The sequence below is a fragment of the Cetorhinus maximus genome, chromosome 15 (assembly GCF_964194155.1).
Source record: "Cetorhinus maximus chromosome 15, sCetMax3.hap1.1, whole genome shotgun sequence".
Taxonomy (NCBI): domain Eukaryota; kingdom Metazoa; phylum Chordata; class Chondrichthyes; order Lamniformes; family Cetorhinidae; genus Cetorhinus; species Cetorhinus maximus.
In genome coordinates this window covers 25,722,536-26,287,874 of record NC_135893.1, presented here as the reverse complement: position 1 = coordinate 26,287,874, position 565,339 = coordinate 25,722,536, and the positions used below count along the sequence as shown (strand labels likewise).

The window sequence follows — 565,339 nt, the reverse complement described above, 5'->3', positions numbered from 1 at the left end:
AGAAACAGATACTACTCATAAATGATGGACTTAAATGACCAAAGGGATAGTCAAATAGGTAAGTTTTGAGAAGATGTCAAAAGCAGAGAAGGTATGAAGTGGAGGGACTTAGGAAGTTCCTCACAAAAGAGAGAAAGACTGTCCTGATTTATAGGTGTTACCACACTATAAACACCTCTGGTTGGTATTTCTGCTGAAATAATAAATCACAAAAGTTACAGAAACATTTAGCCTCAAGAAAATTGCCAGAAAAGTGGCCACTTTGGAATGATTCTCTATACGAGTGGTTCTGATTGTGAGGCCACCTCTTTAAACTTAGCTAAATAATTTTGTGAAACTACGTTTGTGTGTGAAAGGATGAGTGCGTGTATATTGTGCCACATCTGTCAAATGTCTCAGATTGACTTTCAAAACATGTTACTCACAAAAATACCTGGTATCAGTTCCTTGATGCCTATTCCCCACAATGGAATTTGTATTCATGTGTAACCAAATAGCCACCCAGCATATTCATGTCCATTATATAATGCTTCTTATAATGCATTTATTTTAGCATTGCATCACTAGGTTAACAAATGATAAACATGTCAGATGTTTAAACATGTTTTTCAATTGCCACAGCCATGCATTTCGATGGACCGAATGGCTTTTTTCTTCCAGCGGAGGTTGCTGTTTCATGATCAGGAGCAAGAAACCTGGCTAATTATACCCCTTCCTAGCTCAGAGGTGTTAGGGCCTATGTAGCCAGCCCCTTGGGTGGCAGGATGAGCACCCGGCTGGATCTGAGCTGCTCAGTTCGACACTAGGCAATTTCTTTACTCTTTAAACCAGGGGAATATCTAGTTGTTTATAGCATTTTGAAATAAAACTTTTGTTGCCATTTCTGTTGATTACTTTTGCAGTTTATTCAATAGGAGGTATTAATTGAGTGACCATGATGCAGGGCCCCATTGGTTATGTATCTAGCCATTGGCAAGATGTAGTTCCTCTAAAAACAAAAGGAGGACTTGCAGTTATCGTTCAGTCAACATCACAACAACAGAATATCTGGCCATTATCACATTGATGTTTGTGGGAGCTTGCTGTGCACAAAGTGGCTGTGGTGCTTCCTACAGTGACTACACTTCAAAAGTACTTAATTGGCTGTAAAGCACTTTGAGACATCCAGTAGTTGTGAAAAGTGCTACATAAATGTAAGTCTTTCATTTTTTTCCTTAATGAAGGTTTGTATATCATGTTAAGGGGCTGAATTCTGCAAACTTGAGTGTGCAAAGACCTGCATTAAACTAGTGAGAGATAAACAAAGTGAAAGACTGTGGAGGGGGTTTGCTGTACGCTGGGGTAAGCTATTAAAGTTTTATACTGTATATAATTAGTTCCAAATGTTATGATGTTTAGTAGAAGTTAGTATCGTTTAAAATGGTCACAATAAAAGGACTGTTGTGTGAATCTTGTTGGAGTTGGAAGTTCCTGGTTGGTTTGAGCATCCATCCCCAGCACAAACAATATCACCAGAAGAGTAAAAACAAAAAACTACTGCGGATGCTGGAAATCCAAAACAAAAACAAAATTACCTGGAAAAACTCAGCAGGTCTGGCAGCATCAGCGGAGAAGAAAAGAGTTGACGTCATGAGGACTTGAAACGTCAACTCTTTTCTTCTCCGCCGATGCTGCCAGACCTGCTGAGTTTCTCCAGGTAATTTTGTTTTTGTCACCAGAAGAGTATCCCGCTTCATTCACTCAAGCGGAAAGCTGCTGAACTTGATGAGCAGCAGGAGACAGTCTGTCGCAGATGGAAGGTGGTTAGAAGATGGTATTCTCCTGTCTCTGAAGCAGGATCCACACAGTCTTTCAGTAGTGAAAAGGGAAAGGTGCTTGTGGATAGGCACGCAGGAGGTTGGGGTTGAACAAGGGCCAAGAATTTCCTGAGGGCTGCTCCCACTCTGCCATTGTAGCTTGGCCAGAAGTGCAGCGAAAGCCCAATAAATGGAATTTCCTTTGCAATCTTGGTGAAATTGCAGGATCAGAGCGGGAACAATTCCCAGGAAATTATGGGCCTGTGTAGCTTATGTGGACAAAAACATGCCTGATGGGTCAAGTAGCTTGTGTGCTGTAACATGCTATAGTTATAGCTTTCCTGTTAGAAACCTCAATTTATTTTCCAATTTTATCCCCTTGTCACCTCTCCACAGGTTCCAGCACCTCAGCCCCACAGCCTTACATCTTGTGCAAGCTTGGAGATGTTTGACCATTTGACCATGGGGGCATCACAGCCATGCCTTTCCTTACGGAATATCCAAACATGCACTTTGAAATGCAAGTCATGGGATAGCAATTTATTTATTTATCTGTCTTAGCCCCAAGCCAAGAAAAACGCTGACTGAGACTGGCTTGCCAAGCAGTCGACCTTACAGTTAATGTGGTTCAGTACCACTCCAGTGATGCCATTACCTAAAAGTGGGAGATCCATTTTGAAGCAATCCTGCAGTCGATTTTTCCCTTTGTCTGCCCAACGAAATCAATTATAAGTCACTTCCCATTTTACAGCTTTTTATTGAATTCAATCTGGTTGGACAATTTGTATTATTAGAAGAATTGTACATGTCTGTCACTGAGTCCTTGCTGATTTGCTTATCGAATTTTGTGCATTTCATTGTGATATATAACAATTAGTTTGCAATTGAATGCGTGAGGCATTGTACCGTTTTATGGATGTGTAATGTTAATATTTTAGAAAGGGAAAAAGATAATAAGCTCATGCAGAGTTTGCAAGTCTCAATATTAAAAATCTATTAAATTTAATAAAAATCGATTGCTATCCTCCAACATTATGTCTTAATGTGAATGGATACTAAGTTGTGATCACCTTTGCCCTGGATTTCTTGTACACCTTTTTGTTGCTTTCAGTCAGCAATATGAAAGATAGCCATGTTGGAAAATTGAGCACTTTACATTTCATGTGTTGGATTTATTGACCACAGCGGTGGGCCCTTCCACCAGTGACCACCCCTGCCGCAGTTATGTCAGACCACCCTGACACAATTAAAAGCCAATCTAGCTCCCACTTGCCTGCCATCGGGGCTCCCGCTTCTGGAAGGGCACATGTCCCACCTCCGAGAGCTGTTGGCCAATCAGAGCCCAGCACCAGCAGCATCCTTGGGAGTGGTGGCCACTGCCAGTACCGCAGCCGTCCCCGGAAGGAGGAACGGTGATGGAGCCCTGGAACAAAGGTAAGTGTGGGGGCCTCCCCAAGACCTGTCAGGCAGGCCGGGATGGGGGGAATGCGGGGGGGTCAGTTTAAAAGGCAGGGGGTTCTTCCTGTGGGGCAGGCCCTTGCCACCAGTGGGGTCCTCAACTGGCACAGGGTGCCCGAACAGGAGAAACGCAAGCCCCCAGCTGGAGTTGGTCCTGCCAGGATATACTTGGCTCTCTGCCTACATGGTGTGCCCCCCTGTCCCATGCCACTGGTCAGTGGCAGTGGGTGAGGCTCTTTAAGTAGCTAGTTTTTTTATTCTCTCAAGGATGTGGGCATCACTGGCTAGGCCGACATTTGTTGCCCAACGTTAATCACTAATAAGAAGGTGGTGATGAGCTGCCACCTTGAACCGCTGCAGTCCATGTGGGCAGGTACACCCACAGTGCTGCTGGGAAGGGAATTCCATGACTTTGGCCCAGTGCCACTGAAGGAACAGTAATATATTTCCAAGTCAGGATGGTATGTGGCTTGGAGGGGTACTTGCAGGTGGTGGTGTTCCCATGCATCAACTGCCCTTGTCCTTCTAGGTGGTAGATAACGCGTGTTAGGAAGGTGCTGTCAAAGGAGCCTTGGTGAGTTGTTGCAATATATGTTGTATATGACACACACTGCTGCCACTTTGTGTCAGTGGTGGAGGTAGTGAATGTTTAAGGTGGTGGATGAGGTGCTAATCAAGTGGGCTGCTTTGTACTGAATGTTGTAAAACTCCATGAGTGCATCTGCATCATCCAGGCAACTGGGGGTATTCCATCACACCTCTGACTTGTGCCTTGTAGATGGTGGAAAGCTCTGGGGAGTCTGGAAGTGAGTTACTTGCCATAGAATTCCCAGCCTCTGACCTGCTCTTGTAGCCACAACATTTATTTGGCTGGTCCAGTTATATTTCTGATCAATGAATGTCAAGGGGAGATGGTTAGATTCTCTCTTGTTGGAGATGGTCATTGCCTGGCACTTGTGTGGCTAGAATGTTAATTTCTATTTATCAGCAAAGCCTGGCTATTGTCCAGGTCTTGCTGTGTATGGGCATGGACTGTTTCAGTATCTGAGGAGTCGCGAATAGAACTAAACATTGTGCAATCATCAGCGAACATCCCCATTTCTGACTTCATGATAGACGGAAGGTCATTGATAAAGCAGCTGAAGATGGTTGGGCCTAGGACACTATCCTGAGGAACTCCTCCAGTGATGTCCTGGAGATGAGATGATTAACCTCCAGCAACCAAAATTATCTTCCTTTGCGCCAGGTATGACTTCAACCGGTGGAGAATTTTCCCCAATTCCCATTGACTCCAGTTTTGCTAGGGCTCCTTAATGCCACACTCGGTCAAATGCTGCCTTGATGTCAAGGGCAGTCATTCTCATCTCCCCACTTGTGTTCAGCTCTTTTGCCAATGTTTGAACCAAGACTGTCCTGAGGTCATGAGCCAAATGATTCTGGCAGAAACCAAACTGAGCATTGGTGAGCAAGTTGTCACTATATAAGTGCAACATCATAGCACTGTCGACAACACCTTCTATCATTTGGTAGCAAGATCCACATCCGAACCAGTCAATGGGTAAGGAAGTTTCTTCTGCAGGCTCCACTTAGGTGTCCCAACTGACCTCAGGTGGGAAAGGCATCCTTGACCCTTCCTGACCAGACTTAATTGGGTGGGGCCAGGAGGGCAATAGGCTCTCCACACCATAACATCCCCCTCCATCAAACAGCCCCCCACCCTCCCGCTCTTCACCCCACCACCAGCTTCCAGTCTAGTCCTGGGGCGGGGGGTGGGTTAAATTTTGCCCCATGTGTCTCTGTCAAAATCCAGCACTGCCAGGTGAAGTCCAGTACAGTCAGTTCCAGAGCTCAGCTCCCTCCATCCTGCCCCCGTGATATCCTTCAGCCCCTTTTCTTACAAGCGTGCTGCCTATTGATCCAGCGTGGCACATTTCCATTTGCCACACCCTATGTCCTGTGGCCTTCTCTGGCCAAGTTACTGGTCACTTATACTGTGGAACTAGATTCAAACCACTGCATCTCATGTCATTTGAGCCAACTGAGAGAGGACATCCATCCCATCAGACTTGATTGGATCCAAATCCAGGCTCTAGAGGTAAATGGACAGCTATTTTTGCATCACTTGTTGAGGGGGTCCAAAACTAGGGGCAGTACATATAAGATAATTACTAATAAATCCATTAAGGGAATTCAGGAGAAACTTTTTTACCATGGAGTGGTTAGAATGTGGAACTTGCTACCAAATGGAGTAGTTAAGGTGAATGGCATTTAAGGGGAAGCTAAATAAATATGAGGGAGAAAGGAATGGAAGGGTATGCAGATAAGTGTTAGATTTGATACCTGGATTTGTGTTGAGTTGGTTCATGGGGTGGCAGTAAGGGGTGCAACAATTGGCCTCAGCTTCCCTGGGCTACAGAGCTGAAAATGACTGGGGATTCTCTCCTGATTATCGTGTGGTGACTCTCATTGGGAAAATGGAATTGGGTGAGGAAAGAACGGGCCCGGTAATGATTAGATCCAATGAATCATCATATTATACTCATTGCCTTGCCTCACATAAAAAGAATGATCATAAGTGAAGGACTGGAGCACAAACAGGACTTTTTTTACAAATGGAGACATTGCCTCATAGAAGGGCAGAGAAATTTGGAAAGGTAAATTTTACCATAATAACCACGCGCACACGGTGTGTAAATCTGTTAGAATATAGATATGTTATTACATTATTCCAGCACAGAACAAAGGTAGAACAGCTAATGTTAGCAGAGTTGCCTTTAAACTATTGTATCGCTAATTCTATCTATTGATCACAACGGACTGATAATTTTGCAGACAATGAATTTCAGGGCTGATGACAGTGTACTGCAAGGACAGGCATGTAGAGATCATTAAATAAATAAGATACTTGGTATTAATAAAATATGAAAGTTAAAGGGTTGTTGGGTTAAGGAGAGGCTTTTCAAAAACAAGCTTTTGTTCACAGCAGGGGCAGGTATGAAAGAAAGAAATTACTGCAGTATAAATTAAGCAACAGATTTGTTTTTAGTATAAAGATTGCAAGAGGTCATAACATTAAAGGCTTATACAATAAAGGCTATGGCTTAGGCACAGAAGGCTAGGAAGCAGTGGTACAAAGTGACAGGATTTCCTACATTTCAATAATACTTCATTGCCTGTAATGTGCTTTCGGACATCCTAAGGTAGTGAAAAGTACTATATAAATGCAAGACTTTCTTTTGGGGATATAAGGAGTCCCAAAACAGTCCAGCAAACTGTGCAATATAAAACAATTTTGTACCCAGCAAGAAATAGACAATGAAAAAAAATGTGATACAAAAAAGGCAACTTTTCACTCGTAGAAGCATGACTATCTTCAAGGGCAAGTAACATGGATGGGCTTAGATAAGCAATGCTCACAATTCCCGCAAAGGTCTCTGCACTTTGGTTTGAGATGTAAGGCTTAATGCATCTTATCCTATGTGAGATTTTAAGATGAACTTGCATCTTTTTCTAGTTCCTCTCTTATCTCCTGTCATGCCCTCTCTGAACTCAACTTGTCCAAGGGACCCACCTCTTGTTCCCATGACCCTATTCACACCAAACTACTGACCACCCAATTTCCCTTCTGGACTCCACATTAGCTGATATTGTTATCAATTTACTTTCCTCATGTACTGTTCCATTCCCCATCAAATCTGCAAACATCAACCCTCTTGTCAAAAACCCACCCTTAACATTTCTGCCTTTGCAAACTACACCCCACCTCCATCCTTCCTTTCCTCTTCAAAGCCTTTGAACATGCTGTCACCTCCCAAATCCATTCCCACCTTCTCTGCAATGCCATGTTTGAATCCCTCCAATCAGGTTTCCACCCTGCCACAGTTCTGAAATGACCCTCAACAATGTTACAAATGTCATCCTATGTGACTGTGACCATTCCTCTTCGTCCTTCTCAGCCTGCCTGCAACCTTTCATACCCTCTCCCATGCCACCTTCCGTCAATACCTCTCCATCATCCAACTGGGTGGGACTGCACTCACCTAGTTCCATTCTTATCTAAGCTGATACTGCTACTTGTATCTATTCCTACCAGGAGATCTACTGTCATGCTACATCACACTCGTCTGTCTTGTGACACCCGTCATCCAACTACAGCTCAGTCGACCTCTCTTTCTGCTGCCCTCCACTTTACCCTCTAGTAGAGATCTCTGTAGCTATTCCGCTTTGATCAAATGGCCAAACTACTGACATTTTCTTTTCTGGATGTCACTTTTAAGAGTTCTTTTTGTTCTTGTGATTTCAAGCACCTCTTCATTGGTCTTATGATCTGTGTATGGAATTTTCAGCATATGTCTTAGCATCCACATTTCAAAGGTCTCTCTTTTCTTCCACAGATCTTTATTTGTTGCCCAGGTTTCTGAGGCAGACAGTCTTTGACTTATGGTGTTTATAAATTGACACCCTGTTTTAACTTTCCCACATTGGTTTTGACTTTTCGACGCCACCCGGGAACAAGTTCAAATGTTCATGCATGTGCATCAACATTCTGCGCCGGCCATCCCCCTGATTCAAGACGCTCAGTTGCTGTTCCGACGCCATTAGTACAGTATTGTACTATATTTCTATATGTATTTTAGCTTATGTGATTTTTTTACGTCAACATGATTGCTACTTACAACATAAATAAATTAATGTTGCTATGTTACTCATCTATAATTGGTTGAGTACAAAATTCTGGGTTACTTTGGTGAAAATAGGGTATCGGGCCTTGGTTCAGGAACTAATTCCCCATTTATACCATTGTTCTTATGGGAAAGTCGGTTCCGAGTTACAACATTTCAACATACAATGCAGTTTTCAGGAACTAATTGTGTCGTAAGTCCAAGCACTGCCTGTATGGGAAAGTAGATTGAATGAAGCATCTTATGAGTTTTTTCCTTGTCACAAGATTGAGTTTTCTTGTTCTTAACACATTCTTTATCTTCACAAAATTACTTCTGGCTATCTCCATCCTTCGGCATCACATCTACCCTCTTCTATTATCATTTATCCTAAACAGACAAACTTGTTCCAGTGTGACACTGTCCATTTCAATCTTCACACTAATTTCTTCCAATATATTCCTTCTAATGACCATTGTTTTTATCTTTTTGGTGTTCATACTGAATCCATATTCTAAACTAACTTCTACTTGATCTACGAGATTTTGTAGGAACTCTTCTGATTCTGCAAATAATGCTATGCCATCAGCATACCACAAGTTTGTTATGTTCGTACCTCTGATGTTTACCCCAGAAGTGTTATGTTTGTTATATTGATATTAAGGCACTAATCACTCATAAGGGGTTGGGTAAACATGTTGTGGGGTAATTTATTGAGACTAGACACATGGGAACATATTTACAAAGGTATAAAGCTTGAAGACACCAGCAGCAGAGCTATGTATTGTGTGTTCTACTTAAAAGCAAAAGTGAAACCAAACTCGATCGCATGAGACACTTCCTTTCTAGTGATGTCATGCTGCAATCACTTAAAGGCATATTACAACATCCCCCTTTGTTTTTAAAAATAGTTTCCCCCCTTCCAAAGAAGTGTAACTATTTACAATACATGTTCATGTTTAGTTACCATTACATATTGTGTAGAACAGATGAACCTATGAGCCTTTAAAGCGTAAAGGTAATCTGCTGGTAGACCCAGATCTTGTAATGATAATCTTGTCTGGAGATGTCTTTAATTGCTCACAGTTATCTGTGGGATTGCTATTCTTGGATATTGTTCCTGGTTGCATTTGGAACCTTGTCCTCGATGCAATAGGGCTGCATGGTGGTTGAGGATCTGGAATGGATCTGATTTGTCCTTGGTTACACCTCACTGTTGTGCCTTTGTGTGTAGTGGCTTCATAGGACCTTGGTTCTGAACAAATCCTTGTCACCTCAGCTTGTTTCCACACACCTCCTGTGGGATCCTGGATGCGAGCTTGTTGGCCCAATTGTAAACTTGACAAATCTGTACCCACATTTTTTATCATGCATGTTGATCATCTTCTCTTGTAGTTTAATAAGTTGCTGACTAGCTTCTGAGAGAGTAGCATGGATAAGAGTAGGTAGATTGGTATGCACTGGTCTGCCAAGCATGATCTCTGCCAGAGAGGAAATAGTTGCACTTTTCAAGAAGGAGCTATATATAGCTCTTGGGGCGAAAGGGATCAAAGGATATGGGGAGAAAGCTGGAGCAGGCTATTGAGTTGGATGATCAGCCATGATCATGATGAATGGCGGAGCAGGCTCGAAGGGCCGAGTGGCCTACTCCTGCTCCTATTTTCTATGTTTCTATGTTAAAGGTGTTGCTCTCAGATGTAACATTATAATGTGTAGATCTTACTTGGTTTGTCTACATTTGAGAATTAGAATTTTCACCATGTGAATCATTCGCTCAACAAGGCCGTTAAATCTAGGGTAATGAGGAGAAGACGTAGTGCAATCGATATTCCACTTCTCAGACAATCCTGAAATGACTTATCAATAAATTGTGGACCGTTATCCATAATGATCTCTCTAAGCACATCGAATAAACTGAAAATAACACTTAGAGTGTGCGCGACTGTGGCACTTGATTTATGGTGCAATTGTCGAATAATGGGGTACTTGGTAAAGTAGTCAATGATGATGATAAAGTCAGTGCCATGGATATGAAAGAGGTTGGATGTGATTTTGGACCAAGGATAGGAAGGAAAGTCATGTGGAATCAGTGGTACTTTGTGCTGACTTGGTACATGCCCTTGACATGCCTCACACTTCTTGAGGATGACTTCAATGTCATTGTCCATACCCAGCCAATAAACTGTCTCTCTTGCTAGTCTTCTCATGCATTCTATGCCCATGTGTGAGTGATGCAGCTGTTGAAGAATATCAGGTCACAAAGATTCCTGTATGATGACCTGTCTGCCTTTAAAAATGACTCTCTGGGAGATGCCTAGCTCATCCCAGTAAGGCCAAAATTGTCTCACATGTTTTTGGACATGTTGAATTGAATCAGGCGGAATCCACTGATGATCGTTGTCCACAGTTTCTGTGATGTGGAGTTTTTTGCCATTTCTCCTTGTAGTTACCAGCATTTGCGTTATGCAAAATGTACCAGATAAATTGACAGACTTGCATTGTCTTGCAAGCATAATGTCCAGCTCCCTTGGAACTACCAATTTTGTCGAAACTTTCTGGACATTTTGAGGTTAGGTGGTGAACTGAGGTGAAAGGTGTAGTTTCTGAGGTTGATCTGCCATATGAGGTCTGACTGATTCCAAGGATTATCACTAGGACGAGGTCACAGCATGCCGGTAGACCTGCAGTCGCCGGGCCCTTAGTCTCCACAATGTAAAACATCTGTGGCACCCAGAAGCATTGATGGTACTTGCATTCCAGGACTATGGAACCTGCAGATGGAATAAGTGAACCGCTGTATGCTGAAAGTTTCACAGCAGTAGGCTTTGCCCTGGCCTTCCATGTCACTGGATACATGTCTTTTAGAATCCACAGAGATAGTATGTTGGCACTTGCCCCTGTGTCAATCTCAATGAATAACAAGCATGATCTAAGACTGTTCATCATGTCATACCTGTATTGAATCTTGCTGCCAGGCTGAGCACCATGTCATTTAGAAGGAACCACTGCTGCACACCATTTCATTATTGTTACAATGATATAAAGGCACCAATCACTCATAAGGGATTGGATAAACATGTTGTGCTTTCAGATTTACGAAGGTATAAACCTTGAAGCCACCAGCAGCAGAGCTGTGTACTGTGTGCTCTGTTTAAAAGCAAAAGTGAAACTAAACTGGCTAGCATGACACACTTCTTTTCTAGTAATCTCATGCTGCAATCCCTTAAAGGCATATGACAACAGGAAATACATATAATTCTCCAAATATGTGTTCTGCAAAAAGATTGAATAATTTTGGTAACAGTACACAGCCTTGCGGTACTCCTCTCTTCACTTGAAACTTGTCTTATTGTCTACCTTCTAACCTGATGCTCGCTCTGGATAAATCTCACATCTTTACTGTCAATGTCACATTTCAGCAGCATGTCTATGAGGTTTTGGTGATAAACACGATCAAACACTTTTTCATAGGCCAGAATTTTTAGCTTGGTGGGTGGGCGAATGTCCGACCGAACTGACTGTGAAATGACACGCGATGATGTCAGCCACGCGTGCCGGAGCCGGCAGCACGCCTGCCGACAATTAAAAGGCCTATTAAGGCCATTAAATAATCAATTGCGCTTAATTTTTCACTGCCCGTTCAACCTAACGGGCAGTCGAAAAAGCCGGCCTTTGCATTTTTTTTGGAAGCCTCATCCATGGGCGGGATGAGGTTTCCAAAATCAAATACAAATGAAATAAAAATTTTAATTTTTAACTAAAAACATGTCTCTGCTCCTGTGACAGAGTCACATGTGGGGACATGTTTCATTAAATTTTTCTGTTCTTTAATAATTTTTTCAATATACTCTTCATCTCCCTGAGGCAACTCCGTGCCTGAGGGAGATTATTCAGCGCTCTTTCGTGCGCATGTGCAAAGTTTGCGCTAGGCTGGCTTGCTCTCCTCCCCCGACATCTTAATTGGCCCACCCGCGTAAAATTGCAGAGCGGTGCCAATCGCAGGCGACGGGCGGCTTCCCAACTGCCCCCGCCCGCCTCTGCCGATCCCACACACCAAGGGCAAAATTCTGCCCATAGTCTATGATATAGTATATTTATATATATGTTCTTGTTTACTTCTAGATATTTATCAAATATTGTTTTTAGGTTAACTATTCCCTCTCTTGTTCCTACTTCAGGTCTAGGTCCAGACTACATTTCACCAATCTCTGCTTCAAATATGTTCTTATTTCTTTTTATTATGATTTTCAAGATCAGTTTAATGAGATGGCTTGTTAAGCTTATTGTTCTAAATTGATTGCACCCCATTGCTTTAGGTTTCTTAGGTAACAACAAATAACGAATGTCTCAAGTCACTTGGAATGCATGTTTTGGTATATATTTGATCACAAATTTCTGTTATTGCTTCAAATTCTGTTTTTCCAAGGGCTTTTAGATGCTCTGTTGTTACTTCATCTATGCCTGGAGCTTTTCCTGTACCCATCAATTTCAAAACATTTTTTACCTCTGATATCATAATGTTTGGTCCTTCGTTTGCCTCTCTATCTTGAGGGCTCCCTTGATCATCATACAATTCTGTCCATCTTTTTGCTACAGCATCCCTTTCAAACAATATTTTACTATCTTTGTCTTTTATGCACCCACTCTCCATTGTTATCTTTTTCTTTCTATGTGCCAATGATTTCACCTTCTGATGATTAGCTGCCATTTTGTGATTTCTTTCCAGCTCTGATGCCTCATCACACATCTCGTTTTACCGTTTCCCTGCAGCTACCTACTTGCATTCTTTATTTTCCGTTTCCTTTCTATCATCATTACTGGGATCTCATCTGTCATCCACTCTGTCTCTTTTTCTTTACTGTTTTGGTAATATTTCCTTTGCAGCATGTTGTAAACTCTTTCATGTTTTTCCATTTAGCTTTTATTTCTGGTTCTGAGACCTCTGCATGTTCTGTTTCTTCAGTCCTGAGACATTTATACTGTTTTTTAACTTTAAGAGTGAATGCCTCTCTGATTTTCTCATTCTTCAACATGTCAAGGTCTAAACAGTCACATATCTATTTCTTTTTTGATACTTTCAGTTCCATCTTAACTCTTGCCAAAAGGCGACAATGATCTGAATTCATATCTGTGCCAGGATACACATGAATGTTCTTTATACTGTTTCTAAAACATTAGGCTGCACCTTACCTATGTCGGGCGGGCTGGACGTGAGCAGAAGGGGACAGGCACGGAGCCGATCGCTGTCCGCGATTGGCTGCGCACCTCCATTTTATGTGGGTGGGCCAATTAAGGCCCGCCCAGCGTAACGTGCGGCCGGTAGCACTCAGCGCTACCTGTGCGGGTGGGGGGAGGAGGGACAGTCGTGGCCTGCGCGCGAAAGAGTGCAGCAATTTCTCTGAAGCATGGAACTGCCTCAGGGAGATTAAGTTGATAATGAAAGTTTTGAATAAGTGAATGGAAAAATCATTTAGACATGTCCCCTCATGTGACAGTGACCTGTACATTTAGCAGAATGTATTCAATTATTTTGTCAAACCTTCAGGAAACCTCATCCCGCCCTTGGGTGAGGTTTCCTGAAAAACGCGAAGGCCGCTTGGGCTCTTCATCTGCCCACCAACCTTAAGGTTGGACGAGCAGCATTGCTAATAGGGTTAATTACTTTTTTAATGGCCTTAATATGCCGTTACAGTTCGTCAGGCACGCAGCCACCTCTGGCGCACACCCGCCAAACGAAAGATCGAAATGACGCCTGATGACGTTGGGACGCACGCCTGACATCATCTCGCGCCATTTTACGTGTCGGCATGTCGGGCACGCCCCCGCACACCAACGGCAATATTCTGCCCATTGTTCCACCATGACATAATCCAGTTAAGAGCAGTTAAAAGTTAAGAGCAGGAGAAGGCCCCTCAGCCCCTCGAGCCTACTCCACCTTTCAATAAGATCATGGCTGATCTCAATGTAACCTCAACCCCACATTCCTGCCTATACCTGATAACCTGCCGGCCCTTTGTTATCAAGAAGCTATCTAGCTCTGCCTTAAAAATATTCAACGGCTCTGCTTTCACTGCTTTTTGAGGAAGAGAGTTCCAAAGACTCTCAATCCTCTGGGAGAAAAAATTTCTTCTCATCTCTGTCTTAAATAAGCGACCCCTTATTTTTAAACAGTGACCTCGAGTTCTAGATTCTCCTAAAAGAGGAAACATCCTCTCCACATCCATCCTGTCAAAACCCCTCAGGATCTTGAAGATTTCAATTAAGCCGCCTCTTACTCTTCTTAAATTCCAGTGGATACAAGCCTAACCTGTCCATCCTTTCCTCATAAGACAACCCGCCCATTCCTGGTTTTAATCTAGTAAACCTTCCCTGAACTGCTTTTAATGCATTTACACCTTTCTTTAAATAAGGAGACCAGTACTGTACACAATACTGCAACTATGGTCTCACCAATGCCCTGTAGAACCTCCCTACTTTTGTAATCAATTCCCCTCACAGTAAATGATAACATTCTATAAGCTTTCCTAATTACCTGCTGTACCTGCATACTAGCCTTTTGTGATTAATGTATGAGGACATCCAGATCCCACTGAATCTCAGAGCTCTGCAATCTCTCACCATTTAGATAATAAGCTTCTTTTTTGTTCTTCCTGCCAAAATGAACGTTTTCACATTTGCCCACATTATACTCCATTTGCCAGATCTTTGTCCACTCACTTAACCTATCTATGTCACTTTGTAGCCTCCTTATGTCCTCTTCACAATTTACTTTCCTACCTATCTTTGTGTCTTCAACAAGTTTAGCTACCATTTCTTTGATCCCTTCATCCAAGTCATTTATATTAATTGTAAAAAGTTGAGGCCCCAGCACTGATCCCTGTGGCACACAACTTATCACATCCTGCCAACCAGAAAAGACCCATATATGCTATCTCTGCTTCCTGTTAGCTAGCCAATCCTCTATCCATGCCAATATGTTACGCCCTACACCATGAGCTTTTATTTTCCTCAATTTGATGGGGCACCTCATCAGATGCCTTCTGGAACTCTAAGTACAGTACATCCACAGGTTTCCCTTTACGCACAGCTCATGTAACTCCTTCAAAGTGCTTCAATAAGTTGGTTAAACATGATTTCCTTTTCAAAAACCATGTTGACTCTGCCTGATTGCCTTGAATTTTTCTAAATGCCCTGCTATAACATCTTTAATAATAGCTTCTAACGTTTTCCCTATGACAGATGTTAAGCTAATTGGCCTGTAGTTTTCTGCTTTCTGTCTCCCTTTTTGAATAAAGGAGTTATATTTGCTATTTTCCAATCCAATGGAACCTTCCCTGAATCTAGGGAATTTTGTAAAATTAAAACCAATGCATCAACTGTCTCACTAGCCACTTCTTTAAAGACCTTAGGGTGGAGTCGATTTGTCAGCCCGCAGCCCCAACAATTTGCTCATACCACTTCCCTGGTGATTGTAATTTTCCCGAGTTCCTCCCTCCCTTCCACTTCCTGATTTACAGCTGTTTCTGGGATGTTACTTGTGTCCTCTATAGTGAAGACCAAAGCAAAATACCTGTTTAATTCACCTGCCATCTCCCTAATTTCCATTATCAATTATTATCTGTACACATTGCTTGGACTTCTCCATTTTTCTTTTTGGACTCTTAAAGAAGGTGTTTGCCACCATCAGATCATTCTCTTGACAAAATTGTATCAGTCTCTCTCCTCTTCATTTTTCAATCCAAAGCCATGTTGGCCAACATGTGTTCCTGATGTTCCTTCACCAATTTTAGCGTTTAAGTCACTCATTACAATTACCACATGAGTTGATTTGATTTGACCATAACACTTCTGGATGCCATCAGCAAACGTCTCTATTTCCTGTTCACTGTGACCTTATGTCGGAGCATAAACGTATATGACAACCAGATCAAAAGGTTTTCCTTTAATCTTAATCATGATCACTCTTTCTAAGGTTGGCCAGTAACCTTGAACTCTTGTATCTTTCGTTTACTAAGATTCCTATTCCATTCCTATGCTTCTCTTTACTTCCTGAGAAATAAAGCACATGATTCTTCTTTACCATCTGACCAGATTCTAACCATCTTACTTCTGCATGTCCTAGTAAGTCAATACAGTGTCTATCCATTGCCTGTATGCAATTATCGAGCTTTCCTGTCTGACATAAGGTCCTTATATTCTACGTTCCTATTCTCAAGAAGCTACCTCTTCCATTGAGTGTAACAGGCTCAAAAGCTGACCTCTCTTGTGAGTTTAGGTCAACTTCATCATTAGTTTGTCGGTTACTTCGTTGGGCAAGGTCTTCTCCTTCCCTGTCACTATTTGCAACAAAATCAGCCTCCGGGGCCCCACAACCTCTTCTGTATCTCCTATTCTTCAACTATGACATCCCATGACTAACTATGGGACTTAGACTGTGTGAGATCCTAGACTCTTCACGTTGCCTCACTGAGCACTGTGACTGTGCCCTTGGGTGCGTCATGCACCTTGCTGGTCTCTGCTCTCTGAGCCATTGTCCTACGAACGTGTATGAATCTTCTGCCTCTTCCGCCGTTCGCAGCCTTCACGCACATTAGAAGGGCTGATGCCCCCCGCACCACACCAGCTGAAGCTGATGGGCCCCTCAATTTGCATGACCACCGAGTCAACTTCCTGGGGTATGGCGGCTGGTGTGTGCAATCAGCTACTTTTAGAGTCGTATGGGAGAGTTGGAGAGTTGTGGGATGCCAGTTTACCCTACCCACATTCCTTTGAAAAGGGTATGCGGCTTGGCATGGGATTCAGGGTGTTAGCCCTCATAAACATCTCCCATATGCCCCCTTATCTAAGAGAATAATAAGATACTGCAGATGCTGGAATTTAAATAAAGGCAGAAAGTGCTGGGAATACTCAGCAGGTCTGGCAGCATCTGTGGAGTTAACCCATTAGGACCGATTCTAACTCTGTGCAAGGGGATGGGTTTTGAATAAGTTATAATCTCACCCATCCTTTCAGGTTGATGACCCTGCATCAGAATACAGTTGAAGATGCACCATAAAATGTACCTGTTTGACCAAGTTTTTAGTAACCTATCCGAGTATTGTATATGGCTCGGTGTCAAATTTTGTTGGGTGATGCCCCTTGGGACATTTTACTTTGTTAAAGGTGCTCTATAAATGCAAGTTGTTATTGAATTGTTTTGAGGCAATAATAAATGAAGTTAATTGTCAGACTTATTACTGCCTGTAGCTTTACAAATCTGTTAAAAGGATAAGGAAGGAATTATCCTAACAGAGTCCAGCTGTCAACCATAGTTATTTTTCCTCATAATTTAATAAATATTGATATTATCCAGGGAGTTGCTGGCATATTTTCTATGTATTTTCCATCACAGTTTGTTTAAATTTCAAATTACTGTTATGGCTGTGTATAGTTTACCTCTACACAATTTCCCACCTCTTGTTCTCCTTGCTTTATATAATATGCACAAATTTGAATTCTATATTTCCTGATATTATAGGATTTTCTCTCTTTAATCTTTTGCCTGGTGCCTGCTATCCTTAGATAGAAAATTGTAGAAGCTACAACAACAGTCAATCCCTGTTTCCAGTTTTTTCCCCTCCTCCCTCAAATGCGCAGACTGTTGCCTAGGAACAGTTACCTTGGCACTGGCCACTCTCCAGTACCTCCCTGAAATGGCATCTTTGCGTGTGAGTGTGGACAATCAATGCTAGCTGGCTATTTGATTACAGATGGCATAGCTGAACTTGATCCAGTCCATGTGTCACATCTAAATATGTAACCAAGGGCTGGATTTTACGTTTCTTGGTGGAGTGAGAGAGACAGACGGAAACTGAGGGGTCCGCTCGCTCCTGCCCCTTCAGCCTTTGTGCGTCCAATGAAGCCAATTAGTGGCTGCCTGGCTGGAAGGAGGCCAATTATAGGTGCAAAGGAAGCTTGCCTCCCAACCACAAGCTATTCCCATTAATCCTTCCCAGTCTTGCAGTTATTATCGGGGCCAGTTTCCCATGCCCGTTTTTAGATTCCACAATGTAATCAGTTCTTCTGACTTTGAGTTAATATAAAACAAAATATAGTAATGAATTTTTTGCTGCAGCTACATTCACAGAGGAATATGAATCAAGTGAATAATAACTTGTGGGTTCTGAGAATCGGCATTATAGGCCAGGGTGTCACGGGGCAGAGGGGGTAATGCCGCAGTCGTGACTAATTGTAAAGTCCTCCTGCTCTCAGAATCAGTCTTTGTTATTCATCGAAGGCACAAAATAGTTGAAAAAAATGTCATTAAAAATCATACAGATGCTGCCAACTTGCCCATGAGAACCTGCTGGGACATTCAGCCATTGTCCCTGTAGCAAGGCCTTTTCTACTGTCCTTGTACTGCAGACTCCCAAACATTTTTGCGTCCAACGCCCGAAAAATGCAGCGGGCAATGAAAAATTACAGATGATTGGGTTGTGAACAAGCTTAATAACTTGTTAATTAATTATTCTAAAATGGCGGGCGGGCTGCCGATTTCGGCGTCCATCCGCCACCTGTATTGTCGGAGACTAGTGTCATGATGTCGGGTTGTCGCCCTGACATCATCACGCCAAATGTTATGTCAGCGCAGGGTGGCAATGCGCCTGATTTGGGATTGGAAAATCCAGTCCTAGGGTTGTTTAAAATGGGGGATACACTATTTCAGCATGTGACTACACATCGCTTACCACACTCACCAAAATCCAGAGAACTGAGACGCAGGTTGGCATAGCTAAGACTTAATGCCATTGCCCCAATAACAGCAATGGGCTGGATTTCATGGCTCTCCACTGGGCGCGTTATCGGTGGTGGGGGGGAGGGGGGAGGGAGGGGGGCTGCGGGGCGGGCACAAACCAACTTTCCACCCACCCCCAACCGAGTGTCCATAATACGGTAGGCGTGCGGGGAACGAAGTCAGCAGCTCACCTGTCATTTTGAGAAATACTATTAACGGGAAATTGAGCTTGTTAACAAGCCAAGTGACCCAAATATTACACTGCCCACGCCATAATGTGGTTGGCATGCACAGGCAGGCGGGAGAGGGGCGTCTGCTTTTTCACCATCCGGTGAAAAAAATGGGAAGGAAGTGGGAGGTGCATCTTTTGGGGGGGTGGGGCTGCCCTGTGCACATTGGGGGCACCCCTCCCCCATAGTGATACCCACTCCTTTGTGCCTCCCCACCTAGCCTCCAAAACCCATCCCCACAACCCCTCGCCTCCCACCCCCCACCCCCAGGGTGCCCAATCCCTCCCAGCCCAAACATCCTGAACTCGCCATGGTCCAAGATCCATTGCTCTCTTTGTCGCGGATCTGCTCGCAATCCTGCCAGTGTCCACAACTGAGTTCTGCCGCTCCTGAGACCGCTAGAGCTGCCAGCCAATCAGATTAGCTGGCAGCCCTCGATGTGGGGCGGGGGTTTCCTCCCACTGAGGGGCAGAAGTCCCACTCTCTGCTTGTTAAGGCTGCCGGCAGTATGTTATTGCTGTGGAGTGGGCCTTCCTAAAAAGCCGCTCAGTTTGGAACTGACTTTTGTAATGGGGAGCTTCCCCGCTAGAATTCAGCACAACTTGAATTTATATAGCGCCTTAATACTTTACGTAGCACCCAAAGTGTCTCATCTCACTGCATTGGACCATCATTAGACAAAATTTGACCGCATAAGATATGTCAAAGATTGGTTTCAAGGAACATCTTAAAGGAGGCGTGAGAGGCGGGGAGGAAATCCCAGAGTCTAAGGTTGAGACAGCTGAAGGCACAGCCACCAATAGTGAGGTAACGGAAACTGGGGAGGCACAAGAGGCCAGAATTTGAGGAGCGCAGTGCTCTCTGCAGGTTGTAGGACTGGAGGAGGTTACAGAGATAGGGGCAAGGCATTTGAACACAAGGATAAGATTTTAATTTCAAGGTATTGCTGGATCGTGAACTCAGGGGTGATGGGTGAAGTATGCACAGGTGTACTGCCAGAGTTTAACCAGCTAAAACTGTACCATTTATCAGGGTAGAATATGGGCAAGAATCAAACACTCCAGGTCAAGCTGAGCTCCATCTGCTCTGCTCCAATGACCCACAGCAGCCCCCAACCTCACAGGGCATGTCCTATTGCACCAATATAACATCTTCCGCTTCACATAAGCCACCTTGAGGTTGCTGACTGAGTTTGTCAGTAAGATGAGACACTTGTGATATGCTTTGCACTTGCTTCCCTTCAAACTCAGAATTGAAATTGCAGAAACTTATTTAATTTGGCTCTCTCAGCCAGCAAGCAGTGCAGGTCTTCAGCCCATGCTGCTCGGTTGGATTTGGGAGGCTTCCCTGCAGTTTTTAGCACAGAGTTAGAGAGCAGAATCGTCCCAGATTTGCACTAAGTGTGGTAGTAGGCAGGAAAAAAGCTGGCCGCGATGGTGGCTTTTCACGCCATATCATCCCATTCCTGCCTCATTAATTTTGCATTCCCAGGAAACACGCCGGATCACTGGCGGGGCAGGGAGGCCTCTGATTCGCCCGCCCTGCCATCACCTCAGGCCTTCAGTAAACTGGGCGCCATATTTAAAGGCCATCCCTGCACAGAGCCAGCACTCTACAAGGGATAGGAAGCTGCTGGGAACTGATGGCTGCGAAAGGGAGAAAACACGCTGCTCTCAGATTTACCGACCCCTCCCTCGAGCGCCTACTGGACGAAGTGGAGGCCCATCACAAAATCCTCTACCCCCGATCTGGGCGATGACCAGCAAGCACGGTCACCAATCCAGCATGGGAGGCGGTGGCAGCGATGGTCAGCACCAACACCCGACAAAAGAGGACAGTGCAGGAAGAGGATGAATGGTCTCACCCATTCCACCAGGGTAAGTCACTCTTCTCATCACTTTCAACTCACGCACTCAAAAACCCATCACACATCCACAGGGATCTCACACCTCAAGGGACAACACCACTAACCCTCACACACACTCTCACATCTCCATCAGGCTCACATCCTCTGGAGCTCGGGTCCTCATCCCGTCCATGGCTCCGCTCACCACACAAACATTCCAGACAGTGCCCTGTGTCCTGCTCACACTCTATATGTTTTCATGCAGGAGAAGCTGGCTCACAACAGTAGGGAGTGGTCCCAGACCGGGGGTAAAGTGGCCCACATTAGACCCCTCACTCACTTTGAGAAGCGTTCCATCGCACTGACTGGTGAGGATGGGGACCGTGCCTGCAGTGACAGTGAGGTCGGTGGCGAACACCCATCTAAGGATCCTGCACCACATCATCTCTCTCAACACACCTGTGAGTGCTCTCTCTCTCTTGCCTTTGACTCTGCTGCCATGCACTAATTACCTCTGCTTTGGTTCACAGGGAGCTTTGCCAAGCGACCGACACCCTCAGCCAGCCAGTCCCTCACTCCATCCACATCCTCACCTCCAGCCAAGAGGACTCCTCCTCCATTGAAGAGCTGGAAATAAGCAGCCTGGAAGACCCTTCACAGCGCTTACCCACACCCTCCACCAGCGCAGAGACACACACCTCGATAGGACCTCGATATAGAGCAGGCTCGGGTTCACAATCTGGTGGTGACCGCACGGACAGGTGGCTGCAGCAGGAGGAGGCAGGTTCAGCCGAGCTCCCCGGCACTCGGAGAGCTGCTGTGAAATTCCCAAAAGGCATTTGATAAAGTGCCGCATAAAGACTATTGCAGAAAATAAAAGCTCATGGGGTAGGGGGTAACATATTGGCATGGATAGAAGATTGGCTAGCTAACAGAAAGCAGAGATGGCAGAAATGGGTCTTTTTCTGGTTGGCAGGATGTGACGAGTGGTGTGCCACAGGGATCAGTGCTGGGGCCTCAACTTTTTACAATTTATATAAATGACTTGGATGAAGGGACCGAAGGAATGGTTGCTAAATTTGCTGATGACACAAAGCTGGTAGGAAAGTAAATTGTGAAGGGGACGTAAGGAGGCTACGAAAAGATATAGATAGGTTAAGTGAGTGGGCAAAGACCTGACAAATGGAGTATAATGTGGGCAAATGTGAAAATGTTCATTTTGGCAGGAAAAATACAAAAGAAGCTTATTATCTAAATGGTGAGAGATTGCAGAGCTCTGAGATTCAGAGGGATCTGGGTGTCCTAATGCATGAATCACAAAAGGTTAGTATGCAGGTACAGCAGGTAATTAAGAAAGCTAAGAGAATGTTATCATTTACTGTGAGGGGAATTGATTACAAAAGTAGGGAGGTGAGACAACATCTGGAGTGTTGTGTACAGTACTGGTCTCCTTATTTAAAGAAAGGTGTAAATGCATTAGAAGCAGTTCAGAGAAGGTTCATTAGACTAATAACAGGAATGAATGGGTTGTCTTATGAGGAAAGGATGGACAGGTTAGGCTTGTATCCACTGGAATTTAAGAAGAGTAAGAGGTGACTTAATTGAAATCTTCAAGATCCTGAGGGGTTTTGACAGGATGGATGTGAAGAGGTTGTTTCCTCTTGTGGTAGAATCTAGAACTCGAGGTCACTGTTTAAAAAGAAGGGGTCGCCCATTTAGGATAGAGATGAGGAGAAATTTTTTCTCTCAGAGGGTTGTGAGTCTTTGGAACTCTGTTCATTAAAAGGCAGTGGAAGCAGAGTCTTTGAATATTTTTAAGGCAGAGCTAGATAGATTCTAGATTAACAAGGGGGTGAAAGGTTATCGGGGGTCGGCAGGAATGTGGGGTTGAGGTTACAATCAGATCAGCCATGGTCTTATTGAATAGCGGAGCAGGCTCGAGGAGCGGAGTGGCCTACTCCTGCTCCTAATTTGTATGTTTGTATGTAAGAGGCATCTGTGAGGCCCGAGTCAGGTGATGATCCTCTGGATTCGGCCTTCCAACTCATCGTGGAGAGTCAGCAGAAGGCGGGGGAACATCTCGCAGAGCTGTTGGAAACCCTCAGCAGAGTGACACACAAGTTGGAGAAATGCACCCCCCTGCTCTCTGATGAAGTGCTGCCCACATGTGCACGCATGGTTGTCTCCATGGGAAGGATGGTGGACACCTTGGAGACCCTGGTCCAGCAGAATGCGGAGATGTGCGCAGACCTGCACTCCATCGTGGTAGCCATGGGTGAGCTCCTGCAGTGGCAATGCAAGAGGAAAACAGGGCATCTCAATGCCCCTCCAGGTGTTCCTTCCCCTCAAGGAGTCAGGCTGGGGCCCTCAGGCACCCAAAGGGAGGAGGAGCGGCAGCTGGACACCCCTGGGTCATCCACTCCAGAATCTCAGAGTCTGTCCTCTTCCTCTGAGTCCCCTTTGCCTGTGACCCCCTCAACCTCATCCTCTGTCACTGCAGAGGGAGCAGCTGGACCACAGGAGGACAGCCAAAGCAAGCTGGGGCCCCCAAGGCCTTGGCTCTCCATAGGACCCACGCTGAAGTCATCAGAGGCAACAGGGCCAACCATTGCACAGGCTGTCTCCACCCCTGCTGCAGATGTCAGGGCAGCACCTAGAAGAAGTGGTAGGCCTGGAAAAGTTAAGAAATTCTGATCACAAGTGGTTGCACAGGTGAACACATTTTGTCACTTTATAACCTGAAAATATATTCACTTTCACTGAGTAATGTGTTTCAGCTTCATTTACAGCCTTTGCGAGTCCTCCCTCTGCATCCACCCCCATTAGCAGTTCAGTTGCATGCAGCCTGACCAGGAGTGATTCTGGAAGGAGAAGCATGTGTGTAGCAGGGCCTTTCGGAGCCTCATGCAAGCACTCTCCCACGCACGTGGAGCCTTCCTCAATCACACTCATCTCACTGTCCCGAGTGTTTTCAATGCTGCCTGCTGGGGTTCTCTTCCAGTTGTCCATCTGAGCTGACCAGCATCTCCGCCCAGCCACTGAACGCACTCCCATGCAGCACCTGTGCCCGTCCAACACGAGGCTCCGCTCACTTTTGATTTCAGAAGTATGGTGGTTGTTAAGTATGTTTTCAGCCCCCCTACTCTTCACCCTCCCCCAGTCACCCATGTACCTTCCCCCATCACTGTTGCCCCCCTGGCATCACCTTCCATCTCCCCACCATCACCTACCAACCAGAACCCTTTTCTTTCCAGGATGTCCCGGTGAATGTGCACATTCCCTATCTTCCCGGGAATCCCACCCCATCCACATTGACCTCCCCAATCTCCTCCTTCCTACCCCAGGGTCTACATCTGCCTCCGAGTCCTCACCAACCACTCTCGCCATCCCTTCTACTGCTACCGTAGCACTCCCAACTTACCAGCTCACTCTGCCCTATTTCAAACTCATTATTCCCCCCTACCACACCCACCCACAGTTCACTCCCCAGGAGGCAGTCATTGACTCCACAGACCCCTCCCTTGCATGTTCAACTGGACATCCCCCCTACTCCCTCCCCCAATCTTACTCCTTCCTCTACACTTATTCCTTCCTCCCCCCAGACTCCTTCCTCCCCCAGACTCCTTCCTCCCTCTAAGCTCCCTCCTCCCGCCCTGGACTCCCTCCTTCCCCCAACACACTCCTTCCGCGCCCCCACCGTCCCCCCCCCGAACTCCTTCCTCCCACTGACTCCTTCTCCTTTCTGAACACTTTCCTCTCCCAGACTCCTTCCTTCCCCCCCAGATCCTCCCACCCACCAGAGTCCTTCCTCCCCCCCCCAGACTCCTTCCTCCCCCTGGACTCCTGCCCTCCCCTGAACTCCTTCCCCCCTCCAAACTCCTTCTCCCTCCAAACTCCTTCCCGCCTCTGAACTCCTTCCCTGACACCTTCCTCCTCCCCTTACATATACCGCCTTAGTTGCCGCATTCTCCCTAGTACACCCTCCTCCCCCTGTACTTCCTTCCTCCCAGTCCTACCCTCATCCCCCGACACCATCGTTTCCCCCGCTCCCAACCTCACCACCCTCCCCCACCACCCGGTACAACTCTCTCTCCCAGTCAAACCTAGACTTTCCCCTCCACCCCCTCAGTGATCATACAAAGCATACCGTGGCCAAGACACTGATGTCCCGAAGCAGACCCCAGACATCAACGGTGACCACCTTCTGTGAGCTGCTTCACGACGGAGCCATATCCATATAAATCCACCCAGTATGCGATGCATTTGTTCCTCCAGGGTCCGGTTGCTGTTGGGCTCCAGCATATTCTGCTCCTCAGATGTCAGCGATGTGAGCAAGGCCCTAACGGTTAGTCCGACTTCTGCACGTCACACTGGTCAAGACGTGTTCTGGGCTGCCGAGCTTTCCCACCGATGTACCCAGATGATCCAGCTTTGGGGGATGATTCCAGTGAGCAGGGCGTTTAATTATATGCAGATGTATTAAAAGACGTTCCAAACGTGTGGTGGCGGGAAAGGTGGCCCGGTATTGACAGGCGGAGCGGACGATCGCAATCTGGATTCGCGACGTCGTGAAATCTCACCACAATGTCCACTCACGCCCACCGTGACACCCGCCTCCAATGGGAGCAGAAAATTCTGGTCAGAGTCTTGAATTTGTTCCATGTAAACCATGAATAATTGGAATTGGCATCAGTTGCAAAACATACATGGATTCAGTTTACTGATTTAACAACATCTGCTGCCTTAACAGACATATTAGTCCAAAAGGAGCACTATGAGTATTGGCAAGCTCCGACAGGGAACTTCAATAAAAGCATTTTAAAAGTGAAGGATAAGAAAGGGATATAAGGTCTATCAAAGCCCATATCTCTAATTCCTAGCCTATTTCAAACACCCTTGATATCTTGCGCACTATACTGTCTGTCAGGTCATCTTGTGACTGATGCATCTTCCTGCTGTGAACATAGCTATGTTTTTTGGTCTGAAGCAATGTTGAACTCCACTTCAAATACAAAACTATGTCTTGTAGTTTGTGTTTCACTTATCAATTGAATAAAAGCTCTCTTTCTGGACTGAACGTCAATAAAGATAATGAACAATGCTTCACCTAAACCATCCAGCACAAGTTGACACACAGGCACTGGTCTGTACAAAACAGAAAGAAAGACAAAAGTTCTGAAGGAGAATCCTTGAACTCAGCATAGGGAATATCTAGCAAAGCACTACATATCTGAATTAGCTGCCTGGAAAGCTACCCAATGGTGTAAGGGTCCACAATTGCCTCACTAAAGTTATCCATTGACACACCACCACAACAGCTAATTAGCCATCTTAAGTAAACATCATATTATAAATATGTTAAAAAGGGAAAATCACCCAGGAATTCTGTAGCTGATTACTATCCAGTGACCAGCAACCCCCAACTACTCCTGTCCTGCTAGAAAGTGCATAGGTATGGGCATTGATCTTGGCTGCAATGCCCTCTGTGGTCAAATAACTTGCAAACACTCACTAAGTTATTATAGTCATAAACAATAGCAACTTGGGTGGAGTACCAGAGAGCTCTTGCACCTGTGAACTGCTGCCAGGAAGGAATCAATGAACTAATTTACCCCAGTCCTGGGGGCTTGGAGGTGGGGAGAGGGGGGAGCGCTCTGGGAAAATAGGGGGAACCACCTCATGATACCTCCCAAATACATTCCCGCCATTGGGGAATCATTCCCAGGGGTGGGGTTGGAAAGCGGATTGCCTGCCTACTCCAAGGAGCCCAGCAGCCAATTAATGTTATTGAGGCCCCATTTTGGGGGGAGGAATTTGCAGCCTCGCTGCTATTTTGTTGGCAGTGGAGAGGTTCCATGCCAGCTGCATGCAGGGCCACCAACTCAGCAAAGGCAGTCTCGTACTGGCAGTCCAGGGGCCCATTGTGCCATAAGGAGGGCTTGCGTTCATGAGAGACCGCAAATGTGGCTGAGATGGATCCAGCAGAAAGTTTTCCCTTCCACTCTGATTCACCTACTGGTCTAGATCCCAGTTACTTAATGATTAATGTGCAGCCCATTGAGGCTGGATCCTTGTTGAGGGGCCCACACAGCTCCGGACCTGCCTCAGCACCGTCCACCTCGCGCAATGGGGCTGACGAGGCTCTAGAGCTGCCAATCCTCCGATCGGGCCAGAAGAGTTTGGAGCCCATCAAGGACGCCAACCTCGGAGGCAACCAATTAGGAGGCCACCTACCGGAAAGTTGCTGAGGCGGCCTCACTGCTGGCAAATGCGACTCAGGACCCCAAGTTGGTCCCAAAATCAAGCTTTCCTGAAGCTTGTGGAAAAATTCTGCTCAACATTTTTATGAAAGGAATGGAAGAGAATGTTGACCTAAAAAGAACATGAAGCAAACCAGTAGTTGGTCCCTACACTGACCTCCATAATCAGGCCCAGCAATGACCGCAATGTAGCTGACTCACAGTGAATTACTAATCTCTACACTTTCACTCAGGGACCTGTTTTAAGAATCAGTTGCACATTCTAATAACCTTTAATGTCCTCTGTTAATGTGTAGAACAGTGAGCACTGATAGGGTTGTCATGGTTACTGACTTGGAAGACTTTCCGAGTCTAACAATATAAATAACGTGAGTTTAGATGTTGAGAAAATGTTACCATTCGTCGGAGAGTCCAAAACTTAGGTGCCATAAATATAAAACTTTGTTAGTAAATCTAGTAAAAAGTTCAAGAGAAGCTCTTTAACCCGCAGAGTATTGGAATGTGGAACTTGCTACAGTATGGAGTTGTTGAGGCGAAGAGTATAGGTGCCTTTAAGGGGAAGCTAGGTTACATGGAAGGTACAGCACAAAAGAGGCCATTTAGTTAATGTTGGTATTTATACTCCACGCTAATCTCCTCCCACCCTTTTTCCATCCATTCCAATTTAAATATCCTTCTACTTGCTTCTCCCTCATGTTTTTACCTAGCATCCCCTTACATGCATGTGTACACAAGGGATATGTAGATAGGGTTAGATGAAGTAGTGTGTGAGGCTCATACAGAGCACAAACACTGGCGTAGCCCAGTTAGAAAATAAGAACATAAGAAATAGGAGCAGGAATAGGCCATTTGGCCCCTCGAGCCTGTGTGAGGGAATCAATATTTTTGTATTTTATTACCTGTGTTTTTGTAAGCTAGCTAGGTTGACTGGAGATTGTAACATTTAAAGTACAGATTTACCCAGCTTGGATATATCAGACCCTGTTTAGGAACAGGAGTGGAACCCTGTTGGGAGATTTAAAGAGTCACAGATTAGTTCAAGGGGCAGAATGAATTGCAGCCCATGGGGAGCAGACAAAGGGGAGAGTCAGCTTCATGCAGCTGAAGTGCTGCCATTAGCTCCGTGCTATTGAGGAGGTTCGGAGGAGCCCCGAGAGCCTTCAGCTCCATGTTGCTAAGTGTTGGAACTCAGGGAAGCCCTGGAGCAGGGAAAGCTCAGCGCTGCTGAGGAGGCTGGGGCTCAGGGAAACCCAGAAGCAGTCGTTGGCAACAGCTGGGACCATGCTTATGCTCGGAGGCTGGAGTATAGCCTGGCCATCACAGGGAGACATAGTCTCGGTAGAGGGTCAGCTCAGCTGGAAACAAGACCAAGAAGGCTGGACCTGGGACCAGATTTGAGAGCGACCTGGAATAGTGTGCCTTTTGGGTGAGGATTGTACCCATCGAATTCGGGTACAGCAGAGATGCTGTTGATTGGGAATCAGACTAGCTCTTTGAAGAAGAGGAACTGAGATACTGAGATCCCTTGTGAGGAAGACAGAGTCTTTAAAGAATTTTTGTGACTCTCAGTGAGGACTGATGTCTGAGTGAGTTGCTGAGAAATTCGGAGAACCTGTGTTGGTGGTGTCTGCCATTTAATGCACAGTTTGTGGTGTGTTCAAACACTGTATGCCTGTTAATTCATGTTTACTTCAAGTTAATTCCAGATGTTAGAGTGTCAGAGTTTTAATTGTTTGCTTTGTTGATTTTTGCAAAGCAAAATTTCTTCTGTTTGTCACGACTCACTGGGGATAGTGCGCTGTAATATCAGCCCCACTGTTCCCTGAGCTATGACAAGTGTGAAAAGTTTGACCAAACCACCAGATTGCCCCAATTCTACCTAACTGTTTAATTTAGGTTAACAGAATACGAGCACCAGGTTTGTAAACTTAATAAGTAGATAATTGTTTATTGAACAAACTGTTGTTAACCAGTGGCAAAAAAATGAAACATGAATTGCTAATTTCTAACTCTATAATTTAAACTCTATCCCTTATTAAATCCCTATACGCACACACACATGACACATAAGACACACAAAAACATGGATTTTAAGGGTGGGATAAAACAGTTCAATAGCACCAACTCCAGAGAACAGGATTCGGTGGATTGATTTTGATCGTTGTCTTCCAAATTCCTTTCAGTTCTTGTTGATGACGTGAGGTGGTCTTCCAGCACTTTCAGTATTTAGTTCACTGGTTGAGGTACTTGCCTTTCAATGTCTTTAACTGTGATTTTCCCCTTTGCCTTTTGATAGGGGTTTTCAGAGAGAGATCAGGTATAGGAGAGATATGAGGAGAAAACACCAGCTAGCAATTATTGTGGAATTACTGAAATCTTCCACACACAGGAGAAAGAGGTTTTTGGTCTTGTTCCTTTCAGGCTAGGAGGTATTCTGCACACTGTTCTCACACAAAACCTGGTCACCTGGCCAGGAGCCAATTAAAATGTTGTTGCCAGGCAGCTCTCCTTGTCCAGGACTTCTTTCCGGCACCATCCTGTCTTTCATGGCGCACTCTGTTCCAAGACTGCAACATTGTATATACCTCTCATCTTGTTCCAGTTTCAAACTGCAGCCATTATAATTTTAATCTACAGTCCAAAAGAAAATAAAGAGGTATGTTCTTTACAACAGCCCAACAGGAATAAAGAGATATGTTCTTTGCATGTTTGTTTAAAACTGTGGAATCTTCTGACTTTATTCTCTTAGTAGCTAACTGGGATTTCTGATTTTGTCTACTTTAACAAAAGGCTACTAGTCCCTAATTGGTTCATAATGAAATTTGGGGTCTCATCTGGGATGTTAGCAAAATTTGGGGGTCGGATCTAGGATCATAATACTTGCTGTGCCAGTCAGTAGGATCATGGCTGACCTAATGTGGCCTTAATTCCACGTTGCTGCCTATCTCCCATAACCCTCAACTCCCTTGTCAATCAAAAGTCTGCCTAACTCAGCCTTGAATGTATTCCTTGAATATATAACCCAGCCTTCGCTGCTCGCTATGGGAGAGAATTCCAAAAAATAATGGCCCTCTGAGAGAAGAAATTCCTCCACTTCCTCCGTGGAAACACTTCTACCAATCAGAGTCCAGTTGCCAACCAATCAGCACTCTCTTTTCAAATAGTATAAATTGTTGTTTTCCCCTTATATTGGTATTCTTGTGAAGTGTCCTGATGAGTGCAAAATGAAAAGCTTTGACATGTCTCTTTTCTTCAGCAATACTCAAAATCCTCATCCCCATCTTAAGTGGGAGACCCCTTATTTTGAAAGTGCACTACCCCGAGGAGAAACATCCTCTCAACATCTACCCTGTCAAGCCCGCTTAGAATCTTACATGTTTCAATAAGATCACCTCTCATTCTTCTAAACTCCATTGAATATAGGCCCAACCCGCTCAGCTGGGCTATAAACATTGTGCAGAAACAGCGGGCAGAATCTTCTGCTTTCTCTGGTGGCGAGCTGAAGGCAGGGAGGGAATTTAATTAGGTGGGATGGCGGTGTACCTGAACCCTTCTCACCTCTGCCCAGTAGTATATGGCTGGGAAAGTCCACGGTCCTGCCCTGTCGCCAATTGAGGTCCTTAAGTAGCCAATTAATGACCACTTAAGGGCGTCAACCTGCTACCACTGGTATTAACCCAGGTGCAGGTGGGTTTGTTGCCATGAGGCATGTGCGACAGCTACAAGAGTGTGGCCAGATTGTCAGTGCCTGAATGAGGCGGGTGGGCATCCCTCAATCAAAGGCACTTGGTTCCTGACCGAGGGATTTGGCATCAGGAAAGGGGGACCCACTGACAGCCAACCCCCTGCCCTTGCTGCCGACTACCCTGCGCCCCTATCCCCATGACCCCTACCCCCCAAAATCATCCCCCCTCCCCCCCACCCCACATTACTTACCTGTGGCCTGGGTCACTGCATGATCCTGAGACTCCAGTGCTTGTCCTTCCAGCAGCAGCCACAGCCTCCCCAGTGGTACTGCTGAGCACAAGAGTTGCTGGCCTCTGATTGGCCAGCAGCTCTCGGTAGGCAAGATGTCCGCTCCTGGGGTCTTGATTCCAGGGGAAGGCCCCCTGCTGGCCTCACCATTGCCTGAGTGGCTTGTGGTTCAGCGGGCCTTCCCAAAAAGAGGCAGCGCAGTCTCTCGCTGGCACTCCAGCAAGCAGGCAAGACCCCCCATCAACACCACAACAAGATTCAGCCCAACATTAGTAATACAGGTGGTGTTTCAACATTAGCTGTTTATCTGACCAACACTAAAGTTCAGGACACGAGAGTGGTAATTTTCTGAGGCAAGATTCTCAACATTTAGCCTTGATAGACAGGAGCACTGGGCACTGTATCACAATCAAATATTACCTTCTTAGGGCAAAAATGAGATCAATCAAATAGCAGCAGTTTGTCAGTGTCAAAACTGAAGTTTAAAAAGCCTAAAGATTGTCAAAGGGAAGGGCGTGGGAGGTGAGTCCTCCAGGGGAGAAAAAATGATTGAGTCTGAGAGGATGAAACAAGTCTCCATTTCAGTGTGGAAGCAGGGAGAAAGAATTTACATTTAAAGCTAAAGTGGAACAAGAGAGGAGCAGCAGTGGCCCTAGGTTTTTTATTCATTCCATCATGAGAAGTGAGCGTCGCTGGCTGGGCCAGCATTTTTTGTCCACCCCTACTCACCCTTGAGAAGGTGAGCCGCCTTCTTCAACCGCTGCAGTCCATGTGGTGTAGGTAGACCCACAGTGCTGTTAGGAAGGGGGTTCCAGCATTTTGACCCAGTGACAGCGAAGGAACGGCGATATATTTCCAAGTGAGGAAAGGGGACCTTGCAGGTCACGGTGTTGCTATGTGTCTGCTGCCCTTGCCTTTCTGGGTGGTAGAAGTTGTGGGTTTGGAAGATGCTGTGAAAGGGTTTGACAAGTTGCTGTCCTGCATCTTGTAGGTGCATCAGTGTGGAGGGAGTGAATGTTTAAAGTGGTAGATGGGGAGTCAATCAAACAGGCTGCTTTGTCTTGGATGGTGTCAAGTTTCCTGAGTGTTGTTGAAACTCCACTCGTACAGGCAAGTGGAGAGTATTCCATCACACTCCTAACCTGTGCTTTGCAGGTGGGCAGGCTTTGGGGAGTCAGAAGGTGAGGAGATAGTAACACCAATTTCAGAACAAGTCATGAACGTTGCAATAAAGAATGACAGGCTTTGGAGACTACAGGTAAAAGAGGAATCAACATCTTCAGTCAGCTATTACTTTATCCTACCCAGTATATTGTGTGTGATAATTTAGCTCTCTGTGCTGCTATATTCAGTAACTCAATTCCCCCATTAATACCTCGACATTCACAGTTTAAACAAAGATATTCAGAATATTCAGAAAATGAATTAATCCTAATTTGTTGCTCCGATTTGATGTTTCAAATGTATACTCGTGCTGACACATTGTTAAATCCCTAGTCATTTTATTCATGCAAGTAAGACATAATGAAATGTGGCATAGCGGTCTTGTTGAAGTTTAAGCCAGTTTATTCAACACTTTGCATAATATCGTCTCGACAAGAAGTCTTTGAGAATAAATAAATAATGGAGTAACACGGGATGGACCGTTAAAGCAGAGCTTCCTCCTGTAACATCAGAAACTTGGATGAACCAGGTTATTGAAACTCTTCTGACAGTCACCAATCATGGTTCACCTGCTATCTCTCACACTGTTTGGAATTATGCAAATCTTCGACTTGCCTCCTGTCACTGCAGGCTCATCCTTGCATGATCTGGAGGGCAATCATTGGTATTGTGACATGTGTGAGGCCCCTAGGGCCCCACCGTAAAAGATAATCAAAACCACAAAGTGCTTACTTATTCTGCACTACTGCACACAAACTGTTTAATGTTTTCCCTCGATATAATATGAGCAATACCTCAGGTCAGTAGAGAGGTCAGCCCTGTCCCATTTTCATTGCTGCGTGAATGCCAGGCTATAAAATCACCTTAAACTTAAACATAAAGATGCATAAGAGATGTGAAGCCTGAATGAAATTTCTCCAAAATGTTCATCTACCGTTACTCAATATCCATGCTCAGGCATGAAGAATAGAAACCCAGATAGCAGAAGGCAGTGGGGATTACAGTTGTTTTAATGGCAACTTGTAGACAGTCCTGTATCTCGTGATCAGAAAAGTAAGCATTTTATGCGAGATATGAGGCGTAAGGTATGTGTTAAAGGATTAATAATAATCTTTTCTATAAGTTAGTTCACAGCAGAAGTTGCACAGATAACTCACATGCACTCATTTCCTTTCTCCATTTCATTCAGGCTAAAACCAGTATTCACATTTATTTACAAAACTTATAGTTACACAAAAAAACTGAAACACATCTGAACAAGTCATCAAAAATGTTTAACTTGCACACTATCTTATAATGTCTCAAATTAGAGTATCCAAATTCTTAGAGTCTTTTAACTGAGTGCTTCAGTGTTCTACAAAGTCCTGTCTTACCACAATGATGTGAAATCAGAGAGTTGAAGCAGGGGAACTGTGAACTGATGAAAGGGAGAATATTCCCACCCCTTATACAGTTCTCCTCATTTTCCAAGAAGAATGCAATACACAAGATCAAAGGAGGAGTATTTCTCAATCAACATTACAATCAGTTTTGCCGTTCGGGTTGATTGTGTATGGACAATTAGGTCCTCCTCCTTTTATCTGATTAAATGCCAGATCATTTACTCTCGCCTACCTTTCCCTTAGACGGCCTAACCTATGTAGCTAATTGCTTGGTGAAAATCAGAGACTGCAAACATGGCTTTACTTAAAATTTCAAAGACCCAATTCAATTACTGATGCAATCCATTTGAAAATTTAGGCCATTAACTCCATAGTGGCTGACTGGCTGGCTACCACCCTCCATTTCTGATACTAACCACTACCTCTAGACAACAGGTGCCCATTGACTCTAGGCAAAGAGAACAGAATTTCTTTCAGAAATTCACACTTTCCCTTCAATTTCACAATATATGGTCAACAACAACAACTTGTATTTACCTAGTGTAGTAAAACATCCCTTAAGGCTCTTCACAGGAGCATTATGAAACAAAATCATACACCAGGCAACATAAGACAATATTGGGGCAGATGGCCAAAACCTTGGCTAAAGAGCTAGGTTTTAAGGATCCTCTAAAAGGATGAAAGAGAGGAATACGGGTTTATGGAGGGAATTTCAGAGATTAGGACCTTGGGAGCTGAAAGCACAGCCACCAAAGGTGTAGTGATTAAATTCAAGGATGCACAAGAAACCAGAAATTGCGCGTACTGGAAGCTATATATATTAATACAAAGAGCCCTGTTCTTTGCAAACAGAAAGAACATGTACACAGATTGTGCCTGTTTCAGCTAAACAAAATAAGTGATAGCCATTCATTGGTTCATTCCTCAGGGCAATGCCTTGACCAATCAGAGTCAAGCTGCCTGGTTTAAATTTCAAACAATACTTGGCAGTTAACTATCAGTCACCATTAACTGGTGCCTTCTCCATGACAACGCTTCTCCCAATCAGATTTCACTTGCCAACTAATCATCACTCCTTCTCATACATTATAAAGTTATTGCTTCCCCTGATATTGGCGTTCTTGAGATTGTCCTGATGAGTGCAAGACGAAAAACTTCAACAAAATGTCTTTTTTTCAGCAATAAACCAGAAATTGGAGGAGCACAGAGAACTGTGGGGTGGGGGAAGGTTCTAGGGCTGGAGAATATTACAGAGACAGGGAGGGAGCGAAGACTTGAAAAGTTTTGAAAGTATGGATGAGAATTTCAAAATTGAGGCATTGCTTAACCAGGAGCCATTGTAGGTTAATGACCACAGGGGTAATGGCTGAATGGGATATGGTGCAAGATAGGACACAGGCAGCAGACTTTTATCAACGTATCTAAGGTTTCACATCACAAAAGATGATAAATAAAAATGTTATGGTTTGTACCAATCCTGCAATCACTGTAATGAATGCAATAAATGCAGCAAATTGTTAGAAAGGGTGATCATGGACACCTGAAAAAGGCATGGAACCTAGACTGAGCATAGCAGTAAAACACATATTTCACTACCACAAATGTAAGAAGATAGTTGAAATAAAGGTGAAAACTATAAGAAAAAGTGCAAATAGGTTTGAAACTGAGGATGAGCACTAAACAGCAAATATTTTGAATAACTACTTTCTCTGTTTTACAGAGAAGACATGAACAAAATGCCTCTTCCAAACAAATATATCTCATGTAATATCAATGATTTCATTATAAATGAGGTGGAAGTCATAGATAGGCTCAAAACCAATAAATCCCCATTGGTAGATGGTATTTATCCCAGCCTGCTGTAAGAGACGAGGGAGGAGATTTGTGGGACCCTGGTGATTATTGCAGGAGAGAGACGGTGGACATTGGAGGCAGTACCAGTAGTTTAAAAATGGACATATGCCATGCCCATATTTTTAAAAAGTGACAAAACAAACACAGGCAACCATAATCCCATTAGCGTTACATCCATTCTAAATAAAATAATGTAATCAATTCAGGGAGTAAACTTGAGGTCATCTGTACAATAATTTAGCTAGCCAGCATGAATCCAGAGGAGGTGATCCAGCCTGACCAATGGTTTGCAAATTCTTTGACTAAATACCAGCCAAATGGACTACAGTTAGCCCTCCAACATAGTGTAGCTCAAATTCCAAAAGCATTTTATTAAAGTTTCACACACCAGGCCATTTGTTAAACCCAAAGTTGTGGGTATTCAAAGTCAAGAATGCAAATGCATAATAAACTGGCTGAAGGGTAGGAAACAAGAGGCAGGATCCTGGAGAAGCAGTTCTAATTATCTAGACTGTGAAAGAGTGAGCTGCAGAGAGGAAAATAATTGAAAAATAGACTTGATTATAATATGTACCCAATTTATAATTTACATCAGGCACTCTCAAGGGTCTTTATTTTCACAGTCAGAAAGATGAGAGACAGAATGATTAACAGCTTAACTTGTTACTGTGGTATCGTCGGACTTTGAACAGATTGCCCCTAGGTGAATGGATTGCGCTGTCTGTGACTCCTGGCTGAATTACACAGCAAATAGGAAAAGTCAGCAATGGAGGAGATTTCAAATTAGATTTTGTGTATTCTTTTATTTTTGCCAACAATTTGAAAAGAAGGGATTCATAGACAGACAGGCAACTCAACAAAAGCGACACTGGCAGCTCCCAGAAGGTTAAAGGAAACCAATTTTGAAGCACGTGACTTGTTGCCTCAATCTGGATCTGAAATGCAGGAATCTATCGAGTCTATCGTCTGGAGCTCAGAATGCGTGGAAGTGTCAGCTTGGCTCAGTTGTTACCACTTTTTAATGTGTTGGTTGTGGGCTGAAGCCATCCAATGTACATCAATGCACAACCTAGGCTGGTGACTTTAGCAAAGCGTTGGCAAAGTACTTCAAGGGTACCACCTTTTGGATGAGATGTTAAACCAAGGATCTGCTCAGGTTGGTAAAAAGCAAGAAGAAACATGGAACCACTTTGAACAGAGTGCCATGACCAGCATTCATCCCCTGATCATTGCCAGCAAAAACAGATTACTTAGTAATTTTTCTGACTTGTGGATGAGGGGCCTTGCTGTGCACAAATTGGTTTCCACATTTGCCTGCTTTACCACAGTAATTGTTCTTCAAAAATAATCCAGTGGTTGAATAGTTGTCCTGAAAGGTGCTATATAACCGTAAGATCATTTTCTACCTTAGCTCGATCATGCTCAATCCCACTTGGTGATTAAATCAAATGTTCTTGCAAGGATTACAGAAGAAAGAAATTTGCACTAATGTAGCACCTTCCAGAGTTCAGGACATCCCAAAGTACTTGACATCCAATGACTTTCTTTTGAAGTGCTCTCACTGTACATCAGCCAACATACACGCAGCCAATGATCTGAATGACCTGATCATCTATTTTGGGTGATGTAGGCTGAGGAAAAACTGAAAAGAGAATTTGCCCCTTCCCCTACTGGCCTAGTGACCACACTGGCTGATGTATTACCCAGCCATATAAATCAACAAGACACAGCTTCAATCTGTGATCTGCGCTGAGTTACCTGATCCCACCTGGGCCAGAGGTTGGGGAGCAATGAGCGGTCTCAGCATTCCTGGGGCAGAAAGGGGAAAACAATCCGCCAGATCTCCTGATCCTACACATTGTCAAGTGGTCCATGGTCAAAGTGTGTGTGTGGATTTGTGGACATCTAGTGAGAACAGAATCGGGCTTGGCAGTATTGCTGCCTGTGGTCAGATAGCCTGCTCAACCTTCATCCTAAAGTCACACTCGAAGAATAATTGGAACAGCACAGTTGATTGTGCCTGCAGAACCATATCCCAGAATTAGTCTAAGCTCCAAGCAAAAGTATAAAGTATTAGCCATTGCTCAAATGTTTGAGTTAATTTTCCACAGATTGCAGCTTCAGGAAAGAAGTGGGTAGGAGTGCACAGCCAGACAATCAATTCTCCCCAGTGGCCAACATGCTCAGATGAATTTTGTTCACTTCCCCATCAGTGTTCCACTACCTCCCTTCTACATTCTTTCAGAAATCCAGTCCCTATATTTGTTCCTCCCTATCAGGTTTTATACCTGTAAGTCAATTATCACTGTCTGTAATGAAAACTGTCCAACTCTTTTTTAAAAGTGTTATGTTACTAACCATTTCAGGCAGCAGTGTAATCCATGTATTGCCTGTCCTCTGAAAGCAAATGACACCTAATTTCATTCTTTGGCCTTTTCATCCAGACCTTGCCGTCGTGCCCTCTTGTTCAATTGCTCCATATCCAATACACAACGAATGTACAAATTTCCATCTTATCAATTCCTCTCGCCAATTTAAATGCTTGTATCCTGTCCTCCTCTAACCTTCTTTGCTCTAATGAGAGGAACCTAAGCTCCTGTTAATCTGTCTCTGTGGCAGCAGCCACAAGAGCCAACTTCTGACAGGAATAAAATCAGAACATGCAAAACTTGTAATGCTTTGATCCCGAATACAACCTAATCTCAATTGGTCTTAAAGTGGAAATTGGTGGGGTAGTGGGGGTGGGATTTTAACATGGCGATGTTCTGGAAACAGGGGGCAGGGTGGTGTACAGGGAACCCGGAAACAAGTGCAACGCATCTGCCAATGCCTTTTCCACCCGGTCATTGCATTTGCGTCTGGACTTCCAGGTTTCCTAATTAGCATCAGTGGGCGTAATGTTGATTTTGACTGAGCTATTTAAGGGGCACTGTGAAGATGATAGATTGTAGAGGTGGAGGAACAGATGAAGCAGATGGAGTCCCAACACGGCAAGGCTGTCCCTTGCTTCACAGATGCCTCACAAGACCTGATGCTGCAGTCTTGTAAGGGCCTTCCCTGCTGATGTGGGGATGAAACCTGCCGCCAGGAGCAAAAAGATGTGGCTGGAGGCTGCTGAGGAGGTAAGCAGCAGGACTGTAGTGCCACACTCCTGAATAAAGGAGGATTCAGTTTAGTGACTTAATCGGGGCAGGAAAGGTGAGTACAATGGAACATTCAGCTACAATCTGCTGTGCGCATCTCACCAATTCCCTTACTGTCCTCCCAATCCTACACCTTCCCATCACTCCTCACACCAACTCACCTTGCAGGTGCACCCATCCCTCTGTCTATCATCCTCATATCTCCACCTGTCCATCCGCCACTGGCACTCACCCACATCTTTTTACAATGTCAAGCCTCATAGTCACTTTCAACAAATGTTGTCCATCCGTCCTCTCCACACATTTCCTTTCTCACACTCACAGGTCTCTTCTTTTCCTCCTAACAGGAGAAGGGGGCACTGAAAATGAGGGAAAGGCAGAGAAGCGGAGGTGGCTCTCTCGCCACATGAACAGTCAATGACATCCTGAGCCATGGGAAACCAGCCAGAGATGCAAACCCGCGTACCCTCTCAATCTGACTGGCATCAGCGGTGGCAAAGTGTGAAAGCCGTGTGCACTGGTAAATATGGCATCAGTCACCTGGGTGATGCATTTGTGGGTAGCTGACTGCAAAATCCTGCAAGCGTCTCCTGCAGATCTCTGGAAGGAGCCTGAAGCAAAGAAGTTGAGGATGGTGGTCACTTTGGCAGCCCCTGCTAAAGTATGGTCTCCAGGTCCACTTGAGGCAACAACTTGTCACAAAAAAGATGGAACAGATTGTTGATGACTCGCGAGGGGAGGCCCTGGGAACATTGTGCAACTTTCTTTTAAAAAGAACAGAAAAGTAACCCATGAATATTAGTGATGGAAATGGAAATCCTAAATTGCCACAGAGGCAAATACTTCCAAAAGATGTTGCCATAAACACTGCTCTAACATAAAGAGAGGTCAGCAAGAAAAAGCACAGCCAGAAGAAATTCCGATGGGATCAATCACTCTCCCTCAATGTTGTTGTGCTTAAAGGGCAGTACCACTCAGAGGGCACAATATGGAGCAGACCATATAACATTAAGGAGCTAACAACACAAGAGGGGGAAATAATTGAGTGAGAGTTTTAAAGCTGAGTAGTGCGTTTACCCGTTAGGCCTGGATAACGTCTGTGAGGCGGGAAGGAAGCAGGGAGGGGGGAGCTATAGTGGCCAAAATAACCCAGAAGATCAGGTTTAATTTAACAGGCCAAACTTAGCAGCAGGACCTCTTGTAATTTTTTTTCCTGGCTGTAGTCAGCCAGGCTGAAAGATTGGCTGACTATGGGGCAAGAAGGCAGCTGGGGAGCAGAGAACAGGCAAGTCCTACATTGGGCAGGGGCCTCGACATTGGAGTGCTCATTTAGTGGTGGGGGGGTGGGGGGGACTTAGACATGTTTTGGGGTGGTGGTGGGGAGAATAGCCACCGGGAAGAGATTGGGGAAGGAGTTGCAGTTTAGCGGGAGGGTTGGAGAATGGAAATCGCAGAGAGGAGAGTCGGACATCGGGGGTCTAATCTGTCGCAGGGAAGTAGGAAAGCTTGGTGGGTTGGTGTGCAAAATGTTCCCTGTTCCTCCTGGTCCACAAGCAGTGCTGGAGAGGAACTTACCTAATGGATCCAGCTCTCCTCCCACAGCATCCTTCAGCTACTTTCCCAAGGCCCGACAAGCATTAGAAGTAATAGGGCCTGACTCCAACAGCCCCACAGCCAATTTACGCTCCAACGAGTGTTAATTGGTTGCAGTGGAACTTCCACCCCTCACTCGAGAGGAAGTCCCACCTTAGAGAGCTGCCACCCAATCTGATTGGTTGGCAGTTTTCCAGTCCCTGCGGCGACAGTGCTGCAGTGGAAAGAGCAGAAAGTACAAGAAGATGTCGGAGACTAAGTCCAGGAACTGCAGGCCCAGTTAAGTTCAGAGGGGTCCCAGGGCAGGGAGGATAGGGAAGGCCTGGGGGACCACGATGGGGGCAATCTAGGTCTCGTGGAGAGGCCGGGGGTGGCACCCGACTTCAGAAGGGGTCTTCTGATGGAGGTGCTCCCTCCACCTTCCCGCCCAAGATGTAACTTCGATGCATTTCGGGCTTCCCCCACAGAGGTTCAATCTTCCCACCGGTCTAAAAATTGAGGCTGGGCAGGAAATAACCTTTAAGTGGTCATTAATTGGCCACTTAAGGGCCTTCACTTAGGCACGGGCAGGCTTGCCTTCTGAGGCCTTGGCGCTCCAGCGTAAAATCGTTGTGTGATCGGGGCGAGCGAGAACCCGAAGGGAATCCCATCCCTTCAAATTCACGCTTCCCCCCCCACCCCGCCTAAAAACCCACCGGTGGAGGAGTGTAAGATTCTCGCCGTACCCTTATTAAATTGGAGGCACGTAGCTTCATTAAAATATTATCATGACAGATCCACCTCCTGAGAGCAGGTTAGTCGTCCGCACCCAAACCTGCCTCTGTTAAAACCAGGCATGGATCAGTTAGGGTTGGACTCCAGTTTTCTATTTTTTAAATTATTTTTAATAAAATCAAGTGAAGAAATAAGAAAGCAATGATGTCAAAAAAATGTCTATTGATCAGAACTTTCCTTGCATTCGGTAATGTGCTGGGACTGAACACAAAGATGAACAGGATAAGTCCCCATGATTTTGTTCTATGGATCAATATTCAAGCTCAATGTGCCGGAATAAGTGATAAATCATTAAATCCAAAGCCTATTCAGGACTACAAAGAAGGTGAGCACATTTATATAATATGACAAATAGATTCTTTCTTGGTCAGCTGGCATAGAATATTTTTTAAAGGGGGAATACAATCTTTAAACCTAAAATTGAGTCAGTAGCAAGCAAGATGGCTGCCCAATACACAAGCTTCATTTGATCAAATTATGGATTTTAAGTGTGTGAACAGCTACTTTTACGTTTCCTGGGTCTACAGCTGGGATATAGGGTTTTATCAGCAAGTAGTGTATACTGCTCTGCAGTTAAGATGATGCCAACCCTAAGGACCCCAGAAGCTACGTGTTTACATTTTATGTATTTCTCAAATTCTCTATTTTAGCCTTGTGGGAGACATTAACAAGGCCTAAGCATTTGCCACATACAGTTGTTTTGATCATGATTGATTGACAGTCCAAACTTCAAAGGAAATGTATCTTTACAGCCTGGGGGTCTTTACTGTTGTGAACCATCGTAGAGAATTCTGAGAGATTCTGGATGATTTTCAAGGAACTACAAAAGAACATTCATGACAAACCTTTCAACTGGGGAGGTGATGATGTAGCGGTATTGCTGCTGGACTAGTAATCCAGAGACCCAGGGTAGTGCTCTGGGGACCTTGGTTCGAATACTGCCACAGCAGATGGTGGAGTTTGAATTCAATAAAAATCTGGAATTAAAAGTCTAATGATGACCATGAAACCATTGTTGTAAAAGCCTGTCTGGTTCACTAATGTCCTTTAGGGAAGGCAATCTGCTGTCCTTACCTGGCCTGGCCTACATGTGACTCCAGACCCATAGCGATGTGGTTGACTCTTAAATGCCCTCTACACAAGGGCAGTTAGGGATGGGCAATAAATGCTGGCCTAGCCAGTGATGCCCATATCCTATAAATTAATTTTTAAAAATTAAAATCCCAGTCCAGGATGAAGTTGACTGTGGACATTGTTGGTTTCTCCAGGAGAAAAGCTGGAAGGGATGTATGTTCTAGATGTTGGTTTTGGCTAGTTCGTAGCACTCTTGGCTGAGTTAGAAAGTGGCAGGTTCAAGCCAGGTTCCAGGACTTGAGCACATAAACTAAGTGGATATTCCAGTGCAGGTCAGAGAGGATGATGCACTCTCAGAAGATCCACCTTTTGAAGTGAGATTTCACCTCAATATCCTGTCTACCAGTTTGGGTCAGGAGGTTGAAGATTTTATAGCACTGTCTACCGAGTCCTGGTTTATATTAAACAAGAACAGAAAATGCTGGAAAAACTCAGCAGGTCTCGCAGCACCTGTGGAGAGAGGAACAGAGTTAACGTTTCGCGCCCGTGTGATCCTCAGAGAGTTGTGGTTCTGTATCTGTACTCACAATGGGGCACCATCCCAAGATATATATCTTTCACCCACTGAACTATTGAAGGAACTGAATTACTCGCAGAGTTCAGATGATTTTTGTGATATTTGTTTCGGTGAGTCCTGACAAAACTTGCCTATACCCAAATTCAGGAGGCACATTGGTACAACAAAGGAGAATTCCAGCCTCTGGTTAAACAGTTGCTGCTTATCATACTAACCTCACACGCATAATAATAATGAATGGTGAATAATGCACTCTTTTATAGCTGTATTGCATGGTTATGACATCCATGTGTGGATTTAAAATATGGTGTGATTACGTCACCCCACATTGTTCTATGATGAAATCTCATTAATTAAAATAAAGACAGATGCTTTGATATTAACACCCTACCCCACAATAGGCGGGAGAGGGTCAAGTGGGGCTTAAAAATTGAGGTGCTCATTGTATGCACCTAGGCCATTTTTGTAGTATAACGGTGTTCGGCATAGCAAGGGTTAATGTGAGACTGGAGAACCCACAGTATGATATAGAGAGACACATGACAGTAGACAGGAGATAGAGTTGCATGGAGAGAGTCAAGGAGAAGTCAACATGAAGTTATCCCCTAGTTTATGCTGTACTTTGTACATAAATATATAGTTATGTGTTACCAATAAACATTACTGCTCAACCTTACAAGCCTCTGAACCTCTTAGTGAGAGCTACTGAGCAAACCCTTACAATATGGTGGCAGCTCATGAATGAACCCAGAACCAAAGGAGCTGGTGAAGGACCCGGAATCTGAAAAACTAAAGGAACAGCATCCTGACCTGACTGAAGTGTGCCTGAACCAAAGACACAACTGTACATCACTGATCAAGAAGCTCTATTGCAGATGTGGAGGCTGAAGGGCGGATGAAAAATCCACTGTGCAGCTAAAGGACAACAGCAGAGCACACAGTGATCCATTGTGAATCCCCATTGACTGCAGAGTCAAAGGACCTAGCAAGGGTGAGCAAAAATTCAGTTCTAAGGCTAAACTAGCCTTTAAAAGTCTTCAGGCCATTAATTAGTTGGAGCAATCTGTTTCATTAATCGCCTGGGCCAGACCAGGTTCAGAGTCGGTGCCACACCACGTGGCTGCTGAGCTCCCCTGAAAAGAAAGAGAACTTTTAAAAACTCAGCCAAAGCCAGGAATCACAGTTTAGTCACCCTAACATTCTCCAAAAATGTTCTAAATGGCCCAATTCTTTGATTTAAAAAGGCACAGTAAGAAATCGATCCCTTTGAGGTCAGATCTGCGATCACAGTGGGTGCCTGTCAAAACCTGACAAGCGCAGGAAGGAGCATTGAGAAAACAGTCACTGCAGTACCATCTTTAAAAGTCATATATACTGATTGAAGGCTGTGACTAGGTTGACCTTAAGTCAGAGCTCATATGAGACCAAATAGTAGCTGACGGTGCCCTTTGAGTGGAGTAGCTGATGATGCCCTTTCGGACATACTACAGGCAAAAGAAGATCTGACTTTAGAAAAGGCCACCCAAATAGTCAGGCAGCCTGAAATTCGCCAACAACGCTGGTCCATTTACATGGTGAGGTTAAGCCATGGTATAGCATAATCCTAACTGTTCAGCTCATAAAGCAACAAAAGGGCATGGAGACTCCAGACCAAGGAAGGCAATACCCAAACAGACCACAAGATGGTGGGCGACCATGACAGCTTTGTGGAGCCAAAAGACTTCATAGGCGAGAGCAATGTCCAGCAATTTCTGTGCAGTGCTTCAACTGCTACCAACTGGGACACTTTAGAAAGCTGTATAAGCCTAGGACCTGGAGAACCCCAAAACAGTCCATGAGGTTGCGACACCACACCAGGAAGAAGTCAACCGTGCTCCTTGGGTGAGATCAAGGATCTTGGATTCTCCTTTTGGAATGCTGACATCTCTGTAAAGGGTCACCTCACCAATTTCAAATTAGACATGGGAGCCACTGTTAAGGTTCTCTCAGATAAGGAACCGTGGCTGAAAGATCTCTGGTTACAAACAACAGACACACCATCCTATGGCCCTGGAGGAATCCGACTTCCGGTCATAGGCATATCCCAGAACCACTCCGGTATGGTGGCAAGCAAAGATTCGAGATTTTGTACATCATCTGAAACCAATCCTTTTCCCTCTGAGGCAGGGATGCCTGTGTTGCCCTTAACCTCCTCAAAACGGCAGAAGACATCAAAACAACCGCTGTCGTCAACTACACAGAGCTGCAAGTTCCTGAGAGGTCCACCAGTGAAGAGACTCGAGACTGCCAACTGGGATGTCAACTCTGAATTCTCTTCATTCTTTGCAATGCCGGTTTGTCCAACTCCCTCGCAAGTGGCAGGAGCTCCTTTTTGGTCAGACCAGTCAAACCTTCAGATTAGTCCCACCGTACTTCGAATGGAAGACACACATGAGAATGACCAGCAACAGAACAATGAGCCCCAACCTCAGGCTCAAACGGCTCCTGTCACCCAACCGGGAAACACCATGGCAATGAAATGGCAATTTCCAGCAGAAGCGCAGAGCAGCAAGGCAATGCTGAGGGGACAGAGTAGCAACCATCAACTCACCAGAGCCCACCCCACTTAGTGAGACCGACTGAACAAACTCTTACAGCAATTTTTATGGCAGTGGATAGTGAGGCAATACAAATGTCCCCACTGGAGAGGCAGCTGGCCAGACTGACAGGTTAGCCGTCTGTTGGGCTGGAGGCCACTAACAGAAATTGGCTGTTGTTATTACATTTAAATCAGGCTCACACACTGCTTGTTGGGAATTTGATTTAAATTTAATAGCTGCCAACCAGGATTCCCAAGGCTCGGGAAACCCGGCAGCAAAATGGAGGCAGGAGACAAGGCTCTGTCTGAGGTAGAATTAAGCGCCGTTTCAGATTGGCAGCTGAAGAGGAAATGAAAGTCTCTGTATTTACGGGAGGGGAGACACTGGGATTCCTGGGGTGAACGTATTTTAATTATCATTAAGAAACCTAGGTGTCAGGCCAAAGCAGAGAGGAATCACGGTTGAAAGGAACAGGAGACAAGCTGAGGTAAATCGAGTGGTGATTAAGTTGAATGAAGCTGCAAAATTACAAGAATGTTACTGCTTTTTACAGCACTGCTTGTGGGTCAGGAGAAGCAGCAATGCTCCCCTTAAGCAAACCTTCAGCCTTCACCCAACCAATTGCAGCCTCACCTCGATATTGTGATCAGTGCACCCGCCCACCACCGCCACCCTCCACCCCACCATCCCCATCATGCGCCTTCTGCTACGCCCTATCTCCCCAAACAAGCCCTGATCCCCAACCCCTATCTTGCTCCTTGTGTGTCCAGATTGCCAGGCTCTGATCCCTCCCCCACTTTGCCACGTCAAATTCTAAGCTCTCCTGATGGCCTGGCACTGTCGCCAAGGATTCCTGGCTGCGGCCTCCTGCCACTGGCCTTCCTGGCCGTCAACTGGCCAACCTGACAACCTGGCTACTGCCAGGTGGGAAACAGATAAAGAAAATGATCATGATAGTGATGGTGAGGACTTAGCCAAGAGCTGTGGGTCTGAGGCGTAGCCAGATTTGCCAGGGATTCAGAGATAAATTAGGGCCCCTAAAAGCCTGGGCCTATCCAAAAGCTTTAAGCCATTCTGCTCCATTCCCAGAGAACTCCATAATGAGCTAGGTGTGTGTCTTTATTAAATACAAACCATTGTTCAGAATTGAGAGTGTCAGCTCCAGACTGAAGGTGAGTAGGAAGATCAGTCTGAAGTAGAATTAAGTCCTGCTTCAGATTGGCAGCTGAAGAGGAAATGAAAATCTGTGTATTTATGGGACAGGAGACACTGTGATTCCTGGGGTGAATATATTTTAATTATCATTAAGAAACCTAGGTGACTGACTGGCCAAAGCAGAACGGAATTGCAATTGAAAGGAACAGGAGAGGAGATGAGGTAAATCAAGTGGCGATTAATGTTGAATGAAGCTGCAGAATTACAAGTATTTGAATAATACTGAATTACTGTCACAGTGTGTGCAAGAATAGGTTACGGTCTATTTAAATTCAAATAGTAATTGCACCTAACAGCTTAATGACTCTGACCTCAGTCCAAGCACGGTACAGCAACTATTGATATAAACTTCTAATCCATTATGAGTGATATTCTATCCTGCTGTTACATTGCAACACTGGTGAAGCCAGTTCTGGCTCTGGAGGCAGAGCTGTGAAATAAACAAGGACCAGAATGTTAAGACCCTCCCCCCACTACCTGGCTGGCCTTTTGGTTGGGGTGGGGGTGTGGGGGGTGGGGGAGGGGGGTCCGTGTAAAATCAGGTGGGAAGGTGGGATGGTGGAAGGTGCCATGCCCATCACCCACCTGCCTCTGCTGGTATTTTAGTGGCAGCAGAGTAGGCGGTGAGTGGCCTGCCTGCCCTTCGGTCAATTAATGGCCACTTAAGGGTCTCTTCCTGCTGGTATTTTACCAGGGAGGGGCTATGCCATATGATGAGGTGCCAGGCATACCCTGGCAGCCTGCCTGTGGGCTGGACGGGTGTCCCTCCTGTTCCGGCACCCTGTGCCCCATCAAGGGTACCCCCCCAACACTAACCCCCCAACCCCAGCAGCATGGGTCATCCTACTTGAAGAACCCTGTCTTGGCCTCTCAATTGCCCCTTTCTCCATCTTGCCAGGGTCTGCCTGACAGACCCCAGCAAGCTCCCTCCACTCACCTTAACTCTAGGCCTCCAGTGATGTTGCTGGCCCAGAGCCCACTGCAGTACCAGCTGTGGCCATCACTGCTGGTGGTGCTGCTGGGGGTGAAGAACTGCCTGCCCTCTGATTGGCCGGCAGCTCTTGGATGCCGTACACCGTGCCTCAGAGGGGTGGAAGCCACGACCTCAGGAAACTAATTGCCTGAAAGATATAAAATTTAGTCATGTCTTTCAGGGCCAGCGGAGGTGGGCTGGCCCCTGCCTTTCCACCCAATGGGTGAGGCATCCACCTCCGCAGTCAATCATGACCAAAATGTTCCTCTGGCCGCAAATGTATTCCTCTGTGCCATCAGCAGTGCAGCATCAATGGCAACAGTTAAAAGATGTCAATGCTGCAAGCCAATATTTTATTCTGGTCACAGCCAGAGTGAGCTCCTGATCTGGGCAGTACAGCACAGCATTGTGCCTTCTGAATCTCAGTCAATACAGACCTTCACCCAAAGCCAGAGGAACTGGCAACCTAGAAAGCAAAGTAACCATACGAACATATGAATTAGGAGCAGGAGTAGGCCATTCAGCCTCTCGAGCCTGCTCCACCATTTAACAAGATCATGGTTGATCTGATTGTGGCCTCAACTCCACAATAACCTTTGACTCCCTTGTTAGTCAAGAATCCATCTACCTCTGCCTTACAAATATTCATTGGCCCTGCCTCCACCTTCTCTGGGGAAGAGAGTTCCAAACATTCACAGCCCTCTGAGAGAAAAAATTTCTTCTCATCTCTGTCTTAAATGGGAGACCCCTAATTTTTAAATCCTGCCCCTGATGGATTTAGGTGATTACTCGAGCACCGAAAATGATTCTGCCATCTAAATGAGACACTCTCCGGAGCACCGGTGAGTAGAGAGTACACAGATACATAACCAGTTCTGTTTGAAGTAGTATTATGCTAAGGGAACATTATCACCTCCAAGTACCCCTCTACACGAACATACAAATGGGGAGCAGGAGCAGGCCATCCAGTCCCTCATGCCTGCTTCGCCATTCAATAAGATCTGATTATAGCCTCTACTTTCCTGTCTATGACCTATATCCTTTGATTTCCTTGCCAATCAAGAACCTACCTAACTCAGCCTTAAAAATATTCAATGACCCTGCCTCCAATGCTCTCTGTGGAAGATAATTCCACAGACTAACTCAGAGAATAAAAAAATTCTCCTCACCTCCATCTTAAAAGGGAGACCCCTTATTTTTAAACTGTGTCCCCTAGTTCTAGTCTCTCCCACAAGGAAAAACATCCTTTCTGCATCCACTCTGTCAAGTCCCCTCAAGATCCATATGAAGTCTAAGTCATACACCGACTGTGCTTGGTCATATATGATTGCTTCATTACTGTGGCTGGATTTCATTCTGAAATCCTTTATAGAAATAAAATCAGCACAAAAACAGCAAAGTTTCAAGAAGGAGCCACCTCCTTGAGAAGCTGGTGGTTGGAGACAATACACCTTGACACCATCGCTTACATACTGAGAGCACATTAAAAATTGAATAAACTAGCTATTAAACACTGGCTGAAAAAAATCGAGGTAGTTTATTTCCAGGATATGAATTAAGGATAATTTGCGATACAACTGCCACTGCCAAACTTCGATAGATGTGTTTGTGACACAGGGCGAAATCTTCCACTGGGTGCCGGGCGTTTTCGACATCGTGAAACCAGTTTGCAAACGTCCACTCTGCCCATCAATGGCGGGCCACATTTCCCGCCTTCGGACATCAGGAACCTCACTGGAATACAGCTGCATATCATTATAAGCCTAGCTCACTGGAATCATCCCCCCGCACTGAATTATCCACCCATGTCAGTGGGAAAACGCACCAGTGCAGAACACGTCTTGACCAGTGTGATGTGCAGAAGCCGGGACTTACCGCCAAGGGCCTTGCTCACATCACGGACATCCGAGGAGCAGAAGATACTGCAGCCCCACAGCAACCGGACCCTGGAGGGTCCATCATATACTGGGTGGATTCTCTTGGACATGGCTTTGCCACGAAACAGCTCACGGAAGGTGGAAAGTCACCGTTGAGGGTCTGCTCACAACGGATGATCATCGAGGGGGTGGAGAGGAAAGTCCGGCTGTGTTTGGGAGAGGAAGATGTACCGGGGGGTGGGAGAGGAAGGTCTAGGATCAAGTGAGAGAGGAAGGTGTGTCGAGGGGGATGAGGCTGGTGGGGGGAGGAACAAAGGTGTCAGGGGAGATGAGGTTGTGGGGGAGGGAGTACCGGGGTGCAGGGAGTAGCGCGGGAAAAGACAGCAACTGGGGACGTAGGTGTATGAGTGGAGGAAGGTATAAGGGAAGCAGTTTGCAGGGGAGAAGGAGTCCAGAGACCGAAGGTGCCCAGGGGGAGGAAGGAGTCCAGCGGGAGGAAGGAGTCAGGAAGGAAGAAGGAGTAAGGCTGGAGGAAGAACTAATAGTGGAGGAAGGAGTCCAGAGAGGGGAAGGATTCCAAGGGGAGGAATAAGGGTGGAGGAAGAAGTGATGGTGGAGGAAGGAGTCAGGAAGGGGGAAGGAGTAAGACTCTAGGAAGAACTAAGAGTGGAGGAAGGAGTCTAGAGAGGGGAAGGAGTAAGGGGTGGGGGAGGAGGCAGTGTCTGGGAGGAAGGAGTTCCAAGAGGAGAACGTCCAAAGTGGGTGTGTCCAGGTGAACGTGCAAGGGCAGGCTCTGTTGAGTCCACAACTGCCTCCTGGGGAGCGAACTTAGGGTGGATGTGGTAGGAGGGAATGGTGAGAATGACCAAGAGCAGAGGGAGCTGATAGTGTGGGAGGGTGGGGATGTGACGGTATCGGTAGAAAGGAAAGCGAGGGTGGTTGGTGGGGTCTCAGAGGCAGACACGAGCCTGGGGGTGAGAAGGAGATCAGGGAGGTTAATGGGGATGGGATTTTCAGGAAGGAAGGGAACGTGGATGTTCACTTGAACATCCCCAAAAGGGAAGGGTTGTGGCTGGTAGGTGACAGTGGGGAGGTGGAAGGTCGATGGGGGAAAAGAAATGGGTGATAGGGGGAGGGAGAAGGATGGGGGAGTGCAAGAAAAATTGTAGCATTACCATGCTTGCTAATTTTTTTTTTATTCATTCACGGGATGTGGGCGTCACTGGCTGGGCCAGCATTTATTGCCCATCCCTAATTGCCCTTGGGAATGTGGTGGTGAGCTGCCTTCTTGAACCGCTGCAGTCCATGTGGTGTAGGTACACCCACAGTGCTGTTAGGAAGGGAGTTCCAGGATTTTGACCCAGCGACAGTGAAGGAACGGTGATATGTTTCCAAGTCAGGATGGTGAGTGACTTGGAGGGGAACTTCCAGGTGGTGGTGTTCCCATGTGTCTGCTGCCCTTGTCCTTCAAGATGCTTGTGGTCATGGGTTTGGAAGGTGCTGTCTAAGGAGCCTTGGTGAATTCCTGCAGTGCATCTTGTAGATGGTACACTGCTGCTACTGTGTGTCAGTGGTGGAGGGAGTGAATGTTTGTGGATGGGGTGCCAATCAAGCGGGCTGCTTTGTCCTGGACGGTTTCGAGCTTCTTGAGTGTTGTGGGAGCTGCACTCATCCAGGCAAGTGGGGAGTATTCCATCACACTCTTGACTTGTGTCTTGTAGATGGCGGACAGGTTTTAGGGAGTCAGGAGGTGAGTTACTCATCGCATGATTCCAAGTCTCTGCCCTGCTCTTGTAGCCACAGTATTTATATAGCTAGTCCAGTTCAGTTTCTGGTCAATGGTAGCCCCCAGGATGTTGATAGGGGAGGATTCAGTGATGGTAATACCATTGAACATCAGGGGGCGATGGTTAGATTCTCTCTTGTTGGAGATGGTCATTGTCTGGCACTTATGTGGCGTGAATGTTACTTGCCACTTGTCAGCCCAAGCCCGGATATTGTCCAGGTCTTGCTGCATTTGGACACGGATTGCTTCAGTATCTGAGTCGTCGCGAATGGTGCTGAACATGGTGCAATCATCAGCGAACATCCCCACTTCTGACCTTATGATGGAAGGAAGCTCATTGATGAAGTAGCTGAAGATGGTTGGGCTGAGGACACTACCCTGAGGAACCCCTGCAGTGATGTCCTAGAACTGAGATGATTGACCTCCAACAACCACAACCATCTTCCTTTGTGCTAGGTATGACTCTAATCAGTGGAGAGTTTTCCCCCGATTCCCATTGACTGCAGTTTTGCTAGGGCTCCTTGATGCCACACTCGGCCTTGATGTCAAGGGCAGTCACTCTCACCTCACCTCAGGAGTTCAGCTCTTTTGTCCATGTTTGAACCAAATCTAAATGAAACAAGAGTCATGGTGGGTGAGAACAGGTGCTGCATGGGAGTGCGATCAGTGGGTGGGCGGAGATGCAGGTCAGCTCAGATGGATAACTGGAAGAGAACCCCAGCAGGCAGCACTGAAAACACTCAGGACATTAAGGTGAGTGTGATGGAGGAAGGATCCACCTGTGTGGGAGAGTGCTTGCACGCAGCTCTGAAAGGCCCTGCCACACACACACTTCTCCCTCCAGATTCACTCGTGGTCTGGCTGTGTGCAGCTGAACTGCTGGTCGATGTTTGGGGAGTCGAGGGGGGCTGCGGTGGTGGGGGCAATGCAGTGGGAGAACTCACGAAACCTGTCAATGAAGCTGAAAGACACCATTACACATTATTCAGTGAAAGTGAATATATTTTCAGATTATAAAGTGACAAAATGTGTTCACCCATGCAACCACTTGTGATCAGAATTTCTTAGCTTTTGAGCGTCTTAGACTTCTAGGTGCTGCCCTGACATCTGCAGCAGGGGTGGAGACAGCCTGTGCAATGGTTGGCCTTCTTGCCTCTGATGACTTCAGCGTGCTTCCTCTGGAGAGCCAAGGCCTTGGGGGCCCCAGCTTGCTTTGGCTGTCCTCCTGTGGGCCAACTGCTCCCTCTGCAGTGACAGAGGATGAGATTGAGAGGTCCACAGGCAAAGGGGACTCAGAGGGAGAGGACAGCTTCTGAGATTCCTGAGTGGATCACCCAGGGGTACCCAGTTGCTGCTCCTCCTCCTCTCGGGTGCCTGAGGGCCCCGGCCTGATGCCTTGAGGAAATGGAGTAACTGGGGAGACGTCGAGGTGCCCCATTTCCCTCTCGCATTGTCACTGCAGGAGCTTACCCATGGCTACTGTGACGGAGTGCGTGCACCTCTGTGCTCTGCTGGACCAGGGACTCCATGGCGTCTGCCATTCTTCCCATAAAGGCCTCCCTACGTGCACATGTGGGCACCACTTCATCAGAGAGCAGGTAGATGCACTCCTCCAACTCGCATGCCACAGTGTTGAAGGCTTCCAACAGCTCTGCGTGATGTTCTCCCACCTTCTGCTGACTCTCCGATGAGTTGGAAGGCCGAACCCAGAGGCTCGTCATCTGACAGTCCTCTGAGTACCGGGGAACTCAGCTGAACCTGCCTCCTCCTGCTGTGGACATGTATCCAAACAGTGACCACCAGATTGTGAACCCGAGCCTGCTCTAGATCTGGGCCCCACCGAGGTGCGTGTCTCTGTGCTGGTGCCGGGTGTGGGTAAGCGCTGTGATGGGTCTTCCGGGCTGCTTATTTCCAGCTGTTCAATGGAGGTGGTGTCCCCTTGGCTGGAGGTGAGGACGTGGATGGAGCTGAGGGACTGGCTGGCTGAGGGTGTCAGTGGCTTGGCAGAGCTCCCTGTGAACCAAAGTAGAGATAATTAGTGCATGGCAGCAGAGTCAAAAACAGGGGAGAGAGAGCACTCACAGTTGCATTGAGAGAGGGATGATGTGGTGCAGGATCCTTAGGTGGGTGTTCGCCGCTGACCTCACCATCACTGCAGGCACGGTCCACATCCTCACCAGTCAGCGCGATGACACACTCCTCAAAGTGAGGGCCAAATGTAGGCCACTCCACCCCCGGTCTGGGACCTCTCCCTGCTGATGTGAGCAGGCTTTTCCTCCATGAAAACAGATGGAGAGAGAGTGAGCAGAACGCATGGCACTGCGTGGAATGGTAGTGTGGTGAGCGGAGCCATAGATGGGATGAAGATGCGAGCTCCAGAGGATATGAGCCTGATGGAGACGTGAGAGTGTGTGTGAGAGTTAGTGGTGTTGCCCTATGGGGTGTGAGATCCCTGCGGATGTGTGATGGGTTTGTGAGTGTGAGAGTTGAGAGTGATGAGAAGAGTGACTTACCCTGGTGGAACGGAGGAGATTATTCATCCTATAGCAGCACAGGGTGGCTGTCCTCTTTTGCAGGGCATTGGCACTGACCACCGCTGCCACCACCTCCCAAGTCAGATTGATGATGTTGCTGCCCCTCTGCAGCCAGAGTGGTGGTAGAGGACATTACGATGGGCCTTCATTGCATCCAAAATGTGCTCAAGGGACGTGTCATTAAACCGGGGTGGTTGCAGTCTTCTTGCCTTTCAGGGCCATGTCTCCAATACAGCAGTCCTGGGCTAGAAGCACTGAGAGGTGTGCATGTGGCTGCACTTTAAATATGGTGCCCAGCATGATGAAGAGGCAAGGTGATGACATGGCAGGAGAATGAGAGCCCGCCCGCCATTGAAACAACGTGTTTCCCGGGAATGTATTATTAATGAGGCGGGATTGGGATGATATGGGATGAAAAGCCACCATTGCTGCCAGCGGGTATGTTATGGCACAGCAGATGGTAAACACTAAGCTGCTCAAGTCCCAAAGGGCAACTTGAAACAACTGCCACAACCGTTTTGCAATTTGTATTTTTATTTTGAGATGCAGGCTTTGAATTCAGTAAAAAGGCCACCGAGGCTTAGAGAGGTTTTACAAAACTAAATTAAACACATTATTAAAAGAAATCATTTTAAGCATATACGTAGGTTTACAAATTACTATGATAACTCCTAGCTCCCCTAATTAATCTAACTTCCAGTTACACTTCCATTAAAGCACCAATAAAAACACATCGATTTCAAAAGGCCCAGGCAAAGTAACATGATACCCTGAACATTCGAATTCAAAGTGAGTTTTCTTAACTTCAGTTCTTGCAAACAGCAGTTTGGGCACAGAGGCTGGAGGCTTTTTCACACTTGTCAGATCTTAGAATGCCTTCCCTTGCACACAGCCTTCTCTCCTTTATACCTATTTTCCCAGTTGAATGCAAATTCCCATTGTTTCACTGTGTCTTTGGACTTTACGGGCAGAATTCAGCCCTTGGCTGGCGGGCGGGTGGGCCCCACCGGCTCGGCGGTGGGTGGGCAGCCGAACACCGCCACCAAAACGGGGCCCGCCACCATTTTGAGTGGGCAGGCCAATTAAGGCCCGCCCAGCGGCCTATCTGACAGGAGGCGCTATGCACTATGCGCTTCCTGTTCCAGGAGGGAGGGAATCCCCAACTGTCAAAATGCGCTCCTTCACGCATGCGCGCAAAAGAGCACACTGCTCCCTGAGGCAAAGTCCTGTCTCAGGGAGTTTAGTGAAAGGTAAGTAAAATCAAAAAATAGAGACATTTTAAAATTATTAATATGTCCCCCTCATGTGACAATGTCACACGAGATGGGACATGTTGATAACAAACTCATAAGATTTATTAAATTTTTACAAAACGGTAATGAAACTTCATCCCGCCAGTGGATGAAGTTTCATTAAGAATCTACAGGCCGCTGGTGCTCCTGGCCTGCCCGCCAGCCTTAAGGTTGGCCGGGCAGGGCATTTAACTATCTTAATGAGCCAGTCAATGGCCTTAATTGGCCATTGACAGGTCAGCGGGCGAACAGCTGATTTCGCTGTCCACCCGCCTTCCTAAAAATTTAAATGGCCCGGGACGCTGTCGGGGGTTCCTCCCAACATCATCCCGTGTCATTTTCCCCTCGGCGAGCGGGCCCCGCCCCCAAATCGCTGAGGGGAAAATCCTGGCCCACAGCTCTAATAGTAAAAGTCTATCATAGTACCAATTTTACCAGTAATCTTTGGGAAAAATTAACACATTGTTTAACTTCTCCTGGCGAGGTGAAACATTTCACCCCCTCTTTTGAATTCAGTTTAAAAATGCAAATGTTCCCTTTACACCTCACATTCTAAAACCTCACCCATGTTTACCTATTTAGCATTTCAAACCTAGCTTCTCTTCTAACATAAAAGCCTTCAAACCAGCTGTCTTTAATTCAATTAAGTCCCACACACACATACATAGACACAGGACCCATTACCACTCTACAATAAATTCCAAATAACATTATGAAAATTATTATATCTTCCTGACATCCCCCCCAACTTTATTGAAAAATGAACCATCATAACTTAAAAAGATGGCTTCATTTTATTAACCCATCTTACATTACCTCCCATACTTATCTATATACTTACACTATGGGCAGAATTTTCTGCCTGTCGGGCAAGGGGGCCCGACCCAATCTCCGGTGGGCGGGGAGCCGATCCCCACTGGAGAAGCGGGCCCCGCCGCCATTTTAAGTGGGCGGGCCAATTAAGGCCCACCCAGCGTGACGTCCGCTGGGAAGCGCTATGCGCTCCCTGTGCGGGCAAGGGGATTCCCCAAATGCAAGAGTGCGCTCTTTCGCGCAAGCACAGGAAAGAGTTCACATCTCCCTGCGGCTAAGTGCTGCCTCAGGGAGATCGCTGAAAGTTTTTCAAACTCTAAAAATACAAAAATAAAAAAATCATTAACATGTCCCCCTCATGTGACAATGTCACACGAGATGGTTCATGTTAATAAATTTCACAAAAACTTTGAAATAAACTTTTTAAAAACCTGCATGAAACCTCATCCCGCCGGTGGATGAGGTTTCATGTTTTTTCAGAAGCCCGCTGGGGCTCCTGGCCTGCCCGCCAGCCTTAAGGTTGGACGGGCAGGTCCTTTAATTGTTTTAATTATCCTGTCAATGGCCTCAATTGGCCATTGACAGGTCGGCGGGCGGACAGCTGATCGCTCTGTCCCCCCGCCTTCCTGAATATTTAAATGGGGCGGGATGACATCGGGGGTTCCTCCCAACGTTATCCCACGTCATTTTCGCGTCGGCGAGCGGGCCCCGCCCCCTGCTCACCGACGGAAAAATTCAGCTCCATTACATTACCAGATGCATGCATTAACATAACAATATATATATAAATCCTTTGTATCAACAGAAATGTTTTGAATTCAGTGTCCAGGTTTTTAAATGGCCAATTTTCCCTTTACGGATTATGGATACCCTTTATTGGATGTCTTCTCTGTTGAACATTCAAACTCCATGAAAAATATCCTATCAGTTTCTCAATTCCAGTGTCATCTTCTTGTAACAGTGTGGCCCCAATGCCGATATCACTTGCGTCAATGGCCAACTTAAATTGTTTGACATAATTGAGTACTGCCAAAACTGGTGTCATAGTTAATACAATTTTCAAACTGTCAAATGCCTTCTGACACTCCCGTGTCCATTGAAACTTCTTGTTCTTTTTCAATAGTTCAGTCAGTGGAGCAATTTAGAATCCGTGCTTAGAATCACATCGATATTACAGCACATAACACAGGACATTCAGCACAGCATAAGCCTCCTCCCACACTTCTTCATCTAAACCTCTTGGCATTTTGTCATTTAAAATAAAAACAGAACACGCTGGAGATGCTCAGCAGGTCTGGCAGCATCTGTGGAGAGAGGAACAAGAGTTAATGGGCTGAATAATACACTCGCGCACTGACGGGCGGGTTCTGTACCAGGAAGTCAGCGGCATTCCAACTCCCGGGCCTGCTGTCGGTGCAGACCCAATAATACATTAATTGCCGCCAATTAGAGTCATGGGGGGTTGCAGACTGTCACCCCACCCAGTGAGTGCTGGAGGGTGGGGCGTTTAGCCTCAGAGGCTGCAGGCCGTGATGTGGAACAAGGCCATGTCCAGCACTTTAGGCGGGTGGCACAGGACAGAGTCAGGTGACCCATCAGATGATCACTCAAGAGCAGAAACTGTACATTGTGAAAATTTGTGAATTTTCCAGTCAAGTCTATGTAAATCTGAGCTCTTACCTGAACTCTGCCAACCATGCCAATCTTCAAAGTTGTAAGTCTCAGCAAGTCTGCCACATTTTGGCACTGAGGAGTCATACATTAATTACATATTTCCCTGGAATGCACCATTCAATGTAAGAGGAGAGGCTGCCCCCAGATTCAGTAAGGCCACCCCCTGAGTGCTGGGAAGAGGAGGAACCCCAGGCAGACTCATGCTACATATGGAAGAAGGTGGCCGACGAGGTCAACAGTGTTGACATGGTGAGGCAGACCTGGTCCCAGTGCTGCAAACAGACCTCAGTATTTTTTTTTAATATTCATTGGATGTGGGTGTCACTGGCTAGGCCAGCATTTATTGCCCATCCCTAATTGCCCTTGTTCATTGCTGTGGGGTCTGCAGGTAAGGACAGCAGATTTTCTTCCCTAAAGACATTAATGTTTATAACAATCAGTTTCGTGGTCATCATCAGACTATTAATTCCAATTTTTTTTTATATCGAATTCAAATTTCACCATCGGCCTTGGTGGGATTCAAACCTGGGTCCCATGTCCCCAGAGCATTACTCTGGGTCTCGGGAATAGTAGTCTAGTGACAACACCACTATGCCACAGCCTCCCCTCAAGTGGTGCAGTGGTAATGCCACTGAACTAGTATGAGCAGTCTTGATCCAGTGTGATACAGGTCGTGCTAGCAAATATAGATGTAACTGAGGTTCACTGCTCCTCAAAGGTTGCATGATTCCACAAGGACACAGCTGTCCTAGACCATGCCGTTGTGGGTGTCAAGCAATGGTCCAGTTATACGGCGGGTGGTTGGCAGGATCGCCTTATGATGCATGAGCATAGGCTTCAATCGGGCACGTGATGATCTGATAATGGGTTTAAGGCACCACATATGCTAGTATTGAATTTTTGATGAAATCTCTGAGTCAAATCTTTTCAGGAGAATCGAGCCCACAATGCCCACAAAAGGCAACAGGGGTATGCCCAACATGGAAGTCCTGACTTCTTTCGAGGAGCAAATGCTGGCCCTGTTGGACCAGACTCATCCTGGAGTAAAGGCAGTGGTGAGACTTGAGGGAGGCCTGGTTCTGGTGAGATGGCAAAAGTATCAGACTGGCTGATAAGAAGAGATGGCTAGTGGTGTTTTAATGATAATGAATTATACAATGTGTCTGAGTTCGCACATTAGAGCCTTGACAAACCTCAGGATCAGAAGCTTCAGATCATTGTTCAGGGGTTCGTTATGTCTGCAGAGTTCATTCACTCATTCGGACTGTGAAGCGGTTTATGTGCATCATGTGATAGGGCTGATCTGTCAAGTGATTAGCTACCAGAATACCCCCTTACTGATTTCTCTCTGTTACAGGAGAAGCCTCTTCAGCGCAACCTGCACCAGAAGCCGTCCAGCAACCTCCCTCTTCCGAGGAACCCTCGGCGGGTGCAGCATCACAGCCTCTCTCTGCACCCAGCACCATCGCAGCTACTGCCACTTCGGCAGGGTTTAGCACATTGGACAGGGGTCATGCACGCGCTGGTGAGGGCACTTCACATTCGCATGTGCAGCTGCCAGAGAGTGTGGTGGAGCAGACCTGCACACCATCACCCTGGCTCTGAGCTCAGGGGCTTAGACCCAGGGTGACAGGGAAACTGGGAGCTTGGTCACCTGCCCAGCCCTTGGAACCTCACCAGTGCAAGGACCAACTGGTCCTGGTGGCAGGGGGAGAACAGCAGCTGTCTCGATCTGGAAGTTCCTCTCATGGCGCTTCTGGTGGGGCCAGTCTCTCCTCCGCCCATTGGCCATTGACACAGGCCTCGACCATTGCCGCAGCTACTGAAAACTAGCATGCAACTCAGCAAGAGTCTCCTGGAGTGGCCGGCCGCTCAACGCCACAGCGGCACAGAGGATGCCTGCTGAAGTCATCCAGGGCAAGGTTGGTGGCAGATCAGATGCCTCTCTCCTGTGCAGCCACAAACAAGGGGGGAGCACTGCGCCATAGCATTCATAAACGTGTTAGTAAATATCCACATTAGTCACAAATAAGGGCACATGGGTGAGGTTCTTATTTATTTATGTTATTATGCCTTGAAAGCCTGTGGATAAACAGCAAACTCACATTCCTTAATGCTGATGTTCTTATTGATTGCTGTAGTCATGTGACTTGTGTCTGAAGGTTGAGGGAAGAAATCAAAGCTTGAGGGAAGGCAGGAGGAACCATGTTCTCATGTGGGCTGATGGAGAATGTTTGGATATAAGGGCCTCAGGACTTATCTCATTGCGGCGGGGAAAAGGAGGGACGAGATTTCACTAAACCCCTTCTGTAGCTATGGCAAGAAGCTCTACGGGGCTTCCCCCTAGGGCGTTGGATGATTTCTCCCCTTCTCAAGGGCAATTAGGGATGGGCAATAAATGCTGGCCTAGCCAGCGATGCCCACATCCTATGAATGAACTTTAAAAAATGTGCATCTAACAAAGTGATGTCATAGTCAGCCTTGAAAGCCTGCGTCTTCTTCTGCGCTAAGTCTCACTCAGTTACAGGTAGCTAAATCGCTGCTTGTATAACCTTAGGGTGGCACAAGTTCATCCGCACCTATGCTGAAGGTTTCTGGGTTCCTCCTGGCCTTTGGGGCCCGGTGCTGTTCTGTACCCTTTGTGTGGAACCACTGCAGCAACCTGAGCCTCCCTGTATTCCCCTCATCCTCTCACCCTTCTCCACCTCCTCCTCCTAATCCTTCTCTGCTCCTCACTGGAGGTTGTGTCTCCAACTGAGACCACAGTCCCCATCTGTCTCAGAGACTTTACACACCTCACCCTTGGATAAAGCACAGGAAAATATACAATCAAGAGAGCCCTCTGAATCAGAGGAGCTTCCTCCTCATGGAACAAAAATCCGAAAATTTCCTCTGCCCACTCTGCATGTTATAGCCTTCTGGCCATATTATGGTAATGAAATGGGTAGTTAGTTTCCTTAATTGAGTTTTCAATTGCTATTTGAATAATGCGGGCGGGTTCCTGACTTATTGACCGTCCGTTTATCATATTATATACCAAAGTGCTGACGTTGGAAACATAGCCCGACATCATCACGCCCCACCATACACTCCGTGAAATGGCGAACGGTCTCAATATGGGAGTGTATTATTCAGCCCAATGTTTCAGGTCTGCGGCTTTTCATCAGAACTTGGAAAAAAATAGAAATGTAATAGGTTTTGAGCAAGTGACGGGGAAGGGTGGGTGGAAGAACAAAAGGGAAGGTCTGTGATAGGGCAGATGACAGGAGAGAATAAATGGTAAAAGATTTAATGGTGCAATGTCAAAGGGAGTGATAATGGGACAAATGAAGAAACAAAAGATGTGTCTAGAGGAGGTGTGAATGGCAGGAAAATTGCCATCCAAATGCAAAGTAAAGGAAATAAGACAGAAAAGAGAGAAAAATCAAACTAGCAAAGAAACAGGAAGCAAAATGGGACAAGGGTTATGATCTAAAATTGTTCAGTCCAGAAAGCTGTAAAATGCCAAGTCAAAAGATGAGGTGCTGTTCCTCGAGTTTCTGAAGAGCTTCATTGGATCACAACAGCAGGCCAAGGACAGAAAGGTCAGACTGGGACCAAGGTACAGAAGCTCAGGGTCCCACTTGCAGACTGAATGGAAGTATTATGGTCATTTGGTCTGCATTTGATCTCCCCAACATAGAGGAGACTACATGGTTAACAGTCGATACAGTATATTACATTGAAAGAAGTACAAGTGAATCGCTGTTTCACTTGGAAGGTGTGTTTGGGACCTTAGATGGTGAAAAGGAAGGAGATAAAAGGGCAGGTGCACTTTGCCTCTCCTGCACTTGCATGAAAAAGAAAAACTTAACCACCACTACTAGATCTGCATTTTCAGTTCTCTTCAACCTTGGTGTCCTTGCCATGGTGTCCTGTATGATCTATAGATTTTAGTTAGTCCTTCACAAATGTTTGCCAAAAATTATTGAAGAATTGAATGATGTCAGCCAACAATTAAATCAAACCAGTGGCATTGTACAGTTAAGTTGCCTGGTTAAAGAGGTCTGCATTGGTGATAGCATTGTAAAGTTAATCTGGCTAATCTAATGAGGTTAACCAAGTTATCAACATTCAAAAGGGAACAAAAATGGTTTTATAGTCATTTTATGGCTATTTAATTAAACTAAAGCTACAACGGCTGTTTGAAGACATAATACATCTAATTACCTCAGAGAGCACAGTATTTATGACTCCATCTGGTCAGTCTCCAATGAATAATATGGCTGATGTTTTTGTTTCCGAGACAGAATAATTCCCAGGGCAGAATTAAGTTGAATTGGGTCAAGTCAAGGGCTTTCTTCAGCTTCCGAATTGGGAGAGTTGTACACTGTAATATGTGGGCCAGCTAAGTTGATCTCAAAGTTAGCTGTCAATGGACAGGACTGCAATGAAACTCTACAAATTGTAGAGGGGATGGACCAGGTTGAGTGTTCCTTAAAGAAATCAACAGCAAAAAAAAAGGAAATGTGTTTTTAAAGAACTTTCACAACCAATGAACATCCTAAAGTGCTTTACACCCAATGAAGTACATTTGATGTTTAGTGACTGTTGTAATGTAGGAAACGTGGTAGCCAATTTGCACACAGTAAGCTCTATAGGGGGATGTGGTGGTGTATTGGTGTTGTCACTGGACTAGTAATCCAGAGACCCAGGGTAATGTGCTGGGGACCTGGATTCAAATCCCACTGTATTAGATGATGAAATTTGAATTCAATAAAAGTCTGGAATTAAGCATACAAATTAGAAGCAGGAGTAGGCCACTTGGCCCCTCAAGCCTGCTCTACCATTCAATAAGATCATGGCTGATCTGATTATAACCACAGTTCTACATTCCTGCCTACACCTGATAACCTTTCACCACCTTGATAATCAAGAATCTATCTAGCTCTGCCCTTAAAAATATTCAGACTCTGCTTCCACCACCTTCTCAGGAAGAGAGTTCCAAAGACTCACGAACTTCTGAGAGAAAAATGTTCTCCTCATCTCTGTCTTAAATGAGCAACACTTGATTTTTAAACAGTGACCCCTAGTTCTGGATTCTCCCACAAGAGGAAACATCTCCTCCACAACCACCCTGTCAAGGCCCCTCAGGATCTTAAAGGTTTCAATCGAGTCACCTTTACTCTTCTAAACTTCAGTAGATACAAGCTGAACCTGTCCAACCTTTGCTCTTAAGACAACCCACCCATTCCTGGCATGAGGCTAGTAAACATTCTCTGAACTGCTTCTAACGCGCTTACATCTTTCCTTAAATAAGGATAACCATGGAACCATTGTCAATTGGTGTAAAGACCCATCTGGTTCAGTAATGACCTTTAGGGAAGGAAACCTGCCTTCCTTACCTGGTCTGGCCTACGTGTGACTGAAGAACCACAGCAATGTAGTTGACTCTTAAACGCCCTCTGAAATGGCCTAGCAAGCTACTCAGTTGTATCAAGCTGCTAGAAAGTCAAAAAAGAACCGGATGGACCACCCAGCATCGGCCAAAGCATCGGAAACGCCAATGGCAAACTCAGCCCTGTCAGCCTTGCAAAGTCCTCCTTACTAACATCTGGTGGCTAGTGCCAAAATTGGGAGAGCTGTCTCAGACTAGACAAGCAACAGCCTGACATAGTCATACTCACCGAACCATCCCTTACAGATAACGTACCAGACACTCCATCACCATCCCTGGTAATGTCCTATCCCACTGGCAGGACAGACCTAGCAGAGGTGGCAGCACAGTGGTATACAGTCGGGAGGGAGTTGCCCTGGGAGTCCTCAACATCAACTCCAGACCCCATGACATCTCATAGCATCAGGTCAAACATGGACAAGGAAACTTCCTGCTGATTACCACATAACACCTTCCCTCAGCTGATGAATCAGTACTCCTCCATGTTGAACACCACTTGGAGGAAGCACTTGGGGGTGGCAAGGGTGCAGAATGTACTCTGGGTAGGAGACTTCAATATCCATCACCAAGAGTGGCTCGGTAGCACCGCTACTAACCGAGCTGGCCGAGTCCTAAAGCACATAGCTGCTAGACTGGGTCTGCAGCAGGTGAGGAGGGAACCAACAAGAGGAAAAAACAAACTTGACCTCATCTTCACCAACCTGCCTACCGCAGATACATCTGTCCATGACAGTATCAGTTGGAGTGACCACTGCACAGTCCTTGTGGAGACGAAGTCCCGTCTTCAAATTGAGGATACCCTCCATCGTGTTGTGTGGCACTACTACGGTGATAAATGGGATAGATTTTGAACAGATCTAGCACTCAAGACTGGGCATCCATGAGGTGCTTTAGGCCATTAGCAGCAACAGAATCGTATTCAACCACAATCTGTAACCTCATGGCCCGGCATATCCCCCACTCTACCATTACCATCACGCCAGGGAATCATCCATGGTTCAATGAATTGTGCAGGAAGACATGCCAGTAGCAGCACTAGGTATACCTAAAAATGAGGTGTCAACCTGGTGAAGCAATAACATAGGACTACTTGTGTGCCAAACAGCATAAACAGCAAGTGATAGACAGAACTGAGCGATTCCACAACCAATGGATCAGATCTAAGTTCTGCAGGCCTGCCACATCCAGTTGTGAACAGTGGTGGACAATTAAACAACTCACTGGAGGAGGAGGAGGCTCCACAATATCCCCATCCTCAGTGATGAGAGAGCTTAGCACATCATTGCAAAAGGTAAGGCTGAAGCATTTGCTACAATCTTCAGTCAGAAATGCCGAGTGGATGATCTATCTCAGCCTCCTCCGGAGGTCCCCTGCATCACAGATGCCAGTCTTCAGCCAATTCAATTCACACCACATGATATTAAGAAATGGCTAAAGTCACTGGATACTGCAAAGTCTTAGGCTCCTTATGATATTCAGCAATAGTACTGAAGACTTGTGCTCCAGAACTTGTCGCGCCCCCAGCCAAGCTGTTCCAGCACAGCTACAACACTGGCATCTACCCAGCAATTTGGAAAATTGCCCAGGTTTGGCCTGTACACAAAAAGCAGGACAAATCCAACCTGGCCAATTACCTCAGAGATAAAAACAAAAATGCTGGAAATCCAAAACAAAAACAGACTTACCTGGAAAAACTCAGCAGGTCTGGCAGCATTGGCGGAGAAGAATAAAGTTTCGAGTCCTCATGACCCTTCAACAGAACAGAAGGGTCATGAGGACTTGAAACGTCAACTTTATTCTTCTCTGCCGATGCTGCCAAACCTGCTGAGTTTTTCCAGGTAATTCTGTTTTTGTTCTGGCCAATTACCTCCCCATCAGTCTACTCTCCAGCATCAGTAAAGTGATGGAAGGGCTCAGCTCCTGACCTCATTTCAGCCTTGGTTCAAACATGGACAAAAGAGCTGAATTCCAGAGATGAGGTGAGAGTGACTGCCCTTGATATCAAGGCAATATTTGACCGAGTCTGGTATCAAGGAGCCCTAGCAAAACTGGAGTCATTGGGAATCAGGGTGAAAACTCTCCCCTCACTGCAGTCATACAAAAGATGGCTGTGGTTATTGGAGGTCAATCATCTCAGTTCCAGGACATCACTGCAGGAGTTTCTCAGGGTGGTGTCCTAGGCCCAACCACCTTTAGCTGCTTCATCAATGGCCTTCCTTCCATCATAAGGTCAGAAGTGGGGATGTTCGCTGATGATTGCATAATGTTCAGCACCATTCGCAACTCCTCAAATACTAAAGTAGTCCATGTCCAAATGCAGCAAGACCTGGACAATACCCAGTCTTGGGCTGACAAGTGGCAAGTAACATTCGTGCCACACAAGTGCCAGGCAATGACCATCTCCAATTAGAGAGAATCTAACCATTGCTCCTTGACATTCAATGGCATTACCATCGCTGAATCCCCCACTATCCTGGGGGTTATGATTGACCAGAAACTAAACTGGACTAACCATATAAATACTGTGCAACAGCAGGTCAGAGGCTAGGAATCCTGCAGTGAGTAACTCACCTCCTGACTCCCCAAAACCTGTCCACCATCTACAAGGCACAAGTTAGGAGTGTGATGGAATACTCCCCACTTGCCTGGATGAGTGCAGCTCCCACAACACTCAAGAAGCTCAACACCATCCAGGACATAGCAGCCCGCTTGATTGGCACCACAATCACAAACATTCACTCCCTCCACCATTGATGCACAGTAGCAGCAGTGAGTACCATCTACAAGACGCACTGCAGGAACTCACCAAGCCTCCTTAGACAGCATCTCCCAAACCCACGACCACTACCATTTAGAAGGACAAGGGAAGCAGACGCATGGGAACATCACCACCTGGAAGTTGCCCTCTGAGCCACTCATCATCCTGATTTGGAAATATATCGCCGTTCCTTCACTGTTGCTGGGTCAAAAAATCCTGGAACTCCCTCCCTAACAGCACTGTGGGTGTACCTACACCACATGGACTGCAGCGGTTCAAGGCGGCAGGTCACCACCACCTTCTCGAGGGCAATTAGGGATGGGCAATAAATGCTGGCCTAGCCAGCGACATCCACATCCCATCAATGAATAAAAAAAAAACAAACAGCAATGTGATAATGATCAGATAAGCTGTTTGTGTAATGTTGACTGAGGAATAAATATTGGTCAGGACACTGGGGAGAGCTCCCCTGCTCTTCTTCAAAATAGTGTCATGGGATCTTTTACTCCCACCTGTGAGGCCGGACAGGGCCTTGGGTTTAACATCTCATCCAAAACACAGCACCTCCAACCATGTAGCACTCCATCAGTACTGCACAAGAGTGTCAGCCTTGCTTTTGGAGAAAAAAAAGAAAAAATTAGCTGACAGCTCAAGGGATTTAAAAATAATTAAAGTTGTCCCTTAAATGTGTTGTCCATTGTGGATTGATGTGCATAGCTTGGAAGGGGGGGTCTTAGATTCTCTGTGCTGGCCTCAGGCAGTATGGGAGAAGAGATTCTGCATGAGATTCTGCAAGGTGTACAAAATTATGAGGGGAATAGATAGAGTGGACAGGATAAAATTGTTTCCTTTGGCGGAGAATTCTAGAACCAGGGGACATAGATTCAAGATAAGTGGCAGAAGGTGTAGGGGGGACATGAGGAAGAACTTTTTTACACAGAGGGTAGTGGGTATCTGGAATTTGCTGCCCAAGTTGGTGGTAGAGGCAGAAACGCTAAACTCTTTTAAAAAGTACCTGCATCTGCACCTTAAGTGCTGTAAGCTGCAGGGCTATGGGCCGGGTGCAGGAAGGTGGGATTAGAAAGGGCACCTGGGTGTCCTCAGGCTGGCATGGACAAGATGGGCTGAATGGCCTCCTTCTGTGCTGTAACTTTTTTATGGTTCTATGGTTCCATGTGGCCTGGTTCATATAGGACTTGAGTAAAAGAAAATCAAGCCTTGACTGTTCTCAGTTACCCCACTTGCTAGAATGTCTGCATGTGAATGTAACACAACCTCCCCCTCCACAGAAGAATATCCTGGCGACATTCACATATGAAGAAGGGTTACTTGGGCAAAGTATACGAAGGTCACAGATGTCCATGGCTCTGTACTCCAGGATGAGTCAGCACATCCAGTGGAGCTGGGGAATAATTGGAGGGAGAAAACAACAAAAGAAAGAAATGAAAGCAGAAAATGGGATAATTGCTCAGTCAGTCTGGCAACATCTATGGAGAGAGAACCAAAGTCAACCTTTCTGATGAAAAGTTACAGACCTGAAGCATTAGCTCTGTTTCTCTCTCTATCAATGCTGCCTGATCTCAGTATTTCCAGGATTTTCTGTTTTTATTTCAGATTTCCACAGTATTTTGCTGAGGAAAAATAAGAAAGTTAGTTTCCCCTCCAACAACTGAAGTGCTTGTCTGGTGACAGATGTAATTTCAAATTAATTTTCCATTTCTTTAGGGTAAAATCATCAAACAGTTGCACTAATTTGAGGCTAACTCTTCCCTTAATTATATTTAATGAGTGATTTTCTAAAGTGGAACATGAGTTTTATTACTGAATCACACCTGGGCTCTTCCTCATACTCCACTGGCACTGTGTCTCTTTGGAATACTTCATCTTGTTCCAGGTCTCTCATATCTCCTTTAAAATCCTCATGAAATATAAAACTAGAATAGGTCATTTTTGATGGTATAGGTCAGACCTCAACATGAAGCAAACTGCAATGCAGGGAGTCTGAAAGGTATGTTCCACGTCGGTAGCCTCTGCCTACGCTAAATTAAACATGCAAATAGCAAGTGTGAGACAACCATATCTAATATTTCTGATAGGGAATGCTGGGACACTGACCTCTAAATTATGGGCCATGCACATTTTGGAATTAAAATGTAAGAACATAAGGGCATAAGGAGCAGGAGTGGACCAGACAGCCCCATGGGCCTGCTCCGCCATTCAGTACAATCATTACTAATCGTCGGTGTCAACTCCACTTTCCCAACGGCTCCCCATATCCCTTAATTCCCCGGAGATTCAAATATTTGTCTGTCTCAGCCTTAAATATATTCAACAATGCAGCATCCACAGCCATCAGAGAATTCCAAAGATTCACAACCCTTTGAGTGAAGAAATTTCTCCTCAGTTCAGTCCTACATGGTCGACTCCTTATCCTGAGACTGCACCCCCGTGTTCTAGATTCTCCAGCCAGCGGAAGCCACCTCTCTACCCTGTCAAACCCGTTCGGACTCTTGTATATTTTGATGAAATCATCTCTCAGGCTTCTAAACTTCAGGCCCAATTTACTCAGCCTCTCACCATTGGACAACCCTCTCTTCCCAGGAACCAATCTAGTGAATCTGCGCTCTACTTCCTCCAATGCAACAATATGGAGACAAAAACTGTGCACAGTACTCCATCTGTGGCCGCACCAGTAGCAAGACTTCCTTAATCTTGTACTCCAATCCCCTCGCAATAAAGGCCAACATGCCCATTTTTTCTTCCTAATTGCTTGCTGTGCTTGAATGCAAACATTCTGTGTCCCTTGTACGGGCACACCCAAGCCCCTCTCAACATCAACATTTACAAGTTTCACACCTTGTAAAAAATATTCAGCCTTTCCATTTTTACTACCAAAGTGAATAACCTAACATGTACCCACGTTAGACTCCATCTGCCACTTTGCTGTGCAGCTGGAAGCAGATTAGGTATTGGCTCACTGCAATGTCACTTATGCAAAGCAGGAGGTAGGAAGTTTTTTTGGTTTGAGAAACCTTAGTGAGTGGCCAATAGTGAAGGGCAATCCCAAAGATGAAAAGATGAACAAAGGTGAGATGTCTGGAATTTGAGGCTTTGAAAGGCTGACTGTGAAAGGGAAAGAGTGTTGAGGAAGGTAAGGCTGAGAATGAATGAAGTCCATAACTAATCAGTCTTCATGCAGAATCTTGCGTGCTCCCTAGTGATGCGTTTGGTGGCAGAGGCCATTTAATCAGGCAGGACAGTGGGTGGGTGGGCCCTACAGGCTTCCCCCCTCCACCCCAATTAAGTCCAGGTCGGGGAGGCTCGCGGACAGCCTTCCTACCCTGCCACCAATTGAGGCCCTTACGTGAGAAATTAATGCCCGCTAAAGGGCCTCATCCTGCTGCCGTTGGTATTAACCCAGCGGTGGGTGGGGGTGGGGGGTGGGGGGTGGGGGTGGGCTGCCATGCGGGGAACACGACAAGTAAATTCTGTCGGGTTTGCTTGCAGGGTCCCGGGGGAGTCCCTCATTCAAAGGCACCCAGCGCCTGATCGAGGGACCCAACATCCGGAAGTTGGTGGGGGAGCCCAGTGAGAGACATTCCCTGTCCTTGTTGCAAACCCTCCTCTGTGAATTAATCATTGCAATGTATAACATATTTAGAAATTATGGAGAGGGAAAATGGGAGATGGAATAGTTGTACTTATTAGCGATAACACAGTAGCAGTTGAGAAAAGTGACATTGCCATTAGTTAGAAGTAGAATCCCTATGGATAGAGATTTGTGAGGAGATGGTGGCATAGTGGTAATGTCAGTGGACTAGTAATCCAGAGTCCAAGGTAAATGCTGTAAGGTGAGGGTTCAAAACCCCCCATAGCAACTGATGGAATTTAGATTCAGTTCAGTGAAAGCAAATCTCAGTAATGCTGCCCACGAAGCTATCATCAATTGTCATAAAAACCTATCTGGTTCACTAATGCCCTTTAGGGAAGGAAATCTGCCATCCTACATGTAACTCCAGACCCACAGCAAGATGGTTGGCTCTCAACTGCCCTCCGTTTGAGGGCAATTAGGGATGGGTAACAAATGCTGGCCCTGCTAGTGATGCCCACATCTTGTGAAAATAAAGATAAAGGATCGGTCACATTAATAGGTATAGTCTGCAGACCACCTAATAAGCTGGAGGAAGAAAAATGTAAACAAATTAGGGCAATGATTAAAAAACATAGAATAATAATCATAAAGTACCTAAAGTTAATTAGGAAGCAGAGATAGGTTAAGGGAATGGGTTCCTACAATGAGTACAGGACCCTTATCTAACTCAGTATGTAAGATGGCCATCAGAAAACAAGCTAAACACTAATGAGACAACATGGATGAATAAGGACATTAGGCAAAAATTGAGGGTAAAGATAAAAGGCATACATGAAATATATGACCAGCAGGGGACAGCAAGACTAAGGAGAATACAGAGATTAGGCAATAAATCAAAGAAATACAATTAAGAAGGCAAAGAGGAACTTGGAATTGAATTATTAAGGAACATAAAACAAAACAATGAATATTCTACAGGCACATAAATTTAAAAAGGAGATGAGGGATGGAAATAAAGCCACTAAGGGGCGGGAAAGGATAAAATCACAACCAGTAAACAAAATGGCAGAAATACTAAATCAATAAACATATTTTGTTCCAGTATTTACCAGGGAGACAGGTCAGATGGCCTTGACATCGGAAGATGAGATTAGAAATGCTAAAGCTGTATTTAAAAGAAAGAGGAGAAATATTAAACAAACTAATCAAACTCAAAGAGAATCAAACTTGGGATTTGGACAGGTTGAACCCATGCAATTTAACACAATCTAGGGAAGAGATAGAAGAGACAATATTGCAAATATTTAAGAATTTGTCCGAGCGTTGATAGATAGCTAACATTATGCCTATATTAAGAAGGGGGATAGACCGTATCTAGGGAGAAATAGACCATTCAGCTTCACATCAGTGGCAGGAAAGATAATGATCCTACTGAAGGAGAAAATAGAGAAGGCATCAAAAATCCAGAAATATTGTTTGACCAACCTCTATGAATTATTTGAAGTAACAGAAAGGAGAATGGAACAACTGTAATTTAGCTAGACTGCCAATGGATCTTCAATACTACATAAATAAGCCAGTGCATGTGGAAGCAGGAAACAAGTTGCAGAATGGGAGCTAACCAGCTGCATAACAGAAAGCAGAGAGTAGCGCTAAAAGGCAGCTGTTCAGAGTGGCAAAAAGTGGGAAGCAGTGTTCCACAAGAATCAGGGCTGGGACCACTTTGTGCACAATTTATGTTAACAATTTAGACTTTGAAATTAAAAACACATTTCTAAATTTGCAAATGGTGCCAAGCTGGGAGGAATAGTCAATAATATTGGACTGCAACAAATAACAAGACGACATTAATAAACTTGTAGAATTGGCTTATCATTGACAAATAAATTTCCGCATCAATGGGGCGGGGCCCGCTCGCCGACGGGAAAATGACGTGGTATGACATTGGGAAGAACCCCCGACGTCATCCCGGTCCATTTAAATATTGAGGAAGGCAAGCGGACAGCGAAATCAGCTGTCCGCCCGCCGACCTGTCAATGGCCAATTAATTTAATTAATCCAATTAAAGGCCCTGCCAGTCCAACCTTAAGGCTGGTGGGCAGGCCAAGAGCCCCAGCGGGCTTCTGATAAAACATGAAACCTCATCCACTGGCGGGATGAGGTTTCATGTCCGTTTTTAAAAACTTCAATAAAGTTTATGTGCTTCTTATTAACATGTCCCATCTCATGTGACATTGTCCTGAATTTTTCACTGCCCGTTCATGAGTTCAGAGTCACATGAGGGATGTGTTTTGTGACATTTTTATTTTGTGCATTAGTTTTTTTAAACAAAGTTTCATCTCTCTGAGCTCAAGGTAGACCTGATAGAGGTCTTTAAAATTATAAAAGATTTTGATAGAGTAGACATAGAAGGGATGTTTCCACTTGTGGGAAGAGCAAAACTTGAGGCTAACAGTATAAGAGAGTAAGCATGAAATTAAAGAGGGAATGCAGAAGAAACTTCTTTGCATAGAGCGTGGTGAGAATGTGGAACTCACTACCACAGGGAGTGATTGAAGCAAATAGTATAGTCGTTTGGTAATACAGAACTTAAGTATTGCTGAAAAAAGACATTTTGTCAAAGCTTTTCATCTTGCACTCATCGGGACAATCACAAGAATACCAATGTCAGGGGAAGCAACAACTTTATAATATATGAGAAGAGAGTGCTGATTGGTTGGCAAGTGGATTCTGATTGGTAGAAGCATTGTCATGGAGAATGCACCAGTTAATGGTGACTAACAGTCAACTGCCAAGCATTGTTTGAAATTTAAACCAGGCAGCTTGACCCTGATTGGTCAAGGCTTTGCCCTGAGGAATGAACCAGGGAGTGGCTATCATTTATTTTGTTTAGCTGAAACAGGCTCAATGTATGTACATGTTCTTTCTGTCTGCAAAGAACAGGGCCCTGTTCTTAATATATGTAGTTTCCAGTACATGCAAATGCACCACACTGCAAGACTGACTGACAATCTTAAATTGGTTGTCAGCGTACGCGTGCATAAAGGCTGTGAGTTGGTTGGTTGGTGAGTATTGTAGCTGTGTGTCCCTATCTCTAAAATTAAGGAGTTAGCCTAAGGAGCTGGGAAATTAAAACAAATCTACTTTTTTTGGACAATAAGGGTACAATAAAACTTTTCAATTAACTTTCCTATTTTTAAATGATGTCAGCAAAAGGAAAGTGAGTAGCTGGTTTGTCATTCTTTTTTAAATAGTAAATTTTATTATCTAATCGATAGGGGAATGGCAGGGCAGCTCCAACCTCTTGTGTGCACACCCTGTTCTGTATGGGAACTCCAGGACACTTCCCATGTCCTCAATAATCATATGTGCAGCAAGTGAGCTGCAACAGCTCAAGCTCCGGGTTTCAGAGTTCGAATAGGTGACCACCAGGCAGTCAAGAAGAAACAGGCAGGTGGTGCAGGATTCCCCTGAGTGCATATCACTCTCCAACCAGAATTCAGTTCTGAAAGCTGATGAAAGTGATAGTTCATCTGGGGAGTGCAGCCAGAGCCAAGTCCATGGCACCATGGTTGGCTCAGCTGTACAAGAGGGCACGAAGAAGTCTGGAAGAGCAACAGTGAAAGGAGATTCAATATTTAGGGGAACTGACAGTGTTTCTGCACCTGCAGACATGAATCCAGGATAGTCTGTTGCCTCCCTAATGCCTAGGTCAAGGGCGTCACTGAATGGCTGCAGAGGGGGCAACGGTGAACACCCAGTGGTCATAGTCCACATCACTGCCAATGATGTAGCCAGAAAGAGGGAAGTGGTCCTGCATTCAGAATTTAGGGAGCTAGGTAAGATATTAGCAAGCAAGACCTGAAAAGTGGTAATCTCTGGATTATTCCAGGTACCACATGCAAGTGATTATCGAAATAGGAGGAGAGAGCAGATGAATGCTTGGCTGGAAAGATGGTGCAGGAGGGAGGGCTTTAGATTCCTGGGACACTGGGACCAATACAGGCCGGATGGGTTGCACCTAAACAGAGCCAAGACCAACTTCCTTGTGGGGAGATTTTGTAGTGCTATTGGAGAGGTTTAAACTAGCTTGACAGGGGTGTGGGAACCAGGAGGTAATACTAGAGAGAAGTATCAAGGTGCATAGAATACTGGGAGACAGATGGAGTAGGAAATAATAAGGTATTAGGTGGGTTCAGCATAAGGGGGAAAAGTACTAAAGCCTAAATTAGGGTGACTGTACATGTATGTGAATGCACGGAGTGTGGTAAATAAGATTGGTGAGCTACAGGTGCAGATAGCCATGTGGAAGTATGATGTTGTGGCAATAATGGAGACCTGGCTCAAAGATGAGCAAGAGTGGGTATTAAATATTCCTGGACACAAGGAGTTCAGGAAAGAAAGGAAAGAGGGAGGGGTGGCAGCATTGATTCAAGAGAACATTACAGTGCTGGGGAGAGAGGATGTGCCAGAGGGGTCAGGGACAGAATCTATTTGACTAGAGCTAAGGAACAAAAAAGATACCATTACATCGCTCGGTGTAGTCTATAGGTCACCAAATAGTGGGAAGGATGCAGAGGAACAAATTTGCAAGGGAGTTACAGAGAGGTGCAAGAATTTTGGAGTAGTTATAATGGGGTCTTTAATTATCCAAATATAGACAGGGATAGTAGTAGTGCAAATGGCAGAGAGGGGAAAGAGTTCCTAGAGGATGTTAAGGAAAATTTCCTACAGCAGTATGTTCCCAGTCCAATGAGAAAGGAGACCTAGTTCTTGGGAATGAGGTGGGCCAAGTGGGCAAGTGTCAGTAATGGAACATTGAGGGGGCAGTGATCACTTTATCATAAGGTTTAGGTTGACCATGGAAAAGGACAAGGAACAATGCAGAGTAAGAGGAATCAACTGGGGGAAAGCTAACTTCATTGGGTTAAAAATGGATCTGACCCGGATAAATTGGAATCAAATGTTGGCAGGCAAGACTGTAACTGAACAATGGGCTACCTTTAAAGAAGAGATAGTTCAGGATCAGTCAAGGTATATTCCCATGAAGGGGACAGGTAAGACAAACAAATCCAGAACTCCCTGGATGACAAAAGAGATAGAGGTTTAGATGAAGAAGGAAAAGTGTGCTTATGACAGGTGCCAGGTGAATAATACAACTGAGGGTTAGGCCGAGTATAGAAAGTTCAGAGGGGAATTGAAAAAGTAAATAAAAGAAGCAAAAAGAGAGTATGAGAAGAGACCGGCAGCTAACATAAAAGGGAATCAGAAAGTCTTGCATGGCATATAATTTGTAAAAAGGTAATAAACAGAGGAGTGGGGCCGAATAGGGACCAAAAAGGTAATTTATGCACGGAGGCGGGGGCATGGCTAAGGTATTAAACGAATACTTTAAATCTGCATTTACCAATGAAGAAGATGCTGCACAGACTATAGTAAAAGGAGGTGGTTCAGACACTTGTCTAGTTTCAAATTTATATGGAGGAGGTATTGGATAGGCTGTCCGTACTTAAAGTTGTTAAGGCAGCAGGAGATTCATCCAAGTGTATTAAGGAAGGTGAGAGTGGAAATTACAGAGGCACTGGCCATAATTTTTCAGCCTTCCTTAGACTCAGAGGTGATGCTCGGGGACTGCGGAATTGCAAGTGTTACACCCTTGTTCAAAAAATAGTGTAAAGATAAGCCCAGCAACGACAGGCCTGTCAGTTTAACCTCAGTGGTGGGGAGGTTTCTTGAAATGATAACTCAGGACAAAATGAATGGTCATATGGACAAATCCTGGTTAATTAAGGAAAGCCAGCATGGATTTGTGAAGGTAAATTGTGTTTAACTGCTGGAGTTTTTTTGATAAGGCAACAAAGAGGGATAATGAGGACAAGGTTGTTGATGTGGTGTACATGGACTTCTAAAAGGCATTTGATAAAGTGCCGTACAACAGATTTATGAGCAAAGTTAGAGCTCGTGGAAAGAAGGGACAGTAGCAACACAGATACAAAATTGGCTGAGTGACAGGAAGCAGAGGGTAATGGTTAATGGCTGCTTCTCGGATTGGAAGGTCTATAGTGGAGTTCCCCAAAGGTAGGTACAAGGGCCTCTGCCCCTCCTGATATATATCTGGACTTTGGTGTGCAGGGCACAATTTCAAAATTTGCAGATGATACAAAAGTTGGAAATATTGTGACCTGTGAGGAGGGTAGTGTAGAACTTCGAAAGGACATAGACAGGTTGGTGGAATGGGTGGACAAGTGGCAGATGAAATTAAATGCAGAGAAGTGTGAAGAGATTCGTTTTGGTAGGAAGAGCATGGAGAGACAATATAAAATAAAGGGTACAACTCTAAAGGAGGTGGAGGAGCAGAGGGACCTGGGTGAGTATATATGCATAAATCAGTGAAGGTGGCAGAACAGGTAGAGAGAGCAGTTAATAAAGCATATGGCACCTTGGGCTTTATCAATAGGAGCACAGAGTACAAAAGCAAGGAGGTTAGGTTAAACCTGTATAAAATACTGGCTCAGCCTCAACAGGAGTATTGCGTCCAGTTCTGGGCACCATGCTTTAGGGAGGATGTAAAGGCATTGGAGAGAGTGCAGAAAAAATTCACGAGAATGTTTCCATGCATAGGAACCTCAGTTACATAGATTGGAGAAGTTGGGACTGTTTTCCCTGGATAAGAGGAGGATAAGAGGAGATTTGATAGAGGTATTCAAAATTACCAAGGGTCTAGATAAAGTAGATAGGGAGAAACTGTTCCCATTGGTGGAAGGATCAAGATCCAAAGGGCCACAGATTTAAGGCAATTGGCAAAAGAAGCAATGGAGACGTAAGGAAAAATGTCTTTATGCAGCAAGTGGTTAGGATCTGGAATGCATTGCCAGAGAGATAGAGGCAGGTTCAATCAAGAGGGAATTGGATCTTTATCTGAAAAGCTAAAATGTGCAGGGCTATGGGGAGAAGTCTGGGGATTGGCCCAAGGTGAAATGTTCCTTCAGAGAGCCATCGTAGACATGATGGACAAAATGACCTCGTTCTGTGCTGTAAACATTCGATGATTCTAAGATGGTGAATGGCTTACTCCTGTTCCTATGTCTCGTACCGACCAGTAAAAGTTAAAATTGCTGACCCTAGAACCTAGGACCTTAGTTCCAGGCGGGTTGTTCAGGCAGGAGTGCCTTGATGACAGACTTGGAATTTTGAGGCTGATGAATTTTGCTGTACAGAAAAAAAGCCTTTCAGTTCCCCAAGCCCGTAGCAACTCACTGAGAGTCATCGCCTTAGCCCCAATCTCTGTCCTTTCTCCATGCCCTTTTCGATTTTTCTTTTCTCAAATATTTATAGAGTATTAGTGTACACAGAAAGCAAAGCGACTTGAAAGCTTGAAACCCTTCATGTTTTGACTAAATCCAGAATTGAAAAGTTAATTTACAGCAACGGCAAAATAGAATTTGCAGGGTCGATCAGTCACGCAGTTCTGCCCATTCTCATATTTACTCTCGCGAAGAATAATGTATTAATTTTGGTTTTCTATCTTTTTTTAAAGAATATCTTTGTTTATACAGTGAGTGCTGCTGATAATATTCGGGGAAGTTTACGGAAGTTAATGAGGCTAGCGGTGTGACAGAGCTGGATTAACACACACAGTGGAAATGACAAGATTGCTAAAGCCCCCTGGGTTAATGATCATATCTCCACTGATGTTAATTCAACTCCCACACACTGCCTTGCTCAGGAACTCTTCCTAGCATCATCTCCTGTTGGGCAAGGGAATACAGAATACTTGAGAGTGGTTTCATGAAGCTCTGTAACTACTTAAATTTAAAAAGGGTCCTGATAATGATGATGATGCTGTGTTTTTTCAAAAGAATCACGATGAGAAACAAACACTTCCTTAGAAATGGCAGGCGCTCACTTCTAAAGGGTCTCCTCTGTTGGTTTGCAGCATAGTCAATCGATCATGCATCACTTTCATTGTGATCATTTCATGTGCAATTGACCCAATATTTTCAAGGCTCTGCCAACAGGTTTTGAGAGGATTTGTGTTGTGTTGGTGAAGTCGGTAAAAAAGATTGGCAAAATGTTTTCTATTAAGGTAAAAGTTACTGCCAGAACACTTAATGCACTATAACTATTTCTCTCTCCATTAATTTATTGACAACGTTAACCCATTTAAATTTGGCAAACCAGATACATTGCCATAAAGGATAAAGGTGGTGGCATAGTGGTATTATCACTGGACTAGTATTCCAGAGACCCAGGATGATGCTCTGGGGACCTGGATTCAAATCCCACCACAACAGATGTTGAAATTTGAATTCAATAAAAATCTGGAGTTAAAATTCTAGTGATGACCATGAAATGATTGTCATTAAAAACCCATCTGGTTCACTAATTCCCTTTAGGGAAGGAAATCTGCTGTCCTTACCTGGTCTGGTCTATGTGTGACCCACAGCAATGTGGCTGGACTATTAAATGCCTCTGCACAAGGACATTTAGGGATGGAAATAAATGCTGTTCAAGCCAGCAAAGCCCACATCCCATTAACAAATAAAAAAACTGGAGTTCCTAGGGTGAGGAATTGAAATTAATTGAAGCCATTTCTAGGGCAAATAATACAAATGAAAATCAAGAAGAATTTAGATAATATAGAGGAGGAAGGGAAAAGGTCAGACAGGAAACATAAAGGGAAATAGTAAAGGTTTTTGTCAAGAGAGTGTTTAAAACAAGAGTAGAGCCCATGAGAGACAGAAAAGGCCATCTTCTCATATGTGGCGAAGGGGTGGTGGGAATACTAAATGAAAATTTTACCTCAGTTTTTGATAGTGGAATTAAAGAATTCAAGTTAAGGGGAAGAAGCAATTAGGCAGAATAACGATAGATAAGTAAGTAAGTTGACAGAACTCAAAAGGGACCAGGCCCTGATGACATCCATACTGGAATTATTTATGGAGTCAGACAGAAACTGGCTTGACTGCAAGTTGGCTATAGAAATTGTGCTGAAGAACTGGAGGATTGCCAGTGTAACATTTCTATTCTAAAAGGGTGTTAAAATAAACCGAGTAATTATCGACCGATCAGCCTAACTTGGCAATGGGTAATATGGAATAAATTTAATACCAACCTAGGAAAGTTGTGCGTTAATTAAAGACCATCAGTCTATCTGTGAAGTGCAAGTCATGTCTGAACAATTTAAGGAGCTTTTTGAGGAAATCATAGGGTGGACTGATAAAGGATATGCAGCAGATGTTGTGTACATGGATTTTCAGCAGACATTTGATCAATTGCTTGAAGGCTGGTTGATAATGCACGTGGTATTAAAGGGAATGTGCTTGCATGGATAATAAATTGGCTAAAGAACAGAAAACAAAGAGTCGTAGTCAATTGTTGTTTCTTGGGACTGAACTTTACGTGTCCCCAGCGGGCACATTTCCAGCGGAGGGTGGCATGTAAACTAGGAAGGGAAGGGCACGTAAAATAGGGTGGGCACCCATCCCACCACCTTTCTATCAACCCCTGAGCTCAGCCCCATATAGGGGGGGGTGGTGAACGGGCTGCCAATTTCAGTGCCCAGCTGCCATATATAACTGAACAATTAAGGGTCAATTAGGCATGTTATCAAGCCAACTGACCCTGACAATACGCTGCCCATGCCATAAAACATTTGACGTGGGCAACAGGGCAGGAACAGGAAGCCTGACTTTTTTACCTGAAGTATTTGAAGGGCAGGTTTTGCTCTTCAGGGGCTGCCCTTTGCCAATCGCAGGATGCCCCCCCCTTAGGTCGACTCTCCCCCCACTTGCTTCCTACCTGCTCCCTCCCTTAAACCCACCCCCTGCCCCACACCCCATCCCTCTCCCTAACCTATCCAAACCCTCCCAGGCCAAGACCCTGGACTTACCTGCTCTGGGGATTTATCATCTTCTGCAATCCCAACAGTGGCCGCTGACGGAGCTGCCAGGACTGATGGAGCTGCCGGCCATAGTATCGGATTGGCCGGCAGCTCTAGGGGGCGGGACTTCCTCCCGAATGAGGGGCAGAATCCCATTCAGCCCTGATTAGTCGGCCTTGCAGTGCTTTATGGCTGTGGGGCAGGCGTCGTGGTTTCTGGGGAGTGGGGGTGGGGGGTGTGGTGCTGTATTATTCTGTATTGTTTTATATTCTGTATTCTGTGCCTGTCTGTATTATTCAGCCCATGGCCTGTAGAACATAAACAGGGGCATTCTTCAGGGATCTGGACCATTGTTCTTCATAATGTATCTGAAGGTTCTGCACTTGGATATAGAGGGCACAATACCAAACTTTGTAGATGTCACAAAATCAAAATCGATAGTTAACTGTAAAGAGCAAAGACTTGGGGGATTTAATGTTAACCCCCATTACTTTCATAACTGGATCTCACATCACTTATTCTCAGAAGTTTTACTTTACGGCTTAATATCCAGTTTGACCTAGGGTCATTAAATCTCACATTTTGTACACTGGATGCTATAATTTTGCACCTGCCCTCACATGCATTTCTCCCAGCTTCAGGAAGGAGGACTGATCTTCATTCTGATGTGAAGAATCCAACTGTAAACCAACAAACTGGTTTACTTTAGATGGAATAAATAAATATACCGAATACAGATCTCAATCAAGTTTTAATTCATGATGCTCATAATATAGAAAATAACAAATCATAACATTGGTTGAAAAATCCTGTAACTATTTTAAAGCAGGTATGGAAAGGGAGCAAGAGAAATCAAAAATGAAAATATCCAACTTGAAAAGAGCCAATTTCAATGAATTGGGAAAGGATCCAGCATTGGTAGGTTGGAAACAAAGGGCGAAATGTAATGCCCTCTCCTGAGGCAAGTTTGGAGGTGGGGAGCATTTAATCAGGCTAGAGGGTGCAGGGTGGGGACCCTGCCACCTTCCTGCCTCTGCCCCGCTTAAGTCCTAATTAATGTCCACTTAATGGCCTCATCCTGCCACCACTGGCATTCAATCAGCAACGGGTGGGGCAGTCACCATGCAGGAACCCAAAAGCCATTAAAGCTTTTGAAATGCAGCCAAGCATTCATAATGGCAACAGTTGTCATCGCTTCCAGCTACATTACCTGAAACTGACACAACACAATGGTATCCCATTTCCAATTCAAAACAGGGTGCCTGTCAATCGATGGAAGGGAACAGGTGCAGAAATTATTTTTAAATTTTCAAAAGCTGTCAGTCAATTTAAATCATAGCACAAAACATAATAACAGATTCTAACATGACATTTTTAAAATATTTTTAATGCATTATGGTACTTTTGGCAATTGGAAGAGCACTGTAACACATTACAAATATTATGCAATGCTGGTCAAATGTAAGGGTTAACTTATTTTTGCAGGACAGTTCCCTATGATGACTCGCTGCATTAAAAATGAATCTACATTACAATGAAGCACCTAATAGCGACATTAGAAAGAAAGGTAAACTTACCTTTCAGAATGTTCCCAACTCCTTAGCAGACTTCCTCCCAGTAGTCAAGAATTCTCCAAGGAGGTGAGTTATCTTGAGGCTTACAAAACCCATACCAGTGCACAAAATAGTGTCAAGGAGAAACACATATTTTCTGTGGTTCTTACAACGTGAATACCTGTACATCTCCTGTCAAAATCAAACAATACCTAAGTGATGCAGAAACAGCAAACTGAGAGAAAGCCAATGAACCATCAAAAGTGTACCTTCCACAGATCATTTACAATCCAGCCTTTAATGGGCTGCACCCCTGTCCTATTAAATCTCCTTGCTTACACAGTCCATGTAAAATAGAACTTATCATGTGTTAGGTTTTCCTTTCGATAAACCTTTACAAGGTATAATTAAGAGTTATATAATCCTATTTATGCCTTGGATAAAAGTCGAGGTAATATGTGCTTATAACCCTGGCCTGAGTTCTGGCTCTTCTCTAAGTGTCTCTTGAAGTCTTCTAAACCTTCTGTCTGTTTGAACCCCCATTTTATACACCTTTCTACAATACAAAACTGCTAATTTTCGCTAGACTAATTAGCTGACAGTCATCAGCTTATTGTCCAATTCTAGGGCTAGCAGGTACACAGGGCACAGGGTTCAGTCTAATGACAACTGACATCACTTTTTTTCCTACTGCTGAAGTTATTATCATTGCAGCTGTGGCATTACAAAGGGGCATTTTTTATACTGTATAAAACATATAGGGCAGAATTTTCTCATCCAAGTGGAGGGGGCTTGAGGTGCATATGGAGTGTTAAAGTCCCAGAAAATGGCTTTGGGTTGGAATCCCGATATCATTCTTCTGGCATTCCCTGAGGCAGATCCCTTGGGTCAAGCAGAAAACCTGCCATGGGTCTTGCAGGAAAGCAATTGAGGTGATTGGTAATTAAAAGCCTTTTAAACCATGAATTCCTTCACTCCCAACAATGGTTGAAGTCATATTTAACACAAAGGAAGATGGTTGTGGTTGTTGGAGGTCAATTACCTCAGTTCCAAGACATCACTGCAGGAGTTCCTCAGGGTGGAATCCTAGGCACAACCATCTTCAGCTACTTCATCAATGACCTTACTTCCATCACAAGGTCAGAAGTGGGGATGTTCGCTAATGATTGCACAATGTTCAGCACCATTCGTGATTCCTCAGATACTGAAGCAGTCCATGTCCAAATGCAGCAAGACCTGGACAATATCCAGGCTTAGGCTGACAAATGGCAAGTAACATTCACGCCACACAAGTACCAGGCATGACCATCTCCAACAAGAGAGAATCTAACCATCGTCCCTTGACTTTCAATGGCATTATCATCACTGAGTCCCCCACTATCAACATCCTGACCAGAAACTGAACTGGATACTGTGATTACAAGAGTAGGTCAGAGGCTAGGAATCCTGTGGTGAATAACTCACCTCCCGACTCCCCAAAGCCTGCCCAACATCCACAAGGCACAGGTCGGGAGTGTGATGGAATACTCCCCACTTGTCTGGATTAGTGCAGCTCCAACAATACTCAAGAAGTTTGACACCATCCAGGACAAAGCAGCCCACTTGATTGGCACCCCATCCACAAACATTCACTCCCTCCTCCAGCGACACATAGTGGCAGCAGTGTGTACCATCTACAAGATGCACTACAGAAACTCACCAAGCCTCCTTACACAGTACCTTCCAAACCCATGACCACCACAGTCTAGAAGGACAAGGGCAGCAGACACATGGGAACACCACCACCTGGAAGTTCCCCTCTAAGTCACCCGCCATCCTGACTTGGAAATATATTGCCATTCCTTCACTGTTGCTGGGTCACAAAATGCTGGAACTCCCTCCCTAACAACAGTGGACCCTACATCACATAGACTGTAGTGGTTCAAGAAGGCAGCTCACCACCACCTTCTCAAGGGCAACTAGGGATGGGCAATAAATGCTGGCCCAGCTAGCGAAGCCCACATTCTGTGAATAAATTTTTAAAAAACGGACAGCTTCCACAGTGTGTCTGAACCTTGTCAGAGCCAGCGAAGTGAGTGCATAATGGGGAAAGCTTCTTCAGTGAAACTGACAAGTGATGAAGACTTTGATCAGTTACACTGAAACATTCTAGCCATTTCTGGTGGGAGATTACTGAGAGAGTGCTTTCAATGCTTAAATAGGTGATCACCAACGTTTTGGAAGGCAATTCCCCTGTCTAGCACTTCACTCACCTTCAGCCTCACCTCCTTGATGCCATCTTTCACCGCAGCATGGAAGCAGCTTATGCAGCTCTACCTTCCATCTTTTCTGAGGTGCAAGAGCACAAGCCATACCCACCGCCAACAGCACCAGCAGCAGCAAGAGCTACACCAACATGAGAGCTGCCCTCTCCTCAGCTGCATGCCCCTCCGCAGGGCAAATGGGATGGACATTGAGATCCCAGCTGGAAAGAGGCAAGATCCCTAACGCACAGGGCGGGATTTTCCGGGCCTGCCCACCATGGGACCGGAAATTCCTGCCCAAATCTTTTGCTGGTCCCTTCAAATTTTCCGCTCCGCCCGTGACGATTTTCACGGCGGACAGTACCGAAAAATCCCAACCACAGTCTACAGGCTGAGGATCTGCTCTTTCAACATGTCTGAACACCAGTGCCTCAGGCAGCTACGGCAGGTTGTTGTTGACATCTGCAAACTCCTAGAACAAGTCTTCTACCCCAGTGGAGCAGGTGCGTGCTCAATGCCAATGGCCACCAATGTACCTGTCACTGGAGAGACATCACCTTTCCCACCCCCTTCACAACCCCACCCCACACCCACTGGGTCTCTGCCCCTCGCCAAGTTGTGCGCTTTCCTATCTCCCATAAGGAGCGAAAGCAGAGAGGCGTGAGTGGTCGCAATTGCCCAAAGATGGGAGAAAGAGGCCAACCTCTTCAATCAAGCAGGTGTGGGTGGAGGTGGCTGAGGAAGTCAGCAGCAGAAGTGTGCTCACTCCAACCTGGACAAAGTGGCAGTAAATATTTGTGCAGGGAGGTGGGGGGGAAGTACAACGTTTGTGGAGGGTGACTGTGAGGCATATGGGCAGAAGGCAGTAGGCTCAAGGTGAGCGTGAGTGTTGGCTCCTCAGGTGAGGAGGTTAGATGACTGCAGAGGGAGGAAAGAATGGAGCTGAGAAGTGTGTTGACTTGAGGCATGCTGTGCAGGAGAATACTGGAAAAGCGAGAATGTGGAGCTTGACACCTGAAAGTGTTACATCACTCACCTGTCATACCCTCCTGAGACCCTGGATCCTCTCTCTCCAGATTGGAGCGAGCACACTTCTGCTGCTGACTTCCTCGGCCACTTTCATCCGCGCCTGCTTGGTTGAAGAGGTTAGCCTCGTTCTGCCATCCTTGAGCAAGGTCACCTCACTCCAGCCCCTCAGATCCAACAGCAGGACCTCCAGGTAAGTCAGTGACCTGGGGGTGGGGCCATACTTACCAACTCTCCCCACCATTCCTGTGGTTGCAGTAGCCTCAAAATTCCAGATGCTGGTGAGCCGTTGTAACCCATGTTATGGCCCCTTTAATAGAAGTCCTTCCTTTGACAGAAGGGGTGTGTCATCCTGCCAATTCTCTCTGATCAGTCGGGGAGCCCAGAGGCAGGATGCTAATGCTGTTGCTCTGGAAAAGCACCTTGGCAAAGCCTACCCATTAGGAAATCGGGTTCCAGACCCGAAAATTCTCCCACCATTCCAGCAAGGACTGAGTGCAGAGGTTTCTGCCTGTAGTATCCTTGATGGCCTAATGATTCCAGCTAAAGGCACCCCATTCCCGCCCAGCTCCCCCACCAATCCTCAAACCCTGCCCATCCCATCCTATCTTGAAGCAGCACACCAATCTTCCCTTACTAATTATTACATTTCAATTAAGTTGCCTAGTCTAGGCTCCCATGCGAGCATGGTTGTCTCTGGTTGCTGTTCTGGTGTTTTATTTCTGCTGCTCTTTTAACTTATTTTAATTAGCCACATAACCATTGTGCCCCTTTTAATTGTCTAATTTATTGCTGAAAAAAGAGACATTTTTGTCAAAGTTTTTCATTTTTCACTCATCAGGACAATTCGCCAGAATACCAAATGTAAAGGGAACAACAATTAATTCTGTATGAGATTGCTGATTGGTTGGCAAACGGACTCTGATTGGTAGAGGCATTGTCATGGAGAATGCACCAATTGATGACTAACAGTTAACTGCCAAGCAGTGTTTGAAATTTAAACTAGGCAGCTTGATTCTGATTGGTTAAGGCATTATCCTGAGGAATGAACCAGCAAATGGCTGTCACTTATTTTGTTCAGCTAGAACAGACGCATTGTGCTTACATGTTCTTTCTGTCTGCAAAGAACAGGGCCCTGTGTATTAATATATGTAGCCTCCAGTCCACAAAATTGTGTCACACTGCGAACCTGACTGACAATCTTAAATCGGCTGTCAGTGTAATTCTTAGCTCATTGCTGCATTCTCCATGGCAACGCCTCCACCAATCACAATCTACTTGCCAACTAATCAACACTGTCTTCTCATACGGTATAAATTGTTGTTCCCTTTACATTTGGTATTCTTGCAAATTGCCCTGATATGTAAAAGACAAAAACTTCGACAAAAATGTTTCTTTTTTCAGTAATACTCAAATTCTGTACTACTAAACAACTAATTGTCTCACTTATCCTTCTCTTACTTCCTTAATGATATCCACACCTGCAAGGCATAATACTCTTTTGGGTTAATATAAAGGTAAAACAAGGTATGCATAGGTGTATGGATATTCCTGGGATTATAGGGTATCAGAGTTGTAACAGATACATTTTCTAATTAAGCACTTAAGTAGCTATACTGGAGGATGCCCAGAAAACCTACAAGCCATTTAATCTTGGGGAACATTCTGTATGAAGGCTTCCTGAATCCCAAAGACAATCAAGCAAAATGCCAGGTGCCACATTCCTCCTGTATAAACATGGCCAGCGAGAAAGGCTCTTTGTGGTGTATGCAGCCTGAAAGTAAAGCATTCAAACTTTTCTTCTAAGTCGGTCGAAACCCTGAACTAGTTTCTGATAAACTCTTTAGATTTCAGAGCAGCCATGAGAATCTGACTGGCAATCGATTGATGCTGAATCACAATTTGTGGGAAAGAGTACGGGTCAGGTGAAGATACTGACCAGTCTGTAATCCCAGCCAACAGGGATATCTGGTAACTCCCCCACTCACAGCTGAAAAGAAGGAAGTGACCTAAACTGAGCTATTACATGATATATTAATCTTCTCTCCTTCCCCCAGTGGCAGGCGAGGAGCAGGGCTTCTATTTCATCATGTTATTAGCAAGATTGCGGAGAGATAATTGTCTGCAATGAAAATGGAGAATAGTGTTCAGTTATTGAATGGCTGCCTGAGATTCACAAATACGCCAAGCGATTTGTCAGGAGAGTTAAAAAAAACAAGGCAACTGAAAGAAGATTCTTATCCTTCTGTTTCCTGTATTGCAAGCAATACAAACCGTGCAACAGCCAATCTAATGCATAATAAATAGCTGGCTATGAGAATCTCCTTTGAACAGCTGCAGTGTTCGGATAAGGAGATAGAAATAGACAGGGTGAGGCTGCACTCCTGAGAAAGCATCAGGAACATTGTGTATTAATCCTGCCCCACACTTTATCTGATTCTTGATATCTTGTGTACTACCATTGATGGATGGAAAGGCAAAAAGTATTTTTTTAAAAAAGATTAAAGGATGCACAGTAGTTTATCTAAAAAAAAAAGAAATTCTCTATTGTTGCTGGGCATAAGAGATGAGTGAGTTATGTAGGCGCAATTGACCAGTGATTTATTGTTCAATAAGCTATTAGCAGCTGTCGAGCAGCCCGCTCGTAATGCCATATTTGTGTGATAATGAGGTTTTTTTTACACCTGAGGAAGTGCTGAAGTGAACTGCATGCCTAAGTATGTTCAGGATGTGGGAGATTCCTTCAACGAAAGTGCGGGGCTTCCTCGATGGCTCAGCTTGGTGGTTCCATAATGGGCAGTGGGTTTGACCCATGCAGAGCCAGGTTTGATCCCCTGCCTGTGCTGAATTAACTGATCTCAGGCAGGGCAGGAGTACAGGTATTAGGACTGTTAACCACAGCAGCACAGGGATAGGAAAGGGTAGGTCAGTCTATCCATATTGGAGAACAAGTGTGGCCAATATAAAAATTGACATCTTCTGTGACTGTCACCACTATGTGTGTGATCCCTCCTTTTCCACCTGATTCTCCGTCACTTCTACTCAGTTGCCCCCCCTTGTTGGGAAGATGCCGCCTCATAAGCACCGAATACAGTGTCAATTACAACGGTGGAAGAAGTACAAGTAAATTGCTACCCCACCTGGAAGGAGAGTTTGATGTCTTGTTTAGTGGGAAGGGAGGAGGTGAAAAAAGTGGGTGTTGCATCTCCTGCATTTGCATTGAAAGGTGCTGGGGGAAAGACAACACACTTTGGGGGTAATCCAGGGTGTAACGAGGGGGAGCAGATGACGTGTTTCTTGGTAGGATTATGTTGGAGGTGGTGAAATGGTGGAGGATGCTCTATCCAAATATGGAGGATGATGAGGTGGAAGGTGAGAACAAAGGGGACCCAATGATGGCTCGGGCAGGAAAAGGAAGCATGGGAAGTTAAACTAATGTGGCCGAGGGCATTGTCTACTAAAGTGGAGTAAATCAGCAGCTGAGGGAAAATTCAAGACATTTTTGGAGCCCTGGTGTGGAAAGTGACACTGTCAGAGCCGATGCAATGGAGACAGAGAAACTGTGAGAAGAGAATTGAGTCCTTTCAAGGAGCAGGGTGGGAGGAGTACAATCGAGGTGGTTATGAGAGTGGCTAATGTATATCAGTGGCCATTCTATCCCAAGCGATGGTGATAGAGAAACTGAGAAAGGAAAGGGGAGATTCAGAGGTGGACCATATAAAGGTAATGGAGGGGGGTGAAATTTGAAGCCAAATTAGTTGAATTCTGTAGCTTAGGGTGCAAACAGGAATCAACACTGACACAGTTGTCCAATCACCAGAGAAAGCAGAATAGAGATCTGAGGAGGACTGGAAAAAAGAATCTGCAAGATATCCTACAAAAAGGATCCATATGGGTTTCCATACCAATATCTTTTATTTGGAGGATGTGAGTAGAGTTAAGGGCACCTATCCTATCCAGAGCTAACTCTTTCTCACCTATCAATCCTGTCCTAACTGACCAATATGATCCCTGTTCACATAATGTTAAAATTAAAATCCTCATCCTTGACTTCAAATCCCTCCATAGGTTTGTCTCATCCTGATTCTGCAACCTATTCCCACATAACATCCCTTGCCCACCATTTAGCCTTCCAACATTGGCTCCTCTTGTTCCCCTCTCTTTCATCCCAATATCAGTGAGAGAGCCATCTGCCACCTCACATTTCCTCTCTCAAACTTTCTTCCTAAACCCTTCTGCTTCTCTGCTTTAATTTTAATCTTAAAAATCTTTATAGAACCCATCTATTCAACCAATCTTTATTCAAACCCCACCCCCCTTACCTCTCACACCATCACCAGGCATTCACATTGTGTGTTCTTTAAACTATATTTATTTACCCTGTTCCCTTTCTGTAAAACATCTTGTGATGTTTTCTATGTTAGAGTTGTTATGTAAATGAAATACATCTTGTGTGAGTGCATGAGGACTGAGTAACATCAGGATCAAACTTGACTGCCATAATCAAGCAGTCTACTGACCAAGCTTTTGGCCACCTGTCTTAATACCTCATCATGTGCCTCAGTGTTAGTTTGATAATACTCCTGTTAAGTGCCTTATTGGGATGTATTGCTAGATCAAAGATGTTAATGGAACTGCAAGTTGTTGTGTTGACAGACACTAGCCACAATCTTACACGCAGAATACTTACCTGGACACAATACCACAACCATGGAACCATCGTCCATCAGAAGGTAGTGTATTCAGGATAGGAGAGAAAATATGCAGGGAGGAATTTGAAATGAACACTGCTGCAACTGAGAATTGCGATAACCTTCCTTGCTCAACTGGGAACTGCAGGCTACCTTATCATGTGAATGAAAAATCCCAATGAGTTTTGATTTTTTTTTTTTACAGATTTAACGGGTCAGTTAGGGATTATCAATAATTGTCATTATATTCATGCCACAGAATGTGTACAGCTGAATAATAATCATCATTGTTCTTCATGGTCCAGGAGCTCGGAGAACAATTGTGGTGCTCCTACAGCAGCTAACTCAGCAAAGATCAAGAATCAATCCATGCTCAATAAGACAATGGGCATTGCACATTTTCCCATTGAACAACTGAGGACTTTACATTGTCTTATAATCATGGAGAATATTTGTAGTCCATGTTTTTTTTTTATTTTAAAGAACATGTTAAGAGTTGGAAATAAAAAAAATCACATTTATGTAGTATCGCATCAAAGCCTCAGAACTTCTCAAAACTCTTCATGATCAGTTGATTACTTTTGAAGTATGTGTCACTGTTTGTTACATCAACCAACTGGTTTCACACAATAGGAACATTGGAAACAGGAGCAGGAATGGGCCATTTGCCCCTCCAGCCTGCTCTGTCATTCAACTAGATCATGTCTGATCTTCTATCTAAACACCATTTTCCCACACTATTCCCACATCCCTCGATATCTTTAATATCTACCAATCTTGCTGAAAAAAGAGACATGCTGTTGAAGCTTTTCATCTTGCACCCATCAGGACAAATTCGCAAGAATACCAAAGCTCAAAGGGAACAACAATTTATACTGCATGAGTAGAGGGTCTTGATTGGTTGGCAAATGGACTCTAATTGGTAGAGGCATTGCCATAGAGAATGCACCTTGGAACAGTTAACTGCCAAGCTATTGTTTATAAATTCAAACCAGGCAGGTCAACTCTGATTGGTAAAGGTATTGTCATGGGGAATGTGCCAGGGAACGGCTGTCCCTCAAATATTTGCTTAGTTAAAAAAAGGCGTAATGCATGGATACAGTCTCAGATTAAGGGTAGGCCATTTAGGACTGAGATGAGGGGGAATTTCTTTACTCATAGGGTGGTGAACCATTGGGATTCTCTGCCCCAGAGGGCTTTGGAGGCATTGAGTATGTTCAAGACAGAGATCGATAGATTTCTAGATAGTCACTTGGTAATGCAGAACTTGAGTATTTCTGAAAAAAGAGACATGCTGTTGAAGCTTTTCATCTTCCACTCATCAGGACAGATTGTGTTAAGAATTACACTGACAACCAATTTAAGATTATCGGTTGGGCTCGCAGTGTGGCTCACTTACGTGTGCTAGAAGCTACATATATTCACACACATGGGCCTGTCCTTTGCAAACAGAAAGAACATGTCCACGCATTACTCCCTGGTTCTAGACTCACCAGCCAGGGGAAACATCCATCCTGCATTTACCCTGTCAAGCCCTGTAGAATTTTGTATGCTCCCGTGAGATCACCTCTCATTCTTCTAAACTTTGGAGAATATAAACCCAGTCTCCACAATCTCTCCTCTTAGGACAATCCTGCCATCCCAGGAATCAGTCTAGTAAACCTTCGTTGCACTCCCTCTATAGTGAGTATATCCTTCCTTAGGTAAGTAGACCAGAACAGTACACACTACACAGTAACGTCCCACAGCAGCAAATGAGATGATTAATCAGATAGTTTATTTTTTATGATGTTGATTGAGGCTGTATTGATGGTCAAGTCACTGGTAGAACTCCCTGCTCTTCCCTGAATAGTGATATGGTATCTTTACCTTCAATCTGAACAGCCAAGGTGGACCTTGGTTTAAAGCTCAATATTGCATCCGTTTCTCACTGCCTATGTCTGGCATTAACAGGACAATAACAGCCTCAAATTGAGATGGGTAGTCTCACCATCCCAGTAACACTGAAATGCAGCCATCTTCATTCTGAAAGGGGAAAAGTGGCTGCCTGTTCAGCAATAGGCTTCTTTTTAATGTGGAAAGCAGGACCCGATGATGCAAAAAGGCATCGGTTGCTATTTTAGATAGGTATTGGTTGGAGCCTTCACTGTGCACACTCCAACCAGCTGCACGGATGATGAAACTGAAGAGGCCCACCAAACGTCAGCATCAAGTTATTCTTGTGGGCCCTCGGGGGCTTTGCCAGCCCACGGGCACCATCCTCCACAATCCCGATTTCCTCACAACTTAAGCTTGTTGGTGGCTGCCTTGGCCCAATTTTGCGGCCTCAATCCAGTCAGCAACTCGGCTGCTAAATTTAAATGAAGCCTGGGCCTTTTCACCACCAGAATGGGCATCTGACCATGCATGGTCCATCAATCGGCCGCCCAAAAGTCAAAATCAACGACAGTGACCGTGAAGTTCCCTGTCTTAGGCAAATGTGGCGCCTGCTGCTGTGTAAAGTTGGCAGGAATTTTCATTATAGTTGTGTGGGTAGGCCAATTCCCCAATCCTGAGGGACACACTGCCCCTTTAGCACACAACTCTGACACACACAGATGGACCACATTCCACAGTGTTAATTTTGATACAGCTCCATAGCAGTCATTTCCATAACGGACTATTGATGTAATTACTTCATTATTTTCTCTCTGTGCAACATAGGAATAGTAAAATGCATCAGCACTGATATATAGGCACTGAACCCCATAAGGGCCGGACATGTGGCGGATTTGGGGATTTTACAGATTTTGGGTCCTTTACTTATAACAAATAAAATATTTATAATACATAAAGTATGAAAAATAAAAGTTACAAATGATAGCCTCCTCCCGCTGTGCCCTCACCTCATTACAGATGGTGAGCCGCTGAAATCCATGGGACACGTGCGTCTCCTACATCATTCAAATCGCTGCCCAAAATCACATTTAATGACCCCTATAACAGCCTGAATTGGAGACGTGCCACTTGTCTGAAGGCTCCTGTTCCTGCTTCCCAGCTGTCCCTGGGAAATTTGACCAGCGTTGGGAAGAAGTCTGGGAGCCATCCAGACGCATTCTCCTGGTATTTTCTCGGCATCGCCGAATGTTACAGAAATAACACGCCCAGGTTTCTTTGACAAGGTCATCTGTCAGTTACACTTTGGTGGAAGAAGAGATACAGTAGAGCCCTTCCTGAAACCAAGATAAAAAAAAAAAATCACAGAACAAGGAAAATCAAACAAAGAATAAAAGGGTTGATGCACCAATTTCAAATTGCCAGTTTATGGATTTTGGGGCGCCAGGTAAGGGGTCCGGTACCTGTGTTCAAAAGACAAAACCAAATAACTCAGAAAGCAAGATTTTATATAAACTATTTTAACACTGTCACCACCTACAGTTTAAATCCACATGCTGGAATTTTTTTCCTAAATGAAGCAAAGTATCAGCCAATTCCGAATCAGCATAGACCCACCAAACAACTACTCATCTCAAACCGATCTCACATCTGGAATTGGAAGCTTTGAGGAATGCCAAACGGAATGCCACATAATCTTGGCTCACACCCCAGTTCACAACTAAGGAAAGTGCCACATTGTTAGAGGTGCTGTCCTTCAGGTGAGATGCTAGGTCAGGGACATACTAAAGACCCCAGGGCACCATCCGGAGACGAGCATGGAGCTCTCCGAGCATCTTGGCCAGGCCAATATTCCTCCCTCAGCCAACGCCTCCAAAAGACAGGGCCTCCTATTATGTACCTAATTGTTGTTTGTGGGATTTTGTGTGAAACAGTGGGTGCTGCATGTCCCTACATAACAATAGTCAGTGCACTTCAAAAAAAAACAACCAATTCTTAGTCATCTGCTTCAGAGATGTTTTGAAGTGTTATATAAATATATGACTTAATTTCATCTTTTTCTATGCTAATTGGCAATTTCATTCAAAGAACTAACAATAATAATTGGTATGGGAATTATGAAAAGAAATACCCATTGATGCATTTGAGGCAGGGGACTCTGAAGCTGCAGTTAAGTGCCATTTTTGGACCGGAATTGAGAGTGTTTTTCTCTGTACATTAGCTGACATAAGAGAGTTCGATACTGAAACATGTTCCATTTCCCAGCATTGACAACCCTCACCCTGCTGTGAACATATTATCTTTCAAAAATGTTCCCTATTGCCAGATTTTACGCTTCATGACAGCGTCTGACAGCAAAGGAATAAAAAGAAGATTCTCGCTGAATTTTTGTTGAATGATTGGCAACTCTGTGTAAACCTGATGGTTAAAGGTGCATTAACACAGCAATCCACTGAAAATATGGCAATGGGCCTGACTTTAACAGCTAACTCCAGCTCACTCACTATTACAGGGCCCTTTTCACAGAGGCTGCTGTCACAAACTGAGTAAACTTATCGCATTTATAATGACTTCAGTAGCTCAAGCAGGTCACAGTAATTGTGTCTTACATCACTGGGGGAGATTTCGAATCCAGCCCAGGCTGATGAGATGATGGGATAAGCGTCGCCTAGCTCTCTCGGCTGGTTGCAAAGGTCCCACATGAAATGAGTTTGATCAACCTCAACCTAATTGCTGGTGGGCACTCAGATATGGCATAAAACCAACACTTGTTCAACTCTAATTGCTACCACATCACTCAGAAACCACAAGACTAGTGTAAGAAAGGCGGAAATGTTACAGGGGACAGTATGGGACACCCCAAGGCTGAGACCGAAATCACCTCATTGGTGGTGGAGTTAATTTTACTCCTCATCTAACCTAAGATGACATGATCGAATGGCATTACAGGAGCTAGGATAGAATCTTGTGCCCTCCCCCGTGGTCAGTTTGATGGCAAGGGTACATTTAATCAGTTGGGGTGATGGGGTTTGGCAACCCCACTGCTTTCCCGCTTCCACCCTGATTAAATCTGTGGCAGGAAGGCCCATGGATGACCTTCCCATCCCACCACCAATTGAGGCCCTTAAGTGGGCAGTTAATGATCACTTAAGGGGTTCATCCCACAGCCACTGGTATTAACTCTGTGGTGGGCGGGGGTTTGCCATTCGGGGAACGTGACAAGCAATACCTGGCATTTTTGCTAGCGGGCACCCGAGATGGTCCCTCGTTCAAAGGCAGTCAGTGCCCGATTGATGAACCAGGCATCAGGAAGGGGGCAGGGGCCCACTGAGAGCCACCGTCTTGCCCTTGTTGTCAACACCCCTCCCCCGCCATCCTGCCCTACGTCCCTCTTCCCACCATCACCTATCTGTGCCTGGGTCCCTCCTCAATCCGAGGCCTCGAGGGGTGTCATACAGGCAGCAGTCACTGCCTCAGTAGTGCTGCTGAGTACAAAAGAGCCGCCGGCCTCTGAATGGTTGGCAGCTCTCAGCAGGTGGGACTTCCACCCCTGGAGTCCTTGATTCAGGGGAAAGGCCTATTGCTGGCCTGTTAAGTGCCTGAGTGGCACAAGATGTAGCAGGCCTTCCCAAAAAGAGGTGGTGCGGGGGTCTTGCCATCTCTCCAGCCAGCGGCCGAGACCCCCATTGCCTCCACAAGATTCCATCGCTGATTCACAGTTGCATGGGCTACAGGAAGATATAGACGGGATGGTCAAATGGGCAGATAAGTGGCAGATGGAATTTAACTCTGAAAAATGTGAGGTGATACATTTTGGAAGGAGTAATTTGACAAGGAAGTATTCAATAAACGGCATGGCACTAGGAAATTCTGAGGAACAAAGGGACCTTGGCGTGTGTGTCCATAGATCTCTGAAGGCGGAGGGGCACATTAGTGGGGTGGTGAAAAAGGCATATGGGACACTTGCCTTTATCAATCGAGGCATAGATTACAAAAGTAGGGAGGTCATGTTGGAGTTGTATAGAACCTTGGTGAGGCCACAGCTGGAGTACTGTGTGCAGTTCTGGTCGCCACATTATAGGAAGGATGTGATTGCACTGGAGGGGGTGCAGAGGAGATTCACCAGGATGTTGCCTGGAATGAAACATTTAAGTTATGAAGAGAGGTTGGATAGACATGGGTTATTTTTGTTGGAGCAGAGAAGAATGAGGGGCGACCTGATCGTGGCGTACAAGATTATGAGGGGCATGGACAGGGTGGATAGGGAGCAGCTGTTCCCCTTAGTTGAAGGGTCAGTCACAAGGGGGCATAAGTTCAAGGTGAGGGGCAGGAGGTTTAGGGGGGATGTGAGGAAAAACGATTTTACCCAGAGGGTGGTGACGGTCTGGAATGCACTGCCTGGGAGGGTGGTGGAGGCGGGTTGCCTCACATCCTTTAAAAAGTACCTGGATGAGCACTTGGCATGTCATAACATTCAAGGCTATGGGCTAAGTGTTGGTAAATGGGATTAGGTAGGTAGGTAGGTCAGGTGTTTCTCACGTGTCGGCGCAGACTCGATGGGCTGAAGGGCCTCTTTTGCACTGTGATCCTGTGATCTTGGGAATGTGGCAATATTTTACAGGCAATCTCTGGGAGTAGGTTGTGGGAGTTGTCTCAAATGGCACTCATCTAATAATGGGGCTGGGCTACATTGTTGGTCATGGTTTAGATGGAGGTTCATTTATCTGCCTTGTCTAGGAGTATTCCATGGGACAGTATTGAGTGAGGTTTACTTTTTATCTAGCCTGTAAAATTTCTCACTGGGAGTGTTGATGGTGCTTTGCCTAACCTGGGAGAGCTTGATGGGACAATGTAGCCTTAATCTCACCTTGATAAGCCACAAGAATTCGACTTTGGTTAACACAGGAACAGGAGGAGGTAATTTAGCCCCTCAGCCTGTTCTGTTATTCAGTGAGCTCATGGCTGATCTGCAATCTAACTCCATATACATGCTTTTGCCGATATTCCTTAATACCTTAACACAAGTCTTTAAATCTCAGATTTAAAATGTACAATTTTAACCTTTAAATTTTGACCTTTCCGGAACAGGGTTTCAAACTTCTACCATCTTTTTGCATGTAGAAGTGTTTTCTAACTTCACTCCTGAAAAGCCTGCCTGTAATGCTTAGATTATGCCCCCTGCTTCTGGAGTTCCCACCCACAGAGATGGATTATCTTGATCCACCCTAAATCTGATTTGAAACCCTTCAACTGGTTTAAAGGCTGGGGGTGGGGTGGTGGTGGGGGGGGGGGGGTCATAGCTTGAAATCAATTTGGTAATACAATGCGCACGCACTATTATTGATGCTGTTCACTCACTCCCTTTAAAATGAGAAAAATATATATATCCTTAACAGTTAGGAACAGTTAGAATTGAACAGAATCAAGATCCAAGTTAACATATATCTGGGTTTTAGCGTTTGAATGCTGGAATGTGAGGGGTGGGAAGAGGATGAAAGAGAAAATATAGCATCATCTTAGCAATAATGAATATTTAATGAGTTCTGTGAGTCTCCTACTGAGTGATTAGTTACATATAAATGGTAGGAATGTGTTCAAGGGGATCCTTACTGTCAAGTTAAACTGTTGCAGAGTGAAAGGGAACTACATCCAATTTGTGGCAGAGCAGCTTACCTCAGTAGGATATAAAAAATGACTCTAAATATAACTAACCTTCCAGCTTAATGACAATTAAGCAATAATGTGAGCTGTCATACCCAGCAGAGAATAGGTTGGGCAATTAAAGGAGATGAGATTAAAGGTTGTGCCATTTGGACATCCATCTTGTAATCAATGTAGTAACACAATACACACTCACTACATTATTGATCTGGTCACTCACCTCTTCTGCCTTGCCATATGGTCAGGTTTTATTCCAATTCTATATTTGCTTCTTAAATATTTTAACATTTGTTTACCATTTTCTCAGCTCTTTATACTACAGTTTCGCCGACATGTTTCCAGTGTTCTGGCAGACAATCATATCAAGCTTCAAGGCATTCTTCCCACCAGCTCGTATGCTCCTGATCAGTAAACTTTCAGTATTTGAGAGAGTTGAGTTTAGGTGGTGCCGAATGGCAATCAACACACTTGCACCTACTGGGCAATGCACACCGCCCCTCAATCTCCATGACACTGAATTATTGATCTCAGCCATGTTATCCTGGGATGTTACCGGGGAGTGGGGCCAGTTAGATCCACACACAAGGTGCAGGGGGTGGGAATGGAGGGAGAGGGGAAGAGAATCACCTTCACACTGGTCTTGTGCATCTTTCACTTTTAGAGTGGCAGAGGTCTAGGAGTAGTTTTTCACTTTCTTATCCTTCTGGGATGAGAATGGTGCACAGTGACCAAGACAAGTAGAAAGAAAAACATTAAGGATGCCTCCAATCACACTTCAACAAGACCATTCTGAACAATATTCCATTATCTGATAACAGGAGTAAGTATGTCTTGCACTAAACGCTGATCACTACAAAAGAGGGGTCATTTATGTGGAACATCATGGTTAAAGGACAGCACTTTATCTGAGACACACAAACTTCCAAAAACAGAGCATAAAGGAAATCACCAATTTACAACAAAAGTACTTCCAGCTTCTGTCTCCTTCCCCTCATTTATGAAGGTGGGTTTATAAATTAAGGAAGACAAAGGAACCTGCACCTGACAGGCGAAAGTGAGAAGGTATCACATATGTGCTTGGCGAAGTGGAGCCACAAATACATTTATAGAATGCACACTTATAAAGAAGACATTCAGGGTTGGCATGTCTGCTGAAACCACCCAGTTCTACCCCGCCACCACCTCTCTCGAATCTTCCACTGTCTCTTAAATTGTCAGACTGCTCGTCTGATATCCAGTATTGGTTGAGCTGAAATTTCCTCTAATTAACTTTTAGGAACACCAAAGCCATTGGTTTCTGTCCCTGTGAGAAATTCCGTTCTCTAGCCACTGACACCATCCGTTACCTTTGCAACTGTCTGAGGTTGAACTAGACTGAACGCAACGTTGGTGTCATATTTGACATTGAGATGAGCTTCCAATTGTAAATCCATACATCACTAAGACAGAAACCCTCATCCATGCCTTCCTTACCTCCATTCTTGATTATTCCAGTCCACTTCTGTCCCGCTTCCTGCAACCTACCCTCCATAAACTTGAGGTTTTTCAACATTCTGCTGTCCATGTCCTAACTTGCAGCAAGTTTCATTCAGCCATCACCCCCCTGCTCACCAAACAACATTGGCTTCCAGTTAAACAGCGCCTCGATTTTAAAATTCTCATCTTTGTTTTCAAATCGTTCCACGACCTCATTCCTCCCTATCTCTGTGATCTCCCCTAGTCCTATCAACCCAATAGCAATTAGGGATGAGGAATCAATGCTAGCCTTGTCAGTGATGCCCACATCCCATGAAGGAGTAAAACAAAAGCCTCTGAAATAGCTGTGCTCCTCTAATTTTGGCCCCTTGAGCATCTCAAATGTTTATTGCTCCACCATTGGTGACCTTGACTTCAGCTGCCAAGATCCTAAGCTCTGGAATTCCCTCCCTAACTCTCTCTGTGTCTCAGTCAAATTTTGAGGTTTGGGATGTTGTAATACTTTAAGTTACAAGTTACAAGTCGTTGCCCTTATTATTGATATCACTGCACCCAGCACACAGTGAATATTCTCCCAGTGATCTTTTGGCATGAGTTTAGTGACCTTAAGTTTGAACAGATTCTATATCCCTGTCTACAACGCCCAGGCTGAGGCTGCACTCTGCTTTACGTTTACATATGCTACAGGGTATAGCACTCCACAAGAGAGTTCACAGTTCAATTTCCCTCAGGCATTCCAGTCTAAGAAATGATATAAAATGATAGTTAAAACAATACAGGATCCTGGTAAACACAGAAATAACTCAATCAACCCATTCCAACTAAAAGCTTTAAACGTTGAGTTAAATTAACTTCCCGAATGATTTGATAGGTAAATGCAGGTAGGGTATACCTGAGGCCATGCACCAGGAAAATCTGAAGGTGTCTCCAGCCTATGGCAAATTGACTTATCTCAGATGGTCTGCTAATAAAAATGCTACAGTTGGGCCTCCCTGAGCTGGTGGAGAGGGAAACTCTTCTAGGATTCCCACTCCTGGTTGCGATCCGGTGAGCTCTGCTGGGAAACATGTGAAGACATTAGTCGGGTGCAGCTGTAATGCCACCCAATGCTGAAACTCACTGCAGAGGCTCACACATAGAGAATCGCCAGTGGATTACATACCCTAGGGTCAACCATGGAACCAGATAAACGACTTTGAGAACGGATTGCCAAAATTTGGGAGAAAATTGAAGAAAATTTGAAACTAATATTTATCTAGTAACTTGTGATTAATTTGAACAAGAGAGCAGAGCTACCCATAACATATTTATATCAGGGAAGTTTGGACATGGAGGTAGAGGAAGTATAGCCAGGTGGGGAGGCTTCAATAATAAGCAAGGTGTCATTGCTCTTGAGCCAATTTTCCATCAAGGCAATGATGTTAATACAATTGCCCACAATAAAGGTCAAGGATGGCAAAGGCTATATTCACAAATGAACAGATATTATTGAAGGAGATGTGAGAAGGGTGGTGATTGTTGATCTGCTGACAGGGTCCACAGGATCGGTGGTGGGAGCAGTGAGTAGAACAGAAAGGAGGTCTGTAAGACTGGCTCCTGGCAGCTGCACAGGGTGGAGAGGTAGGCGAGAGAGGAGGATGGGGCTGTTGGGATTACTGCTCAGAAGGAATGAGTGCCTCAATGGCCCTTTGAAGAATGCCAAGTGAGGCATGGAGGGAGGGAGCGAACTTATCCAGGAGGGCATCAAGCCTGGAATCATGGCAGGAGAGTAGGAAGATAGAGGAATAGGATTGGGGTAGGGCAAGGTACCTAGTAGACAGAAATGAAAGAAGGCGTGACAGGATAGAGGAAGGGAAGGAGATAGAAGAGCCCAGAGGGGTAAAGAGAAGAGGAAAAAAAGGGGGAAATGGAAGCAATAGGTTCCAGCCTGAAGCAGCAGCCAAAGGATGTTTGAGGAAGGACATGGAGGAAATGTTGAATATATAGGCATGGAACAGATTCAGACATAAGGAATAGGAGAAGGAGTATACTGCCCCTCGAGCCTCCTCTGTCATGGCTGGTCTTATGCCTCATCTCCACTTTTTCGACAACTCCCCATATCCCTTGATTTCCTGAAGTCTTTCCCAGCCTTAAATATATACTCAATGATGGAGCATCCACAGCCCTCTGGGGTACAGAATTCCAAAGATTCAGAACCCTCTGGATGAATACATTCCTTCTCATCTCAGTTCTAAATAATAATCTCTCAGTGTCTGCCTTGTCAAGCCCCTTCAGAGCCTTGTATGTTTCAATGCCTCTCATTCTTCTAAACTCCAGAGAAAATAGACCCAATTTCCTTGGCCTTTCATAATAATACAAAAGATACTAGTTGTAGAACTTCAGCAGGTTGCCCCAGATGAACTAACTGAATACAAACCCAGGATCAAACCTTCTTTATTGCACAGTGCATTTACTCTTGAGCCACCAGAAGAGATTTTAATCATTCATATGTATCCCTCACCTCCAACAAGCTGTAAAGCCTCAGGTAGTTCCACTTGTCTGACAGAACACCTTATGGGTAAAGTGAAAACAGAGTGCATAGAATGGCTGAACAGTTCCTCCGCTCTGTGTCTTCACAGGACTGCTCTCTGTACTCCATCAGTTAGATATTGGATTGTCTGACCCCTGACCTGTGAAAATCCATTATGGAGTATCTTACCTTATCACTTATGTACAAGTGGAAATAAATTAATCACCCATCGCATGAAGTGAATTACAATGTAGTGGAAACTGCCGCCTCCCAGACAGAGAGACAGTAATGCACAAACAGCTCAAGTTCATCTCTAAACACCTCTGAGATTCACAGCCTGCTCCAGCACTTTTGCTTCAAAGTGCTTATCAGTCAAGTAATCACTTAACCCTGTTGCAGACCAGGTAATCCTTGAGTAACCAATTGGAGCTTTCAAGACTGAGATAGATAGATTTTTGCTGGGTAAGAATATCAATAAGATGGAGCAAAGTAGATGCAGATCAGCTGTGATCTAATTAAATGGTGAAGCAGGCCCAAGGGGTAAATGGCCGACTTCCATTCCCAATGTTGCTAAGGTCTATTAGTGGCTACTAGTTCCACATCATCATCTGACAAAGAACTAACCTTTAAAGGTTGCACCGGCTGGCTGTTTCTGGGTGGTGCCTCATTTATGTCCAATTACAGAGATTAGGGGAGCTCTGCAAAAACAACTTTGAGCAGCGGCATCCCCATGTCCAACATCTGAAGGAAGCAAGGTAACATAGGTGAGGTACTGCAAGTGTACCTCAGCACCAACCACTACCATCAGAGGAGGAGGAAATCAAGACCATGCTTTTGAAACAGTGTGATTTAATTAATGGAACATGAGGGGCTTTCTTTGGAATCTGGAGCAGAAACAAACTGATAAGAGATTCGATAGTGATATTGTATTACCAGGTAATTGCTTCACACGCTGAGTTATCTTTGGATTGCAGTACAGTAAAGACCCGCCGTTCACGACTCCCTCTTTCGCGAATCCGCGCAAAAGTCTTTGTACACCAGTTTATCCACGGCGGGCCCAAAGTCACTTATCCACGGTTTCAAAATTAAAAAATAGAAGCCACCTTTAGAAAATGCCAAGAAAATGAAAAAAAACCACCTAAATAAAGTTAAAAAAGGAAGGTGTCTATGATGCATTTCCTGCAGTAGGAAGTGTGCACCGTGTGTACATCGTCTGCTGTTGTTTGCACATGGGTGTTCCTTGTTGCTGCAATTTAATTCCTGATCACAGTCCACTTCCGCTCCCAAGTAAAGTGTGACAAATTTTACATTTCTCTAGTTTTCTTGTTTTATTAAACAATTTCTCCAGTAAATTTCTCTTTAAGTTTATTAAAAACATAATTTTTATTGACTTTGATTCTTTATACATGTAAAATTTCAGGATGGCTGGAACCTATCAAATTGACTCCCATTATAAAGTGTGTTTGTTGTTCCCGATTTCACCATTAGCAAAGTCTCGTGGGAACATTATCCCCGCAAGCGGAGGGGCCTCACTGTAATTGATGTTACGTTGGGAACTGCATCAGCCTTTTTGTACAGAGCAAGATCCCATGAACAGCAAATGAATTGAATGACTAGCTAATCTGATTTTTGTTCCTGGAGGATCATAGAGAATGCACTGCTCGTCTTCAATAGGGCCATAAGATGTTTAACAGCGACCAGCAGTCAATAGTTGAATATTTTATCTGCACCATGTTAACCTAAGTGCAAACCTAAGGTTATTATCGTATCCTAGCAATTATGGTACTGGATTAGCACCCCAATGTCAGGAGTTCAAATCCCACTGGGGCAAGTTATGAAGTTGAATTTAATAAATCTGGTAATTTGTACAAAAGGTGTTGGAATGCTGTAAAAGTCCATATGGTTCAGTAACATTCATAGAATCATTCAGCATAGAGGGAGGTGTTATCAAACAACATTTCATATCGAAAATAACTGCATTTATTGAGTGGCCTGAAACCACTGGATAAATTTAATAAGACTGAAAACAGCACTTTAAATTACTTGAACAGCAGCCCCTAAGATGGCCTAACATTTACATAGCTGTACCCTACAAATTAAAAAGACATCAGCATAGCTCTTGACCGTCTAGAAGCAGCCCACCAGAGAAAAACAACTTAGAAAAGTGTGAATCATTCACAAAACATCCAGACATAACCTGTGTAATCAGCTGGGTGTGGGCCAAGCCATTCAACTCAATCACATAGACAATTGACCCTGGCTAAGAAGGGATCTCCAGCAGCCATAATCTAATCACCTTTAAACAACAGGTTTGGCATCAGCTTGCTATGACCATGTTTGGGTAACTGTCCAGTTTGTGAGAGGAGATCATGTGATGAGCAAGCTAACCCCTTTTGTGTTTTTTGAGCTTCTCCAGGTCAGTCAGTGAGACCAGAAAGACCCTGAGTTTGCAGTCTCTCTCTGCAGCCATCCTAAAAACTTGTGCCCTAGCTGTTCTTTGACCAGCCAAACACTGCAGCCAGCATATTAGATATCAACCCAGCAGCTACTGACTCCAGAAGAGAGGACAGAAATCATCCATAAACCTCTTTAAAGTGTCTCAATGCAGGTCTTCACGAAAAAGAGCAAAAACTTCAAGTCAGTTCCTTTCTTTATGCTGTAGGCCCATTGGCAGATGACATTCTCCTAAGGCAGGGGGTGCAGGAGCCCACCGTGGACTTTGAGACCATTCTTAAAGCCTTTGATACTTATTTTAGCCCAAAGTGAAACTTAGTAATTGAACAAGCATGTTTTAACCAGCACTTGCAATGCCCTAGAGAATCGATTGAATTATCTCTAACTGACCAATATTTTGCGGATATGAGGCGCTGATGGTCGAGCTAATCCGTGACCACATAGTCATGGTTGTCCAAGATGAAAAATTCTCCGAATCCCTGCAGACCAAAGATGATCTTACTTTGGGTCAAGCGGTCCAGTATGCCTTAGGTCAAGCTTAGAGAATTTAATCGGGCTCTAATTTGGCGCGACTCCGAGGCTTCACATGACTCTGTTGATTGAGTAGGCCTCCGGGCAGTAGCCCCACCCACGAGAAAGCCTGCTGAACCAGGCAAAAGGGCAGGCATTTTGAAATGCTTGCGTCGTGGAGCATAATCCCAGCATAGACACCTGGACTGCCCAGCAGGGGCCACGGAACACTTCCAGTGGGGCAAAACTGGACCTTTCAAGCGTTGTTGCAAATCTAACTATTTTAATTGAAGTTGAAGACAAGAAAGTATTTTATGAAACACACTCCATCCAAGAAATGGAAAGTCAAGAAAAAGGCAAAATTACAGAGTTGCTAGGGGAAGCTAATAGTGTTAGTCCAGACTTTTGGTCAGTTACAGTGGAAGTTAAAGTCTTCGATACCACCTTTAAAATTGACACTTCAGCTGCTTTTAACATATCAGCAGATGATCTCGATTGGCTTCAGCCAATGACCCTTCATCCATCAGACATCAAATTACAAGGTTCAGCCAGCATTGACCTTTCCGTTAAAGGCAGGATTATTACTCCTCTTAACTACAAGGGGTGACAGATCGTTGATTCTCTCTCTGTTCTTCACAACCAATGCACATCCTTATTGAGTGGCAATGTTGGCATACGTCTAGGAATCCTAGAAAAACCAGATGATGCCCACCATTTTAATGACTCACTGTCTTTCATGCAACTATCTTCCGCCTTTTATTTAGAAGCAGTGGAAATTCAGCCTACAGAAGCTGAAAAGCTTATAGGCTCAGCAGTCAGTTGCTTTCTTTCACAGAGACGCCATCACTAGGCCCTGGGCAGAGATTGAAGTTATGAATCGCTCAGTTCTTCATGAAGTAAGGCCAGAGGTGGCGGATACAAAAGGCACTGCCGCAGATGGTGACCATCCCCACGAAGACCTGCTGGACATGAATTGACTTTTCCGGGAAGAAAGTGATCTGTCGGAGGTAGAAGTCCTAGAGGATGCTTCATCTTTCCAGTTGGTGGACACACATTATGGAGTCTCTGTTGTCTTTTTAGAGGAGTCAGCTGTGTGAGGAGTCAGCTCTGTTACTAGTGGCTGAGCAGCATCCAGATCTTAGTTCTACTGAACATGCCAATGTATAGTCTAGCCTATCTCCTTTTGTCCATGAAGAGTCATCCACAGAGAATGCCTGCCTGATTCCGTGTCAGAGTCCATGGAGGATGACACTGCTAAAGAGCTGGTACCTTCCAGGGGTGAAAATCAATTGACATTCGTACTTCAACCCAGCTGAAAGTCTTCTTCCCTCCAGAGCTGGATTTCAACACAGAAGCTGCGGCAGAATCTTTAGCACTCCTGAAGATGCAGAATCCTGGGCAACAATCTTATCTCCAAGGTGATTGTAGGAAATTCATCTCACTACAGAAGATAAGGCTGCCTTGTCTCTATATCATCAGCAATTCTTCCCGTTCGCCAAAGTGGAGCAACCTCACGCAGAGAGAAATGTGGCTCTCTTATCGCTGCCTACAGAAAGTAGACATTCCTCCTGAAATATCATCCGGAAATCATTTCTTTTTCTTTTCCTAACAGTCTTACAGTAATTGGGCCATTTTTCCTTTGTCGTCCAAGTTCACTTTAGCATCTAAGTTCGTTGAAATCTCGGATCTTCAATGCCTTTTCAGTCTTTGATGCTGTAGAAAATGATGCGGCTGTGACCGTCTTTCCTGGAGTTGAAGATGGTTCCTCTTCTGAAGGTCTTTCCCTGTGCGCTTCAACAAGTTCCTCAGAGTGTCCTGAGTTCTTCACTTCTAGTCCTAGAGGGTCCAAAGGTTGATTATTTTCAGTATTCTCTCTTGGGTTTTTTGTTGAAAAGTCTTTGTTGTCTTTGCCATTCGGTGATCCTGAAACCTACACTCTGCTTCCCAGCAATGCTGACAGCAAGGCTGCTAAAGTATTGTCCTATTCTGCAGATGATGATATCCTACCAATTGTGGAAGACCCCCCACATGTCGCCACACGTCTTCAATAAGGGCCGAGAGTTCTGTGGGTGATCGAATCCATCAAAACTGTGACTTGAGGAGGGTAAGTGTAGGAGCTGGAGTTGGGTAGAACCAGTAATTGTAAAAAGGGTGGGGGACTTCAATGTCCTTCACCAAAATTGGCTCAGTAGCACCACTACTGACTGGCCAAGTCCTAAAGCACATAGCTGCTAGACTGGGTCTGCGGCAGGTGGTGAGGGAACCAACAAGAGGGAAAAACATGCTTGACTTCATCCTCATGAACCTGCCTGCCGCAGATGCACCTGTCCATGACAGTATTGGTAGGAGTGACCACCGCACAGTTGTTGTGGAGACGAAGTCCTGGCTTCACATTGAGGATACTCTCCATCGTGTTGTGTGGCACTACCACTGTGCTAAATGGGATAGATTTCGAACAGATCTAACAACTCAAGACTGGGCATCCATAATACACTGTGGGCTATCAGCAGCAACAGAACACAATCTGTAACCTCATGGCCTGCAATATCCCCCACTCTGCCATTACCATCAAGCCAGGGGATGAACCCTGGTTCACTGAAGAGTGCAGGAGGGCATGACAGGAGCAGCACCAGGCATACCTAAATAAACAACAAGTGATAGACAGAGCTAAGCAATCCCACAACCAACGGATCAGATCTAAGTTCTGCAGTCCTGCTACATCCAGTCATGAATGCTGGTGGCCAATTAAACAACTCATTGGAGGAGGATGCTCCACAAATATCCCCATCCTCAGTGATGGGGGAGTCCAGCACATCAGAGCAAAAGATAAGGCTGAAGTATTTGCTACAATTGTCAGCCAGAAGTGCCGAGTGGATGATCCATCTCGGCCTCCTCCGGAGGTCCCCAGCATCACAGATGCCAGTCTTCAGCCAATTCGATTCACTCCACGTGATATCAAGAAATGGCTGAAGGCACTGGATATTGCAATGGCAATGGGCCCTGACAATATTCTGGCAATAGCACCGAAGACTTGTGCTCCAGAACTTGCCGCGCCCCTAGCCAAGTTGTTCCGGTACAGCTACAACACTGGCATCTACCTAGCTATGTGGAAAATTACCCAGATATGCCAAGGGCAAATCCAGCCCAGCCAATTACTGCCCCATCAGTCTACTCTCGATCACCATTAAAGTAATGGAAGGGGTCATCAACAGTGCTATCAAGCGGCACTTGCTTAGCAATAACCTGCTCACTGACACCCAGTTTGGGTTCCACCAGGGCCACTCAGCTCCTGACCTCATAATAGCCTTGGTTCAAACATGAACAAAAGAGCTGAACTCCCGAGGAGAGGTGAGAGTGACTGCCCTTGACATCAAAGCAGCATTTGTCAGTGTAGCATCAAGGAGCCCTAGCAAAACACGAATCAATGAGAATCAGGGGAGAACTCTCTGCTTAGCACAAAGAAAGATGGTTGTGGTTGTTGGAGGTCAGTCATCTTGGCTCCAGGACATTATTGCAGGAGATCCTCAGAGTAGTGTCCTCGGCCCAATCATCTTCAGTTGCTTCATCAATGACCTTCCTTCCATCACAAGGTCAGAAGTGGGGATGATCCAATCTTCTTTAAACAATGGACTTGGAATCAGCTTGCTATGACCATGTTTGGGTAACTGGGCAGTTTGTGAGGGCAGACATTTGATGAGCAAGCTAACCCTCTTTGTTTTTAACAAATTGCTTTTTGCAGACCAGAAAAGAGACACAGACAGGTTTCAGAAAGACCAGAAAGACCCAGTCTCTCTCTCCAGCCATCCTGCAAACATGTGCCCTGCCTGTTTTTTGACCAGCCACACACCGCAAGCAGCATCTTAAATATTAACCCAGCAGCTGCTGACTCCAGAAGAAAAGACAGAAATATTCCATTGATATCTTTAAATTGTCTTGTCACAGAATCCAGGAAGACTATCAAGCCCAATTTGAAACCATCCAAGTCATCAATCTGCAGGATCCAAATACAATTGCCCTTTTTGGGCTCTTAAACAATTTAACCTACCCTCCCACTTTGTAACTTACTTCTGTGTGTGTGTGTGTGTGTGTGTGTGTGTTTGTGTGTGTGTGTTTGTGCGTGTGTGTCTGTGTCTGTGTATGTGTGTGAACTCTTCTTTTTCTTTCAAAAATTACAAGAAAACCTGTCTGTGTCTCTTTTACAGTCACAGCAATTAAACAATTAAACACTTACTGAATTGGCAAGCAAACTCTTAAAAAAAAACCTGTTGCGGCCAACCGACAGTTGGAAAGAGAGGAGAGCCAATCTATCACTTCTCTCCTGGCCATGATAGAGGCCATTCAGCCCACCATGCCTATGCTGGCTCTTTGAAAAGGCTATTCAATTAGTCCCATACCACTGCCTTTTCTCCATAGCTTTGCAGTTTTTTCCCTTTTCTAGTATATATCCAATTGCCTTTTGAAAGTTACTATTGTTGACTCTGCTTTCAGGTAGTGCATTCCAGGTCTCAACAATACTTTGCATAAACAAAATGTTGCCTCTGGTTCTTCGGAGGGGGGAGCCTGCTACCCTACATGTCACATGAACTCATCTTCCATTGTTGATTCTTAATGCCTATTCGTGTGGCTTAGCATCATATTCAGTTATAAAAAATAATTGGCATACGGAAGAAAGGTTCCCCATCATCTCCAGAAACTAGGAATGGACCATTTAATATAGCTTTAGCAACACTGCCCACATCCTGAGAACTATTTTAAAAAGCTCCTTATGTGGGTTCAGATTCAGAGCTGTTTGATTCAGAGGCAAACATGCTACAACTAACAAGGCACAGGAAAGGGTTAAATTAAAACAGAGCTGAAGGAATATTATCCCAATTTTTAAATAACTGTTTCAAGCTTAAATGTTTAACGGTTTAATTGAAACTTCTATTTCATGATTTCAGGCCCCATCTTTAAGTATTCATTTATCAATGCTTACATTACAAATTAGCCAGAACATCATGAAGGAATTATAGGTAAAAAATTACTGGATTTAAAGAAAATAGAGTAATTCAGCTGAAAGGTGTAATGATGTGTTTTGGTATGATTTTATTTCAGGCACCCAGTATCAGTCTCAAGTGCTCTCAGGTCAGGAATAGCACAGATTGCATGCAGAGCAAAGGCCTCTCCACACTGCCCTATCAAGCATTCCCAGGTCAGCATTGCACAAGTTAGATACACAATAAAGCAATTTCTACTTTGTGCCTTATTGTGTGTGTTATGATGATATAAAGGTACCAATCATTGATAAGGGATTGTGCAAACACATTCTGGGTTCATTTATCAATTCATGGCACATGTGAACTGATATACATGGATAGAAAGCTTGAGGCCATCAGAGCTGCAAGGCTGTATGTCAGTGCTCTGCTCCGGGCCAAAGTGAAACCGAGGCTGGATCACATGACATATTTCCCTTAGAGTGATAGCATGTTGCTCTCCCTTAACAGCATATTACAACATCCCCCTTTCTTTTTAAAGACACTTTCCCTCTTGCAACAAACTAACTATTTATAATACATGTTCATGTTTAGTTACCATTACATAAGTGTGCAGGAGTGGCGAATCTATGATTCCCCAAAGTGTAAAGGTAATCTACTGGTGCGCCCAGGTCTTGTAATGGTGCTCTGCGGTCTGGAGTGTTTTTACTTGTTCACAGTTATCTATGGGATTGTCATTCTTGGTTGTTGTTCCTGGTTGCATTTTGGATTGTGCTCTCAATGCGATAGGATGATATGTTGAGGATCTTGAATGCATTTGATTTGTCCTCGGTTATGCCTCACCATTCCACTTTTGTGTGTAGTGATATCATAGGACCTTGGTTCAGAACAAATCCTTGTCACTTCGGCTGGTTGCCACATAGCTTCTGTGGGATCCTGGATGTGAACATGTTGGGCCAACGGCAGACTTGACAATCCTGTACCTGCATTTTTATCATGCACATTGGTCATCATCTCTTGTAGTTTCAAAAGTTGCTTTCTAGTTTCTCAGAAAGTAGAATGGGTAAGGGTTGATAACTTGGTACACACTGGTCTGCTGAACATGAGCTGTGCTGGTGATGGAATAATTGTACTTGAAGGGGTCACTGTCAGATGTAACATTGCAATGTATAGATCTTACTTAGTCTGTTTACATTTGAGAATTAGGGATTTCACTGTGAGAATCATTCATTCAGGTAGGCTGTTAGATCTAGGGCACTGAGGAGAAGAAGAAGTGTGATCAATATTCCACTTCTCACACATATCCTAAAATGGTTTAGCAATAAATTGTGGACTGTTATCTATAATGATCTCTCCAGGCACACCAAATAAACTGAAGATAGTACTTAGAGTGTGCGTGACAGTTGTGCATGACAGATTGTGCAATTGTTGAACAATGGAGTACTTGAAAAGTACAATGATGGCAGAGTCAGTGCTATAGATACGAAAGAGGTCGGATGCGATTTTGGACAAAGGATGGGTAGGAACATTTTGTGGAATCATTAATGCTTTATGCTGAATTGGCATATGCTCCTGACGATGACTTCAATGTCATTGGTCATACTCCATCAGTAGACTGTCTCTCTTGCGAGTTGTCTTATCAAATCTATTCCCATGTGTGTAATGGAGTTGTTGAAGCATATAAGGCACAAAGATTCTGGTGTGATGATTTGCCTGCTTTTAAAAATGACTCCCCAGGAGATGCCAAGCTCATCCCAGTAAGGCCAAAATGGTCTCATGCATTTGTGGACATGCTGAATCGAATCAGGCCGTCCTTCATTGATAGTTTTCCACAGTTTCTAGAGTGTAGATGTTTTGCTGTTTCTTACTGTAGTTGCCGGCATTTGCGTTGTGCAAAATGTACCAGATCAATTGATGGACTTGCATTCTCCTGCAAGTGTAATGTTGCAGCTGCTTTGAAACTGCCAATTTTGTCAAAACATTCTGTGCATTTTGATGTTGGGTCGTGAACTGAGGTGATAGGAGTAGTTTCTGAGATTGATCTGCTTTGTGAGGTCTGACTGATTCCGTGCATTGTCGTTAGTGAGGTCACGGAATGCTGGTAGACCTGCAATTGCTGGTCCTTTAGTCTCCATGCTGTAGAACATCTGTGACACCCTGGAGGATTGATTATACTTGCACTCCAGGACTATGGAACCTGCACATGGAATTAGTGAACCGTTGTAAGCTAAAAGCTGTGCAGTAGTAGGTTTCACCATGGCCTACCATGTCTGTGGATACATGTGTTTTAGAATCCACAGGTGTAGTATGTTGAAATTTGCCCCTGTGTCAATCTTGGCCAATAACAAATAGTTACCAACTTTCTCAGGACAGATAATTTGAATCTTGGCAAACACTTCTGATGGTGTAACAGTGGCTGGGATTTTCCGTGCCCACTGGTTTCAGGCGTGTTCGGTAGCGTGAGCAGACAATATGGCAAGAAGGCCAAAAATCAATTTCACGACGTTGTGAAACCAGTTTGTGGTCATCTGCTCATCCCGTCAATGGTGGGCCGCGTTTCCTGCCATCGGACGTTGGGAAACACATTGTAATACATCTGCATATCATTATAAGGCCAGCCTGCCAGATTCATCGCCCCTGCTGGATCATCCGCCCATGTTGACAGGAAAACACGCTGTGTTTCATGACAGCACATAAGCAATGTGCATGTGGCAAGCTGCACTTCGCTCGGGATTTCAAGGTTTGTTTGCCTACCTTGCTTCGGGCAGCACTCGCAGTCATCAGCGCCAGGCTTCACCGACAGCACCACATCACTTTTAGGGGGACTCATGGGCAGGCCTCTACCTACCAGATCAACCACATGTGGGTGGCTTTTCAATGGCTGCAGGGCTAGGGCTTGCTTGCGGAAGGTGGAGAAGTGGCCCCAGGCAAGGGGAGAAGCTGCAGGATGAGGGCTGTACTGGGGAAGGAGGGTATCCCAGGGTGTGTGTGAGAGCACATGTTGATCTGTGCAAGTGGCCTCAAGATGGTGAGGGTTGAGGAGGCAGCCTCCAGAGGAGATGAGGCCAGATGGAGATGTAAGGGTGTGTGTGAGAATGGGTGGTGATGTCCCTTGAGCTGGCAATGAGTGAGATGCCAGTGAATGTGTGATGGGCTGAGTGTGTGAGTTTAGAGTGATGAGATGGTTGCCATGCCCTGGCTGCACTGATGACATTATTTATCCTCTATCTGCATTGAATGGCCAACCTCTTCTGTGCAGCATTGGCATTGATCACCACTGCCATCGCCTGCCAAATCGGAGTGGTAATGTAGCTGGCCCTCCTGTGGCCAGAGCGGGGGTAGAGGACATCACAGTGGGCCTCCATAGTGTCCAAAAGGCACTCGAGGGCTGCAGTCTTCTTGCCTTTCGGGGCCATGTCCTCTTTGCTGCAGCCCTGGGCTGGAAGCACTGAGCGCGACTGTACTTTAAATGTGGTGCCCGGTGTGAGGAAGCAGCAAGGATGATAGCGTGGCAGGCGAATCGGATCCCGCCCCCCCCATGGAAACAGTATGTACCCCAGTAATGCATAATTAATGTGGCGGGTTTGGAACGATACGGCATGAGAAGCCACCGTTGCAGCTGGCGGGTAAAACGTTGGTTTTCCCTCCGGCTATTGCACTTAGTTCAAATCTGGGATGATTCCACCCAGAGTCTATGTTTTCCACAGAGTCACCATGTGAGCCATGTGATTGTTTCTCATCATCACACCGTGCACATCATCGCCATTTTCTGGTTTGTCAATCACCTCATGTACATGTTTCTTATGGGATACCCGATGGTCGTTCTTATTGTTTGAAGGTACTTGTTGTGTACAGTCTGTTTGGATCAGTGCACGGCTCTTTGTAGCTGCATCAGCCTTTGCTCTAGTGCACTGCCACTGCCGATGGCCCTTTCTGCCACACGCCTTGCAGAACAGCTGGAAAGCTGGGCATTTCCTTGGTGCCTGCTGAAGGCCACACACTCCACATGTCTTGCCAGGTTTGGGTGTTTTAGTGAGTGCATCAACAGTTGGAGTTGTGCTTAGGACCTGTGAGCTTCTTCAACCTGCAAGAATCGCTTCATACTTATGTCCATCCTAGAGTAGCCTATCAATGCTATACTTTTTGGGCTTGTCCAGCGGATATTTCTGGAACGCTTCCATGGGAGCGGATGCAATCAATAGCTCAGCAATCCTGTCTGCCAGCTCTGCGTTTGAAAAATCACAGTACCTACCCTTTTCTCTGCATCTGCTAATGAAGTGATCTATGGATTCTGTTGTTGAAATGACATGAACTTGAGTCAATGAATACAGAAGTTTAACTTGATACTGAACCGGCCTCCCAAAGTAGCCGATACCTTTTGGGGATCTTTAACTCTTCTGTTAATCCTGACATGTTCAGCCTGTGTGAACCTTCATTTCCCCATTGCTAGGTGAATTTTTATGGCTTGCTTGTCTAGTTCAGATACACCTGAATCAAGAAACCGTAGCTCTGTGCGCTTTTTAAACATTTAGAGTCCAGAGAGTAGGTCAGCTGCATTCCAGTTGAAACTGGGGAATTTTGTGGACACTCTAACAATATTCCTTTGACCTTCCTTCTTCTATAATACCTGGGATGAGGGTGACTAGCCACTTTCACATGCTTTTCCAAAGCTCTGCCCGTTATAATTGCAACCTTCTCTGGCCTGGCTTTTATGACAGTTTTGTTTGTTTTTTGTTTTGTTTGACTCTCCCTCACTTGCTATCGATCCAGCCCACACCCTGGTCACTCACCTTCCCCACCTGAGCTAACCCAGTGCTGGTCCTCTCGACACGCTGTCCTACTCACTGTGGGGTATCCGTCTGCTTACCAGATTCTCATTTGAGCACTATCTTGGCACTGATTCTTCAAAACTTTACTGTGCAGTCACCATGCTGCCATTTCCACACTCTCCAATGCTGCAATTCTGTTGTGGTCTGACCAAAACGTCGAGGGTCGTCTCATGCCATGTAGCACGATCTAAGACTGTTCACCACATCATACCTGTACTGAATTTTGCTGCTAGGCTGAGCACTGCTGCACACCATGTTGTGTGTGTTAATAATGATACAAAGACGCCAATCGCTCATAATGGGTTGTGCAAACACAGTGGGCTTATTTATTAATTATAGGCACGTGCAAACAGAAATACATGGACAGGAAGCTTGAGGACATCAGAGCTACAGGACTGTGTCTGCTGTGCACTGCTCCAAGCCAAAGTGAAACTGAGGCTGGATCACATGACATACTTCCCATAAAGTGATGGCATACTGCTATCCCTTAAAGGCTTATTACAACATGTGTGGCCTTATTTTTTATATATTTATTCTTTCATGGGATTTGCACATCGCTGGCAAAGCCAACATTTATTGTCCATCCATAATTGGCCTTGAGAAGGTGGCTCACCGCCACCTTCTTGAACCACTTCAGTCATGTGGTGTAGGTACTGTACAATGCTGTTAGGAAGGGAATTTCAAGATTTTGACCCAGCAACAGTGAAGGAATGGCAATATATTTCCAAGTCAGGGTGGTGTGTGGCTGGGAGGGGAACTTGCAGGTGGTGGTGCTCTGATGTGTCTGCTGCCCTTGTCCTTCTAGGTGGTAGAGGTCACGGGTTTGGAAGGTGCTGTTGAAGGAGCCTCTGTGAATTGCTGCAGCGCATCTTGTAGATGGTACCCGCTGCTGCCACTGTGCATCGGTGGTAGAGGGAGTGAATGTGTTGGCTGGTAGATGGGGTGTGGATTAAGTGGGTTGCTTTTACCTGGAAGCGTACCATTGTGCAGGTTTCTCATTTCCCAAATCAGCTGTCTTGTGCCGTCTCTGAGTAAGAATGCCAATTAGTGGACAATTTGGGCTAGTTTTGTGTTGTGATTCTTGTCACAACAAACAAACATATGAGCAAAGACCATCAGATTCTTCAGCCTATTCCATCCAATCAATGAGACAGCCTGGTCCACCATTCACCTCCAGCCTTACTTATAATATTCAAGTCATTAGAAAGTTTACATATTTTTGTTGTCTTTATATTTATGAGATGTGGTGGGTCACTTTAACTCTGAGTACCATTAATTTGTTTTTTACATACACTGGAGAGGGTGTGCTTTGCACATTCCACAATGGTGCTCTTGTGGAGATTGAAATGTGTCTCCAATGCACCAATGACTTCAGCACATGTGGCTTTACCCTCATCAATCCCCAGCGTAACTGAAATGTCACTCACACAGTTGCCCATTGCATACAAAAGTGTCTTCTCACAGTCTGGCTTCGCTGTGGGACCCGATGCAAATCGAGCGAATCTCTTGTATTGTATCACTTTGGCCATGCTTCAGCCTTATTTAGGCCTGCAACTTTTTTTAAGCGCTCCAGTACAGGTTGAGATTTTTCTAGTGCCATTCTTTTACCTCTTGCCACCATATGTTATTGTATTGTTGATAACAGTTGAAGGCTGTTAGCAGCAAACGCTCTAACTTTATTGCAACATATTTACAGTTATGAGAACACCCTCTTACACTAGCTTCTTTCCATGATGCTTTGTCCTAGAGAGCACTCATGTCACATGAGTATATGTAATTTCCTTCCATGAAATCACAGACTATTACAGTTAACTCTTCATGGAACTTAGTCTAACATACTGCATTATTCTACAGCGTCGAGCTGTCATCCGCACATATTTAAATCTCTGCAAGAACACCACTGTGAAATGTGCAAAGTTCAATAAATGTACCCAGAGACGTGGGGGAAGCATTGACGCGTTTATTAATGATTTGTACCAATTAGCAGAACGCTGTGAGTACAGTAGTCTGAAAGAGGAACTAATTTGTGACAGAATAGTAGTTGGAGTAGTGGCTGATGCATTATTAGATAATTTGCAGTCCCAGGAAGACATGACACTGGTGAAGGCATCAAGCCGAGATCAGGAGGCAGAACCGATCAATAGTCAGAGGAGAGAGGGACAACCCGAATCCCAAAGTAACAGATACAGTTGAATTTGTCAGACATAAAAAAGGGAAAGTGGAGAGAAGGAGACACGTGCGACATGAAAAGCAATTAATGGCAGCAGGTCAGACTAGCTGTTGCTGATGCGGGAGAGAAGGGCACAGGCGTGGGAATTGTCCCACCAAAGAAACACAATGTCATCGGTGCAAAAAGATGTGGCATTTTCAGGCAGACTGTCGCAGCAGAAAAAACAGGCAGAACGCTCATAAAGAGAAAGCTCTAAAAGGAAAGAGAGTCCATGATGTTGAAGATTCGCAAGACATTGAGATACCCTTCTTAGGAGAGATTAAAGAAGTAAGTGGAAACTACTGGAGTGCAGAGATCCTGGTAGAAGGTCACAGAACATGTTTTAAATTGGATACCGGAGCAGCAGTTTCAATTCTTTCAGACGCTGAGCTATGGTTAAACCAGAGAGTTCTTCAACCATTCTACAAAAAGCTACACAGACCAGGAGGAGCAGAGCTGATGGTTCTGGGAGAAGTAACAGCTACAATAAAGCACAGAGAGAATGTAATTACTGAAGTACTATACATAATTCAAGATCAGAGTTGTTTGCTGTTAAGTAGAAAGAAATGTATGGAATTGAATCTAATCTGCAAAATAGAAGAAATGAAGAATGGTGAAGGTCAATCAGGAGACTCCAGAGCAGAATTTCCAAAGTTATTTACAGAACTGGGAGAGCTAAAAACAGTGTATCATATAACTCCATGCCCAGAAATGAAACCAATATGCTTGTACACACCCAGAAAGGTTCCACACCCTTTACTTCTAAAGGAAGAGACTGATCAATGGTCCGATAAGGAATCATTTCACCCATAAAAGAGCCAATGAGTTGGTGCTTGGGGATGGGACCAATTCCAAAGCCAAACAGTCCGACAAGAATATGTGTTCACCTCACACAACCCAAAAAAGTTGTGAAAAGAGAAGTCCATCCAATGGTATCAATAGATGCAAGTTTAGCTAAATTAGGGAAGAGCTCAATATTCTCCAAATTAGAGGCTAACAATGGATTCTGGCAAATACCACTAGGAGTCCAAACTTCTCAAAACTTTCATAACACCATTTGGAAGATTCTGTTTTAACATGTTACCCTTTGGAATAACATCAGCACCAGAGAGCTTTCAAAGAACAATGCAAACCTTTCAGAGGGCTTACAAGGAGCTGTCTGCCACAGGGATGACATGTTGATACGTGGGTCCATTCATGCTGAGCACATCATGAGAGTGAGAGCAGTGCTGAGAGGACTACAAGAGGCAGGATTGCTAACTAAGTGTGAGTTTTCACAGACAATAATCAGGTTTCTTGGTCACGTAGTAAGTGCATCAGGAATAAGGATTGATCCACTGAAGACCAGAGTCATAAAAGAATTTCCAGCTCCAAGGAACATCATGGAGTTACAAAGGTTCATGACAATGGTGGCAAAATTTCTAAAAAAAAAATACTTAATAGAGCTCAATGAACCACTACATCAGTTGTCAAGACAATGAATGATGCTGGGAAGACGCACACCAGAAATCATTTGAAAAAAATCGAGGAGAGGTGATGGTCATCACAGATATTAACACATTATGATCTGGAGTTACCTACAATAATAGCAGCAGCAACATCCTCTACAGGATTTGGGGCAGTACTTATTCACGTACAAAGAGATAGAAAATAGAGTTTCAAGAGTTCACAGAATTATTTGGATTCTTTCACACAACAAGTTCACCGAGGTTTCCCCAGGCTAATAGAGAAACGGAGAGAGGTGTCAGAACTGTAAAGGCATTACTGAAAAAGAATGAGGATTTTCAACTAGCGTCTTTGAGTTATAGATCTTCACCCTTGCAGAATGGATTGGCTACATGCAAGTTACTCATGGGAAGGGGGTTGCGAACACAGATTCCTACCCTTCCACATACATTGATTCCACAGGTCAAAGGAACAGACTTAGAAAAAGTACAAGAAAGAGATGAAACTTACTGAAGTAAATAGGCAAAGCACTATGATGGTCACAGAGCAAGAACATCATCAGATCTTCGACAAGGAGAATAGGTTTGATCAGAGATTAATTGCAATTTGGAGAAATAGTGGAGAAGTCATCACAGCCAAGACCTTACCTTTTTCAGATGGAACAGGGCACAGTAAGAAGAAGCAGAAGAGCTTTAGTTGCAATTGAGCAACAGAGTAAAAATCAGAGACCAGAGCAGTTACAATCATCAGAGATGAAAGAAGACACCAAACCACCTATTAGTTTGAATTCTGTTCAACAGCAGAATGAAAAGGCCTTACAAACGAGAGGAGAACGAGGTATGGTAGATTAGTGAAGACATCACAACGCTTATCGGTGTAAGAGAAGGTGAGAATCTCAAAAAACAGGGGGAAAGAGAGAGAAGGGAGAACATGGAAAAAGAAAGAAAAACGAGGTTTACCTAAGAGAGAAAAAAGAGGTTATATTTCCTATGAGACTTCAAAGCACTGAAATGTTCAGAATGATTAGAAGACTGAAGCATTGGCTTTCCAGGAACGTCAAAGAATGTTGAAGTCTAAATACACTTGGAGGGAGATGTAGTATAATGGAGTATATTAGATTAAGTCCCATAAAGGGTTAACTGTAATAGTCTGCCATTTCATGGAAGGAAGTGACATATACTCTTGTGATCTGAGAGAGTCTAGGAGAAAGCTGCATGGAAAGAAGCTGGTGTAAGGGGCGTGTTCTCATAACTGTAAATATGTTACAATAAAGTTAGACTCTTTGCAGCTAACAGTCTTTGGGAATTACTGAAACTACTCACACCTAACACAAGAATATAGACGCCATCCAGGACAAAGCAGCCACTTGATTGGCACCCCATCCAGCACCTTAAACCTGGTTCAACAGGCAATTAGGAAGGCAAATGGTATGTTGGCCTTCATCACAAGGAGATTTGGATACAGGAGTAAAGACGTTTTGCTTTAATTGTATAGAGCTTTGGTGAGACTGCACCTGGAGTATCGTGTTTTCAGTTTTGGTCTCCTTCTCTAAGGAAGGATATACTTGCCATAGAACAGGCTTATCCAACCTGTTCGCGTGGAGGGCCACATCTCAATTTTTTTCTCACTCAAGGAGCTGATGATCAAACTTCAGTAAGATAAGATTTCACACAACATTCAACATGAATTTCGAAAAATAAATCAATGTCAAAGCAATAAATTGATTGTTTCAAAAAAGGTGTAACTGATAAAAATGACCATTAAAAAGTGCCAAGCAGCAGCATTAACCAATAAAACCTTTTGTGCCTTTTCACTTAAGAAGTGGAGCTAGAGAGAGACAGACTAGGCCCCAAGTCCTGGTCACCAGGGAAGGGGTGGGGACTGGGCCTGAGCTAAGGAGTTGAATTCAACTAACACTGACCTTGCATCCACCTCTCTTGGCACACACTCAGTGCTGGCCTCAGTGGAATTCATGCAAAAGCAAGGGTCGGAAGCAGGTTGCCTTTCAGTCTTTTCCTTCTCTCCTGGCCTGTTTTGTGGATAGGTTTTTGGGGGGGGGAAGGAGGAGGAAGGCAGGGTGTGCATGTGCCCACTCCTCCCAGTCTCAGGGTTCTCACTCGCACACACTCACTCACACAGGCTAACTCACTCAAACAGACTCACTCTCTCACTCACGGACTCACCCACTCACACAGATTCACTGTCTCACTCACACAGACTCTCGCACAGACTCACTCACTCACAGACTCTCACACACAAATTCACTCGCACACACAGGCTCACTCACACACAGATTCACTCACACACACTATTTGCACAGACCCATTCACACACAGACTCTCTCACACACACACAGACTCACACACAGAGATTCACTCGCACACACAGGCTCACTCACACACAGATTCACTCATCCACACAGACTCACTCACTCACGCACTACTTACACAGACTCACTCACACACAGACTCACACACACACACAGACTCACACACAGATTCACTCGCACACACAGGCTCACTCACACACAGCTTCACTCATTCACACAGACTCACTCACTCACGCACTACTTACACAGACTCACTCACACACAGACTCACACACACACACAGACTCACACACAGATTCACTCGCACACACAGGCTCACTCACACACAGATTCACTCATTCACACAGACTCACTCATTCACACACTACTTGCACAGACTCACTCACACACAGACTCACACACACACACAAGCTCACACACACAGATTCACTCATTCACACAGACTCACTCACTCACACACTATTTGCACAGACTCACTCACACACAGACTCACACACACATAGACTCACACACACAGATTCACTCGCGCACACAGGCTCACTCACACAGATTCACTCATTCACACAGACTCACTCACTCACACACTACTTGCACAGACTCACTCACACACAGATGCACACATACACACAGACTCACACGCACAGATTCACACACACACAGGCTCACTCACACACAGATTCACACACACACAGGCTCACTCACACAGGCTCACACACAGATTCATTCACACACACAGGTACGCTCACACACACAGGTTCGCTCACACAGGCTCACTCACACACAGATTCACCCACACACACAGGTTCACTCACACACACAGGTTCACCCACACAGGCTCACTCACACACACAGATTCACTCACACACAGATTCACTCACACACACAGATTCACTCACACACACAGATTCACTCACACACACAGATTCACTCACACACACAGATTCACTCACACACACAGATTCACTCACACACAGATTCACTCACACACAGATTCACTCACACACAGATTCACTCTCGCACAGATTCACTCACACAGGCTCATTCACACACAGATTCACACACACAGGCTCACTCATACACAGATTCACTCACACACACAGATTCACTCACACACAGATTCACTCATTCACACAGGCTCACACACACAGATTCACTCTCACACACAGGCTCACTCACATTCAAATTCACTCGCACACACAGGTTCACTCACACAGGCTCACTCACACACACAGATTCACTCACACACACAGATTCACTCACACACACAGATTCACTCACACACACAGATTCACTCACTCACACAGGTTCACTCACACAGGTTCACTCACACAGGTTCACTCACTCACACAGGCTCCCACACACAGATTCACTCTCACACACAGGCTCACTCACACACAGCTTCACTCACACACAGGCTCACTCACACACAGATTCACTCATTCACAGACACACAGACAGACTCACACAGACAGATTCACTCCCCACCCGGGCCCAGGAAGTTTGGACACTTTACCTCAGGTGGAATCGATCAGGAGGTGGCGGCTGGGCCCTCCTCCCATTTGCCAGGCCTCTCTACGTCCACCCGGTCCGCAGACCATGTCGCTGCTTCTCGTTCCTCGGGCCTTCCCAACCTCCACCTGTGCTGCGAACCTTTCCAACCTCCGCCCAATTGCAGAATGCTTGTTGCTTCTTGCTCACCACACTTCCTACCACCCCTCTCCCAAGTCCTTGTTCACTTCCCTGGCTTGGGATGGCCTGCGGACCAATCAACCAATCAGCACTATTAGCAAGCAGCATGATTTCATTTCATGTTCTCAGTCAGTGTGGATTTCAGGTTTTGATATTTTGTTTCAGCTTTTAAAAAAAAATGCCACCCTGCTTTTCCTCGTGGCCTGCCCGCCACCTTGGCCCTGTGCTGCTTCAGGGGCTGCGGCACCTGCACGGGAGGGTGAGAGGGAGAGAGCACATCCTCGGAAAACAAAGGACTAGCCACTCACCTTCACACTGCTCACTGCTCCTCCATTCACAGACTGATTGTCTCCCAGATTTGCTGCTGATAGGCTCACCAGTGATTAGAGGAGCAGTTCCTTGCAGACCTTTCATCCAACTTACTTGTAGTTTGAACAGTGAGTCTGCAGGAAGGATAAAGAGGCTTCAGGGGATGGGTTATGGCCTGCAGGCCGGGTGTTGCCATAGATACTTGCACTGAGACACTGCTGAGTCTGGTGAGGGAGGGACTTTTAAGCGTTAGTTTTTTTTTTAATTTAACAATCAACTAAAAATTACTCCCTAAGTTAAGAGAAGTTAAGTTTATCCCAGCCTTAAACAGGGGTGGACAGGCTCTCTGAGAGCAGCTGCAGCTGGTTAATTAGGCAGCTATCTTAAACTGACTTTCAGAAGCTTGAATCGGTTGTTTTTCAGAAAGTATAAAAGCAGGGGGTCCTCAGTGCTGCTTGGTCTGCACAGGAGTGCTGCTTTGAGGGCACAGAGTGTCAAGTTGGGGGGGTCTGGTGAGTGAGGGAGTTAGATGGGGAGGTGCTCCTTTCTTTTTCTACCTTTTTCAGCCTCCAGTCATTGGATTTTACTTTGGTATAGGGGAAGAAGCTGATTGGTGAGCAACTGGTAAGTTATTCTACTTATTCTAATTGTAATAAAGAGTTTTTAAAGCTACAGCATGGCAGGTCAGCTCAGCCAAGTGGAATGTACATCCTGTGGTATGTGGGAAGTAATGGACGCACTATGAGCCATAGACAAACACACCTGTAGGAAGTGTCACCAGCTGCAGAAGCTTGAGCTCCGAGTTTCAGAACTTGTGCAGTGGCTGGTGTCACTGTGGTGCGTCCATGAGGCAGAGAACTATGCGGATAGCACATTTAGGGAGGTGGTCACACCGCAGGTTAGGAGTGGAGGGAATGGGTGACCTCCAGGCAGTTTAAGAGAACCTGGCAGGTAGTGCAGGAATCTCCTCAGCCAATCTGGCTTGCTAATCGGTTTTCCATTTTGGATACTGGTGAGAACAATTGTTTCTCAGGGGAGTGAAACCAGAGCCAAGTCCGTGGCACCATGGGTGGCTCAGCTGCACAGGAAGAGAGGAAGAAAATTGCAACAGCAATAGTGATAGGGGATTCAATAGTCAGGGGATCAGATGGGCGTTTCTGCGGCAGTAAACATGACTCCAGGATGGTAAATGGCCTCCCTGGTGCCAGGGTCAAGGATGTAATGGAGCAGGACATCCTTCTTGAGGAGGGTGAACAGCCAGAGGTCATGGTCCACAATGACATAGGTAGGAAGAGGGATGAGATCCTGAAAGCAGATTTTAGGGAGTTAGGATGGAAATAAAAAAGCAGGAGATCAAGAGCAGTAGTCTCAGGATTACATCCAGTGCCACATGCTGGTGGGCATAGGAATAGGAGGATTGAGCGATTGAACACATGGCTGGAGAATTGGTGGAGAAAGGAGGGCATCAGATTTCTGAGGCATTGGGGCCAGTTCTGGGACAGGTGGGATCTGTACAAAATGGAAGGGTTACACCCTTCTGGGACTAATATCCTCGCAGGACAATTTGCTAGTTCTGTTGGGAAGGGTTTAAACTAGCTTTTCAGACGGATGGAACCTGAGGGGGTAGCCCAAATTGGAAGGAAGTAAAGCTGCTAACTGGGACTAGAAAAGTAGCAAGCGAAATCAGAGACAAGCGAAATCAGAGACAAGCGAAATCAGAGACAAGCGAAATCAGAGACAAGCGAAATCAGAGACAAGCGAAATCAGAGACAAGCGAAATCAGAGACAAGCGAAACAAAGGCTAGCATCAACTAGGTTTAGAATGCGGAATAATGTTAAAAAGACAAAGTTAAGGGCAATCTACCTGAATGCACGCAGCATTCGCAACAAGGTAGATGGTCAAAAGGCACAAATAGAGGTAAATGGGTATGATCTAATTGCTATTACGGAAACATGGCTACAGGGTGACCAAGACTGAGAACTTCAAGGATATTCAAATTTAGGAAGGACAGGCAAAAAGAGGAAGGAGGTGATGTTGCACTGATAATAAGGGATGGAATCAGTACATTAGTAAGGGAGGATCTCAGATAGAAAGAACAAAATGTGGAATCTGTTTGGGTGGAGCTAAGAAACAGCAAGGGGCAGCAAACATTGGTAGGAGTTGTTTATAGGCCACCAAATGGTAGTGGTAGTGTAGGGCATGGTGTTAATCAGGAGATGAGAGAAGCATGTAGCATGGGTAGTACAGTAATCATGGGTGACTTCAATCTGCACCTAGGCTGGGTGAAAATAATGAACACTAATGATGTGGAGGACGGGTTTCTGGAGACAGCTAAGGATGGTTTTCCAGAGCAGTATGTAGAGGAACTGACTGGAGAACAGGCCATTTTAGATATAGTAACATGAAATGAGAAAGAGCTGATTAATAATCTTGTAAGAGAACCTTTGGGGCTGAGTAACCATAATATGGTAGAATTTTACATTGTGTATGAAAGTGAGGTCGTTCAGTCCGAAGCCAGTGTGTTAAATTTGAATAAAGGAAATTATTAATGTATGAGGGACAAATTGGCTGAGGTGGATTGGGAAAATACATGAAAGGGTATGATGGTACATAGGCAATGGATTGTCTTTAAAGAATTATTACATAGCTTACAGCAATTATACATTTCTTCAAGGCACAAAAGTTCAAAAAGAAAAGTCAGTCAATCATTGCTAACCAAAGAAGTTAAGAATTGTATAAGATTAAAAGAAAAGGCGTAAGTTGCCAGGAATAGTCGTACCCCTGAGGGTTGGGAGCATTTTAGAATACAGCAAGGGGGGACCAAGAAACCGATAAAGGGAGAATAGAATAAGAATGTAGAGTAGTAAAAAACATAAAAACAGATTGTAAGAGCTTCTGTAGGTACGTGAAAAGGAAATGTTTGGCTAAGACAATGTGGGTCTATTACAAGCAGAATCAGAAGAATGTATAATGGGGAATGGAGAAATGGTAGAGAAGCTAAATTATTACTTTGTGTCTGTCTTCACTGAGGAAGATACAAAAAATCTCCCAAAATTAGAGATCCAAGGGACTAGCGAGAATAAGGAACTGAAGGAAATTAGTATTAGTAAGCAGGCTGTATTGGAGAAACTAATGGGACTGAAGGTTGACTAGGAGCCCTGGGACCTAATATTCCACATCCCAGATTGTTGAAAGGGGTAGCTATGGAGATAGTGGGTGCATTGGTGATCATCTTCCAAAATTCTATAGATTCTGGAACGGTTCCTGCGGATCGGAAGGTAGCAAATTTCACTCTACTATCTACAAAGGGAGGGAGAAAATGGGGAACTACAGACCTGTTAGCCTTACATCAATAGTAAGGAAAATGCTGGAATCTGTTATGAAGGATGTGATAAATGAACTCTTAAATAATAATGATCTGACTGAACATAATCAACATGGATTTATGAAAGGGAAATCATGTTTGACAAACCTGTTGGAGTTTTTTGAAGATGTTACTAACAGAATTGATAAATGGGAGTTGGTGAATGTTGTATACTTGGATTTTCAGAAGGCTTTCAATAAAGAGCCCACAGGAGTTAGGTTAGCAAAATTAAAGCATGTGGGATAGGAGGCAATATACTGGCGTGGATTAAAGATTGGTTAACAGGCAGAAAACACAGGGTAGGAATAAATGGGTCATTCTCATGTTGGCAGGCTGTGACTAGTGGGGTACCACAAGGGACAGCACTTGGATCCCAAATGTTCACAATATATATCAATGATTTGGATACGGGGACCAAATGTAATATTTCCAAGTTCACGAATGACACAAAGCTAGGTGGGAATGTGTGTGGTGAGGAAGATGCAAAGCGGCTTCAAGTGGATTTGGACAGACTTAGTGAGTGGGCAAGAACACAGCAGATGGAATATAATGTAGAAAAATGTGAAGTTGTCACTTTGGTAGGAGGAACAGATGTGCAGAGTATTTCTTAATGGTGAGAGATTAGAAAGTGTGGATGTACATAGGGACCTGGGTGCCCTCATCAATAAGACACTGAAAGCTAACATGCAGGTGCAGCAGGCAATTAGGAAGGCTGATGGTATGTCAGCCTTTATCACAAGAGGATTTGAGTACAGGAGTAACAAAGTCTTGCTTCAATTGTATAGAACCTTGGTTAGACATCACCTGGAGTAGTGGGTGCAGTTTTGGTCCCCTTGCCTTTGGAAGGATATTATTGCCATAGAGGGGCTGCAACGAAAGTTCACTAGACTTGTTCCGGGATCCCAGGACTGTCCTATGAAGAGAGATTGGGGAAACTGGGCCAGTATTCTCAGAGTTTCAAAAATGGGAGGTGCTGTCATTGAAACCTACAAAACACATAAAGAGATGGACAGGGTAGGTGCAGGTAAGATGTTTCCCCTGGTTGGGGAGTCTAGAACCGAGGGACACAATTTCAAAATAAGGAGGAAGCCACTTAGGACCCAGATGAGGAGAATTTTTTTACTCAGAGGGTTGTGTATCTTTGGGATTCTCTACCCCAGAGGGCTGTGGAAGCTCAGTCACTGAGTATGTTTAAAGCAGAGATTGACAGATTTCTAAATACCAATGACATAAAGGGATACGGAGATAGTGTGGAATAAAGACATTGAAGTGGATGATCAGCTATTATCATATTTAATGGCAAGCAGACTCAATGGGCTGAATGGCCTAGTCCTGTACCTACATTCCTATCTTGAGGGAGTGCGACGGAAGTTCATCAGACTAATCCCTGGGATGGTGGGATTAGAACATTAGAATGTAAAATTAGGTTTATCCAATCTATACGTAAATTAAAATTTCCCATGATGACTGTACATCCCCTTATTACACATACCTCTAATTTCCTGATTTATACTGTGATTTACATTACCACTGCTGTTTGGTGGCCTATATACAACTCCCACCAATGTTTTCTGCCCCTCCTGTTTCTTAGTTCCACCTAAACTGATTCCATGGGGCTGAATCTTCTGGCTGACGTGCAAGCATCCCGACGACAGCACGCGACATCGCAATGTTTCGGTTGGCGGGCGCGCTATGCAGTGGGACACGCGCCCGCCATTAATTAAAGGCCTTGTTAGGGCCATTAAGTCACCAGTCGACGAGGATTTTGAGGGACCCATATGCGAACTTCAGCTCGGCGCATGGGCCCAACGGGCAAGCGGGTAAGTGATTTTTTATCAAACCTCATCCAGTGGCGGGATGAGGTTTGATATCGGAATTTAAAAAGTTCAATAAAGTTTTTGTGGGCTTCATTAACATGTCCCATCTCGTGTGACATTTTCACATGAGGGGGACATGTTAATGATTTTTTTTATTTTTCTATTTTTAATGTTTCACAGCCTTTCAGCGATCTCCCTGAGGCAGCACTTAGCCTCAGGGAGATGTGCGCTCTTTCCGTGCACATGCATGAAAGAGCACACTCTCGCAGTAGGAGAATTCCTCCCCCGCCCGCACAGGAAGCACATAGGGCTTCCCGCTGGGTGTCACACTGGGCCGGCCTTAATTGGCTCGCCCACGTAAAATGGCGCCGGGGCCCATTTTGGCAGCAGCAATCGGCTGCCCGCTGCCGAGTCGGTTGGGCCCACCCATCAAGGGCAAAATTCAGCCCCATGCCTTGATCTTTTGAACTAATGTCATCTCTCACTACAGTGCTAATGCCCTCTTTATTTAACAAAGCTACCCCACCACCTTTTCCCAGCTTCCTGTCTTTCCTGAATGTCACGTACCCTTGGATTTTCAGATCCCAGCTTTGGTTTTCTTGTAGCCATGTCTCTGTAATGGCTATTAGGTCATACTTATGAATTTCTACTTGAGCTGACAATTCATCTGTTTTATTGAGAATGCTGCAGGCATTCAGATGCAGGGCCCTTAATTCAGTTTTTTTTACTATTTTTGCAAACACTGACCCTATCAGCTGGCACACTCTTAAGTTTGCAGTCACTGTCTTTTCCTGCCATACTTTGATTATCATACCCTTTATTGCTACATTGATCTATTGCTTTGTCATTTCCCTTCAATTTACTCAATTTTCCTCTACATGATCCCTTCCCCCAACTATTTAGTTTAAAGCCCTCTCTACTTCCCTAGTTATACTACTCACTAGAACACTGTTCCCAATGGTACAGCCCCCACTTTCCCCAGAACTGGTGCCAGTACCCCACAAACCAGGACCCACTTCTCCCACACCAGGCTTTGAGCCACGCATTCACCTCTCTAGTCTTATTTGTCCTATGCCAATTTCACGTGGCTCAGGTAATAATCCAGGGATTATTACCCTTGAGGTTCTGCTTTTTTTAATTTAGTGCCTAACTCCCTATGCAGAACCTAACCTATGTCACTGGTACTTACATGAACCACAACAACTGGATCCTCCCCCTCCCACTGCAAGTTCCTCTCCAGCCCCAAGCAAATATCCTGAACCCTGGCACTGGGCAGGCAACACAGCCCTGTGGATTCTCACTCTTGGCTGCAAAGAACAGTGTCTATTCCCCCTGACTATAGTGCCCCCGACTACCACTACATTCCTTTTAGCTCCCCCCGCTTGAATGGCTTCCGGTACCATGGCGCATGGTCAGTCTGCTCATCCACACTATAGTCCTCGCTCTTGTCCATACAAGCTGCAAGAACCTCAAGCTTGTTACTCAATTTCAAGGGCTGAGGCTCTTCCACTCCAATCTTCTTGATCCCTTTATCTGCGTGACTTGCAGTCACATCCTCCTCTCCCTGGTCACTGACCAAACCAGACAACGCTAAACTAAGGACTGTGACTGCCTTCTGGAAAAAAGTGTCTAGGTAACTTTCCCCGTCCCTAATATGTCACAATGTCTGCAGCTCGGCCTCCAGATCAGTAACTCTGAGCCAAAGCTCCTCAAGCTGCAGATACTTACTACAAATGTGGTTGCCATGGATTGCAGTGGCTTCAGGAGCTCCTACATACTGCAGCCATGACACATTGCCCATCCGGCCATCTTTATTGTGTTAAATTCTTAATTAATTTACAGTTCCCCTCTTCAATGAACCCTTCACTCATCAAACCCCTGGCTTCACACTCTGAGCACTCTGATTGTCTTATGAGGAGAGATTGAGGGAAATGGGCCTGCATTCTCTGGAGTTTAGAAGAATGAGAGGTGACCTCATTGAAACTTCTTACATGGTGTGACATGGTAGATGTGGATAAGATGGTCTGGCTGGTGGGTCTAGAACCAGGGAACACAGTCTCAGAATAAGGAGCAGGCCATTTAAGACTGAGATGAGGAGGAATTTCTTCACTCAAAGGGTGGTGAATCCCTGGAATTCTCTACCCCAGAGGGCTGTGGAAGCTCAATCACTGAGCATGTTTAAGACATAAATCCATAGGTTTTTGGATACAAATGACATCACAGGATGTGGGGACAATAGGGCAAAATAGCATATTGTTTCAATGGTGGAGCAGGCTCAACGGGTCACATGGCCTACTTCCATGTTCCTAAACATTCGCTCCCTGCACCACCAATGCATGGTAACAGCAGTGAGCATCATCTAAAAAATGCATGGCAGCAACTCACTAAGGCTCCTTCCACAGCATCTTCCAAAGCCATGACCTCTACCACCGAGGAACAAGGGCAGCAGATGCATGGGAACACCATCACCTGCAATTTCCCTTCCAAGCCACACACCATCCTGACTTGGAAATATATCGCCGTTCCTTCACTGTCACTGGGTCAAAATCCTGGAACTCCCACCCTAAAACCACATGGGCTGCAGCAGTTCAAAAGGGCAGCTCACCACCACCTTCTCAAGGGCAACTAGGGATGGACAAGAAATGTTGATCCAGCCAGCGAAGCCCACATCATGTGAAAAAATAGTTTTTAAAAATCATAAATAAACCATTTAATGCGAGTCGTTTGAAACCCATCGGATGTGTGGCGAGCAGGAATTCCGGTAATGGCCAATTGATTAGGGAAAGAAAGTCCTGCTGAATGAATTTATGAGATTAGGAAGCAAGTTCAGCAGCGGCTGCTGTGTTCCTGATGCGTTTGCACTGGGTGCCATTTTAACTGCCATCGGGCATGTGATCCTCATAAATAATCCAGGACTTTGGGACAGCCAGAGCATGTGAGAAGCGAGCTTTCACTCTCTGATATGTGCCTGAACCCTTTCAATCCAAGTCTACCTCTTAAAGCTGCTGCCTGATCACAGTGCAAGTGGTTAAGGTGTGTGCTTTTAATATTGGAGTCAATTGCAATAGATTGCATCAGAATATAGTAAATTAAAAGAGAATAAAGCTATCTTGAATGAAGTATGATTTCAGTCAACTGAAACACTTTTCCCACATAAAGTTAATTACATTCTTTAAGTATGAACCTTGCGCTTTCAGTCTGATCAGTTTTAATCTGGTATTTTTCCTTTAATTCACTGTTATCAATTTGTTTCAATTTTCAGTTTCAGCCACAGTTAATTTCCAGTCTCGGTTAATTTCTTTCTCAGTTCAAGAACTGTGGCCTTATTAAATAAATTCTGTTCTTCTGTTCAATTTTTAAATGAGACAGATTTATAATTTTATTCATTTGCGGTCTTGTGTTGCTCTGGCTTTGTTCATCACTCTGCTTATTTCCTAAAGCTATTCTATGATGGGAGAATTATCATTGAAACCAGCCAGAGGATCTTCAACAGTAACTGCAGGATGGTAAACGATGAAACAGCTTGCATTTATAAAGCACATTATCACCTCCTCAGGACATCCCAAAACACTGACTGTGTTGTTTTTACAGTGCAGTGACTATTGTGACAAAGGCAAATTTTTCATTCAGCAAAGATCTCACAAACAGCAAATGAGATAAATGTCAATTTTTTTTTGCTCACATTGCTTGTTTGAGAGAATAATGTTGGCCAGGACATTTTTTTTTCCCTTTGGATCTTCCTCTTCCTTCAGGTACCATACCCTAAAAGGGACATTGGTGTCCATGGACTTTATCCATGATTATGCTTGGCAAACTACTGCAGTGGTTTGCCATTGCCTTCTGCAGTATGGCTCCCCAAGAAACTCACATTCCAATGTCCAGGACTATGTGCTGAGGGACGCACTGAAGCTTGGGGCAGCTGCTGCAAAGGCGCAATGGGAAAAAGTCATATCTAAGACCTTTCTGCCATAGTGCATCGAGGGGCTGGGAATTGTATAAACCTCTTGGGCTGTATGACTCACATTGAATGTATGCAGTGAATACTACATGTATCACAATTGTATTGAAGCACCTCAGAGCACAACATGATCTATGCAGATAACTTAAGTACCATTGCACTGTCTGTAATGACCAGGTTGAAATGTCCGTAATGTTAATCGATTGTACTGGAGCATCTCATGTTCTAAGTGGAAAACTTGAGTATGATTGTACTTTTTGTGATTGCCACTTTGAAATGTTTTATTCTTTCAGATATTTTATGGATAAAATATATTTTTCCAAAGAAAAAAGGCTGCCCAGGAAACTCTCCCATTCTTACTGCCTGCCATCAGGCACATGGGAAGGATTTACAGGCTGTTAACCAGCCTGCTTGGCCACATTATGAGCACACCTTCCATTGCCATCAAGCCTTGAAGTGGGACTTGAACCCAGGGCATATAGCTCAGAGGTAGGGACACTGCCATCTGCACCACAAGATGTCCTTTCTTTAAATGCAGCCATGAAATCTTTCCCATCCACCTGTACAGCAGACCTTGGAACTGTCCCGAAATATGGGCCTTTGTCCCTTCCCCTTCACAGGGATGGTAGCGTACCGGTTATGTTACTGGACTAGTAATCCAGAGGCCTGGGTAATGATCTAGACAGAGACATGAGTTCCAATTTTACCACAGCAGCTGGGGAATTTAAATTCAATCAATTAAATATACCTAGAATAAAAACGCCAGTGACAGGAATGGTGATCTTTTTTTTATAACTCCAACTGGCTCACTAGGGAAGTAAACCTACCAGCCTTACCTAAACTAGCCTTTATGTGAATGAAGTTCTTAACTGCCCTCTAAAATGGCCTAGCAAGTCACTCAGTGGTATTCAAGACAGCAGCTCACAACTACCAACAATTTGGGATGGACAATAAGTGCTGGCCTTGCCATTGATGCCCACATCCCATGAATTAAAAAAAAAAGATGGGAGGTGCTTTATTCCATCAGGTGGGACCATGCGGGACCATGTTCAACCATGCGGAAAATTATTCCTTCACACATTTCGATTTGTCCTTCAGACTCACATAGGCCAGTAGAGGCAGCAGGTGTCATTGTGCAGAGTCCATGAGCTGTGTTGAATAGACAGATTCGCAGTCTTGCAAAAACTTTTCAATGCACCAATCAAGTGTAAAAATAAAGGGGAGTCCTGATCTTTTTCTTGCAGTTATATGTACTGTTAATAGCCAGCAAATAATCAAATTTGCACCAAAGATTGGTGTGTAACCACTTTCCTACTAAGTAGGGAAAGGATCTGGCTCAGACAGAACAATCATGACATTACCTTTACCCTGCTGAACAAAGAATATCTCTGTACAGTTACACAGTGAGTGAGTAATCTTTACCCAGCTGAATAAGCAAAACCCTGTAGAGTTGCAAGAATGTAACCCTTGCTTTGCTGAATAAACAGAAACTCTGTAAAATGGCACATTGAGTAACAATATACAAAAGGTAATTAAAAAAGTACAAACAATCGTCAAAAAGGCCAATGGAATGTTTGCCTTTAACTCAATGGGTTGGAACATAAAGCGGAAGAAGTGATCTTTACGTTTTACAGTGCCCATCTGGAATACAGAAGCATCGCACCTCAGAAAGGCTGTGCTGACCTTGGAGGAGGTACAGTGCAGATTCACCAGAATTATCTCAAGGTCTAGGGGGTTAAATTAAGGATGAAGCTCGGTCATTTAAGAAGAAAATCAGGAAACACTTTTTTACACAACAGGTAGTAGAAATCTGGAATTCTCTGCCCCAAAAGACCATGAATTCTGTGACAATGGGAGTTTTCAAAACTGAAATAGATATATTTTTGTGAGTACAGGTATCAAGGAATATGGACTTAAGGTGAGTAAAAAATGTTGAGGTATCGATCAGCCATACTCTAACTAAATGGCGGAACAGGTATAAGGGACTGAATGGCCTATTCCTGTTTTTGTGTTGCTTAACTCTTACCCTTCTGAATAAGTAGTATTTTCCTACAGTTATACTCAAATAATCGTTGCCATGCCAAACAGTCAGCAAATCAATTGTTGCACACTGAGTGATCTATTCCCTACTCCGCACAGATAAGCAAGAAGTGCGTGAAGGGTAAATACCTGCTGAGGTGAAACAAATTACTTTTTTCTCATCTCACAGGTATATTGGTATCTCAGGTTTCCTATTGACAAACGTATCTAAATAAAGATCTTACATTATGTCCATCAGCTGGATCTCTCTCATTGCTTCCACAGTAGATCAACAGTGCTTTCTTAACACCCTCCCTCCCCATTTTATTACAGCCAACATATTTTCATTGCAGCCTTTCATTTTGACACGGTTACCAAGCAGCATGAACTCAGAGTTCCGAGAATTGTTCCTACAAGTTACTAATCAACAAAACTCCTCCTTGTCACATTAATTTAGCAGAGTGGAGACGGGGCCAGGCATACAGTGTCAGATTTCTCCTGTTGCCTAAAACAGGTGAAGGTCACCTTCCCAGTAACACGCGCATAAGGTGAGCTGGTTTGTGGCAGACCGACATTTGATAGCCGACCTATTTGTGAAAGAGTAGGTTTGCAGCAGGCATCAATGATTAAGTAGTTTACTGAGTCTTGGGGCATGACAGCTCACAATGGAGTTTGCGGGGAAAGCTATTGTGTCGGCTGCTTTGGTGGTCACCCTGACTTTAATATACAGGTACTATAAACTGAGAGCTGTCAATGCCCAAAGTCGAGTTCTGGAAAATTCAGGCAGTCAAGAGTTATCAGAGTCTGGGGAAAAGAACAACAAAGATACAGAGCAAGATATCCAGCCTTTGTTGAGTTTGCAAAGAGTGAGTGAGGAGGGAAGCATCGGTAACCAAACGAGGCACATTACTGTAAACCAGTGTTCCAAGGAACCTGACCTGAAAACCCAGTCAGTGGATAAGACAGCTAATGTTCGTGACAAGGAAACAGAGAATCTCCAGGCCACAGATGAGCCGAACAACAGAAGAGGGATAGCCAAAAACAACCGGAAAAAGACAAAGGTCAGACGACTCGGTTTATCCAAGCCGGTGAGAAACCGCCTGGCCATGAAAGGGGTGACAGAGCGTCAATGTAAAGCTCCTGCTCTAAACACCGCGACAGCTTCAATTAATGGTGAGTGTGTTGTCAAAAACTTTCAAGCTGAGGAATGTGATAAACCGAATCTCAACAATAAAAGCTCTGAGTCAGCAAGGGCTGACAGAAAAAGCAGTGAAAACATTAGAATAGTCGCAAAGCAGGGTTGCTCAAACAACACCAGTTCTCAAACGCATTTTGAGCAAGAATTAGATGTTTGTGACAACAGGGAGTCTCAGCTAGATCAGAATAATTTTTCCTTTGATGTTCCGAGTGCTGGCGACGGCACAAGCAAAATAAGTCTGTCTGCAAATTTTATTGAGACTCCCCAAGATCATTTCATTTCACCTGCTTCTGATGCAAGTAAATGCATTCAGGATAAACCTGTGGAAAATCAGCCAACTGAACTCACAGAAAATGAGATGCTCAAGGGTTTCATCAACAGGCAGTACACAGCAGGAAGTCCTGGAGAATATAAGGATGTCTCCAGTGCCTGTAACATATACCCTGAAATCAAAATTCCAAGATCTAATACTCCATCTGTTCAATCTACATATCAAGTCAAACAAGAAAAGGCCAAAGCTGGCAATGGATCTGAAGGTGGGCTTAATGTTTTACAGTTATGTGTGGAAGTGAATCTATCTGATCACAAGATCATTTCAACTTCAGAAATGGCATCTGAAGGGAAAGAATATAGGGATAGAAGTAACACTTGTTCTATTACTCAAATTACAAAAGATCCAGCTTCTCTTGATGTCGACAACCTCAAAATCCCGGCTTTCCAGTACCAGGCAAGAGACCAGCCAAATATGTATTGTTCCTTGGATTCACATCCGGGCAATATAGTGCCCTCTCAGAGCATGACTGTCAAAACAAAAGTAGTTGACTCCTCTGAGTCTGACTCAAGTCCTCCTGACTATCCAAAGGCTTCCAACATTTCTTCTGAGGCACCTTCTTGTTCAACCAAGTCTGCCATCAAAACTATAATGGAGGAGAGAACAGTCCTCAGAAAAGACAGTATTTCAGCAATTGCAGACACCCCAGCATTTTTAATTGACTTCCACTCAGAAACCAGGGAGTGCTCACAGGGAGGTCACTCTAGTGAACTAAACTCTAGAGCTCCTTCTGTTGATGACCTTAGCTCCAGTTCTTTGGGCTCTCTGGTAGATTCATTGTATTTGTCCCAACCAGACCTCAGCAAGGAAACCCCAGTGGAAGTTGTTGCCAGAGCCAATTTTATTCAGATCCCTTTGAACAATCAATCAACTGTTGAAATCATGAAGTGCCGCTTGGATTTGGGGAATTGTTATGAGATTCTATGTGTTGCAAAGAAACACGATTTAAAGGATCTGCAAGATGTTGCTTATCAAGTCATGAGTGACAATTACTTACAGGTATTGAAGAAGCCGAACATTTATGGTCAACTTAAAGCAGATGAGCGAGAATTGATCCTGACGAGAAGGATGTATGGTAGAACGTACTTGATGGTAGCTGATGTGGATGTTCAAGAGAATGTCTGGGCTAAGACCACAGTTCAACCCAACACAGAGGGTCAATCCACTGCCAGGCCACAGAAACCTTCTCAAACCAATCACAAGCTTTATTATTACAAGGAAGAGAATGATTCTTGGTATCCATTAGTCAACATGGCGGTTGAATCAATCTCCAAAGATTGTGCATTGTGCACCATGTTTAATTACCTTTTCGTTGTGGCTGGTTGTCAGGGCTCTGGCAAAGAAATCAAATTTTCCAATAAAGTATTCTGCTACAATCCAGTTACTAACATTTGGAGTGAGATAAGTCCACTCAATCAAGCCAGGCCCAACTGTAAGCTTGTAGCTTTGGATGGGTATCTTTATGCAATTGGGGGAGAGTGTCTTTCCACAGTAGAGAGATATGATCCTAGAACAGACAAGTGGGTCTTCACTGCACCCCTACCACAAGGAACCTTTACTATAACGCACAAAGCTACTGTATGCAATGGGGAGATTTACGTGACCAGGGGCACCTTCTACTATCAGCTTCTCAAGTACAACGCCAGAGAGGATACATGGAATGTTTGCACCATGATGAGCAGGAAGGACAAGACCACCGACATAGCAGCAGTTAAAAACTTTATCTACAAATTTGAGATTAACCAGCATTATGGCGTCAGTGTGTACCGGTATCACATCATCACCAAAATTGGTGAAGAATGTGCCACCAAAAGGCTCTGCAAGCTGGCACCATTTCAATGTGTTGTCATGAATGACACTATTTATTGCATAAATAAGCAGTTCCTGATGCAATTTGTAGCTCACGAAGTATCGCCTTATTTTAGAGCAGAAGATGGCACTACCCTTCCTGGAGCGAAGGGAATCCTCTTTCCCTTTGTACTTACGCTGCCAGAAAGAGACTCATTACAGACTCAAGTGTAAACACCTCAGAGGGCCTGGTGTTTAAAATTTCTATTGAAAATCCTCACTTCAGATGAAAATAGTTTCTAAAACTGTTTGATATTGTTTGATGTTGGTGTACTCATAACATAATGTCTGATTCTCTTTCTCTCCTCCTATTCAAGGGATGTTTGCCTCTAGGAAAGTCTCTATCAGCCATTTAGATGAAACTATTCTAGTTGTGGATCTCTCTGCACTGCCACTCAAAGCCCCTCAGTAATTATGTCCCTAATCTATCCCAACCATCCCTAGGATTGAGCACAATCTTATGAAGAAATCTAGGTGAACAGTCAATGTTCACAATGCTGGGCATCACATATAGCTCAGTGGGTGAAAGGAATGAGTAGCTAAGTGTTGTATTCAAGGAAGGTTGATCCTCCGAGGGGTTGCCAGCTTCGGTGGGACTAGCACGTCCACTCCTTTGAGCAGTAATCATGAGTGAACACTGAATGAAATCAGGCTCAGCTGTAATGCCTCTTCTGGTCAAAGAGCCCTTGGTTGCTGACTTTCCATGCTTTGACAGCCAAGTTTTTTTCTATTCATTTGACAGGATGGGGGCATCACTGGCTAGGCCAGCATTTATTGGCCATCTCTAATCATCCTAGAGATGGCATTTAAGTGTCAACTCCATTATTGACAATCTGGAGTCACATGCAGGCCAGCAGATTTCCTTCCCTAAAGGACATTAATGAACCAGATGAGTTTTTACAACAATTGACAATGGTCATCATTAGACTTTTAATTCCAGATTTTTACTGAATTCAAACTCCACCATCTGCCATGGTGGGATTTAAACCCAGGTCCCCAGAGCATTATCCTGGGTCTCTGGACTGGTAATCCAGAAATAGATTCAAACCCACCCAGTGACAATACCGCTACACCACCTCCCCCTCCCCCTAGGGGTAGGTGTGATGTCAGAGATGCAAGCCCATATCCATGACAGCCTATCTCAAAGAAGGATCAATGTTTCCAGAAGACAGAGTAGGTTGAAGATTTTTTATTGCAGTAATTCACCAGGCTGCTTCGTATGATGCCCACTGCTAACTCCTCAATGGGGAGAAGGTGAACCAAGTGACAAAGGTCTTCTTGCCATAGAACAAACATGCCCCTTTTGTCTAAATACAGGCCAGCTCCATGGCTGAATGAGATCTGTGCAAATGTATAAGAGAGAAAGGGACAGGGAGAAAAACATAGTTTAAATGATTTTAAAAAGCTTATAAAGTACCCTTCAACCTTCATGTTAAGTTATGTCAAAATTTTATTGTCTGGCTTTATTACTATAAGGGGGGCTGGTTAGCTCAATTGGCTAGACGGCTAGTGTGTGAATCAGCTTAATGCCAACAGCACAGGGTTTGATTTTCCCATTCCAGCTGATCGGGTAGATTTGGAGCCTGCCTCCTTACCCTATCCGTAGCAAAAATCATGGCACTTTGCTATGGTTCAGCGAATAATCACCAAGGACCTACCTTCAGGCAGAGAACTGAAAGAGAGAAGTTTTAAACAATGTTTTATAGGCTACCACCTGTATTCAAGCTAATGCTTCAGGATCTAAATCCTACATACAATGCTTTACCGTATGAGGGTAATTTTAGACTGTGTTCCCAGTGCTCAGCTTCTCCAACCAGGAGTATGAACCTGGGCACAATGTCTCAGTTTTCTTCCATGCTGGGTCTGCAATATCAAGAGTCTGCATGTGCATCCCCCACAACTGCTCCACCATTTCAGATGGAAACTTTCAGGGAGCTTCGAAAAATGTTCAGAATCTCACCTCTCCTGCTCAAAGTGGCCTGCTTTCTACCTGTGAATATGTGGCAGAAGAATTTTAAATCAAATCTCCCACTCTGGGGGACAGCAGTGACAGATGGGGCATATCCTATACTTACTTCATAGACTCTGTTTTTTGACTGGGGAATGAAAGGGATGGGGTGGGAGGGTCACCTTACATGTATGTGTGTCAATATACATATAGAGGGGATTAGTCTTTTGTAAGTCTTTGTATCACAGTCCAAGGAAAGCTAATCTGCTATCTTGGGAATGCTTTCTTGGACAAACTGATCCTGACTTCTGTGCACCTTCGATCCTAACTGCTGACAGAACCTTAAAAATTACCCCATTAGATTTTCAATTAACCTTCATCGCCAGGAAGGCAAACACCCAAACTCAAACCAGGATGTCATTCCCCTGCCTGCTTTACCCTCTATTTGATTCTAACTTGGCAATCGGTGCCAATGCCAGTGTCAAACGGACACCAAATTCCAAATTGGACAGCCTGACAATGTGATATATGTTGTTAAAATTACCACTAGGTCTTATTAGCACGTATTCTCAATTATATTTAATAATATATATGCATTCAATCATCTAGTTTCATACTCAGCTTGTTATTTTAGTAAGCCTCACAATACACTGGAAGTTTTCAGGCCAATGATACCACACAATGTGCATTGATGTGAGGTGGTTTTGGATTTATACTGGTATAAGCCACGTATTATAACTCAGGAATAAAGTTGGGCAGTCTGACACTCAATGGTTTTAAACCATTTCAGCTACGCTGGACATGTAGTGCAACCTGTGTTAAGTGAATCTGGCAAACATACAAAATGGTGGCAGGTATAGGCTGGCTGGTTCATTAAATCTACCCTACAATGGCTAGACACTCATGGCTAAACATCCCAGCCCTCCCTGCCCTCCCCCCACCCCTCATAACCATCCACCTCCACAGCCATGCAATCACCCAGGAGAAGGAAAATATCACCCAAAAGCAACAAGGGGAACATACCCCGTAAATCTCCTTTTTGATCCCCTCTCATGACCAAAACCAGTCCAAGAGATCCCATGAGCGACTATCTTCTATATGATGTGATCTCTGCTCCAGTCAGGAGCCAGTCCAGCTCCCTCTTGAAGACACACAGCGAGTCAGCACCCTCCACAGCAGCCAGCTGCACATTCTAGATGCTCATTACTCCCTAGATAATGAAGACCCACCAACACCCAATCCATTCCTTTCTTACACAACGTAAACTCCTGTCCCTGGATCTTCCCAGTTTATTAAACTGGAATCATTTATGAACAGGAACACTGTTTGACCGTTTAATGTTTGATAGACCACTATCAGGTCAACTGTAAGTCAATGCTTAGGCTAAGTTGGCCTTTTTTTGAAGTGCTTATCCCTGACAAATTAAAACTGTTCCTGTCAGCTCCTCTCCGACTTAAAAATGTAACCAAAACTTTGCAGCGTTTTGTGTGTGCCAACTTTGCCTGGTCAGAGAGTAAAGTGGAGCCAGCAGTATAACTCAGATCTGATGACACAAACATTGTTTAAGAGGTGCCTGCAGGAAATTAGCATCACTAATCTTTCCTCACTGAATGAGGCCACAGTGTTTCCCATCAATGGGCTCATGAATGACAGGATCAGACTCCTGTCACTCATGAGCCCGTTTACATTTGAGGTGTAATTCCCAGTGTTTTGTGATGTTACACTGGATGTTCGCCAGCGGCAATTTGCACTGTCTAGGGATGGAAGAACACAATTAGAGTAAGACTGCACTTTATGCCACTTGACATTTTCATTGAAGCCTGCAGTGACAAATGTGATTTAAAATATTTAATTTGCAATTTTCTGGTGAATGTGTCGATGATAAAATTCACTGCTCTTCGAAATCATATATTAATGCAATCTAATAAAAATTCTCAAGACGAGAGGACAACAGATTCCAAAATTCTCTTTTCTGTTATTCCGTGGAGTTTTTACCTGTCACAGACTCAGATTTTTCCAAGTGACTTAAAATACTTTTTATAATTTACTCCCATAACGTTTTTTGCTCAGCTTCCAACCAATTCACCTCTCCTTCCAATGGTGTCGAAGCTGTTGTCAGGCATCTGCCAACAGCCTCTGCTCAGGAACATGCAGTACCAACCAAATAGGACAATACCATCTGGTTTTTCCTCTCCTCCCCCACACACCCCTTCCCCTCCACCACCCTCTAGACACAAAACTTGCTCAACAGCATCAACCTGGGAACCTCAGATTGGATTTATGGCCTTTCTACCATGAAGGGCTCACCCAATTAATGTAATATCTCTACACTAGCACTTTTAGTGGGAAAACATCTCTAAATAACACTTAGGAAATAAATGGATAGGAATAAATTGGTCTCCTTCAGTAGTGTGGAATGAGTTTGACTGGAAAAGCAATAAATTCCATCCAAGTCTCTACCCAAATTCCAACTTTCCCTTAACTTTAAACTCTTCCTTGTCTTCCTCCCCAGAGTTGCTGTCTCTGGATTAGGTGGGTTACTTTCAATACCACACCCCATTCTTCATTCATAAGCCCAGAGAGCACAAAGAGAGGAAGAAATTGGGCAGGAATCTTATGCCTAATCCCTATCCAGTAACCCTCACTGGAAACATAGGTGTTTATGTGGAAATTGGGATGAGAACAGGATCAAGCTTGTGATGCTCTCCCCATTTGAACAGCTCATTAACGCACTCTGTGTAGGCTCACACATAGTGAAGGGCCACTTGACCAACGAACTGAAGGCTTTTGACATCTGTGGAAACTTATCTCAGAAAAAATCAGTGCCGTTCAGGAGTCTGGAGTAATAGATCCATTTCTGGGTACCACCATTTAGGAAAGTCATCAAGGCTTTGGAGAGGGTGCAGAAGAGATTTACCAGAATGGTACCAGGAACGAGGGACTTCAGTTAATGTGGAGAGACTGGAGAAGCTGGGGCTTGTTCTCCAGAGCCGGGAAGGTAAAGGACAGATATAATAGAGGTGTTCAAAATCATGAAGGGTTTTGAGACAGTAAGTAAGGAAAATCATTTTCACTGGCAGGAGGGTTGGTAACCAGAGGACACAAAGTTAAGATTAATGACAAAAGAACCAGAGGGGAGATGGGGAGAATATTTTTTTGCTGATAATGTCTGAGAGGTTAGTGGGAGCAGAATCAAAAGTAACTTTCAAAAGGAATTGGATATATACGCGAAAAAGAAAGATTTTCTGGGATATCAGGAAAGAAGAGGGCAATTGGACTAATTGGATAACTCTTTCAAAGAGCTAGCAGAGGTACAATGGGCTGAATAACCCCTTCTGTGCTGTATATTTCACTGAAAACACAATGTTGACCAGGCACAGCACAGGATCCAGCACACTTGTCCAAATTTCTGATTCCCCACCCTACACACACGCACGCACACCGTGTAAGTAGAATGATGTGAACTGTTTCTCGTGCACTGAAACCTCTATTACCCAGATTGTTGGCATCTCCAGCAACTGAAACTGGATTAGATATAAATGCCAGTTAGTCAAGCTTACAATGCAGGCCTCTAAGAGTAGATTAAACATTCTGCTGCACTTACTCTGCTTCAAGCAAACATAATGTTCAAAAATAAATAACTAGCTGCAATGGAAAGAAATCCTGTGGGAGGCAGCCCAATGTTCTGCTTTGAAGTTGCAATTCAAAATGAGACAGGAAGAATAGAAAAAGTTTCACAAGCCTGTTTTTGTTCAGTTGGAAGCAAATGAACACAATTTGCATTCAGGCACATCACATAAAACAATGTGCTACTACCCATAGGCAGGTAAATGAAGTTAAGGTGTAGATCAGCCTCGAGGGACTGAATGGCCTACTCCAGTTCCCATGAATTCCTCTCCACAATGGGCCATCGTGGAAAGAAAAAGACATTTTTCTTTATACCAAGCTACTCAAGTGTAGCCTCCCTTCCCTGTATTTATCTTAGCACTTATTGAGAAGTGGTGTTGGGCAGAATGGAATAAATAAAAATTAATGCTCATACAACGCTTTAGTAACCTCTCAGAAAAAGCAAAGGCAGAAACTGGGGAAAATTTTTAACTCCAGGTGTGCAAGGGGCAATCATGCTGCTAGTGAGCAGACACCCCCCCGCTGTCGCTCCCAGGCTCTGGAGCAGTACTGTATCAGTGCCATATCAGTACCTTGCAGAATGAGCCAGTGGGCAAGCAGGTAGGTCCTGAGTTGGTGGCAGCGGCCCACATTATTCCTTTACACAGAATTTACAGTGCAGAAGTAGGCCATTCAGGCTAACTGGGCTGTGCTGGTCTTTATGCTCTACACAAGTCTCCTCCAACCCTATACTTAGGCTATCTGACAGTCTGACATTTTATCATGAAAATGCCATTTGACAAGTGGCTATGAAATCTGAGTAATCGTCTATGAATCCCAACAGATGGCAGTGTCACAGAGCTGATGTCTCTGAACTTGACTGTTTAAACACACCAGGATAGCTCTTGACTTTGTTCAATAGTATAAGATGGGTAACAGTGAGTCAGCAGTCTATTTTACCTCCCTTTGGAATTTTAGTTCCATTAAAATCCTCCAGGAACTCTGCACTCCCGTTTGACCTCTTGAACGTCCCCAAGTTAAATCATTCCAACATTGGTGGCCATGCCTCCAGCTGCCTGGGGGCCTACGGAAATACCTTTCTAAACCATTCAACACCTCTCTGCTCCTTTAAGACATTCCTTAAAACCTACCTCTTTGCCAAGCATTTGGTCACTGTCCTAATATTTTCTTATGTACTTCAGTGTAAAACCTTGTTTGATAACTCTCCTGTGAAGTGACTTGGGGTGTTTTAGTACATTAAGGGTGCTATACAAATGCCAGTTATCTTTGTTGTTGAAGTCAGGACATCAGGGGAATGATCGAGAGACCATGCCAAATCTCTCTGAATTGGCCCATGTTAGACTGTCCTTCCCATGCTGAATCCTGGAACTGCCCCCAATGCTCTGCCCTCCCCAAGTCTTTATACATGGTTGTGCCTTGTTTTCAGTTGAAATTTCAGTAATTAGTTACTCCACACTGGCATTCCATTCAACATAGCTATCAACATCCTGGGGGTTACCATCGACCAGAAACTGAACTGGACTAGCCATATAAATACTGTGGTTACAAGAGCAGGTCAGAGGCTAGGAATCCTGTGGTGAGTAACTCACCTCCTGACTCCCAAAGCCTGTCCACCATCTACAAGGCACAATCAGGAGTGTGATGGAATACTCTCCACTTGCCTGGATGAGTGCAGCCCCCACAGCACTCAAGAAGCTCAATGCCACCCAGGACAAAGCAGACACTTGATTGGCACCCCACCACCTTCAATATTCACTCCCTCCAGCACCAACACACAGCAGCAACAGTGTTCACCATCTGCAAGATGCACTGCAGCAACTCACCAAGGTGCCATCAACAGCACCTTCCAAACCCACGATCTCTACCACCTAGAAGGACAAGGGCTGCAGATACATGGGAACATCACCACCAGAAAATTTTGACAGCATTTGTGCTCAGTTGTATTCATTTGCACTCATTTGACATCAATTGTGCTCAGAAGCAACCATTTAGCTATTATTTGACATTGCAAGTAGCAATCAACCAACATCAGTTACATTCATTGCCATCAAATGGCAGGCTTAAACATTTGTGATTAGCAAAATCTCTTACCTTAAGCATTCTGACACCAAAACTGACCTGAGTTTGTTCCCCATATTCCTGAATTTCTATAGCTTCAAACATCCTAATGCTGAGCTAACTTTAGAAAAGGCAGATTCTGTTTCAACATATATGTTTTGACAAGCTAGTTTTATGTTTTTCTTCATAACCTATAACTAGTGTAGCACATCCCTGCCCCCTCCCTACTCTCCCCCACCGCCCCCACCCCTGGGTTGCAGCAGTTGTCTCCCCCACTAAATCCCCCCCCGGAGCAATTTTCTCCCATCGCCCCGAGATTGCAGCTTCCCCCATCTCCCCCATCTCCCCCCTCCCTCTTCACCCACCTCCTCCCTCTCCTGCCCTCTCTCCTCCCCCTCTGCCCCATTTCCTCCCCTCTCTCTTCTCCATCGCTCTTTCCCCTCCCCCTTTCTCTCCTCCACCCTCTTCCCCCCCTCCATCCTCTCTCTTATCTCCTCCCCCTTCCCCCACTCCGCCACTCCTCCGCCTATCTCCTCCCCCCCTTTATCCCCTCTTTTCCCCCCACCACTTCCTCCCCGCCACCTTACCTCCCCAACCCACCTGGAGGGCTCAGGCCGCAGGCCCAGCCAGAACCAGAAGTGACAGTGGAAGACCTCCGCTGTGGCTTTCCAGCAGCTGTGGACCAACAATGGTGACAGGAAAGGGGTGAGTGTTCAGAAGTCAGGTGGGGGGCAAGAGAGTCATCAAGGGATGGAGACAATCATCAGGGGAAGAGGCCCCAAGGTTTGGTGGCAGTGAAGGCAGACTGCAAGTTTCGGCAAGAGGTCCCGAGGTTTGGCAGTGGGTGCAGGCCTGAGACTGGGGGTGGAGAGGGAAGGGGAGGGGTGTGGTGTAGGCCGAGACTGGAGGAGTGGGGGCTGGGTGTAGGCCCAAGACTGAGGTGAGGGGTGGTGGTGGGAGAATGTCGGTGTAGGTTGAGACCATGGTGGTTGGTGTAGGTCCTACGCTGGGGGTGCTGGTGTAGGTCCAAGAATTTTGGGAGGGGATGCAGTGCTGGTGTAGGCCTGAGACTATGAGGAGTAGAGGACGGAGTTGTCAGGCGGGGAGGACTGCGCCACCAAGAGGAGATCAGGAGCTGTGGGGGGAAGAGCCAGGTAATGCTGAGAGCAGATCGCGAAGGCAGGGATGAAGGGAACCAATCGTCCTGCATCGTGCATGTTTTCTTCCCAGGATGGCAATTAATGAATTAATAAAATTAATTAAGAACTGATGGGGTTCTGGGCCTTTCTGGATCATATGGTGCCTTTAAACTTGTATAGTGGAAAGGTTTTTTGGACTAAATGAAAAAGCTTAACAAATTCAGATATTATTCAAATAATTAATTTCCTTGTGTTTTTCAATGCAGGATGCTGATCATATTTGACGTCAATGAGTGCATTTGATGCCTTTGGGTATACTTGATGCCTTTGAGTGTATTTGACGCCTTTGATCACCTTTTATCTTTGAGCGTCTTTGATGTTCCTGGTCACATTTGATATCAAAGATGGCAAAGCACTGTTGACTGTGTGAAAAACTCATTCCAAATTAGAAAATTTGATGTTAAATGATCACGGATTGTTTTTGAGAACATTGAGCACATTTGAATGTAAAACTGATGTGAACATTTTCTGGAAGGTCACCACTTGCAAGTTCCCTTCCAAGCCACACATCATCCTGACTTGGAACTATATCGGCGTTCATTCACTGTTGCTGGGTCAAAAACCTGGAACTCTTTTCCTAACAGGACTCTGGGTGTATCTATACCACATGAACTGCAAGATGGTGACTCACCACCATCTTCTCAAGGGCAATTAGGGAGGACAATAAATGCTGGCCTAGGCAGCAATGCAGAATTTTTAAAAATTCCCAAGATAACTGGGCAGGAAATGATGTACTCTTCAGTAACTGCAACAAGTGAGCCATGAGCTTTAAATATAGGCAGGGAGTGTGGGCTCAACAGAAGGAGATAAAGTCACCATCTGTAAATCTGCACAATTCCACCTCCATTGCACAAAGACAGAGATAGCAACAACACCTAGACAGATTTTACAGTACTGAAACAGGCCATTCAGCCCAACAGGCATATGTCAGTGCTTATGCTCTACAGCCAGTCCGCCATCTAACCTGACCTGGATCAAATCTGACCTGGATCTAACCTGACCTGGATCTGATCTGGATCTAATCTGACCTGGATCTGACCTGGAATTGACCTGACCTGGATCTAACCTGACCTGGATCTGACCTGACCTGGTGGGCAGGCGAAGAGCCTAACCGGCCTTCGCGTTTTTCAGGAAACATCACCCACGGGCGGGATGAGGTTTCCTGAAGGTTTTATAAAATTAATAAATAAATTTTGCAAAATGCTCAAACGAGTCCCCTCATGTCACATGAGGGGACATGTTTAAATAATTTTTTTAGTTCATTTATTGAAAAGCTTTATTATCAACTTAAAATCTCTGAGGCAGCTCCGTGCCTCAGGGAGATTGCTGCGCTCTTTCGTGCACATGCGCAGGCCCCAACTCTCCCTCCTCCCCCCGCCCGCACAGGTAGCACTGAGCGCTACCGGCCGCGCATTACACTGGGTGGGCCTTAATTGACCCGCCCGCGTAAACTGGCGGCGCACAGCCTATCACAGGCAGTGAACAGCTCCGTGCCCGTCCCACCCGACATAGGTAAGGTTCTACCCCTGGAGTGGGACTTGAACCTGGAGCTTCTGGTTTGGAGGCAGGCATGCAACCAACTGAGGCACAAAGACCTTCACAAAGGAAGTGTTGATATCACAAGATAACATGGCAGTAGTCAGGCAGCATGGCAAGAGAGAGGCAACTATCCCTACGCTCTGAAAAACATTAGGCTAAGATTCAAAAGGAATTATTTATAAAAGCCCCAGAGAATCAAAGCATTGAGCAGTTTATAAAAACCCAGATTGTTTAAAAGAGAAAGCAGAAAGAGCTTGTGTTATTGACTCCTTATCACATTCTCAGAATGTCCCAGAGCACTTCGCAACAAACTAATTATTTTTGATGCAAAACCACCATTGTTACTTCGGCAAGTGCAGCAGTCAATTTGTATACAATAACCTCTCATAAATCATGAGATAAATGGCCAGTTAATCCGGTTTTTATGGTGTTAGTTTAGAGAAGGAATGTTGGCTAGTGTACCTGGAAATCTCCTTGACTTACATAGGATTGTTAGCTTCCGCCTGTACCACTTTAACTTGCAGATAGGCCTCCATTTAATATCTCACCGTAAAGGCTGGTGACTAAAGCATCAGCCTAGATTTGGTGCTCACGGGGCAGGATTTTACATCCCATGGGCAGGCGCGCACCCGACCCAATCGGGAGTAAAATAGCCACGATGACACCAGGCGAGTGTCTTGACGTCACCGCGCACTCACACGATGTTTCGGCCGGCGGGCACGCGTGAGAGTCGGCAACACACCCGCCAACAATTATGAGGCCTATTACGGCCCTTAATCAACTAATTGAAAGCGATTTTTCGCTGCCCGTCCAACCTTACGGTTGGCAGGTGGGCGATTCGGCCAGGCGGGCCTTTGGATTTTTTATGAAGCCTCAACCACGGGCGGGATGAGGTTTCCAGCAGCAACTCAAAAGGAGTAAAAATTTTTTAGACCTCATTTTTTATTTGACCCAGTTCATGTGACTGACTCATATGCGGGGACATGTTTCTCTCATTTTTAAAATCTTTAATCCTGTTTGTACACATCTTCAGCTCCCTGCCTTCAGGGAGTTTTCGGGGCGCGCTCCTCCCTGCACATGCACAGGCTTTTGCGCTCACCCTCCTCCCGCCCCGACTCCGGCAGCGCTGAGCTCCTCAGCGCGCCTTTCATGCTGGCTGGCCTTTAATTGGCCGGCCAGCGTGAAATCACGATCGGGGGGCCAATCGCAGACGGCGGGCCATTTCCCGGCCATTCCTGGGCCCGCCCACCCGATGCCCGGAAAATCCTGCCCCAATTCTCTGGAGTGATCGAGGCTTGAACTAGAAACCTTCTGACTCAAGAGGCAAGAGTGCCACTGACTGAAAAATTAGTTTTGTGTACACTTAGCAACAACACAAATCTCTCCCTGTCACTGGAGAGTATTAAAATAAACCGTGACCTTTTAATGATGGAAACTCAAGCAGGTTCTCTGTCTGCCAATATATTCAAATTAACTCTGCATCTATTGATTTTTAATTACTTTCTTTTGTTTTATAGTGATGGGACTCAGAATATTATGTTAGAGATGCTCACTCTTGGGCAGGGATTGGCCTTGTGTTCGCAACAGGCTTTGTAGCATATCTGTCAAACACTTAGGCTATCTGACAGTCTGACATTTTATAATGAAAATGCCATTTGACAAGTGGCTATGAAATCTGAGTAATCTCCTATGAATCCCAACACATGGCAGTGTCACAGAGCTGATAGCTCTGATCACGACTGTTAAACACACTGGGGCAGATCTTGACTTCCTCCGATAGTATAAAACAGGTGATAGCAAGTTAGCAGTCTACTTTACATCTCTCTGGATTTTACTCTCCGAGATTCCTGCACTTTGCATATTCTGTCCTTTTGTGCATCCCCTACTTACATTGCTCCACCATTGGTGGCCGTGCCCTGAGCTGCCAACGCCCTTAGATCCGGAATTCCCTCCCGCCTCTCTGTCTCGCTCTCTCTTCCTTTAAGACACTCCTTTAATTTGATCTCTTTAACCATGAGCTTTCAGCAGTCACCTGTCCTTATGTGGTTCGGTGTCACATATTGCTTGAGAATGCTCTTGTGAGGTGCCCTGGGACATTTTAGTACATTAAAGGTGCTATATAAATGCAAGTTGTCATAGTTGAAGTCAGGACATAACCATTGGGGAATGAGGAGGTTGTGCCAAATCTCTCTGAATTGGCCCATGTTAGCCTTTCCTGTTACTGCCCCCAATGTTCCCATCTCCCCAGGTCTGTATATATGGTTGTGCCTTGTTTTCCGATGAGGTTTCTGTTACACTGCACTGCGTGGAAATGATACTTGAAGTACCGTTCCGAGGATGCGCCTCCATCGCTGCATCAAGCGGAGACATGAGTTTGAATTAAAGTCAGTGAGTGTGGACTCGGATCAGTAGAAGGTCACCATCTGTAAATCTGGGCGACTCCTCCTCTGCTGCACAAAGGCGGAGACTGCTATTGAGTGAATGTTGATTTTATAGCACCAAAACAGGCCATTCAGCCCAACAGCTCCATGCTGGCTTTCATGCTCCCCCTTAAATCACCTCCACCTATCAGCATATCCTTCTATTTCAGTCTCCTCATATATGCATTTAGCTGCCCCTTAAATACACCTGCATTAGTTGCCTCATTTAATAAATCTGCCAGGACTGTTGTCAGGCTGAGGGTATCTAGGAGAACAATGGAAGGTGTGATTATTAAGCCTTCATCCATTTAAAGGTGGATGTGGAGATCAGCTGTTCGGACGCTGTTGTTTTTCCTCTGAGACTGACGATGATACTTTCTGCACAATAGATGATGCACTTAGCTGGTTAGATCTTGCTGAGGTGCTTTTGAAAAGTTCTTGAAAAGCAGATTAAACCTCACCAGCTGTACTCTGATATCTAGGAACAAGTAAGAGGTTTGGGTGCAGAGGTGTGTGTAATCTCTTAGATGCTTCCTGACATTGTGAGTAAAGCCTGAGTCTAGCCCTGCAATTCACACCATTGCACAGCAATACCGCTGCTTGCAGTCAAAGCCAACCCCTCACCAGTGATGTCCGGCTTCAGCCCATTGACAACCAACAACATCCACAGAGGTGGCACCTAGTCCTTCAAGTAGCACTTGCATGCCATGAGACATCACTTGCCAAAGGATATTCAATTCAGCTCCCACTACAGGCAGTGACACCCAGCCTTTTTAACCCAATGACGCCTAATCTCTCACTAAATGACACCCAATTCCTCACCCAGTCTTTCATGAAGTGATGCACAGTGACAATTAGCCTTCACCCAATGAAACCTGCCCTTTCACCCAGTGACATTGTCTTTCATTGTGGAATGCTGTTTTATTCAGCACCCACCATAAAAAGAAAGACTTGCATTTATACAGCATTTTTAACGGCCACCAGATGTGTCAAAGCATTTTACAGAAGTGTAGTCACTGCTGTAACGTAGAGGATGCATGGCAGCCAATGTGCACACAGCAAACTCCCTCAAACAACGTGATAATGACCACATAATCTGTTTTATGATTTTGATGAGAGATAACCATTGACAGATAACTCCCCTGCTCTTCTGCAAAGCAGTGTAATGGGATCTTTCATGTCCACCTGAGAGAAATTCGGATCTAAAAGACAGCATCTCCAACAATGCAGCACCCTCTCAGCACCTGGGCATTGGCCTTGAATTTTGCGCTCAATGCCTGGAGTGGGAATTGAACCCAGAACCTCGCGGTTCAGATACAAGAGTGTGACCAGCTGAGACATGGCAGACACTTCTAGACTGGCACGCTTCAGGTCACAGAGGTGGTTCAGCGACAATGCTCTTTATGCTGAGTCAGAATGTTGTGGGCTCAACTCTCACCCTTGAGATATAAGTACATAATGTAGGCTGACAGTACAGTACGGTAAGAGTCCTGCATTGCTGGAGATGCCATCCTTTGGATGAGGCCTTATCAGCCCTCTCAGGTGGGCATAAAAAATCCCATAGCACTATCTTATAACAAGAGCAGGAGAGTTCTCCTTGGCGCCCTGGCCAACATCAGATTATCTGGTTGTTGTCACACGGCTAAATGTGAAACTTTACTGTGAACAAATTGGCTGCTACTTTTCCTACGTTGTAATAGTGGCTACGGCTGGAATTTTCCCCTCCCGCCATAAGTTCCATGGCGGGAGTGGGAATTCGCGCTGTTCCCTGCCGATGAGAGGGGCAGGCCGTTACGCGCAATCGTGCACTCCACGCCTAATTAATTATGCATGCGCGCAGCTCACGATGCAGACTCATGGGGGAGCAGGCAGGAAGCTGCTCGCCCCACTTTCACAGCACCTCATTGGCTGTAAAGTGTTTCGGGGCATCCTAGGGTCGCTATATAAATGCAAGCTATTTCTTTCTCTTAACAGGAATCCCACTAGGATCAGCAAAAGGGGAAATAAAGGAAAGTTTCACGGTCAGAAATCTGGGGCATTGGGTGAATGAGCCCCAGAGGCCTGACAGGTTTAGTTACAATCAATAGCTCCCTATAATATCATATCAGGTGCTCAAAACTGAAGGCAGCAAAGCTGTTTCAATAAAAATAGCCGCACCTGACAGTGAAAACAAACGGCTCAGGATTGCGTCTCAAGGTTATCAAAGACTTGTTCATCCTCCTTTAAATAGTCTGAATCATCAAAATATAAACCAAACAAGTGCAACTGTCGCACTTTGGGGTTTAAATTATATGATTATTGCTTCGTCCCTGAGTTCTCAGCTTAGGGCAGATACTGCCACCTAGTGACAGCTCAGGGATACTGCATAGGCCAGAGGCAACAACACAGTTCACAAGTGTCGAGGGATTGTCCTCCAATTTAAACCCATAGTTTAGGAATTGAATTTGTTAACCTCAGCCCCACAGCAATAGGGGCCCTGTAAATTAGCCTCTGCATCTCCTGGTACAAAAAGATCAAAATTGACCAGGAGCAAGAAGGGTAATTGAAGAGCTCCTCCTTGACCAATAAGGCAGCGAATGTGCCTCTTTTAAGATCTCTACTGTCCTCTCAATAAGAACTCTGATCGAGGCATGTGCCTCACTGGTGCACTCCTCAGCTGCTGTTCTTGCAACTGATAGAGGGGTCACTATCCATGGTAGCAATGGTTGGTTTGGTTACCCACAAGCCAGCCATTTATTTCATCATCTACCTGGAGAAGCACAGAGGGGGGCTGAATCCCTGCGGATGAAAGCATCCCGGTATCTTTGACCAAATCTGGCATTTACATGAAGGATCCTATGCATCGGGTCATGCGCTGTCTGGATTTTGGGGATACGTGTTCTATTTTATTCAGAAAGTTGATGGGGTTAACTGTAGGGCTTCACAACGCTATGTTCACACCTTCTGTTGCATCCAGCGTTTTGGGGAACCCAGCCACACAAGAAAACTGGAAGTCCCCATCGTGCAACTGCTTGCTGTCAGGTTAAACTGGATGAACTCCCAAAAGTGCATAAGTAACTGTTCCAAAAATACTTTCTAATAAACAAGTAATTGAGTAAAAAAGGAATAGAAATAAATTAATCTTGTTTCATTGAGGGCAACATTCCCTCAAGCAAGTGCGACCAAAAAAATGTAGAATATTACAGCATAGAAAGAGGCTCTTTGGCCCATTGGGTTTTTGCCAGCTCTTGCTAGACCAACCAAAAACTAATCACACTGCCCCGCTGCCAGTTTTGTCAAGCTTGAGTTTAATTCCATTGCCACGTCACCACTACCCAATTATCACATACTCAGTAAAGGTGGCAGGTTATGATTGGAGAGGTCAGACAGATGGGCCAATTAATCTCAACTCCACACAGCAGCTCAACGACAAGGCTTTGCGTTAAAAACCTGTCGAATGAGCAGCTTCCAAGTCTGACAGAAGAAGATACAGACAATGACAGGCAGTGGTAGAGAAAATGGGGCGAGGTGGGGTGTTGGGGGGGGCGGGGGGTGTGGTTGGTGTTGGGAAAGAGTTAAGGACATTTTGCCAGCTTGCTGACTTGGGTGAATGGGAAAGACCTGGAAATTATGCCAAAGAGGTGGAGAGGAAAGTCAGCCACGTAAATAGGCCAATTACAGCACAGACTCTGGAGCTTGAGATATATTTTGTGACAGGCAGAAGTGGGTCTCTCTTGGAATATTTAAATATGAATGTTTCGCCCATCTTCACCTGACAGTAGACTGGGGGTAACAATTAAGCTTCTGTTTAAGTCCTCCTGACTTGGCGGGAGCGACTGTAAAGCTAGATACGACAGTGGATTTCTTTTCTCTTGCACAGTGAGTTCTTCCAACAGCTCTTAGTGGCAGTGATAGACAACCATAACCACAAAGCCTAATGTGTTCCTGGTCTACGCCAGATAATGCCAACACTCAGCTAAAATAATTAATGTCCTACAAGATGGCATTTGCTGATAAAGTGAAAGCAAGCAATGCTCTGACCAACGTGGGCAGCAAAGGTGTTTTCATCACTCTGTAGGGGATTTGTTCTTGGGAAATTAGTTAGTTTAACAACGCCTGGTGCTAATGCCAGATTCTACCCCTCCAGGTGTCAATATGCAGGAACTTTGTAAATTGGTTCCTGTCATTCAATGCCAGATAAGAGATTGAATATATATGAATATGAATTTTGTCATGGTCTAGTGTCAGACCATGAATGTGCTTTTGCTGTTTCACATCATTAATGTGTGACTGGTGTAAATAACTGCAGCCAGGTGAAATGTTCCAAAGCAATCTAATGTGCCCTTACTGTTATGGGTTAAGACCATTCAGAATTTTGCATCAATTAACATAGACATTGACTTTGTGCGGTAGTGTTCAGTGGGTGATAGCAAGGCAGCAGCCCGATTTACATCTCCTCCCATTTTCATTTAGACTGAATTCGACTTTGGAATCGGTCAGAACACTGCACACCACAACAATCGAACAGAAGCATCCTGCTGTCTGGGTGCAATTACTGTGTGGAAATCAATTCATAGAAACCCTGAAAAAAATTGTTCTTCCTAATCTTATTGGCGCTGTTCCCAACCTGGGATTCATATGAGTGATAAGGGCACCAACAACCCTTTTTAATCAGAATTTATTTTGCTTTTCCCTTTAGTTGGAGATAGTGACCCTCATTGGAGTACAAGTTCAGCAGGCTCCTGATCTAAGCTGACAATTCTTCACTTTTGAAACTAACTATTCTTCACTTGTGAATGAATGCCAGAGGCTATTCATCCATGAATGGCATCACAGCTGAGTGTGACTTGAAGCTCACTAGGCATCTACATGAAGAGACGCACACACTGAAGCAGGAATGGCAACCCTGGTCAATTTTGTTGTTTAACAGGGTTTACAACCTAGACCTTGTGATCGGCTGTAGAGAGAGTCCAGCCAACTCAGCAATGACACTGGATCAAACCTGGTCTCTATGGCTCAGTCCTACACACAGCAGTGGCACGCTTACTGAGAAAACATGCCAAATTAGTGGGCCCCATCCCCCTGGCCGGACTGAGGTCAGCTAAATCAGCACAGGCTCAGAGCCCAACCTGGTCTGGATTTCTCAGTTAACCACTGCCCTCAACAAACAGAGCTATCTGGGGAAATTGACAATGCCCCTTTTAACTATAACATGGTACAAAGCATTTATTCGAGAGGCTATCATAGGATTTCAGGGCTCATTGCCCACTGCAGAGAAAACAGAATATTTCACCAGTGACAGTGTGCAAGAAGCTGTCATAACTCGTAACCATTTACCATTGAGCCTTTCAAATTCCTGCTAAAACACCAGTAATTCACTGTCAACACGACACAGTGAAAATATCTCCCTGAGCGTATAGTGTACTTGCTATAGCTACTTCCAGGGAAGACGCTCTGTATTTCTGTACACAGAGTCTCTCGTGCTCACTGTGGGCCAAGTTGCACATATAACCCAGGGCAGCATCCTGGATTGTTTATCTCCAGCTCAATGTTCAGCTAACGTGTGCTAACTGAACTCCTATACTAACATAAGTCAAAACAAATTCCCGGGGCTCAGAGATAAAAACAAAAAACTACTGCGGATGCTGGAAATCCAAAACAAAAACAGAATTACCTGGAAAAACTCAGCAGGTCTGGCAACATCGGCGGAGAAGAAAAGAGTCGACGTTTCGAGTCCACACGACCCTTCAACAGAACTGAGTATAGTTAGGAGAGGGGTGAAATATAAGCTGGTTTAAGGTGGGGGGCGGGGGGAGAGAAGTTGAGGGTGGGGTGGTTGTAGGGACAAGCAAGCAGTGATAGGAGCAGATAATCAAAAGATGTCACAGACAAAAGGATCAAAGAGGTGTTGAAGGTGGTGATATTATCTAAGAAAAGTGCTAATTAAGATTGGATGGCAGGACACTCAAGGTACAGCTCTAGTGGGGGTGGGGTGGAAAGACTGACAAGGTATTAGTTGTAGATTTAAAAATAATGGAAATAGGTGGGAAAAGAAAAATCTATATAAATTATTGAAAAAAACAAAAGGGAGGGGGAAGAAACGGGGTGGGGATGGGGGGAGGGAGTTTAAGATCTAAAGTTGTTGAATTCAATATTCAGCCCGGAAGGCTGTAAAGTGCCTAGTCGGAAGATGAGGTGCTGTTCCTCCAGTTTGCGTTGGGCTTCACTGGAACAATGCAGCAAGCCAAGGACAGACATGTGGGCAAGAGAGCAGGGTGGAGTGTTAAAATGGCAAGCGACAGGGAGGTTTGGGTCTTTCTTGCGGACAGACTGCAGGTGTTCTGCAAAGCGGTCGCCCAGTTTGCGTTTGGTCTCTCCAATGTAGAGGAGACCGCATTGGGAGCAACGAATACAGTAGACTAAGTTAGGGGAAATGCAAGTGAAATGCTATTTCACTTGAAAGGAGTGTTTGGGCCCTTGGACGGTGAGGAGAGAGGAAGTGAAGGGGCAGGTGTTGCATCTTCTGCGTGGGCATGGGGAGGTGCCATAGGTGGGGGTTGAGGAGTAGGGGGTGATGGAGGAGTGGACCAGGGTGTCCCGGAGGGAACGATCATTACGGAATGCCGCCAGGGGGGGTGAAGGGAAGATGTGTTTGGTGGTGGCATCATGCTGGAGTTGGCGGAAATGGTGGAGGATGATCCTTTGAATGCGGAGGCTGGTGGGGTGATAAGTGAGGACAAGGGGACCCTATCATGTTTCTGGGAGGGAGGAGAAGGTGTGAGGGCGGATACACGGGAGATGGGCCGGACACGGTTGAGGGCCCTGTCAACGACCGTGGGTGGAAAACCTCGGTTAAGGAAGAAGGAGGACATGTCAGAGGAACTGTTTTTGAAGGTAGCGTCATCAGAACAGATGCGCTGGGCGACCGCTTTGCAGAACACCTGCGGTCTGTCCGCAAGAAAGACCCAAACCTCCCTGTCGCTTGCCATTTTAACACTCCAGCCTGCTCTCTTGCCCACATGTCTGTCCTTGGCTTGCTGCATTGTTCCAGTGAAGCCCAACGCAAACTGGAGGAACAGCACCTCATCTTCCGACTAGGCACTTTACAGCCTTCCGGGCTGAATATTGAATTCAACAACTTTAGATCTTAAACTCCCTCCCCCATCCCCAACCCGTTTCTTCCCCCTCCCTTTTGTTTTTTTTCAATAATTTATATAGATTTTTCTTTTCCCACCTATTTCCATTATTTTTAAATCTACAACTAATACCTTGTCAGTCTTTCCACCCCACCCCCACTAGAGCTGTACCTTGAGTGTCCTGCCATCCATTCTTAATTAGCACTTTTCTTAGATAATATCACCACCTTCAACTCCTCTTTGATCCTTTTGTCTGTGACATCTTTTGATTATCTGCTCCTATCACTGCTTGCTTGTCCCTACAACCACCCCACCCTCAACTTCTCTCCCCCCACCCCCCCACATTAAACCAGCTTATATTTCACCTTTCTCCTAACTATACTCAGTTCTGTTGAAGGGTCATGTGGACTCGAAACGTCGACTCTTTTCTTCTCCACCGATGCTGCCAGACCTGCTGAGTTTTTCCAGGTAATTCTGTTTTTGTCCCGGGTCTCAGTGCCAGCACTCTCACCTGGAAGATTGTCCACTGCAGAGACTTAAATCACATAATCCAGGTTGAAGCCTCCGCGCAGTACCCAGGGAGTCCAGTTGGTGGTGCCACTGTTTAAGTGAGGCCCTAAATTGAGGCCCAGTCAGCCCTCTCAGGTGGGTGTGGAAGGCCATTTCAAAGAAAACCAGAGGGGTTCTCCCCAGAATCTGGGCCAATATTTATCCTGGAACTAACATCACCAAAACCAATTGTCTGGTCATTCATATCATTTATTCCTGTGGAAATCCTGGGCACTCTTATTATTCTGTAGCTGATATGGAGCTGTATGTGTGTGTCTGTTTTAAATGGCCTGTTCCTTTAAAGACACTAAGTCTAAGTGTTGTAAATAGGCAGGATGTATTGCATATGTAAAATCTGTGTCTCATTGGCATATGATTGACTCAGATATTATACTTAGCAAACAGCAACAAGTTGCATGTGACCAGGTCGGCAGTAAGATGTACCTCCGGATAAAGTATTTAGAAAAGGAAAAAGAAAGCCATATATTTCGCAGTATTTATGTGGCTGGTCCCATTAATGTGACAGTGCATTAAATGCCAGACAATACACATATATGTGCTCTCTTTGATATATATTAATGGCCTGGACTTGAGAATATGGGGCAAAATTTCAGATAATACGGAGCTCAGAAAAGCATCAAACAATGAGGAGGATAGCAACAGGCTTCAGGAAGACAATATGCAGAGAAGTGTGAAGAGATACATTTTGGTAGGAAGAATGAGGAGGGGCAATCTGAACAAAATGGTATAGCTACATAAAGCTCTCGATAGACCCCATTTAGTGTATCGCATTCAGTTCTGGGAACTGCACGTCAGGGAGGATACACTGGCCTGGGAGAGGGTACAGCATAGATTCACCAGAATTACCTGAACTGAGTGGCTTAAGTTAGGAGTACAGACTGCACAGACTAGGCGTGAGCTCCCTTGAGTATAGAAGATAAAGGGGTGATCTATTTGAGGTGTTTTAGATGATTAAAGGAGTTGAGAGGAGACAGAAATAAACTATTTCCTGCAGTAGGGAGAAGAGTAGAACAAGGTGTAACCTTAAAATGAGAGTTAGGCTGTTGACAGATGACATCAGGAAGGACTTCACCCAAGAGATGGTGGAAATCTGAAACTCTCCCACAAAAAGCGGCTGTGGCTGGGGGGTCATTTGAAACACTGTGGGCGGTGTGTGTGCTGCCTGCAGCAGGCATCATGGTCGGTGGGGGGGGGGGGATTTGGAGTGCGGCCAAAAGTCACTTTCCTGCCGGCATGAAAATAGTTTGAAATTTTCCATTCCCGGCTTTCATGGCGGGTCGGGAAGCTGGCTGTGCCATGTCAGGAAAAGCATTTGCATGCATTTTAATGTCATGAAAACTCATTAAGAACCCAGCTCACCGGAATCACACCTCCCCCCCCCCCCCCCACCCCCCCCCCCCCACCCCCCCCACCGCCACAACCCTACCCCCTTCCAGATCAAATGGTCACATCGGCGGCAAATTAGGCCAGCGTGACTCACGGCCGGACATAAGTGACATGCACCTGGCGAACTTCACTTCAATCGTGACCTCGAGGTTTGTGCCAGCAGCACTCGACTACCTTTCACTGCACTCGCTGACCATTGCTCCAACTCAGTGCCAAGCCTGCTGAGGCAAGAGCGCCAGGAAGGCGAGGGTGGGGGTAGGGGTGGGGGTGGGGGTAGGTGTGCTGGAAAGTAAAGGCCTGACTGGGAAGGCGGTGAAACAAGACAGAGGCAAGGGAAGGGGCTGGAAGGCAAAGGCTTGATGGTGGATGGGGGGGTAGGGGTTGACGAGACCCTGGGGGGAAGGCTGGACAGAGACACATGACTGGGGGAAGTGGGGTTGGGCGGCGGGGAGCTAGTTAGACATGGCTAGAAAGCATAGACTGTCCTGGGCAATTGCCTACCAATTTAGAGGGCTGTGCTTGGCAAGCCTGGCCTGGGCCCGGTGCAGCAAGGTGAGGGGCCTGTCCGTCCCGTGTCAGTCATGCCCTGTTTGGTGTTCTGGGCATGGTCAGTCCCACACATGTCAGTCCTGGGAGCTGTTGGATTGGTTCTGGGCCTCAGGTGGCACAGTCACAGTCAGAGGAGGCATCCGGAGCCTGGAAATGAGGAAGAGGAAATACACTGGTGGGGAGGGGGGCACTCGATGGTCTCATGGGGGGTGCGGGGGGGTGCGGTCTCAGTATGTCACTATGCATAGGGCCTCTAGATGGGCAAGGGTCAAGTTGGCATGGTGCATCGGGACATCAACATCAAACAGTTCAGGGCAGAGGACAGGGATACCAAAAACAATCATAATGGGATCCAGGATTAGAGGTGGGGGGGGAGAAGGAGACTGATCAGAGGGAGGGAAACATGATGCCCTTTCAACGTGATGGGAGGGACTTCAATGGTGATGCTGGGGGTGGAGTTGGAAACTGATCTCATAATAATACCGCCCGCACCATTTTACAAGTCGATCCAATGACAAAAATAAACTATGGAAAGGCCGCCAGGGGAGGGGTGTAAGGGCTTGTGGGAGGAGTCGAATACTGCACTTTTGGTGCGAGTGAAGGGGCACTTTATTAATTTGTGCTTCACCAAATGGAGATCACTGCCCAGCTGAGACATGTCAGGAACACTCAAATGTCAATTGAAGAATTTGGGCACTTTAACTCCTGGTGCGCACTCTTGCGAGGCTCCATTCCACCCTGGGGCCTGATTTTGATTCAGTTCCAATGACCATTTGTCCCTCTCATAGGAAAGCGCAATACGCACAAGGATCCAATTGTAAAGGGACAATGGCCAAAGTGTGTATGCCTAATTCCCCAAAGAGCTCCACACCTCAGAGCTGACAGGTCCACGCTTTCCACGTCTCCCCGATTCTAGTCATTACATTAGTGCAAGGTTGGGCTCTTGTCTAATCCAAAGGAGTCAGTCTGTCAGAGCCCTGACTGAGACCAGCTGCCCTCATCCAGATTCAACCCCCTTTCTGAAAGCGCTGTCATGCCTGGGGCCTTTGGAGGGGGCTGGGGTGGGGGGGCGGTGGGTGATGGGGAGGGGCGTGGAATGAGGCCTATCCAAGGGCTTCCAAGATTCTCCCTGGCCTGCGACTGGAAGGTGATCATCGCAGGGTTCTGTCCAATCATGTAGTTTGTTCAATGTTTCCACAGAGATATGCAGGAGTCCAGAATGGATGCAGCAAGCAACACCGCCTTTTTCCTGGAAATCAGGCAACTGAGGAGGAGAAGAAGGGCCCGCCACTCTCCGGCTGGGCAAAGGGAAGAACCTCGCCCTGACGAACATGGGCCAACAGTGCCCCATGAAGACCCAGAAACTAAGGCTGACAGACCCATTCCATGGAGGTGTTTGGCATCACCAAGGGTGTACCAAAGGTGCTCCCCATACCTACAGATGAGCGAGAGACAATGCCATAGACACCTTCACTTGTCAAGGAATGTGGTGGCTCACATCTGTCACATTCTGTGGGAGGAACTGACTCCGCATGCACTGGGAGGCCATCCATTGCCAGTGGCTCTAAAGGTCATCACCGCACTGAACATTTTTGCAAGTGGCTCATTCTAGGGCTCCACTGGGGGCCACTGTGGAATATCCCAAGCATCTGCTCAGAAGTTCATCTGCGAGGTTACTGATGCCCTGTTTAGCAAGGCACACAATCACATCCTGTTCACCCTGGATGAAGCCAGCCAGGCTGCCAGAGCATTGTGGCTTGCAGCGATCTCTGGCTTTCCACAGCTGCAGGGTGCCATCCGCTGCACACATGTGGCTTTAAGAGCTCCCTGACAGCAGCCACTACGCTTCATCAATAGAAAAAGCTTCCACTCTTTTAACATGTAACCACCAGAAGCAAATAATGCAGGCCTGTGTGAGGTACACTGGGAGCTCCCAAGACTCGAGGGCCCTCAGTGCATCCAGGGTTGGCTCCTCAAAAGTTACCCGCAAAAGACATGGCGAATGATGCCTGCTGGACAGCCACAGAGTGCTTCAGAGGACAGGTACAGTGTGGCTCATTCTGCAACGTACTTCGTGACTGAGCAGACCATTAGCATGTTGAAGATACGTTTCAGATGTCTGGACCAGTCAGGCGGTGCTCTCCAGTATTCTCCCCAAAGGGTCTCCCACATCATCGTGGCTTGCTGCACTCCACACAACCTGGTGCTACAAGGGGCGGGGGTGACTTGCCAAATCGAGAGATGGAGGAGCTGCATGTCTCCTCTGATGAGGAGGACGTCAAGAGGGCTGGGCTCGATGAGGCTCCAGGGAAGGAGGCCATAGCGCGGGCCAGACATGGCGGGCATGCCCATGAGATGCTTATAACCACAAAGTTCCAGGATGATGATGGTGACTAGCTCATACGAGCCTCTTTCACCTGTGCCCTCAATGCTGCCTTGACATTAACACCCTTGTTGCTATCTTCAGCATCTCAGTGAAGGACATCAGTCTCAGAATGAGCAGTTACATTCTTGTGTGATGATGGCCTCATCGCTAGGCAGCCTCTGGAGCATGTAGCCGTTCTGTTATGGGTTCATAACTCCACCAGCACTCACTGTGAAACAAGTAGACATGCTGCAGTCTCTTCAAGAATCTTGCCATCATTCCACTGCCAATGGCAGCCTTCAAGAGGCAGCAGCAGCATTGCAAACCTCAGCATACTCATGGCAGTATGCCTGGAGCATTGCTGGGCACCTCAAGGAGGACTATCATCAATCACTGGTTCCCACTTTGATGTCTGAGTTCTAATCTGAATCCAGAATGCAGTGTCTCTCCACAGGCTATTCCTCATGCAAGATTAGTGTTCAGGCCTCGTCATCATACTGAGTACACAGCATGCGGTCATTCTTTAGGACACAGTGACCTGTCGCTTTCAGTCATGGATGCCAACCTGCGAGTCAGGGCACCTTTGTGCGCACTGTGAACTGTGCATGCATAACGTTGGCAACAAACACAGCCCAACTGAAAATGTCAACGCTGAGATCGATAGACCCTTGGTTGGCAAGGGTATTTAGGGTCATGGAGCCAAGGTGGGTAGATGGAGTTAAGGTACAGAACAGCCCTGATCTAATCAAATGGACGAACAGACTTGGGAGGCTGAGTGGCCTGTTGCTGTTCATATGTTCCCACGGTTGTCACAGGATAGCAATCTGGAGTAGGGACCCTAGCCAACTTCAGGCAGGTTTTAGGGAGTACCTTAAAGAAAGAGTGAGAGGTGGAGACTGTAGGGTCTCAGCAGCTAAATACCAATTATGACACGATTACAATCGTGGATCCACAAGAGATTAGAATTGGAGGGGGTGGGGCATTGTAGGGCTGGCGGAGATTACTGGGCTTGGGAGGGAGAAGGCCATGAAGAGATTTGAACACAGGGATGAGAATTTTAAATTAGAGGATTTGCGAGACCAATGTAGGTCAGTGAGCACAGCTAGAAATGATGGATGAATGGAGCTTGGTGTGGATTAGGATATGGGCAGCAGGGTTTTGAATGAGCTGAAGATTATGGAGGGTAGAACATGGGATGCTGGCCAGGAGAGTTTAGGAATAGTCATGTCAAGAGGTAAAAACGACATGGATGAGGGTTTCAGCAGCCAGTTGGCTGAGACAGGGGCAGAGATGGCCAATAATACAGTGGTGGAAATGAGCAATCTTGGTGATGGAGAGGACATGGAGGTCGCACAGTTCCATAGTACACTACCATGTGGCCCATGAAGGAAAAAGCCTGGGCAGGGGATAAGGGAAGACATCCATCTGAATTTTTCAATCTGCTGTGCTAACACTGCCAGGAAGGGATTATTGCCTGTATTAACACGAATCTGAAAATTCAGACATCTCCTGACCAGCAATGTGCTGCTTTGCTTCACACTGTCACCATGGGGTTGAAAGTGGAACTACAGCAATGGGCAGAGGACATGCAGTGTCATAAATACCTGTGAAGGTAAACTGCAAATACTGAAATATCTGAAATAAAAGTACAAAAATTCTGGAAACGTAGTCAGGATCTGTAAAGAAACGTTGTCTTCTAAGGCTTTGAGTATGTAACCTTCATTAGAATTGAGTTTGATGCAGAGTGCACCCAACACATCACAACCTTTTGGTATCATGTTCAGTAAGAAAAACAATGAGGTCACAATGTGCTTGGAAAATAAGTGGGGCAAAGGGATCTGGGAGTGCAAACACATAAAATCAATAAAGGTTGCGCCACAGGTTGGCAAGGCCAGAAAACAAAACAAACCAGGCACGAGGCTTTATTTCCAGGGAGATAGAATTGAAAAGTATATAACTTATGTTAAACTTGTATCGTACCTTGATCAGACCGCACCTGGAGTACTGTTAACAGTTGTGGTTGCCCTATTATAAAAGGGATAGAGAGGGCTGGAGAGGACGCTAAATGGCTTTACAAGGACGATACTAGAACAGTGGGTTTCTACCCTTTGGGAAAGGACGAAAAACCTGGGTCTCTTTTCTCCTGAAAAGAGAAGGCTGAGGAATGACCTGTTAGAGGTTGTTTAAAATGATGGCAGTTTTTGATAAGAGTGGACACGGAGAGAAAGTTTGCACTCGCGGGGAAGAACAAAGTTAAAGGCCACCGAGAAAATAGTCACCAAGAAATCAAGTAAGGAATTCAAGAGAATCTGCTCCTGGAGAGTGGTGAGAATGTGGAACTCACTACCACAGGGAATGGTTGAAGCAAATAGTATAGATGCATGTAAAGGGAAACTAGAGAAGTGTATGAGGGAGAAGGGAACAGAGGGAAATGCTGATAGAGTGAGGTAAGCAAGGATGGGAGGAGGCTTGAGTGGAGCATAAATGCCAACATGGATGGGTTGGATCATATAGCCTGTTTCTGTGCTGTATATTCTATGTAATTCCACATAACTCTGTCTTTTCACTGACCTGATATCTATTTCCGCTTTTATGCAAGATAGATGTAAATATGGAAATGCCATTCAGCTCACCTTAACGCATCCATCCAATAGACCTTACAGTCTCCCCCATCTTTCTGCATAATGCAGGCCCATGCTTTGACAAATATGGATGGAATGGTAATGGCCATACAAAGCCACCAGGAGCTATAGGGCAGACAAGCCATTCACCCAACCATGGAACTTGGGTGAGTTAGGGAGTTGGCAGGAGGGGAAGGAGCATTCACAGAATTACCAAGTAAGTTAGTAATGAAAAATACGGTTTGGGGATTAAACTTTCTTTGTCAGATCAGAGTATAAAAATGAGCTGAGACAAGAAGCTTCTTTGTGTGAAGTTCCTTCTGGTATCTGATCCAAACTTACTTTTCACTAGTTTATACCTATCACCTGTGCTTCTATGGGACTTGTGCACATTAACTAGGCTGGAGCTTCAGGGCAGGAGTGCTACATTATTGGAAGCATTGTTCTTAATTAGACAATTATCAGAGGTCTGCGTGCCTTTTCTCCAAGTCCATGTGAACATTAAATATCTCAGAAAGCCCCTCGCTGTTTGGAATACAACCGATTCTAGCTGCAATAGAGATCCTAATCATGATAAAGCTCACAATAAAAATACTTTAAGAAGTTATGTTGGTTGTTTCCATGGAGCAGTGATCATGGCGCCACCCAGTGGCATTAACTGGGTCACTGCAGTTGTTACAGATAATAGTCTGCAACACAATGGGCAGAATTTTCTGCCTGTCGGGCGGGCAGGCAGGTGGGCCCGACTCAATCTCTGGTGGGCAGGGAGCCGATTCCTGCCGGAGAAGAGGGCCCCACCGGCATTTTAAGTGGGCGGGCCAATTAAGGAATGCTATGCGCACGAAAGAGCGCACACCTCCCTGAGGCAAAGTGCTGCTGAAAGTTTTATAAACTTTAAAAATAGAGAAATAAAAAAATCCTTAACATGTCCCCCTCATGTGACAGTGTCACACGAGATGGGACATGTCCATAAATTTCACTGAAACTTTCATAAACTTTTTAAATCCCTACATGAAATCTCATCCCACCAGTGGATGAGGTTTCTTGTTTTTTATATTCCCCACTGGGGCTCCTGGCCTGCCCACCAACCTTAAGGTTGGATGGGCAGGTCCTTTAATTGTTTCAATGACCCTGTCAATGGCCTCAATTGGCCATTGACAGGTCAGCGGGCGGACAGCGCGATCAGCTGTCCGCCCGCCTTCCTTAATATTTAAACGGGGGTTCTCCCTGACGTCATCCCGCGTCATTTTGCGCGTCGGTGAGCGGGCCCCGCCCCCTGCTCGCCGACAGCAAAATTCAGCCCAAAGATGGTCACGGGGCAGGGCTTTACAGGTGGGCGGGCGAGATGGCGTCGGGCAAGTGTCCCAATGTCATCACGCACTCACACATATATTTCGATTGGCGGCCATGCACGAGAGTCAGCAGCACGCCCGCCGACAATTTAAGAGGCCTATTAAACCCCTTAATCAAATAATAATCAAACACTATTTTTCACTGCCCATCCAACCTTACGGCTGGCGAGCGGGCAAATCAGCCAGGTGGCCTTTGGATCTTTTATGAAACCTCAGCCACGGGTAGGATGAGGTTTCCAGCAGTAATTTTTTTAAAAAATAAATTTTTCAACATCATTTTTAACATGTCCCTCTCCATGCGACTGAGTCACATGTGGGGGGCATGTTTATGTCATTTGTAAAATCTTTATTGGTCAGTGTCCAATTCTCCAGCTCCCTAAGGCAGCTCTGTGCCCTCAGGGAGCTATCAGCGCGCACTCCCCCCGTGCATGCACAGACTTCAGCGCTTGCGCTCCTCCCGCCCCCAACCCGGCAGCACTGAGGCTCTCAGCGTACCTTTCACACTGGCTGCCCGTTAACTGGCCAGCCAGCGTGAAATTGCAGTCGGGGCCCAATCGCGGGCAACGCTCCATTTCGCAGCCGCTCCCAAGTCCACCCGCCGACCCTGCCCAACAAAGGGGAAAGTCCTGCCCCAAGGTTTACTTAGAAGGAAGAACGAGAGGACATCAGAAAGAGAGAAACAGTAAAGACAGGTGGGAAACTTGTCACTGATTTGCAACTACTAAAGAAATAATAAATTTTAAAATTTAATGGCTGAGATGTTCTGATCTCCGGGGGGATTGTACCCTGGAGATACCCCGGAAGATGCGCTGGGGGACCCTCCCGGAAGTCCCCATGCGAGGACTGCATGGCAATTTCCCAGGAAGGTTAAACTTCCGATGGTCAATTACCCTGCATCTGGAACAATCCGAACCTCCGAGTTAGATCGGAGACTCTGGATGGTTCTGACTCTCTTAGCAGAGTAGTTATCCAAGAAATGTTTGAAGGATTAAAACCAGTTCTAACACCTGAGTATCTATTATACTGGCCACCCTGACCCCCAGTGGAACCCCTAACTATCCCCACCAAGCCCCCCCAACCCCTGCGATTATCCCCACCCCCCAGCTACCCCAAACCTGACCATCCCCCTTACTTCCTGACTACCCTCCCCAAACCCCAACTACACTCCTGACCCCCCAACTACACTCCTGACCCCCCAACTGCCCTCCCTACCCCTTGACTACCCTCCCAACCCCCACCCCCCTCGAATACCCTCCCGACCCCCAACTACTCCCATACACCCGTACCCCACCATCCCAACTACCACCTGACCCCACCGACTACCTGAATTCCCCCAACCACCCAATCACCCGATTGGGGACAATGGTGTCCCTCCTGGCAGCCACCTCCTCCAGGAGGACCTCGAGGCACTCATCCGAAAGGCGGTGGGGGGTCGTGCCCACCCAACCTGTCTCCCCGCCTGCCGTGTCCAGCCACACTCTCTACTCCATAACTTGAATGTTGAAGACGCGGAGGAGACGTTCTTCCGTGGCAGCCTTCCAGGGGCAGCCTGGGCCGTTTTTAAACCAGCTGCCGGATCGCCATTGGACCCTGCGGCTGACAGGCACCCACCCCTTCCTGACCAGTGAGGAGCTGCCGTTCACGCTCGGCAGGCCTTGATTGGCCCACCAGCATGAAATCGCAGTTGGGGGGGGTGGGGGGGGGGGGGGGGGGGGGCGATTGTGGGTAGTGCCACCTTTCCTGGCCGCCCCCGGGCCCTGCCAATCCCACCCACCCACCCATCTCAAAATTCTGCCCCATGTCTTCTCGGCTGAACTGGTGGGAAAAGGTCCCGGCAAAAACAATGGCATTCATAAGGTTTCAGTATAACTGCAGATGAGGAAGGCCATCTGATCGGTCTGATAGAATCATAGAATCTTACAGCACAGGAGGAGGCCATTTTACCCATCATGCCTGTGTCAGGCTTAAGTGCTCAGCAAGTGGGATCGGGAAGAAATCACAGTAAAGTTTAACCTTGCTCTTATTCAATGGCTGCAGACACTGATTTCCCAGCAAGAGTCGCTGGATAGTGATAAGGAACAGAATCCTGCTTTTCCTGTCATCAGGAATACTGTGTCCAATTGCAATGCCCTTAACACTACTCTGATTAAGATCAAATAACATAACATCAACCAGGGATATTAAGGTTTAGTTTAACATACTATTAACTATCATTGCATTGTCTTTGGTCCCCCATCACAAACTCCATTCCCTCGCCACTAACCCCTCCCTGGCAACCATCTGAGGCTGAACCTGATTGCTTGTAACTCAAAAACAAAATACCACAGATGCTGGAAATCTGAAATAAAGACAACGTGCTAGAAATAATCAGCAAGTCAGGCAGCATCTGTGGAGAGGGAAACAGGGTTAGTAGTCATCAGAACCTTGTGGCTTTAGTGTCCGTTTGATCATGAACTTCTGACCACATATCTGCGGCCATCACTAAAACTACCTACACCACCTGACTCCATCCCTGCCTCAGCTCACCTGCTCCTGAAACTCTCACCCATGATCTTGTGACCTCTAGGCTGGGCTATTCCACTGCACTCCTGGCTGGCACCCCACCTTCCATCCTTTGTAAACTCGAGGTCATCCAAAACTCTGCTAACTCACACCAAGTCCCGTTCATCCATCACCCCTGTGCATTGGTTCCCAGTTAAGTTAAGCCTTGATTTTAAAATTCCCATCCTTGTTTACAAAGCCTTACCCCTTACTTTTTCTGTAACCCTTCCAGCCCAACAACTTTGCAAGATACCTGCATTTCTTCTAATCTAGTCTCTTGAGTGTTCCCTTAAATATCTCCACTATTGTTGGCTGCGCCTTTAGCTGCTGAGGCACTAAGCTCTGGAATTCCCTCCCTCTCTCCCCTCATTTAGGACACTTCTTCAAACCTTTCTCAGCAAGCTTTTGTGGCTCGGTGTCAAATTTTGTTTTATACTGCTCTTGTGAATTGTCTTGGCATGTCTTATTCTGTTAATGATGCTATATAGGCCAACATCCAGGCTTGGGCTGACAAGTAGCAAGTAACTTTCATGCTACACAAGTGCCATCTCCAACAAGAGAGAATCTAACCATCGCCCCCTGACATTCAATGGCATTACCATCACTGAATCCCCCACTATCAACATCCTGGGGGTTACCATTGATCAGAAACTGAACTGGACTAGCCATATAAATACAGTGGCTACAAGTGCAGGTCAGAGGCTAGGAATCCTGTGGCGAGTAACTCACCTCGTGACTCCCCAAAGCCTGTCCACCATCTACAAGGCACAAGTCAGGAATCTGATGGAATACTCCCCACTTGCCTAGCTGAATGTACCTTCAACAACACTCAAGAAGCTTGACAACATCCAGGACAAAGCAGCCTGCTCGATTGGCACCACATCCACAAAAAATTAACTCCCTCCTCCACCGATTCACAATGGCAGCATCTACAAATTGCACTGCAGCAGTTCACCAAAGCTCCTTTGACAGCATCTTCTGAACCCATGACCTCTACCACCTAGAAGGACAAGGGCAGCAAATGCATGGGAACACCACCACCTGCAAGTTCCCTTCCAAGCCACACACAATCCTGACTTGGAACCATATTGCCATTCCTGTCGCCGGGTCAAAATCCAGGAATTCCCTTCCTAATAGCACTGTGGGTGTACCACATAGACTGCAGCAGTTCAGGAATGTGGCTCACCATCACCTTCTCAAGGGGAAGTAGGGATGGGCTGTAAATGCTGGCCTTGCCAGCGACACTCACATTCCATGAAAGAATTAAAAAAAATACAAATTATTGTTTTGTTGATTGTGCTGAACCTGTGTACTGTGATATAATGGGACATTATGATAAGTTACGAATAATTACATCTGAAATTCATGTTAACAAATCAACTGAGCATGTCCCAGTGGCAAATGACTGCTATTATAATGTATTTATAATTAAACTGATTATCTTAATGTAGTTTGATGGCTGAAATTTCCCAATTACAGATGCCATTGTGTTGTGAATGTGGTACGGATACAATATATATTTGTTATAACTTAGCAACTGCTTTAGATTACTCTACATATTAATTCATGTTGGATATATTCATGTGTATTAAGTAGAGGGTCACTATAGTTTCACTCAGTGGCTGGTAGCCACATCTGTCTCTAAGTTAAAAAAGTTCTCTGTTTAAGCTTCTCTGGTCTTGTGTAATCTAGGCCAGAGGAGTTCTCAAAGTTTTTACTCTGAGGCCCTCCTCCCATATTATAAAAACCCCACTGGACCCCTGTAACACAATGCGTATTGTACTGTTAGTTATACAGTTACAAAACTAATGCTTGTTTGTCCTTATGGCCAGAATTTTCCGGTCGCATTTATGTAGGGCATCGTGGTAGGTGGGGAGGAGACAATATGACGAGAAGGCCACAAATCAGTTTTGCATCATCGTGAAACCAGTTTGCGATCGTCCGCTCCACCCGTCAATGGTGGGCTGCGATTTCCACCGCTGCACGTCAGGAACCTGATTCCAATACTTTAGCATCTCATTATGCCGGAATCATTCAGCCCCCATGATGGACCATCAGGACAATCACGCCACCGTGTTTCACAACTATACATAAGCGATGTTGCACTTCACTTGGGACTTCAAGGTTTGTTTGCCTACTTTGCTTCGGGCAGCACTCGCAGTCATCAGCACCAGGCTTCGCAGGCAGCACCACATCACTTTTAGGGGGTCTCACGGGCAGGTCTCCACAAACCAGACCAGCCATAAGGCGGGGCTGCCTTTGCAAAAGCTGCTGGGCTTGGGCTTGCTTGGTGAAGGGGGAGAAGTGGCCTCGAGAGAAGAGGCTGCAGGGTGAGGGCTGTACTGGGGAAGGGGGGTATCCCAGGGTGTGCATAGGGGCACACGTTGATCTGTGCAAGTGGATTAAGATGGTGAGGGCTGAGGAGGCAGTCTCCAGAGGAGATCAGGCCAGATGGTTATGTGAGGGTGTGTGTGAGAGGGTGAGTGGTGATGTCCCTTGAGCTGGCGGTGAGTGAGATGCAGTAAGTGTGTGATGGCCTCAGTGTGTGAGTTTAGAGTGACGAGATGGTTGCCTTACCCTGGTGGCATGGATGAGATCACTCATCCTCTTTCTGCACTGGGTGGCCGACCTCTTGTGTGCAGTGTTGGCACTGACCACCTCTGCCACCACCTCCCAAGCTGGAGTGGTGAGACTGATGAGCCTCCTGTGGCCAGAGCAGGGACAGAGGACATTGTGGCAGGCCTGGTGTCCAGAAGGCATCCCAGGGGTATGTCACTGAATGGAGAGGCTGCACTCTTCTTGGCTTTTGGGACCACGTCTTCAGCGGTGCCCTCCTGGCTGCAAGCATTGAGCAGTGTGCATGCAGCTGCAGTTTAAATTTGGTGCCCTTTCATAAGGAAGCAGCGAGGTAACGGTGTGGCGGGAAAATTGGAGACCATCCGCCAGCGAGACGGTGTGTTTCCTGTGCTGCATAATTAATGAGGCGGGAATGGGATGATACTGTGCGAAAACCCACCATTGCGGCCAGTGGGTAGAATGACTTTTCTCCTGCCCGTTACTGCACCTTGTACAAATCTGGGTTGATTCTGCCCTATATTTTACATTCCTGGCAATCAAGTGCCTCTGTCATTTAGAGGGTTTCAAAGATTCACCGGACAATCTGCACAAGTTACACGCCACCTTTATTTCCAGCACCAATAAAACTGAAATTTGGGTAGCCGTCTTTGTATTTCCTTAATTTTGCACATTTAGTGGTAGGGTTATGGTTTTTATTCACACCTCCACCTCCTTGGTGTTCTTCAACCCTTATGGTTGAGCTTCACACAATCACAGAATTGTTACTACACAGGAGGCCATTCAGCCCATCATGTCTGCACCAGCTCTCAGAATGAGCAATTTACTTAGTGTCATTCTCCCACCACTCTGCGATGGAATCCACTTCAGAATAAAACGGCGTGCTGCAGCCCAAGATTTTTCTGGCTTGACTGGATGGGTGATTCAAACTGCATTCTCTCCCAGCTCAGAGCTCCAGCTATTGCTCAACGGCTTAAACAGTTCCAGCTATCTCCACCTATCTCTGTAGCTCCAGCTCAACAGTAACTCTAAAATAACTTTTATCCCTTTTCATCCCAGTTCCATTGTTCTCACACCTCTTTGAAACTCAAACCCTTCCAAATATAAGATCTTTCATGTTTCCATCTTGTCTTTGCTTTCAATAAAATATAATACCACTACTTTTTACCTATGGAACTCATGCAAGATGCAAACATGTTTCTTTCTGCCTCTGACTCCTCTTTGATATTCATACAAAGTCTCAACGTATCTAGAAATGCAAATTTTAGATCTAACCTATTTACTTGTAACTCAAACTTAATACCTCTCTCCTTTTCATGTTTTCAAATCCCCCAGACAACCTGATTCCTATCAATCTCTTGCCCAGCTTAATTAAATCACACACACACACATGGACACACAGCCTTCTTTACAGAATAACACAATATTCCCCAAAATCTTTTAAAAAATAACATCCATTCTCACACCCCCTCGCAGTTCACAATGCTTCCAAGCTTTGTATCATCTGCAAATTTTGAAATTGTGCCCTGCACACTGAAGTCCAGGTCATTATCATATATATCAGAAAAAACAAGAGTCCCAACACTGACCCCTGGGTAACTCCACTACAAATCTTCCTCCAGCCCAAAAAGCATCTTTCTCTGTCACCCAGCCAATTTCCATCTGTGCTGCGACTTTCCTTTTTACTCCATGAGCTGTAACTTTGCTCACAAATCTTTTATGTGGTACTGTATCAAATGCCTTTTGGAAGTACATGTACACCATATCAACAGCATTACCCTCATTAACCCTTGCTGTCCCCACTTCAAAAAACTCAAACAAGTTAGTTAGTCACGATTTTCCCTTAAGAACTCCATGCAGGCTTTCCTTAATTAGCTCGCATTTGTCCATGTGACTATTAATTTTGTCCCCAATTATTGTTTCTAGAAGTTTCACAGTATCACAGTATGGCAGTATTTTTACAGAGCAGAAGGAGGCCATTCGGCGCATCGCATCTGCAGTGGCTCTCACTCCTCTGCCTTATCCCTCTAACCTTGCACATTCTCTGTTTTCAGGTAGAAATCCAATTCCCTTTTGAATACCTCAATCGAACCTGCCTCCACCACCCTTTCAGGAAGTTTGTTCCAGACTCCAAGCACCCTCTGGGTGAAAAAATGTTTCCTCACATCACATTTACTCCTTTTGCCAACTATTTTGAACCTATGTCCTATAGTTCTTGATGCTTTCTTGAGTGGGAACAGTTTCTCACTATTTACCCTGTCCACACTCTTCAGGATCTTGAATACCTCTAGCAAGTCTCCTCTCAGCCTTCTTTTCTCCAAGGAAAACAGTCCCAACCTCTCCAATCTATCCTCATAGCTACAGTTCTTCATTCTGGGAATCGTTTCCCACCATCAATGTTAAACTGACTGGTGTGTAGTTTTTGAGCTTATATTTATGGTCCTTTTTGAACAAGGTTGTGACGTTTACAATTTTCCAGTCCTCTGGCACCAACCCTGAGTCTAAGGAAGATTGAAAAATTATGGCCAATGCCTCCGCGATTTCCACTCTCACTTCCCTCACTATCCTTGGTGAAGGATTTGTTGTGAAGCTGATGGTCAATTTAAAAAATTACCTATGCCTGGTATTAATTATTTATGTTTACAATGATTTTTCCTATTCTTTGTAATTTATCTTGATCTTGCTGAAATAGTAGTCATGTCTCATGGGTAACCATGGCCTCCTAGCATTTGCTTGACTACTTTAGTGAACACTGGAAAGAAATGTTAACCTATGTAATGGTCTGAAATCATGCAGTAGGACTTCATCCATAGCTTGCTGACTCGTTGATGGAAGTGCCACTGCTAATCCTGCCTAAGACAGTAGTATATAGTTGAAGTAATGGTGATGTCTAGTTTTAGGATCTAATTGTGCGAAGAGGTATTGCAGCTCTACAGCTGACAAGACTCAAGATTTAAATGGATTGACAGATAGAAACATATAGGGACAGAGTAGGCCATTCAGCCTCCTCAAGCCTGTTCTGCCATTCAATTGGATCACGGCTGATATGTATCTGAACACCATTTATCTGTACTGGTTCCATAACCATTCATGCCTCTGCCTAACACAAATCTATCAACCTCAGTTTTGATATTTTTTAATAGATTACCACTTCCAACCCTGTATTTGGACCCCTAAATTTCTTTGCTCCTCTATCGTCTCTGCTTCTCACTAGTTAGAAATACATTGATCTATCTTCCTTAGGTCTAGTGTGGATGGCTTCACACTTCCCTACATTGAACTCTAGCTACCACAGTTTTGCCCACTCACTTACCTATTGATGTCCATTTGCAACTTTCTGTTCTCATCTACACTAGTTACTGTGCTACTGAATTTGGTGTAGTCAGCAAATATGGATATCTGTCTCTCTATATCTTCATCTGAGTAATTTATAAATGTAGTGAAAGGCTGAGACCCATATAGGCAGATGGATGGATAGAGAGATACATAGATACAAAGCAAAATACTGCAGATGCTGGAAATCTGAAATAAAAAGAGAAAGCACTGGAAATCTTCAGCTGGTCTGGCAATATTTGTGAAGAAAGAAACAGGGTTAACGTTTCAGGTCAATGACTGAGGAAAGTTACAGCTGTACCAGTTTTTAAGCAAGTACAGAGACAGGGAAAAGGACAAGGGGGAAAAGAACAAATGGGAAAGTCTGTGATAGAGTGAGTTTCCTGAAGAACCAACTAAGGAACAGGCTATTTTAAATCTAGTATTATGCAATAAGAGAGGGCTAATTAATAATATTGTAAAAGAATCTTTAGGGAAGAGTGACCATAATATGATAGAATTGTACATTGTCAGAAAATGATGTAGTTCAATCTGAAACTAGTGTCTTAAATCTAAACAAAGGGCCAACTTGCCTCTCATAAAGGTATGAGGGGTGGTGTGGGTGTGTGGTGGTTTGGGAAAAGACATCAAAAAGGTATGACAGTAGATGGACAATGGCTAGTATTTAAAGAATTAATACATGGTTTACAACAAATATACTTTCCTTTAAGACAGAAAAACTCAACAGAAAAAGTGAATCACTAACAAAGGAAGTTAAAGATTGCATTAACTCAAAGGAAGAGGCTTATAAAGTTGCCCAAAAAAAAGTAGTAAATCTAAGGATTGGGAATACTTTAGAATTCAGCAAAGGAGGGCCAAGAAACTGATAAAGAAAGGGAGAATAGAATATTAATATAAGCTTGCGAAAAAACATAAATGGACTGTTAAAGCTTCCATAGTTATGTAAAAATGAAAAGTTTAGCAAGGACAAATGTGGATCCATTACAGGCAGAGACAGGGGATTTTATAATGGAACATAGGGGAATGACAGAGAAGCTAAATAATTACTTTGCATCTGTCTTCACGGAGAAAGATACAAGAAATCTCCCATAAATAATAATGAACCAAGGGATTGGTCAGAATGAGGAACTGAAGGAAATCAATATTAGTAAAAAAAAGCAGTTTTGGAGATATTACTGGAACTGAAAGTTGATAAATCCCAGGACCCAACGATCTATATCCCAGAATGTTGAAAGAGGTGGCTTTAGAGGTAGTGGATGCATTGGTGGCCGTCTTTCAAAATTCTATAGATTCTGGAACGGTGCCTGAAGATTGGAAGGTTGCAAATGTAACCCCGCTGTTTAAGAAAGGAGGGAGAGAGAAAACAAGGAACTACAGGCCCATTAGCCTTATATCAGCAGTGGGGGAAAATACTAGAATCTATTATAAAGGATGTGATAATTAGACACTTAGAAAATAATAATCTGATTGGGCAGAGTCAACATGAATTTATGAAAGGCAACTCATGTTTGACAAACCTGTTGCAGTTTTTTGAGGATGTTGCTAAAAGTATAGGTAAGGGGATGTAGTGTATTTAGATTTTCAGAAGGCAGGATTATGTCCCACATAGGAGGTTAGTAAACAAAATTAGAGTACATGGCATAGGGGATAATATTCTGGCATGGATTGAGGATTGGTTAACGGACAGAAAACAGAGAGTAGGAATAAATGGGTCATTCTCACATTGGCAAGCTGTGACTAGTGGGGTACCATAAGGATCAGTACTTGGGACCTAGATGTTCACAATCTTTATCAATGATTTGGTGTGGGGATACAATGTAATATTTCCAAGTTTGTGGTTGACACAAAACTAGATGGGAATAAGAGTTGTGAGGAGGATGCAAAGAGGCTTCAAAAGGAATTGGACAGGCTTACTGAGTAGGCAAGAACATAGCAGATGGAATATAATGTGGATAAGTGTGACGTTATCCACTGTGGTAGGAGGAACTGAGGTGCAGAGTATTTCTTAAATGGTGAACATAAGAACATAAGAAATAGGAGCAGGAGGAAGGCTATTCGGCCCCTCAAGCCTGCCCCACCATTCAATAAGATCATGGCTGATCTGCCCCAGGCCTCGACTCCACTTTTGTGCCAGCTCTTCATAGCCCTCAACTCCTCGATATTTCAAAAATCTACCTACCTCCTCTTTAAATACTTGCAGTGATCTAACCTCCACAACTCTCTAGGGTAGAGAATTCCAGACAGTCACTACCCTCTGAGAGAAGAAATTTCTTCGCATCTCTGTTTTAAATAAGTGCCCCTTATTCTGTAACTATGACCCCAAGTTCAAGATTCCCTCACTAGTGGAAACATCTTCTCAACATCTACCCTGTCAAGCCTCATCTATCTTGTTACAAATGCTGCGTGCACTCAGATGAAGAGCCTTAAGGTTTGACTTTTTACCATTATTGCTCATTCTGGTCCTGACTTCTGCTGCACCCTTCTGCCTATATTTTCTGCCCTTCCCTGTCACACTTTGATTATCATTCGCCTCTTCACTACCCTGCACCTCTGCTGTCTCATTTCTTTATGATTTTTTAAATTTCCCTTCAATTGACCCCCACACCATTGATTAATTTAAAGTCCTACCTACAAACCTAGTTATACGATTCGCCAGAACACTGGTCCCAGCATGGTTCAAATGAAACCCGTCCCAGCGGAACAACCTCTCCTCTGCCAACATGTACTGTCCAGTAAAATGGGAACAGTGGTTATGGTCCGAGATTATTGAACTCAATGTTGAGTCCAGAAGTGAAAACAGAAAATGCTGGAAATACTCAGCAGATCTGGCAGTATCTGTGGAGAGAGAATCAGAGTTAACGTTTCAGGTCGATGACCTTACATCAGAAACATTTAATCTGTTTCATTCTTCACTTGCTGCCAGAGTATTTCCTGAATTTTCTCTTTATATTTCAGATTTCCAGCATTCAATTCATATATTTGTTGTAATATGCCTTTAAGGGATATCAGCATGACATTACTGAAAGGGAAATGTGCCATGTGATCTAGTCTTAGTTTCACTTTTGCTTTGAGCAGAGCACACACGCACACCTCTGATGTTTTTAAGATTTATACCTATGTGTAACCATCGTCATGTGCCTAGTCTTAATAAATGAACCCACAATGTGTTTACCCAATCCCTTATGAGTGATTAGTGCCTTGTGTCTTGTACAGTAAATAAGCCCAAGGTATTATATCATTATAGTAACACAACATGGTGATCAGCAGTGGTAAGACAGGTGGCAACAAGATTCAGTACAGGTACGGCATAGTGAACAGCCTTAGGTCATGCTACATGACAATGAGATGACATTCAACATTTTGGTCAGACCGCAATGAAGTTGCAGTGTCAGAGAGTGTTCAAAATATAATGTGCTGACTGTGAAGAAAAGCTTTGGAGACACGGTGCCAAACTAGTGCTCAAATAAAGCGCTGTTAAGCAGACGGATCCCTCAATGGTGAGATTGCAGCGCTTAGCCTGTCAGTTCTGGGATGGGGACAGTGCATCAAGAGGATCAGCATCGGGTTGACTCAATCAGGAAAGGCGAGGGACCAGGGTGTGAGCCAGATCGATAGCAAGCGAAGGAGAGTTAAACAAAAAAAAAACAAACAAAGCTGTCATAAAAATCGGGCCATAGAGGTTGTGATTATGATGGACAGCTTCAGGGGTTGCCAAACAATAAGTTGAATAAAAAGCAAAGGCACCATTATTTTGTGGTACATTCCCACTGCAGCTTATCTTTGTGGGTCGAGCTTGGGAAAAGCACACAAACACGGTTGAAGCGACATTCATCACAGGTACTACAGAAGAAGGAAAGTCAAAGGGATATTTTCAGAATGTCCACAAGATTCCCCAGTTGAATTGGGATGCAGCTGACCTACGGTCCGAATTCAAAATGTTTAAACAGCGTATGGAGCTATCACTTCTTGATTCAGGTGTATGTGGACCAGACAAGCAAGCCATAAAAATTTACCCCAGCAATTGGGAATGAAGGTCTACACAGGCTAAATGCATCAGGGTTAACAGAAGAGCTAAAGAATCCCCTAAAAATATGGACTACATTGGAAGACCGGTTCAGAATCAAGTAAAATTTCCATATTCGTTGACTAGAGTTCATGTCATTTCGATAACAGCCTACAGAATCTATAGATCACTTCATCAACAGATGCAGAAAAAAGGACAGTACTGTGATTTTTCAAACACAGTGCTAGCAGACAGAATTGTTGAGTTGGTGATCACATCCGTTCCCATGGAAGCATTCCAGAAAGATTTGCTAGACAAACATAAAATGTATAGTATCGAAGAGCTACTCAAGAATGGACATAAATATGAGGAAAGCCTCAGAGGTCTCCAAAGCTTACAGGCCCTAAGTACAACCCCAATTTTTTACACACTCATTGGAACACCTAAACCTAGCAAGACATGTGGAAGTTGTGGCACCAAGGAAATGCTCAGCCTTTCATCAATTCTGTAAGGCATGTGGCAGAAAGGGCCATTGGCTGTGGCAGTGCACTAGCGCAAAGGCTGATGCAGCTACAGAGAGCCGAGCACTGATTCAATCAGACCGCACACAACGGGTACCATCAAACTATAAGAACGATCGTCTGGTATCCCTTCAGAAACATATACATGAAGTGATTGACAAGCCAGGTAACTTGATGATTACATCAGCTACAATTAGCAGATTGCCTAACCCAGCAAAAACAGAAGGTACATCCTTAGATCTACAAGTTGACTTAATTGACATCCAACTTGAAGATGCTCTCCAAATTTATCAAATTTTGCACAACGCAAATGCCAGTGACAAGAAGAAATGGCGAAAGATTCTACATTACAGAAACTATAGAAAACCATCAATAAAGGATGGCCTGATTCAATTCAGCATGTCCACGAACATGAGGCCATTTTGGCCTTACTGGGACAAGCTAGGCATCTCTCGGGGAATCATTTTTAAAGGCAGGCAAGTCATCATGCGGCCTGATATTCTTCAACAACCTCATCACTCACGCATGGGCATAGATTGGACTAGAAGACCAGCATGAGAGACAGTCCATTGGCTGAGTATGAAGTTCTCATCAAGAAGTGCGAGGCATGTCAAGTGCATATGCCAAGTCAGCTTAAAGTTCTATTGATTCTATATGAAGTTCCTGCCCATCCTTGGTCTATAATTGCATCCAATGGCACTAACTTAATCATCTTCATCAACTGCTTTACCAAATACCCCAATATTTGACGATTGGACAATACCTCAAGCAGAACTGTCATGAACAATCTAAGTGCTATCTTCAATTTATTTGGTGTGCCTAGAGAGATCATTATGGATAGTGGTCCACAATTTATTGTAAGCCATTTCATGATATGTCTGAGAAGTGAAATATCGATCCCACTACTCCTGCTCTCATTACCCTAGATCTAACGACTTGGCTGAATGAATGATTTACATAGTGAAATCCCTAAATAATCAAATGTAGACAGACCAAGCAAGATCTTTACATTGCAATGCTACATCTGAGAGCGACATCTTTAAGTGCAACCATTCCGTCACCAGCAGTGCTCATGTTTGGCAGATCAGTGCATACCAACTTACCCATTCTACTCTCTCAGAAACAAGAGAGCAACTCCTAAACCTATAAGAGAAGATGACCAATGTACATGATAAAAATGCAGGTACAGAATTGCCAAGTTTACAGTTGGGACAAGTTTGCATCCAGGATCCCACAAAAGGTACGTGGCAACCAGCCAAAGTGATAAGGGTTTGTTCAGAACCAAGAACCTATGAAGTAATTACACACAAAGGCGCAATGGTGAGGCGTAACTGAGGACAAATCAGATCCATTCCATCTCCTCAGCCACTATATAGTCCTATTGCATTTAGGACAAGATACCAAATGCAGCCAGGAGCAACATCCAAGGATGACAATCTCACATTTACTGTGAGCAATTAAAGAAGCCTCCAGATAAGGTTACTATTACTAATCCGAGCGTACCAGCAGATTACCTTTATGCTTTAGAGACTCAGATTCACCAGTTCTCTGCACTTATGAAATGGTAACTAAACATAAACATGTATTGTAAATAGTTATACTTCTTTGGAAGGGGAAAAGTATCATTAAAAAGAAAGGGGATGTTGTAATATGCCTTCAAGGAATATCAGCATGACATCGCTAGAAGGGAAATGTGTCATGTGACCCAGTCTTAGTTTCACTTTTGCTTTGAGCAGAGCACAAACACACAGCTCTGATGCTTTTGAGCTTTACACCAATTATCAACAGTTTTCATGTGCCTAGACTTAATAAATGAACACAGAATGTGTTTACCCAGTCCCTATGACCCATTGATGCCTTGCGTCTTGTACAGTAATTAAGCCCAAGGTATTATATCATTATAATAACATGGCAATATTTGAGTCCAGAAGATTGTAAATTGCCTAATTAAATAGATATTTAGATACATATTTAGATAAATAGATATGTTTGTCACTTTGATATTGCTTTATAAATGTCATTTGTTGCTTTAGACCAGGAGTGGGCAAACCACAGCCTGCGGGTCACATCAGGCCCACGAGAGTTTTTCAGACAGCCCTCGGGCTGCATTTCATCAGTAGAGACTTGCCAGACCATCCGTGGAAGTCCAGGAAATATCCTGAGGAGCAAGAATCACAGACTTTGATAGGGGAGGGACCTCAATTGCCTACTTTTATCTCAAGACTGACCTTGAATGAATGAAAGCAGGAAGTGGTCCAATGTAAACCAAGGAGCCTTGGCCAGAGGCAGGCATTTTGGGAGTTGGAACAGAGAGCGCTTGGCATGTGAAGAGAGGAAGTGCGGATGGAGGAGCACTGAGAGGAGCACAAAGATTGACAATGTAAGTAATCCTTTGATAGTCTCCTGACTTCTGCTGACTTGCTGTTAAACACTGGAATAGATTTAACTAAAATGGTTTAAAGTATCAGTAGGGGTAGTGTACATTTGTTATAGGATTTACTTGCAACTGTGCATATTAAATATTTTCATTGATCTGTCAAATATTTATGCTGTTTTGATTTCATTGATTTATTGGTCAATAATGTCATGATCACGGATCATAGCCCCGAATTACTTACGGACATATTGAACTTTTAAGTAAGACGTGTTTTTTTTTAAAAAAGGACATACAAGCAAAAGCTGGCTGAGACTGTAAAATTACCACTGGCAGGAAAGTTCCTATGTGGATTACACTTGATCATCTAGTCCAGAGAATGGAATGTCACACCAAAAAAGGCATCAAAGCCTACTTCAGATAGAGAAACTTCAAGGGAAAAGATGCAATGCAAAAACTGAACTGTAATCTCCTGTGGTTGCAGAGATAATGAAGGCTGATTACCATCTCAACAGGAACCATCTCCTGTGAGTTATATCCCAGACTGTGGACATGATGTGTGTTGAAAAGAAATCTGATCTGGGCGAAAGTCATGTTTGTTTCTTTCCCTTCCGGGAATACATAAGAAAAGGGTTTGAAAACCAACTGCACCCTTGGTCTGTGTGTGCTAATTTTGGTGTTCCAGGCCTGGTGTGCGAGGGTGTGCTGTGACAGTCACAGCTGAAGAAAATCAACTAGGCACCCCTGCGCTTGCAAGTAAGAAAAAGTCTTCTCTCGCTGATTGCTGGAGGCAAGTCACAAATCAGCAAAGCCACAGTTAAAATAGAAAACAGGACAACTCCTTTCACCTAACCTGTAGAACCAAAAATCTCCAAACCAACTGCTCAGCTGCCGAAGCTAGCTCTATCGGAATCATTCAACTTAATGGCCACAACCTTTCACCATCTACTCCTCATGGACAAGCCAAAGACTGATTCATATATCTTTTTAACTTTTATTTTTGGACTCGCTTCTCATTTCTAATCTGGGTGTATGTGTGTTGCGTTTTTATTATTTTTTCTCACGTTTTAGTAACTAATAAACTCACTTTTTCTTTAACTCAAAGAAGCCTGGTTAGATTTGTTCCTTTTAAAACATAAATACATTTGGACCTGGAAAAGGTATCCATGAGGGAAGGGATTCTTTTTAAATTAACCTTGTTGTGACCAACTGAGGGGGTTGAATAAAGAAGGGAAACCAGTTCATCCCTCTTCACCCAGGAGAATAACAATTTGAGGTACTCATCTGGGATCGAAACAAATTGGGGAAACCTCGCCCGGGGACTGGTCATAACAATAATTATTTAATTAGACCATAAGACATAGGAGCAGAAATTAGGCCATTCGGCCCATCGAGTCTGCTCCGCCATTCAATCATGGCTGATAAGTTTCTCAACCCCATTCTCCCGCCTTCTCCCCGTAACCTTTGATCCCCTTACCAATCAAGAACCTATCTATCTCGGTCTTAAATACACTCAATGACCTGGCCTCCACAGCCTTCTGTGGTAATGAATTCCATAGATTCACCACTCTCTGGCTAAAGAAGTTTCTCCTTATCTCTGTTCTAAAAGGTCTTCCCTTTACTCTGAGGCTGTGCCCTCGGGTCCTAGTCTCTCCTACTAATGGAAACATCTTCCCCACGTCTACTCTATCCAGGCCTTTCAGTATTCTGTAAGTTTCAATCAGATCCCCCCTCATCCTTCTAAACTCCATCAAGTATAGACCCAGAGTCCTCAAACGTTCCTCATATGTTAAGCCTTTCATTCCTGGGATCATTCTTGTGAACCTCCTCTGGACCCTCTCCAGCGCCAGCACATCCTTCCTGAGATACGGGGCCCAAAATTACTCACAATATTCTAAATGTGGTCTGACCAGAGCCTTATAAAGCCTCAACAGCACATCCCTGCTTTTATGTTCTAGTCCTCTCGAAATAAATGCCAACATTGCATTTGCCTTCCTAACTACTGACTCAACCTGCAAGTTAACCTTAAGAGAATCCAGGACTAGGACTCCCAAGTCCCTTTGCACTCCAGATTTCTGAATTCTCTCCCCATTTAGAAAATAGTCTATGCCTCTATTCTTCCTATCAAAGTGCATGACCTCACACTTCCCCACGTTGTATTCCATCTGCCACTTCTTTGCCCATTCTCCTAACCTGTCTAAATCCTTCTGCAGCCTCCCCGCCTCCTCAATACTACCTATCCCTCCACCTATCTTTGTATCGTCTGCAAACTTAGCCAGAATTCCCTCGGTTCCTTCATCTAGATCATTAATGTATAAAGTGAAAAGTTGTGGTCCCAACACTGACCCTTGCGGAACTCCACTAGTCACCAGCCGCCATCCTGAGAAGGACCCCCTTATCCCCATTCTCTGCCTCCTGCCAGACAGCCAATCTTCTATCCATGCTAGTACCTTGCCTCTAACACCATGGGCTCTTATCTTACTGAGCAGCCTCCTGTGCAGCACCTTGTCAAAGGCCTTCTGGAAGTCCAAGTAGATAACATCCATTGGCTCTCCTTTGTCTAACCTGCTCATTACCTCCTCAAAGGATTCTAACAGATCTGTCAGGCATGACCTCCCCTTGATGAAACCATGCTGACTTTGCCCTATTTTACCAAGTATTCTGAAATCTCATCCTTAATAATGGACTCTAAAATCTTACCAACGACCGAGGTCAGGCTAATCGGCCTTTATTTTCTCGTCTTTTGCCTCACTCCCTTCTTAAACAGGGGGGTTACATTAGCGATTTTCCAGTCCTCTGGGACCCTCCCTGATTCCAGTGATTCCTGAAAGATCACCACTAACGCCTCCATTATCTCCTTCAGAACTCTGGGGTGTAATCCATCTTGTCCAGGTGATTTATCCACTTTCAGACCTTTCAGTTTTCCTAGCACCTTCTCCTTGGTAATGGCCACCATACTCACCTCTATCCCCCGGCTCTCTTGAACTTTGGGGATGTTACTCGTGTCTTCCACCGTGAAGACTGACGCAAAGTACCTATTCAGTTCCTCCGCCATTTCTTTGTTTCCCCACTACTACTTCTCCAGCGTCATTTTCCAGCAGCCCAATGTCCACTTTTGCCTCTCTCTTACCATTTATATATCTAAAAAAAACTCTTGCAATCTTCTTTTATATTACTGGCTAGTTTACCCTCATATTTAATCTTCTCCCTCCTTATTTCTTTTTTAGTTGTCCTCTGTTGGTCTTTGTAGGCTTCCCAATCCCCTGGCTTCCCACAGCTCTTCGCCGCATTGTATGCTTTCTCTTTAGCTTTTATGCTGTCCCTGACTTCCCTTGTCAGCCATGGTTGCCTCGTCCTCCCTTTAGTATGCTTCTTCTTCCTAGGGATGAATTTTTGCTGTGTCTCCCAAATTACTCCCAGAAACTCCTGCCATTGCTGTTCCACTGTCTTTCCTGCTAGGCTCATCTCCCAGTCAATTCTGGCCAGCTCCTCCCTCATGCCTCTGTAGTTGCCTTTATTCAACTGTAATACCGTTACATCTGATTCCAGCTTTTTCCTCTCAAATTGCAGGGTAAATTCTATCATATTATGGTCACTTCCTTCACCTTAAGCTCCCTTATCAAATCTGCCTCATTACACATCACTAAATCTAGAATTGCCTGTTCCCTAGTGGACTCCACCACAAGCTGCTCCAAAAAGCCATCTCGTAGACATTCCACAAATTCCTTTTCTTGGGATCCACTACCAACCTGATTTTCCCAGACTACCCGCATATTGAAATCCCCCATGATCACTGTAACCTTGCCTTTCTTACACGCCTTTTCTATCTCCTGGTGTATCTTGTGCCCTACATCCTGACTACTGTTTGGAGGCCTGTACATAACTCCCATTATGGTTTTTTTACCTTTGCGGTTCCTCAATTCTACCCACACGGATTCTACATCATCTGCCCCTACGTTGTTTCTTGCTACCGATTTAATTTCATTTCTTACTAACAAAGCAACCCCACCCCCTCTGCCAACTTGCCTATCTTTTTGATAGGATGTATATCCTTGGATATTTAGCTCCCAGTCCTGATCCCCTTGCAGCCATGTTTCTGTGATGCCCACCACATCATACCTGCCAATTTCAATCTGCACCACAAGCTAATAGAATAGAATCATAGAATTGTTACAGCACAGAAGAAGGCCATTCAGCCCATTGTATTCATGCTGGTTCTCTTAAAGAGCAGTTTAGGAACTGCCACTCCCCTGCCCTCTCCCTACATCCCTGCAAATTCCTCCTTTTCAGATATTTAGAAAATGTATCCCTATCTTATAACACAAAAGCCAGATTGGGGGAAATCTGTATATCTGACATCTGTAAATGAATACTTGTTTTCTTAGAAGTTTAAATGCAGCACTTTAATATGATGAGTATTGTATAGTATTAGAACTTAGATGGGGTGAGGGCATAATTACTAATTCAATCTATCTTTTACCTTTGTCAGCTCAAAATCATCTAGTGAAACGATGGTTTGCGCTGTGGTGTTAACTCTGTGTTAAACATTGCCTAGTGTGCCTCAGGAACCCCACTCTGCCATGAAAGTCTCTGCTGCATTTGCTGCAGATAAAGACAATGGGCTGAGAAAGTGCAGGATTCACTGCATGGTCTCTGTTCTCTATGGGCCCTTCAGATAGAACCATAGAAAAGTTACACCATAGAAAGAGGCCATTCAGCCCATCGTATCTGTGCGGCCATAAAAAAAGGAAAAAGAGTCTAGCTGTTCATTTTTAATTCCATTTTCCAGCACCTCATCCGTAGCCTTCCAGGTGCCCACCACCCTCTGGGTGAAAAACCTTTTCCTCATGTCCCCTCCAATCCTTCCAACAGTCGGAATAAGAACCAGAGGAAGAGATGAGAAGAATTTTTTTTTTTTACACATTGAATTGTTGTGATCTGGAAGGCGCTGCCTGAAAGGACGGTGGAAGCAGATTCAGATTTTTAATTAAAAGGGGTTCTTTATGCAGTAAATGCCATGAAATATTTTAATGGTAGTTGTTATTAACAATTAATTAATTTTATCCGCACGGCCCTCAACAGTTCACCAAAATATGTTAGATAGATAGATAATGTGATGACTCGGTGGAGCAGACAGGTTTCGTAAAGGAACAGTATAACTTTATTACGGAGCCATCTAGGAGTGCCTGCACGCTAGACCTGATCTCTCGTCCGAAAAACTGCCCCCCAAGATTTGCCCGTGTTAAGAGCTCACTGGTCGAAGCCTCTGCAGTACATTACATGGCCCGTGATAGACAGGAGGGAGGGACAATAATGCAGTTACTACATTTCTCCCCACTTTAGTTTTCTACAATTACTCATTACAGAATTAAGCCGTCAAAATGGAATTTTGTTGTGGAGTTCAAAAGTTGTGGTCGCATCACAAGGTAGAGAGCCACTCTGGACAGAGCTTCACAGTGCACATCCAGGCATATCAAAGATGAAAATGCTTGCACGAAGCTATGTCTGGTGGCCAGGCATTGACAGCGACACTGAAAGCATGGTCAAACGCTGTCTCCACTGTCAGCAACAACAGAACTTGCCTGATTCGGCTCTCCGACAACCATAGGAGCGGCCTGGCCGACCCTGGGTTCGACTATGTATTGATTATGTAGGACCATTCCTAGGTACCATGTTTTTGTTAATTGTAGATGCACACTCAAAATCGATGGATGTATAACAAGTCAAATCGCCAACATCAAACGCAACTATTGAGAAGCTACGTCACTGTTTCAGCATACAGGGCCTACCTGAAATTGTCATATCTGATAATGGTACAGACTTTACCAGTACCGAGTTTCAGAAATTTATGGATCTGAATGGAATCTGCCATATAAAGAAAGCTCCTTGGCATCCCTTATCGAATGATCTAGCCGGGAGGGCTGTACAAACTTTTAAGTCTGGTATGAAAAGTTATCAGAAGACCAGTGTCTGAAACAATGGCTCCCGGAGCCCAACAGGGTCAACTGCTGAAATTTTGCACGTATACCATGTCACCTACGCTGAACGTTTGAGCTTTACTGTGTACGTCATGGTTAAATTTCTGATCACTCGGTTCCACACTACCTTTCCCTCTAAATTCGGAAGTATCAAATGGAAGCATGTGCACAAATGGTATTTCATTAATAACTCCAATGGTGTTGAACCGTAGTCAAATGTGGTGTTGTATGATAACTTAAGAGAAACATTTTAATGGTAACAACTACCATTAAAATATTTCATGGCATTTACTGCATAAAATATTTCTGACATAGAATCATCTCAATTCTTCAAAGATACAGGAGAGTTTGGCCATCCTTGCAAAACAAAATCTCTGACTTTTGACAATACTGGATCTCTGTTTTTTAGTTTTTATCTCTGCTCGTCAATTTCTAATTTGTTTTGCACACACAGGTGAAGAATCTAAGAAATTCACTAATAGCACCAATTCTTGTGAAATGAGAGCATTTACAATACTACCCTGGTAATGGGAGGTAACTGAGTGCATCTGCATTTGCAATGTGTATGCCAGGGCAGTACATAAAAGTATACTCATATGCAGCTAATGTCAGAGCCCAGTGTTGTATTCTTGCTGATGCTATTGGCGGAATGGCCTTGTCCTCACTGAATAATCCCACTAATGGTTTATGGACTGACACAATAGAGAATTTGTAGGTACTGGGGAAACATTTTTACATCGAATACTACTGATAATCCTTCTTTTTATAACTGAGAATACCCCTTTGCGGCTTGGGAAAGGGTTCTCGAGACATAGCCAATGGGCCTTTCTGATCCATTTTCTATTTTATGTGATGAAATGGCTCCTACACCATAAGGAGAAGTATCACATGTTAACACCAGCTCTTTCAACGGGTCGTAACGCTGTCACAAAGGCTTCTTCATGCCGTGAACTCCATGACCGACAGTGGTTCTTTTTTAACAGTGAGTGTAATGGTGCCAAAACAGTTGACAGGTTAGGTAAGAAGTGACTATAGTAGTTGATCAGACTTGAGTTCTGTTAGATTAGATGGTGATGGTGCATCTTTTATTGCCTGAACTTTATCCTCCACAGGATGCAAACCCCTGGCATCCAGTCTGTGGCCTAGATAAGACACTTCAGATGCTTGAAATGTGTGTTTTTCCCTCTTTAACCGTACGCCAACTTCCATGAATCTTCTCAGCATCTCCTCCAGGTTGGCGAAGGGTTCGGCCTCGGTTAACCCAGTGATGAGAACCTCACCCAAATATACTACCATTCATGGAAGTCCTTGCAGAAGACTCTACATTTTTCTCTAAAAAATAGCGCATGCTGACGAGACTCCAAAAGGTAGATGAGTGTACTGATAGAGACCCTTGTGTGTGTTAATAGTCACATATCCTCTTGATGTACTATCCAACTCTAATTGTTGATAGGTGTGGTTCATATCTAATTTCGTATATGACTTATCTCCTGCCAGCTTGGCGTATAAGCCATCTATCCTTGGAATGGGGTACTTGTTTAGTTTTGCTGCTTTATTTACTGGCAATTTGTAGTCTCCACATATACGTATGGTCTGGTCAGGCTTGATAACTGGAACTATGGGTGTGGCCCACTCAGAGAATTGGATGGGCTGGATTACACTCAGGCTTTCTAACCAGCACAGCTCTGCATCCACCTTTTCTTTCAGTGTATAAGGCACGGGTCTGGCCTTGAAGAAATGTGGTGTTGCCTGGGGATCGACATATATCTTGGCATGCATGCCTTTCAACTTTCCTAATTCACCCCAAAAAACCGTGTTGTACTTCTTCAGAAGTTCTGGAATTCCATCTGATTTTAGGTGAAATATCTCGGACTGGTCAAGCTTTATCTTCTGTAGCTAATCTTGACCTAAAAGACTGGTGTCCCTCCCCTTTTACGATTACCACAGGCAGTTGGGATGTCTGTTGCTTGTAACAGACTGGGATAGTGGCAATGTCCTTGATTTGAATAGATTCTCTTGTGTAAGTTTTTAACTTAGTAGTTGCTCGCTCCAAGTTTATTGGCTGTCTTCCTTCATTAAGGTACCTGAAAGTGTGCTCTCCAACCACCATAGTTGAAGTGCCAGTATCCACTTCCATACGCAGTGGCTTCTCATTTACTTGTACTGTCACCATAATAAGCTCAGTTTTCACAGCAGTTACATTATACCAGAGTACACATCAGTATCAGCAGCTTCAGTCTTTGCTGTACCCATTAACTTGATCACGTCTGTTTACTGTCTTGCAGGCTGCTTCATCTTTGTTCATCAATGCCTAACCATGTGTCCCTTCTTATGACAATAATTACATTCTGCCTCTCTGAATTTACAAATATCTGCACCGCGGTCACCTCCGCATCTATAGCAATTTTGTCTTGAAGTCGTTGATGAAGCGTTTCTATTAGGCTTCTTAATGTTTCCTACAGTGGACATTGAATCGCACTTTAATTCTGCAGGTCTGGTTTTCGCACCATGCTCGGTGGCAGGTTTCTGTCCCACGTGAAGTGTGGCGCCATTATCCATGTGTTGCAAAGCCTGTGAGTCTTTCGCAGCACTTTCCATGGCAAGGGAGATTTCTAGGGTGCACTTCAAGTCGATATCGATTTTGGCAAGCAAATGGCACTGTAAGGCGTCATCCTTGACTCCGCTTACCAGGCGGTCCAGTAGCCTGTTGATTAATGTGTTCCCAAAGTCACAGTATTCCATTAACTGCTTGAGGGTCACCACAGAGGTTGCGATGGACTCTCCCAGGGCACGAGCTCTTGAATTAAATTTAAAGGGCTGCATTATCATGGACAGCTTTGGTTGGAAGTGCGCTTTCACGAGGTCCACTAACTCACTATACGACTTGGAATCGGGCGCGCTCGGGGCAGTCAGGTTGCGAATCAGGTTATATGTTTTACTGCCACATACACGGTGTGCTTTCCGCTTTTCTTCGGCAGTTATTTCATTTGCTACAAAGTAAAATCTGAGGCCTTCAACATGCTGGCTCCAATCTTCAATATTAGCATCATATAGATTGACTCTTCCAAACAGCAGCATCCCTGGTGAGTAGCTTTAAAGCTCGATTTACTCACAGTAACAGGGCGAGGTGCACAGTCAAAGTCGATTTTCCCCTCGTCACCAAATGTGATGACTTGATGGAGCAGGCTGGTATCATAAAAGAACAGCAAAACTTTATTACGGACACATCCAGGAGTGCTTGCGCGCTAGACCCGATCCCTCGTCCAAAAGGCCTGCCCGCGCTGGGAGCTCGCTGGTCGAAGTCCCTGTGAAAGACAGGAGGCAGGGACAACACATGCAGTTACCACAGGGACAATACATGCAGTTACCACAGGGACAACACATGCAGTTACCACAGGGACAACACATGCAGTTACCACAGGGACAATACATGCAGTTACCACAGGGACAATACATGCAGTTACCACAGGGACAACACATGCAGTTACCACAGGGACAATACATGCAGTTACCACAGGGACAACACATGCAGTTACCACAGGTAGATAATTGCTGTATTGAAAATCATCACGGTGGCAGGTGTCGAATTGTGGTGATGATACAAATAAAACAAGTAATCATAACTCATAACATAGTTATAGACAATCATTAACATAAAAATAAAGTTTAAAATAATAAAAAAGTTGCACGATTATGAACATTTAAACGTATAAATAATTACATAACGTTGCAAAATGCAGGACTCCTTAGTTTGCAGATTTAAAATGAAAGGTCTACTGCACTCTGCGTTTTGTATTAACTCCCAAAAATCATATGTTGTCAGGTTGAAAGACCGTTAAATTCAAGTTTGAGTTCATTAAGTGCGCCCTCCAACCCACATAATTACCCGCCCCTTTTGTGGACAGAAACTTGACTTTACAAATATGACCACCACCGCCTGGCTGTTCGCCAGTTAATCCCCTTTACAATTATGGCGGCTGTCAGGCGCACGGCTGCCACCAGGCGCCGCCTGGAGTCGCTGGAGCGGGAGGGTGAACCGGGAGACGGACGCTCCGAACCGAGGCAGGGGAGGGCGTTTAGTGGGTGGGCAGAGTGCGCATGCTCCGTACTGTTGTTGCTGGGTTGGAGCTGGAGTGTGAGGCGAGGGGCGGGGTGAGTCGGGTCATTGGATGCGGCCTTAGCAACGCTGCCCGTCTGCCGGAGCCTGAGGCCGAGCCCATCGCTGGCAAAGAGACACCGAGCAACACAACCATCTCACCTTGAACCTGCCCCCGGCCTAACCTGATCATGCTGGAGGGACTGGCAGCCTGGGTCCTAAACACTTACATTGGCAAATATGTAAATAACCTCAACACAGACCAGCTCTCCATAGCCCTGATGAAAGGTACTCAGAACATTAGCAACTTTAAGCAGTGCTGCCCTGTCGCTTGGGCAAGTGCGTCTGCTCTGTTGTGGTGTATAATTAATCAGTGTTTTTGCAGTAATTTTTAAAAGCTCAAGTTTTGACGTTTAATTCATAACAGTTCTGATAGAGTCAGGCAGCTGTAATGTTCCTTGCTTTAATTACAACCACTGGCTGAGTGGCTTTGGCTGATGGATCTCCTGCCGGTCTGCGTGCTTTTTACTTGTAAGAAGCTCTTGTTTTAATAAAATTGGCCCTGACTTCGTGACAACGCACTTTCACTTTCTCAAAAGACTTGTCCTGCGCTTATGAAAGAGCATGAGCAATTTCTCACCCTCTTGTCTGTTTTCCCCTTTTTGAAAGTTTTTTTAAATTAAAAATTGGATGTTTGACCCTTAACAGCTGCTCCTGCTCGATAGTTCTGTGATCTTAATTTCCAGCTTGTTGAATCGGACCCAAGATCTTTAAATTAGATGAGAAAAGGAGAAGGGGACTAACGTAGTTTTGGGGTTCAGGAGAACATTTAATGCGTCTAACATGACAAACCACAACAAAACGACCATGCAATGATTTGGCTCAGATGGTACCACAGATTTAAGCTCTTGTGCAGAGAATTATGAATATGATTGTATGGTGGAATTGTTTATGTTGTACACCAAGATTTCAAAAATGTTAAATGGTGATTGTGAAATTCTCTTCCTTTGCCATTTGAATTGAATAGCACTCATGTGCAACAATAGATGTATTCCCTCCAAAGTTTGGTTGTGTCTGGGAAGAATATTTTGAGCTATAAAGTACTAGAGTGTAATGCTGCTAGTTACCAATTGTTGCTCGTGGTGGGAGCAATTTGAGGTAATGAATTAGGAAGATCATAGACTGCGGAAGGATATTGTACTGGCTTAAGCACATCCTTTTTTGATGGGGTGTTAGCATTGGCAACTGTCATTGAAAACTTGAATTTAGATTGTTTTATATTTGTTCATAGGGTCTGAGCCTTGCTGCTAGGGCTAACATTTGTAGTCCACCCCTAATTGCCCTTGAGAAGGTGGTGGTGAGCTGCCTCCTTGAATCCCCGCAGTCCATGTGGTATAGGTACGTGCTATTAGGAAGGGAGTTCCAGACTTGTGATCCTGCGACAGTGAAGGAACAGCAATATATTTCCAAGTCAGGATGATGTGTGTTTCGGGGGTAATTTGCAGGTGATGGTTTTCTCCTGTACCTGCTGCCCTCATCCTACTAGCTAGTAGAGCTCATGGATTTGGAAGGGGCTGTTGAAAGAGGCTTGGTGAGTAGCTATAGTGCACCTTGTGCATATTGCATACTGCTGCCGCTATGTGCTGATGGTGGAGGCAGTGAATGTTTAAGGTGTTGAATAAGGTGATGATCAAGTGGACTGCTTTGTCCTGGTTAGTGTTGAGTTTCCTGAGTGTTGTTGGAGCTGTACTCATCCAGGCAAGTGGAGCATATTCCATCACACTCCTGACTTGTGCCTTGTAAATGGTGGACAGGCTTTGGGGAATCAGGAGATGAATTTGCTGCAGAATTCCCAGCCGCTGACCTGCTCTTGTAGTCATCTGGTCCACTTAAGTTTCAGGCCAACGGTAACCCCCAGGATGTTGATGGTGGAGGATTCAGCGATGATAATGCCAGTGAATGTCAAGGGGAGATTGTTAGATTATTTCATGTTGGAGATGGTCATTTTGGCGTGAATGTTAATTGCCTCTTGCTTTTGTAATGATGCAATATGGTACGTTCTCAAACTCTGCCATGCTGGCAGAGTGGAATGATTTGTGCTTTTACTGGGAGAGAGAAAAATTGGATAGGTTTGATCTGTCTCTAACCATTGTTCCATAACACCTGAAAAATAGAATTCAAAATAAACTTACTGCCCTGAAATCATTTCATTGTATCTATTATGTTTGTAACATATGCTGTTTGAATTTCCGGAGGGGTGACCAAAAGCTTGGACAAAGAAATGGCTTGTAAGGAGTTTCTTAAAGGAGGAGAGGGAGATGGAGAGGAGAGTTTTGAACAGCTGAAGATATGCCTGCCAATAGTGGGGCAAAAGTTAGGAGGATGCCAGAAATAACGTTTGAATTGAGGGGGTGGTTATTGGACTAAAGGAGATAATATAGAGCCAGGGTAGGCGAGTTGTGAAGAGATTTAAACACAAGGAAGACAATTTTAAATTTGAGACCTTGGGTAACTGGGAGGCAGTGTAGATCAGCAAGGACAGCGGTGAGAGGGACTTATTCTGGGAAAGGATTTGGGCAGCAGAGATTTGGATGAGTTGAAGTTTATGGAAGATGGAAGGTTGCCAAACAGAGATTTGGGACTTTCAAGACTGGTAGTGACAAAGCATGACAAAGGATTTCAGCTGAAAGTAAGCTGAGAAAGAGGGAAGGTGAACAACATTACAGAGGTGGAAGTAGACAGTCTTTATGATGTAAACAATGAGGTTGAAAGTCCAGTTCAGAATCCCAATCTTTTGTGTGGAGTGAGTTAATTTGAGCTCTGGGATGCTATGGTGAAAGCTGGTGGGTAAAGTCTGCTAATAGGATGGCCATGGTTGGGGAACTTTGAGATAATGGGCTAAGAATATTACACAAGCATATTGGCACAACATAGTGAATGTGTATGTGTTTTCTGCTGTGGCCTTTGTAAGATGAGTCTAATTTATGTTCTTTAACTTTGGAAGCTAACCACTTTGCAACTATCTCCTGTGTAGGCATTCTTATGCACCTTGCATTTGTATCAATTTTTCTGAATTCTTATATCTGAAACAAATGAATGAATAGAATGGTAAATAGTTCAGGTGTGTCACATTGCTGAGGGGAGCCTGATGTTTACTTCCCTCATTGGAAAGTGTTAAATCCATTGTGTTTATATCTATTTTCCATCCAATTCTAGTATTTCTGATTTCCAAACTCCTATTACATCAGCTCCATGGATGCAGATTTCTCATTGAATTCATGAAAATATCATTTATGCAGAGACGTAGTATAGTAATGAGCAATCAGAAGCACATTGGCAGATTATTGGAGCTGTTCTGTTTATATTCATAGATAGTGCCGAGCCCACATTTGTTTCCTTTCAGCTCAAGTTGCTGTGTGCACACACATTGCATGCTGATGTAGGGACAATGTAAAATGGTCCCAAGTTCAGCTTCTGTGCTGAACACTGTTGCTGCTTGTTGGCAATTAAAACCTGAACTGGATAGTATTATGTTTCCTGACTGTAAGGATGTATGTAATAGGAGCCACATGGCCCCCGGGCCTGCACCGCCATTCAATTAGATCATGGCTGATCTGATCTTGGCCTCAACTCCACTATCCTGTCTGTTTCTGGGATACGATTGCCTATGTGCAAGACAGGGGTGTGGACACCTGCCTCATCAGCCTGAATCAGGAGAAGGCCTTTGACATAATATCGCACACCTACATGGTGGATGTGCTCTCCAAAATGGGGTTTGGGGAGGGAATTCGCAATTGGATCCAACTGCTCTACATTAACATCAGTAGCGCAGTTTCAATCAATGGGTGGGAATCAGACAGCTTCCCAATTAAATCTGGAGTCAGGCAGGCCTGCCCTCTCTCCCCTGTCCTGTTTGTGTGTTACATAGAACCCTTTGCTGAGTCCATCAGGAAGGATCTGGGCATAAGAGGAGTGATGATCCCAGGCAGTGGAGGCACTCAGGTCAAAGCCTCCCTGTACATGGACGATGTCGCCGTCTTCTGCTCGGATCCGCTGTCGGTGCACACACTGATCCACATCTGCGACCAGTTCAAACTGGCCTTGGGAGCCAAGGTAAATCGTGGGAAGAGCGAGGCCATGTTCTTTGGGAACTGGGCTGACCGATCCTTTGTTCCCTTCACCGTCAGGGCTGACGGCCTGAAGGTGCTGGGGATATGGTTCGGAGGGACCGGGGCATGCGTTAGAAACTGGAAGGAGCGAGAGACTATGGTGAAAAGAAAACTGGGCATGTGGGAGCGACGCTCCCTCTCCATTGCGGGTAAGAACCTGGTCATCAGTTGTGAGGCACTCTCGCTGTTGCTGTACGTGGCGCAGGTCTGGCCCATTCCAGACTCCTGCGTGATGGCGATCACCCGAGCCATCTTTCGCTTTATCTGGGGGTCGAAAATGGATCGTGTCCGCAGGGGCACGATGTACAAGCCTCTAGATAAAGGGGGAAAAAACGTGCCCAACATCGCCCTCATACTGATGGCCACCTTTGTGTGCGGCTGCATCAAGCTGTGCGTAGACCCTCGGTACGCAAACACCAAGTGTCACTACGTGCTGAGGTTCTACCTGTCCCCGGTGTTGCGAAGGATGGGTCTGGCCACGCTGCCGCGGAACTCTCCAAGTAGTTGGACCGTGCCGTACCACCTGTCCCTCATGGAAAAATTTATGCGGAGAAACGTCTTTAACCACAAGTCCATCAGGCAGTGGTCGGCACGTAACGTCTTAGAGGCCCTGCGGGAAAAGGAGAGGGTGGATCCTGTGGGATGGTTCCCGGAGCAGACTGTCAAAGTCATTTGGCAGAATGCCTCATCGCCAGAACTTTCCAAGCACCAAGACGTAGCTTGGTTGGTGGTGAGAAAGGCCCTCCCTGTCAGATCCTTCCAAAACACCAGGAGTCTCACCCCCTCTGCACGTTGCCCTCGAGGTGACTGTGGTGGGGACGAGACCGTTGTTCACCTCCTTGTGGATTGTGCCTTTGCAAAGAAGGTCTGGAGAGAGATGCAGTGGTTTCTGTCGAGGTTCATCCCGAGCAGTTCTGTGACACAGGACTCTGTGCTCTACGGGCTGTTCCCAGGGACACACACCGAGACAGACATCAACTGCAGCTGGAGGATCATCAACTCGGTGAAAGATGCTCTTGGATCTGCCCGAAACTTGTTGGTCTTCCAGCGCAAAGAGTTGTCCCCGACCGAGTGTTGCAGACTGGCACATTCCAAAGTCCAGGACTACGTGCTGAGGGATGCACTAAAGCTTGGGGCAGCCGCTGCAAAGGCGCAATGGGGAAGGGTCGCTGTCTAAGACCTTTCTGCCACAGTGCACCGAGGGGCTGGGAACTGTTGAGAGCCCCTCGGGCTGTACAGCTCAAAATGAATGTATGCAAATGATTGTAATATTCATTGATTGTATTGATGCACCTTGTGATACATGTTGTAAAAGTTGAACCTGATTGTACTTTTGTGATGGTGATTTTGAAATGGTTTGGAATGTTCTTCCAGATATTTTATGAATAAAGTATACTTTTCAAAAAAAAAATCCTGGCTGTTTCCTATAACCCTTGACTACCCTGTAGATCAAGAATCTGTCTATCTCAGCCTTGAATATATTCAATCGACAGAATTTTACAGTCCCTGCTGTCAGGTTTGCATGTGGGGGGGCCCATAAAATTCCACAGGCATCCTTTCAGCCCACAACCTGGCCACAATATTACACGGGTAGGCAAGGTTTAGAGCAGCCCACCCACCTGGCCTTAACCCAAATGAGGCTCTTAAATGGCCAATTTTTCAGCTGGCCAGAGGAGTTCAGGGATGGAGGAAGCCCAGTAGTTCACCCTGCTCAAGCCTCAGGGAGGAAAGGGGGTGGAGTTGCCCCCATCACTGGCACCTTTTCCAGATCGGGCACCATTCCTCTCCCCACCCGACTAATGTCTAATCCTCCCCTGGGTGCTTGCTTCCTGCCTGCTCTTGCCATTGCAGCATGCTCCGCCTCTCTCCCTACAATCCCTGGGCCTCCCTCCCGTTCCCGTCGCGAGGCCCCACGCCTACCTGGCCCTTTGGGTGCAGTAATTCACCATAGACTGGTGGGATTGTTTGTAGTTACAGCAGTGGACACTGCTCCGAGATGGAACTGCTGGGACTACAAAACTGCCAACCATTCAGACTTCCTCCCGAGTGAGGGGTGGAAATCCCGTCTCCAGCCGATTAATGCTTCAGATGGCGGTGGGGCAGCTGTGATCAGCGAGGCTGTGTTTCCCAGCAACTTTTCAGGGCAGGAAACCTCGCTACCTGAAAATCTTGTCCAATGACTCAGACTCCATTGCTCTCTGAGGTAGAGAATTCCTAAGATTCACCACCCTCTGAGAGAAGAAATTCCTTCTCATTTCCATCTTAAATGGTGGCACTTTATTCTGAAACTGTGCCCCGTAGTTCTAGATTCTCCCTGTCAAGTCCCCTCAGTGTCCGATATGTTTCAATGAGATCACCTCTCATTCTTCTAAACTCTAATGAGTATAGGCCCAACCTGCGCAACCTTTCCTCATAAGACAAATCCCTTCAACCCAGAAATCAATCTAGTGAACCTTGTCAAAACTGCTTCTAATGCAAGTATGCCCTTCCTTAAATAAAGAGACCAAAACTGTACGCAGCACTCTAGGTGTGGCCTCACCAATGCCCTGTGCAGTTGTAGCAAGACTTCCTTACTTTTATATTCTATCCCTCTTGCAATGAAGACCAATATGCCATCTGCCTTCCTAATTACTTTCTGTCCCTGCATGCTAACTTTTTGTTTTTCATATACGAGGACATCCAGAACCTTGGGTACCACAGCGTTCAGCAGTCTCTCTCCATCTAAGTAATATTTTGCATTCTATTCTTTCTGCCAAACTGTGAATTAGAGATTCTAGAAACAGGACATCTCTATACAGAATTCTAATTCAAGCATAAAATATGTTCCAGTTTATATTTCCTAAAAGGTTTTCCATTTTTTGCAAGAATTGCTAGCTACATCTTATGTGCAGTGTAGACAGGGTTGCACCGTTGTCTCGCACCAGAGTTCTGAATACAAAGCTAAGTTTTAATGTAAGGTGAGAGGCAAGATTTCTGTTAATCATAAAATAAATACTGAAAATTAAGTTTTAAAATGTTTCAATGCAATTATATTATGCATAGTATAATCTAAGCAACGTGAGGTCAGCATGTATCTCTGATCCTAATGCAATTATATGTGATGACATAGTGCAAGAATGTGGTGCTATAGCACTGGACTGTAAGCCCAGTGGCTGCAAGTTCAAATTCCACCTTGGCCAATTGATTTCTCTGCAACTCCAGTCCATTCGATATTCCAAGCAGGGCAGCTGCTGTTTGAGGGGAAAATCAAACCTCATCCTTTATTAACATTAGTTGAAATAGGGAACTTGTTGAGGGGTGGGAAATTTCAACAACAGATTACGTTTATATAGTCCCTTTAACATAACAAAATCCCAAGGTGCTTTGCAGGAGCCTTATCAGATAAAATGTATTACCAGCTCAATCAGAGAGAGATGTTTTAAGACGCATCTTAAATGATGAGTGAGGGAAGAGGCAGAGAAATTCAGGCTGGGAACTCCAGAGCTTAGGGCCCAGACAGTAGAAGTGACAGATGCCAATGATGGAGCGATGAAAACTGGGGATGTGCAAGAGGTCAGAGTTTCAAGAGAGAATACCCTTCATTGGTACACATTGTCTGTCAACTAATGCACCATGTTGATTAAACATTTAAGTTGGTCAAGGTACAAATGTTTGTTTTATTGGCTGCTTGCTTTGTAACATTTTCCCCTAATTTTCTTCCATCTTTTGATCTTGCTGACTTGTAAGCATTATTTTGATCAACAATAGGAAATAATGTAAATAATTTTTTTTTCAAGAATATGCTTTATTCACAATTTATAAAAGTACATTGCAAAACATTTCAACTTGAAAATTACAAAGTGCAATAAAATTCAACTTGTCTCCAAACAGCATGGCTCACTCAGGTGCCTCAATACAGTTGTAATAATTCTGATTTTTACAAGATACATACAGTGTGATGGCAAAATGTTAGGAAATGATGTAAATCTCGCTGTGTAAGTCATAATGTGTTCATTCATATGTTACCCTTAAACTAAACTTGTTTGCTGGTTTACAGTTAGCCTCTTACACTAGAGTGCATCTGGCAGCATGTTCAAAGCAGCACCCACAATGAGGGATCTTATTCTTATGGCTGCTGGATCACATTTTTGTTTAACTGGATATTAGGCAGTGTCTAGATCGTAGAGATCACAGGGTTTTGTGACTTCTGACTCTGAAGTCAAGAGAATATCCCATTGAGCCCCAAAGTTTGTAACATTGTAGTTAATAGAAATGTTGTACTGATGTAATGGGAATACTTTTCTCAGTTTGGGATCTGATGCATACTTTTGAGGCAGAGCAAAGAGAGTTTTACTCTGCACCAAACAATATTTATTTGGCCTGGAAGTGCTTGCTGCTGACACTGAGGCAACAAGCACAGACAGTTACTGTTTAGAATAAGGTGGCATTAAAACTTGCATTATTGCTTCTATGTAGGGGCTGTTGAATTGGAAAACCTCCCTCTGAAGAGAGATGCCCTGAAAGAGTTGGACTTACCTTTTGAGGTGAAAGCAGGTAAGTTGAACTGCTCACCTTGCCTTTTTCCAGTTACGATCTGTGTCAATATCGAGTTCACATCTGCGACCTTGTGGTGTAGATGTGGTTTCAGCATTGCCTTGTATGTTGTGATATTTTCTAGTTTAGAGGCAAGAAAATGAATATTGGTTGTAATGTTTGAAAGGAAAGTGGTTGGGAAAACTCTTAGTGCTTCCCTGCTGCCCTCTGAAAAAGCTGAAGATGAACGCGTGCTAAAGTTATTTATTAAAGGTTTGCCTAGATCCAGCTTTGGGATTTTATAGTTGAAGATAGATCCTGGCTTTGCAAGCAACGTCCACACACCAAGAATGAATAAAAAAGCAAGTTCCATAAGTAAAGCATATACACAATTTTTCAGGTTTTATTGGGAAGATAACATTGCAGATCCCATTCTACCGGCCTCACGTGGAACCGTGGGTAATATCCATCTCTGGACTCCATCTGATCGGTGCGCCGATTAAACAGTCTGAGTTTGATGAAGAAACAGAGCGTTCACTGGACAGAAAGAGGAAGTGTGCGCTGCTGGATGCTCTGGAGGCTAAATGGAAGGTTGGTGTCAGATAGGTGTAATTTAAAACACTTGACGTGAGCTGCAATATGACGAGATATTTTTCTGTGAAGGCCTCTGCTAAGGCTGATGAATTTCCACATGAAGCCTAAATTAAACTTTGGCTTGTTAAAACTTTGACTGCTTGATGTGGCTTTAACATTGGTATGGAAGTTAATATTGCACTGTTGATCTCAATTCTTTTTCTTAGCTTTGATTTTTGCTTTACAAATCCTTTTGAGGAAGCAAAGGTTATTGGATTATTCTGGTGAATTTCCCATTCTAGCCAGTGACACCTACACCCTGTGAAAGAATAAATAAAAGCCTAAAATGGTACATCAAATATAACAAGCATCACAGTAGTAGGTTTTAATGAAAACTTTTTGATACCAACGCCCATCCGGGACCCTCCACCCCTTTCAGTCCCTCTGACCCCATCCCTCCTTCTAATCCCATCTCTTGCCGTGTATTCACCATATCCTCTACCTTCCCCTCTCTGATGCTGAATGTTCTGTACTCAGCAAAGGAGTCAGTTTCATCCCCTTACGCCCTCACCTCAATGAAATTTGTGCTCTGCACAATGCTGAGCTCTTTTTCTGTATCCATGCTCACTTCTTTGGGCAGGACTCCTCCCATCGTTCACCGGATCCTTTCACCTATCTCCAGTATTCTCCCTCTACCTGGTCCCCTCCCTCTGGCCTCTTACCTGTTCTTGATCTTTTCACTGAGAACTGATGGCATGACATCAACTGTCTTAATCTTGCTGCTTCTCTCGCCCAATCCAACCTGTCTCCTTCTGAAATGAAAACAGAAAATGCTGGAAAAGCTCAGCAGGTCTGACAGCATCTGTGGAGAGAGAAACAGGGTTAACATTACGAGTCTGTATGGCCCTTCTTCTGAGCCTCCTTCTGAATTTGCTGCACTCTGTTCTCTTGGGTCCAACCCTGACTTTGTTATCAAACCTGCTGACAAGGGCAGTGCTGTTGTTGTCTTGTGCATTGACCTCTACCTTGTAGAGGCTGAGCACCAACTTTCAGACACTTCTCCCTACCTCCCTCTAGACCATGACCCTACTGCCGAACCTCAAGCCATTGTTTCCAGGATTGTCACTGACCTCAACTCCTCTGGAGACCTTCCCTCCAAAGCTTCCAACCTCATAGTCTCCCAACCCCACACAGTCCACTTCTACCTCCTTCCCAAAATCCACAAACAGGGCTGTCCCGGTAGACCCATCTTGTCAGCCTGTTCCTGCCCTACGGAACTAATTTCTTCCGATCTTGACTCCGTTCTCTCTCCCATTGTCCAGTCTTTTCCCACCTACATCCGCAATTCTTCTGATGCCCTACATCATATCAACAATTTCCAGTTCCCTGACGCTAACTGCCGCCTCTTCACCATGGACGTCCAATCCCTCTACACCTCCAACCTCCACCAGGATGGCCTGAGGGCTCTCCACTTCTTCCTTGAACAGCAGCCTGAACAATCCCCATCCACTACCACTCTCCTCCATCTGGCTGAACTTGTTCTCTCACTGAACAATTTCTCCTTTAACTTGTCTCACTTCCTCCAAATAAAAGATGTGGCTATGGGTACCTGCATGGGCTTCAGTTATGCCTGTCTTTTTGTGGGGTATGTGGAACATTTCTTGTTCCAGTCCTACTCAGACCCCCTCCCACAACTTTTTTTTCATTACATCGATGACTGTATCGGTGTCTCTTCATGCTCTCATCTGGACCTGGAAAAATTGATCGATTTTGCTTCCAATTTCCACTCTGTCTCACCTTCACGTGGTCCATCTCCAACACTTCCCTTCCCTGCCTTGATGTCTCTATCTCCATTTCTGGTGATAGACTGTCTACCAATATTGATTACAAGCGCACCAGCGACTCCCACAGCTACCTCGACTACAGCTCCTCACACCCTGTTTCCTATAAGAACTCCATTCCGTTCTCTCAGTTCCTCCACCTCCGCCGTATCTGTTCAGATGATGCCACCTTCCAAAACGGGGTTTCTGATATGTCTTCCTTTTTCCTTAACCAAGGTTTCCCCCACTGTGGTTGAAAGGGCCCTCAGCCATGTCCGACCCATTTCCGGCACCTTTGCCCTCACCCCTTCCCCTCCCCCTCAGAACCACGATAGGGCCCCCCTTGTCCTCACTTTTCACCCCACCAGCCTCCACATTCAAAGGTTCATACTCTGCCATTTCCGCCAACTCCAGCATGATGCCACCGCCAAACACATCTTCCCGTCCCCCTCCCCCGCCAGCATTCCGAAGGGACCATTCCCTCCGTGACACTTGGCCCACTCCTCCATCATCCCTAACTCCTCATCCCCCTTCCCATGGAACCTGCCCATGCAATCGCAGAAGTTGCAACACCTGCCCCTTTACCTCCTCCCCCCTCACTGTCCAAGGCCCCAAATACATTTCAAGTGAAGCAGCACTTCACTTACACCTCCTTCAATTTGATCGACTGTATTCGTTGCTCCCAATGTGGTCATCTCGACATTGGGGAGACTAAACGCAGACTGGGTGACTGCTTTGCAGAACACCTTCACTCAGTCCGCAAGCGTGACCCAGACCTTCCTATCGCTTGCCATTTCAACGAAACATCATGCTCTCATGTCTGTCCTTGGCCTGCTGCAGTGTTCCAGTGAAGCCCAACGCAAACTGGAGGAACGGCACCTCATCTTCCAATTTAGGCACTTTACAACCTTCCGGACTTAAAATTGAGTTCAACAACTTCAGACCATGAACTTTCCTCTCCATCTTTACCTCTTTTTTAATCCAATTGTTTACTCTTTAATTTAAATTTAAATTTTTAATTAATTTTTTTATTTAGTTATTCATTTTTTTATACCCTCCCCCCCCCGGCCACCCGATCCACAGGGCCATCTGTCACTGGATTCTATGTTATGCTTTCACAGAGCGCCGACCCTTGTTCTGCTATTAACACATTCTGCTCTTACCTTTATGCCACTATCAGCACCTCCTTTTAGCCTTTACCACTACCATTATTAACACTCCCTTTGCCTTGTGTCCATGGCATATTTGTCAATGTCCCCTTAGCTCCCACCTATCCCTGACCTTCTATCTTGCTCCACCCCCACTTAAACAGTATAAAACCTATCACATTTCTACTTCTCTTTAGCTCTGAAGAAGAATCATACGATCTTGATTTTGTATTCTATTGCACTATTAGTTATGCAAAACTCCTGTATGTTTTTTTAACAGCCTTCTCAACTTGTCCTGCACCTTCAAAAATACATGTACATACCCTCCATGTCTTTCCCTTTCTGCACCTCTTTTTAAATTGTAGCATTTAGTTTAATATTGCCGTACCTCATTCTTCCTACCAAAATGTATCACTTCACACCTCTGGAAATTAAATTTCACCTACCATGTGCTTGCCTATTTCACTAGTGCGTTTATGCCCTGATGAAGATTTTTCATCATTCCCCTCATTGCTTACTACACTTTGTACGATCCACAAACTTTGCAATTATGCCCCATATTCTCAAGTTCAAGTCACTTAATACTGACCCTGAGGAACACCACTATATACAACCCTTCGAACTGAAAAATAACCATTCACCACTATTCTCTGCTTTTTGTCTCTTAGCCTATTTCATTCCTATGCAGCCACTTCCCTTTTATGCCATGGGCTTTATGACATTCAAATTGCTGTAAATTTTGGTGAGACTTTGCTCTCAAAATTACATGGGGTGAAGATATTGTAAGCATGAATGTATAGTTCAATATTATAATGGAGGAATCAGCCTATTCAGATGGGTTATGCCTCTGGTAAGATCGCACACTTGAGAACTTTTACAAGTATGTTAAGAGTCCGCACCACACAGCCAAACTTCAAAGTCTTTGTGCATAAATTAAAAAGCAAAAAAGAACCATAATTATTTCTTTAAAATCTGTAATCATAAATCCTAATAATCATGTAGATATTACTTTGTTAAATTCTAGTGGAATCATGTAATTTAAATTAATAAAATACGAAAATTGCATGCATTGGTTTTAGCATTCTATATCAATGTCTATTATATATACATATGAGAAAAGGATATATTATGATCAAGATTTGACAAACCAGGTCTAACTTCATTGAAGCCAAGACATTTAAGGAATGATCAAATAGAGATTAAAAGGATTTGAGACAGTAAATCTTGAAACATTATTTTTACTGGTTGTGAATTGGTAAAAAGGAAGCACAAAATAAGGATTATTATTGCAAACATACAGGGAGTGGTCAGACAATTTGAAGTAAGTTATTATACTCTGAAACGCACTATCACAAATAGCTATGGAAGTTTATAATTTAAGAGGGAATTAGATAGATGCTTCAGGAAAACTATTAAAAGGTTTGGGGAAAGAGCAAGGAGATAGCTTTAGAGTAAAGTCCTCCAATGTGGAGCGACACTTGCACAGATATAATAGAACCAGTGACCTCCTGGGATGAAATTTCAATTAATATTGATGCTATGCTGTGTATAGTGTACTTCTTTCTCAACCTTCCTTGTGGGCACTAAAAAGGTTTGTTTTGGTTTTCTACTCAATAGTTATTTAGAATCTAGATTGAATTTTATTTCAGAGTAACCAGCAGCAGAAAGGGGGATCCTACTGGTACTCGGCTACTGCTTCCATGTTAACCAGAATTGTGGAAAATGTGGAGGTGAGTTGGAAAAATGGTAATTTAAATGTTCTTCACTTATATAAAGACATAACCAAGGTAAAACATTTGTTTTCAGAACACTGATTTTGCTGCTGTGACTTTTGAAAATCTGATTTAATTCTGAAATATTGTATCTCAGCATTTTTAATGTGAAGGATGTTGTTTCTTATTAATATGTATGAGTTAAACGCGTCTATTAAATTTAGAATCCTACTAGTTGTCTGGTTTGCCCGGAGGCATAGCCCAGGTCAGATTGTGGTCTGTGTGGAGTTATTTCATCTCGGCCGAACTGAAAGTCGAGTATTGTAATTAGCTTCACCTAACTTGTGTTTCTGCTTCTAATCGTTACCCAATAGCTTGTGTGCTTAGATGTATTTTTATGTGTGGCTTTTTTGTGTGAATATGATTGAGCTTGGCCAAGCTGCCAATGATACAGATCAGGATCAATTCAAAATAAACTATATATATTTTATATTTTTAAGAATTTATGTCAAGTAGTTTAAACAATTTTAAACTGGACTTTCTTCAGCACTTTGAAGAGAACTCTGTATTTGTGTAGGGGGCAGTGAGGAATACAGAAGCCTGTCGAGTTCAGGTGTGACTTTAAAAAGGAATTTAAGGAGGTATTACATCTCTTTTTGCTTGACTGTCTGTAAATAGTCCTCTGTCAGCACAAAATGGTTTGATAATTTCTTCAATGTGAGTTTGCCATTGCAAGAAAGTATCAGAGCTCTTAACTGTAATGATTGTCCCACCAGAAAGGCTATTGTTCGCTGAGAAAATTTAGCTTTGTCTGAACTTTGTAAGAATATACTTACGATCATGTGTTTTAGAGAAATGTTTTTAATGTCTGCCTTGATTGTCAGTCCAACCAGATATATATATACTGTAGCAATTTGCCAGTTCACTAGCTCAAATATTATACAATTTTCTAGATCACAGCATTGGGCTGGAACTTGGTCCTCTAAGCCCATGTGCACCATATAACCACAGTTAGCAAATTATAATAAAATGTCTCTAAAGATCATGAAACTATTTGTGAAACAATATGCATATTAATGTATCTGTGAAAGGTAATTATGTCTAATTTTCTGATTTCTTTTTTGCTTCTGTGTAACTTATCTATGACAATAAATGGTTTATTGTTTCTAACTTAAGTGTTATAGTCTGTCAGTATGGTGTAGCATTCCTTATTATTTTAGATGTTTACCACAATAATAAGGGTTCATTGTTCATCTGTGACTCTCTGTTCTAGATATTTTGTATATAAAATCAGGTTTTAGTTCATAAGAAGTGCGGGCTTGCTTGTGAACTTTTACAGTGAACTCAAACAAAGAGTATTGGGAAGTAGCTCATATGGTTAAAAATATCATCCATGGTCAATTATTTGACATTCCCCATTTAAGTTAATCTGAAGAATGGCTACTTGGATGTGTTACTGGAAGTGGCTTGTGCCTGTCAAATTGTACCCTAGAAATAGTACCTTTAGAAATGGATGGGAAAAATTGAGATAGAAGATGGGAACCTTCTAAATGTTAGTAATAATATTGGAACCTGAAGTTTTGGGTTGAGTCGAGGTTGCTGGGCATACTGAGCTGATTAATGTTTGCCATTGCTTCTGTGAGCTGAGCATCTGATTCCATTCAATGGAATCACCATTAAAACTGTGTTGATCCATGTGGACTTCAAGTTTATTTCACACTCATTGTGTGAAAATGTAGTATTAAACTTGTACACAGTAATGTAATAAATCGGTGATGCATTTTTATGCCATTTAATGATAGGTGATTATTGCATGTTTGTATCTGAATTGATTTTGACTGCAGTGCAAGAAAAAACTTGTTTTCATATAGTGTAGTTCACATCCTTGGGATGTCGCAAGTGCTTTACAGGCAATGAATTATTTTTGAAGTTCATTCAGAAACTGGTGTGCAGACATAAATCTAGGAGGACTTATTTGCAGTGAGATTTTAGAAAGGTAGAATGGTCATTGAGTCTGTGTTTTTTTCCCCCCTTCCAGCTGAAGGTTCGAAATGTCCATTTGCGTTTTGAAGATGAGGTTACCAATCCTGACCATCCATTTGCATTTGGGTTCTGTATCAAGAGTGTGTCTGTGCAGAATGCAGAAGATGAGTTGGTAGGTTTCAACATTGAGGGGGTAAATAGCAGCATTTATGTTGATGTTTTTATTTGTTCATGAGATGTGAGCATCCCTTGCAAGGCCAGCATGTATTGACCATCCCTAATTGTACGTGAAAATGCAGTGATGAGCCACCTTCTTGATTTTGATCCAGTGACAGTGAATTCTAAACATAGTTTAGAGTTCTAAACATAGTTCAAATACAGTGAGGCATGTAAGGTGCAGGCCACCCTGTACGTAGGTGGAAGTTAAATCCGAGTGGACCATGTGCGTGGTTTTGCCTCCTATAAATATAGTGCCATGACCTGTTTAATTTTCCCATCTAGTTTTAATGAAAATTGTTAATTGGAATTACTTTTCTAAGTTGGTCTAAAATGAGTAATTTAAGATAAATAGCGAGAAGCATTGAATTCACTGTTTATCCACTATGCCAATCTGATCCAATCACATTCTAATGTGTTAAGTCATATCCACTAACCCGCTAAGTAATCATCAGACTTCTGTCTGGACCATTGATTTAAACAGAAGCAATCAGCTCCAAATAAGATAGCTTTCTTGGTAGCTAGCAGTTTCAAAGAATGCACAGTGCTTTAGATCTTTTGTCAACATTGGGGCAGGAGTAGGCCATTTAACTCCTCAAGGCTGTTGCCCTATTTGGTGAGTTCATAGTTGATCTGTGACCTAACTTCCTATACCTACCTTTGCTCCATACCCATTAACACCTTTGGCTAACAAAACGTATCAGGTTCAGATTTAAACTGAGCAGTTGACTTCGCATTAATTGCTGTTTGTGCAAGAGAGATCCAAACTTCTACCACCCTTTGCATGTAAAAGTGTTTCCCGACTTCATTCCTGAAAGCAAAAGTAAAATACTGCAGATGTTGGAAATCCTGAAAGACCTGGCTCTAATTCTTTAGATTATGCCTCCTAATCTTGGACTCCCCAACCAATGGAAATAATTTCTGTTTGTGTTCCATCAGTTCCCCATAATATCTTGAAAACTTTGATCAAATAGCCCCTTAATCATATAAATTCCAAGGAATGCAACACTAGTTTGTGTAACCTCTCTTAATAATTTAACCCTTGAAGTCCAGGTATTATTCTGGTAAATTACAGTGCTCACCTTTCAAGCCTTCCTAATGTACTGTGCCCAGAACTGCTCATAGTACTTGAGGTGTGATCTAGCTAGAGCTTTGTATAGCCCTGACATATCTTTTACCTTTTTGTATCTCGTTCTTTAGATGTAAAGGTCAGCGACCATTAGCCTTTTTGATTATTTCCTGTACCTGTCATTTAAATAATTTATGTGCACAGACCCAAGTCCCTTTGGCCCTCCACTGTTTCTAACTTTTCACATAAGAACATAGAACATAAGAAGCAGGAACAAGTGTAGACCATTCGGCCTCTTAAGCCTGCTCCGCTATTCAATAAGAATTTCTGCATTCCCATCTAACCCCGATAACCTTTGATTCCTTTGCCTAACAAGAATCTATCTACCTCTGCCTTAAAAATATTCAATGATCCCGCCTCCACCACCTTCTGAGGCAGAGAGTTCTAAAGTTGCACAACCCTCTGAGAGAAAAATTTTCTCCTCATCTCTGTCCTAAAAGGGCAACCCCTAATTTTAAAACAGTGCCCCCCGAGTTCTTGACTCAATCACAAGAGGAAACATCCTTTCAAAGTCCACCTTGTCAAGGCCGTTCAAGATCTTGAATATGTCAATCAAATCACCCCTCTCTCTTCTAAACTCCAGTGGAAACAAGCCCAGTCTGTCCAACCTTTCCTCATAAGACAACCCACTCATTCCAGGTATCAATCCAGTAAACCTCCTTTGAACCACCTCCAATGTATTTACATCCTTCCTTAAATAAGGAGATCAAAACTGCACACAATATTCAAGATGTGTTCTCACCAATGCTCTGTACAACTGAAGTATAACATCCTTACTTTTATGTTCAATCCCTTTTGTAATAAAGGATACCATTTAGAAAATACTCTGTTCTGGTCTTTTTAGGCCCAAAGTGGGTGACCTTGCACTTGGATGCATTGAAATCCATTTGCCACAGTTTTGCCCATTTGCTTAATCTTTTAATATACCTTTATAATTTTGTGCTTCCATCCACACCACTTACAATGTCATCAATGCTTGTGCCATCAGCAAACTTGGATATGTGGTTTTCTATCCCACAGTTATCAATAAATATGATGAAGAGTTAAGCCCAACACAAATTCTTGAATGTTTTTTCGGTCCATTGTGGAGTTTTACTTGGAGCTGGTGTACTTGGTCACCGCCTTTGTCCCTTCTGACACGGCGTGCTTGGCCAGTTCCCTGGACAGCAACAGGTGCACGGCGGTCTGGATCTCCCGGGAGCTGATGGTGCTGCGCATGTTGTAATGGGCCAGGCGGGAAGCCTTACCCGCAATGCACTCGAAAACATCGTTCACGAACGAGTTCATGATGCTCATGGCCTTGGAGGAGATGCTGATGTCGGGGTGAACCTGCTTCATCACTTCGTAGATGTAGATGGAGTAACTTTCTCTCGGACCTTTTCCTCTTCTTGCCGCCCTTCGTAGGCAACTTTTTCTGCGCTTTTTTGGCACCCTTCTTGGAAGCCTGCCCTTTCTTCTCATCAACCATGATCACAGTGAGCTTCATGCTTGGGGACACCACTAGTCAATCCTGACAATTAGAGTACTTGGTGTCAGCTGTGGCTCAGTTCATAGCACCCTCGCCTTTGAGTCAGAGGGCTGTGGGTTCATGTCCCACTCCCGGAAACCAAGAACTGTGATTGTACTCAAAAGAGTTGCAATCTGTGACTGTTGATAACTCGAAAGAGTATCCATACTCTGACTGCTGCTGATTAGCCAATTTCCTAATTGGTCAATAGTTTGCTTTCAATTCCATGTGCCTCAATTTTAATCTCTTATGAGGGACTTTGTTAGATCTGGAACTTCTTAAAGAACATCCATAGACTGTCTCCTGTCTTTCTTTAGTCACCTCTTCAAAAAATTCAGTCAGGTTTGCCAGGCATGACTTACCTTTTTCAAATCCATGCTGGTTCTTTCTGATCAGCTGAAAAACAGAGAACACCTGGCCTGCTCTCCAAGGGAAGTTTTTTTTTATGGTAGGAAAAGCAGATTGGAAAAGTAAATTTATAAAGATCCAATAAATTACTTGAGCACTTATGAACTGTGGTTTTGCTCTCTGTTGGATTTGCACTGCATCTACGCTTGAGCTCAGAGTGATTAGCAGGATTCCTGTTAAAGTTGGGCCTGACTCCTAATATAAAGTGTCACTCTCAAAGTAGTTTTGTGTGTGCATTAAAATGGAAATGATGATATGAATGCATCCATAGTAGCACCATAAAGCTTACAACAGGGCTTCCCAAGATGAGATTCTTGGGTCGCGAGCTCTGCAGCAGCAATGGCTGCCATGGCACTCCAACTGAACGTTAACAGCTGTGAGGCCCCTTTAAATCCTCACTTTTTTTAATGGTGGGCATTACCTAAATGGTTGTGCTTACGACCTGATTCCTGCTGCAAGAAACCCACTGAAAAGTTAAGTTTTTAAAAATATTTAAAAAGATTAAACCTTCCCCCACACCCTGCTCATGGGTCCCGTCCCCCCCCCAAACCTCCTGCTGGCCCCATCACACCCCCACCACCCAAGTTCTCTCAGGTCACCTCCTCCCCCACCCCCTTCCTCTCATAGGCCTCTCTCTGAGGGGTTACGACAATTTAATAGCCTCGAAATGGGGTTCCAGTGGAGAAAGCGTTTGGGAAACATTGGTTTACAGATTAAGTACTGGAGTCAAATTTATTGCAGATGCAAGCGGTGCTGCACTTGATGATGTCCTATTGTAGAATATGTAATAATGGAACACACCAAAAATCCCTACCCTCAAAAATTTGAGCTATCTATATGTTATTGGTGGGTAATGAGTCTCGTTTCACTACCTGTGATATTAAAGGACTACCATATCATAATTTGCTTGCTTTTGCAGTTATTCAAAGCGTTGTAATCAGTACATGTCAGAGTATGCATGCTCAAAAATCCCCACAAAAGTAAGATCGTGCATTTGTGCAAGCACACAGTGTTTTTGGCACTTTGCAAAAAGTTAATGAGGATTTCTATGTAATGTAAGAGAGCACTGGAAAGGGATAGTCAATAGCAGTTAATTTAACAGGAATTTTTTATATATAACTGAAATGATTTCTTGCAACATTAACACTGCTGCTTTACTTAATCATTTGTTTTTACCTCTCAGGTTGAGAAGTCAATAAGGAAGAAGAGACTACAGCTTGAGGATTTCAGTATTTACTGGGATGTGGACTGTGAGTTACTGGGGGACATTCCTCCTGCTGAACTCCAGGTTTGAAGTTTATTTACTTAAAGTTTAGTAAATCAGACTCTGAACTGCACACTGTGACACCTTATTTAAAGAGTGAACCTTCAGCAGAGGCAGATTATTAACTTGCCTATGGAGATCAGAGGCCCTAGGCAAATATGTTTCATTTAAGAGTAGTATATCATGACTTGATTTGTTTTATTAATGCAGGGTGTAAACATTCTACAGTCCTGTTTCTTCATCACAAGTTGGTGTTTTAATAAATCTGAGCTGGGGGGAGGTGAGTGCCAAGGAGGCTCAACTCTCAATCCGGCTCTCACCATCCATGCCATTTTAAAATTCAGCTTTCAAGGCTTGCCAGCCTTTAAAATTCTGTTGGTTCAGTCCTGTTCATTTTTATTAGTTTATTTTAAAACAAAAAAATGTTGATTGAAAGGGACAAGAAAGAGAACTGGTTTCAAGGAATTGTTAAGGCTGACAGTGTGGATAGGCTGAATTATGAATGAAATTTGCCCTGATCTCAGCATATGTAATTTTAATTTTGTGATTATTAATTTAGTTTTTACACTGTTTGGCTTGGCCTCTATTCTCAAACAAACAAATAATTGAGGGAAAAAACATTGGAATAGATATTTTTGAAACAATAATTTAGTTTTCTTTATAAAAGGTGCTGCTGGTAAAACTCCCTCTTTGACTAAATATAGTCACAAAACCACTAAAAGCTACAGTTTAGAAGAAGGCCATTGTGTTAGCAACAGTTCTTTGCTGGAGCAATCTTGCAGCCATATACTGTTATCCTGCCTAGTGTGATGTTACATCTAGTAAAGGCTGTGCTAGTTATTTGGCTGCATCATCTGTCACTGAATTAATCATCAGGGACGGTTTGGCTGGCTGTGCAGGAGAACACCTTTCACAATTAGCTGTGCATTGGACCTATGCACATTAGGGTATATGAACGAAGTACTCAGTAACGGAGCTAAGACCTCACTATATTTTAATGAAATATATATATATATATATATATATCATCAAGGCTACTTCCTAAAACTTTGAAAACTGGACAAAGACTTTAAAATGACTGAAGCCATGTCAGTTTTCTGGCAGTTTCAGAGAAGCTGACATCTCGTTATCTCTGAAGAGATGTTTAAGTTCCAGTTAACTGCAGAAACCAAATTAAAGGGAATTATATAAAGATCATCTACATTTCCTATGCCAGGCCTGGCCAATGGAGACTACTAGCCTGCTAGGACAAAGGATGATGCAAGCTCCTTTCAGATTCTTAATGGTTGAAACATTAACAATCTCAAGAATACAGACAAGGGAATATACATCCTCTGTCAAGGCAAAGTGGAGCGGTTGGAGTCACATGATTTCTCCCCCCCCCCCCCCCCCCCCCAAAAGCCGGGAGAACCAGTTACACTGTTTTGCTGTACTGCCAATCAGCCTGCCAACTTGCATCTAGCAAGCAGCAGCTCATGACAAGGGCTTAGTCCAGGTGAGTGCCTGGCCCCCACCTACACTGTTTCTACAGGCCTTCTGAACTTCAGTACCACAGCCTGCAAGATTAATTCATCTCTATATGCCTACCCCATCGCGGAAGTCAACTCTATTGGAAAAGTGAATTGTACAGCATCAGTCTTCAGCCTGTTGACCCCTGTGAAGGAATACATCCTTGGATTTTGATTCTGGACTCTGGACTCACATGAAACAATAATTCTTTATTCTGTAGCCTTTACCCTGTGAATCTTTCTTTAACCCCCTCTTTTATTGTATGAGTGAAAAAGGAGGCTACGTTGCGACCTTCCTCGTGTTTGAGTGTGTGCGAATAAACTACCTCTTTGAGTCTACCCTATCTCAGATCACAGCAAAATTGAGGGGCTGGGAAGTACGTCACCGCTTATAAAGTGGGGAATCATAAAAAATCAAAGCACCTTTCTATTTACGGACAGGTGATGAGAGGAGAAAGCCAGACTGTTTAAATTAAATTCCTCCTGTCCATAACATATTCCAATGCTAGACTAAGGCATTATAGTTGTAACATTTGTAACAGCTTTAAAGGGGTAGATAAACATGAAGTGTGTATTATAATAGGCTTGTAACTTCGTAAGTTCACGACATTAGTATTGGTACGTATGTGTCTGTTTTATTCCAGTTTCCTTTCCTCTTCCAAAGATACTGACCCATATTGTTTAGAAGCTATTCACTCTCCATTACCACACCCAAGTGGTCGCTTTTGGTCACTGTGTCTAAGCAGTTGGTGCCAACGGGCTATTTTGGCTGCGGTTCACATCCCAAATAGAGTAGTTCTAAACTCATCCAATTTTGATACAGGTACTTTTTAACAGGGCTAGAAGTATGATTTATTAAATACTGAGCAACTTTAATCTCCTTAAAAATGAAGTGAAGTCCAAGGTAAGTATTCTTTTATTTAAAGTACACTCTTATTTTCTGGGAGAAAATATTAATGACTGTGGAATTATGTTTGAAGTTTATTTCAAAAACAGAAATGTTGTGACTTGGGTGGAGTTCCTTGATTAAGGCCCCCCTTTCTGCCATGCCATTGGGGTGTTGATATTGATGTGAATGCTAACATGTTTCAATGTCCTTCACGGGAAATAACTTTATCACTCCAAGCCAGAACTGCTTCAAATGCAGATTTCATTACTGGTAGTATAGTTTCTGGGATCTAATGGCTTTCAGGCCAGTTTTTAATTGTCCTTGTCCCCTCAAAATGAATCTACATCGGAATGGTTCTTGTTTGATGGCTCCCTCATTGCCTTTCTTGGTGACTGCCAAGGGATTCCATGTAGGTAAGAAAATTGGGGAGAGACATTCTTAGAATTTGACTGGACTAATATTTTCTTCTGTAAAAATAGATGAGTGATTTGACTGATAAGTTGCCACAGAGACTTTTCTTCCTCCATTAAGTAAAAACATAACTTTAATAAGAATTCCTGTGACTTAGGGCTGAGTGATTTATTGGAATAAAAGAACTAATACACTTACACCTCATACATCACTTTGACTTTCCAGGAAGCAATGGATTGTTTCCTGGAAAACAGAAACCACAAGTACATACTGGAACCAGTCTGTGCCTCCGCACTGTTAAAGAGGAATGGAAGCAAAGAACCCTTGCGCTCCCGGAACACTCCACGCATTGAGTGCAATGTCAAGCTGAAGACAATTCCGTTAAAACTATCACAGGTGAATCACAAACTTCAGAGACTAGGGGGGCATTTAAAGTTGTACGACATTGGCTAAAATATTCATGGGCAAGATGATCTGTTCACCTTCTGTGCTTTGTTACAGTTATTCACAGCTGGAAAGATGGGACAATGTGGTCCTTAAAACTTTGTCAAAGACACAGTGTAACAAACCGGAGCATCTTTGACACACAGTCTTTGGTTGAAGTTATGGTTGAAGGATCAAAGTTGAAAGAGTAGGAGAAAAGACCAGGTAGCTCAAGAAGTAACAATTAAGTGATGCCAAACATAGCTTTTAAAAAGACAGTAGATTGAAGGCAAAAGGGAGTCAGGGGGAGACAGAGTTCCTGAGTTCCACGTTGAAGACTCTGGGAAGGTACGTATATAAAATTGTGAGATGTGATGCAGATGCAGTGAGGAGGATGCATGTTGGATGGCATGTTTGCAACTCGGGAGGACCAGATAATGAAAATTAAGAGCAAAGTGGGATTAATACTGTTAGATGGAGACTAAAAAGCATTTAGCATAACGCATCCTCCCTCATGAGCGAGAAAGCATAAATGTATGCCGGCCCGTTCATCCTGGTAAGATAGAGCAGATTTGTACTGGCAGAGCTATGTTTTGTTGGTTAACTAATTTTGTTTGCAGGGTACTAGATGGTTTGCACATATAGGGAGTTGACAGCATGAAGGCTTGCCTGTCCATTCTGCCTGGGACATAACTCTGGGTTGAAAGTGCATTCGGGCCTGCGAGGGTATTTAAAACTCAAGTGGTTGCTAATTTTCTTTTCATTACTGTAAATAGTTGTCTTAAATCCCTCTCCCCTGCCTCTTCCACCTTCATCTACAACAAGTCCACTGTATTTGCTGCTCCCACTGCAGCCTCCTCTACATTGGGTTACTAAATACAGACTGGGTGACTGCTTTGCAGAACGCCTTCACTCAGTCCGCAAGCGTGACCCAGATCCTCCTGTCACTTGCCATTTCAACGCCATCTTGCTCTCATGCCCACATGTCTGTCCTTGGCCCCCTGCAATGTTCCAGTGAAGCCCAATGCAAACTGAAGGAACAGCACCTTATCTTCCAATTTAAGCACTTTACAGCTTTCCGGACTTAACATTGAGTTCAACAACTTCAGACCATGAACCCTATCCTCCATCTTTACCCCTTTTTTAATTCATTTTTTAAATTTAAATTTTATTTATTTATTCATTTTTATTATTTATTTATATTTTTAAATTTTTTTAAATGTATTTTCTCCAGCCCCCTTCCCCTACAGGGCCATTTATCACTTGTTTCTATGTTGTGCTTTCACAGACCGCTGATCCTTTTATTAACACATTCTGCTATCTTACCTTTATGCCACTATCAGCACCTTCTTTAGTCTTTGACACTGCTATTAACACACTCTTGTCTTGTGTCCATGCCATTTTTGTCAATCTCTCCCGAGCTCCCACCTATTCCTGACCTTCTATTTTGCTAAACAGTATAAAATCCATCGCATTTCTACATCTCTTTAGCTCTGGAGAAGAGTCACACAGACTCAAAATGCTAACTGTTTCTCTCTGCACAGATGCTGCCAGACCAATTTTGAGTTTTTCCAGCATTTTCTGTTTTTATTTCAGATTTCCAGCATCTGCGGTATTTTGCTTTTAACTTAAGTCCGATAATCTATGGACTTCTTTGTCACTAAGATTGAGATCATCCGCTCAGCTGCCCACCAGGCCAAAGTTCCTGTAAGGACCCCTCATTGCATAACCCTGAACTTGCATATTTCTTTAGTTTCTCTCCTATCTCTCTTCATGCCCTCTTCAAGCTCACCTTGTCCACGAGATCCGTGTCTTCTACTCTATTTCCAATAAACTGTTGACTACCCAAACTCCATTCATGGCCTTCATGCCAGCTGATGTTGTTAATGGTTCTCTCCCCTCATACAATCTCCCCTTCAAATCTACCTTTATCACCCTTTCACCTGAAGATCAATCTTTGATCCCACCCTGCCCTCTGTCCTTGTAAACTACTGCCCCTTTCCTGTCCAAGGTCCTAGACTTTTTGCCACCTCCCTAGACTGTGCCCACCTTTCCCCGAATGCCATGTTTTAAATGCCTCCAATCAGGCTCCCAACTCTGCTGCAATACCAAAATGCCTCTTATCAAAGCCACAAATGACATCCTATGTGACTGACGAAGGTAAACAACCCCTCTTCATCTTTCTTGACCTGTCTGCAACCTTTGACAAGGTTGACCAAACAATCCTCCTCCAATGCCTCTCCTCCCTCTTCCAGCTGGGTGGAACTGCACCCACCTGGTTCCCATTCTTAACTATCTAGTGGGAGACAGAATCATCTGCAATGGCTTCTTTTTTCACTCCTGCACCGTTACCTCTGGCTCCCCTGACCACCCACCCCCCCAACCAGGGATATTTCTTTCGCTCCCTCCTATTTGTCATCCATATGCTGACCCTCGGCGACTTCATCTGAAAACAGTAAGCTTTCTGCTTTGCATATACACTGATGACACCCAGCTCTACTCAACGCCACCTCTCTTGACGTCTCCACTGGCTCTAAATTGTCAGAATGCTTGTCTGACATCCAGTACTGGAAGAGCAGAAATTTCTTCCAATGTAACAGCACCATCACTAAGTCCACCGACCTCTACTTGCCTAAATTTGCTCGATTCTGCACCTGCCTCAGCTCATTTGTTAAAACTCTCAGCCATGCCTTTGTTATCTTGACTCCTCTAATGCGCTCCTCACCAACTTTCTCAACTTCCATAAACTTAAACTCATCCAGAACTTTGCTGCCCTGTAACTTAACTCGCATCAGGTCCCATTCATCTTCATCTCTGTGCTTGCTGACCTACACTGGCTCTCAGTTAAGCAATGCCTCAGTTTTAAAATTCTCATTCTTGTTTGCAAATCCTTTCAAGGCCTCGCCCCTCCCTATCTCTGTAACATCTGCCAGCCCTATAACTCTTCAAGATATATGTGCTGCTCTAGTTCAGACGTCTTGCGCATCCCCAATTTTAATCACTCCACCATTGGCAGTTGTGCCATCAGTTACCAAGGCCCTAAACTCCGGAATTCTTTTCACTTCTCTACCTCTCTTTTCTCTTTTAAGAGGCTCATCAAAACCTACATTTTTGACCAAACTTTCGGTCACCTGCCCTAATATCTCGGTGTCAAATTTTGTGTAACAACAGTCATGTGGAGGACTTTGGGATGTTAAAGATGCTGCATAAAAACAAGTTTTATATTCTAAACCCTGGCCATGGTGATAATCTACATTTCATGTTTTTTTTTTAAATTGAGGGATGTAGATTGTGAATGGTGTTCCGTTGCCTGTCTTTGCAAACATTCCTTTTGCCTCTTTGTATGTGGATTTTTAGCTGATTACTTATTTTAGTACCCTTCTCTTTTGTTCCCAGGTACAGTACCAGCAATTGATGACATTCCTGAAAGAAATGGAAAGGAAAGAGCGACAGCTGCAATTAAGAAAATGGAGACCAAAAGTTCCCATTAAATCAAAGTAAATCTCCCTTCTGATTACTATTTCTTTTGACTTCTGTAAGTAAAGTGAATTGACTTATTTCACTGCTTCCACCACTCCACTCCTTATGTGTGATCTTGTTCATCTGGGGAGGAAATATGTTGATCTTCTCACCTAGGATGGCATCAGTGGTGATCTATGCATTAATGCTTGACAGCACGAGCAAGACTAGTTGGATGCTGCCTCCTTGTTAAAGAAAATTAATGCAAAACAAAACATGAGCTGTTCAATTAAATGTATTCTCCACTTGCAAGCAACACTGTAGGAAATGTACTTGCCTTTTGTAACACCCAAGTGTTTTCAAGGTTGTAATTTACTGTGGAGGTCTGTGTGATTTCAATAGATAGTTGAGCCTTTTTTCTTGTGGCTTATAGAATTCTGTTGTGCCTTGTTACAATTGTTACAATATGCTTCGACATACTGCAATTATTTTGTTCTCAAAACAGCAGTAATGATGTTGAAAACCTATTTAAATACCCCTTTCATTAACATGTAAATTACACCACTTTCAAATCTTTGGCTATCACACAAATGTATAATGAAATTTTAAAAAGTGCTCTGGATTGTGTGATAAATATAACAATGAGGTGGCAGCGCTCACAGCTTTTAAAGTGTAAAGAGCACAGCAACTTCTGACGACTGCACACATGTAATTAAACATGGCAGTCAGGAGGTTGTTGTTCAAGTTGCCCCCCTCCCCCACTCCTGCTCCAGACACTTCCCTATTTTTTTTTTATTCATTCACGGAATGTGGGCTTTGTTGGCTGGGCCAGCGTTTATTGCCCATCCCTAGTTCCCCTTGAGAAGGTGGTGGTGAGCTGCCTCCTTGAACCGCTGCAATCCATGTGGTGTAGGTACACCCACAGTGCTGTAAGGAAGGGAGTTCCAGGATTTTGACCTAGTGACAGTGAAGGAACGGTGATGTATTTCCAAGTCAGGATGGTGAGTGACTTGGAGGGGAACTTCCAGGTGGTGGTGTTCCCATCTATCTGCTGCCCTTGTCCTTCTAGATGGTAGTGGTCGTGGGTTTGGAAGGTGCAGTCTAAGGAGCGAGCCTTGGTGAGTTCCTGCAGTGCATCTTGTAGATGGTACACACTGCTGTTACTATGCGTCGGTGGTGGAGGGAGTGCATGTTTGTGGATGTGGTGCCAATCAAGCGGGCTGCTTTGTCCTGGATGGTGTCAAGCTTCTTGAGTGTTGTGGGAGCTGCACTCATCCAGGCAAGTGGGGAGTATTCCATCACACTCCTGACTTGTGTCTTGTGGACAGGCTTTGGGGAGTCAGGAGGTGAGTTACTCATCGCACGATTCCTAGCCTCTGACCTGCTCTTGTAGCCACACTATTTATGTGGCTAGTTCAGTTCAGTTTCTGGTCAATGGTCACCCCCAGGATGTTGATAGTGGGGGATTTTGTGATGGTAATGCCATTGAACATCATGGGGCGATGGTTGGATTCTCTCTTGTTGGAGATGATCACTGCCTGACACTTGTGTGGTGTGAATGTTACTTGCCACTTGTCAGGCCAAGCCTGTATATTGTCCAGGTCTTGCTGCATTTGGACATGGACTGCTTCCGTATCTGAGGAGTCACGAATGGTGCTGAACATTGTGCAATCATCAGCGAACATCCCCACTTCTGACCTTATGATGGAAGAAAGGTCATTGATGAATCAGCTGAAGATGGTTGGGCCGAGGACATTACCCTGAGGAACTCCTGCAGTGATGTGCTGGAGCTGAGATGACTGACCTCCAACAACCACAACCACCGTCCTTTGTGGTAGGTATGACTCCAACCAGTGGAGAGTTTTCCCCCCATTCCCATTAACTCCAGTTTTGCTAAGGCTCCTTGATGCCGCACTCTGTCAAAAGCTGCCTCGATGTCAAGAGTAGTCACTCTTACCTCACCTCGTGAGTTCAGCTCTTTTGTCCATGTTTGAACGAAGGCTGTAATGAGTTCAGGAGCTGAGTGGCTTTGGTGGAATCCAAACTGGGCTTCAGTGAGCAGGATAACTGCTAAACAAGTACCACTTGATCCCCCCCCCCCCCCAATTACTTTACTGATGATGGAGAGTGGACTGATGGGGCAGTAATTGGCCGGGTTGGATTTGCCCTGCTTTTGGTGTACAGAACATAGTTGGGCAATTTCCCACACAGCCGGGTAGATGCCAGTCTTGTAGCTGCACTGGAACAGCCTGGCTAAGGGCACGGCAAGCCCTGGAGCACAAGTTTTCAGTACTATTGCCAGAATATTCCAGTAGTTTGCCAAGAGACTCAACATTGAAACATGTGACTGGGTGTGAATTTGCTGTACTTATGCAATAGATAACTAGTAAAATTGCCAGAAAAGGTTAGGGCTTGCCCATTTCAGCATTAGTAATGTTTTAGCTGCACGGTAAGTCTTAATCACTGCCAAACAACCTCTCTGCCACTGAAAATTAACTTTTACAGGTGGAGATTTTGAAATGTTTTCTTATTCATTACTTTTTTTTTCCTGTCTTTCTTTCTTCTCTCTCTTCAGTCCATCTTTCTTGCCCCCTCTTTATTTCAGTTTCTATACATGACTAAGCATTGGATAAACTATTTTAGCTGATACTTCCTAGTTTAGACCCCGTGCCTTAGTAAGGATTCTCCTGGCTAGCTATGGAGATACACAGTTGCCTGATCTGTTCACACATATTCCAGGTCCCCTGTAGATTGCAGAAAAATAGCTCATTGAAAGTCTGTGGGCAAGTGTAGTGTAATGAACTGACGGCACCATTCATTTGCCGCAAACCACAAAATCTGGGTCATTAGGCTCCTTCATTGTAAAAATGCAAATTACAAACATTATTGTATCTTACAAGTCTTCTACGATAGCTCAGTGAATAAAAGCACATTGCTGCAGTACTGAGCCATATACCCAATGGTACAAGTTTCAGTAGCTAGTCTGTGCTGAGTTAATTGACCTCAGCTGTGACAGCAGTCTAAGTATTTAAAATTGGCCTTTGTTGCCTTAGACTACCAAGAACTGTGATTGTACTCGAAAGAGTTGCAATCTGTGACAGTTGATAACTCGAAAGAGTTTCCAGTGGGGGTGAATCACTCAGGGTTTGTGTTCCTGACAGGTATCTATCGATTACTGCAGTGTGTGGATGCCAGGATTGGGCTTGGCTTTGATGCTCCCAAAGTCAAATAGCCCTCTGACACCTAATCTAGATGCGTACATAAAAAGTACTCATACTGGACAGCCAATGGTGCCCATGGGACTGTACTCCAGTATGAGTTTTGCATCTTGGGGGGAAAAAAAGAAAAATAGTGAACACTAATTGGAAGATTGCAAGTGGTAAGTAGTCACTTATGGAAATTCTTCTACATTCCAGTTTTTATTAATTGAATCCCATTTTGGCAGCTGTTTCCGGCACGATAGCCTTGAGTGATGTAAGACATGAAGTACACTTGGCGTGTCTGATGCCAGCTGGCTTGTAGTTGACCTCTGAACGTACCACACATTCCCTGCAGCACTTCTGAATAGATCTCATTGCTCTATGCTACTCAGAATGGCCACTTGCTTCGAATTGACTGTTTAATCCCACTGAAGGATTCAGCTTTTACAATCCAATCTATTCTATCTCGAGTCTGCATGTTCTTGCTATCATTTCTTTTCCATAGAAATTCCTATAGCCACAATTATCGTGAAAATTGTCTCTGCTGTATTACCACTGTTAAGAGGGTGTAACTATAGCATGATATGTTTACACAGGCAGTTTGTGTTATAAATGTGTTCATTGTAATTTAAAGCATAAAATAACAGTGTGTATGACTTTTCATCTGTCCATTCTGGCATGCTTTCCTCTCTAACCCTGCATTATCTGAGAGCTACACTTGGCCGTGACTCCGAGGAAGGGGTATAATTTTGCTTTGGGGAGTAGTATAAAACTGGTGATATCAGATCAACCATACATCTCAATTGATTAACATTTCTGTTGAAGATCTGATAATGTCCGTTTTACACTATTGTCCAAAGTCAAAATTCCATTCCTTATGTAGCTTGTCACAGGAGATCAACAATGAATGCATAAGTAGAATTCATTCTGTAGGATTTCTTAATAAAGGATCTGGATATTGTTGGAAAATTCTATTCTATACATTCTTTTTTCCTTATAAATAGTTCACGTGAGTGGTGGAATTTTGCCTTGAATGCAAATCTTGCTGAGATCCGTGAGCAGAGGAGACGATTAAACTGGATGTTTGTATTGCAACGAGCAAGAGACGCTGTATTGTATACAGAGAAATACCATCATAAGTTGAAAGGAAGCCTGAATTCGTTTGAAGATGAGGTGATAGAATCTTAACTGGGAATTACTCATTTATTCACTAATTTTAACAAGTCCAATATTTTAGGAACTTGAGTATTGTTGAAAAGAGAGACATGTGTAGGCTTTTCATCTTACACTCATCAGGACACTTGCAAGAATACCAATATTAGGGGGAAAACAAGAATTTATACTGTATGTGAAGAGAGTGCTGCCGTGGGAACCCCTCTAGGCCCAGGCCTTGCAAACATCTTTGTTGGGTTCCATGAGAAATGTGTTTTCGATGAAATGACATCTAACCTCTCGCCCCTCATATATTTCCATTATATGGATGATACGTTTGCAAAAAAATATTTAAATCTGAAGCTGCACGTAACAATTTCCTTACATGTCTTAATGGGCTCCACCCTGCACTCAAATTCACCTTTGAAATGGAGCAGTCAAATTAACTCCCCTTCCTTGATGTACTAGTTGAGAAATCTGCCAGGGGATTCTCTGCCACAGTCTACCGCAAACCTACCTTCACCAGTCAATATATGCATTGGGATTCTTAAGGTTCCACATGCTATGAGATTGAGCTCATTGGCAACCTTGTAAATAGGGCCTGAGCCATTTGCTCACCATGCAAGCATGATGCTGAAATAGGGCGCATCAAAGGCATCCTGAAGGATAATGGCTACCCTGATCAGATAATTTCACGCTGTATATCATGCAAACCCATGAGCAGGCCTAAGGCCATCACTTTTGGCCTTGAAAAAGTGCCCAGTCTACCTCAGATTACCCTGGAAGGGCAAGGCATCTCAAAAATTTGAGCAACAGGTGAAGCTAACTGTTTCACGCTGCTGCTATGTAGTAGCAACATGAGTGGTATTTGTCGCTAATAGGATGCTGCCGTCAAGCCCAAAAGATGTTCTGCCTATCACACAAGTGAGTAATGTGGTATATGAATTTCAGTGCCAGTGTGATGCTAGGTATGTAGGCCTGATGTCGCAAAGACTGGTGAATCATATCAAACAGCATGTCCCAGCTACTGTTGACAATGGGCAGGGTACAGACCGTACCCAACCAGCCAGTGCTTGCAAAACTCAAAACACAGTGTCCAATATTTGATGTGATTCTGCAATTGGACAACATTTGTTAAATAATCTTCAATGTGCTAAGAATTGCGCTGACAACCAATTTAAGATTGTCTGTCAGGCTCGCAGTGTGGCGCATTTGCATATATTAATACACAGGACCCTGTTCTTTGCAGACAGAAAGAACATGTACATACATTGCACCTGTTTCAGCTAAACAAAATAAGTGACAGCCATTCGCTGACTCATTCCTCAGGGCAATGCCTTGACCAATCTGGGTCAAGCTGCCTGGTTTAAGTTTCAAACAATGCTTGGCAGTTAATTGTCAGCCACCATCACTGGTGCATTCTCCATGGCAACACCATTTGCCAACCAATCAACACCCTTGTCACACCAGTATAAATTGTTGTTTACCCCTTATACTGGTATTCTTGCGAATGTCCTGATGAGTGCAAGACGAAAAGCTTAGACATGTCTCTTTTCAGCGATACTCAAGTTCTCTACTACCAAACGACTATTTTAGAAATTCAGGGACAGCAGTTAATGTATGGGTGTGTACATGGGGGATCCCAGGAGCTCCTATTGGTTTGTTTGGAGGGGAGATGGGGCTAGTATGTCAAGCAGAGTGCTTGCTCTGAGGGTGGTGGGTAGAGATTAGTTTGTGCTTCCATTAGGAATGTGGGTTTGTTTATTGTGTAAATAGGAGATATTGGGACACTTGGCCAGCACATTTACAATGAATGTTGGGGAGGTCTATCATTCTTATGGACTGGATAGTGGGGAATCATGTTGGTGTGTTCAAAGAAATGGAGGAAGAGCAATCTGCTTGTTACCAGCAGTGACATGCTGACATGTTTCTGTTGAGTGCTGCTGAAGGAATAGTGGGAATGTCCTGTTTTTGCATATGGCATTGCTGGTGAGAGATCCTTTTGTGCTTTGCTGGATCTTTGTCTTTTAAAAACTATAAATTGAATTGCTAGGATTTTTTGCTTTGCTATTCTTGACCTTGTCAAGTTGATGAAACACTTCATTTTGTATTTGGTAATAAAGTAGGAATAATCCAGGGGAGCATTAGAGAAATCATACTTCTTGCCCTATCCCTCACAAGTGCCTCCGACTAATGTAATTTGGTATTGTGCTATTTTTAATTAACAGGAGTTGGAGCGAATTGAGGATGAACAGACCTTTGAAGAGTTGAAAATCCTGCGAGAGATTGTATATGAACGGTTCAAGAAGCAAGATACGCTGGCAGAGGTCAGGATTTGGGAATAAAGATCCTCCTTTATGCATAATAAGCCAATATATAATAAGAAGAAAAGTAACTCCATCCATCCATGACTAAATTGTGGACACTCAGTTGGAAGTAGTTCCAAGATGGTACACTTAGAATCAAAATCATGTTATTGAGTGATAGACTCAATAATCCAATACTTGAACCCTGGAAGTTCCCAGCATTCCGGAGCACTGTTGATAATTGACTAGCCAGCCTGCTTCACTAATGCATCCTAGAGGGTCAGACCTGCCTTAGTTGCTTCCCACTCTGCCTGAGATAGCCCTGTCCCAGTAGGCCAAACAACAGGAAGGTCACCAATGGTGGTAAGCAGTGCAGTTTTATCTAGTGATACTGAGTAGTGCTCCTGCTCCCTTTCAGGTTCACTGAACCTAGGCTTTTTCAACATGTGCCTAAACCCTCTGGACATAGATAAGTGATTTTGCTCCTATGACTAGAAATTGCGCAATCTATGTCGGGCAGTCGCATACAACAAAGTTAGATTTCTCAGTATCTTGTTCTGCAGACTGTTAATCCTGCTGATGGCTTCTCTAGATAAAATGGGTATCCCAGTGCTGCCACTGAAATTCCAGCAAATGGTGAGAAGGATGCCTGCTTAGAGGCTGGGAACAGAGAGGCAAAAAATTGTATTGGCCCAGGCCTCTCTATACTGAGCAACTGGTTAGAGCAGCATTGCTGAAACTTGGGAGCAGGTTATCTGGCTACTGTCATAACTATATAAGGCTTGATATGTATACTCTTGTGTTTCTCTGGTCTTCCATTCATGGATGATCATGGGATGTTGCCAAAGTTGACATTCAGTGCTTTTTTCCCTTGCTGTCCAGGAAGTGAAAGAAGGAGAATGCATATAGCAAGTGAAATAAACTGTTAAAACTAGAACATATAATTTTAATAGAAGTACTAGACCTAGAGATGACAATGCCAGGCCTTTACATGAAAGCTACTGGGAATGGCAGATTTGCAATCAGGAACACAGCATATGGGGAGTTGTAGTCCAGCCCCATTTTACCACGGTGCAGTATGTTGAAGCATTTCTTAGAACGGCTGGTGAGTGGGACACTGCTTGCAATTATGGCATGTAAATAAAAAAGTTGTCTTCCATACCAATTATGTAACTTCAGCATTTTAGGGATACTTTAAGTTCATGCAGGAAATCTTTTTGGAAATCACTAGAGGTTTAAACATGCCTTTTTTTTTTGGATCATTCTGGCAGAGCCTGCGTGAGCCGCAATCAGAACCTTTGGGTTCATCCTCACGCTCAGAGCCTATGCATGGAAATCGCAGTGGCATGATCCAGTACCTGCAGTCTTGGTTCCCTGGATGGGGCGGCTGGTATGGCTACTCCCAGAATCCTCAGCAGATGGAACAGAGTGTAACTGTAGAGGGCCTCACAGCTGAAGAGCAGCAACGATGGAATTCAGAAGAGGAGCTAGGTATGATGAGACTTCTGTTTGTGCAGTTCCTTAAAAATGGGCATCTGAGTGATTGAAGGTGTAGTGTGAGTTGACCTTGCTTTCTGTTGGAACTTTGTATTTTTGTGAAAATTTATTTCAGAAACAGTAAAGTAATATCGCACTTAAAAATCTAACTAGTGCGCCTGCCTGGCGATGGTATCTGTATCTCAATTCAGTTACATTTTCAGCATTGGTGCTTCCTGCCATGAGTGACTAAGGAACTTTTGATCAGATTGAATCCAGTCAATTAATGTAAATTTCACAAAGCTTATAGTCTTCAGGATCCTCTGTAAGCTCCTGACTTCTGATCCTGAAGGTGGATTTCTTTACTGTACCACTCCAGACAGGAAGGAAAGCAGTTGGGTGATTTTCAGTCAACAACCAGCACCTGTGATCTAAAATATTTATATCTGTTTCCTGGTTCATGCCCTATGTTTTCTGAAACACGTTTGAAATATTGTTCTATTCTCTAACGTTCAATAGTTAAGCAAATCCAGAAATCCCAACATCTGGAAGAATGAAGACTATTGAACTGACCTCAAAGGCTGCTAATAATTCTATCAGACTTTGCTCAGTCTGATGCGCAAAGACATCAGACTTTGAATACAAATTAGGAGTAGCCATTCGGCCCCTTAAACAATCATGGCTGATCTGAACTCCACTTTCCTGCATTCCTCCTATATCCTTTGACTGTAGTTCTGTAATTCTGTATTTTTGTAATATTCCTAGTGAGTACTCAGCCTTGTGCTGATTCCCAAAGATCAAGGCACAAGACCTGTTATAAAGGGAGGTGATGTTATTGTGGTCTTTACCCTTTTTCAATCAACCTTCCCCCCTCCCTTCCCCTGCTGAGCTACACTTCTGCGGATGACAAATGCTATTTGGTCTCTCTCAAAGAGCCATTTTTCCATTGTCACCTAAGGAGTCTAATTGACCATGAGAAGCAGTACAGCTGAGCCCAAAAAGTGTCCTCATCTGACATCTGTGGCTGTACACAGAACCTGGCACTGGATAGTGTTACAACCAGGTGAGAACGGGTACAAGGGCTCCCCCCTTTTTCCCACTCCTCAATTGATTGTAACAGGGCTTTTGAAATCTATACGGTTGAATGTGCCATTTCAGTGTATGTACTTTACAAAGAACTCAATCCAGCAAGCTTTCTTGAGTTTAAAAGAATAAGTGGTTAGTTTTTATTGTGCCAGAAACCCACCCAGGTTAAGATATTAAAAATATTAATAAGGTAAACACATGAGTGTCTTAACACACACACACATGCAAAAATGCAAGTTATTACAAAGTAGAGGAGATTAACTTTTGTTCAAACTAAAATTCAAGGATAAAAGGCAAAAACATAGAGCTCACTAATTATGAGTCCTTTGCTGTTGTTTGTGGCTGAGGCAGTTCTCAGGCTTTGGTCCTTGGGTTTCTTTCTGAGAAACACTGCTTTAAAATTTGGAGTTGTCTTTAGAATTTCTTTGTCTGCTGTCCACAATTTGATATAAACAAGCAGTGTTCACTTGAGTTGAAAGAGAGAGCAAGCATCTTTGTTGCTGCCTTCAAATGTTCCTCCTCCAGACTGAACAAAGAACAAAGAAAAGTACAGCACAGGAACAGGCCCTTCGGCCCTCCAAGCCTGCGCCGATCATATTGCCTGTCGAACTAAAACATTTTGCACTTCCAGGGTCTGTATCCCTCTATTCCCATCCTATTCATGTATTTGTCAAGCTGCCTCTTAAACACCACTATCGTACCTGCTTCCACCGCCTCCTCTGGCAGCGAATTCCAGACACTCACTACCCTCTGCATTAAAAACTTGCCCTGCACATCTCCTCTAAAGTTTTCTCCTCTCACTTTAAATCTATGTCCCCTAGTAATTGACTCTTCCACCCTGGGAAAAAGCTTCTGACTATCTACTCTGTCCATGCCACTCATAATTTTGTAAACTTCTATCAAGTCGCCCCTCAATCTCCGTCGCTCTAGTGAGAACAATCCAAGTTTCTCCAACCTCTCCTCATTGCTAAAAACCTCCAGACCAGGCAGCATCCTGGTAAACCTTCTCTGCACCCTCTCCAACGCCTCCATATCTTTCTGGTAATGTGGCGACCAGAATTGCACGCAATATTCCAAGTGTGGCCTAACCAAGGTTCTATACAGCTGCAGCATGACTTCCCAGCTTTTATACTCAATACCCCTGCCAATGAAGGCAAGCATGCCATGTGCCTTCCTGACTACCTTATCCACCTGCGTTGCCACTTTCAGTGACCTGTGGACCTGTACACCCAGATCCCACTGCCTGTCGATGCACTTGGAATGCATGGAGCTAATTGGCCCAGAGTGATCTCCTGGATCAGAGAGGAATCTCCCAGGAAATCCTTCTCCAAAATTAACCTTGGTTTTTCACCTGCCTTCCCCAGAAGGTAACAGATTCTCGGGTGGGCTGGGGAATCTGTGCACTTTGCTGAACAAGGTATCGCATTTGTGCAGAACAGATTGGACAGACAGAGAAACTTTTTCTGTCTGAGATTTTTAAAATATATTCTTATGTTTTATTTCAAAGATTTAAATATGAGAAGTTTAACATCTGGGAATAAACATGTCAGGGGAATTAACTAACTGTGTGTGTGTGTGTGGTCTGATTTGTGTACAGATCCTAGAGAGAAGAACAGATAGAGGAAGAGCTGAATTCTCTAAGGGAGAGGGATTGCAGTCTGGGGATTGCCTGGGCTTAACTACTGACTGGGTGAATTCTCTGAGCCACGCGCCAGGCAAGGTGCAGAGACAATACACTGGCTGTACATAGAAATATGCTAAAGGATGGACAGACTGTCAAGCCCGGCATGCTTGTCCCATCCAGCAGATAGGGTCAGCCCACAAGCTGCTGTCCCACCGCTGAGGAATGCTGTCTCTTGGAATGTGGGCCCTTCAGGAAAACGTTCTGCCTCAAAACTTTATGATAAGACAATTTAAAATGGTGATCCCACTCACATGACACCTCTCTCCATAATGATTGAGTATTCCACAGAAGGTAATTGATTAGCTCATGTCTGGACAGACCTTGGCTATTGTCTAGGTGGTTCATTTTTAATGTCCAAGACATCACTTCTGATTAACTCATTCTACCATTAGGGGAGGCAGTGGCATAGTGGTAGATACCCAGGGGAATGTTCTGGGAACCTGGGTTCGAATCCCACCACAGCAGATGGTGGAATTTGAATTCAGTAATAACCTGGAATTAAAAGTTGGGCCTGGGACATACCCTGAGGAACTCCTACAGTAATATCCTGGAATTGAGATGATTGACCTCCAACAACCAAAACCATCTTCCTTTGAGATAGGTATGACTCCAACCAGCGGAGAGTTTCCCCCTGATTCCCATTGACTCCAGTTTTGCTAGGGCTCCTTGATACCACACTCAGTCAAATGCTGCCTTGATGTTAAGGGCAGTCACTCTTACCTCGCCTCTGGAGTTCAGCTCTTTTGTCCATGTTTGAACAAAGGCTGTAATGAGCTCAGGAGCTGAGTGGCCCTGGTGGAACCCAAATTTGAGTGTCAGTGAGCAGTTTAGTGCTAAGCAAGTGCCGCTTAATAGCACTGTTGATGACATCTTCTCTCACTTTACTGATGATGGAGAGTGGATTGATGGGGCAACAGTTGGCCATGTTGGATTTGTCCTGCTTTTTGTGTACAGGACATACCTGGGCAGTTTTCCACATTGCTGGGTAGGTGCCAATGTTGTAGCTGTACTGGAACAGCATGGCTAGGGGTGCGACAAGTTCTGGAGCACAAGTCTTCAGTACAATTGCCAGAATATTGACAGGGCATAACCTTAGCAGTATCCAGTGCCTTCAGCCGTTTCTTGAAATCACGTGGAGCGAATTGAACTGGCTGAAGGCTGGCATTGGTGATGCTGGGGACCTCCGGAGGAGGTCAAGATGGATCATCCACCCAGCACTCGTGGCTGAAGATTGTTGTGAATGCTTCAGCCTTATCTTTTGCACTGATGTCCTGGGCCCCCCCATCATTGAGGTTGGGGATATTTGTGGAGCCACCTCCAGTGAGTTGTTTAATTGTCTACCACCGTTCACAGCTGGATGTGGCAAGGCTGCAGAGCTTGGTCGTGGAATCACTTAGCTCTGTCTATCACTTATTGCTTATGCTGTTTGGAACGCAAGTAGTCTGTGTTGTAGCTTCACCAAGTTGACACTTCATATTTAGGTATGCCTGGTGCTGCTCCTGGCATGCTCTCCTGCTCTCTTCATTGAACCAGGGTTGATGCCCTGGTTTGGTGATAATGGCAGAGTGGGGGATATGCCGGGCCATGAGGTTACAGATTGTGGTTAAGTACAATTCTGCTGCTGCTGATGGCCCACAGCACCTCTTGGATGCCCAGTCTTCAGTTACTAGATCTGTTCGAAATCTATCCCATTTAGCATGATGGTAGTGCGACACAACACGATGGAGGGGTATCCTCATTGTGAAGATGGGACTTTGTCTGCACAAGGACTGTGTGGTGGTCACTCCTAACAATATTGTTATGGACAGATGCATCTGTGGCTGGCAGGTTGGTGAGGATGAGATCAAGCATGTTTTTCCCCCTTGTTGCTTCTCTCATCACCTGCCTCAGACCCAGCCTAGCAGCTATATCCTGAAGGATTCAGCCAGCTCGGCCTGTGGTGGTGCTCTCCAGCCAGTCTTGGTGACAGACATTGAAGTCTCCCACCCGGAGTGCATTCTGCGCTGTTGACAACCTAATTGCCTCCTGCAAGTGGTGTGTAACATGCAGGAGTACTGATTCAGCAGCGGGGGGAGGGGTGTGGGGTGGTACAGGTGGGGTTCCTTCCTTTTAGGGAAGGAAATCAGCCATCCATACCTGGTCTGGCCTAAATGTGACTCCGGACCCACAGCAATGTGGTTGACTGTTAAATGCCCTCTGAAATGGCCTAGCAAGCCATTCAGTTGTATCAAACCGCTAAAAAATCTAAAAGGAATGGAAATGGACAGACCACCCAGCATCAACCCTAGGCACTGGAAACGACAACGACAAACTCAGTCCTGTCAACACTGCAAAGCCCTCCTTACTAATATCTGTGCCAAAATTGGGAGAGCTGTCTCACAGACTAGTCAAGCAACTACCTGACATAGTCAAATTCAGAGAATCACACCTAACAGATAATGTCCCAGACACCACCATCACTAGACGTGAGTATGCCCTGTCTCACCAGCAGGACAGACCCAGCAGAGGTGGCGGCTCAGTGGTATACAGTCGGGTGGGAGTTGCCCTGATAGTCCCCAGCATAGACTCCGGACCCCATGAGATCTCATGGCATCAGGTCAAACATGGGCAACGAAACCTCCTGCTGATTCCCATGTACCGCCACCCATGAAGGAGGTTCATCTGGACCTCCTCCGGAAGTCCCCAGTATCACAGGTGCCAGTTTTCAGTCAATTCGATTCGCTCCACATGATTTCAAGAAACAGCTGAAAGCACTGGAACCATCTTCAGCTGCTTCATCGATGACCTACCTTCCATCATAAGGTCAGAAGTGGGGATGTTCGCTGACGATTGCTCAATGTTCAGCACCATTCATAACTCCTCAGATACTGAAGCAGTCCATGTCCAAATGCAGCAAGGACCTGGACAATATCCAGGCTTGGCCTGACAAGTGGCAAGTAACATTCGTGCCATGCAAGTGCCAGGCAATGACCATCTCCAACAAGAGAGAACCTAACAATTGTCCCTTGACATTCAAAGGCATTATCATCGCTGAATCCCCCACTGTCAACATCCTGCGGGTTACCATTGACCAGAAACTGAACTGAACTAGCCACATAAATACTGTGGCTACAAGAGCAGGTCAGAGACTAGGAGTAACTCACCTCCTGACTTCCCAAAGCCTGCCCACCACCAACAAGGCACAAGTCAGGAGTGTGATGAAATACTCTCCACTTGCCTGGACGAGTGCAGCTCCAACAACACTCAAGAAGCTTGACACCATCCAGGACTTGTCACTCCATCCACAAACATTCACTCCCTCCACTCCCTGCCATGCACATTGGCAACAGTGTGTACCACTGCAGGAACTCACCAAGCCTCCTTAGACAGCATCTACCAAACCCATGACTACTACCATCTAGAAACACTAGGGCAGCAGATAGATGGGAACACCACCACCTGAAAGTTCCCCTCCAAGCCATTCACCATCCAGACTTGGAAATATGTTGCTGTTCCTTCACTGTCGCTGGGTCAAAATCCTGGAACATCTCCCCCACCCTCTCCCCCAAGAGCACTGTGGGTGCACCTACACCACATGGACTGCAGCAGTTCAAAAAGGCAGCTTGCCACCACTTTCTCAGGGGCAATTAGGGTGGGCAATAAATGCTGGCCTAGCCACATTCCATGAATGAATTTTTAAAAATGTATGAGCTAGGAAGAACGCCCCAAGGTCGCCATTGTCTCTGTAGACGCTCTGTCTCCAGACTGAATGGAGAGTGGCATTTATAGTGACACAGATAATGTCAGCCTTTTTACACACCAGTCCATCTTTGAAATAATCCTTCGCCTCAGCTGGTGCGAGATTCCACAGGAGGGTTGCCTGGATATATCTTAGTTGTAACCCACATTGGATACTTGACTAACTTGCAGTTGCAGACAGGGCAGGTGCCCTCTGGCAGCCATCTTACATCAGTGCCTATTGTTTTAACAGTTGTAGCTGCCTATTTTCAAAAGGTGAGTCCAGCAGATGAAATTGAAATTTAATATTGACATTAACACACCTCTGTAACAATAGTCATCAGGAGTAAGGATCTTTCTTCTCCCGAACCCAGTTTGCTGAGGCTAAATGTAACATCTGTTGCTAGCCCAGGTGAGATCAGCTGACTGAGTTCAGAGTAGAGATTGAATTGGAGATTTTTCCTGTCTGTTCACCTCAGCTGCCAATGGCAGCTGATGAAATTTAAAATTCAATTAATTAATCAAAAAAAAACTTGAATGAAAGCTAGTCACAGTAACGGTGACCATGAAACCATCATTGATTGTTGTAAAAAACCATCTGGTTCACTGATATCCTTTAGGGAAGGAAATCTGCCATCCTATCTGACCTGGCCTACATGTGACTCCAGACCCACAGTAATGTGGTTGATTCTTAACTGTCCTCAGAAATGGCCTAGCAAGTCACTCAGTTCGAGCACAATTAGTGATGGGCAACAAATTCTAGCTTTGCCAAAAATGCCCACATTTCACGAAAGAAAAAAAAATGCTTCTTGCAGCATTTAACAGCTAACCCACTGGTAGTGATGGGAGTAGGGGTATCGGGGTGGGGTTCATCTATCCATCCATTCTAAAACTTGATTAGAGATTGGAATACCCTCTTCCATCGTCACTGGATATCTATCTCCATGTACACAGTGACAGCTGCTGCTGTTCACTTTTATTTTGTATTGCCCAATTTTGGGTCTTTATTCATGTAATGATTCTGGTACTAGTCTGAGAAAGCTACGTGATTGAATTGGGAAGTTATATGAATGTGCGTTGCCTTTGCACAAACTGAATGCCTTGATTGATAACCGCTTAAATTGCACTCGAGGTGAGATAGGATGTTGCTTTTCCCAGGACAGAGATTTGGAGGGAGATATTCTGTTCTATTAATACATCAAAAAAGTCAAATTGTATTTCATTTTATAAAATGGTTAGAATTAGTCACATCCCTCGAGAAAAGTGGCACATAATATCCATGGATGTCTCTTGCATACCAACTTTCTGCTTTTTATTGCGCCAGGAAGTTTGTGTTTCTGACTCTCCCTTGCTCAGCTAATTTAAAAATGAAACCCAGCCTGCAGGTCCCTTACAACAGCATAACCACAACCTTTATGTGTGTCAAATTTGTTACCAATTCGCTTTCAGTTCAGTGTAAATATACCCTTGAATGATGTTTTGGCGTGACTCCGTTTCTCATAGGAGTGATCACGGCCAATTGAAATTAAAAATTTACTGTTGATCATTGTAAAGTATAAACCTTTTTAATATGGCCGATCACCAGGCTGGGATATTGTAAATAATGTACAGTGAGATAATTAGTTATGTATTATGTAATAGTTATTCTTTAAAAATTCAGTGGGCAACTTTTTTTTGTTGTTTGTTAGACACTGATGAAATCTTTGATGGTATGACTGACACATCAAGCATGAACACATTCACAAAGAGGGACCATGTGTTTGTTAAACTGAACTTCCTGCTACAAAGTGGGACTGTCAGCTTGCTCAAACATGATAAGGAGATGGGTCTTGGTAAGACGGAGACGGCCTTTGTGGAACTGGAGTTTTCAGGTAATTTACGAAGATGCTTGAGCGCGATCTTCATTTATTTGTTTGTAGTGAACCCTTGATGAAGAATCAACTTGCATAATGCAGGGCACCACAAACATCATCACTAATAGTAAGAGATAAGACAGGATAAGGTGAAAGTGGTGCGTGTGACGATGCTAAGCTTTTAAAGATTGTAGATGACAATTGAAAAGTAAAGCAATTACAGCTAAGTGATACTTTTAAAATATCACAGACTACATAAATTTCACTAATCTTGGAGTGAAGGCAACTAATCCCTATTTTAGGAACATAGGGAAGCAGGCAAAGGCCATTCAGCCCTTCAAGCCTGCTCTGCCATTCAAATAGATCATGACTGCTCTTCTACCTCAACACCTTTTTCCCACACTACCCCCCATGTTCCTTGATATCTTTATCATCTAGAAATCTATCAATCTTTGTCTTGAATACACTCGATGACTGAGCCTCCAAGCCCTCTCAGGTAAAGAATTCCAAAGATTCACCACCCTCTGAGTGAAGAAATTCCTTCTCATCTCAGTCCCAATTGGCTTACTTCTTATTCTGAGACTCTGTTTCCTGATTTTAAACCCCCCCCCCCCCCCCCCCCCCCCCCCCCCGCCCCAGCCAAGGGAAACATCCTTCCTCCATCTACCCTGCCGAGCACTGTAAGAATTTTGTAATGCTTCAAAGAGATCACCTCTCATTCTACTAAACCCTAGAGATTATAGGTCCAGTCTCCTCAAACTCTCCTCATAGGCCAGTCCCACCCCCCCACAAATCAGTCTGGTGAACCTTCGTTGCAATCCCTCTATGGCAAGTATATCCTTCCTTGGGTAAGGAGACTAAAACTGTACACAGTATTCCAGCAACGATCTGACCAAGGCTCTATACAATTGCAGCAAGACTTCTTTACTCCTGTACTTAAACTTCCTTGCAATAAAGGCTAACATACCACTTGCCTTCCTAATTGTTTGCTGCACCTGCATGTTAGCTTTCAGTGACTTGTGAACAAGGACACCCAGGTCCCTTTGGACATCTTCACCTCCTAATCTCACCATTTAAGAGATACCCTGCATTTCTACCAAAGTGGATAACTTCACATTTTTCCACATATTCCATCATCTGTATTTTTGCCCACTCACTTCGCCTATCCAAATCCCCTTGAAGCCCCTTTGCAACAACTCACATTCCCACTTAGTTTTGTGTCGTCAGCAAATTTGGAAATTTGCATCGACCCCCACATCCAAATCATTGATACAGATTGAATAGCTGGGGCCCAAGTATTAACTCTTGTGGTACCCCACTAGTCACAGCCTGCCAACCTGAGAATGACTGATTTATTCCTACTCTTCATTTTTTGCCCATGAACCAATCCCTAATCCATGCCAATACATCACTCCCAATCCCATGTGCTCTAATTTTGTTTACAAACCTCTTTTGTGGGAATCCTATTGCAAGCCTTCCAGAAATCCAAATACACCACGTTCTATGCTTCTCCCTTATCTATTCTGCTAGTTACAATCTCAATAAAACTCATAACAGGTTTGTCAAAAATGATTTCCCATTCATAAATCCATGTTGACTCTGCCCAATCCTACCATTATTTTCTAAGTGTCCAGTTGTCACATCTTTTATAATAGATTCTAGCATTTCCCTACTACTGACATCAGGCTAACAGGTCTGTAGTTTCCTGTTTTCTCTTAACCCCACTATTTAAGAAAGGAGGTTATGTTTGCTACCTTCCAATCTGCAGGAACTGTTCCGGAATCTGGAATTTTGCAAGGTGACAGCCAATGCACCCACTATCTCTACAGCCACCTTGTTCAACAATCTGGGATGTACATCATCGGGCCCAGGGGATTTATCAACTTTCAATCCCATTAATTTCTCCAGTACTGCTTTTTTGCTAATACTAATTTCTTTCAGTTTCTCATTCTCGCTAGTTCTTTGGTTCTCTGGTATTTCAGGGAGGTTTTTTGTATTTTCCTCTGTGAAGGCAGACACAAAGTTTGTGTTTGGTTTATCTGCTATTTGCTCATTCACCATTATAAATTCCCCTGCCTATGCCTGTATTGGGTCCACATTTGGCTTTGCTGATCTTTTCCTTTTCACATACCTAAAGAAGCTTTTACAGCCCATTTTTATGTTTCTCGCTAGTTTACTTTCATATTCTGTTTTTTTTTTTCGCACTTTCTCGGTCCTCTTTGCTGAATTCTAAAATGCTCCCAATCCTCAGGCTTACTACCTTTTTGGCAACTTTATAAGCATCTTCCTTTTTTCTCATACAATCTTTAACCTCTCTTGTTAGCCATGGTTAGATCACCTTTCCTGCTGGGTTTTTGTGCCCCAAAAGAATGTAAATTTGTTGTGATCCATGTGTTAATACTTCTAGCCATTGCCCATCTACCATCATACCTTTTAATGCAGTTTTCCAATCTACCACAGCCAATTTGCTGCTCACCTTCGTAGTTACCTTTGTTTAGATTTAAGACCCTAGTTTTGGATTGAACTACATCACTTTCAAATTTAAAGTAAAGTTCTATCATATTATAGTCACTCTTCCCTATAGGCTCCTTTACAATGAGAATATTAATTAGCTGTTTCTCATTGCACAATGCTAAATCTAAAATAGCCCGTTCTCTATTTGGTTCCTCAACATGTTGTTCTAGAAAACCATCTTGTATACATTCCAGGAACTGCATTATTGCTAATTAGCTTTATCCAGCCTGTGTGTAGGTTGAAATCCCTTATGATTACTATGTTAGCCTTGTTAGATGCACCTCTAATTTCCTGCTTTATACTGTGCCCTACATTACCATTACCGTTCGGTGGCTTATGAATAACTTCTACCAATGCCGCTGTTCCTTGCTGTTTCTTAGCCCCACCCAAACTGATTCTACATCTTGATCTTGTGATCCAAAATCCTCTCACTGCTGTACTGATGTCGTCCTTTATTAACAGTACTACTCCATCCCTTTTTGTCTATCCTTCCTAAATGTCGGATACTCTTGAACATTCAGTTCCCAGTCTTGGTCACCCTGCAGTCATTGCCTCCATAATGGCAATTAGATCATACCTATTTATCTCTGTTTGTGCCATCAATTAATTTGAATGAATGAATGTTGCGACTGCTGTGTGCATTCAGGTAGAGTGCCTTTAATTCTGTCTTTTTGTTATTTTCGCAACCTCTAGCCTTATCTGCTGGCACACTTAAGTTTGCTGTGTCCCTTTCTGCTACACTCTGATTATCATTTCCCTTGTTGCTACCTTGTTCTCTTGCCTTCTCCTTTGTCTTCAATTTATCACATCCTCCCTCACTTGATCTCTTCATTTAGTTTATAGCCCTCTCTGCCGCCCTAGTTATACGATTTGCCAGAATACTGATCCCAGCACGGTTGAGGTGAAGGCCGTCCCGACAGTAGTTTCCACTTTCCCCGGTATGTGTACGAATGCCCCGTCCATTTCTTCCGCACCAGTTCTCCCAAGTGTGGCTAAGTGTCACTTGTTATTCTGTGACGAATCACCTAACCAGTTATGAATGGGACGTGTTAGAAGGCATTCACCCTAAGGGCAGTCTGAACTGAGGGATGCAAGAAAGAAACCAAAAGCTAAGCCTCCTGGTACCTGGCTCCTACTTGGTGTATCTCTGTAGTGACGCACCTAGATTTGAGAGGTCAGGCATGCATCTTTCCACTTATTGATCACTGTGTTGGTGCTCCAGTCTCCTGAACCTTTTAAAAAAAAATAGCTCTCCTATCCTTTAACATTTTTCAGTAAATTTTAAAAATAGAAGCAAATTTTATTAACACAGAATAGAAAACTGGGAGAGGAGGAGGATGGATCATATGTTGGGACATCAGACAACCATCTCACCCAGTTTGTGTTGAGGAACCTCTTGGTGTTCTGGAAATGCAGAAATGTACTGCTCTGAAACATTTTATTAGCTGGAGATGGGAGAAAACAATTACAATAATTTATTTACCCTTTCCAGGAGTGAAAATTGGTGTGGAATCCTCCCCTCGCACAGAATCTTCACTGCTCTCGGTACAGCTGGGAGGCCTGTTCCTGCGAGACTTGGCTACACAAGGATCCTTATTCCCTGTCCTTGTCTCGCCCAAACAGGTAGGTGTCAACACATGTCAGTTGTGTTTGAGTTTATAATTTCCCTGTCTTTCCTCTGTAACCCTGCAATAGGTAACCCTGATATAGGTATCCAATACCCTTTGGAAAGTCACAGTTGAATCTGCCTCCTAACCACTTGCTGAAGTCCCTCATACCTGATACCTGTAAATTCTTCTAAATCTTATCTGCACCCTCTCCATTGCGTTCACTTCCTTCCTAAAGTATGGTGACCAGAATTGGACACAGTACTCCAGTTGAGACCGAACCACTGTTTTATACAGGTTTATCATAGCTTCCTTGCTGATGTACCCAATGCCTCCGTTTATAAAGCGCAGGACACTGCATGCCTCATGAGCTGCTTTCTCAACCTGCCCTGTCAACTTCAACGATTTGTGCTCGTATGCCCACATATTCCCTCATTCACTTTTGATCAATATGAAGTTTCTTGTCACTCCCATCGGCGGCAGGATCTTTGACTATCCTGACCCCACAATCTGGAATTCTAATCTAAATTTATTTTTTGTTGTCTTATCTCAGCTTATCTTCAAAAGCCTCCTTATATCTAAATTTGTAACAATATCTTTGACTGACTCTTGTAATTTTCCTCCCCACTCCTCTTGGTGCCTGAGCCTCCTTTTGTGAAAAGTCTCATTGTTTAATTATGCTAAAGTCACCATATGCATGAAAGTTACTGGTTAATGCACAATTGATGCACTGATTGGCTCATGCTGTATTTAAAAAATGTTAGCTGAGAAAAATGTCAATGCAAGATAGTTATGTATACAGTTGTCCCAGAAACTATTCTTCTTTTGATCATTTACATTGATTTGATTGTACTGTATGGGTTGTAGAAGTTGGGTTGATTTCCAGGAACTAGATCAGAAGATGTCATAGAATGATGAGACTAAGGTCAGCTGTTAGAACACAATAGAAAATATTCCAATATATTTTGAGCTTTATTTAAAGATAATCCTCCTCAGTAGTTCCAATGTTGGTGTGCTTTTCCTGGGACAGAGAAGTGAAGCATGTCTTCAAAATATAATTAATTTGAATTGGATTAACTCCTGTTGTTTTATTTGAATGGAATCATAGATTTGTAATTGAGGGAACAGAACTCTGAAGAATCTAATCAGTGTGTGACCCTTTTTTACTAGGAAAAAGATGCTGCAAGCTTATCTCAAACATTGGGTATGCGCTCCACGTTCTCTGATGCAACCAATATGCATCCAGGTGAGGCATTATGTTAGAGCACTTCTTTTCCTTTTATTGCTAGTTTTATAACATTACTAGATGAAGGCCACTTACAGTAAAGAGCTAGGCACCAGGAATGGCCAGTTTAAGCCTGGTCCAGGAAGGTTTCTACTTAGACGTACCCCATCCTGAGCTGTCATAAGGGGAGAAAATCAATGGGTGAAGTAAATACAATATGACTCTGACCTGATAGTAAATTAACTTAAACCAAATATTCTATAGTGCCGATGTTAGGTTTTCTCTTTTTAGTTTTTCACAATTATTTTTAAAGGGTGGAGTATTAAGAGTGCCTGAGCATTGAAGCTGTTGAGGGTCTTCAATATCCAGAATTTTGCACCTTGGGATTCAATAGAGCATGTCCTATTGTAGCCAGTTTCCATAATGAGGAGAAAGCACTAATGCCAGAGGAAAGTTGTGAGCATCATATTGCCCAAGGCATGGCCATTTTTGTTTTTTGGAATTGGTTTAATTTTCCTTGTTATATTTTACAGCATTTGGTTCTCTATGTAAGATGCCACCTGTGTTTGAAATGATCTATGAAAAAAATCCAGTTCGGAGTAACTATGAGAGAAGATTGGAAGTCAGCACTCGGCCCCTGAACATCATCTATAACCCTCTAGTTATCAAGAAAGTTACAGATTTCTTCTACAAGGGAAAAGTCCACACCTCAGGTCAGGGGAAAAAAATAAATAAACTCAGAAGTATTTCCAAACGGGTAGATAGAGAATTATTTTAGTGTCTTTCACATTTTCCAACAAGTAACCATTTGCGCTTGTAATTGAGAGCTTTTACAGCTAGGAAAGGGGAAAAGTCAGCCAATTTTCCTACCCCCAGGATGAGATCAGCATAAAGCTCAGCTATAAGGCACATATAATCTGACAACACCCAGCTCTCCCCTCCATCACCATCTCTCTCAACTCTCCTGCTTGCTGTTGGATTGCTTGCTCGACATCTAGTTTTGAATCAGCTACAATTTCTCCTCGCTAAACCTGTTTATGATGAAAGCCATTATCTTTGTCAATAGATGTAAACTCTGTACCCTTGCCACCAATTTCATCCCTCTCCCCAGCCATTGTTTCCGATTGTTAACAGCCTCAACTATTCGACCTAAGTTGAATTTCAAATCCCATATTCTCTCTATTGCAAAGACCACCTATTTCCACCTCTAACTTCTCTCACCTCTGCCATTGCCCACACACATCTGCTGAAACCTTCACCAATGTCTATGACATCACCAGACCCAACTATTCTAAGCTTTCCTTGCTAGCCCACCACCCTCCATAACTTGAACTTACCCGAACCTCTGCTGCCTGTATCCTATCTCGCACCAAGTCCCCTCGCCCATCATTCTGTCCCTTCCTGTTACATTAGCTACTGGCCCTCCAATGCTTCACATTTAAAATTCTCATTTTTGTGTTTAATCCCTTCATGACCTATCTCTAACCTCTTCCAGCTCTACACTCCACCCTGTACTCATTATTCTAACTCTGACCTCTAATTTCTCCCTTCACCTACCATTGGCCATGCCTTCAGCTACTTAGGTGCATATGCTGTGGAATTCCCTCCATTAATACCCTGCTTCAAACCCACTTCTTTGACCAAAGTTTTTATTACCTCTCCTAATATTTCCTTTGGTTTGATGTCCATTGATTTCTCACGACACTGGAGGTTTTTGGCTAACGGTGTAAAATAAGTGCAAATACTTGTTGTTTTTAATCCTCTTTAGTTATATCTTGTTAACATTTGCTGTCATTTGTAACCAATGGCCACTTGTTCCATAGGTTTACCAATACCTGTAAAACCATACCTCAGTCAGAGGTTTAGACCTCAGGAGGAAAGTTGAAAATATGGAATCAAAAATTTATATTTTAGACTATTCATTTTTGAAAAATATTTGGCTCTTGGGGTATTAATGTTCTTGTGTCTGATTCCTGTGTTTGTATTGCTTAAGAATAGGGGAGAGTTTTGAATAAGATAAAAGGAAGAAGGCAGGATGCAGACAGTATTCTCCCATGACCTGAACTACATAAGCAATAACTAGTTGAAATTAGCTGTGAAAGTGCAAGATAATTCCCAAATGGGTCTGTTTGGACTAAATAAAATATCAGTGTGGATATTTTTCTTTTGTACTTCCAGCAAAATCACAGTAATTTTTTAAATATATGTTCTTGGCCTAATATGTAGGATTTAAAGATATCCTCAGGGTTCCCTTTTGAAGTTAGGTTATGGATTTTTTTTTTCACTTCGGTAGGTTTTGGCTATCAGTCAGAATTAGAGCTACGGGTGGCAGAAGCTGCCAGACGGCAGTACAATAAACTAAAGATGCAAACGAAGGCGGAGATCAGACAAACCATCGACCAGCTACTGGTGGGCGAATTCATTGTAAGTTGCATTCTGCATGATTGAACCGAATCATATCATTTTCTAAAACTTACTGCACTAATTCTTAATAGGGGTGTATAATTTAAGAAATTACTTGCAGTGTTGCTCCACCTGTCTTCCAAATACATTGCCTCACAAACTCTTCTCATCAGATTAATTGTTCTGAAATGAAGGAGTAAATTTTACGATTTGGTGGATCGGGTAGCAGACTTCATCAATTGGAGTGGCTATTTGGAATTCATAGTCTGCGGTCTTGATTAAAATTAATGGATGATAAATTGTGCCATCAATGAATTTGTCTTGTTGGCTTGATGCCTGCATTCTTGCCATGCAAACTTCTGGTCCAGGAGCACTAATTTGTAAAAGTTTACCCCAAAGACTCATCACCCTTTATCTCAATTCTTTCCAAGGACCTCAAAACTGTGGAATCATTTGCCTCTTTTTTTTTTCCCCCCTTTCCTCAACAATCCAAGGCTCTTAGACCCTAACTGAGTATTATCTACTACATAAGAGCAGAAGAAATAGGACCAGGAGTAGGCCATTTTGGAGTAGCCTGCTCCTCCATTCAATAAGGTCAATAAAGCCTGATTATGGTCTTTGCTCCACTTTCTTGCCTGTTCTCCCCCCACCACCCCCCCAAATCCCTTGATGCCCTTGTAGATCAAGAATCTGTCCGTCTAACCAGCTTTGAATATGCTCTATGACCCAGCCACTACTGTTCTCTGAGGAAGAGAATTCCAAAGATTAATGACCCTTTGAAAGAGGAAATTCCTCCTTATCTCCCTCTTAAATGAGGGAAAGCTTATTTTGAAACTGTACCCCTGGTTCTAGATTTCCCCACAATGGGAAACGTCCTCTCCACATCTACCCTGTCAAGCCCCCTCAGAATCTTATATGTTTCAATAAGGTCACCCCTCATTCTTCTAAACTCCAATGAATAAAGGCCCAAAATGCTCAACCTTTCCTTATAAAACAACTCCTTTATCCCAGGTATCAGGCTAGTGAACCTTCTCTGAACTGCTTCCAACATAAATAAGGAGACCAAAACTATATGCTGTACTGTAGGTGTGGTCTCAACAATGCCCTGTACAGTTGTAGCAAGACTTCCCTCCTTTTATACTCCATCCCCCTTGCAATAAAGGCCAACATTCCATTTGCCTTCCTAATTACTTGCTGTACCTGCATGCTCACTTTTTGTGATTTGTGTATGAGGGCATTCTCTAATTTACTTCTTCTTATTGACTCCTGCTGGTGTCCAGCAATGTAGGTTTTGGCCTTCCACCTTGGTTTCTCGATAATAGGCTTTTATCCCATAGTGTTGCTATATAATTTACTTGGTGTTGCCACCTTTGATTTGATGTGTTTCCGGAGACCTGATCACATAACATGCAATCATACGATGTCTGATCACACGATATCCGCCTATAGTTTGCAAATGTTATTGAATTATTGCCCCACGGTTTTTAAATAAGACCTGCACAAGTCTTTGTTTCTGACTTCAAACTCTGACATTGACTGCACATGAAAGTTTATTTAGGTTCAGCCCCTGAGGTAGTAAAATTGTTTTTCAAAATCAGACTGTTTTATTGGATAATTATCCTGTTCAATGTCATTGCTCCGCTTAATTTATATCCTCGTATTCAGAGCAGGGTTAACATTCTTGGCCATGACTTTAATAGTTAAAAGTTAAGTGACCACCAAATCACCTCAAGTGCAAATGAGTGTCAGTGCAGATGAGACCTGATTGACCAGAATTTTGCTGGTAAGGCTGACGAAAACTAGGAAGAAAGCGAAGTTAGCATTTGTATTAGTTATCATTAAAACAAAGCATAAGTGGCAAGGTTAACACCCTGATTTCTAAATGTCAGCTGAAGCCTAAACCAGCTTCAGCTGCTTCATCAATGCCTTTCCCTCTGTCATATGGCCAGAAGTGGGGATGTATGCTGGTGATTGCACAGTTTTCAGTTCCATTCACAACTCAGTTTTTGAAGCAATTTGTGCCTCCGTGCAGAACGACCTGAACAACATTCAGGGTTAGGTTGAGAAGTGGCTAGTATCACTTGTGCCACACAAGTGCCAGGCAATGACCATCTCCCAACAAGAGAGAGCCTAATCACCTGCCCTTGACATTTAATAGCATTAGCATAATCAAATTCCACCACAGGCACCACCACCCCCTCACTCCTCTCCTCTCCACCCCCCCCCCCCCCCCCAAAACAAAACCCCACCATCAGCATGCTGGGGTCACCATGGATCAGCTACGTAAATACGGTGGCTACAGGAGCACATCAGAAACTGGAAATTCCGCAGCGAGTGACTCACTGCCTGATTTCCCCAAAACTTTTTCACCCTGACCACAAGGCGCAGGTCAGGCGTGTATTGGAGTACTCCCTCTTGCCTGGAAGAGTGCAGCTGCAACAACACTCAAGAAGCTTGACACCATCCAGGACAAACCAACCCGCTTAATGGGCGCCCCACCTACCACCTTAAACATTCGTCCTCTCCAACACCAGCACACCATGGCAGCAATGTGTATTATCTATAAGATGAACTGCAGAAACTTGTAAAGTCTCCTTTGATAACACCACTGAAACCTGCAGCCTCTATCATCTCGCAGGACAACGGCAGCAGGCACATGGGAGCACCACCACTAAGTTCCCCTCAGACTATCCTGGCTTGGAACTATATCGCTGTTTCTTCATTGTTGCTGGATCAAAATCCTGGAGCTCCCTCAATAACAGCACTATGGGAGTATCTTTACCATACAGATTGCAGCGGATCAAGAAGGCAACTCACCACTACCTTCCTGAGTAGTTAGAGATGTGCAATAAATCCTGGCATTGCCAGTGATGCCTACATTCCTTGAATAAGTGGGAAGCATCCTGTTAAATTGCCAATCAAATCTTGACAAAACAGTACTTACAAGTTTTTGGAGTTTTCTCTCCCACACCGATCTCTCATGATATCAGCAGTTGTGGCATCAGAAGGGATTTCAGGAAAAATCTGCCAGCTTTATCATTCAGATATCAAATCATTAAGAACAGTCCGACCTTTCCTATACACCAGCTAATTTGCCTGTTGAAGCTATTAACTGTCTCTTGAAAAAACCTTTACCACCTTTTTATTATAAAATAAATTTAATATATTTTTTACTAGAAATATATATGCTCTACAATGTTAAAATGTTCTTTCTTAGAAGTGCAAAATCTTTCTTTTTCGACTGATTACTTATTCTCTGTCAGCAAAGTGGCTGTTGAGTGAATACTAAATTCACAATGCATTCATACTTGTGTAGTGTGAAGTCTGGGACAATTATTAAATACGGAGAAAGACAAAATATGTTTTATCCACCATGGTTATAACAAACATACCAGCATAATGTTGACCCTTCTGTAATGGTGTACAGGTTTCCATTAAAATGTACAGGGCATATTCTAATAACGAGTCAGTTCTGGGTAGGGACAGCTACCATGGTACAGAACTGACCCTATAAGGTTGGACTGGGAAGAATTTTGTTTTGACGAGGAACCATTGAATTGAATTAAGTATTACTGTGGGTTCCCTGGCTGAATTTCGACCAGTCTCTGACTCAGGAGAAGTGAAAGTGGATTAGCACAAACTACAAATACAAGGCACTGTTCTCGCAGGTTATTCACAGCAGAATCCTGGAGACCAAATCTTCGTTATGAGGGATTTCAGGATAATCGAGGGATTGGTAACCCAACTTGCACCACAGAAGTTCATGCAGAGAATTGGCTATTAAGTTATTAATCAGCTTGAAATTTTCCACCATTACTGATATTGTCAGTAAGGTTTCAGCAGCAAAAATGGAAGGTAACAGTGCTATCTAAAGAATTTAATAACGGCAAATTTATTTTTTTCTTTCGATAGGAAAATGACAAACGCTGGATGATGAAATTAGATATCTCAGCTCCTCAGGTGATTTTTCCAGATGATTTCAAATCCCCAGATTCTGTGCTGGTTGTTATGGACCTGGGTCGAATTCTGCTGACAAATTTTGGAGGTAATTTTTCTTCAGTCAGGAGATCATTAGCCAAAGTACCTCATAGCTTTGACTTTGATTGTAAGAATCATTTGAAGTTCATAATAACATTGTGTGTATGAATGCGCAGTTTAACAGGTTATGAGCTATCCACCAACTACGTTTGTTTCCATATTACAGCCAGTGGGTTGTGGGTCAGATAATGGGCGGTATCTAATAGAGGTGAGCGGGGTCTCGCTTGCCAACTAGAGAGCCCCGCGTCACCTCTTTTTGGGAAGGCCCACCGAATTAAGTGCCAATCAGGCATTTAACTAGACAGCAGCAGGCCTACCCCAGTTCAAGGACCCTGGGGGTGGAAGTCCCACCCACCAAGAGCTGCTGGTCAATAAAGGCCAGAAGCTCTTCATTGATCAGCTGTTGCTGGTATTATCCCCATCTGAGGCCTAGGATCACCCATAGACCCAGGCACAGTGCGTGATAGCAGGAGGGCGTTTGCAGGGGAGGGGATTTGGCAGGAAGTGCAGGAGGGTGGCTCCCATTCCTGACGCCATGCACTTTGAATCTCTTCCTCAATTGTTCTTCCCTATAAGTGCTTGCTCATTCCGAGTATAGTTCTGCTGTCAGGTGCCTCATCCAAGTGATCAAGAACTGGGACTCTGATTATCATTCTCCCTCCATGTGTGCCTCCCCTTCAAGCAGTTATTTTGACTCTTGCTTCCACCCAAACTGAAATTGGCTAATTCAACACACAAAGGGATTTGAACTCAAGATCAGAGAGTAGGACGTTTATCAATTGAGCCATCAGGTCGACCAAAGGTAGAATAACTGAGATTAGAAACAAACCCAATGAAAGAAATCTAGAGGTGAATCCATAATTAGAGGCAAAACAGATTTTCCAGATAACAGATCAGTAATTTATGATTAATGTCAGTTACAGCAGGGAGCACCTTTACACAACTAAAATCTATCAATATCATGAACCTCAACAAGTGAATCTACAACCGGTATTAATTCACTGTCATGAAAACTGCTATCAATTTTCAATGAAATTAGTGCCACCTTAATTTCATTCTTTGTATTTACAGATGAGCCAAAAGGTAGAGCCAATGTAGAACTTTCAGACCAAGACGAAGAGATCAGTGACGATGAGTACAAGACTCCACTTGCCACACCGCCCAACACCCCTCCTCCAGAGCCTGACACTGATCCTGCAGCAAAGACCCCAGAATTCCTGACATTAGGATTTACTGAGGAGCAATTGCAGCAACATTTTATCAACAATAAACTTTATGAGAAATACTCGCTGTCCTTTATGGACATGCAGATCATGGTTGGGCGAGTAAAGGACAATTGGAAACATGCTCAGGACAGCGAGGTTGGGCCAACGCATGTTGTTGAGAAATTTAATGTACTGTTGCAACTAGAACGGCGGTTAATATACACCTCTGACCCAAATCGTCCTGGTGCCATGCTTTCTGGGACCTTGCCTGAGCTTAAAATACACATAAATGAGGATAAAATCACGGCATTGCGCAATTTTTTGTCGAGGGTGACCGCTTCCGAGGTACAGCAGAAATCGAGTGAACAGCAGTCTCTGCGACGAGAAAATATCTTTAAGAAAGTGGATAGCCGAGGGAAGCTGCTGGATTCAAAGATGAGCCTCACACAGAGTGTAATGTCACTTGAGCAGCATACTCGTGAGGTACTGGTCGAGTCCAAGCTGCTCCTAGCAGAATTCAAAGTTAATTACATGCAGTTGGGAGTTGAGAGTTGTGGACGATACATAGCTGTTTTGAAGGTTTTTGGCATCAATTCCAACTTTGTGAAAAGGCCTTATGATAGTGAAGTGATGCTAACTGTGCATGGGTTGTTACTGGTGGACACGGTGCAGACCTATGGCTCTGACTTTGACTTGCTAATGGCTTCACACAAAAATTTGAGTTTCGATGTTCCCACTGGCAGTCTTCGAGATAGTGGAGCACAATCTCCTGTCTCTCCTCACCCTCCTCACTCTTCAGTCACTATGATGGCCAATGGTGCCTCACAACTTAAGGATAAAAGCACATTGAATAACTCTTCAGCATTGGAAGTGCAAGAACCAGCATCCTCTCCTGCTCAGGACCAAGATGTCCTGATTAAACTGGAATATCAATTTGTGAGCTCTGACTGTCCTTCTATGAACTTGGACAGCTCCTTAAAGGTCACGTCATTGCAAGTCAATAACCTGGACATTATCCTTAACCCAGAAACCATGGTAGAACTCATTGGCTTCCTACAGAAGTCATTTCCAAAAGGCAAAGAGGACACAAGTCCACAGCCTCCACTTATTGATCCAGCAATGAGTTTTGAGGAAAGAGAGTCTATTCAGTCTACCTATGATCAGAACACGCAGGTGGCAGTAGAAATCCATCGACTCAACGTGTTACTCCTCCGGACTGTTGGGCTTGCAAGTGGTGAAAAATTAGGGAGAAAAATAGCTACGGCTAGTATCAATGGCACAAAGGTAAATGTTTCCATGGGCAGCCGATTTGAAATGCATGGGTCCCTTGGCTGCCTTCAGTTAGTGGACCTGACCCAAGATGAAGTAAAGAACCATTTTGTGGTAAGCATTGGAAATACAGAAGCATATGAAGCAGTAAGTGACTTTGGTTTCTTCCAGTCTATCTTCATGAAGTCTGAAACTGAGATGAACCACAGTGAAGCACTGAGCTTCAAGTTTGTTGAACGGTCAGAGGAAGAGTTTTTGCTGAATCTGCACATGGCATCCTTACATTATAACCATTCACCCAAATTTCTTAAAGAACTCACCTTATCCATGGATGAACTCGAGGATAACTTCCAAAACATGTTGAAGAGTGCAGCTTCCAAAGTTTCCACTGTTCTAGTGAACAAAACGGCAGAGTACAGCGAGATGGTCTTGCTTTTCGAGAAACCGCGGAAATCACGGGAAATGTTTGGTTTTGAACTTGACGATGACATAGACGGTGGGATGGAATCTCCTCAGCAGAACCCAGTAAAATTAATCTTGAACATCAACATTGAGTCACCAGTGGTCGCAATTCCACGAAAACCTGGAAGCTCGGAGTTGTTAGTTGGGCACTTGGGCCGGACCTCCATCCAGAACTTTGTGACTGGCGAGGATGATTCTGAGAGAAACCGGCTGCAGGTGGAAATTAAAGACATTAAACTGTATTCTCTGAGTAACAACATACGTAGCTGCAGGCCAGATGCCAGTGAATCCCCTCGGCCAGGTTCGGGTGCTGCCAGTGCTTCCAGCCAGGAAGAAATGCACTTCACACGACAAGATTTCTTCGACTCTGTGCACAAGGGTCAAGGTCAGTTCAAGGTCATTTTTGTTTTATACAGGCCAAATGTGAGTGAAGTCACAGCTCCCTGAAGGCTCATTTAGCCCTGCATTGCCCATTATGGATATGAACCTAATGGATCAAGAAGTTTCAATCCTTGGTTTGTGCTACATGTAAGTATTGCGTGAGGACAGAGCCAGACATGATTGTGAGCCTTTCCTTGAATGACAGTCACTGCCTTTGATGTGTGGAATGGCCATTTAGTCTAGGTACTTTGGAGTATCTCACCTCCATGGAAATTTGGGGAGAAAATTATGATTTTATTTTAAAAAGGAGCATTGAAGTCTTCATTTAATGCTAATTAGTGCTCAATAACACTTAGTTCGAGTTAAAGACCACTGTATCACTTGGCAAAAGTTGTACTACCTTCATATTCTTAATTATTCTTTCCAGCCTTTCACATCTTGAATGACACCACAATCCAGTTTGTTTTAGAGAAAATTCCTGTTGACCCAAATCCAGGATTGTCTTTCCCAGTTGTAAATTCTCCAGATTCCTTTGAGACCACCAGTAAGATGAAGATCGAGGGAAAGTTCGTCAATCCTCTTAAGGTAAAAGAGTAAGATCATGCCGATTTCTGCAGGTTATACTTTTGACTAGTTTTCAGAATTGCATGGAGCCAGCCTCATAAATGCAAGATTTTGTTGAATTGTCTGCTCCCATTCCTCTATAATTAGAGACACACTCATGGCACAGTGGGATTCCATCACTACCTTTTGAGTTCTCTTACAATTTTTGTGGCTTCCTCTGATATCCTCTCAGGCTCATTCAGTAATCATTCCCTTAAATGGTTGTGATGGCTTGCATTCAGTAGTATGCTTGTTCAACTAAACCCCCTACCCTACACCCACTCCCCCTACCCCAACCACCCTGTTGTGGATTGCTAAAAAGCATCATAAGAACAGAAAATGCTCAGAAGACTCATTAATTCAGGCAACATCTCTGTTAATACATCACATTGATAGTTTGTCAGGCATCCCTATTCTCAAATTGAGTGGGGCTGTTTTGACACATTGCAACTACATGCTATATCAGGTCCTAACACAAATGTAATAACCTATGATTGTTTCTTTGGTTTACAGGTAATGTTGGCAAAACACGTTTATGAACAGGTCCTACAGACATTGGATAACTTGACACACAGTGAGGATCTCAGCAAAATCCTGCACAGTTCAAACACTGCCACTCCAGAACCTCGCAGTGCTTCTTCAACATTGAGAAGCCCAAAATTCTCTGATTTCCAACGAGAGTGGAAAGGGAGCGGGCTTTTTGGCCAAGTGAGCTATCCGTCAACTCCAGTTGATTTTCCAATTCCAGAATCAAGATCATTCACCCAAATTCATGCTAATTTCTGCATCTCTGAGCTGCAGGTTCAGCTATGTGGGGATCTCGCTCTGGAATCACAAGGTTTGGTTAGCTTAATATTTCAAGACTTTGAAGTTGAGTTCAGTAAAGACCAGCCTCATACACTCTTTATTCAGATCGCTCTACGGTCATTGCTGATGGAAGATTTGCTGGAAAAGAACCCAGACTCGAAGTATAAGCATTTAATGGTGTCTAGAGGAGCACCAAAGCCTTCCAGTTTCACCCAAAAGGAATATTTGTCCCAGTCTTGTCCATCTGTTTCCAATATAGAATATCCTGAGATGCCACGATCACTGCCAGCCCACATAGAAGAGGCACAAAATGTCTTCCAGTTTTACCAGAGACCGACCTCCACACGAAGAAAGCATAAAGTGAACAAAGACGCAGAGTATCCCCTGACCCCTCCACCATCCCCAACATTGAAAAGCTCCAAAGTGCACTGTGCTAGAACAAATTTTGACGATTCACTAGTACACATTAATATTTTCCTGGTGGATAAGAGGCATCCAGAATTTTCCACATGTTACAACAATGTCAACAGGAATGTGGATGTGGATTTCAACTGCTTGGATGTGCTGATCACACTTCAGACTTGGGTGATGATCTTGGATTTCTTTGGAATTGGCTCAACGGCCAACAACCATGGCTTGAAACCTCCAGTGGAGGAGCTCCAGCATCAGACAAGATCTGATGAAGCAGGCGCTCTATCTGAGGCAGGCCAGGAGCCAGTAAACACAAAGTTGGATCTGAAGGTTATTTTGCATTTTATTGGTTAAATGCGCATGAACTACGCTGTAACTAATTGATAGGGATCCTGGTTGTTGTGCATAATTTAAATACACATATATATGTAATGCTCCTTGCAGAAATGCTTTTGACTTTTGGCTCAGTTTGTTTACAGGAGCATTCTGTGTAAACCATTAAAAGAGTGTTGACCCAAAAAATTAATTTTTTAACATAATTCCATACTTGGGACAGCAATTGGGCCAATACACACACACTATCTGTTGGTATTCCTGGATAGGGGCATAATATGCCCACAAATAGGTGGGGGCCTCCAAATACAGGAATGATGTCATAAAACGTAATTTCTGCACTTTTACCCTTAGCAACACTAGATGCAAGGTACACTTGTGCAGTCAATCATTGTATGAAAATCGATTGATATCTATTTCCGTGTCATCTGGTCCGTCTACTAATGCTGAAGCTGGGTTCCTTTCTGAGTATCCTCCCGCCCCCACTCCCGGCCTGAGGCAGGCAGTTCAGTTAATGGGCATCTACTTGATGCAAGCTAATGGCCGTAATATGAGAAAGTGGGACAGAACCAGGTCCAAAACACCAGCTGTCAGAAGTTCTACCCTGCCCATAAATATGGTGCCACATCTGGCCGTTGCAGCTTGCATAATATTTCCGAAAATATTTTAAGGGTGTCATGGAGGGTTGCAGATGCCCCATTGGGTAAACAAATGCCAGGGATTTTAATCTATTTGCCAGACCTGTTCTCATTGAATTCAATCAGTACAGTTGTGCTTCCTGTTGTTTTGAGGTTAAGTGTATGGTTGCTGCCTCTCCCATTCGCATAGTATAATTCTGTATTCACTCAGTGTGATTTGTTTGGAATTTTCACTCTGGCTGACTTGCTACATCAGCGATGTCCAACCTGCAGTCCTCTAGGTCCTGGCAGTTTGAATGTTGAAGCCTGCTCAGTCTTCTTTGCACTTCTATTTTTTAATTGCTGCTTTGTCCTGCTTGATTTTGGTTAGCCAGCAAGTTTGGAAAGACTGTTCTTAGCACAGTTACCTAATTGACAAATCCTACATCAGACACCAGGGTCTGTTGGTCTCAACCAATGATTATATAAGCAAATTAATAACAACATGCATTTAATGTTTGTGTGTGGCCCCCAAAGACAAAAGCTTGGACACCCCTGTAATTATATACTGGCATGAATTTGTTGACTGCTATTTCCCTCTCAGGTTCACTCGCTGTCTCTGGTGCTGAATAAAAAGACAAATGAACTTGCCAAAGCCAATGTGTCCAAACTGGTAGCACATCTTGCGCTGATAGGTGAGTACTGATTTCTACTGCAGTATCATATACAAACATGAATTCAAGGTTAAATATGCATACACTGGGAAGGGAGGGAAGGTGTTGGGAAGGCACCGGCACCTTCAACATACAACCACTCATTGCAGGTATAATTAAATACAATATATATAAAGATGCCTAATAACTGTAAAATTTGATAGATCAGTGTTTGGCATTGCAACCTATCATGCTTGAGCTAAGGTGCGCACCTATCTACAAACCTTATCCGCTAGCTGATTAACCAGCCATAAATACATCCGCTATGGATCCCAATACTTCATATGGAATAGTAGCAGCAACAACATAAAAACAATCCCTTGTTAATTATGTCTTTCAGAAGGTCAAGAAAGATAAACTGATGATGCCTGTTGTAGGCAAACTTTTAAAATTCATAATTTAAGGTGAAATTAATGAGCAACCAGCATATGTTTGTTTAAGGCAAGCCTTGCAGATAGACTTATTTTTGAAGAAGTGACTGATTTCATAGATAAAGGGAATAGAATGGACTGTAAGTTTAAGCACTATCAGAAGATATTCCATAAGATATAGGAGGTTTAATTTAAAAAATCAGACATACAGTATCAGCAGAGATTTTGTTAGAGCAAGTAGAGAGAAAATGTTTCCTCTGGCAATTGGGTTTGTAACCAGACGTCATAAATTTAAAATAATTGGCAAAAGAACCAGAGGAGAAATAAGACTATTTTTCTGTCTCACGGTTATCAGGAATGCATCATCTCAACCAATGGTGGAATTCTGTAGGCACTTGAAGAGGACTAGATTTCAGGATTATGGGGGGAAAAAGCTGCAGCGTGGAATAAATTTAACAGCTCTTTCAGAAAACCGGTACAAGCAAGACTTCTTCTTGGAGGAAATGTAGCAGCATAAATAAAATTGGCTAGCAGACAAGAACCAAAAGATGTTGCATCGATTGAAGGATTAAAGGGTACAGATGAACAGAGGGCCGAAGGATGGAATTAAATAAATCCTTGAATGGAAATGAAGGTGGATAAAGCCATTAAAAAGTAACAGCCCATTAGGTTTTATGAATAGAAACAGAGTGCAGGAACAAATTCATAAAGGCTTGCATTAATAAAGTGCTTTCCATGACTACCACACCTCTTAAAGCACATGACAGCCAATGGAGTGCTTTTGAAGTGTAGCTGCTGTTCTAATGGAAGAAACTCAAGAGGCACTATATGCACAGCAAGCCCCCACAAACAGCAATGTGATAATGGTCAGATAATCTCCTGCTGTTCTTTGAAGTAGTGCCTTGGGATTTTTTACCTGAGAGGGCAGATGGGGTTCAATGTCTCATCCATCTAGGTGACCGCGCCTCCAACATTGCAGCATTCTCTCAGCAGTGCACTGGAAAGTCAGACTTCATTTTTGTGTGCAAGCCCTGGAGTGGGACTTGAACCTGGAACCTTATGCCTCATAGGTGGAAGAGTGCTACCAACCAAGCCAAGTCTGATTGCACAATTTATAGACAGAATTTATTTTACCAGTACAAGCGATAGTTAGGACATAGTTACAATGCTGGATGCTGTATTGGGAATCTGTTATAGAAAGGACATTAAATTCAGAGAGAGTTTAAAGTGTTAGTTCACCATGATGATACCAAGGGGGCATGACACTCTAGTTGTGAGGAGAAACTTGAGATGATGGGAGTACTTCCACTGGAGCATAGAAGGTTAAGAGGAGATTTAACAAATATATCTAAAATAATGAAGGATTCTGGTAGTGAATGATGCAAGACTACCTGCTCTGAATACGAAGTTAATGACCAGGGATCATCAATTGAAGATTGTCACTGAGAAGTTAGAGGATTTATTTTTCTGCAGAGCGTTGTTAGAATGTGGAATGCTTTACCAGAGAGACCAAGTCAGGCAGCAACCATTGTATCTCTTAAGGGAAAATTGCATAAATATATGAATTTGGGGAGATGCAGGGCTGTTAGAAGAGAAAAGGCGGGAGATGCAGAACTGCTGAGAGAACTTTTTGATCGCTCTAGCAAAGACTCAGCAAGGATCTGATGGGCTGAGTGGCTATCTTCACTGCAAACATCTATTAATTAAAAGAGAAGGGTGTGTTTTCAGTTGTATGTTTCCAATCATTGCACGAGTTGATTTAGAGTTGTACATGAATTGTGCATTGTAAATCATCAGTCTACTGTAGAGGTGCTGTTTTTTAAACAATTTGTGAAAAAGTAGATTCTTCCCCTTTACTGTCACTCCTCTCCCCACACTCCCCCACAGCCTCCAGTGGCAGAGTGTGTTCTTCTTTCACTGAAAGTATTTAAAGAGGAGTTAGATGTATTTTTGAAACAGCAGGGAGTTCAGGGCTATGAAGAGCTGGCACGAAAGAGGAATTGAGGCATGGAGCAGGTTGCCATGATCTGCTCCTATTTCTTACATTCTTATGTTCTCCACAACAAATGTGGCCAAAGCAGCTGTATTTCCAAATCAAAATTAGAGGCATTTGGCCCCCAACCAGAACTGACAAATAACAGGATATCTCCACACCTGTTCCAGGAAGTTCAAACAACACCTGCCCCAAACCACTGCCAGGAGGGTAAATATCCCTGCAACATGATCAATTTGACCCACATTCACCAAACCATTTATTGGTCAGTTCTCTCTGTTTGCTGCATTCTACTGAGTAAACAGATCACCTGAAAAACACACTATCAGTGTAGGCACATTGGTGCCAAGAAATCTCTCTGTTCCTCTCCAGGAGCGGCATGCAACCTATATGCATATTGACTTCACAATGAGATATAGCTGTATGCAATGTGGATATTCAATTTGAAAAGATTTACCACTAGGTGTCATCCAACTACTTTGTTATAATTTCAATTAAGAAAATGTATTAAAGGACAAAAAATAATTGCACCTTAGCACAATCTCTCAATGTCCCAAAGTGCTTTACGTCCTATTCATTATTCTAAAAATATAGTTGTTGTTTTTATGAAAACATAACCTGATGTAACTAACAACTTTATCTTTATTGGAGGTTTTGTCCTTGTATTTTAAGCTAATCTGCCAATTAGTTTACCCGTTTGTGATTGAGCATCTAAGAATCTAGTGCTTGTTCTTTAAATAGACGTTTCATTGTAGAAACCTTGACAAAAACAATCAGTTATACAAGGTCAGGACTTTCAGATGTATCTTTGTGTACCTGGATTGAAAATTATAGCAATTGTTGAAATGATTAATCAAATATTCAGTCCATGGGTTTCTTTGAAATGCTACTCACAGGTCAGCGTGCAAGACTGAATACTAAGCTTAATACTGAAAAAAATGTTTCCTAGATGTTGACATCCCTGGACATCCTAAGATGTTGTCAGTGGGCTGCCTCTTGAACTAGTTCTTGTGGGGTGGATGTTTCCACAATTAATTTAAGTAAGGAATTCCAGAATACTGACCCAGGGATAATGAAAAAACAATGTTGCATGTTCAAGGCAGGATAGTATGTAACTTGGAGGTGGTAGTATTCCCATTATGCTGCTGCTTTTGGCCTTATTGGTGTCCTGGTGATAGAGGTCACAAGGTGGGCTAGTGTTTGCAAAGACCCTTTAGTGCATTCTGTAGATTACTGGCTAGTACGCCAGTGACGGTGGGGCACCAGTCATACAAACTGCCCTGTTTCTGGGCATTTTGTATTTGTACTCATTCAGGCTTTGAGGAATCAGGAACTGTGCTAGTTGCTGCAGAATGCCCAGCTTCTGTTCTGCTTTTGTTGCCCCAGTGTGAATATGGCTAACTCACTGATTTTTTTGGGAGTAGTGACTCCAAAATGTTGGATGATCATTGTCGGCACTTACGTGGTGAGAATTTTATGTAGTACATGTCAGCCCAAGTGGATGGGGTGCCAATGAAGCCGGCTGTTTTGTCCCAGATGGTGTCAAGTTTCTTGACTGTTGTTGGAGCTGCACTCATCCCTGGCAAGTGGAGAGTATTCCATTAAACTCCTGACTTGTGCCTTGTAGATGGTGGACAGCCTTTGGGGAGTCAGGAGGTGAGTTACTCGCCACAGGATTCCTAGCCTCTGACCTGCTCTTGTAGCCACAGTATTTATATGGCTAATCCAGTTCAGTTTCTGGTCAGCGGTAACCCCAGGATGTTGATAGTGGGGGATTCAGCAGTAGTAATGCCACCGAATGTCAAAGGTTAGATTCTGTCTTGTTGGAGATGATCATTGCCTGGCACGTGTGTGGTGTGAATGTTACTTGCTACTTGTCAGCCCAAGCCTGGATGTTGTCCAGGTCTTGCTGCATTTGGATATGGACTGCTTCAGTATCTGAGGAGTTATGAATGGTGCTGAACGTTGCGCAATCATCAGCGAACATCCCCACTTCTGACATTATGATGGAAGGAAGGTCGTTGATGAAGCAGCTGAAGATGGTTGGGTCTAGGACACACTCTGAGGAATACCTGCAGTGATGTCCTGGAACTGAGATGATTGACCTCCAAACAACCGCAACCACCTTCCTTTGTTCTAGGTAAGCCTCCAACCAATGGAGAGTTTCCCCCCTGATTCCCATTGACTCCAGTTTTGCTAGAGCTCCTTTATGCCACACTCGGTCAAATGCTGCCTTGATGTCGAGGATAGTCACTCTCACCTCACCTCTGGAGTTCAGCTCTTTTAAGGCTGTAATGAGGTCAGGAGCTGAGTGGCATGGCAAAACTCAAACTGAGCATCAGTGAGCGGGCTACTGCTGAGTAAGTTCTACTTGACAGCGCTGTCGTTGGCACCTTCCATCACTTTGCAGATGATTGAGAGTAGACTGATGGGGCGGTAACTGGCCAGGTTGAATTTGTCCTGCTTTTTGTGGACAGGACATACATGGGCAATTTTCCACATTGCCAGGTAGATGCCAGTATAGTAGCTGCACTGGAACAGTTTGGCTAGGGGCGCAGCTAGTTCTGGAGCACAAGTTTTCAGTGCTATTGCCAGAATATTGTCATGGGAAAGCCAGTTGCTCTTATCTTTCCTCTGACTTTGTGTTTGCATCCATGGCTGGATTGAATTGTACTGAAGTCAGGAGCTCAGTGGTTCTGGTGGAACCTGTTCTGAGGCGAAGGAACTTTTGACGACTCCTTCCATTAGTTCACTGATGATTTGGAAAAGTTTGATGGATGGTCATTGGCAGTGTTAGATTTATTCTGTTTCCTTTGGATAAGATATGGCTGTAAAATTTTCCATATTGTTGGGTAATTGCTAATTTCATTGCTGTAGTGAAAAGACTAGCTCTGGTGAACAGATTTTCACTACATTTGGGTTGTTGTCAGGGCTCATAGCTTTTTCTGGTCCACTACTCCAAACTGCTGCACAATGTCATGTATATAGAACTGAATTATGTGGACACTGACACCTATGTTAGTGGAAACCTCAGGAGGAGACCAAATAGAATTATGCACTCATGTTTGGAGACTGATAGAATTACAGCCTCCATTCAGTATTGTGATCAGCATTCCCCTTTCAGCTGACACCACCAAAACAGAATAACTGGCCAAGCCTCTTATTGCCGTTTGAAATCTTGTTTGTAACCTACGCAACAAAAGCCCACTTCAAAGTTTATTGTATCATTGCAGTTGTTAGCTAGAAAGTACTCTTACCTCTGAGTCGCGAACTGGATCCATGCACCATCTCAAGACGAGCACATAAACTAGTATAGTACTTTATTACAATACTGAATGAGTGCTGCAGTGTCATTGTTGTCCTTCCGAAGAGACATTAAACTGAGGCGCTGTCTGATTGTTCATTTAGATTCCATAGCACTATTTAGAGAAGACAAGGGAGTATTTTCAATATCCTGGCTAACTTTCCTCCTCCTGCATGGCCAAAAACAGATTAACTGGTCATTCATCTCATTGTCCTTTGAGGAATCTTGCTGTGTACAAACAAATAATTAATATTTGGTGAACCACTTTTGTAGGTTTCTGAAATGTGATAAAAGCATCACATAAACATCTTGTTGCATGGTTGATTACTCCATCAATATTCTGTAGCAAACTGTAGGTACAATGTTTCACTTCAGTCAGTATTAGTGTTCCATTATTGCTTCTGTATGACTTGAGTGTTTATACTAATGTTATCACTGATTTGGAATTGGTTGTACCATGTGGTGTTGGAACACTAATATACTGCAACATAGAATGATGGGACAAAATTTTAGTCGCTGTTCCAGTCTCTGTTTCATTGCCATGGGGTGGTATTGTAAGAAGGTGAGGCATTCTCCCCATCCTGAAGGCTTCTATCAGGGGTAAAATAACTTGTTTTTAAATCATAAGCAAAATGCTTTTAATAGATGAGTGATCATTAACAATTCCTAATGGCGCTGAGTTGACTTGGAGGCTTACTGTTACAGGATAGAGAATGGAGCAACTACATTTCTGTACTGAATTCATTAGGTAGCTAGAGAGGAAGTTGGGAGAAATATACCCTGCAAAAACTCCTCTGACAATGATTTTGAAAATTAAAGCATGTTGAAATATGGAATGTAATTGTGCAGTTTCTGGTCTCCCATACTGTTTGTACATGATTGAAGCTGTTCAGATTTTCTTAGTATTCTGAATTGTTTTATCAGTCAATCTGTAGGGGCCTGCCTGTGGTTTGCTAATTGTGACTGTACATTTATATTGTGCAGATGGGGACTTTGCTCTACAAGGCAGTCTCGGCAGCCTTTCGCTCAGTGATCTGACACCCCACGGAGAGCTGTACAGGGAACGTTTTACCACTAGTGGCAAAGAGGCACTTGTGTTCAACATTTACAAGTATGCATTTGTGTGTGTATTATTTGTATTAACCTTTACTTTATTCATAGAATGCTATAAATATTTTTTCTAGGTTCTTTGGCAATAAAAAGGAGTAAAAAAAATCTCTAGCTGGGTTTTGGCATTTAATTTTGTTGGACAAAGCTACAAAATGAAAGAATAGCAGCTCTGGATCTTTAAATTATTACTATGATGTATCCATGATTCCACAGGAAGTTGAAAGGTTTGTCCTATTCCCTCCTACAGACTCCCAGGCAGAGAATGATTTAAAAGGGACATTACTACTGGTCAAAATTTTTCCCATTCTACTTTAGAATGTTGTACACCAGAACTGTGTGGGCAACAAAAAAATGTAAAGGAAAGATTGTAGGTGTAGGATTGTAATGAGCATGAGCACTCGAGGGGACAAAATACAGCTGCTATTAAATCCTGATTGACTTATATATTAAAAAACTGCTACTGATCTTAAAAGTTTCTTTTGCCTCAAGTAAAATATCTTCAGTACAGCTGGAATGGAGTGTCATGTTGCATTTGTACTTTTTAAAAAACTTCTCCTTTAGTTGTCCACACCTTGTGCACCTATACAGCAATGGTGAGTGTATGCAGTAGCCACTGCCCTCCAACTCCAAAACTTGGCTATCACCACCCTCCCATTTGCTTGCTGGAAGCCTCCTTTAGGAGTACTACAGTGATTTGCCATTTTCCTATTGTTTCTCATGAATAAGTATCCACCCTCTACTTGATGTCACTCCATGATGGGCACCTGGGGAGTTGTGATCACTTGGCCTACTCATGCTGGAGAACCAATTGGCTTTGACACCAATTGGGATATATATTGAGGCCATGATATATGAATGTTATTGATACAGTCTTAAAACTATAGTCCCCCTGTGTGAACTGTTTTTATTCTTTTTGTTAAAGCTGATCCAAATATAGATTACATTTTAACAAATCGCTGAAAACTTTTATGATACATCTTTCCATTCTTTGTTACATGAAGTTTATTGATCTTCTGCCTTGGCCATTATCCATTCCATCTCCATGTCTGCTTCCACGTCTATAATATTGCATGACTCTGCCCCTATCTCATCCACCTGCAGCTGAAGCCAAACTCAATTGGCACCAAGCTCAATTGTTCCAAGGCTCTCCTGGCTGACTTCCTATAATCTACCCTCCATAAATATCAGCTGATCCAAAACTCTGTTGCCCTGATCCTGTCTCATATCAACTTACACTCATCTATTATCCATCACCCCGCTCCCTGCTGCACTACTACCTTGGTTACCAGTTCTAAACGCCTCAAATTTTAAATTCTCACCGTTGTGTTCAAATGCCTCATATCCTTGACCCTTCCCTTTCTCTGCATCACCCATCAACATTACTGCCCGTTCCCAAACTCTCAATTCCTCTGACTCTGATCTCCAGTGCATTCCCCCTTCCTTCACCCTACCATTGGTTACCGTGCCTTCAGCTACCTCGGATCTAAGCTCCGGAATTCTGTTCCCGAACCCTTTCACCTTTCCATCTTCCTCCCTTCTTACAATCCACCTTTTTAATCAAACTTTTAGTCACCCTTCCTACTAACTCCTACTTTGGCTTGCTGTAAACTTACACCTTTGAGAAATACCATATGCAAGTTGTTGGTGAATAAAGCAATTCTTTTTGTCTAAAACCAGGTATGGCAGAGCAGACCCGAAGCTGAAGCGAGATTGTGACATGAGAGTGAGCCTTCAAATGGCATCAGTGCAGTATGTGCACACCCAGCGTTTCCAGGCTGAGGTGGTGGCATTTATTCAGAACTTCACACAGCTTCAGGACGTACTGGGGCGACAGCGAGCAGCCATAGAGGGACAAGCAGTAAGATGTTTACCTTACCAACTACTATGTGTTAAAGCAATAGTGGACCAGGAAATCTGATGTCCATGTCAGAATAATTTTTATTAACTCTGGTTGACTTTCATTTCTTTAGTTCAGAGGCTCTGAGGTCAGTTGCAGCATGCCGAACTATGCTGGTTGAAATCAGCTAACTCAGCGCAGACCTGGAACCTTATTATCTGTGCGGCTCAGTTGTACACTGCCTTTACCAAATAAGCCATTTTGAGAGAGTTGGGATCTTCCTAAAAGATTCTACTGCCTAATAATTACAAATTTCACAGTCTTCAAGAATTCAGGATGCTCTGTTTTATCAAAAGAGAATAGAATACCATGCTAGAGTATCTGTATCAAAGAAACTGAATGCTGATAATTCATGTGATTTGTTGCTGCTTCAAATCTCTCTCATTTCAGTATTCAATTTTAAAGAATCATGCTATGTTTAAAAGCCTGTATGTCCCACTAATTTGAAACAGTGCTGGCTGTGGTGTACCTTTGAGAAAAATATTGCTCTAGTGTTTGTCTCCAAGTGTAACTACAGTCACTGGATGGCATGAACACTTTTGAAGATCTCCATATGACAATGCAACACTCTTGACAGGACTAATTAATATGTTGGTTAGTTGTGTGTTTACCAGGCAGGCAGCCTCTTATCCAGTTTTAGCTGACTGGTGCTGGGAAATGGAGATCAATGAGGTAACATGGTCAAATTAAGTCATATAGACTAATAGTTTGGATGCACTGTGCCATTGAACTGCTGTATGTGTGAAATTATTGATAGTGAAAGGAAGCAGTATTTAGCATATGCCAAGTTTAATGATAAATACTGAGACATTGGGATCACTAGATAAATTGGTCTGCTTGCAGCTGCTTGATTGTTGTACTGTTTTACTGTGCACCAGTTTTTCTTTTATTGCTTTGTGCTCCAAAACTTTGCTTTGGAGGAAACCCAGATTTTAAGCTTGCATATTTTAAGTATGAGCCAGATTCCAGGATAAACCTAACCATTGCGAAAGAATGAAAACAGTTACATTTTACTGTTTTATGATCTGTGGTTCTGCGAAGTAGTTGAGATTGATTCTCCCTAACATTGTGGTGTTTTTGCATACTTCTCCAATTTCTTATGCTAATTTTTTCCTGATCTCTCTCTATACAATTATACCACTAATTTGAATTCATGCATTGGCATCAGTAGACTATCGGAAAAATTACATTTAAGCAAATAGCCTTTTTGTCTACAGCTCTTAACTTGACACTTAATTCTGCTTGCAATACCATTGTTAACAAGTGACCAATGTGCAAGTGCCAGGTATCTCCATAATGTTTGACAGCGTGAATGTATTCTCTGGACCTAACCCAATTTGGAAGGGCATGAATCACTTCTGAGACTTGCGACCCCAACCTCAAGCACTGCTACCATCGCACCCCTCATCCCCCTGCATTGCTGAGTTTTCAGATTCCTCCCTAAGGCCATCACTTACTTACCTGTGTATGACTTAAAGATTTTTCTTACTGAATTCCTAGTTCATTATTAATTGCACTGCTAGATGTTTTTCATGCTTAATGTGGGTAAAATTTCATATACCCACAAGTACTCTGTACTGAAACCCTAGTAGCAACACAGTTAACATGAAGTTTTGACGGTGGGTACACAGCTAAATTGTCATAATCTGACTGCTCTTTAGAGATGCTGACTGACCTGCCATGTTATTTGCAGCATTCTCTGTAATGAAAATACATCATTATTTTCGTCCTGCTACTGAATCTGATTTTATTGTCTTCCTGATCGATTGGTTTCTATTTAATTTCTTGCTATTCTGGTTTTCATCACTTTTCTTCTTTGCATTGGAATACTTGAGTATGCTTTCTGTCAGAAGAAGTTGTTTAAAAATAAAATATAGTAATAAATGGAATCAGAGGCCAAGAAGTTAGGAGCAAGAAACACAAAGACAGTGAAGAGCGGAAAAAGAAGCTGATTTCAGAAAGGCATAGGCATTTTGAAAAAGTTAAAGGAAAGCAGGATGACATTAGCCTAAATTTTCCGAATGGTGCTCCTGCCAGTGTTCACTCAAAGTTGCTCTTTTGCGCAACCATGCAGCAACCTGGAAGGTACCCCACTGGCCACTCACAGGTTGTTCCCTTTAAGAAAAAGAATGTATGCAACTGCATTCGTGGTCCTTGCCATGGAAAAAGATTAAAGGATTTGATTTAAATTTAATCCCAATTTTAAATTTGAAAAATTGAAACAGACAGGTTACACACAATGTAAAAAAAAAAATGGATGCTGCTGATTTTGAAGCAACACTGATTTTTTTAAATTCGTTCTTAGGATGTGAGCAGAACTGGAAAGACCAGCATTTGTTGCCTATCCCTAATTGCACTTTGTGCAGGTGATGGGGGGGGAATGAGCCACCGCCTTGAACAGTTGCAGTCCATGTACTGTAGGTACACCAGTGGGACCAGCTGAGTTGCTCTTGCAGAGGGCTGGCACGGACATGATGAACTGACCGGCCTCCCTCTGTATTGTAACCATTAGATGATTCTATACCCAGTACTATATCAATGTGTGAACATACGCTGTACAGCATCAGTGTGAACACACCCAGTATAGCATCAGTGTGAACATAACCAGTACAGCATCAGTGTGAACATACCCAGAGCAGCATCAGCGTGAACATACCCAGTGCAGCATCAGCGTGAACATACCCAGTGCAGCATCGGCGTGAACATACCCAGTGCAGCATCGGCGTGAACATACCCAGTGCAGCATCGGCGTGAACATACCCAGTGCAGCATCGGCGTGAACATACCCAGTGCAGCATCGGCGTGAACATACCCAGTGCAGCATCGGCGTGAACATACCCAGTGCAGCATCGGCGTGAACATACCCAGTGCAGCATCGGCGTGAACATACCCAGTGCAGCATCGGCGTGAACATACCCAGTGCAGCATCGGCGTGAACATACCCAGTGCAGCATCGGCGTGAACATACCCAGTGCAGCATCGGCGTGAACATACCCAGTGCAGCATCGGCGTGAACATACCCAGTGCAGCATCGGCGTGAACATACCCAGTGCAGCATCGGCGTGAACATACCCAGTGCAGCATCGGCGTGAACATACCCAGTGCAGCATCGGCGTGAACATACCCAGTGCAGCATCGGCGTGAACATACCCAGTGCAGCATCAGTGTGTGAATATACACAGTGCAGCATCAGCGTGAACATACCCAGTGCAGCATCAGTGTGAGAGTATACACAGTGCAGCATCAGTGTGTGAATATACACAGTACAATATCAGTGTGGATGTACAACCAGCACAGTATTAGTGTTTTTTTAATTCATTCTTTGGATGTGTATGTCGCTGGCAATGCCAGCATTTATTGCCTATCCCTAATTGCCCTTGAGAAGGTGGATATGAGCTGTCTTCTTGAACCAGTGCAGTCCATGTGGTACATCCACAGTGCTGTTGAGGAGGGAGTTCCAGGATTTTGATCCAGCAACGGTGAACAAATGGCAGCATAGTTTCAAGTCAGGATGGTGTGTAACTTGGAAGGAAACTTGCAAGTGTTTGTGTTACCATGTGTCTGCTGCCCTTGTCCTTCTAGGTGGTAGAGGTCCTGAATTTGTAAAGTGCTATGGAAGAAACATTGACAAGTTGTTGCAGTACATCTTGTAGATGGTACACACTGCTGCCACTGTGTGTCAGTGGTGGACGGAGTGGGATGTTTAAGGTGATGGATGTGATGCTGATAGAGCGGGCTACTTTGTCTCAGTTGGTGTTAAGCTTCTTGAGTGTTGTTGGAGCTGCACTCACCTAGGAAAGTCAGAATATTCCATTGCACCCCTCACTTGTGCCTTGCATATGTTGTTAGGATTTGGGGAGACAAGAGGTGAGTTACTCATTTCAGAATCACAGCTTCTGACCTGTTCTTGTAACCACCAGTATATATACATATGGCTGGTCCCATTGATTTCCTGATCAATGGTAACCCCCCCCAGGATGTTGATGCTGAGGGATTCAGCGATGGTAATACTGTTGAATGTCATGGGGAGGCGGTTGGATTCCATCTTGTCGGGGATGGCCATTGCTCAGCACTTGTGTGGCGTGAATGTATCTTGCCACTTATCAGTCCAAGCTTGGATGTTGCCTATCTTGGTGCATGCGGGCACAGACTGCTTCAGTATCTAAGAAGTTGCGAACACTACTGAACACTTCAATCATCAACGAACTTTGCCAATTGTTACAGGGAAGGCCATTGGTGAAGCAGCTGAAGGTGGCTGGGCCTAATCTGAGGAGCTCCTGCAGCAATGTCCTGGGACTAAGATGATTGACCTCCAATAACCACAGCCAAGTTCTTTTGTGGTACAGACTCAAACCTGTGGAGGTTTAATCCCTGATTCCCATTGATCAATTTTCTAGGGCTCCTTGATGCCATTCTAGACAAAAGCTGCCTTGATGTCAAGGATATTTGCCCTCACCTCACCTCTGGGATTCAACTCTTTGTCTGCGTTTGGACCAAGGCTGCATTGAGGTCTAGAGCTTAGTGGCCCTAGTGGAACCCGATCTGAACATCAGTGAGCAAGTTGTTGCTGAGTAAGTGCACCTTCAATACACTGTCAACAACAATTTCCATCAGTTTGCAGATGATTGAGAGGAGACTGAAAGGGTGGTAATTGGCCGGAATGGATTTGTCCTTCCTGACTTTTGTGCACAAGCCATACCTGGCCAATTTTCTACTTTGTCAGGTAGATGCCTGTATTGTAACTGTGTTGATCCAAAAATGTGGGCCACGGACTCCAAAGGGAACACAGGCGAATAGAGAGAAAGGTATTGAAATGACTCTTGAATCAGTGCTGTTGGTAATATAATTACATTGTGTTTTGAGCTTCTTTTTGATTGGTATTTTTCTTTCCCTTTTTTTCCCTTTAAGTCAATCATTGCTGCCTTTTGCTATTCTGTTCCTCCTTGAACCAAAGAGTGGGTCTCAGATTTAATGGCTACATTAATTTTGCTCAGGCTAATGGCTTAAGTTTATGTGGTTTTGGAATTGTCTTCACCACGTTTTTCCTACTTGCCTCACGAGGGAGCACTATTACAGCTTGGTGTTCTGTCTCAGATTATGTGAGTATTGGTGAATTTGAATAATACAAAAGCAAAGTACTGTGGATTCTGGAAATCGGAAGTATAAACAAAAATTGCTGGAAACACTCAGGTCTGGCAGCATCAGTGGAGAGAAAAACAGACCTAATGTTTCAGGTCTGTGACCTTTCATCAGAATTCTGGAGACAGGTCACAGACCTGAAATGTTAACTCTTTAGGCTTTTTCCACTCCTGTTTGCGGTGGGCGTCATGGCGAGTGGAGGGTAGAATTCGGCGTGAGGGGCAGAAATCGGTTTCACACCGACGTGAAATCACAGCGGGATTATCAGATGGTACCTGCCATGACAGACTGTGAATCCCGCTGGAGTGAAACCAATTTGCATCCCGCTAATGGGATGCAAAGTAAGGCCCGACTGGAATCGTCCCCCCCCACACCTGTTTTACCGTTTTGCTGGTGGGAAAACACACCGATCTAGAACACGTCTGGACAAGCATGACGTGCAGAAGTCGGGGCTTACGTTTAGGGCCTTGCTCAGATTGCAGCCATCCGAGGAGATGATGATGCTGGAGGCCTACAGCTACTGGACCCTGGAGGAACACATGCATCGCATGATGGGTGGATCCTCATGCACATGGTTCTGCTGTGAAGCCGCTTTCGGAAGGTGGGAGGTCTCCACGCAGCAGCCTCAACTTCGCTGAGGCTTCAGACCTGCTTCAGAACTCCCGAAACTTCGCCATGGACAGGTACAAATGAGTGGCGAAGGGTAGGGTTGAGGAAGGTCTAGGTGTGAGTGGGAGAGGAAGGTATACTGGGGTGGGGGGAGGTGAGGTTGGGGTGGGAAGGGTGGAAAAGGTGCCTGGGGGTGGGGTTGGGAGGGGGCAGAGGTGTTGGGGGTGCGAAGTTGGGGGAGGGGCAAATATGTTGGAGCGGGGTGAAATTGGGTGGGGTGGCAAAGGTGTTGGGGATGAAGTTGGGAGGGGGAGGGAGGTGTAAGGGGGGGAAGGTGTAAGGGCATGCAGGGAGAGGGGAAGGTGTAAGGGGGGAGGAAGATGTAAGGCGGGGCGAATGGAGGTGGGGAAGGTATAAGTTGGGCGTGGAATGTCCAGGTGAACGTGCAAGGGAGGGGCCTGTGGAGACAATGACTGCCTCCTGGGGAGCGAACTGAGGGTGGGCGTGGTGGGGTGGAATGGTGAATGTGAGAGGGGGCAGAGGGAACCTGTAGGGTGGGAGGCTGATGGTGCATCAGTACTGTAGAAGAGACAGCAAGGGTGGTTGGCGGGGACACAGAGGCATACATGGACAGTGGGGGTGAGGAGGAGGAGGTTGGGGAGATCAATGTGAATGGGGGTGGGATTTTCAGGAAAGGTGGGAACGTGCACATTCACCTGGACATTCGTGAAGGAGAAGGGTTCGGGCTGTAGGGTAACGTTGGGGAGGTCGAAGGTGATGCAAGGAGGGTCGACTATGATGGGGGAATAGGATGGGTGACTGGGGGAGGGAAAAGGATGGAGGAGCTCATCAAAAACTTAATAACTTCCATGCTGTGCAAATTGAAAGTGAGGGAGCCTCGTGTTGGACGGGCACAGGTGTTGCATGGGAGTGCGTTCAGCGGATGGGCGGAGATGCAGGTCAGCTCAGATGGACAACTGAAAGAGAACCCCAGCAGGCAGCATTGAAAATGCTTGGGACAGTGAGATAATTTTGATGGATGAAGGCTCCATGTGCATGGGAGAGTGCTTGCAGCAGGCTCCGAAAGGCCCTGCCACACACACACTTCTCCTTCCAGATTCACTCCTGGTCTGGCTGTGTGCAGCTGAACTGCTAGTGTGGGGGGGGTGGCAGAATGCAGGGGGTGCACTCACGAAGCCTGTAAATAAAGCTGAAAGACAACATTACACATTATTCATTGAAAGTGAACATATTTTCAGATTATAAAGTGAAGAAATGTGTTCACCCATGCGACCATATGTTCTCAGAATTTTTTAACTTTTCTAGGCCTACCACTTCTGGGTGTTGTCCTGACATCCGTAGCAGGGGTGGAGACAGCCTGTGCAATGGTTGGCCCTGTTAACTTCAGCGTGTGTCCTCAGGAGAGCCCAGCCCTTGCGGGCCCCGGCTTGCTTTGGCTGTCTCCTGTGGGCCAGTTGCTCCCTCTGTGGTGACACAGGACAGAGTTGAGGGGGGTCACAGGCAAAGGGGACTCGGAGGGAGCAGACACCCTCTGAGATTCCTGAGTGGATGGCCCAGGGGTGTCCAGCTGCCACTCCTCCTTCCTTCTGGCGCCCAAGGGCCCCAGCCTGACTCCTTGAGGGGAAGGAGCACTTGGAGGAATGTCGAGGTGCCCCGTTTCCCCCTCGCATTGCCACTGTAGTAACTCACCCATGGCTACCATGATGGAGTGCAGGTCTGCGTGCACCGCCCCTGCATTCTGCTGGACCAGGGTCTCCATGGCGTCTGCCATCCTTCCCATGCGGACCTCCATGCGCACACGTGGACACCATTTCAGAGAGCAGGCATATGCACTCCTCCAATTCGCTTGCAACTCTGTTGAAGGTTTCCAACAGCTCTGTATGATGTTCCCCTGCGTTCTGCTGACTCCCCACGATGAGTTGGAAAGCCGAATCCAGAGGTTTGTCGTCTGACTTCAACCTGACAAATGCCTCTTCCCAAGCAGTCCTCCGACTGCTGGGGAGTTTGACTGAACCTGCCTCCAAATGGCATCCAAAAGGTGCTCCAGTGAAACGTTGCTATATTTGGGGATATCGTCTTATTTGCTTTTGGAGCCATCTGTCACCTGGAGCAGTTCTGGCTTGTAGACAAGAAGTAGGCTGCGCTCTGGTGTGCTTTAAATATGCAGTCCGGAACGAGGAAGCACTGAAGTCACGGCATGGCGGGCAAATCCGAACATGCCCGCCAGCGACCCGGTGTGTTTACTGTGACTCCATTATTAATGAGGCTAGAAAGTAGGCGATATGCCACAAGAACCCACCATTGCAGCCAGCGAGCAAAACGTCATTTTTCACTCCCGCTACCGCAGTCAGTGCAATTCAGGGGTGATTCCGCTCTTTGCCTCTCTATGGATGTCTGCCAGACCTGCTGAGTGATGCCAGCATTTTCTGTTTTCATTTGTTAACAGCAAGTTAAGTTGGGGTTCCAGTTTGTTTGCCTGAGCCAGCCATTCTCACCCTGTGAACACACTGAGCAAAGTGGCAGCATCTGTTCACAATCTTAAAAATGTCAATTTAGTGGGAAATTGCTGTATAACATTTGCTTTACTTCATTTTTCTTCTTTATTCTTTAAGGTCAGTGCTCATAATTCACTATTTTTATCAATTTCATGTGCATATTTTGAAAATTATGGAAGCTATATTTTGCAAGCTCAACTCTAATAAGTGTCTCTTTGCAGCAGCAATTCTGAACTTTTGACATGTTACCTGTAATTTTCATCTTGATTGCCCTGAAAAGAAATTCAGATTAAAGGATCTCTAATCAAAAAGTTAACTTGCTGTTTCTCTTTTCAGTTGCTCGGTAGATCTGTTATTTATTTCCAATATTTTCTATTTTTAATTTCCTTACTCAGTGGATTTGCAGGTGGAGTTGCCAACGTCAGCAATGTACCTCATGGCATCGCTGAGAGCTGTTATGTGTAAATTGGTACAAATAGTTGTGTATTTGAGCCTGTTGCCAGTGTTGTGCTATGTTTGGCAGTAACCCTCTGGGGCCAATAGCTAAATATCACACAGATGGCCTCACTCTGGAATTTTCTTGTGATGCTGATGATAATTCCACTCCTGTGCAGAATTCTGAGAATAAGGCTAATGAAAAGCAGATGCAGTTTAACTCTTGTCCTGCTAAATAAACGGCAATTCTATATGGTTAGGGCATGGAGTACTGCAATATGTGATATGATCCACACCCAACTGAACGAGCAAATAACTTGTTGATGAAACAGTCTTCTTAACCATAAGGTCACATGGTTAAATTGTAGACCCAGCCATTCATTAGGCATTGGCAGCTCTCCTTGGTGAAATTTCCTGGTGTTGGATAGGCTTCCTAATGGAATGACTGAGCACTCCCTAGTGCTGTATCTATGGGAGAGGCAACATTTATCTATAGCAGGCATTGACCAGTGGAAATACATTTACTTCAGATAAAAGCAAGATACTGCGGATGCTGGATATCTGAAACGAAAACAAAAATTGTTGGAAAAACTCAGCAGGTCCTACAGCATCTGTAGAGAGAAAGAGTTAACGTTTCGAGTCCAGATGACTCTTCAGAACTAACGAGAAGTAGAAATGTGGTGAAATATCTACTGTATAAGGGGGGTGGGACAGATGAGGCTGGATAGAAGGCCAGTGATAGGTGGAGGCAAAGGAGTGATTGCAAAAGATGTCATAAACAAAAGGCTGAAATGGTGTTGATGGTGGTGATACTGGCTAAAGGAGGTACAAATGGTGACATTAAGAGTAGAAAACAGGATGAGCCAGTGACAGATGGCCTTAGTGGGAGTGTGGTGGGCCACATGTCCATCCTTGGTCTGCTGCAATGTTCTAGTGAAGCTCAATGCAAACTGGAGGAACAGCACCTCATCTTCCAATTAGGCACTTTACAGCCTTCCAGACTTAACGTTGAGTTCAACAACTTCAGGTCATGAACTCTCTCCTCCATCCTCACCCCTTTTTTCAAATATTTATTTTTTAATTTTTATATATACAATTTTTTTCCACTTATTTCTATTATTTTTTTTTACATTTACTTCAGGCTGGTTGTGGAAAGGTTCACTGACATAGACTCTGAGTTTACCTTATTGGTGGACTATAATCTGTTTGCCCTCTCAGATTGGCTGAAAGATCCCATAGCACTATCAGTAGAAGAGCATGGCAGTTCTCCAATGTCCTGGCCAACATTTACTCTATAAACTTCACTGGCAGAACTGATTATCTGGTTGTTGCTGTTTGGAGTCTATGCAACGTGCATAATTGACTGTTGTATTTCCCTACATTAAGCAGTGTCTGCAGTTCAGAAGCACTTAATAATTGGCTGTGAAGTGCTTTGTGATGTACCTAGATCATTGGGCACTGTGAATTTAACTTCTTTCTTCCACAGGAAGTGGTTTTGCATTAACATTGTGGACCAGCAAAGGGTTTAGAGGGAGCTGATATCTGAGCTTTGTTTGGTGATGTGAACGAAAAGATCCATGGTTCAAGCAGATGTCATATGTTAATGCAGTAAATACTGCTGAGTACTATTGATTAAAATTATCATGGAAATAGAGACTGCTTTAGAAACCTAAATCTATGCCTCTAGCCCTTTGCATAATACAAAAGCTGTAAGAAGCCTTAAATGCTGAGCAAATCACTATGTTAAAGGGGGTTCCACAGTTTTGGATCAATACATAAGTTATAGTTTTTGACTTTATTTTCAAGCTGAAAACCTCGAAGGGCAGTGGAGCAAGCTTTGGTTTTGGGGTACCATATCTTTCTGAATGACAACCTGGTAGATGAGTGAGCACAAGGTACATTCTGCTGGAACAAAAACAAAAATACCTGGAAAAACTCAGCAGGTCTGATAGCGTCTGCGGAGAGGAATACAGTTGACGTTTTGAGTCCGTTTCACCCTTCATCAGAACTAAAGAAATAGAGAAATGGGGTGAAATATAAGCTGGTAGAGGAGGGTGGGACAGGTAGAGCTCGATAGGGGGCCAGTGATAGGTGAAGGCAAAGAAGAGATTGCCAAAGATGTCATAGACAAAAGGACAAAGGGGTGTTGACGGTGGTGATATTATCTAAGGAATGTGCTAATGGGGACATTAAGGGCAGCAAGCAGGACAAGCTAGTGGCCGATGGCCCTAGTGGGGGTGGGGTGGGGGGAAAGGATCGAAATGGGCTAAAAGGTGGAGATAAAACAATAGATCAAAATAAATTTAAAAATAGGTGGGAAAAGAAAAATATATTTGTAAAAAACTGATAAATTATTGGAAAAAGGGGGATCGGAAAGGGGGTGGGGATGGAGGAGAGAGTTCATGATCTGAAATTGTTGAACTTAATATTAAGTCCGGAAGGCTGTAAAGTGTCTAGTCGGAAGATGAGGTGCTGTTCCTCCAGTTTGCGTTGAGCTTCAATGCTGGCTTGTAGAAGCGGGCAGAATTGCTCAACCTCCCAATAGTTGGCTGCTATCCTGGCCACAATGTTTATAATGCCATCAAGGGAGTGCATCTAGCCTCTCTTGGCCTTTCTGGAGACAAGAGAATCGCTGAAGTCAGGGCTGCAATCAACAACATCTCAGAAAAGCTGAAGGGGGTGATCAATGCTAACTCAGGCACTTGCATGATAAGTTGGTTTCTGAATTGAATTGAATAAAATTTCACTTTCATAATGCTTCATCACAATCCTCAGAAACATACAGCTTCAAATACAGTGAATTGTTTTGAAATGCAGTAACTGTTATGTTGTAGGCAAATGCAGCAGCCACGTTGTACATAAATATCTGAGATATGAGAACTTGGCAGACAGTAAACTCACGGGATTGGTGGAACGCTGGTTTTACACCCTGGTCAATATTACTGTCTACTGACTTCTTTAAAGAGTAAAATCAAACGGGGTGTGAAACCAGTGTTACTCTCAATGTTGGCAGCTTCCTGGATTAGTTTTAAATTGCCCATGAGGTCTTTGAGCATAAACATCAAGATCCTGTAAACATCAGTAAACTTAATGTAGCATTGGTTGAAAGTGGAATGTTAGCCAGGGTACAAGGAGAACCACTGATCATCTGCATACAGTAGCATGGTGGGATTTTTAATATCCACTGAATCACATGGGCAGTTTAATGTCTCACCTGAAATTCTCCATTTCTCAATACTGCAAGGACTAGATTATCTGCTATAATAAAAACAGAAAATGCTGGAAAAACCCAGTAGGTCCGACAGCATCTGTGGAGAGAGAAACAGAGTTAACGTTTTGAATCTGTATGATGCTTCTTCAGAGCTGAATAGAAGTAGAAATGTGATGAAATTTATACTGTTTAAGGGGGGTGGAGCAGGTGAAGCTGGATAGAAGGCCAGCGACAGGTGGGGGGGCTAAGGAGAGATTGACAAAGATGTCATGGACAAAAAGATAAAGGGAGTGTTAATGGTAGTGGTAAGGGCTAAAGGAGGTGCTGATAGTGGCATAAAGGTAAGAAAGCAGAATGTGATAATAGTAGAACAAGGGTCAGTGCCCTGTGAAAGAACAACATGGAACAAGTAACAAATGTCCCTATTGGGGGTGGGGTGGGGGGAGGGGACAGTGGTTCGGGAAAAAGGATAGAAAAACAGGATAAACAAATGAATAAAAGAAGAAAAATAAGTAGATAAAAAATGAAAATAAATTTTAAAAAAGGGATTTAAAAAGGGGTGAAGATAGAGGGAAAGAGTTCATGATCTCTCTATCTTCACCCTTTTTTAAATCCCTCTTCCTAAATTTATTTTTATTTTTTATCTACTTATTTTTATTTATTTTTTATTTTTCTTCATTTATTCATAGGTTTATCCCTTTTTTTAACCTCCCCCTTTTAATCCCTTTTTCTATCCCTTTTTCCCCAACCACCACCCCTTCCCCCCACCCCACCCCCAGTAGGGCCATCTGTTACTTGTTCCATGTTGTTCTTTCACAGAGCGCTGACCCTTGTTCTGCTATTAACACATTCTGCTCTTACCTTTATGCCACTATCAGCACCTTCTTTAGCCCTTACCACTACCATTAACAGTCCCTTTGTCTTTTTGTCCATGACATCTTTGTTAATGTCAATCTCTCCTTAGCGCCCACCTGTCGCTGGCCTTCTATCCAACTTCACCTGTTCCATCCCCCTTAAGCAGTATAAATTTCATCACATTTCTACTTCTGTTTGGCTCTGAAGAAGGATCATACGGACTCAAAACGTTAACTGTTTCTCTCTCCACAGATGCTGTCGGACCTGCTGGGTTTTTCCAGCATTTTCTGTTTTTATTTCAGGTTTCCAGCAATGCAGTAGTTTACTTTTATCCTAGATTATCTGATCATGGATTTAGGCTTGAATCCACAATGTTCTTATTCAGGGTCAAACTGGACCTATCAATGCCTTTAATATAAATGCTAATTAGCGCTTCTGATTTGATGGGTTGATCAAGCAGGCTGCATTCACTTTCAATGTCTCAACTGATTAGTCTGTTTAAATAAAAGAAAGACTTACACTTATATAGCACTTTTCACAACATATACTGCCTCAACGCACTTTACAGCCATTGAAAAGTGTATTCACTGTTGTAATGTAGAAACTATCTCTCATGGTTGTACACAAAACTCGTTCCTACTGGCACAGCCAATAATTTGCCTGCCCATATTATGAATAAATATAACTAATTTACTAGCAGACTTCAGTGTTAATTAAAAGTAACACTTAAAATGGTGCTAAACTGACCAACTGTGATGATTTTGAAATGTTGGGCATTTTGGCAAGTTCCCATTGCTGAGCCTCTTTTTTGATTTCCTGCTCAGCTGTTTAAAGTGCTAATGTGTTGTTGCCAAATAAATTACAGTAACCAGCTAGTATTACATTCACCACTCACCGACACTACAAACTGTGGAACAGTGCATCAACGACTCAGTGCTGAGGTTTTCCTTCTGAAAAAAACAAAACTACCAACAATTTCAAATCAGATGGAAAGATGGGTGAAAGTAGCCCATGATCAACAGGTCTGCAGGTTGCTACTGCTCTCGCTGAAATAGACATTGATTATACCTTTTCCTAAGCAGGACCGAGGATGACTTACTTTCACTCCGTGGTTGTGGGTCCTGGGGTGACTAAAAAGTCCAATGCTGGATTCGCACACTCTGCCATAGGTGGGGCAGGTAGTGTTTGATGAGGCAGGTGTGTGGGATGCTCAGATTCTGGTATGCTCCTTCCGCTGTTTGTGCTGGGCATCCGGCTGGGCCTGTCGGAGACATTCAAAACGTTTGGCACCTTTGTGGATGCTGCTTCTCCAGTTTGGGCGGTCTCAAACAAGAGATTCCCACATATCAATGAGGATGTTGCATATTTTTGAAAAGTTTCCTCTGCTCTCATGGTAACTGCTTGCCATGAGGAAGCTTGGAGTAGAGAGCTTGTTTTGGGAGTCTTGTGTCAGGCATGCGGATGATGTGGCCCGTCCAACGTAGCTGATTAACCATAAACAGTGCTCGATACTGGGGATGTTGATCTAAGAGATATTGGAGCGCTTATCCTGCCATCGAATTTGAAGGATTTTGCGGAGGCATTGCTGGTGATAATTCTCCAAGGATTTAAGGTGTCTGCTGTATGTTGCCCATGTCACTGTATTATGACACACACAGGAGAGCAGGGAGCACTGCAGCCCTGTAGACCCTGAGCTTGGTGCTGGGTTTGATGTCTTTGTCATCAAACACTCTTCCTCAAACAGTCAAAGGCTGCACTGTAACACTGGAGGTAATGTGTTTTATAGTAGATGTCTGCCCTCGCTGGGAGGAGGCTCGCAAGGTATGAGAAATGATCAACATTGTCCAATGGTTAACTCTCAGAAATATCAAAAAGAGAACATGCATGCTTTTTGGCATTTCACCTTTATCACTCTGTCATTTCTGTCCATTTCTGGCATTTTCTGCTTTTATCTCAAGTTTTCATCGATTTTCTTTATTAGATGCTTTTCTTTTTTTCGGCAATTTTATGACCTTACCAGTTGAGTTCAATCAAAAATGCTTTAATGAAATAATTTTGCACCATTGCATTTTGCCGTAATTTAAAATTATATAATTAACAGTCAGTCCTTTGGAAACAACAAAGTTTAACATTATTAATTTGAGTCAGAGCGAAGGCCTTGAAGAAAGGGCCAGTAATTGCCTGTTACTTTCTTAATTGGATATATGAGTGCAGAAAGGTTTTAATGCAACCCAGGCCCTGTTGCTTTTTAAATATCATTTTGAATGGTTTTGTGAATAGAATGCCTACATTTGGTAATAATACAGGAAAGTAGAATGTCTTAAGGAGAAAGATGGTGCTCAGAGAGATGTGGAGACAATAGAAAATGTTAATCTCAAGTGAGGATATACTATTAGGCAAGACGTAACAGGAAACCGATTTGGGTGTCCTTACTGACTGGGTAATGAAAGTATAGCCCAAATATATTGTTTGAGTCTACAGGTAATTCTACAAACAGCTGATATCAATATTCTAAAACAGCTGGTATAAGGATTTGAAAAAGAGCAACAAAGATGATAAACGGCAACTTGTATTTATGTAACACCTTTGCCCTATGAAACGCCCCCAGGCACTTCTGTGGAGCAATTATCAAACAAAATTTGACATTGGCCCTCATAAGGAGATATTAGGGCAGATAATCAAAAGCTTGCTTTAATGAGATTCTTAAAGGAGGAAAGAGAGATAGAAAGTGTAGAGGTATAGTGAGAGATTTCCAGAGCTTAGGGCCTTGACAGCTATGAAATCCAATGAACATCTCCCAGCTAGAGCCTCTGAACCATGACCAATCTGCTAATGCCACAACCGCTTACATGCTGGTACTGGGCATTCAAAATGAATGATGCTGAAGGGGGCTTCAAAAGACAGTGACTCGGTGAAGTGCGATTGTGGTGAGCAGCTGCTAACGATGAACAATCTGCTAATGCTACTGACATTGCCAAATACAGCAATAATAGTGGCATGTATTGCCTTGTGGGAGGGAATGGTATGAAGGTAGAATACAATGACAAGTGAATAAACTATTAAACATAATCTTTTTATCTCTCTTTATAATTCGAGTCACATTGGTGATTTTATCAAAACATTTGACCAATTCAAGAAACAGGACAAAGGAAGGGCACCATCTATTTTAAACACAGTTCCTCCAATAGCAGATTGAATTTTTATCATGCTATTATAATAGAAAATGTCCCATAGTGCTCTATCGATGAAAAATCAAAGTGTTCAAGAGTTAAATGAGATGATTGAAAATGTATAAGAACATAAGAAATAGGCGTAAACCATTCAGCCCCTCGAGCCTGCTCCGCCATTCAATAAGATCATGGCTGATCTTGTGTTTCGATTTCCACATTCCCATCTAACCCCGATAACCTTTGATTCCCTTGACTAACGAGAATCTATCTGTCTCTGCCTTAAAAATATTCAATGACCCCGCCTCCACCACCTTCTGAGGCAGAGAATTCCAAAGTCGCACAACCTTCTGAGAGAAAAAATGTCTTCTCATCTCTGTCCTAAAAGAGTGACCCCTAATTTTAAAACAGTGGCCCCTAGTTCTGGACTCACCCACAAGAGGAAACATCCTTTCGACGTCCATCTTGTCAAGGTCGTTCAGGACCTTGTATACTTCAGTCAAATCGCCCCTCACTTTTCTAAACTCCAGTGTTGTTGAGAATTTATTTTTTATCTTTTGAGAATTTTCAAGGATGAGAGAGAAATAGAAAAGCGGAGGCATTTAGTGTGAGAGTTTGGAACAGTAAGGTTAAGACTGTTCATTGGTGGACAAGGAATACAGTGGAATTGAAAATTGGAGGGCTGAAGAGTTTTTTTTTTCTTTCACAGGGTGTGGGCATCATTGGCTATGCCCACATTTGTTGCCCATCCTTTAATTGCCCTTGAGAAGTTGGTGGTGAGCTACCTTCTTGAACCACTGCAGGCCATGTGGTGTAGCTACACTCAGTGCTCTTAGGAAGGGAGTTCCAGGATTTTGACCTAGCCACAGCAAAGGAACGATCAAAAAGTTCCAAGTCAGGATGGTGTGTGACTTGGAGGGGAACTAGCAGGTGGTGTTGCTCCCATGCAACTGCTGTCCTTGTCCTTCTTCTAGGTGGTAGAGGCTGTGGGTTTGAAAGGTGCTGTCGAAGGAGCCTTGGTGAGTTGCTAATGGATGCTATACACTGCTGTCACTGTGCGTCAGTGGTGGAGGGAATGAATGTTTGAAGTGGTGAATGGGGCTCCAATCAAACGGGCTGCTTTTTTCTATAGAGTGCCAAGCTTCTTGAGTGTTGTTGGGGCTGCACTTGTCCAGACAAGTGGAGAATATTCCATCACACTCCTGACTTGTACTTGTAGATGGTGAACGGGCTTTAGGGAGTCAGGTGGTGTGTTACTTGCCACAGAATTCCCGGCCTCTGACTTGCCCTTGTAGCCACAGTGTTTACGTGGCTGGTCCAGTTCAGTTTCTGCTGAGACACAAGTAGCAAGAAGCTAGTTGAGGTAAATTGGGAGTGAGGCTAGGGAAGGTTTGAGGAACAGGAACCCTGCAATTGTGGGACAATGAAGTTGAGGATGAGCTGGAGTTGTTATGGTTTGTCTAATTAATAATTATCCAGTAAGTGTTGCAAACAATTAGAAAGTCTATACATGTGGTAGAATTATAAGACTGGGAATGTCCAAATCATTGTTGGATGCTTAAGTGCATACTACAGAGCCTCAGAAGGTACCAGTAAATTTTAAACGAATTGCTTTATAACACAAGAGATCTAGGTATTCTGATTTCAGACTATTCTGCAATGAGGCAACTGTGTTAAAAAATAATACCCCTTGCACAGCTCTAGGCTCATGAAATTCAAATCTGGCAAATCAGAATGTAATGGAAATTGAATCACCTGGACTATGTGGGTTATTGCATGTTTGCCCACAGGTTGTAATTTGAACACCAGTGAGTAAGACAAGGCAAAGCATAAGATATTCTGTATAAAACGGACCCTCAGTGCTCATAAGACAGTATGATATGTGAAACTATTGAAGACACTGTAAAGGGAGTTAATGACCATTAATGTTCTGATAAAAAGTAATACCTGAAATGTAAACCTGTTTTTCCTCTTTACAGGTGCTGACTGACCTATGTGTGCGACTTTGTTGCTTTCATTTCAGGATTCTAGCGTTTGCAGGTTTTATTTTCTTTACAGAATGGCTAGTCATCTTTATCTCCTCTTCTCATCTGCTTTATGGATTCTAGGTGCGAGACAGGGCACAGAGAGCTTCTCGGATCTTACTCGACATTGAGGCTGGCGCTCCAGTCCTTCTAATCCCAGAAAGCTCCAAATCAAACCAGCTGATTGTGGCAAACCTTGGTAAACTGAAAGTGAAGAACCAGTTCTTATTTGCTCGGTCACCGGGTACATTCTCGCTGCGAGACAAGGTAGAAAAAATTACCATAGTTCATGTCTTTTTCCCTCAACTGGTGAGATTTAATTTGTCCCTTTCTGTTCCATTTTTTTTGCCAGTTTCACTTGTTATGTCTGCATGTGTTCTAGAAATGCATGCTGAGAAAGAAGACTGCATCCTTCTACTATTTACCAGAGAGAGCAGGAAGCATGGTGTTTGAAAATTGGGATATGGTTCAAGAGACTGCTGAGTACTTGCTGGCCAACAGTTGTTATGGGTTGATCTTGTCAAAGTCTGAGCCTTTATAGAGGGGAAATGGAAGAGTTCAAGTTAAATAAGATGACTGAAAACATGGTTGCAAATACAGGCTTTGCAACTTTTTAAGACTGAGAGAAATAGCAAGTTGGTGGGATTTAGGGAGAGAGTTTGAAAGAGTAGGATCCAGACAATCCGTTGGCGAAGAAAGGGGAAAGGAATGAATAGGAATCTAGAATCAGAGAACTAGCTGAGACATACAGTAAGTCTCAAGGGCTGGTGGAGGTAAGTGGGGCAAAACTAAGGTAGAAATGGCATATGAGAAAGATATGGTTTAAAAGTTGAGTTTATAAATTGGGGTTCATTATTTTTCTCACCTTTCACATGTAAAAACTGATGGAGTTTATATTTATGCAATATTAGGGGATTCCCTGATGGCTTGGTTGATAAAAGCAGACTATAACTGAGCAACCCAGACCAGAGATTCTCACTTGTGATCCCTTGTTCATGCTGGGATACTGCAGTTGGCATTGATATCCTGGATAAGGCAAGAGAGAAAGCCTATATTTGCTGATAGAAATTGCCGGCAAGTTGATGTTGGGTGAGGTCAGTATCATGCTCAGTTATGACACCCTGCATAGCCATACGCCCTTCAGTATTCATGATCTCAACTCAGAACTCACAAATGGAGAATAACCATTTGGACAAGGTAGCCCAGCGAACCAGGCCCTCAGAATATTCTGTGGTTTTATGAGAAAGTAGAAAAAAAGGAAGAATAAAGTAAAAAATGAATAGCTTAGTACTCTTACATCTTTTGCTTATTGAGAGAGTTTGGTTTTATATTAAAAACATGTAAGGATGAAGTTGAGATTGAGGCAGTGTTAGCAGGATAATTAGGTTCCTGTGTTTGACCTGGGGCTGAGACTAAACTGTGAGGATAATGAGTCTGCTGCATATTCCCGGTTTAAGATATTGTCAAGATAATGGATGAGTTTGTATATGCGTAATCTGGATTTTGGGCTGTCTTGTAAGGATAATGACTGTGATTCAAAAGCTGACTTGAGACTGACAATGATTTGTGATTCTGTATTGAATCTGGGCTGTGTTGTTAGGCTAATTGCACGTTTGCTGGCATTTAAGCTATGCTATCGGTTAGTGACTGATGAGCTGTGCCTGACCTGAGGTAGAGGCCGTGTTGTCAGGATAATAGCTCGTATCCTGTACATGACCTAGGTTTGAGGCTGTCTGGATAATGAGCTTTTCCTATGTGACAGGAGTTCAAAAGACTGCATTATCCAGTATTCAGAGCCCTCACTCCTCAGTACAAAATATACTCTTCAAACTTCAGTCACGTACAGTGTAAACATATCCTACGTGATAGTCACATTAATTTAATATTTAATGCAGTGGAAAGTATGTCGTATTTGTAAATTCCAAACTTCAAAGGAGTACTAGACCATATGTATAATTGCAGAATTTTGCTGATGACCTTCCTGAAGAAAGCTAGCGCGCTATTCATTTAATCTTTTGCATTCGCTACATGTTTGAAACAGTTGAATTATTTTTAATCAGTTTCTGCTTTGTCAGTGTTATGGGAATTTAAACTTTTTCTTGCCCTTTTCTCTTCTGAGAATTTGATTTTGCACGCCAATTCATACAAGGATCCATCATTACTGAAGGTACACAGACAAGATCACCTGTTTGTTTGGAAGTTTTGCAGAGGTGATGTGGTAGTATAGCAGCTTTCTTCTATGTGTTCATTCACTTTTCAAAGCACCTCCATGTCTTTTCCATTTATGGTAGAGGATATATATAGTAGATAGTTCTCATCTGCATATTGTAAAGGCTGCCCAGATTTAGGTGTAAGTTTAAGTGATTTAAGAGTGTAAAAATTATTATGGTTGGGCATGAATGTGAGAGTCTTCAGATGAAATCTAATTCATTATTTGCCATTGACTTGTGAGACTTCTATGTTGTAAATTCACTAATGGTGGTTTACATTCCTTAACAATGCATTCAGATTTAGGATTGGCACATGATATTAATGGGTTGTATGAGATGGTGAAAGGTGCCCCATTTCTCAGTCCTGTGTTGGAATGGATTGGCTGAGGGTATTTGTATCTCTTAATTTTGAGAATGAAATTAGTTGGTAAGCAGTAACTCCTATCCTTGAATGTTATGGGGGAATGTTATAAAGGTGCTTTCACTACTGAGAATGCTTAAAATGGAAATAGATTTGAGAAAGTACTTTCGTACCCACTCTGCATGTAAGAGTGTGTGTGTCAGCATTCATGTGAATGAGTTTCTATCCAGCAATTTGGTGAAGAATAGATAAAGATATGTCTCTTTGATTTGTATATGAACACAGATCTTTCAACAACCAGTGCATCTGTAGAGGGGTGTGTGTGAATTTGATTTGACCCTAGTTTCTGCATGTGATATGTTATTTGAGAAGAACCTTGCACTAGCGTGGACTGAAAGCACTGCTTGCGCCCCATGTTTCAGATGCCTGCATGAAAATTGCTGTGTTCTTTATCGTTCTTAATCTTATATTGAATGGCCCTTGGAGATCATTGTAGTGTATAATCCCATGCAACTACAGTGAAGTCAAGATAATCCATTGTATTGCGTCACATAGAACAGTCTATTCGACATAGCATGATATGTGGAATAACTGTTGTCATAGTTATTGGTAAACCAATTGGCCAGGAAAGCAATGCAGTTCAACCTAGTCTCTATTGCATTATGAAAACCTTATTCCTGATTGGGCTTGATGTTTGTGTATATCAGTGTCCTGCTGCATATTGTATTTATACCACAGGTATGATTGTGTACACAAACTGGTAGCTAAGTTTTCTTTTTAGTTTATTACAACAGAATTAAACTGAAAAACCTCAAAGGAAATTGTTACATTCTTATAAAAGTATTGTTCTGTAGATACTAATTTAGAACAGCTTGGGTGTCAGCCGTGCCTCAGCGGTAGCACTCTTGTCTCTGCGACAGATTGTGGGTTCAAGTCCCTCGCCACGATGCTACTGTAGTACTAAGGGAGTGCAACACTGTCGGAGGTGTGTGCATCTTTCATATGAGACATTAAATCGAGCCTCCGTCTGCCCTCTCAGATGGATATAAAAGATCCCATGGCAGTATTTTGAAGAAGAGCAAAGGCAATGTCGTGGCCAACATTTATCCCTCAACCATCATCACAAAAACAGATTATCTGGTTAAAATCATATTGCTATGTTTGCAGTGTGCAAATTTGCTGCCACATTTTCTGCACTGTAACAGTGACACTTCAAAAGTACTCCATTGGCAGTGAAGCGTTTTGAGAAATCTGATGGTCATGAGAGGCACTTGTATAACTGCAAGTCTTTTTTTTAAAGTTGGGTGGCAACATTTATATAGAAAGTACTGAAAATACCCTTGTGGGACATATATGTATGCAGGCAAACACCCAACAGGGACACAACATACTTCTCATACTTCTATACTGTAGGATGTACAGCTGGTCAAACAAACCTGAAATATTCCAACTTGAATTTTGCATGTGTCTTCTCGAATCACGTAATTACATCTGCCTTGTTCTTGAGCCTGAGGACACTTCAGTTTCAGGCATATAATCAGTAACTTACACAACTAAAACCCTAAGGTCCCACCTCTTCATACACTGCTATCATCTGATCAAAATGCATTTTAACTTCCCAAACTGAATCCCTCTATAAACTCCCATTCTTTGAATAAATTGCAAAATGATAAAAGCAACATCTTGAGAATTTAACAACCAGCACTTAGTGCAGTGCAGAGATCCTCTGCCTCATCAAAACTGTCTAGAGAAATGATTAAGCATGTATCACCTGCAGTGAAGATGCCAGTTATAAGCATGCCTCATTGAGTTGCACATCAGAGGGTGGGTTTTCTGACTGCTGTTGTCATAAGAATGCTTAGCATGTTCAGTGAAAATTCTTCTTCAATGTTTTACTGTTAGTGTTAGCCTATTTATTTTACGCCTCTATGTAAATAAGTCCAGGAGTGATTTAGCATGAGTGTTTTCAGTGTTCATAGAACAGCACTGGCTGAAAAGTCCTTGGGTTTTCAGACAGCTTGACTTTGGGAATGTACCCATTCTTAAAAGGGAAGAAATATCTAGTAGCTTTTATTAAAATACTGTTGCAGACAAGGGAGAGAAACAGACTGAAAACCCAAATTCTTCTCCCCTTCTGCCTGTAAGATCATAAGATGTAGGAGCAGAAGTAGGCCATTCGGCCCATCGAGTCGGCTCCACCATTCAATGAGATCGTGGCTGATCTGATAATCCTCAACTCCGCTTTCCTGCCTTTTCTCCATAACCCTTGATTCCCTTACTGATTAAAAATCTGTCTATCTCAGCCTTGAATATGCTTAATGGCCCAGCCTCTACAGCCCTCTACGATAAAGAATTCCACAGAATCACTACACTCTGAGAGAAGAAATTCCTCCTCATCTCTGTTTTGAATGGGCGACACCTTACTCTGAGATTATGCCCTCTGGTCCTAGACTCTTGCACAAGGGGAAACAACCTCCCAGCATCTACCCTGTCAAGCCCCTGAAGAATCTTAGATGCTTCAATAAGGTCATCTCACATTCTTCTAAACTCCAATTAGTACAGGCCCAACCTACTCAACCTCTCCTCATAAGAAAATCCCTCCATACCCGGGATCAGCCTAGTGAACCTTCTCTGGACTGCCTCCAATGCCAGTCTATCTTTCCTTAGATAAAAGGACCAAAACTGTTCACAGTATTCTAAGTGTTGTCTAATGCCTTGTATAGTTTTAGCAAGACTTCCCTATTTTTATATTCCATTCCCTTTGAGATAAAGGACAACATTCCATTTGCCTTCCCTATTACCTGCTGAACTTGTATGCTAGCTTTTTGGGATTCATGCACGAGGATTCCCAAATCCCTCTGTGCTGTAGCTTTCTGCAGTCTTTCTCCATTTAAATAATATTCAGCTCCTCTATTCTTCCTGCCAAAGTGCATTACCTCACATTATATTCCATTGCCAAGTTTCTGCCCACTCACCTAACCTGTCTATATCCCTCTGTAGACTCTTTGTGTCATCCTCATCACTTGCTTTCCCACCTATTTATGCGTCATCCGCAAACTTGGCAGTAGTACATTCACTTCCCTCATCCAAGTCATTAATATATATTGTAAATAATTGTGGCCCCAGCACTGATCTCTGTCACACTCCACTAGTTACAGGTTGCCATTCTAAAAATGCCCCCCTTAACCCAACTCTCTGTTTTCTATTAGTTAGCCAATCCTCTATCCATGCTGATATACTACCCCCAACACCATGGGCTTTTATTAAGTAGCCTTATGTGCAGCACCATAGCAAATGCCTTTTGGAAATCCAAATATGTTACATCTATTGGTTCCCCTTTATCTATCCTGATTCTTATCTCCTCAAAGAATTCTAATAAATTTGTCAGGCATGATTTCCCCTTCATGAAGCCATGTTGACTCTGCTTGATTATATTATGCATTTCCAAATGCCCTGCTATTACATCTTTTATAATAGACTCTTAACATTTTCCCAATGATGGATGTTAAGCTAACTGGCCTATAGTTGCCTGTTTTTTTGCCTCCCTTCCGTTTTGAATAAGGGTGTTACATTGGCAGTTTTCCAATCCCCTGGGACTTTTCCAGAATCTAAGTATTCTTGAAAGATTACTACTAGTGCATCCACTATCTATGTAGCTATTTCCTTTATTATCCTAAGATGCAACCCATCAGGTCCAGGGGACTCATCAGCTTTTAGCCCCATTATTTTCCCTAGTACTTTTTCTCTAGTGATAGTTATTGTATTTATTTCCTCCGCCCCCCCCCTGCGACTTTTACCCCTTGATTATTTAGTATTTCTGGAATGCTATTAGTGTCTTCTACCGTGAAGACTGATGCAAAGTATTTATTCAACTTCTCTGCCATTTCCTAGTTCCCCATCATTATTTCCCCAGCCTCATTCTCTAAGGAGCCTATGTTCACTTTGGCTTCTCACTTCCTTTTTATACATTTAAAGAAGCTCTTACTGTCCGTTTTTATATTACTTGCTAGTTTACCCTCAAAGTTTATTTTCCCCCTCTTTATCATTTTTTTGGTCATCTTTTGTTGGTTTTTAAAACTTTTCCAATCCTCTGGCTTACCACTAATCTTTGCCACATTGTATATTTTTCCTTTCAATTTGATACTATTCTTTTCGTCCTTGGTTAACCATGGTTGGTTTATCACCTTCCTAGAATCCTTCTTCCTCACTGGGATACATATTTGTTGTGAGTCATGAACTATTTTCTTAAACATCTGCCATTGTTCATCAACCATCTTTTCTGCTAAACTCCTTTCCCAGTTCACTCCAGCCAACCCTGCCCTCGTTCCTTTGTAATTATCCTTATTTAAGTTTAGCACAGTTGTTTCTAACCCAAGTTTCTCACTCTCAAACTGAATGCTAAATTCTACAATGTTATGGTCACTGTTTCCTAGAAGATCTTTTACTCTGAGATCATTTAGTAAACCTGCCTCATTGCACACTACCAGATCCAAAGTAGCCTGATCCCTGGTTAGATCCACAACATATTGTTCTAGGAAACTATCCCGAATACACTCTTATGAATTCCTGCTCGTAGCTACCTGTGTCAATTTTATTTTCCCAATCAGCATGAAGATTAAAGTCACCCATGATTAATGTACTGCCATTTTTACATGCCCTCATTATCTCCTGATTTATTCTCTGTACGACAGTATAGCTACTGTTGGGGGGCCTATAGACCACTCCCAGCAGTGTCGTCTTCCCCTTGTTATTTCCTACCGCCACCCATATGGATTCTGTATCTTCCAATCCAAGATCATTTCTTGCTATCGTACTCATTCCATCTCATACTAACAAAGCTACCCCAACACCCTTTCCTTCCTGCCTGCCTTTCGAAAAGTCACATACCCCTGAATATTTAGTTCCTAGCTTTGATCTCCTTGTAACCATGTCTCCATAATGGCTATAAGATCATACCCCTTAACCTCTATTTGTGCTGTTAATTCATTTATCTTGTTCCGAATACTACATGCATTTAAATAAAGAGCCATTAATTTTGCGTTTTTACCATTTTTCCCCCACTTTGACTCTATTTGCTGCTTTTTTTTAATGTTTGTACGCTCTGTCCTTTCCGGTCACACTCTGGGAATCATTACCTAAATAGTTACCCTGCAAGGCTGCCAAATCCTTTTGCTTTGTAAGCCTACGTATCCTCTTTCCAGAACCCTCCCCCCCTCTACTTAGCTTAAAGCCCTCTCCACAGCCCTAGTTATTTGATTTGCCAAGTCATTGGTCCCAGCACGGTTCAGGTGAAGCCTGCCCCACCGGAACAGCTCCATTCTACCCCAGCACTGGTGCAAGTGCTCCATGAACTGAAACCCATTCTTCCCACATCAATCTTTGAGCCACACATTTGAGCCCTTGACTTTATTCACACTATGCCAGCTTGCCCGTGGCTCAGGTAGTAATCCTGAGATTATTACCTTGGAGGTTCTAGTTTTTAATTTAGCTCCTAACTGTTCAAGTTCTTTCAACAGAACCTCCTTTTTAGTCCTATCAATGTTGTTGGTACCAACGTGGTCAACGACAACTGGATCCCTCCCCTCCCACTTCAAGTTTCTCTCCATTCCTGAGGAGATGTCCTTAACCCTGGCACTAGACAGGCAACACAGCCTTCGGGACACACGCTCATGGCTGCAGAGAACAGTATCTATCCCCCTAATTAAACTGTCCCCACCACTACTGTTCCTATTTCCTACCCCCACTTGAATGATTCCCTTTATCACAGTGCCATGGTCAGTTCGCTCATCCTCCTTGCAGTCGCCGCTCTTGTCCACACAGCTTGCAAGAACCTCGTAACTGTTGGACAATTGCAGGGGCCGAGGCTCCTCAAACGCTACCCCCTGGATTTCCATACCTGCTTCACCTGCAGTCACACCCTCCTGTCCCTGATCACAGACCAAATTTGAATTACCTAAGCTGAGGAGTGTGACCATCTCCTGGAGCAAAGTGTCCAGGTAACCTTCCCCCTCCCTGATGTGGCGCAATGCCTGCAGCTCGGACTCCAGCTCCTCAACTCTGATCCAAAGATCGTTGAACTGCAAACATTTACTACAGATGTGTTCGCTCTGGATCACCTTGGTGTCCAGCAGCTCCCACATGGTGCAGCAGCAACACATCACTTGTCGTGCCATCACTATCACATTTTATTTAATTTATTAATTCATTACTCTAGTATTCCTGCTCTTTACACTTGAAGAATCCCCCACTCTTTACACTTTATTGTAATTATTTTTTACACCAGTATCAATCCTATACTTAACAAGCTATTTTTAAGAAAAAGAGAAAAAAAGACTATAGACCTAAACACAAACTAAAGACCTTACTTTTACTTTAAAGCCTAGAAATACTCACCTTTCTGCTGCTCTCTGCGCTCTTTTCCCTGTTGTTCTCTTTAATGGTCTCTCATCTCTCTCTGCGCTCTTTAATGGTCTGTCGCCTCCCTCTCCGTGCACTTTAATGGTCCCTCGCCTCTCTCCGCTCTTTAATGGTCTCTCATCTCTCTCTTCACATTCTTTAATGGCCTCTGTACTCAGAGTAGTTGAATTTTGATAAGGTCAAAGTGTTCCCAAACCCTAATTTTGTGTCCAGTCAGTTTTTGCAAAGTCATCAGCAGCAAACAAGGAGCATTATTTATTCTCACACACTTTTCCTGGAAATATTTATCGCTACTTCACACACACCACATACACACAAGAAAGATGCAGTAAAAGAAAGCAGGTAAGCAGTAAATCCTTACAAAATATCAAGACTAAACAGAATAGTTAACGTTTCATGTGACTGTGAAAGTCCAGTGGGAGGTGGAACTTTTCCACCTAGAGTTGAAGTTCAGATAGCTGAATACAGGATTCCATGGAGTTTCTTCGGAATAAGAGATGCACAGGTAGTAGAGAGTCTCAGTAATTCTTGTAGCCAGAAGCCCAGTTTCCTACTCCAGACGAACTCGGAATCTTTCAGAACAGGTTTCAAGGAGACTCTAAACTTTAAACCTTCTGGCTCTGTAAAGGCCAGATGTTATAGCCTATAGATTTCTGCAGTTACATTTCTTCTGTTGTTACTTCTGCCAACTGCTCCAAAGCAAGCAGGTCTTTATAATAAAAGGCTTTCAAAAATCAAAGAATTTGGTCTTGTGATGAGTGGACATTGATACAAAGCAATTGATAGTCATATTAACAAAGTAGCTTTCACTTCCCATGGTCCGAACCATTGATATATAATAGAGGCAGATAGAGATCCTAAGCATTTCCTTGCGCATAGTCAGTTTCATTAGCTCTCCTTTGCTACCTGCCAGATCTGGAGTCAGAAAGTGAGAGGGCTTGTGCTATTTGTTTTGGGGTAAGTCCTGACAATGGCAGGTGTGACATTCCACAAGGATGTTGTGTAGGCATGTCTGTTGCAATTTTTGGAAGCTTCCAGAGACATGGCCAACTTGCAGTTGTAAACGTCAAGTGACCTGTGGCAGATATCTTAAAGATCAACAGTGTTCTTTTTAAAGATGGCATATGGTTTGTTTTAAACAATTGTAATGTCCTCATGCCTGCTCGGCATGACATACTCTTTAATGGAAAAATGTTACAGGTTCACTTGTAATTTCTTCGCTTTTCTTTTTGAAAGTGGCCTGACAGCTGCTTTGGAGCTGCCAGCCCAAGCTGTGCTAGAGATTTGGAATGCAAATTTACTAGTTTAATTCATTTGGACACTATGCTTTTATTGTGCATTAATTGTATGCTGAAATAAAAATCTACTGACCCGGCAAAATCCAACTCATCTTAACCAGAACTTAATACTGTAATGCAAGCTTTTCAGTAGACCTGACTGGTCAGGAACAGGATTATGGCTTTATAGCTACTGAATGAGCTCATTGACATCCTGTCGATTCACTCTAAAGTAGAAGCAGTCTGGTAGTTAAAAATAATTTCAAACTAATTTACTGAAGAATGCCACTGGCTATGAAAATGGACTTATATCTGTCAATAACGCCCTTGTATGAAAGCCAGTTATTTTAAGCTACGAAATAGCAAGAATATATTATTTGTCCTTCTCAGTATGAACTGTCTGAAATTAAAGATGCGGTGCCGTGTTCGGGTTCTTGTGGCTGATGATGATGAGGAGGAGATAACATAATGGTACTGTCAGTGAATGAGTAATCCTGAGGCCCAGACTAATGCCCTGGGGACAGGGTCAAATCTCACCATGGCAGCTGGTGGAATGTAAATTCAATTAATTAATCTGGAATTAAAAGCTGATGTAATGATGACCACAAAACCCTTGTTGATTGTCGTAAAAACCCATCTGATCCTTTAGGGAAGTAAATCTGCAGTTTTTACCCGGTCTGGCATGCGTGTGACTCCAGAAATGTGGTTGACTCTTAAATGCCTTCTGAAATGGCATAGCAAGCCACTCAGTTGTATCAAACCGCTACAAAGTCTAAAAGGAATGAAATCAAACTGACCACCCAGCATTGACCTAGGCACTGGAAATGGCAACCAGCCCTGTCGATCCTGCAGAGTCCTCCTTACTAACATCTGGGGACTTATTCCAAAATTGGGAGAGCTGTCCCACAGACTAGCCAAGCAACAGCCTGACATTATCATACTCACAGAATCATGCTGTACAGACAATGCCCCAGATGCCAGCAATACCATTCTTGGGTAGTCCTGTCCTACTAACAGGATAGACCCACCAGAGGTGGCGGCACAGTGGCATACAGTCGGGAGGGATTTGCCTTGGAAGTCTGCAACATCAACTCTGGCATCAGGTCAAACATGGGCAAGAAAACCTTCCAAGCCACCTACCGTTTCTTTTCAGCTGATGAATCAGTGCTTCTCCATGTAGAACACCACTTGGAGGAGGCACTGAGTGTGGCAAGGGCACAGAATGTATTCTGGGTGGGGGACTTCAATGTCCATCACCAAGAGTGACTCGGAGCACCACAACTGACTGAGCTGGCTGAGGTGTAAAGGACAGCTGCTATACTGGGTCTTCACGTGGTGAGGGAGCCAACAAGAGGGAAAAGCCTACATAACCTTGTCCTCACCAATCTACCTGTTGTTGATGCATATGTCCATGATAGTATTGGTATTGGACCACCGCACAGTTCTTGTGAAGACGAAGTCCTGTCTTCACACTGAGGATATCCTCCATAGTTTTGTGTGATGCTACCACTATGCTAATTGGGATAGAATTTGAACAGATCTAGCAACTCAGAACTGCGCATCCATGAGGTGCTGTGGGCCAGCAGCAGCAGAATTGTTTACAACCACAATCTGTAACCTCATGGCCTGGTATATCCCCCACTCAACCATCAAGCCAGGGGATCAACACTGGTTCAATGAAGAGTGCAGGAGGCGTGCCAGGAGCAGCACCAAGCATAACTAAAAATGAAGTGTCAACCTGGTGAAGTTACAACACGACGATTTGAATGCCAAACAGTGGAAGAAACATGTGATAGACAGAGCTAAGTGATCCCACAACCAACAGATCAGATTTAAGCTCTGCTGTCCTTCCACGTCCAGTCGTGAATGCTGATGGACAATTAAACAGCTAACTGGAGGAGGAGGCTGCACAAATATCCCCATCCTCAACGATGGGGGAGCCCTGCACATCAGTGCAAAAGACAAAACTCAAGCATTTTCAGCCATCTCGGCCTCCTCCTGAGATCCCTGCATCACAGCCAATTCGATTCACTTCCTGTGATATCAAGCAATGGCTGAAGGCACTGGATACTGCAAAGGCTATGGGCCCTGCAGTATTCCAGCAATAGTACTGAAGACTTGTGCTCCAGAACTAGTGGCACCCCTAGCCAAGCTGCTCCAGTACAACTGCATCTACCCAGCAATGTGGAAAATTGCCTATGTATGTCCTATCCACAAAAAGCAGGACAAAGCCAACCTGGCCAGTTACTGCCCCATCAGCCTACTCTCAATTATCAACAATGTGATATAAGGTGTCGATGACAGCGTCATTGAGTGGCACTTACTCAGCAATAACCCGTTCACTGATGCTCAGTTTGGGTTCCACCGGGGCCACTCAGCTCCTGACCTCATTACAGTCTTTGTCCAAACATGGACTCAAAAGCTGAACTCCAGAGTGACTGCCCTTGACATCAAGGCAGCACTTGACAAAGTGTGGCATCAAGGAGCCCTAGCAAAACTGAAGTCACTGGGAATCAGGGCAGGGGAGCTCTCTACTGGTTGGAGACTTACCTAGCACAAAGGAAGATGGTTGTAGTTGTTGGAAGTCAATCATCTCAGTCCTGGGACATCACTGCAGGAGCTCCTCAGGGTAGTGCCCTAGGCCCAGGCATCTTCAGCTATTTCATCAATGACCTTCCCTCCATAAGTGAGAAGTAGAGATGTCTGCTGATGATTGCACAGTGTTCAACACCATTTGCTACTCCTCAGATACTGAAGCAGTTCGTGTCCATATGCAGCAATACCTGGACAATATTCAGGCCTGAGCTGATATGTGGCAAGTGACATTCGTGCCACACAAGTGCCAGGCAATGACCATCTCCAACAAGAGAGAATCTCCCCTTGGCATTCAATAGCATTACACTATCAACAACTTGGGGGTTACCACTGACCAGAAGCTGAACTAGACCAGCTATGTAAACACTGTGGCTTCAAGAGCAGGTCATAGACTGGGAATTCTGTGGAGAGTAACTCACCACCTGACTCACCAAAGTCTGTCCACCATCTATAAGGCACAAGTCAGGAGTGTGATGGAATACTCTCCATTTGCCTGGAAGAGTGCAGCTCCAACAACACTCGAAAAGGTCAACACCATCCAGGATAAAACAGCCCACTTGATTGGCACCCCATCGACAACATTCACTCCCTCCATTTCCGACGCACAGTAGCAGCAATGTGCACCATATACAAGATGGGCTGCAGCAACTCACCTAGGCTCCTTCGACAACATGGTCCAAACCTGCGAACTCTACCACCTAAAGGACAAGGACAGCAGATGCATGGGGAACCTGCAAGTTCCCCTTCAAGCCACACACCATTCTGACTTGGAACTATGTTGCCATTCCTTCACTGTTGCTGGGTCAAAATCCTGGAACTCCCTAACAGTACAGTGAGTGTTCCTACATCACATGGAATGCAGTGGTTCTAGAAGGCATCACACCACCCCCTTCTCAAGGACAATGAGGGATGGGCAATAAATGCTGGCCTAGTCAGTGACGCCCACATCCCATGAACAGATAAAAAAGCACCAATATTGCTAAAAGCATGGTAATTTCAAAAGGTCATTATGCACGTTAATACTTTAGAAACATGAAAACAAGAATACGGCTGCATCAGCATGTCTGTTTGTATTTACATCCCAAAGGCAGTGGCTCAAACAAGGGTTCCATGCCACGGGTGTTGAGGTAACCCCAGTACTTGCCCCAATGGCACTGTCCCCTCTGAGCATAGGCGGTAAATGTTAGCAGGCTCTTGGACTGTAAACCTCCTCTGAACTGAGTCCACGCATTTACATCCTTCCTTAAAAAGGAGACCAAAACTGCACACAGCATTCGAGATATGGCCTCACCAATGCCCTGTATAACTGGAGCATAACATCCTTACTTTTATGTTCAATTCCTCTTGTAACAAAGGATAACATTCCATTAGCCTTCTTGATTACATGCTGTACCAGCATACTAACCTTTTGTAACTCATGCACGAGAACACCTTGATCCCTCTGCAGCTCAGAATTCTGCAGTTGTTCTCCATTTAAGTAATAGTCTGCCTTTTTATTCTTCCTGTCAAAGTGAACAACTTCACATTTTCCCACATTACACTCCATCTGCCAGATTTTTGCCCACTCACTCAACTTATCTATATCTGTCTACAAACTCCTTATGACTTCTTCACAACATACTTTCCTACCTATCTTTGTGTTGTCTGCAAGTTTAGTTACCATGCCTTTGCTTTCCTCATCTAAATCATTGATGTAAATTGTAAAAAGTTGAGGCCCCAGCACAGACCCCTGCAGGATTCTACTTGTCACTTCCAATCGGGCAAAGACCCATTTATGCATACTCTGCCAGCCAATCTTCTATCCAGGCTAATATGTTACCCCCTACACTATGAGCTTTTATTTTCCGCAATAAACTTGTATTAGAATCTTCTGTGTTTTTTGAGAATGCGGATTGGAACATCGCATGCTTATTAGATTTAAATAAATTTGCTTAGAATTTTAAATTGGCCAGGAGAACCAGAGAAACTCCTGAACGCTTTTAAAAATCGATATGATATATTGATGTGAAGCAATGTTATGTGTCCTCACACTGCGCCCGCCTGGAATCAGGTTAGTACCTGAGTCCAACTTATGTGTAGCAAGCACAGAGGTGGCAGTATAACTCTACCTATGAAGAGATATGGCTTAACGTATTAAATTGTAAATCTGCAATCAGTTTAATTTCACATTGGGAGTGATCTGCGGTTGTTGTATGAAAATAGTGAGATGTTTTCTCTGTAGCTTACAGTACTGAAATTTAAAATAAGTAATCTCTCAATCCCCTAAGCCTTCCAATTTTACATTTCCAGCCTAAAAGGTTAGATACTGAATGAGTCCCTCCAAAAGCCCTTTTTCATGCTTTGTAGCTAGGCACTAGAAAATGCAGAAGCATTAAGTTACCCTTTATCTTTTTTAAATTTTGTGCGCATTTGAAACCTCTCCTCTCTGGATTTTTTGATCTTTTCTGGCCTTGGGCACTATCTGTGTTTGAGATGATAAATGTTCGACGTAGTCCCATGTTGCTGCCTAATAGCACTCAGGAGACTAGTGATTGTGCTCAACAGAAGATCAAGTCTCTCTCCCATCTCTGTTTATGGGAGATACTTAAGAAACTTTACTGCACTAAATGCCCCCAGTGCAACTGATATTGGGAGGTGGGGTGGGGGGCGGTGTGGGAGAGGGAGGAAGAGAATGCAAATGTGTCTCCACCACTATGCAGGTGCCAAATGTACAGATCAATATTTTACATTGCAATTTTTCAATAGTGTTTTTTGAATTACATATTTTAAACCTTTCATTGCAAGGATATGCAGTTTTAAAATTCCATGTTTGGCTTTTGCTTTACTGTTTTCTGATAGCTTTTGACCCTTTCATGACAGAATCCTGAGAGCTTCCCTCTGCCTCAAGATACCCCACTATACATTCAGAAGACAACGGCAACCAGCACAGGCAACCCCCAGTCCATTCCCTGCAGACCGGACAAACTGAGTACTGGAGCCAGCTCCTCTGATAAAGCAAATCTTAATAAGCAGCAAACTGAATCTGGACCGAGCACGCATTGCAAATCACGAGAGGGGCAGCATGACCAACCACAGATTGTGGAGCTGCAGGAATCTGAGGGTAAGAAAGCAAGTTACAAAAATTATTTCTGGAAGCTGTCTTCACCTTGAGAAACTAGCTACAGGCTGGAGAGAACATTTATGATGTGAAAAAAATCTGGAAGCTCAACTTATTCAGTTAAATATCAGCTCCAGAAAAGAAACTGAAATCAGTGCGGGGGCCTCAACTATTTACAATCTATGTCAATGATTTGGATGAAGGGATTGAATGCATGGTCACTAAATTTACCCATCACACCAAGATAGATAGGAAAGTAAGTTGTCAAGGAGGTAGAGAGTCTGCAAAGGTTAAGTGAGTGGGAAAAAATGACTGATGGAGTATAATGTGGGAAAATGTGAACTTGTCAATTTTGGCATAAAGAATAGAAAAGAAGTGTACTTTATAAATGGAGAGAGACTACAGAACTGAATGGAACAGAGGGATCTGGATGTGCTGGTACATGAACCACAAACTGCCAGTATGCAGGTACAGCAAGTGATTAGGAAGGCAAATTAAATGTTGGCATTTAATGCAAAGGGAATGAAATGTAAAAGTAGGGACACTTTTACTGCAGCTGTGGGACCACATCTGGAGTAGTGTGTACAGTTCTGGTCTCTTATTTGAAAAAGTATGTAATTGTGTTAGAAGCAGTTCAGGGAATGTTCACTTGACTCATTCCTGGGATGAAGGGCTTATCTAATGAAGAAAGATTAAACAGGCTGGGCCTATACCCATTGGAGTTTAGAAGAAAGAGAGGTGATCTTATTGAAACATACAAGATCTTGAGGAGATTTGATAGAGTGGATACTGGGAGGATATTTCCTCTTGTGGAGGAGACTAGAACCAGGGGACATGGTTTAAAAATAAGACGTCTCCCTTTTAAGATGGAAATAAGATTTTTTTTTTTGCTCAGTAGGCCGTTGGTATGTGGAATTCTCCTCCCCAGAAAGCTGTGGGGCTGAGTCATTGAATTTATTCAAGGCTGAGGTAAACAGATTTTTGATAGACAAGGGAGTCAAGGGTTATGAATGACAGGCAAGAAAGTGAAGTTGAGACCATAACCAGATCTTATGAATGTTGGAGCAGATTCGAAGGGCCGAATGGCCTATTCCTCTTCCAAAGCCTTAAGTTCCTATGTAAGCATGGGTGGGGTCAAATCTTCATAGTTTGCAGTGACATCGGCCAGAATTAGGAATTTCCTCCTCTATTGATTGGTAAACAAAATAAAATGTTAATTTTGGACCTCACTCTTTTTCAGATGAACATATCTGCTTACTGGACTGTATCGTGGTTGACCTACAGGACATGGACATCTTCACTGCAGAGAGACACCCTAGAGACCCTTCTGGAAGGCCTGAGAACTGTGGTTCGGATTTGCTTTTTCCATCTTACCTGGTGAGACATGTAGATGGGAACCTGCTAAAGGAGCGATGCTGGCTGAAGCTGCAAGTTGAGCGGAACCTGGATAAGTGAGTGTTTACTCTTAAACTTGCTGATAGGGTCTCTTCAAAGTGGCGATCTCACTGATAGCAAAATTTACATTTCAAGTTCTCATTTTTACCTGTTTGAATTTTATATGATACTTAGTTTGGTGTGTCGGTACCAATTTGCAGCAGGAAAATTTCGCTTAAGCCTTTAATTGTAGTTAGAGTTTTGAATTATGGAGGCAAGTTGCAAGTCTGAAACTTCATTTGTCTTGGATGGGAGGGGATGTTGCAGAAGAATATAAGATATCATGTAAAATAGAAAAAGTTAATCTGAGCACTATTTCAAATTAAATCAAGAGTAGGATACATATGTATAAGTTAGTTAGTGACAAGTTGAAGACTAATGTCTAGAAGCACTTTTTCACACAGTGACTATTATCTGGAATGGATTTGGATAGAAAATTGGAAACAAAAGTTTGAGTCACTTGGGAGGCCACGGATATTGATTAGTAGGATTGATAATGTTATATCACATAAATAAGCATTTGTCCCATCAACTTAGAGCTCGTGTTTCTCGCCACATGAATGACCTAGCATAATTCCAGTCTCCTTTCTCCCCATAGCCTTAAATAATTCTGAATGTAATTATCTAATCCCCTTCTTGGAGAATTTATGGACTATGCCAAAGAAGTCTACATTGTAACCATATTCCTGCAAATAATTTATCCTAACCTCCCCTTAAATTATTATTGTAATTATATTGATTGTCCCTTTATTACTGTTTTGCTGACCAGTGGAGGCACCATATTGCAGTCCTTCATTATCTTGAAGAACTCTACTACATCACCCTTTAACATTGTTAGGCCCAGTCAAAAAAGCCCTAACTTCTCATACTTGTATGAAAGAATAAGCTGGATTCACTGAATGGCCCACCTCACCTCTACCTATCTTTGCAACCTCAGATTGTTCACAGCACCAGTGACAATCCTACAGTAACCAGTACTTCATTATAATACTATCTACTCAATACTGCCTTCAGACACAATTCAAGTTTGGAAAGACAAAATATATAATTGTTTTACTGGGTGTTTTTCCAAGTTCAAGTTGGCAAAGTACAAAATGTTGGACCCATCATTGTTTTACTAAAATCCTTGTGCTAAGACTTCTGCGAAACATCCTTGTTTTGCATCCTCCACATTGAATTCTCCACCGTAATTACATAAACAATAAGAGTGGCACATTTCTAAACAGACACCTGCAGGCATAAGGTAGTCACTGATGCAGTGTATGTTAAAATATTAGAAGTGATCCATATAGTTCAAATGGTAGGGAAAAGGTAGTTGACAGAAGCTCAGTGTCACATATGGAGATATTGGAGGGCTGCTGCACCTATACCTGACTTAGCACATTTAAAGAGGAACAGGGAGAATTGCAGAGCAAAGGTTGAAAAATGAGTGGGATTGCAGGTGATAAGAACAGTCATGATTCTCTATAAGGAACACAATAGGCCTAATTTTAACTCTGCAAGTGGGTGGATTTTGAATGGGTTAAAATCAGGCACAATATTTATTTTTCATTTTCAGGAGTTTTGATTGATTATATTCAAGGGTCAGGGAGAAATTTTGCAGATTTTTTTATCTGGAAGGTTACTTATCTATTTTAAATAAATTGAGGGGTAGGTTAAAATCAATGAGAAGAAAACTGTACATGGCCTGTTGGGTCAAACCACCCACTGTTTCCATTTCACATTTCATTTTATGTTTTTGGGTTAAACCTAGTAATTGTGGAGATGCACAGTATGAAATATTTCTGTTGGCTGCATTGTATCAACTCATGACTATATATGTGTTGATTTAGGGAGATAAGCCATGTTGTACCTGATGTGGCGATCCACGGTAGTCTGTCATCGGTACACTGCTCTCTGGATCTTAATAAATACAAACTGATTCGTGGGCTAATTCAAAACAACTTGGGGGAACCCATTGAAGAGTTCATGAGGCCGTTTGACTTACAAGACCCCAGCATACATGTAAGTGTATAAAAGTAATCGAGCATGGAAATGTTTAGAGGAGTTAATTGACCAGGGTTGAGATGAATTTTGTTCCTGCAAGATATACTTTGGTGACTTTGTTTTTTTTGAGGACATCATTGCACTATGGACAAAAACATCGTTTTTTTTTGCCAATTGCTCAATGCTGCATTGATTCTACTGAGTATTGTGTATAAAATTTATATGAATGAAATATGATTCTGGGGTCTTCCACCTTAAATGATCCTCAACCTGAAATTTCTTAATCAGCTACCCTGCATCCTGGCTTTCTCTCTTCTTTTTGCCCTGTTCTCGCTCCCTTTTTGCGTTGTTCTTTCTAGTTGTACAGAAAACCTTTGATGAATATTAGATATCTTGAAAATTGTCAGAAGGAAAAATAAATGAATGTTTAATTGTAAAGTAAGCTGCCAAAGTTTTGGGTTTCTGCATAATTTGCAGTGGGTTCTATTTGTAGTACATTGTTGAGCAGTCCTGACAGTACTTGCCTAATTATGGGGTGTGGCAGGGTATGCACAGCTTGGTTATTAAATTATCCATTTATAGTTCAAAATCAGCCATTAGCAATCTGGTCCTGAAAAGCCACGCCAATTTCTGTGTTAAATGAGATGAAACTCTACATTTGTTCTCAGCTTCATTACTAATAGTAATGATTGCTTCAAGGCATACTTAAGATGCAAAGAATACTGAACAGTTGTTGAGCAAACATTTCATAACATCTATTGACTTGGTATGTGGATTTCTGAGAAGTATAAGTGCTGGAGAAAAGGGCACTTTCTCATATTGGGCAACTAGTACCTGCATCAAGCAGTCTCACGTCATTGAGACAGATACGTGTAAAGCTTTCTCTTTCTGCCCTAACAATGCACCTGAGTCCCAACCTAAAAAAGAATCACCAACTGTACCAGTGTGACACTTTCCTATTTGCCATATCTGGTGGCCTCGCTAAGTGAGATTGCCAATTAGTGTCAAATTAAAGACATGTGAAAACATTAAAGAAATTAAAGACAATTTGCCCTGTGGGATCAAACTCATTTCACACACAATTCTTGCAGATGCAGGAACCTTTTATTCCATTACTCTGATCTGGATTTAAAGCAGACTCCAGATGCTGAAGGTTAGAGTTTAACTCACCAAACATCTTTTGTCATTCTCATTTTTAAATATAGAAATCCATCCTTTTCCCGTCCTTTAAATTTTCCTCTCGAGTCGTGCACCATTTTCTGGTAGTGAGAGAGCAGGAAATTTGCTGCTGTCCATGTTGTTAACTGCCTTTAACAAGACTGATTTCCATGCTTTCCTACCAGAAGCATGCCTAATAAGTGCCTTATCTGAAAGCCAAGTGTGCTGGGATAATTTCACAAAATAAGCCATTATTTGCAGTCAAAATAACAGTGAGGTTAATGACACTTGCAATTATTTATGCGCAAATGATACAGCAATTTCAGGTGAGCTGCAGTTGCATGACGAGAGTCAAATATCCAAAAGTTACTGTTTGAGTTGCACTGCTGCGCCATTAACATTACAAAAAATGACATTTCGCTATGTCAATATTGAAATAGATTGAATGGCATGACTTTACTGTACTTATGCAGTAAATATGAACTAAATTTGCCACAGAAAATTAAATCTTGGCCATTTCAGTCTAATTACCTGTTCAATGTTTGATGAATATGTACTAAGTATTAATTACTGCCAGCCAACCTCTCTGGCCCTGAAAATTAACTATAATAAGTTAGAGACTCATTCCTTCAGGTTTTTCTTGTTGGAGATTTCAAAAATATAAGGAGAAATTTAATTTTTCCTTTCTGTCTCTTTTTTTCTTTATCTTAATTCAATATTTCTTTCCATCCCTTTATTTCTCTTTGTACCCAATTTGACATTGAATTCACTCACTCTAATTTGCACTTCCTCCTCAGTCCTTGAGCTGTTAATTTCACAATCCTTTAATTTGATTAAAGAGGTACACAGTTGCTTGTCCTCGGCGTTTTCGCTGTGACGGTATCATCTCGCACTTACAGCAACTTGCCACAGAAAAGGTTTTAAAAGCTAAATGTGCATTGGCAAGTCTAACTAATGACAGACAGCATTACATACCCTACCAAAATAAATTATGGCCCATTACAACATGAACATTTGAACATGTCATTTTGTTTAGAAATGTTACTGGGCAAGTATTCAGGCATTTGATTTATTTCATTTTTTATCCTGTCCCTCTCAGACAGTCCTTACTGGAGAAGTATACACGAACATGTCCTTTCTGATTGATATGATGAATGTCAGCTTGGAGCTCCTGGAGTCAAAGGGCAAGAGCACAAACAGCAGTTCACTGGCAAGGTACTGGCAGATATTCTCATCTTTACATTTCTCCTGCTTTGTGGGCTTTATTTTGTGCTCCAAGGCTCTGACAATTTGTAGGGCACTGGCTCCGAGGACCTTTGCTGATCTGTAAACAACACTTCAAAGCTGCATACAAAGAACCCAGCATGATGATCTGTCCATTTGCTTTTCCTCTCCTTCCATTCCCCCTCCTTTCCTCACCACCAAAGCCCTGGGTGCAAGACCTTTAGTTCACTTGGCATCGCTGATCATCTGGCTGACATTTTTGAGAAATGATGAGCCTCTGTTCCAGTGTACAAGAGCATGCTTTGAAAGCAATGAATTGTGAGGAGTGAGCCGGGAGGGCAAGGGCTGGGATTAGAAGCCTGGCTTCGGTAACTGCAAAATTGGCAGTCTCGATCAGGAGTGCAGCCAAATGAGTTTTGTTTTCAAAGAGCTTCGTCTTGGCATATCACTTTAATCCCAATTTAGTACTGCTCTTGATTCCCTTTCCCACAAATGCTGTTCTATTATCTGTGCATAACATTGCCATTTTTTTATTTTGTACTGAATTGTGACCAGTTGTGGACTTGGACTTGAGCTTCTGAGATTGCCCAGAGCCTGTAGAGTGCTTACAGCCAGCAAAGAAATCAATTGTTCTCCCTTTAGTCAGAGAGAATTGGCAAAGTTAAGGGACTGAATGGGCTACTCCTGTTCCCATCATGTGAACCACCCTGAACACTGCCTTTTGTGTTTACTGAAAGATGTATTTCTGAATACTTTTGAATATAAATAATCTACCATCCTAGACTGCATAAAATTTATAAATAAATTGACCTTAGATGGTGTTGCCCGTATTGAATCAAGATCACATGTAGTCTTTGGGTAAAGAAGAGTTAGAGGGCAGATGATAATTGAGCCAAGAAATGCAAGCATAATTCAGTTCCTGTTTTAAAGTTGTCCAGTCTGACCATTTTTTATATAGTATTTGGATTTTTCTATGTATTGATTATTCATATTAAATAGCAAAACTTACAAGAATTTGGGAAGCAAGGAAGTGTGAAGTTTGTTGTAACATAATATAAGCCTTGCCCTTGACACCCCGCTGGGCTTTGAAAGCAATAAATAGTAGGGTGCATGGGGGCAAGCGCTGGGATTGGAAGTCTGGCTGAATCAGGAGTGCAGCCAACTGACTGTAGAATAAGCAGAGAAACTGAGGTGCAAAACTGAGGCACTTTAGCATCATCATGGGTAGGAGGATGCAATTACAACATGACAAGTTTATGCAGGCAGTTTCCATTATAAGTATGGACATAGGAACTTATAATGGAAAAGATGAAGTTCGATAACAGGGAGTAAACTTTTGCAAACAGTTCACAATGCAACATTTTTCATAAATATATTCTCTTTGTGAATCTCTGGAGTATGTACTCTAAAATCATTTCTGTTTTGTTTCTATATTAATTAACTATTTCCTCTCCAGGTTTGATTTCAAAAAGTCAAAGCTGCTTTATGAGAGCTTTTCAAACACAACAAAGTCCGTAAATTTGGTGTCTCACTCAATGATGGCATACGACACCCGAAGCACCGGACAAGCAATGAACCCTGACGCCAAACCGAATGTGTTTAGATGCATTTTGGATGCATCAAAAAATAGTAGCAACCGAGCCTCACTGCAGATGGAACTGCATTACAGGTGTGGAACAGTATAACAGTTGCAGCATTAAATAGCCTCAGTACTGAACACTGCTATTAGTTAACAGTGACTGTTGCCGAAAAATCTGTGGATGTCTTATAAGAGCAGTATCAGGCTCACTTGTGATGTTCCGTATGATTGAATAGCCTACCTACGCTCATTGTTCAAGCTTACATACGAAGGAGATTTTGGCAATTTACTAGCAGGGCTGACTGTAGTCATTAAACTGTACCCCTACAAAAGTTAGCATCTTCAACAGAGCAGTAAAGAAAATGGGAGAGGGGCTGGAAAAGGAAATGCTAACAGCCAGAACCATAGAAAATGAGTAGCTTCAGCACTAATGGTCATAATAACTTTGCCACAAAATGGATGTACATGCTTGTCTCTCTGGTATTCAGGTTTGAAGCCCATGGTCATAGTTATGTAACTGCTAAGGAGTATTATTTCTCCTTTAAGCTGAGAGACAAAATTAGATAGTGACATGTTCTACCACAAGAACAGAGGAAAATGGTCATATTAACATTGCCTTAATGATAAGAGCCTCACTGGTGTTCTGGCTAGCAGGCTAATAGTCTGGAAGAATATCCAGTCAGGGACAGTTAACCTTCTATCTTAAGTAATCTGATGCAGAGAACAACCTTTCCATTCCAGTGAAACTCAGGAACATAACCTGGATTGACTTTAGAATCAATTCTGAGAGACAGGATAAACTGTCACTTAGAAAGGAACAGATAGATCAGGGATAGTTAGCATGGTTTTATTAGGGAAGGTTGTGTCTTACTAATTTAGTCAAATGTTTTGAGGAAGTAACAAGGAGGATTGATGAGGGTAGTGCAGTGGATGTTGCCTACATGGATTTTAGCAAGGCATTTGACAGGGTCCCACTTGGCAGACTGGTCAGAAAAGTAAAAGCCCTTGGGATACAGGGGAATGTGGTGAGTTGAAACCAAAATTGGATCAGCAACAGGAAATAAAGGGTAATGGTTGATGGATGTTTTTGCAAATGGAGAGCGGTTTCCATTGGTTCAGCGTTGGGTCCCTTGTTTTTGGTTTATAATTAAGGATTTGGAGTTAAATGTAGGAGGCATGATTGGGGAAATTTGCAGATGACACAAAAATTGGCAGTGTATTTGATTGTGAAGAGGATAGCTGTCAACTCCAGAATGATATCAGTGGTTTGGTTGAATGGGGGGGAAAGTGGCAAATGGAACTCAATCCAGAGAAGTGTGAGATAATGCATTTGGGGAGGGCAAATAAAGCTAAGGAATACACAATAAATGGAAGGACATTGAGAGGGGTAGAAGAAGTAAGACACCTTGGAGTGCATGCCCACAGATGGATAGGGTAGTAAAGAAAGCATATGGAATGCTTTCCTTTATTGGACAAGGTATAGAATACAAAAGCAGGGGTGTAATTTTGGAACTGTATAAAATGCAGGTTAGACCACAGCTGGAATTTTGTGTACAATTCTGATCGCCACATTACAGGAAGGACATAATTGCTCTGGAGACAGTACAGAGGAGATTTAAAAGAATGTTGCTAGGGCTTCAAAATTGCAGCTATGAGGAAAGATTGGATAGGCTGGGGTTGTTTTCCTTAGAACTGAGGAAGCTGAGGGGTGACAATTGAGGTGTACAAGTATATGGGGCCTAGATAGCGTAGACAGGAAAGACCTGTTTCCCCTTGCAGAGAGATCAATTACCAGTGGGCATAGATATAAGGTGATTGATAGAAGGATTAGAGGAGACATGAGGAAATATTTCTTCACCCAGAGGGTGGTGGGTGTCTGGAATTTGCTGCCTGGTTTGGTGGTGGATGCAGAAACTCTCAACTCATTTAAAAGATACTTGGACCTGCACCTGAAGTGCTGTAACCTGCAAGGCTACGTACCAGGTGGGGGAAGGTGGGATTAGAATGGGTGGCTAGTTTTTGATTTTTTTTCTTTTTCAGCTGGTGCAGACTCAATTGGCTGAATGGCCTTTTTCCGTGCCGTAACTCAATGGCTCATTTTGAGGAGAAAGAGAAGAACAATTAGGAAAAATCCATGAGAATATGAGAATATTATAGATAATGCATTTAACTGAAATTTGTCTGATGGACGGCGACACCTTGTCTGTTACTGAAGCTCCCCCACCTTGATATGCTTTCCATCACCTACCCTACCCAAAATGCTGCATTGGCAGTGTGGCCCTTCTCAACAAGGCACACCTGGCATCTCTGCTGAGCATTTTGCCTTATTCCACCCCTATTGCTGCTGCTTCAAAACCCTTATTGTTTACTGCACCCCTATTCTGACTCCAAGTTTCTTCCCAAGTTATCATCCCTTCTTTCATGTTTTACCCTTTGCACTGTTGATAACCCTTGGTAATTTCAATCACAATCTCACCTCCCATTGCCCTCACCCTCTGAATTCACTGCCCCAGACTGCCATAAATCTCTCCTTCAATATAAATTATGCTACCATATTCACGGCCACATCAATCAGCCTTGACATCTTCTATTGTCTTATGAACTTGATCATTGACAAGATCATTCTTCAATCACTTTCATGTATCCTTCATCACCCATATCTCCCTACCCTCTTGCAAACCAATTCCTTCTGAACTTACCCCAGAAAAAAAACCTCTCAATTTGCTCACAACTGTACTTTCAGACTCCCAGTTACCCAGTCTTAGCCTTCCATTTGCCATCACCCTCCTGCGGCGCTGATCTGTTCAACAAGTTCCTCATCTGTGTCTTTAATGCACTTGTCCCCAGCAAAACCTTAAATCACTCCAATCTGGCGATTTCTCCCTGTTTGGCTCCCATCCTTGTCCCCTCAAACACAGTGGTACAGCCTTGAGCATATCTGATGCATAACTGGCTTGGTCATCAGTTACCACCAGGCCAATCCACATCAACCACTATTGGGCCTCACCATTCACTCCCAAAACCATCAACTATTTCAGGATCATCCTGCAGTGCAAAGATAACCCATGACTTCTTATCTCCACTACCAGCAGTCACTTGAAACCCCTTTCTCCTTCTCTCTCAACCAGAACCTCCAAAAATTGAGGACTTTTGTCATCAAATTTCAGACCATCTCTTCAGCTGCCTCTGCTGCTTTCCCCTTCCCTTTGCCCTCCAAGTCAAATCTCCCACACACTGTCACCTGCCCTAGTATATGAATTACTATATTATCTATTTAAGTGCTTTCTCTGAGATCTACCTCCTATTCCCAAAACTCCATTCACTGACCTTCCTGGACCACATGCCATAACATTGTAAATGGTCCCATGTGCTGTCCCTTTTTTCAAAAGAAGTGGAATCACCGCTTCCTTGGAAAAATCCACCTTTTGACTCTCTGTCCCATCTCCATTCTCCAACCTCCCATCTCCAATTCCCTTAACATGTTGTGACCACCCAAATCCACCCCCATCTCTCCTGCAACCGTCTGTTTGAATTCATTCAATTAGATTCCTGTCCCTGCCACAGCGCAGGTTATAATCCTAACTAAAACCACAACCAACAATGTCTTGTGATTATGACTGTGTTGCATTATCCTTTCTTAAGCTCTTTATAACCTGTGACATAGTTGACCACATTATCCTCTTCCAGTGCTTCTCTGTCTAACTGAGTGGATCTGTTTTCACTCCATTCCACTCGTGTCTACCTGCGCATACCCAGATTATCTCTGAAATGACTTCTCTGTCCACCACTGCACTGTTACCTTCATTGCCCCCAAAGATTGATTCTTGTCCCCACAGGCCCCTTCCTCATCTACATGTTGATTCTTAGCAACAGCATTCACATGTATGCTGACAACATGCAGCTCTACATCTGCGTCACCTCATTCAACCCTTCACTCTCTCATCCCTGGCATTCAGTCTTGGATAAGCTGCAGTTTCCTTCAGCCAAACACTAGGAATCTTGAAGCCATCATCTTTGGCCTTCATTGCGAATTCTATGCCCTTGTCACTGATTCCATCCCTTTCCCAGTGGTATGTGGCTGCATTAGGCTGCTTGCAACCTTTGTGTTTTATTCCTAACCAAACTGAACTTCCGATGCTGTACTCTTTCTATAAAGATGACCACCTACTTCCCCCTCTACTATATTATCTACCTCCACCCTACCTAAGCTTTTATGTTGCTGAAACCCTCATCCATGCCTTTGTCATTAAATTATTCCACTGAGCCTCCTTGAATGTTGAGTATGTTAATCTATGTAGTGATAAGACATGTATTCTGCAGGAAATTCTCTGCAGAAAGTTTCTTTAGCTATGCTGTTAGAGGGAAAATTAGTAGATTATTATCAATGACTCTTCCTCATTTCTGAGTAGCTTTTCCAATTATTAAATAAGATATAAAAACTCTGCACTGGATATTGCTGATAAGTTGAATTCTATCTCAACTTCAGTCAGAAGTACTGAGAGGCTTTCTTGATTTCGCAGGTCAACCAGAGATGCTTCATGCTTCACTGTGGTTCTGAACAACCTGCGTGTCTTTGTTATATTTGATTGGCTGATGCTTGTGCGGGATTTCTTACAAACGTCTGATAACAGCCCAAAGAAACAAGAAAACGCCTCACCAGCCCGTGACCGAAAAGTCGGTGGCGAGGTCTTGGTTCCCAAAACGGTGAAGTATGGAGTTATCACAAAGCGATCTTCTGTGCCAGTGCCGAATGAGAAATACTTGGAAGTGAAAATCAATGTAACTGGTAAAAACTGTTTTCAGGCCAACCTCATTAAGTTTCAGTAAAACAGTTGGTTGTTTTTTTAATGTTCTATTCATTTCCAGATCTGTTTTACAAGTGAACATCTTTTTGAGGAAATAGACAGTAATTTTATATTTCCTAAAAAGATGCCCTTCCCAATAGCCAAATGGATGAGCTTCACTTGATGTATTTCTGAACCATATGGACCAGAGGGGCCACTAGTTTGAATTTTGGCCAGTGCTGAATTAGTTGATCTTACTTGGGATGTACCCTTGTTCTGCTATTAACACATTCTCCTACCTTACCTTTATGCCACTATCAGCACCTTCTTAGTCTTTAACACCACCACTAACACTCCCTTTATCCTATGTCCTTGACATCTTTGACAAATTTCTCCTTAGCTCCCACTTATCCCTACCTTCTATTTTGCTCCACCCCCTCTTGAACAGTATAAAACCCATCACATTTCTACTTCTCTTTAGCTCTGAGGAGGAGTCATATGGACTCGAAATGCTAACTCTGTTTCTCCCTCCACAGATGCTGCCAGACCTGCTGAGTTTTTCCAGCATTTTCTATTTTTATTTCCGATTTCCAGCCTCTACAGTATTTTGCTTTTATTTTACTTGGGATGAAGTTGGGGCATTGCAATTTGGCATAAATGCCTCTGGACTTGGGAGGATTGGTTAAGACTACCAATAGCTTCAACTCTTGATGACTATCTCATGGCACCTGCAGGAAAATTTAGCGGAATAATATTTTGGCACAGACTAGAAGGGCCAAATGGCCTGTTTTCTGTGCTGTAGTGTTCTATGGTTCTAAAATGTGGATGCTATGTTAAAGAGGGAATGTGGTTCACTAACCTCTTGGCATTCGCTTTCTTGGTTCACACATGGGGGATGGCCGTGATAATACCAATGGGCATTGGCCATCATGAAACCGTACGCCAACAAGACATAATGATTTCATACATGGGGAATAATGTGCTAGGGGTAAGGTACATTACTGAGCATTCCTTAATTGCAACAAGTAACTTCAATCACGAGTTATAGAAAACAATTGCTCTTTACACTTTTAATTCTACTTTCATTCAACTTCCTGTACATTCAATCCATCATTATTGTCCTGAGACATAAGCTACTACCTACAGTAGTCTTGTAGTTATTGTACTGGCCTAGTTCAGATCTGACCGTGGCACATAGTGGAATTGAATTTGGTAAACCTGGTAATTTATGGGCTTGCAGTCAGATGGATGATATGTAACTGACTTAAATGCTGTTTGGGCAACCAGGAATGAGCTGTCTGTATCTCCCACATGCTCAGAGCTGATTTTTGAAAAGAACAAACCATAGCATGTAGAATAATATTCAGTTGAGCTATTTATATCCAAAGGAATTACCTTTTCAAAATGCAAGTTCAGAGATTATTGGTGTTTTGTCTTCCACCCCAGCCTGCATTGTCTTTAATAAATAACTTTAATCACTTTCACAGGTACTGAATTTGTTGTGGTCGAAGACATGTCATGCCACGATACAAATGCAATCATTCTGAAGGCAACCACTGTGCTCACCTATAAGCCACGGCTTGTGGATCGGCCATTCTCTGGCAGCCTTGGAGGAATTGAGGTAAAAAAAAATTCAGTGTTGCAGACAGTCCTTGGGGAAAATAATGGCCCAGATCTTCCTTACCCCTGAGGGTCACACCCCAGAGGTACCCTGGAAGATGAGTTGGGTAACCACCACCACCACCCCTCTGCCCCCATGCAAGGACCGCATCGAAACTCTGAATTAAAGTCGGAAACCTTAGATCGTTGTGATTCATTTAGCAGAATAGTTACCCAGGAAAAGTTAGAAGTATTAAAACCAATTCTAATTTCTTGGGTAACTATACTACTGACCATCCCCTCCACCCCACCGACCACCTGATTACCCTCCTGATCCCCTTACCACCCGACTAACCACCCCACAACCCTGCCGATTCCCCTGCCCCCCTCCAACTACCCTTCACCTCCTGGCTGCCCCACCCCCCCAGGTGCCTTGTTAGTGCCATAAAAAGGAAGCGTGGCATTACTTCCCCCAACAGTCCTGCATTGCATCAATAGACTCCAGGAGCAGCTGCGCTACATGTTTCTTAGCAGGCCCGGGTCAGAAGTCCAGGCGAGAAATGTGCTGCTCCAGACTAAGTAAAAAGGAGCGGAGTGGCAATCCAAAGGTAATTGCCATTCGACAGAAGATTCAGCCCAGTCTAATGTACAGATAATTTCCTTTTGCAGTGCAAAGCACTGAGATTTCTTTTTTCTCACTATGCTATCAAAATAGAATTCTGTTCATAGCTCCTTTTTAAAAAAAACACACCAGGAGTAATCTTAACATTTAAAGTTATTTCAGCAGCTGGCTTGTAGACTTCCCATGGAAAACTTGGAAAACAGCCAGTCAACAGATGGTGATGGACTCCTTATTTGTAACCTCCTGTTTCCTGGATGGCAATGCTGAAGTGCCAACCACTTGGAAACTAAGCAAAATCAAATATAAAGGTCCATCAATTTTAATTCAACTTTAGGCCCTCAGAAAAAAGAGAATGTGCAAGGTTACGGGGCTAAGGCAGGGAAGTGGGGCTAGGTGGAATGCTCTTTCAGAGAGCCAGTGCAGATTTGATGGGCTGAATGGCCTCCTTCTGCACTGTAAAGATATTGCGATATACAAACATACGAATTAGGAGCAGGAGTTAGGCCATTGAACCCCTTGAACCTGCTCCACCTTTCAATAAAATCATGGCTGATCTGATTGTGGCCTCAAGTCCACATTTCACCTACCTACTATAACCTTTGACTTCCTTCTTGTCAAGAATCTATCTACCACTGTCTTAAAAATATTCATTGACCCTGCTTCCTCAGCTTTCTGGGGAAGAGAGTTCCAAAGATTCTCGATATTCCGAGGCACAAGTTCTCCTCATCTCAGTCTTAAATGGGAGACCTCTTATTTTTAAACTGTGTCTCCTGGTTATAGTCTCCCACAAGGGAGACATCCTTTCAGCATGCATCCTGTCAAGTCCCCTCAAGATCTTATATCTTTCAATAAGATCATCCCTCAATCATCTAAACTCCAGTGGATACGGGCCCAGCCTGTCCAACCTTTCCTCATAAGACAACCGCAACCCCCCCCCCCATCAGTGTATCAGCTATTTCTAGATAGGAGTCTAGCGATATAACAGTGATTTGCCTTCTCCTGCTGGGCTATGTTTTCATACAATCGTGGAGTGATACTTTGGTACCCACTGCTGCATTCTCAATGGAATAACTGAAGTCAGACCCTGGTAGAGTGGTAAATCATAAGTGTAAATCTGTTCCCAATAATGTGCTGTGTCACTGTGCTTAATGTAAATTTTATGGATTTAATGTGCTCTTTTGAAACTGCAGTAAGCACTGCAGGTTTAATGTCTCATTTCTGCTATGCATTTTATGAATTTAAATGCCTATTTACAGGTGTTTTCATGCCGACTTGGCAATGAACAAGAGACTGCTCTGTCCATCATTGATCCTGTGAACGTGCAGATGGAATTGATTGGAAACCCTATCTATCAGAAGAGCTCAGGGCTGCTGGATGCCTTTGGCAGTGAGGATTTCCCACCAGTACTTGAGGTAATAGAATGGTAATATGTGGTGTTAGCTGATCTCAGCCTAGCAGCAGTTCAGAGTACGAGAATCGGATTGAGATTCCTGGTTAAGAAGGGAGAAATTCAGTGTTCCCATTCCTAATTACTATCCAGTGGCCCATGCGTATGTGGCTAACTGGTGAGGTTCTGGTCTGGATTGGGCTCAGCTTTGATGTCTTTCAACTTGAATAAAAATCAATTTTTAGGAGGAATGGCCACTTACAGCAGCATAGCATCTGAAAGTTGCTGCTGTCTGTAGAGTCGCATGTCAGTAAGAACCTGCACTTTCACAAGAATGGGAGAAAATTGAGAGAAGATATTTATTTAGAATAGTAGCTCGTAGTAGCCATTGTCTAATGGAAAGGCCTCGTGTGTTGTGGATAGCATCTTTGCCTCTGAGCCAGAAGCTTTGGGTTCAAGTTCCACTCCAGGACTTGATGGCCACGGAAGATACATTCATAATGTGGCCAAACAGGTTCGTTATAAACCTGTAAATCCTTCCAATACGCCTATGGCAGGTGGTAAGAATAGGAGAGTCTCCTGGTCAACCATGCTTCATGTGGAGTGGTGCCCCTCAAGCTATAACCCCTGGCCACAGGCTAGTAACCTATTCCAGGAAACAGACATAAGCACATGTTTCGTCTGCTTCCTGTGCCACTAGGCATAGGAGAGAACCAAGGAAGAGAGGAGGACTGTCTAGTAATTGAACAGATTCCTCTTTAAGGGTACCAAGATAGATTATGATTATTTTTGTATATGAATGCTCCATTTCATATTCAACTAACATGCCTTGGCTACAATAAAGATGATTGTGTTGGATGACCAGAATTGAACAACACAAATGAGATTGAAGTGCTGATTACAGCTGTTTGTAAGGGGGAAAAAGGCAAACCACCAATGGCAATTAGAATAAGCTGTTTTTTGTAGACTCTTCATTAACCTCTGACATGAACAGTTGTAGCCTCAAACCCGTGTTACGTAGGGCATAAATGTAAGAATCCCAAGAGAAAATGCTTCTTTCTTTTATCCCGCCCACATTATTTGCCACTTTACTTTAAGCTCAGGTCATAGTTTGCAAATCACCTTGACGCATTCAGCCCAGGATTAGAGGCTAATGTTTTTGGTTTGTAGAGCAGAGAAGGAAAGGAAGTCAAACTAAAGCCATAAAAGATTTCCAGCTGTAAGTTATTGCTATTATAGACATAAATCACTAGGGAGGAACACAGTGCTTTAGGCTTTTAAAAGAGGAGTTTTAAAACAAGCAGGGGACTCAACATTTTTAACCTCTGTAATTTAACATTTTGAGCAATGCACAAAGTAACAGTACAACAGGGGTATACACAGTTGTCACAAATGTAATGTTCCTGTGCAGAGTTTGTAGAAGATGAAGAAATTTTGCTTGAAGACCAGCATGCCCTGTGTGATTTTTTTTTACCCAGCAAAACTAATGGGCAAATTGTCCTCCATGCCTGAATTTGTAATATGTTCTACTGTCACATGAAACTCTGTATCAAGAGTTTTAATTTGAATGATCTAATCCATAGTGCAAGGATGAGTCAATACAAACTTAAACCAGTGCTAACCTTAGAAGTAATGAACTTGTGTTCAAAGTTTGTTTTTAGGACACCTGCGGTAATTGGAGAAATCTGTCAGTGATCCAATTCTCATTATTGAAATACCATTACATGGTTCCTTTTCCTGATTATGGCATGAAAAGGTGGAGTTATTAACACCAGAGGTGGAACCACAAGTTATAAATGCACCATACTCTAGTGGAAGCAAAACAAGCATGGGCTGCTTCTTTCAGCTCAGGGAGGGAGCAGATTGAAGGGGGTGGGAGGAGCTGAGTTTCTGGAAATACATCTTCTTTGATGCAACACATTATGATTACTTGCAGGTTTATTCAGTTTTTAAAGATTGAGACAAGATTGGGTTATTCTCAATGGATTTACCACAGTGAGGTAATGCTTTGAGCAGCTCTGTATTGTCTAAGCTCACACACGAAGAATGGCCACTTGAGTGTGAGATATGGGAGGGCAGCCAAAGTTCATGTAACTGTAGCTAAAGGTCTCTAGTGTGGGGGAGGGAAAAAAAGAAGTGATTTTTTTTTAAATTTGTATTATTCTTGCACAAATCAAGTTCTTGATATATATTAAGCTTTTTAATCTTTTTTGTGGAACTACTGTACATATTTATTTACCTGAATGAAGCAGTCATAAAACATCAAACTGTGGTGACTAGATTGCTGGTATCAAGGTTCAAAACAGGCGCCCCAGTCATTCTCACTAACATTCACTGTGAAAGATGTCATTTTCTATTTCTGGCTTTTACAAGTATTTCTGATCTTTAGGTTCTAATAGCACTCCATCATTGCGTCCATGGGCAATGAAATGTTCATCTGCACCTCAAAAATGTTATTAAACTGAGGGAGCATTAAAGCAGCTAAGTACCCACTGTAGGCTCACCCAGCAGGCTTACAGGACTGAATCCTGGCGGCTGAATTCATGCCACTGACCAGTTAACAAATGGACGGCAGGCACTTTTGAGCCAAAAGAGAGGGGGAAAAAATGCTCTCTTAGATAGTTCTCTTGCAATGTGGTTGTTTCCCTAGCTTTAAGGAAGCTGGTATAATACTACCTTCTATAAATACTCCATTCAATTTGCTGGAGAGCAAGAAAAGGGGACTGAAAGGCAATGAAGCCCAGCCCTGTCAATATTCCAAAGCCTGAGGTAGACATGGTATAGCAAATCTTCTACTGCACCTTCTCAAGTTCTCAAGTGCAGTTAAGGTTGAGCAACAAATGCTGGCCTTGATAATGATGCCCACATCCGAATAAAAATAAGTAAAACATAACTCCTTTCATTGACAAATCGGGAAAAATGAGTCATAAACTCAGGATTATCACTCAAATAACAAAGGACACAGGGGTTACAAGATTTGTTTTGTCTGAAGGCCATTAGAACATATAACCCCAAAAACATTTTAAAGGGAATTTTAGAAAGAAGAATTTAAAAGGAAATCGGAAAAGAGCACAGAAATTGAATTAAGTAGCTCTTTAAAGAGCACAGGTATGAGGGGCCAACTGGCCTCTGTGCTCTAAATTCTACGAACAACCACAACAAAGGGGAGGTGAACCAAGTAGTTCCAGGGCTATTTTATTGGTACCTTTGCAATGTCGTCTTCATTATAGTTCAAAAGTAGAGAGAAGCCTATTTGTTACTTAGAATAGAATAATCGAATGATAAACATAGAAGGGGACCATTCACATCTGTTCTGATCCTAAATGTCCTTTCATACCCTTTTGTGCTGCAGATTCAGTTTTCTACCCTTGATATCAGGCTGTCATACAATGATGTCCAGCTATTCCTGGCAATCGTGAAGTCTTTTCCTAAACAAACCACTGCTATACCCATTGGGCCTGATCCTGATTCAGTGAATGGAAACACCAACTCAGTTCGTTTGGCAGGCAGCTCAACAGCAGGATCTGGGAAAAAAGAGACAACCAAATACCAGATGGATCCTGTCCTTGGTAAGTAATGGACAGAGGAATAAAAGGACGTTCATAGGCTAATCTGAGGGCACTTGCTGAAATATGCAGTAGGCTATCTCTTTAAAAAGTATGTGACCAGTAATCGAAACAGGACTTGAGCACCATAACCTAGACAGGAACTTTATTGTATTGCTACATTGTGAAAGATGCCTTCTTTCAGATAACACATTAAAGTGGGGTGCCTTCTGCCCTCTCAAGTGGATGTAAAATATTTTCAGAAGCACATTGAAGTTCTCTTCTGTCCTATCATTCCCCTCTTGGCTCATTTCACCAAAAATAGATTAACTGGTCATTAATCTCATTGCTGTTTGTGAGACCTTGTTATGTGCAAATTAACTGCCTTGTTTGTCTGCATAACAATGACGCTGGTCCAAGAGAAATTCACTTGTCGTGCAGATTACCCACCGTCCAGAACTAGCATAGTTAATGATTGTAGGATATGACATACGACAGAAAGGGTAGGGAAGGAAGAAGGGAATTGAAGTAGCTGTATCAATTACACATAACAGCAATAGAGAAAAGGGGAATTAATGAACATTAAAATGGAAAGAGAGTCCATATAGATTAAGACAAGCTTAAAAGTGACACTCACATTAATAGGGATAACTTGCAAGCTAGCAAATAGTGGAAGGAAAGTGGAGGAGGAAATATGTAAGCAAATCTGTGGGGAAAAGGAATGGCATTTTTACAGTGTGTTCGGACTCTTGTAAGCAGTTCAAAAACAGAGAAATCAGTACTGGACCTAGTAATGGTAAAGTAACCAGAGTAGACAAGAGAGGCAAGTGTAGGGGAACATAAAGGCAATAGCAATTTTAAAATAATGGTGGTTAGAATAATCAAAGTAATGGTTTGGGAAAAGGCACATTTTCTTTTAGGGAACGTGCAGGACCTAATATCTTGCATAGAGGAACTGTAGCCAGACATGGATATTTACTTAAAACTATTTACACTTAAAACTATATACACTATGTACAAGATAAAAGCAAAGTACTGCGGATGCTAGAAATCTAGAACAAAAACAAAAATACCTGGAAAAACTCAGCAGGTCTGACAGCATTTGTGGAGAGGAATACAGTTAACGTTTCGTGTCTGAATGACTTCATCAGAACTAAGGAAAAATAGAAAAGAGGTGAAATATAAGCTGGTTTAGGGGGGGTGTGACACGTAGAGCTGGATAGAGGGCCAGTGATAGGTGGAGATTGCCAAAAGATGTCATAGACAAAAGGACAAAGAGGTGTTGACGGTGGTGATATTAGCTAAGAAATGTGCTAATTAAGGGTGGAAAGCAGGACGAGCAAGGTACAGATAGCCCTAGTGGGGGTGGGGTGGGGAGGAATCGAAATAGGCTAAAAGGTAGAGATAAAACAATGGATGGAAATACGTTTTAAAATAATGGAACTAGGTGGGAAAAGAAAAATATATAAAAGTTATTGGAAAAAGGGGGATCGGAAAGTGGGTGGGGAAGGAGGAGAGAGTTCATGATCTAAAGTTGTTGAACTCATTATTCAGTCTGGAAGGCTATAAAGTGCCTAGTCGGAAGATGAGGTGCTGTTCCTCCAGTTTGCGTTGAGCTTCACTGGAACAATGCAGCAAGCCAAGGACGGACATGTGGGCATGAGAGCAGGGTGGTGTGTTGAAATGGCAAGCAACAGGGAGGTCTGGGTCATGCTTGCGGACAGACCGAAGGTGTTCCGCAAAGCGGTCACCCAGTCTGCGTTTGGTCTCTCCAATGTAGAGGAAACCACATTGGGAGCAGCGAATGCAGTAGACTAAATTGAGGGAAGTGCAAGTGAAATGCTGCTTCACTTGAAAGGAATGTTTGGGCCCTTGGACGGTGAGGAGAGGGGAAGTAAAGGGGCAGGTGTTGCACCTTCTGCGGTTGCATGGGAAGGTGCCGTGAGAAGGGGTTGAGGTGTAGGGGGTGATGGAGGAGTGGACCAGGATGTCCCGGAGGGAACGATCCCTGCGAAATGCCTCCAGGGGTGGTGAAGGGAAGATGTGTTTGGTGGTGGCATCATGCTGGAGTTGGCGTAAATGGCGGAGGATGATCCATTGAATGCAGAGGCTGGTGGGGTGATAAGTGAGGACAAGGGGGACCCTATCATGGCTCTGGGAGGGAGAGGAAGGTGTGAGGGCGGATACGCGGGAGATGGGCCAGACACGATTGAGGGCCCTGTCAACCACCGTGGGTGGAAAACTATGTACACTATGTATAAGGTGGATTACCGAGAAGGCACATCTCCTGTGAGTTGCCTGTCTACCGTACAGAGACTGTAGAAAATGGCGCATGACTACTGATGTTACAGGCATGTCATAATCTATATCACTCATTAACATATCTATTCTATTTACCCTTTACACTATAATTTTGAGGGGAAAGGAATGGAACTACAGAAGGCAAAGTGGGAAACAAAATGACAGACAAAGCGAACAGCAGTGGGAAATGTTTAAAATGGTGGTCCAGGATTCAGGACAGATTTATTCTACCAAAAATAAAGAACGAACTAACCAAGAATGAAATGCCATGGATAAATAAAGAGATGAGAGTAATTGAAATTAAAAGAAAAAGGAATACACTATGTACACAAATAATAAATGAGAGAACGTCAATGGGAATACCAAGAGGTTAGGAAGGAAGTAAAATAAAACAATTAGGAATGCAAAAAGGAACTACAAAATTAAACTATCAAGGAATATAAAAAAGTAATTCTATTCTACAGACACAGAAAAAAGCATAAGAAAAGTCAGGATCAGGATAGTGCCACTAAAGGATGCATAAGGCGGTTGATCTGCAAAATAGCAGAAATATTAAATAGTTTGCCTCAGTATTTACCAGGGCAACCAACAAGGTGGCCTCGACATTAGAAGAAGAGATCAAAAAAGTTGTAAGGATGTTTAAGATAGAAAGGAGGGAAATAATTGATAAATTAATCATACTTGTAGGGAGTAAAACACCCCATACCAGATGAATTGATTCCATGCATGTGAGAAGCAGTTAGGGAAGAGGTAGCATTTTCATAATTATATATGTATATTACAATTCATTAAAAATGGGAATAGAGAACTGATGGACAGCTAAAGTTGTTCCTACATATCTTCCTACAATATAAATAGTACAAGTTTGGCTTGACCAGTTAGCTTCGTGTCAGCTGTAGGAAAGATCATTGAACCTTTATTCAAAGATGTAATGGAAAAACCTCTAGAGATGGAATATATATCAGCATAAAATTCTAAAAGGAAAGTCATGCTTGATCAATCTTAGTGAATTATTTGAAGATGTAAGAGCAGAAAAGAATAAAGAGTAGATAAGAATGAAGTAGCGTATACTTAGATTTTCAAAAGCCTTTTATGCGATGCCATACAGTGGATTCAAGATTAAGGTCAGAACGTGTGGAGTCAGTGGACAAGAACCAAAATGGATAGCAAGCTGGTTGCAAAACAGAGTAGCTGTTAAGGGTAGCAGTTCAGATTGGCAAAGATGAGAAGTGATGTTCTACAAGAATCAGTGCTGGGGCCATTGTTGTTCAAAATGTACATTGATGATTTGGACTTGGGAATTGATGATGCAATTTCAAACTTTGCAGACAGCATTAAATTGAGGGAGTGTAGTTAATGTAAATGAAGAGTTTGACACGACAGGAAGGCATTAATAAGCTTGCAGAATGGTCATGTAATTGGCCAATGAATTTCAGTGATGTTTGAGGTAGTACATTTTGGTAGGTAGAATAAAGAGGCCAATGTATTGCCTCTTTATGGGATAGAGGAGCGAAAAGGTATCTAGGGATAAAGATACACAAATCACTAAAAGCAGAAACACATTAATAATACCATAAAAAAGCAAACCAAACACTGAGCTTCATTTCTAGATAGAAAGAATTAAAAAGAGTGATTAGGTTAAACTTTTATCAAACCTTAGTTAGGCTACACTTGAATAATGTGCACTGTTCTGGCCTTCATTTTTAAAATAAATATGGAGACATTGGAGAAGGGGCAAAACGATTCACAAGGACAATATCAGAACTGAGAGGATGTACTTAACAGGAAAGGCTGAACAGACTAAGGCTCTTCTCTCTGAATAAAGAGACAGTTGACGGGTGACCTGATTGAGATCTTTAAGATAATGAAAGGACTTAACAGCATGGATGTAGAGAAAATGTTTCTACTTGGGGGGTGGTGTTCGAAACTAGGGGTCATAACTATAAGATAGTTACTAATAAATCCAATAGGGAATAAGAACCAAATCAGATCATGTAGATAAAAGTATTGACTGAATTTGAGTTCAACAGCAAACTCAGGTTGATCAGAACTTTGATGCCGAGAAAAAAATAACTCCTTTTTTTTCTAGTTTTCCTAATGTTCACGATGTATTTCACAGATTAAACTCCCATTACACCACATCAGTGGCACAGTTGAGTATTTGCTTCACCAATGTAAGATATCTATTTTTCATATCAGTCATTTTTCTATTTCTTTCAGAATGAGATTGCCAGTTAACATTGAGTTGTAACAAATGCTTTGTTTTGTGAACTTAATGTATTAGAAACTGGATTTAAATTGCCTAAAGTCATTAATTCAGGGCAATTTTTCATTCTGGACTGGACTTAAACCCATGGTGAAAAGATAGCTCAGCTATCTCATCAAGTAATTACGTTCTAATTCATAAGATTTCATGAATGTCTCATGAAAGAATGCCCTGCTCATACAGGTGTCTGGCATAAACTTCTGCAATTGAGGAATTCCAGAGTGTCTTAGTGCTTGAACGCATGCCAAAACGAGTGGATTTTGTCCCGTTTTTTTTTTATTCGTTCATGCGATGTGGGCATCACCAGCTGGGCCAGCATTTATTGCCCATCCCTAATTGCCCTTGAGAACTGAATGGCTTGCTAGGCCATTTAAAAGTCAAGCACATTATTGAGAGTCTGGAGTCACATGTAGGCCAGACCAGTTAGGGATGGCAGATTTCCTTCCCTAAAGAACATTAGTGAACCAGATTGGTTTTTACAACAATCGACAATCATCAGACTTTTAAGTCCAATGTATTGATTGAATTCAAATTTCAAATGGGAATCGAACCCAGGTCCCCAGAGAATTACACTGGCTACCTGGAGTACTAGTCCAGTGATAATACCACGATGCCACTACCTCCCCTAGTATACAAATTCAGTCAGTTTAGCAACAGGAAAGCTTCAGGTTTGAAAGTGGAGCAAAATTCCATTCTGGACTCTGCTGTTTTAAAACAACCATTCTCATTTAAAACCGATCAAGCTGCAGCATTTCAGGGCAGCTAACAATAATTAGAACTGAGTGAAAAAACACTGACGTAACCCATTGTAGCAGCATTGCACTTTATTCCCACACACAATTATGTTAACAGGAGGGAAGTATTGAAATTTTGCTGTGGAGATGATTTCTGTGTGGTCTTTGAATTATGTAGATGGTTAATACAATGTTTAAATTGTCTTTGACTCTAATGTGGAATGCGGGGATTGTTGACTCTAATTATACATCAACTTTGTTGCTTTTTTTATAGAATTGCAGCTGGATCGACTCCAGGACCTTGGGTTCAGTCTGGAAGATTGCCGCAGAGCATTGCTGCTAAGCAAAGGTAGAAAATACATTAAGATGATCTTATAATTCCCCCTACAGCATTTAAGCTAGTTTCTCATGCATGATAGTCTATTCTTGGTTGTGCTACTATTATTGGAAGGAAAATGGACCTGAAAAGAAATTTGTCAGAGGTGGAAAGTAAAAACGTAGCTAATGGAATGGTTTTGTCACTCACTGTAACAGTGAATAGTTTATTAAATGACATTTATCAGGGGTTTCTGCCTTTAAGGCTAAGAATTCCAGAAATATGTGAGTTGAAGGTGAACAACTCTGCAGTGTGTCTGAGCCATTTCAAAGAAGCAATAAATTACTGAAAAATCTAAGTGAAAAATGTGTTAGGCTTGTTTGGCTATTTCCCTTTTCCAGCGCAGAACCTTTGTTGAATAGCCTGGTTTCATAGTGTGTTGGAGCATCGATCAGGGCACTACAGTAGGGCCCTGGGGCATTAGAATTTAGAATATAGAATTCAAAAGTGCTATTCTGTCCATTCCTTTCACAGCCCATCTACAACCTACCCTTTCATGGAATCTCCACCTCCTGTTTATCCCTTTTTGGGGGGCGGGGGGGGGGGCGGAGTTCTATAAAAATACTCCCTCATTTCAAAAGATTAATCAAGTAAAAGAATAATCATCTATTCTCATGTCTCCAACGTTCTCCTGCTTCCCTCCACAGCTTTCCCCCCATCCGAGCAACGTGCAGTTTTGCCCCAAATGCCAGTGATGCTAGTGTCCATATCAGACTGGAAATGTGCCAAGCAAAGACCAAGCACCTGTCCTTTATTATGCCTGTTGCCCTGAAGCAGCTCTGGCAAAGCCTTGGCTATAATTTTCATAACTGCTCTGTTGACCATATTTGATGTGTTGATTGGACACTGTAAAAGAGGGAAAATAGTGAGTTTCCCTTTGTACAAAACAAGAAAAAAAAATCTGCTTCATTAACGAAGTCCAGTTTGTGACACTGTTATTCAGATTGAATGTGTGGACACCTGGTGTGTAAAAAAAAAAAAAAAATGTTACTTCATTTCTGGATCATTCAGATCAGAATCTAGTGAGAAATGTGAAAATTAATATCATTATATTGCAAATTATATATATGACATTCTGTCACTTTATCAAGAAGATGCTAATGGCTGAATTTGGTACCACAGACCAGAAGATTTCAAGCTTGATCTCTAGACTATGCTGTACTGACTTCAGTAAGGAAGCAGTTAGGGCCAAATCAGCAGAGGTTCATGCCCTTGGTCACTATCCAGTGTGTCCCTGTGGTAATTAAAGTAAAACCTTGCAGTTGACACATTCTGTTTGTAATAAATGGTAAAATTCTCCAGTTCTTCAGTAACAATGCTGCTAATGTCTTTTGCCCTAATAACTATTTCTGCTTTGTTTCTAATTGTGCAGGCCAACTGAATCAGGCTGCCACCTGGCTGTTCAAGAATGCTGAACCAGTGTCAGCAAACGGAACAGCATCCAGCAGCAATGGCCATGGAACAGGCGCAGCATTGCTGATCTCTGGGATCGAGGTGAAAGCTGAAAGCATCTGTATCTGCCTGATTGATGACTGCATGGATTGTGATATACCTCTTGCTGAACTTACCTTTTCAAGTAGGTTTCTTAGGCAAGCCAGTTTAAACTGAGCATCAGCTCCCTTAATGACCAAGCGGGCAAAGATATCATTCAGTCTAGCAGTAGTGATGGCATCCGTCTGTCTCGGGAGACAATGGACTGCGCCTGGGGTGCATGTCAATTCTGGATTGAACATCACCTGTTGTGGCTGTTGAGGCCGATTCCCGAGTGGCAGTCCCTTCTGTAGCTGGCACAAATAAGTAGCGTTGGCCCAAGATCAGCTGGTGCTTTTGTCCTTCCAGTGGGCTCTCTTTTCCACCATCTTGTCATTTCTTTTGCTCTTTGTTTTTTCCACACCCTTCCTGACTACTTGTCTCCAGGCAATCCAGTCAGCAGCGAGGACTTCTCACGCATCAATTCCAATCCCAGTCAACTTGAGTCTCATTTGCAGACATCCTTGCAAACATGGGACATGGGCGACTTGTTGGTCTTGTGCTGATAGCAAGCTCGACATAGAGCATGTCTTTGGTGATGCGGCCATCATTCACTTGGCTCACATGATCCAACCAACGTAGCATAGCGATTATGTTACTGGACTGGTAATGTAGAGACAGGAGTTCACATCTCATCATGGAAACTGGGGAATTTAAATTCAGTTAATTAAGCTTGGAATAAAAAACTAACATCAGTAAAAGTTGCCACGAAACTACTGGATTGTTGTTTAAAAAAAAAACCCATCTAATGCCCTTCAGGGAAGTAATTCTGCTGCCTTTACCCGGCCAAAGCTGTATGTAGTTGACTCTTAACTGCTCCCTCAGCTGGCCTAGCAAGCCATTCGGTTGTATTAAACCTCTACAGTAAACAATAATAAAAATAAAACTTGATGGGTAATGCGGCATTGGCCTACACATGACAAAGGCACACTCAGCCAAATCAACCCTGCAAAGCGCACCTCACCAGCATTTGAGAACTTGTTCCAAAATTGGGAGGGCTGTCCCACAGGCTAGTTAAGCAACAGCCTCACATAGCCATACTTGCAGAATCATGTCTTTCAGCCAACACCCCAGATTCATTCATCAGTTTCCCTGGATGTGTTCTATCCCACCAGCAGGACAAACCCACCAAAGGTGGCAGTGGCGTCTCAGTGCAAGAAAGCCAAGAGGGAGTAGGCCTGGGAGCCTGAACATTGAAACCAGATCCCATGAGGTCTGATGGCCTTAGATCAAACATGGGCAAGGAAATCTCCTGCTGATCACCACCACCCTCCCTCAGCAGATGAATTAGTACTCTTGTACTCCAGTCCCACTTGGGAGAAGCACTGTGGGCTGCAAAAGCCAGTCTTTAGCCAACTTGATGCACTCCACATGATATCAAGAATCAGCTGAGTGCACAGGATATAGCAAAGGCTATCTGGACCCAAACAAGATCTCAGCTGTGCTGCTGAAGATCTGTGGTCCGGAGCTAGCCGTATCTCTAACCAAGCTGTTCCAATACAGCTATAACACCTATCCGACAAAGTGGAAAATTGCCCTGATATGCCCCACCCACAGAAACAGGACAAATCCAATCTAGCTAACTAACCCCCCCACCAGTCTACTCCCGATCATCAGCAAAATGTTGGAAGGGGTCGTGAACAGTGTTATCAAGCGTCACTTCCTCACTAATAACCTGCTCACCAATGCTCACTTTGGGTTCCACTCATTGCAGCCTTAGTCCAAACATAGATAAAAGAACTAATTTCCATAGGTAAGGTGAGAGGCACTGCCTTTTTCATCAAGGTAGCATTTAAAGTGTGGCACCAATGGGCCTTAATAAAATTGAAGTCAGTGGAAATCAGGGGGAAAATTCTCCACTGGCTGTCGTCATACCTAGCACAAAGGAAGATGCTTGTGGTTGTTGGAGGTCAGTCATGTCAGCCCAGGACATTGCTGTAGGAGCTTCAGGGCAATGTCCTAGGTCTAACCAGCTTTAGCAGATTTATCAATGATTTTGCCTCCAGCATCAGGTCAGAAGTGGGGATGTTCGCTGTTGATTGCAGTTGTTCAGTTCCAATCTCAACTCCTCAGATAATGAAGCAGTACATGCTCACATGCAGCAAGACCTGGACAATATGCAAGCTTGGGCTGATTATTGCCAAGTAACATTCATGCCACACAAGTGTCAGACAAAGACCATTTCCAACAAAAAAAAGTCTTAACTACCTCCTTCCCTAGACACTTAATGGCATTGCCATCATCAAATACCCCCACTTTCAGCAATGTATGTTAACCATTAACCAGAAACATAACTAGAACAACCATGTAAGTACTGTGGCTACAAGAGCAAGTCAGATGCTGGGTGTTCTGCAGCACGTAACTCACCTCCTAACTCCCCAACGCCTTTCCGCTATCTACAAGACACAAGTCAGGAGTGTGATTGAATACTCCCCACTTGCCGAGATGAGTGCAGTTCCAACAAAACTCCAGAAACTCGACACCATTTGGGACAAACCAGCCGCTTGGATAGATTCTCCATCCACCATCTTAAATATTCATTTCCCCCACCGCTGGTGCACCATGACAGCAATGTATACCATTTGCTGGATGCACTGCAGCAGTTCACCAAGACTTCTTCTGCACCTTCCAAGCCTGCAACCTCAACCACCTAGGAGAACAAGGGTTGCAGGTACCTGGGAACACAATCACCTGCAACTCCCCCTTCAAGGCACATACCAACCTAACTTGGAAATATATTGCTGCTCCTTCATTGTCACTGGGTTAAAATCCTCAAACTCCCTCCCAGACAGCATTGTAGGTGTACCTTCACCACATGAACTGCAGTGGGTCAAAAGGCGGTCCACGATCACTTTCTCAAGGACAGTTATGAATGGGGAGGCAATGGTGGTAGTTGTATTATCACTGGACTAGTAATCCAGAGATCCAGGGAAATGCTCTGAGGACCAGGGTTGAATCCCACCAGGGCAGATGGTGAAATTTGAATTCAATAAAAAATTTGGAATTAACAAGTCTAATGATGATCGGGAAATCATTGTCAATTGTTGTAAAAACCCATCTGGTTCACTAATATCCTTTAGGGAAGGAAATCTGCCATCCTTCCTTGGCCTGGCCTACATATGACTCCAGACCTGCAACAATGTGGTTGACTCTTAATGGCCTAGCAAACTACTCAGTTCTCATGGGCAATTAGGGATGGGCAATAAATGCTGGCCTAGCTAGTGATGCCCTCATCCCATGAACGAATAAAAAAATGTTGGCTTTGGCAGCGATGCTCACGTCCTATGAATGAATTTTTAAAAAGACAAGGAATTAGACCAAGGGCAAAATCAGTCATGGGCTTGTCATAACCTAAGCTGTATATACTCAATATTCCACCAGTTTTGTTATGGTACACAGCAGAAATATGATTCATGCCGAAGACATGAAAATTATTTCAGGAGGATTTTGAAGTCAAGACTAACTTTGGTTAGTACAGATTCTGGAGTAACTCTTGAGGTATTCTTGAACACCTGTCCATAGTTTTACCCAGTGAATCGGGCCCCTTCACGTTTAGGGACTTCAGTTGGATGATTGGTTTTCTTCTGTGTTTTAGGACTGTACTACCTGCAGAGAGTCGGAACAAGCCCAGAAGGCTCCTCCAATTTTACCTTTTCCGGAGATTACTACAACCGTGAGTTGTCAGGTGAGATCCTAAATATTCCAAATGGTATAAGGCCAGGAGAAAGTAATCGTGCTTAAGGTACACGTGTGGGGAATATAGGACAGAGTTCCAGATATGTCCAATTTGAGAATGTGTAGGGCTCTATCTTTCCAGCTCTGGATTTATTCTATATTAACCCTCTTCATTTTTCGAAGAGCTCAAATTTGGACTGAATCTAATCTTTCATTTGTTAATGGAGTGTATAATGTTTACATTTTCACAGATTACACCTTGACAGTACTCAAACTTGCAAGAGGGAAGAAGACTGCTTTATAACTAAAATTTAGACACTGCAAATAAACTGAACCCAATGCATTGGAACAAATGATCCATAAGGGAAAGCCTTTGCATTGTTGTGCCCGAGTGTCCACTAGATTAAAATGCATGTATATATGCATAACAGGACAACGCAGGAGATCTTTTAAATCTGTACAGTTATAATAACCACTAGATGGGGCTAAAAACTAACTCAGAATTTAAGTGGGGGTATGTGCCACATCATCTCCTGTGCTTAACACTTGTGATGGGAGAAAAACATGCAAATTCTGGAAATCTGAAGCAAAGCAGAAAATGCTGGAAATACACAGCAAATCTGTTTGTGCTTTAATCCTTTGGGTAAAATTTTGTTTCACAGGAACTCAAGTGTTCTTGGGAACACATGTCTTCTCTCTGTCTAATGCTGTCTGACTTGTTGTGAATTTCTACCTTTTTTTAGTTTTAATTTTCGCCAGCTGCTTTTTAGGGTTGAGGATCTATCCCTTTAATAATCCCTTCGTTGTTGCTTTGACAATGTACTGTTGGTCGCCAGTGGGTATAATTTCCCGAATCGTGTCAGAATGTTAAATAGCTGCCTTGATTTTTTAGTGTGGTGTCGTCAATATATGCATTGCTGACTGTTTAATTGAATGCTCACTATGGAGAGTTACATGGCTAATGCTAGAAACATATTAAATTAGACAAATTTTTAATCAGGTTTTGAAAATGTCATGACCATTGCTGTAAATTTTAAAACCTTCTGCCTTGTTCTGGCTTTGTGGGAGCTTCTGCTTTGTTTAATGTCAATCTCCACACTGTCCTAGCACCCCCCACCCCCCCCACCCCCACCCCCGCACCCCAGGGTTCATTGGAATCATTTAAATCACAATACAGTGGAGCATGGGACATGCTAAGTTTTGTGCCCGTCCTTTTGATTTTCTGGCTGACGTAGCATATTAGCTAACAGACTGCTGGATAGGATTTTCTAACACCAAAGACTTAATGTCTATACACAGACAACAAGGTCTTTCAGTAGGGGCCAAATCTCTGCACAAAGAACAGAGTGGTAGTGTTGCTTGATTTTTTTTTTAAAAAGAAAAGGTTTCTGTATTCAGAATGTACTATTGCCAGACCATATTGCTGTGGCGCTGGGCATTTGGTACAATATTGCAGTGAAATCGGCTTAATCCAAAGATTTGAAACCCCGTTTACTATAAAGATACAACAGTATCTTGGTCTTAACAGTGTTACTTGGTCTTAATTTTGAAGAATTTCAGTTTAAGATGAGCTGTACAAAGTTTGCCTGATGTTTTTGGTCAATCGGGTATTTGACACACATCGTTATTAAATCTTCGTCCAAATTATTAAGATATTCATACAGGATGACACACTCATTTCTTCATGTTGCATATAAATACAGAGTTTAGGTACAGATTGGCAGAGCTAAGTCTTAGGAACTTTCAGCTATGTGCTGTTAAACTTCCTGTTTTCTCCAGACAGCAGTAAACTAGTATGGAATTGAACTGTGTAGATCAAAAGCCCCTACCTTTAACCCTGTCTGTGCTAAGTTAGCAAGCTTCAAAAATAGTGTTGAGCTTAGTGCTCTGATTCCCATGGTTGTCCAGTGACTCCTGCATGAAAGTGTAGTAGTTGGTACAGGCTGATTTGCTATAGTTAAATAGTCTGCCAGTGCTCATTGTCTAGACTCATATGTAGATTGGCCACTTAAGTGGCCAACTAAATTTTTGCTGACACCAGTGGAACTCTGCCCACTTCAGTCCTTCAGGAGAGAGTGGAGGGTGTGAGGGAGAGTTGCAAGGGGAGAAGTACACAAGTGCTCTTTATTCATATGAATCTCAGCAATGGAAATTTATTTTACTTTAACTTTTGGAACTGAAATATTTGTTGCTTTGTTTTAAGCTCCTTTTTCAATCCTGAGGCTCATTTAATTTTGAATCTAACTGTTGCTGCATTTAGAAATGTTACACAGCAAAATTGTCCAATATTTGTACAGATAAAGGCCAGTAAGCTTGACAACTGAAGTGAGTTTCCCTGAACCAACATTGCCGAAAAAAAGCTGAACCTGAATTTCCAATGTTGTTTTGGAGACCTTACTGGGCACCAATTGACTGTTACGTTTATGTATACAGCAATACTGATTGCACTTGGTTTTAAGCATTTGGGATGTCCTTTCAGATATGAAAGGTACACTTTAAATGATAATTCTTAAAGTATGGTTAACCTGAGAGCAGTTTTCTGTTTGCATCTATATGCAGTAGGCATTTCTATAGCCACATCAATGCCATATCATAAAGAAGCAAAACTGGATGCCTGTATCAGTTTTCCTTTCCCTGTATATGAACCATCTTCCTTCCATACAATATCTAGTAGCCCAACCATGCACTAATAGACCATGCCCAAACATGGTATGTGAGTCGGAATGACAGGCAGAAGTAGGAGTCTGCAAAGATGTTAACCTGATTCCGTTTTTAACCCTTACCACTTAAGCTAATAGATCAACTGTTGAAGCATTTAGCAGTATGCATATGTGAAATTCGTGTACCATTACTGCTTGAGATATGTTTTTGATTTTCCCAATGTTATCTCTTTCTAGGCTGGGAACCTTTTGCTGAGCCTTGGACTTCTTTTCTGAGCTGGCAGCAGCAGGCAGCCAGCCGTCTACATCCAACACGCCTTAAATTGGACCTGCAGGCGAAACAACGACTTGACATCAATATCACATCTGTCCTGATGGGTATAGAACCTTTGACAGTACTGGGCTAGGCAAGGTCTTAGTGCAAGTATTTCATGAAAATGCAGATGTTCATTGCTCTTAATTTGAGGATCATCCATATTCTTTCAGATGGGCCCTTAGTCAGTGTTGAAAATTACTGGAGAGTTCTGTCAGCTGCAGCTTTGTGATCTATGTGCAGTTCCTGCTCGCCCATATACAGCACAAGAGCCACTGCTCCATAACAATCTATGGTAAAGATATACTGAAAGGATAAGGTAATTGGCCAGATACTAAAGTGGATGACACAGAAAATCACTTGTTAAACTGAGTAACCTAGGTTTATATTGCAGAGTGGCACCAAGGATGACATTGGTAGGAAAGATCATGAGGCAAATTGGGAAATGGCAATTAGCTGAAATTAAGCTTGGATTTTAAAAAATTGTAGATTGGAAGCGAAAGGTAATATGGAATGAGATGAGAAGTTAACTTTCTAGAGACATGAGCTAGTGTAGGAGACGGTGTGATAAACCTTTATTTTGGACACAGCGAAGGCATAGAGAGGCAGAGCATACATGTTGGCATATTTGCATCTTGCGAAAACAGGGAAGGAAAACTTTAGTTCAGCAATACCATGCATTATTGACCAAATGGAGAGACAGAGGCATTCAGCGGTGAGACAGAGCAGGCAAAGATGTTAGAATATAGTCATTTTGGATAGGTTATATAGCTAATTTTGAGAGAGAAAATATGAGAAGTGGCAACGAGGTTGTTGGTTAGTTGTGTGAAAGTAGCTATGTGTGGGTTCCTTCGTTTGCTAATATGATAGCATGTGGTACTTTTACACTTACAATGTGAAATCTGCTTCAATGCATCACTATCATACTTTCATAATGGCATTGGGTACCCTTGCTGTTCCACTGTCTCCATTGGAAGATGACTTGAAGAATGAGGAGTCCTGATGAAGAGTCTCTACAGATGTTAACTTACCTGCTGTTTCCAACATTTTCTGTTTCTGTTTCACTGTCAAGTTTGCAGCATCTGCAATGTTTTGCTTTTTGTTTTGAAACTACCTCTGTGTTCTTAGGGGAGAGACTTGTTCTCTATTCCTTGAATTGGCCTTCCTCAATGGGCCTACTAGAAAGAGATGACCCCAGCTCAGATAAGTTAACGTGAGAATCAGATCTGCGTCCTCTGATCTGTATGGTTTAATATTACACAGTGCATAAAACCACCATGCAATCAATGAAGTTAGACCATGATGTATCTAAGCCTATGAGCATAAATCCAAATCCAGTTCTCAATTTGTTAATATTATTCTCTATACTGCATTATAGAGCAATGTAAAAGGACTAAAGCCTCCTGGATTGCTGATTACTGTAAGAAGGAAGAAGGGGAGTGTCCAGGAACATCTCAGTGGAGGACAGGGATGTATCTCGATCCATTAATGCTTGGACAGAGTAAGTAAAGAGGCAATTTACTTCGTATTAGTTATTGTAAAAGTTAACCACAAAAACTGAAATTGTTAAGCTTGTCTAAGTTATCAACTGTTAAAGTGCACCTCCTGGAAAGTTGACTGAGGCCACCTTTGCATGATCCACAGTCACTACTTAGATTGCATGCATGCTCCTGACTGAATATAGTATTGTGGGCAGGAGGATTTTAATAGGAAATGTAGTAAAGTTATAACTCGTGGAGCAGAGTTTGCTGGATGGAAGCAATGGTCAGAAAATCTTGGCTATCATGTTATACCCCTGCCTTCAAACCGTGCTGTCATCACTCCAGGAATGTATCAAATTTTCCATACAGAGTAATGCCCAGAACCATAGGATATTTTTAGAATTCTAAAAATTTTAAATGTTTTAGTAATGTGCTCAATTGAAAGTCTAGAAGCAGTTATTTGCTGTAAATGTTAATAATAGACAATGTGTGGTCATATGAATGACATTTGGGATAAATTCCCAGATATACTTTAATTGGGTGCAGTTTATCATAAATTAAAACAATTACAGTACAATTTCAGACTCTTCATCTGTTTGTTAATGAAAATCCTAGGCTTGTTGACCAGCCATTTAAAAAATTAATAGAGCTGTTTCATTTTTAAAAATATAATGCTGTTTAGTTAAGTGAATCTCAAGGAGCAAATATATTGCTATTAAAGCTGAAGCATGCCATGCAGTCTCATTACCTGAGACTTGTTGGAAACAGTGAAGTATCTACCTTTAGCAAAAACTCCTTTTCTCTTTCCCACCTTACCTCCTGAAAACATTGTCTCCAACTCCCTCCTGTAAACCCAGAATAATTTCAACTTTGTGGTTTATTACTAACAGGACCTGCTGATCTGTTTGCTTTAGTTGAAGCTAAAGAACTTAGACTATAAATTGGAAAAATACACTGTTGGCCAGTTGGTGAATATTTCAAGAAGCTTGTGGTATAATGTAAAATGCCTAACAAAGGGTTAGGAAGAGGGCTTCTGCAAAGTGATCCTCTTTTTATAGAAAATTTAGAAAGAAAATAAATTAGAAAAAAATTTAGAAGAAAATAACTGCTTTATCCTAATTTTCATTGTTATTTTGATAACTTATACATTCCCAGCCTGTAGAATGGGTTCTCGAATTGGCCCTTGGGCTAATTTGAAGTTGTGCTGCCCAACCTGGGAGCCAAACGGAGGTTAGTTCCTGTAATTCTAATCACCAGAGAGGCCTACTTGGTGGTCTCTGTGCCAATGATAGCATTTACTTTTTTAAGGATTAGGGTAAGACCTATTTTTTTCAAAAAAGGGAGAGTACATTAAACTCAAGACTTCCCTTTAATTATAACTTAAGTGGTTTTGTACATTTCTATTCATTCAATATTGAAGTGAAATGAAAACAGAATTGTTAACTCTTTAATATGGAGCAGATGCACAGTTTAAGATAGTTTATAATATGGCTATGATTTTTGTAATTTGGTTGATGCTTTGGTAACTACTGGATATATTCAAGTGGTCATAAACTATCGAAAATGCTTTTACCTCAAACTGTTACTGTTTCTTTGTTTATCTTCACCCACCCTTCACTCCTTTTTATTCCATTAACTGTACTCTCATACTCATCTGCAAATCAATATCAAATACCATAAATCTTAACTTTACTTTGACCTTAAAATCATTCACATTAATAGCCTTATTCTGTCAGTCTAAACTGGGCCTTGAAGCCTAAGTTTCTGTATATTACATAAGTGTACTGCAGACCCAGTTCCCCATTGACTTGCTTACATCATGATCAGTCAATAGTCAGTCCCTTGATCCATGGCTTTACACCTCTGGGGAGAATAACCACAGGTTTAGTCAAAAAAAAAAACTTTTTAAAAAAAAAAGTGCTTGGTGACACTGACAAGGCAGCATTTAGTGAGTATCTGTAGTTGTCCTGAAGTCATTAAGATTCAACCATGTAAATGGGACCAGAGTCAAGTGTGGGTCTGACTGGGTAATTAGAGCTTTGAAAAAGGACTTGGTCACATCTGCAGCTACAGGGCTAGATTTTAACATCCTGGGGTTGGGACCACCCACTTCCAGCTTTAATGAAGTCAAGACAAGGAGTGGGCAATCAATACCCCCTGAGAAGGCAATTTAAATATTTTAATGAGGCTATTACCCTCTTATTTAGCCTGTCTTGCAGGTTTACCTGTGATGTGCCAGATTTCCCAGGCCTTGAGAAATCCAGCAACTGAATGGAGGCACCTTAAGTTAAATGCCTTTACGCCACTCCTTGAAACCAGGAGGATGATTCCCGAAGCTCCCCCAGACCTGACCTCCCCACCTCAGGGGTCCATAATCGACATTGCCCATGGAATCGTGGATTAGGCCCGTCTGGTCATGTGACCTGCTCCAGAGTTCTCTTCATTCCACTGTACATACTTGATTGATTTCTAAAGGCCCCATGGCACAATTTTTTTTTAAAAAGGGGCAGCAGCGGGTTCTCTCAGTGTCCTCATTGATGTTCCTCCCTTAACCAATGTCACCAAGAAAAGGCCAGTTGGCCTATTGCCTCATTGCTGTGTGCAAAATGGCAGTTAGATTTGCTCAGACAGCAATAGTTGGTGGACTTTGAAGCAATTCATTCTATGTGAAGTGCTCTCAGGCACCTTCTCAGAGACATGAAAAGGTAACGTAAAAATCCAAGTCTTTTTTCCTTTCTTGTTATTGGATGTCTGCTTGCCAGCAATAGTTTATCTGTAAACATATGGTTCTGATATGAAGGTCTTTCCTTTACTGCTGCTGTGACCTGATAAAAGATGCCAGGCTTGTAAGGTAGTGAAGCAACCCTGTTCTGTTTTAACTACTAAGGTGGAACCATTCCATTCTGCAATGCACTTCATTACTGGAACTTGAGAAGTAGCCATACCTGCGAAAAGTGCCATTATTGGGGTTTGGGGGTAATAGATGAAACACTTATATTGTCACTAATATATGTATGGAGTGCTGCCTTTTTAACTGTAATTTCTTTTCAGCCTTATTTACTACCTAGAGTTAGACTTCTGCATCCAAGCAATCAGCTGAGAGCAGATTTGTAGATGTGCAAACAAGCATAAGCTATTGGGAGATGTACTTTCCCCTGGATGACTCTTTAAAGGTTTGTAAAACACATCCCCTAGTAAGGCGGGTGTGTTCTCAGCAAAGGCTGGGAGTATAACTTTAGTTGTTCTGATGTTATGCCAAAAGTCATTCTGTTATCACAGTTTTTGACTTCATTTAGATTTTTCGCTGAAGTTCAGCATTAAGAACCAATAGTTCAGTGCACCTGGATTTCAAACTATGAGCTGTTTAATCCGATGCCTGATAAAAACATATGTAAGTTACTCACTGGGAATGACGCATGCCTTATTCCTGTCCTCCTCGTGGAAGAAACACCATGTCATGGTACCCTGTACAATAATCTAGGAGTTGGGTTTATTAAAAATATAAATTAAATGGTAAACAATCAGCATAGCAAACCACTTGATTACAGAAGATTACTTAAATCACAGAATCTGTTAGGAAATGAATAAATATTTCCAAACTCCTGTAGATTTGAGTATTGCCAGAAAGAGAGAAGCCTCTCATCTTGCACTCAATAGGACAGCTGCTAGAATGCCAAATTTCAAAGGGAGCAACAATTTATACTGCACGAGAAAAGGGGTGCTGATTTGTTGGCAAGGCACAATAGTTACTTTAGTTTGGGTAACTCCAATGCACTGTATTTTAATGAAGTAGTATATTTGAGCTTTTCTACCTCAACCTTGCTGAATGAACAAGGCAAAAGTGAAAGGTTGATGCAAGCTGGAGGACGATTTATCTGCAATCCCATTTGATGTTCAAAGTGAGACAACTAAAACAAGAAGATATATTCTACAATTAAATAAAATTGTCAAACATCTGTAGGACTTGAGGAACAGACATTCTTTGCTATAATGAACACAAATCTCAAGTCCGGAGCTGTTCCTTTTGTTGGGTTTTTTTCTCCTTCCTGATATAACCATTTCAAACACTTGAAATGGCTAAGAGTCTTTACTTGCTTGCTAAACGACTGGGCGATACAATTTTCCCTGTACCTGTCAGGCCCTCATCTGAAGCATCTTAAATGTAATTAACAGCATCAGGGAAGAAAAAGACTGCATGGTCACTTGATTTGCATAGCTGTTAGCTTTTATTGGGAGGAGTATAGATTCAATGATGCATAAGATCCAGGCTGTGTCCAGTCACGAGTAAGAACATTAAAGTGACTACCAAAATGCCATTAATAGGTATTAACAATATAGAGATAAGATTTGAAGTGTGACATCTTCCCTATTCATTACACTCATCTTCATCTGTCATTTCTTTCCTTGATGTAAGTCAGAACAAAGTCCTTTTCTGTTATCAGTTTTCCTGGACGAGTGAAACTTTTTTTCTTTCTAACTAGACCTCTCTTTCTCTGTCAGGCAACCCTCTTGCCTATCTTAGAACTAGAAGCACTGCCAGTCTGACAAACCTAGAGCGGCAGATATTTGCCAGAGGTACTGTACCAGGGAATGAGAGAAATGAAGAAAACGTCCAGTGTCTTTTATCAGATAAGTTGTGGTGTGATATACCAACGAAAATAAATCAGTTGATATATTTTAATATTTCATTATATATGGTTTCAGTTTTAATGCTGACGAGACTGCAGGATATAATCCACCTTTGTTTTCCTGTTTTGTGTTCAAGCCTTTTGTTACTTTGGCTCTCTTTGCATCTATTTATTCTCTTGCTTCACAGGGCTATTTGCTTCACCATTTCATTTAGCAGTGAAGAAGTGGCTGTGCTAGTTGAAGAACACTTCTGTTGTCACTCTCTGACCAGCCACTTTTTGCTTCGGTACCTTGTTTTGTCTCCATCTTCGTTTGTGAATGAAATAAAACCTTCAAAACTGAGATTTGCAATTTACACTCAAATAATTGGGTCAGCTTTTTATCCCTGCCACACCACCCAACTTGGCTGGTCAGAATGGTGTGTGGGAGGGCTTTAAAATTGAAAACTTCTGACCCCTGGTTCCAAATCAGGCCATCAACAAGGCTCTAACAAAAATCAGGCATGGGCCTAGTTAACATTCAAAAGTCACATCAGATTACACCATTATTGCACTGTCAGCTGCCCAGCAGCAGATCCTAGGTAGGAGATACCAAATGGCCACGGTAAGTGTTAACGATCTGTTCCTTTTAGAACTCGGTGTGTGCCAGGAGGAGCAGGAGTGCTCTACCCAGGCCCTCTTGGGGCTCTCCAGCCATGGCCTCCTGCACCACCAACTCCGTCCCAACCCCTTCCCTTTAATCTTCTGGAAATTTGTATCCTGCAAAGCCCTCTTTCCACTGTCTGATGGGCACCATTGTCATGGGTCCCTAGCTGCGGCAGGCTGCTGGTACATTACAGCTCCTGCCTGCTGATCAGGCAGTAGATCAAGCCAGATGTTGGGAAGGAGTCAGTGAAGAGCTATTTGAATGTGGCCCTGCTGTTAGAAACGTCAGGAACTCGATGTCCCATCCTTGTCGGGTTCATCACCCACTATCGGGCTCACCCATCCATTAATATCAAAGCCAATGCATTTACTTTCCAATCAAATGTCAATGTCAACTGAAGCACTACTCCAGTTGGCAGTCAGATTAAACACCAATTTGATCCGTGGACCAATCAACAATCTGCAGGACCAGATTCACATGGACAGTGTTTGGCATTGAATATAATTTCCAAACATTGTCATAAGTTCTGATAGCATCAGAAATTGGAATTAAACCCCAGGGTCATACTGTAAAAGTGTGTTAGAAAGACAGGGTCCTGATCAGCTATTTGATCAAATTACTTATGGTAGACTTCAGAGTTGGCTGTCAGGAAGATCCTATTTTCACTTTATTTATTACAGAATTATCACCAGGCCTTTGATATTCAGTGATCCTGGGCCAGACTTATCTGAAAATGTTTTTTGTTATAAATGAGACTTGACCTTATGCAGTTGACCTTAAGCTTGATACTTTGAGTTGCAGTAAGTGTAACTATGGGCTGTAATGTCCGAGCTCCCTCGTGTTGGATTGGGGGTGTACCCCAAAGATGCGCTGGGGAACACGCCTCGGAACCTCGCTGGTGAAGGTTTGCAGGGCAATTGCCCAGAGGCATAAACTTCCTCTGGGCAATTGCCCTGTGCTGGAAACGATAGGAAAATGCGATTTAAATTGCAAACGCCTGATGGTTCCGACAGGATTACACCAATAGTTACTCAGGAAAAGGCTAGAAGAATTAAAACCTGTTCTAGCTTCTAGGTAACTGTTGTGAAGTCCCGACCCCCTCCCCCCACAAACACACACACACAAACACACACCCCCACCCCCGATCCCCCCACCCCTAATGCCCCACAGGACTCACCCCAACCCCCTAATTCCCACGGGACTTCCAGACCAGGAGATTCCCCCACCGAAACCCAACTAACCACTCCCTCATGGTATTCCCCACCACCTGACCCCACATGGGACTCCTCCCTCCTCCAGGCCCACCCAAGGCCTGACCGCCCCAACCCCCAACCACCAAACCACCAGAAGCTGACTCCCCAACCTGACTGCCCCCCCCCATTCCTGACCCGACTCACTCCCCTTGTGCCCCCGCCAATTGCCCGCAGGCCTGACCCAACCCAATGGAAAATTTGGATTGTTAGTTTTGTGAATTCCTGTTTATGTATTGCAACTTCCGTATTTAACAAAGTCGAAACATTTTTGCACTCTAAATTTTAGTGGAGTGTACAGTTTTGAAAGTCACCTCTTGAGTCTGTTGCATGCGTTAGGTACCAATCCAGATCTTCCCCATCCATTTAAAAATTCTGGCAATTGTCTTAGCTCAGTTGCATAACCATCAGGCCACGTCTTGCCAGCTATGTCTGAGATTGTATTAGTTTAACTGAAATAAGAGCAGTTCAGCTTGATGAGTGTTCTTTTTTTCCAGCCTACTAACAGAAGGCTCTAAGTATAAAATGATACATGTTCAGTTCTCCCTCCTTTGCTGTCTGAAAATCTGCATTTTAAGATGCTGCACCGAGCACCCTGATTGTAATTTGAGAAGCATCTCAATTAAGAGTAGCAGGTTCATGCATCAGTTTTAAAAATAAATCTGCAGCTCCCAGTGGTAATTTACACACTTGCAATTCATCTCAGACACAAGGTTTGCATTTTAGCAGCTTGGATTTCAGTTGACAAGACTAGATAGTTGTCAGACAGATAGTTATTTCAAGAACTTTTTATTGTTCCATAGATGAGCATAAAATAAATAGTTTGCCTCTCTGTTCATTGTTCTTTCTTATACAATATTGTTCTTTCTCTCTTTATATTGTGCTTCTTAAGGACCAAACTATTTCCTAGGTAATTATTCAGTTATACTGATCAAAAGATTGTAATGTGTGGGTAAATTTTCACTTTAATGCTCCTGGTGCAGAGCCTCACTCGACAGGTCAATCGGGCCTGGAGGTCAGCACTCCCAATCCCAGCCCTCCTAATTTTCTGGCTATTAAAATTGACAACCAGAAAGTTAGATAGATTACGAATTAGGTATGTTTGTCTGCGCCCTCCTGCCTTGCGAGATTTTGTATTGAGTACACTGACTCTTGAGATTTACAGCCTGTACACAGTGGTAAGATAGAAGAATACCTATGTTCTGATATTTTTAACTTATATATTGCATATCCTTTTCCCATTGTTGTAAAAATCTAAATTTTAAATCTTTACAAGGTGAAAGGATCAGATAATGTCTGTGTTAAGGGGTTCCTGATTTTGGAATGCTAACGACTAACAGTGTCACCTTTCATCACTTGATTATTTGGCTGTAATAGATGACTGGTTACTAACTGTTGTGTGTCAGCACCAGTGCTCATGCCAGCAGTGCTGATCGTATTGTGGGAGCTGGATCTTGGAATTAAGATTGCTGGAAAGGAATTTGCAGAAGTCACACATTTGCAATTTAACGACTGCAGGCTTGCCAACATACTGTAATAGAAACTAAAGTGTGCTCACTTTATGTACACAAACACAACTTGTGTGGTTTGTAGAAAGCCTGTTCATGAAACTTTATGCGTGCCACTGGAGTGCAGGAGCCATGCATTGGTATCAGAATTATTTCACTGATCTACCAAACCAGTCACTTAGAGTCACCAGGACATGGATGAGAACAATAGATCTTCTCTATTTCCCGCACTAGCCCCTTGACTTCTCTGTGACAAATCCCTGTAGCTCGATCTTAACATCTTTTTGAAATAATATCTTGTTGTTTACCGTTTATTTGATGTAGCCAGGTGGTACTAAACCGAAGCTGATATGCAGCTTGGGATCCCGTCCGTATTATTGTTGACAATATGTTATATTGTTGACCACCAGATTTTTGAACAAGCCATTCAGAATTCTGTTTGGCAACTAAGCAAGTTTTAACTTCAGAAACTTAGGTAAAGGACTAAAGCTCAATGTGTAAAGCACCATCTAAGTTGCTAAGAATAGGAGAAAATATGCGACAAATCAGGAAGCAGGCTGCCACTTCTAGGTTTTAAATACCTAGATCGGAGGAGAAAGGGAAGTTTGAAGGGGATCCACAGCATTGTGTGTGGGTAAGAGTTAGAGCAGAACATTGTATAACAAATCTTGATTCTGTAGCGTGAGGAGAAAGAATGTAGACCAGTGTGTTAACAACTTGGGAGGAATAAGTGAGCAAAGTTGGGAAGTCGCTCTTGAAAAGCTAAACTCATGATAAGATAAGGAATTGATGCTGGGTCGCCTGGAATACAAATTTCCCATGACTGTTATACATGCTGCTCATTGATTGTTACCTGGATAGAATGCTTGGCGCAGGCCAATCTTTCAAAACAGTTCTTCACTTCTGGTACAAATTAAAATACTGTGGGTGCAGGAAATCAAAATAAAAACAGAAAATTCTGAAAATACACAATAGGCCTGGCAGCATCTGTGGAGAGAGAAACACAGTTAACATTTCAAGTCTGACTCAAAGGTCACAGACCTGAAATGTTAATTCCATTTCTCTCTCCATGGGTGTTGCCAGACATAATGAGATGAGTATTTCCAGCATTTTCTGTCTTCACCTCTGAGATTGATCATTCTTCTACAATGAGGTGCTTTTAGGAGCTCTATCAAGCACCTTTGAAGATTTATCAAAAATGCAAATTGCTTCCCAGTACACACAAGTTGCCTACATTACAAGAGCCTTTTTCTCCAAATTGCTGTTCTCCCTCCTGGAGGCAAGTACTTTCTATGTTGGATTAACCATATAGCCTTTGTGAGAGTTCTATATAATTATTTTTGCAGGGTACGGGTCTGTTTGGGACGGGTGGTCATAACTCAATCTATGTCTGAAAGGTGGATAATTGGCCAAATTCTGTCTGTCCTAACTTTATTAAGGAAGTTTCACTGTTAGTTATAATTTGACATTATTTGAAAATTCTATGAAGTTCCACTGAGCAATGTTAGGGAGTTTAGAATAATTATATGTTATTTTAACAGATATTAGCCCATTAATTTTAAACAGATTAACATCCTTGTTAACATACTGTACAAAATTATTTCCACAAGCGTGTTCAGCGTTTTTAAGATATCACTCAGTATGATTTCCAGGTTTATGTTTTTATCAGAACTTCCAGAAAGACAAATCACATCTCCAGCTGGAAATTCTCTATCAGTCTATGGTTTCCATTCTAACTTGTTTGCTTTCCATTACAGCAGAAGGAAAGATACCAAAACGACGGCAGCCATTCGTGCCATATGCCCTCAGGAACCACACTGGTTGCACCATGTGGTTTGCCACACTCACCACCACTCCAACTAGGTGTGAAATCTCTTTTGTACATTTCATTAACTCTCTTTCCCATACTGGTTAAGGTGTAGACTTTCCATAATATATGTTTAATGGTTTTGCATGTAACCCGTAAGGCTATAGTTTTGCTTTTCTCATCATTCGATGGTGTAAATCCAGGATCTGTATTTATCATTGGGTTAAGCAAAGAAATGTCTATGTATTCCTGTTAGAATGAATAGGCTGTTGATTTGGCGGGGGAAGAAAAAAATGTCCCTTTTTAATATCGGATGGGTGGACTCTGGTTTGCACTTTTATATGCTTTTGGGCATTGGGATTATCTTTGGTAATTTTGTTTAATGTTCAGCAGTAATTTGCTGCAATTGGCAAAGCTATGGAAAGGCAAGTTCTTAGGGTGCGAAACACCTGATGAACACTGGCACCACAGACAGTGCAGCACTCTCTCAGGACTGTGCTGGTACCGTGAGCCCAAGTGCTCAACTCTCTAGAGTGAGACTTGAACCCATAACCTACTGAAAGCCAGAGAGCAGAATGCTCCAACATGGTAGACACCCATGCTATCAACGGTGCATCAGGCCTACCTGCTGCTATTGCAGCAGCTCTGGACTTTTGACTCAGTGCAGTGTGTTGTCTTCCCCTTTCCCCTCATGGCCTGAATTTCACACTTTGCATGTGCGCGAAGTTGGCAAGCCCAGAAGAGGATATTGAATCCACTCACTGGTGGATTCCACTCGCATTCTCAACACGATTTCAGGCTGGGTGGCCAATTAAGGCTAAGGTCAGGCGTGTCTTCTGGTTGGCCTGACAGTGCGGGTGGGGATGGGAACAAGTCGGGCACCAGGTCCAATGGTATTCCCCAGAACTTCGATAACTTCAATTAAACTTCCAGTGGAAAAACAGATAGGCCCTACAACATGGAAACGAGTTTGGTGTTAATACTGCGGCTTTTCGGCTATGAACTGATCCTGACTAAAATCTTCACTGGCTCAATGTATTTGTATATAGCGGCTCTGAAATATGTCTTGAAAATCTACAGATCATGTCAGCATCTGCCATTGATCCAACTAAATTTTGTGGTAGCAGTGAGGAAGGTGTGGGTGGGGAGGAGCGGGGAAAGAGTTGGGGAGGGGGTTCCCTTCATCTACTTACATCAGTGAAGAAAGAAAAAATAATGAGTAAGCATTCCTCCAGCACCTGTATGACCCCAGGTCAACCCACAGTGCCTCACTGCTTTTTGAAGTCTGTCCCCTGCTATAATGTGGCGAATGTGCCAGCCAGCCAATTTGTGCACAGCAAGCTTCCATAGACAGCAATGTTAGATCTTATATCCATCTGAGAGGGTAGATATGGTCTCAGATTAGCACCTCACATGAACACTGGCACCACAGACAGTGCAGCACTCTCTCAGGACTGTGCTGGTACCGTGAGCCCATGTGCTCAACTCTCTGGAGTGGGACTTGAACCCATAACCTACTGAACGCCAGAGAGCAGAATGCTCCAACATGGTAGACACCCATGCCATCAACGGTGCATCTGGCCTACCTGCTGCTATTGCAGCAGCTCTGGAATGCCTGGCTGAGGTGGCACAGCTAGAGGTAGTGGCCATGGTGGGGGTGAAGTGAAGGAGGGAGCGCTGGGGGCTGCATATGAAGTATGGTTATTCCCTTTTGTAGGGGAATCCTTTTTAAAAAGTCTTTTTAATTATGCAGGGATCTGGTCATAATTCCATATCTATTGCTGGGTCATTTGGGACACCTCCAATGACAAGCCTGCAGTATCTGAGTGCTGGGTCATAATGAAGGCCTGGGTCATGGGCAGTCTGACGTTCAGAGAGCCCCTATCCTCAGCTCAACCCTCCCCATATATTTACAGTGGCAATTTGCCAAATGGTCATGGATTTTCACGGCCAATATCTTTTGTAAATGACAATGTTCCCCATTGTTTGTAGTGACTGGTCTGTTTTATTAGAACTTTGGCACAGATTTGTAGGTGAACCAGCTTAACGAGCTGGGCAATCAAAAGGAAATCTGACAAAATTTAAATATGACAGCAGCAAAATCACAAATAAAATGAAAGTGCTTGTGCTTTTATCCTGCCCCTGGATGAGAATTTGATAAAAAATGTGCTGCCCACCTGCCCTTTTTGCCCGAACGACGACCACAAAATCACACGGGCAATGTAAAATCTCAGCCAATAGGCTTTTTAATGGCTTTATTGGCCCTTGAATTGTCGGCGGGTGCAGCTCCAACTCCTGCGCATGCCCGCTGACCTCAATATTCCACGCACACCCCATGTCATTTTATGCAATTTTACGTGTCTTTTGGTCGGGCGTGCGCCTGACCTTGGAACGTAAAATTCAGGCCTATGTTTCGGTATTGATGACACAATCTTCAAATGTTATTACCCGTACTCTGGAACACTCTTTCCAAATACCACCCCTTTCCTGCTTTGTTATACCTCTTCCCATCTTTAGAAACCTCCTCAAAATATGTCATTTTGACTGTGCCTTGCTTTCGTTCTCATTCCTTTCCAGTGTTGATTGCTCTCTCCCTCCCACCCCAACACGATGTTTTAGGGCATGTTAAGCATTTGCTATGCAAGCTTGAGCTGTTGATTTGCCTGCAGTCTCAGTAAACACAAGAATTTCAAGACAAAAAAAATTCACTTCATCTAGTTTTCTTTCAACCATCCTGGTAGTCACATGATATGATAATAAAGTTATTAACTAATAGCCATTAACCTCTATCAGTTAGTCTTCAACGGGACCTGGCATGATGTGGGGAACACCCAGTAATAGAGAGTTTTGAGTACCATGAGTGCAAGGTCACCTGTTCCTTACCCATGTCATATATCAAATTAGCCACACATTATATCCCAAAATATTCTCTGAAAGAAATCTGTGTAACTTGCATTTGAATGAATCAATGTTGACTCCTTCCACCGTCTCCCTAGGCAGCCTTTTCACTATGCATTAGGTTTGATGTAGAGATTGCAAATACATACCCAAGCCTCATATTTGAAGGGGCAGTGGCAGATGGTAAGTTTGATGTGGAGACTGCAGATACCTTACCAAGCCAAATCCATTTAATTATTCAATAGACAGTTGGCTCAATTGGTGTCCTGATTCCCTCTCTCAAATGCCGTTTGTTTCAGCTTTTCCAGAGTGCGGAATTTAAAGCTCTCGGAATCTTGAAAACGCATCATTTGATTGAACTGATGGAGCATGCAGGTTGGGTGTGAATAAGAGTGTTATAATGCACTGACATTGATAAATGTGTTGCTGCTGTTTTCCATTGTAGAGTGGCACTTTCTCACAGTGAGAGTCCTGGTTTCATACATGAAGGATCTGTTGCAGAACTTGATGACACACACAATGTTAGCCAATGGCGTGAGGTGCTCCCAGGAGAAGAAGTGCCTTTTGAATTTGAAGCCAGGGAAAAGCTAAGACACAGGTGAATGAAACAAGATAACAAAGTACTCACTCTACAGTCTTTTTATATCTCACTAATAATCAGTAACTATATTTATGCAGTATCAGTCATGGTGCCATTTTTATGTAAAATCGTTGTGTGGTCATAACTATATTTGCGTAAGACACAAGTATTACTTTTCCTTGCTTTTGTACTGACAGACACACTCATGAATTGAAGATTCACCAGCTTTTAGTGCGGGTAAATGGGTGGGAACAAGTGAGCCCAGTGTCTGTGGACAAAGTTGGCATCTTCTTCCGTTGTGCAGCACCTGATCGAAATAATCAATCTTCCACGGTGCGTATGATGTACTGTTAGCACGACATTTGTCAAAACCTATATAATTCTGGGAGTCTATATTTTTGAACAGCAGCTTGATATTCTGCAACTTTGAAGCTGCAGCATCTTCAGAAAGCACTTTTACAAACAGTCATTTGTCTTTTAAAAGTGTGGGAGGCATATTGTCATATGCAAAAATGTTGCAATGTTCACAATTCCAATGTTACAGTTAAATATGCAGGCTTATCTGGTACTGAGACACACTGACTAGTAAGGTCCTTGGGCTAACAAGGAGGAAACAATGGCTAGCTGGAAAGTGCACATTGGGTAAGGGCAAATTTGGATTGAGCTGTAATGCTTAATGAGTGTCTCTTTTTCCCTTCGCAAGGTGAAATCGCCTGAAGATATGGACTGACCTAAGTCATGCAGAAATTTTCATCTTAACTTGCCTGATGAGTAACTGATGGGATGAGATCAGCCACCCATTCACTTCAATGGAAAGGTAAATAGATGGCTGTTCTGATCCCACCAGTTTTCCACCACCAAGCAGGTTAGGTTAAAATTACCCTCACAGTTTCGGTTGCGGATGTTAAGTGTGTGCCATAATTTACATAACACTTTTCATTTTTGCTTAGTTATTTCAACCATTGATGTAAAACCAGTTATTTGTCGCGTGTGTAATGCAAACCTACTTTCTCGCTAATGCAGGTTGGGAGTCCCATCAGCAAGACCAATATAATACATCCACATGTCTATGTAAGCATTCTTTCTGTGGCTGTACATCCATCATCAGATTTTAATCTATCTTTAATTTGAAGTTGATTATTTCAAATTATTTAATAATTCAATTTTTAACACTAAATTTTCACTTTGCTGTGTTATTAATTAATTTATTCAGATTATTGGATTATTGAATTTTAATGCAAAAGCAGCTTTATCAACAATAGATTGTATGTAATTTTTGTAATCTTGCTTATGATTCATCTTTTGACAAAGTTGCATTTAATTCTGATGCTCATTTATCTGATTGAATTATCTCCCCAGTTTTACCCTGCCTCACTTTGGTAGTAGTGTTGCTTGACTTAGAAATTTGTGTGTTTAAGCCCCAGGATTTGACACTTAATCAAGCCTGAGATTTGAGCGCACTACTGAAGGAGTGCTGCGTTGCCTCAGGTGCCATGTTTTGGATGAACCATTAAATTTGAGCTTCTATTTGTTTTGTGAACATACAAGTTTCTGTGACACTAATCTAGGAAAAGCAGGAAGTTTTCTCAGTGTCCTGCCCAATACTCCCCCCTCAACCAACATCACCAAAAACAGATTAACTGAACACTCATCTCATTTTCCATTTATGAGACTTGGCTATGTTCAAATTGGCTAGTGTATTTGTCTACGTTAAGAATAATGAATTCCTTTGATCTACTTTGCTAATATGTTTAGGAGCTGTATAAGTGCAAGTTCCTCCTTGCATGCATCTGGTCAGGTCATGAGTCTAACATTATCAAATGTAACAGTCTCAATATTTAGCTTTGGAGATATTCATAGAAGGCAGAAATTATCAGTGCAGGTTACGTACAAATATTTTAATGCCATACCAAATGATCATTGTGCTATATTAAGGCCAGTGTAATGAGTGAATGCCTAGTGTTGGCACAAGGAGTGTGTAGCTTGGAAATTATGCCCTATGTATAAATATAGAACTGATGTAAATACTATATATTCAGGCAGGTTTTAAACTGGGTTTATAATTATATGGACTGAAATTTATGGTAGTTTTTTTTAGTTTTCTATATTATAAAGGAAATATTATGGATCAGGCTCTTTATATTATATTATTAGTCAGATTGTAATACTCTATTCATAAAAGGAGCACTTAACATTGTTCTCCCTTCCCCTGTAGTTCTCAGCATTGCCCCCTGTGCGGGTTGTGTTTTCTGTGACTCTGGAGGGGAGTGCAAGAAAAGTGATAACTGTCCGCTCAGCGCTGATTGTGAAAAACAAATTGGAGGTACCCATGGAACTGAGACTGGACAGCCCATCTGCCCCAGACAGTAAGTCATTAACCCACATGGCAATATGTTCCTTAACAATTATTCCAGAATTTCAGCAGTAGCTCAAGAGTGCATCAGGAAGGCCGATCCTACAAAGAAAGAATCACCAGGCCCGCCAAGCCCATTCCATCCATTTATGTTGTAAGCTCACAAGCTCTTCACAAAGTAAAAAAGAGACCAATATTAGATTTTAGATATTTTTATACAATGTTTAAAAATAACCAGCTTTTTTTGTTTTGAACCGATGGTTTAAACATCCTTTCTAAATTCTGTTATTCGAAACTGTATAAAATAACTGCACGATGAAACGTACTATTCCCCTAACTGTGGCCATTCACTTTTGATTAGGGATAGATTCGGCCATTTCAACTGTAAAGTAGGTAGTAAATTAGCTACAATTGATAGTCATTTTCAGAAATCTAAATTGGCAATTTGTTATTCTCCTTGGCAGTGAGTGTGAACATTTGCGTCTTTAGTATAGCTGAAAAGAATTGTTTTTTCAAATAGAACCTGAGCCGTTTGCTTGCCGTGCAAGCTTGATGCTGAAAGAGAGCACATCAAAACCGTCCTGCGAGAAAATGGTAACCCTGATCAGATGATTGCTCGCTGTATATTGCACAAAGTCATGAATGGACCTAAGGCCACCACTTTTGGCCCTGAAAAGTGCCCAGTCTACCTCAGGTTACCCTGGAAGGGTAAGGTGTCTCAAAAATTTGAGCAACAGATGAAGCTAGCCTTTGCACACTGCTACTATGCAGTAGCAACACGAGTGGTATTCTCCACGAACAGGATGCTACCGTCAAACCAAAAAGACATTCTGCCTATCACACAAATGAGTAATGCGGTAAATGAATTTCAGTGCTGGTGCGATGCCGGGTTTGATGGCCGTACACCCCAGCAATTGGCAGATTGTATCAAACAGCACACCCCTTCGGCTGTTCACAACCGGCAAAGTACTGACTGTACCCAACCAGCCTGTGCTTGCAAAACTCAAAACATAGTGTCCAACTTTAGATGTGATTCCACGATTGGACAACACTTGCTAAACAATCCTGATTGTGCTAAAAATTACACTGAAAACCAATTTAAGATTATCAGTCGGGCTCGCAGTGTGGCTCATTTACTAAAAGCCACATATATTCAGACACAGGGCCCTGTCCTTTGCAGACAGAAGGAGCATGTACACACATTACACCATTTCCAACTAAACAAAAGCTTGATGGACAGCTATTCCCTGGTTCATTCCCAATGGCAATGCCTTGACCAATCAGAGTCAATCTGCCTGGTTTGAATTTGAAACAAAAGTTTGGCAGTGAACAGTTAACTGTTCCCTGCTGCATTCATGGCAATGCCTCTGCCAATCAGAGTCCACTTGACAACCAATCTCTTCTCATGCAGTATAAATTCTTGTTCCCTCTACTATTGGTTTGTTTTACATAGCTTTTCATCTTGCACTCATCAGGACAGCTTCGATAGCATGTCTCTTTTTTCAGCAAGATTCAAGTGCTGTACTACCACACGACTAACAACTTCTCTAGATGAGAAGCCTTTTTTAAAACCTATTATCATGTATTTCTGTGACTTAGCACTAAGGATATTTGTTTCACAGCCCCAGGCGACATAACTGAGTTTTCCCATTCCTGTTTCTGAGGTAAGAACTAAGATGAAACCTGTTAGCTCAGAGAGAACTTTGTAATCCATTCTGAATTATGAAAGTTGTTATGCGTGTGTTTCTCCAGTGCCTCAGTTGGCGAATGTACCTTTTGATTTAACTTTGCAGCAGCAATGGATTATAATTGAGATCAGTGACCTGGGCTGACGAAGGGAAAATCAAACCGGGTTCTGGTCAATAACTGGCTGTGGCTGGTCCTCAATAGAAAATGCTGTGGACATTGGTTATGGACAGTGTGTTAGGCTTTGTTATGATAGCTCCATGGTTGAATAACCCACCTACAGAAGCTGCTGGTAGACCAAAGCAGGACAATAATCAACAAAGCCAACAGAAAATTAAACTATGTAACCAGATAAGTATATATTTCTTTGGTAAGATCCTATCTTGAGCAATGTGTCCAGTTCTGATCACCAAGACATAAGCATCGCATTAATTTGCAGAATAGAGTGATAAGGTTGATTGCTTGTGTCAAAGACCTGAAATATGAGCAAAGACTGGAGCCACTTAGGGCCTTTCTGTCTGGAAGGTGGTGTCTGAGAGATAATCATGCAGGTAGATATGAGAATGGAAAAGATAAATGCAGATTATCACTAATTTAAATTGCGAGAGTAAGACAAGGGCAAATAAATTCAAACCACTAAATGGCAAATTTAGGGTTGGTGTCTGGATATTTCTCTTCACAGAGTAATCAGCGTATGGAATAAACTTCGAGGTAGAGTAGTGGTACACAAAAAGACTCTGGGCAGAATTTTGCCCTTGGTGGGCATGTAGGCCCCACCGGCTCGGCAGCGGGCAGACAGCTGACCCCTGCCACTGAAACGGGGCCTGCCACCATTTTGAGTGGGTGGGCCAATTAAGGCCCGCCCAGCGGCCTGCCCGACAGAAAGCACAATGCGCTTCCTGTGCCGGGCAGGGAGGGAATCCCCAGCTGTCAAAGTGCACTCTTTCGCGCTTGCACGCGAAAGAGCACACTGCTCCCTGAGACTAAGTGGTGTCTCAGGGTGATTAGTGACAGTGCACAAAACTTAAAAAATAGAAAAATAAAAATATTATTAACATGTGCCCTTCATGTGACAATGCCACACAAGATGGGATATGTTAATAAAAAGGACATAAACTTTATTAAACTTCTTAAAAACGGACATGAAACCTCATCCCGGCAGTGGATGAGGTTTCATGTATTAGGAGCCCGCTGGGGCTCCTGGCCTGCCCGCCAGCCTTAACGTTGGATGGGCAGGCCTTTAATTATCTTAATTAGCCTGTCAATGGCCTCAATTGGCCTTCCTAAAAATTTAAAGGGACCGGGATGACGTCGGGGGCTCCTCCTGACGTCATTCCACGTCATTTTCCTGTCGGCGAGTGGGCCCCACCCCCGAATCGCCGATGGGAAAATTCTGGCCTCTGGAATTATTTAAGAAACAATTGGATGCTACAGTGAGGGGGGTGTGGTTTTAGGATCTCAGAGATGAATGAATTAAGATAGACTGAATGGCCTTCCTCATCCATGATCAGTTGAGAGAAGAATAGAAAAATTTGACGTCTGTCTCGCTTCAGCCTCTTCTCAGCTTCGATGTCTTTGGGGCCATCGCAGTAATGGACTCTGACTTTGGACTAGTAGTTGGACTGTTATTTTCTTAGGCAACAGTTTACAAAGATTGTTCATTGTTTTTGTATGTTCTCAAATTTATGCAAACTAATTCCAATGATTTCAGAACCTGTGGTGTTGCCAGCAGTGTTACCAGGTGATTCATTAGCAATCCCCTTACACCTAACATCTTGGCGTCTACAAGCGAGACCAAAGGGACTTGGGCTGTTCTTCTGTAAAACACCCATCCATTGGACCAGTGTGGCAAAAGTAGGGGAGGTGAACAGCAGCAAGCGCGAGTGTCATTCGTCAGACTGTGATGACAGCTGCTCCTACAGGTATGCAATCTGTTCCGATGTCAGTTGCAACTATTTCTGTAAATTCCCAAGATGTTTTGGACGTAAATTTATGATAAACAATCTTCTAAAGCATTTTCTGTGCAATCTTCAGAACATGAAGCAACACTTAGTCACTGCATACGAAAATTCCAGTTCTGAAGAAAAGCCTGGCTCGAAACATTTGACCCCTCTTCTCTCTCCACAGATGCTAATTGATCTACTGTGTTTCTCATCATGCACTTTCATTGCTTATTAAAATTCCATTGTTGGAGAACAAAAAGTCATGCAGTTAAGATAGAGGGTGCATTTTTTGATCTCTCTGCCAAAAGTTTTTATTTCAAATAGGAACCATTCTTTTATGCCTATTAAGAGTGTAGCATTAGTAAAGGAATTCCAACCAGAAGTACAGTGGGCACAAAAGAAGGGCACAAACACTGCTCGGTCACTTTCAAAGCTTGAGTTTAAATCCAGCGCCAAGTAATGAGTTAAAACAATCAGGCTTTCTGCCAGTTCTAAATGAAAATAGCTTTTTGCTATTCTCAACCCAGTTCAAAGGTGGCCAAAATCCTTTATATTAATCGTTCCCTTGCACTAAATTGTCATTGTACAGTCACCAAAATAGAATGCTATAGGCTACAGAAGGGGATACTGACTTTGGAGTCAAATCGCACTAATAGGGCAGAGTAGAGTGAGCTTTACTCTGCATCTAATCTGTGCTATACTTAACCTAGATTACTTGATGAGGCAGTGTAGAGAGAACTTTACTCTGCAGCTAACTCATGCTTAGAATTTTTCCCTGGAAAATTTTCAATTATTTTAAAACTACATTTTCTGCACAAAAATTGGAGCAAATTCGGTGTTGCGAAAACTGGCACTTCTTACTGTTTCATTAGTTTTTAAATGTTAGCTTGTTTAAAGTAACAATTGGTGCTTATGTTGTTTTTTATTGTATTTATTGGAAAAGATATAATATTCCTCATTCTTACAGAAAACCAATCTTACAGATTTCACATTATAGGAACCAGCTGTTTCTTAAATGAGTCATGTCCAGATCTTAACTATTCTTCCTGGCAATGCATTCCAAATGTTTATCACTTTCTGTGTAAAGAAATACTCCCTGACATCTGCCCTAATTTTACCTTTCACAGCCATGAACCAGTGCCATCTTGTCCTGTTGCTTTGATGTGTCAGACTTTGTTTCAGGTATATGTTACCTGTTATTTGTTAAACTGCTGTAAGATTCTTTGAAGCTTCTGTTTTTGAAACTGGAGCACCAGCTTGTCACATCATTCCGAAAAGTTTCACCATGAAATGCCAGGGATTAGCTTTCTTGGACTCGTCTGCACTGCCCTTAGGGCCTGAATGGCCCTCTCATGTCATGGCTACCAGAACTGAATGCGGCACTCCAAATATGGCCTGGCCAGAACACTGAACAGCTTCAGATTTCCACTGAACTTCTGGGGATTTCAACTCAACTTCAGGCTTGAAATCAAATCTTTTGATGCTTGCAGCAAGCTAGAGATGTTGCAATGTTCCTCAATATTCAAGAGTAAAATCAGTAAAAATTAAATCATGAAACCTCTGTGCTTGATACTGTCATTGGGGGGGAAAGAGATAAAAGTTTACTCTTTTCCCATATCAATGAATCCTTTACTTTGATAAACAGAAAAATGTCACAAAATTAAGCCATCGGCCTATTCATACTTGGGCATATAAAGGAAATCATGTGTGGAACAAATATTCCTTTAAAACTAGCTTCTTTAATAGGGTACCTATTGTATTTTAAGAGTTTCAAGTGCAGCCAGCACCTCTAATTTTAAATTCTGATTCTCATGTTTAACTCCTTCACCTTCCTTCACTAACTCTGGCCATCCTATATATCCTCTCACTTCTCCCTTTGCTCCACTTTTGGGAGTCGTGCCTTCAGCCATCTAGGCCTCATGCTGTGCAATTCTGTCCCTAAACCCCCCCCTTAACACCCTCCCTAAAACCCACCTCTGATCATTGGAGGCAATTGCATAGCTGGACTAGTATCCCAGAGTAATACCTGGGCTCGAATCTCGCCACAGCAGATGGTGAAATTGGATTTAAAAGCCTGATGATGACAAAATCATTGCTAATTGTCATAAAAACCCACCTGGTTCACTAATGTGGAAGGAAACCTTACCTGGTCTGGCCTGTGACTCCAGACCCACTCTTAGGAATGGGCAATAAATGCTGGCCTAGCTAGCGAAGCCCACATCCCATGTCACAGCTCGTTGGGATATTTTTCTACATTAAAGGTTAAGATAGGTTAAAAAATTTTTGTTATTACTTTTAGGTATTGTGTAGCAGTTAAGAAGGAGAACTACCCTGACTACATGCCCTTAAATTTGATGTCCGGCAATGCAATGCAGGTTTACCGACAGCCAGGTCACACCATCTACTTGCTACCCACCCTTGTCCTGACAAATCTTCTACCCTGTGAGCTTTCCTACTATGTGAAAGGCACCTCCATCAATGGACCATTGAAGCAGGGGAAAGATGCTGTGCTGCACACAGCTGACACATCTCAGAACATCGAGCTTGGTAAGATGTCTAATTTTTATTGTATCCTTTTTGTCTCTCACTGACCCCAAATGCAGAGGGCATCTGTCAGATTGTTAGATGGCAAAATAGGCTGCAACTTATATTCTGCAGAAGTACTTTCCTGATTTTCTGCAATGGTAAGTAGCACAAATGTACAGTTCTTGGTGTGCAGTGAGAAAATGAAATCAAACAGAAAGGCAGGCAATGCACATCTCATCTGTCATCATTTGGAAGAGAAACAGTCTATGTTTGTGGGTAGAGACCAGACCCTAGATATGAAGAAGTGTCTCCCACTGAAACTTTCTCTCCAGGAAACAGATGGATCTGTTATGCATTGAGGTAATTACGACCCAACGTATTTACAATAAATGGAACTAACCATCACGATTGTATTATGCCCACCTTTGAGTTATGTTCCAGATAAACCCTGTGACAACTGCAAATGATTTATGCCCAGTATGCTGTCAAGTGGATGCTATGTCAACTAAATAGATGGGTATTTTTGATTTGGCTACTTAATGACACTAAAAACAAGTCGCCAGTTTGGTTCAGAGGATAACTCTTATCTCTGAGTTTGAAGGTTTGTGTTTAAACGCCACAATAGCCTTGAACAAGTATTCTGGATGCATGTGAAAGCTCACTTGGCACCATTCTGAGAAGCGTAGAGCTCCCTTGATGTCCTAGCTATCATCCCTCCATCGAATAGCACCTCTAAAACAAATAAATTAATTGATTCATTGTAATTTGTGAGATCTTGTATACATCATGATTATGGCTTTTGTCTACATAAAACTGGTGAGCAATTTGAAGTAATTCATTGTATGTTAAGTCCAATGAGTCTCGATAATGCACTATGTACCTAAACTTTTTGAAATAATCTTTCTTTTTATAAATGTCATGTCCCGGATGAGTGAGTAAATTAAAATCGGACACAATTACCACAAGTTGTCTCTAGGAAGGCAAGATGTGATGTTGTTAGAGCAATTTATTTCAAAATACTTCAATAATTCCAAAGATAATTTAAATGTAAAAAATACCCTTCCAATTTTCAAAACACTCCTAATCACAATTTACTTGTCAGGAATTACACTAGAAAACTTTCCCTCGTGCAAGGAACTCCTAATACCAGCAGGGACCACTAACTATCATGTTCGTATGCGTCTTTATGACACCAAAAAACGCCTGCTGAACCTGAGCATTCGGATTGTGTGCAGAGCAGAGGGCTCCCTGAAGATACTCATTTCTGCACCTTACTGGCTCCTCAACAAGACAGGTTAGAAAAAGAGTTCAAATTCCAAAGTAAAAATAGGTGCATGATGTAATGTTGCTTATTTTCAAAAATGCAAGTGGTGCATGAAAATCAGTGGTCTGAAGAGTTCTGCTTCATTCCCATCTTTCTTCAGGGCTGCCATTAATTTTTCGACAGGACAATGCCAAGGCTGATGCAGCAGGACAGTTTGAGGAGCATGAGCTTGCACGTAGCCTCAGCCCCCTCCTGTTCAGCTTTGCAGATAAGGAGCAACCTAACATGTGAGTAAAACATGCAATAATGCACATCTCAGGCTCACCTGATGTACTCAGGTAATGAGAGTGAATTTTGACAGTTTATAATTATGAACAGGGACTGTCCTGCTCTTAAACCGTTACAAAGGCCTTGTTTTACCTTTGAGATGCCAGGAATTGCAAGATTGTTAAATCATTTTGGTTCGTACCTGTGATATTTATATCCATGTGAAATATGTATGTGTGGCTGAGCGAATCCTGAATGTAGATCTACAAAATGGGGCACTGATGGACCTGTGCCCTTGTTCCTAAATGCCTGTATTCATTCCCTTGTGAAACAAGCCCTCATGACCTTGTAACTGTAACCTTGCAGTTGCACAGATTTTCAATTCATTTTCATTTTCTTACATTTACATACACATTTGACTCTTGTTTTTTCTCCTAAAGGTGAAGATTAACTCACCAAACCTCCTTAGACAGCACCTTCCAAACCCACGACCACTACTATCTAGAAAGACGAGGGTAGCAGACACATAGGAACACCATCACCTGAATGTTCCCCTCTAAGCCACTCACCATCCTGACTTGGAAATATATTGCCATTCCTTCACTGTCACTGGGTCAAAATCCTAGAACCCCCTCCCTAACAGCACTGTGGGTCTACCTACACCATATGAACTGCAGTGGTTCAAGAAGGCAGCTCATCACCACCTTCTCAAGGGCAATTAGGGATGAGCAATAAATGCTGGCCTAGCCAGCGAAGCCTACTTCCCATGAACAAATAATAAAAAAAAATGTTGGGATCGAATTCCACGGGTCCCAGTACAAAACAGTAAATCACATTCAATTCTGGATGTGTGAGCATCACCCAGTATCTCAATTGCTTTGTTTCCGTCCTTGTGTACTTTCGGCAAGAGTTAGCAAATGGTGACCAGGACCAATGACCAATGGTCCTTACCTATGGATACAAAAATTCACTTCCCTACCTCCCCACCCGCCCAACACCACCCCCACCCGCTGCTAATGATGAGATATATTAAATTAGCATTGACCAGGAATGAAAGTCACGAGCTTCACAATGAGAAGGAGTGCATGTATTTTATTCTTCATTCTTCCTCCAGATTTCCATCTTGCCTTCTCCACCTACCATTTGCACATCCTGAAGAATCTGGCTCCTTTCTGTGGTGCAGATGCTACTGATCATCCTCCATACATAGCCTAATAACTCTCCTTCCACTGTGAGCTGGTAAAATGACTGTTGACAACTGTTTGATCGTAGGAGAAGTTGGAATCCTTAATCTATTTCCAAACATGTTTCCTTCAGCAGGGCTTACTCGATTGCAATCAAGACCAATTTGATTTTCACCTCTCTATCCAAGAGGCACCAAAACGAAATGCTATGCTTGAAATTATCTGCCTCAGACCTGGTACTTCATAGTCTGTGTTGTTCAGCCAGCCGGGAAGCCCAGCATGTATTCACCTAGTTTTAATAATCAATCTAAAAATTGAATATGTCATGTACTTATGGGCAAGAAACCGCTATCGGGAGATTAATGTCCTCGCCCTAATTTTTGTTGGATTTAGCTGCACGTACCCATCCTCCTCCTGCTCCACCTCCTGGGACAAGCATAACACAGGCATCTGTAACCAATTTAGGAAACCTCTTGTCACAAAACTATTTTCTGACCCCTCAAAGGCGATCAGGCAAGCCCCCAGATGCCCCAAAGTCATTATTTTTCACCCATTATCTTGCTTTCCTTCTGCTCGATCATGCAGTTTTTCAAAAATGTATCTTGACATCTCCTTGAAGGACTAGGAGCAAGCCCTCATTACCAACTAGGGAATGCAGTTCTCACAGGTTAATCACTCTCAGAGGTAAACAAACTTCTGCATATCCAATTTCACTTCCTGTTTCTCAAGGCATATGGATAGCCCGAGTGCTATCTGCTTCTTCACCTCAAATAACCTGTCAATTTGTATGTTATCAATGCCCTTAATTTTGGAATTTGAATCAGATCCCCTTTAAATCTACACCTATTCAACAATTCCAAACCCATTGCACAAGGCCCATCTTTGTAACTCAGCGAACTTAATCTAGAGATTTGAAATGGTTCTGAAGAAGTCGTATGGATTGGAAGCAAGCTGCCACACCTGCTGAGATTTTCCAGCATTTTCTGCTTTTAAACTTGAGCTTATTCTCTTTACCTTTCTCTATACCTTCTAGAGCTGCAATTGTCCTACTTGAGGTGGGAGGATTTGAGGGGAACCAAAATGGTACACAGTGCTCCAGAAAAGGTCTCACCATGACCTTAAGATAAAAGCAAAAAACTGCAGATGCTGGAAATCCAAAACAAAAATAAAAATACCTGGAAAAACTCAGCAGGTCTGGCAGCATCTGCGGAGAGGAGCACAGTTAACGTTTCGAGTCCGAATGAACCTTCAACAGAACTAAGTAAAAATAGAAGAGAGGTGAAATATAAGCTGGTTTAAGGTGGGGGGGGGGGTGGGACAAGTAGAGCTGGATAGAGGGACAGTGATAGGTGGAGGTAACCAAAAGATGTCACAGACAAAAGGATAAACAGGTATTGAAGGTGGTGATATTATCTAAGGAATGTGCTAATTGAGGGTAGAAAGCAGGACGAGCAAGGTACAGATAGCCCTAGTGGGGGTGGGGTGGGGTGAAGAAATCAAAAAAGGCTAAAAGGTAGAAATAAAACAATGGATGGAAATACATTTAAAAATAATGGAAGTAGGTGGGAAAAGAAAAATCTATATGAATTATTGTAAAAAAAAGGGAGGGGGAATCGGAAAGGGGGTGGGGATGGAGGAGAGAGTTCACGATCTAAAATTGTTGAACTCAATATTCAGTCCGGAAGGCTGTAAAGTGCCTAGTCGGAAGATGAGGTGCTGTTCTTCCAGTTTGCGTTGAGCTTCACTGGAATGATGCAGCAAGCCAAGGACGGACATGTGGGCATGAGAGCAGGGTGGAGTGTTGAAATGGCAAGTGACAGGGAAGTCTGGGTCATGCTTGCAGACAAACCGAAGGTGTTCTGCAAAGCGGTCACCCAGTCTGCGTTTGGTCTCTCCAATGTAGAGGAAACCGCATTGGGAGCAGCGAATGCAATAGACTAAATTGAGGGAAGTGTAAGTGAAATGCTGCTTCACTTGAAAGGAGTGTTTGGGCCCTTGGACGGTGAGGAGAGGGGAAGTAAAGGGGCAGGTGTTGCACCTTCTGCGTTTGTGGAAGGTTCCGCAGGGATCGTTCCCTCCGGGACACCCTGGTCCACTCCTCCATCACCCCCTACACCTCAACCCCCTCCCACGGCACCTTCCCATGCAACCGCAGAAGGTGCAACACCTGCCCCTTTACTTCCCCTCTCCTCAACGTCCAAGGGCCCAAACACTCCTTTCAAGTGAAGCAGCATTTCACTTGCACTTCCCTCAATTTAGTCTATTGCATTCGTTGCTCCCAATGTGGTTTCCTCTACATTGGAGAGACCAAACGCAGACTGGGTGACCGCTTTGCAGAACACCTTCGGTCTGTCCTCAAGCACTACCCAGACCTCCCTGTCACTTGCCATTTCAACACTCCACCCTGCTCTCATGCCCACATGTCCGTCCTTGGCTTGCTGCATTGTTCCAGTGAAGCTCAACGCAAACTGGAGGAACAGCACCTCATCTTCCGACTAGGCACTTCACAGCCTTCCGGTCTGAATATTGAGTTCAACAATTTTAGATCATGAACTCTCTCCTCCATCCCCACCACCTTTCCGATTTCGCCCCCCACCTTTTTTTTCCAATAATTTATATAGATTTTTCTTTTCCCACCTACTTCCATTATTTTTAAATGTATTTCCTTCCATTGTTTTATTTCTACCTTTTAGCCTTTTTTGATTCCTTCCCCCCACCCCACCCCCACTAGGGCTATCTGTACCTTGCTCGTCCTGCTTTCTACCCTTAATTAGCACATTCCTTAGATAATATCACCACCTTCAACACCTGTTTGTCCTTTTGTCTGTGACATCTTTTGGTTACCTCCACCTATCACTGTCCCTCTATCCAGCTCTACTTGTCCCACCCTCCCTTAAACCAGCTTATATTTCACCTCTCTTCTATTTTTACTTAGTTCTGTTGAAGGCTCATTCGGACTCGAAACGTTAACTGTGCTCCTCTCCGCAGATGCTGCCAGACCTGCTGAGTTTTTCCAAGTATTTTTGTTTTTGTTTTTCACCATGACCTTATACTCTGTAACCCTATTATCATAGAGATAAAAACAAAAAACTACTGCGGATGCTGGAAATCCAAAACAAAAACAGAATTACCTGGAAAAACTCAGCAGGTCTGGCAGCATCGGCGGAGAAGAAAAGAGTTGACGTTTCGAGTCCTCATGACCCTTCAGCAGAACTGATTATCATCACCTATTATCATAGCCCTTGTTTGCCCTGAATAGTCAAGGCAATACAGCTCAGAACCCTGTTTGCTTTGGCCAGAGCTTCCTGAAGTTGTGCTTGAATCTTTAACCGTTCCCTAATGATCACTTCCAAGCCTGTCTCCTTTCTTATCAATTTTAACCTACTAATGCTATGCTCTACTGTATATCTAAATTTTGTGCACCTGTATTCCTAAGTACATAATGATCGACATTGAAGGGCAATTCATAACCTTGGGAGCACTTCTTGCATTTATCCAAATCCAGCTGTAATCTTATTTCCTCCTCCTAAATTCTTGACATTGCCATATGATTTAGCATCATCTGTGAATTCATGAACACTACTATCTATGGTTGCTAAGTCTTCCAGGAAACCACCTCCTTCCGGTCTTACTGACCTGTGTGTCAGTGGGTGGATTTAGCCTCATGTTCTCTCTGATCCCTGCAGGTGTACCATGCGAATTGGGAAGGGGATCCATCCAGATGCAGTTCCTGGTTGGTGTCAGGAATTCTCCCCAGATGGAGGCAGTGGTGTACGAGCAGTGAAAGTGATTCAGCATGGGAACAGGCCAGGACTCATTTACAGTATCGGTGAGAGTGAATAAAGTACTTTAGTGACCTAAAGGGAAAATCTTTAAGGGGTGAAGAGGCAAAGCAGATCATACTGGTTATGTTTTCATTATGTTTAAGGAATAACTTTGGCCAGAGACTGCAATGGAATTTGTGTAGCAATCATTACTTTAGGTTACTTGTTACTTTACTTTCATCTTTGTATCTCAGGAATTGATATCAGGAAAGGTAGAGGACGCTACAGAGATACCAACATAGTGACTTTTGCACCCCGATACCTACTGGACAACAAATCCTCCCACAAGCTGGCCTTTGCCCAACGAGAGTTTGCCAGAGGCCAGGTAGAAATGTTGATGTTCTCATTTTAAAATGAAGTGTGTTACTGAATATGGAGAAAACCTGTAACTTCAAGGGATGATATCAGATGAACATTGAACACACTTATTGAGCCCCTTTCTCCTCTGGATTAAGACATTTATTAAAATAGCAGAGAGGGGAATCTGATGGTGCGTGAAACATTTGCACAATTGTATGAAGTATTTGCAAAATGTAGTCGTGGAAAATAAACAGCAACATGAATAACCTGAGCAGACCCAAGGTAGTGAATATTGGAGCAGTTAATGTAATATGATCAGTTTATTCCATCAGTGTTGCACTTTGTTAGTGGATTAGTCATCAGTTGACCAATCTGTGATGATATAGAACTATTTTTGATTTCTTCTAAAACATTTATCCATTGTATGGATATTGCATGTTGAATGCTGTGTCCAGTTTTCTCTCAAACTGCATTGGTGTATGTGCCTGTGTTGGCACAAGGAAGATACAGAGAAGATCATTCAATTAAATTTGGCTCATTCATTAGGAAAGATGCTACAGTCCTGCTATCATGCCATTCAGCTTCTTAATTAGTTATAAGGTTTTCACCTCCACCACCTTTCCTGGGATTCTATTTCACTCTTGCTGGCATTAGTCCGAAGTCTGCCTTTGGACTTGTGTCACCTTGCTCTACAATTGCATTTTTGCTTGAAGCAATGTTCTGCATTTACCTTTTCTATATAGTTTTCCATCTTATTCATATACCTCCCAGTCACCTCTTTTCAAAGTTGATAAGTCTGTGTTTCTCCACTCTCCTCCTAACTCATTCTTCAACCTGCTAAAGATCACTATTGTAGCTCTTCGTGAGTGGTATTTTATGTCATTTGATAGCTCTCTGATGTTTGACTCATTGCTCAAGCCCCTTTAAGATTCAGATACATGTAGGCCTACACTTGAGTTAAGGTACTGAGGGAATAATTCATTGTTGGAGGTGCTGTCTTTTGGATTAACCAAGGCACAATCTGCATGCCCAACTGGATGTAAAATATGCCATGTACAATATGAAGAGGAGCAGGGAAATTCCCCCCGTGTCCTAGTCAATGTTTTTCCTATCCCGCAGCCAACACTAGCAGTTTAATTATTCATTCGTTTTATTTGCTGTTTATGGGGCCTTGCTGTGTACAAAGTGGCTTCTGCGTGGCTATAAACCAATAATAATGGCACTTCAAAAATATTTAATTGGATTTGAAACATTTTGGAAAATCCTCAGCACAAGAAATTTTATTTATAAAGCAACTTTAATGTAGTAAAACTTCCCAAGATGCTTCGCAGGAGTGATATCAAGCAAAATTTGAACCGTATAACGAGATATTAGGGCAGGTGACCAAAAGATTGGTCAATGAGTTAAGTTTTAAGGAGTCTCTTAAAACATGCAACAAGCAAACACAATACTCTGATTCACCAATAATAAAATATTAATTGTAACATCATTTCTCAGGGCACTCAAAATCCAGATGGTTACATTTCAACTCTACCTGGTGCCAGCGTGGTATTTCATTGGCCGAGAAATGATTATGATCAGTTGTTATGTGTGCGCCTGATGGATGTTCCCAATTGCACTTGGTCGGGTGGCTTCGAGGTGAGCAAGAACAACTCCTTCCACGTCAACATGAGGTGAGAATAGTATCCCGGAAGAAATGTGATAATCTAGTTAATGGACCAGGATCTCGGATAGAAAAATATGCATTTAATTGGCAGTCAGAAACTGGTAATTCTGCTGTCAATGGCAACGTGTGATGTCAGGATTTGTCAGGATTCTTCTGTCCTACCAACTCCTGCATCGCACTTTACAGCAGGAGTGTTGCACACTTCTTTTGTGGGGAAGTTGGTCGCCATAAAGAGCCTCTTAAAGGATGCAAGAGAGGAAATGAAATGGAGAGGTTTAGGGAGAGAATTCCAGAGCTTAGGGCTGTGGCTCATGAAGGTACAGCCGCCAATGGTGCAGTGATTAAAATCAGGGATGCTCAAAAGCCCGGATATGGATGGATGTAGCACTGAAGCAGATTACAGGGATGAGGAGGGGTGAGGCCATGGATAGATTTGAAAACAAGGATGGGAATTTTAAAATTGAGGCGTGGCTTTAACTGGGAGCCAATATAGGTCTCCCACCTCAGAAACAATGGGTGAATGGGACATGGTTAAAATTCTGTAAAATACTACTAATGTTGGTAACCTGTTTAGGCTCTCTTGGTGTGTTGGATCTTGTTTGTTTATTTTACTTTCAGGTTAAAATTTTAGATTTACCACCTGTGAGCTCAGGCTCAGTAACTCCTACCTTGTTACTCCTGATGGAATAATGGAAATACTGGGCACTTGCTGACTGTCACTGAGTGTTTATTACCCTTTTCACTTCATTTATTGTTTGGATATTCTAGAATTTATAGAAATCTGTGTTGCAGTACCATTGACTCAATTCCCCTTATGAAGGAATGTCCTCCATGATTAGGCATTGCCAAGATCTGCCGTCTGCTTTCTCGTGCTTAAGATTTCCTTCTGCATTATAACTTGGATCTTGAAATGGATGGTGAACTTTGAAATAATGATTTCTGATTGGAAAAGGACATTGGAAATAGACTCTAGCAACCAAAATAGTTGAGCAGAGGAGCTTTTTAAGTCATGGGACACAGTTTGGAGACCTTTGCTGACAGGATTTCCTCTCAGCCCCAGTAGTATAACTGACTCTTTAGAGATTATTTTCACAATCTTTTCAAAAAGGAACAGAAATTAACATTTTCTGGCACGCATAGCTACAAGACCAACAGCACAAGTTTGGATTTTTTCTTACCATTTACTGCATTTTTCATAAAGCTTTCAACATCTGTTAATATTTTTCTTCAAGTACTGTTACCCTGTAAAAAATTATATAAGCTCCAGTCATTGTGATAAAACTGTGACACATTTACAAGCCTAAATAACAAGACTGATGTGCATAACATAGAAGGCTTATTCATAATTGATTTATGTATATTGACAAGCACTGGATACCCTATCCCGTTGGCATTATGGGTAAACGTATTGTGGCTGTAGACACAAGTTTGATGTCTAACCCATGCTGGTGTATTCGATTTTAGCCACAACGACAATAAATGTGGTACATTTGGCCTCAAGATCCCCACACTAGTGAGTGGAAAATTAACAGGGATTCCCATTCTTGAGCCTTCTATGGAATTCCTGAGGAGAGCTTGTGCATGTGTGAGTACAAAATCAAGGTTGGAATTTAACCTCATGATTAAATATCCCATCTGCTCTCATGGTCCACTGTGTGTGAAGAACACATATGCGGGCAAAACACTGCAGAACCTCCCTCCAAGGAAGAATCCCAGTCTGACTCACCTTACAAAACAGAAAAATCAGAGTACTGAAGCAAAATACTGTGGATGCTGAAAATCTTAAATAAAACAAGAAAATGTTGGAAGTACTCAGGTTTAGCAGTATCGCTGCACACACATGCTGCCTGTCATGTTGAAAATCAGAGTCTGTTTTTTAATAAGAACATTGAGTTCACAGGAGTTGGATCTAACAATGCAATTAGTGACAAAGATCTGATGCTGGTTTAAAGTTGCATTTCTTTTACATTGTCTGTCCTCATTTCTTGTTGTTTCTTACCATGTAATAAGCTGGCTGTAGTTTATAACCTTTAAGGGCTTTCTGACCCACCAATTTCTTTTTTCCTTTGCAGAGATACACAAGGCAACTGTCACCTCCTGCGAGTGGAGATCACTCTGAAAGGAGCGACGTACCATATTGCATTCAGTAACTCCGAACAGCTGCCGCCACCATTCCGCATCGACAACTTTTCAGAAGTAAATTCCTATGGGCTGTTTTTAACTCACTTAAATCGACAGTACAATTCAAGATTTGCAATCAGCTCCTCATAGATCGCGAAGCAGCAAACACAAAACTAATTGCAAACAATTTATCTGTATGTAGCCACCACAAATAGGAGATGACTCATTCTGCAGATGCGTTTTCTGTTTGACCTGATAAGACTTATTGACTGGTTATATCTAAGAACAAGTCAACCTCTACTTTTACATTTTGTTAGAAAACTGGCATTTGGAGGGAATTTCAACCATATTTTCCACAGGAACCACAGGAAAAAGGACATGGCGTATACTTAACCGTCAAAAATTAAGAGCAGACAGGTTATATTAGCTAGAAATATTGTGGCATTTGAATTAGATATAAAAGAAAATAGTGAGCCAAGAACCCAGGCAAGTAAAATGCAGAAAATTTTATTTAAAATTTCTTATGTTTATGTTATTAACACTGGGCTAATATTACAGTGCTAAACTTATTAAACTTATTCTTGACCTTCAAGTCAATTTTTGACCATATTTGTTTCAGTACCATAATATTTGACTGAAAATATTAATGAGGGAGGCCAGAATCCCTGAACCTGCAGCAATTTAAACCAGGTAGCTCAAAGTATTGGAACACAGCATGTCAATTGGCAGAAGATGGACTTGTTGTTTTTGTGACCATATATTGAGTCCTAACATCAGATAATCACCAATTTACAATGTTTCCATTTTTGTGCTTCAACCTCTGATTAATGATTGTTCATGGTAACAGCCTTAGAGAGAACTATTTCTGCCATCTAGCAAATGTAAGCAGCTAGAGATTGGGGTGTTATACCAATGCTGTGAAGTAGTGAAATATATGTTCAGCCTTCGCAGCAAATTCCTGATCTCTCCTCTTTTTCTTTTGTATCAGGTTGCAGTCATTTTCAACCAACATGGCGTGGCAGAGCCAAGACTAAAGACAGAGGTAAAACCAGGCACCTCACTGAATTATGCCTGGGACGAGCCTGTCCTTCAGCCTCTCATCGCGCTAACAGTGAAAGGGGCAGGCTCATCAGAAATTACCTGTGATATGAATGACTTCAAAGAGTCCAAACAGCTTTACTATGAAAATTTCATCTACATCGCTGCCACATATACCTTCTCTGGGTAGGCTTTAGATTTCTGTTGCCTGGAATTAAACTCATTGTCAGCTTTTTAATGTTCTCTGTTGGTTTTGAATAACTGGGTGCAACTTCAAGAGCCATGATATGGTGGTCTTGAATCATTGTTACCATGCTTTCAAAAAACATTTTCAGCTAAAGGAAAGAAATGGATTGCCTCTATATCGTTGTCTGCATTTGAATTTCAAGATTAGCGTTCTAAAGAAACCAAGGGAATTTCCAACCCTTAAGCTTAATGCAACCAACAATGTTACATAACAGCTCAAAACAAAAACAGAATTACCTGGAAAAAACTCAGCAGGACTGGCAGCATCGGCGGAGAAGAAAAGAGTTGACGTTTCAAGTCCTCATGACCCTTCAACAGAACTGAGTAAAGTTAAGAGAGGGGTGAAATATAAGCTGGTTTAAGGTGGGGGGAGAGAAGTTGGGGTGGGGGGTGGGGGGTGGGGGGTGGGGGCTGGTTGTAGGGACAAGCAAGTAGTGATAGGAGCAGATAACCAAAAGATGTCACAGACAAAGGAACAAAGAGGTGTTAAAGGTGGTGATATTATCTAAGAGAATGTGCTAATTAAGAATGGCTGGCAGGACACTCAAGGTCCAGCTGTAGTGGGGATGGGGTGGAAAGACTGACAGGGCATTACAGGTATAGATTTAAAAATAATGGAAATAGGTGGGAAAAGAAAAATCTATATAAATTATTGGAAAAAACAAAAGGGAGGGGGAAGAAACGGGAAGGGGGGTGGGGATGGAGGAGGGAGTTCAAGATCTAAAGTTGTTGAATTCAATATTCAGTCCGGAAGGCTGTAAAGTGCCTAGTCGGAAGATGAAGTGCTGTTCCTCCAGTTTGCGTTGGGCTTCACTGGAACAATGCAGCAAGCCAAGGATAGACATGTGGGCAAGAGAGCAGGGTGGAGTGTTAAAATGGCAAGCGACAGGGAGGTTTGGGTCTTTCTTGCAGACAGACCTGTTCTCTTGCCCACATGTCTGTCCTTGGCTTGCTGCATTGTTCCAGTGAAGCCCAGCGCAAACTGGAGGAACAGCACCTCATCATCCGACTAGGCACTTTACAGCCTTCCGGACTGAATATTGAATTCAACAACTTTAGATCTTGAACTCCCTCCTCCATCACCACCCCCCTTCCCATTTCTTCCCCCTCCCTTTTGTTTTTTCCAATAATTTATATAGATTTTTCTTTTCCCACCTATTTCCATTATTTTTAAATCTATACCTGTAATGCCCTGTCAGTCTTTCCACCCCATCCCCTCTAGAGCTGGACCTTGAGTGTCCTGCCATCCATTCTTAATTAGCACATTCTCTTAGATAATATCACCACCTTTAACACCTCTTTGTTCCTTTGTCTGTGACATCTTTTGATTATCTGCTCCTATCACTACTTGCTTGTCCCTACAACCACCACCCCCCGCCCCAACTTCTCTCCCCACCACCTCAAACCAACTTATATTTCACCCCTCTCCTAACTTTACTCAGTTCTGTTGAAGGGCCATGAGGACTCGAAACATCAACTCTTCTCCGCCGATGCTGCCAGACCTGCTGAGTTTTTTCCAGGTAATTCTGTTTTTGTTTTGTTTTGGATTTCCAGCATCCACAGTAGTTTTTTGTTTTTATTACATAACAGCTCTCCAGTTATTTCCAGACCTGTGTTCAAAACTGTTTTCTTAGTGTGTAGTCAAGATAGATGATCAGGAGGATGTTTAGAAGTGTTTAGTCAAGGTAGGTAATCAGAGGGAAGTGTGTAGTCAAGGTAGATAGCAGGAAGATTTTTACTGGAGAAGAAATCTGCATACATTTATGTTAAACATTTTAATGACTCCTGTATTATGTCTCAGTTTCTTCCCATGTCAAGGTCAACTAATCTGGTAAACAACATGCTTGGGGTCTTGTATACTGTACTAGAGATTTACAGGCTTGACCACAATGCATTATCTTCCAGGGAGAAGCCAGATGTCTCTATCACAAGAAAGCAGAAAACCTTAAACGGATTTTCAAAAATGGTGAAGAAAGCTGGCTGGAGCTAAGTTTCCTACCTGCTCCTTGACCAAAGAAAAGACTATTTAAGAATTGAAGGGGAGACACATAAAAATAAGAGAACCAGCCCTTTTGTAAAGCTAATGCTACCTGGTTCCGGAGGAAACAAGGGAAGCTAGTAGCTCAGATGCCAAAACATACTCAGTAAACTTTTTAAGATAAGGGAGCAACTTACATGTATATTTTGTGAAAAATGTTCTGATTCAAATTACCTTGTTGCAGTGGAATTCAGTGCTTAGAAAGGGATAAATTTCCAACTTTGTGCTCCTGAAAGGAAACCTTGTCCACTGATGGTACATTTTGAAAATTTAAGTATACAGTGCACAATATTTTCTGAACATTCATTTCAATGGTCAGGAAATTGTATTCTGCGCGCTCAAATTTCTGGTCTGTGTTGCCAGTTGGCAAGGTCCCCAGCGGAGAATGTGAAATCTGAAAAGTGCCCAGAACCTCCACTTCTGAACACTAGTAACTACATGAGTATGTCACTTAAATAATGAATAATGAAACCATAAATTGTATGTTATGACAGTGTTTATAATTATGATTCTGATACTTTAGATGGTTTCTGAAGTGTTTTAACTAGTTTTATTTTATAGCCAAAATAGTGTAAAAGTCAAGACTGTCTCCACTTGCCCGGCTCGCCCTACAGCCATTTAACAGCCCTTGAGCCGTTAATTGACTTGAGGTGAGCCCTCTGCCCTCATCAAGGAGGAGGTCCTCCCTCTGAGAGCTGCCAACTCTCTGGTCCCAACGGCACCACTAGGAGCAGTTGCCACTGCTGGGACTGCAGTCAGTTGCCAAAGGGGACATGCAGTGATGGAGCAAGGACTTAATGGTAAGTCCAGGGTTTTGCCAGGATAAGGCTAGAAGACCCCAGCAAGGGGGATTGGGCCGGGGTGGGATGGGGATGGCCAAAAGTGTCAGCGTAGAGGCAGAAGGGGTAGAATTACTTTGGCGAGTGTGGGGGGATTGGGGGGCCTGAAAGAAAGCGCCTCCCTCTCTTCCCCAGCCACCAGGTGAAACATGGTGGGCTGGACACTTGATGCTGGTCTCACCCACCACGGGTAAAATCCCAGGGGCGTCGGGATAAGGTCTTTAAGTACCCATTGCTTGGCCTCTTCAGGGCTTCAATTAGCTCATGGGCCACCCGACACCTCTTCTGTTGCTGGTAAGCTTGCAGCAAGGACCAGTGGGGGGGTGTAGGCAGCAGGCACGGTGCCACTGCCATGGCACCCAATTTTACAACAAAATCTTCCATCTCACCCCTGGGTGGCTGTAAAATTTTGGCTAGAAACCTGAGTGCATCATAGGCTGATGTGTCAGTGCAGTGTCAAAGAAGTACTACACTGCTAATGGTGCCCTCTTTCAGATCAGATCTTAAATCAAGGCTCTGTCTGCCCTCAAAGATTCATAGAATTATTATGGCACAGGAGGAGGATGTTGAGCACATCGTGTCCAACTCTGTAGAGAAATCTAGCCCCATTCCCCCTGCTCTATCCCCGTAGCCCTGCAAGTTTATTTCCCTTAAGTGCTCACCCAGTTTCCTTTTGAAATCATTCTCTCTGCTTCCACCACCCTTGTAGGCAGCAAGTTCCAGTTCATTACCATTTGCTCTGTAAAAAAAAAATTCCTCCTCACATCCATCCTGTGCCTTTTGCCCAAATCTTAAATTGGTGTGCCCTAGTCCTTGTACTATCAGAGAATGGAAACAGCTTTTCCTCATCGAACTTAACTAACTAAACCTTTCATAATCTTATAAAAAAATTCTTGTCTTTAAGGACCCTCACATCCTTCCTAAAGCCTGGTGACCAGTAGTGGCCCAACCAGAAATTTATGAAGGTCCAGCATAACTTTCCTGCTTTTGTACTCAATACTTCTATTTATGAAGCTCAAAACCCCATATGTGTCACTAATTACTCTCTCAATATCTCCTGACACCTTCAAAGATCTATGCACATGAAACCCCTGGTCCCTCTGCCCTGTACATTCTTTAGATCTGTGCCATTAGGTTTGTATTGCCTTTCCTTTCCCTTCTGCCAAAATGCATCACCTCTCACTTCTCTGTATTAAATTCCATCTGCCATTTGTTTGCCCATTCTGCGAGCGTATCTATGCTTTGTTGCGGTCGATTGGTATCACCCTAACTGTTTGCCACACTTCCAAGATTGGCATCACTAGCAAATTTTGAAATTTTACTCTGTATTCAAATATCCAAGTCATTTATATATGTCAAAAGCACTGACCTTTGGCGAGCACCACCGTCTACCATCCTCCAGTTGGAAAGACAACTCTTTACCATTGCTCACTGTTTTCTGTGTCCTCAAATCTTATGCTCTTTTATTCAAGCTGATGCTGACCCTCCTATTCAATGAGCCTCAATTTTGTTAATCAACCTGTCAAAAATGCCCTTAAAATCCAGATAGGCAACATACACCACATTCCCCTCACCAACTTTCTCTCTTACTTTATCAAAAGTTTGTTTAGACTAGTCAAACACAATTTGCCTTCTACAGATCTGTGCTAGGCCTCTTTAATTAACTCAAGCTTTTCCAAGTGCCTCTTAATTCTTTCTAATCTAATCCACCGTTGATGATTAAACTGACCGGCCTGTAGTTATGAGAATGTCCTTTTATCCTTTCTTGAGCAAGGGTAGCACATTTACCACTTTCCAATCCTCTGGCACCTCTCCCATATCTAAGGAAGATTGAAAGATTATGGCAAGCCCTTCCAGAATCTCCACTCCCACTTCCCTTAGCAACTTGGGATGCAAGCCATCTGGACCAGGTAATTTATCCACTCTAAGCATAGCCAGCCTGCCCACTACACCATGCCGATCAAATTTCACTCCATCCATTACCTCTACCATGCCCATTTCTACCAATACTTTGTCAGCATCCTCTTCCTTGGTAAACATCGATACAAAATACCCATTAAGTGTTGTAGTTATGCCCTGCACCGCTAAGCATTTTTTACCCTCTTTGTCCGTAAAAAAGCCCACCCCAACTCTTACAACCACTTACTGTTTACATGGTGGTGGGAAAACCTCAGGGTTTCCTTTTATTTTAATTGCCATTCTATTTGCATATTCTCTCCTTGCCAGGCTTATTTTCCTCTTCATTCTACTCTCAATTTATTGTATTTGATCTGGTTCTTGCTTGAAGAATTCACCTGACATTGCATCATACATGGGTAGAAAAATCCTATGACACTATTCAAAGATGAGCAGAAAGTTCTACCAGTATCCTTTCTATTACCTTTCAACCAACGCCATCAGCCAACGCCACCAAAACAGATTATCTGACCATTTATCTTTTTGCTGTCTATAGCACTTTGGTGTTCACTATTAGCTGCCACATTTTCTTCTAATAAATCAGTGATTCCACTTCAGTGGAATTAAATCAGTGATTCCAGGTTGTAAAAGGTGCTGCTGTTGAGATGCATGTTGTTCTGGATGAAAGCTGTGATATTAACTTTGTGGTTTCTTTAAATCAGGCTCACAGAATCTTCCGGGAGGCCGGTTGCTCGAGGTTCTGGAAAGAAAAGTATTAGTTTTGCAGAATTAGTCCTGGATGTTGCACCCAAAACTGGAAGAGTGATACTGAAAAAAAAGGTAAACAGAAAAAAAAGTACATCTGTGTAGAAACCTTCAGCTTTTTTTTCAACTTTGTTGCAAAGAACATTTTCAGTGCAGTTGGAATTGAACAGAAACCATAGATGCAACTTATAAGTATGGTTGTGAACTTTATGTCCCTTTCAAAACACGCATATGTACACTTTTCCTGTTCCTCTCTGGAAGATGTTGACACGCACTGGGAGTACAGTTCTATCTCTTCCACCGATTCATAGAGGCAGTGAGTGTTGTGCTTAGATACAATATTTTCTATTGTTTGATGATGGGGAATATCTCAGCTGAGTCCAATTCTATTCTAACTAGATAGTAGTTTCTCCCCCAGCCCAGTCCAGGGTGCTGACATCAGTTGTAGCACTGTTTCTCAGATCAGTTAATTCTGCAGAGACCAGGGGTTATACTGAGGACTGCCTTGGTCTGCAAGGCTCAGTAGTGAGCCCCAGAAGTAGCCAGTTTTAATTTTTATTTAACAATGCTGTTAGCCACATGGTAGTGGAGGGAATTTGTATTCTTATTATTCGCATTAAGGTGTATTTGGTGGAGGGGAGAGGAATAATGGTCTTTGCTGGATTCAGTCAATATATTTGCATTTGAAAGCCCGGGGAGTTGTCAGAATGACAATCAGGCGAAGAATTGAGAACAGCAGCAGGAAGAGTGGAACAAAACTAGTTTAGCACTTATGGGACTGTTATAATTAGATCAGATTGAGAACTAAGCTTTGTTGTTTAAAATTACATGACCTGTAATAGTGCACACAGAGGTAATGCAGTGGAGAATCAGTAGCCCCGTGCTTCTGAAATAAAAACAGAAAATGCTGGAAAAGCTCAGCAGTCCTAGCAGTATCTGTTGAGAGAGAAAGAGTTAACATTTCAAGTCCGTATGGAGTCATACATACTCGAAACATTAACTCTGTTTTCCTCTCCACAGATGCTGCTAGAATTGCTGAGCTTTTCCAGCATTTTCTCTTTTTATTTCAGATTTCCAGCATCCACAGTATTTTGCTTTTAGCCCTGCACTTCTGTTTACTTCAAGCTTAATAGCTGCAATGCATGAAAGAAATGTTTTGCACTTATAATAACCTTTCACGACCACCAGACATCACAAAGCACTTTACAGCTGATGAAGTACTTTTGGAGCATAGTCATAGATACACAGGGTTATAATGTAGGTGGTTTGAGGTGAGAATTCCCTGAGGGCTTGGTGGGGGAGGAAGGAGAAATAAATCAAAGTTCCTATTTCTATCCAGCGCCTCTCTTCTGGAATGCACATGTGTGGTCACTGATAGAGGGCAGTATTGAGTGTGGCTGCAATGCCCTTCATGGTTGGATAGGCAACTCGCACTGAGTGTAAAAGTTTGAACATGAAGAATGGTCAGTTTGGCAAGGTACTCAAGGCAGCCAGCGCCTTACAACCATAGCCCAGTAAGTGTAGATGTCTTTAGGAGTGGTCAGGAGAAACTATTGTGGTTAAATTAAATTTATTACATTACTGAAATATTTTATTATACCTAGCTTGTGCTAACTCACAGTTCTAGCATGTCTTATTCAGTGTTTTAACCTATAAACCATCCTGAAATTCTGCTTCATTCTATGCAAATCCAGGAACCAGGTAAAAGATCACAGCTTTGGCGCATGACTGGAAATGGGATGTTATGCCATGAGGGCTCTTCTCCTCCTCATAACCCCAACAAACCCTCCTCCAGTAGACAGTCAAACTCTGAACTGGTTCTGGACATTGCAGGCTTGGCTGCCGTCACTGACTACAGGTAAACTAGGGCAAGGTGAACAGGGGAAAAAGACTTTGTAGTGCATGTTAGGCGATAGGAATTTAAACTTTAACATTCTGATAAGAGACAAAACCACCCAGACTTTGTGAACAATTATAAGGCTGTGTGGAATTACCTAGCACAAAGGACATTGGTCGTGGTTGTTGGAGGTTGATCATCATAGTTCCAGGACATCACTGCAGAGTTCCTCTGGGTAGTGCCCTCGGCCCAACCATCTTCAGCTGCTTCAGCAATGACCTTCCTTCCATCGTAAGGTCAAAAGTGGGGATGTTCACTGATTATTGCTCAATATTCAGAACCATTCACAACTCCTCAGATACTGAAGCAGTCCATGTCCAAATGCAGCAAGACCTGGACAATATCCAGACTTAGGCTGACAAGTGGCAAGTAACATTCGCACCACACAAGTGCCAGGCAATGACCACCTCCAACGTACGAGTATCTAACCATCACCCCTTGACATTCAATGGAATTGCCATCGCTAAATCCCCCACTACCAACATCCTGGGGGCACTGACCAGAAACTGAACTGGACTAGCCATATAAATACTGTGGCTACAAGAGCAGGTAAGAGGCTTGAAATCCTGCGGCAAATAACTCACCTCCTGACTCCCCAGAGCCTGTCCACCATCTACAAGGCACAAATCAGGAGTGTGATGGAATACTCCCCATTTGCCTGGATGAGTGTAGCTCCAACAACACTCAAGATACTCAACACCATCCAGGACAAAGTCTGCTTGATTGGCACCCCTTCACCAAACACTCTCTCCCTCCACCACCAACAGTGGCAGCAATGTGTACCATCTACAAGGTGCACTGCAGGAACTCACCAGGGCTCCTTAGGCAGCACCTTCCAAACCCACGACCACTACCATCTAGAATGACAAGGGCAGCAGATGCATAGGAATACCACCGCCTGGAAGTTCCCTTTCAAGCCGCTCACAATCCTGACTTGGAAACATATCACCGTTCCTTTGCTGTCGCTGTGTCAAAATCCTGGAATCCCTCCCTAATAGCACTGTGGGTGTATCTCCGCCACATGGACTGCAGTGGTTCAAGAAGGCAGCTCACCACCGCCACCTCAAGAGCAGTTAGGGATGGGCGATAAATGCTGGCCTAGCCAGTGAAGCCCACATCCCATAAATGAATAGAAAAAAATTGTAAATTGCCTTATTGTGTTATCTAAGGGGAGAATTCATCTCCTTCATGTTAGTGACCAAACGATTCAAGATTTGATTCCCAATCTGATCTTGGCCCAGTGATTATGACATCAATTTCTGGTCATTCCTGGAGACCTGTTAGCTGAATTAATAATTTTCTAATATGTACCTTAACTGTCATCAGCCCTCCGTGTTGTCTTCAATGAATCAAGTAGAGTGTGAGGACGGCAGAAAATTCCAGCGTTTTGCTTGATTACTTTTGGGGATTGGAGTATTGAGGAAAGACTTTTTTCGGGATGTTGGATAGTGTAGTGTCCACGATAAGGGAGACGATACAATCTTGTCCTTTCACAGGCTATGTATGAGATAAATGGCCCTTACTTGATGGTTGTAGAACCTCTTACTGAATTTGCCCTGGCACAGTTCAGTGCTACAGTGTGCCCTTCCAAGGAATGAATGAAGTATGGTTCATCCCTATGGCTTCCCCACATAATGAGGTTCCATTCTAGCCATCCCATATCTTCCTAGTTTTTCTCTCCCCCTTTGAAAGTGATTAATCTTGCACTGCCAAGCCTCCAGTTCCTCACTCACATGGCCATTCTTCAACTCAAAAACAAAATACTTTGGACGTTGGAAATCTGAAATAAATGTGGAAATACTCAGCAAGTCGGACAGCATCTCGGGTGAGAGAAACAAAGGGGGGAGTTTTAAGGACCCCTCTGCTGGCATATATGAAGGTTGGGAGGCATGTAAAATAAAACAGGTGGCTAGCCCACTGCCTCCGCCCTAGAGCTGAGTCAACCAGCCCACCCCCCCCCCCCCCCCCCCCCAAAACCCCTTAGGTTGCCAGTTGAACCTCTTTCTGTCTCCACTGCTATAGTAGTGGTTAGCACATTACTCTGCCATCTCCAGGTAAAAGGCAGGAAGGAAGAGGGGAGGTACCTCCTTTGGGGGATCCCCTGTGCCCAAGATGCTGCCCTTCTCCGTTTTGAGAAATCTCATTCTCGCCATGTTGAGGCTGCCCCCAGCATATTATCGCAGTGGGCCAGCCCTTTTTTAAAATCGGCAAACTGTGGGCTATAATTCCTACCGGAAAAAACCCCACACCCCCACCCCGCAACAGTAAAGTTCACCCAAATGTTAACACTTCAGATTGATGACCTTTCATCGGAACCACTCTTCAATGATTGCAGGCTGTTTATTCAGTATTGGGTGGGGAAGTATCACAGGCTTCAGCTTAAATTGAACCTGCTATCTCACAATGTCCACACTTGCACATGAATCACTAAATTGCATTTGGGAGCAGAAACCCTAACTAATTTTTCCCCCATTAGTTCAGGCATGTTGTAAGGCAAATTTTATATCCCAGATGTCACCCTGGCTTCACACCGACTGGATATTAGACCTGAGACTTTCTACTCTAATCTGTTATTACATTGGGCAGCATATTTATCCGTTAGCTCAGCAAAGAAGCTACTCTTAGTGTTTTATATTTATTTGCACAGTGTGTATTGGGGTTATTAGTTTTTATATATATTTATATAATTTTGCCTCGCTTTGTCTGTTGCAGATATGAACCACTCATGCTGAAAAAGCCAGAGCGGCGTCGCAGCGGTACACAGACATGGTTTTTCCGCGATGGACGTTTGAGCTGCGGCATGCCAAGAATGGTAGTACAGGTAAAAACAATGGCAGTGGCAGAGTGAACCTTCACCAATTTTTATTTCAGCCACCGATAAGTGTCCAAGTAACCAATTCAACAGTCACTTTAGCTCTATCTCACCTTACAGTCTCTATCATGAAAAAATGAGGGAGGGAGCAAAAAGCCACACAGGACAATTTCAAGTTGCTTCTTATTGTCACTGGCTTATTCAGCATGTTTGTACACCTACATTACAGCAAAACCCCACCTTTTGCATGTTGCTCTTCACCTTAAATAGCTTCCACCCATTACTACTCCCAGTGGCAGATCTGTAATCATCAGCACTTAAGCCCTAATGTTTGCTCAAAATACTCAGGCTATCCAAACTTAAAAGGACAAAATCTATAATGGTGCACTTTTGTGGATATTTTCCAGCATTGCCATACATACGAGTCAATTTTACAAATTGTAACAAAATTTACAAATCTGGAACTTCACCAGATGGAAGCTTTTGTAGGATGTGACATTTCAGTGTCTTAATTAGAATGAACATTTCACACTACCATCATTGTGCTTTACTGAAAGGCTGCTGGTGACCAGCGGGGTTAGATGCAGATTTGATCAACCATTCTTGAACTTTGACTAGTTGACGGAGAAACTAAATGAAAGACACTTTGTCAGTGAGCAAAGAGGAAGGAAGTTGGAAGAGTTACCTGAGCTGTTTTTGTAATTCTTAATTTGAACCCTTCTCGAGAACAAGACTAGCTGAAGCTTGGAAGCAAATTGAGACCTGGAAGCATGTCTGGTGCCCAGCCTGTCAAAGCAAGAATAATACATCATTCTGGGCACCTAAAAAGGGGAAGCAACATATAAATGATATAATCAAGGATTGTATTTCTTATTGAAGATGCATGGCATCCTTCAGTCTGAAGTCATCTTTAAATACCTGACAACTATCATTCTGCTGACACAAAGCAAATAGTTTCATTTTTTTTTAACCTTTTTGTCGTCTTCTGATTTCCTATTTTATGGGGAGTAATCATTGCAGCCCTTGCAACCATCCTTCATTTGCAAACGGATTACAGCTGAGGTAACTGAATGAAGACTTGGACTTTGGTAAGAGGGGGTGTTCAGTGAAGTGGGGGAGGTGGTGTTTGTTTCCTTTTTCTATCTTTCTCACCCTGTAGGAATTGGTTCTTGCTCTACTAAAGGAAAGGAGCTAGCTGTTTGGTATCTGCTAATTGGTAAGTTCTATTATCTCCCTAAGGTTTAAATAGTATGCAAATGGGTGTTATGGTTAATAAAATATACTTAAAAGCAGCATAAATAAGTGATTTGATATAATTAAGTAATTATTTAAAACATCTTAAGAATGGCAGGACAGGTGATGTGTCAAGGCTGCAGCATGTGGAAGCTCCTGGATAACATTGTGATCCAGGGCAAACACATCTGCAGTAAGTGTTTGCGGCTTGAGGAACTTTGGCTTAGAGTCATTAAGCTGGAGGCTGAGCTGCAGACTCTGCAACACATCAGGGAGGGGAAAGTTACTTGGATTCTTTGTACTAGGAGGCAGTCACATCACTTTAGATAGGATCTTCTGATTTGGTCAGGGACAGAATGGTGTGACTGTAAGTGAGGCAGATAAGGGGACCCAGAGTGCAGGAGTGTGAGCCTCTGCAATTGTCCGATAGGTTTGAGATTCTCTTTGGATGAGAACAGGGGCTGCAGGGTGGATGAGCAAACTGACCATGGCACTGTGGTACAAGAAGCCATTCAAGTGGGGGGAGCAAAAAGGAACGTAGTGGTAGTAGGGGACAGTATAGTAAGAGGGATTGACACTTCTGTGTAGTAAAGAGCGAGAGTCCAGGCAGCTTTGTTGCCCGCCCGGTGCCAGGGTTCAGGACATCTGCTCAGGACTGGAGAGGAACTTGCAATGGGAGGGGGAGGATCCAGTTGTCGTGGTCCATGTAAGTACCAATGACATAGGTAGAACTAGGAAAGAGTTTCTGCGCAGAGTATGAGGAGCTAGGCACTAAATTGAAAAGCAGAACCTCAAAGGTTATAATCTCTAGATTATTACCTGAGCTGCGTGCGAATTGGCATTGGGTACATAAAATTAGAAAGATGAACACGTGGCTTAAAGACTGGTGTGGGAGAAGTGGGTTCCGGTTTGTGGGACACTGGCACCAGTACTGGGGAAAGTGGAGGCTGTACCGTTGGGACAGTCTACACCTGAACCAGGCTGAGACCAGTGTTCTTGCGAACTGCATAACTAGGGAAGTAGAGAGGGTTTTAAATTAAATAGTGGGGGCAAGGGATCAAATGTGGAAAGTTTAGTATATCAAAGAGTAGACACAAGGTAAGAGAGGAAAATAGTAATATGGGAAATGTGGGTTGAGGAATGACAGGAAGGGATAGAGAGAAAAAAACCAAAGAATGCACAAAGAATCAAGACTAGATGTCACAAAGATAACAAAAAGACTAAGCTAAAGGCTGTGTTTCTGAATGCGTGTAGCATTCATAACAAGGTAAATGAATTGATAGGGCATATTGAAGTATGTAAATATGATCTGATAGCCATTACGGAGATCTGGCTGCAAGATCACAAGGATTGGGTCCTGAATATTGAGGAATATATGACCTTCAAGAAAAAAAGGAAGCTAGGTAAATGTGGAGGGGTAGTACTGTTAATCAAGAATGGCATTTGTGCAACAGTTAGAGATGACCTTGGTTCAGGAGATCAGGATGTCGAATCGGCTTGTGTGGAGATGAAGAATAGTAGGGGCAAGAAGTCACTAGTAGGAGTGACCTACAGGCCCCCTGACAGTAACCACAATGTTGAGTGAATGGGAAAAAACCTGGCAAATGGAGTATAATGTGGGAATATGTGAAGTTACTTACTTTAGCAGGAAGAATAAAAAAGCAGAGTATCACTTAAACGGAGAACGACCGCAGAATTCCGAGGTGCATAGGGATCTAGGTATTCTTGTGCATGTGTCACAAAATGTTAGTATGCAGGTACAGCATGCAATCAAGAAGGCTAATGGAATACGAGAGGAATTGAACATAAAAGTAAGGATGTTATGCTTCAGTTATACAGAGCATTGGTGAGACCACATCTTGAATATTGTGTGCAGTTTTGGTCTCCTTATTTAAGGAAGGATGTAAGTGCATTGGAGGCAGTTCAGAAGAGGTTACTAGATTGACACCTGGAATGAGCGGGTTGTCTTATGAGGATAGGTTGGACAGGCTGGGCTTGTTTCCACTTGAGTTTAGAAGAGTGAAGGGTGACTTGATTGAATTAGATAAGATCCTAAATGGTCTTGACAAGATGGACGTGGAAAGAATGTTTCCTCTTGCAGGTTAGTCCAGAACTAGGGGGCACTGTTTTAAAACTAGGGGTCACCCTTTTAGGACACAGATGAGAATTTTTTTTTCTCAGAGGGTTGTGCGACTTTGGAACTCTCTGCCACAGAAGGCAGTGGAAGCAGAGTCACTGAATATTTTTTAAGGCAGAGGTAGATGGATTCCCTTGCCTAACAAGAATCTAAGGTTAAAAGCAAAAAACTGCGGATGCTGGAAATCCAAAACAAAAATACCTGGAAAAGCTCAGGCCTGACAGCATCTGCGGAGAGGAACACAGTTAACGTTTTGGGTCCGTATGACTCTTCAACAGAACTAAGAAAAAATAGAAAAGAGGTGAAATATAAGTTGGTTTAAGTGCGGGGGTAGGACAAGTAGAGCTGGATAGAGGGCCAGGGATAGGTGGAGATAGCCAAAAGATGTCATAGACAAAAGGACAAAGAGTGGTGATAATATCTAAGGAATGTGATAATAGGTGACATTAAGGGTAGAAAGCAGGACGAGTAAGGTACAGATAGCCCTAGTGGGGGTGGGGTGGGGGGAAGGGATCGAAATAGGCTAAAAGGTAGAGGTAAAACAATGGATGGAAATACATTTAAAAATAATGGAAATAGGTGGGAAAAGAAAAACCTATATAAATTATTGGAAGAAAGGGGGATCAGAAAGGGGGTGTGGATGGAGGAGAGAGTTCATGATCTAAAATTGTTGAACTCAATATTCAGCCCGGAAGGCTGTAAAGTGCCTAGTCGGAAAATGAGGTGCTGTTCCTCCAGTTTGCGTTGAGCTTCACTGGAACAATGCAGCAGGCCAAGGACGGACATGTGGGCATGAGAGCAGGGTGGAGTATTGAAATGGCAAGCAACAGGGAGGTCTGGGTCATGCTTGCGGACAGACCGAAGGTGTTCCGCAAAGCTGTCACCCAGTCTGCGTTTGGTCTCTCCAATGTAGAGGAAACCACATTGGGAGCAGCGAATGCAGTAGACTAAATTGAGGGAAGTGCAAGTGAAATGCTGCTTCACTTGAAAGGAGTTTGGGCTCTTGGACGGTGAGGAGAGGGGAAGTAAAGGGCAGGTGTTGCACCTTCTGCGGTTGCATGGGAAGGTGCCGTGGGACAGGGTTGAGGTGTAGGGGGTGATGGAGGAGTGCCACCACCAAACACATCTTCCCTTCACCCCCCCTTGGTGGCATTGCGCAGGGATCGTTCCCTCTGGGACACCCTGGTCTACTCCTCCATCACCCCCTACACCTCAACCCCCTCCCACGGCACCTTCCCATGCAACCACAGAAGGTGCAACACCTGCCCCTTTACTTCCCTTCTGCTCACCGTCTAAGGGCCCCAAACACTCCTTTCAAGTGAAGCAGCATTTCACTTGCACTTCCCTCAATTTAGTCTACTGCATTCGCTGCTCCCAATGCGGTTTCCTCTACATTGGAGAGACCAAACGCAGACTGGGTGACCGCTTTGCAGAACACCTTTGGTTTTTCCGCAAGCATGACCCAGACCTCCCTGTTGCTTGCCATTTCAGCACTCCACCCTGCTCTCATGTCCACATGTCCGTCCTTGGCCTGCTGCATTGTTCCAGTGAAGCTCAACGCAAACTGGAGGAACAGCACCTCATCTTCCGACTAGGCACTTTACAGCCTTCCGGTCTGAATATTGAGTTCAACAATTTTAGATCATGAACTCTGTCCTCCGTCCCCACCCTCTTTCCGATCCCCCTTTTTTCCAATAATTTATATCGACTTTTCTTTTCCCACCTATTTCCATTATTTTTAAATGTATTTCCATCCATTGTTTTATCTCTACCTTTTAGACTATTTTGATCCCTTCCCCCCACCCCTCCCCCACTAGGGCTATCTGTACCTTGCTCGTCCTGCTTTCTATTCTTAATGTCACCTATTATCACATTCCTTAGATAATATCACCACCTTCAACACCTCTTTGTCCTTTTGTCTATGACATCTTTTGGCTATCTCCGTCTATCACTGGCCCTCTAACCAGCTCTACTTGTCCCACCCCCTCCTTAAACCAGTTTATATTTCACCTCTTCTATTTTTTCTTAGTTCTGTTGAAGAGTCATACGGACTCGAAACGTTAACTGTGTTCCTCTCCGCAGATGCATTTCAGATCTGTTGAGTTTTTCCAAGAATCTAAGCTTATTGGGGGTAGATGGGAATGTGGAACTCGAAACACAAACAGATCAGCCATGATCTTATTGAATGGCGGAGCAGGCTGGAGGGGCTGAATGGCCTACTTCTCCTATTTAATATATTCATGTTAGAGAGAGAGTGTTGGATATCACCCTTGATCCTGATCCTATTCTCTCCCAACATCCACTGATATACTTTTCACACAAATCATAAATAAAAAATATTTTCCTCTTCTCCATTCTGTAGCACCAACTGCTGAGATAAGTTAAGAATCAAACTTGCTGCCTTCTGCTCTGTATGGTTTGATACTACTGCCAGTTTTATTTGAATAAAGGCAGGCTTGTATTTATATAACATCATCACACCACTCAGAAATACCTCAAACCATTCCACGTACAGTTAGTTACTTTGTAGTGACATGCTACATAGACAATGAGTGATGTGAAGATAGGTTTGTTGCAAGCTAATACCCCTGTTTTTAATAAAATATATTTTTTGACTACTCCATAATTAAAGTGGAACATAGGGCTGCTCTCAAGACCCAAGTTCATACCCCAACCTTGACTGGTGTTTGTTCATTAGTTCCCAAGAGAATTGGCCAGTTTTGCCCAAGTTGCCTCAGGAGGCGAAAGTTTCTCAAATTGAGATACTCCATTTACATGCTTCAAAACAGCAGACAGCATAGTCCATCAGTGATATCACTGAGTTTAGTAAACTGGCCTATTCAGTCCTTTGACGAAGGATGATGTGCTTGGATTACTTTGTGGGGCGAGGGACAAATGGACGAGTACAAGTCCAGATTTGCAAGAAATCAGACCTGTTGTAGGGCAGGAAAAGGTTTCAGAGACACGGAAGAATAAGGCCCTGGAGGGATTTGAACACAGATGGAGTTTTCAAATTCAAGGCATTGGTGTACGAGGAGCCATTGTAGCTCAACCATTGCAGGGGTCTGATGGTTGAGTAGGGTTTGGTGCAGGTTAGGATACTTTAAGCTGCATGTATTTCAAGAGATGTTGCCCCATGCCACAAATTTGTCCTGCACGTGGATGCGTTGTTGCTAATCTGCATCTATAGTCAACCCATATGTGCTTAGCACATTGACCAAGTACAGAACGGAAATAAATATGCCCTGACCTTTTTCCTCACATCCTTTTTAATGTGCTTGTGGGGATATTGATTGTCAGTGAACTGTATCTGTGCTCATTTATCTAGGTATCAAAAGGCTTATACGACGGAGCGGAGGTAGTACTGGGTCCAGATCCTTCCCTTGGCCTAGAACAAGTTCCAATTGAGCAGCAGTTCATAAACCAGAAGATGAGACCTGGTTCAGGAGTTCTGGCTTTGCGTGTCATTCCTGATGGTCCAACACGAGTGTTGCAGGTAACCTGTTGCCTATCAATTAGCAAGTGCAACTAAAATGCAAGATTAATAAAACAGTATGATCAAACATGCTGACAAAGAGAGCATTATTATCATACATTAGAAGGTAATATTCTTGGTTGAATGCTCTATCCACCTTTGGATCACAACTCTATTACCCAACACTGAAGCATAATTTCCCAGGTAGCTTCCCTGTTATCCCCTCACACTGCATCCAACCTTGTTGTTTTCCAACCTGATATAGCCCATTTTCACCGCCTTCACAAAATACATTAACAGGACTCTCCTTGATACCAGTTGTTTGAACCTGCTTCTGTTACATTAAAGTAATTTCTTCTTAAGTCTGTTCTTCCCCAACCCTCTCCCTTGTATACTTTGTACCAACTTATACCAATGATCCTTCTGCCACCTTCCAACACTTGACAATTTTAGGTTCTCTGCCACCAATCATCTTTTGGTTATGAACATATAACCCCTTTAAACCTTCATTGTTTACCAGAAGAGCCTATTCCTTGAACAGTAGTCCAATTAGTTCCCATTCATCACCACCCTTTTCTCCACTTGAATAACTACTCCTTACATTACACTTCCTCAGATAAAAGGTGTCACACTAGGACCTCAATTACACCCTAGGTGTGTGCTTATCTTTTTTTTTGAGATATATGGAAGACTCTTTATTCCATTGTTAATTATTCCTTCTTCTTGACCATTGCCTCTGCTTTCTGCTTTGAATCTTATTTTGAGAATTTCAATTTTCACCCATCCCTCACCTTTCCATGGTTCAACTCTAACTCTTCCCTCACCTTCCAGGATTCCTCCTCTTCCAGCTGACATGAGCTTTCCACAGATATCTATTTCTGAATTCCACAAATGCCTGGATATACTTCGGCCCGCAATGGTTTCTGTAAAGACTCCTTCCCTTTCTCCCTGTTTCTTTACCTTTATTGTGTTTAGTCTAATTCTTCACTTTCCTCACCAGAGCTTCTAAAATGTTTTTTTTCAACCAAGAATTCCCTGCAACAGTGATCAAAATGACCCTGGGTCACATGCGCTCCATTTCTTGTACCTGTGATCACACCCCCTAAACTCATGGAAGCAAAATGACTTTTTTTTTATCCGTTGTCTATCCCACAGCCTCAGATCATTTGTCATTCTGTCTATACAATTCCACTGCCATGCACAGTTCCCTGCACTTTTCACCGTCCTTTCCAGGATACCTTTGATTACTATTTCAGAACCCAACTTCCAGCTTCCCTTTCTCAGCATATTCACATGCAACAGCAGCAGAAACAGCACTTAACTCATTCAGCTGTCCCTATGCTAAAGATCATGTTTCCAAACATATCTTCAGTGTGAGACAATCCTAAAGTACTGTGTAATGATAATGTAGTTTTGGCTGATCAGGATGTGTTCTCCTTTACATTGGGGGACCCAGACACAAATTAGTTGACCTCTCTGCCCAAAAGCCTCAGTTCTTTCCGCAGCTGTGACCTTGACGTCCCTCGGCATTTTAACCACTCTGTCTTTACTGTCTCTGGGCTCCCTATTGTTCCAAATTCAGGAATAGCATGTCATCTTTTCCTGGTCACTAAATTAAGTAACTTTACATCTGAGCAGCATTCCTATATACTTTACAGCAGGGGTTATTGGTGACATGGAACAAACTTTTTCATTCCAAACAGTTCCAAACATTAATGGTTTTTGATACAAACCTTTTATGTGAACATAGTTTTGACCCAGGATGTTGGCCTGATTTTCTTCTCATAAATGATGAGCCACCCTGTGCTTTCAGCAGTTGTTATTTTTGAGCTCCTATATTTGCAAGGTTCTAGTTTATTTTTTTTAAGTTCCTCTTTTTCTTTTCATGGCCCCCTTTTGCCTTTTTCACTTTTGCTTTTTGCATGTTCTTTGATTGTCTTTCCATTGTTTCACTGAGTTGAGTTTTATCACCTATCAGTTTTCTATTAATAGGCTGCAGTTAATTCAATTAATTACCTCTGATTTTGGAATATCAGTAGTTTGTATCTTCTTTCCTCCTTTTGTTCTTGACCCTACAGAAATCTTGTTTATCTTGCAGTTTTGAATTCTGACCAAAAATTCTACCCAAAGTATTAAACTTCCCCTTGATGCTAATAATACCAGCAGTTTTGTTTCTGCATAAGATTAGTTTGTGAATTTCCCAGGTGTCTTGTGTGGAAAATTTGTTTTCATATTTCTATTTATAATTTGATGTAATTGCACAGATTCCTTTGGGTCTGATTTTTTTGTTTGACCCAATTGGTGATTTTAATTTAGTTGACCTTCTCACCAAATTGGTTTGCTACAGATTACTGACCAACAGCATCGCAGAACAAATCGTTCCCTCACAGGAAATGAAGACTGCCCAATAGTAGAAATCGGTGAAATTCGGAAGTTAAAGAATTTGGAAGCTGAACAAGAATTAGAGGTGTGTGAGGTGTTTCATTCCTGTGTTTGCTTGTAGCCTGTAAAAGCCCTATGTTTGATTTTGTATTTGTTTTATTCATTCAAGGAATGTGGGCTTCACTGGTTAGGCTAACATTTATTGCCCATCCCTAATTGTCCTTAAGAAGGTGGTGGTGAGCTGCTTTCTTGAACCGCTGCAGTCCATGTGGTGTAGGTACACCCACAGTGCTGTTAGGGAGGGAGTTCCTGGATTTTGACCCAGCGACAGTGAAGGAGTGGCAATATATTTCCAAGTCAGGATGGTGAGTGGCTTGGTGGGGAACTTCCAGGTGGTGGTGTTCCTATGTATCTCCTGCCCTTGCCGTTCTGGATAATAGTGGTCATGGGTTTGGAAGGTGCTGTCTAAGGATCCTTGGTGAATTTCTGCAGTGCATCTTGTAGATGGTACACATTGCTGCTACTGTGCGTAAGTGGTGAAGGGAGTGAGTGTTTGTGGATGGGGTACCAATCAAATGGGCTGCTTGGCCCTGGATGGTGTCAAGCTTCTTAAGTGTTGTTGGAGCTGCACTCATCCAGGCAAGTGGAGAGTATTCCATCACACTCCTGAATTGTGCCTTGTAGATGGTGGGCAGGCTTTGGGGAGGTTACTCGCCATAGGATTCCTAGCCTCTGACCAGCTCTTGTAGCCACAGTATTAATATGGCTAGTCCAGTTCAGTTTCTGGCTAATGGTTACCCCCAGGATGATGTCAGTGGGGGAATTCAGTGATAGTAATGCCATTGAATGTCAAGGGGCAATGGTTAGATTCTCTCCTGTTGGAGATGGTCATTGCCTGGCACTTGTGTGGCGCGAATGTTACTTGCCACTTGTCAGCCCAAGCCTGGATGTTGCCCAGGTCTTGCCACATGTGGACATGGACTGCTTCAGTATCTGACGAGTCGCGAATGGTGCTGAACATTATGCAATCATCAATGAACTTCCCCACTTCTGACTTTATGATGGAAGAAGGGTCATTGATGAAGCAGCTGAAGATGGTTGAGCCTAGGGCACTACCCTGAGGAACTCCTGCAGTGATGTCGTGGAGCTGAGATGACTGACCTCCAACAACCACAACCATCTTGCTTTGTACTAAATATGACTCCAACCAGCGGAGAGTTTTTCCCGATTCCCATTGATTCCGATTTTACTAGGGCTCCTTGATGCCACACTTGGTCAAATACAACCTTGATGTCAAGGACAGTCATTCTCACCTCACCTCGAGTTCAGCTCTTCTGTGCATGTTTGAACCAAGGCTGCGATGAGGTCAGGAGCTGAGTGGCCCTGACAGAACCCAAACTGAGCATCAGTGAGCAGGTCATTGCTAAGCAGGTGCTGCTTGGTAGCACTGTTGATGACCCCTTCCATCACTTCACTGATGATTGAGAGTAGACTGATGGGGCTGTAATTGGTCAGGTTGGATTTGTCCTGCTTTGTGTGTACTGGACATTTCCAAAGCTCCTTTCTGTCAGGCAAACATGAACACGAAGATTGAGTGAAAAGAATCACCAATCTTAATGGTATATAATGAACCATTTAATGAATTATTAACCAAGTGCAACTTCCTTACCAATGTAGAGGTGTCAGCTGTGGCTCAGTTCATAGCACCCTCGCCTTTGAATCAGAGGGTTGTGGGTTCATGTCCCACTCCCGGAAACCAAGAACTGTGATTGTACTCGAAAGAGTTGCAATCTGTGACTGTTGATAACTCGAAAGAGTTTCCTTACCAATGTAGAGGTGTCAGCTGTGGCTCAGTTCATAGCACCCACACCTTTGAATCAGAGGGTTGTGGGTTCATGTCCCACTCCCGGAAAACCAAGAACTGTGATTGTACTCGAAAGAAGTTGCAATCTGTGACTGTTGGTAACTCGAAAGAGTTTCCTTACCAATGTAGAGGTGTCAGCTGTGGCTCAGTTCATAGCACCCTCGCCTTTGAATCAGAGGGTTGTGGGTTCATGTCCCACTCCTGGAAACCAAGAACTGTGATTGTACTCGAAAGAGTTGCAATCTGTGACTATTGATAACTCAAAAGAGTTTCCTTACCAATGTAGAGGTGTCAGCTGTGGCTCAGTTCATAGCACCCTCGCCTTTGAATCAGAGGGTTGTGGGTTCATGTCCCACTCCCGTAAACCAAGAACTGTGATTGTACTCAAAAGAGTTGCAATCTGTGACTGTTGATAACTCGAAAGAGTTTCCTTACCAATGTATCTGCAAACCCACAGCCAAATGCTGGCATCTCATTTCCACCCAGCCATCTACAAAGAAGAATCATCCTTGACACGAGGGATTGCTGATGGTGGATATGTATTACCTGAACACAGTAGTTAATGACAACTGTGCCTGTACGTGCCGCCTCAATGGAGCAGGAAGAATGAGAACATAAAGTTGATTTTGGAAAACCCCCACATTCAAGTTAATAGTTGATGTTGAGCAACAAGAGCTATTGCATATTTATTTAAACAGTGTATGTCAAAAAGAATAGATTCTCCTTTCCGTACTCAGAGATTGAGGAAAGCGATCAGAAAAAACTTTAAAGAACAATTGTTAGAATGAGGAATGTTTTGCCACAGGAAGATGTTTAGGTAGAAACCATTGCTTTTTTTAAAAAGGAAAAGTGAATAAAAAATTCAAGCAAAGATAGAGGAGCATAAAGAGAGAGGAAGACAATAGGGTTAGTTTTGAATTGCTCTAACAAAGAGTAGGCACAAACACTTTGGGAACAAAAGCCTACTTCTGTACTCTAACCTGTTACTGTTTTGTGAATGTTGAATCAGGTTCACTTTGCAATGCTTCCCAATTCAGAGAGCACATTTTGACTGTGTTCATTCATCCTCTAATGTAGTCCAAGATGGATTTAGTTCAACACAACTTCTGTAAAGCAAGTCGGATTTAGAGGAGCTCAGCCGTGGCTCACTGGATTACCTGGCTCCAGTGTTTCCTAACAGCTTTCTTTCTCTTGAAGGAAGATAAAACTATTTCTGGTTAACATCCCAACCATCTGTGTGAGCCAATTCCTATCCTGTTCCTCCCCACAGGTCTGTAAATACACCATGCAGGATCCCCTGTTGCTCAGTGATTAAATGTTATGAGCCATGCAGAACAGAACATCCAAGTTTCATTCCTGGTCTTTTAATTCAGCCATTTCTCACACTAATTTCTGTTGAATAATCTGCGAACTGCACAGGTGTGAATATCAGGTGGATACTCAATTGGAGGGCAGTGATGACCTACTGGCCTCCTGACGTTCACTGCCAAGGGTCACACGTGTGTGAGGTATTAAAATATTGTCAGTGTCTGTGAAACCATGCCCAAGAGTCAGTACCTTAGAAGAATAAATTTTAAAAATCAGCGTAAGGAAAATAATCTTTGGTAACTACCGTGGAATTAAATATTGTACCCATGTAAAATTGTAACTTTCACTGTGCTGTAAATTTGCAGATTTTAGTGAAACTGGATGGGGGAGTTGGTTTGTCGCTGGTTAACAAAGCCCCTGAGGAATTGGTGTTTACCACTTTAACAGGAATAGATGTTCATTACACCCAGACTGCCACCAGTCAGATGCTGGAGGTCAGCATTCATGATGTACAGGTAATGAAGCGTCTTTGAGCAATGTATTCTTCAAAGGTTGGGCACCCTGTAGTCCCTTCCAGAATATTTTGAAAACACATCCTACAATAGTATGAATGGCAGAGTGGTGAAAGAATTGCAAGCTTGCCTCATTGCAGTTTGGAACTTCAAGGTTCAGGTTCAAGCCTAGGCAGGGAAGTAGCATATAGCTCAGGTGACTGTTTGGAGCATGAGAACGATCGAAATGGAGGAGTTGGGGGGTGGGGGGGTGGGGGGGGCGGGGGGGTGGGCAGCAATAGGCAGATTTGCTTTATCTTCATGCAGCTGAGAATTTCCTATAGTTCAGTAGCAGAAAAGCATTGAAGTCTGAGAGAGTGAGTGGGGCAGTGAGATTAATTTTGGATTGCATTAACAAAGAGTCGGCAGGGGGTCCATCTGTGCTCTAAATTGTTATAGATCTATGGAATCAGGTCTGATGCCCCCATGATCAAACAGTCTGCCAACATTTGCTGTCTAGATCCGACTTGGTGAGGTTGTCAGCATCTATGGAATGGTATTGCAGTAAGTGTTCAGGTCCCTTAGGATGGGAATAAGACACTTTATTGGCGAGGACATGACGGCTACTTGTAAATCCCTATGGCTTATTTCTACCATTCATGAGCTTGCAGTTAGTTTTGTTGGGAAATGCTCCTGATAGCATGAATCTCCATTAAAAGGGTACTGGGGGGCCATTAGGTTTGTAGGTGAAAGAGCATTTCTTTGGAAAACCATGTTTGCTCATACAAGGACAAAGGCCAACTTTTTTGTTGTTTTAATATTAAATATTAAATGCTTCTAAGACTTTGTTTATTTCTGTATTTCAATAGATTGATAACCAGCTCTTGGGGACAACGCAACCTGTGATACTCTCACTGACCCCCAACAGCCTTGAAAGTGAAATAGATAGCATTGAAACAGGCCCTGCTGTTCAGATCAATGCAATGAAGATCCCTAGCAAGAGTGCACTGACTGAACTTTTCAAGGTGTGTGCCCAGTAATGCCGCTGTTTTAAGTTTCTGAATACTGATGTGTTCTATATTATTTGGTGAAATGCACAATAACGTAGAGAAATACAGAACAGAAACAAGACATGTGGCCCAACTTGTCCATGCTCCACACGAGCTTCCTCGTGCCCCTCTTCATCTAACTCTTTGCACACCTTTCATCCTGAGTTTAGATGGGTTTTTAAAACAAATAAGATCTGAATCAAACGTTTATCATGGAGATTGATGTTCAGTTGTCTCTAGTTTCTCTGCACAAGGCCCACAGCTTTACCTTCAATAGTAAGCCGCTTTGAACATTCAGTAGCTTCCAATAAAACTGAATAGACCTCTACTCTCAACTGCCTCATTTATAGAGATACCTACCACCTAGTGCAAAACACAGCCATGTAGACCAAAAGGCCTTAGGTTTGATTCCCAGACTCAGCTGATCTTAGCTGGGACACCAGTTGCAGTACTGTAGTAGTCCTAAATAGAGGAACACTCAGCTAGGGTTTCTGCACTTGCTCACTAGCCAGTGTTTGCTACAAGAAAATTTATGGGCGTGGATATTAGGTGAGAATAGGCACAACGTTGACTGTGAAGCGCTACTGTAGCCGAATAGCCTGTCAACATGTCATCCTGTATGTGAAACATAATGGAGGGCTTCCAAAATTTTGAGGGGAGAAAAGTGACTTTTGCCAATCTGATTTTGCGCATCCTTTGTGGCCACCAGGTGGCAAACACAACCTATAAGATCTGCCCAAGGAATGATGTCCGTTTACGTGGAATTTGAAGGTGCCCCCATCTTACATGTCTGGTTAACCATCCAGACTCTGGTTTCCCAACAATGAAAGGTTGCTTCATCCTGCAGTCTCAAGATAAGGGTGAAAACAATGATATCCCCCTATTCCCTCAGCATTGATGAGGCTGTCTACCCAAACTCGTTTAAATGGAGGCCCATTCCTACTGGTGAGTCATTCCTAAAAGGGAACATAGTTCCATGTATTTACTTGGGTCTGCAATCTGTCTCACTCTTTCTTGATCACAAAATCTCCCATTTTCCTGGTGGTATCATCTTAGAGCATTGATTAAGTACAGGCAGCAGTCCCATTACAGTGTTGTATTCTTGGTTCAGCATTGGTGTCAAACAACCAAAACCCAGCACAAAAGTTTTTATTTTATGCTGTAGTAAGTTCCTTCAATAGCAGGTGTTTGCTATACAAATGAGATCCATGCTAGTTTAATTTGGGCACTAACACCATTGTGTAAAAGGAGCTTTTAAGTTTGACTGAAGCAATTATTTTAAAGTTGTGTCCTTTGCTTCCAGATTTTCTTCCCATTCTCAAAGGAAATGTCTTATGCTGCAGACAATTCCTCAAGTGCAGGCAGCCCCGATACTTTACCCAAGTGGCCTGTCTTAATAAGTGAGCCAAGGCATAAAGTATCAACATGCAATTTGACTTCGAAGGGCATCACAGCTGAGCCCGGTCCTGTCCTCACTATACATTGACATGCCAACATTTTTCAGCAGGGTTACCAAATTGGAATTAAGCATGAACCTTGGCTGACTCCCCTTCCCCCTGCCCCTTAAGCTGCAGTAATGAGGCCAATTACACTTCAGCTGCTGCCTTGGCTGAAATCAACCAACTCAGAACAAGCTAGAAATCAAATGTAGCAGTTCAACTCACCAGAAATCAAACTTCTAGCTGCAGAACTTGAAAGCTGTTACCACTTCTCATTCTGCCATGCCCCATGTCTTTAGTTTTGCTTGTGTTACGAGCCCCAAACCCATCACCATGGCCTTGAAAATCTGATTGTAGTTTGTACTGCTAGTCTGTGCATCTGCAGAATAAATTCAAACAAACTCCGTAGGCTCAAGTATATCAAGTGTTTGCAATAATTTCTAGCATCACTGGCCTCTGGTGCAATGCCTGGCATTTTAAGTTAGACCACTAGAAATTATGACCAAATTCTGGATGCTGAAAAATAGTGGGCAGTGTTGCAGTGCATCATTTTCTCAGTTTGTTTTGTCCCAATTTCCTTATATCATCCCACCACCTCCATGCACGCACGCTCATCATTGTTAAGAAGTAGCACTTCCCACATGCACAGGATCAAGCAGAAAGCAACTCACAGCAGGGGCAAGAGAATCAGTGGTTCTGTCACTATCTGGTAACCAATTACAGAGACTTGAGGATTTATGAACAGGGTACCTTCACCTGTTAGTATTAAATGTGTTTTGGAGAGGGGTGAAAAAAAGAGTAGAGAAAATATTTGAAAATAGTAGTGCTAAAATTACAGTGGTAATCAAGGAAGTTTGTTAGACTTGGTTTTGGGGGTTTGTTGCCAAAGAAATAAGTTATAATGTTTATTAAGTTGTCTCATTTTATGTGACATTTCTGAATCTGCAGCATCTTATGATCACAGTGCGGAAATTAACAGTTCAAATCGAAGAGAAACTCTTACTGAAGCTGCTGCACTTCTTTGGCTTGGGGCAATTGGATCAAGGTATGAGACATTAACCAGGTTGCTGATCTTATTTGGGTTCCCAGTACAATAACTGCTGCCAATTGTCCCATTGCATGTTAAAGTTGGATTCTGGAAACTGCGCAAGGTTGCCCATTGCATTATGTTGATATACTGATGTGTTGCTAAAAGTTATCATGAATTCCTAGGCACTGTTTACCAAGACTGAGTTATCCATTTTACGTGTCCCATCTCTTGGGGAGTCCAGAAAATAATGGAATGGTACACCCTAGGATGAAGGAGTCTGTAGCATAATTGTCCAGCAACAGCGGCCTTCATCCAGACATAGACAAGTATTTGAAAGCAGGTTTATTTTTTCTATTTTTGATTTGTGTAAAAACTAGCACTAATAGACTTGATGAGTCGTTCCCTCTGTATTCATATGATACCTCTCTTGTGGAGAGAGGGGAAATTGGAAGGAGAGTTCAGTGTTGCCTCAAGAATTTTTGCAAAAACAATGATGGGTGTCTGAAATTATCTGCCTGAACTGTTAAAAATGCACAACCATACAGTTGCAGGTTTTATCCTTTCACATTTGAGTCACATCTAGAAAGGGTTTTGAGTTGCATTATGGAAGGATAAAGCACTGGTGGGGTATTGGACTGTCATGTAGTGGCAGTGGTTCAAACAATTTAAGATGAAGAATTTAAAAGCAACTTACCAAATGAAAATGTATTCACTTATGTACAAATTCTACAATGAATACTGCTCAATAAGCCTAACCACAAAACTGGATTTGTTGCTTAGCCACTGTCACTTGCCTCTTCTCAGCTAAAACAAAAACAAGAGACTTACATTTATTTTGCCTTTCACAACCAATTGATGTCCCAAAGTGCATTTCAGTCAATGAAGTACTTTTGAAGCATAGCCACTGTTATAATGTATGAAGTGTGCCCATCAATTTGCACTAAAGTAAGCTCCCACAAACAGCAACAGATAATCTAATATTGTGATGTTGATTGAGCAATAAATATTGGCCAGGACACCAGGGGTAATATCCCTGATCTACTTCGGAATAATGCCAAGGAATCATTTATGTCCACCTGAGAAGGCACAGAGGGCCTTGATTTTAACTTCTCAAAGATGGCACCTCCGATAGTGCAGCACTCCCTCTGTACTGCACTAAGTGTAAATCTTGATTTTTGTGCTCAAGTCCTGGAGCAGGACTTGAATCCACAATCTTCTGACACAGAGGCAAGAGTGCTACCAGGGCTGACTCGGAAGCACTGTTGGAAAAAATTTAGACGCAGTCACTCATCTACCTTCTTTCACTTGAGAAGTGAAGTTGCAAGTTTTCTACATGGGATACCAAAAGGGAGAAAATAATAGGCTTATATTTTGTCTTAACAATCTGTTTTAAATCATGTAGAAAATTTCATTGTGGCATTTGTCGATGCTATCTCAAAGAATGGAGAGAAAATTAACCTTTCTGCTGTACATTCCTACTAATTATTTTCTTTAAGCCTGATGTGTAATTTGATTTTTCTATTCCTGAATCCCTAGGAACAGCATTTATCCCTTAAGTACTAGTGTTAATATTTTGTTTTCCCACATCAACCATTCTTTTCCCCCTTTTGTGATTGTCAATTGATGTTCATTTAGGGTTAATTTTAAGCTGTGGTCCCACACACACATGGAGTTGCACTGAGCTAATGCCAGTTTATTTTGTCTTGGGAATTACTGCAGGCAAGAAGGAGGGAATTTCATTCAGTCAGTCAGGCTAGATTTGAACTCGTATCCCAGAGGTGAAAGGAATCGTTTGCTTAAGTCATGTCAATGTATTACCCAATTCCTTTGTAAATATATTTATTTATTGTTTAGTAATGTTTCAAATTCAACCAGAAGTTTGTTGCATATAGAAGCTTTAATTTACTCAAGTTGAAAGCGCACATGGCAAGAGCAGAGGACTGCAATCTCCCTGAAGAGTTCAATAATTTAGGCTGCTAATTATACAATTAACTCTTTGTTTACCCTTCCTGGCTTTGGGATGCATAGTTTTGTGATTTCAATTATTTGTACAATCCAGTTTTACTGGATATTTAGAACACTCATTACAGTACACATCTCTTTACAAAAGCTCATTACACCAAATTAAATTGCTGTCATTCCACGAGGCGGTTTAATTTGCATTTAACTAACATTGAAATGTATGTGTCATAGAATAACTTGTCTACAGCCTGGCCTGGCACCCAAGGGCTTTTGAATTGATGCCAGTAAGCTAGGTAGTAAGAGATTTCCAGAGGTACCACCGATTGAGCACATGTAGATTTCCAGCAGGGCCTCTGAGTGGTGATCAGAGATTCATTTATCTTCCTCTTTACTTATCCCTTTTGAGCTCAGGGAGGCTGTGGTCAACAAACTCAACACATAATGAAAGTCAAACCTAGTCTTCTGAGCCTCTGTGACTTTACTTACTGAACCTATAGCAGACATGTTCAAGGACTTTTTTAAAATTAGAATTACTTTGTTAGAAAACTATGAAGCATTTACATATTTCCACTCTGTTATAACCCTTTGGTCTATGATATTTTGTAAACATTTTGTGCATTTTCCATCAGTCACAACCTCCAGTGGAGGGATTCCAATGATGCAATAGAGTTGTCTAGAGCAGGGCCATTTGAGACCTGGATCCTGGCAATCCAAACCATGAGCCCGAGTCTATTTATGCTTAGGTCTACTCGCTGATTTGTTCTGTTGGTATTTTTTTGGTCTGGAGGTTTGGAAAGAACCATTTTTGGAGCTGTTGCCCCATTGTTGGATAAATTCCAAATTGGAACACTGCAAGCTGTTCATATTAATAGCTTGAGATATATGCAAACTTAGGAAACAAGGATTTAAGCTTTACGTGACCCACAGAGCTCTCTGGTTTGCACCTATATGGCCCATAAAGGTTAAAAACTTTGGTCAACTCCTGTTGTATGAAATAGTAACTATCTGGAGTGAGTTACTGGCTAGAAACTAATTGAGGTGCTTGGATTATTTATATATAGAATAGCAGAAATGCAGCAATGAGTTACAGGCTGAAAACTAATTGAGGAGCTCAAAAGAGCTTGGTAGCTTTTTTCTGAAACTTGCGATTAATTTGCAGCCTTGAAATCCTGGTGGGATATGTTAATCATTATAATCCAAGCTGTAAAATTTGCAGGATAGTTTCATGTAATTTTAATTCTCAGTGGCATCCACTATTGATCCTAACTGCCATCATACTTCACTTCATTGATGTTCACCTGGAAGGAAGGATCAAGGCTTTTGATGTTTCTAGTGACAAATTGAAAAAAATTATAATAATTAGTTGCAAATTCCATGGTCCATTTATATAACTGTATGCCTGGTAGGGAAGATCTTTACTATGTTACTTGAATGGGAAGTCATCTAAATTTAGACCTACAGAGAAACTTACAGAAGTACATATGCAGTTTCAAGTTCTGTTTTAAGTTGAAATCTCCTATGTATAATTTTCCTCTATGTTATCTGATCGTTGGAGCAGCTGCGATGAGATTTGGTGGGTTGGGGTTCCCCTGTGTAGGCTAGAAGATAACCCTCCTCTTGTTTGACCACCATTGACTTGTAAGCACAAAACATGGCTGCACAGCGTATGAGCTCTTGAAAAAGATCGTGGGAACCTCTTGCCATATGGTTGTAGTAAATTCTACAAAGCAATCTTTCTAAAAAGAAAACTTCTTGCAGTAGATTTAGCCCTCTTTGATTCTCTAAAGATGCCATTAGTGAATTGATAAATGTGTAAAGTTTACATTTAATTGAAATTTCTATCAGTATTATTTAATTATTGTTTCATATCAAATTAAAATACTTGTCATCATCACCTTATCATTGAGCAGCGAAAATTATATTTGAGTAAGGCATGTAGCTGATAAGCATATTTAGCCCTGGTTGTCTGTAGAACAAAGCCCCATAAACTACCTATTAATTGCATTCATTATTAAGGAGCAGTTCACTCCTCAGATATGAAGGGCTGACAAGGGCCTATTATTTTAAGTTTTGCTTCACTTTGTCTCCTTCCTTCCCTCACAGATGTAGAAAAACCAGATGAAAATGCCCCTGAACAGAACAGTGAGCAAGGTGGGACAGCAAAACGCTACTATTTTGAAAATCTCAAACTCAGCATGCCACAAATCAAGATGAGTGTGTTCACCTCTAGCAAACTACCTGTCGAACTCAAGGTGAGTTTCTTCAGGCCACGCTGCATACATCTTAAGGAGCACCAAACTTTTTTTTTCAAAAGAAGCTTGATAATGTTGGTGATAGCCAGAGGATTCCACAATCCTGGCCACAGTAATGGGTTCAATAAGTTTATTGTTGACGCTTCGAGTCCTCATGACCCTTCAACAGAAGGTTGAAGGGTCATGAGGACTCGAAACGTCAATTCTTTTCTTCTCCGCCGATGCTGCCAGACCTGCTGAGTTTTTCCAGGTAATTCTGTTTTTGTTTTGGATTTCCAGCATCCATAGTAGTTTTTTGTTTATATCAATAAGTTTATTACTTATGCTAAATAATAAATGAAGGAGCACATAGTAAACAAGAGCTGGCTGAAATACAGCCGCTATTGTACTTTATTTGTGAAGCCCAGTGACATGCCCTTCTGCTGTATCTTTTGGAACAGAGCAGCAACTTCAGTTAATAATGCCAAATTCAAGCGGTTCACTTACAGTTTAATTTAGAGATGGTGTTTTTGTGTGTAGTTAATTATGCAAAATTATTTTTTAATTTAAGCCTGTAACTTGGCTTGGGTAGCATACATTTTATGTGTATTCCTTGAATGGGATGCTTTGTATTATAATTCCTTGCAGTTGCCTTTTTCTGGCTCCATAACTGGTTATTTATCAATGAGATCTGTATATGATAGAGCCTATATGAAATACCAGAGTATGTAAAACTAATGGTATTGCTCCCTTCTCTCTTTAACATATCCCCTTTCACCGCTCCCTTTCCATCCCTTTCACCCTTCCCCCACCCTTTTGACCCACTCCCTCTTTTTACATCCTCCTCTCTTTTTCATCCTTCCCCACCCCTTTTTCATCCTTCCCCACCCCTTTTTCATCCTTCCCACCCCTTTTTCAGAACGTACCCAACTTTTCAGCAGGATCCCCCCCACCCCCGCAGTGGTCATAAACTTTCCAAGAAGATTTTTTCTAGGGCTTCCAAAAACCACACCACGCACAAATTATCTGTGGGAGAAAATACAATTTTCCTGTGGTTTTCACATTGCTAACCCTGCCGTCAAGAGACGTGGGTGTGTCTTTGCACCCAAGACATTCCTAACCTGCCAAAAAGCGCCACAAAAATTATGAGGTCAGGAAGGCACAGGAAAATTGTTTTTCCAGGAAAAAAAAATTAGTTCAGCATTTCACGACTCGCTTTGCACCTCCATTGGCAGACAAAAATCTGGCCTCTTGTCTTCTGACTAAAAGGTGAGTGTGCTGTGAGCTGAGCCAAGCTGAATTTTAAATTTAAGACAGATGTCAGAAAAAGATTCAAAGATATGTTTGGAATAATCCACCAAGCAAGACAAAAGAAGTAAAATCGCAGGTTATTCAATTATAGTTAGATAGGAGTGTTGGATTACTAGAGGAATTAACTGATGCAGGTGAGTGGGCTTTTCTTATTCCTGTCATTTTGTTTAGGTTCTTACCACATTCAGACTTTTGGCCTTTGCAAATGACAAGATCAAACCATATGAATCATCCTAATCTTATGACAGGTTTCACTCCCAACTGGCTGTCAATACCAGTTGTCACTGAATAGAATGAAAGTGACATGTTAGTTTAGAGCAACCTGAAGCTCCTCTCTGCCTGTAACATGACATTCCAACTGAGCGTCCACTGTGAACTCCCAGAACTCATGATCTTTTGCTGCTGTCATGCAGGTATCAATTTGGTGCTTTTTTTGTTGTTGTAGGCTTTGAGGGGCGTTCTGGGAATCCGGTTGATCCGGTTTGAGGATGCAGTTATTCACTTGGATCCATACACCCGAGTGCACCCGTATGAGACACAGGAATTTATCATCAATGATATTCTCAAGCACTTTAAGGAGGTGAGCATTAGAGTGGTCAGTAGAACTGGTCAGATCTCGCATTGTTGGTCAAGAAGAACAAAATTCATATTTTCCAGTGTGTGAATGTGTCCCAAATAGGAAGTGATGATCCTCTCTAAGAAACTTTTTCAGTCTAAGCAGTGATGCAGGCACATGAAAGTACAACCAAAAGTTGTTAGTTAAAGCCATGATTGAATGGTGGAGCAGGCTTGAAGGACTGAATAGCCTAGTACTATTATTATGTTGTTATGTTCTTAGTCTGTGCAGACTTTAGAACAGTATCAACAGTGTTTTACTTCTGACAGCATTTACTTCTGTACCACCACCACCCCTCAAGTGTTTAGGGTAACCCAAGCATCGTTTATTAGTTTTCTTGGTTTTATTGTGCACAATACTGGATCCCTGTTAAGATTTTCAAACTACTCTTCTTACTCCCTGTATTGGGATTGCAAAGTTACATTGTTTTGACCACAAAGAGAGCTTCATAGGCAAACCTTTTGGTTCATAATCTGTTTGGTCATTCTTCATGTGGGAACCTAGACAGGGTAAATGATGGCATGCTCTTTAATTCCTCAAGGAGCAGCCAGGCTGAACCCAGTATTGCCCTCGCCAAGATCCACTTAAGTGTACATTCCAAACAAAGTGGGAACTCTGGCTGATTCTCATCCCAGCCCCCGTACCTAGGAAAAGGAAAATGACCAATTGTGGCAGCTTTGTTCACATCAGCTAACTTTACATGGGTCATGAACCTGAGACATTTCAGACCTGCATGACTCAATACTAGACAGGGTGGTGTGTTTACTAAATCAACTATTTAAGGGAACACAGATTTTGCAACTTTAAACATTTGCAAGTGGCACACTCAATGTGTATGAATCATTATCATTAGTTGGTGACATCTCTGACTCCCAACTGTCAATACTAATTTGTAATAAATTGAGTTCTTAGAGCAGCCTAAAGCAATGCCGTATCTGTTACTGTGTGTAACACATCATTATCCCATGTATATTCATTACTATAATTGTAACCACTCCTCTCTCATCTCTATTACTTGTAAATTTTGCTCATGATCTCAGTATTGTCTGATCTCAGTTGTCCAGATCAGTGACTTATGTCATGGTTCAGAGAATAAAGGCACTGTGTGGTATGATATTGAATCATACAGACTATAATTGACAGGTCAGAGATTCAATTCCGTGTTGGTGATAATTTAACTAGTTCCAGCTTGGACAGTGGTCAGGGCACTACATTTGACCATTTTAAACTCAGGATACTATGGATTGATCTTGACCGATCCCCTTATTTTTAAGTGCAATGATCCCCACCCCTGCCCCATATCCCAATATCCTGCTGATGATCAGTTTCTGTGTTTTTGCACATAGAATGTGTCCTTGGGTGGGGTACAGGATGCCTGCTAATGGTGATGGAACTATACTAGCATGAGTCAGTGCCTCCGGGGAATGAGGAGATTATATGTGGTGAAGGGAACTTCAAAATTACTAATGAAGAGAAAATATCTGGAAAGAATCTCGTATCAAAAATACCTGAATTATTTATCTTGATTTTCTCCATTTGGCCTCAAATCTGAATTGTTTTCCAAGTCAAAGCTCTGTATCACCACTTCTTTCAATTGAATGGGTACCGCAATGTTACTGTACTGGTATTGTTACTGGCCAGTAACCCAGAGAACCAGGAGTTCAAATCCTACCATAAAAGTTTGAGAATTTGAATTCAGCTTAAAGAAAAATCTGGAATTAAAAAGCTGGTATCAATAAAGAGTGACCATGAAGCTGTTGAATTGTCATAAGAATGTCCTATGAAAAGACAACTTCCCAGTCTGGTCTCTGAGAGTCACCCGGTCTCTCACCAATGTGAATTGACTTTTATCTGGTCTTTGACGTGGCCTTACCAGCCACTCAGTTATACAATCATCTTCTTAAGGAGCACCTGTAATGTGCCTAAGAGTGAATATTTAAAAACAATATAGTTTCAGAGGCAGTAAAATGTGTCTTTATTATCAGGAGTTGATGAGTCAGGCGACTCGAATCCTGGGCTCGGTGGATTTTTTGGGTAATCCCATGGGGCTTCTGAACGATGTATCAGAGGGTGTCTCAGGACTGATCAAATATGGAAACGTTGGAGGCCTGATACGAAATGTCACACATGGTGTCTCCAATTCGGCTGCTAAGGTATGCTACACAAACATAAATCAAGCTGATTGGTGTTTTATTCATGATGCTGCTGTTAATGTGCGTAGATTTATGTCCATCTACTGGCTGGGAGTTTCTTCTTTTAAAATGGAAACTTTAAGCATATGATCAGTGGTATTAGTTGAAGTCTGATGTATTGATGCTCTGATTTTGAAAATATTAAAGTAGGAGATTCCAGTGGAATATCAATAACATGTAATGATGTATGTAAAATTCACAGTCACACTGGGTGTTTTATTTTTATCAGGATTTTGAAGCAGCCGAATGCTGGCTATTGTAAATATTTGTATTAAACTCACTTAACATTGCAACTGGGACTGCACATCATAAATAATATATTAGCGGAGAAGAGTTTTGAGACATTCTCAGATTGTGTTTTATAAATGCAAGTTCACTTTTCTGAACAGTGAAAATGCCCAGCAATGTAATTATACATTTTGGCCTTCCTGTCATAAGTTGTGCATGATGCAAACATTTTGACCTGGACAACACTAGAGTGATTACAAATCTGTCACTGGACCAATGAGAGCAATAGGAAATAATATATTAAAAGCATCACACACAGTGTATTGGCATGGTCCTAAACAATATCAGCTAAATGGTCATTTTAAAAAATTGCATATTAGCATCAATACACAAATAACTCTAGTGACCGACACAGTAAATTGTCAGATTAGATTCCTAACACAGAGGCCTTTTCAGTGGAAACATGATATAAAAAGTCAGGTGCACAGGTGAGTGCACCCAGTTTGTAATAATTCCAATTTTCTGGCAATTAATTTTCATTTGCATCTATGACATCTTTTGCAAATATTAATATGCAAAGCATTGCAATGTAAAAGGGAAGGTGGCTGCAACAAGAACATTTATGGGTATATACAATGCTGGAAGAGCCCTGGAGGTCTATCAACATCTGTAATGAGTAAAGGCAGGTTAATGTTGCATGTGTAAACTCTCCCTGGAAAATGGAAACAGGAAGAAAAGAAAATCCCTTAATAGGGCTGAATGAAACAGATGTGGGAGTATACCAGCTCTTGTTGGAAAGGGGCAGAATGGATTTGATCTCCAAACAGAACTACAGCAGCGAATACTTTGTGTTTTTGCTGACAGGAAGTGAGTGGCTGTTGACTGAATCTGGAAACTCAAAAGGGTAGGAAGAGCAGTAAGCTATAATTAAGAATTAGCTTTTAACTTTAAAACTAAAGCACTTCCTCCTCCAATTGACTATATTTCATAATTACTGTAAATGCCAGCATATAAGTCACACCTTAATTTGGGATGGGGGTGGAGTGAACCCAACAGAAGTACCACATTTTTCCAGCTTTTAAAACCAAAGCCCAACACACTTTATGGACAGTTCTCAGTCACAGTTTAAAGTAGCCTTGTTATGTCCTTAGACTATAACTAGTGAATGATTGTGTATGTAGAAAATGGCTCAATATTGTCCACCAATTCAGTGAGTAAGCAATATGTAGATAAGAGTTAAAAATTAGTACTCCAGGTGCAGAGCTTCATGCAGCAGGAGTAAATATCAGGGACTGGACCTGAAGGAGACCTGCCCAATTTCTAAATTATTCCAAATTAATACCAAGACGAAACTGTTGGGAGTTTCCATTTCTGTTGACAAGTGTAAGAGTTGTAAATGAAAAGAGTTTGGGCACTGCTTAGTGGCATGAGGGTGTAACCAAGAGCTATCCATAATTTAACATTCTTTGACAGTCCTCTCACAAGCATTATTGTACTGCTGTTTTTTTTTTCAACTGAAACATCTGGGTGAAGGGACGAAATCTATAGGCAAGACATCAGGTTTGAGAAGAGTGGCAGATTGCACTACCTAAACTGTTAGTAATGTTGTGAGGGTTGGGGAAAGAAGCGATTGCTGCAGTTGGTCTGACTTCATCATATAGGTAATAGTGGAAACGAGTGAGCACAGCCTCACTGAACTGAATAACAGATCACAGGTATGAACAGAGAGATAAAGGAGGACGAATGCTGTACCACAGTCACCAGAAAATGTTATTTGTGATTAGCTAGAGCCATTTTGTTGAGATGAGCAGAAATCTGATTAGAAGCATTCAGATATGGAATTGCGGGAAAGGTAGGTATGAATTCAGGAGGAGACAGCATGATGACAGACCTTGGAGAAGAAAGGGAAGCTGGAGTTTGTGCAGTTGCAATAACAGAGGAATCGAGGATGGTTTTTTTTAAAGGGTGAAACAGTGCACAAGGAACTGTTCACAATGGTAGCTTGCATATGGGACAGGAAGTTCAGTGCTCAAGAGTTTAGTCGGAATGTAGTCAAGGGACCAGAAAGTGGATTTCCTTGGTGTAATGAGATGAATTTAGAGTGGCCACAAGAGAAAATGGAAGAGAAACCTAGGTAAGCTACATATCAACACAGTGAGGGCATATGAAGGTGGTTCAATAGAATAATCTCCAACTTGACCAGATTTTGTTGAGGACAGTGAACACAAGTGACAGGATCTAAATGCTGAAGTGCCGAACAGTAATGGGACAGCTCGAAAAGCAGAATACTGCAGATGCTGGAGATCTGAAACAAAAACAGAAAATGCTGGAAATACTACAGCAGGTTATTCAGCATCTATGGACAGAGAAGCAGAGTTGAAGTTTCAGGTCTGTGACCTTTCATCAGAAGTAGGAAAAGTTAGAAATGTAATAGGTTTTGAACAAGGGGTGGGTGGGACAAGGACAAAAGGAAGGTCTGTGATAGGGTGGAAGACAGGAATAAATGATGGAAGGGTTGGTCTTCCAGGGCCAAAGGGATTGGTGATGGGGCAAGAAAAGAAATAAACAAAAGATGTGCCTAGAGCAGGTGTGTTGCTGACTGAAAGCAAAAACAAGAGAAACTGAAACAAGCATAGAAAAGGAAATGAGATACACAGCAGAGATTATGGTCTAAAATTGTTGAACTCAATGTTGAGTCCAGAACATACGAATTAGAAGCAAGAGTAGACCACTTAGCCCCTCGAGCCTGCTCTGCCATTCAATAAGACCATAGCTGATCTTAATGTAACATCAACTCTACATTCCTGCCTACCCCCGATAGCCTTTCACCCCCTTGTTAATCAAGTTCTATCTAGTTCTACCTGAAAAAATATTCAAAGACTCTGCTTCCACCACCTTTTGAGGAAGAGAGTTCCAAAGACTTTCAACACTGTGAGAGAAAAAATTTCTCCTTATCTCTGTCTTAAATGAGCGATCTCTTATCTTTAAACAGTGACCCCTAGTTCTGGATTCTCCCACAAGAGGAAACACCCTTTCTACATCCACCGTGTCATAACCCTAAGGATTTTAAAGGTTTCAATTAAGCCGCCTCTTACTCTCCTCAACTCCAGTGGATACAAGCCCAACAAGCCTTTCCTCATAGGACAAATCCGCCCATTCCAGAAGGCCCCTAAGTGCCTAACTGAAAGATGAGATGCTGTTCCTCAAGCTTACATTGAGCTTTTTCAGCAGAGCAGTGCAGCAGGCCAAGGACAGAGATGCCATCATGAGTGCAAGGCGGAGAATTAAAATGGCAGGGTACAGGAAGCTGGGGAAGGGTGGTGGAATCATGCTTGTGGACTGAACGGAAGTGTTCTGCAAAGTAGTCACCCAATCTCCGTTTGGTTTCCACAACATAGAGACCACGGTGCGAACAGTGAATACAGTATACTAAATTGAAAGAAGTACACATAAATTGCTACTTTGGGGCCTTGGACGGTGAGGAGAGAGGAGGTAAAAAGGCACATGTTACATCTCCTGCATTTGCATGGAAAGGTGCCATGGGAAGGGGGCCAAGTGTTGGGGGTGACTGAGGAGTGGACCAAGGTATCACAGAGGTAACAGTTTCTTTGGAATGCTGAAAGGGGAGGGTGGAGGAAGATGTATTTGGTAGTGGCATCATGCTGGAGGTGGCGGAAAATGATCCATTAAATATGGAGGCTGGTGGGATGGAAGGTGAGGACAAGACCATAAGACATAAGAGCAGAAGTAGGCCATTCAGCCAATCAAGCCTGCTGTGCCATTCAATGAGATCATGGCTAATCTGATAATCCTCTACTCTACTTTCCTGCCTTTTCCCCATAACCCTTAATTCCCTTACTGATTAAGAATCCGTCTATCTCAGCCTTGAATATACTTAACGACCCAGCCTCTACAGCCCTCTGTGGTAAAGAATTGCACAGATTCATTACGCCCCGAGAGAAGAAATTCCTCCTCATCTCTGTCTTACATAGGCGACCCCTTACTCTGAGATTATGCCCTCTGGTCCTAGACTCTCCCACAAGGGGAAACAACCTCTCAGCATGCACCCTGTCATGCCCCGAAAGAATCTTGTATGTTTCAATAAGGTCACCTCTCATTCTTCTAAACTCCAATGAGTACAGGCCCAACCTACTCAACCTCTTAAAATCTCTCCATACTCAGGATCAACCTAATGAATCTCCTCTGACTGCCTCCAATGCCAGTATATCTTTCTTTAGATAAGAGGACCAAAATTATTCACAGTATTCTAGCTGTGGCCTAACCAGTACCTTATATAGTTTTATCAAGGCTTCCCTATCTTTGAGTTCTGTTGAAGAGTCATACGGACTCGAAACGTTAACTGTGTTCCTCTCCGCAGATGCTGTCAGACCTGCTGAGTTTTTCCAGGTATTTTTGTTTTTGTTTTGGATTTCCAGCATCCACAGTTTTTTGCTTTTATTCCCTATTTTTATATTCCATTCCCTTTGAAATAAATGCCAACATTCCATTTGCCTTCCCTATTACCTGCTGAACTTGTATGCTAGCTTTTTGACCAAATCCCTCTGTGCTGCAGCTTTCTGCATTCTTTCTCCATTTAAATAATATTCAGCTCCCCTATTCTTCCTGTCAAAATGCATAACTTCACAATTTCCCACATTATATTCCATCTGCCAAGCTTTTGCCCACTCATATCCCATCCAAGGAGAACCCTATCGTGGTCCTGGGAGGGAGGGAAAGGGGTAAGAGCAAAAGTGTGGGAGATATGGTCAATACGGTCAAGGGCCTTGTCAACCACGGTGGGAGGAATCCTCAGTTGAGGAAAAAAGAAGACACCTCTGAAGCGCTGTTGTGGAAGGTTTCACCATCAGAACAGAGGTGATGAAGACAAGGAACTGGGAGAATGGAATGGTGCAGGATGTAAGGAAGTATAGTCAAGTTAGCTGTGGAGGTCGGTGGGCTTATAATGAACATTAATAGCCTATCGCCATAAATTGAGACAGAGAAGTCAAGGAAGGGAAAGGTCAGAGATGGATCATATGAAACTGACAGAAGGGTAGAAATTGGAAGCAAAGTTGATGAAATTTTCCAATTCAGGGGGAGAGCAGGATAATTCACTGATATAGTCATCAATGTGCCAGAAAGGGAGGGGACCTGTGTAGGACTAGACCAAGAAATGTTTGACATATCCTACAAAAAGGCAGGTAAAACGAAGACCCATGCAGTTACCCACAACGACATCTTCTATTTGGAGGAAGTGAGATGAGTTGAAGGAGAAATTGCTCAATGAGTGAACAAGTTCAGCTAGGATTAGGAAGGTGAGGGTTGATGGACAATGGTTGGGTCTCCATTCAAGGCAGAAGCAGAGACCCCTCAGACCATCCTGGTGGAGGATGGAGATGTAAAGAGATTGCTTGTCCATGGTAAAGAGGTGATGATTAGGGCCAGGAAATTGGCAACTTTTAAGGTGATGGAGGGCATCAGAAGAGTCACGGATGGAGCTGTGGAGAGACTGGATAAGGGGAGAAAAAATAGAGTCATGGTAGGAAGAAATCTGTTCAGTGGGGCAGGAACAGGCTGAAACAATAGGTCTACCTGAACAGTTCTGTTTATGGATTTTAAGAAGGAGGTAGGATTGAGCTGTGCAGGGTTGGGGAACTTTGAGGTGGGAAGCAGTGGAGGAAAGATCATCGGAAGAAATTAGGTCTGACTATTCTGAAAAGGGTGGCTTGATGCTTGGTGGTGGGGCTATGGTCTAGAGGAAGGTAGGAAGGAAGTGTTGGAAAGTTGGCATTTAGCCTCTGCAAAGTGAAGGGTCAGTTTGCTAGACAGCAGCAGCCACCCCCCACCCCACCTTGTCTGCAGGTTTGATAACTGGCAGGGTTAGATCTGAGAGAATGGAGTGCAGCAAGTTCTGAAGGAAGCAGGTTGGAGTGAGTGAAGGGAGCAGAAATTGAGACAGCCGATGTCACCCCGGCAGTTCTTAATGTAAAGATCAAGAGCAGGTAAGAGGCTAGAGGGAGAATAAAGGTACAAATGATGTTTAGAGTCTTGCACTAATGCTTCTGAGGAACAATTAAATGGTGAGCATGAACTGATTGCATACAAAAGAAAAACATATATTTCCATAAGTTTAAAAATCAGATGGCAAAAATAAAAAATGAAAGTGTGATGTATAACTGGGGTACTGTTCTCATCAATATGTCTAGAGTGGCATTGAAAAATGTGTGCATATGTCTCATTTTGCAAGGGTTTTTCGTGTCCACTTTAAAAGCCAATGAAAGCAATTGTTTTATTAATCTTATTAGTTGCAGAGCGTGACCTGGAACCAAAGAGCTTTATGAGTGTTTTCTGTGTTTGTCTTTTTTTTTTCAGAACATTTTGGATTAATGTGGCAGTTCTAGTTCATATAAAGTATAATTGCTTTACCATCTTGTCACAGAGCTCCACTAGGCAAACTCTCCTCGTTTAAGTCTAACCCATCGAGAGCAGTTCAACATATTTATCTTGGCAAGTAGTTGAGGTTGAAAGAAAGTTCATATCAGCTGGCTCTGCACTTGTCCTTTTGCTACACAGTCTATCTTCTAGGTTTAAACAGTGCTTTGATCCTAAATATAGTCACTAGAGAGAAATCATTCTTCTCAAGACTTCACTTTAAATATTTTTCTTATTGTGGTTCACGAAAATGGGAATAAACCAGAGGAATATATACAGATGCATTTTTCTTCAGTTTTTGTTCACAAAGAAGTTATTTTAGGATGCATCCCTGTTAGTCACATTTAGCAAAATGCAAAAACTGTGACAACTTCAGTGTGAGTCACCTTCCTTGTTATTATAAAATGAGGAAATTGATTTCGAAACTCTGATGGGAAGAGAAAGCAACAGTATTTTTATATTTTCCTGATTCAAGTTTATTCTGAATACAAGCATTGTAACTTCACCTATCATTTCTAATCTGTATTGCAATAAATATTCAAGATTGTGATATGATTGGACAAATTATTTTATAAATCAGGGACTAGCTTCCAAGCACTAAACAAGTGTTAAACAAAACTGTCTTACTCCATTTAAATGATGAGCAAGCAGCTGCCTAGTTTTATGCAGAGATCTGCAGATGTTCCATTTTAAATGGTTTTAGGTTGCATCCAAAATAATTTACAGCACCCTGTTTGTACCACAGTGCATAGAAAGGTCAGTTGGAACTTATCCCTTATTTGTAAATTATTTGTCCAAAATTTTGTAACCTGACTAATTCAGTACACTTATATATGAAGATGGAATGATATTATTCAGAATTAACATGACAAATGTTCAATAATGTAAAAAAGTTTTTTATCTGATTCTACTAACTTGTCTTGTAAATTTTGTACTCTGTACACTAGTGGAGAAATCCAATTTTCCCAAAACAATTTCAATGCTGGTTATAATTTACAACTTCTGAGTATTGGGTCAGATAAGGTTTTTGCAGCCATGAAGTCTTCTGGAGTGGAGGGATCCTACTGGCTGGAGAGTGTTTACACTTTGCATTAATGTTCTTGTGATAAAGCCATCCTGAGCTGGTTGTGTGAGGACACATTTTTTTACACTGGATGTTTGCTGAAAGTACTCAATTGTGTTGTTTTATAATGCAAATTATCATTTGTTGGGATCATTACATTGATGGTGTCTTGCTATATGCTAGCTCGTGCCAACAGGACTTAAATTATGTAGGAGTCTCTCTCCTTGAAGATTGTTTGGCCTACCTCTTTGACCAAGCTTTTGGTCATCTGACCTAATATCTTTTTTGTGGCTTGGTATCATACTTTTGTTTTATAATGCTCCTGTGAAGCGCCTTGGGTGTTTCATGATGTTAAAGGCACTGTATAAATATAAAGTTGTTGCTGTTCAGAGGTTTTATTGACGTAATATGGGAGGAAAACAGATTTTTTTTTTATTGTAGGAGAGGGGCCAAACCTTGTTGCAAGTGACCTGGTAAAGAAATTGCTAAACTGAACAGTGCAAATGATCAAAACCTGATCAAAACAGATGTTCTACAAATATGAAACAGACCAGTAAGCATCTGAAAGAGAAAAATGTTAACATTTGGGGTATGGTTCATTCTTTATGAAAAGACCTAGGATACAAATCTTTCAGATGCTGCTTGATCTGTGAGTTTTCTGTTCTGAAAAAGAACGCGAAAGGAAAAGAATGCAGGTCCCAGCCATTGGCTGGATTCGCTAAGTTGCTTTTATACTACTGTACTGTCACTGACACTGGTCTCAAGTAGCCATTGGTAACTTTCCTTGGTTTATTCACTATGAACAGCCACCGCAGAAACCTAACATAAACCTTTGATAAATCAAACAGGTTTATATCTGAATGAGCCCTGTGCATTGGGAGCTGATGGCACTGCCAGTTAACCCAATTTAAGTAGCTATAGCAAAACAAGCTGAGTTTCCAGGAACCCAAAAATTATGTGAATACAGGCAGGCAGCATTCTCAGCATGCATTTTGCTCTCTGTGAAATGAATCCAGAACACCTTCTGAAACTGGCTCTCCGATCCAAGAATTGATGTGGGAGAGTGGCAATAGGCTTTTCTCTTCCTAAGCAGGATGCAGGAAGAACATTAAGGAGTTTATTTTTTTTCAGGTTTAAATGTCTGTATTAACTTAAGTAGTTTCTGTAGAAAATGATTGGTGTCATTTGTTACAGTTAATTTTATGGGCTGTATTCCCAGTCTATAGTCTTATTTGAATAGAGTGCTGGCCTCTACACTGGAGCACAGTGTCACAAAATTTACCCTTACACATTAGACTTGATCATCACAATTTTCTTTACTTTTTAATGGTGGGGAATACCAGTTTGAACTATAATCTACTTGACAGAATGTTGCTGTGAACTCTATTTTACATGTTTAATTCCACTTTACGGAACGTTTATTTAGTTTAAAAAGGCACTTCTCATTGACTTAAGTGGGATGTTCTGTTCTCTTTTTTTGTAACTGGTGGTGTTCTACTGTCGGACTGAAATAGCTGGTTTGTTTGATCTGCTTGTTGTTACCCAGGGACAGAGTATCACATCTATGTAACAAACTGTGGCTGCCCTCTGGATGAACCTGCAAAGGAAGCCAGCATTTGGGGTCATTCCAAGTTCACAGTGTGGACTTTTGACTGTCCTGTGTGTGAACCGGTTTGCGGACCCCTACAGGGATCAGTCACTCAGGCCAGTAACACAAACCAATTTCCATTCGGCATCTGCAGGGGCAAATCCACAGGGGTTGCTCAAGGGAGCTACCAACCTAATCAGGCATCTGTGGAGACAGCCCAGAGGGGGGCCCACTGGGCTACCCAGCTAATCAGACATCCACACAGACAGCCCAGTAGGGATTTGCTCCCAGGTTAAATCGCCAATGTGCTATTGTCAGAATGCATTACTGCCCCGAGCTAACGACAAGAGGGGGAGCTGATTAAGGGCTGGAGCTCAGAGAATGTGACAGCAAGAATAACAGAGTCCTTAGGACCCTGCACATAGTCACACGTTTGTTCAGTCATGCTCAGGAAAAACAGCAACTGGACCATTTGTTTTCAATACGATACAAAAAGAGCCAAAACCTTGCTCAGCCAAATGTCCACAGATGCCTTCTGCATGTTACTGAACTGCTTCAACGGGCATTGTGAACTGCCCAATTGAACCCCAAGGCTGATTCCACAGCACTAATTTCACCCTGAAACATTAACTATCTTTTGCATGTGACAGTTATTTGAAGGTCTGAATTGCACTTCAGGCTGCTGTTCACGGTGTTTCCCAGGTGCCTGGAGAGATCACCAATCAGAAAGTGTAATGTTGTGCTGTATGGGCGAGCTGATCATTTAGCTTATATACAACGAGAAGGAATGGCGTGGCTAGTTCTGGAGCACAAGCCATCTGTACTATTGCTGTAATGGTGTCAGGGCTTTTGCAGTATCCAGTGCCTTCAGCCATTTTTTGATATCACATGGAGCGAATCAAATTGGCTGGCGTCTGTGATGCTGGGGACCTCAGAAGGAGGCCGAAATGGATCATCCGCATGGCACTGCTGGCTCAAGATGGCTACAAATGCTTCAGCCTGGACTTTTGCACTGATGTGGAGGATAGGGATATTTGAGGAGCTGCCTCCTCTACTTAGCTGTTTAATTCACCATTCACAACGGGATGTGGCAGCTTAGATCTGACTAGTTGATTGTGGTATTGCCTAGCTTTGTCTATTACATGCTGCTGTTGCTGTTTGGCACACAAGTAGTCCTGTGTAGTGGCTTCACCAGATTGACACCTCATTTTAGGTATATCCTGTGCTGATTCTGGCATGCCCTCCTGCACTCTTCATTGAACCAGGGTTGAACCCCAGCTTGATGGTAATGGTAGAGTGGGGGATATGCCAGGCCATGACATTCCAGATTGTGCTTGAATACAATTCTGCTGATGGCCCATAGCTCCTCATGGATGCTCAGTTTTGGTATGTTAGATCTGTCCTAAATCTATTCCACTTAGCACAGCGGTAATGCCACACAACACAATGAAGGATATCATCTATGTAAAGGCAGGACTTGGTCTCCAAAGGACTGTGCCGTGGTCACTCCTACCAATACTGTCATTGACAGATACATCTGTGACAGTTGGATTGGTGAGGTTGAGATCAAGTAGGTTTTTCCCTCTTGCTTCCCTGAACATCTACTGCAGACTCAGTCTAGCAGCTCTGTCCTTTAAGACACAGCCAGCTCAGTCTGTAGTGGTGCTACTGAGCCACTCTTGGTGACGGACATTGAAGTCTCCTACCCAGAGTACATTCTGTGCCCTTGCCACCCTCAATGCTTCTTCCAATTGGTGTTCAACATGGAGGAGTACTGATACATCAGCTGAGGGTAGAGGTGTCAGCTGTGGCTCAGTTCATAGCACCCTCGCCTTTGAATGAGAGGGTTGTGGGTTCGTATCCCACTCCTGGAAACCAAGAACTGTGATTGTACTCGAAAGAGTTGCAATCTGTGACTGTAAGAGGTGTCAGCTGTGGCTCAGTTCATAGCACCCTCGCCTTTGAATCAGAAGGTTGTGGGTTCATGTCCCACTCCCGGAAACCAAGAACTGTGAATGTACTCGAAAGAGTTACATGCGATCTGTTGATAACTCGAAAGAGTTACATCAGCTGAGGTGGGGAGGGCACTACGTGGCAATCAGCAGGAGATTTCCTTGCCAATGTTTGACTTGATAGAGTCCGCGTTGTGGACTCCCAGGGTGACTCCCTCTGACTGTACACTGTGCTGCCACCTTTGATGGGTCTGTCCTGCCAGTGGGACAGGATATACCCAGGGATGGTGATCGTGGTGTCTGGGACATTGTCTGTAAGGTATGATTCCATGAGTATGACTGTCTCAGGCTGTTGCTTGACTAATCTGTGGTACAGCTCTCCCAATTTTGGCAGAAGCCCCCAGAAGCTAGTAAGGAGGTCTTTGCAGGGTCAACAGGGCTGGTTTTGCCATTGTCGTTTCTGGTGCTTAGGTAGATGCCAGGTGATCCATCCAGTTTCATTCCTTTTAGACTTTGTAGCGGTTCGATACATCCTCTCCCTATACGAAATAACACATCACACCCATTGTGTTGGGAGGTCCCTCGTCCTTGATGTTAGGCAGATGGTAACTGGCATAACCTTTCCCCAATTACAAGCACAATTAAAGTATAGGAGCAGAGAAACACACAGGCCATCAGTTTCTTATAACAGAAAGCTGTGAGAGAAAGCTTCAGGCAGTTTTGGAAAAAGAACGCAAAGGATGCTTAGTACAATTTTGTCTGAGCAAAGCTAGATGATTTGTAAAATTGTTGCTCAGTATTGTCACTTGTGAAAGCAATTTAACAATTCATATCTGGCATTGTTTTACCAAGTGTTTTCCAAGTCTTCCTTTTAAAAAGTTTGAGACACACATGGGGTATGAGTATCTGGTTCATATTGCAAGGGCACCAATACTGTGCCCTTGAGCTATGCTTTGGTGTCATTAGTTATTGGCTAATGTGTGTCTATTCTGGCACTCAAACTCTTTCGAATTATCAACAGTCACAGATTGCAACTCTTTCGAGTACAATCACAGTTCTTGGTTTTCCGGGAGTGGGACATGAACCCACAACCCTCTGATTCAAAGGCGAGGGTGCTATGAACTGAGCCACAGCTGACACCTCCATTTTGGCGCTCAAGGGGTATGAATCTCATATGGATGCAGTTCAATTATTGGACACATGAGACTAATTGAAAGGATTTGTTCTTAAGGACAGGTGGTCTTGCCTTTCTGCTATGACTTCGGGGTTGTGCAGTGAGTATGCAGACCCAGATAAGTCTGTTAGTGAGTATTTGAGATGAAGAAAAAATTTAGTGTACTTTGACCAGACCTCATGTTGATTTTGTACATGGCTGAAGGATGATTGATAACAAGCTGAGTCTGTTGAATTACTGTCCTTCACATTGAGTGATGGTTAGAGTGCTGGCTGCTGTAAATGTGGCTAACGACAGCAACTCAGTGCAGGCAATTTTATCCCACTGAAAGTGCAGCAGTGCACTACATCAGAAGAGTTAATAGTTTTTTACTCACTCAACAAGCCTTATGGCTATAGGGGAGGATATGGCAGGCGTAAACCAAGTCATAGAGTTCACCTTTAAAATAATGTGATGTTGTCATTCTGATTACTTCAGATGCAACCCCAATACAAATGGTACAGATTACAGAGGACTGAGACCGGGATACCGTACTATAGGATCACGCCCTGAAGCAATTCTACAGTACAAAAATGGTGCAGATTAAGTATCGCCTTGTTGGCATAATTGTGAATAGAATAGTAGGGTAACTGATTTCAGTAAACCTATTTTCAAAGATATCAGTATATGAAGGACATTTTCTGCTCTCCTCTGCGGACATTATATTAAGGCAGAGGCCTTGTATAATGCTCTGATGTTTAAGGATTATTTTGAATAGTTTTTGAAGTTATTTTTAAAAGAAACTTCTGTGTATATGTGAAGATATGAAATCTTGTTTCTTTCTCCTAGCCCCTCTGATCTCCCAAGGCAATGTACACTTCTAGTCAAAAGTGTGAATGGGCAAACTAATGACTCTCGGCCAACAGCTCGTCACTCCAAGCTGGCCACCAGGTGGAACATGAAAATGGGTTGTGAAAACCTTTGTTTCTTTTTGGGGGGCGGGGAGCCTGATACCTGCTGGTCACTTTCAATTGGTTGCTGAGGATGAAAGTAATGTGGAGTGGGAAATTGAACCTGTAACCCTGGGAGTTTATATTAGCAAAAATTGTGTCTTCAAATTTTAGCCATAATCAATACAGAACAATTTTTGGTTAGTACTTTTGCCTCTCCCATAGACATAGGAGAGGGACATACCAGCTGGATTGGAAATGGGCTGGATCAGGGTGTGTAACCTTTGGAGCAATGAGCTGGATGGAGATGGGAAGAATTTAGTTCTCCTGGCCATTCCCGCCAAAGGAACTGCAATCAGATGGGAAGGCATGGGGTGGAAAGTCCATCCCCTTCCTGCCTAGAGGCCAATTGAGACCCCTAAGTGGCCAACTTAAGAGCCTCATTCCGCAGCTGCTGTTATTTTAGCAGCAGGGTGGGCAGTGGCATATATCATGTTGGGAGGCTGTCAGGTATACCCCAGCAGTGGGCTTTCCTGATCAGGCACCATGTGTCCAATGAAGTGCCCCCCACAATAGCAAGGCCCTGCCCCACTGAAAAAGCCCCTTTGCCCTTCATAACAACCTACCTGCTATCTCCTCCCCTCAACAGAACCTGCCTGACTGGCCTTGGTGACCCCGCCCCGCTCACTGTCTTCTGGGGCCTTCATCTTTGCTGCTGCTGTCAGGCTTGCTGCAGTGCCAGTAGTGGCCACCACTCCTCATGGCGGTGCTGGGACTGAGGAGCTGCAGGCCCCCTGATTGGCTGGCAGCTCTTAACGGCGAAATCTTGGACTCTTGGAAATGGGCTTGCCCCTGGCTTTCTGGCTGGTGGACAGGGCCACTGCTGTGGCCATTAAATTCAGCCCCATGTGCCACAAGTAATGAGTGAAAATACGAACATATTAATTAGGAGCAGAAGTAGACCATTTGGTCCCTCAAACCTGCTCTGCTATTCAATAAGATCATGGCTGATCTGATTGTGGCCTCAAATCCACTTTCCTTCCTACCCCTCTTACCTTTGACTCCCTTGTCAATCAAGAATCTATCTAATTCAGCCTTAAAATATTCAATGACCCTGCCTCCACCGCTATCTGGGGAAGAGAGTTCCACATACTCTCAATCATCTGAAAGAAAACATTTCTCCTCATCTCCATCTTAAATGAGAGACCCCTTATTTTTAAACTGTGCACCCTAGTTTTGGTTTCTCTCACAAGGGGAAACATCCTTACATCATTCACTCTTTCAAGTCCCCTCAGGATCTTATATGTTTTAATAAGATCGCCTCTCATTCTTCTAAACTCCACTGGATACAGGCCCAACCTGTCCAGCCTTTCCTCAAGGGATAACCTCGTCATCCCAGGAATCAGTCGAGTGAGCTTTCTCTGAACTGCTTCTAATGCAGTTATGTCTTTTCTTAAATATGGAGACCAAAACTGTACGCAATACTCCAGATGTGGCCTCACCTGGCTGCTGTGGCCATTAAATTCAGCCCCATGTGCCACAAATACTGAGTGAAAATTCGAACATATGAATTAGGAGCAGGAGTAGACCATTCGGTCCCTCAAGTTTACACGAGCCCACATCCCTAGTTGTATATTCCATTCCCCTTGCAATAAACAACAACATTCCATTTGCCTTTCTAATCACTTGCTGTAGCTTTTTTTTATATTATTCGCTTGTGGGATATAGGTGTCGCTGGCTAGCATTTATTGCCCATCCCTAATTGCCCTTGTTGAGGGCATTTCTTTTTTAAAGAGTCAACCACGTTCCTGTGGGACTGGAGTCACATGTAGGCCAGACCAGGTGAGGATGGCAGAGTTCCTTCCCTAAAGGACATTAGTGAACCAGATGGGTTTTTATGACAATTGACAATGGTTACATGGTCATCATTAGACTTTTAATTCCAGATATTTATTGAATTCAAATTCCACCATCTGCCATGGCGGGATTCAAGCCCAAGTCCCCAGAGCATTAACCTGGGTCTCTGGATTACCAGCCCAGTGACAATACCACTACACCACCACCTGCACACCAACTTTTTGTGATTCATGTACCAGGACATCCAGATCCCTCTGTACCTCCGTTCTGCAGTCTTTCACCATTTAAATAATATGCTGCTGCTTTTATTCTTCCTGCCAAAGTGGACAAGTTCACTTTTTCCAATTATACTCCATTTGCCAGATTTTTGCCCACTCACTTAACCTATCTATATCCCAGTTGTCCTCTTCACAACTTACTTTCCTACATATCTTTGTGTCATCAGCAAACTTAGCAACCATACATTCAGTCCTGTCATCCAAATCATTAATATAGATAGTAAATAGTTGAGGGCAAGCATTGATCCCTGTGGCACTCCACCTATTATATCTTGCCAACCTCAAAATTACCCATTTATACCTACTTTCTGTTTCCTGTTAGCTAACCAATCCCCTATCTATGTTAATATGTTACCCCTATACCTTGAGCTCTTATTTTGCGTAGTAATCTTTGATGTGGCACCTTGTCAAATGCCTTTTGGAAATCTTAAGTACACCATATCCGCAGGTTCCCCTTTATCCACGTTGCTTGTTACTTCCTCAAAGAACTCCAATAAATTAGTCAAACATGATTTCCCTTTCAAACCATTTTGACTCTGCCTGATTGCATTGAGATGTTCTAAGTGCCCTGCTATAACTACCTTAATAATAGACTCCAGCATTTTCCCTATGACAGATGTTAAGCTAACTAGCTTGTAGTTTCTTGCTTGCTTTCTTCTTCGTACTTGAATAGAGGAGTCACATTTGTATTTTCCAATTTGATGGGACCTTTCCAGAATTTTGGAAAATTAAAACCAACCCATCTACTATCTCAGCAGCCATTTCTTTTAAGACGCTGGGATGAAATCCATCAGGACCTGGGGACTTGTCAGCTTTTAGTTCTAATAATTTTCTTGGTACTCTTTCCCTGGCGATTGTAATTGTTTTAAGTTCCTCTCTCCCTTTCACTTCTTGATGCACACTTATTTCTGGGATGTTATTTGTATCCTCTACAGTGAAGACAGATGCAAAATACCTATTCAATACATTTGTCATTTCCTTATTGTACATTATTAATTCCCCAGGCTCAGTCTGTAAAGGACCAACGTTCGCTTTACTTACTGTCTTCCTTTCTAAATACATGTATAAATTCTTGTTATCTGTTTTTATATTTCTAGCTAGCTTTCTCTTGTACTCCAATTTCTCCCTCCTTATTTTTTAGCCACTCTTTGCTGTTATTTTGTATTCTGTCCAATCTTCTAACCCACCACTAATCTTCATGGAATTGTGTGCTTTTTCTTTCAATTTGATACTAACTTTAACTTCTTGGTTAGCCACAGATGGTGTATCCTTCCACTGGAGTCTTTCTTTCCCACTGGAATGTATTTGTGCTAAATGTTATGAAATATCTCTTTAGCCGTCTGCCACTGCATCTCTATTGACTTATCCCTTAACCCAATTTCCCAGTTCACTTTAGCCAGCTCTATCTCCATACCCTCATAATGGCTCTTATTTAAGTTCAAAACACTAATCTTAGACCCACTCTTCTCTCCCTCGAACTGAATCTGAAATTCAATCATGTTATGATGATGGTTGCACTCCCTCAATGGCAATAATATCCTTCCTAAAATGAGGGGACCAAAACTGCACCCAGTACTCCAGGTGCAGTCTAACCAAGGTTCTATACAATTGAAGCAAGACTTTGTTACTCCTGTACTCACATCCTCTTGTGATAAAGGCTGACATACCATCAGCCTTCCTAATTGCTTGTTGCACCTGCATGTTAGCTTTCAGTGATTTATTGTTGAGGATACCCAGGTCCCTTTGTACATCTACACTTTATAATCCCTCACTGTTTAAGAAATACTCTGCACATCTGTTCCTCCTACAACAATGGGTGAACTCGCATTTTTCCACATTATATTTCATCTGTTGTGTTCTTGCCCACTCCCTAAGTCTGGCCAAATCCACTTGAAGCCGCTTTGCATCTTCCTCACCACGCACATTCCCACCTAGCTTTGTGTCATCCGTGAACTTGCAAATGTTACATTTGGTCTCCACATCCAAACCATTGATATATATTGTGAACAGCTGGGGCCCAAGTATTGATCCTTCTAGTACCCCAATAGTCACAGCCTACCAATGCGAGAATGACCTGTTTATTCCTACTCTGTTTTCTGCCTGTTAACCAATCCTTAATCCATGCCAGTATATTGCCTCCTATCCCATGTGCTTTAATTTTGTTAACTGACCTCCTGTGAGGGTTTTTATCAAAAGCCTTCTGAAAATCCAAGTATACTACGTCCCATTTATCAATTCTGTTAGTAACATCCTCAGAAAACTCCCATAGGTTCATAAAACATGATTTCCCATTCATAAATCCATGTTGACTATGCCCAATCAGATCATTATTATCCAAGCGTCCATTTATCACATCCTTTAGAATAGATTCTAGCATTTTCCCTACTACTGATAAAAGGCTAACGGGCCTGTAGTTCCGTGTTTTTTCTCTCCCCCTTTGTTAAATAGTCGGGTGACATTTACTACCTTCTAATCTGCAGGAATTGTTCCATAATCTATAGAATTTTGGAAGATTATCACCAATGCATACACAATCTCCATACCTACCTCTTCAACACTCTGGGATGTAGAATATCAGGCCCCGGGGACTTAATCAACCTTCAGTCCCATTAATTTATCCAATATAACCTGCTTACTAACACTAATTACCTTCAATCCTTCATTTTCCCTAGTCCCTTTGACCTCTAATTCTGTGAGATGTCTCCAGGATACTGATTTAAGATGATTGGCAAAAGGACCAATGGCAACATGAGGAAAAACTTATTTACGTAGCGAGTTGTTAGGATCTGAAACACACTGCCTGAGAGGGTAGTGGAGGCAGATTCAATTGTGACTTTGGATCATTATCCGAAGAGGAAAAATTTGGAGGGCCAAGGAAAAGGCAGGGGAGAGGCACTGGGTGAATTACTCTTGAAGAGAGCTGGCACAGACACGATGGGCCTCCTCCTGTGCTGTAACCATTCCATGATACTAATTGGGCCCAATGACCTGTTACTGAGCTGTAAAGCCTATATTTGAAATGCTGTTAATCGGGGACTAGAACACAACTGCTTATTTCAATGAAAATGTTTGCTACTCCATGAGCGAGTATCACCTTCACTGCTTTCTTTCCAGTAGTACCCTGCTTCAAAGAATATAATTGAATTTGTATGGCATATATTGTGAGAGAACATAGCATTGGAAGCCCTGAAGCGAAATGGCAAAAGCATGCAGTGTTCTAGTTCAGGGCATCTGATACAGTTTCAGGACAGCACCCCTATATTGAATTGCTGGCGCTACTTTTTCCAGTGACATTTTGGCCGTGTGCTGTTTTGTTTTGGACACTGGCCAGAAGTGGAACCAATTCACGGGCCCAGTAGTTGCCAGCTTAGGTAACAGACCTGTTCGTGCCAATCTTCCATAATCTGCCTTGAATGCTTACAGTATAAAGATGCCTTTGAACCATGGCTATCTGTCAATAACTGCCTTTATGTTAATGTCAGTGGGGTTTCTGCCCAAGATTCGGGTCTTGTGCAGCCAGCAGTAACCCCCTGATGGGCTCAGTAAACCACTTTTTTTAATAAACCCCCCCCAGTTTAGTGAATCCAGCCCCATTTTGAGATTACAACTATGCCACTAACATCCCCATCAACATCAATTTAAAAGCAGCTGTTTTATCTATAGGACACGGAGATTTGTTATCATTTTGGCCTTTAAGTGGAATTCTAAAGCAGAGTCATTTTTTTTGAAGGGGATTATTTTTGAGAAAACTTTGAACCTATACAGGCATCTAAACCGTGTCTAGCGCCTTTTAGTAAGGTGGTCATTCTATAATCAGCAAGCAATTTTTACTCAGCTTTCTTTGGGTGTAATTTTAAATATGAACCAGGTAATGTAGGAGAAAAAAATTGCATTGATTTGCAATATCCATGCAATCCTGTTATCAGCTGTAGAAAATAATATGTTTGAGGCTGCATGTTCTCGCACTTGCTTAATTGTTTCTCCCTGGCTCCTTCCAAAGGCAATGATTATTTCAAGTGAGCTTTGCAAGTTGTTGACTAGAAAAACTGCTAATTGTTTTTCTGTGCTGACATCCTGCATGTGTCTAAACAGATCAAAACAAATAATCCCCAGAGATAGTCAGATAGTATTTAGAACTAGACATATGTTCAAACTAGTAAACAGTCATTTTAGGGCTAATCAGGAAACAATGCATACAAAGAGTGACCAATTTTAAATTCCAGGTTAAATAATGGAGCAAAATTCCCAGAATCCATTTAAGAAACAATTGGATCCTACATTGGGGTGACATTGGAATTCTCTGCATGGATGAAATAAGATGAGCCAAAAGGCCTTCCTTATCCATAATTGCGTTGTGATCTTGTGAATGTTCTTGGCCCTAGGCCTGGGCACTGAGAGTGTAAGCAGGGTGCGACAACAGGCTGGGCCAGTCTCTGATTTTGACTGACACTGACAATTTTTTTTTAAACTTGTCATCATGGGTTTTTAGCTTTCAAAGTTGAACATTTTCATAAAATCAAACTTCTGATGGATTGCGAGTACATTGAAATACCATCTTCAGTACTTAACAGAGACATACAATGTAAGGGGAGGCAGTGCTATAGTGGTATTGTCACTAGGCTAATATTCCAGAGACCCAGTGTAATGCTGTAGGGACACAGGTTTGAATCCCACAATGGCAAATGGTGAAATCTGAATTCAATTTTTAAAAATCTGGGCCAGAATCGTGTGATACGTAAAATGATGCACGGTGATGCCAGGCGTGTGTCCCGATGTCACTGCGCGTTATTCTGATCTTCGGTTCGGCGGATGCACACTGGAGTCGGCTGCGAATTGTCAAAGGCCTGTTAAGGCCATTAATACACTAATTAACCTAATTCTCAGGGCTGCCTGTCCAACCTTAAGGGCCTAGGCGGCTTTCACATTTTTCATGAAACCTCATCCATGGGCGGGATGAGGTTTCATGAAGGGTTTATTAATTTAATAAAGATTTTTTAAACATTTGATAACATGTCCCAACTCATGTGGCACTGTCACATAAGGAGACATGTGTAAATGATTTTTAACTTTTTTTATTTTTATGTTTCACATTGAATATGATCCCCCTGAGGCAGCTCTGTGCCTCAGGGAGATTTCTGTGCTCGCTTGCACATATGCGCGAAATAGCACAATCTTCGACTCTCCCACCCGCACAGGTAGCGACCGGGTGCATGTCACGTTGGGCAGGCCTTAATTGACCCTCCCATGTAAAACGGTGGCACGCAGCCGATTGTGGGCAGCGATCTGCTCCGCGCCTGCTCCCAACCAGCCCACCTGATGAAGAGAAAATTCTCCTCATGAAATTGAAAGACTGATGATGACCACAAAACCATTGCTGATTGTTGTAAAAACCCATCTGGTTCACTAATGTCCTTTCGGGAAGGAAATCTGCCATCCTTACCTGGTCTGGCCTACATGTGACTCCAGACCCAGAGCAATGATTCTTCAGTGTTAGGGCTTAGCCAGCGACACCCGCATCCCATGAATGAATAAAAAAAGAAGTTCTGAAGAAGGGTCATACAGACTCGAAACATTAACTCTTGTTTCTCTCTCCACAGATGCTGCTAGACTTGCTGAGTTTTTCCAGCATTTTCTGTTTTTGTTTCAGATTTCCAGCATCCACGGTATTTTGATTTTATTATTACAAAAAAATGAGAATTAGTTCCAAACATTTGCTTTTTATTTTCCCCCTCATTTTGTGCAAATTTACCCATTTCTCCTGAATTATTTGGCTACGTAGAACATCATCTCCAAGTCTGATCCTGTTCTAACCTCACAAGCATATGTTCCAGCATGGGCCATTGGGAGTGGAAACTTTAGCAAATTTCCTCTTTCTTAACCCAGAGCATCAGTTGTACAAACACCATAGTTGAGATCAGTGACTTCCACATCAAATTGATTTCACACTTGGCCCTTTGTGATGTTCAGCTATCCACTGAGCAAGCTCATTGAGCTGTCGAGAGAGCTGTTCTCTGCAATCTTTGTGAAAAAAGAGAACTACTTTGTGGAAACGAGACCTTCACTTGTGGCACTAAGAAAATTGCAGTACTTCATTCTCCAAGTTTAAAAAGCTGTCCTCCTCCTCTATGAACTCAGTGTAAAAGCTTGTTGTTGTCCACTCTCCGTGTATTCAGTGTAAAGACCTGGAGCAAAGGGGTGCAAGCTTTTGATTTTCCAAAGTAAGATGAAGAAAGACGAGAATGAGGAATCATATTTGATAAAGACAAGAAAAAAAGGATGTATTTCAATATCATTTTCTTCAAGGGAATAAGTGATTTAGTGACCTGTGAAAACATTTTGAATCCTTTAAATAAAACAGATGGATGATCCCCCTTCTCCCCTTCCTTCCACTCCCTATAAACATTCTTTCTATATTAAATACTGCCTTTATACAGCACTTGTTTAGATCAGAATCCAGGAAAGCTTCTAGTTCTTGTTGCTCTAAAATTCCACTGCTGGGCTTGAGTCATATTTAAGCTGAATTTATATTATGCCAAGACCAATGTTAAGTGGCAGCAGCTCCGAACAAACAGATCTTATGCAGAAACCAGGAAGACCTGATCAGGAACGTTGCCGCAAACATGAATCTTAATGCTGTATAGTAGTGTAAGCACCAGAAGCTGACTTACAGAGATGAGCTTTCCGAACCTGCCTTGTCCGGGCATCAGTATCATAATAGCTTAAGGAAAGTTGCAGCTAAAGGTTTCAGTATTTTTTGTTAACTAACTGTCTTAAATGAACTTTTGTCTGCACTAATTTTTTGAAATAATTATGCCTTTTTTTGTCCTACCCAAGTTTTCCTATTACTTTTTTTTAAAATTATGCGCTCCTCGTTTTTTAAAAATTAATCCTGTGATCATGAACTTTACTGAGCAAATGCCTTTATTATTAAATCACGATAATGATCTTTGTTAAATGTCTTGTTTGCCTATTTAAAAAATAACATGTTGAACTTTGCTGAACACTCCCTTTGTGTCTTCAGGGAAATGTCCCATAACGATTAACTTTGTTGCATGTTTTCTAGTTTTTTTGTAAGTGGTGCTTACATCAGTTGGTAGTACTCTTGTCTCAGAGACAGGCAATCGTGAGTTAAATGCCAGCCCAGTGGTTTAACATATCATCTTACCTGGCATTTCCAAGCATTACAGAGAAAATTCTACATTGTCAATGGTGCTGCCTTTCAGATGGCTTGTGACACTATTTAAAGAAGAGCAGAAGTTCTGTGGATCTCTTGATCAATGAACATTTCTCTCTTGATTAACATCACCATCAGCCTTCCGATCACCGTTTGTGTGATCTTGCTGTGCACAAAATAGCTCCTGTCTTTCCTGACAAAGCAGCTTTCTACATGAATTGCTTTGGGGCATTTGAGGGGTGTAATAAGGTACCTTATAAATGCTAATTCTTCTTTAAAAATGAGCAAAGACACCTGTGAGCTGACAGCACTAATGGTTATGAAAGAGAGAATTGTTTGGTTACTATTATCCATCACCAGCGGATGATGAACATTTGAATTTGCCACAATTAATAGTGACACAAATCCATCTGCTAATACTTCAGCCAGTAGTTCTACTAAAATTGTAAACGCTTAAATTTTTGGAAGACATTTTAGAATTTTGCTAGAAACTCTTACATGAGAACATGTTCACAGTAAAATGCATAATGAGCAACGCAATTTATCCCCTGCCGTGCGATAAAAGGGAAAGAGAGGGGTGGATCACTTCTAACAAATTCCATTCTAACCACTGAGAGCCAGCCTATTAACAGGAACTTAAACTACGGTCTAAGTTTTGCCTCCCCCGGGGCATTGAGACCAATTGTAGCACTCCTACTGCTACCTCAAGTAAAATCAATTAACTCAATGCAGACCAGGGATCGGACTTGGGAACTTCTGGCCTGTATGGCCCTGTACAGCAAGTATTTTTAATCAAGTGACTTCCCCTTATTTCACAATACAGTAGACCCTCACAAGAGACTGCCAGAAGTTCCTGGTTGGTTGTTGCCCTCTTTTTGAATAATTTCTCTTCCTCTCTATCCAGCATCAAACTTGCTGGAGGGTGCACTATAACCACAATATATTCTTCATGTTTGGAATGTAACTTAATCATTTTGTATGAGAATTCAGCATGTAATAATTGCCATGTAAACTGTTGAACTCTGAAAGTAACAATATAGAACAGCTGTTGGAACAGTAATCTGAAAAAGCTCTCTTGTTGTTGAACTATTAACTGTCTTCTTTGGAGTGGCTCTGTCTGCCTATAAGAAGTGAACTTTTCACCTGTTATTAATTTTTTTAAGGCAAAATTAAGTTTTGGAGATCAACTGTTTTATGTATCAGCTGTCAAATTGATGGGTGGTGGGAGGGGTGGTGGCAGTGAGATGGTGAGGACAGTGGGGAAGCAGTCTTTTTATACAAGGTCTTGTTGACAGTCCAGGCAATTCATGCTGGGCCCTGCACCAAGAAAATCATTGCCATGGTTTTTATTGGCTGACAATTCACACTCCAATCAGACTGTAGGCAGGCTGTACTGTTCAGATAAGCAGTGAATAAATGAACATTGTGCTAATGTCAGGTTACGACAGGTCATAATTACAAATCTAGAACGATCAGGACTTTTGTTCTCTTATTTTCTTCCTCACTCTCCTGAAGAAGCTGCACAGTTCCACCAGATTTATCCTATTTCAGTAGTGCATCCAAGTAGGCAGAATCCATGTGGGAGCCTAGCCAATGAGCGGCTGCAGACATCCAACTGTGGCAGACCACATGGCCTAATTTAAAACAAAAGCAAAAAATGCTGGAAAAACTAATTTAATGTTGTCTACACCGGCCATCTACAAATGTGCATTTCCCAACAGGGATCACTGAATAGCAATCTGAAGCCTGCTGATCTTTTTCTTTTCAGCTTAGGGGTGCTGAGACTCATCATTGCAACCTTACAGCTGTAGCCCAAGCAGAGATCCACTAAAAAAAAGCTGCCTTTATATTACTCGAGATCTGTGTGAGTGATGCCAGTTCTGGGCTCATAAGTCTTGTCTGGTTGACTGCAATCCAAAGAAAAACTTGCTGGAATTAATAAAATATATAATAAAAACAGTTGAAATCAGCACACACCAGTGTTTGAGCCTGAGAGTTCCCATGTGCAGTTACATATAGAGAAATGTATTTTTCCTCTAAGCTGAGTTCCATTCTCATGGATTTCTTTAGAAGAAGCTACCATATTTATTTTTAAACTATGATTGCGATGAAGATTGCATAGGGTGGAGCACTTGCACAGTGTATGCAGGAGTGTGAAACCGGTTTTAATCTTTGTGGGTCCCCGGGAAAGCAGACCATCTATTTACCTTAAACCTGCTGAAGGGAGAGAACTTCTGTTGTAAATAGCAGGAATTAAAGTCTAGTGGCTGCCGTGTTTAAGCTTGTATACAATGACAACTTTCAGCTTTTACTTGGCTATTTATGGATTGATGTATTAAGGTGTACAGAATCCCACTCCCTCCAAAAAGATTCTTTGTGTCCTGTGTAATTTCCTTGGCATGTCTCCTGTGCTTAGTAAATATGTTCTTCTGGCCACAACCTGGATCAGGAATTCATCATTAAGGGAATTGTACAGAAACCTTGGTCCGCCATCCCTTATTGTATACTAAGTTGGTTTGTGTGAAATGCTGGTAACTCCTATTACCCTTGTTTTACTTTGAAAATAAAACTATGAAAACCTTGGAAATTAACCGTTGGTGAGAACTGGATTCTAAATCTAGGAAGTAATGTAGACTTCAATGTCCAATTCAGAGTTAAGGGGCTGAAATTTCTCAGCCCCGCAATGGTGAGTTTGGAGGTAGGAGGCCAGGAAAATTGGAGGAGCTGCTTTGGGACTGCTCCCCGACACATTCCCGCAGCTAGGGATCTTTTCCAGAGTGGTCTAGGAAAGGAATCGCTTACCCACTGAACAGTGTCAGGCAGCCATTTAGCTACTTAAGTCCCCAATTAGGGATGATTTTACAGCACTGCTGGCATTTGCCAGCAGCAGAGCAACATCTCGCCACATCCAGAAGCTGCAGGATATGGCAGACTGGAGAGGTCATCGAATGCGATGGCTATAAAGAGGGCCATCGGCAGGAAAGACCACACCTCTGGCCCAAATGTGGTCGGCATAGTGGTTGCCCCTTTGATCTAATGGGCCTACTGGTTTGGCCATTCTGAAATCTTGATTTAGATTTTCACCTCCAATGGCGCCACCATGTTGAGGTGCATTCACAGTCTGTGAAGTAGGCCTATTAGGAGGCTGCATCCTAGCAAGTGCAGATTTGGGACCCCAATTTGGTCCTAACATTGGGATCCCAAAGCCTGTCAGAAAATTTACGCATGGCATCAACAGAGCAAAAACGTTAAGAGTAATGATAATCTGCCTCAAATATGATATTGTGCCTTGTAAATGTGTGCTATGGTCTAACTGGGTGAGTGACATCTAGTCACACAATATCAATACTGGTTTAGACTTTGTTTGTATTTGTGAGTGAACCAATTTAGCTTTGAATCTCTAATTGCTAAACTGACTAAGGCGGTCGTCGGCTGAACTGTAGACTTACATTTGTACCATTATGCACTCCCAGCAGGGGAATCTGCAGCAGAAGCGGAAAATTTGCCCTGTGTTGCTGATCCACGTAACTGGAATAGTCGATGCAAATTCTTTGTTTACTGGGAAAATTTCAGTGCAATAGTCGTCTCAGATCTTCTGTGGTGTTGGACAGGATAAGGAGATATTCATTTAAGAGTCATCTGCTGATTCAACACTCATTGTTGGTGAGCTGCTGTGCCTAACTCCTCTGTCTTTTAAAGTATCGTTTTGTTTTCCCTGCCTATTACAGTTTGCCGGGACTTTATCAGATGGATTGGGAAAGACAATGGACACCAGACATCAGGCCGAGCGGGAATCTATCCGCTATCAAGCAGTGACCAGTGGTGAACACCTTGTGGCTGGTATTCAGGGACTAGCTCATGGTGAGTATGTGGAAGAGGCAGTTCTAGTTTAGTTCACCAGTGTAAGTGGTTAAAGATTCTGGATTAATACCAGCTAAAATCCATAGCTGGGAGAAATAATTATAAATATCTTCTGTGTACTCTATCCAACTGTGGGCATGTCATTTCTAGGATATACTTTACCATTCCTACGGCTTTTGAGATGGATTTCTTTTTTACAATGGAACCTTTCATCGATCATAGCCTGCTGTCCAGCTGAATTTATAACATTAAAGTTGTCATGCTCCATAATGATTGAATTTCAGACTAATGCATTTCAGATGTCCTGTCCTCAGAGACAGAAGTTCTTTGTAAGCAGAAAGTCCATTTTTCCTTGTTTGTTCACCCTGCGCACTCAATTCGGAATGTTCAGCATCGCACAGTGGAAAATCACTTAGAACACTGTCTAATTAAGAAAATTCCACCCTGTTTTTTTTTAATCTTTGCCCACCCAACCAAACCATTTCCCAAGTCTGAGGTGCATCTTTAGATTTACTGTGCTGACTCATGCAGCATGCATATGTAGTCTCAGATCACAAAAATGGTTCCTTGCTGTTTTATTTTTGCTACTTCATAGTTTTTAAGTCCCCTTCAGTGAGAAAATGTTATCTAGCTTCTGTTTTGTTAACCATTTTAAAGACTACTTTGCATGATTACTGCCACTTTGTCTACCCTGACCCTTCTCCCACCCCATCAGTTACTACAAAATTTGTACCAAGTGCCATGTGACTATATCTTCATTGGCTTCCATCGATGTGAAATATATCTGCATATGAAGGCTGTAGCAGACTTGGATAAAGGCTTAATCACTGGAAGGAAATCTCCTCCATCAGTATATTGTGCTGTTGTAGAGAGATCTTGAGATCCAGTACAGTGATCCTCTAAATTTTTCCCAACCCATTTGTCTCCTATTTCTCATCCAAATGCTGCCCCTTGGCAGCATCATCCAAAAACACAGTGCCAGTTTCCACATCAACAACACCCAACTCTAACTCTACCTCTCAACCGCTTCACTGCCTCTAAGTGCCACATAGCTTGTCCAACACCCAGTAGCGGATGAGCAGAAATTTCCATCAACTAAATATTGTGAGGAGCCAAAGCCATTGTCTTTGGTCCCGCCACAAACTTTGTTCTCTAGTACTGACTCCATCCCTTTCCTTGGCAGCTGTCTGAGGCTGTTTGCAACCTTGCTATCATACATGAATCCGAGATGAACTTTTGACCACATAGTTGTGCCAGCACTAAGACCGCCTCTTTATACCTCCATAACATTGCCAACTCGGCCTTTGCTTCAGCTCATCTGTTACTGAAAACCTCATACGTGACATGGAATAGTCAAGCCTAGGGGTAACCAACCCACTCCTGGCCAGCTTCCCATATTCTATCCTCTGTGAACTTGACGTAATAAAAAAAAACTCTGCTGCCGGTGTCCTAACCTGCACCAAACCCCACTCACCCATTACTCCTGGGCTCGCTGACTTAGATTGGCTCCCGGTTAAGCAGCACCTCGATTTTAACATTCTCATTCTTGTTTTCAAATCCCTCCATATTCTTGCCCCTCCCTACCTCTGTATTCTCCTCCAGCCCCACAACCCTCTGAGATCTCAGTGCTGCTCCAGTTCTGGCCTATTGACCATCATTGCTCCATCATTGCTGGCTCTGCCTTCAGCTATCAAGGCCCTAGGCGCTCGTATTCTCTCCATAAACCACTCTGGCTCCCTATCTCTCTCTCTCCCCCTTTAAGGTGCTCCTTAAAACTTACTACTTTGATCAAGCTTTTTGTCATCTGCCCTCACATCTCCTTCTGTGGCTGCATACTAAATTCTGTTTGATAATGCATTATTTGAATGCAACTTGTTATTTTTATATGCAGTGCATGATTGATTTTGACTAGAAATAAATTATTGCAGTAGCAAAAGCTGAGTTCTCCTCTGACACTGCTACAAAAGTCCAACCGTTTTTCTATGTGAACTTTGTACAGAGATAGTAAGGGAAACTAATTTGCCTTGGATCTCATTTTCAGATTATGCTTTCTGAAAATCATCCAGTCTCAGGGACACTGGAGAATTGACAGGGTTTTTTAAAAAATTCTTGTCCATCTCCCACAGGTATTCTTGGTGGATTCACCAGTGTCATCACTTCAACAGTAGAAGGAGTGAAAACAGACGGTGGCGTCAGTGGTTTTTTCTCAGGCCTTGGAAAGGGACTGGTTGGCACGGTAACCAAACCAGTGGCAGGTGCTCTTGACTTTGCTTCAGAGACAGCTCAGGCTGTGCGAGAAACCACAACAATAACCAACCACAGGTAAGGAGGAAACACAGTTAACACTGCATACAATTACAGCAAGAGAGAGCATTAAGACTGGGGATATCCCAGTCACCTTTAACAAACATCATTATTTTTTCTAGGGTTTGATGCAAAATACAATTTTCAGTACTTTAAGCAAAAAGCACCTAAATTAATAGGCAAATAGGTTGGAGACTTTGAGATGCTCTGGTTCATCCCTACAGCCCAGAACAGGCAGCAGATGGAATTAAAGCTTGAATTGTGATGATTGATTGCTGCTGATGAAAAATTGTTGAATCCATTAGCAATAATTAATGCTCCACAGCAGGAGGCAGAAAAGTAACAGGAAAGATAATAGGCTTTTATTTTATGCAGTAGTCTCCAGGTACCCAGTTTACCTTTTAGAAATTTCTGGGCAGCCTTTACCTAGGACTGTCCATTTCAAAATTGAATAGATATTAAGCATTTTTTAAACAATGCTTTGTTTCTGTACTAGAACTTAGATGTTACGACTTTAGAAGTGTTCACACTGCTTTTGAAGTGCGCTGGCACATACCAGGCTTCAATGTCCAGGATGACTTTTAGGAAATATTTGCAATGTACAGTAAGGTAATATTTTATAAGTACAAGGTGTACTAATGGCATATATAAGGGTGCTAATACTGTATGTACAGGTTACTCATATGTACAGGGCATGCTAATACTATGCGTATGTTCGAACACATGAACACAATGTTATACTGTAAGAAAGGGTCTACTACTGCATTTAGAGAATGTACTGATAGTGTGTAAAGTACAGTGACACTATATGTAGGGGACATATTAATATTGTACAGTGATTACTAATACTGCACACGCAAGGTGTGCTACTTCCCCATAACTAGTGAAGTAAATGAGTGAAGTAAAACACAAAATTGCTTCTTTGTGTAAATGATATGTGCAGCTAGCAAAATAAAAATTGAACAAATCTAAATAAAATAAACCCTTTCTTTAAAGAAAGATGACATAATCAAGAGGTTGTTGCAATGTTTCAGTATGTCCCAGGGTTCAGTTGATTCTGATAACAATCTTGACTTGGGCCTTATTCCCCACAGCAGGAGCAGTCAACTGATTTGTTGTCACAAAGAACCCAGTATCCTTACTACTATAGGGATTTATTGTACAAAATCAGAATACTCTGAGCAGATTGCGCTATTCATGATGAGCATGGGTATTTGTGAGATTTGTCACGTAATGTTACGCCACAGAAGATCACTTTCCCTACACATACTGCCTCAGTTGAACTTTCTCAGTAATTTGCATCTGATGGTTTCTGTTAAGTATAGGATGGTAATACATTGCAACCTGAGTTACTCTGCATGTAACACAATCCTACCTGTGTATAATGTAAACCATCCAAATAGCTGGGTATAATACTGCCCATGGGGCATTGCAGACTGTACTACCTTGTGTTACTTTTACCCATACTTCTCAGTCTGTAAAGCAGCAAAATACCTCAACTAGCAAACTTACCATACCTATTTGATTTTAAACAGAATTTTGTGTTTTTTTAGCATGAGGCTATTCAAACTTGCATGACTTTATTTTAATAGACAATTCAATCATCCTCTAATAGTAGGTATTGATAGAATTCAGCCCAGTTTGAGAAAGTATCAAAATATCTTCAAATCTGAACACAATTCAAAATGTTATTGAAGTCTGCTTTAAGCAACCACAGTTACAAGTAATGTTAATCACTATGAAGAACTTTATTACATTGCTGCATCACACACTCCACACAATGAATTGCTTTTGACTGTTGTGTAGGGAAGCATGAGGACCATTCTGTACTGCAGAAAACACAATATGATAAATGACCAATGCGTCAGTGTACTTTATTTTGGTGGTGTTGGCTGTGTGGGTAGTTGGGAGTTGTTGCCAATGCATCAGAAAATTGTTGCTTTTTTAATAATGCTATGGGACCTTTAAAGGCTATCTTAACAGCTCCGACATCTGACCCGATGTTGCCAATTCAGCCAGAAGACGGATTAAGTAAACAGTTAATCAGTGTCCCCATATCATAAGCAACATATGCAAGGAGTTACTTTTGGGGCTATATGTTACTTTTTGGGGCTCCTCCGGAGGTCCCCAGCATCACAGATGCCAGTCTTCAGCCAATTATATTCACTCCTCATGATATCAAGAAATGGCTGAAGTCTCTGGATACTGCAAGGGCTATGGGCCCTGACAACATTCCAGCAATAGTACTGAAGACTTATGCTCCAGAACTTGTTGCGCCCCTTGCCAACCTGTTCCAGTACAGCTACAACACTGACATCTACCCAGCAATGTGGAAAATTGCTCAGGCATGCCCTGAACACAAAAAGCAGGACAAATCCAACTGGCAATTACTGCCCCATCAGTCTACTCTCGATCATCAGTAAAGTGATGGAAGGGGTCATCAACAGTGCTGTCCAGTGGCACTTGCTTAACAATAACTTGCTCAGTTTGGGTTCTGCCAGGGCCACTCAGCTTCTGACCTCATTACAGCTTTGGTTCAAATTTGAACAAAAGAGATGAATTTGACATCAAGGCAGTGTTTGGTCGAGTGTGGAATCAAGGAGCCCTAGCAAAACTGGAGCCAATGGGAATCGGGGGGAAACTCTCCACTGATTGGAGTCATACCTAGCACAAAGGAAGATGGATATGGTTGTTGGAGGTCAATCATCTCAGTTCCAGGACATCACTACAGGAGTTCCTTGGGGTTTTGCCCTAGGCTCAGCCATCTTCAGCTGCTTCATCAATGACCTTCCTCCATCATAAGGTCTGAAGTAGGGATGTTTGCTGATGATTGAACAATGTTCATCATTTCCAACTCCTCAGACACTGAAGCAACCCATGTTCAAATGCAGCAAGACCTGGACAGTGTCCAGGCTTGGGATGGCAAGTGGCAAGTAACATTTGCACCACACAAGTGTCAGGCAATGACCATCTCCAACCAGAGAGAACCTAAATGTGGCATTACCATCACTGAATCCCCCAGTATCAACATCCTTGGGGTTACCATTGACCAGAAGCTAAACTGGACAAGCCATATAAATACTGTGGCTGCAAGAGCAGGTCAGAGGCTATGAATCCTACGGTGAGTAACTCGCCTCCTGCCTCCCCAAAGCCTGTCCACCATCTACAAGGCACAAGTCAGGAGTGTGATGGAATACTATCCACTTACCTGGATGAGTGCAGACCCAACAACCCTAACAAGCTTGACACCATCCGGGACAAAGCAGCCCGCTTGATGGCTATCCCATCCACAAACTTTCACTCCCTCCACCACTGACGCACAGTGGCAGCAGTGTGTACCATCTGAAAATTGTACTGCAGGAACTCACCATGCCTCCTTAGACAGCACCTTCAAAACCCACAACCACTACCATCTGGGAGGACAAGGGCATCTGACACATGGGAACACCACCACCTGGAAGTTCCCCTCCAAGCCACGCACAAACCTGACTTGGGAATATATCGCTGTTTCTTCACTGTCACTGGGTCAAAACCCTGGAACTCCCTTCCTAACAGCACTGTGGCTGTACCTACACCACATAGACTGCAGCGGTTCAAGAAGGCAGCTCATCCACCGCCACCTCAAGGGCAATTAGGGATGGGCATAAATGCTGGCCCAGCCAGCGACTCCCACATCTCACAAATGAAGAAAAGAAAATATGTAAACTGTAAACAGAGAAATGTTTAACATCGTAGAGTCGTGCAGCATTTTTGTTGTAATCAGGGCTAGCATTAGAGGCGTGCAGCTAAAGGCAAAGATTTGATCTTTTAGGGGCCCCCAAGCAAGGCAACTGATTAAACCCAAACAGAAAACTGTAAATGAAAACCAAATCCTGATTACAAACCATGTGGAATTACTCGTCGGGATCATAATCTAATCCCGAGAGCTCATAACACAAAAGCATGCTGAGACGCCAACCAACCATGGATTTGTTTTCTTCCTTGAGTGCCAGTAAAAGAAACCACCCTTTTATCTCTGGAGATAAAATTTCCCATGAATTGACATATGAATCATTTCAAATATGGACATTCATCATGTGACTGAATTTGCCCATTCACATTGGGGTGAGTCCCAGAGTGACAGCAGTTACAAAAGCCTGGGATGTGCATGATTGCATCTTGAAAAGTCAAAAGGAGAATGGAGATGCGCCACTGCTGGGTGACAGCTGGTCCACCAACTGTTTGAAAGTCTTCAATTTAATAAGAAGCAGACATGCTGCAAGCCATAGAGTTATCTGTAAATATAGTAAATACATGTAATATATTTATATATGTTGATCTTATTGACTCTAATTTGAGCACATGGGATAGGTAGAGTCTTGGATAGGAGATGTATGAAGATGAAAATCAACCAATTTTAGATGTGTGCTACCCGTTGCATTGAGTAATGTGTAACAGATTTATTGAAAAACATCTGCAAATAAAAAAACTAATTTTGAGCCTAGTTGCACTGGTGCTAGTTTAAATTCTTCTGTCATATTCCCCAAGCTGTTTGATCTGTTTCTACTCTGGTTAGGCTTTTTTCCTGCAGCAGTGGGCCCTTTTCATACCCTACACATTACTTACAGGACCAGGTTTACTTGGTGGTGACTGTGAGAACATAGAAGTTTAGCTGCACTATGATCTCTTTGAACTGTTCACGGTCATATACTTCCTCGCCTGAAAATAGACCCTAAGGGATTTAAGCTGAATGGACAACATTGTTAATTGGCACCATTTGGTAGTGTGTTCGGATTTATGACAGCTGTAAATTCTAAAGCATCCCCTCCCCAAAAAAAGACCAGTTTATAGCTGTGTGTGAAGCAATGCATTTATTTTTTAAAAGCTGCTTTTGTTGTCTGATACTCTTCTTAACATTACCTCTCCCAGACCTCAAGGCTCACCTTTTATTGTGTGTTTTGTGCTGATTTCTGACCCAGGTTCGCTTTCAATGTCCTGAAATCTTATTAAGTAAAGCTTTCTGCTGAAGCAAGTCTGCCAACACTCCTTTAATAGCAAACAGTGAATTTGGTGAAGTGTGACTGAGTTCCAGAAAGCCAGTAGAATGTGAAGTGCCCTTTAGTGCATTGTTTAACAGGATGCTTCAAAGCTCGTAATGCACACAAGGGCTTAAACAGGAAGTTTCAATTGTAACCAGAATGACTGATGACTTTAGTGTGTGTTTTACGAGCAAAACCAGATTTTTCAGACCTTATTATCGCATGTGTGCTGAGTCCAAATGTCCGTTCCAGCTTCTCTCAGCATTGCGATTTGAACTTAAATTGGTTCCTCTTGAGTCATCTGAACACTTGGCTGTGCGTGAATAATTGAATGCAGCCTGAGCAACGACTCTGCATTGTAAAGGTCATTGGACTGGATCTGTATCATTGTTTTGTGTCAGACAACTATGAAACAACCTTACTTGCCAGAGTAATTTCAAAACAGGATTCAAACAGAAGACGGTGCCATAGTGTCATAGTGTATTGTCACTGGACTCGTAATCCAGAGACCCAGGGTATTGCCCTGGGGACCCGGGTTCAAATCCTACCATGGCAGATGGTGCAATTTGAATTCAATAAAAACCTAGACTTAAAAGTCTAATGATGACCATGAAACCATTGCCGATTGCCATTTTAAAAAAAATCTGGTTCACTAATGTCCTTTAGGGAAGGAAACCTGCTGTCCTTATCTGGTCTGGCCTACGTGTGACTCCAGACCCACAGCAATGTAGTTGACTCTTAAATGCCCTCTGAGCAAGGGCAATTAGGGATGGGTAATAAATGCTGGTGTAGCCAGCGATGCCCACATCCCACGAATGAATGGAAAAAAATTATAACTGTCAGTGAACTCGGATCTTGTCTTTCGGTCTTTAACAATTATGTTCAGTTTCTCCCTGAATCTTTCTCTTGCGTGCTTCCTCAATTGCAGATATGCCATTTACATACTCCTCTTACCAGCTTGAAAATATTTGTACTGTCTTCTACTGTAACTCATTATTTCCATGGATCCTCAAACTGTACAACTTATAGGCAGCTCACCATCATCTTCTGAAGGGCAATTAGGGATAGCCAGTAAATGCTGGCCCAGCCAATGAAGCCCACATCCCGCAAATGAATTAAAAAAAAGCATTGAGATGGGGACTTCTGCCCTCCAGTTCTGTGATTCTTCTGCAAGCAGTGGCACTCCTACAGTAAACCTAACTAATAAACTTATTTTGTTAACCAATTTTTCCTGGATATCTTAGTGAACCTAGCATGTTTGCATTGAGGTTGCTATTAGCTGTCTGAGACATGCGCATCAGGAACTAAGAGCGCAAACATCTCCAACACCAGTATAAAGGCAGCTTTTTGTCTTCGCATATCGTTCCTTGAAATCCAATAATCACCATTGCTTGATCAGCCTAGTTTTATTTTCTCAGCCTTGTTATCCTGCACCTTGAGCCTTAATCCTTCACTTTTTTAGTAAAAAGGAGCTTTTTATAGCAGTACTAATAATCCCAAACTAGTTTCAATAGTTTTCACTTTCATTGAGAGTCAGATGGCAACTTGACATTAATCATCAATTCTGTTCATGGTTATCAGTTCCAATGAAGACTTAATTTTACTTCCAAACATTAAAGGAACTGCAGTAAGTTATGGGTATTAAGGGTTGGGTTGCAGAACAAAGGTGCGGAGATGGAGTTAAGATGCAGATCAGCCATAATATAACTGAATGGCAGAAAAGGCTCAAGGAGCTGAATCACCAACTCCCATTCCTATGACATTGCATGCTTCTAACTGAAGATAAGATTACTGCCGTTTTCATCCTAATATAAGTACAAAGTAACTGAAGCATGCTGTGCTGCATGCTTTTAAGCAGCTAGATATACCATTGCAGTATTGATAATCATGGTGGAGTTTTGGTTAGTATCACTGCAAACGGAATGTAAAATGACCAGGACTTGCTGACCCACTAAAAATGGTTTATGCAATGGTTTATGGCCCATGTAATGGTTTGCAGACAGTTTCACAAGGCCCATGCTTTTTTTTTATTCATTCATGGGATGTGGGCTTCGCTGGCTAGGCCAACATTTATTGCTCATCCCTAGTTGCCCTTGAGAAGGTGGTGGTGAGCTGCCTTCTTGAACCACTGCAGTCCATGTGGTGTAGGTGCACCCACAGTGCATCAGGGAAGGAGTTCTAGGATTTTGACCCAGCGACAGTGAAGGAATGGCGATATATTTCCAAGTCAGGATGGTGAGTGACTTGGAGGGGAATTTCTAGGTGGTGGTTTTCCTATCCATCTGCTACCTTTGTCCTTCTAGATGGTAGTGGTCATGGGTTTGGAAGGTGCTGTCAAAGGAGCCTTGTATTCCTGCAGTGCATCTTGTAGATGGTACACACTGCTGCTATTGTGTGTCGGTGGTGGAGGGAGTGAATGAGGAATGTGAATGTGGATGTGGTGGTGCCAAGCAAGCAGCTGCTTTGTCCTAGATGTTGTCAAGCTTCTTGAGTGTTGTGGGAGCTGCACTCATCCAGGCAAGTGAGGAGTATTCCATCCCGCTCTTGACTTGTGCCTTACAGATAGTGGACAGGCTTTGGGGAGTCAGGAGATGGGTTACTTGTTGCACTATTCCTAGCCTCTGACCTCTTGTAGCCACAGTATTTATATGGCTAGTCCAGTTCAATTTCTGGTCAATGGTAACCCCCCAGGATGTTGATAGGGGATTCAGTGATGGTAATGCTTTTGAACATCAAAGGGCAATGGTTGGATTCTCTCTTGTTGAGATGATCATTGCCTGACACTTGTGTGGTGCAAATGTTGCTTGCCACTTGTGAGCCCAAGCTTGGATATTGTCCAGGTCTTGCTGCATTTAGACATAGACTGCTTCAGTACCTGAGGAGACGTGAATGGTGCTGAACCGTTGTGCAATCATCAGCAAACATCCCTACTTCTGACCTTATGATGGAAGGAAGGTCATTGATGAAGCAGCTGAAGATGGTTGGACCTAGGACACTACCCTGAGGAACTCCTGCAGTGATGTCCTGGAGCTAAGATGACTGACCTCCAACAAACACAACCACCTTCCTTTGTACTAGGTATGACTCTAACCAGCGGAGAGTTTTCCCCCTGATTCCCATTGACTCCAATTTTGCTAGGGCTCCTTGATGCCGCACTTGGTCAAATGCTGCCTTGATGTCAAGGGCAGTCACTCTCACCTCACCTCAGGAGTTCAGCCCTTTTGCCCATGTTTGAACCAAGGCTATAATGAGGTCAGGAGCTGAGTGGCCCTGGCAGAAGGCAAACTGGGCATCAGTGAGCAGGTTATTGCTAAGCAAGTGCCACTTGATAGCACTATTGATGACCCCTTCCATTACTTTACTGATGATCATGGGTAGACTGATGGGACAGTAATTGGCCGAGTTGGATTTGTCTTGCTTTTTGTGTACAAGGAATACCTGGCAATTTTCCACATAGCCAGGTAGATGCTGGCGTTGTAGCTGTACTGGATTAGCTTGGCTAGGGGCGTGGCAAGTTCTGGAGCACAAGTCTTTGGTACTGTTGCCGGGATATTGTCAGGGCCCATAGCCTTTGCAGTACCCAGTGCCTTCAGCCATTTCTTGATATCACGTGGAGTGAATCCAATTGACTGAAGACTGGTATCCGTGATGCCGGGGACCCCCAGAGGAGACCGAGATGGATCATCCACTCGGCACTTCTGGCTGAAGATTGTAGCTAATGTTTTAGCCTTGACTTTTGCACTGCTGTGCTGGGCTGCTCCATCATTGAGGGTGGGGATATTTGTGGAGCCTCCTCCTCCAGCAAGTTGTTTAATTGTCCACCACCATTCATGACTGGATGTGGCAGGACTGCAGAGCTTAGATCTGATCTGTTGGTTGTGGAATCACTTAGCCCTATCTATTACTTGCTGCTTATGCTGTTTGGCACGCTAGTAGTCCTGTGTTATAGCTTCACCAGGTTGACATGTCATTTTTAGGTATGCCTAATGCTGCTCCTGGCATGCCATCCTACACTCTTCATTGAACCAAGGTTGATCAGCTGCCTTGGCTTAATGTTAATGGTAGAGTGGGAGATATGCCGGGCCATGAGGTTACAGATTGTGTTTGAGTACAATTCTGCTGCTACTGATGGCCCACAGCGCCTCATGGATGCCCCAGTCCTGAGTTGCTAGATCTGTTCGCAATTTATCCCACTTAGCACGGTTGTAGTGCCACACAACACTGCTTCCAAAAACCTGCAGCAGCAACATAAAGTTGTGCAATGTAAAAGCAGCCATTGTCTCCCTTCTCTTGTGTTTTTCTCCCATCAATGGAATTTTTATTTTTTGTGGTTAAACTCCCTGCATGTGTGCTATCACAAGTTAATACAGAAGAGCCCTGAAATTCCTGTTGTATTGACAATGTAAAGCTGCCTTTATCTCAGAGTCAGAAATTTGGAACAGAACCCATTTATGCTAATCAGCCATTTTTTTTCCCCTGACTCCATCAAAATTTTACCTAAAGTTCTTTCCCTGTGGCCAACGCGCAAAGGCGGTTTTACAGCATCCACTAGAAATCCTGCTAGTTCCATCTAGATTGTCACAAGCTGTATCAGTGTCTGCACAAAGTGTGCCAGGAGCACCTCCCACCAGAAGTCGGGGCTCGTTTTACTTTTGAAGTGATCAGTTTTGATGTGGGGAAAGCATTAAGTTTAAGGGATCTTCACCAGATACAGCTGACTCTCTTACGTTGCAGCAAAGTGCCACAGTACAATCCATGGTGCATCCTTGTAGCATGTAGAAATCCTGCTTACCAGGAAGGCCCATTTAGTAGACTAACTGCCAAGGTTGTGGATGTCATGGCATGATATATGTCTGTGTTCCTAAAAAGGCTATATATACTAAAATTAATAATTAACATTATACATATGCCATGTTAAGTATTTTTTTTATTGGAATAAAGAACTGAGCTTTGAATTAAAGCTAAAGCCAGGACAAGCATTTTAGTCAGTTCTCAGTCTAGTATTTCAGCTTGGAGTCAGTTGGACTGCTTGGAGCTAAAGCTAAATTTGCAGATGACACAAAGATAGGTAGAAAAGTATGGTGTGAAGAAGACATAAGGAGGTTGCAGACAGATGTATATAGGTTAAGTGAGTGGGCAAAAAATGGACAGATGGAGCATAATGGAAAATGTGAAGTTGTTCACTTTGGCAGGAAGAATAAAAAAGCAGAGTATTCCTTAAACAGAGAACGGCTGCAGAATTCCGAGGTACAGGGAGAACTAGGTGTCCGAGTGCATGAGTCACAAAAAGTTAGTATGCAGGTACAGCAAGTAATTAAGAAGACAAATGGAATCCTATCCTTTCTTACGAAAGGCATGGAACATAAAAGTAAGGATGTTATGCTTCAGTTATACAGGGCATTGGTAAGACCATATCTCAAATATTGTGTGCAGTTTTAGTCTCATTTAAGAAAGGATGTAAATGCATTGGAGGCGGTTCAGAGGTGGTTTACTAGATTGATACCTGGAATGAGCGGGTTGTCTTATGAGGAAAAGTTAGACTGACAGCTTGTTTCCACTGGAGTTTAAAACAGTGAGGGGTGACTTGATTGAAGTGTATAAGATCCTGACAAAGTGGACGTGGAAAGGATGTTCCCTCTTGTGAGTGAGCCCAGAAGTAGAGGGCACTGTTTTTAAATTAGGGGTCGCCCTTATAGGATAGAGATGGAGAATTTTTTTCTCTTGAGGGTTGTGCAACTTTGGAGCTCTCTGCCTCCAGAGACGGTGGAGGCTGGGTCATTGAATGTTTTTAAGGTACAGGTAGATAGATTCTTGTTAGGCAAGGGAATCGAAGGTTATCGGAGATAGATGGGAATGTGGAATTAGAAACACAAACAGATCGGCCATGACCTTGTTGAATGGCAGAGCAGGCTCGAGAGGCCAAATGGCCGCCTTCTCCTTTGTCGTATGTTCTTGAAGCTTCGCTTTGAGATTTTTTGAAAGTGCCACAGCACAGAGAAATCATTGACTATCTCTTGATATTAAAATTTTGCAAGATTTCTGATGAGTGAATGCATAGAATTCCTAGTGATTGACTGATTTGGCAGTGTAACTTGGGCTTACCTGCCCATGGGTGCACATGTGACGTATCCATCGCTAAACGGTGCCAGTACTGTAACAATGCCCCTTAATTAACCAAAGGTAATACACGCTGATGGATTATCCTCAACATAATCATCTGTCCTGCTGTTTAGTTTGATCTAGGTCTAGATTTGTGATGTTGCTGTCTGCGTCCACAAGTGGCCTTATTGCTTCCTGTGCCTGAACTATCTACATGGAAAACTTGACTCTGTAAGCATACTGTTCTATGTGCCATATCTTGTTCTTTTTCTTAGGCAGGGGTTATTGTTCTACCCAAAGGGGTTATGTGTTCTTGGCCAAAAAGCTTCATTGCTCCAATTTTTTGTTTAACCTAATAAGAAGCACACAAATCATGGAGGGTCATTGACTCTTCTGCAAGAAACAGGTTTTCAAATATCTTGACTCCATTTTCTCTCCCCTAGTCCAGTCTCTTCCCACCTACATTCGCAATTCCTCTGACGCCTTACGTCATATCAACAATTTCCCAGTTTCCTGGCCCTAACCCCCGCCTCTTCACTATGGATGTCCAATCCCTCTACGCCTCCATCCCCCACCAGAATGGTCTGAGGGCTCTCCGCTTCTTCCTTGAACAGAGGCCCAAACGTTCCCTACCCACCACTACCTGGCTGAACTTGCTCTCTCATTGAAAAATTTCTCCTTTAACTTGTCTCACTTCCTTCTAATATAAGGTGTGGCTACGGTACCCACATGGGCCCCAGTTATGCCTGTCTTTTTGTCGGGTATGTGGAACATTCCTTGTTCAGTCCTACTCGGGGGGGCCTCCTCCCACAACTCTTTTTTTCGGTACATCAATAATTGTATTGGTGCCACTTCATGCTCTCATCAGGACCTGGAAAATTTCATTGATTTTGTTTCCAATTTTCATCCCTCTCTCACCTTCGCATGGTCTGTTTCCAACACTTCCCTTCCCTTCCTTAACCTCTCTGCCCCCATTTCTGGTGATAGACTGTCCACCAATATTCATTACAAGCCCACCGACTTCCACAGCTACCTCGACTACAGCTCCTCACACCCTGCTTCCTATAAAGACTCCATCCCATTCTCCCAGTTCCTCCGCCTCCATCTATCTGTTCCGATGATGCTATCTTCCAAAACGGTGCTTCTGACATGTCTTCCTTTTTCCTTGACCAAGGGTTCCACCCATTTTGACAGGGCCCTCAACCGTGTCTGACCCATCTCCCACATCTCTGCCCTCACCCTTCCCCTCCCTCCCAGAACCATGATAGGGTCCCCCTTGTCCTCAATTTACACCCCACCAGCCTCCGCATTCAAAGGATCATCCTCCGCCATTTCTGCCAACTCCACCACGATGCCACCACCAAACACATCTTCCCCACACTCCCCATTTCAGCATTCCATAAGGACCGTTCCCTCTGGGATGCCCTGGTCCACTCCTCCATCACCCCCAACTCTTCATTCCTTTCCCACAGCATCTTCCCATGCAATCGCAGAAATTGCAACACCTGCCCCTTTACCTCCTCGCTCCTCACCGTCTAAGGCCCCCAAACACTCCTTTCAGGTGAAACAGCGCTTCACTTGCATCTCCTTCAATTTAGTCTACTGTATTTGCTGTTCCCAATGCGGCTTTCTCTATACTGGGGAGACTAAATGCAGACTGGGTGACTGCTTTGCGGAACACCTTCACTCAGTCCACAAGCATGACCTAGACCTTCCTGTCACTTCCATTTCAACACACCATCTTTCTCTCATGCCCACATATCTGTCCTTGGCCTGCTGCAATGTTCCAGTGAAGCCCAACGCAAACTGGAGGAATAGTTCCTCGTCTTCCGATTAGGCATTTTACAGCTTTCAAGACTTAACATTGAGTTCAGCATCTTCAGGCCGTGAATTCACTCCTCCATCTTTACCCCTTTTAAATCCATTTATTTTTATTTTCATTTATTTATTATTCTTTAAGGTTTTTTTTTATCCTTTTACCCCAACCCCACCTGCCTCCCCAACAACAACAGGGCCACCTGTCATTTGTTTGTGTTTTGCTTTCAAAGCAGTGACCCTTGTTCTGCTATTAACACATTCTGTTACCTTACCTTTATGCCACTATCAGCACCTTCTTTAGTCTTTAGCACTACTATTAACACTCCCTTTGACCTGTGTCCATGACATGTTTGCCAAATTTCTCCTTAGCTCCCACCTATCCCTGACCTACTTTGTTGTATCTGCTCCACCCACCTAAATAGTATAAAATCCATCACATTTCTACTTCTCTTTAGCTTTGAAGACGAGTCATACAGACTCAAAACGTTAACTCTGCTTCTCTCTGTTGCCTGAGACCTGCTGAGCTTTTCCAGCATTTACTGTTTTTATTTTATTATAACAGGTTTTCAAAGTTGTCCAAGACAGCTGAAGGTCAGGCTCAGGGAATTTGGTTGTAACTGCAACGCAAGTATTGGCCTGGATCTTTGCAGAGTCGTGGCAACTCTGTTCCTTATCCAAAATGGTGCCAGGAACCTGGACCTGGAAGCCCTGCCCCATTTCTGACCGATTCTATTTTCATCAGTAGTGGAAAGGGGGTAGGATGTGATTCAGACATGGGGGATCCCGAACCCAGCAGGGCCATTTGAACACAGTGTGGAGTTGAAGCAGACCCTATTTTCACTGTAGCAAGGTCTGTTTCCCGCAGTGTGTGACTTAGATTTTTAAGGGTAGACACGAATTCTCATAAAAGGTGGATAACGTCTGTGAAACTGTCACGCTGTGGAGGTATTTTAATCCCCTGCCCTTTAAATTTTGAAGAAAACCATCCTGTTGTGTCTCTGAGTTGAAAAAGACCTGTGCCTTCAGTTTCATAGCTTTTTGTTAACATAAGAGTTATCACTATAATATTATTGCTGATTGACTGCTTTCATACCCTATCACTATCAGAGTGGGTAGGCTGCAAGTTAGCAGTTTGATATCTCCAAGAAGTTATTTAGGAATTGGCTGTCTTAGATGTGAGGTTATGAATACAAATGTTTGTTTTTCTAAGAGATTAAGCACTTGAGGGGATTTAAATGTATTAAATGGGCTTTTATCCGTGAGTGATTTTTCATATCGTGAAGTCTGTAATAGATAGTTAGAGCTTTATTTTATTTTATTTCAACATGGCTCCTGAGTTCTGACCATGGTGGATACTGGGTGAGTTGGCATGAAACGTGTAAGACTAAAGGTTGTTTGGGGGCATGTGTTGGGATGAGTTGGCACTGAATTGGCATAGGGGCTAAGGGTTCATGGGGGGTTGGGTAGAGGGACATGGTTTGGCATGGAGTGTACGAGGAGCCATGGGGGTTTGTAGATGGCATGGATTGGCTTAGATGGGGCAGAGCAAATGGGTGGCCTGTGAGGGATGAGGGCCGGAGGGCCTAACTGCTTTTATTACAACTGGGACAAAGTCCCACAGCACTGAGGCGGGCATTTTAACCAGGCAGTCTCAGCAATTGGTAGCCCCTCTGGCTGCCTCCGAGCTGTGCATGCTGGAGTTGGGCCCACCGCTCCCACAATGAAAATCCAGCCATTCAGGGCAGTTTCTCCCAAGGTGAGTTCAGCGATTTGGAAAATTTCTCAACTCTGCATACCTGTCTCTAGAGTGAAAACCTGAGCCATTATTTGAGATTAGTTCAAAGCTATGGTCCCCTAGGTAAAAGCTCTAAGTAATATCATGCTAAGCCATATTTGAGAGCTGTCAGTTCCCGTGGATTAATACCCTATCAAGACAGGCTTTGGGGGTAGACACGAAGAGTGCAGCCCCATGGTTTCTTGTCTAGAGCCCAGTATGTTAGTGCAGTAATTGACCTTCGTAATGCATCCACATCAAAATTTAAAAGAAAACAAAATAAAAACAGAAATTACATGTCAGATAGAATTTAAACTTTTTAGATATAATCTTTTATCAGAACAGTCCCACTCAGAACAGTCCCACTCCCTGAAGTATAAAAAGTAATAAAAGCAGTTAGGCCCTCCAGCCCTTATCCCTCATATGCCTGCCCATTCGCAATGCCCCGTCCAACCCAATCCATGCCATCCGCCAACCCCAATGGCTCTTCATACACTCCATGCCAACCCATGCTCCTCTACCCAACCCCCCATGAACACTTAGCCCCTATTCCAACTAGGCCTGACTTTATCTGGTAAGCAGATGACTAGGTTCAATCCTTAGCCTATGCTGAGTTCAGAGGGAGAGATGCACAAAAGACAGTAAATCTACAGCTCATCCACCAAAATCCAAAAGAGACCAAAATCAATACCCCACAAGAGTCTCTACACCCAAAGTAATAAACTGCCTTTTTCTTCCTCGGATGCCCATGAACCCAAGGTATCTTTCCAGAACTTGAATTTTATTTCCCAAGTTCAGCGTTCTCACAGTCTTGATAATGACATCTTTCAATTAAAAATATCTCATTCAGCATTAGAATCGTAGAACTTCACATTTTCAGATGCTAGGAAATAGCTTGCATGTTCTGAATGTGTAAAATTCCAAATGATCAGTGGCTGTGCAGCGTGTTTCTCAGTAGAGTGCTTTTCATTCCCCACTTAGCTATTCAGTACAAATGATTACAGTTGATGTTTGCCTGCAAAAGGGGCGTTCTGCATACCACGCATAGTGGTTCCACTGTAGATTAGCTCATTTAACAGCCCACCACTTTTTACGTGTGCTTTACCATGTAGTACCCAAGTTCAGGCCTTTCTGGAGCGAATCCCAGTCATTGCCTTCTGAAACAGAGCATACAGCAACCACTTTGTGGGCATAGGAACAAAGTGTGCTTTTAAAAATAAAACAAAACCCTGAGCAAAGGCATGTCAGATGAGAATTCTGCCAAATAGGCCTGTTATATCCCTGGAGTCTAGCCATAATCATGGAGAGACAATATACTATTGTGTTAACTGAATGCAGCTTAATATAACGTGTACTAGTGGGCTTCATTGTTTCTTTTATGATATTCGCTGGCAGCGCTTTTGTTTTAAACCTACACTGGTTTTTTTTCATTCTCCCTTCCCAGCGCTGCTTCTGAGAGCATTGCTAGGTGACCAGTTCTACAGATGCTGTCAGTCTCGATAACCTCATTCTCAATATGTAATACACGATGATTGCTGGCTTTAAAGTGCACCACAGCAGGGCCTAGTGCTGTCCCCATCCCATGTCCACACATGGGTACCTTTCCCATTTCAGATCACTGGATAGTGATTGTGAGCCAGGTTGTGATTGATCTTCCTCCCACTAGTCTAGGGATGCTGATTAAATCGAACTGCCCCAACTGCTACCCTGGCTGAGATTAGGTAACTCAATACACTGAGGAGATAACCTGGGGCATTCTGAGTCAGCACGGTACTGCTAACATTATAGCAGGTAGTGTGTGCGAATGACTAGAATAAAGAAAATATTTCCGTTTAAAAACAAAGTGCTGGAAAAACTCAGCAGGTCTGGCAGTATCTGTGGAGAGAGAAACAGAGTTAACATTTCAAGTCAAAAATAACTCTCCTTTAGAACTGAAAGGTGGTAGAAATGTGAACGGTTATATGCTGTCAAAAGAGAGGGAAGGGGAGGAAGAACAAAAGGGAAGGCCTGGGATAGGGTGCAGACGAATTACGAGCAGGAGGAGGCCATTCAACCCCTCAAGCCTGCTCCACCATTCGATAAGATCATGGCTGATCTGATTGTGACCCTTTTGGCCTCAACTCCACTTTCCTGCATTCCCCCAACAACTTTTGACTCCCTTGTTAGTGAAGAATCTTATCTATCTCTGCCTTAAAAATATTCAATCCCTGCCTCCACCGCTCTCTGGGGAAGAGACATGGACTCACAGCCCTCAAAGGAAAAAAAAGAGGAAGGAAAGTTTAAAGACAAAGATGTCGTGGAACAAAAGCCAATTAGAGAGTGGGAATGATTGTAGTGAGGATACAAAGCATTTGTCCAGAGTGAGTGTAAATGTGAGAATAGTTATCAGCTCTATGAAAAAACAAAAACATGAAAAACAAGATTCAAACTGGCACATGGCAAAAAAAAAGGAATTAAAATGGAGGACAGAGTTCATGGTCTGAAATTGTTGAACTCAGTGTTGAGTGCAGAAGGCTAATAGTTTAATCTGTAATTGCTCACTCCAAATGAGGGAGGCTTCTTTGGCAAGAATGTGGTTTGGAGAATGGGAGTGACAGTGATGTAGCATGTTCTCCAGCCCATGCTGTTGTTGAGTGAGGCTATACCTTCTCAAAGTGAAAGATTACTCAGCTTACACTTTTGTGAGTTACTTTGATACAGGCAAATGTTGTAGCCATTTTGGATATGGCAAAACCCCATACTGAGACGAATGCCCAGTTAACCTGTTATTGGTGGCATTAGTAGAGGGCAGATGTTGGCTAGGACACTGGGAGAATCCCCTGATTGTTGTCAAATAGCACCATGGAATATTTGATACCCACCTGAGCTACTGGAGCAGTCAGACAGAGGCTTTAATTTGAAGGACGGGCCTCCAACAATGCAGCAGCCCCTCAGTACTGCTTCCGAACTTATGTGCTTCCAATTTCTGGATTGAATGAGGCTCCAATCACAAGCATTTAAGAGGCAAGAGTACTAAGACTGAATCAAGCTGGGAATAATATTTCACAAAGGAAATTTGTGATGGTATCTGAATTATTAATGCCAGTGTGCTCTGCAATTGTTTTCTATAACCAAATCATTTGACATATTTGTAGCTAAAACAATTTCTGTAATGTGGGTAGCCATTAGCTGATGTGAAAGTATGATATTACTAGAAAACATTTTTATTTTCCATTAAATAAATAATAAATATTGCTATGGTAGTAATATCAATATTTCTGGCGTTGAAAACCTTGTTGGAGCTATTAAGTGGACCACTTAAGAGCATCTGAGATTGTAATCTGGGAGGAAGGAAAAACTGGCCTGACCTGTCTCACCCACAGAAACACGCACTTCCTGTTCGATGATCATGAAGTGATATTGATGGCAAGCACGAAGAAATGTACAACCCAGACTATTCCATTCATCCGACTAAAGGGGTGGATGCAGCAACTGAAGTCTTCTCTTTTCCCAGCCACATTTTTTCTGTCATACTACGGAAGGTGCTGAGTACAGATCCAAGGATATTCCACCCATGTGGAATGTTCTTTACATGTGAACTGTTTGACCATGGAGGGCATCAGAGCTGAAGTTGTTCTTTTTCTAGCTCTGTATTGACGGATGGAACTTGTGCCCTTACCCCAGGCAAGTTTGGTGGTGGGAAGTGGGGAGCCCACCATCTTCCCACCTCCGCCCTGATTAAGTCCGTGGCGGGAAGGCACATCTGCCAATTGAGGCCCTTAAGTAGGTAATTAATGTTCACATAAGGGCATCATCCCGCTCCGCTGGTATTGACCCAGCAGCTGGCAAGGAACTCGCCATGCGGGGAGCACGACAAGCAAACCCATGTGGGTTGCTTGCAGGCTCCCGGATGATGGGGAAGTTCTCATTCAAAGGCACCCGGTGCCTGATCAGGGGATCTGACGTTGGGAACGGGGGTGTGGCACTGAAAAGCACCCCCTACCCTTGCTGCTGACCCACATCCTATAACCCCTCTCCTACCATCACTCACCTCTGGCCTGAATCTAGCAACAATCCTAGGTCTTTGGTAGGTGTCACACAGGCAGTAGCTATCATCTCTCCGGTGGTAGAGCTGCCAGCTTCTAATTGGTTTTGGCCCCCGTGGTCCTTGATCCTCGAGAAGGTCCATTGTTGGCCTGTCAAGTGTCCGACTAAAAGAGGCAACGGCAAGGGGGGTGGCGGGATTGCCAGTCTCCAGCTGGCAGCTGAGACTCTTGTCACTTCCAAAAGATTCCACCCTACATGTGCACTTTGCACTCGATAAGAATCCTGGTTGATTTTTTTTCACCTTCCTAATGAGTAGAACTAGGGCCAATTGTAGCATCATGATTCTCCTGTCAAACCTTTGTGCCGTTCAAGTGAACTGCCAGCTAAGTTCATCAAATATAACTAAGCAGCAGACTTCAAAAGTAATTTCCTGCTATGCAGGGTTCCAACACATTTACATTGGTCCACAATGATTAGCCTTTCTCCCAATATTTGTTTGAGGCCTTTGGCAGGGTAGACATTTTAGCATCTTTGCATTGACCTTATTTAATTTTGGATTGCAGGCAACTCATATTTGTGAACTATCTCCCACTGGCAGACATGTACCCAATTTTTCAAGGGTCTGAGCCTTCCATCGTTAGCTGGACTTGATAATCAGAACAAGTGCTGGAGCTGGGTTTCAGCACCATTCTCCCATAATCTGAGTTAAAACAGGGCCAATGCAAAAAATACTTTTTGTACCCAGATGTGAGCGTGCAAATTCAGAGTGGCAGTTCAATCAGTTCAGTTGACGTTGACATAAGATAATCAGACATTGTAGTGCCGGTTTTGGCAGAAGTTCTTTACTAGCCTTTCAGCTACTGTTCACTGTTTACGTTTCCACCAAATGTCATTTTCCCATCAGGTACTGGGCAGAAGTGGAGCAGACAAAGCTGGTGCGACACATGTAAGAACTACAAATGAGAGAATCCCCAACACCACTGACTTGCACAACATTGACACAGCTATTGTATTGGAGCAGTAGACTTCTCGCTAGTTTTAACATGCCACAAGAAGTTTGCACTCCAACGTTTTCTCTCATCCATTCCAGCATAACTATAAATTAGCTTGTTGTAGGAATTGGAAGTACTTAAAACCCTGAACAATTTCTTCCCTGAAAAGCTCTTCTCCCTGAAAATTATCCATTTAACAGTGTATATTAAGTCATCATTAAATTCCTTTCCTCAATTTTTCACGGTAATTATACCCAGTAGTATGTTTGCATGAGTGTGGAGTGGCTCCATTAACTTTAATGGAAGTGAGCACTTTGAACTGTCCAGAGAATCAATTCAGAGCTGCCTGACCCTGGAATAAAATAGCTACTGGCTAACATCTGTTGCATTCTCAGACTTCCCAGGGTCACATTGTTCGGATCAACCCCCAGTGTGACCCATAACATCAACTCTACTGAGTGCACACAGGCCTCACCATGCTTTGTCAGTGGAAAACCTTTAAAGAAAATATAAATGTGGAATATTAATTTATGCTACTTTGCAAATAACAAAATCAAGGATATTCAAATACCAGGCATGGAGGCACCGTGAACTGAAAGTACTCCTAGATTTTCCTTCCTTAGTGGCTTGTGATCTGCTTAACAGGCAAGGACAGGTAGAGTCCTGTGTTCTTGAAACACAATAAAAATGTCAAAGCCTTATGCTTGTCAAGGCACTAATCATCTAAGAAAGTGTATGTAGTTTATAATTGTAATAATTAACTGTTGCAATTGGGATTTCACCTGGTTCAAACATTTTCATTTTTCTGTCATGCTTCAGTCTGGTTTCTATTGCATGTGTGGGTTAGAACTCCTGTCCTTTTCCACCACAGTGGTACTCAGATTAGCAATGTAATGAGAGCTATTTCAGTTGGCAACGGAAAGTTTGAAGCCACTTCAGTGAAGGGCCATGCACTGTTTGCAGTGCTGTACAGTAACTGCTGTGTAAACAGGCGTGGAGAGATAGTTGAACGTACTGAACTCTCTTGAGCAAGCAAGCGTGCATGCAGCCAGGTGATCTGACACTGCCTTGAACCCAGCCATTATCAGCAAGAGAGCTGTAATGGATCAGCCTCCCAGGTTCAGCCAGAGTTCAGCCAATGTCCTGTTTTTTTTGAAAAAAACCTTGTCATGGATCTGTGGGCGTGTTATTGTTTGCAGGCGGCTGTGTGAAGGTGTCAGGTTTGGCAGGGAGGGTTAGATCTGTATAAACAGCACCAACTGACAAAGGAGGGAGGAAAAAGCCTTTCACAGAAAACCACAAGTCGCCAATTATTACTCCAGTACATTGTCTGGATGCAAAGGCTTTTAAGCTCTTATTGTGAGTGGAATTTATGTTTGCATTTTGTCTTTGTGGTGCTAATAATATTGGGTCAACAGAGTTTTTCAGACTTCACACCGGATTTCATTCATGGAATCATATGTAACATTTGATTTATTGCATGTACATCAAGAGGCAGCAGGGCAAATCATTACACAGTGTACTGACATTCCAGAAGTACATGCTGTATATATATTCTTATAGAAAATTATATAAGGCTTCATTCGAAGGTAAGGGAAGCAAATTTAGAAACACTTATCTCGAAAAGCAGTTAAATGTTTGCCTGCATCCTGTGGAGGGGATGCTGATAACTCAAGTCCTCAGATGTGAAAATTCACAGCAATGAGATTGCAAGATGGACAGGTGCCAGCCCTGAGGTTTTAGGATTTTTTTTCACTTTAGTTTATTATTAGTCGCACAAGCCCATAAGCACAAGAATTACAATTTGGTCAGAGGCAATAAATATTTCAACAAGTGAATTAGATTTACAATAAAACTTTAACCCAAGAGCTAACCCTGCAATGGAGTCCAAAGTTCCTTAAATTACATGTAAACAGTCTAGGCTTGTGTACATGTTAATCATGTAAAGCATTGACAAACCCAATTCAAGCCTGTGAACAAGTCCCAACCAATGCATACAGTTACCAAGTGATTTTGGACTAAACACTTGTCCCTCAAAAAAATTTTTTAATGTCTTCCTGGGATGTTGGTGATGTTAGTTTCATTTCCCATCCTTAGATACCTGGAACGTGGCTACCCTCTTGAACTGCTGCAGCCTTGGTGATGGTGTTAGGTAGGGAATTTCAGTATATTGACTCTGACAAAGGAATGCTTATACTTGTCCAAGTCAGAGGGGTGTGTGTCTTGGAATTGGAGATTGTGGTATTCCCACAATGTTGCTGCTTTTGTCCTTCTGGTAGGGCTGACAGGAAGAGAAGGCATTGTCACAATAAGCTCAGTAGGATGCTGAATTGCATCCTGCATATTGTGCATACAGTAGCCACATCATGCCACTGATGAAGGAAATGAGTATTAAGTTCAGCAGCAAACTTACCAGTCAAGAGAACTGTTCGGTTCAGTCCTGTATGATGCTTTACTTTTTGGGTGTTGTTGCAGCTGCACCCATCCAAATAAGTGGTGAGTATTCTATCACACTCCTGAGTTGTCTTGATATATGGTGGAGAAATTTTGTGGGGTCAGGAAGTTAGCCACTCATCACAGATTCTCATTCTCACCCAGATCTTATGGCCAGAGTTTTGCCTTACACATTCACATAACCCCGTGCATGAAGACAAATTTCTTGCTTCAGCTCCGACCAGCTTAACTCGAATTCCAACATTGCATCTTGTTTTGATTCCTGAAGTAGATAGAAAATTAGTTTTCTTTATAATATAAAATCAGAATACTGGAAGTGATCAGCAGGTCAAGCTGCACCTGTGACAAGAGAAATAGTTAGGGGAGATGGTGGTGTCGTGGTAATGTCACTGAACTGGTAATCCAGAGACTGAGACTCATGCCGTTGTGATATGGGTTCAAATCCTACCACGACAGCTGGTAGAATTTGGATTTGGGTTAATAAATTTTGAATATAAAGCTAGTCTCAGTAATAGTGGCCATGACAGGTATCATTGATTGTTGTAAAAACCCATCTGGTTCAGAAATCTACTTCAGGGAAGGAAATCTGTCATCCTCATCTGGTCTGGCCTGGTTGACTCCAGACCCACAGTATTGTGGTTGACTCCTAACTGCCCTCTGAAATGGCCTAGCAAGCAACTCAACTCAAGGGAAGTTAGGGATGGGCAAGAAATGCTGGCCTTGCATGTGACACCCAAGTCCAATGAAAGAATAAAAATGTTAACATTTGATCAGTTCTGATGAAAGATCACCGACCTGAAATGTTAGCTCTGCTCCTTTCTCCACTGGTACCGCATGATCTGCTAAGTATTTCCAGCATTTTCTGTTTTTATTTCAGATTTCCAGCATCCACAGTATTTTGCTTTGTATTAGTTGCCTATATACCCTGCCAGTTTCCTTCATTCTTTTAAACACTTCAGTCAGGTCACCTGTTATTGTCCTCATTTCTTGACAATATAACCCAGCCTTTAACATAACCCAGTTCATTCATTTGAGGTATCATTCTTGTGAATTGTTGCTATATTTTATCTAAGTCTTTCTAAGTGTGCACTCATTTGAAAGAAGGGTGGTGGCAATGCTGTCATATTTCATGCTGAGTTGTGCTCGTGCTGACCATGGAGACCTTTGTGCAGCTTGCCTCTCAGTTGTCTAAAGGCCAAGTAGTGACTAGCCTTAAATAAAAAGTAAAATGCTGGAAATCTGAAACAAAAAAAGAAAAAGCTGCAAGCAAACATTTGGTCAACCAGTATCTGTGGAGAACAGTGTTTTGGATTCATATAAGTCAATTACTACTTGTTAGTCACATGTAGTCTGTGCAGATACAAGGTTATTTAATTATACTTGCAATGCCAGTTCGGCTATACTGTGCACCTACGGCACAATCCGTAACTAGTCCTGGCATTAAGCTAGTAACAACATAAATTCAGTTAGCAACTATAAAGTGATATTTATGTGTGTACTAGCGCCAGTATGAACCTGTACTTTATAGAAACCTGGGTGAAGGACCAAAGATCCATTTTGCAGGAAGCATCAAAATTGAAAACAGTAAGAAAGGAGAGGAAGTAAATCAAGTCGCGATAATTAGAGAATGTTGAGATTGAGTTTTAAAAAACTACAGATTGGAAGAGAATGAAAAAGGAGGTGGGGAGTTCCACAGTTCTGAGTTCTTGAGAAAAATAATGTGTTGAGTAAGAGTTGGCGTGGTGAATCTTAATTTGGCAGTGTCATTTGTTCTTTGTCCAAGTGAAAAATTGTCTCTTTGAGTTCATAAATTGAAATTAGTCATCTGAAGATGTGTTTTCAATTTGTATACTTCTGCTTGAAACATTCAACTAACATTCACAGATTGGTTCAGTTCCCAATCTGCGGTGAAGGAGAAATTTAAAATGCGAACACACTACTTCTTACCACTTAACCTCTTCACAGAGGAATAGATCCAGGTGTAAGTGAAACAAGGAAATGTTTCTGGTTTGACCTGTGCCAACGAGATAATAAAGTAATAGATGCAAAACAGATAGAGTTGACCCAGAGCCTTAGAGCAAAGGCTACAAGTGTACTGGCGTCATATTCTCCAAAAAATTATTTCATGGATCATGGAAAGCACATGTTTCTTGCAAAATGCAGTGATTTTGTATAAGTGCAACAGAACATAAGTCAAGTGTGGCATTCTGGGAGATGTTGAAAAGACAAAAATATAAACTGGTTCCATGACTAATTTAAACTTACAAAAAACAGCTTTTGCATTCATTTGTTGTTATACATCTATCAATATATTTTGTAATTTTAGTAGGGAGCAATTTCAGCGACTCTATAGCCACAAAATTACATAAATCTTTAGTCCCATATCATGTGCATGGTCCCATCTTTGGACTATTCCTTTAGTTTATCCACCTTCAAGTAAGAGTTTTTGGATTCTTTCCAGCTCTCAGTTTATGTAGTGAACTATTGCATTTGTTGACTTTGTTAACATTTGTTTTGAAAGGTTGTGCATGTTGGCACATGTATTCTGCTTCAGTCAGCATTCAATATATTTTTCTTTCTACATGCATGGAGGCTCATCATGTCATTGTAAATCCATCTATAATATTCAGGCATACTTTGAGATGAAGTTGCAAGATACTTAAAAGCTCCACCACGAGACACAAAATTGATGATAAAGATAGCTAAAACTCTAAGCGATATATAAAAACAGAAAAAGCAGGTGGGCTCCAATTAGGCTATCTTACCTGGGCGGGAAGTCTAATCCACACAGTTAGTAGGAAATATAATCTACTTACTCCTTCTGAGACTGAGTCTGAGTCGTATAATTTGACTTGGATAAAATGATAATCAGATTGGGGAAACAAAAGAAGGGATTGACCCAAATCCATCCCCATAGTTGTGTGGATTCTCTACGGAGACAGATTTCAGCAGATTGTTGATGTTGAAATATTGAAAATCTTGATGGGAGCATTGTATTTATCGATGTTGCAGACATCAAGCTGTTTACAAGCCCATTTTGAGGTGAGGCAAGCAAGGGGTTAGATGTTCCTATCCAATAGGCAGTGATTGAGGCTTGTAACCAATAAGATGCTCCCTAGCCCTAGACGTAAGTTCTTTAACTGAAGCAAACAAATAAATTTGTATATCTTTGCAGAACAATTTCAGAAAGATGGGAGGTGTAATTATCAAATCAAACAAAAATGGCCCTTGCCTCTATTGGTAGTTGATCTCGAAAGAGTGGTGTCCCCTTGTAAACCAAACTCCAACTACATGAAATAAAAGCAAAATACTGTGGATGTGGAAATCCGAAATAAAAGTAATAAGTGCTGGAATAACTCAGCAGGTCTGGCACCTTCTGTGGAAAGAGAAACTGTTAATGTTTCAGGTTGAAGGTGACACTTCTTCAGAACTCAAGTTCTGAGATCTGACGAAGAGTCATGTTCAACTCACAACGTTAACTCTATTTCTCTCTCTACCGACACTACCAGGTCTGTTGAATATTTCCAGTATTTTATATTTAAATCTAATTACATCTGTTGTATAGTAGTAAAATATGATGTCTCGGGGTAGAAGATGAAAAATGTTATTTGCAGAAGTGACTTACCCAAGATTCATTCTCGTCGTTTCTACGCCCTCAGATTCAGAAACAAAACAATCTGAAAGAAATTTGGACTGCTCAAAATTGAGATGGATTCAATCGCTTAAGATAACTTGCATGGTTTTGGCACGTATGAGTGATGACAGTCATTGGTGAAGGTTGTTAAAGTAAAGGGATCCAAGAACAAAAAGATCTCAGATGCTGGTTAAACTGCAATGGGCATTGTCGTGGCTAAGCAGTTGATTAATATGGAAGCAGTACATCTTGCATCCAATAGAATGCATGTAGTAGTTTTGTTCATTCATGAATCCTCCACTGATCTTCAAACAAAAGTTCTAGAATCAAAAGGAATTAAGCACAGAAAGGCCCATTCTGTCCATTGTGGCGGTGTCAATACTGACATTTTAAATGGTGTTATCCACTTGAATACTATTTCTCTGTCATACTCCAATATCCTTTTAAAGTTCCCTTTTAAGTTATGATTTTTGCTTCGGGTGCCATTGGGGTAAAGCTATGTTCTAATATGGTTCTGTGAAAAATCATTTTTTTCTAATGGCCCCTTCCATTCTGCTGAGAGCCTGAACCTGTACCCCTTTGTTCCTGTCTCACCAAATTATGAGTTCTAACTCATTAAACCTCTATCCTTTTCGCACGGAACAAGACTAAGCCACTTGACTCATCGAACTCTTGCCTTACACATACCATTGATTTTAGCCACGTATTTAATCTGAAGAAATATTCTATAAATTTCTTCTGGTGTTCCCCCTCCACCAAAGAAAAAAATACCAGAACTCCCTTTTGTTTGTATGCACTTGCACCTTAATTCCTCAGAATTGACACATGTCCCAGCGGTATAGTACTTTGATGTTATCTAATTATCTCAGACTATACTCATCCCTTATACTTTCAATTCCATTTCTAACTAGACACTGTCCACCTATTTCAGTACATGCTAGAATTCTATATTAGCCTGGAAGCTATGGTTCTCACTTTTAGAGACTCTGATTTGGCCACTTAACTCTTAGGCCTAGACTCTGAACGTGGACTGTGTTTATCCTATAACTGTAGTTTGGTGCAAAGTGAAACTGTGTCACCATTGGTGCTACAGTTATAATCAAAATGTACCCAGAACTCCTGTTATCACAGAATATTACCATTCCTGTCCAAGGTGGAGCACAGATTACATTGTGTGTAACCTAAGAGGAGTGTCGTCTGACTGCTTTAAAGATAGCAGAAACTAAGATAATAATTTGACTCTTATGGAATTCACATTCAGAAACCCTTATTACTAACCCAAAATGACCTAAACAGCTCACCATCTGCAGTCTCTCTTACTAGAGATTAGAAGTGAGGGAATCCATAGGAAAAGTCATGGAGTACTCCTATCGAGTAGTGACTTAAATCCACCTCACAAAATGGCTGTCCTTGAAGGAACCTGCAAAGCTTAGTACTTGCAGTAATCCTCACAAGTATACCAAAAATTGAACTTCATGTTCAACTGAAAAGGCTGACATACAGTTTGGATTAACACTTCTTGAGGAAAGTTGCGGCATGGCTTTGCAGGGGCACCTAACTCTGCAAGCACTATTGATAGGGCAATACAATAGCGGAATCTACATAAACTATTGCAAATCACCATATTTGCACACCCACACCATTTCTGATTTTGTGGAACATCAGGAACTTTGTGAAAACTGCATGTTTTTTTTAATTGTACAGGAATACCTGAGGGAATTCACTAGAGCTTGACAAATAACAAAGATTGTTTACTTGGTGGGGTCATTCTTTAAGCATAAGAAATATTTCTGTGAGCCTTATCCTTTATTCCAACATTGTTTGTATTATTGTACTTCCAGCTTTGAAAGAATTAAAATTGGGCTTCATATGTGACATAGTATGGGACATAAATCATCACTGGTTTAATCCTTCTGTTTTGCAATATTAAAATATAAACTTGTCTGCCTGATTCCTCATTTTGCAAAGTTAGTGTGTCACTGAACCATATAGGCCACGAGGTCTCTGGTTACATCTTTGGCCTGTGCTGAGTTAGCCAAAATGACATGCAGTGCCAGTAGGGGAACTACAATTACCCTCTTTGTCCCCAGCCTAAGTAGACAAAAATCAACTTACTGCTTCTGATCCCTGCCGAACAACAACAACAACTTATATTTACTAAACTCCTTTAATGTTATAATGTTACAATGCGCACCACAGGAGCGTTATAAAGCAAAGTCTGACACTGAGCCACATAGGGAGATAAGGGGTAGATTTTAAGGAGCGTCTTAAAGGAGGAAAGCAAGTTAAAAAGTCAGAAGTATAGGGGGAGGTAATTCCAGAGCTTAGGGCCGAGGCAGTTAAAGGCAAAGCCAGCAATCGTGGAGCAATTAAAATCGAGGGCCAGAATTAGAGGAGCGCAGATATTTCGGAGGATTGTTAGACTAGGGGAGATTACAGAGATAGAGAGAGTTAGGACATGGAGGGTTTTGAAAGCAAGGACAAGAATTTTAAATTCAAGACATTACTTGACCTGGAGCCAATATAGGTCAACAAGCTCAGGAGTGATAGGAGAACAAGACTTGATGCAAGGTAAGACAAGCTAGAAAGTGTTGGTGTGTGGTGTGGGCTTGGAGATAGGCTCAACTGTGGTGCTTCTCCAATTGACTAGCCAGTCTATTGGCCACTTTGGTGAGATGCTGGAGGCCTGAAGGTTCCCATGGAACCAAACCCCAAAAAATTCAACACCTTCACATTTGAAAAGGGTTTTTTTTTCAGTAATTTCTCTGCTTTTCCTGCCCTATACTGTCAGCAGGAAGCCACAGTGCTGCTTGACAGATTTTTTAATAATCTCTTTTAAAGGATGCAAAGTACAGGTGACACAATCTGGATTTATTCCATCAGTTCTGTGGATGAAGTTAAATTATAATTAAATTGCCTTTTTAGGGGTAGATTATTCAAAGAGAAGCTCTGATCTACAGGCCCACATTGCTGTGAAGTTCCATTCAGCAAGCAGCTGAAGCAAGCACCTTGATGGTGTCATTAGCACTTATCTATTTCCTGTTGACAGAGCAGAATCAAGCTCTGCTATGGAGTCCACAATCAATGTTTTTTTTTATTCATTCATGGGATGTGGGCTTCACTGGCTGGGCCAGCATTTATTGCCCATCCCTAATCGCCCTTGAGAAGGTGGTGGTGAGCTGCCTTCTTGAACCACTGCAGTCCTTGTGGTGTAGGTACACCTACAGTGCTGTTAGGAAGGGAGTTCCAGGATTTTGATCTAGCAACAGTGAAAGAACGGTGATATATTTCCAAGTCAGGATGATGAGCGACTTGGAGGAGAACCTCCAGGTGGTGGTGTTCCCATCTATCTGCTGTCCTTGTCCTTCTAGATGGTGATAGTTGTGGGTTTGGCATGTGCTGTCCAAGGAGCCTTGGTGAATTCCTGCAGTGCATCTTGTAGATGGTACACACTGCTGCCACCATGCATCGGTAGTGAAGGGAGTGAATGTTTGTGGATGTGGTGCCTATCAAGTGGGCTGCTTTGTCTTGGACGGTGTCCAGCTTCTTCAGTGTTGTGGGAGCTGCACTGATCCAGGCAAGTGGGGAGCATTCCATCACACTCTTGACTTGTGCCTTGTAGATGGTGGGACAGGCTTTGGGGAGTCAGGAGGTGAGTTACTTGTCGCATGATTCCTAGCCTCTGACCTCTTATAGCCACAGTATTTATATGGCTAGTATAGTTCAGTTTCTGGTCAATGGTAACCCTCAGGATGTTGATAATAGGGGATTCAGTGATGGTAATGCCATTGAACCTCAAGGGACGATGGTTGGATTCTCTCTTGTTGGAGATGGTCATTGCCTGACACTTGTGTGGCGTGAATGTTACTTGCCACTTGTCAGGCCAAGCCTGGATATTGCCCAGGTCTTGCAGCATTTGGACATGGACTGCTTCAGTATCTGAGGAATCACGAATGGTGCTGAACATTGTGCAATCATCAGCGAACATCCACACTTCTGACCATATGATGGAAGGAAGGTCATTGATAAAGCAGCTGAAGATGGTTGGCCCTGAGGAGCTCCTGCAATGATGTCCTGGAGCTAAGATGACTGACCTCCGACAACCACAACTATCTTCCTTTCTGCTAAGTATAACTCCAACCAGCAGAGAGTTTTCCCCCTGATTCCCATTGACTCCAGTTTTGCTAGGGCTCCTTGATGCCACACTCGGTTAAATACTGCATTGATGTCAAGGGCAGTCACTCTCACCTCACCTCGGGAGTTCAGCCCTTTTGTCCACGTTTGAACCAAGGCTGTAATGAGGTCAGGGGCTGAGTGGCCCTAGCGGAATCCAAACTGGGCATCAGTGAGCAGGTTATTGCTAAGCAAGTGCTGCTTGATAGCACTGTTGATGACCCCTTCCATTACTTTACTGATGACCGAGAGTAAACTGATGGGACGGTAATTAGCTGGATTGGATTTGCCCTTCCATTTGTGTACAGGACATAGCTGGGCAATTTTCCACATAGCTGGGTAGATGCCAGTGTTGTAGCTGTACTGGAACAACTTGGCTAGGGGCATGACAAGTTCTGGAGCACAAGTCTTTAGTAGTAACTAGTTGGTGTTTGATTTCTAGACATGTATAAGAAAATTAGCATCTTAGGCAAGGTTATTGAAATCTACTGCATTCGCTGCTCCCAATGCGATCTCCTCTACATTGGAGAGATCAAACGCAGACCGAGTGACTGCTTTGCGGAACCCTCGGTCTGTCTGCAAACATGACCCAGACTTTCCTGTCGCTTTCCATTTCAGCATATCACCCTGCTCTCATGCCCACATGTCGGTCCTTGGCCTGCTGCAATGTTCCAGTGAAGCTCAGCGCAAACTGGAGGAACAGCACTTCATCTTCCGATTAGGCACTTTACAGCCTTCCGGACTTAACATTGAGCTCAACAACTTCAGATCATGAACTCTCTCCTCCATCCTCACCCTTTTTTGATCCCCTTTTTCAAATATTTATTTTTTAATTTTTATGTATATGTTATTTTCCCACCTATTTCTATTATTTTTAAAAATTTATTTCCATTCATTATTTTATCCCCACCTTTTAGCCTATTTTGATCCTTGTTCCCACACCGTCCCCTCCCCCCACCACAACCCCACTAGGGCCATCTGTCACTGGCTCATCCTGCTTTCTACTTTTAATGTCATCATTAGCACCTCCTTTAGCCAGTATCACAACCATCAACACCCCTTCGACCTTTTGTTTATGACATCTTTTGCAATCTCTCCTTGGCTTCCACCTATCACTGGCCTTCTATCCAGCTTCATCTGTCCCACCCCCCTTAAACAGTATATATATTTCACCACTTTTCTACTTCTCTTTAGCCCTGAAGAAGAGTCATCTGGACTCGAAACGTTAACTCTGTCTTTCTCTCCACAGATGTGGTCAGACCTGCTGAGTTTTTCCAGCAATTTTTGTTTTTGTTTCAGATTTCCAGCATCCGCAGTATTTTGCTTTTATATTATGGTATTGAAATATGTCCATAGGTCAGTGCCTTTGGGAAAGAATGGGGTAAATTCTGCTTTATTTCAGAAACAAAATGTTGGGGGTTATTATAATGTCTTTGAAAAGTGTATGTAATGATGAGACTTGACTGTTTAGGTGTTGATTTTCCCTCCTTACCGCATATTTAGTAATTGTTGTAAACAAAGTGAACACTTGAAACCTGCAGCATTGAAGCCCTTCTTCAGCACTCTGCTTTAATAGGGCCCTGTTTACTGACTTAGTCTGCACACACAGGTTCATGGTTGATTTCAAGTTAAGATATAAACCAGTGTAAATGGGATAGGGCAGCAATAAACAATGTAAAAGAGCTCTGAATGTTATCCTGTGCTAACAAGGGACTGTGGGATTGGCCTGCACACTATATATTGCTTCTGTGGCCTCCTCCTGAACTCGCCTGATTTCCATTTGGAGCAAACAGTCCCTTGGCTGAACTAACAATCCTCCAGCCCACAAAATGGGGCTGCTTTAGCAGACTAACAAAAGGAGGCCCACGTGTTGCTGGCCAACCCAGGAATGCTGTGTTTTACTTTCTGCTCTCTAAATCCAGCAGGCATGTGGAAAATGGAGAATATGAGCCACACAAGCAATATGAAAGGGAGTATTTGTCCCACTGATTGCAGGCTGGCCTGTGGCCAGGGTTGAGGCTGACCGTCAGCTGAACCATGTCGTTAGGCGTGTAGCAGAGCTGATCGGTGGGCAGGAGCCAATGAGTAAGCAGGCTTCAGCCAAGAGTTTACAAAAGAGAATTTGTGTCCCACTTAACCCCCTCACTCCAGTAGTAACACACACACTATCTGGGCCAGAAGTAACCCCTGCACACCTCACACCTGCTGTAGTTCAATAAGGCCCAGAGCCCTGTTTGGTAAATGCATATTAATTAATAGGCATCCCTTATAGAGACATTGTTTTTAACTAAGGACAATTAAGAAATTTCCATATCCCTTATTGTTACGCAGTGAGAAATGAAATAATTTTTACATGAAAATCATTGATCTGAAGTAAATCAAACAGTATTTTTTGAATCATCCCACCTCTCATTGACTCTTGCCCAGTGCTCTGTCTCTCACTGTATTGAGTTGTTACCACCTCTGCAATCCACTACACTTTGACCGTTGCCTGACCCTTTCATGTGAATAGGCATGCAAATGCTTTGCGCCCTTGTATGAAGTTCTGTTGTCCGCAACTTAACAGGGCTGCTATTTTAAATAGGCTGAAGCCTTTATTAAAATAACAAGCACAGCAGCTTCATTCCAATGCATATTATTCACACGATGTAATTTCAAAGCCAGTGATTGATCAGCTCAACATAAGTTAAATTTGTTAATGCCTCATTCTGAGCTGTTGGTGTCGAAACATCTAATTGCCTAATATATACAACACACCTTTCCAAGTCAGCCAAATTATTTTGATAGAAAAACTGACAACCTTCCTTTGCTTTGAACTTCATCCCTCCCACCACAGGTCCTAATGTAACAGGTAGATAATAAATAATTTGTCTTAATTTAAGTATAATATTTCTTCCCTGGTTTTCTCTGGCTTTATGCCTTATCTGGTCCCCCTTGAGGTTGATGGATGGCACATTCGTCCTTCAGTACCAATTCACAGACAAATTTATGAAGAAAGGCTCACAAATGTTTTCATTGGAGAAGAAAACTAAGGAAATAGAATACAGCTCTTTAAAATAAAAGCATACATAAGATTGTAACAAGCTATTTTGCTTGGACAGTGAGTACACCACAAGGTATAGGTGCAAAATTCAGAAGCCCAGAGAGATTTTTAAAAAACACTTCCTTGCTGGATAGTGGACATGTGAAACAGGCTCCCAGAAAGCTTTACTTCAGAGTAAGTGAGCTATCGAGACAAAGGTTCAAAGGGTATAGAAAAATTAACAGCATTGGTATTGTTTCAGAGGGTGTGCAAAGAGGATTTAGGCTTTCCCTTACAGCAGAAGGATCCAGGCTTTGTCTCCAAGGCCGCATCAGTGTGCATTAGGGAGCGTGAAGGACCGCAAAGTATCTTGGAAAAATCCTAAATCAAAACTAATGTTATTAGCAGTAAGTTGGGATATATACAAATGATCGTCCCCATAGATCTGATATTTCAAATTGCTGATAGGATCAGAACTTGATGTTTTGATTTAAGAATTATCCATCAAAGAGGCAACAGTAATACGAATAGACCTTTCCAAACCTCTAGGCCTGTGAAATTCAAACAGGCCAAGCTAGTAAATAAGAAACAAAAGCAGTTATAATTGAGGGTCTGGACTTAGTGACCAGATTTCCAGGGCCCAGCAGTCAAATGTACCCATAGGACGACATATTGAAAGAAAGGTAAAGTAAGGACTAGTTCTTAAATAGCGCTTTTCGCAACCTCAATGTCCTAAAGCACCTCTCAGCCAATTAAGTATTTTTCAAGTGTAACCACTGTTGTAATGTAGGCAAATGCAGCAGATATTTTGCACACCATTAGATGATAACCAAATAATCTGTTTTTGGTGATGTTGGCTGAGAAATAAATACTGGCCAGGACACTGAGTGAACTCTTCTTCAAAAAATGCCAAGTGGGATATTTTATGTCCACCTGAGAGGGGAGATGGGATCTCCCTTATATAATCCATTCAAAAGACAGAGCTCTTGGAAATGCAGTATTCCCTCAGTATTGAACTGCTGCCTAGATTGCATAAAATCTCTGGAATAAACTTGCACCCACATCTTTTGAACTCCTAGGCAAGTGTAATACCCTGAGCCAACCATGGACTTTGAATTAAGTCAGGTTGATGGACCTTATGGCCTTTTGTGCCCTTGTGTTTATTTTCTGATATCAGCAATGATATATATGTGGTTGTTGCCTGAAAAGATGTACTTTGTACAGTTACGCCCATCACAAATTAGCTCTTATTAACTGGTGCCAGGAGTGTTCACTTGTCAGATACTCATAGTGGCACATAGAGTTGAGGCGTTCTGCTGTCCAGGATGCTGCACTTACTATATGGACTGATCCTTTGGTTCAGCACCCAGTCCACTCTCCCTTTCTGAGTCTTGAGTTAAAGATACTTACCGTGCACCTGCCTTGCAAACTGTAGGTTTGCACACAACACCTTGTCTATGTACTGGAGCAATCTCACTGTTCACCCAGAAGAGCACTAGCTGTTCACTGAGCCCTGTGTGTTCAGAGTACAAAACTCTGCAGTGTTCATGCTTTCTGAAAATCAATAAGGCATTTGTTGTTCTTTCACATCAGTCTTTCAACATATCTGTCCAGCTGCTTCTGTTCCAGCCCACAGCTGTGGCTGTCAGACTTAAGAGTATAAACTCCCTTCACTCTAAGTTGTAACAGAGGTGTTTGACTGCACTTTTCCTGCTAGCTTTCCAGCTAGCATTCTATCAGAATTTCCAAGATGTCAGGGTGCCGTGCTCAGATTTGGAAAAATACACAGACTTTTGAGTTTCTGTTCAACGAATGTCTGTTTTTTTTTCATTTAATGTCTGCAAGAATTAATCTCTATACCTGATCTTGTAACCTCTGAACTGGTCAGGCACAGCCTCAAATTATCTGGAATAAATGACTAATATCAGGCATTGAAAACGGTTGGTCTCGAAATTCAGTTCCAGTCCAGCCAGGCAGGACAAATGTGTAAACCCTTCATCTGAAAGCCACATCATGACCTCCTTACTCCAGAGACTGTATGTAAAGGAAAGTGTGAATGGGATTTGAAGTGTGACCCTCTCAAACATATGAGGGCAGATTTCCATTGGATGCTGTCTTAAACACTTGTAAAAGCCTGTGTAAAGAATTTGTGAACTGTAATTGCCCATAAGTCGTCTTCCCTAAATTGTTTCACTTTTCTTCCTTGCCTTAGATATTCATAATGTTTTATTTCACTTTTATGATTATCTGTGTGCATAGTTTACTGACATTTGCTTGTTATTTGTTCCCCTCCCTGGCTTAGTATTTGTTCCTACCTTTGTTTTTAGATATGGTTGTATTATTTCTTTGCTCTGTGTTTGATTACTGTTTTTATTACGTATTTCCTCTGTCTCTCTTTCAGTTTTTGTTATTTTTCACCTGCCCTCTGTTTCATTTGTCATTCAGCTTCTGCGGTGGTTTTCCTTCTAGTTTACCAAAAGCACAAAGTGGGGGAGAAGTTGGGAGTTTTTTTTTTAATGCAGAAGATCGGTAGAACCTGGATTGCCTTAACAAACACTGATGAAAGTGGCATAGGGGAAGTCGATGAATATTTAAACAATTAAAAAGTTATGGAGAAGAAGCAAGGAAAAGTGGACATTTATCAGATTGAGAGCTATAAAAAGCAACAAAGAATGCAAGGTGCAAAAAAGGGAATATATCAAACTTGCAATAGATGTCAAAGCTAATAGTATATTTTTATAAAAACATTTTTGAAAAAGGAACCTGCTAAGGGGGAATGTGAACCCATTAAAGAGTAGTGCAGGTAATATTCTGATGGAAAATGAAGAACTAGCAGATTTGTTCAAATTCACATTCGGATGTGGTGTCCATGTTCTTGTTGAGTTTGAAAGCCAACTCCATTAGACTTGCAAGCAATTCTCCGAGATACAGAAAAGTTTTTACTGATCCACAATTTTTGTTACTGGTTTTCACCTCGATGCAACGTTTCTTTCCTTTTTCCTCCATCTGAATCCAGCTGAAGAAATTGCAGTTTAAAGTGGCATGTTTTCTGCAACTTTACTGGTTGTGTTTTCCAGTCAGACTGCAAATGGTTGTCAAAGTAAAGGTCGGGTAGGGGGTGCTTAGCCCAGGCTTTGGTGATGGAGCACTCTTGGCTTCTGGTTAAATAACCATTGTCTACCCGTTAATTATGTGCCTTCTGATGGATGATGCCTCCATTGGTTTCCCACTGTATTTAATTGTGCTTTTGAGATGGCATTAGTAGAATTCTGTTAAACACAAGCCCAATAATGCAATATAATAAAGCAAAATACTGCAGATGCTGGAAATCTGAAATAAAAACAGAAACAGATGCTGGAAATTCTCAGCAAGCCTGGCAGCATCTGTGGAGAGAGAAACAGAGTTAACGTTTCGAGTCGAATATGACTTCTTCAGAACTGATTAACCATAATGTAGTATTTTGTGGCATATTTTACGATTTAGTTTCACCATTTGTACTATGAAACATAAAACTCATGCATAAATGAGATGTACTGTAAAACATAATAAAGAACAGTATTAACATAGACCACATCCAGGTTTGTTTAGCATGAACTAATAACCTTCAATAAATACTTCAATCACTAACTCAGTAACTGGATGGCGAACCATCTATACTGTCCTGATACATATTCTATGTGATCTTTTTTGTGTTACATTTCAAACAGGATGCTTATCCAGAGAGTTCGAAAACCACGCTGTTGCATTGGACCCCATGGCCTTCTACCCCGATACTCTGAGAAACAGGCCGAAGGGCAGGAGCAGCTTTTCAGAGTGACTGACAATATTCAGGCTGAATTGTAAGTTATTAGCATCTTGTCTTGCCCATCAGCAGATTTCTTCTGGTGCTTAAATGACGCTGGTTCCTGTTCCCTTGAGACAGCAGAATAGGTTTGTTCATCTGGAACTGCATCGAAACATGGACAAAACCTGGACAAAATAGTTGCCCAGTCAACAAGAGGGAAATAAGCCATTCTCTGTAATCATCACATCACCATCTTCTTTCTCACTCTTTATAACCCTGCCTATCTCCTAACAGTTAAGGTGGTAAGACCATTTCCTTAACTGTTAGAAAATAGCAGCCTGTTGTGGGACTCAGACATACTGCATTGGAAAACCCCAGGTTCAACCACTGGCCTTTGTTGAGTTAGACCAGGGCTGCTATGACAGGCTTCGGCACCTCTGAACTAGGAGGAAAAAATAGATTGTGTTCCTGATCACTGGCTTGTTAACTCCAGCTCGAAAATGAGCCTGTGTGAGGATAAAATTGGACTTGTCTGAGATGCCATCCATGGTAAAATAGCCTGCTATCACTCACTACCTAGGGCCGCATATGAAGAAACAACACTTAGATAAGGTATCAAAGCAATGCAAAGGTCACTACCTTCGAGAGGGAAGAGAAAACTAATCTCAGTGCTATGATGTAATCTATAAAACAAGCGCCATCATGACATGCTGGGAATGGAGAATTCTCTGAACATTACAAACAATTTTGCTGAAATGAATAATATCAAAATAAATATATTTCTGGCAAATAATAATGCAAGTCCATAGGAATTTTCATGCCTTGAAGTGTAAAGTTTGTTGAATTGAATTTTAGGAGGTCCGCTGCAATTGTTGGGGGAGATGGGTTGATGAAGCTACTTATTTTTAAGTGGACAGAGGCAGGAAATTCAGTTTTGATTAAAAACAATAAAGTTAATTCCTAAAATATTTGATATATTACAGGACAAAGTTTGATTAATTAGAATTTTAATGTAAATTATAACAGCTGTAGTTCATATTACTGCTTACAGGGATTGTATATAGGATCTCTCAATTCTGCAACACAAGAAGATGTAATTTGGCCTGTCGTAGAAGTGCTGGCTCCCTGAAAGAGCTTGCCATTTAATTCAATTCTCCTGCCTTTCTCCCATATTCTTTAAAAAAAAATCAAATATTTATCCATTCCCTTTTATACAGTTTCATGAATTCTGCTTCTTCTTCTGTCTGGTGTCCACTGTCTAGCTCTAGGATGGAACTGATGGACTTGGTGGCACTACACTTCTTTTACACAGGCTCAGCTCTCACCAACAGTTTAAAAGAGATTAAGATATATTTGATTAGCATCTTATAACGCATGGGTGATCTCCCTATATACAGTGGTACATGGTGTGTACCTTTTATACTCCATGATTCCACAGCCTCCACTATATGATGACTCTGTTTTATCTTGGCATGTGCAGTGTGCTGGTCTTTTTGCACAGCGTGCATGTGTATAGACTTTGTTTTGTCCCCAGCTGTCTGTCATAAAATCCTGGTGTCTCTCCTGTTTCCTGGCTTGTTGACAGGCACAGTGTCACGTAGTAAACATTTGTTCCCTGTTAACCCTGTTTGAACATACAGTAATAACTAGGGACAAAGCCTTTGAATGCTTTGTTGGTAAAGAAGTTAAAACTTCAAAGCTCGATTTTTTTTTTAACTTTGTTGCTCCTTCCAGCCTTCAGATGGTTTTGAAAGTGAAGCCACTGTTCTTCCTAACCGATTCCAGATGCATGGAATCTCAGCCAGTGTTTCATTTCCCGGCCAGTACAGAGTAATTGCTTTCTGCTTTGCAGCGGCAATCCTATAGTACCTAGAGGATTGCATCATGCGGATTTGGTTTTTATTTCAAACTATCATGAACTACCTTAGGGGTCTGTCTTCAACCCTCCTGGAATCTGTCAACCCCCCTCCTTCCTCACTCAGCCACCCACACCACCACCACCATTACCACAGTGCCCCAGTTCATAGATTTTAGAACTAAATTACACACTTAATTTCCAAATATACCAGTTTCAGTGCTGTGCAGATTGGTTTACCAATCTTTTGATTTTACACAAGAACTCACAGCCCTCTAGGACCTCAGTCAAGTGACCATTTTTTGTTTGTGAGCTTTGACAATTGGGGGTTTCAGGCATCACTGCTGAGGGCAAACCTATTATCCGCTATAAATGTGCATGTACACCTCCCAGCACCGAAATCAATCAACAGCGGGAATCATGACCATTTTTTTTCTTTCCTTAGCCTGGGGTGCAGGGCCAATTGTAGCTTCCCTGTTTGTTGCCTCAATAAATAAGATAACACATGCTCAGTGGGGAGAATGATCCCAAAAGCTTTAGTGAGCGCTTTTCAATCCATCATATAACCTAACCTATTCAAAAAAAATTTTCCCCACAGGTTTGTACAACCTATGTTGTGGCTTGTGGCAGCAGTGTGTTTTTTATTTGTTCAATGCCCAGTGATTTGCAGCCACACTGTTGGTGCAGTGGATCCTGATGCAGCAACTGAAATAGTCATTTTGAGGCAATTATTTTCTCAAGTGGACACTCCCTCTTTCTGCCCAAGGCTCCCCTCCCACCCCCACCCACTCATGCTGTCCCTCCTCCCCATTGAATTAGTTTGAAGCAGTGACTTTTATTGCATTGACAAACGAGGCCGTCATTCTCCTTCAGCAACAGCACACAATCATCAGTGAGCTGAATAACCAGTTAATCTGCTTTTTGTGTTGTTCTTTGGAGGAGGAATGATGACCAGAACGCCAAGATAATTACCAGCTTTTCTTTGAATAATACCTTAAAATCTTCAACATCCATCTAAACAGACTGGCGGGACTGTTGGTTTTGCATTTCATCCAAAGGACACCTCTGACAATGCAGCAGTTCCTCAGTTCTGAACTGCACTGCTAGCTTGCAGTGCTCATGTCCTGGTAATGTGCTTGCATCTGCAATCTTCTGACCAGAGTTCAAAATTCTACCGACTAAGCTAGAAGTAACATTTTAAATACAAAATACTTTTGGGGTTATTTTAACTTTAGGGTGATGGTGTAAAACAGATGATATCAAATTAGTTGCCCATTCTATGTATCTCACCCAGAAGTCAATGGAATGTAAACTCGGGATGGATGAATCTCAGGTGACTAATTTGCTAACCTGAAGACTCTTGTCGCTTATAGCTAACTAGTGCAAAGTGGCAGGGACAGGCAGCAACTCAGCTGCTGTCTCAATTTGGTGTCGTCCGTGTGCATTGCACTTGGGGAAGAAAGACTTGTATTTATACTTGTATTTATATAGCCCTTTTCATGACCACCAGCATCTCAAAACGCTTTACGCCAAGGAAGAAAAAGAATGTATTTAAAAGGGGCAGGGAAGTTGGATTTAACTAGAGGAAGACATGATAGTGTAATCTCCACTGATAGATAAAGTGCTGTGAAAATTTGTTTTGAAAGTTCACGTAGAGTTCTCAGACTAGACCTGATTTTAAAATTTAGCATAGAACCAAGCAGCTGTAAAATTCCTGAACTTTTCCATTGGCACACATGCTAGTAGAAAGCAGTTCTTACAATGAGCAGAGGTTGTCAAATGTTGATTTTTGTCCTGAGTGTCTATCCACTACACTTAGTGGATAGAAAATCATGGCTAAGCATCTGTGATTTCTGACAGATGTACTCTGCTAGCCGCTGGGAATGCCTGATCACAGACTTGCCAAATACTTGCTATCTTCCCACTTTCTACAGAGTATAAACTTATGATTGAGGAATGAAATTTCTCCTCAATTTTACAGAAACTGTGTACAAAGTATGTTTTGGTTTGCACACCTTCTTCACTAATTTATGGATGGGAAACTTCACCCACTGACTAATTATTGATGTCACTGCTCCCTGTCTTTCCATTGACTAAAGCCATCTTAATAATTGTGTTTTAGTGCCACATAAATGTTATGTTGCTTGAAATTGATCTATCTAAATGCTGTTTTACTTTTCCTTTTCCAGTTTCATTGCTGTGGAACAGATAGACAGTTACTGTGTTCTCATCTCCTCGAAGGCTGTATATTTTTTGAAGCATGGCGAGTATGTTGACAGGGATGCTATTTTCCTCGAGGTCAAGTACGATGACCTATACCACTGCCTCATCACAAAGGATCACGGGAGGGCATATTTACAGCTGACAAAAAAAGCTGAAAGCTCGAGCAGCGGAGTGGCCATACCTGGGCCATCGCATCACAAACCAATGGTGAGTATTGGGACTTCTTGTGCCCTGTGTAACTGAGTTGTGAGACAAAACAGGTGACAGGTTTAATTCCATAGTCTGTACTGAACCATCTAATCTAAGCTGGGGCAGCAGTTGGGGTGCTCCAATTGGCCCATAATCACCTGAACTAAGGAAGCAGAAAATATCAGATAAGCTTCATATTCTTGATCTCTGTGCAGTGCTTGTGTTGGAAAGTGCAAATATCAGGTGAGTACAGGGCTCCCCTGTGTTCTCCCTCGAGGTTGAAAGTCTCTTGACATTCTCTCTCTATAGATTCACATGTGACGCTTGACCATTTGGCAATGTATTAATTTGCTGCCAGCACCTGTGGAGCCACTATAAATCAATGCCTTAAGGAAGAGAAAGAAGAAAATTAGAGAGGGTAGAGGAGTGTTATGTTATAAGTACTAGGGTTGTCCAAACTGCAGCTCTCGAGCCCTGGCAACCTGACCCATCAAAGTCTTAGCAACTGAATTTCCTTTGCACATATATTTCTCACTCACTGTCCAACCAGTTTAAATTTTGGGTGATGAAAGGTTTGGAAAGGGCTGGTTTCATTGATGGCCAGGTTCAGCAACTTGAGATAAATACAAATTAATGGGAATACAGATTTAAACTTTCTCGGTGTCCCCGTGCTCCATTTGATACATCTATATGACCCACAAAGAGAAAATCTTGGACTCTCCTGGCATAGCTTCATTTAAGTACATTTTTTGGTTACTAAAATGATCATCAAACATATATTAGAACCTCTCTTCATTCAGTTGGCTCAATCCCTGTATCTTTGAATCATATAATCTTTAACATCCATGGATTAGTAACATTTTATGTTTGTCCTTGTCTGATTGGTGTTTGCTCAAACACATGTTTGTCACACCAGGTCCATGTGAAGTCAGAGAAACTCGCTCTTAAGATCTCGCAAGAAATTAACTACGCCAAAAGCCTCTACTATGAGCAGCAGCTCAAGCTACAAGCCAACCAGAACCAAGAGAACCTGGAGCTGGACTCCTAGAAGCCTTTCAAGTAAACAACCGCTTACAACAAAATACTATAACAGACAAACAACATTGGTCCCAATGTATAATAGTGTATTCTATGAGCAGGAGTCTCGTGAACTCGTTTCCTTTGGACCTCATCTTAAAACCTAGTTGAAGCAAGCAGGTGAGGGATTGATGACATGCGTGATTTTGGGGATGATTTATTACAAGAACCTGATGAGGAGCAGGTTCTGTTCAAATTGTATTTTACATTTTATATATTGTATTTACAGAGAAAAATTGTGACAGAGTTGAGAGTTCTTTATATTTTACTAATCTGTACATACCTGTAATATTACTTTAATGTAAATATTCAGAAAAATCTCACAGGAGCTGTTGTGTACAGAAGCTGCATTCACAATCAGCTGCAGTGTAATGTAACAGATGTCTTTATTGCACTAGTACTATGCATAAACACACTTGATTTTTCAGGGCAATACAAGCCCCTGGAGCGGTCAGGGAATCTGCATATGCAAAAAGAGTCACCAAACCTACTAGCTACTGTTCTCAGATCCTTGCTTCTCATAAAACTTAGTCAGAGTCACTGTATTTGCAAATTGGTAAACAAGAAGAATTGTTAGCACGTGCAGGGAAAACCCGGTTGAGGGGGAAATGATATATTTACAGAGTGGGTATAGAAAGTGTTGTGTTTCAATGGTGCAGTATTAAGTCACTTTTATGGTAATGTGTGGGAGATTGAGCCACAGTGAGGTGATTGCTGCCTTTTCGGTGATGAGTGGCTGAGTCGGATGGGGAGGATGTTATCTTGTACGGCCAAAAATTTGAGCCAGAGGCAAAGTAATGTGTAGAAGGGTTCTACCTTTCTTCTCTATCTTCAGTTGGAATAAAGCTAATGCCACTTGTGTGCACCCTCCTCCTCCTCACTGTCTGGCTTCTGTCAAAGGAGCACAATATAGCAGTAAGGAGCAAATTGGTCTCTCTCTGATTGCAGAATGCAGCACAGGTACCTCTTGAGAAATAGCCATTGAATGTGGTCAGATCCTGTTGGGAATTGGAGGAAGTCTATGATAGAGTACTATCTGTGTAAGCACAACTGCACTGAAACTTATTGTAAGTATACTTAAAGTGTACATGTGTTGCTGCGTGTACTCAACATGAAGTTTGTAGTCATACAGTTGGGTAGTTAGGGCTCTCTAGAAAAGGAAAGACTATATCAGTAAAACCCCAATTATAATACAGAGGGGCCTTATCTCTGCACTGTACACACAAATGTATTGGACAAATTTCTATCACTACTATTTTCTGTTATTGCACAAGGAATCAGGAATAATACATCATGGTATTCAGACAGTGGTTGGTTTGGTGAGTAGGGTTGAGTATTAGTGACCCCCCAGTGGTTTTGAACTGGACAGCCAGATTTAACGGCTGCCTGATAATTTTGAAGAATGTACAAGAAGTGGACAACCAAAGACTCTGCACATGTGCAAGCATCCCAAGTGAACAGAGCTGTATTTTCAGCCTGAGTAAAAGATGGCTACACTGAAGACAGAGGTGCGCCAGCCTGTTCAATCATAGACTGTCTGTTGCACAGCGGATCTTTGTAATCTGATAATGTTTGAGAGTCACTAACCAGCCTGCTTCATGAGAGACCCTGATCAACTTGCCGCACAAGAGAACTGTGTGGGTAGTTGTTATATTCCTGCTTTCCTTCTAAAGAACCACCTTTGAGATTATTTTACAAGTTTTCCCAGGTTTGGCAAGGGGAGGGCATGGGTTTAGGGTGAAACAGGTTTATATTTTCCTGTGAGGGACATGTGACAAAAAGATGATTCCGGATTCACCCCCCCCCCCCCAAACATAGTTGATTTTTTGTGAATTTTTATTATAAAATAAAATGAATTATTACAAAAATAAACATGTTTTAATATATTTTATACAATCCATGGCATTTTAGAACTGTCCCTAAGGCTGACCTGGGAGTACTTGTCATCATCTGGGACTTAAATGACAGGGTAAATTACAGAAATCATAGCAAAATGAAATTTAAGATAAAATAAAAGCTTGCCTTTCATCTCTGAGGCTAGCCCGGGCAGATAACTGGACAGCTTCACATGAACTTGGGAGGAGTCTCAATTTTGTTTCTAGTGACTGTCGGTTCACAGCACAAAAACACTATGTTAGCAGTCAACTATTCATCTCACTCAAAGAATGCAAGCGATTGACTGGTGTGTGAAGTGGTAATGTTACATTGCTGCAGGTAGAGGTGCATTTCAAATTAGTGCCAAAGTGCATAGCTAGGCAGGATAGAGGAGCTTTACCTTGCACCTGCCCCTGCACAATATCCGACTTGGAAGTGTATAGAGTGCCTTGCTGGGAAAGTATTCTATTCACCTGCACAAGGACCCCTCCAACTTCAATACGAATATTCCAATAGTGTGCCGTCTCCTTGGCCCAGAATATTTCTGTCCTACACCTACTTGTCTAACCTACAAGGACATGCAGTGAAGGTACATGTAGCAGTGGTTGAGGGGTAATTTAACGTCACACGTGGGTTGTACCTGGGTGCTGACTCACTAATGAAGACTAGCAATCGCCTGGGAACAGAGGAAGTATCAACACCATCTCCTCATCCCATCCCCACTATTGCTGCCACCAAAAAAAAAGCCCATTCCACTGAAAGTATACATAAATTTTCCCTACTTTCTCCCTCTGCTCTGTCAGACTGTTGGGAAGATAAAGATTCTGATGCCATCTTTGTTCCATGATTTAAGCAAGGAACTGATTCTAATATAGCATGCAAGATGAAAAAAGATATGAAGACATTTAAGATAGAAAGGGAAGAGATAGTTGATAAACTAATCAAACTTATATATACATACGCAAAAGGGGAACAGTTTTAGAGGACTGACAGACAGCTAAATGTGATTCCTGTACATAAAAAGAAAGATGCAACAAATCCAGGAAACGATAGGCCAATTAGCTAAATGACAGTGGTAGGAAAGATAAGGAAGCCTTAGTCAAAGGTGTAATAGAAAAATATCTAGGGACAGAAAATATGAGCAATCCACATGGATTTCAAAAGGGAAGTTCATGCTTGAACAACCTTATTGAATACTTTGACAAAGTAACAGAAAGGATAGAGAAGGGTAATGCAATGGACATAATACATTTAGATTTCATAAAGGTCTTTGATAAGCAATTGCATAAAATGTTCATGACTAAAGTCAGAACATGTGGAGTCAGGGGCACAAGCAGCAGAAGGGATAGCGAGCTGTCTCCAAAACAGAAAACCGAGTAGGGGTTGAAGGTGGTCACTCAGACTGGCAAAAGCTGGGAAGTGATGTTCCATAACGATCAGTATTGGGACCACTATTGTTCACTATTTACATAAACGATTTGGACTCCAGAATTGGAAGTACAATTTCAAAATTTGTGTATAACTCCAAATTGTAGGGTGTAGTTACTACAGAGGAGGACTGCATTATAAGAACACAATAAATAGGAGCTGGAGTAAGCTGTTTGACCCTTTGAGCCTTCTCCATACTTCAACAAGATCATGGCTGATCTTCTGCCTCAACCCCATCTTCCCACATTATCCCCATATCCTTAATTCCAGTAATACCCAAAAATCAAATTGACTTTTGTCTTGAATCTACTCAACGACTGAGTGCCAAAATACTGGATAGTGTCAAAATACAGGAAGACATCAATAAACTTGCAGGGATGTATAATTGATAAATAAACTTCGATTTGGAAAGGAAGTGTCTAAATGGAGCAAAGGAACATATGGATCTCGGGGTACAGACAAACAAATCACGAAAAACTGACAAGTCAATCAGGCTAAAAAAAAACAAAGCACTGGGTTAATCTCTAGAGGGATAAAATGGAAAAGCAGTGCTATTATGTTGAACTTGTATTGAAACTTGGTTAGACCACACTTTAGAGTACTGTGAACTGTAGCTATCAAAACTTATACCTATCAGGAAGGATTGAACAGATTTGGGACTCCTTTTTTCTGGAAAAGAGGAGAGTTGTGACCTGATAGAAGCCTTTGAGATTATGAATGGGTTTGATAGGAAAGACATGGGAAGATACTTGCAGGTGAGACCAGTCTGGGGCCATAAATGTAAAATGGTTATTAATAAATCCAATAGGGAATTCAAGAGAAACTCTTTACCCAGTAAATGATTAGAATGTGGAACTTGCTACCACAAGGAGTAATTGAGACAAATAACATTGTGGCACTTAAGGGGGAGCTAGAAAAACATAAGGAAAGATATGTTGATCAAGCTAAATGGGTAAGGGTGGGGAGGAGGCTGATGTGAAGCACAAACACTGGCATGGATCTGCTGGGCTGAATGAACTGTTTCTATTCTTTAAACCCTATGTATTGTTGTGCTTCAGTTGGTAACATACCACCCAGTGTGAAATGGAGACCAGGGGCGATCAGTGATCTCAGCTGCAGCAGTAACCAGGGCACTACCATTTATTTCAAGATGTTGGGTCCGGAAGTAAAAAAGTCAGCCAGAGTTTCTAGAAAGCATACAAGTGGAAACAGTGAGTGAGGACAAGTCAGGGTTGATTGTGATGCCTCCCAAATCCTGCTACTGTTCACTACCCAAGCTATCATGGAGAATGGTTAATTGGGTGAGATGCTGAATGGTCAACGCCTGCGTAAGCAATCTTCAGCTGCAGACTGCACCTTCAGGAGAGAGTACAGAGTAGGGTAAGCTATTATACAATTGTGTCTTTTGGCAACCTGTGTCTGTGTAGATAGACATTAACCCTCTCCACCACCACCCCCTCACCCTTCCCCATAAGCCCTGCACATTTGGAGAAATCTGCAAGTTCACTCACTCTAGCATTGAGAAACCTAGGTGAAGGCCAAAGCTCATGGTGCAGACACCACCAAGGATAAATATTTCTTCCTTTATGAAATCACATGCATGTCTTTGTAATTTGGCCTATGTCTGCCCCAAAGGAAGCCTTCTTCCCAAGCACTGGAGAGGAGGCAAGCTAATTTGAGGCGCAGTGATTTAGTGATGCTAAAATGAGTTTTAAAAACCTATCCCCATATAGTGAATCATGTTAAATTATTTACTAATCTGACAGAAATTATATTGATATTTTCTATGATCTTTTCAAGTAAAAATTATTTCATTACACAAAGCATAGTTTTATTGGGTTAAGTTTTAAATCTGTAATAGTCTCTCACTGGGGAACCCAGAGATGTGCCTGAAATCTTGTCGAGTTAGAACATGTTTCTGTCTAGGTTCATGTTCTCTCTATTACTCATTTTGATTGGCACTTTCATGAGGTCAGGCAAGCTGACCCCTCACCAGGGGGTAGGGGTGACAGTTCATGGCCCATTTACCCCTGAGCCCATGTTAGACTGAAATAACAGGATCAGGACAAGGTCAGGCTGCATTTGTTACACCAGCAGCCATGATGGATCACCCGCCTGCTTCAGTCTGACACTTAACAACTTATTCCTATCTAACAGCAGAGAGACTCAGTGACCCCTCTGTTCCCTGAAATAGCATTTCTGCATCCAACTGCTCAACAAAGCATTTTTCATCTTAATGACAGACTACCTCTGAATTGAGTACAGCTAATTCAGTTACATTCTGAATTTATATAGTACTTCATATACATGCCATAGCACATTAATTCAACACACATTAATGTTTAGCCCTCCATGGCCTTCCCCCTCCCTATCTCTATTAACTTCTTCCAGCCCTCCATTCCCCAACCAACATACTCTTTGTTCCCTTGACTCAGCCTGTTGTGCATTTTTACCCCTTCCCTTTAAGCCATCTATGTCCAATGTTTGGAATTCCCACGCTTTGCCTCTCCAGCTTCTTTTATTTTGACACTCTTTTGACCGAGCTTTTGGTCACCCTCCTAATCTCTCCTCATTTGAATCAACATCAGTTTCCTCACGTCATTGGGATCTTCTTCCTATATTAAACATGCTACCTAAATGTAAGTTGTTGTAATGCACTAAATTTAGGTACTCCAAGTTCTACACTCCACCTTTGCTATGATAGAGTTTTACTGAGCTAAGTACTGCACTCAATATCCTAAGGGTACAGGTAAGGTGTAAGCTGCCCATGTCAGCCACTGTACCCTGCTAAAACCGCTGTTAATGTTTTGAAAATATTTTATTTTTCTCAAGCTGAAAGGATAGGTGACCTTGCAACAAACTCCTGTTGCCATTGATGTATGATTCTGGGTACGGAGTTTACCTGTTTTTCACGCTCTCCACTACGCCTGGCCGCCAGGCACGTGAAAAATACCTGCTTTCTGCGCTACATCTTCCCGATAGTACAGCCAAGATCAGTGATTCATTATGTGGTGAGTTAATGGCAAGTCAAAGCATTATACCTCATTGTCCATTGCCTAGGATATTTAGTGAAGACTATAAAATAGCTTTGCTCGCAGGCAATACAGGCTTAGAGCCTAGGTCAACAGCATCACTAAGGGAATGAAAACTAAGTTCAAACCATTAGGTGAGGGAGTAAACTATCCATGGGCAGTGGGCATTCATGGTGAAAGAACCTTCCAGAAGAGTCAGTCATAGCAGGAGGACTTTGGAAATTCACTTTGCTTTTACCCATACAGAACTTTAACGGGAGAGAAAAATCAAGGATATTTGCAATTTTGGCAACCAACTTCCAGATTGGAGATTTACCTCACGAAGATAATCTGGATGAGGCTTTCAAAAGAGAGTTGGATAATTATCTGAAGAGAAAGTTTGCAAGGCTACGAGGAAAGGGTGGAGGAAGGGAACTTAGCTGAGTTGCTCTTGCAGAAAACTGGCATGAACATGAAGGGCCGAATGGCCTTCCTTTGTGCAGTAATCATTCTGTGATTTTTATGCATCTTAATTTTAATAACAAAATGTAGGGAGTATGGGGAATGTGTAATTTTCATGATATGCGAGCTATAACAAAAGAAGGGCAATAGATCACTTATCATTTTGTCTAGTTTGCCCCTTATTCTTTGAACACTTGATAACCTCTTCCATTCTGGACTGCTGGATTAGTAATTTGATGTAACATTAGATCTCAGTGGGTCCTAAACTAAGAGGTAGTCAAAAAATGAACAGGCTGGCTCCTGATATTACCCTTGCACTGTAACAAAAGGACTCATTTAATATCTTGTGATTGAAGCTAAAAGCCCTTTAAAGGCACAAGTTTTCCAGTTGGCTCAGTCCTGTCCATGCACAAATCCAAGATTAATGTCTACCATTCAGCAGCATGTACCTAACATGATTCCTTCAATATAGCCAACATCCAAAAGGAATTTTATGGAACATGGCGACGAACATGGACCAACAGTAGAAGAGTAGCCCCCGTTGGTTCTTCTTTTCCTCTCTAACCACCAAGTACGAGACCTAATCCAGCACCTCAGCTGGCTCAGTATAAAATGGGTAATGAACCTGGGACCTTTTTTGGTATGTATAGCTCACTATCACATTGTGAGTGTGCTTCTTTGTTAGATTTTGTGAAGTATTGAAGCTGAAGCCCTGGGGTTGCCTGACCCTTGAAACTTATCAATGTTAGTTGTGGAGTCCTGTCCAATGTCAGGCTGTTAACTGTGTCACCTCAGTAATCACATGGCTCACTGAGAAAGGCAGAAGTTGGCTGATACCCCAAGCAAGGAGGCAATGGTTAATGTAATACCATGTATGGTAACAAGTAAATCTTAAATTGACTAACTGGTACTCTGAGAATTGTGTAGTCCTTCGTTGAAAGAAAACAGATAATGCAGTATGCACAGAAATAGTTAAAAGTTCCAATCACAACTCTTACATTTTCTGACAGTGGATCATCTCTTTAGCCTGGTCCACAAGAAGCCACAACCATATCACTTTTAAGTGTTGATCTGGACAGCCAGACTTAGGGCTCAACTGGCCTCCTGTTCAAAATAAATGGTGCCATACAATCCTGGTAACTATTCATGATTGCATTTGCCACTGCTGTGGCCCATTGGCATGGTGATGGGGTGAGGAGGGGTAAAGGAGGGAACAGCTTTTGAGGTAGTAATTCACAGTAATCCTATTTGCTAGATACCCATATCCCATGTATACTGTAGGCACTGGTTAATCTAAACCAGCTCAGCTGGGACGGACATGTCGTTCGTATGACTGACACCAGACACCCAAAGCAACTGCTCTACTTGGAACTCGATTGCTGCTCAAGCCTTCCAGGTGGACTGCAGGAATGTCCTCAAAGCATCCCTGAAGAGATCAAACATACCTGGCTTGTGGCCGAGCAAAATGGAGAAGGTTCATTTGGAAAGACACCGAATATATCGAGAAACTTAATCAGGAATGTGCAGAGGTGAAGCCAAGGCATCACAAGAAGCATGCAAATCTCCAAATGACCCATCTACCCAACCCTTCAAGCATCACCTGTACCACTTGTGGCAGAGTCTGCAGATCGCACATTGGATTATCAGCCATCTCAGAACCCATCCCACTGCCTAAGAAGAAAAAGGATTTATTTATCAGATCACCTGAGCTCGCAGATTGTTATATCATAACTACAGCACTAGATACACACAGGGGAAAGCTGACAGAACTAAAGAATTCGGAAGCAAATCTAACAAGCAGATGATGGCTACTTTCCAGTACAGAGTTTACATAAAATGAATCATTTTCTTAGTCATGTTCAGGAATTGACCTCGCCCTCACCCTGTACCCCCTGATAATGTCTAAAAATAAGCTACCATCCAGGCAGGCAGTGCTGGGGCTGAGGGCTGAGTTGCTCGCTCTCCACCTGTGCTTGACCGGGTTATGTACAGGTTAGCCTGGTGAAGAGTTCACGGTGAGGCCAGGTGCCGCCTTCTCCTAATTAATCTGTTATTTGGCTAACCTTGCTGTGACCCCAGCCACAAAGACTCTTCCCCTTTCACTGCCTCAGCAGGCTGCTGTCAGCCCCCAACCACCGTTTTCCCCCCCCCCCCACCACACCCCCCACAACCCACCCCTCCCTTTCCCACCCCAGCCTCATACAGAATACGGAGAAGAGTTCACTACCAGGGCAAGAGAGAGTTCCAGTATGTCAGCTGACACTTAAGCTTGCCAATAGGTCAATTTAAACAGGACTCCGAAATTGGACACCTCATCACAAAACTAATTTTTGCCAAATCATTTTTTTTCCCCCAGTTCTGTGATTAAATATTGGTCACAGTTTCTATTTTACAAGAACCTTTGTTTTAGTCACAATCGTACAATGATCACATACCTGTCCCAGGGCTCTCAATTACTTAAAAATACATGGCCTACCTCTCATTTCATGTCTGGAATTATAACTGTAAATCAACAACATCAATTTGCATTTATATAGCACATTTTGTATCTGAAGATTCTTCACAGGAGCAGTAACAGGATATTAAAGACAGGTGGCCAACAGCTGAGTCAAAGAAGTTATAAGGAGCATCTTAAAAGAGGAGAGTAGGATAGAGGGGGAATTCTAGAGCTTAGGCAGCTGAAGGCAGTACCACCAACTGATAGAGTGATTAAAATCAGTGTGCTCAGGAGGCCAGAATTGGAGGAAATTAGACAGGGCTGTGGGGCTGGAGGAGATTACAGAGATAGGGCGGGGCAAGCCTATGGAAGGGTTTGAAACAAGGATGAGAATTGCCATTTACAAGGATGCATTGCCAGACCAAGAGCCAATGTAGGCCAGCAACCACAGGAGTGATAGTGGACGGGACTTAATGCAAGTTAGGATATGGGAAGCAGAGCTTTGAATGCGCACAAGTTTATTTTTGAATGCGTACAAGGTGCAAGGTCGGAGGCTGGCTCGGAGAGCGCTGGAATAGCTGAGTCAAAAGAATTAGGAGCAGGAATAGGCCAATTGGCCCCTCGAGCCTGCTCCCGCCATTCAGTAAGAATCCTGATGGTAACAAAGGCATGCATTAGAAAATGCAAACAAAAAACACTAGATTTAAATGCCTGCCATTTCCTCAGGAGCCCTCCCAACTTCCTTTTATATAATCATCAGAAACCCTGGATGAGTAGCTGCTTATGTCATTTTATCAGGATTTCTACCAAAGTTGCAGCAGGAGATTGAGAGAACCTTCGCAGAAATTCTACCCTCAATCTTCAGGAATTTTTACTACAGGTAACAAAGAATTGGATTTATATAGAGCCTTTTATGTCCTCAGGATGTGCCAAATTGGTTCAAAACCATTGAATTATAGAGTTGTTACTGTTATACCCTAGGCCGTCAATTTATGCACAGCAAGATCCTATAAACAACAAGGAAATAAGTGACCATATAATCTGTTTTGGTGGTGTTGGTTAAGGGTCAGTGTTGGATTAACACAGGAAAATTGAAAAACAATTACCATGGAAATACCATTCTGCAGATACCTGCGCAGGACCTTGGTTTGAAGTCTCATCCAAAGGGCAGTACAGCATTTCCACAGTACTGCACTGAAATGTCATCCTATATTAAGTGCTCTAATTCTGAAGCAGGGCTTGAACCCACACCTTCCAACCTTAAAGGTAACCTTGCCACTTCAGCCAAGCTGACAAATAATGTTCGCTTCTCAGATGCTGCCAGACCTGCTAAGTTTTTCTAGCACTTTGTTTTTATTTCAGATCTCCATCCACAGCATTTTGCTTTTATTTTAATGTTCACTTCTTCCTTCTTTCCTCTCTTGAAGGCACTGACCCTTGCTGGGGTATGGTTCCATTGGACCCACCAGTACAGCCCTGTGACTATTCTGTACAAGTGAAGTTAAATGGTGAGGGTTAGTAGGATATTAAACCACAGAGGCAGTACAGCTAAGACAGATCTGCCCGTAAACATGTACTTTTCAGCGGAGACTATTTCCTGGATGACTTTTCCTTACTGGGGGGGGAGAGTAAGGGCCAACTGTAGTGTCACAATACTGCCACTATTGAGATCGATTGAATATGCATTGGGCAAGGCTCTTCTGCTCTGTATGGTTTGTTACCACATCAGGAGGCACATTTACCCACCGAGCCATTAAATAACAGGGTATATATAAGCTCAAGACTTGGAGTCAGCGTTTACTGCTTAAGTACAGGCAGTTGCTGCACAGTTTTCCAAAATGCACTGGCTCTACCAACACTTAAAATTAAGCATTTGGGAAGCTTTATAAAGCTTAAACTGTCCTGACACGGAAAGATGCAGCGTGTAATATATAAAAGTATACCTGTATGAACAAGTCAAATCCTTTTAATGAGAACTGCTAATCCCTGGAAAGTACTCAGTACTTGTTCAGTTTCAACTGCTTTTGGATTGGTTTGATGCCATGCTCATCCCACCTTAACTCAGTGTACAGATCTCACACTGTTGGCAGCTCCATCTCAGTAGTTTGCTAGATTCACTAAGACCAATGGCCAGGAAAACCCATGAAGAACCACATTGGGAATTGCCGGCACTAAACCCATATAAAGGCAGTTTTAATGCGCAGTAATAGCAGCAGGTTGAACTAAATGAACAAAGAGAGATATTTTATTTGACAGTGAGACTCTTCCCCCATTTGTCTATTGCTGTTCTTATCACCTTGGTTAATCTTCAGTGTAAATGATCATTCGCACCAATATGGATGCAAAAGCGAAATACTGCGGATGCTGGAAATCTGCAATAAAAACAGAAAATGCTGGAAATACTCAGCAGGCCTGGTAGCATCTGTGGAGAAAGGAACAGAGTTAATGGGTAGAATTTTGGTCGTATTAGCATGGATAGAAGATTGGCTGTCTGGCAGGAGGCAGAGAGTGGGGGGGGATAAGGGGATCCTTCTCAGGATGGCAGCCGGTGACTAGTGGAGTTCCGCAGGGGTCAGTGTTGGGACCACAACTTTTCACTTTATACATTAATGATCTAGATGAAGGAACTGAGGGCTTAACATATGAGGAACGTTTGAGGACTCTGGGTCTATACTCGATGGTGTTTAGAAGGATGAGGAGGGATCTGATTGAAACTTACAGAATACTGAAAGGCCTGGATAGAGTGGACGTGGGGAAGATGTTTCCATTAGTAGGAGAGACTAGGACCCGAGGGCACAGCCTCAGAGTAAAGGGAAGACCTTTTAGAACAGAGATGAGGAGAAACTTCTTTAGCCAGAGAGTGGTGGATCTATGGAATTACTTGCCACAGAAGGCTGTGGAGGCCAGGTCATTGAGTGTATTTAAGACCAAGATAGATAGGTTCTTGATTGGTAAGGGGATCAAAGGTTACAGGGAGAAGGCAGGAGAATGGGTTTGAGAAAATTATCAGCCATGATTGAATGGCGGAGCAGACTTGATGGGCCGATTGGCCTAATTTCTGCTCCTATGTCTTATGGTCTATTTTACCGCAGACTTCAGGCCCCTGACGTCAGGATCCAATGCAGGTTCCAAATTCGCACTTGCCGCAATTGTGCCCTCTGAAGCAGTCTTCCCGGAGACTGCCTCCAAATTGGTGCCTTCGCATTTTCTGTCTTATTAAGGACGGTATGTGAGCTCCTGATGATGCAGCCCAATCAGAGGTCTGGCAGCTCTGGAGCCTCGGCAACCCCATTGGGAGAAATGACTGAAGCAAATCGGAAACCACACATAAGCCTTAACATGGAGGCACCTCGGAGGTGTAAAAATCAACCACAGGCCCCTTGGAGGGGAGGGGAAGCCACTCTGCTTGGATCATCAGGGCCATGGGTGTGGCCTTTGATGCCCGCGGCTCTCTTTGGAGGATGGAGCCTCCGACTCCGATGGCCCCCTGAACTGCTGAAGGGAGGAGCATAGGAATATGTGAGCAGGAGTAGGCCATTCGGCCCCTCAAGCCTGCTCCACCAATCAACTAGGTCATGGTTGATCTTCGATCTCAACACTATTTTCCTGCACTATCCCCATATCCCTTGATATCTTTAATATCTAGAAATCTATCTATCTGTGCCTTGAACATACCAAATGGCTGAGCCTCCACAGCCCTCCAAGGTAGAGAATTCCAAAGACTCACCACTCCCTGGCTGAAGAAATTCCTCCTCATCTCATTCCTATATGGCCTACCTCTTATTGTGAGACTGTGTTCCCTGATTCTAGACTCCACCACCCGCCCCCCCCCCCAGCCTCAAGCTAGGGGAAACATCCCTCCTGCATCTGCCCTGCCGATCACGATAAGAACTTTGTATGCTTCGATGAGAGATCACCCCTCATTCTTCTAAACTCCAGAGAATACAGGCCCAGTCTCCTCAATCTCTCCTCACAGGACAATCCTGCCACCCAGGAATCAGTCTGATGAGCCTTTGTTGCACTCCCTCTATGGCAAGTATATCCTTCCTTAAGGGGACCAAAACTGTACACAATACTCCAAGTGTGGTCTCACCAAGGCTCTATACAACTGCAGCAAGACTTCTTTACTCCTGTACTCAAATTTTCTTGCAATAAAGGCCAACATACCATTTGTTGTCTTAATTGCTTGCTGCACCTGCATGTTAGCTCTCAGTGACTTATAAACAAGGACACCCAGGTCCCTTTGGACATCAACACTTCCCAATCTTTTCCCATTTAATAAATACTCTGCATTTCTGTTTTTCCTACCAAAGTGGACAACTTCACATTTTTCCACGTTATATTCCATCTCCATGTTCTAGCCCACTCACTTAGCCTATCTAAATCCCCTTGCATCCTCCTCACAACTCTCATTCCCACAAAGTTTTGTGTCAGCATCAAACTTGGAAATTTTATATTTAGTCCCCACATCCAAATCATTGTATAAATTGTGAATAGCTGGAGTCCAAGCACTGATCCTTGCAGTATGCTATAGTCACAGCCTGTCAGCCTGAGAATGACCCGTTTATTCCTACTCTTTGTTTCCTGCCTATTAACCAACTCTCAATCCATGCCAGTATATCCTCCCCATTCCCATGTGCTCTAATTTTGTGTGGGACCTTATCGAAAGTCTTCTGAAAATCCAAATATACCACATCCACTGGTTCTCCCTTATGTATTCTGCTAATTACATCCTCAGAAAACTCTCTGCCAGGTTTGACAAACATGATTTGCTTTTCATAATTCCATGTTGACTCTACCCAACCTTACCATTATTTTCTAAGTGCCTACTAATCAAATCTTTTATGACAGATTCTAGCATTTTCCATACTACTAATGTCAGACAAACGGGTCGTAGTTCCTCATTTTCTCTCTCCCTCCTTTCTTTAACAGTGGGGTTATGTATGCTACCTTCCAATCTACAGGGGCCATTGCAGAATCTATAAGAGTTTTAGAAGATAACCACCAATGCATCCACTATCTCGACAGCCACCTCTTTCAACACTCTGGGATGTAGGTAATCAGCTCCAGGGTATTTATCAACTTTCAGTCCCATTAATTTCTCCAGCACTACTTTATTCATTCTAATTTATTTAAGGCCCTCAATTTTGCTAGTCCCTTGGTCCTCTAATATTTCAGGGAGGTTTTTTGTATCTTCCTCTGTGAAGAAAGACAAAAAGTATCTGTTTAGTTTCTCTACCATTAGCCACTTCTATTAAGCTGGCAGCCTCTGCACAAAGCAGAGGGGCCACTCTGCTGCTGGCAAGTTGCCTGCGAGGCTGCAAAATCAGCCCTAATTGGGGCTTTAATTATGTAAATTTGCCGTCCACCACCACCACCATGTTCTGGAACCGAACCGTGGCCCAGGCCGCCCCTGGGGTATTTCCCCAACGGCGGGAACGCATCAGGAAAACGTCCTGACACAGCTGCCCCCATTCTTTCCCCAGCAACCCCCCACCCGCCACCTCCCAAGACCATCACCATGGAACCAGGAAATTTCTGCCCAATGCTTCAGGTCGATGACCTTTCATCAGAACCATGGTGAGTATTTCCAGCATTTTCTGTTATTACCCCTATATGAACTCTTTTTAACTGGCTCTGTGACAGAGGGTATTTTACTGATCAAACCGAAAATACTGGAATTATGTCAGGCAGCATCTGTAGGTTTTCAAGTCAATGAAGTTCCACTTCCAGCATCTACAGTCTTTAATTTTAGTGGATCCTAGTTTCTGTTTGATGAAATGTTTAATTTTTACTGGTTGATGCTTGTCAGTATGTACATTATCCAATTGTTTCACTTCCTAACTTTCTGTTGATGCAATCTTTTTAAGAAGAACCTCATTGTTGGGGAAGAGTCTGATATTGGTGGGTGTCTCCTCATCCTGTGTGACTGTCTATACCACAAGTGGATTTTCTACTTGCTAAATCCCCAAAGTGACACAGCCCCACTTACCTAAACTCTAAGAGCTTAGCCCAGGTTAACAAAGAAGCTGTCTTACTGCTGGAGCTTAACTACCAAAAGCCACATCGCTTACCACCAAACAGCTTCAGGCTGCTTACTCAGAACCACTGCTCCTATTTGCTGAGTGTTTTGCTGTGTATGCCTGATTACTTGCCAGGACCTGGAGGGGCAGATGTGTTACTGGAGGATGGCATTCTAGCGTCAACCCGGAAGAGTGCCAGACTCGGGTAACAGATATACCTCTCCAGGCCCCATCAGTGAATCAGGCTTGACTGATTCAATCATCAACAAAGGCTTACAGGCCTACATAGCTCAGCTATCAGGTTATCAAGTCTGCCACAGTGCACTGTGTCACTTCCCATTCTCATCACAAGGCCTCTAGCCAATTTGACCTCAGGGAGATCCCAGTTTATAGGGACCATAATGGTTTTTCTTAAAATCACCATTTTCTCTTTGATTTATAGGGTAAATACAGCAAATGAAACTCAAATTCTTACAGTTGAAATCAAGGGCTGCCCTAATAAGTATTGGGGTTAAAACATAGAAACCGTACACATTTACAACACAAAAGGAAGCTATTCAGCCCATTGTCAATGCTGGGTCTTTGCTAAAAATAATCCAAAACTAATCATAGTTCCCTGTTCTCCCCATTGTTCTGCTTAAAATATTTATCCATTATTCTCTTAAAAGGTGCAGTAGTCTCTGCCTGAACAGCCCCGTGACAAACCATTCCACGCTCTTCCAAACTCTCCATGTGAAAAAAAAATTCTCATAACAAAGCCACAATTTACAATGCTGTTTAAGATTTAGAACTGTGTTTGTGTCAGTTTCAGGCTTTAGTTATTCACCAAACATAAGCCTTCAGTGGGCTTGTGTTTAGTCAGAAAGCCTTGGACTTTGCAACTGAGACTATCTCCAAACAAAACTGCTGTAATTAAATTCAGTTAATCAGTGTATTCTGGTAGATGTGGAATAGTTTTCACTATTGTGTTCGGCTTAGGTCAGGATCCTATCTCATACCCTCGAGATAACACAAGCAAATAAACAAGCTGCAATCACTGCCCCCGCCACCCCCCAATTCTTGCTGAAGATAGGTCCATGTGCCAGCAGCCCTCTGATTTCTCAACCAAGTGACCCTTAGCATGGAGTTTATTTGGCAGTGGGGAGGCGTGAACTAGAGTCTAATCGTATTCCTCAAAAGGCCAGAACCATTCCCTAGAGCAGGGTGGTTGTGACCAACTACAACAGCAATGTAGTTGACTCTTAATTACCCTCTGAAAATGGCCTAGCAAGCCACACAGTTGTCAAGGGCAATTAGGGATGGGCAACAGATGCTGGCTTTGCCAGTGACGATCAAGAATAAAAAATGCATCTACTACTGTACCAAATAACAGTGCAGATTTGCAAACCAAACATGAGGATCTTTTGGTCCCTCTGCCTAACTAACTCAGACAGTCTAGAGAAAGATGGTTCATATTTAGCAGCTTCAGTCAACAGTGGAACTCATGCCTGGTGGAACATTCTTGGTCCTGTCCAGGCCCAGTGGAAACACAGGATGATAAAACATTATTAGGGGCTACGCTCCTGTACCTGAGGAACAAGCTAAAGCTTTGCTGGCAGAGGCCTGGCTCCAGTTATGGCTGTAAGCACAGTACCTGAGCCATGTCCACTTCACTTGCAGGCATGGAACCCAAGTTGGATCTAGTCCCAATCAACTATTATTATATGGGAGTGGACAGGAAGTAACAAACTACACAATCTCAATCTTGTAGTATTCTGCAACAAGCTTTTTTCAGGCAGAAGTATTAAGAGTGCAAATGTCTGCTTTCAACTTGTGCATGCACAGTGTGGTGTGTGAGGTCCAGGGGTAGAAGTCTGGAACTCTTTTCCATAAACAGCAGATGATGATCAATCAACTAAGTTTTAAATCTGTAATTGACAAACTTTGGTTAACCAAAGTTTGCCAAGGGATAGAAAGCAAAGGTGGGGTATATGGTCACAGATCAGCTATTATTTCACTGAATGGCCTCCTCGTGTTCCATTGAATCCTTTTACTATTAGTGTGGAGCTAGTCATTAACACCCTCAAGCCAATTTGTTCTTTTCTATTTTATTCATTCACTAAATCCAAGGAGGAGGAAAAATAGTTAATGCTTTTAGGCCAGATGGCAAATTACAGTTTAAATATTAAAATTTACAGCATGATTTAAAATGAAAAGTGATGAATTTCTCCGACATTCCTGTCATTAAACAAAGGCGAGTGGAATGGCACACAGTCATTGCCACAGTGTGAATAAAACATCCGGTGTATCCCCACGGAATACCACCCATCAGCACATTTAGACGTAGAAGCCACGTAGTATTCCCAGTGAACGATTTCCAACACTCCAAAGTTACATTTAGAATGAGGACCTTTAACTCGCAAGTAACAAGTCACCTCAATTTTATTTTTAGGTCCACCCGTTAACGTGTCCAGTTTTGACTGTACATAGTTCAGTTTGCCTTGAAGGAGCTTGGGGCTGCATCGCCATAGCGAAGGTCTGATGTTTAATATTCTGCAAGACTTGATGGGAAAACGTCCACAGAGTTGCCTGCTGCATACGTTCTGTTCAAAGTTCATTTTCCAGCTTGCTAGAGAGGTTGAAGAGGAATCAGAGTATGGGGCCTCTTCTTATGTTCGTCCTTTGAAGCTGTCCATACATGCATAGCTTCCGGTAAACCTGTAAATTTCTTCCAAAGCCGTTTGTGGGAGGATACTGGAACCCAGAGATAGGGGGAAAAAAAGGTCAGAGTTTTGTTCTTTTCATTATGTTTCCCCAACAACTGTAATTAAACATGAAATGTCACCTCACTCGGTCTTGTCTCAAGGCACTTCACGCAGAATTAAATCAAGGTGCAGTCACCATTGTGCAGACAAATACAGCAGCTACTTCCTGTACACAGTCAAATCCCACAAACCACAGAGAAGAGGAATGTTAGCCAGGACAGCAGAACCTCTGGTTTACCCATTAGTACCAACAGGATGTGTAATGCCACCCTTAGCAGACAGAGCCTTACTTTGCCATTGCAATGGAACAGCAGCAGCATTGCTCAGTGCAGTGCTCCCTCAGCATCACATTGGAGTATTACACTAGACTGTCAGTGTTATTCTAGACTATGTTCAAATTCTGGATTGGGGTTTAGCCTAGTGTCTCATGTCCAAGGCAAATTATCAATGATTTAAATTGGTCTTTCTTCACAAGGGAACGCAGCCAATGTTGGCTATCAGATTGTGAGGGTTATCAGAGCAGAGAGAGGTCCAATTCTGGACCTATTTTGCGGAACAGTTAACAGGATAGCAATTTCCTTGCTGATTTCTATTGACCCCCCCACCCAAGTCAAGATCACTTCCACACCTATTTAGCTCAGCAAGCACCAGGACAGAACCCTGGAGCCTTCCTGGGCTCCACAACGTGGTTTCCAGCTTGTTGCATTTACTGACTGACCCAATCTTAAAATAGTCAAGAATGAAGGGACTGTCCTAAATCCCCCTCCAATTGAAGCTTTGTCAATTCCTTGTAAGCAGTAAATTCTTAGACTCACACTGGCTTGCTTTGGTATGAAGACAGCCTCATGGAGCCTGACAGAAAACGTCATCACAAACTCATTTCGCTTGTGACCTTCACAGGCTGTCAGTGATGAAAGGCCCCTAGTAGCTGCACTGTTGGTGGTATTGAACAATGTAAAGGGACTGGAGCTCCTTAGTCCATCAGAACACTAGACAGCTTTCACTTTCTCTACAAACACTAGATCTAAATAAAGGAGGCCCATCTAACTCATCTGAGTAAACCAGCAGCCCTGCAAGTGATTGCAAAAGTCCATTTCTGACATTGACTACTCTTATCAGTCCAAATTTGTCCTTTGCTAGTTAGAACTAATACCTTATACCCAGAGGTAAAGGGGAGGAGGATAAAGTTCTTAAAGCACTTTATTACCTATATTTTTGAGAACCCCTAGAGACCCTTCCTTTCAAGGCAGAATAGCCTCAGCTTGGGAGGGAGTGATTGAGGCAAGGCCTTGAACTGACATACCTTTTCATGATGACAAGTGCGTGCATGGTCCAGGGTAGCAGGAGGAAGGCCTGATTCGTCCTCACTGCTTCCACGGTCCGGCGGGCCACCATGTCCGGTTTGAGGGGAGGGAACAGCTTGGGAAACCTGCAGCAGAGAAAACAAATCGAAACATTAAAAAAAGAATCAGATCTCCATCTAATACCACATGGTCCATTGTAAGTAAGTCCTCAAAGAATGAAGGTCAGAAGTGCTACAAATCACTTTGACCTGACCCTGCCCCAAATCCCAAGGATTGGGATCACACAAATATTCAGAGAAGGCACTGGCATCTGGATTGGTACAGGAGTCACCAGCTCCACTCAGGAATTAGAGCTCTAAGGAGCATACAGCATGCCACTCTGACAAGGAAACACCAATTAATTTACATTTGCCTACTAAACCTAATTGCCTTCAACTTTGAACAAGTATTGTAACTGCCTGGTGTACCCCATACCCCTCTTAGAATCCAGTCTCCTAGATTTTATCAGTTGATCTCAGCCTGCCAGTAGGGCAGCATCGTAGAGTTAGGGAGGGTGAAGCCCGACCTCCATTGAGGGCAGTGTCAGGCCTGGGGTGACCTCCTGGCTACTGACTGGATTAACACAACAGTTGAAATCCACATTGTGTACTGCATCTGTGATCAATGGAAAAGGTTACACCCACTTTAGCATAATCACACCATCAGGCTCAAACGCAGAAGAAACCAAAATCCACCAAAAGGGTGCTCAAACCAAGCAGCGCTTTGCAAACCCTTCCAACCAGTGATTTCGATGACGTGTTTTTCTCTGCAGCATAAAACATATCTGCTGACATTAGCATTCCACAGTGCTGTTCAGGGTACAAAGAACAACTTTTTGTTGATTAGCAATCATTCCTTAGCTTTCCTCTCTTTCCCCTCTGGTGTTCCACATTTGGCATTGTTCTGTCTCTTCCCTATATCCCATTTCCTCCTCCAACGCATTCTTCTGCAGTTACCACTGTACTGTAAAATCACTTGGCCCTTTCAGTCCTCCTCACTTCCTACAACCTACAGACTTTTAAAAATGAAAAACTTCTATTTACAGAGCACCCCGGCACAGCAGAAGATCCCAAAGTGTTTTGCAACCAAGTGCAGTCCCTGTTTATATATATATATATATATATATATATAGTGATAAGGAATCACATAGAACCTTCCTGCTTTGCAGCAGTGATGGTCTCGCACTGTGGACTTCGCCCAACTCAACCTATAGAAGAACATCAAGCTACAATCTCTATGCTAACCAGCTATGGAAAACTACTATCCTCAGCACTGACCTTGTCTTCATGCCATGAAACATCTCAGTGCTGGTGTGGAATGGGAGCACTGTGGTGGCATTGACCCCAGGGCAGTCGAGGAGGCCCAGTGTCAGACTCTCCATGAATGCGAAGGAGGACGATTTGGAAGTGCAGTAATCAATGGCACCCGGAATGGCAGACAATGCCAGCACAGAGTTCATGCACACGATGTGTCCATGTTGCAGTTCTAGCATCCGAGGCAGGAAGGCCTTTGTAGTCTGGATGGGAGGGATGGAAAATTAGAATTACATAAAAAGAATTTTCAGACTGAACCATTTTATCCTGGTTTCACAATAAAACTTGTGCGTCAAATTTAACTGCGTCACTGACAGTCCTGATTAGGATTGCTGTTTTGTGTCAGGTATTGAGACAGCATTGGAAGAAAAGGAGGAAGGTTTTGCCAGTGTCCTGGCCAATATTCCACGCCCAAGTAACACTGCCAAGACCATAATATAAATTTGAATGACGGGGCATTGTCCACTCTGCTCCCTGCCCCTGTGTAATGGACACAAACCAAGTCAGAAGCGAAAAGAGCCACATTCGAACTGACTGCGCTGCTGCCGATCCTCCAGACTAAGAGGGAGAGAACTTCACAAGTCTTCAATTTAAGCTCAGACAATCGCAAGATTGACAGCATTGGCAGCTCTAGAGGGAAAATGTCAAGGATTTTTCATAAAGCATATAATTACATTAAAAAGTCTTTGATTTGAGTGAGGAAGGGGAGGGAGCTGATGCTGTTATTTAAGATGGTCTGCTGAAACCTCCCAGCATCAGTGTTACAACTGAGAGGTCAACCACGAGCAGCAGAATTCGGAAATTAAGCAGCAAGTTTTAAATCGGGGGAGGGGGGGGTAAGAAATATTTGCCTCTATATAGCACCGTAACAGATTTTCCAAAAAACTCAAAACGCTTCACACAACTGAATTACTCTGAAATGTGGTGACTGCCTATACACATCCATATCCCACTAAGAACAATTCAGTTAATCCGGTCTTGACAGTCTGTTGAGAGAGGAATATTGGCCAGGACAACAGGGAAAACTGAAAATGCTGGAAAAACTCAGCAGGTCTGACAGCATCTGTGGAGAGAGAAACAAGAGTTAACGTTTTGAGTCTTCAGAAGGGTCATACAGACTTGAAATGTTAACTCTGTTTCTCTCTCCACAGATGCAGTTGGACCTGCTGAGTTTTTCTAGCATTTTCAGTTTTTATTTCAGATTTCCAGCATACGCAGTATTTTGCTTTTACCAGGGAAAACTCCTGGTTTTGTTTTATTGCCACGGGATCTTTACCATCCACCGGAACAGGCAACGGGGCAATGATTGGATTTAACATCTCACCTTTGATGATGCAGCATGTCCTCAGTACTGCACTGCAGCATCGATGATAAGGCTCATATGTTGGTGTGCGAAACACGCAGAGAGTGGCTTACCCCGGACTGTGCCATTGTATAGCCTCATTAACCAGAAGCTTTTCGGATAAAACAGCAGTGTAAAGGACAGGAGATGGGAGACCGAGAGGAGACCTTAAGTTTGCAATAAAACATGGACCTTGGAGTTATTTTAGGAGATGTCAAAACGTCTTATACTGACCCAGAACTGGCCGAGCATGTTGATGTGCTGGGACTTCAGGATAGCATCGTCATCACTGTCTATTAAAGTCTTCCCATGAAGCACTGCAGCATTGTTGACCAGGATGGTGACATCACCCACCTGCACACAAACAAAGTGATTGGTCACAAACATTCCAATCCTCCTTCCTGCCTAAAACCAATGGCTTGAACTTGCACTCAGACAGGTTAACAGATCTCAAAGATCACCCTCCGCTTCCCCCACCAACCCCCATGGCATCAAAGACACTTCCATGGATATAGCATCGTGTCACATCTCAGTATCAGCTCCTTGAAAGGGTTTGTGGGGCAGCATGGCAGCAATTTTGGATACAGCAAGATGTCACAGACACAGAGATGAATGATCAAGTCTTAGCGCAATGGAAGGAAAAATCCAATGATCAGAATCAAATCAGAGGGACATCCAGTCTGCTCTCCTCACAGTGGTAAATTAAGATATATTTCACTGAAATATTGTCCAATATGATCTTGTAGCGATGCAAGTTCCTGGCCCCTTGGAAAACTGTTCCAAAAACTAACTCTTCTGTCAGTGAGTTCATACTTTATTACAGCTTTTGAGGGCTGAATATTGGGCCAGAACACAAGATGAACTCGTTGCTCTTAAAATGCCACAGAATCTATAAGCATCTTTCAGAACAGACTAGGCTTTCGTTTAACTTTTTCCCATCAGAACTGTGCAAGGCCCAGGTTTACTTACAGCCAGGCAGCTTGTACCCAGGCCATAGATTGCAGGAGCGTTGCTGGTTGACACCCACCTTCTCCCGTACAGCCTTGGCTTGTTGGTAAACTTCCTCTTTGTTTCCTACATCACAGACAAAGTAGTGGCACTCCACACCCAGGCTCCGAATCTCCTCACAGGCCTCCTTCAGACACTCCTCTGTCCGACCCCAGATAATGATCTGCAAGAAAAGGATCATAATCAGTTACAATTCCTGCCATTTCTCCCTCTCCATGCATTCACAAAGAGCCCTCAGGACATCAAGGTAATTCTTAGGTGGGGCAATTATGCAAACCAGCATTTAAGGGGAGTGTGAGGTGGGGTGCTGGGCTGGGGGGGTGTGGTGAGTGCAGAAAAGTCAGTGACCGGCAATCCCTTTTGAAGTGCAAATGCCTTCATTATGTTGGCAAACATGGCAGCTAATCTCCACACAAGATCCCACACGTATCAAATGAGATGGCTGACAGTCTTTAAAAGAAACAGAGCTTCCTTAAACAATTCAAGATCAGCTGGTTCTTGCTGGGGAAAAAGTTCACTGGGCATTACAAACCGTTGGGTGTCACATTGCTATTCACCGTGAGCCCAGAGAGTCATGATGGGAGGCTGCTTGGCTCTGAGAAGCAATCACATCTTCGATAATGAGAGAGCACAGATTTGAAGTGATTAGCAAAATAAAGCAAATAAAAAAAGTGACGTGAGGAAAAACTTTTTCACGCAGCGAGTGGTTGGGGTCTGGAATGCACTGCCTGAGAGTGTGGTGGAAGCAGGTTCAATCAAAACAGTCCAATTCCCTTTTGAATGCTATCTGAAAAGGAAGAATATGCAGGGTTACAGAGAGAAGGCAGGGGAACAGCACTAGGTGAACTGCTGGTGCAGACACGATGGGCTGAATGGCCTCCTCCTGCGCTGAAACAATTCGCATTCTGGCTTGTGTACTCTGTTCAGGGGTTGCTGATATTAATCGGGGTTGGGGGGTGGGGGGGGAACTCTGCCTCATTCCCTCTACAGCTAAATGTCACCCTGGTTAACAAGTTAATTCCGCACAAGAAGGGACATTTCCGAGCCTCAGCTTCACACCTGACAGTCCACTTAGCCACACACATTTGCTTTCAAGCCAAGGAATACAGACATAATCACAGCAACAATCTGATGACCGAGTCACCCCAGCTGACAAGTCTGATAGAGCGAGCTGCTTAGGACATCCAAACAGGACAAAGCTGCTTTAAGTCATCAATGGTGATAAAGACTTGTGGATATTCAATAGGTTTTATGTAGGGTTGGGAAAGGAAGCAATCCTAGTAAGCCTGGAAAAGGAGGTATCATTTGTAACAGTGGTGTGGACAGGAACACACAGAGTGGGAGGAAGGGAATAAGGTTGCTGAACACCTTGCGAGTTGAAGATCCAGAAGGTTCATGCAAGGGGCAGTAGGCCATGTTATGCAACTGCTGCCGCCCTCGCACCAAGCAGTGCCAAGGTGATGCAGTGTGGTTAGCACAAAGATAAATGGAAAGTCACACAATTATTTGTAGAACTATAAAGGCTGCTCAACCAGTTAACCTCTTCACTACTTAACTGCTTTTTACATAAATAACTGAGATCCTGGGACATTGCATAATTTAAGGGAGTCCGATTTACACCCCTTTATATTTTAAGCTCTGCCTCTGTTATTTATCCAACTTCCCCTTATAATGCATCCAAACAAACTCACAATGCCAATCAATCCTGCATGAGGCATGTTTTGCTATATTAAAAGGTGCTGTATGAATGCAAGTTGTGTGAAAGAAGCCTTTTGAAAACCAAACAAAAAAATTGTATAAAGTAACTTGAATATTTAGTGCAAGATACAATATTGCAGGGAAAGCACTGCCTTGCTGGGTACATCTGGAATTCTAACAAGACCTGGGAGTTCTGTTCTTGTCAACTGAGCCAACCTAATCACCGCAACACCACCCCCCCCGCCCCCCCCTGCAAAACAGCCACTAGACAATAGTCTTAAACGCCCCTCACAGTTGAAGTGCTGCCACGAGTTACTATGGGGACGGACAGGCAGCTGGGGCGCAATCTGTTGACTGTTTTGCTGAAACTTTTTTTTTGCCCCCTCCGCCAGTTCAACTTTTTCACCTGCCTTTTTGGCAGTCATCTGCCAGGGTCATCCAGAGGTAAAAGGAAAGGGGTAGGAAGCTCGGGGGAGCAGCCAGGCAGCAGGCAGGCAGACCGTCCCCGCAGGATTTTCCACTTCAGTGAGAAGCTGCCCTCAGTAATTTTATGGTCAGTGAGTTCTGAATTGAAAGTGTGTCAGGTTCAGGGGATGCTGGCTGGATGCCAAACAGGGGACCACTTTCAGCGCAAAGATAATTCCAGCACGCAACTGAGAGGAACCGAGCCTACCCTCCAGCAATAACTCCTCACTCCCAATCTTCCCTCCTCACTCCACTCATTTTGGAGAGACATTTTTTTCAGCCAATACCAACCTTTCAGTATCTCAACCACAGGGCCCTTCTTCACTTAACCGGCCCAGGGACAAGCTGTTCAACCACAGGAGCATGACAGGCAACCCAAACCCATCCTCAGCAGTGTACATTCCAGCAGGGATTGTTAGATACCGATCAGGCCCAGGAACCACACAGCACAGAAGGGTTAGCCCATTCAGCCCATTGTATCTGTGCCAGCTCTTTGAAAGAACTATCCAATTAGTCCCAATCTCTTTCTTGTTCCCCACGACCCCTACATTTTTCCCCCTTTTCAAATATTTTTTCCAATCCCCTTTTGAAAGTGACTATTAAAAAGGCAGTACATTCCAGATTAGTTGAGTAAAGAAAAAAGATTTCTCCCCATTAACCCCTGCATTTTTTGCCAATTATCTTAAATTTCATCCTCTGGTTCTTGACCCTTCTGCCAGTGGAAACAGTTTCTCCCCATCGACCCTGTCAAAACCTCTCATCGTTTTGAGCATCTCTATTAAATCTCCCTTTAACGTCTCTGTGCTGAGAAAAGAGAGAAGCTGGGGTTGTTCTCCATGTAACGGAAGTCCTGCATTGAGAAGCAATCATACCAGGAACGAGAGGGCACAGATTTAAAAAGTAATTGGTAAAAAGAAGCAAAAAAAGTGATGTTGGGAAAAATGTTTTCACACAGCGAGTGCTTGGGGTCTGGAATGCACTGCCTGAGTGTGGTGGAGGCAGGTTCAATCGAAAAAGAGTCTAATTCCCTTTTGAATGCTATCTGAAAAGGAAGGATGTGCAGGGTTACAGAGAGAAGGCAGGGGAATGGCACTAGGTGAGCTGTTCATTCAGAGAGCTGGTGGAGCCACGAGGGGCTGAATAGTTCTATGACTCTATGATTCTGGTAGCACACTAATCGATTTTCCCCTGCTATAGTTCAGATACCGAGAGCAATTAATGATAGTAACCCCACTGTCCCCCCCCCGAGCTAACAAGGGACAGTTGGTGGGGCGGTGGGTGGGGGGAGGGGTAAATCGAACTTGGGAGCTTTTGAGTTCACATTGCTTATTGCTGCAACAGATCAACACCATATTAGATGGTGCATTTACCCACTGAGGAAGAGAAGCAGTTTGAGGCATTTCTATTGTCCTAGGTTTGAAAATGGTTTCATCATTGAAAACGTGCAGATGTTTCATTTGGTTTACGAAAACAACTTACATTTATACTGCACCATTAACTTGTAAAATGTCCAAAGGGGTTTCAAAGTAACATAACCAGACTTCAAAAAAAGAAATCTGATGCTCAGCTCATGAAGGAAATATAGTATTCGGACAGGAGACCGAATGATTAGTGAAAGGGATAAGTTTTAATGAATGTCTTAAGGAAGCAAGAGCGGCCGAGAGGGAATTCCAGACCTTAAGGCTCCAACGGTTGAATGCACGGCTGCCAGTGAGATGCACAAGGATTCAGAATTGGAGGACAAAGATCTCAGGAATAGGTGTTTGAGATAAGAAACGTACTGTCATCTCATTTTCTGACTGAGTGGCACCAGGTTTCTTTAGTATCCGATATGGCAAATACTGAGCAGAGTTTAACATTTTCCATAGAATCATAGCAAGTTTACAACACAGGAGGAGGCCATTTGGCCCATTGTGTCTGCACCGGCCACTAAACAAGTCACCCAGCCAAATCCCATTTTCCAGCATTTGGTCCATAGCCCTGCAGGTTACAGCAATTGAGATGCATATCCAGATACGAGTTGAGAATTTCTGCCTCTATTATCCTTTCAGGCAGAGTGTTCCAGACCCCACAACTCTCTGGGTGAACACAGTTTTCCTCACCTCCCCTCTAATCACTTTAAATCTGTGTCCCCTAGTCAGTGGCCTCTCTGCTAAAGTAACTAGGCTGCTTTAATTTTGTACATCTCAATCAAATCTCCTCTCAGCCTTCTTATGTTCCAGGAGAACATCCTGGCCTATCCAACTTTGTGTCATAGATGCAATTTTCCAGTCCTGACAACATCCTTGTAAAACTCCTCTGTACCCTCTTTAATGCAATTCTGTAATTGGGTCATTTTGGTAATGTGGCACACAGTACTCAGAACTTGTGGCCCAACTGATGTTTTATATAGTTCCAGCATAACCTCTCTGCTCTTCCATCAGGGATCTGTAGATATTCACTCCAAGGTCCCTCATTTCCTCTACACCTCTCAGTATCCTCCCATTTATTGTGTAATCCTTCGTGTTGTATTACCTCCCTAAATACATCACCACACACTCCTCTGGGCAGAATTCCATTTGTCGCTTTTCTGTCCACCTGACTCAGCACGGTATTCCCAGGAATACTTGCAAACACTCCAGGGAGACAACCAGGTCCCGCAAATGATCGGTCAGGAGGCGGGGCCGAATGATGTACAAGGTTTCCACATCACACTCAGCTCAAGACAGTCCAGCCTTCTTTCCCTTTGAAGGCCCATGCAGACAGAGTCAATCCACCAACGTTCACAATGGTGGTGGAGTGCTCTCAGTCACTAAAAAGGCAACAGAATTAAGTACCCAAGGGACAGTGCAGCAGTACCTTTCTAAAATGTCCTGCAAAGGAGCCACTCTCATGTGAGAGGATAAGCAGTCAATAGTTGCCTGTTATACCACTAAAAGCCTCACAACGCAATTAGTGGGGAAACAGCTGATGCCCTTTAATGAGCAAATTCACCCGCATTTAAAAATTCGCCTCATAGCTATAAGTGCAACAATGCCCAGCAACTGAACAGTCAGATGCCAGTCTGTGCCCACCTGTGGGTACAGCAATTCTACATCCACGGTGATTTATTTTTGAATGATTTTTTCTTAACCCATTCCCAATACAGCACACAAAATGAGCTGTGGACAGGATGACAAGCTCCATTCACAGATTCACTGTAAACGAGGAGAAGAGAGGGAACACCACCAGCCATCAAGAGGAACGCGAGAGCAAGAGAACACAAGTGAACGAGATAAGGAGAAAAAAAACACCAGAATAAAGCTTTGCGGTGAAGCCTCATTGTGATTTGCTGTAATCAAGTGCAGGAGTTTCAGCCGGTTATCTGTGCAAGGGGATGAAGGGTTCAGACAGGAGTCACCATGGCCAAGCCTGTTAGCAATGAGCCAGGGTCAATCAGAGGTCATCTCCAACACAGAGCAGCGTTAGACTGCACCCTTCTGTCTCCCTCCCAGACCCCCACATTCCCCCATCCCCAAAAGTAATACAATGGATAACATGGTCAATACTGGGAAAAGCAGTGTTATTGCTTTTGGACTGTTGAGTGTGTGTGTATGTATATACACAGAATGAGAATATAAAAAGGGATTCGTTTTGAATATTTAGTTCAAATGCAGCCTAGGAAGAGCTCCAGAGTTGTTATCCTGGGCATAGGCCTGAACTTGGGTACAGTCACAAAAACAGTTTGAATATAACGTTTAATAGATAATCACATATGAAGGATCTATTTTAATTTTGAAGCCGGGGAAGAAAATTAAGCAAAAGAATAACTAACCATTGTGAAAGGAAAACAATAGATAGTCCCTTACAAGGAGGCAATGATTAATTAGATTACCTTGTCTCACCTCACACCCTCTGTTTCGGTAAATCCAATTGCCCAGTGTGGCATTGATCCAAGCAGAGGGAGAGGTTGTGAGGCTGGTCCCTGTGAATCAGCTGATATCACAGTCAGGATCACAGGTGAGATGTTTACAATTGGTTTCAGGATTCTGAGTGTAAGAAAGGGAATCTGCCTGCGTGCCTAACTCCTGAATGCTATTCCTTGACCCCATTCCAGAAAGTGCATCTGCCATGGGTAAACATTCAGCCTACAAAGGACCACGTTCGGTGGTGAGGTCCAACGCAGTCAAATAGCCTTCCAATTTCTAAGACCCAGGATCAGACATAAGGAATGTCCACCCCCAGTGAGGTGCCAAAGGTCGGCTGGGGTCTGTGGATCCTTGGGAAGAGCTAGCACTTGGGGTATTCCACTGGCAGCATTCAGATTTACTGGAATTCTAAAATTACCTTATCATGAATACATAGCTCTTCCGTTAAAAATATACAATCACAAAAGACAGACGACAAAGTGCTTCTGCAACATACAGTGACACCTTAAAATATCCTCTGCCTCAGCTGACTTTTCTGGCTCAATAACCCAGTATTGTCAAGGTCCAACACCTCCAGTAAACTGTAAAACCAGCTGTCCTCCTTCAGGTCAAGTCTATTTACAAAATGCCTCGCATCTCTCGTTTAACTGATCATATCAAATATTAAAAAAATCTGTGGGCTAAGCCAATGGGGTTTCTGCTTGTGTCTCTAAGGAAGGGACCGATGAGGTTCTGCCAACAGAGAGGGAGGTCTGAATGAGGGTGGAACTGGCCACTGGCTGCAACCTGCTTACCCCCCACAGCCCCCCTCATTCGCTTGTTCCCCCTGTCCGCCCACCACCCCTCCTGTGCCTGCTGGACCTGCGTTTCCTTTTCCAAAAGTGGTAAACAAGATTAATGACATCATCAGCACTCGGCTGACCTGCTGTTGAACCCAAGGCTGTGACTAAACTACAAGGTGCTCCTCCAGTCATTCTAGAGAAACTCGGAAGCGTTTTAAAACATAGGACAAAAATAGAAGGGGGGGCAAGATGAAGCAAAAAAAGACACACACACACACACACACACATACAGAACAAAAAGACAGAGCAATTAAAGCCAGAGAAAGGCCAAAAAGAGCAAGAGAAGAGTTTAGAGCAAGAGAGGGTGAAACAAAAGGTAAAAGACAAGAAAGCAAATGAGTGCAGGAGAGCAAGACAGATGGCAGTATTAAGAACAATTCAAAGTCAATTTAGGAGAAAGACGGCTTCTTTAAATGAATGAATTATGCAAAGTCAGGATTTGGGTTTTCATGCAATTGACTGTGTCAAACTGATTCCTGTTTTTAACCCTCCCAATTTCAGCACCTGCCAGGCGCCCCCCACCCCAAATCCATGATCTAACAGAGCCAGCAGAGATCCAGAATAGAAACAACCCGTCTGGTCCTTATAATTCTGGTTGATTTTAATCACTCGACCGACCACTGGCAGCAAATCTTCAGCTGCCTAGGCTCCAAACTTTGGAATTCTCTCCCTCAACAAATCTGCCTCGCTGCTTCCCTCTCCTCCTTTAAGAGGCGTCTTAAAATCTGGCCAAGGTCTTGGTCACCAAGTCCTCATATTTTTAAGCAGTTTGATCCCAAACTTAGGTTTACAACGCTTCTGTGAAGCGCCTTAGGGTCGTTTACTAAATTAGGAGGTGCTATATACATGCAAATTGTTGCCAGTGCCAGAACCTACTCTCTACATCATCATTGTAGGGGGTGGGGGGCGGGGGGAGAAAGAAATGTTCTGCACCTAGTTAGCTGATCTTGGCCAGTAAAACAGTTGGGAAACCGTACTCGATCTCCCAAATAAAATAGAGGGAAAAAAAACAAAATCTGCCATAACTCCCCCTCCTGAAGTAACCCTGACTGAAGAGGAGGGTGCAGGGATGTAGGTCAAGATCAGACTTAGCTGTGATTCCTCCATTGGCTGAACAGCTGCTGTTTTCCTATCTGTGTTATTTTAACGCCAAGGTCAACAGTTAAAGTTATTGAGGCAGCGTGGATTGCAAAATCCAGAGTCCATTGTCCCGGGTGCACATGTGATTAATGGCCACTCCGCAGGGGCTCCTAGGGCTTTTAGCTCCTGTGTTCTTACCAACACCAAGAGACAGAAGATGAGGAGGACGAAGAAGGGGTTGGGGGTGAGAGTAAACCTGGTGCAAAACAATACACATTTTAGGAAAAGTGCAGTCAAAATAGTTGTTAAGTTATGTAGAGAAGTGGGGCAGTCCCCTGCCAGCTCACCATTCTGACTTAGAAACACATCACTGTTCATCATCACCAGGTAACATTTCCTGAAACTCCCTCTTTAACAACACTGCAGGAGTACCTGCCCAGTGCTTCAAAACCACCTTCTCAAGGGCAATAAATGATGGTCTTACCAGCGATGCCCACACATCCCATGAATGAATACATTTTCTTAAAAAAAACAATTTAGCTGTGGAGAGGAGCTCCAGTGTCCACTGACTTCTGCAGACAGCTGGATGCTTCCAAGACCAGTCTCAAGTATTTAAACTTCACATCACTTCCAGGCAATTTATATTCCTCCAGCTGACACTTTAATTGGAAATGTCTCACTCCCTCACAACCAAAACAAACGTTTTTGCCCCTATGCAGATTCACACTACAAACCCAAATTCCTGTACACAAATCAAAATGCTCCTCATGGCTTGGATTTCAAAGGCTGTATGAAGATGTTCACTTGCAAGTATGATGACCAACTTCTGCAGATCAATTTGATGCAGAGCATCTCTATTTGGTCCTTAATGGGAGCCTTCTGTAAGTCTAAGTAGTTAGCTACCAGAAGGCTATTCGGCCACAAAAGGCACAAGAGTCTAGCTCGATATCCATGTTTGCTAGGAGGAGTCACGGGCCTAGCAATCATAAGCAGGAACCCAGGCCAATTTCCTTCTGCTGTCCAGGGGCACAGAGGAAAATTCAGGGACCGGAAGGGAGATACACTGATTCGGCACAAAATCTATGTCAGAATTTGGGACTTTCCTGCCATGTACATCTCAGCACCACATTGGGCAACATGTTAACCCACTGACTCACCAAGTAATGTTGGCTGCCTCATGTGAGAGCAGTTGCCCATATACATAATAGTTGTGCCTCCTCCTTCAGGTACCATGCCTAAGAGGGTATATTGATAGCCATGGACTTCCACTGGAGTACTGCCATTGCTTTCTGCAGTATGGCTGACCAGGAAATTCTTCCAGACTTATGGCCTGCCATCAGGCGTGTTGGAAGGGTTTACAGGCTGATAATCAATCTGTTTGGCCACATTATGAATACACCTTCCATGGCCATCAAGTCCCGGAGTGGGACTTGAACCAAGAGTTTCTAATCCAGAGATAAGGACACTACCACTGCACCACAAGACCTCCTCACATATATTAGTTCTGATAAGTAAACCAGTCCCAGTTGTTGGTAACTGGTTCTGTTACAGTAAAGGTTGCCCCCAGAGTCCTGCTCACTATGTTCCATTGCTGTGAGATTACTGCATACCCAACATGTCCTCAATGATGCTGGTAACCCAAACCTGGATAAAGCCGGTTAATCGATGCTGAATGGGTACAGGTCACTTTGGTGGGGTACCTGAGCCACACACCAAAACATCCGGGAACACCTCAGGCAGGATTGACATCTAAACCCACTTGTAACAGAAACAACTAGGCAGCTTTGTAGGGTCAGCAAGCCATTTTCTTTCCCCATTGTCTCTGCTTTTACATTTGGTGGCAGGGGAGGGAAGGAAGGGAACACTTTCTGGGGTTTCCCTGTGCTGGGAATGGTGCAGATGGCCCCCTGTACTGCAGTGCAGTTTTGCAGGTGCTGAACACATTCATTCCAAATGTCCAGTCTTTATGTACTGCAGAGTGAGTGTTAATGAGCTATTCAACATGGGTTCATCTGCGCTGATGCAAATTCTGCCTAATTTACCTTGAGATACTGGCTGTCCAGCTGGGGAGGAGCTGGTTCACAGGGACTTGTGCCCTGGCACACGTCAGGCAAATCAGACATCAGACTGGCATTTTGGAGCCAGGCGGGTAAGCTGCAAGTTGCAGCTTCACAACTGCAACTGTTGCAAAACCAACTTTGAGGAGCACACCATCTACTGTGTATCTCCAGGTCCTACATAGTTTAGAGAGTAATTCGCTGCTTGAATGAAAGTAAGGCATAACTTAAATCCAGAGTTTCATTTAAACGGACAGAACAAGTTTCCTCATTTAGATACCAGCTTACAAATCACTTCTGGGATATTCTGTCTATGAGTCAAACCCCCTTCAATTAATTCCAACCTTTGGTTTCAATACTGAAATCAAGTCAATATTTTATGGGTGATATCGAAGTAGAAGGACTTGCAATTATGTAGCGCTTTTCATACCATTGGATGTCTCAAAATGCTTTACTGCCAATAAAATACTTTTGATGTACTGGATGAGCACTTGGCAGGTCATAACATTCAAGGCTATGGGCCAAGTGCTGGTAAATGGGATTAGGTAGGTAGGTCAGGTATTTCTCACGTGTCGGTGCAGACTCGATGGGCCGAAGGGCCTCTTCTGCACTGTGAGATCCTGGGATTCTGAAGTGTCACTGTTACAATAGAGGAAATGTAGCAGTTTGCACACAGCAAGCTCCCACAAACATGCTAATGGCCAGATAACCAACCTGTTTCTCTGATGCCGATTGGGGGATAAATATTGGCCAGGACACTGGGGATAAGTTCCCTGCTCATCTTCGAAAGTGCCATGGGATCTTTTACATCCACTCGAGTAGGAAGCTGAGGCCTCGGTTTAACGTTGTTCTGCTTGTCAATTGGTCACTGGATTAATCTAACTGTCAGAGGAAGCTCTACTAATCAACCCTCTAATGACAGGGACTCAGCTGGGGTTACGGGGAGGGAGCCTGAGGGAGCAGGCACCCCTCTGGTGCTTCATCTAATTGGACTGCTCCACGACCAGAGATGTAGTTCAACATTCTCAGCACTAGAGAGCACCCAGGCTGATTAGCAAAGCGCACTTTGGCTTTATAATTAGCCGATTACAATTGAGACATTTATCCAACAGGTACTCGCAGTGAAGTAAGTTTTCAGGGCTGCCCCCCCGCCCTGAACAGTGTGTAACGCCTATGTCACAATCTCCGCTTTCTTCCTGTCAGGATTATTTTACTTTCCACATCATGGGGTACATCGGCATTATATAATTGGATAGTGATCCGCCTATTGCTTGGGTTCTTAAAGACAAATAATCTATTTCCTGCGTTCTGCATTCACTCCGCCAAAGGGGGTATACCCTTCGTATTAAAGCTCAGCCATTCAGGAGTGAGGGCAGGATATTTATGCAAAGGGGAGTGGAAATCACCACCGAAAATGAGGCTATACGTAGAAATTTCAAACTTGGGACTGCTAGATTTTTGTTGGGAAAGGGTTTACAGAATCATGGCAGGTCAATGGAGTTGAAGTACAGGTCTTATCAAAGTCAAAGGTTGAACAGACTAGAGGGGCTGAATGACCTCCTCCTGATCCTATCAAAAACCTCACACCAGGTCAGTTTTATTCAGTGGGTCAATTTCTTGCCTCTTCCCCTGAGGACATGACATTGTGCTGACTTAGCCTCCCATTTTCCGTGTGTGTGTGTGCAAACTGTGAGTACACAGGCTCCCTGGGTCTGGTGAGAGGCAGCAGATCCAAGTCTAATCTTGACTCACCCTATGTCCAACCGCACTCTCCCTTCAGCGGGGCTCAGAGTGTAACCAGCAGGCGGGGTAACCACAGCCTGGCTGCTTCCGTCTTCCTTTAACCCAGAAGCTGCCTGCAGCTCTTACACTGAGATCTCAACTGAGACGGCACCAAACTCGGCTCAGAGCCTGGGAATAAAGCCGGAGGAGGGGGTAGGGGGTTCCTACTCCTCAACCGGTGGTGCATTTCGCCCCTTGAGGCATTTTAGTATCATTGGTTCTGGAACAAAATACTTGAGCAGGACATTTAATGACTAAATTATTTCAGCAGTCAATTGTATCCTATGGAGCTAACTGCACCCAGGTTTAACACAAGCTGCTAGTGTTGAGACACATCAGGGGACACACTGCAGTGTTCTCGCTGCTAAAAAAAAACCCCATCAAAACACGCAGAGAAATCCGCACTTTTCCTGCAATTAAATATGCCCAGATTTCGCCAACCATGAACGATGCGCCTATTAGCAGGGCTGGTATTTAGGGACAGCAGCAACTCGGCAGGCAAAATCCTGAAGGTGCAGAACAGTAAACTGAAGGTTAAAGCCCAGCACAATCTCGTGTTCCATACAGCAGGTCTGGAAACTCTGACACACATCTGCACTGCTGCAGGTTCAATCTCCCTTTGACAGACTATAACCAGTAAACATACTAATGGAGGGGGTGGGGGGGAGGCTTTAATCAGACCCTATTTCTCTGTCCCTCAGTGTCGGGGACATTGCAATTATTTAAAAGATTCAAAATACCCCAAAAAAAAAAGCCCTTCCGGAGGCGACTGCAAATACATTTCTGCAAACTGCAGGGCCAGCCTCTCTCTCTCTCCCCCCACACACAATCCGTGAGCAGAATTGAAACGTTATTGCCTGAATCCCCATCACTTTGCTGGGTTAGTCCACACCCGCACCCCCACACACCCCCCACCAAAAATAAAAAACGCATTTGCAAAAAAAAAAAAATAAAAATAATAATCACACATTTTAAAATACAAACTGTGCAATGCAACCTTACATTCAGAGAGAGACTCACCTTCCTCGCCCCTTGCTTGGCGAACTCCCGGGCCAGGTGGCGACCAATGCCTCTGCCTCCCCCGGTGATGAGGACAGTGTCCCGGCTCAGCCCCCGCAGCCTGGTCGGCAGCAGCAGCAACACGGCGGCTTTCACCACGTAAAAAACCATTTGCACCGGGAAAAGCAGCAGCAGCGAAGCCAAACTTCTCCACTCCATCTCTGGGCTCATCCTAAACAACAACAACAACAACAACACACACATACACACACACACACAGGAAAAAAAAAGGAACTGCACCCGATCCTCTGTAGCAGAAAAAAAGTTTAGCAGCAGAAAAAAAAGTTTGGACCCAAAAATAACTTTTTTTTTTGTCCTTTCCCCCCCCCCACCACCACACACCTCCCTTTAAGAGCGTGTCAATTTCACAGGCTGAGCACCTCCTGTTCAGTCAATTTCACTTGGTTCTTTTTTTTTAAAAAAAGCCATGGATTTTTCCAACATTTTATTTCTTTCTTCTGCTCTCTGTCCGGGATCACCCAAAGGTTAATCGCTGCAAAGGCCGGTCAGCCACAGAAACATACATATCAATAAAAGAGCTGGAAGCGTTTGTGTGTGTGTTCGGAAAGCCGCAGTGAGTTTTTATACAGCAGTCCATTAATCCTGATTGACGAGTCTAAGTGTCGGGAGGGAGCTGATCCGCTCGGTACTACTGTGTGAAGCCGAGTCCTGAACCCACACCCCCACCACCACCCCTCCTGCTCCTCCTCCCCCTGTAGTCAGCGGCAACACGCCAGCCTCTGCACCAGAGCTGCAGGCTGGCTCTCCCTCCCCTCTTCTCCCTCCTCCAACTCTCCGCACAGACACACCGTTCGCCTGCTCCCAGATCTGGCTTCTCCCCCCGCCTCCTCCACAAGGACTTGCACAGCTTTCTCCTGCCCCAGCGAGCTCTTAGGGTGCTCGACTGACATTAAATATAACAATCAGGAGGCTGAAAGATAAGAGGGCATTAACTTGCATTCATATAGCGCCTTTCACGACCTCTCAGGAGGCTTTTCATACACAGCCAATGACATTTCTCGACTGCAAGATGGACTACATATCACCTGTTTAAAATAATAGATATTCGGGCAACTTCTTTATTTTTTAAAAAAATAATTAATGAAGGTACTTTCAGCAATTTGCAATCAGGGGGATGCCTGATCCTTTAATTAAAGAGACATCACCCTCATACTTGAGGAGAGAGAAACCAGGTAGCATATTTTTCGTAGTGATGCCACATACGAGCAACACGGTGACGTGTCAAAATCGTGTAATTGCACCTGAGGATCCAGAAAATAAATTTCAGATATTGTCGATTGGAAGCAGTATGTGATCTATGTCACAACAATTTGCATTTGTATAGCACCTTTAATGTGGCAAAACGTTCCAAAGCGCTCCACACAAGCGTTGGTAAACCAAATTTGACACTGAGCCACATAAAGAGGTATCAAGACAGATGACCAAAAGCTTGGTCAAAGAGGTTTGAGGAGAGAGAGGTGGAGAGGGAATTCCGGAGCTTAGCTTCCAGGCAGCCAAAGGCAAGGCCACCAGTGGTGGAGCGATTAAAATGGAGGATGATCAAGAAGTCAGAACTGGAGGAGCGCAGAGATCTTGGGGAGTTGTAATGGCTGAAGAGGGGGTTACGGAGATACGGAGGGATGAGACCATGGAGGGACTTGAAAACAAAGGGGAAAATTTTAAAGACTCTTACGTTGCTGGGAATAAGCATGTCCAGAGACGCTCAAATGGTTAATGAATGGCAGGGTATTACCCAAAGGTCCAGCCAACCAGCTTCCTGTTGCCAGCCTGCTGGGCACTGCCATTGACAGTTTAGGTGGCCTGGCCCTCAGTACCACGATAGGTACCAATCTTGTGCTTTCAGTTAGAGCACAGCAAGAATGTAACACAGGCCTTCCCCAAGACATGTGGAGTGTGCAGTTGGCTGCAGCGTAATGTTCTGTCCGCTCCTGGGTTATTGTGTCACTGCTGTTGCTCGCTCGCAGGCTTTTAAAGAAGGGACACTCGCAGCTCCTCGTCCACACCGTGTGCTCCATGTGTCACAACTCAGAGCAGCTAGTTTAGCTTGTAAAACCAGTACCTCCACCCCCCGGCCACCCACTCCTCCCCCTCCTCTCTCCCTCCAATCACCTTCCCATCATCTTGCTGAATATGGCTGAGACAGCAAGATCCTGGCAGGTTTTGATTGAAGTTGCAAGTGACCACTAGAGGGATCATTAGAGCAGCCCAGTGCTATCTGTGTGTGTGTGCCTGTGGATATGGGGGGTGTGTGTGGGTGTGTGTGTGGGTGTGGGGGGTTTGTGTGGGTGTGTGTGTGGGTGTGGGGGGTGTGTGTGGGTGTGTGTGTGGGTGCGCATGTGTGTGTGTGTGACTGTGTGTGTGGGGGGGTGGTGGTGTCTTTGGGGGTGTGTGTGTGTGTGGAGGTGGTTGTGGGTGTAGGGGGGTGTGTGTGTGGGGGTGTGTGTGTGGGGTGTGTGTGTGTGTGGGGGGTGTGGGTGTGTGTGTGTGTGGGTGTGTGTGTGTGTGTGGGGGGGGGTGTGTGTGTGTGGGGGTGTGTGTGTGAAGGTGTGTGTGTGGTGGTGTGTGTGTGGGGGTGTGTGTGTGGGGGTGTGTGTGTGTGGGGGGGTGTGTGCGTGTGCGTGCCTCCTGCACAGTTCTCTCTCGCAGTGTTTCTTTGTCTCTGTCTCCCATCCTGTCTTTCTCAGTTCTCCTTCGCTATGAGGAAGTGTCTAGACTCTGGCCAGCTTTGCAGAGCAACATGGCAGCACTTGTTGGCAATCGTGTCTGTGCACCAACTCCAACTCCACCCTCCTCCACCAACACACCATGACCTCTTTTCCAGGAGCTTCTAGTACACAACCACACTACAGAACTTGTAAACTTTTACAAATTATTTCACCACTTCAAGATGAATCAGACATGCATTTGAGAATATGGGTCAAAGGTCAGAAACTGGTGAGTCCCACAGGAAGCTTGCAAAATCAGAGTGTGTTATTTCATGTTAAAACATGTTGCAGCATAAACCTGATTATCATTGCAGTGTGAGTCATGCGTTGTGATCAGAGAAGTGAGCTTTCGATCTGTCGTGAATCTTAACACCCTAACTACAGAGTTTTGAGCTGCAAATAAATTGGTACAATTGTACAGACTTGCAATTATATAGCGCCTTTCCCGACATCACGGCATTCTGAGCACTTTACAGTCAATGAGGTACTTCTGAAGTGTACTAGCTGTTATAATGTAGGAAACGTGGCAGCCAATTTGCACACAGCAAGCTCCTACAATCAGCAGTGTGATAATATCAGTTACTGTTTTTTGTGACGTTGATTGAGGGTTAAATATTGGCCCGGACACCAGGGATAGCTCCCCTGCTCAACTTCAAAATAGTGTGTCATTAATATCTTTAACATCCGCCTGAGAGAGTAGGCGAGACCTCAGTTTAACGCCTCAAGTTGTAAGTAGCAAAGGTGACCCCTGACCCCCACCTGCCCCGTCCTTAATATCAGGCCTTGTGATTTTGTGTGAGGTTATTTGAGTCTCACCTTGTGGACTCATTGCTCCCTCCCCAACCCCCTTCCTCTACAGAGAGCCAGCTTCCCCATTCTTGACCCCACCCAGTAACCATTGCCAAGAAGCAAACAACTGGACCAGGCTTAGTTCCACTGCTGACACTTAAGGGGAGCAATTTTAACCTAACTCGCCAGGTGGGTAAGAAACCAATGCGATTGGGTGGAATGGGGCAGGCTGATAAACACTGTAGGGGTTACTACAGTCCATTTACTTATGTGTCTGAACAATTTTTATCCAACAATGGAGCCCACGACATTCCACAAGCCTCCAGGAATCTCATGAGTGTTTCCTCCAGATTCACCATCTTTCCCCAAAAGGCTCAGTCTATCGAAAAGCGAAAGAATAAATGATTTGCATTTGTGTAGCGCCATTACAACCTCAGGTGATCCCAAATTATTTAACGGCTAATTAAATAATTCTGAAATGTAGCCCCTGTTGTAATGTTGGAAACAGCAGCCAAAATGTGCACAGCAAACTCGCACACACAGCAGTGAGAGAATGACCAGGTAACCCTGTTTTTCGGATGTTGATTGAGGGATGAATGTTGGCCAGGGCACTGGGGAGAACGCCCCTGTTCTTCTGGCTACGGGATCTGTTACACCCACCTGAGAGGGCAGATGGGGACAATGTTTAATGCCTCCTCTGAAAGACGGTACAGAACTCCCTCAGCATTGCACTGGAGCACCAGCACAGACATGGAATGGATCAAAGCCAAGATGGACACCACAGTGTGTAACTGGGCGACTGAACCGAGTCCATTCCGTGGGACTGATGCCAAAGAGCCTATCAAGGCCCCAGGTTTGACCCACAGTCTGGGCTGAGGGCAGGGGCAGGGGCTACTGTTAGCTGCAACATCGGAAACTTGGGCTGGGCTGTAGCACTTGAGTGACCTGCTGACACTCACCATCTCGTCTCACACACAAAGAATTACCACGTACCAAAAGGCACCCAGCCCCTGATGAGACCCCCCCAAAAAGAGGCACCACATCCAGGAGAGGACTTCACAGGTTAAACTGCCAAAAAGGAAACATGTGCAGATGTGTTCCAGCCATCAGCAAGAGGAGATTTAAATCTCATGAACTGAGGCCCTTTTGTGGAAGAACTTTGTGCAGCCAGTCACACTGTCCGGTCACCTTCACTCCACTCACTCCACCTTCAATCCACCATCACTCCACTCACTCCACTTTCATTCCATTCACCTTCACTCCACTCACTCCACCCTCACTCCACTCACTCCACCTTCACTCCACCCTCACTCCACTCACTCCACTTTCATTCCATTCACCTTCACTCCACTCACTCCACCCTCACTCCGCTCACTCCACCTTCACTCCACTCACTCCACCTTCACTCCACTCACTCCACCTTTACTCCACTCACTTCACCTTCACTCCATTCACCTTCACTCCACCCTCACTCCACTCACTCCACCTTCACTCCACTCACTCCACCTTCACTCCATTCACTCCACCTTCACTCCATTCACCTTCACTCCACTCACTCCACCTTCACTCCATTCACTCCACCTTCACTCCATTCACCTTCACTCCACCCTCACTCCACTCACTTCACCTTCACTCCACCCTCACTCCACTCACTCCACCTTCACTCCATTCACCTTCACTGCACCCTCACTCCACTCACTCCACCTTCACTCCACCTTCACTCCATTCACCTTCACTCCACTCACTCCACCTTCACTCCATTCACCTTCACTCCACTCACTCCACCTTCACTCCATTCACCTTCACTCCACCTTCACTCCATTCACTCCACCTTCACTCCATTCACCTTCACTCCACCCTCACTCCACTCACTCCACCTTCACTCCACTCACTCCACCTTCACTCCACTCACTCCACCTTCACTCCATTCACCTTCACTCCACTCACTCCACCTTCACTCCATTCACTCCACCTTCACTCCATTCACCTTCACTCCACCCTCACTCCACTCACTCCACCTTCATTCCATTCACTCCACCTTCACTCCATTCACTCCACCTTCACTCCATTCACCTTCACTCCACCCTCACTCCACTCACTTCACCTTCACTCCACCCTCACTCCACTCACTCCACCTTCACTCCATTCACCTTCACTGCACCCTCACTCCACTCACTCCACCTTCACTCCACCTTCACTCCATTCATCTTCACTCCACTCACTCCACCTTCACTCCACTCACTCCACCTTCACTCCATTCACCTTCACTCCACTCACTCCACCTTCACTCCATTCACCTTCACTCCACCTTCACTCCATTCACTCCACCTTCACTCCATTCACCTTCACTCCACCCTCACTCCACTCACTCCACCTTCACTCCACTCACTCCACCTTCACTCCACTCACTCCACCTTCACTCCATTCACCTTCACTCCACTCACTCCACCTTCACTCCATTCACTCCACCTTCACTCCATTCACCTTCACTCCACCCTCACTCCACTCACTCCACCTTCATTCCATTCACTCCACCTTCACTCCACCTTCACTCCATTCACCTTCACTCCACCCTCACTCCACTCACTTCACCTTCACTCCACCCTCACTCCACTCACTCCACCTTCACTCCATTCACCTTCACTGCACCCTCACTCCACTCACTCCACCTTCACTCCACCTTCACTCCATTCACCTTCACTCCACTCACTCCACCTTCACTCCATTCACCTTCACTCCACTCACTCCACCTTCACTCCATTCACCTTCACTCCACCTTCACTCCATTCACTCCACCTTCACTCCATTCACCTTCACTCCACCCTCACTCCACTCACTCCACCTTCACTCCATTCACTCCACCTTCACTCCATTCACTCCACCTTCACTCCATTCACCTTCACTCCACTCACTCCACCCTCACTCCACTCACTCCACCTTCACTCCATTCACTCCACCTTCACTCCATTCACCTTCACTCCACTCACTCCACCTTCACTTCACTCCACTCACCTTCACTCCACTCACTCCACCTTCACTCCATTCACTCCACCTTCACTCCATTCACCTTCACTCCATTCACCTTCACTCCACTCACTCCACCTTCACTCTACTCACCTTCACTCCACTCCACTCACCTTCACTCCGCCTTCCACTCCACTCATCTTCACTCCATGCACTCCGCTTTCTACTCCACTCACCGTCCAGTCACCTTCCACTCCATTCCTGGGCAACATTCACGCACTCAGATTGTGCAATAGTGTTGGAGCCGGGCCCAGAGTGTGGCGCAACTGCCAGGCAAACAGTTTCTTAAAAGGAAGGAAAAGTCTAGCAAGAGTATCTCCTTTCAACTAGAATGATACAGCACAGAATTAGACCACTTGGCCCATTAAGCCTGTGCCAGCCCTTTGAAAGCCTTATCCAATTTGTTCCAGTCCCCTGCCCATTCCCTTGTAAATTTATCCTTTTCAAGTATATGTCCAATCCTGTTTGGGGAGTTACTATTTAATCTGTTTCCACCAGCCTTTGAGTTGTTCCAGATCAGAACAACTTCTGCGTTAAATAAATTCTCATCTGGATTTCTTGCCAATTATCTCTATGTGCCCTCTGGTTACTGACCCCCATCCCCCCCCCCTCCGTCTGCCAACGCAAACAGTCTCCTTTCCCTAGATTATTTCCTTCCCCTCCTGAAGACTGGCTCAGAGACGGACTCTATCGCAGAGCAGACTTGGCACATCCTTCAGCTCTCGATATCGACTAATGTTGAAGATATTCCACCCCCCACTTCACCCTTAAAGCCAATCGTCAGACAATGGATCCAGATTAAGCAACTGACAGTCCTAGGGGTTGAAAGGTAATAATGAGCATTTCTTTTCCACACAGTAACGATGCCAAACTTCAGAAACCCATTGAGAAATTCTTGGATCATTGTCACGAATGAGACAATGAAAGGGGCTCACCCAATGCTGTCTGGGCACGGTGAGTAAACATCTTGGGAACAAATGCCAATCATTTCTGGCTCCAGGAAGCAGACACCTTTTTCATTCCCATCCCACCTTTGAAACACGATTTCACAGTTCCCCACCCTTCTGTTCGCGGCGTCTGTGTACCAGCCACACTTGGCACTGAGTCACAGGGACCAGGAAGGAGCCTGTTCCCTGTCCGTGGTGAGGTTGGGGTACTTCTTTTGGAGCGTATGTTTAGAAGGTCAGCCCCTGTTACATAACATTTTCAACAGAGAAACAGGCCATTCAGCCCAACTGCTTCATGCTGTTTATGCTCCACATGAGCTTCCTCCCACCGCTCCTCATCTAACCCTAAGAACACATCTTTCTATTCCTTTCTCCCTCATGTACATATCCAGCTTCTTCTTAAATGCATCCATGTTACTTGCCGTACAGGGTGGGTCCCACATTCAATACAAAGTTTCAGCACAGGAACGGGCCATTCGGCCCAACAGCTCCATCCGTGCCAGTGTTTAAGGTTCTACCTTTTGGGGAAAGGATCCTTGTGTTGCCAAGTTCCTGAGTGGTCCTATATCTCCATCTAGTGGCTAAAAGAAATAATGATCCAGCACAAATTGTGCAGCCACCTTCTTCCATCGTCCGCTATATATCACGGAGCGTGGTTTTAACACGGGCTGTGACTTATACCTACATGAGAGCTGGCACGTTCTTTGAAATCCAGCAACCACTAAGTTTGAGACAGACCCAGCAAGTCAGAGCTCCCCAGGAATTTGCATCACCTAACATCAGTGAGGGTCAGCAGTGGCTCAGTTGGTGGCCCATTGGCCTCAGACTCACAAGGTTCTGGGTTCAGGTTCTGCTCCAAGGTTTGAGCACAAAAGTCACTCCGTTGCAGCACTGAGGGAGTGCTGCACTGTTGGAGGCTCCGCCTTTTGGATGAGACGTTAAAGCAAGGCCCCACCTGCCTGCTCAGGTGGATGTAAAAGATCCTATGACAGACTATTTCGAAGAGGAGCTGGGGAGTTCTCCCCAGTGTCCTGCTTAACATTCACCCCTCAATCAACATCCCAAAAAACCATTATCTGCTCATTATCATGTTGCTGTTGTGTGGGAGTTGGCTGTGTGCAAATTGGCTGCAGTGTCTCCTACTTTGCAACAGGTACACTTAAAAAAAAAAGTGCTTCATTGGCTGTAAAGTGCTTTGAGATGTCCAGTGGGTTGTGAAAAGTGCTATATAAATGCAAATTTTTCTTTTAACGGTGTTTCTACATCATTAGAACCCTCGAACACACGAAAAAAAGGAAATTGATGGCCCTCCACAGCAGCCCTACACAGAGCTGTTGGAGTGCTGAGGCACTGTCCCAGGATAGTTCCGAGCCTGCTCCCCTGCCTGCCATCCTACCAATGCCCTTCCTGAGGCCACACAGCCGGCTGGGCTAGGCTGCCCCCCGGCTCGGGCAGATATGGTGCAGTCTGCAGCCGTGCCCTGTAGGCCCAGACCTGCTCCAGCTCGCAGGCTACAGCCACTTGTAGTAGTCCTCAATGGAAACTCAGCTGCCTTCTCCTTCAGAGCTGCGGCCACTAGGGAACCACCTTGTCAGAGCACCAGGAGAGGAAATGGAGAACAGCAGGCAGCCGCTCGGGGCTGGTAGAAGGATAAGTATTCATTATCTCTGTTAACAGAGGTGTAACTGAGTATATTATTAATGTTCCAGAAATTGTGTAGCATACATCAGGACACCCTCTCAGGGATCTACTGCAAGTTCCTCTAAAAAGGCTTCTGCTGCCTGAACCAATCTTAAACATGCTGAACGTTTGCTCAGTGATGTTCTTGTTGTAAGATGGTTTGTTCCTATGAGGTCCTCAGTTTATATCTCATTTGAGAGATGGCACCTCCAACAGTGTAGTATCCTTTCAGTACTTCACTGGAGTGTCAGCCTAGATTCTACACTTGAGCCTCTAAGAGCAGGACTTGAACCCACAACCCTATAACTTACAGGCAATAGTGCTACCCAGTGGGCTACAGCTGACACGGCCTAGTAGGGACCTGATCAACGCTCTTTACAATAGATCTTCGCTTTGCAATCCTTGATGCCTATGTGTAATAAGAGGGCTTTTGGAAGGGGGCTGAGATTCTGGTGTAAGTTCAGAGTGACCAATGGCACTCTTCAGTACTTTCCTCCTTGGCTGGGTTCCAAAAGGTATTCGACTTTCATTCTGTTGACCTATCCCGGCTCAGCATGGCTCCGTCATATCCATCAAGTACACGGGTGCCCAGCAGGAGGTCCTGTGAGCCATGTCCGGAGGAAATAATCGCTGCTGTCGGATAGACCAGCCTTGAGCTTGACGGCCTGGTTGGAATAAAGAGGGGGCAGAGGACTGGCGCAGGATGAAAGAGTCCTGACTGATGCCAGGAGAGCAGGCACAGACCCGCATAATACAAACTTGGAGGGAGAAGAATCCTTTATGATTGGCAGAGGCCTGGTTGGTGATGGGGGCGTGTGTCGTCTATGACACCCTGGGGAAGCCTGCTATCCAGGGGAAGCCTTGTGCTCTCCCTCATCCTGTTTCACTCTGACCCTAGGGAAGGGGATAAAGGCATTTGTGTGTAAGAGGCTCGATGATACCAGGGTGCTCTGTGAACTGGGAGGTGTCCCCTGCTGCAGCATGGAAGGAGCCTTTGGCAGAAAGGTTGAGGGCAGCGATGATCTTGACAGCCAGAGATAGTGTCGTCCATACCCTGGTCCAAGGCTCAAGCAGCAGATGCCATCACTCAGTGCTCACCCACATGGTGAAGCAAAGGCCTGTAAGATTGTTAATATACGGAAGATGGTCCCTGAATACCTGCTCTGGACCTGGCCTCCTGGGCAGTCCCCTCTTCCTCCTCCCTCTCCTGGCAGTTGGGTCCACCCTGCTGCCCCCCCCTTACCCGCCAGCTCCGAAGGCTACCCCTATGAGACCACCCATGCCTGCAGCCAAACTATTTTTGCCATAAACAATGCGATGCCAGCAAGATGCTCCTCTGTGCAAAGTCAATTTTCCAGAGTGGTAAAACAGACCGGGAAATATCCAGGCATAAACCAGCTGTCTGAAATGATAAACCAATAACTAACCTGTCATAGAGTCATAGAGTCATAGAGGTCTACAGCACAGAAAAGGACCCTTCGGCCCATTGAGTCTGCGCCGGTCAAACAAGTACCTAACTATTCTAATCCCATTTTCCAGCACTAGGCCCATAGCCTTGTTTGCCATGGCATCGCAAGTGCACATCCAAATCCTTCTTAAATGTTATGAGGGTTTCTGCCTCTACCACCCTTTCAGGCGGTGAGTTCCAGATTCCCACCATCCTCTGGGTGAAAAAAATTCTTCCTCACATTCCCTCTAAACCTCCTGCCTCTTACCTTAAATCTGTGCCCCCTGGTTATTGATCCCTCCACCAAGGGGAAAAGTTCCTTCCTGTCTACCCTACCTATGCCCCTTATTGGACTAACCTGTCCAGCTGCTTGAAATAATAAACCAGTGACTAACCTGCAAGTGGCAGGTTAGTGGATAAATGCAAGAATGCCAAATTTCAAACAATCACAACAATTTATACAATGGGAAAAAAGGGTGCTAATTTGATGGCAGTCTGATTGGCTGAGGCATTGCCATGGAGAAAGCAACGGGGAACTATAGGCTCCCTAAGCTCCCGGGTAATTCAAAAAAGGTGCAAAGGCTTGAACATGTTCTTTTTGTTTACAGAGAATGGGTTGTTGCGTATGAATGTATGTTGCTTCTAACAAGCGTAAATGAGCCATGTTATGAGCTCAACTGATGATCTTAAATTGGTTGTTAGTGTAGTTATTAGCACATTCAGGATTGTTCAGCAAGTGCTGCTGAATCGCGGAATCACATCTAACAATAGACAGGAAAAAGAAAAGTAAAAGGAATTGGATAATTATCTGAAGAGAAAAAATATTCCAGGGGTACAGGGAAAAGGCAGGGGAGTGGAACCAGCTGAGTTTCTCTTACAGAGAGCCAGCATGGACATGGCAGGCCGAATGGCCTCCTTCTGTGCTGTTAGCATTCTATGATTCAATGAAATACACACACACACACACAAACACACACCACTTCCAGTTCCTGGTTTGCAGTGAGGTATTTCCTCTTCCTCAGCTCTGCAAGGACACTGAACAGTGCAGAGAGCAAACTGGCAGGACAAGGATCTGGCCTGTCTGAGTGATCGCTGAGCCTGTCGAAAGACTTATTACAGAAAGCTTATTATGGATCTAGTGATTTGGACTTTGGCAATGATGTTGGCTCTTGTGGTCGGCTTGTTTGTGCTGCTGGTTTCCGGGGTAGTTTACACTGTATTCACCGACTCAGTTCTGCCGGAAGGTATCCAGGGGCCAGGCAAACTCAGGCTCATCTATGGGATCCAAGTGGCGATAGGCACTTTGGTAAGAAACGCTGCCAGAGTTTGAAAACATTGGAAACTACAAGGGAGCTGGTTAGTGATACAAAGCGTGCCTAGCACAGCCGATTAATCATTCATTTCTTTTGAGGGAACAAGTGCGTTTCATCTAGTCTAGGCTGTTAAAGGCAAATGCCACTCTAGGATTTAAAGGCTAACTTTCCTGACTGCCCACTCCCAATGCAGATCCTCAGTTGCTGGGAATACACACTCGGTTGTATCTTGCTTTAGTAGGTTCTCTCACAGTGTGTGCCGTTAGTTAGAATTTAACCTCCGCCCTTCAGACCAAAACAGTTAGTTCCCTAATTTCTGATAACAGTGTGATGAGAGCAACCAGGCAAGAGTGGGTGGGACCAATGGTCTGCCTCCTTACCTAACGAGATTTCAGAATTGAGAAACAGACAGACTACGAATGAGTATGAATTTGAGTCAATTGATCAAAGAGAAGGAAAGAAAGTTTGGATTTAGAGAGAGAGAGAGAAAGAGAAAAAAGTTAAAAAAAAATTGAAGTTTCTAAAATCTCCAACCACAATTCACAACCTGAAGGAATGAGATTTAACACTTTCAATTGTTCCCATTCTGGGCCAGAGAGCTTGATTGGCACTATGTTAACAAGTAATATGGTGTTAAAAAGGCATGCTCTTAATTATATTTCCATTGAGAGTTTAATGGGCAATTAATGTGCAAATCTAGCAAGTTCTTTAAAATAACAGGGAAGCCAATGGCTGCTGGTGTGAAGTAAATAGCAGAGTGAGGTAAATTGACCAGCAAATTCTGAAGATTCTCAACCCATGTTTCATCTGCTCTTCCACTGAACCTGCTGCCCAATCTGCACATTAATAAGGTGTGCACTGTTATTTTTTCAGCAAGTTGCAGCCTATTGTAAATCACATGCACAGTTTTTGACGTGCTCCCAATGGGTGAGGCTCTGAGCAGGGAGCATGCAATTAGAAATCTTATCCATTAAAATCACTATTTACTGACCAGGCCTGGAGACACCACCTGCCTCCGCACTGCCACCCCCCCCACCCCTCACCCCGCCCCCCCTCTCCCTCTCCCCACCCCCCCCCCCCACCCCCCAACACCACAGTTTTCTTCTCTTGTGCAACCAGACCAAAGCTCTTGAGCACCTTGCATATAAATTAGGAGCAGGAGTAGCTCGGGCCTACTCCACCATTCAATAAGATCATGGCGGATCTGACTGTAACCTCAACCCCACATTCCCACCTTCCCCCAATAGCCTTTCATCCCCTTTCTTATTAAGAATCTATCTAGCTCTGCCTTAAGAATATTCAAAGACTCTGCTTCCACCGCCTTTTAAGGAAGAGAGTTACAAAGATGCACTACCCTCTGAGAGAAAAAAAAATTCTCCTGAGCCCCGTCCTAAATGGGTGACTCCTTACTCTGAGATTATGCTCTTAGTGGCCCTTAGTTCTAGATTCTTCCACAAGAGGAAACATCTACTCCCCATCGACCCAGTCAAAACCCCTCAGGGTCTTATATGTTTCAATCAAGTCTCCTTTTACTCTTCTCCAGCGCAAACAAACCTAGCCTGCCCAACCTTTCCACATAAGATAACCCGCCCAATCCCAATATTAGTTTAGTAAACCCCAGAACTGCTTCCAACTCATTAACATCCTTCCTTAAATAAGGAGATCAGTATTGTACACAGTACACCAGATGATGTCTCACCAGTGCCCTGTACAGCTGAAGGATAATCTTCCTACTTTTGTATTCAATTCCCCTCACAATAAACGACAACATTCTATTAGCTTTTCAAATTACTTGCTGTACCTGCTTATTGGCCTTTTGTAATTCACACACCTAGAACACCTAAGTCCCTCTGCATCTCTGAGCTCTGCAATCTCTCAATATCACCATTTAGATAGCATGCTTCTTTTTTATTTTTCCTGCCAAAATGGACAATTTCATACTTTCCCACATCATACTCCATTTGCTCACTTAACCTATCCATATCCCTTTGTAGCCTCCTTGTGTCCTCTTCACATCTTAATATCTTACCTATCTTTGTGTCATCCGCAAATTTAGCAACCATATCTTTGGTCCCTTCATCCAAGTCATTTATATAAATTGTAGAAGGCCCCAGCACTGATCCCTGTGGCACACCACTCATTACACCTTGCCAACCAGAAAATAACCTTCGACTCCCTTGTTAGTCAGGAATATATCTATCTCTGCTTTAAAGTGATTCAATGACCCTGCCTCCACTGCTCTCTGGGGAATTAAGTTCCAAAGACCTGCTTGCCAAACAGTCAGTGAGTGCCAGCAAGCTATCCGACTGTGGAGGCCATCACATGGGAATCTGATCCTCTCCTTCACACGTGCAGTTTCCAGAAGGGGTTTGGAGCCAGAACTCTCTCTGATTGATTTTTTTTCCTCCTTCCAAACCCAGAGACTTTGACGCAAATTGTCATTGTTTAACAACTAAGATTACTTAAATCAACACAGACTGCGTGTCAGAACAGGGACACTGTGACCTCTGCAGTCTAATTCCAAATCAGGCATGCCTATACTCACTGAACTACCAGGAGAATTGCTGTAGTTATTCCCTTTCATGAGATTCACTGTTTTGATGTGATGCATTTAATTCATTAAAGGCGCAAATGCCCTCTCACCCCCACAGGTCTCTATTAGCCAACTGTTACCCCCCTCAGTTCTCCAACACCCTGAGCCTTGACCTTCAGTCAGAAGGAGAAGTAAAGGTTTCACTCTAAGCTGTTATGAGTTAGTTCAAGGTCACGGTACAATAGGAGCGTTTTTTTTCAGCAGAGATAGGACAGGTCAACCGAACCAAAGTCAAATATGCCTGAGAGCTCAGTCAATGGGGAGAGCAGTGAAGTGCTTCGTCCCACAATAGTGCCTGTACTCCTGAAACGCAATGAAAATGGAGAAATGTCTGTTCTCCTTTCGAATCCCTCCCCACCCCCTGGCCTGCCCTTTACTCCACATTGGTACCGAGAGTAGACCAAAGGAATCTTGCCCATTGTGCAGAGCTACGGTTGCCAACCCTCCAGGACTGGCCTGGAGCCTCCAGGAATTGAAGATCAATCTCCAGGTCACTGCTGTGTGCAACCCTGGAGAAAAATCATCGGGTCATTAAAATAAGATTTTTTTTGTCGTTTTCTTTGAACATTTCTCTTGATCAGATATAAAAGTATTGAAAATGGGGTGTGGGGGGGTGGGGAGGGGTGGGTGAAGGATGTTTGGCTGACAGTCAAGCATCATCCAATTGGGTAATGAGTCTTATTGCTTTCCAATTGGCGTAGGAAGGCAGTACATCACAAGGATGAAAGCAAAATACTGCGGATGCTGGAAATTTTAAACAAAGACAAAAATTGCTGGAAAAGGTCTGACAGCATCTGTGGGAAGGAAGACAGAGTTAACGTTTTGAGTCTGTATGACTCTTCATCAGAACAAGGATGGATGTGTTGGCTGAATAACGGCCAGGATTTTCCCCTCGGCGATTTGGGGGCGGGGCCCGCTCGCCGAGGGGAAAATGACGCGGGATGACGTCGGGAGGAACTCCCGGTCCCTTTAAATCTTTAGGAAGGCGGACGGACAGCGAAATCAGCTGTCTGCCCGCCGACCTGTCAATGGCCAATTGAGGCCATTGACAGGCTAATTAACATTATTAAAGACCCTGCCCGTCCAAGCTTAAGGCTGGCGGGCAGGCCAGGAGTCCCCGCGGACTGCAGATTATTCATGAAACTTCATCCACTGGCGGGATGAGGTTTCATGTCCGTTTTTTAAAAATGCAATAAACTTTATGTGTTTCTTATTAACATGTCCCATCTTGTGTGACATTGTCACATGAGGGGGACATGTTAATAATTTTAATATTTCTCTATTTTTTGACTTTTCTTACCTGTCAGTATTCTCCCTGAGACAGGACTTTGCCTCAGGGAGCAGTGCGCTCTTTTGTGCACGTGTGAAAGAGCGCACTTTGACAGTTGGGGATCCCCTCCCCCGGAACAGGAAGTCCATTGCGCTTCCCATCGGGCAGGCCGCTGGGCGGGCCTTAATTGGCCCGCCCACTCAAAATGGCGGCCGGCCCCATTTTGGTGGCAGAGTTCAGCTGCCTGCCCGTCCACCAAGGGCAAAATTCTGCCCAATGGCTGGAGTGTGAGGGAAAGTCATGTGATGAAACCTCCAGGAATATATTTAATCACAGTTGGCAACCCTACATGGAGTATTGGTTAGGTCCTCAGTAGGATATAAAAACAGAAAATGCTGGAAAAACTCAGCAGGTCTGGCAGCATCTGTGGAGACAGAAACAGAGTTAACGTTTTAAGTCCTTTTAAGTCATTTTAAGAGCTTTGTCTCTCCGCAGTTACTGCCAGAAAGGCTGCTTTTTTCCAGCATTTTCTGTTTTTATTTCAGATTTCCAGCATGCGCAGTATTTTGCTTTTATCCTCAATAGAGTGTTTGCTGCACTACACAAGAGGATAACTGAACTGGAGAAAGTGCAGAGGAAAACTTCCATGACGATGGAGGGATAAGAGAACCTATCATTTGAAGATAGGCTCATGGCAATGGGGTTCTCCTCACCAGAGAGGGGATGAAAGGATAGGAATGAACCAATCAAATGAATAAAACTCAGGGGTCGGTGGGGGGGGGGGGAAGAGCCTCATCTCGGGATATTTGAATCATCACAAGACAGCAGAAGGTGAGGGGGCAGGAAAACAAAAGGAGAATGGGTAGATTTAGTGAGGACCCTCTGAGATTTTCCTGACAGAGTGGTGGATTACTGCAATAGCTTATTGAGGAAGATTAGAGGGGCAATGATCTTAGATCTCTTCGGGATCAAATTCAAGTCCCTTGAAGGAAAACACATTAAATCAGGGCACAAGGCGGTTGGCGAGGTATACTGGCAGTCTCCTCCAGCCTTGAAAATTCTTTGTTTCTAAATGATGCGGCTGAAAAATAATAACTTTTTGTGGTTAATGAATTTTTCCCTCCACTTTATTCCCCTTCACTCTGAGGCATTGTTGGGAGGAGTGGCAATGATTCCTGCATGGAAGAGGACCAAAGCCACTGTTTATACCTTGGTATCTCACCCAAGTGGTCATTCCAGCGAGGCTGGACAGTGAGTGCCAACAGGCTATTTGACCTCAGGGTGCTTCATCACCAGCCACAAGCAGCTAATGTAGTGACTGGACGGTGCCTGTGCATGGATATCAGGTCAGGACAGCTTCCACAATCGAATAAAGTGTGGTAGGGTGAGATGCCACGGGATGCCCAGTGCCTGGTAGACCTGTATCCCCGGAGTGAGTCAGCTTCATCAGGAGAGGAGAGGAGAGAGGGAAAAGGGAATATGGCTGTCGTGGATATTTTACTTTCTGTGTGCTTCTTCTCAAACTGCTTCATTTCTGTTTCAATTCTCCTCCTGAGATTCAAGTCCCTCCATGACCTCTGTCCTCCCTATCTCTGCAGCCTCTGCCAGCCCTACGGCCCTCCAAGAACTGAGCTCCTCCAACTCTGGCCTCTTGTCCATCTCTCATTCCTCTCACTCCAACACTGGCAGCCCGGCCTTCAGCCACCTACGTTCTAAGCTCTGGAATTCCCTCCCTAAACCTCTTCACCTCCTTTAAGACGCTCCTTAAATCCTACCTCTGTGACCAAGCTTCTGGTCACCTGTCCTACAATGTCCGTCTTTGGCTCAGTGACAATTTATGTCTGCCGATCGCTCCCGTGGATGTTTTACTATGTTAAAGGCGCTATATAAATGCAAGTTTTGGATATATTTTAACCCCCTCTCCCCCTCACCCTTTCCATCCAGGGAAACATCGCACAGAACCTGGGTCTTGGAACGCAGATCACTTTCGTTCGCTACCTGCGCTCAAAAGCACTCAGGACAAAACGCAAGGAAGATGCTGGGCTGATCACCCAGGACGTGCAATTTGACGGTGTCCCCGTGAGGGTTTACCAACCATGGTCAGCGGCTGCAGGAAAAAGACGAGGGATCCTGTTCTTTCATGGTGGCGGATGGGTGTTTGGCACTATAAGTGAGTGTCAGAGACATGCTCCCTGATAACCCGGACTCCATCTCCCTGGATAGGAGACATTAAACAGAGGCCCTGTCTGCTTTCAGGTGGATATAGAGTGTTCAAGGAAGAGCAGAGGATGTCTCCTGGGGTTCCTGGAAAATATTCATCTCTCAACCAACACCTAAGACAGATTATCTGTTCATGGCCACATTGTTGATATGGGGAACTCCACTTTGTGCACAGTATGGTCCCACAGCTCAAAAGTCCTTCATTGTTGTAAAGCTGGGTGGGATATTGTGAGGGTATGAATGGTGCTATATAAATGCAAGTATTTTCTTGTTTTTATCAAAACACCCAGGGGGAGTTTAACCTCCAGGCTGTTTGACTGAGGGCCTTTTCAGCCAAACCTCAACCAGCAACCACACTCAAACTTGTTCTAAGGAATCAGTAACAGTCAGGAGTGTATTGATTCCTCCTCTCCCTGGCACTAGCTATTTGTAGCACCCTAGGTCATTGTCCAGGCTTAGGTCAGTTAGCAGCACAGGCTGGGGACCGGACCTTGGACCGTCTGGTTTGCAGCCTCCGTGCTATCAGCCAGTGCAAATATTGATGAAATCTGAGGAGTGCAAACCACAGGCCAAGGTCAGCAAGTCCAGGCAATTAGCTCCCAAAGCTCAGGCAACATGATCCAATTTAGATTTATATTCACTGGCTGGCTTGAGTTGACCTTTGCAAGATGTTTGCAGAGAGCTGTTCTTAGTGCTGTCGATTATTCCTATATCAGGAAGATCCACGGTATATTAACAGAACAGAGGTTTAAACTTGATGAGGCTGCAATAGATCCCATGCAGCCCATGAAGACAGTAAACATGGGCACTGCTGTACCGAGGTCCGTCTGCCAACTGTGTTCACCCCCAAACTCAAGACAAAAGAATCATGAGAGAGTCTCATTGGGGAAGAGCTACTGAGATGGCTTCCTGTTGCCCTCCTCACGGGTTTTATTGTTAGAGTACCATCTCCTCGCTGGCAGAAACCAAGGGTAAAGTGTCCCACTTCCCTTTTGTGATAAGGAGAGAATACCAAAACCCATTGGGCACAAGCAACTCCCACTGGCTGTCAACCCAGTGCAGACAGAGTTTCATTCCATGTCTATGTTACTTCAAATAATTGTGTGTTGAGGAAGAATGAGTCTGAAGCTGGCCTGTACCTTAAAACAAGTTCATTTCCAAGGCAGCAAAGTAAAGTCACAGACTCTCCCAGTTCCTTCCAGACACCCTGAGTGGACTGGTTTATCTACTCCTGCAATGATTCCCTAATCCTTTCCCAAATGGGCTTAATTACCAACTTAAAGCATGAATTCTATTGCAGTACATTTTCAACATTAACAATCTAACCTGTGCTTGTAACTGCTCTGGGAGTGTTTGATGGGACAGCGCAGAGGGAGCTTTACTCCATATCTAACCTGTGATGTGCCTGCTCTGGGAGTGTTTGATGGGGCAGTGTAGAGGAAGCTCTGTTCTGTATCTAACTCATACTGTACCTGCGCTGAGATTACTTGATGCTGATACTGGAAGCCTGAAATGTCACATCCTCCATTCCCCAGCATTTACATTTCTCATCCTGACAACACAAAATGAATTCCTAGTAACTAATGTGTCTTCTCTCCTTAGATGACTATGAACATTTGTGCCGGTACATCGCCAAGGAAACAGGCTCGGTTGTGGTATCTGTGGAGTGAGTATCTGCCGCCTGCTTGCACAGAGGAAATGGTTCTTCATAAAACTGGCAAATTCTTAATATTGGGCTGATCTCAATCTTTTTAAAAGCAGTACTGCTTTGGGCCATGTGATGCACAGAGAGGAGCCTAATTCTTCCTCTCCAATCAATATCTCATTCAGGAGTGAAAGGGATGCTTTTGTTTTCTGTCTAATCTTTCCCTTGCTTGGCTCGATAAAATTTTAACACATGCCAGGTACATGCCTAAATAGTCTCTCATTTTATCTTGAATTGGGGATTCTACAGGTTTGCCCATTAGGCTAACAGGTCAATTCATACCTGGGTTTATCCTCCCCCCTGCCCAGCTCCTCAAACAGAGGTTAAATATCGGCTCCTCTGCAATCCCGCAACTTGAGGAAGATCGAAATATTGTGGCCAGATTCCATGCTTTCTCCTCTCTGACTTCCTTCAAAAGCCCAGGGTTCAGCCATCAGGAAGGACCCGCTGACTTATCCACCTCGAGCTCAGCTAATTATTTTTGAGATCCAAGTCCTTTTCTACAGTTAGTCTGAACAATTGTCCCATGTCCAACATTTACATTTCCACCATCATTTGTTAAAAAAGACTTAAGTCAAAAAAATATTTATTCAATATCTCCATCATACCTTTATCCTCTACCAATCCATTGCTTGCTTTCTCTCTGAGGTATCCTATCCGCTCCTGAAAATTCTTTTATTTGTGATAACATTCCTTCTAAAAGACCTGCTTTCCTTTTCATAGCCCTCCTGATCTCCCTTTACGCATCTCCCACACACCCCACCCCCCACCCCCACACCCCCACACCCCCCGACCTCTTCAACGACATTTGCTACATTCTGGATTTGTAATCCACAGGCCCAGGCTAATGCCCTGGGACACGGGTTCAAATCCCACCATAGCAGCTGATAGAATTTAAATTCACATTAATAAATAAAAATCTGGAATAATAAAGCTGGCCTCAGTAATGGTGACCACAAAACTATCATCGATTGTTGTAAAAACCCATCTGGTTCACTAACGTCCTTTAGGGAAGGAAATCTTCCATCCTTACCTGGTCCGCCCTACATGTGACTCCAGACCCACAGCAATGTGGCTGACTCTTTACTGCCCTCTGAAATGGCCTAGCAAGCCACTCAGTTCAAGGGCAATTAGGGGTGGGTGACAAATGCTAGCCTTGTCAGTAATGCCCACATCCCATGAAAGAATACATTTTTTAAAATGTTGATGACTATATACTGTAGTGTGAGGTCTAATTTTATCTCATGCCCCAATTTGTACATTTTTACTCTCTCTCTTTATAGAGATTGGTCAACAACTCCATTATATTGTTGTGTTAAGCTACTACCAGGATGGTAGAAGGCCCAAACTAGATGGACTGTGGTCTTGTCTAGCAATTCCAATCTTCCTATGTTATCCATGGAGCTCTAGTCTTGTCGCACCCAGTTTAGTGTTATGTTTATCTTATATGCTAACTGCCTGATATTTGCAGATTTCACGCTGTTGCTCCATTATCCTGTTTGCTAACATTTTTGCCCCAGTTACTTTGGGTCAAATCCCTCATCGCCTTGAACTTTGTCCTTTTCTGCTCCCAAAGGCTCACCTTCCACTATTTTTATTACTTCTTTTTATTTCTTACTTTTGCTCCGAATTGTTTCATACCCTTTATTTCCCAATTGTTCCCCCATCAGTTAACTCGCCCCATTTCATTCCCTAGGACTAAAGCAAATCTTCTGTCCTCGCAGCTTTACGAAATCGCTAGGAGAAGTGCGTTTCCACACATCTCTTGGTCCAGAGCATTCTATTCCTCCTATTCTTAGTAACACTTATCTGGTGGGAGGTTTTGCTCTAAACATTTTGTTAATTGTGATGTTTGATCACTGTTCTGCCTGATCCGGGTCAATCATACAGGGCCTACTCACACACTGGGGCATGTGGATCCAGTTTACTGTTGTAAAAGGCTGGGCTGGCTTTTCTGAGGATGAGTGATTCCGGCCTCTTCTCTCCCAGTCATTCCCTGCCATTCACTCTTGCCTTCTCCTGCCTTATGTACTTTGCTTTAGTCCTTGCTGATTCTGCATCCCATCCATCATGATTCCACTACACAGTACTTACAACACAGAAACAGGCCCTTCCGCCCAGCAGGTCCATTCCAGTCTCCATGCTCCCCGTGGGCCTCCTTCCACCTTACTTAATTTCCATCAACATGTTTTTCCATTCCTTTCGACCTCACACACTTATCTAGCTCCCCCTTAAATGTATCTATGCTCTTCACCTCAACCGCTCCATGTGATAGCAAGCTCCACGTCCTCATGCCTCTAAAAGGCTTCCCCTGAATTCCTCCACTAGGGCCAGTTTATGTGTTGTCTGATTAGGCCCATAGCCTCCCTGGGCCTCGTCCACCTCATTCCTCATGTTATACGAACATACGAATTAGGAACGGGAGGAGGCCACTCGGCCCCTCCAGTCTGCTCCACCATTCAATGAGATCATGGCTGATCTGATTGTAACCCCTCACATTCCTGCCTACCTCCGATAACCCCCCTATTAATCAAGAATCTACATAACCTCCCTACTTTTGTAATCAATTCCCCTCACAATAAAGTAGTCACCTGAGGAGCCTTGTTTCCACATGGGGCTCTTTCTCCATCAGTCAGATTTCCTGCCATTCAACTCAATCTTCCTCTCCTTCATTTCATGTCCACTCTGATTCCCGAGTGAATCTCCCTCTTTCCCCCTTGTGAGTTCGTCAAATGTCTTTCTCCTCAGATCTCTCTGCAAAATGCCTGCTCTCTTATGAACAATGTCCTTCCCATTCTCAACCTCACCTTAGTGACTTCTTGTCCCTCCTTGGAGATGCCCTCACAGCTGCATGTCCCAGCACCTCACTATGGAAATGGTGTGGCTAATCCTCAGTCTTCGCCTTAGATGATCCTCATACTCTTCAGGTATATTGTCCACATTCAAAGACATCATAGCCACCTTCTCAACCTCCCCTTTGAGACTCTCATTGTTCACCCTTCACCTTTCTTAGCTAAATCTTTGAATGTTGATTCTCAATCTCTGCATTTAAAAGCCCCCTAGAGTCTCCAAACTGGAGATGGACTCCCTCTTCCCCTCTCCAACACACACACACACACACACACACACACACACACACACAGCTTGCTGTCTACCTTTCATCTCTCTACTCTTGAAAACCTCCAGCCCTTCAGATCTGATGACTATGCAGCGTCCCCCTCCCTGCACCCGCACCACCCCCCACCACTATTTCCCTGGTACAAAAGCCACTTGTGTGAACTGAAGTCCATAGGTCAGAGGTCAGAGGCGACATGGCATCTGACTGCCAAATCTGGCTTGACCACCTCAAGCAGTACAGGCTTTTTCTTCAACCTTGCTGGTGCCCTGCCCTGTGGATCTCCCTAACCAAAGTTGCTAATAAGACTAACCCTATTTGATCTAATTTTTTTCCTATTGGTTTATCCAGGTACCGCCTTGCACCTGAGCACAGGTACCCTACTCAGTTTGAGGACTGCCTAAATGCCACGCTGCACTTCCTCAAGACTGCAGAAGATTACGGAGTCGACAGCTCCAGGATTGTTGTGAGTGGGGACAGCTCTGGGGGCAACTTGACTGCAGCCGTATGTCTGAGGATCACTGCCATGGAAGAGAGCTCGGATTTGCCAGCTCTCTGCGCCCAGGTCCTGATCTACCCAGCCCTCCAAATGGTCGACTTCAACCTCCCCTCCTATCAGCAAAACCAATATGTGCCCCTCCTGTTTCGAACACGCATGGTCTTCTTCTTTCTGCAGTATCTGAATGGGGACATGTCACTGGGGGAGGATGTACTGTCAGGCCAGCACCTACCAGTGGAAATCAAAAATAACTACAGGAGGTGGCTAAAGGCAGACTTGATCCCCAGCGAGTTTCAGGTCAGAGGTCACAAGCCCAACCTTGTCCTAACACATGATGATGATGTTTATGATCTTGTTAAGCCCACCTTAGAGCCGACCTTCTCCCCTCTCCTTGCCAATGATGCTGCCATTGAGAGATTGCCGCCAGCCTATATTTTGACCTGCGAGTTTGACGTGCTTCGGGATGATGGCCTGCTGTTCAAAAAGAGGCTAGAAGACAAAGGTGTTCCAGTAACCTGGTACCATGTTCAAGATGGTTTCCATGGGATAATCAGCTTCTTCAATAATGGTTACCTGACCTTCCCATCAGGGAAACAGGCTGTTGATAACATTGTCTCCTTCCTTAAAGACATATAGTGAATGTTTGCTGTACTCATTGTAGGCACAGGATCAATATCTTGCTCAAGGTATTGGAGACCATAGAACCATGCACAATGGAGGTAATTATATAAACTGTGCCATGATGAGTTGGGATGCACATGCACAACATACACTCCTGTTTCTGTACATACCCATTATCCCCATTCCTGCCTTCTGCCATTTCTGTGAGCATTCATTTTTGTGGGGACACATACTGAATGATTTCTGGAAGTCCATAAATACCATTTATAGACACTCTTTGTCAATCTACCCTATTAGTAAGCACCTCAAAAAATTCAGTTAACTTAGTTACCTCTAATGAAGCCATGCTAACTCTCTCTATCAGTTCATGTTGGATTAAGTGCTCAGTCAATCTGCCCTTAGTGACAGATTCTAGCAGCTTCTCTAAAACTGATAGGACTGCGGTTACCTCTACCACACTTCTTAAATAATGGAATGACATTAGCAATTTTTGAATCTACAGAATAGGAGAAAAATATCTATTACCAACAGCACCAACCCGGCAATTCTGTAGGGGGCAGATTGCAAAAGTTGAGATTACACTGCAGAGGCATTTTCCCAACTTCCCACTCCGAACCTTGCCACAGGGAGAATAAACCAGGAATTGGAATGCACATCATGCACAATTTCCAGCCAATAATTTGCATGGTCAGGAGATCATGAGCAGCAGGGACCAAATCTCCGACATGCACTCCCAGTAGATAAGGCTCCCTTACTGGAAGGAAAAACAGAATATGATCCCTTATATTTACAATGAAGAGGCACCTCAAGCGACACTGTTACACAGAGAGTACTGGGTGGACATGAGCGATTATTAGCACTACTATCACCTCCTCAAGTGATTCAGATGCTGAGAGCTATGAAGCTACTTCTTTCCATGTATTTATATTTCTTCTAAAAATAACTTTCCTCTCCAGTGTTTCTCCCCTCTTCTCAGGCTTGAGCATCTGCGATGCCCCATGCAGTTGCATAGCATAATGATATATTTCTGTCCAGCTTGCCAGATGAAGAATAGACATAAAGATAGCAATTATGCTATGTGACATTACGTGCTCATCCTATCTGGTCAATGCTTGAGAGAGCCAGTAAAGGAAAGGTTGCTGTGCTCCATCTCAATCATAATACTTGGCTGTTTAAACCAGTCTGGATTATAATGTGAGTAGATTTCATTGTTTGACTTTTTCTTTTTTCCTGATTGATTGTTTAATTAAAAAACCTTTGATTATTGAAGAGTCTCGTTGTGGGTTGGTACATTGCTAGTCAGAAGTTCTGCTCTGATGGTGCAGCGGGACTTCCATCTGTGTGTCTGGCCCTACACTGATTCCAGTTTCTGTCAACCGCACTATCTGAGCATTAAGAAGGTAAAGAAATTGTGAGATCTGGAGCAACTGAAAGGATATGGCTGCCATCCTGGCAGACAGAAGTGTGGTGTCTGCACAATCTGATGGGTGAGGGGCAGAGCATGCACTGGGAGTGCGCCAGTGTTAAGAAATGAAGGTCTTATCAGCACTCACTGTTGCTCAGGAAGTTATGACAAAAAACTGACATATGGCTCAGTCATGACTTCCTCATTTGAATATGCACCCCATAATTGGTCTAGCATTTCCAGCCAAAGTGATGTCACAAGGTTCAGATTGCAGTGCAAATTCTCCACGCCAGTTCATGTAACTCCAGAAAATTGGCACAATTCAGACACATAATGTTGTAGCAATTTGGGATTCAGGGTTGGCTTGCAGGTTCCATTGACTGGACTCAAAGTGGCACTGTCGGAGACAGGCCAATGTGTTACCACATGCCCCCTGGGTGAGGTGGGGGTGGGGGGGGTGGGGGATGAGGAGGAAGGTGGGTGGATTGTATCTGAGAGAATGAGATAAAGTAACTAATTGGATGAAAGAAACCGGATTTTGACTATAAAAGAAAAACTTGATGTTGAACCTTTCATATCTCAAAGTGCTTTCCAGCCAATCAAGTTCTACTTCTGAGTTACTGTTCAAAAAGTGGAATATGTGGCAGCCAATATGCGATTACGAGGTCCCAGAAGGAGCACTGTGACAATGACCAGTTTTTGTGATGTTGATTGAGGAAACGTATTGACAGGACACTAGGGATAACTCTCCCGCCCTTCTTCAAAATAGTGACAAAGGATCTTTCATATCCACCTGAGTGAGCAAATAGGGTTTACTGTCTCATCCAAAAGACAGCACCTCCAACAATACAGCACTCCCTGCACTGGAGTGTCAGCCTCGATTAAATGCTTGAGTCTCTGGAGTGTGGTTTGAACACAAAGTCAGAGGCATGAGTATCACAACTGAGTGAAATCTGATACTCAGAAAAGTCTAGCCTGATAATATAGATGCTTTCCCTGTGCAATCTTAATCTGCTTGGCTTTTTGAAACCTGAAATAAACATTTTTTTTCCTGATTTGTGCTTAATTGTTAATTTACAGTTTATATCAGAATATTTAAACCGTCAAAGGCATACAGCCATTAATCACAATCACTACCACCCTCTCAACAAACTGCTCTGAACTTCTTATGTATCAAGACATCATAAGCCTGGTTTAATGTCCCGCTGTGATGTTATAATGGACAAAGCCAGGGCTAACTCCTGGCAAGTTACATCACATCACATCCGATTATGGAGAGCTAGAATGAGAAGTCTTTCTACAGTGTGAAAAGCTGATGAATAGACCAGTGACTTCAATCATTTTGTATAGATCACAAGATAGTTTGGGATGAAGAAGGCCCTTCTGCCCATCTTTCTCTTCCTTGCAGAATATCAGCCGTGCCATCTTTCCATTGCAGCACCTGGTTATTTTGTAAATAAATCCACTGTCTTGTCTTGTCACACTTACCCATCACCCACTGTACTTGGTCATCAGCTTTGTAAAGAAATTCCCCAAATTTGTGACTACTTGGTCCATTGTCCACTGGAGGCAGCACAGAGGGGGCTGATCCCAGATGGTAAATTTGGGACCTTATAGAGTTATAGAAAATACATAACAAGATACAGAAAGTGAAGTCAGATCGGCGCCTGGAATTTGCTGTGAGTGGCGTATTGATGAAGGCAGTCTCTATGGAAACGGTAAACAAAGAGGCTGAAAGTGACACATTGAAAGTGACACACTGAAAGTGACACACGTACGTTCGGAGCCCGGCACATGCCGCTGCAGAGACATGGCATCGATTTGCCCTCTACCCCTTGTCGATCGATTTTCCCCCGACCCCTTGGGAACACTGCCCAGCTGGAAACCACTCCAGCGCTATCAGAACCGAGTGCTGCTCGGCAACTGGGTGGAGGAAAGGGAGAAGGTAAGAGGGAGGAGCCACCGGGGGCGGGAGGGAGGGAGGGATGCTTCACTCGCGCGTGGCTCTGGGCACAGAGCTGCATTATTGTGTCAGCCAACGCAAGGGAAAGAAGGAGACAGAAGCCAAATACTGAGGTTGCTGGAAATCTGAAGTAAAAACAGACAAAGCTTCCGTGGGGAGAGAAATAGGTCGATGACCAATCATCAGAACTGGAAAAAGTTGGAGATGAAAGAAGTTTTAAACAACTTTACAGAGTCAGGATGAGGGAGCGAGGTAAAAAGAAGGGAATGTTTGTGGTAGGATGGAGACCCCTGGATGCTAAAGAAGTGTATATTTTACTTTTAGCTCTGGTGTTTAATTTGTCCTCTTGCTGGACTGGGAACATCACCACCTGCAAGCCCCTCTCTAAAGCACACACCACCCTGACATGGAAACACATGGCTTTACCCGCACAGTCACTGGGTCAATGTCCTGGAGCTTCCTCCCTGGAACCAAGAGCAACATGAGGAAAATCCTCTTTATGCAGTGAGTGGTTAGGGTCTGGAATGCACTGAACGTGAGTGTGGTGGAGGAAGATTCAATATTAGCTTTCAAAAGGGCAAAGGGCGGGTGAGTGGGACTGTTGAGTCCATACTGGCTCCTTGAAGGAGCAATTGAATCATGTTGCTCTTGGTTCTAGGGGGGAAGTTCCAGGGTCTTGACCCAATGACTGTGTGGGCACAGCTATGTGTCTCCAAGTCAGGATGGTGTGTGGTTTGGAAGGGAACTTGCAGCCTGTGGTGTTCCCATGTGCCTCCTGCCCTTGTCCTTCTAGGTGGTAAAGATCGCGGGTTTGGGAGATCTGTTGAAGGAGCCTCGGCAAGTTACTGCAGTGCATCTTGTAGATGGTATACGCTGTCGCCATGGTGTGCTGGAGGTGGAGGCAATGAATGGTTAAGGTGGTGGATGGAGTGTCAATTAAGCCACTTCTTCATTTCCAGTGTAAGTTCTCACTGTAGCATTTCTTTCCTTTGGTTCACGCAGTTCATCAAGGGGACTTGCTTTGGGACCACCACATACCGAGCTGACTACAAGCCCTACCCGTATGTCATGCCAGATGTCAGAGAGAATGTTATGATACAGAAAAGGCATCAGGTGAGATGAACAGCAGGGCAAGGAATCTCCCAGAGAAGGAATGCTGAATGGCACCAAAACAAAGCCCTTTCTGAACCCTGGTAATCATACAGATTCCGGAATGATTTCTGAGTACAGGCTACTGCAGCGGGATGGGGGTGGTGAGGGGAGATGGACGTATGCAGAAACCACAGGCAGGGGTCTGTAATGTTCTCTCCTTCCTGATTTGTGCATCCAGTCCGTGAGACATACTTGGAAAACCAGTCCTTACATCTCAACTGGTGCTAACGGGTGCCCTGTGATACCACTTTGACCGCAGTTCCTTGGCCAAAGGAGATGCCAGAAGGGGATGCGGCTAGCCCTCAAATCCTCACCCTTTCCTGGGGGTCACTGGAGTCCGGTTGCATGGGCACCAGCAAATCTCCAGTTCCTCCCCCAAAGGTATGTGTCTAAACAGTGAGATCCCACAGGCTGTTTGGCTGAGGGCTATTATTCACATTTTCCAGCAAGGAGGGCTGAATAGCAACACAAAGCAGGAACTCTGGCTGATTTGTCTTGGTTTCTCATTGGTTTATCTTGGCCCCAAATAAAGTGAGGTGATGGGCCACCTTGCGGGACCTTTCTGTGCATTACACCCACAGAGGGGGCAGCCTCCATTGCATTTTGCAGTCTCCCCCATTTAGCCTGAGATGTAATCTTAGTGCTTTGGGAGTGAATGTCACCCTGATGCTCTATGCTTCGTGTCGAGAAATGCAAACCCCTCATACTTCAACCCTATTTTCATAAGCTTCAATTTCACCTCCATAAACATACGCATTTGTGCAGTGATTTATCAGTTTAACAACGAGAAACTGGGAGTTTCCTGTCACAACATTAATTGCAGCACCAGGGTTGCCAACATGTCAATCCGGTCAAGACAGTCTATTTGCAAGGTAGAAATTGCAAGCTAGCAGTAAGCTGAACAAACTCCAAAAGAGATTCAGGCTGAGCACGATACACAACTCTGCTCCCTCAGGCATCTCACTGAGAAGCGACTGTGAACTGGTTGCACCAGAAGTCTGCCTCCCTCCCTTCCAGTCGTGCTGAGCCGATGATGGGTGGTTTTCTGGAAGCAAACTTTTCTGCATGGATAATGGACCAATTTGGAGGGAAATAGCATTGGGCTGGCAGTGGTTGGCACCTGTTAGGCCTGGCATGGTGTAAACCGCTCAGTGGGTGGGGAGCTCAGGCCATTTAGTCACCCATAAAACAATGGAATCATGACACGTCCCTCAAAATAGTAGTCAAAAACCCTGGAACCCTGTGTAACAAAAATAGAATTTGATTTATTCAGATATTGTAAACCACGAGCCCTTGCGTATGACTAATGTTTCCTTAATGCTTGATCAAGAAAAAACCCTAAATAAGTTGCCTTATTTTTTAGGGTATACCTCTTTCAGTATTCTTTACTCATCACAACATTCCACACTCTTGGTACTATGTTACTCATTACGATGAACATTTCAATAGACGCCCAAACCCATGTTTGCCTCCACTTCGTAAATGGAATATGAAAAGGTTAAGCTGGGTCCCAGAAACTGCAGACTATCCGCTAATAGGTATGTATTACAATGCATATTTATGCCAATTTCTCCCCCTTTTCACGCCTTCCTTCTCCTATTGAAGAAACTGACTCTTGGCAGGATGTGGTTTGCTGGGTGCCAGCAACTCTCTGCTCCTATGTCCAAATGGTCATTCATCAGTTGGGAGTATTGGCGGCTTATTCTTCCATGGTGGTGGTGGTGGGAGGTGGGTGGGGGGGGTGGTGGTTGGGGAGGGCGGGAGGGGTTGTGCGTGGCAGGGATGGTGAAGGTGGTGGGAGGTGGGGGTCATGCCTGGTGGGGGTGGTGAAGGTGGTGGGAGGTGGAGATGGTGTGTGGCGGGAGTGGTGAAGGTGGTGGGAGGTGGGGATGGTGTGTGGCGGGGGTGGTGAAGGTGGTGGGAGGTGGTCATGAACAGTCCTGCCCTTGTTTGCCATTCATGTGTGAGTTTTCAAGCCAATAATGATCGGATACCAAGAAATCCAGACCAATTTTTTCCCCTTCCCAGTTTGAGGCTGTTAAGGCCCTACCATGCTATCACAGCTGAGATCAGTTAACTCAGCACCAAGCAGGGATCAAACCTGGGACCATCTGGTCTGCATCTTGCACATTCCCAATTGGCTTCACCCCTCCATGAGCAGCTATGCTGCCTAGGACCTAAGACTTGGAATTCCCTCCCTAACCTGCTCCCCTTCTCTCCCATGCGTAAGATGCTCCTTAAAACTCACCTCTGACCAATGCTTGTATTATGTGGCTTGGTGTCAATTTTTTTTAGAAAGCACTCCTCGGCTTACTTTACTACATTAAAGGCACTTATGTAAATACAAACCACTGTTGTTGTTATATCTGTTTCCTTTCAGCTCCTCCGACCAATTTTGGCCTCTTAGAGGACAAGTTAGCTAAATTGAAGAGACAAGCACAGTACCAGTCTGGGATATATGACACCATCTACACGGTATCCTATGGACCCGATTCGCTTGTTCCACGGGAGCCCATAAGTAGCCAACAATAATCCCACACTGCCTGTGTCAAAAAATGACAAAAAATTGCCCCAGTATTCTTTGACCAGGCCTAACGCAATGGCAAAAAGTGGGGTGTGACAATATACCCAGCCTTCGCTGGCATGGGGCATGTTAGGAACACCACAGCAGGGACATTGAATCATGACCATGAACTTGTGGAGGTAGTTCATTAACACCTATCAACATATTGATAGAATATATCTTAAGAAAAAAGCTTTTAATAATAAACCGCTGCTTACCTATGCTGTGCCTCGGTGTGTTTCGATCTCTCTCCTTGGGAGAGAATGTGAGAACATTTGTAAACTTCATTTTTTTCCCCCTCACTTTTCTCTTTCCACTCCCAAATAGGCTGACTCCTGCTCGAATAGCAATCCTTTGATATCTTGTCACCAATCCTTATGTGCAAACCTACCGTGTTGGCATCTGTGGGTTATTTAGTCAAGGGGAACATCAGAGGGTGAGCCAGTGCAGAGAAAATTCTGCAGCTGCTCTTCCCACTCCTGATCAGCTTCTGGTTACACCTGTTCCAATGTGAATCCATTTGGGTATTGGTACAGGACAGGATCATGCCCAGTGTAATGCTGGTCATGGCCAATTGCCTATCAGGACCCATGGGCACCATTGGTGGCACAGCCTTCAGCTAGCGATGTTCAGCTCTATGAAATTCTCCATTAAAACCCCTCCACCTTACCATGCCTCCTCCCACCTTCAGTAGTAATTTTTTAAAACCTGCATCTACAAACTTGCCTTTAGTCACCTCCCCTAAAACCTTCTCCCAGATGCAGCTTCTCATGAAGCACATTGGAATATTTTGCTATAGTGAAAGTCTACAAACAGTTGTCTGATGATGTGAAACGTGGTATATAAATGCAAGCTTCATTCTAGACTCCCACATGAAGGCTATGGATGGAACACTGAATGATGGTCTCCACTCAATATATTAGCCTCTATTTTCTCTCTTCAGATACAGTGTTGCGTGTTTCCTATTTTTGCTTTACATTATTATTAAGGACATAGTTAATAGCCAATGGGGAAAAGACAGGTTTGATAGCCTAATGAAGCAGTGATGTTCACCCTTTGCATGGAATCCTCCTCGTATAAAACACTGCTGTTGCAAACACTGAGGGCATGTAATATTGCCTTGAGAATCAGACCAACACTGTTTGATACACGTGCTCAACATGACTTCAGCATTGTCCATTCAAGCACGACTCGACACCTGTTCTGAAACCTCCTTGGGTACAGTTTGCCAGCCAAGCTGGTCCTAAAGGGGGCCCGACTGGATTTGGGGTGATCATGCTTGAGAGGGCAAAAAAACAATAGGGAGGAGGGCAATGAATGTTGCAGCACCACAATGCAGGAGCACAGGAGAGCTGGAATGGACGTGTAAAAGGGTAGGAATCTCAATAAATTTGGAGCTGCCAGGGGCATAATTGGAATGTTAATAACCTGGTAAGAAGGACGTTAGAAAAGGACTCTGACCTCAGTGAACTGTAGGAGATGGCAAGGGCGTTCATGAGGAACCATAATCTCAAAGCAGTAATCAATCATGCAGGAAGAAGAATAAAGGGATTAATTGTTAGCCAAAGGAAACCTGAATGAAAGGATCTCAAAATTCAAGGAGTGTTCCTTCTGTGGTATCACATCTGAGGAGACAATAGGAATATTACAATTAGATACAATGGGCGTAACTTCTGAGCTCCAGGGCACCGTATCTGGGGGAACCCCAAAGATGCGCTGGGGAATGCCCACCAGAACTTCCCAGGTAAGGATTGCACGGCAACTGTCTGGGAATTGCAAACTTCCCCAGGAAAATTGCCCTGCACCAGGAACCATCTGAGAATGGAACTTAAATTGCAAACTTCAGATGACTTCGACTGGGTTACACCAATAGTTACCCAGAAAAAGAAGAATTAAAATCACTTCTAGATTCTGGGTAACTATTGTAGAGACCCAAACCGACCCCACCACAGGACCCCACCCCGCACTTCCCCTACACCCCGACTACTCCCCCTCTATTGGACTCCCTGACCCCCAACCCATCCAATGGGCCTTCCCTGCCCCCACCCCCTTCCCTGACTGCCTAAATCCCCATCCAACTGCCTGAACTCCCCCCTCGCCAACTGCGCGACCCTTTGCACCGACTGGACAACAACCCCTGACTGGCCGACCCACCACTTCCGCCCCTGACTGACTGATTCCTCCCGCCCAACCCCCATTCACCTGACTGGCCGACACCCACCACCACCCCACCCCCCTCCGACTGGCACCCCCCCTCCCCCCCACCAAACTGATTGACCCCCCACTACCCCTACTGGCCGATTCCCCCCACCACCCCCTCCCCCCCCTCCGACTAGCAGCCCCCCCCAAAACTGATCGACCCCCCACTACCCCTACTGGCCGATTCCCCCCCCACCCCCTGACTGGGGCATGACCTTCTTTCACCCGATTCTGCAGCGCTTGGCTGAAGGCCTCAGGAGCGCGCCGCCCTGCACAGTTCTTGCCTGGCCTGAGTAGGAAGGTCGGGTGAGACTAGAGTGAAAGAATTTCAAAGGAAGGAAGTAGGAGCAGAGTGGCAATCCAACCCTGCCACTCCACGGAAGTTCAGGCCCAGTGTTTCAGGGAAGGGGAATTTATCAAGGCTACTGCACCCGATCCCTACACTGGGAGCTTACTGGAAAATGCGCACCTCTGGGTCTCAGTCAAGGACAGGGTGACAGAAAGAAAGCAGCAAATCAAATGAAACATTGCGTTGGTTTCCAGATTCTTCAGAAGCTGCAGAGACATGAGTCAATGCAGTAACATCAGAAATCCCCATTCTCACTCAGAATGAAGAGCCAGAACAATGTTAGTGAACTAATGGAAAATGGCTCTATTTAAAATGCCTTTCTGAATTAACACAAAAACAAGAAATAGGAGCACAAGGAGACCATATAGCCCATCGAACCTGTTCCACCATTCGGTATGATCATGGGTGATCTTGAGCTTCAACTCCATTTTCCCACATGCTCTCCATTATCCCTTCATTCCCTAAGAAACCAAAAATCTATCTATTCCGACCTTAAATATAATCAAGGATGGAGCATCGACACCCCTCTGGGGTAGAGAGTTCCAAAGAGTCACAACCCTTTGAGTGAAGTAATTTCTCCTCATTTCAATCCTAAATGAGACTATGTCCCCGTGTTTTAGACTCGCCAGCCAGAGGAAACAATCTCTCAGCATTATTCTTATCAAGGCCTCTCAGAACTTCGCAGGTTTCAATGAGTTCGCCTCTCATTCTTCTAAACTCCAGAGAATATAAACCCAATTTACTCAGCCTCTCATCATAGGACAACACCCCTCATCCCAGGGACCAATCTAGTGAATCGTCACTGTGCCAACTCCAATGCAAGTATATCCTTTCTTAAATGTAGAGACCAAAACTGCACTCACTATTCCATTTGTGGTCTCACTAAAACCCTGTACAATTGCAGTGAGATTCCAGTACTCCAAACCTCTTGCAATAAAGGCCAACATGCCATTTGTCTTCCTAATTGCTGCTGCACCTGCATGATAACTTTCTGGATTCCTTGTATGACCACACCCAAGTCTCTTTGAACATCAGCACTTAGAAGTTTAACAACTTTTTAAAAATATTCTACTTTTCTATTCTTACAACCAAAATGCATAACTTCACACTTCCCTACATTATATTCCTTCTGCCATCTTGCTGCCCGCTCACTGTTTATATCTCTTTGCAGCCTCTCAGTGTCCTCCTCACAGCTTACCTCTCCACCTAGCTTGGTATCATCAGCAAACTTTGATACATTACTCTCTGTCTCTTCATTTAAGCTATTAATATAATTGTAATTAGGTGAGACCCCAGCACTGATCCTTGCGGCACTCCACTATTCACTGCCTTCCAACTTGAAAAAGCTCCATTTATGCCCACTCTCTGCTTTCTATCCATTAACCAACCCTCTATCCATGCTAAAATATCACCCCCAACTCCATCTTGCCTATTACTCTTTTATGTGGCACCTTATCAAATGCCTTTTGGAAATCCAGGTATTCTACATCTACTGGTTCCCCTTCATCTACCCTACTTAGCTACTTCCTCAAAATACTCTAATAAATTTGTCAAACAGGATTTCCCTTTAGTAAAACCATGTTCACTTGTTCTAATCATACTATGCTTTTCTAAGTGCATTGTTAAGACTTCTTTAATATTGGATTCCAGTATTTTCCCAACAACTGATGTTAGGCTAAGTGTCCTGTAGTTCACTGTTTCCTCTCTCCCTCCTTTCCTGAAAAGTAGTGTAACATTTGCCAACTCCCAATCTAGTGGAACCGTTCCTGAATTTGCTCCACTTATACCTGAAGGAGTTGACATATGCAGGTAACAAATTGACCAGTAAATTTACCAAGTGTTAAAAGCCTTACACTTACTTGCAGTGACTTGTTAGATGTCTCAGACTTGTCTCAAAGCACTCCATAAGCAACAACTTGCTCTGAAATGCACTATTATCCGGGAAAATATAGCAGCCACTCATTAAGAGATCCCACAAACATCAAGAGATAAAAGCAAAGTACTGTAGATGCTGGAAATCTGAAATTAAAACAAAGTGCTAGAAATACGCAGCAGGTCTGGCAGCATCTGCATCTGAAGAAGAGACATTCAAGTCAAAACCTTAATTCTGTTTCTCTATCCATCAATATCCAGGTAATCTGTTTTTTTTAGTAGTTTGCCTGTATTATGTTAGGATTCGTTAGCTTCTAACTCTGGAAGAGATCTCATGGAAGGCTTGGTCTTTTGTTGAAAACACATTTATTTGCACAGATTAAGTAAGACTGAGACATAGCTGGAGCTACTCTCTAAGATGCTTTGCAGTACTCTTCCCTCAGTGAGTGACATCGCTGTGACATAGCTCCTTACGCACAACATCAGTAGCAATTATGAGAGTTAGCCCTTTACATTTCCCCTTAATTCGCTTTTCCCACAAACTGTTAAACTCATGTACTGTTTATAGTTTTCATCCAACTCCTGCTTCACTCCCTCCCCCGAGCCCAAGTCACTTTCACCAAAGGCATCAATCCCAAACATGGTTCTCAGCTCTATTGGAGGGCTTATGTGCTCCCTTAGCGTCTCCTCGGAAGGAAAACACACTGGTGGAGTGGGATAGCAACTTCTCATGACATCTGGCTGCTGGACTGTGACTGTTACGACGACCTGAATGTAAAAGCAGTGAAGACCAATTACAGAGAAACTGATTCAAGAGAGAAGCCTCCAGGACTCGAACAATCGCAACCCTTTGAAAAGGATGACAATGAACCAGAATTCTCCCCCTCTTTCTTCTGTGTTGCACACTGGGCAAGGAATGAATCTGGCAGATGAAAAGAAGAACGATGAACATCTGGAAGACGCTGCTGGAAATGAGGAAAAGAGGACTTCCATACGACTCTTATGGTAAGATTTTCTCTTTCATTATGTAGTGGCATCAATTCCATGTTTGCTTCAGTGTGAGGCTGCTCCGCTACAATGATATCTCGGGGTCAGCTGCAGAAAGGACGATTGCACCATCATCAAAATTGGGATAAACTCCAGGACTGGGATCTATAGGAAGTTCCTCCAAGCACTCTGGTGTGCAGACTTGCTTGAAAGTTCAACATCAGTGTCAGGCATTTTTACTACAAAGACCTGTCAAAAACCATATTTTCTTTTAAAATATGAAAGGATGCTGCATGATCTGTTCACTTGAAAGCTAATCTGGATTTTTTTTAAAAAAAGGGTCTTAAGTTCACCTTTCGACAGGGAACAAGCATGCCTTTTCCAAGAAATCACCTAACCAGAATGGTGCTTAAGAGGCAAGAGCTGTTTGCTTGTTTGCACTGCAATTTTTTTAACAGATGGAAAAAAACTAGTTTAAAAGCAAAGGCTAGTGATTTACTGGAAATCGCATGACAAGGGTGAGCTTTAAGTTTTGGACTTGGTTTTTTTGAGTTCAGTTGGGATGGAATTGAGAAAGTGAAAAACTGCCCAGCTTGCACTCTCTTTGCCTTAACAAAAACAGAATTACCTGGAAAAACTCAGCAGGTCTGGCAGCATCGGCGGAGAAGAAATCAGTTAACGTTTCGAGCCTTCATGGCCCTTCGGCAGAACTGAAGCATAGTTAGAAGAAGGGAGAAATATAAATTGGTTTAAGGTGGGGGGGTGGGTGGGGGGGGTGATGGTGGGGGGAGAGAGAGACACATTGAGGGTGTGGTGATTGTGGAGATGAGCAGATAATCAAAAGATGTCACAGACAAAAGGGTCAAAGAGGTGTTTTATCTGAGAAAAGTGCTAATTAAGAATGGAGGACAGGATATTCAAAGTACAGCTCTAGTGGGGGTGGGGTGGAAAGGCTAACAAGGTTTTAGTTTTAGATTTAAAAATAATGGAAATAGGTGGGGAAAGAAGAATCTATATAAATTATTGAAAAAAAAAAGCAGGGGTGGGGGGAAGAAACGGGGTGGGGATGGGGGGAGGGGGAGTTTAAGATCTAAAGTTGTTGAATTCAATATTCAGCCCGGAAGGCTGTAAAGTGCCTAGTCGGAAGATGAGGTGCTGTTCCTCCAGTTTGCGTTGGGCTTCACTGGAACAATGCAGCAAGCCAAGGACAGACATGTGGGCAAGAGAACAGGGTGGAGTGTTAAAATGGCAAACGACAGGGAGGTTTGGGTCTTTCTTGCGGACAGACCGCAGGTGTTCCGCAAAACGGTCGCCCAGTTTGCGTTTGGTCTCTCCAATGTAGAGGAGACCGCATTGGGAGCAACGAATGCAGTAGACTAAGTTAGGGGAAATGCAAGTGAAATGCTGCTTCACTTGAAAGGAGTGTTTGGGCCTCTGGACGGTGAGGAGAGAGGAAGTGAAGGGGCAGGTGTTGCATCTTCTGCGTGGGCATGGGGAGGTGCCATAAGTGGGGGTTGAGGAGTAGGGGGTGATGGAGGAGTGGACCAGGGTGTCCCGGAGGGAACGATCCCTACGGAATGCCGTCAGGGGGGGTGAAGGGAAGATGTGTTTGGTGGTGGCATCATGCTGGAGTTGGCGGAAATGGCGGAGGATGATCCTTTGAATGCGGAGGCTGGTAGGGTGATAAGTGAGGACAAGGGGGACCCTATCATGTTTCTGGGAAGGAGGAGAAGGCGTGAGGGAGGATGCGCGGGATATGGGCCGGACACGGTTGAGGGCCCTGTCAACAACCGTGGATGGAAAACCTCGGTTAAGGAAGAAGGAGGACATGTCAGAGGAGCTGTTTTTGAAGGTAGCGTCATCAGAACAGATGCGGCGGAGGCGAAGGAACTGAGGGAATGGGATGGAGTCTTTACAAGAAGCGGGGTGTGAGGAGCTGTAGTCGAGGTAGCTGTGGGAGTCGGTAGGCTTGTAATGGATATTGGTGGACAGTCTATCATCAGAAATTGAGACAGAGAGGTCAAGGAAGGGAAGAGAAGTGTCAGAGATGGACCAGGTGAAGATGATGGAGGGGTGGAGATTGGAAGCAAAATTAATAAATTTTTCCAGGTCCCGACGAGAGCATGAAGCAGCACCGAAGTAATCATCAATGTACCGGAGAAAGAGTTGTGGGAGGGGGCCGGAGTAGGACTGGAACAAGGAATGTTCCACATACCCCATAAAGAGACAGGCATAGCTGGGGCCCATGCGGGTACCCATAGCCACACCTTTTATTTGGAGGAAGTGAGAGGAGTTAAAGGAGAAATTGTTCAGTGTGAGAACAAGTTCAGCCAGACGGAGGAGAGTAGTGGTGGATGGGGATTGTTGGGGCCTCTGTTCAAGGAAGAAGCTAAGGGCCCTCAGACCATCCTGGTGGGGGATAGAGGTATAGAGGGATTGGACATCCATGGTGAAGAGGAAGCGGTTGGGGCCAGGGAACTGGAACTCTCTTTGCCTTGCCTGAAACCATGTGATTGTCTGTATACAGCTAAAAATCCTCATATCAGTGGAACTTGTCTGTATTTGGAAATCCGAGAAGCTGAGATGGGAAAGATTGATCTGGATCTATTTTTCTCCACGCTGAAGCTACATTGGTGAGAACCTCCAGGCCTCTATTAGGACTAATGATCTGTCTTCACATGAGGGAACTCCAGATTGACAGTGTCGAACCCTGCCAACTTTATCCCTTTTCTTTGATAAAGTCTATTCTCCAAAGCCCATCTCTGCAGAGACCCTAATCTAAAATGAAAACAGAAAATGCTGATAAAATGCTGAGAAAACTCAACAGGTCTGGCAGCATCAGAAACAGAGAAACAGAGTTAATGTTTCGAGTCTATATGGCTCTTCTTCAGAGCTAAAGAGTAGTAGAAGTGTGATGGATTTATACTGTTTAAGAGGGGATGGAGCAGGTGGAGCAAAATAGAAGGTCAGGTGGGAACTCAGGAGAGATTGACAGAGATGTCAATGGACATAAGACAAAGAGAGTGTTAATGGTAGTGTTGAAGGCTAAAGAAGGCGCTGATAGTGGCATAAAGGTAAGATAGCAGAATCTGTTAATACCAGAACAAGGGTCAGCACTCTGTGAAAGCACAACATAGAAACAAGTGACAGATGGCCCTGTGGGGGGCTGGGGTGAGGGGAGTTGTTGGGGAAAAAGGATAAAACTAAAATTAAATAAATAAATGATAGATAAAAATCTAAAAATTGAATTTAAGACAGGGTAAAAATGGAGGAGAAAGCTCAAGGTCTGAAGTTGTGGAATGTTAAGTCCAGAAGGCTGCAAAGTGCCTAATCGGAATTCCTCCAGTTTGCGTTCGGCTTCACTGGAGCATTGCGGCAGATCAAGGTTGACATGTGGGCATGAGAAAAAAATGATGCGTTGAAATGGCAAGTGAAGGGAAGGTCTGGGTCATGCTTGTGGGCTGAGCGAAAGCGTTCTGCAAAGTGGTCACCCAGTCTACATTCAGTCTCCCCAATGTAGAGGAGACCGCACCGGGAGCAGCAAATACAGTCGACCAGATTGAAGGAGGTGCAAGTGAAGTGCATCATCTGCTATGCTCCCAACAGCATATAACAAAGTGCTAACTTAATCTTTGTTCTCTTCACTTGCAAGACCTGAGGTGTTGCAGCACCAGGTAAAACATCTTTGCCAGTTTTGCCATTGCTCAGTCTGTCAGGGGCCCTCTACATTTTGAAATGATTCTGGTAAGGGCAAAGTAGTGGCCATTTCTCACCCTTGTTCGAGGTTGTCTTTTCCCGGTCTGCCTGTCTTGCCAGTCACTGGGCTGCTATTGTTATTTTGTCATCTCTAGTATGGTTGCTGGGTTGGACTCGAAGTCCTTCACCCGCTGAGCTGCACTGTTGCTGGGCTTCACTTGAGGCTTTTCCCACCATTTTCCACCCGTTCTCTGTGGTGTAGTCACTGCTGCCGCCATCTGTTATCATGGTTTTGTCTCAGGATTCATTAGCTTCTTAATCTAGAAAAGATCTTGCTGGATGTGTTGGTCTTTTATTGAAAACACTTTTATTTGCCTGCTAACTATTTACAAAGGTTGAACAAGACCAGGACATAGCTGGAGCTACTCTCTAAGATGCTTCTCAGTCCTTTTCTTTCAGTAAGTGACATCATGTGACAGTTCCTTACGCACATGCTCAGAAGCTATTAATAGAGTTAACCCTTTACTCTACAGTTTGGTGTCAGTTGATGGAGAAATGTCCAGGATGCTGGGAGAACTCTTCTTCAGATAGTGCCTGGAATCTTTTTGCCCATAGGAATATTTGGATGGGGCCCCAGATTAACACCTCATCCGAGGGCCATCACTTAGAACAGGGCAGCACTCCTCCAGTACTGCACTGGAGAGTCAGACTATATTATATGCTCAAATCCTAGCGTAGGTCTTGAACCCACAACCTTCTGACTGAGGCTGCTATACCAATTGAGTCAAGCTATTATTGTGAATGATCTCCACCATTTGCCATCTATTAGGAACACAGACAAGGTAACCTGTCAGGCAGTGAAGCCTGTAGAACAACAACTTTTGAAGGGGAGGAGGGATGCTGTATTTAAGACCATCACTTGGAAACCACACAGTGTGATACTCCTCTTTGTATGAAATGCCTTATCTGTTATTTTAACAAACGTTTTAATCCATATTAAAAGGTTAGCGCCCGCATTAAAACAATGGAGAGAGGAATTTGAGAAGAGTGCATTAATCATTTGTATCGTAACATCACAAAGGCTGAGGTAATTGTACTGATACGTAGTTACACATGTTTCCATCAGAGGGAGCTAGCCATACACCTATTTATTTTTAATGGCTTCAGTTCCAACTGTCTTCACTTTTTAATGACCAGTGTCTTTTACTGGAGTCTAGACTGTGAGACTCAACTATCATCAGCGAGAGAGAGAAAACAGCTCCATCTTATCTGTCTCATGTTGGCTGAGACCCAAGTTCCTAAAATTAAATATGCAGCCTTCTAATCAAGATTTCTAGGAAGATGTAAGTGAGCACCAGGTACTTTAAATTCAGTTACGTCCAAGGGGAGAGAGAGATTAAAGGCTGATAGACTTAGAACACAACACAGAGAGGAAAGCATGAGACTAGGATGGAGAGGAACACTGGGATGGAGAGGAACACTGGGATGGAGAGGAACACTGGGATGGAGAGGAACAGACTGCAATGAAGGAAAAATCTGTGATTGCATCAGAGATACCGTGTAACTAAGAAAGCGCAACAGCTCATGCTGGGAATGGATGACAGAATGTGAGAGCAACAGAGAACTCACAAATCAAAGTGAAAACCGGAGAAAAGGGGCATATAAAAAAATGACAAAACGAAAGCAATGAATAAGAGGAAAAGCCAGAGAAAAGTAAAATGAAGCAAGGAGCTACAGAGATCGCTCAGTGAGTAATTGCATTGAACTGTGTAGACCAGGAAGATCCCCAATTCAATCTCCAACTTACTGTTCATGGATTGGTAATAGGAACATAATCATTAGCTTCATTGTCACTGGTCCGAAGGAAAGAGAGTTAGCCAGTGTACCCAGTCCTATTCAGTAATTTCTGCATCACCCCCCACCTCCACCCCCTGAAAAATGTGTTTGTGAAGTCCTAGGGCAAAGGTAACATTGAGCTCAACGATGGTCAGTGGCTAGATTTAGGCATGGCAGATGGTCACAGGTATTGGACGATTGGAGATGCCCACAGAAATGTAACCAGCAGGTGTCAAACCTTCAAGGGAGAGAAAACAAAATGAAAGGTGGGTGTTGGGGGTAGAGAATTGTCCACCAGCAGTTGATTAAAGAACTGGAAGTTGCAGGGGAAATCAATAAAGGAGATGGCAGCAAACTGGAAGTTAGAGAATAGTAGATCTGCTTTTATATTTAGAGAGGTATTTGTGGAGCTGGTTCCTGGAGCACAAATTCTGTACTGTCAGCAGTAATTCTCGGTGAAAGATAACCTATTTCACTGGCCAATCCCGCTTCAGGCTGTTTACTCAGTACATCCCAACATGAGGGCTGATTGTCCAATCAGGCACAAAGCCTTGCCTGTTGACTGAGCGTTCAGACAATCAGCCCACCAATAGCTGCCAGTAGTCCACTATTCACAACTGCAATGGGTAACTCCTTCATCTGTGGAGTTCCTAATACAGCCAGGGACCAATTGTGGCCCATCTTCAGTTCAACTCTCACCTTGGGGGTGATTCACTCTGTGTGTTTCTAGTGCCCTGTTCAAGACCTGCCAAGATGTAATGATGACTGGCCTGGAATTTGGGGCTATTCCCTCTCTTTCATTCTCGCCAGTGCTAGAATGCAAAGGAAAGTGGTTAAGGGACAAATGAATCTCAACTTCCATAGAGTAAGCCCATTTCAAAGTAAAATTTTACAACTATTTGCCCTGTCATTTATTTTTTTTCTCTTTCTGTGAGAATATTTTGGGCCTCTGCTTGGCAGCATCATTCATGTCAGGAGTTCATTATGTCAGGAATCGTGGACAAGGACCCACAGCCCATATCACTTCCAAGAGCATTCCCGAAAAAGGTCCTTAAGCGAGGTGCGAAGTGGGAATGTGACCTTTGGAAAATGGTCAGAGAGAAAATTTTCCACTTCATTTGCATAAAGCTATTACTTGATTGATGTTAGGTTGCTAAAGGACGCAGCACTGCTGGTGCCAACTACTCAATCATTAGGTCATCAGATTTACTGTCAGCTGGGTTTGTTACAGGGAGCCAAAGATAACAATGTCCAATTAGGCTAAGTTTCTGCTGTCTCAAACTCACTGCGGCTAACAAGTGCAATTTAAACAGATAAACAAAGGTTGGGGGTGGGTGTGGGGGTGGGGCGGTAGGGAACAACTTGTCTTGATGCCATCAATTAGGTGATTAGGAATACTGGTTATAAGGAATTTGTCGTCCACACACACTCATTATGGTGATTTATAGCCATTTCCCACTTTTCAACAGGTGATGCTATCTCTAAGTTAACACACCTGGCACATTCAGGCAGGCTTAATAAACCTCTGATCCAACCACTCAGCACTTTGTCATATTGAATGATCCTGAACAATTCATGGCTGTCAGTGCTGTGTGTAACCCAGTAACTCTGCTTGCTTACTAAAGGTTGAAGATTTATTTAATGAAAGTTAGTACTCAGCTCCCAGTTATAGAGAGATGGAGAGGGCTGGGCTCCGATCATGTGTAGCACATGTTCTTATCAGTTTAATATCTGATACGTCCCCTACCTTGGTGCAAAATATTGTACTCAGAATGGTGGAGGAAGTCCTTTGAATTTCTTTCAAGTCCATTCAGTTTTGTTTTTGGCTGCTGTCTGCTTCATGGATATCCAGGGGTTTTATTTGTAGTACCTGGGTTTAACTCTGTGCTTGTGCCCAACATAGAGAGATTAATAGTCGTTTGGTAGTACAGAACTTGAGTAATGTTGCAAAAAGAAACATGTCTAAGCTTTTTGCCTTGCACTCATCAGGACACTCACAAGAATACCAATATAATAGGAAAACAACAATTTATACCGCGTGTGAAGAGAGTGCTGATTGGTTGGCAAATGGTGTTGCCATGGAGAATGTATCAGTGATGGTGACTGACAGTTAATTGCCAAACATTGTTTGAAATTTAAACCAAGCAGCTTGACCCTGATTGGTCAAGGCATTACTCTGAGGAATGAGTCAGTGAATGGTTGTCACTTATTTTGTTTAGCTGAAACAGGCACAATGTGTGTACACTTTCTTTTTGTCTGTATTAATATATGTAGCTTCGAGAACACGCTACACTGCAAGCCCAACTGACAATCTTAAATTGGTTGTCAGCGTAATTATTAGCACACTGAGGGTTATTTAGCAAATGTTGTCCAATCCAACCGTATGTCCAAAAGACTGGCGGATCCTATCAAATGATCATATGGGGGAGGTGGTGGCATTATGGTATTGTCACTGGAGTAGTATTCCAGAAGATCCAGGGTAATGCTTTGGGGACCAGGGTTTGAATCCCACCATGGCAGATGATGAAATTTGAACTCAATAAAAATCTGGAATTAAAAGTCTGATGATGACCATGAAACCATTGCCGATTGTCGTAAAAACCCATCTGGTTCACTAATGTCCTATTGGGAAGGAAATCTGCCATCCTTACCTGGTCTGGCCTACATGTGACTCCAGACCCACAGCAATGTGGATAACTTTTAAATGCTCTCTGAACAGGCCAATTAGGCAATAAATGCTGGACTAGCCAGCGACATCCCCATCCCATGATTGAATAACAAAAAACAATATATCCCAGCCACTGTTCACAATGGGTAGGGTACAGACTTTACCCAACCAGCCCATGCTTGCAAAACTCAAAACACAGTGCCCAACATTAGATGTGATTCTGTGATTGGACAACATTTGCTAAATAATCCTCAGTGTGCTAAGAATTACGCTGACAAACAATTTAAGATTATCAGTCGGGTTGCAGTGTGGCGCATTTGTGTGTACTGGAGGTTAGATATATGAATACACAGGGCCCTGTTTTTTGCAGAAAGAAAGAACATGTACACACATTGCACCCATTTCAGCTAAACAAAATAAGTGACAGTCATTCGCTGACTCATTCCTCAGGGCAATGCCTTGACCAATCAAGGTCAAGTTGCCTGGTTTAAATTTCAAAATGCTCAGCAGTTAACTGTCAGTCACCATCATTGGTGCATTCTCCATGGCAAAGCCACTTGCCAACCAATCAGCACTCTCTTCACACATGGTATAAATTGTTGTTTTCCCCTTATGTTGGTATTCTTGTGAGTATCCTGAAGAGTGCAAGATTAAAAGCTTAGACATGTCTCTTTTTTCAGCAATACAGAGAGGTTAATTGGATGAGTTAGGTGTGCAAACCCCCCTGACTGAATTTCCTCTGTGCACTGTATACAGGCAGCTGTTTTATGACCACACAGCTACTAAAGTTGAAAACTGCCCCCATTTTCTCTTACTTTAAGAGAGTGCCTATGAGTTTTTATTTTGGAATGTGAGTGAGATGTGGAAAAGGCACCATACACTAGAAATTACTGTTGGTGATATTAGAAAGTGAAAACTAATTGTGTTTGTATGGGATTCTTCTGTCTGCTATTTTAAAAATGACCAGTCGATGCTTCTGTTTAAGAGATGGATAGATCAATGCATTCACCCACTAAAGTTGTCAGTGATCATTCCTAAGTTTGTGTCAGGAGGACTGGGGGCGTGGGTATGTTAATTCTCCTTTAAGAAGCTCTGACCACTTGTCAGCTCAGTAATATGATTCCCAATGTCAGCCGGTATGGATCTCTCCCTATAACTTTGGGAAATGTCTCTGTCCAGAATGGTAAAGGTGCATCCATAACTTTTGAGCAACTGTTTGTATTCATGATTCAATGCCTTTGGATTTCTGTTGGTTTGTACATGGGATGATTCATGCTCCCAGATTTTTGACTGGGAACCTGCACTCTCAGGGAGCATGGGGCTATTGCACTGGAACCCTGGTTAGATGATCCATGCAGCTCCAGCTTGGGAACACGGGATCATGAATCACTTCTATATACCATTGTCAAGGGCACCTATGTTGAGTTCGGCTACAATTTGGTGCCTAAACCTCCATTATATAAGTGGGACAAAACCAGGAACTCACTGTATGGGCAATTGCAAGCATATGCTTGTACACTGGCATTCAGTGTTACAGCATTCCTGACAGTGGGGCTTCAAGCAGTTGGAATTGGGAATTTCAGCAGACTGTCTGTAGGAAGCAACCGCTTCTATATAACAATTGGTTGCCCTTTGTCTGCACTGTACCTGTTTGAGGTATTTTACATGATCTCTCGCGAATCTTACTTCATTTTTTTGTGTGAACGAGTCATTGATAGGTAAACATGCCTGTTGCAACTGTGAAAGTTTCAAACCAAAGATCTCACTCTTTGTCACAAAAATTTGCAGACTGAATTTTTTCACTGAAGAAACCCCCATCTCACACCAATGAAGTTGCTGTGTGTAGCAGAAATCAAATACAGTGAGGGGACCCTTCTGAAGGAGATGGTGATGGTTTTCCTCCTCTCAGAATTCAGGGACTGTACACCACCACCCCAAACCCCCCTCAGCCACTCCCACTAAACGTGGCAGAGAGTCACACAGGCTGAGGAAGTCCTGAGTTCTTCAATCCTGGTGACTTGTCTGATTACTTCAATGCTCTCCTTGACCATCTCCCTCCCATCCACCCACCAAATAAGCTTGGTTCATCCAAAACTCTGCTGCTCGAATCCTATCCTTCCTTCAATCCCGCTCATCCATTACCTCACCCTCACTGACCTTGCCTCAGGTTTCCCATCAATTTAAATTTCCTTACCACTTCCAATTCTCTCTCGTCCTTTAAGCCCCTTCGTAGGATCCATGTCTTTGACTAGGTGTCTGCTTTTGTTTTATTCACTTCGGTGAAGCATCTACAGGCACGTTTCTTTTTTTCCGTGAAAGGCCCCATTTAAATACAAGTTGCTGTCATTTTGAACTCACACATGAAAAACGGTGATTTGTGTGAGGTGCTGGAGGACGAATGACCTTCCAGGCGACAAGAAGCAACCTAGACCTTCCAATCAATGCTAACTGAGTGTTCCTGATCGGAGGTGGTGGAGATCTGTTTGGTCAAATCCCTGCCCACTTTGTTTCACACGTTGGCTGGAATTTTACAGCCCCACCTCGGCAGGGGCGGGGCCAGGAAATGCAGCGAGCTGTTCAAAAGTCCATTGGCTTTGGTGGGACCGGAAAATCGGGTGGGCGGGAGGGGCTGTAAAATTCTGCCCACTGTTACTGTTGGTGGGGGGACACCAGTGTGAAAAGTGGCTGCTTCAAAGTAGGTGAGAGTTCCATTTTCCTATTAATTCGGGAGTTTGGATATCCTGCATGTCACATCCTCTCAATGCCCTGAACATTCAGGACTGCTAGGTAATGCTGAGAGTACAAAAGGTGTTTTTAGAGGACGCAGTACTGTTAGTTTAAATGTTCAAGCATTTGTGAACCATTTTCCTTCACGTTTTTGGGTTTCTTTCCACTGAGATTTGCAATTTATTTTTGACCACAGCACAATTACTGACTGGAAAGGGTTCCCCAATGGGAGCCTCCTTATTTGACAGGCTTGGAGAAGAAAGACCAGTGGAGAAACACCACATGGGCCAGGCAACTTGAGAACTGCTACAAATCCACCCCCCGCAGTGTCCACAGACACAAGCATAGGCAGGGATGAGTGTACGTCACCCTGACAGTTGATCAGCACAGATGGAGGCTTCTCTTCCCAAAGAAACTCAGATGGAAGATCAGTCGGCACCATTAAAAGATATTGGAATCCTTGACTAATCCCAGCGTTGGGTATTTCCTCGGAAGCACCTCAATCGCCTTATGTTCTGCTTTCGGTGCCATCGCAGGAAAGAAGGCCTGGCAGGATGATTATCAGCCAGTGCTCACTGTGCTCAGTACAAGCCCACCTATCTCTACAGCTACTGGCAATGATTGTGGGGAACCCACTTTACAGCCAGATGCAGACCTGTGCCATATACTGCCACGAGATCTACGGCCTGCAAACCCAACTTGGAGCAATGGTCAGATGCAACCTGAAATTTGGCTCCCTCCACTGGCAGGCATGCTGCAGCGCTGGATAAAGTGGGTAATGCTCTGCGGCGGTATAGAGGACAGCCCGCCTCATAATCAACTCATGCAGCACCACGATTACATCAGCAAACCGGGGCGGCGTGGGGGGTTCAGTTCCAGCTTGATCTGTCAGACTCACGCCTGCACCTTTTGGTTCCCTTTCTTTCCTTCACCTCCTTGACCTTTGGCCTTGCCGAACACTGTTAACAAGTTGTGGTGACTTTGAGCCCCGCCAAAGGCTTTCAGAACTTTTGTGACGCTCTGGGGACATGCCACATTTATTGGCCCTTCTCTTTAAATTTCTTTCACATGTAATTTTACACTCCCACTACCAGAGTGCATCCTGCACTATCGTCCAAATGTGCACCCGATTATACCTATAATTATGATATTTGGGGCAAATTGTAGGCCTCCAGTTGTATCAGTGTAAAATCTATTTCTAGCTATTGCAGTGGTAGCTCCAAGCGTATCAAAAACACCCAGAAGTAACATGGAGGAAATTGGAGAAAAGAAAATTTTCACCTTCAAATGTCGCTGAGGTAGGCAGGATATTTTTGAGAATTCATTCTTCCTGGGACTCAAAGAACAAAGGACAGAATCCCAGTAATAGTATTAATGGCTCAACTGCAATACCTGTGTTTATTTGATATAATCCTGGGATTAAAGGATGTTTCCAATTTCCATAAAGACAAATCCCTCAAGAAGACAGTGAATATTTTTAGCCCTGTAGTTTAGACTCAATGGATGATCCCCTCTGTAATGAAAGGGTGACGAATGTTTGAAATACAGAGTTGTGGAGAAAAAGCATCACTGGATTTAGGGTAGCAGAATAGATGAGCTTTGATGAGAAAGTTGGAGTGTCAGAAGGAGGGAGAACTAGAGGGAGAAGCTGAATGGCTATTTCTCGTCCTACGTACAGTCACCATTTAAAGAGTGTTCAATGTCTGATGTGAGAGGATTAAATGCAGCTTCACACCAGACAATCTGTAACACCATCTTCATCTTTGTGTCCTTCAATATACAATATGCTTATAGAGTCCTACGACCATGCAACCTAGATTAAGGATGACATGATTATCACAAGAATAAGGACTTCAGAATGTGTGGAATGACAATTTGGCCCATTAGGTTCTTTCCACAGGGTTGTGCTCAATCTAAACTTTTATAAACTCTGTCTCAACCATTTAATCTCCATCTCTGCACTCCTCCAATCTGCACTTTATCCATTCTTGATTTTAATCACTCCACCATTGGTAGACCTGCCTTCAGGTGCCTGGGCTTGAAGCTCTGCAATTCTGTCCCATTGCATCTCTGTCTTTCTATTGCTCCCTCCTCCTTTAAGATGGTCTTTAAAATCTACCTCTTCGTACACATTTTCAGTCACTTGTCCTACTATCTTCTTATGTGGCTTGGTATCAAATTTTGTTTGATAACACCTTGGCATGTTTTACTATGTTAAAAGCGCTATATAAGTGCATGTTGTTGTGTATATCCTTCCAGATTCCCAATGGGAACCAAGCAAAACTTCGGAATGTTCTTTCATCCTCAACCCCACTTTCAAACTGGTCCTGCTCCCTCCAATAAGCAGCGTTCTCCCATCCTCCAAACCAGCAGCAGCAGAATTATCATTTGATCATCACAGTCTGTATCTCCAATCCCATGCCCAACCAGGGATTTATCCTTTTTGAAGGACTAAATCTCTAACTGCTCTAGCTGAGAATCTGTTCTAAATCCACTATTCTGAGGCTGAAGAAAGTATGATCTAATTGCATAGATGTCAAACAGCAGTTGGAAAACAGATCTCAGTGTTCATGCTTAGGGTTTATTGAGGCAACAGCACTTTCCAAACCTGGAATTCAAACAGGGTAAGAATTATAAAGCCTTCTGTGCATCCTCCCTCCCCTCACTCCATCATCACCTAACCCCCAGTCATCAGGGTTCTGCCATACAAACTCTTTTGTCAAATTTTTCCATCGCTCTTTTTCTCCTTTTAAAAACTTCTCAAAACTCTACCTGTGAGGTCCTTTGGGGTATCTTTAACCTAAACAAGTTGTTGTTGGCAAAAAGCCAGTCTTACTGTTTTATGGGAATAATCATGGACTTTGCCTTTTTTTTTGTCTATTGACTCCCTCCTTCGCATTGTGAAGGAATCCGACTTAGGATATCCAGGTTTCTGTTCTCATCCAATGATTGTTCACACACATGATATATGTATCAATACATTCTGTGGCAAAGGTCGCTGGATAATGAACAAGAAAGCAACTCTCAACAGTCAAATACTGACTCAGTATGAACTAATCCTAAATATATCAGCATATTATATCTGGCTGTGTAATCCATTGGAAAGTCAATCTTAAAAAAGCTCTTACTAGCTGTCACAACAGGTGTACACTAGATTCACTTACTTAAGAAACCCCATCTGAGGCAGATTCATTTACATTGCGTCAATCAGAAATCAAATACAAATGGGAGACCCTTTGGAAGGCGATAGTGATGGTCTTCCTGTTTAAGAAATTCATTGACTGTATCGTCCAATGTGGCAGTGAGCTATACTGACCAGGAAAAGTAGGATCCATGCTTGGTCTGTGGAGAGCTGATCTCTTGCAGGTCTAGCACTACTCTGATTTTCACCAGTGCCCCAATCTCTTTCTCTTTCAAATGCTGTGAATTTACAGTGTTTGCTGTTTTTGTTTATGGCTCTTTTTGAAACACACTTGTTTAAATTCTAAAAGTTTAAAATGAACTGAGGGCAATAATTCCATCACGTGTACTCCAGGGAGATACCAATGGACCACCTTATTCTGGAGTATCCCAGCTCTTTGTTTTGTTCTTCCCAATCTCTCAAATTTCTTTCAACTCCTGAAGTGGGTTACCTTTGTCGGAATATGGTTGTGCCCCTCCCAAAGGACCAAGTCTTCCTGTGCGAGTCTACACAGTAACCTTTAGAACCTGACCATTCTTGAGCTACATCACAGCTGAACCCTATCCTATCCTTACCCTATAAAGAACAAACAAAACTTGTATTCATATAGCACCTTTCATGACTGCAGGATGCCCCAAAGCACTCTACAGTTAGCGAAGCAGTTTTGAAGTATAGTCACAGTTGTAATGTAGAAAACATAGCAGCCAATTTGTGCACAAGAAACTCCCACAAATAGCATTATCATTGGGAAAATGCTGGAATCTATTGTTAAGGAGGTAGTAACAGAGTTTAGAAAATTGTAATACAATCTGGCACAGTCAACATGGTTTTGTGAAGGGGAAATCACTTTTGACAAATTTATTAGGGTTCTTTGAGAAGGATGAATAAAGGGGTGCCAGTCGATGTAGTATATTTGGATTTCCAAAAGGCATTTGATAAGCTGCCACCTAAAAGGTTACTGCACAAGATAAGAGCTCATGGTAGTGAGGGTGATATATTAGCATGGATAGAGGATTGGCTAATTAACAGGAAACAGAGTCGGGATAAATGGATCATTTTCAGGTTCTAAAACTGTAACTAGTGGAATGCTGTAGTAATCAGTGTTGGGGCCTCAACTATTTATGATGTCGAGTATATTAATGACTTAGATGTAGGGAGCGATTGTATGGTAGACAAACTTGCTCGCGATACAATGGCAGGAAAGCAAGTTGTGAAGAGGATACAAAAAGCCTGAAAAAGGATGGAGATAGGTTAAGTGAGTGGGCAAAAATTTGGCAGATGAAGTATAAGGTGGGAAAACGTGAGGTTGTCCACTGACAGGAAGAATAGAAAGGCAGAATATTATTTAAATGGAGGGAGAGTGCAACATGCTGTGGCACAGAGGGATCTGGGTGTCCTTGTACATGATCACAAAAAGTTAGCATGCAGATGCAGCAAGTAAAAAGGAAATGGAATGTGGGCCTTTATTGCAAGTGAGATGGAGCATAAAAATAGGGAAGTCTTGCTACAACAGTACAGTGCATTGGTGAGACCACACCTAGGGGCAGAATTTTCACCTCGGTGGGCAGGTACGTGCCTGACACGCTCGAGCGTGAAACAACGCGCAATGAGGTGGGGCAAGCATCCCGACGTCGACACACAGTCGCGCGACAGTTCAGTCGGCGGGTGCGTGCGGGAATTGGCAGCACGCCTGCCAACAATTAGAAGGCCTCTTAAGGCCATTAAAGTATTAATTAACTTAAACTTTTCACTGCCTGTCCAACCTTATGGTAGGCGGGCAGGCAAAAAGGCCAAGCGGCCTTTGCACTTTTTTGGAAACCTCATCCACAGGCGGGATGAGGTTTCCAACGGCAAATAAAAATAAAATAAAACATTTTACATTTCATTCCTAACATGTTCCTGCTCATGTGACAGAGTATATATTTTTTTAACATTCAAAAATTCTTTATTTTTGTTTTTCAGGACCCTTAATCTCCCTGAGGCATCTCTGTGCCTCAGGGAGCTTTTCCAGCGCACACCCGCCACATGCACGAAGTTCCCCACTCCCTCTTCACTCTCCCCCCTCCCCCGCACAGGCAGCGCTGAGCACTGCAGCATACATTTCATGCTGGGCAGGCCTTAATTGTCCCGCTGGCCTGAAATTGTGGTCTGGCCCCGATCGCGGGCGGTGGTCAGCTTTCCGACTGCCCCCGTCAAGCCCGCCTAACAATGGCAAAATTCTGCCCCTGGAGTGCTGTGTACAATTTAGATCTCCTTACTTAAGAAGAGATATATATGCATTGGAAGCAGTTCAGTGAAGATTCACTTGGCTGATTCCTGGGATGAAGGGGTTGTCTTATGAGGAAAGGTTGAGCAGGTTGGGCCTGTACAGTTTGGAATTTAGAAGAATGAGAGGTGATCCTATTGAAACATATAAGATTCTGAGGGGGCTTGACAGGGTAGATGCTGAGAGGATGTTTCCACTCATGGGGGAATCTAGAACTAGGGAGCAAAGTTTAAAATAAGGAGTCTCCCATTTAAGATGGAGATGAGGAGGGTTTTTTTCTCTTAGAAGGTTGTTATTATCTGGAATTCTCTTCCCGCGAGAGCAGTGGAGGCTGGGTCATTGAATATATTCATGGTTGAGTTACAGGTTTTTGATCTACATGGGAGTCAAGGGTTATGGGGGACAGGCAGGAAAGTGGAATTAAAGCCACAATCAGATCAGCCATGGCCTACTCCTGCTCCTATTTCTTATGAGCAATGTGATAAAGACCAGATAATCTGACCAGGACAACAGAAAGAACACCCCAGCTTCTCTTCAAGATTGTGCACAGGATCTTTTTTATATCCACCTGGAGCCTTGGTTTAATGCCTCCTCTGAAAGACAGCACCGCTGACAATACAGCATTCACTCAGTACTGCACGAGAACATCAGCCTAGATTTTGCGTTCAAGTCTAGGGGGAGGTACTTGAACCCACAACCTTCTGACTCAGATTGAGAGTCACTGAGCCACAGCTGATGCCAGTGTCCACGTGTAGGCATTTCTCAGCAGGAGGGGTGACTGGATCCTGAACAGAAACAGGGACATTAGTTGAGAAGATTGTAATGCTCCTAAACCCACCCACATCCACGGCACCCCGCCCCCAACCCCCAGCTAAGACTGAAAATTGAATCCGGAATCTTTAGCATGGTTTTGAACAGTTTCCTCCCCTTTTCACCCTTCTGCCTATCCTGAGGTTGTTGAAGTTTGCCCCTTATCTCAGAGACAGTGAGGCCAATTGCTCAACTGATACCCTCTCCCCCTCCGCCCCCTCCCCACCCTGCTGAGAGCAGTCAGCTCGTAAGCTATAGGTTTTCTTGAGCTCTCATGGAGAGATGTGTGCCTAGCAACTACCGAAGCTATTAGCAATAACACTGGGGTGCATCTGTGACAACTGGCATTCTCGAAAGGGCTAATTGGAGTCTATGCATATGTTGGCAGTATTCCTTTAATTTAGCGACGCTAGCTAGGGTAAACAGGCAAGTGACAGACTCAAACTGCCGGAGCAGCTTCACACCTCTGTTGACCTTGGTGTTTTTGATGTTTGACGAAAGACACTCTGCCTTCAGATCCACTCAGCTTTCAGGGACGGAATAATTTGCCTCGCTTGACATGGAAAGGTTTATCACACGGTTGTCAATGGCACGGACAGTACTTGTGTCATTCCATCCTTCGTCTGTGCCACCGAAACTGCTCCCAGTTTCTTTCCGCCAGCCCCATAGAGACTGTGCAAAGATTTCCAGATGCTGCGGTCGTGAAAAAATTAACTTGTTCCCTCCCGACAGACCCTCGAAATGAACAGCAGTTTGCTCATGTGTTCGTTATCTTTGTCTGTGCCAACACTCTACAGCCTCATTTAACTTCCCATTGCTCCTATCCCCGCACCAACCCCCTCTTTCCTGGAGGTGTTGCTGGGGTTGGGACCTACAGGCAGGAACATACACTGCTACCCTGCAGAGATGTTTAATCTTCATGTATGAGCCAAGATAGCAAGCGTCGGCAAACTATTGGACTACAGGGAGCATCGTATAGTCAAGCATCTGTTCTGTCCTCAGCTGGACTCTGCACACGCACACTTCCCATCAAGGATTGCTGGCCAGCTATTAGGGGGTCCCCGGCTGATTTTCCTGGTGACAAGGTTTTGAGGTTAACTACAACAGGCTCAGGCTATTTACATATAGAATAATAGATACCAGGGAGAGAGTTACAGGCTGCAATCAGGGGTTAAAGATGGAGTACTGGAAATGCATGAGTTGAGTTACAAGTTCGAATCTAAATTGAAAGGGTTTTATGGTTTATAATGCTAATGTTAATAAGTTAGAATAAAGGATACCCAGGAGTGAACTATAGATTGGGATCTAATCAAATGCTTTTCCTCTTCTGTTGTCCGTGGTTCTGGCTGAACTGCAAGTTTCTAAAATGTCAATTTTCATTCTTTCAGCTAAGGGGCTTATAAGGGTGGATGGATAATCTGGAGTTTTCTTTGATGTCCTTCGAGGACCAGTGGGTATTGGTATACTACTTAACCTGACAACATTAAATAAGCAGGTTAGAGCCGATGAAAGGACAGACTGTAAATGAGTTGAGGAAGGAGCAGGTCTGGTGGTGAGTTGCTCTGTTTCAATCCACAGTTATTAAAACTTTAGGTCCTGGCTTTTCACTAACGATTTTTCAGTGGGTGCGGGTGAACAGATGTACATGTGACATGTGCCCTCCACCTTACATCTCTCCCTTTTTCCCACTAACAACTTCAGATTATAATCGCCACTATCATTTTCTCAGACAGCAAGTGCTGTTGCCATTTATAACTCCTGTGGACTAATCTTTTGATTTTTTGTTTCATTACCATGTCTTTTGTTTTGCACCATCATCTCTGTTGTCATAAGATGTAAGAAATAGGAGCAGGAGTAGGCCATTCGGCCCATCCGGCCTTCTCTGCCATTCATTAAGATCATGACTGATCTGACTGTGGCCTTAACTCCACCTCCCTGCCTGCCCCTCATAACCCTTCACTTCCTTGTGGATCAAAAATCTGTCCAACTCAGCCTTGAATATATTCAAGAAGCCAGTGTCCACTGCTCTCTGGGCTAGAGAGTTCCAAAGATTAACAACCTTCTGAGAGAAGAAGTTCCTCCTCTTTTCATCTTAAATGGGAGACCCCTTATTTTTAAACTGCTTTTAAAACTTCCTTCATGGGATGTGAGCATCACTGGCCTGCCCAGCATTTATTGCCCACTCCTAGTTACCCTTGGGAAAACGGTGGTGAGCTGCCTTCTTGAACTGCTGCAGTCCATGGGGTGTAGGTTTGCACCTGCTCCTAGTTCTAGATTCCCCCAGGAGGGGAAACATCTTCTCAGCATCTACTCTGTCAAACCCTTTCAGAACCTTCTGTGTTTCAATAAGGTCACCTCTCATTCTTCTAAACTCCAATGAGTATAGGCCCAACCTGCTCAACCTTTCCTCATGAGACAACCCAGGAATCAAACTAGTAAACCATCTCTGAACTGCCTCCGATGTAAGTATATCCCTCCTTAAAGCAGACCAAAGCTGTACTCAGTATTCCTAGGTGTGGTCTCATCAATGCCCAGTACAACTGTAGCAAGACTTCCCTGTTTATTCTCCATTCCATCATGAAGCTATTAATGTATATAATATTTTGGAAAATATTTTTATTTTAAAATAAAGGTTTAGTTTGTGGGTGTGTCTTAATTGGATTAAAGCCAGCTAATCTGGATGCTTTGATGGGTACTAGTTTTGATGTGGAAGAGAGGTAGCGTGCATTTGCATTTTTTGAATAGAGCATTCAAGAAGTGGGGTGAAAATTTGATGCCTATCTAGCAGCTACCAAGCCATATGTTTATATTACTAATAAAATTGGCACAATGAATGGGGTTTCATTGTTAAAAGGTAAAGTTCAAAGAGACTGGTGAGACAATGAGAATTTGAATTCAATCAATGGTGGTAAGTATAACTTCAGTAGTTTTTGTGTGTGCAGGCAGAGGCAATGTAAGATCGAAAGGCAGCTGTGAACCTCCAACTGGCTCCACAGTGAAAAGAACCTCATTTTGAATTTGTACAGTGAAAATACTTTGCCTGATGTTTGGTTAAGTCTATGGGCTGCTGCTGCCTTAATGGAGATTAGTTTGGGAATTTGTTAAAAGTTATGATGGTAGTAATTTGTAGCAATGTGTATATATATTTTTAATCTGTGTAAATTAATAAAATGTTTCAATTAGTTTAATGTAAAACCTCAAGAACTGATGGTCTGATTCCTGAGTTTAGAGTCGCATCTCAAACATAACACTTAAAATTGTAGGTTTTGACAGTTGTTTAAAGTTTTCCTCTGGGATTTTTAAATAACTCCACTTTACCAACTGCATCGGTCATAACAATTCATCCTTGCAATAAAGATTTTTAATCAGACCCCCCAACCTATCATCGGTCTCCCCTTTTATCCTTTCCTCCCCTCCCTCCTTTTCCCTGCCTCTGTGCTTGCTTATAAACTGTTGAATCTTTGACTTCATCCAGTTCTGATGAAAGGTCAATGGTCTGAACCCTGGTGCTCCCACCAGAGATACTGTCAGCCCGACAAAGTGTTTCCAGCATCTTCTCCTTTTATTTCTGATTTCCAGTATCGGCTGTATTGTATCTGGTCATGTTGTTGCCTCAGCATGAAGTGCCAGTGTGACTAATTAAACACAACATCCACACTCGTCTTGTTTCTGTTTTCTACTATTTGAGTGACCTTGTCTCACCTACAACTCCTTTGCATGTTGCGCCCTGGCATTTAAACACAGAGTTAATATCTCTGACCCCAGATAGGAATTAACGTGGGGGCTAGGATTACCGTATGAGCAGGCTAACCAGCAATGTTAAGTCTGCATTCCTTGATCATACAGGAAATTACACCCAGATCTTCTCTTGAATTTCACAAGCAATCAGGTGTAAATCAACTCCCTGCCTATCTGTGAAATTATTTATATGGTTATCTCAGTGAGATCACATTCCCAGTCACCTCCTCTCACTTACTGCTCTCACTCACTACTCCTCTCAATATACAGAATGGAAAAATCAGCATTTAAATTGTCTTTATCCATGATTAATTTTCCTGGATGTAAACAACAAAATCGTAGAATTGTACAGCACAGAAGCAAAGCAGTTGGCCCATCTTAATTGTGCCAGCTCCTCGATAGAGCCATCCAATTAGTCCCTGCTCTTTCCTCATAGCCCTGCACATTTTATCCTTTTCATTTAACATTCCATTCCCCTTTGAAAGTTACTATTGAACCCATCAAACACATGGTAAGCGTTCTGTCATGTTGAAGTATCTCAGACACTATTGATCATCTTTCCTTCGTAATAGTCTTAAGTGACTAGTATTTGTTGGCTGAGTTGGGAGTACTCTCTCACTTTTGCATTAGGTTCTCTGTTAGTGTGGCTTTATCTCAACGATTTGTTTGCTTCTTACTCTAGAAGAGATCTTCCTTGAGGCAATGGTCTTTTATTCAAAAACATTTATTTACATGCTAACTATTTCCAAATGTTAAATCGGACCAAGACATAGCTGGAGCTACTCTCTGGGATACCTCACACTCATCTCCTCTGAGTTAGTGACATCACTATGACATAGCTCCTCACGCACATGCTCAGTAGGTACCATTAGAGTTAACCCTTTACTCTACAGGTTCAACATCACCTCCACCCACCCCCAAAACAACCCATTCCAGAATGTTAGCTCACAATCTAGGCTGACATTTCAAATAGGAACCAAACGAATGTTACATTAGCTTTCTGATGAGATATTACTCTGAGGTCTTGTTGGCATGTTTGGATAGTCATAAAATACCCCATTTACATTTCTGATTGCAAGCCAGTGAGTCCCATTGGAACCGAGAGTGTGTTGCCAATGGATGATGACAGCACCAGACTTGGTTGTGACCTTGTCTACAGTCACACAGCCAACACCCAGCTTCCAGGTTCACATGTGGAAAGTGGCCACTTGGCAAGCACAAGAGGATGAGTTGGATCCATGGAACTGTACATCAACGTAAGTATTTCTCAAAGTCTTTATTTAGTGAAGGTGAAGTAACTGGGAGGAAATAAATGAGATGTGGTGTTGGTGAAATTTCAATCTGTTATGCTTTCATGAGGTGTCCTGTGATATCTAAATAATGCTCAGTTATTTCCTATTGCCATGGCACTGATGTCATAATGGAATACTTCCTGGCTAAGTCAATTATGTCAAAACAGGAGTCTCCTTATTGCTAAGTAATTGGTGTCAGAATGAAATACTCGCCTGTTACTAAGTTAATAATATCACAATATGATACATTTTGAGTATTTCTGAAAAAAGAGACATGTCAAAGCTTTTTGCTTTGCACTCATCAGGATACTTCACAAGAATGCCAATATATGGGGAAAACAACAGTCTGCAAGATGAAAAACTTTGACATGTCTCTTTTTTCAGCAATACTCAAGTTCTGTACTATCAAATAACTATATGATACATTTTGTTAAATAACTGATGTCATAACATAATACTCCTTGTTCCTAAATGAATAATGCCCCTAATTGGATGCCCTTTGTTACTAAATAACTGACATTATAATAAAATATTTATTGCTAAGCCGATGAAGTCATGAATTTCTTCTGATTGGGGGAACTAGTTAGAGTTTTTTGACTTGGGAACTTGAATTTAAGTTGATTCCCTTCCTTCTCATAGATGAAATAAGCTGCCTGCTCAAATGCCAGATAATTGGTCTGCTCCAAAGTACTGCCAACACCGCCTTCTCTGTGGACATCAATGAGGAGGCTCTATGGGCTTCCCAGGTATGAATATTCTGCTGTGACTTAGAGGAGGAGGAAAGAAAAAATGAGCAAAAATAAAGTAATGGGAGGTAAGAGGAATTATCAATCAATGCTCATGTTACTCTTAAAGGACCTACAAATTAGGAGCAGGACTAGGCCACTCGGCCCCTCAAGCCTGCTCTGCCATTCAATAAGATCATGGTTGATCTGAATGTATCTTCCACCCCACATTCCTGCCTACCCCCGATAACCTTTCACCTCTTTGCTTATCAAGAATCTATCTAGCCCTGCCTTAAAAATATTCAAAGACTCTGCTTCCACTGCCTTTTGAGGAAGAGAGTTCCAAGGACTCACAACCCTCTGAGAGAAAAAAAATTCTCCTCATCTTTGTCCTAAATCGATGACCCCTTGTTTTTAAACAGTGACCCCTAGTACTAGATTGTCCCACAAAAGGAAACACCCAGTCCACGCCAACCCTGTCAAGACTCCTCAGGATCTTATATGTTTCAGTCAAGTCACCTCTTACTCTTCTAAACTCCAGTGGACACAAGCCTAGTCTGTTCAACCTTTCCTCATAAGACAATCCACCCATTCCAGGTATTAGTTAAAGAAAGAACTTGCATTTATATAGCACCTTTTGTGACTTCAGGGTGTCCCAAAGTGTTTCATAGTCTAGCAATCAAGTTGCAAAGAGCAAGGTCCCATAAACAGAAATGAGAGGGATAAATGTGGCCAAGAAACTGGGAGAAGTCTGCTAGACTTCTTCAAACGCTTTTATTTATGCAAGAAGACAGATGGGAGCTTGGTTTAATGTTTAATCTGAAAGACAGTACCTCTGTTGATGCAGCGCTTCCTCATTCCTCAGGTAAGGTGTTAGTCTGCATTGTGAATTCAAGGTGGGTTATTTTGAACCAGCAGGAAACTGATAGGGTTAGAGCGGCCACTGTTGTAACCCTCCGCCCGAATTTTACCATCCACAGAATGTAAATAATTTCAAGCCTGATGGGATGTGACAGCAGCAGATCTGATCAGTTTAGAATGGAGCTGAAACCTATAACCTGAATCAAAAGTGACAATATTACCACCGAGCTAAAACTGATACCTTCTGATTTAAAATAAAAACAGAAAATACTGGAAAAACTCAGCAGGTCTGACAGCATCAGTAGAGAGAGAGAAGAGTTAACATTTCGAGTCTACATGGCTCTTCTTCAGAGCTAAAGAGACGTAGAAATGTGATAGATTTTATACTGTTTAAGAGGTGGGTGGAGCAGGTGGAGCAAAATAGGAGGTCAGGGATAGATGGGAGCTAAGGAGAGATTGACAAAGATATCATGGACACAAGACAGAGGGAGTGTTAATGGTAGTGTTAAAGACTAAAGAAGGTGCTGATAGTGGCTGATAGTGGCCTTCTAATTTAACCTCTTCCAACTGGTGTACTAATCATTACCTGAAGAAATCTCTGCTCTGCACAACTATTCAGTGACTCTGAAGGAGTGGTGAGGGTGCAGACATGCTGTCATCCTGGGAGC

At 43.4% G+C, this 565,339-nt stretch overlaps 5 protein-coding genes across 8 annotated transcripts; 4 read left to right on the top strand and 1 right to left on the bottom strand.

Annotated features, from left to right (window-relative positions):
* Window positions 1–132,446: 132,446 nt before the first annotated feature.
* Window positions 132,447–135,700, top strand: klhdc7a (kelch domain containing 7A). The gene has a single exon (XM_078558177.1). It carries the CDS (start codon window positions 132,581–132,583, stop codon window positions 135,464–135,466), a length of 2,886 nt encoding a protein of 961 aa, XP_078414303.1. The 5' UTR covers window positions 132,447–132,580; the 3' UTR covers window positions 135,467–135,700.
* A 53,796-nt stretch (window positions 135,701–189,496) lies between these two features.
* vps13d (vacuolar protein sorting 13 homolog D) lies at window positions 189,497–470,439 on the top strand. Its single transcript, XM_078558176.1, has 70 exons — window positions 189,497–189,749; window positions 198,086–198,163; window positions 198,543–198,733; window positions 203,333–203,413; window positions 205,434–205,550; window positions 209,822–209,926; window positions 212,936–213,106; window positions 216,530–216,630; window positions 220,797–220,965; window positions 223,173–223,271; window positions 224,522–224,741; window positions 232,902–233,084; window positions 237,073–237,203; window positions 238,358–238,433; window positions 238,946–239,125; window positions 240,706–240,836; window positions 244,728–244,860; window positions 245,925–248,174; window positions 248,598–248,755; window positions 249,287–250,321; window positions 251,546–251,636; window positions 258,307–258,433; window positions 260,110–260,290; window positions 278,370–278,552; window positions 294,005–294,245; window positions 295,483–295,693; window positions 297,509–297,680; window positions 299,920–300,035; window positions 301,501–301,713; window positions 306,144–306,409; window positions 307,895–308,028; window positions 309,885–310,040; window positions 313,368–313,584; window positions 319,136–319,210; window positions 320,610–320,813; window positions 324,363–324,452; window positions 327,340–327,480; window positions 328,794–328,916; window positions 333,397–333,471; window positions 338,686–338,791; window positions 342,079–342,231; window positions 342,411–342,546; window positions 343,237–343,284; window positions 344,429–344,579; window positions 347,964–348,174; window positions 350,495–350,742; window positions 351,824–352,015; window positions 352,146–352,272; window positions 357,123–357,265; window positions 357,455–357,585; window positions 359,058–359,233; window positions 361,299–361,422; window positions 362,336–362,571; window positions 368,127–368,244; window positions 369,864–370,027; window positions 372,779–372,887; window positions 379,577–379,744; window positions 382,071–382,190; window positions 385,643–385,792; window positions 386,638–386,793; window positions 389,205–389,301; window positions 393,352–393,500; window positions 395,236–395,370; window positions 397,392–397,559; window positions 424,002–424,134; window positions 426,261–426,456; window positions 463,156–463,287; window positions 467,277–467,517; window positions 468,416–469,668; window positions 469,731–470,439. The coding sequence occupies exons 1-69, from the start codon at window positions 189,653–189,655 to the stop codon at window positions 468,545–468,547; spliced, it is 13,272 nt and encodes a 4,423-aa protein (XP_078414302.1). The 5' UTR covers window positions 189,497–189,652; the 3' UTR covers window positions 468,548–469,668; window positions 469,731–470,439.
* A 15,444-nt stretch (window positions 470,440–485,883) lies between these two features.
* Window positions 485,884–505,410, bottom strand: LOC144690560 (short-chain dehydrogenase/reductase 3-like). The gene is made up of 6 exons (XM_078558170.1): window positions 504,394–505,410; window positions 491,582–491,725; window positions 490,789–490,908; window positions 489,177–489,415; window positions 487,860–487,985; window positions 485,884–486,545 (listed from the first exon to the last, which is right to left on the bottom strand). Exons 1-6 carry the CDS (start codon window positions 504,634–504,636, stop codon window positions 486,461–486,463), a joined length of 957 nt encoding a protein of 318 aa, XP_078414296.1. The 5' UTR covers window positions 504,637–505,410; the 3' UTR covers window positions 485,884–486,460.
* Window positions 505,411–516,048: 10,638 nt separating this feature from the next.
* Window positions 516,049–529,650, top strand: aadacl4 (arylacetamide deacetylase-like 4). The gene is made up of 4 exons (XM_078558169.1): window positions 516,049–516,351; window positions 522,166–522,391; window positions 524,044–524,107; window positions 527,613–529,650. The coding sequence occupies exons 1-4, from the start codon at window positions 516,175–516,177 to the stop codon at window positions 528,394–528,396; spliced, it is 1,251 nt and encodes a 416-aa protein (XP_078414295.1). The 5' UTR covers window positions 516,049–516,174; the 3' UTR covers window positions 528,397–529,650.
* Window positions 529,651–531,390: 1,740 nt separating this feature from the next.
* Window positions 531,391–563,962, top strand: cfap107 (cilia and flagella associated protein 107). Of its 4 annotated transcripts, none has more exons than XM_078558174.1 (4): window positions 531,391–531,504; window positions 532,752–532,862; window positions 534,265–534,439; window positions 535,282–535,678. In XM_078558174.1, the coding sequence occupies exons 1-4, from the start codon at window positions 531,481–531,483 to the stop codon at window positions 535,431–535,433; spliced, it is 462 nt and encodes a 153-aa protein (XP_078414300.1). In that variant the 5' UTR covers window positions 531,391–531,480; the 3' UTR covers window positions 535,434–535,678. The 4 variants fall into 4 exon arrangements, with proteins under 4 accessions (XP_078414300.1, XP_078414298.1, XP_078414297.1 ...); XM_078558172.1 differs by lacking the exon at window positions 535,282–535,678 and adding an exon at window positions 562,877–563,962 and having other exon boundaries at window positions 531,397–531,731; XM_078558171.1 differs by having other exon boundaries at window positions 531,397–531,731.
* The last annotated feature ends 1,377 nt before the right edge of the window (window positions 563,963–565,339 follow it).

Excerpts from the sequence above, each read along its gene's own strand:
- klhdc7a (XM_078558177.1), top strand. The coding sequence starts at position 132,581 with ATGGAGTTTGCGGGGAAAGCTATTGTGTCGGCTGCTTTGGTGGTCACC.
- vps13d (XM_078558176.1), top strand. The coding sequence starts at position 189,653 with ATGCTGGAGGGACTGGCAGCCTGGGTCCTAAACACTTACATTGGCAAA. Across the intron at positions 198,734-203,332 it reads CTCTGGAGGCTAAATGGAAG|AGTAACCAGCAGCAGAAAGG; the intron begins GTTGGTGTCAGA and ends ATTTTATTTCAG. Across the intron at positions 348,175-350,494 it reads GATGACAGCTGCTCCTACAG|GTATTGTGTAGCAGTTAAGA; the intron begins GTATGCAATCTG and ends TATTACTTTTAG.
- LOC144690560 (XM_078558170.1), bottom strand. The coding sequence starts at position 504,636 with ATGTGTGTGTTGTTGTTGTTGTTGTTGTTTAGGATGAGCCCAGAGATG. Across the intron at positions 489,416-490,788 it reads ACATGCTCGGCCAGTTCTGG|ACTACAAAGGCCTTCCTGCC; the intron begins GTCAGTATAAGA and ends CCTCCCATCCAG. Across the intron at positions 486,546-487,859 it reads GCACTTGTCATCATGAAAAG|TATCCTCCCACAAACGGCTT; the intron begins GTATGTCAGTTC and ends TCTGGGTTCCAG.
- aadacl4 (XM_078558169.1), top strand. The coding sequence starts at position 516,175 with ATGGATCTAGTGATTTGGACTTTGGCAATGATGTTGGCTCTTGTGGTC. Across the intron at positions 516,352-522,165 it reads AAGTGGCGATAGGCACTTTG|GGAAACATCGCACAGAACCT; the intron begins GTAAGAAACGCT and ends CTTTCCATCCAG. Across the intron at positions 522,392-524,043 it reads ATGGGTGTTTGGCACTATAA|ATGACTATGAACATTTGTGC; the intron begins GTGAGTGTCAGA and ends TTCTCTCCTTAG.
- cfap107 (XM_078558171.1), top strand. The coding sequence starts at position 531,597 with ATGGCATCGATTTGCCCTCTACCCCTTGTCGATCGATTTTCCCCCGAC. Across the intron at positions 531,732-532,751 it reads GGGTGGAGGAAAGGGAGAAG|TTCATCAAGGGGACTTGCTT; the intron begins GTAAGAGGGAGG and ends TGGTTCACGCAG. Across the intron at positions 534,440-535,281 it reads TGCAGACTATCCGCTAATAG|CTCCTCCGACCAATTTTGGC; the intron begins GTATGTATTACA and ends GTTTCCTTTCAG.